Raw genomic sequence first — 559,007 nt, forward strand, 5'->3', positions numbered from 1 at the left:
CTACTCCGTGTCGCTTCCTGAAATCCGGATCCTGCAACTTCTGAAGTTGCGAAAATTTAGGATTATCCCTTATTCGAGTCTCCCCCCACCTGATCAATGAACTGTACGATGTGTTTACTCTCTCACCAGACCTGTATTGCTAAATTATGTGCGAACAGCAAGCCCAGAGATGGTCTGTATGAACCTTCTAATATTGCCCATGGCGTATGTCCCTCCAAAAAATATATAAGATGAGATTCTGCATTATTGAGTCTATCTTGAATTAGCCAACATTTTAGGTAACGTAGTTGACCAGCTAGGTAATATAAAAAAAAGGTCAGGCACTGCGTATCCCCCTTGCTGTTTAGGTCTCAGTAGGGAGCTAATATTTAATTTAGGTCTGGATGGGCCCCATATAAACGTTGCCATCAGGCTATGCAGCTTCCCAAAGAAACCCTTAGGGACCTGGATTGATGTATGTTCTAGCATATATAAACATTTTGGGAGAATTATCATTTTGATTAGTCCAATCCTACCTGCTACAGACAGGGGGAGTCGGGACCATATCTCAAGCTTTCTCCTCATCATATGCTCCAGAGGGTATATATTGTCTCTAAGGTCATCAATTGGGTTTTGATTAATTGTGATGCCTAAGTATTTAAATTTAGAAACTACCTGTAGATCGGATAGCGTATCTACGGTTATAGTAATAAGCAGTGGCATGACTACAGATTTACTCCAGTTAATTTTAAGGCTCGACAATTCTCCGAAACTATTAATCAGATCAATTGCTCTAGGAAGGGACCGTTCAATTTCTCCCAGGAAAAGTACAAGATCGTCAGCATACAATCCGACCTTGTCTACCTTAGAATTAATGTTAATTCCCTCAATCAAAAGATCTTGCCTGATTCTAAGTGCAATTGGCTCAATTGCCAGAGCGAAGCGCATTGGGGATAGCGGGCATCCCTGTCTAGTTCCTCTACCCAGATCAAAATACTCAGATAGAATGCCATTCACCAGAATATTAGCTCTCGGCATACGATAAAGTAATTCAATCCATTCACAAAACTTATCAGTAAAACCAAATCTTAGGAGTACTCGCTGCAAAAATCTCCACTCCAATGAATCAAAGGCCTTTGCAGTATCCAGAGAAGCTGTTGCCCAGGGCCTGTGTTAGAACCTGTACTCTTCTAATATTGGAGGAGGTGGATCTTCCCGGCATAAAGCCAGATTGGTCCTCATGTATAATACTCAATATTACTGTTTTGAGTCTATTGGCTATTAGTTTTGTAAGAATTAAGTAAGGATATAGGACGATAAGAACCACACTCCTCAGCAGGCTTATCAGGCTTTGGGATGACCACAATAGTGGCATCATAAAAGGATTGAGGAAGTGAGCGTTTTTCTAGTGCCTCAGAAAAAGTTTTCATCAGAATATAAGTTTCACTTTATTTTATTTATTGGCATTTATTTTTTGTCACTGCACCTATTGTATTTGACATTTTGCATTCTATATATTGACGTTGTTTGCCCATAAATTTGCCCATTGTTGTGATAGCTGCACTGGTGGTTTGCGCATTGCTGGCTTCCGCTGTTGGCGCATGCACAGTCGGGAGTCTCGCTTGTGACATCACAGATAGCGCGATCTCGCTTTCTGATGATGTTGCTGCGAGACTTGCGGCGGGATCGCCATCAATGCGACAGCTGGCTATGCGCCGCAGAGCGCTTGTGATTAGCTTTTAGTTTAATTATGATCACTATATAATGAAGCATTCAGCCCACCCACCTCATCCCTCCCTGAGGAAGCAACGTGTGAAACGCGCGTTGGAGTGCGAGATGGCTGCGTCTGCATACACAGCATGAATCCTGGTGGGTAGCTTTGTTTAACTCTGTATTTTGATGGCTTAGTCATTTTTTGATTATTGAATCGGCACTATGCACTTTGTACTAACTAAATGGTTTGGCCATATAAATATGATTGATAATGTGGATTCCTGGCATTATGATGGAAGCCAATTTATAATTGTTGATATGCACATATGCACTGCACTTTATATGGAATATTAGATGATTATATTTTTCTGCTTTCCAATATTTCTTTATATTTCTCTGGGGATTATAAAACCTTTATACTATTTGTAGTGTATTCCTTCATAGGAATTTTTTATTGTTTTTTTTTATCAAAAATCCCTGTTGGTGTTTCTATAATTAAATAAAATTATATAATTGATAACCAATAACCTCTAGTGTTTTTTGTTATGTAGTCTTTTTAGGTTTTATATTTAAAGTGTCTACGTAAATTAATTTAGGGTAAATATTTAGCGTTCTCCTTTGTTTGGAATAAGTTCCTTAAGGGGTCTAGTTTCGAAAATGGTCACTTGTAGGGGGTTTCCACTGTTTAGGCACATCAGGGGCTCTCCAAACGCAACATGGCGTCCGATCTCAATTACAGCCAATTCTGCGTTGAAAAAGTCAAACAGCACTCCTTCCCTTGCGAGCTCTGCCGTGCGCCCAAAAAGTGGTTTACCCCCACATATGGGGTATCGGCGTATTCAGGAGAAATTGCACAACAAATTATGTAGTTCATTTTCTCTTTTAACAATTGTGAAAATAAAAGAAATTGGTTCTGAAGTAAATTTTTTGCAAAAAAAATGTAAATGTTAATTTTTTCCTTCCACATTGCTTCAGTTCCTCTGGAGCACGTAAAGGGTTAATAAACTTCTTGAATGTGGTTTTCAGCACCTTGAGGGGTCCAGTTTTTAGAATGGTGTCACTTTTGGGTATTTTCTGTCATATAGACCCCTCAAAATGACTTTAAATATGATGTGGTCCCTAAAAAAATGTTTTTGTAAATTTTGTTGTAAATATGAGAAATCACTGGTCAACTTTTAACCCTTATAACTTCCTAACAAAAAAAAGTTTTGTTTCCAAAATTGTGCTGATGTAAAGTAGACATGTGGGAAATTTAAAGTTTGAAAATTGCAAAATTTTCACCGTATTTCCATTTTTTTCATAAACACAAGTCATATAGAAGAAATTTTACCACTAACATGAAGTACAATATGTCATGAAAAAACATTCTCAGAATCAGTGGGATCCATTAAAGCGTTCCAGAGTTATAACCTCATAAAGTGACAGTGGTCAGAATTGTAAAAGTTGGCCTGGTCATTAAGCTGCAAAATGGCTCTGTCACTAAGGGGTTAAATAAAAATGGAAGACTGTTTTGTTTTGCTTCTAATAAAAGACTTTATTTTAGCTGTCTTTATTTACCATATAACTATAGGATTAGTAACGGATAGGTGTCTTATAGACGCTTCTTCATTACTAAGCCGTGGGCTTGATGTCACCTGACAATACAAAGGTGACATCATCCCCACAAATATGAACCCCACGTGCCACTGCTACAGGGCAAGTGGGAAGAGCCGGGCAAAACGCCAGAATTAGTGCATCTAATAGATGTGCCTTATCTGGGCAGCTGCAAGCTGCTATTTTTAGGCGGGGGGGGGAATATCCATGGCCCCTTACCAGCCTGAGAATACCAGCCCCAGCTGTGAGCTTTAGCAAGGCTGGTTGCCAAAAAAGGGGGGGACCCCACACCATTTTTTATTTAAATAATTTAAGAAAACAGCATGGGGATCCCTCTATTCTTGATAACCAGCTTTGCTGAAGCTGACAGCTGAGGGTTGCAGCCCCCAGCTGTGAGTTTTGCCTGGCTCATTATAGAAAATACAAGGTAACCCACACCGTTTTTTTCATTTATTTTATTTATAGCGCAGGCGGCGGCTGATGAATACCCCCATCAGCCACTCCTGCTGTCAGTTATTAGCAGCAGCAGGAGTAGGCTGATGGAAGTAATAGTCCCATCAGCCACCGCCTGATGTCTCTTTTATCACTTAAATGTAACTCATCATTGACTCCTGCTCGCACCGATCACCGGCAGAGAAGGGGAGGATGAGAGCCGCATTCTTCCCCAGCGCCGATGCGTGTCACATGGATGGCATCCATGTGTGTTATGCGTATGCATGTGTGCGGGACGTTTTGTGGCCAGTGCTGACATTAAAAAATGGACATGTCACCGTGTTTTGCCCACGGACACACGGTCTGTGGAAACACACTGACATGTTCACAGACTCATTCGCTTGAATAGGCAAATAGCGCTCCGTTCCTCCCGAGTCTCTCCCCATGGCTAAGTAGCACTGTACAGCTACTTATGGGGTATTGTCATGTTCAGTAGAAACTGTGGGACAAATTTTGGTGACATTTTTACCCACTTCTTGTGTGAAAATGTAAAATATTTTGGCTAAAACAAAATTTTGGTGGTAAAAATGTAGTTATTTTGTCTTCACTGTCCAATGGTATAAAATTCTGTGACACACCCATGGTGTCAATAAGATCATTACACACCTAGATGGATTCATTGAGAGGTGTAGTTTGTAAAATGGGGTCACTTATGGGGGGGGGTGTTCTGCTGTTCTGGCACCTCTTGGGCTTTCCTAGTGGGTCATGGCACCTGCAAACCATAACAGTAAAATTAGGCCCTCCTTCCATTCTGAGCTCTGCCATGCACCCAGTGGTTTACCCCCCCATATGGGGTATCAGCGTGCTCAGTACCAATTGCGCAACAAATTTTGGGGTCCAATTTGTCCTGTTACCCTTGGTAAAATAAAAAAGTTTGGATCTGAAGTAAATTTTTTGTGAAAAAAAACGGTAATTAGACCTACTGGTGTTTCCAGGAATCCATCCTGACAGCACGCTGGAGGATGTCCTTCTTATCCACAGTGGGACAGGAAACCACGAGAGCCTTATAAGGACCCTCCCCCTACTACCCTTCAGTGATTTCTCAAAGTAACACATCTGGATGAATGCAAAAAGAGATTTTTATTTAAGCCAACATTCATCATACACATGTTACATCACAGTAGTATGGAAAATATCATAGGGAGGGAACTAACAGTGCTGTCAGGATGGATTCCTGGAAACACAATTACCGGTAGGTCTAATTACCGTTTTCCAGGTCACTACCTGACAGCACACTGGAGTAGTACCAAAGGAGAGTGGTCCTAGGGTGGGACTACTGCATGGAGCACTTTCCTGCCAAATGCCAATTGTGTGGATACCACGTCTAATTTATAATGCTTAGAGAAGGTACTGAGACTGGCACAAGATGCGGCCCTGCAGATCTTTTCTGCTGAAGCTCCCCCTTCTCTGCCCATGATGCGGCCATGGCTCTACTTGAGTGGGCTCTAAGGATCCCTGGGGGACGCTGTCCCTGTGCCCTATAGACTAGGCTAATTGTGGATCTAATCCACCTTGCGATTGTGGATTTTGATGCTTTCTTCCCCTTATTCGGACCTCTGTATTGGACAAAGAGATTATTATCCTGTCTCCAAGGCCTGGTTGCATCCAGGTACCTAAGTACTGTCTCCCTGACATCCAAGTTATGGTAGGTACTTTCCTTCTTATTCTTAGGAAACTGGCAGAATGAAGGGAGCACCACCTCTTGATTCATATTTGAATCTGAGATAACTTTGGGGAGAAAAGCCGAGTCAAGCCTTAAGACTAACCGATCGTCAAACACCTGTAGGTAAGGATCTTGGATAGATAGGGCCTGAAGCTCTCCTAGCCTTTTCGCTGACATGATCGCTACCAGGAATGTCGTTTTGAGTAAGAGATTACCAATCTCTATCTCTGCCCCTAGCTGGTATGGGTGTCTGCATAGTGCATTCAAGACTAAATTAAGGTCCCAAGGAGGGACAGTTTTCCTTATTAAGGGTTTCAGCCTCTGAACAGCCCTGGAGAATCAGGCTATCCAAAGGTGTGACGATAGGGTAGAATCATAGAACACGCTTAGGGCTGCGATCTGTACCCTTAGAGTACTGGGTCTAAGGCCCTTCCTGAACCCTGCCTGTAAAAAGTCAAGGATCTTTAGGATGTCAAGGTGGTCAGTATCAACTGCCGCCTCTCCACAGAAGCTGCAGAATTGTTTCCAGATTTTGCTATAAATTGCAGCGGTCACTGGCTTACTACTTGCTTGGAGGGTAGAGATAACGTCGTCTGACAGACCCCTATATCTCAGGACCTGCCGCTCAGGATCCAGGCTGATATCTGGAGTGATTCTGGTCTCTGGTGCAAGACCGGACCCTGGTGGAGGAGGTCTTCTCTTCTTGGTAGGAGAATGGGATCCTATTCTGATATTTTCTTCAGCAAGGAGAACCAACTCTTCTTTGGCCAGAAGGGCACCACTAGTATGACTGTCTTCGCAAATTTTCCTGAGAGTTCTCAGGATGACAGCGAGAGGCGGGAAGGCATATAACAGGCCTCTGCTCCATGATTGTGACAGGGTGTCGATTCCTGCTGGACCTCCCAGAGGGTTCAGAGAGTAGTAGGTATTGACCTTTGCGTTTTGCTTGACTGCGATATGTCTATCTTCGGTCTTACCCACCGGTTGCATAGGCCGTTGAACACCTCGTCGTTCAGCTCCCATTCTGTTGCGGCTACTCTTCTCTTGCTGAGGAAGTCCACGACCTGGTTTTTGGTACCCTCCAGATGTACTGCGGAGATCGAGAGAATCTCCCTCTCTGCCCCCCTTAAAGATTTGTTCTGCTAGGCGTTGTAGCGCTGGGTGTCTTGGACCGCCCTGGTGATGGAGGAAGGCTATTGTCGTGGTATTGTCTGACAGTACCTTGACGTGTTTGTTTCTCACCAGGTACCGGGCGGACGATAGTACCTTCCAGACCGCATGAAGTTCCCTGACGTTGGAGGATTCCTGGCTGTCCTCCAGACTCCATCGTCCCTGTTAGTATCTTCCTTGGGCGTGTCCACCCCAACCTTGTTGACTTGCGTCCGTGGTGACTATGACCTCTGGAGACTGGACCCATGAGATGCCGGCCTGTAGATTTCTCGGAATGGTCCACCACACCAGAGACTTTCTGACTCGGGGACACAATTGCATCTTCTTGTCTAGCGAGCTCTGCCTCCTGTCCCAGGAAGCTAGGACTGCTTGTTGTATATCCCGAGAGTGAAATTGACTCCACTTAACGCAGGGAATGCAGGAGGTCATTAGGCCCAGAATCTTCATCGCATCCCTGATAGAGACCCGGTTCCTTGTGAACTGACGAATCCTCTCCTTCATGCTGGCTTGCTTTTCCCTCGATAGGTAAGACATTCTTCTCTTTGAGTCTAGCATGACTCACAAAAATTTTATTTTTGGTTTGGGTATTAGATCTGATTTTGCCCAGTTTATGATCCAACCCAACTTCTGCAGTGTGGAGATCAAAGACTGACAGTCGATTCTGAGCTGAGCTACCGAATCTGCTACGATGAAGAAATCGTCTAGGTAAGGGACCACCGTGATGTTCCGATTTCTTAGGTAGGCCACTACCTCTACCATCAGTTTTGTAAAGACTCTTGGGGCTGATCCTAGGCCAAAGGGGAGGCAGTGAAACTGATAATAGTAGATCCTGCCATCCATTTCGACTGCAAATCTGAGATATTTTTGATGGTTTGGGTAGATGGGAACGTGGTAATATACACTCTTTAAACCTAGAGTGCACATTACCGCCCCCTTTCCTAAGAGGGGAATCGTGGATCTTATCGATTCCATCTTGAACCTTTTGTATCTTAGCCATCTGTTTAGAGGTTTGAGATTTATTATGGTTCTGGATTCCCCAGATGTTTTTTTTTATCGAGAAGAGGCTTGAGTAGTGTCCTCTTCCTTCTTCTCGAGCGGGTACTGGAATGATTGCAGCCGTGTCCAGAAGGTCCTGAATATCCAACCACATAGGGGAGGCTGAACAGAGGTGGGAGCTGGTTACTAGAAATCTGTTCGGAGGGAGTCGAACTCTATCCTGTACCCCTGAGAGATGACCTGTAGCACCCAGGGGCTGCTGGAAATTTCTCGCCATCCCTCCAGGAACCTGAGCAATCGTCCCCCTACTCTGGTGGCATCATTTCCTTCGGGAATCTACCCCTGCTCTCTCCTCCTTTGGGATAGCTCCATCTTCCCAATTTCCCTTTCCCTCTGTAGTCCATCTTCTGATTAAAACGGGGTCTACGAAAGGGCTGATATTTTTTGCGTTTCTCTTTGGGGAACCCTTTCTTCTCATCTGAGGCTTTTTCTAAAATATCAGAGGACGGGGCCGAAAACCTCCCCCCCCCCACCCGAGAAGGGAACTGAGCAGAGCTTATTCTTTGATTGCATATCCCCTGGCCATCTTTTTAGCCAGATGGCTCTTCTGGCTGCGTTGGACAGGGACTCACTCCTGGCCGCGAATCTGACAGACTCTGCCAACACATCAGCTAAAAAGCCAGTTGCTAATTTCAGTAAGGGAAGGGATTTCAGGATAGTTTCTCTCGGAGTTCTATCTGTGAGGTGCTCCTCCAAGCCATCTACCCATAGATGCATGGAGCACACTACTGATGTTGCAGCTATATTGGCATGTATGACTGCTGCTGAACTCTCCCAGGCCCTCTTTAAGAGCCCATCCGCCTTCTGGTCCATGGGCTCTTTTAGGTTAGAGGAGTCCTTAAAGGGGATAGCCGTCTTTTTAGATACCTTCACTACTGGGATGCCTATTTTGGGGATTTCCTCCCTGATCTTGACCTCAGTCTTTTCTCTGCTTCTTCCCATTCCTCCAAGATCATTGCTCGTATATGAGTGTTTACTGGGAAGACCACTGAGGACTGCAAACGCAGCCCCCCAAACATCTCGTCCTGTACTAAGAGAGTTGTTGGGGGCTCCTCAATTTGCATAGCCTGCCTTACTGCTCCCAATAGTTCATCCGTACCCCTGGACGAAAAGAGATATTTTTTCCCTTTCTCTGGAGGCTCTCTTATCTCTTCCTCTTCCAGCTCTGATTCGGACAGGATCTCCTCAGATGAGGTATCCGATTCCCTTGGCCTTTTCCTGGATACCTGGGGGTTCGTCTGCTGGGGTTTGGGGGAAGACAAGGCCTGACACCGAAGCCTGCATCTCTTCTCTTATAATCGATCTCATGTTAGACATGAGTGTAGCCTGCTCCTCCCCCACTATACGTCTGGTGTCCTTTAGTTTTTTTTAGAACAAATCGGGTACTTCTTATCCTTCATGATAAATATGTATACACACTGGCGCTTACCTCCTCGAGAAAGGAAATAAAATGAATCTCAGCTGCTGAAAACAACAGGCTCTGTGCCAGCTCCTGTAAAAATGCTAAGTTAAGTAAATAGTGGATCACGGCGCAAAAATGCTGAGATAGATTGAATATTGCATACTCACACAATGAACGAGTTGGTATGGATTGTACTCAGAGATAAATGCAAATTTTTATCCGTTTGGAGAGCAAAGCTGATGAAATACTGATGAAAAAATTATTAAATAGATTATTAAATAGAAAAAAATAACTGAAAAATATCAATGCACTGATGAGGGAATCCGAGTACTCTCTGATTCATGCAGAGGTCCATGAAAAAGGAGAGGTCTCCCTGAATAAAGTGCTGAGTGCTAATTGTAACAGAGCAGCTAGAACCAGGGCGTTGGCTGGCAATGAGCTTTTTCAGTAAAGAAGCTGTGTGCTTCAGCGAATAATAGAAAAAGTATGAGTAAATATGAGTAAGGCCGGGGTCACACTAGAGAGGAATACGGACGAGTGAGAGGCGTTAAAAGCACGCATTACACACGGACCAATGACTCTCTATGGGTTTGCTCCCAACAGCCGTATCTTTCTTGTCCGTATTCTACGGTCCGTGCCAATCGCAGCATGCTGCGATTGTCAGCGTACTACAATGCGCAGGTGCGCAAAAAATACGGATTACACACGGACCACACGTGTGACTTGCGAGAAATACGCAGGTCTTTTGGCTGGAGACAGGAAATGGTCCAATCCATCATCAGGAAGCCTAGACATGCAAATGAACACAAAAACCGCTCCAGTCGTCCAGGAAATACACCTCCACGGAGTACAGAAGCGTCATGGCGCCATATTTCCTGAATGTGGAGATGCTCATTGTACTGGTTCAGGAGCGGCCAGAACTCTGGGACCAAAGTGATGCCCATTATGCAAACCGGGCAAGAAAGGAGGCGTCATGGAGGCGCATATGTCGCCAGATGTTCCATGATTTTGGCGATGGGCCACGTGAGGAGCAGCAGAAACTGAGTAAGTACAAGGCCAAAAACTAATTAAAATTACCTCACATCAAAAAATGCATACAGAATCAGCCCCCCCCCCCTTCATGTGCTTCTACTTTTTTCCTCATGAGGCGGGTAGATTTTGATGTGACACATGGTTTGACACTGCCATAATTTGGCCCAGGCCACAAGCTCCTCATCCTCTTGGCCAACCAAGTTATTAAGTGTAGTTACTTGATACATGAACTATTGTGACCCTGTGTATCTGGCCTGGATGGCCCAATTAGATATGCCACCTTGGGTAGAAAGCACACCTCAGAAGGCCACATGCCTAGACTACTGGTAGCAAATGTGACCAATCAAATATGTAAAATTGAGAATATTTCCTGTCACATTGCAGTGGAAGATGTGCTGAAACGCTGGCGCAGCATCCTCGATCAGTACAGGCGGGAACGTCAGCAGCGGTCCAGGAGTGGGGATGCGGGCTACGTCAAACGAAAATACATTTATTATCACCGCCTCTCCTTCCTCGCCCCTATTCTGGATCTGAGACCGTAAGTAGATATCTCACACCACATTACACCGATACTTTACAGGGCCAAAAATATTAATGTATTTTTGGCTCTGTTCTATTTCATAACAGAACTCACTCCAACCTTACGGATAGAGGAACGGGCTCAGATACAGAGCCCATAATTGACCCTGTAGGGGATGAGGTGACTGGCCCATCTTCTCCCCCTAAAAGAAGCATGGGTGAAGAATCCTCTCAGGAGAACCCATTGCCTGTGCCCCAAACCCCACCACCAGGACCGTCTGCTGCTGCACCATCACCCATACTGGAGGAGCAGGGCAACATGAGCAGCAGCCCAACTGCCCAGATCCAGGGCTCCCCACAGCCTGCTGGAACATCCCGGCGAGGACGAAGAAGGCGCCAGATCCCTGCCCAAGATACCAGGACCAATGTGGACACAGGGGTCCTAAATTATCTGGCTAGAGTGAATACAGATGATGGGGAGGAGGCATACTCACGTAGCCTGGCCCTTTATCTCCGTGCCCTTTCCCGTGAGGTGAGGCTCCGTATTCGAGGATGTTTTCAGATCCTGCTTGATGCAAGCACACCCCCCAATACCCCATATGAACTGTTTGAATATCTGGAGAGGTGGCAGCTTTGCCCCTGAAATCTAATGCGCATGAGACCACCCACACAGATGCTTGCTCAAGCAGGGTCTGAAGATCCTCAAATACGTGGGCCTACACCTCACCCCCTTCCTCCCCCTACCCAACCTTCACAACAGCAACAACATATGTCTGCCTCTAGCCAACCCCGCCAATATGGCCACTTTTTCCCACCCAGTGTTGGAGGCTGGTCCCAACCTGGTTGGGGACGACATGGCTATATTGGTGGGTATGAGACACGAGCCTACCCGAGCCAACAAGATGCCCCTCTTCATTATTCCTATGGCCAGTACCCACAACAATCCCAGGAGGAAGGATACTACCCACATCATGGGCAACAGTATGCCACCACACAGGGCAATGTTGGGCAAAGTAGCCAGCAGCAACCACAGGCTGCTCTCCTGCCTTCTCCTTCCCCAACTTATCACAATTTATAAGGGCTTAAAAACATGCAAATTCTTTACGCATACCGTACATCATTGTCCATAAGCGGTCTGATGCCAGGAGATGTCCAGTGTGTTTCAACTGGTGCTCTAAATCCCAATGCAAAGGAAAAAAGAGGTGTTCTCCATCATCAAAATTATATAAAAAAGATAAAACTCACATATATTAGGAAGGTTTTCAAATCATATTAATAAGCCACCATGACAGGCAAGGCTACCTTACACGTTTCTGACACATATTGCATGTCTGTAAAAAAGACAATATTTCACCGTGCTATACTGGGAAAGTCAAAGGATCAAAATAGACTACTCACTTGATAATGCATAGAAAAGGCGTGCTGTCCTTATTCAATTAGTCACTTTTTTGGCAGCTAAATATATTCCCAAATCAAGGCGAACAGCCTCAATAACCACGCTCTCTCTATGTATTATCAAGTGAGTAGTCTATTTTGATCCTTTGACTTTCCCAGTATAGCGCGGTGAAATATAGTCTTTTTTACAGACATGTAATATGTGTCAGAAACGCGTAAGTAGCCTTGCCTGTCATGGTGACTTATTAATATGATTAGAAAACCTTCCTAATAAATGTGAGTTTTATCTTTTTTATATAATTTTGATGATGGAGAACACCTCTTTTTTTCCTTTGGCTTCTAAATGTCTAATGTAGCAATTTTGTTATTGCATTCTGTTATTTTTTGATATGTGTGAAAATTGTATTTTTCTAAAATGTTCACATCTGCAAAAAGGCCAATTTGGCCCATTGCCCCAGTTTATCATAGGGCAATAATATGTTTGCCTTTAAAAAAAAACAAAACAAAAAAAAGGCAAAAGTAAAAATTTGTCTAACACACTTTACATCTGTCAGCATACGTGTCAGCATACTAACATACGCTTACCAATGCAATTAAACAGTCATAGAATCAGAAGGGGTAGAAATATATCTATTTAGACACACATAAAACCAAAAATTATAACATAGTTACAGCATGCTCTTGCCAAGAAGTTTCCCCCTCAGGTGACAAAGTAATTAGTGAAAGTATCACGCACTTTGATCCCAGAGAGCGGTCTACGTTGAGGGTTGATAGGTGGTCTCACCCTACGCACATTGTCCGGCCTACGCACAACACCAGCAGAGGAGGAACAATCATGTATCCTGGTGAAGTTATGAAGAACCACACAGGCTTTAACTACTTCATTAACATTTTGTTCACTCAGCTGAATGGCAGACTGGAGTACCCACCATTTGGCACAAAGAATGCCAAAGGAACACTCCACCAGTCGCCGAGCACGTGATAGGCGCAAGTTAAAAATTCTGCGCCTGTGGTCAAGGTTGCGCCGGGGATATGGCCTCATGACATTGCGTGTTAACTGAAACGCCTCATCTGCCACAAGGACATAAGGGGCTGATTCTTGAGTGGAGCCTGGTAGTTGGTGTGGTGGTGGTAGATCCAACTGGTTGGTGCGTAGCCGTCGAGCCATTATGAAAGTATTGAAGACTCTAGAGTCTCCCGTCCTTCCATAGGCCCCAATGTCAACATTTATAAGCTTGTATTGAGGGTCGGCCAGAGCCAACAATACAACAGAAAAGTATTGTTTATAATTGAAGAATTGAGAGCCAGAGTTCGGCGGCTTACGCACCCGGATATGTTTGCCATCAAGGGCCCCAATACAATTAGGAATCTGGCATTCCTCCTCAAAGTCCCTTGATATTCTCAACCAGTCTTCTATCCTGGGCTCGGGCATAACGACTTGATGTAGTCTTGTCCAGATTTCAATACATGTTGACCTGACTATGCCAGAAATGGTAGATCTTTCAATGAGAAACTCATGGTGGAGGGCGGCATAAGACAGGCCAGTGGACAGGAAGCTGAAGAACAACAGAAAAGGAAGATTTTAGAATGCACAAAATAGAAAAAAAACAGGTACATACATACCAAACTTGTTAGGAATTCAGATCGACTAACACACACATATTTGGTTGCACAATTACTAAGTGATATTCAGTACATATTACACATAACATTCTGGTCTGTAAGTTGAAACATATGTGGAGTAAGATAAGGGCATTAAACTTAGTCCAAATACATACTTTGGCCAAAACATTATGAACATAGAGAATGTGGTTGTGTAGTACATACCGTATTGTGAGTAGAAGTCGCTCCTCTGCAGATATAGCTTTGTGCATCCTTGTGTCCTGAAAGGTTATCCCAGGGCGCACTGTCTCCAAGAGTTGATCAAATGTTTCAAGGCTCATGCGACAGTATTGGTAGAATTTTACAGGATGCTCCCGCATAGAAGAATAGAGGCGGTGAAAATGACCTCTTGTGAGTCATTGCCTCAAAAGTGGATGTACCCACATGCGTCTCCTCCTCCGCGGATCCACTATCACTGGGTATGGTTGGCCAAAGCGGCGTGACAAAAGCCAGTTGAAGAGAACCTGCTCAGTTGTGTTGATACTCAGACTGTCTGCCATGTTGCACATACAACAGCAACACACCCAGTGAAGGCAAGGTCACAAATGGCCAGAATGGAGGCAGCCACCTGTTCCTGAGGCAATAAATAGGGTGCAGGCTAATGATTTAAATAGTTAGTAGGCCTCAAAACCGTTAAATGTCCATTTTGCAAGCCTGCGAGAAAATCTCGCCATACAGATTGCATACGGATGCCATACGGATTACATACGTATGCAGACATGCGCAAAATACGCGACCACACCTTGCTTACGGATGACATACGGAGCACTATTTAGGGGTCATTCATCCGTATTACGCCTGTAAACTACGGACCGTATTTTGCGTCAGTTAGTGTGACCGCGGCCTAAGTGTCATATCTGTGAGTCAGCATCTAGATCACTAACAAGAGCTAATATACTCACCAACCAGTACCTGTTTTTTTTTCTATTATTCGCTGAAGCACACAGCTTCTTTACTGAAAAAGCTCATTGCCAGCCAACGCCCTGGTTCTAGCTGCTCTGTTAATTAGCACTCAGCACTTTATTCAGAGAGACCTCTCCTTTTTCATGGACCTCTGCATGAATCAGTGAGTACTCGGATTCCCTCATCAGTGCATTGCTATTTTTCAGTTATTTTTTCTATTTAATAATCTATTTAATAATTTTTTCATCAGTATTTCATCAGCTTTGCTCTCCAAACGGATGAAAATTTGCATTTATCTCTGAGTACACTCCATAACAACTCGTTCATTGTGTGAGTATACAATATTCAATCTATCTCAGCATTTGCACGGTGATCCACTATTTACTTTACTTCTTATCCTTCCCTCTCCTGGACTTTTTTCTGCTGAGGTGGAGGTTCCCCCCTGGAATATATAAAATGTGTCCTGTGGGATCTGCCTCCTTGGGGCCCTGAATTGACCTTATATGAGGTGACTTACGTGACCTTGGCTCTCTGGCCCCGTCTCAGTTTTAGCCTGATCCTCCATACTCGGGTAGGGAGGACTGCCCTGGGGCTGCTGTACCGCCTGCTGACCGCGTACCTGATTGCTGGCATGCCGCTCTGCCCGACCTGCTCCGGAAGTACTCCCTCTGGAGAAGACACCACCCTGCCTCCTACTGGCGTTATCCGGGAGTGACGAGGCCCGCTGTGCACTGGCCGCGACCCAGAAATGACGCGGCCGCCCAAAGCCTGTGATGCTGCGACCCGGAAGTGATGCGGCCGCCTTACGCTGGCGGCTTCCCACCCCTGGCTTTGACCAGGAATGATGTGCCGCGTCCGGCGTGCGGGGATGCCCTGCGGCAGTGATCTGTTCCCGGGACCCGCTTACTGGAACTGGAGACTCCATAGAGGCGGCCTGGGCTCAGGGACATCAGAGGCGACGCCTGGAGTCGAGAGACCCCGTCAGGAGGAAGCGACCCCCATCTCCCAGGAGCAGCGCTGCACTTGGTCTGCTGAGGGACCCTCTGGCGGGTGTCAGCTGCAGAAGTCTTGATGTGGGAAGGGAATGGCTGGGCCCCCCCAATCCTCACCATCTGCTCGGAATGGTCGGATCTTCTCTCGCCATTCCTATCCGCAGTGGGACAGGTAAAACACTGAAGGGTGGTAGGGGGGAGGGTCCTTTTAAGCTCTCATGGTTTTCTGTCCCACTGTGGATAAGAAGGATGTCCTCCAGCGTACTGTCAGGTGGTGAGCTGGAAAGTAAATTTATTTTTTTTTAATATTCCTGTGAAGCACCTGAAGGGTTAGTAAACATCTTGAATGTGGTTCTGAGCACCTTCAGAGGTGCAGGTTTTAGAATGGTGTCACTTTTGGGTATTTTCTATCATATAGAAAGTGACTGCAAATGTGATGTGGTCCCTATAAGCAAAAAAAATTGTAATTGAAAAATGAGAAATCGCTGTTTAACTTTTAACTCTTATAACTGCCTAACAAAAAAAAAATTGGGTTCCAAAATTGTGCTAGTGTAAAGTAAACACGTGGGAAATGTTACTTAAGTATTTTGTGTGCCGTACCTCTGTTATTTAAGGGCATTAAAATTCAAAGTTGGAAAATTGCTAAATTTTTGCCAAACTTCGTTTTATGTTTTGATAAATAAACTCAAGTTATATCAAAGAAATTTTACCACCATCATGAAGTAGAATACGTCATGAAAAAACAAACTCAAAATTATCGGGATCCATTGAAGCGTTCCAGAGTTATCACCTCATAAGGGGACAGTGGTCAGAATTATAAAAATTGGCCCGGTCATTAACATGCAAACCACCCTAGCTGTATTTTCAATGCGGCTGCACAGCTGTAGAACACTATTAACCAGTAGATTAAACCTCTATCTGCCGGATAATAGCGTTTACACATTATGAATGTTATTTCTATACTTGTGCCTTATTTAAAGGGGTTGTCCAGGCTTGGGACTCAAATCTACAGTTACTCTATGTAACGCTGTATGTATTGTCAGGATTCCCTGCGAGGAGGCAGTTGTGTGACCGCAACACATTTTGGCTAGATGTGTCTGGCCTCGCTCAATACACTTGCATTAATCGAGGCTGTGTCCATCTAGTTGAAATGTGGCCGAGAGTATACAAATCACATAAAGTACTGTACCTGCAGTCACACAACTGTCTGCTCACTCCTGGAGAATTGCACACACAGCACTGTGTGAGGATCCACATGTAGAATTCTGTGTCACACAGAGTGACTACAGACTTTAATCCCATCTCTGGACAACCCCTTTAACTTGTAATAAAATATATAGGGCATCATGCACATGTGGATCCGTGCACTCTACATGGCACATGTGTATGAAGCCCAATATGTTGCTCTATTCTTACCTGGGACATGCCTTTACTAAAACTACAGATGTGTAGTGAGGGTGTACGGAGGCTAGTACGCTCACTGTGACAAGTCAGGACTGAGAGAAAGAGTCAAGGGCAGTGTGCTGTGGTCATCTGACCTGTGTCTCTACGTATCTCTACGCAGGTCAGATGCACACAGCAATGTTCAGGACCTTAAAAATCTCCGCCTCCCCCCTCTGAATCGTTATGCTGGCCGCCCCATCCTCCTCAGAATCCTTACTGCACGCTGTATTGCTACCTGGCCCGCAGGCACCGGAGAGCTGTGACTGCTGGAGCATTCGTTCTAGCCTGTTTGCTTGTGCCTGTTCGCAGGCCGGATTTGGCCCGTTGGCCGCAGTTTGCCCAGCCCTATCCGACGACGATTCATTAATGTTGCGCTAACTTTCACGATCGCCAGATGAGATAGATATAGACCTACAGAAGTTTCAGACTAGGACTCACGGCTTCAGGTTATGATGTCCAAAATATAATGCAAACTTATCATAATAAAAAATAAATAAAGTAAAAAAAAAAACTCAACTTTTCACAATTCTAGTTTTTACAATTACACAACAACTGCTGTGAGATCTGGTAATTCTAAGGGTGTGTGCACACGCTGCGGATTCTGCTGCGGATCCGCAGCGGATTTGGCCCTGCGGATCCGCAGCAGTTTCTGCTGCGTTGTACAGTACCATTATAATCAATGCAAAACAAAAACCGCTGTGCACATGCTGCGGATTTTTCCGCGCGGATTTGCTGGGGGTTCAAATCCGCAGCATGTCAATTCTTTGTGCGGAATCCACAGCAGTTTTACACCTTCTCCATTGTAGAGGTGTGAAACCGCAGGGCTAAATCCGCAGCGGACTTTGCCAAATCCACGTGGAAAAATCCGCAGACCATTCCGCAGCGTGTGCACTAGGGTGACGGGATCTCATATGGGGGGGAAAAAAATGTCAGAATCTTGTTCGTCTGGACCCCACAAAACGATTCCCCTTTCCAGATATTGAGATAGCCAAAATTTGAGCTCGATCAAACGACGTTAACCCCTGCCGCTCGTCGCTCAAAGTTTGAAAATATCCAAATTGAGGTATTTTGCGATTTAGGTATTTTGCATAGTCTGTTAGACTATAAAGAATGTGACAACAACATTGCAGAAATAGCCCTGACCAAATTTTCGAACCATTTGTGGTATTTGAATGCAGAGTTGGTGGGATTATCGTTTTTTGATCCCACCATTACAGACAATGAAAAGTTGTTAATGGCTAATAAATTGCTCAGTAGCACAGATGAACCATCAGAGCACGCTAACCTACATGAGTTGATAATAATAATAATAATAATAAATTTTATTTTTTATAGCGCCGACATATTCCGCAGCACTTTACATTTCAGAGGGGATTTGTACAGACAATAGACATTACAGCATAACAATAATCACACACAGTAGATTATAACAAATACCAAGAGGAGTGAGGGCCCTGCTCGCAAGCTTACAGTCTATGAGGAAAGAGGTAGACACGAAAGGTGGGTGGTAACAGTTGCCCTGATTGTATGGACCAGCCATAATGTTAAGTGTGTAACAGTACAGACACAGAGGGCTAATGGATGCATAAAGCATGTGGGAACATGATGCTGGGAACCTGGTTATGGTAAAACTTTTGGCTCTGCCACACAGGGATAGGTTAGGTTAATGTGTTGAGGCGATAGGCCAGTCTGAATAAATGCGTTTTCAGGACACGCTTAAAATTGTGGGGATTGGGGACTAATCGTATTGACCTGGGAAGTGCATTCCAAAGAATTGGCGCGGCACGTGTAAAGTCTTGGAGACGGGAGTGGGAGGTTCTGACTATTGAGGATACTAACCTCAGGTCATCAGCAGAACGGAGGGCGCGGGTAGGGTGGTATACTGAAACAAGGGAGGAGATGTAGGGTGGTGCTGAGCCATGGAGGGCTTTGTGGGTGAGGGTAATAAGTTTATACTGAATTCTGGAGTGGATGGGTAGCCAGTGTAATGACTGGCACAAGGTAGAGGCATCGGTGTAACGATTGGTGAGGAATATGATCCTGGCTGCAGCATTCAAGACACATTGGAGAGGGGAGAGTTTTGTAAGAGGGAGACCGATTAGAAGAGAGTTACAATAGTCGAGACGAGAATGAATAAGAGAAACAGTAAGAGTTTTTGCAGAGTCAAAAGTAAGAAAAGGTCGAATTCTAGAAATGTTTTTGAGGTGCAGATGACAAGAGCGAGCCAGTGATCGAATGTGGGGGGCAAAGGAAAGCTCGGAATCAAGTATGACCCCAAGACAGCGGGCATGTTGCTGGGGAGTAATAGTGGAACCACACACGGAAATGGCAATGTCGGGTGTAGGTACATTAGTAGCGGGAGGAAACACAAGGAGTTCAGTCTTTGACAGGTTCAGTTTCAGATATAATTGATAATTATAATTGAGTTGATAATTTTACATAGTTATCTAATCTATTCTAGAGCTTTTGTTAAAGTAGTTTTTGAAACGTCAGAATATAATGCTCAGCATTTGCTTACAACTTGCAGGACATATTGCTTTTGTTCTTCATCTTTTGTCAGAAGGTCGTTAAAGTCGGTTACTTCCTACCTCTTTTAATTTTTCTTTCCTAACTTTTGGATTTACAACCCTAGCGTGCTCTGATGGTTCATCTGTGCTACTAAGCAATTTATTAGCCATTAACAACTTTTCATTGTCTGTAATGGTGGGATCAAAAAACGATAATCCCACCAACTCTGCATTCAAATACCACAAATGGTTCGAAAATTTGGTCAGGGCTATTTCTGCAATGTTGTTGTCACATTCTTTATAGTCTAACAGACTATGCAAAATACCTAAATCTTAAAATACCTCAATTTGGATTTTTTAAAACTTTGAGCGACGAGCGGCACGGGTTAACGTCGTTTGATCGAGCTCAAATTTTGGCTATCTCAATATCTGGAAAGGGTAATCGTTTTGTGGGGTCAAGACGGACAAAATTCCGACATTGATTTTTTGCGGTCACCCTAGTGTGCACTTACCGTAAAGCCCAGTTTCCTTTCACATTTATTTCATGTACACAGACACTTCTCGCCCGCTTTATACTCTCCGGATCCAATATGACGATCTCTTGTATATATTAGGAGGACAAACTGGTCAAAGAGACATCCCAATAATTCACAATAAGACGCATCCCAATAATAAAACACACATTGTTTAAATACAAGCAAGATTTATTCCAAAAAAAAGTCAGACGAGAGAAAGGTTATGAAATGACGATAGTGATAGGTAAACTAAATTACGTCTATAGTTTAACACCTTGAAATGTGATGGAGTGGAAGCAAGGGGTTTAATGGAAGATTCTGAAATCAATAATTTGCCTGTAACACTAGATATCAGTTCTCACATAAGCCTGCATAGCCATACAATGATATATTCATAGACTTGCATTTGTTCTCCACGCTTCAGTGCTACTGAATAGGCTTCCCCATCTCCAGTTTTGTATAGAGAATAATGACTAAATCAGGAAATGCCTTGATATGGCAAAACTGCTCAGAATCTATAAAGGCAGCAATGATCGGCACCATCCCAGCCCAATTACAGTACATGGCCCGTCTGCAGGTAACGCTCCACAAATGGCCCGCGGGAGGCATAGTGCACAATGCAATACTATACATGACACATATATAAAGGGTTAATGAGACTTATTAATATTAGAGGGACGTTTTACTTGCTTTCTTTTTCCAAGTAAATCATACAATATTTGTTACATTTGCCAACAACTCTGTGATTCACAATTTGCTACATGAAGAAAAAAAAAAATATAAAAAAAAACAACGACAACACAGTGAAGTATAAAAACGGACATACGGCTTTTAAAGACATTTAAAAAAAAATACAACCAAAAAAAAAACAAACTGTACATTAGGCCATTAAATATCCACACAAACATACATGAAATAAATATAAAGTAGAAATGACGCGGTTACCCAGTGAGATACAGTAACACCCTATAAGTGATGCACTACAGACTGGGACTAGGAAACATTGTGGATGTAGGCAAGATGGCTAACATGGCAGGAGGTCTTTTCAGATCTTCCAATTGTTAGGGTCACACTGGCCTAGGACACCACAAGACCTGAATGGGCTATGTAGCTTCAGCGTTAAGGGGTTCAGAATAACCAACTTTAAAATTATCCATCAACAATAGTGTTTCCACAGAAAGTACAATACGTGCCTAAATTGCATAGGAACCGTTGGTTTATGGTGTGGAGAGTGGATGCATGCTGGATTAAGTAAGAGCAAACCTTTATTATATATTGGACTGGCAGCCCCACAGCTTTTATTATCTTGTTGGTAGATGTAATCTCCAGTGAAAGAGTACATGTTTGTAAGGGTTTATGGTTAATCATATATTTGGTTGATATTTAATCTAGAGCCCCCTACATATTCCAGTGGTGTATATAGAAACAAGCCAGAATAGGTGATAATTTACGGATCAGCAAGGGTCTAACGGCTCGATCCTGCACTGATTGGCAGAATGGGGAATTTTTTGCCACGACGGATCAGTTTTATTCCCGTCACAAAATGGAGAGGCAAGTTGGACTGCCAGGAAAAGCTGCAAACAATGCTTGGCAGCCCCATAGTGAAGGTTTGGAACGACTGTCGAGCATGTGTACTGATGCTAGATTCTAACAGGCATAAAAGTTCCATGTCATGAGCCACCACTGATCAACAAGTTGTCACCGATCCTATGGCGTGTGATATCCTGTGTATAATTGAGGACAACCCCTTTAAGTGTAGTCTTTTTTTAATATTTCTTTTCTGGAGAGGATCAGAGCCGGAGACTTTATGCTTCCCTGACAGTAGACACAAAAAACAATGTGTAAAGGAATATAGATCCAGACTAGGTAATTCTCTAGATGCAGTGGAACTACAAGCTCCAGCATGCTCAGTGCTACAGCTTGCCTAATCCGGATATAAATAAGATACAATTGTACGGACAGAGCTTTCTGGTCATACGCCAAGCCATGCAAGTAAGATTACACAGATAACGCATGGGTAAAAATATCAGATTCTTCTTAAGCCATCTGAAATACTACCTGCCTGGTAGGACACTGGAGAGATGTTACATTATATCCATTATCCAGGATCAATATTAATGAGGAACCTATGATAACGAGGCATGTCACAATATAATATGACAAAGGTTTCACAGGGATTATCATACAAAGCCTACACAAGGTAGCCATTACAATCTGCCTCCCTGTGGTTTACATCGCTCCAGGATTAACAATTCCATCTCCGACCATTGTTCACACAGCAATCTTCATACTCCAGTGCAGAAAACAGCTACTGCAGTAATGAGTCAATCACGGCTTCTGGTTTTGCTGACCGCTTCCTGCAGAGAAGGGGATATATTGTGGTTAATACTGACACAATCTGATATGAGCAATATAATTACATTGATGTATCTCGAGATATGTTGCACATATTTACATCAATATACTGTATAAGCAATCAGTACAAATAATATCTCCTACAGGATCACACTAGTTGTGAAGAATATTGGAGATAAAATTTCATGTTGTATCTTATCTGGCATGGAATTATGAGACCTCCATCAGTCTGCAGCTAGCTCAGCAGGGGGGGGGGTCAAGCCTCAAAGGCTATGAGTGACAGATCTCACACCTTGACTCAGCTCAGAGCAGAACAAGAGGCTCTCTTGCCAAGTGGCTTATATATGTGTAACCATTGTGTATATAGTGTATTGTCTAGTGTGCCCTCAATGTGATTAAATATATAATTTAACCTTGGGCTGCTCTTTTATCTCTATCCATGAATTCACATGTCCGTTTCTCGGTTTGACTTCCCATGCTACCGGGGCTGGTTTATGGCCCGATATAATCCCGTTAACAGACCAGGCTTATATCTAAAGAAAAACAGGTGGTAGTGCTACCGGGCTGGCGGCGTTCTGTTTCACTGGTTCTAGTGAAAGGGGCCTCTCAGAACTGTCAAGAGTTGTGAGCGAGCAAGTTGCCACGACAGTGACTGCTTGGGCCACATCCCCTCACTCCCCATGCCTCCCTGGACCCGTGTGGAATCAATTTTTTTACAACAGTATTGGGAGCTGTCCAGGAGAGTTTTGGGAGAGAGTATAGTAGAAGAACAATCAGGATAGAGTATAAAAAGGCATGTGAGGTTTATCTTGTAATATAGCAAACAGTGATACATGATGCGAAAAGTCTAAAAAGAATTCTGGCCACTACTTACTACTGACACAGTCCTCCAGTAATATGTGACAGATAAGCCGGCAATGACTTACAGAAGAGCAAAAAAACTTGAGAGACAACCTAGTACGTAGTTACTATCAAGGAACCACACCTAATAATGTGTTTGACACATAATCCACTAGGAGCCTTGGTAGACCGCAATGTATCCTATCAGTTTCCAATGTTTTGTGTTTATTAAAGTTATATAGTGATATGTCCTTTACTGTCTACTTTTGTATGGCATCACATAGTCTACTATGCTATTCCAAACCACCAAAATAAAAATAACGCCTAGATATACTAATCTAACAGAAGCTAAAATAACATGCTTTTGACCTATAGAGTCCTATGGATATGTTTGGGTCATAATATGAATGATTGTGGTAACAGATACTATTCCGTTAATTAACTAACAAGCAGAAGTCGTGTTCTTCTGTAGCAACATCATCAAACTGATAGCAAAATTCCTCAGTGCAGGGTGTGCACAAGGAGCACGAGTGCAATCTTTCTGTGGTTAATTATCAAGAGTGGTAAGTTGAAAGCCATTTTACGATTAAATAGCATGCTGATAACTTTATGGAAGGGAGGAAACATAATATTGATTATTTCTACCCAATAAAATATATGTAGTTTAATAAATGCATAAGTCCATTGCGCCTCACGCCCTCCCCATCAATAAAAAAAACCCCGCAACAACGACAAATGGTAAACTATCAGTACTGTTCCACTTTAGATATGACCTACTGCATGTTGTATATGACCCAGCACTTTCCCTGCACCGTGCTGCCTGGGAGCTATTAGTGGAGACCTACCACTTTGGTAGCTTCAGATTTATGTCTCAAGCATGACAAAGCCTCACACATACCTCCGACCCGTCTTGGGTCTTGTTTTTCCTTTTGATGTTCTAGGCCTTTCTAGCTTCATTAAGGACTGGCGAAGGCTCTCCTCGGTGTAAGCCAAATATACATGGGACAAATCCACTTCAAAAGGCTGGAAAATAAGTAGAAAATACAACTCAGTCACCATCCAATACTGGAGGGTTATGTAAGATATAATACACAAAACACAGTAAAGTAGAAACTGGTTATAAGAATAAAAGATAAAAGCCAAAACTATTTTTTTTTTTTATATGATTACAGAGTTGCTATGGGAGTCTTTTTTGCGTAAGGAAAATATTTTGTTTTCGGCAGATATATGAAGCATCACACAAAACCTAAATTATAAAGTAAAAAATATTATATGTGATGGCAACAAAAGAAATAAAAAAAATAAACAACTGAACTTCTATAGAGTTCATTGAGTAGGCGGTCTAGTTTTTTTTTTTTTCTTTAAACTTTCTTTAAACTTTTTCTTTTACCAATTTGGAGATATGCTTAGGGTCATTGTTGCGTTACAAGGGCGTTCACAATTATTTAGTAGTTCATTATTTTAGTTTTGTCATTTTTACTTTAACCACTCAAAATGATTTCAATTTCCTTCTGTGACGCTCGATCACAAATGTGACACTGAGTTACAACTTATGGACAAGCTGTGAGACAGGGTAGTCAAGAGGTCTGAGGTCAGATGCCAAGAGACCTCGTCATAAACTCAGGGTTATGACAAAGGCTTACTCAGGTCAAAGTCCGAGGTCAGAACTCAAGGAAGGTGGCGGATCAAGACTAACGGATGATCAAAGGCAAGGTTCAAGATCGGACAGCAAAAGATCAGAAACAGAGCTCTGGAAAACATGGCATATACACACCACCAAGCTGAGGCTATGACTGGCAATAATCAGACACCGATAACCAGCTAAATTGGCATGTAATCAACCAGAACTGGAGACACCTGGAAGAAACCCAGCATGTCCCTACCGTGATTAGAAATTAAACTGTCATTCACAACATCGACAGTTCTGTATGCACTTACCCCAGACTGGATGGCTGAGCTGTCACTCACAATACCGACAGCTTAGCACAATTGTGATTCTATAGGGCGGCTGAGCTATCACACACTGGGTCCATGACACAGTGAGTGGTAGAGTCTTGACAGTACCCCCTCTTCTGGGGGGGAGGGGCACTGGACCCCCAGATTTTCCGGAAGCCTAGGTTTGAAGGGTCTGACCAAAAGGTCAGCCTTCAAAACTACTATGATCAGCTGCTGCAGTATTCACGATGAATCAATGAACCATGATATCAAGAAAAAGGATTGTGAATAAGCAGCCATGGAAACCTCAATGCTAACCCAACAGATAAATTATCCAAAACAAAGCAGGAGAAGAACTCAGATTGAAGTGTTCCCACTTTCAGTGTGTACTCCACAGTTATCAGCTGGACAAAGTTCTGAAGTAACGGTGTCCTGTCAATGGTAAAAATGTGAATGGGTCTTTTCAATCTAACTGTCCCTAACCCTAATTTCAGAACCAGTCCTGAATAAATGTGGCTACAGGGCAGCAGTCAATGAAAGCTAATGCTGATAACAAATGGTTCTGGAAAAGTAGTTCTAAGTTTAGCAGTACTTTATCTGAGGAGTAAAAATGTACCTGGAAGTCTAGGTGACCCTTAGCGGAATGGCCCTCCTCTGTTAGGCTCATGATTCTTGCCACTGCGACTTGGATCAGGTCAATGTCATCATAGGTCAACCCCAACCTCAAAAAAGGCATCAACAGAAGACTGTTCTTGGGTTTGTGGGGACAAAGAAAATGCCCAAATCTGAGGGCTCCCTGGCAGTAGGGACAGGATTAATCCCACCCACTTGAACTCATCCTTTGAAAATCGGAGTTGCGGAGTAAAAATTAGCCTACAGCTCTCTTTAAATATTGTAAACTGGTTTTACGCCCGCAAAAATTTGTCGTAGCTACTGCTGGCAGCGGAGAACACTGGGAAGCACTCATCATGCTAGAAAACTGACCCTGACTGTGGGACTGCGACGATTCTAGTGCTCCTTGGCCAGATCCTAAATCATCTTCGTCAGATTCGCCTACTGATCGCAAAGTGTACGAATTGGTTCATACTGATGGGGAAAAAGATATAAGGCCAGTCGGGGAAAAAAAAATATAAGGCCTGTCGTAATATGAAGCTAAGTCTCTACTCACGGACAAGCCATGAGGCAGCGTAGTCAACAGGTCTGGGGTCAGACCAAGAGAGCTCATCAAACAAAAAGGTAAGGCAAATGCGTAGTCAGGTCACAGTTCAAGGTCAGAATTCCAGGAATGCAGCAGATCAAGACAAAGGGGCTAGGCAAACGGACGGTCAATGGCAAGGGGTCCAAGGGTGGAAGCAAAAGGTCACAGAGCACTGGAAAACAAGCCATACTCACATGCGCACCACCAAGCTAAGGCTACGACTGGCAATAATCAGACACTGACAGCCAGCTAAATAGACAGGTAATGATCCAGAGCTGGCATGCCTCTGCCGTGATTTGCGTTTGGGATGTCACAATACTGACAGCTCTGCATGCCCCTTATAGGGTGGCTAAGCTGTCACTCACTGCATCCAGGACAAAGCGAGTGGTGGAATCGTGACAAATTCTCAGTGGACTTATATGTATTATTGGGGACTTTAAAAAGGTGGAAAAAGTTTTGAGATGGTGTGATTTTCTTTACATGACAAAAACCGGGCGTATCAATTGGATCCAGTTTAATAAGTTAAATTAAAACAGCAGAGAGCGAAAAAAAAAAAAAGTAGAATATTCTGGTGGGAAACAGATTATTTTCTTATGGTTACAAACTTTTAAATACCTCCAGTTCAAGAAACTGTCAATATTAATCGTACTCAGACTAACTACAGAAGATAACATAACGTAAATGAAAATTCCACAAAATGTAAAACTGGTACACTACACGAAAAGCAAATCATCAGATGACTCAGAAGAAGAGATTACTGTAAATGCAGAGTCCAGATCAGATATGGAGAAATATTGTGAGAAAACGGTGTTATATTTTAGGGGATGAAGGAAAAACTGTTTCCTTCTCTACGTGACCAAATCTACTATATGTCACTCCAGAAGTCTTCCCATAAATATCTTACACCACTACATGACAAGTTAACGTGTATACATTGTACATGTGCTTTGAATATATATTTTATAGATTTATTTATTCTAACACTTTTGACTTAAGAAATTATGTAACATAAAAAGATAAAAATTAGTTAAAAATTTAGATCATGGAACAAAACAAATAAAAAAAAAAAAAAAGACATTTTACAAAGATAAATAGAGACTTACATCTTTTTCTTTCTTGTCAGGTACAGGAGTTTGCTTTCTCATATTGTTTCCAGTGTAAGCAACGCATTTCTTACAAAGAGATAAAAACGTAAGTTAGTTTTAAGTACCGTGCTTTCACTTTCTCAGTATATCTAAGAAAACTGCTTACCAGCTGCCATTCTCCAATATCTTCATTCCAATGGACATAATTTTCAATCATATCCTGAACAGAAAAAAAACAAAACTGTGTTATACATATGTAACTATATTTTTAGATTGAACATTTAGGCTGCCTTGCTTCTTGATGCTGAAATGCACCAAAAGTTTGCCGGCAGGATTTAATTATTGCACCAGAGATACTTATGGAAATTCTGACACTGCCTAGGAGCAGATAAAGCTCTGGTGAATGTAGACCGTGCCACATGACAGTGACCCAAATATACTCTTAAATCCACCAAGCATTAGCTGGGAAAAACCGAGGGTTCTTAAATGGCTTAACCCCTGGAGGTATTTTCGTTTTCATGGTTTCGTTTTTTGCTCCCCTTCTTCCCAGAGCCATAACTTTTTTATTTTTCCATCAATATGGTCATGTTAGGGCTTGTTTTTTGCGGGACGAGTTGTACTTATGAACGACACTACTGGTTTCAACATGTCATGTACTGTAAAACGGGAAAAAAAAAAAAAAAGTGCAGTGAAACTGCAAAAAAGAAAAAAAAAAAAAAAAAAACAATCCCACAGTTGTTTTAGTTTTCACCATGTTCACTAAATGCTAAAACTGACCTGCCATTATGATTCTCCAGGTCATTACGAGTTCATAGACACCAAAACATGTCTAGGTTTTTTTTGCCTAAGTGATGAAAAAAAAATTCCAAAGTTTGTTTTAAAAAAAAAAAAAAAAAAATTGTGCCATTTTCTTATACCCGTAGCGTCTTCATTTTCGTGATGTAGACTTGGGTGAGGGCTTATTTTTTGTGTGCCGAGCTGACGTTTTTAATTATACCAATTTGGTGCAGATACGGTCTTTTGATCACCCTTGAATTATAATGCAATGTTACAGCGACTAAAAAATACTTAAATGCTTTATTTTGAATGGGGCAAAAGGGGGGGTGATTTGAACCTTAATTTTTTTTTATTAATTGTAAAAAAAAAAATATATATATATATATTTTTTTTTTTTTTTTTTTCTTTTGACATGCTTCAATAGTCTCTATGGGTGGGAAACTAGAAAGCTGCTATAATCAGATTGGCTCTGCTACATACAGGCGATGATCAGATCGCCTGTATGTAGCAGAATTGCTGACTTTCTATGAGAGCCAACCACCCGGCGGCGCTCATAGCAATCCGGCAGTGACAATCAAAGGTCTGCCCCGGTTGTTATGGCAACCCATCGATGACACGCCATCATGTGACGGGGTCACCGATGGGCGGGATTTCCGGAGTGCTTGCCGGAAGCGCGTGTTAAATGCCGCTGTCAGAGTTTGACATCGGCATTTAACTAGTTCCACCCGCGGCTGTTAGAGGCACCTGTCAGTTGTCCAAAACAGCTTAAATGTGCCGGAAAAGATGTGAGCTCAGCGCCGGAGCCCACATCAAAGGGAGGGAGTCTGACATCAGCGTACTATTACGCCCGATGTGGGACAGGGGTTAAAAGTGAAATACTGAATTTTAATACCATACTGAGATTTTGAGGATGAGTGCTACCAAGCACCACAGAAACTTAAAGGGAACCCGGTCACCTGCTAATCTGTAGGCTAATCGCGTTCTAAAGTCATGCGGCCGTCACACTAAAAGCCCGACTGCCAAAAGAAAATCAATTTATTCCTCCAGGCAGCCTCTGGCTTTCAGTCATATGGGCCCAGCTGTCACTGCTTTGGTCATTGTTCAGTACATAGTGAGCAGCGGCTGTAACCGCAAAACCCAGCACTGACTGACAGCTGGTTCTGTACAGATGCATGGCTGAGCAGGCTGTCAGTCACTATCAGGGTGTGGTTACAGCCGCCAATCACTTACACTTAGCAGTGCCTGAAGCCAATGTGGCTACTCCTCTATGACTGAAAGCCATATACTGCCGGGAGGAATAAAGTTAATTTCCTTCCCACTGCCAGGCATTTAGTCCAGCGGCCGCACAGCTTCAGAATGCTATGAACTTGCAGATTAACCCCATATGTCACGGGATTACCGTGACAGAGAGGAGCCAGAAGACCACAGCGTCCAATTGCTCCTACTCCTGCACTGAAAAGAAGCCCTTCATCTTATTTTTAAATGGTGTAAATTTCTTTTGGCATACAAGGGGTGTTCGGCCATGTTGGGAGCTCTGGGAACCTGCTCTCAGCTGAGCTAGGTAAGCCACTTCTATCCCCTATATAATATGGGTCCTGACTGACACATTGTCAGACCTAGCTTATGCTGCATGACTGGGAGGATAAGAGTTAGTGGTTATACGAGAAGTGGGAGGGGTTTATCAGTGATTGTTGCTTTGATTTGCAAGTGTGATAATTCCCTCTCTTCTACTACCTTGGATTTTCCCCATCCAGTGTATTCCTCTGATAGGTGTGAGTGAATATTTGTATGCCTGGAGTTTTCAGTTGCCCCAGTTTGTGTTACCTTGCTTGTCTGGTTGGTGTACTGCGGTGCACGGTTGCTTCCCTCTTCCCTGGGTGGGAGGAAGGGTACAGACAGAGGGCAAATACAGGAGGATAAGGAAAGGAACGTGGACCCAGCATCTTCAGAAGTAACCCTTAGAATAGGGCGAGCTAGGGCGCTCTTTAGCGTTAGGGACAGGGAAGGAGCCGCTGGTCCCGGGTCACCCGATAACCGAGTCGTGACACCATATTTGCAGGTTAATAGCATTTTCTCCACATGACAGGTTCCCTTTAATAGGACCATTTGGGTTCTAAGAAATTATATGACTCCTGTATGCCTCATTAGCAAACCAAATAATTTCATTATATTAGGCTATGTTCACACGATCATTGTAATTCTTGGGACCAACAGATGAGGATTTTCTTCACCTCACAGGAGTCTGACATTTATTTTATACGGAATATTGTTATTTATCAGCCACATGAACAGACATAGCCTTGTATCATACAGTTCAGTTAAGGAAAGAAGACAGAGCTTCAAAAGAGTTATGTGTTATGAATGGGTCACCAAGGAGGAGAGCAGGTCCAGGCTAAGCCACGGAAAACCAGAGAGGTTGGTACCTAAGCGGATTGCAGACCCCTAATCCTACCAAAACAACTAGCAGTAGCTGTGGAGCGTACCTACGATGATCCTAGACGCCTCGGCACAGCCGGAGAGCTAACTAAGCCTAAAGCAAGAAAGGGGAAATCTAAACTGCCCCAGAGCAGACCCCAAAGGAATAGATAGCCCCCAAACATATACTGTCAGTGACACAAGATGAAAACACAAACACAGGCAGGAAAATAGACTGAGCAAATGATGGGGCCCACACTGACTAGACAGGACAGGAAAGACACTGTCTGCAATCACGCAAAAAACCCTGCCAAAAGACCAACACGTCTGATGCAAAAAACACTGAAGTCAGCACTCTGGTATATTCTGAAAGCAGAGCAAAAAGAGACCAATCTAATAGGGGATAAAACAAACTGGCACAAGCAGTTACAAGTGGGCGGTGATTCAGCACAGCCCCAGCCGAAGCTGGCTGACCCGCACCAAGAGGAGATAGACAAAACCAGATCAAATGCAAACAGAATAGCAAATAAACCACTTAGCTGAACATGCAGGGACAGAGCTGGAGAAATCAGACCTCAGGAGGAACAGGAAGCAAATCACCAGCAGAGATAGAGGGAGTCGGCTGTCTTAAATCCCAATCTGAAACCCCAGATCTCCAATCCTCATCATCATTATCAGGTGGCAAGCCTCTGTCAATCAGATCAGCTCCATTACCTCCAGTAACCACCAGAGGGAGCCCAGAAAGAGAACCCGCAACCCCTCTGTCAATCTGACCAGCTCCACTACCTTCAGTAATAACCAGAGGGAGGCCAGAAAGCGAATTCACAACAGTTATGGTCTGTGTATTTGATATCTTTCAAGTAGATTCCGCTATGAAAACTGCATGAAAAAGTGCTAACTAAGCGTGCTAAAGAATGAACATCTGCATGTCTATCGAAAAACAACTTGTAGATTACATGTTCAGTTTCTTGAGCATCTTTTAAACTACTTCAAGCTTCCATAGACACTTCAGCAGTTAAAAATAAATAAGCTAAATCATCCATCAGACATTTGCCGATCTGGACCTGTCATTGGAAAGGCTAAAAGAAGACACCCATAAGACGCCAGCGATTTTGCAGGAAAAATTGCTAAATGTTTATTGTTATTTACATGCTGCATTCAGTCTCTCCCTCACCCCAACACAGTCGTATCTTCTAGCGCAGATGCATAAATTGTCACAAATCTGCAAAATAACATAACATGATAGCCAACTGCAGTCTCTACCATTTAAAAAGAAGTGTCCTAATAGCAGGGAGTATGGAACGGGCTGAACTTACAGTAGGAAGAGGTTAGAAATCTGACATCAGTAGCTGCTATGATTTCAGTAGGCTCAGGTCACAGATGTTTCATTCCTTATCGCATATAGTACGAAAACCTCGGCACACAAAATTCAAATGAAACTCAAATGAGTATGAGTAAAGACCAAAGTTTATTGATTCCAAAATATCATAAAGACCAATGTTCCACAGAAAAAAAATTTGACGTTTCGGCTATAGCGCCTTTTTCAAGAACTTATCTGCAGAATAAATGATACATGCACTCATTACATAAGAAATATACAGTCAAGTACTAATCGTACAAAATAATGAATCATAATTCACACAAAATAAAGACTCAATACATTGAGTATCATATCCATTTAAATAGTCAATATGGACCCAGAGTAATACCTGTGGAAATAATAAACCATGGACATCAGAGTCAAATTCATCATACATGTCACTTAGGTGTGGAATGCCTTATAAAGAAAAAAGAAAAATCATATTGAATAATTAGATACAAAAAAGCATAGTGCGTCACCAGCAATTCACGGACTTTAAAATAGGTATGCTTGGACCAAATTATATCGGGATAAGGGACGTTTGTAGAGCGCACCATGTATTTGGATCAGGATCCTCTTTTTGCAGCTATTCATGTGGAGTATAGCGCTTTCACATGTTGCACGGTATATTTAGAGAATGCACAATGTATTTCGATCAGGATGCCCTTTTGCAATTCTTTGCAATCATTCATATGGAGCAAAAATGAGATTAGGATGCCCTTTTTTTTGCAATTATTTATATGGAGCATATTACTTTCATATATTGTATTGTACACCTGGTAAACTTTTCCTTGTGACGCACTATGTTTTTTTGTATCCAATTATTCAATATGATTTTTCTTTTTTCTTTATAAGGCATTCCACACCTAAGTGACATGTATGATGAATTTGACTCTGATGTCCATGGATTATTATTTCCACAGGTATTACTCTGGGTCCATATTGACCATTTAAATGGATATGATACTCTATTGAGTCTTTATTTTGTGTGAATTATGATTCATTATTTTTGTACGATTAGTACTTGACTGTATATTTCTTATGTAATGAGTGCATGTATCGTTTATTCTGCAGATAAGTTCTTGAGAAAGGCGCTATAGCCGAAACGTCGAATTTTTTTCTGTGGAACATTGGTCTTTATGATATTTTGGAATCAATAAACTTTGGTCTTTACTCATACTCATTTGAGTTTCATTTGAATTTTGTGTGCCGAGGTTTTTGTACTATATTCAGTATTGGATTTTACCTCTGAGCACCTAATATAACAGTGAGCACCCCGTTTATCTTTATATAATTCCTTATCGCAGTCATAAGCAACTGTGGCAAATAAGTGGTTAGACAGATAGGAGCCATCTTCTGTCACTCTATTGCCACCCAAGCCACCACAATACCATCAAGGATGCGGATGTGTTGTCATGGCAGCTGGGGAACTACTTAGGACCACTTTCTTTGATATTTTCAAATTTTTGATTTGGCACCCTCTGAAATGATTCATTCTGCAGCATCATTAGTCTCCCTCATACCGCTGATTGTTTTCTTGGCAGCCTGGTAGCCTTCATCTGCAGAACATTTCTCAACAACAAGACTGCTAATATGAGGCATACAAGTAGGACTAGCTTAACATTTTTCTATCACCTGTATGCCCATGGTGATAGGTCTTGTCTGTCCCATTTCTGTCAGTAACTTTGGCCACGTCAAGGCTTGCTGACAGTTTGTCATCTACTACACTGACTCTTCCTCTTTTGGCTCGCTTTGCTGACGGCAGTAGCTGTGATGTTTAACTGTCTCCTGTATCTGTATCTACTTCATCAGATGATGACTGCAACACCACTTTTCCTCTCCAGCACTTCTTTCTTGGTCTTTTTTTCTCGATTCTCTTCTTGTCATTTGTCTTTGTTTTGACATTACCTCCCATTTTTCCATGGCGTCCAGTTTGTCTCTGAGCTAGCAAAAAGTCCTTGCCTTCCGGTATTCTTGTCATAGCCATAGCCCAATAGCAGGCGCAATGTTTAACAAATTGTCAAAATCTGCCTTTCATTCTTCCTCCTGCTTCTTCAGGCTATCGGAATGTTTTGTTTTGTTTTCCTCCAGCTTGTCATATTCTTTGAAGAAACCTACCATTTTTCAGCCACATGTTTCATCAGTCTCATACGGATGCTTGCCTTTGACCAGACATCAAGAACATCATTAGCTGTTAAACGAGCTGCATCACGAACTGGGACTCGATGCCAAATCGATGCCAAAGGAACTCTGACCAAGTACTGAGTGCATTTACTGAACATACATTTTCAGTAGGCCAACATTTCGGATTTTAAAATCATTTTTCAAGCTGGTGTTATAAAGTATTCTAATTTAATGAGATAATGACTTTTGGGTTTTCATTGGCTGTAAGCCGTAATCATCAACATTAACAGAAATAAATGCTTGAAATACATCACTCTGTTTGTAATGACTCTATATAAAATATATGAGCTTCACTTTTTGTATTGAAGAACTGAAATAAATTAACTTTTTGATGATATTCTAATTTTGTGAGATGCACCTGTATATACAGACATATACACACACACATATGTTGTTTATACAAAAATATATACATAACACTGCTATGTGTGTATATCCACACACTCTGCCACATACAAACAGCTCTGCTACACATGCACACACACAAAAATTGCACTACACATGTATACATACAGCTCAGCTATATCAACAAACACTCATTTCTCATGCACGCTGTGTATACACTACCACATTTTGACGTTACTGTTGCCATGCATGTGACTGATCACATCTGAAAAGCCCTTGAGCTAGCCAGGACCTGCAGAATCCATGCAGTCAAGTGCAAGTCCTGGTAGCTTCCTTTCCTGCCCTGCAACAATCAGACAGATCAGTGTGGGGCATGAGGAGAGTGAGCTATGCCGCTGACGAGGAAGCTGCCTTTGGCCTATAGCACACAAACTTTTGTAGCAAGATTTCTACTCACTAAAAAGTGAGTTTAAGCCCCCCAAAAATGCAATAAGTTTGGTATTACCATAGACATACTGACCAGCAGAATAAAGTGAACATGTCAATTTTACTGCGCAGTAAAGAGAAATATTAAAACAAACAAAAGCTTAAATAGCTAAATTGTTTAACACTCCACCCCATAAAGAAGTTCTAGCTCTTCGAGGGAAGGATTCAGCAAGGGAAAGAAAGAAAAAAATAAATAAAAAGGATAAAATTAGCCTAATCTAAGCGTGATAGCTTAGATCACTAAATTTGTTTTCCTATTTATTTTTCAGAAAGGTTTTATACTTGGTGTCCTATTACTTTATGAAGCTTTTCATCAGGGTATGATAATTCCTTCATTGCTATTAATGCCTTGCTAGAGATCTCCAGTGATGAACATGAAGCATGAGAGCTTCTTATCTAAAAACTTAAAATGTAGCAAACAATGACTAAACCAAAGCATCACCACCAGCTTGTAAATCCCCTGGGGCTTTCAACACTTTTGTAACCTGCTACACAGGGAAACCAATGGGGATTTTTACATTGCTTGTAAACCTTCCCCAAGTGAGTAGACTTACGTGCTTCCACATGGGTTGATGCAAATCCTACTTCCCATGTAGAAGACCTATCAAGACACAGACAAACTACAGTAGCTTTAGTCAAGGAGTATCTTTTGGCTGCAGGGAATGGAGTTCAGTCATTAGTTTTCTCTTTGTTGTGTAGCTGGCACAGTTAGGGCTTGTTCATAGGACTGTGGAAGTGGTAAGCCAAACCTCCGACTCCTCAAGTTCCCCGACTCCCTCATATATGCCTCACTACTGAGCATGTACATAAAGTGCAGCACAGATTCATCTCAACTACATCTCCACAGCACTGGTCACTACTGAGCATGTACATAAAGTGCAGCACAGATTCATCTTATCTACGACTCCACAGCACATAGAATCATAGAATCGTAGAGTTGGAAAGGACCTCCTGGGCCATCTGGTCCAACCCCCTGCTCAAAGCAGGATTCACTAAATCATCCCAGTCAGATGTCTGTCCAGCCTCTGTTTGAAGACTTCCATTGAAGGAGAACTCACCACTTCTCGTGGCAGCTTGTTCCACTCATTGATCACTCTGTCAAAAAGTTTTTTCTAATATCTAATCTGTGTCTCCTCCCATTCAGTTTCATCCCATTGCTTCTAGTCTTTCCTTGTGCAAATGAGAATAAAGTTGATCCTTCTACAATGTGACAGCCCTTTAGATATTTGTAGACAGCTATTAAGTCTCCTCTCAGTCTTCTCTTTTTCAAACTAAACATTCCCAAATCCTGCAACCTTTCCTCATACGACAGGGTTTGCAGACCGGTCACCATTCTGGTCGCTCTTTTCTGAACTTGCTCCAGTTTGTTGATGTCTTTTTTCAAATGTGGTGCCCAAAACTGGACACAATATTCCAGATGAGGTCTGACCAACGAGGAGTAGAGGGAAATAATGACTTCACGTGATCTAGACTGTATGCTTCTGTTAATACATCCTAGAATTGCATTTGCCTTTTTTGCTGCTGCATCACACTGTTGACTCATATTCAGTCTGTGATCTATTAGTATACCCAAGTCTTTTTCACATGTGCTGTTGCTTAGCCCTATTCCTCCCATTCTGTATATGCTTTTTTCATTTTTATTGCCCAGATGTAGTACTTTGCATTTTTCCCTGTTAAAAACCATTGTGTTAGTTGCTGCCCACTTCTCCAGTTTATTTATATCTTTTGAATCCTCTCTCTCTCTTCTCTAGTATTAGCTATCCCTCCTAGCTTTGTGTCATCAGCAAATTTAATCAGTTTACCCTCAATTCCTTCATCTAAATCATTGATAAAGATGTTGAACAATACAGGGCCCAGGACAGAGCCCTGTGGTACCCCACTTGACACATTCTTCCAACTGGATGTGCAGCCGTTTACGACAACTCTTTGGGTCCGATCACTAAGCCAGTTATGAATCCACCTAACAGTTGCCTTGTCCATTCCATACCTAGTCATTTTCTCAATAAGGATTGTATGAGATACTTTGTGAAATGCTTTGCTGAAGTCAAGATATACTATATCTACAGCATTTCCTTGATCCACCCAATCAGTGATTCCGTCATAGAAGGAAATTAAGTTAGTTTGACATGACTTATTAGTTACAAACCCATGCTGACTCGGTTTAATCATTTCATTCTTATCCAGGTACTGACATACATGTTGTTTAATAATCTGTTCAAAGATCTTTCCTGGTATAGAAGTCAGACTCACCGGCCTATAGTTGCCTGGGTCCACCTTCTTCTCCTTTTTGAAGATAGGAACAACATTTGCTCTTCTCCAGTCTTCTGGTCACTACTGAGCATGTGCATAAAGTGCAGCACAGATTCATCTCATCTACGACCCCACAGCACTGGTCACTACTGAGTATGTACATAAAGTGCAGCACAGATTCATCTCAGCTACGACTCCACAGCACTGGTCACTACTGAGCATGTACATAAAGTGCAGCATAGATTCATCTCATCTACGACTCCACAGCACTGGTCACTACTGAGCATGTACTGTTGTGAGCTCATCTGTTCATTCATCTTTTGTGTCCGAGGATCTCCCTCTTCTGGTGAAGGAAGGTAGTGAGGCTGATTACCAAACACCTCATCAGGTGGATGGTGACTGGGTAATGGGAACTTCTGACTGGATATAAGGCAGCTGACGCCCTTCTGAGTCGCTGGTGAATTCTCTGCTGGATTCTTGGAGACCAGTCTGATTCCTTCTTCCCAAAGATAAGTTTTTGCTCTGCTATTGAACTTATTAGTTTTGGTTTTGTTTACCTTGTTTTTTGGAGTTCAGCCATCCCCGGCCGGGGGTGTGCTGGATTCTTTTTCCTTGATCAGTGTTCTCTTTTGCTCTGCTTCCAGAATATTCTGAGTGCTGATATAGGGTTTGAAGTCTAGTGACTTCAGGGTCCTTTTTGCTTATCAGTTGTGTTGGTAATATTTTTAGCAGGGTTTTCTCGGATAGCAGACAGCAGCTTTTCTATCATGTCCTTTTTAGTTAGCTTGGGCCCCATCGTTTGCTCAACCTATCTTTCTATCTATGTTAGTGTTTTCATCTTGCTTCACCGTCATTATATGTTGGGGGCTGCCTATTGCTTTGGGGTCTGCTCTGGGGCAGTCAGTTTTTCCCTTTTCTCTCTTTAGGCTTATGTAGATCTCCGGCTGTGACGAGGTGTCTAGGATCACCGTAGGAACACTCCACGGCTACTGTTAGTTGGGTGATAGGATTAGGGGTCTGCAATCCGCTATTTTCCAACCTCTCTGTTTTTCTGGGCTGAGCTTGTGTTTTGTTTTTTCCTCCTCGGTGACTCAATCATAACAATGTACATAAAGTGCAGCCCAGATTCATCTCATCTACGACTCCACAGCACTGGTCACTACTGAGCATGTACATGAAGTGCAGCACAGATGCATCTCATCTATGACTCCACAGCACTGGTCACTACTTGAGCATGTGCATAAAGTGCAGACCAGATTCATCTCAACTACGACTCCACAGCCCTGGTCACTACTGAGCATGTACATAAACTGCAGCACAGATTCATCTCATCTACGACTCCACAGCACTGGTCACTACTGAGCATGTACATAAAGTGCAGCACAGATTCATCTCAACTACGACTCCACAGCCCTGCCTCACTACTGAGCATGTACATAAAGTGCAGCACAGATTCATCTCAACTACGACTCCACAGCCCTGCCTCACTACTGAGCATGTACATAAAGTGCAGCACAGATTCATCTCAACTATGACTCCACAGCAGTGGTCACTACTGAGCATGAACATAAAGTGCGGCACTGATTCATCTCAACTACGACTCCATAGCCCTGCCTCACTACTGAGCATGTACATAAAGTGCAGTAAGGATTCATCTCAGCTACGACTCCACAGCCCTGACTCACTACTGAGCATGAACATAAAGGGCAGCACAGTCATCTCAACTACGACCCTAAAGCACTGGTCACTACTGAGCATGTACATAAAGTGAAGCACAGATTGATCTCAACTAAAAGCCAAGATCCTTCGATCAGGAACAGAACAGACGTTTAGAGGTCATTTCATAACTTTCCCAAATTCTTATGGAAACTTTTACAGCACAATCTGCTTTCTACTACTGTACCCAATTTATTATAAAATTTTAGGAATCTCAGTCGGTCTATTTTATACTGGCTCCATGAAAATGGACATTGACTCCATAGCTCTGCTTGTTTACACCTTACATTTTATGCAAAAAAAGTAGTGTTTCTAAAAGATTAAATTACTAAAATTTAATTTACAAGGTGTGTTTTTTGACCTGAGGGGAGTTTTGTTTCTTTTAAATCATTGCAGTCTGTCTTTCTTTCAGCATTTTTACAGCAGTTTTTACACAATGAGTTCAAAGAGAAGAATAAAAGGCACCAAAAATACAAATTTCCATTGCTGTTTTCTGGCATTCGAATACTAAAAAAAAAATTCCTCTATATGTAAAACAAGGCGTCTCCCAAAAGCAATATGAAACTGAAAAGAGAAATGGAAATTAAACCCAAATAAATAGTAAAAATATAATTCTTTATAAACTACAAAGATACAATTAATTAATATAGACAATACATAAATTGTTGTGAATAAAAAGTTGTAGAAACAAGAAAATGGGAGTAAATATAAAGTAGCCAATGTGGGCCAGCACAGAAACATTAATTTAGTATAAATAGGATATTAGTAAGATGTTGGGTAAATTGCAAAATAGACCCTAATATGTATATAATAAGGCAGTGTAATATACAAAATATATAATATATTAACCCCTTTCTGTCATGTGACGTACTATCCCGTGCATGTGCCCTGGGACAATTCCCAGGGACGGGATAGTACGTCACAGCGATCAGCGGCGCCCACGTGGTGAGCGCCACTGATCGCGGCCGGGTGCTAGCTGATTATCACAGCTGACACCCGGCACTATGTGTCAGGGGCGGTCACGGACCGCCCCCGACACGTTAACCCCTTGCACACCGCGATCAAACACGATCGCGGTGTACCGGGGGTTAAAGGGAAGCATCGTCAGGGAGGGGGCTCCCTCCGTGCTTCCCTGAGCCCCCCACAGCAGCGCAGTGTGCAGTACTGCTGCGGGGGGCTCCATCTCTGCAGGTCCCCGATTCCAAGATGGCAGCGGGGACCTTCGGGGGCCTGCAGGGAGCTGGCTTCCCCAGTGCCTGCAAAGCGCAGGCATGAGGAAAGCCTGTGCAGTGCCTGTGACAGATCGCTGATCTGTCACAGTGATCTGTGGTGTGACAGATCAGCGATCTGTCACACCACAGGTATGCCCCCCTGGGACAATGTAATAAAGTTAAAAATCGCTAAATAAATTTTTTTTAAAAAATATTCCCTAATAAATTCATTTTTTGGAAATAAAAAAACAATAAAACACATATTTGGCATCGCCGCGTCTGTAACGACCCGCCCTATAAAACTGTCCCACTAGTTAACCCCTTTAGCGAACCCCTTAAAAAATAAAAATAAAAAACTAAGCAAAAAATAATGATTTATTATCATACCGCCATACAAAAAGTGCAATAACGCGCCATCAAAAAGACGCATATAAATATCCATGATACCGCTGAAAACGTCCTCTTGTCCCGCAAAAAATGAGCCACAATACAGCATCATCAGCAAAAAAATAAAAAAAGTTATAGCTCGCAGAATAAAGCGATGCAAAAATTATTTTTTATATAAAATTGTTTTCATTGCATAAAAGCGCCAAAATATAGAAAAAACGACCTAAATGAGGCATCGCTGTAACCGTACTGACCCGAAGAATAAAACCGCTTTATCAATTTTACCGCACGCGGAACGGTGTAAACGCACCCCCCAAAAGAAATTCATGAAACGCTGGTTTTTGTTCATTCTGCGTCTCAAAAATCGGAATAAAAAGCGATCAAAAGATGTCACGTGCCCGAAAATGATACCAATAAAAACGTCAACTCTTCCCGCAAAAAATAAGACCTCACATGACTCGGTGGGTCAAAATATGGAAAAATTATAGCTCTCAATATGTGGTGATGAAAAAATTATTTTTACAATAAAAAGTGTCTTTTAGTGTGTGACAGCTGCCAAAAATAAAAACCCGCTATAAAAAGTAAATCAAACCCCCCGTTATCACCCCCTTAGTTAGGGAAAAATAATAAAATTAAAAGAAAATGCATTTATTTCCATTTTCCCATTAAGGTTAGGGCTAGGGCTGAGATTAGGGTTAGGGGTGTGTTGGGGTTAGGGTTGGAGTTGTAATTGGGGGGCTTCCACTGTTTGGGCACATCAGGTGCTCTCCAAATGCAACATGGCGCCTGATCTCAATTCCAGCCAATTCTGCGTTGAAAAAGTTAAATGGTGCTCCCCTTCCCTTCCAAGCTCTGCCATGCGCCCAAACAGTGTTTTACCCCCACATATGGGGTATCCGCCTACTCAGGACAAATTGCAAAACAACTTTTGGGGTCCAATTTCTCCTGTTACCCTTAGGAAAATAAAAAATTGGGGGCAAAAATATAATTTTTGTGGAAAAAAATGATTTTTTATTTTCACGCCGGGCGTTATAAATTTCTGTGAAGCACTTGGGGGTTCAAAGTGCTCACCACACATCTAGATAAGTTCCTTAGGAGGTCTAGTTTCCAAAATGGGGTCACTTGTGGGGAGTTTCAATAGTTTAGGTACATCAGGGGCTCTCCAAAACGCACATGACACCCGCAGACCATTCCATCAAAGTCTGCATTCCAAAACGTCACTACTTCCCTTTCGAGCCCCCGACGTGTGCCCATACAGTAGTTTTCTCCCACATATGGGGTATCAGCGTACTCAGGACAAATTGGACAACAACTTTTGGGGTCCAATTTCTCCTGTTACCCTTGGGAAAATAAAAAAATGGGGACTAAAAGATGATGCTTGTTGAAAAAATACGATTTTTTTTATTTTCACCCCTGGCCGTTATAAACTTCTGTGAAGCACTGGGAGGTTCAAAGTGCTCACCACACATCTAGATAAGTTCCTTGGGGGGTCTACTTTCCAAAATGGTGTCATTTGTGGGGGGTTTCCACTGTTTTGGTACATAAGGGGTTTTCCAATCGCAACATGGTGTCCGATCTCAATTCCAGCCATAAAAGTCAAATGGTGCTGCTTCCCTTCTGAGCTCTGCCATGCGCCCCAATAGTGGTTTACACCCACATATGGGGGATCAGCGTACTCAGGACAAATTGCACAAAAACTTTTAGGGTCCTGTTACCCTTGGAAAAATAAAAATTGGGGGTGAAAACCTTACCTGATAATCCTGTGGAATAAAATTATCAATAATGATCATCTGAAGTCGAAGCTCACGACTCAACTGCCTGATATTCTCCAATAACCCCTCAATTTCCCTTTGGTGTTCTTGTTGCAGGTCAGCCATCTATGAAAAAAATGAAACCGAGAAAAACCTCACTGTTACCAAAAGCTCCGTCACAGTTCTTAGAGCTATTAATTCTAAACTTTTAAACATAGTCAATTATGCTTCTAAACTACATATTGTTTCAGCTACAGAAAGGACTAGGCAGAGTATAATCACTAAGGTGCCAAGAAAATGCATGGTAAAAACTAAGTAGCAAGTTTTTGAATGTTTTACCTCCTAATTTTGTTCCTTTTTGGTCATAGATATTTTATCATTTCATTTTTTGAGATTAGTTATCATTTACTGGTTGTTCAATGGCACATCATATTGCAGTTTTAAATGTTTGTTTAGTATTTATCGTCATGCATATCTCGCGTTATGTTATGCCGTTTACTGATCAGATCAATCAATATCTATCTATCTCTATATATCTCTCTCTCTCCATGTGTATATGAGGCATCGGGATTACTCGCTAATCCCGCCCCCTGCACAGTACCTCCGCCCCCCACCACATCACCACACAATCCCGCCCCCCACCCCATTACCACACAATCCCGCCCTCCCACCACATCACCGCACATAATACCGCCCCCCACATTACCACACGAGGCTGCGTCCTCACACATTACCACACGAGGCTCCGTCCCCACACATTACCACACGAGGCTCCGTCCCCACACATTACCACACGAGGCTCCGTCCCCACACATTACCACACGAGGCTCCGTCCCCACACATTACCGCACGAGGCTCCGTCCCCACACATTACCGCACGAGGCTCCGTCCCCACACATTACCGCACGAGGCTCCGTCCCCACACATTACCGCACGAGGCTCCGTCCCCACACATTACCGCACGAGGCTCCGTCCCCACACATTACCGCACGAGGCTCCGTCCCCACACATTACCACACGAGGCTCCGTCCCCACACATTACCGCACGAGGCTGCGTCCTCACACATTACCGCACGAGGCTCCGTCCCCACACATTACCACACGAGGCTCCGTCCCCACACATTACCGCACGAGGCTCCGTCCCCACACATTACCGCACGAGGCTCCGTCCCCACACATTACCGCACGAGGCTCCGTCCCCACACATTACCGCACGAGGCTCCGTCCCCACACATTACCGCACGAGGCTCCGTCCCCACACATTACCGCACGAGGCTCCGTCCCCACACATTACCGCACGAGGCTCCGTCCCCACATTACCGCACGAGGCTCCGTCCCCACACATTACCGCACGAGGCTCCGTCCCCACACATTACCGCACGAGGCTCCGTCCCCACACATTACCGCACGAGGCTCCTTCCCCACACATTACCGCACGAGGCTCCTTCCCCACACATTACCGCACGAGGCTCGGTCCCCACACATTACCGCACGAGGCTCGGTCCCCACACATTACCACACGAGGCTCCGTCCCCACACATTACCGCACGAGGCTGCGTCCCCACACATCACCACACATAATCCCGCCACCCACCCCATTACCACACACAATCCCGCCCCCCCACCACATCACCGCACATAATACCGCCCCCCCACATTACCAGACAAGGCTCCGTCCCCACACATTACCACACGAGGCTCCGTCCCCACACATTACCACACGAGGCTCCGTCCCCACACATTACCACACGAGGCTCCGTCCCCACACATTACCGCACGAGGCTGCGTCCCCACACATCACCACACATAATCCCGCCACCCACCCCATTACCACACACAATCCCGCCCCCCCACCACATCACCGCACATAATACCGCCCCCCCACATTACCAGACAAGGCTCCGTCCCCACACATTACCACACGAGGCTCCGTCCCCACACATTACCACACGAGGCTCCGTCCCCACACATTACTACACGAGGCTCCGTCCCCACACATTACCACACGAGGCTCCGTCCCCACACATTACCACACGAGGCTCCGTCCCCACACATTACCACACGAGGCTCCGTCCCCACACATTACCACACGAGGCTCCGTCCCCACGCATTACCACACGAGGCTCCGTCCCCACGCATTACCACACGAGGCTCCGTCCCCACGCATTACCACACGAGGCTCCGTCCCCACGCATTACCACACGAGGCTCCGTCCCCACGCATTACCACACGAGGCTCCGTCCCCACGCATTACCACACGAGGCTCCGTCCCCACGCATTACCACACGAGGCTCCGTCCCCACGCATTACCACACGAGGCTCCGTCCCCACGCATTACCACACGAGGCTCCGTCCCCACCCATTACCACACGAGGCTCCGTCCCCACGCATTACCACACGAGGCTCCGTCCCCACGCATTACCACACGAGGCTCCGTCCCCACGCATTACCACACGAGGCTCCGTCCCCACGCATTACCACACGAGGCTCCGTCCCCACGCATTACCACACGAGGCTCCGTCCCCACGCATTACCACACGAGGCTCCGTCCCCACACATTACCACACGAGGCTCCGTCCCCACACATTACCGCACGAGGCTGCGTCCCCACACATCACCACACATAATCCCGCCCCCATCCCATTACCACACACAATCCCACCCCCCACCACATCACCGCACATAATACCGACCCCCCACATTACCACACAAGGCTCCGTCCCCACACATTACCACACGAGGCTCCGTCCCCACACATTACCACACGAGGCTCCGTCCCCACACATTACCACACGAGGCTCCGTCCCCACACATTACCACACGAGGCTCCGTCCCCACACATTACCGCACGAGGCTCCGCCCCCACACAATACCGCACGAGGCTGCGTCCCCACACATTACCACACGAGGCTCCGTCCCCACACATTACCACACGAGGCTCCGTCCCCACACATTACCACAGGCTCCGTCCCCCCACATTACCACACGAGGCTCCGTCCACACACATTACCAGTTTAATCACCAGCAGCGTTAGTTAGATAGCAATGAGCGTGCCGAGCGTTAGCTGGCTGGAAACAGCTAGTTGATTTTATATTTTGATAGATCGGCCGTTTCTGAACACGGTGATACCAAATGTGTGTATATATGGTGAATCCTTATGCCAAAAAGAACAAATTTGAGGGGTAAGACTTACCAATTTGCAAAGTTCATTTTTCCTTGGCACCCTAATAATCACTCTACGAAAACGGTCCCTCACCCCTCACTAACTAGCCGATGCCTTACTGATGAGACCAGCCCCGCACTTTGAGAAGCACTCCTATACGTAATATGCTGTAATGTGTGCTGAATGGAAGAAGAAAGGTGGAATATCAGATACTACTTAGCAGAGATCACGAAGGTATTACAGCAGGCTAGCCTCTATTTACCAAGCAGCATTCCTCGGATTAGGTTCATCATTGAGAACTGCTACAAAACTTTTATTGCCACTGATTTATTTACACACAGATCCTGCATCTTTAATCCTTTTTATAAAAAAAAAGGACTTAAAATGGAATTTGCAGCCAAGACATCAAATAAAAAAAAAATATGTAAAAGAGCAACTGGTTTCATAATTATATTTGAGGAGTTTCCAGAGATACGTCAAGACAGATGTCCTTTGGCAACGCAGGCGGATCATAAACAATATGTCTGGATCATAAACAATATGTCTAATCATCTTGTCTTTTGTGAATACCTTCTGACAATACATGAAAGATACTTTCATGACATCAACTTTATGCAAAAAAAAAAAAAGTGGTTTCCTACGGTCTGCGAGTACACAAAGATCCCATTTCCTATTGGCATTTTGTAAAACTAGTTCATGTTAGGCCTCTTTCACACATCAGGTTTTCGCCGTCAGGCGCGATCCAGCGCTTTTGACAGAAACCGGATCCGGCGAAATGCAATGCCGGATCCGGTTTCCCCCCCATTGACTTGCATTTGCGCCGGATCGCGCCGGATGGCCATGCGTTTCATCCGGTTTTCGCCGGATCCGGCAATGTGTCGCGATCCGGCGTCTGGAAAAAACGGCTACTGTAACGTTTTTTGTCTCTGGCGAAAAAGCCGGACACGCCGAATCCGGCGCGTCCGGCTTTTTCACACAATGAAAGCCTATGAGCGCCGCAATGCGCCGGATCCGGCGAAAGCCGGATCCGGTTTTTTGGTCTGAGCATGCTCAGTAGCTCTGCCCACAAGACATATATAAAAGCAAGACAGTGGGACCCACAGCCACACCCAACATGCCACCCAAGAAAGCAACCAAGCGCAGCAGGAGAAGGCAGGAGACCACTGCAGCACCATCAGCACCACCACCACCCCAAATGGAGCAGCAAATGGAACATGCTGAGGAGGGGAGGCCAGCAGCAGATGAGAGACGGTAATTATCAAATCCCCCATTCCTCCAAACTAGGGCTATTGAATATCAAGATATTCATTGGCCCTTTGTTTCTCTTTATTCAACAGCCGCCCAATAGATGCAATGGCAGCAGCTGGAACACCACCCACAGGCATGGAGTGTGGCCACCAGGAAGACAGCACATCATCTTCTGGGAGCCCTCCCTCGCATCGTCAGCGTTTGACGGTAAGTTTTTAATTCCAAACTCCATCATCTCTGTAATATATGTCTATTCATTGCCTTTTATTTCAAAACAGGATTCACAAGATGAAGAGGAGCTCCCAGAAGAAGAAGGAAGGGGTGGACAGACACCTGGAGTGGGCTCACAATTGGTAAGTTTTTTGCATCAAACGCAGAAACACAACATCACACTACACACAACACATAGAAAACAATGTTCTGCAGACCACACACAGCAAACAAATGCCTACATCCAAAGACATAACATTTTTTGTTTTCTTCTCTAGTCTTCCCAATCTGGTGCTCGGCCAAGAGGTCCTCGCAGTGCCTCCCAGGGTCGTCGGCGACAGCAACGCGGTGGTCACCAGCGTGTAAGTATAAATATTTTTGCTTTGTTTTTTTGCACTTTTTATTTCATTTCTTTTGTGGAGGCTAATTATGTTATTTTTGTCTTTTTCTTTAACAGCCTTCACAGCGTGCTCCCGACTCTGACGGTGAGGATGGAGGACTCGATGTGGACCACCTCATCGATCTCGTCAGAGAAAGGGAGCCGCTCTGGAATATGGCTGACCGCCGCCACGCTGATCTTATCGTTACCCGACGACTCTGGGAGGAAATCTGTTCGCTCCTTGTGGGCCGCTGGGAGGACCTCGATGTTCGGGCCCGGATTAAAGAGCGTAAGTATATACAGTACCGGTTGCTTGATGTAAACCAGTGTTTCCCGAACTCCAGTCCTCGTGGTCCCCACGGATCATGTGTTCAGGATTTCTATTTACTATGGAAATCCTGAAAACATGACCCCTGGGGACCATGAGGACTGGAGTTTGTGAAACACTGATGTTGTATACTAACCACTCCTTTCTCGTTTCAGGGAACAGAATTGTGAATCGGTGGCGGTCTGTGAGGGATCGTGTCAAGAAGGAGTTCAATAAAGAGATGCGGGCCCCGAGTGGATCTGGAGGACGCAGGAGCAAAAGTACGCAGAAGCCCTGTCGTTCCTCCGGGAAACAATGGTCACTAGAAGGTAAATATTACACACCACATGTGAAAAAAAATGTTAGATGTAACTTTTTTTTTTCAGCCAGGGCCATACCATGTCAGTATTTTAATTGTTTTTTTTTCTCTTTATTCCACAGCACGGTGAGCAGCACTCGGGAGCCTGCACGATTGGACCCTTCTGAGGCGATCCCTGAGGAGACCGGCACCGAGGGACACTTCGACCGCCCCGGTACATCTGCACCTTCCCAGCCTTCCCACACATTCGACCCATCTGTCCCATCCACCAGCACAGGAGCATCGTGGCCGCCTACATTACATGAAGCTGCTGGTGAGGAGATCGCTTTCCCTTTACCCCACCCTTCTGCCCCTGCCACCTCTAGTACACCTGCGGGTACTGGGCGGCAGCGGCAGAGGGATCAGGAAAAGACTTATGCGCCAGAGTTCTTGCATCTGAATGCATCTTTCCAGAACTGTCTAAAAGTCTTGTCAGAGCAAATCTCTGCAGGCTATCAGCAGATCAACTCCAGCATTCTGGAGGTGAAGACACTTCTGCAAACCATGCATTCAGAAGCAAGATCTTCGCCAAACCACACCTTTTTCAGGTCTGTTGTGGAGCGCATGGAAACGCTCTCTCCTGCCCAGCAGATGCATGTAATGCATTCATGCCACGCTGCTCTCCAGCAAGTTACCTCCCAACCTCCTCCTCCCACCACAGTAGTTCCTCCACCTGCACCCCCTCCAGCCACTTTCCATCCTCCCCCTCCTATTACATCTACACCCCCTCCAGCCACTTTCCATCCTCCCCCTCCTATTACATCTACACCCCCTCCAGCCACTTTCCATCCTCCCCCTCCTATTACATACCATCCACCTCCAGCCACTTTCCATCCTCCCCCTCCTATTACATACCATCCACCTCCCCAGCACCATCCACCTCCCCAGCACCAGCAACCTCCCCAGCACCAGCAACCTCCCCAGCACCAGCAACCTCCCCAGCACCAGCAACCTCCCCAGTACCAGCAACCTCCCCAGTACCAGCAACCTCCCCAGTACCAGCAACCTCCCCAGTACCTGCAAACTCCCCAGTACCAGCAACCTCCCCAGTACCAGACATCTCCCCACTTCCAGCAACCTGCCCCGTACCAGACATCTCCCCACTTCCAGCAACCTGCCCCGTACCAGACATCTCCCCATTTCCAGCAACATGCCCCGTACCAAACTCCTTCCCCATACAACTTGCCATCAACATCATCTGCTCCTACAGTCCCTGCCCAACCCTCCACTCCACCACCCATCACCTCTTCTGCTTCCCACATGTCCACCCATTCTGTAGTTTTTTCCACACCTTCACCTCTAACTGTTCCTTTCCCACCACGATCCCAGTCCTCTCTCCACACTCCCAGTGTCGAAGTGTCCCGCAGCCCCTCCAGCAGTATTTCCACCACACACTACACAGATTTATAATGTGTGTATTTAAATAAAAATGACCAGTTTTATGGTTTCAAAGCTTTATTAAACAAGTTTATTAAAATTTTAAAAAAGTTTACTAAAAAAAACATTTTTCAATAAAAGTTAAATTATTTTACACTGGTTGTCTGTCATTTCTTTCTGCGGCGAAAAAGGTTAAATACAGGGTATTTAAAAGGTGAAATGGTATTCAAAACTAGGTATATAACTGTGGGTAAATTTTAGCTTTTTGCCACAGTTGTGTTCCTGGTTGTGTTTGAAGCAAAGTATTTCACCTAAAAAGTTGTGTTTATTGTTGGTGATTTCCTAACAATGTACACAACTTGTTAAAAGGTGAAATACTTTGCATAAAACACAACCAGGTACACACCTGTGGCCTAAAGCTAAAAATAGAGACCATGACAAGATAGCCAACTTTGGTTGGCAAAGGTATATACTGTTGGTACAGAAGGTACACAAGTTTGGTTAGGGCACAAATCTTTCACACTCTGTCATCCTGCCAGTGTAGTCTGCCTTGAGGTGACAAAGTATAGTGCAAAATTGTCCCTCATTACTGAAACCGTCACAGAACTTCTAGTGGTAATGTCATGGTAATCTTGCAAGGTGGTTTCTTCAGAGGTGTCCTCAATGGAAATGGGTTCCTTGCAGATAACAAAATTGTGGAGTACCACGCACGCTTTGATCACCTCGTCCACAGTTTCTGTCTTGAGGTTGATCGCAGTCAATAGGACCCGCCATTTGGCTGTCAGAATACCAAAGGTACATTCAACCATTCTTCTTGCTCTTGTGAGGCGGTAATTAAAAATGCGTTTTGGTCTTGTCAATCCTCTGCTAGAGTACGGTTTCAAAAGGTGTTCTGACAGCTGGAAGGCTTCATCCCCTACACAGACAAATGGCATAGGTGGACCAGATGTTTGCAGCAGCGGTCTAGGTGGTGGGAACTGGAAGGTGTTTCCATACAGTTTACGCCCCATGGCAGACAGTTTGAAAACTTGAGAGTCATTGGAGCGGCCATAGGCCCCAATATCAACCACAATAAATTTGTATTCCGCGTCAGCGATGGCCATGAGGACAATTGAAAAATATTTCTTGTAATTGAAATATTCCGATCCCGATCCAGCTGGCTTTACAATGCGGATATGTTTCCCGTCCACAGCGCCCAAGCAGTTTGGAAACTGACATATCTGTTGAAACTTGTCAGCAATTTCAATCCACCTCTCTGTTGTGGGCTCTGGTAAAAACTCTTCAGCTAAGGAGTCCCACAGTGCACGGCATGTGTACTTCACAATTCCAGATATGGTGGAAATCCCGAGTCTGTACTGGAAATGCAGTGACGAAAGGGATTCTCCAGTTGCAAGAAATCTGTGGGGAATTAAAAAACAATAAATTAGTTTTAAATCACAGCATTACATACCAAAACTGACCTATAACACTTGGAGATACAAACTACCACCAACAAGATTGCAGTGAAGGTGTGCTCTGATGCGAGCATATCCAATAAATGTGGCTTACCTTAAAGTCACCATCAGACGCTCTGCGGGTGAAACAGAGAAGCGGCAATAGGTGTCCGCTTTTCTTATGAGGTGTGCAATGCGCTCCACCAAGTAATCAAAATTCTCCATTTTCATCCTAACATATCCAAAAAATGTATCCGGGTTTCGTCGAAGGTCCATGCAGAGTGTAGAATAGACCCCACGCGTCATTCTCTTGGCTGTGATGGGGTGGATCCACAAACGTCGTCTACGATGCCTGATGCGCTGCTGTCTCGCTCTCTCCTTCTCCAGAACAATCACCCTCAAACGATTCGCCTCCGCTATAAAATCCGCCAAATTCTTCAAAATATTTCCAATGACAACATCCATCTTCGCCAGTAAACTTGCTCTTCTCTCCAACCTGCACTTTCTCCTCTACAACCTGTCAAAGAAGGGCTGTAGGAACATGCTATATATAGTTTTCCAGTAGCCAATCCCGTTCGGAAGGCCACAAGGGTCAATTTTAAAAACCGGATCCGGCGTAATACGTCGAAAAACGGATAGAAAAACGGATGAACCGGATGAGACGGATCCGGTTTTGTCTGTCAAGAAAAAGATGGATCCGGCAGAAAACCGGATCCGTCACATCAGGTTTTACGAAACATTTGCCGGATCCGGCGTTCCGGCACGACGCCGGATCGCGCCTGATGCCGAAAACCTGATGTGTGAAAGTAGCCTTAGATCCTAATCAAACTTTCAAAGAAATCAAGTTCTCACTTCCTCGTGGATCAGAACAAGAATTTCATTTATAACTTACTCCATCCATTATTGTTCAAAGCATAAAAAAGGTCTCTATACAAAAACTCTTTTTCACAGTACTCTTCAGCTGGCCCAGTGGTCTGCTAATTTTCCTTGATTAACCCCTTTGAGACGAAGCCTGTTTTCACCTTCCTGACCGGGCCAATTTTTACAATTCTGACCACTGTCACTTTACGTTGTAATAACTCTGGATATGACAGAAAATACCCAAAAGTCACACCAGTCTAAAAACTTCACCCCCCTCAAGGTGCTCAAAACCACATTCACGAAGTTTATTAACCCTTCAGGTGCTTCACAGCAGCTGAAGAAACATGGAACGAAAAAAAATGAACACAACTTTTTAGTCACAAAAAAGATATTTTAGCCACGATTTTTTTATTTTCACAAGAGTAAAAGGAAAAAATGATCCACTAAAGTTGTTGTGCAATTTCTCCGGAGTATGCCGTTACCCCATATGTGGGGGAAAACCATTGTTTGGGGGCATAACAGGGCTCGGAAGGGAAGGAGCACCTTTTGACTTTTTGAATGCAAAATTGGCTGGAATAGAAAACGGACGCCATGTCGCATTTGGAGAGCCCCTGATGTGCCTAAACATTGGAAAACTCCCACAAGTGACCCCATTTTGGAAACTAGACCCTTCAAGGAACTTATCTAGCTGTGTGGTGAGCACTTTGAACTCCCAGGTGCTTCACAGAAGTTTAGAACGTAGACACGTGAAAATAAAAAAAAATTAAATTTAAAAAAAAAAATAAAAAAAATAAAAAGCACATTTTTCCCCCCACAAATGATCTTTTAGTAACAATTATTTTATTTTCACAAGTGAAAAAGGAGAAAATGGTCCCCTAAAGTTGTTGAGCAATTTCTCCTGAGTACACAGATACCCTATATGTGGGGAAAAACCAATGGGCACACGTTGGGGCTCGGAAGATAAGTAGCAACGTTTTGGATTGCAGACTTTGATGGAATGGTCTGTGGGCATCATGTTTCATTTCCAGTCCCCCTGATGTGCCTAAGCAGTGGAAATTCTCCACAAGTGACCAAATTTTGGAAACTACACCCCTGAAGGAATTTATCTAGAGGCATAGTTTTATAGTATTGATTATAATGCTTTTGGCTTTACTGGTGAATGAATTTATAATGTGGTGTTATGTGTAAGATGTGCGGGGTACATCAGATTATAAAAGTGTGTGGTGTCAACAGGGTATAAACTAATTTTATTAATTTGTGGACGAATGGCACTCTTTGAAGCAATCCTTAATGCAAAGGCCAGGTTTCTCAGGGCAGGTTTCACAATGATAAGTTGTATCCTTTCGGATTCCCCTCTTGGAGCATACTCTGCACCATTTTTGTGATCGTCCTGTCCTCGCTGTTTGGGGAACCTGTCCTGGGAAATGTTGACCTGGGACAATATGGGCACTATCAGATTCGGAAGTACTGGGACCCTCACCTTCCTGAGTAACAAACATTAGAGCCTTGATGACTTCCTCCTGAAACTAAAGGAAGGTCCCTGTATTGCCTGCAGATCGGAACAGCACAAAAGCATTGTACTGTGCCATCTGTACAATCTGCATGGCCATTTTTTTGTACCATACTTTGGCTTTTCGCATTGCACTGTATGGTTGGAGGACCTGACCTGAAAAATCTACACCCCCAGATGTACTGATTGTAATCGAAGACACAATCTGGCTTTGGGACTTGTGTTGTGGTCACACGAACAGTGACAAGGGAGCTGTTGTCACGGTGTATGGTGGTCCAGATAAGGACATTCCTTTAGTCCTTATACTTGACCACCAGCATGTTGTCGCTGCATTGGGCTCTGGTTTCCCCTTTTCTTAGGGAGGCCTCGCTGATTTTTTCGCACGGTGCCACATGCAACTGTACCTCTGGCAGAGAGGGTCGCTGGTGTAAAAGTTATTAATGTAGAGGTGATAACCTTGATACAGAAGTAGGTGCAGCAATTGCCACACAATTTTACCACTCACCCCCAGGACAGGGGGCAATCAAGGGGGCTAATCTGGGTGCCCTTACCCTCGTAAACCCTAAGGCCGGGGTCACACTAACCAACGCAAAATACGGTCAGTATTTTACATGCGTAATACGGATGAATGGCCCCTAAACAGTGATCCGTATGTCATCCGTAATCAAGGTGTGGTCGCGTATTTTGCGCATGTAAGCATCCGTATGGCGAGATTTTCTCATCACCTTGCAAAATGGACATATAATGGAGCCCTATGACAGGGTTTATAACAGAAACCAAAGAATAGATATAGACACATAGAATGCATAAATATATATTTATTCTATGTGTATATATCTATTCTTTCGTTTCTTTATTAAAACTGTCAGTGTGAGTTTACTGTATAGCGCACTGAATTGCCGGCTTTTCTAAAAGACACCGGGTGCGTATTTCTCGCAGTTCACACGTGTGGTCCGTGTGTAATCCGTATTTTTTGCGCACCCATAGACTTGCATTGGCGTACTACGGCCGCAGTACGCTGACAATCGCAGCATGCTGCGATTGCCATGGACCGTAGAATACGGATCAGAAATATACGGCTGGTGCGAGGGACCCCATAGAGAATCATTGGTCCGTGTCTAATGCATGCTTTTAGCGCCTCTCACTCGCCCGTATTCCTCGCCAGTGTGACCCCGGCCTAAATCTGTTGGTGTACCGTGAGGTACTCTCGCACAGTTTGTACAGTTTTATTCTGTACCTGAACCTCTTAATGGGCAGGTATTGGCAGAATTTTAGCCTTTCTTTGAAATGAGCCAGAGATTCATCTATAGTGATGTTCCTCTGGGTGTTGTACGCCTCAGCAAACTTTCTGCTGAAGCGTTCAACCACTGGCCGAATTTTATATAGACAATCAAAGTTTGGATCGTCTCGGAAAGGACATTGTGCATGATCATTATAATGCAAACATTTATGGATCAATTCAAATCGTGTCTTTGTCATGGCCATACGGAATAACGGTGTACTGTAGAGAATATCAGTACTCCAGTATTGCCGAAGCTCTGGTTTTCGGATTATGCCCATATGCAGCACAATTCCCTAAAACGTACCGTATCTTTCGCTTTAGAACACGCACCTGATTATAAGACGCACCCCCAAATTTGGTGAGGAAAAAGAGAAAACATTTTTTTTTTATGTTAAATGGAGGTGTGTCTTATAATGCCAGTGTCCGTCTCATACAGGCATTTCATTGTAGCTTCAGGACCTTCCATCACATGACCGCAGCATGAGTGCTGCACACTGCTAGTCACGTGACCGCTGGGAGCATGGAGCCATCATCAGAAGGTGAGTATAGTGATGGGGCGGTGGGGGGAGAGTGCAGGCACATGCAATATGCGCTGCTCCCCTGTCCACCAACTCGGCGCGGCTTCAGCACCAAGGTGATGGACAGCGGGTGCAGTGAATATTACATGAGCCTAATGAGCGGGAGCACTGACCACCTGCTGTCTCTGCAGCCAGCCCACCCCAGCCCCCTTACATCACTCAAGAGCAGCCCCCCCTCCTCTACAGCACACATTCGGATTATAAGACGCACCCCCCCACTTTCCCCCAAAATTGGGGGAACAAAAGTGCGTCTTATAATCCAAAAAATACTTTCTGCTGCATTTACAGAGGTCCATCTGGCGTATGATGATGTGGGATTTTGGGTGAAAAATTGATTGGCATACAAGTTTGTCTGGGCCACCATAACATTTGTTATTTCCTCACTGAAAAAGAATTTGAAGAAGTCAATTTCAGTGAAGCCAGTGGTGTCAAACTGGATTTCTGAGCTGCCGATGAAATCCGGAATGACGAGCTAAAAATTTTCAGGGGGTGGAGTCCGATTGCTGCAGGAGTTGCCTGGGTCCTAGGGCGCCTTGCTGGGGGTCCTTCGGAGGAGGAATAGAGGAATGTGGGATCTTCCTCACTGCCTGTATCCGTGTCAGATGCAAGAAAGGTGTAAGCCTCCTCTGGTGACTTGAGTCTTCTTGACAAAATGGGCAATTTTTTTCCCTCCCAAACCCCAGGGATGTGTGTGTTAGGCTAGTTTCACATTTGCGGACGGAGGGCAGCGGACTTCCTCCGTGAAACCCCACCGTGCCTCCTCCGGTTAGCTCCGCCTATTTCTGCATGCGGCCTGCATACCCTATCTTTAACATTGGGCACGCAGGGCGTGCCGCAGTATGCGGATGCCGCTGCATGCGTCGTTTTGACGGTGCGGTGACCCGAGTAGAACGCATCATGTTGGAATTTTATGCGGGCACTGCATCGTCAAAACGATGCATGCGGCGGCAACCGCATACTGCGGCACGGCCTGCGTACCCAATGTTAAAGATAGGGTACGCAGGCTGCATAAAGCAGTATGCAGAAATAGGCAGAGCTAACCGGAGGAGGCACGGCAGGGGGTGGGGCTTCACGGAGGAAGTCTGCAGCCCTCCGTCCGCAAATGTGAAACCAGTGGTGCTTTTACACGTGCAATGTGTGGGGCTTGTGTAATAGGGTACAATTTATTCTAAATAACAGAGGAAAAAAAAGCTAAATGTAGAAAAGAAAGGGAAAAGAAAAATAAGCTGTGTAAAAAAAAAAAAAAAAAAAAAAAGACGTTCACTACACTAACGCCCTACCTATAAATTTACCCAACGCAAATAATTGTTTTTTTACAATAGAAAAAAGGAAGTCACCAACAATGTGACGTACGCTCCCCTAATGCACTTGCTAAAAATTTACTCGACGCAACTAATTTTTTTATTTTTCTTTTTACAAAAGAAAATTGAACGTCACCAACAATGTGACGCACCCTCTCCTAATGCGCTAGAAATTACCTGGCTTTTTTTTTTTTTAATAAAAAAAAAAAAAACCTAAGCTAAGATGCTACCTCCCCACCTATAAAACTACTCTATACGTTTTTTTTTTCCTCCCAAACAAGATTGGACTGACGCCGGCTATACTAACACGCTACATATAAAACTATATCCAACCCGTCTGTCCCACCTGTGGTGTGATTTACCGTGGAACAGAAACAGCACTTGTACACAGAACTAGCATTAAAAAGGAGATTTTTGTGTACTCACCGTAAAATCTCTTTCTCTTAGCCTTTAATTGGGGGACACAGAACCTTGGGTGTTATGCTGCTGTCCACTAGGAGGCGACACTATGCATAATCTGAAAAAGATTAACTTTGGCTCCTCCTCTGCAGTATACACCCCTGGACGGCGTCAGCCTTCTCCAGTTTTGTGCCAAAGCATAAGGAGGAACGTAACCAAATAACATAACCATGCCTGTAAGAAGGCTACTATGTACGAGCTCAAGAACAATATGAGAACTCAACAGGAAACAACGGCCCGTAAGGGCAACAGGGTGGGAGCTGTGTCCCCCAATTAAAGGCTAAGAGAAAGAGATTTTACGGTGAGTACACAAAAATCTCCTTTACTCTGTCGCCTAATTGGGGGACACAGAACCTTGGGACGTCCCAAAGCAGTCCCTGGGTGGGAAGCAGTGGACGAATATTGTGCTGACAGTCCCCTAGACTTGGGGTACTGCCGCCTGCAGAACCAGTCTACCCAGGCTCGCATCCGCTGAGGACTGGGTATGAACACTGTAGTGTTTCGTAAACGTGTGTAGGATAGTCCAAGTGGCCGCCTTGCACACTTGTTGTGCCGAAGCCTGATGCCGAATGGCCCAGGAGGCCCCTACTGCCCGTGTAGAGTGTGCCGTGATACCGGCCGGAAGAGGGGAACTATTATGTCGGTAGGCCTCATGTATGGTGGACTTGATCCACCTGGCAAGGGTAGCCTTGGAAGCCGGCAACCCCTTGCGACTACCTTCTGGAAGAATGAAGAGGGAAATCGGATTTCCGGAAAGGTGCAGTCCTGGACACGTAAACCCGCAATGCTCTGACTAGGTCAAGCGTATGCAGAGCCTTCTTCACTCTATGGACCGGAACCGGGCAAAGGGAAGGCAGTGAAATCTCTTCGTTAAGGTGAAAGTTGGACACAACCTTCGGAAGGAAGGATGGTACCGTGCGGAGAACCACCTTGTCCTGGTGAAAGGCTAGGAAAGGTCGTCTGCAGGAAAGTGCTGACAATTCCGACACTCTGCGTAACGAGGTGATAGCCACTAGAAAAACCACTTTCTGAGACAGAATGGAGAGTGGAACTCCTCTAAGAGGTTCGAAGGGTGGAGCTTGCAATGCTGTCAGGACCAGATTGAGGTCCCACGTATCCATCGGCCGTTTGTAGGGAGGAACCAATCGGGAAACTCCCTGGATGAAAGTCCTTACTTGCGGTTTAATAGGAATGCGCTTTTGAAAAAGGACTGAAAGCGCCGACACCTGACTCTTAAGCGAACTTAAGGATAGCTTGGCATCTAGGCCCGATTGAAGAAAACCTAGTACCTTCGGGAGGGAATAAGGGAGTGGGACTTGTCCATGAGATTCGCACCAAGAAAAGAAGGCTCTCCAGGTACGATAATAGAGCTTGGCGGAGGCAGGCTTCCTTGCCCTGATCATAGTTGCAATGACTGCCGGTGAAAAACCTGCCTGGGTTAGAATCCAGGTTTCAAGGGCCATGCCGTCAAATTGAGGGCCCCTGAATTCTGGTGGAAGAACGGACCTTGAGACAGAAGGTCGTGGCGGTCGGGCAGACGCCAGGGGGCGTCTGCCGTAAGTTGGACGATGTCGGCGTACCAAGTACGTCTGGGCCAGTCTGGCGCGATGAGGATGGTCGGAACTCCCTCTTGCTTGATCTTCCTCACGACACTGGCGATTAGGGGGAGGGGTGGAAAAATGTACAGGAGTCGGAACTGGGACCAGTCCTGGACCAAGGCATCCGCTCCGAGCGACCGCGGGTCGTGTGTCCTGGCCATGAAATTGGGAACCTTGGTATTGAGATGGGATGCCATTAGGTCCACATCCGGGGTTCCCCAGCGTTGACAGATCTGGTAAAAAATCTCGGGATGGAGAGACCACTCCCCCGAGTCCATTCCTTGCCTGCTGAGGAAGTCGGCTTCCCAGTTTTCTACACCCGGAATGTGTACCGCAGAAAGTACCGACCTTGTGTCTTCCGCCCAGCGGAGGATATGAGCCACTTCTCTCATCGCCTGGGCGCTGCGGGTCCCGCCTTGGTGATTCACGTATGCCACAGCCGTGGCATTGTCCGACTGTATCCGTATGTGCGAGGCTGCAAGCAAGTGATGAAAGGCTCTCAGTGCCAAGAGAATGGCCCTGATTTCCAGAACATTGATGGGCAATGTCACTTCCCTCGGTGACCACTTGCCCTGTGCCCTGTGATGTAGGTGCACCGCCCCCCAGCCTGTCAGGCTTGCATCGGTAGTCAGGATCTTCCATTGTCCTGAGAGGAATGGCTTCCCTCGTGTAAGCGAGGTTGGTTTGAGCCACCAATGCAGGGACCTCCTGGTTGATGACGTCAACCTGAACTCCCTGTCGAGGGAGAAGGGGTTCCTGTCCCAAGATCTGAGTATGGCTAGTTGAAGGACCCTGAGGTGAAACTGGGCAAATGGCACTGCCTCTATTGCTGCTGCTATCCTGCCGAGGATTCTCATGGCAAACCGGAAAGATCGAGGAGGACTGCGAAGGAGTGTGCGAACTCCCAGACGGATGGCCAGTGTCTTGTCCTTGGGAAGGAGCACCAGGCCCCCGGTGGTGTCGAATACCATTCCCAGGAATGTTAGAGTCCGAGTTGGGATGGTCGACGATTTCTGTAGGTTGACTAGCCATCCCAGGCGACTCAGAGTGTCTAGAGTGATTGAGACACTGACCTCGCAGTCTTTGAAAGTGGGAGACTTGACGAGGAGGTCGTCCAGGTACGGGACGACTAGAATGCCTCTTGAGTGCAGGACATCCATGGTGGCCGCCATGACTTTGGTGAACGTTCTTGGAGCCGTGGCGAGTCCGAACGGAAGGGCGACAAACTGGTAGTGGTTTTGGTTGACCGCGAACCTGAGAAACCTTTGGTGGGCGGGAGCAATTGGTATGTGGAGATACGCATCCTGTATGTCTATGGAGGCGAGGTATTCTCCCTGCTCCATGGATGCAATGATGGACCGGAGGGACTCCATGCGGAAATGACGGACCCGTACGTAATTGTTGAGCTGTTTTAGGTCCAGTATGGGTCGGACGCCGCCTCCTTTCTTGGGGACTACGAACAAATTCGAGTAGAATCCTCGGAATCTCTCGTTCGCGGGAACCGGCACCACAACTCCTGATTGAAGGAGAGAGGAAACCGCTTGGTGGAAAACACGAGCCTTTTCTGGTGGTGTTGGAGGAACAGAAAGGAAGAACCGGTTCGGTGGAACGGAAGTGAACTCTATCTTGTATCCGGAAGACACTATTTCCCTGACCCACCTGTCTTCTGTAATAGGCAGCCAGACTTGCTGAAAGAGTAAAAGTCAGCCGCCTACTGGTGGGGTGTCTTCCGGAGGTCTCGAGTCATGATGAAGTGAAGTTCTGAGGTTTTCCTCCCTTGGGTTTCTCTTGGCCTGCTTTCGACTGCCAAGCCCTGTCCGGTCGCTGCTGCGTCCGTGGGTTGTCTCTGCGTGGAGAACGGTTGCCGTTTTGCACTGGGCGCGAAACGGACCAGCCCGAGGAATTCCGAAAGGATCGGAATCGCGTCTGGTTTCTTCGTTTAAACGTGCGTTTCGGTTTTAGTTGAGGGAGAGAGGTACTCTTACCCCCGGTGGCATTGGCTATCATGGTGTCCAACTTTTCGCCGAAAAGTCTACCAGTAGAATACGGAAGTCGCTTGAGGGACTTCTTTGAGGCCGCATCCGCTTTCCATTCTCGCAGCCAGAGGATGCGTCGGATCGTGATGGCGTTTGATGCTATTCCCGCTACACCTCTGGCGGAATCCAGGGCTGCATGAATCATGTAGTCTGCTACCACTGCCATCTGGACCGCTTGGTCCGAGAGTTCAGGATTTGAAGCCTGAAGACCCTCCTGTAGTCTTTTGGCCCAAGCTAGGATGGCCTTGGCTGCCCAAACTGAAGCAAACGCAGGGCCCAGAGAGGCGCCTGCCGCTTCGAAAATAGAACGAGCCATGCGTTCTACTTGCCGGTCTGCTGCGTCCCTGAGGGTTGAGCTATCCGGCAGAGAGAGTAAAGTCTGTGCTGCTAGCCTAGAAACCGGAGGGTCCACTTCAGGTGGATCTGCCCATTGTTTGGTGTCTTCCTGTGGGAAGGGGTACTTCGCTTCCAGATATTTGCGATTAGCGAATTTTTTGTCAGGCTGCGCAAACTGTTTGGTAAGTATTTTCTCAAACTCATCGTGATTAGGGAAGACCTCAGGTGGTTTTTGAACATTTTCGAAGCAAATCCTATGTTTTGGGACTTCCAGGGGCGACTCTGGAATTTTTAGCACCCGATGAATAGAAGAAATTATGTCTTCAACTAGCGCTGTATTGCTAGGGGGAGAAGGTACCACGGACCTGACCGTTTCATTATCTGAGTCGGAGTCACAGATGCCCTCCGAATCCTGTGCCTCGCTAAGGTGATCCCTGGAGGGCGACCTGGGGTGGGGGTCTTCTGTGGAGGGGGATCCCTGAGGTAAATTGCACTGTCTGTCTGTGGCAGGGGACTGCCCAGGAGACCTGGAATGACGCTGTCTCTCCCTAGAGGGGGACGACCTTGTGCTATAGTGCGACTCAGGTGATCGAGACCTGTGAGTCCGCTTACGTCTGTGAGAGTCGGAAGCAGCATGTTCCTGAGACAAGCTGTCCGTTTGCTGTGTACCGTCCATAGCCGGGGCCCGACTCTGCAGAGCTTGCAGCAATGTAGCAGTTAGGTTGTCTATGGACTGTGACATAGACTGAGACATCCGAGTTGCCCATTCCGGCGTGGCCTGTGACACTGAAGCGTCAGTAGGGACTCCCTGGGGTTCTGACCCAGAGTTCTGGATGCAGTCCCGGCAGTGCGGATACGTGCTGCCACTAGGGAGCGTGGCTTTGCAGGCTGTGCAGAATGCATAGAAACATTCCTGCCTGGTTCTCTTCCTTGAGCCCGGCATAGTGCACAGAGGCTGGCTATAAGGGATCGTACAGGGGTGGCTACGCAGAGTGAACCCACAGAGAGCCTTATAGGAAGTATAGATTCACAGCTGAGTAATGAAAACCCAGCTGTGAGCTTACCCCACCGGTGTGCCCATAGGTCCAGCGCCGACAGATCCCAGTTCTGTGCCCCCCGGAGACCGCTGTGATGCTTCTCTCCTGGATCTCATCCAGAAAAAATGGCCATCGGGGCTCTGAGGAGAGGGAGGAGGGGGCGGAGAGCTGAAAAGGGCGCGCTGGGCTGTGTAAAAACGCCCCCTTTCTGCCTCAATCCGCCCCTTCTATGACACTCCAGTGTGTCATTTTGGTCATCCGGGGGGCGGGGAAAAGGCGGCTTCAGCTAGGCCGAAGCCGCGGTCTAAATTTGAAGCCTGATGCCCAGGAGGGCTCCAGAGCGGCGCGGTAGTCCGGGGGGGGGGGCGGATTTGTACCAGACCCCCCAGAACGGTCGACTGGATAGCGGTGGGGGTAGCAGGGGTAGCGGTTTTTGTATGGGGGGCCCCTGAAGGGCTATGGAGCCGCTGCTGCTGCAGAGACAGGGACGCAGCAAAAGCCCTGTTTCTGCTGTGCCATCCAGTCCGCACCCTCCCCCGGCCCCCACAGGATCCCTCAGCCGGCCTGGGGTCCCTGGAAGCTGCGGAATGCTGCCTGATCTCCGACCCTACCTGAGGCGTCTCAACCTAATACCCCCTGCGGGGGATTAGGGAGGGTGCGTCTGTCACCGTCAGGGGGTCTTCATCCTCGCCTCAACCTCAACCCAGACCCCTTAAAGGGGTTGGGGAAGGAGGGGGGTCTCGACCTCGAACCAGGACCCGAGGGACTGGGGAGGGAGCGACATGGGGAAAAAACCACCTCGACCTCAACCGGGTACCCCTAATAGGGGACCGAGGAGGGAGCCATGCCGGGAGTCTCGCTGGAGACCCACTTTTCTTCATCTGTATTTCCGTGAAAAAAAAGGAAAAAAACGGAAGAAAAAAGGTGTGCCTCCTTGCGACACTAAGCAAAAACTGGAGAAGGCTGACGCCGTCCAGGGGTGTATACTGCAGAGGAGGAGCCAAAGTTAATCTTTTTCAGATTATGCATAGTGTCGCCTCCTAGTGGACAGCAGCATAACACCCAAGGTTCTGTGTCCCCCAATTAGGCGACAGAGTAATATGTATTTTATTATAACATGTAAAATACAAACAATGAAACAAACTAATGAAACCTCTGTTGTGGGACACGAAAAGAGGCTATATGCATCTATGACCAGTGAATAAAAGTGCAAAAAATGAGAGACACAAAAAGTGCATTGCAATTTAGAAACCACTAAATGCAAAAAGCGGTGTTAGCAGGCTATGATTTTTTGTCGGGCCACTTGCTATCTTAGTAATGGAAGGATAATTACCCAGCGGTCTCAGGAAAATTGGAGAGATATTTATTCATTGTTATTCCTGCTTCAAGTTGTGTTATATTTATGGGATGCCTTGCTTGATATAGCTCTGTGACCTTGCTACCTCTAAAACTACACTCTACTACTACTTTTTTCTTAAAAAAAAATAAAAATATATATATATCAGACGTCGCTTAGACTCCGATGTCTGCTTGGCTAACTAGCTAAAAAAAGAAAAAGTCCTGTGGCGCAGTCTCTGATCAGCAGCCATACTGATCAGAGCGCTGCGGACACAGGAAGAGCACGAATGCACGGCATCCTATGCAGAGCACACAACAAAGAGTGCAAAAAAGTGCGCTAAAAATTCAATTGGGAGGGGAGGTACTGGAACAGGGATGGGGGAGGTGCTGCTGCTGTGATAACTGATGACTCACAGCAGCCAGCACACATCGCAGGAGATCGCAAGGATTGCACTGGCTACCAAATGGATTCTTTTCTCAGGTTACACAGAGGGGCTAGAGAACCGCTCTGCATGCCAAATCTGAGGTAAAGATGGCATGCAGGGCGGTGATTGCTATTTTAGATAAACCACTTTGGCGCTGATTGGCTGAACAATATTTTCTGTACAATCAGTGCCAAAGGGGTTAATAAGGTGAAGTGACGTTGCTATCAACTCACCCATTGTGACGGCTGTGATTGGTGCTGTGTCACACAGCACCAATGACAGCATGTCACATGGGTTTTTTTTTTTTTTTAACAACTTTATTGTAACATTGCTGTGATTGGCTAGTCAGAATTGAGCAGCTAATCCCAGCCCCCGGGGCAACGTGCAGGGGCGGTCTGCTGTCAGCAGCCATCGTAACCCGATCACTGCGCGGTGACCGGAAATACCGGCCGCCGTACTAGTGCTGCTCTTGGTCAGAAATGCAGTTCCTGCAGAGAAGTACTAGTACGGCGAAGGTCATGAAGGGGTTAAAGGGAAGCAGTCAGCACATTATTACATATGGAACTAGTGGTATGTCTATGTAGGAACTTGTCCCCCCAATAAAAAGATACATTTTATGTAGAGATCCGATGTTCCAGTCATGAGAAATCTAGTGTAGAAACCAGATCATATTTATTGGAGAAGAAGCAGCTATACATCATTAATTCCTTATGAAAAACCTGCTGACTGGTTTCTTTTAAGGGTAATCTGTCAGTAGAATCAACCATCCTAAACCATCTATATGGGTATGTAGGTCAGAGGAAGCTGAATACAACGATACCTTGATATCTGTGACCTGATGTCTTATTCCAGAGAAATCCAAGTTGGTGGGCGTGTTATTAGTGTGATATGAAATCTAAGGGGTAACGTTTCCCCTTGTGTAGAGTGACAAGCCAGGCCTGGCATTTCAGAGTGAAGAGACTTCAACGCCATGCCTGCTCCTCTGGCATTATGCAATTGCCTATTCAGAGAGGAAGAAAACTTGAACTCCAGTGCCACCTATTGGAATCATCAATTCCAAAAGTCAATATGGACCCTTTGCCGTGCCATATGAGAGGATAAAAGCCAAACCAGAATCTCAATTTGCAGATAGTGTTTCGGGTTATTGCCCCAGTGCAAAGTATGGCATCTGCTTTGGATCGGTGAGAGGCTTAAATCTGGGATGTAAAGAGTAACTTTTGTCCTTGGGGAGAGGGACAAGCCAGGCCTGGCATGTCAGAGTGAGCAGACTTATACCAGTGTGATGTGTAATGGCTGCACTCTGTCTCCTGACCTCACTGCAGAGCTCTGTGTGATTATATCGGACACATGTGCAGGTTCCTCTCAGCTTCCATCTTCCAGGCAACTCGTCCATCCAAAGCTGGGTGTTGGGAGCCGGTGACTCTCTGCCACTGTTCATACTAGGTAGGTTTTAACATTAGAGAGTGTAGGTACTGTCCCAAGGTGTACACCTTGTCATGGTGGGATAGCTTTATGCTTTTTTTTAGTCAAAAACAGTGTTTACTAAATACCCCATGTTAATTATTTAATGCACTTGCTTTATTTATTTTCATTAGGGTATATGCACACATTGTCTTTTCTTTGGTTTTTTTTCAGTGTTGCAATACAGCAGAGCTGTGAGAGCTATAGCAAATGTGTTTGTAAGAAGACAAAGCTCAGTTCCACTTTTCAGTGTTCCAGGTCTCACAGTAGGAAAATCTCCCATTATTTAAAATACGCCTAGAGGCCGCTTCTCAGAGAGATCAGTGTCCGGCCTATAGTCTTTAACAGCTCATATAAGAAAAACAGGGATCTCTCTGGAATAAGACATCAGATGGCAGATATCAAGGTATCATTTTATTCAAATTCTTAGGACCTGCATGTCCATATAGATGGCTAAGAAGGTTTGATCCTACTCACAGATTCCCTTTAAGCTTCAGAAACCCCTCAAATGAGCTGTAAAACAACAACAACAAAAAAAAAATCAAGGCATGCTGCATACTTTAAGACCTTATAACCTCACTGTACTCAATAAAATTATCCTGCAAGGGGTCTAATGATAATCTACAGTAGTACTGTCTCATTAAGAATACAAAAGGATTCTTCCAAATATGCCACCACGTTGGTGAGCGGCAGGAATAACGATATTATTAATGCTCATATCTGAAGAGAAATCTGATCGGTTTTGAAATTTGTTATTACGATCTTAATTGTACTAAAAACTTCCCACCTCCCCATTGTGTAATGAGGGTGAAGATACCAGGTGAAGGGTGCACCCACGGTACCAAAAAAAGTACCAGAATAAAGCAATAAAAGAATTTAAAAACATAACGTGTTTCAGCTGTATCCAGCCTTCCTCAGGTGTCTGGAGGTTGGTCAGTATAGTGGGCAGGGCTGTTGAGTCGGTAAGCCAAACCTCCAACTCCTCAATTTCCATGACTCCTACTCCAACTCCACCAAAATGGGCTCCGACTCCAACTCCACAGCCCTGACAATGGGCTCATTATATACCTATCTCCATGAAGGGTAGGCGAAGTCACCAAACAAGAGAAATCACACAACACTTAATAGAACATTTATCATCAAAAGATTAAAAAAAAAAAAAAGAATGTTTGTATTTTCATTGACCTAAATGTGGGCATTAAAAATACGAACATTCTCTTCGGACAATGAAAATTCCCTCCTTGGGTTTCATTGTGATGGGGTACATTGTGTGGTAAAAACTACCTGGCAATATAATTCCTCAGGTCAGTACAACTAAGATAAGAATTGTGTTTAGAGGCGTAAAAAATGACTTATGATTTACCGAGGCCCATAACTTTTTTAGCTGTAGTTTTTTTTACTCTAGTACACACACACATTGGATATTTGACAGTTTTTTTCTTTTTTTTTAGAATGTAAGTTGACAAAAACAGTTTGTTTTTTTTTACCATAAAAAAAAGTTTTTTCTATCTTCCTAGATCAGACCTTTTCAGACGCCATGTATTCTACATTTGTATATTCTCGCTCTTTTTTTTTTATTTTTAAATTGGGAAAAGAGAGCATATCTAAACTGAAACACTTTTTTTTTTAATGCCCATTTATTTTTTTAGCCGTCACAAATATTAAGTGGCCCTCTATATGCCCATGACAGCCATGATGGTAACCATGAGGCGCACTTCAATCTCATCGAGGGAAGGAAAGCAATGTGCGTACATATAAGGCAACTGAAGCATCAAATGATTATCCAGCAGTGATCGGAGCCAGTTCAAATTTCTTTTATTAGAGGCTGGATGCAGGTATAAGGAATCTGGCAGCTGCCAAGTATAGAATGTGTTCAGTATTTTACACCCACACTGGATGAAAGATAGAATTGCTGGGATAATGTTTGAGTTTTGGTGAATTTTTGTATTCATTTAAATTTCTAAGGGGTACAGTTTCTTTTTGTAGAGAGTGCCAAGTAAGAGTAAGGGCCCCATCACACATAGCGACACACCAGCAATCCCGACAACGTTATGACCTTGTCAGGATCGCTGGTGTGTCGCTACATGATCACTGGTGAGCTGCCTAACAGGCAGCTTCACCAGTGATTAGCACCAGCGACACACAGGTAACAAGCGACGCACGTCGCTTAGTTACCCGCTGTGTATGTTAGAAACCAGCGCGCTGGTAACCAAGGTACACATTGGGTTTCTAAGTGCCGCGCAGCACTTAGAAACCCGATGTTTACCTTGGTTACCAGCTGCTGATCGCTGGTCTCCCACCTGTCACACGCAGCGATGCGTGCTGGCCAGCGGGAGACCAGTGATCAAAAAAATGTCCAGGGCTTTCCAACAGCAATCAGTGATACCGGCAGGGGGGCTGGTCGCTGATAAGTGTCACACACAGCAATCTCGCTGGTGAGATCGCTGTTGCGTCACAAAACTTGTGACTCAGCAGCGATGTCGCTAGCGAGATCGCTATGTGTGACAGGGGCTTAAGAAGACTTATAGGCAATGCAATGCTCCTCTTGGAATTTAATATGGCACTCTCCACAAGGAGAAATTTTACTTGTTAAAACAAATATCAGAGCCTCTCACCCAGCCTCTTGCTTTGCACTGATGAGGGGCAAACACCCTGAAACACGTCTGAACATGTAATGTCTGGTTTGGATTCTTATTCCAAGACATGTGGCAAGGCCCAATAAGGGCATTGATATTGACTTTTAGGATTGCTACATCCAATAGATGGCACCTGGTTCCTTTCCTCTTCTTCTCCAAAGAGGCAATTTGCATATTAACACTCATTCCTAGACATTAGACGTTTTGAACCCATTAATATGCCGTGTAAAGCTGTTAAAAATCTAACATATCATATTCCATTAATAAAGACCAGCACAACATTGAATTAAAATGGAGAAAAACCCAAGAAAGAAAAAATGGACAAAAGAGCGTCATAATTTTCACTTACCAATTTTATTGTAGTCAAAATAGAGTAATAAAAATGACAGAAAAAACTAAAATACACAAGGGAATCAGCAACACCCAGTACCACACTTAAACAGGTTGGTATAGTGATGGAGACTGATATTTTGCAGTGCGACTGCTATGGGTATTTAATCTTATAGCTCAGTATTTTTTTGCACTAATGCTATATATAAAAAAATCTTTTTGTGATCATGAATCATTGTCCATGACTGTTTTTGGATACTTGATGCACTTGACAGTATTATTATATTGGCTTATATTTTCATCATCGTCTCCATCACTACACCAACCTATTCAAGTGTGGTACTGGGTGTTGCTGATTCCCTTGTGTATTTTAGTTTTTTCTGTCGTTTTTATTACTCTACTAGATGTGTGCCCGATGCTATCGCATCGGGAAGGCAGTAATATCACGATGGGGGCAGCTTTGTGGCACTGGGGGTGGCGGTCCACCCACCTCCATGCAGTCACAACCTGCAGGAAAGACGGTGTTTTGCAGCCTGTGCTGGAGATGGTGTGCGGCGCCACCAGAGGGTGGCCGCACCCAATCTCCAGCTCAGGCCTCAAACCGCAGTCTTTCCTGCCGGCTGTGACTGCATGGAGGTGGGTGGGCAGGCAGCGGCGGGATCCGGCGCATGTAGTCAGACAGTGGGTCCTGGCAGGGGTCTGGCGGCGGCATCCCTCTCATTACTCCCCCCTCATTACAACCTCTCATTATACCCCCTTCATTACACCCCTCTCTTTATACCCACTCGTTACACCCCTTTCACAACCTCGTGATCGTAGCGGTGGCCTGGATCCGAGCGGCGGTCGGGATCATAGCAGTGTTTGGGATCGCAGCGGCAGCCTGGATCCGAGCGACAGCTGGGATCCCAGCGGCAGTCGGGATCACAGCGGCAATCGGGATCACAGCGGCGTCTTGGATCGAGCGGCAGCTTGGATCCCAGTGGCAGTCGGGATCACAGCGGTTCGGAATCGCAGCGGCGTCTTGGATCGAGCGGCAGCTTGGATCCCAGTGGCAGTCGGGATCACAGCGGTTCGGAATCGCAGCTGCGTCCTGGATCGGGTGGCAGCTGGGATCCCAGCGGCAATTGGAATCGCAGCTGAGTCCTGATCCAAGGGGCATCACTCGGGTGTACCAAAATGGCGGTCGACGTACTTCCGGTGCGGCGCAGTGGATTGTGGGATTCGGGGACATCCAGACGGAAGTGGATGACAGACAAATTAAGGCAATTATGTATATAGATTTTGACTACAATAAAATTTGTTATAATTTTCACATACGCTCTTTTATCCATTTTTTCTTTCTTGGGTTTTTGTGCATATTATGGATGAGGTTTTTTGTATTTGAGCCTTTTTGGGATTTTAAAATGATGGAGATAGCACTGTAGCCCACCAATATATTCAGGTGTAAGGTGACTGAATGACAAACCTCAGACTTCGCCGCCATGAGCATAGTCCATACTTTCTTCAGTTTTTTGGTTTTACCCTGTGCCTCCTCCTGTAAACTTGTGTATTTCTCCTCAATATCCAGCCTCTCTTGCTATAAAAAAAAAAAAGAAAAGGCCCATAATACAAAGAAAAATTATTATTGCGGATACACTCCCATTGTTTTCTACCAACACAGCCTCAATCACCAACCTCCTTCTCTTCCAGCTCCCTCCGAAGTTTCTCTGCTCGCCTTCTCCGCACTTCAAGCTCCTGGTTTGATTCATCCAAAAGTTTCTCCTGTTCCTCTGCCTTGGCCAGCAAATCTACTCCTCCAACAATGACCTTTTTCTCCAAAGCGGACAGTTTCTCAAGGAGCGACTGATGTTCCTGTCTACAAGAGAAAGACAAAAATTGTATTCTCCTTCTACGATACCCATTCATCACCACCATTTCTAACAGAAGCCGTGATTTAACAGTAAAGAACCATGGGAAGGAGCTGAGGTATTGTGGTATAACTGGTCATTACACCTTGCAAATAAAAATACATATTAACCACCACAGAATGAATGACCTGGCATCACCACAAACACCGGTACATATTTGTAAAGTATGCATAGGAAACCACCAAAAGTGATCTTAGGCTGGTTTCACACTTGCGTTTTTTTGCGCTGCTTTTTAGCGCACAAAAACGCATGCGTTTTTTTCCCTTATACTTTTAACATGGGTGCGCATATGTGCGCATACATATATGCACACGTACGCATTTGTATGCGCATGCGTTTTTTTGCAGTGTGCACTCGGGTGCACAAAATGCGTCCGACTTGCTCCCCAAAAAACGCATGCGCACGCAATGTGTTTTTTTTACAGCAAAACACCCATTAAAGTCTATGGGTGCGCATACGTGCGCATTGTAATGCGCACGTATGCGCGAAAAAACGCATGCTTTTTTAAAAAAATGCACCAAAACCTGCAAAAAAAACGCACACACACGCATGATGCTTTTTTTCATGCGTTTGTGTGCGCAAAAAAACGCGCAGCAAAAAAACGCAAGTGTGAAAGTAGCCTTACTGATAGGATAAGAAATGACGTGTAACAGAAGTGATGTGGAAGAGTTGTTTTTACAAAATTAAAGTGTCAATACTTGCCTATTCATTTTTAGTGCTGTGGTTTAGGCTTATATTAATTAATTATATATTTTTATAATCCGGTTTATATTAAAATATCGCAATGCATGCAAAGTGGATTTGCTTGTGCTACAGACAGGATCAAAATTATTCAATAAACTGATTAAGCGAGCTCAAGACAACCAATATAACAAGAGGTTTCTCTAAATTCTACACAAAATGCCTCTATTAATGACTACTGCAGTCTCAGAATACTACTAGGACAATCCCTTATTAATCAAACTGTTTGGCTCCGCTAAAATAATAAAGCCTAAGCTCACCTCCCCGCGGTGTTGGCGATCAAAGTCCGGGCTGCAGCTAATCTCATCTTCAAGCTCAAATTGACAGGATGGGGGCTGGGGGAGGGGACAGGGACACCGGCACTGATTTCGCACTTTTGTTACAACACCACACGAAAGCGAGTGCCGACACCGCAGGAATGGCGCCGGCACGGCAGGGGAGTATAGGCTTTATTATTTTGTGGGGGCCAAGCATGGGGAATGATAAGGAGTTGTCCAAGTAGTGGACAGCTTCTTTAATCAATAGTAATGAGATCAGGTATTCATAAGCATGGTCTTTTTTTAATCAGAAGATTTTTTTTTTTCGATTTGATGTCCTTTTCAGTGAATTGCCTTTGCAGAAGCACTCCAAAGTTTTTATTCTCTTTATATATTGCAGTCATCATATTATATACTGTGTACTTACAATTGCTTATTTTGCCTTTCTACCCAGCTAATTCTTCTCTTTTCTCTGCTCTATGTAGACACAGGAAGTCTCTTTTCCCTGCAAAAATCATTCCCCCTCCAACTCCTGACACAGCTTGCTCCCTCTTCCCCCCGTTAGGGACTTTTGCAGTGACTTATGAGTCATGCAGGGAAAATTGACCTCCTGTTTCTACAAAGAGTTTAGATGGATTCAGATAGTCAGTTTTTTTAATCTTGTGATGTCATAGACCTGATGGAAAATAGAAGAATTAATTGGGTAGAAAGGCAAAATGAGCAATTGTAAGTACACAGTGCTGTATAATATGATAACTAACATATTAAGAGGATAACACATTTGCTGGGAGTGCTACTTTAATTTTAATTTAAGGACGCTTGAGAAAATTAGAACCCTTGACGTGGGTTGTGAGATTACGTATTTTGGCCAAAATATCCCTCCCTAAAATGTTAGTGGGGGAAACTGGGATGTCTGTCCCTGTGGGGTACACTTGTACTGTGTTGGGTAGCCAGCCTGATCTAATAGTATGGGCATCACTAATAGGTTTTTCGCCAGCATGGTGCACTACATGTATTAGTATGATCTGCACCCTATACATGCCTTATCCACATCTATCTTTATTACTAAGCAGCCCCCTAAGGGATGATAGGTGTTAGGCAGCAGCATAGTTACTGAAGGTGCGGTTGACCCGGGCCCATGACCTGGAGGGGCCCACCCGGAGCTACCGATACCATTTACTTTATTGGCGTCAGAGCACGGCAATACAGTTTTAAAATCTGCGGCACAACAGAGAGAAATAGTCTGTTCTATGGGCCACAAATCGCATTAGGCCTGAGACCTGCAGAACAGTAGGGTCCAGGGCGGAGCGACGAAATGAGATCACTGCGTTGGACTGCCCGGGACCTGCCACTGTCTGCTGGACTCACTAAATTTAGGAGAGTATGTGATATAGTGTGGGGGCTACTACTAATGGGGCCATCATAATAGTCTGGTGGCTACTACTAAGAGTCATCATAATAGTGTGGGGGGCTACTACTAAGGCCACCATCATAATAGTCTAGTGGCTACTACTGAGGGGGGCATCATAATAGTGTCAGGGATATAATAATAGTCTGGTGGCTACTCCTCCTAAGGGGGCCATCATAATAGTCTGGTGGTTACTACTGAGGGGGGCATCATAATAGTGTCAGGGATATAATAATAGTCTGGTGCCTACTCCTCCTAAGGGCACCATCATAGTCTGGAGGCTACCACTGAGGGGGCCATCATAATAGTGTCAGGGCTATAATAATAGTCTGGTAAACACAAAACAAAACAAATATCCTGGAATAAAAAAGTAAAAAAATATATTGCAAAAATTGCATGAAGGTAGCAATAATAGTAATAATAAGGGTGTTTAGTTAACATAATTTTGATCAAAATAATGTAGAAGCCATCCCGCCACGTCACGGCAACCCCCGTGGGACAGTCCTAACTCTTGTATTTAAAACCTTTCCACTTGTCAAGTGACGTAAATGTGAACAAGGACAGAGGGACTGAACCACCAGTAATAGTATAGGCCAGACAGGATGGATTTTCCAACTCAGAAACAGGGCGGTCACACCCTTATATGCACAGAATGCACAATGAAACAAATGAGAAACTGGGTCTGAGCAGAAAAAGTAAATTAATGTGCATGCAAAATGTAATTGCATATGAACACATGACCTTTACACAGAGAAAACCAAAAGCAAAACACAAAACAAATATCCTGGAATAAAAAAGTAAAAAAATATATTGCAAAAATTGCATGAAAGTAGTAATAATAGTAATAATAAGGGTACCTTGTTCACATTTACGTCACTTGACAAGTGGAAAGGTTTTAAATACAAGAGTTAGGATTGTCCCACAAGGGTTGCCGTGACGTGGCGGGATAGCTTCTACATTATTTTGATCAAAATTATGTTAACTAAATACCCTTATTATTACTATTATTACTACTTTCATGCAATTTTTGCAATATATTTTTTTACTTTTTTATTCCAGGATATTTGTTTTGTGTTTTGTTTTTGGTTTTCTCTGTGTAAAGGTCATGTGTTCATATGCAATTACATATTGCATGCACATTAATTTACTTTTTCTGCTCAGACCCAGTTTCTCAATAATAGTCTGGTGCCTACTCCTCCTAAGGGCACCATCATAGTCTGGAGGCTACTACTGAGGGGGCCATCATAATAGTGTCAGGGCTATAATAATAGTCTGGTGGCTACTCCTCCTAAGGGGGCCATCATAATATTCTGGTGGCTACTACTGAGGGGGCCATCATAATAGTGTGAGGGCTACTAAGGGGGCACACACAAATAGTAGGGGATACTAAAGGGACCGTCATATAGAATCACACATAGTGGGAGCTAATAAGCGGGCCCACATACAGTGGGAAAAAAGTATTTAGTAAGCCACCAATTGTGCAAGTTCTCCCACTTAAAAAGAGGAGAGGCCTGTAATTGACATCATAGGTAGACCACAACTATGAGAGTCAAAATGAGAAAACAAATCCAGAATATCTCCTTGTCTGATTTAGCAAGATTTATTTTTCAAATTATGGTGGAAAATAAGTATTTGGTCATTAACAAAAGTTCATCTCAATATTTTGTTATATATCCTTTGTTGGCAATGACAGAGGTCAAACGTTTTCTGTAAGTCTTCACAAGGTTGGCACACACTGTTGGTGTTATGTTGGTCCATTTCCCCCACTGTACATAGTGAGGGTTAGTTACTTACTAAGGGATCTATGATACAGTGTGTGGGCTACTAAAGGAGACCATCATACAGCATCAGGCTCTCATACAGAGTGAAGGCTACTCAAGCTACTCAGGGGGCCAGGATACAGTGATGGGGCTACTAAGGAGACCCTCCTACAAAGTTGGAGTTAATAAAGGGGTCGTCCCACAGAGTTGTGGCTACTAAGGGGACCAATATACTGTTTGGACTACTGTGGAGGCCATCATACAGTTTAGAGACTACTGTGAGAGCTATCATGTAGTGATAGGGCCATCATACAGTGTGGGGGCAACAAAAATGTTGCAGCCAGATATTACCTGTAAGTCAACAAGATATGTAATGCAATACAAAACATGCTGTTTATGGTATTATTTTACAATATGTGTTTTTTGAGGGCCCATAGTATTCTATTCTAAAGGCAGCATTCTCTGGATGTGCCAATTTTTGCTTTCAAGCTTTTTCACATGGGCTTCTCTATATGAAAGTTTATCACATGAAAAACTGTGTGCAAAAGAAAATGTTTGTAATTATTCATACAATTATAGTTCTTCTTTACAATCAAGAGAAAAAAATTGCTACCAAAACATTTTGAAGGAAGAAATAAAACTACAACCTTGCAACCACTCGGTTTTCTATGGACTGAAATGAGGCGCAGAACCGTAACTGTGACAACTCTTTCCATTCATTCCTCCACTGACTTTGATGGTAAAAAAAAAAAAATTAAAGAATGTAAGGATTCTATTTTTTAAGTTATTTTGACAAAGTGTTATTGCCCAATCTGGCTACTCTACCCACCAAAGAGGGGAAAAAAGTTTGTATGAGAGCAGAGAGGTTATGTTAGAATTTCCCAAAAGTAAATAAAATGAAATGAATGGATTCCAGGCAATCAGATTCTGTCAGCAAGTTTTTGCCATGTAATCTGAGAGCACAATGATGTGATTGAAGAGAACCCGATTACAGGAATGTGTCAATTACTGGGCTGTTTTTTTACAGTTTCAATACAATCAGCATTTTATCAGCAGGAGATTATCACTACACGACTGATTAGCATCTTACTGTCACTACACAATGTGCACAGAAAGCTGTGGTGTGGGCCGATCATACATCGCTTAACATCTGAGCTCTGCTAAATCTGCAGCAGAGAAAATTGTGACTCAGAGACAACGACTGCACCCAGTAAGTGATGCATTAACGGAATAAGGGTCTCTGTCCAAACCCTGAGCTGCTGTCATATCACATAGCTAAAACCTGCTGACAGATTCCCTTTCACTGAAACGTTAGTATAGAAAAAAAACAGTAACAACGATTTCCTTTCGAAAGCGATAAGTGCATGGTGGGGAAGGGATTTATATGCTAGGGCACATACGTCGTGTTGGGTGCTATGCAAAGTGTCTGTCCCAGTATCCTATAAGGACCTCAAGAAGATTTCTCTGAACTAAAAAAAAGAAAAAAAAAAAAAAAACTGGTTTACTGATTTTATCTTTCAAAAGATCTATATAAAATGAGATCTGGGATGAGACTGGTCACTATGAGCTGCTCCTTCATATAGAATTTTGGATGAAAGTCTAGAGATCGGGGAAAGCTGCACTGACGGATGTACGGGCTGAAGAGCGTTGCCTGCGCCACACTGTACTTACTGGGCCTTAAATAGATCCTTCTCCCTTTTCTCAAGCTCCGCTCTGACTTTATTCCGCTCTTCTTCTTCCATGTCCAGTTTTGCTTCGAGCGCCTTCCTTTCTTCGTCAATCCGTGCTTGCATCTCTGCCATTTTATCTGGCGATACCTTCTTCTTGCCTATGGAACGAATGAAAACAGGACACACGGATTCATAAAAATGTTTTGCTGCTTATCAAGAGGGAACCACCATGTGGATTGGGATATAGTCAAAAAACATGTCTTGTATTGAAATGCGTAACCATTCAATACAAATGTATGCAGATGCAATCACAATTATTTAACCCTACTGGGTATTACTTGTATTAGCAAAGTTTACAAACTTTCTGCTATTTTTACAATAAACTGATAAAACAACAACAATCGACACAACTAATAGAACAAGGGGTTTCCCCAAATGTAACATGTAACATGCCTCTACTGTGGTGCCTGAGTTACAGAGTGACTGCAATTTAGGCCGGACAACCCCTGTAAGTACTGAAGATGCTTATTATGAAGCGGCGGGACCATTCGGAGACTGCAGAAGTCATTAAAAGAGGCATTTTGGGGCTGAATTTGGAGAAACTATATATATGTTAGAGTTGTGGCCAAAAGTATTGACACCCCTGCAATTCTGTCAGATAATACTCAGTTTCTTCCTGAAAATGATTGCAATCACAAATTCTTTGGTATTATTATCTTCATTTAATTTGTCTTAAATGAAAAAACACAAAAGAGAATGAAGCAAAAAGCAAAACATTGATCATTTCACACAAAACTCCAAAAATGGGCCAGACAAAAGTATTGGCACCCTCAGCCTAATACTTGGTTGCACAACCTTTAGCTAAAATAACTGTGACCAACCGCTTCCGGTAACCATCAATGAGATTCTTACAATGCTCTGCTGGAATTTTAGTCCATTCTTCTTTGGCAAACTACTCCAGGTCCCTGATATTTGAAGGGTGCCTTCTCCAAACTGCCATTTTTAGATCTCGCCACAGGTGTTCTATGGGATTCAGGTCTGGACTCATTGCTGGCCACCTTAGAAGTCTCCAGTGCTTTCTCTCAAACCATTTTCTAGTGCTTTTTGAAGTGTGTTTTGGGTCATTGTCCTGCTGGAAGACCCATGACCTATGAGGGAGACCCAGCTTTCTCACACTGGGCCTTACATTATGCTGCAAAATTTGTTGGTAGTCTTCAGACTTCATAATGCCATGCACACGGTCAAGCAGTCCAGTGCCAGAGGCAGCAAAGCAACCCCAAAACATCATGGAACCTCCGCCATGTTTGACTGTAGGGACCGTGTGTTCTTTTCTTTGAATGCCTCTTTTTTTCTCCTGTAAACTCTATGTTGATGCCTTTGCCCAAAAAGCTCTACTTTTGTCTCATCTGACCAGAGAACATTCTTCCAAATCGATTTAAGGCTTTTTCCAGGTAAGTTTTGGCAAACTCCAGCCTGGCTTTTTTTATGTCTCGGGGTAAGAAGTGGGGTCTTCCTGGGTCTCCTACCATACAGTCCCTTTTCAATCAGACGCCGACGGATAGTACGGGTTGACACTGTTGTACCCTCGGACTGCAGGGCAGCTTGAACTTGTTTGGATGTTAGTAGAGGTTCTTTATCCAACATCCGCACAATCTTGCGTTGAAATCTCTTGTCAATTTTTATTTTCCGTCCACATCTAGGGAGGTTAGCCACAGTGCCATGGGCTTTAAACTTCTTGATGACACTGCGCACGGTAGGCACAGGAACATTCAGGTCTTTGGAGATGGACTTGTAGCCTTGAGATTGCTCATGCTTCCTCACAATTTGGTTTCTCAAGTCCTCAGACAGTTCTTTGGTCTTCTTTCTTTTCTCCATGCTCAATGTGGTACACACAAGGACACAGCACAGAGGTTGAGTCAACTTTAATCCATGTCAACTGGCTGCAAGTGTGATTTAGTTATTGCCAACACCTGTTAGGTGCCACAGGTAAGTTACAGGTGCTGTTAATTACACAAATTAGAGAAGCATCACATGATTTTTCGAACAGTGCCAATGCTTTTGTCCATCCTCTTTTTTATGTTTGGTGTGGAATTATATCCAATTTGGCTTTAGGACAATTCTTGTTGTGTTTTTTCATTTAAGACAAATTAAATGAAGATAATAATAAGAATTTGTGTTTGCAATCATTTTCAGGAAGAAACTCAGTATTATCTGACAGAATTGCAGGGGTGTCAATACTTTTGGCCACAACTGTATATTAGTTGTGTTGAGATATTGAAATTGTTCTTGCGGACAGCAGAGAATCTGTATGGCTTTTCCTAATAAACCTATTGTGCGATGCGGGTTGAATAATTTTGATGGCGACTGTATAAAACACACAAGCCATTATCTATTCTAGTACAGTTTAGTTAGCATAAAACATTACACATCTCGTCTATAGAAGACACTGGGCAGCCCAAATCAGTAGCTGAGGGACCGGCCCGAGGGGCATTTGCCCGTCTGCCGCCAAGCCCACAAATGACTGTGCTTATAGAAAACACTGGGCAGCCCAAATCAGTAACTGAGGGACCGGCCCAGAGGTCATTTTCCCCTCTGCCCAGCCTGCTCCTGACTGTTTCTATAGAAGACACTGGGCATCCCAAATTAGTAGCTGAAGGATCAGCCCGGGGGCCATTTGCCCCTTTGCCCCCCAGCCCAGTCTGCCCCTGACTGGGCCTATAGAAGACACTGGGCGGCCCAAATTAGTAGAGCGGGATCAGCCCGTGGGGCATTTGCCCCTCTAACCTCCAGCCAACAAATGACTGTGCATATAGAAGACACTGGGTGGCCCGAATCAGTAGCTGAGGGACCGGCCCGGGGGGGCATTTGTCCCTCTGCCCCCCTGCCCAGCCCGCCTCTGACTGTGTCTGTAGAAGACATTGGAGAGCAATGGTATAACTACTACAACACAAAGTACAGCATGATGCCAAAGGACCAGATAGGAGTCAACAATGAAGACTACCTGGTCTTCTACAATACACAGCAAAACCAGTATTGTCTTTCAAGACGCCAAAGACCGAAATAATTATTACTCAGCTCATTGCCAGGTAGAGGTTACAGAAACCCTTTTTATACCAGAAAAATCACAAAAGGGAAACTTCTGAGCACAAACCCATTACACCAACCTGCTTGTTCTTGCATTAAGTAGCAGTTGCAATTATATCGCAGGTAGGCAGCATTGGCGATGAAGAGAGGAAAAAAAAGCAGAAAGTTACATTACTCAATATTATTGGTCTCTTGCAAAAAAAAAAAAAGCCCATAAACACTGCTTTTGGCAAGGATGTACTTTTGCGTTGGCAAGCAAGTGTGTAACTGAAATATACTTCCAAGAAAGTAACAGACGGTGCGCAAAGTTGTTAAAATACAATACTGCAGGAATGTAACTGCACCCAAAAAGCTGGAAACTAAGCCTGGAACAGAGTATCCGACCAACGATGATGGTGATAGTTACTGCAGAATAGTGACCTCCATAAATGAGAAAGTTCCTTGTCTGCCCGTCATGAGATAATAAAGGTGCAAAATGAAAATAAAAATGTAAAAGGAAAAAAAAACTAAAAATTTCATATTACCGGTATGTTGGAAACAAAAATTTGACTGGCGTAAAGGGAAACTATCATCAGAAAATGAGCTATTGTTTAAAAATTAGGATTGTGTTTTAAATGAAATTTTCTTGTATTTTGGCAAGATTTTTTTCATATTAGTCTTGAATAAAAACAAAAATTAGCAATCTTGCCGTTTTCACACTTGTTATTTCATGGTCCTTTCAAATGGGTTTTCAGCAGTGCTCTGCATCGGAGGCACCATTACAGGGAACGGTAACCTCTCTATACAGCTGATAACACCAAATCCCCCCATCACAATAGGTGATCTAATATCTGACCCTGCTCCCCCTCCCTTCAGTGACCTCTGCACATGCTCATTAGGCACTTTAAGAGATAGGGTCAAGGTCAGACCATTAAGGCTAGGTATATGTGCCATTTCCTGAGACAACAGGAAGTTAAAGTCTAGTGGCCAGAGTGGAAATTGCAAGTCTTCATTTTCTCGTTAATACAGATGATAAATAAAACCTCACCATTGCCAAATAAAACAAATAAAGAAAAAAAAAAAACATTTAAAAACACAAAGACCCGATTTAAACAATACACCATTTCTGATAATAGGTTCCCTATAAAGGGGTTATCCGGCACTATTTATTCTTTTTATTATGGGTCTAAGAAATAAGGGCCAGGTAGTTGTTTACCATCTACCTGTTTTGCCCAGCGCCGATCTCGGACAGCACCAAGTGGTCACAGGCCGCTCCTGCCGGAGATCCAGCAGCATCTACGGACGTCATGTTAATAGATAATTGGTTTCTCCTCCACTCTGTTGACGGGGCGTGACTGCCGACTTCACGCTGATTGACGGCCAGCTCCCCACTGCCTAACTGCAGGGAGCCGGCTTTCAATCAGCATGACGTTGGCAGTCACACCCCAATGACTGAGCAGCCAAGAAGAAGAGCTGCTCTGTTACCGTGGAGCAGCTGAATCGCTGGCTGGGGCAGTCTGTGACCGTTCTGAGCCGACGCTGTGTAGAACAGACAGGTAGTTGCCTCTTTTAGCCAGTTAGGATAGGTTGTTAGGGGTGTGTATACTAATGTCTCCCATACACATTAGATCAGAGTTTGCTTGACCCACCGATTCGGAGGGGTTCACACATCCGACAAAGTTTGGTTCCTGACCCTTCGAAAAGATCAGTCAGCTGGATTGCAACATATCCGATCCTTTGGTTCGTCTGGGAGAAAAAGATACTGCCAAAAGGTGTTTGGCAGACAGCCTTTCACAATGAAAACACATACACGCTCGACAGTATAGTGTGGATTTATAGAAGGACATTGAGAACTGGCAGTGAAATGAGACTTTGGCCATCATCTATTCAAAGGCGATACACACCTTTGACATGGTGACACCAATGATTTTCCATGTTCGTGCGCTTTTATTAATTAAAAGTAACTACAAAGTTATTCAGCAGTCGTTTCTTCAGTCATTTCCAGCCCCCTGACAAGCAGTTTGGAGCCTGATGGAAGCTTCAGATTTTTCTCTTGTGCGAGGTCCTCTCCTATAATGCATGCTGTATGTGAGCTCCACGTCTCTCTAGATTTAGGGTCTTCACTTTCTTTCATGTATCAGCACAGGCCCAATACGATTTTCCTCTCAAATACAGATTTTATTTAGATTTTTCTTTTGCTCACTTTACATTTTGTTAATTTTTCTAAATAAATTACTAACACTTCTATTTTTGAAAACAGTGTTACATTTCAGCATTTTTTTCCACACCTGCCTAACATTTTTGGACATGTATCCTGTATGTATAAATTGATAAATTACGTCATCAGAATGAGAACAGAATTAAGTCTTTTTCTTGCATTTTAAATTCATGAGTAAAGGAAAGGAAAAATGATCGAAAAGGAAAAATTAGCCGATTGACAAAAGGCAGATAAAAATGGAGAAAGTTTAAAATACATATAAGATTCATTTGTATAGATCAGATTTCTATTTGTCTAGAGATAACACACTATACTGTCTAAAGGCAATAGATGTGATAAGAACATAACTGAAGCCCCTCAGCATTCAACGGAGATGTTAATAGAAAATTTAGGTTATTCTGTAAAAGTGATAAAATAGAAAATAATGGCAGAGGACAAAGCCTTAAAGCACCACTTCCATGGTTTTATTTCAAAATTTCAGCATTGGAGCGGTGCGACTAACAAAAGGTCCCTGAGCCTAGTATTATACTCAACTGCCTTCTTCTGCTCTTCCCGACACTGCTCCAATCCTGCGCTACCATATTGTGATGGCAATTTCTGACGGACCGAAAGTCATTTAGTTCACATGCACTCAATGTAAGTCTATGAGGGCCTCGTTCTGACTCTCAGACTTACATTGAGTTGTGACGTCCAGATCGATCAAGCAAACACTATGCGCTGTCTGAGTATTCAAAAGTTTTCCTCACTATCCTCTTCTTTAAGCTTGCAAATAGCTGATAAATAAGAATTTGCCAAATACCTATCTGCATTTACTTCCTGGCTCAGACCTGCAGTTAGCCCTTCAGCTGTTGTAAGCATAAACTCTTTTCTAGTGCTGTTCACACCAACAACTCTGATGCAACAATATGTATCCACTCTATTATCAAATATTCAGTTTGCCTATTCATGACTACTGCCTACAATTAACCATTTGCTGCTTAACCTTTCGAATGCTCTAAGAACAACAAACTTTGCTCTGGTGCTTTTCACACTACAACGCTGCTGCCAGTCATGGACTAATTATACTACAGTTCCTATGTAAATCCACACTCCTGGTGTTATGTCTTCTGGAGAATCCCGCATCACTTGTCTGCCTGCTAGCCTACATTCTCTGCTTTCACGGTCCTCGCTAATCAACATGCAGTCCGCTAAGCCCTGCCCACTGAGCCAACCCCTCATCCTTGTTGCTCACCCTGACCTACAATTTAGAGAATCCATCCCACCAGGTACGTCCCTATTGGAATTCTCAGACAATGTGTCCCGAAGGCACTAAGGCTGCTTTCACACATCCGGCTTTTTGAATCCGGCACGATGCGGCAAAATTTGGAACAACCGGATCCGGTACCGCTGCTCTTTTAAATGTGGGTGCCACCGTATCCGGCCACACAGGCATCCGGTGTCTCCGGCACATCCCGGATCCGCCCCTACGGCTTTTCGCCGCACGGCGCCGGAGACACAAAGTCGGATGTGTGAAAGAAGCCTAAGGTATCAACATAAGTCCTCCGTACCGTATCCATCGGCAGTTATTAGGACTGGTTATGCAACTTGCTGTGAGTCAAGGGGTTGTTGTCCAATCTATGAGTGACCTCCCAGCCTGCATGGAAACATCGCCTCAAACTCCTGTGGTTACACCTCCCCACTCCTCAACTTCCGCCACTCAATAGCTCATGCCTGAAACATTCTTCTTGGAAAAAACCTTGACTTTTACCAGTTCCTGCACTTGTTGACTGAGATCCTAATGGCTACGGGGCTTTGCAAGCCTGTGCACTGAACAGCAAAACACAGCCCATTAAGTGACATCCATGGAATCAGGCTCTCTTTCCTGACATCATGCTGCTCTCAAATTACATAACAAAAACCTACCATATTTTACGGATTATGAGACACACTTTTTTTCTCCCAAACTTGGGGGGGAAATGGGGGTGCGTCTTATAATACACATATACCTTAACACTGAAATCTCATCTCCAGAGATCTTGATGCAGAGATCTCCATCTGCGCATGTGCTGCCCCCTTGTGGCCATTTTCCCGGAGTCCACCGAACAGGAAATCACAGACCTGCGGGGATGCAGCCTTGGGTAGTTCCATGCTGAGAAGGAATATTTTCTAAATTTTCAAATATTTTGGAAACAGTTAATTTTTTGTAAGTTGGTACTTCATTACACATGGCAACACTGTTTATTTCAAATTCCATATATTTCCAAGATGGCAGAGGGTTGCATGTGAACACCTACTGTTCTTACTGGAATCACACAGTAACAGGCTATATATTGGTAAGTGGATTACTATTAACTAGCAACATGAATAACTTAAGTTCAGTAAATATAAAAGAAGTACTGTTAGGAAACCAAAATACTATAATATCTTTGTTTAATTTTGTACATATCCATTGTAGACATTTTCTCAGTAACGTAAGTTACCAAAAAGATAAAAAGATTTTGTAGGATTGAGAACTAAGCATAAATTAAGTTGTAACTTGCAGGGTTCTTATAATGCATAATGTATTTACTATTCACCAAGTTTCATGTTGCTGCTAAAAGTTTCACAGTTTCTGTATGAAATAAACTTATTGTAACGTAAGTTACCATTAGCTTTGTAACGCAAGTTACTTCAGCTTTTCAATGTAAGTTACCTGCCTTTCAATTTTTGGACAACACTTACAGTCAGCCTTTTGAAATAATTAAATACTATCATAATTTTGATCATTTTACTTTATATTATAAAGGTCATTCTTTGTATTTTCAGAGTCACAATGCCATTAATGCCAGCTGAAAAGATGGAGATGAAAATCCACAGTAAATCTGCACTAAATCCGCAGGTAAAATGCAGGTCATTTTACCTTCAGATTTAGCCAAATCTGCGTGGAAAAATCCGCAACGTGTGCACATACCCTTAATCTCCCCTCCCCCAGAAACCCAACCAGACCCCACAAGCTGGCATTAACCCTGCCACCCGGGAGCCCAACCAGACCACACAAACATGGGGGTTAATGCATGCTTGTGGGGTCTGGTTAGGCTCAAGGAGAGGGGGGTTAATGCATGCTTGTGGGGTCCGGTTAGGCTCAAGGAGAGGGGGGTTAATTTCATGCTTGTGGGGGTCCGGTTGGGCTCACGGAAAGGGGGAGGTTAATGCACGCTTGTGGGGTCTAGTGGGCTCCTGGGGGGGGGGTAAATGCACGCTTGTGATGTCTGGCTGGCTCCTGGGGAGGGTTAATGCAGGGCCCATTCAGACCCCGCAAGCGTGCATTACCCCCCCCTGGGGCCCAACTAGACCCCAAAAGCATGCATTAATTCCCCCGGGGGCTAACCAGACGCCGCAAATGTGCCCAACCAGACCCCGCAAGAGTGCACTAACCATCCCCACAGGAGCCCAACCAAACCCCACAAAAATGTGCACTAATCCACTCCCACAGTGAGGAGCCCAACCAGACCCCACAAGCGTGCATCAATTCCCCCGGGAGCCCAATCAAAACCCACAAGCGTGCATTAATCCCCCCGGGAGCCCAACCAGACCCCACAAGCATGAGGAGCCCACCCATACCTCACAAGCATGCATTAACCCCCCGGGAGCCCACCCATACCCCACAAGCATGCACTAACCTCCCCGGGACCCCACAAGCGTGCACTAACCCCCCCCCCCCCCCGGGTCTCTACCAGACCTCGCAAGCGTGCATTAACCCCCCCGGGACCCAACCAGCCTATGTTTTGTCTAAATAAAGTCAGTTTGCCGTCTCAAATATGAACCCTGCGAAAATGAGGATGAGTGACGTCATGGAGATCAACATCCGACACTGCGGAGAAACCATCACATGTTTCTCAACGCAGTGATTCTAGAGCAATGCCCCCATCCCTTATGGGAAATATGCAAAAACATGTAAATCAACAGCCGCGAAGACACCATCACATGTTTCTCAACGCAAGCAATGACTAGCCAGGTCTTTCACCGGGAAGGAACAACCACGGGAAGGGCAGTCTCCAATGAAGGAAACCACCTATGCCAAAACATGGTATCCATCCGCATACAGCTGTTACTATGGATGGATACCATGTTTTGGCATAGGTGGTTTCCTTCATTAGAGACTGCCCTTCCCGTGGTTGTTCCTTCCCCATGAAAGACCTAGCTAGTCATTGCTTGCGTTGAGAAACATGTGATGGTGTCTCCGCGGCTGTTGATTTACATGTTTTCAAATATGAACCCTGACAAAGTTGAACACATTCTTTGTTTTGTAACGTAAGTTACTATATTGTGTTGAAACGCAAGTTACCTACATTTCTTGTACTAAAATCTGTTGCATTTAACTTGAGAGGTTAAAATAAATTTGTTAAAGTTGTTTGGACTATGGTGTTTTAATACAATAAGAATAGTGCTTCTCCCCTGTTTACCAGAACAGAAAATTTGGCAGTCTCATGATATGGACAATTGCCTTTCCTTTTTGTGTAACGCAAGTTACCAAGTAATAACACTGTATTTTGTATTTAACTTGTATTGTTGAAAAACCAAACTGTTGAAATCTATTGAGAATAGTTTAATGTACGATATACATTCACTCATTTTTGTGCATGCCTTCAAAGAACAGTCCATTATTAACTCAGTTTTTGGCTTGTGAATGTGACGCAAGTTACCACGAAATGGCCCCCATTCACAAAACGTCAGCAGAGCCCCCCCACAGCATCGGAGACCCAAGCAGCACCGCCAGAGACCCCAACAGCACCGCCGGACACCCGCAGTGGCGCAATGCACATCGGAACACCCCCTCATCCCAACCTGCGGCCAGCAGCATCACCCCACTCCTGCCTCCTCCAGCAGTGACCCACAGCCATCACCCCCGGAAAGCAATAAGACGCATGGATTATAAGAAGCACCACCATTTTATTAAAAAAAAAAAAAAAAAAATCCTATTTTTCTCCTCAAAGTTTGGGGTGCAACTTGTAATCCGGAGCGTCTTATAATCCGAAAAATACAATGTTTGTCTTCAATGTTCGGCAATTATCTAGAAGTTAAATATCTGAAATTCCTAATTATATTTATACACACACACACACACACACACACACACACACACACACACACACACACACTTTAAGAGATTCTACAAATTTACAGAGAGAAGGAGTAGACACTTTTTCTATAAGAAAGCCACATATCAGCAGGAAAAATAAAATGGGCACCGAAATGGTACACCTCTTAATAAATACCTTGAGGGGTACAGTTTGCAAAATTGTGTTAATTCTCGTGACGTTCATTTTTTTATTTCCCTACAGCAATTTTTTTGCCTACACAGAGAAGATCTTTTACTCTTGATTTCCAAAATTGGGTCACTACTTTAATCGGCACTGACACCCCGAGGACTGCAACATGCGTGCCCTTGAAGAGGAGAGGAGGTGTAGCAGCCACTGCCGAAAATTGCATGTTTAGCTGTGCTGTTTAGATCCATTCATCGCTTACGGTACATCCAGCCGCCATGGGTGCTAAAATGTAATCAGTCAAGGTGTTGGGTGTCAGACCCAATCATCAGATAAAGCAGAAGTCATCAGTATAAGAGAACAGAACAAGATCATTAATAATGGCTGAAACTTGGTTGGTCCATCAAGAACTACACTATGGTCTGAGCATTCAAGGGGGTTTCCCAGCATAAAAGGGTTCAATCTGCTGGTTGCCATTTTGCTGTAAGGCACTGACCGCCAACAAAAAGCTTATTTCTTTTTGGGTTCAGTTTTAGTCAGCTGGCATTCATCTATCCATTCTTATAATTCAGCCAAGTAAGACTTTCTTGTTGGTGGACACAACTGGGTAACCTGGCTATAGCTATAGCATAACCAGACTGTCTCGGAATTATTTTGCATGGCTGCATGTAAAGTACAAGACATAGGGATGAAATCTCACTCACATGTTGCAAAAGCTTTTCTGGACGAAAATGGACCTGGGGTGCACATTTTTAAAACCACTTCGGATTCAGATTTATTTCTTTTTCAATAGAGGGAGTGAAATCTGGAGTGTATTAGTAGCAAAAAAAAAAAAACACAAAATCCGCAGTTTACACATGCAAATTTGCAAGGGGAAAAAAACTGGGTGTTCACACCTGGCTTTAGGGAGTGCTGGATCATTATACAAGTCGTAATTTAACATATGTAAATGTAAGCAACTTTCTATGTACATATTAGAATTCAGAAACATAGTATTATTGAGCTCAAAAGCTTTATAGGGAAATCCACATACAGCCGAGGCAAGGTATTTGTTAGGAAAAAGGAGCAATTAATTTAGCAGCGTAGCATTAAGAACTTTGGATGTGAAACAAAGTGGTTGCAAGATGACGGCATGCATTAGGGTTTCCAATCCTAGGTATTGCTTCAGATGCGGGCAGCAGTGCAGCAACTCAATGGGATGCACGGGGCAAAGTAAAGCAACAAGCTGCCACTCACTAGGGAAGTACTTATCCACTGGTCTCTCTATCACTGTGGAGTCTGAGCTGCTACTGCTGCTACTGCCTGGAAAAAAACAAAAGAAATGGCCCCAGAAGAAGTCATGAAGACAGAAAATGCAGAAATAAGAAACCTAAAGCGAGAAAATGGAAGAAGCTAGTTTTCAACTGTATAAACTCCGCAAAATTGAAAACGCAACATGAAGAAGAAAAAGTCATGGGATTCTGAAAATCACAGGATCCACAGACATGCTAATGATATGGAAACATTTTCAAAACATCTCGATTTATTCATGATCGAGGACGAGTGTCATGCACACAAATGCACACTTTGCACATGGGCAAGCAAATCATCAAGATCCGCTGTGCTTGTGCTACTGTGAGCAGTCTGCGTGGCACAAATGAGCAACCATGGCTTGCAAGGTCTCCAGACTTGTCTCCCGCTGAGCAAATCTGGGACATCATTGGTTAACAATTGCAAAGGGAGCTGCCAGCAGAGGATCTTGATGATTTGCCGCAATGCAACATTACTGAGACAACCAATAATAACTTCATTGCTGGCATGCAAGTGTGTGTATTTCTCTGCGTGGCGCTCATGCTCAATACTGAAAAAAACATCAAGATGTTTTGAAAATTTTGTTTCCATTTTTTTCCTCAGTTGGATGTTAGTGATGAGCAAGTGTGCACGGATATCGTGTTATCCGAGCATCTCGGGCGAGTTAAAATAATATGTTCAAGTCCCCACGGATGCATGATTCACAGCTGTTAGACAGCCGCAACAAACGCAGGGATTGCCTAACAAACAGGCAATTCCTGCAAGTGTTGCGGCTAAGAGCCACGAATCATTCAGCCACGGGGACTCGAACATATTATTTGAGCACACCCAAGATACTCAGAAAACATTTGAGCATGCTCAGATAGCACGATATCCGAGCACGCTTGCTCATCACTATTGGATATCATTAACATGTCTACGTACCCTGTGATTTCCATACCTTTTTTGTTGGTGTGTGTATGCTGTCTGCACATAAACCTGTATACTTTGTGTCCATTCGTTCTAACATTGTGATATCATCTTAAGCACATATACCCAGAATTCACTCATCCTAAACTTCTGCTGTTGCACCACCCAAGTCACGGTGATGTCTGTGCCTCACTTAAAATCAACCTCAATGTCAAAACAGCCGCATGTCAATGTGGTCTGTATGTGTGCAAATTCTTTTGGTTCTACAATGCTCCACATCAGTTACGGCCAAAGTGCTCCCTTAGCAAGTCATAGCGCCCCATTATTCTTCCTGGTTCTAGCCACATCCCCCTGGCCATTTACCATTTTACACTGCATTCCCATCTGCAGCAAGACATGCACCAGTGAGGAGGAGACTGTCAGCCCGGATATAGCAACGGGACAGAACGCCTCTGTTAGGGTAGTAGAAAAAGAAGACCGATGTTTCAGAGTAGACCGCGCTGCTTAGAGAAGGGATGGAATTCTAGAATGGAAAAGTAATTTAGAAGTTTTTCGTTTTATGCGTTTCGTGCTCGCACTGAGCCCTTTTCAAAAACAAACGACATAGCACAATCAATATAATAGGGAGAGCGGATAAATGCTGAGGAAACTGCACCAACACTTAAAAAAAAAAATTACTAATATTGGTATAAAAAGCAAAACATGTAGTTAAGACATAAAACATGACAGGAAGGAAAACAAATCACATTCACAGTCAATATTTACAAATCACAATAAAGTTATAAAACAGAGCAAATAATTACAGAGTACTATTTCACAGAGACAATAACCAACTACTGGACAATAGTGAAGTCCATAGCCATGTGACTAGTGTAATCCACTGATGACTGATACCACCGGCACACAGTACCAGATCTGATTCTACCTATTGTTTCTATTAAGTCAAAGGTTATTATTTGCTCTAATTCATATTTTTATCTGTGATTTGTAAATATCGACTTTAAACAGGATTTTTTTCCTTCCCGTCATTTTTTAATGTATAACTATAGGTTTTGAATTTTAGACCAAATATTAGTCTTTTTACAATGTTAATCTGTTCCCAATCAGGTGGGCGGTTTCCCTTTTTAAAGTGTTGGTGCTGTTTCCTCAGTATTTAAACCCCTTCTCCCGGTTGGGGTGCTTTTACATAGCGTTCTTGGGTCCCATCAGGGCATATGTCCGAACACAACCCCCTCCCCCCCAGAAAATGGGGCTTGGATGCATGCACCGATGAACAATAGACTGTTATGGTCATAGCAGAGCGAACGTGCGCGCTGACGTGCACCATTTTCAGGAGTGTAAGCCTACAGGAGGCGAACACTCAGACACAGTCTACTACTAGAGATAAGCGAACTTATTTGGAAAACAGTCACCGAATCCGAATGTGCCATATATTGTGCCGAATTTACGTTTGGCGATCGGTTTCCAACATACCCGCTCATCTCTACTTGTATGAGTGAATATGTTCGGAAAACGATCGCCAAACATAAATTCAGCGACCGGTTTCTGAATAAGTTCGCTCATCTCTATCTACTACGTCTGAGTGTCTACCTGTTTGTTAGGCAATCTCAGCATGGGCTGTGGCTGTCTAACTGCTGCAACACATGCAGCCGCTGGGACTCCAACATACAGTGCCGGCAAAAAAAAAATCTTTACAAGTTCAATGAAACCACAAAATCTTAATATTCAAGTGGATTCAAGTGTTTTATTGTGGATAGTTTATTATAAATTAGTATTTTGTCATGTCACCCTTACATTTTATCACCATCTGCAGTCGTTTAGGCATGGATTCAGCAAGGCTGGCTAAGTATGTGGAGTCCATGTTTACCCACAGTGTCTTCAGCACCTCCTTTAGATTGCTGATGTTGCTTGGCCGTGTCTCTTGAACCTTGTTTTTCATTACATTCCAGGCATTTTCTATGGGGTTAAGGTCAGGGGAATTACCTGGCCACTCTAAAATGTTAATGTTCTGGTCACTGAAAAACTTTCTCACGGCCTTGGCTTTGTGGACAGGGGCTCTATCATGCATAAAGTAATCACACTGATGTATGACCCAAAAAGTAAGCATGTGTTCTTCCAAAACAGTAATATAATTGCTTGCTTTCATAGTTACATTCTTGGGAAGGAAGTACAAACCTGCCCATGCTTCCACTGATTGCACCCCACACCATCACACTGTCAGGGTGTTTAACAGTCTTAACTGTACATTTTGGGTCATACCGTGACACGGTACTCGGACGACGCACAACCTTTGAGCCTCCCCTGACCAGCATGAAAGTGCTCTCATCACTAAACATCACTTTCTTCCACTCTTCAGATGTCCAATCTTGATATTTCTTACACAAGGCAAGCCTTTTCTTCTTCATTGCTGCTGTGAGCAGGGGCTTCTTTGCGGCACGGCAACTTGGTAGACCCAGGTCTTTCTGTAGGCGGTGAGGAATTGTCCTAGTTGCGATGTTCTGGAGGAGCATAGGGTACTTGTTTTTTAGTTCAACAGCAGTTAGAGAAGGATGTGACATCACTTCACGCCTCAGAAGCTTATCAGTCCTTGGTGAAGTCTTCTTAGGTGCGCCTGACTTCCTCTGCGGTACCATCCCAGGAGGCAATGATGCCGCTGACCGCTTCAGTTGATAAATTGCTTCTCTTGACACTCCCAGATCTCTAGCTACAGCAATCACCGAATCCCCCTTCTTGAGCAGAGTCAAGGCACGAGATTTCTCTTCCATTTTAAGCTTCTTTCGACCCATTGTGGGAGATAATAAAAAACTGAGGGAGATGATAAAAGACTGCCTAATAGCAAAACTGGCTGAGCTGCACATAACAACCAATCAGAGTACAGCTTTCGCTTTACCAGAGAAGTGAAAACTGAGCGTTGATTGGTTGATATTTGCAACAAAGCCAGCTTTAATATTAGACAGTTTTTTATTATCTCCCCCATTGTATACACTTTTAAAAAGTGAAATTATGATGTGGATTTTATATGTAAAGTTTTTTTTTGCTGCGCAAGTGTAAAGATTTTTTTTGCCGGCACTGTATTATCCGAGCCCAGCCCACCCACCCAAGATGACACCTTATCAGAGCACGTTTTCTCATCACTAGTAATAAGCAAACATGCTTGTGTGCTAACCGACTGACTTCGGCGAGCTCGGATAATAAGTTTGATTCCCAGTTTGACAGCAGCCAGACACGCAGGCACGGATACACAAACATATTATCCGAGCACGCCGAAGTCACTTGGATAGCACACAAGCATGTTCGCTCATCACTAGCAATTACCCAAAAGTAGCAAAAATAAGGGGTTTACATTACAGGTAGAAAAAACGCAACCTTCTACTGCCACCCAGGGTGCATGGTCAATGGAATCTCATAACTACATGACATGACAATTGAGGACTGTTTTCAGTGCATCAGCAGTGAGTCACTTGCACAGTGCACATGCTATGGTTATAGATCCTTTTTAAACTGTTGAAATTTAGAATAAAATTTACTGGATCGAGCCAAACTGAGCATAAGGCAGAAAAATATGTATTCTGGAATAGTCAGCTCGTCATTAGATCCTCTTGGAGGCACAAAGGGGGCAGTACTTACAAGCTCTCTGCTATAGTGCTTGTAAAAGCTGCTCAGAGGCTGGCTAGATACCTGGAGGCAGCTAAATTCAGTGCCACTTTGCTCCTCTGATGCAGTGGAGACAAAGTTGCCTCTGTTTGCGTAATTGGAGCGTGAACAATTAGAGTCAGCAGCGCAAAAAGTCAATCAAGCAGGAGCGCACCAAACCCCAACAAGCAAGGCAGGAGGCAGCCGAGGTGTGTGCTATAGAAGATTAGTCAACCCCTTTGATGTGAGAGAAGAGAATACTGTCATCAGACAACATTCCAAAACAAATGGTTTTATAAAGCAGTTCATGTTATTAACATGACGCGATTCATTGTTCACCTTCAAATGCTATCCACTGCAGAGGCAATGTCGCATTACATGGGCCCGCCAGAACACATCTCCAAATCTCCCTTAATTATGTCCATTTCTCCTTCATAAGACAACCCATTATTTTTATATAAACCATTACAACTAAGAGAAGATTAAACATTGTCATACAATCCATATTCTATGGAAACCTGCGCAGATGTTGCATTATCAGGGAGGATTTATCAGCGCCATTACAGAGAAAGAATCTTTACATGGAGAAGAATTCTATGACCCAATAATCCCCAAATTAGGCCCAACTCTGAGGATTCACACACTCAACATTGACTAGGAGGTTATGACAATCTGATACACTTCTTTACACATGCATCTTTACCTGCAGATTTTCTGCATCTAATGCAAATCTATGAGGAAGATTCGCACATAAAACTCAGCGCACCTGCAAGATAAGCTGCCATGTTGCTGATCTCAAACACGCACCAGAGGTCAGCTTACACTGTGGAAAAAAAAAAAAGCCTGCATTTTCTTTTGTGCAGCCAAAATACCCAGCGTTAAAAGCTCATCATGGGAATTTAACCTTAAGGACCGGCTATTAATGCCACGTATACATTTCGAGAATTCATGTCAAACCCTATCTACATTCAATGCATGCCAATGTGGTATAGTAACTATTTGTATTGTGATGCAGTGATCCCTGTGACAGCTAGGGGGCGCTGTATGGGACATGCATGCAGGCGTTCTTTCATGGTAATAGGGGAAATGATGACTGACAGGGTTATAAATGGCCGATATGTATCACAGGGGTGGGTGCCCTGTGATGGAAGCCGAATCTTGTTGTGATTAGCAGATCTACTGCTAATGAGGTTTTTTGTTTTATATGGAGCGGCTTTCAGGTGATTTGGTGAGATGGATAGGACCAGGGGCGTGGGTCTGAATGCCCAGGATAAAGCCTGCGTGTGTCTGTGTGAAATAGGACCTGCGATGAGGTCATAGCCATGTGAGCCACCGGTGGGCGTGGCTACGGACCATATAAGGTGACCAGGGTAGGTCACAAGAGAGAATGTCTGGACCTGATTGGTCAGTATGGAAGGTCTTGGCAGGCCGACTGCTGGAAGATGTGGCTGCCTTCCTGAAGAGCACGTGTGGAGGCTGTGTATAATGGCTGCATGTGTCTGACAGTACTCAGGAGAGGGAATGAACGTCTGAAGTGTGAAGCAGCTAAAAGGTGACCCGGCCACGGGGAGAGTAACTAAGAGACTGTATAGCCTGATGGCTGGATAAAGCACAGCCTGTGTGACCACAGGCTAAGGGGAGCAGAGCTCCACTATGAAGATTCCTTGTTGTCTGCTGTAAGACTGTTGCATGCTGCTATGGTTTATGCTGTACAATAAACCGTATGGACTATGTTTATGTTGAAAAGCCTGTGCCAGACCTGTTTTTCTGCAGCCAAGCGAGTATCCTCAACCTGAGTAACAAACGCTGCCTTACAGTACGCATTGTAAAAAAAAAAAAAATATCTGCAGATTGTCGTCTCCGCAACAGAAAATTAAGAATCATCAAAAGTATCATACATGTAAGATTTGTCCGTACTAAACCTGAATGTGGGAACATTTCCCAAGAACAATAACATACTGTGATGCTCTGTTCACACTATCCGTATCTGGTCAGTTTTTTACCTCAGTATTTGTAAGCCTTAAGGTCTCTTTCACACTTCCGTTTTTTCGTGTCAGCTAAAATCCGCCAAAATGGCGGAAAGCGGATCCGTTTGTAACTGATGCCACCGGAGCGTTTTGTTTTTTTTTATGACGGATCTGTTGAATGCAGAATTTTAAAAGAAAGAGAAAGAGAAAGAAAAAGAGAGAGAGAGAGAGAGAGAGAGAAAAAGAGAGAGAGAGAGAGAGAGAGAGAGAGAGAGAGAGAGAGAGAGAGAAAGAAAGAGAGAGAGAGAGAGAGAGAGAGAGAGAGAGAATGTCAAAGCAGTGGACCCTTGTCCGATGGTTACATGGCATCATGGACCTGTTTTTATTTGGGTTGGGTAGTTTAAGGTTTAATGCTGTCTCTAAGTTTCTTCTTTCAGGTTCTGAGGAATTGTTTTATTAATTGGCTGGTTATTAACCAATAAGAAATCGAGTTGTGTGAATTGACCCGGTAACAGGCTTTGATTGGTCTGCCTTTTCGGCGGGAGTAATGGACTATATATACTAGAACCTGAGGTGATTTCATCACTTTTCAACTTTGAAGTTAAGAAGATGGACGCTCTGCTAGCACAGCTGTTATCGCGTGTGAGGGAAGAAGGAGGGGAGTCATGGTTACGTGACTGCTTATCTCAGCCTGTGTTATCAAATACCTCAGCAGCTGCGGGGGCTTCTGTGGAGAATGCCCCCGATGTGATTGTTCCTGCAGCTGAAGCCATGGAGAGTGGTGAAAGCAGGAGTGGATCCAGGTTGCGGAGGCCAAGAGAAGCTTATTCCCCACCGCCCCCTACCCCTCGCAGACACCGTGCTGCAGTGAGGAGGTCCCCTGTGGAGGCTCAGCGGGCCAGGGCCCCATCTAGAAGCAGAAATGACAGGAGGAGAGGATCTCGTTCTCCATCACGTGACTCTGGCGCCATCTTGTGTTCGGCCAGGGAATTGCAACCTCAGGAGAGGCTTATTGAGAGAAGAGATGAGTGTGTTCTGCCACAGGCTGAAGCACAAGCCCAGGTTCTGCAAGTACCCGCGGGAAGAGGAGATGTTGGAGTTGTTTGTCGCTACGCCCGAGCTCATTCTAGCCAAGGGCAGACTGGGGCTGCCAGAGGATCAGAAGCCCCGGATCTGGCTGCGGTGTGGATGCCTCATGATCTTCAGGCTGAGGTTCAGCCTCCACCTAGGTGCCGGACCTCTTCGACTTCACAGGAACCGAACATGGAACGACCTGCTACTGGTGGTGAGATTGACGCTTTTTCTTCTCTTAATGCAGATAGGGCTTCTCCTGATTTTGTTCAGGACTTAGTTAACAGGGTTGTGGCGGAAGTTAGAAGTTCAATGGGGGTTAATTCTCAGATGTTACCCTCAGCTGTCGGAGCTGTGGGGGTGGATGAATCCCTTTACCGCGAGGCTATGACCTGCGATGTCTCCCCTTTGGGCTTCCATCTCAGTCAGACAGTCAAAGATAAAATATGGAATAAGGAGTATGTTGACATTTTCTCATTGCTGCCTGGTGGGAAGGATTATGGCTCTCAGCTTGAGAGGAAAGAAGCAGACGGCGATGAGAAGAAGAAATCTTTTAAATCTTTTCATATGTGGCTTCAGGCCTTCAATATTTTTGCCGCTGTTTTAGGGGAAAAACATCCCTCGCTATGCAGTGGGCTGTTTCAGCACTCAGACTCTATCTTGGAGGCTTACAAAAGCTTTGGAGGGGTCGCATGGCTTCATTATGATGAAGCGTTTCGTCAGAAAATGGCCGTGCACCCCTCGCTGGCGTGGGGTACTAAGGATGTGGGCCTTTGGCTCAACCTTATGCTGCCTCAGAGGTCCTCAGGACCTAAACAGCAAAGCAGCTTGCCTTTGAAAAAGGGTTTCTGCTTTGCCTTTAATGACTATGTGTAAGTGGCAGGCAAACTGTCGGTTTCGCCACGAGTGCTCCTTTTGCGGCGTCAGTCACCCCGCAGCAAAATGTTTTAAGAAGGCAAATCAGCTGTCTCAGCAGCCACAAGGTGGAGGGAGGGACTCAATTTTCAAGAGCTCGGACACCTGTGAAGGTACTAAATATGGTCCCGTGGTTGGACCGTTACCCCGACCACAAGAAGGCCGAGTTAATCAGTAAAGGTTTTTTGTTTGTTTTTTTTGTACCTGGTTTTTCTGGTATTGGTTGTACGGTCTCAGGTAATTTGTCTTCAGTGCGTTCGTTTTCCTCTGAGGTTCGGGCTCATATTGAAAAGGAGTTGTCTTTGGATTGGATCGCGGGTCCGTTTTTAGAGCCTCCGTTTTCAGGTTTTCGGGTATCCCCTTTGGGTGCCGTACCCAAGAGGGATTCGCATGCGGTAAGAGTGATTCATCATCTTTCTTATCCAAAAGGATCGTCATTGAATGATCAAGTCGATCCGTCGGAGTTTCCGGTTTCATACACGCCGTTTGATGTAGCAGTGGACGCGCTGCGTCGGTTTGGCCGTTTCACTCTTTTGGCTAAGGCGGACATCAAGTCGGCTTTTCGTCTTCTCCCGGTCAGTCCAGAGGGTTTTAATTTGTTGGGTTTTTCGTTCGACAATTTGTTTTATTTTGATAAAGGTCTCCCGATGGGTTTCTCGCTCTCTTGTTTTTACTTTGAATCTTTTTCGACGTTTTTTGGAATGGGCGACTTTTGAGGAAGCGAATTGCGGGTTTATTTTACATTATTTGGATGATTTTTTGTTTTTCGGTACGGAGATTTCGGGAGATTGCTTTAAACTGCTGGATACTTTTCAGCGTTTAATGGAGTTTTTTGGTGTTCCTCTGGCGCCTGAGAAAACAGTTGGTCCTTGTACGTGTCTGGAATTCTTAGGTGTGATTTTAGATTCTTCCGCGATGGAATTGAGGCTTCCTCAGGACAAAGTTCAAAAACTGGTTTCCCTGATTGATTCTTTGCTGCTTAAGAAAAAAGCTACTTTGAGAGAATTCCAATCTCTTTTGGGATCTTTGAATTTTGCCCTGAGGATCTTGCCAATGGCTAGAGCATTTTCCCGTCGTCTGTATGACAGTATTAAAGGTGTTCATGGTGCAGGCGATCATATTCGGTTAACAGCGGAGCTTCGTTCGGATCTTGGTGTTTGGAGGAAATTCCTGGTGTCCTTTAATGGGATTAGTGTAATGCAAGAGGATTTTGTGGACTCCGACGCATTGTCGGTTTTTATTCGTTCTTTTCCTTCCTCTGGTTTTGGGAGCTGTTTTTGTTCCACGTGGGATTCATGGTCGTGGCCGTCGGAATGGGTGTCTTCTGGAATTGTTTCTGGCTCTGCTCTCCTGGAAGTGTTCGCAGTATTGGTATTGTTGACGCGGTGGGGTGAATGTTTAGCTAATAAACGTGTCCGGGTTAGGCTTGAGTTGGTTGGTTCGGTCTTTGCGATTAACACTTTGGCTACTAAATGCAGTTTCATGCCTAGGGTTTTGAGGGAGTTGGTTTTGACCTGTCTTTTGCATAACATTTGGATAAAGGCTTCTTTGCATCAGGAGCAAGGTAAATTTTTTGGTGGTTTTGTCTCACGACAGCGTTTGGAAGACTTTGTGTCAACATCCAAGGATGGAGCGAGAAAGTGTCCCTTGCCCGCAATCCTTGTGGGGTGTGATGGGGATATCATCCAGTCACTGATACTTAATTCTCTGGCTCCTTCGACTTGGTGTTCTTATTCAGCATCTTGGTCTGATTGGAAGATGTTCCGTTCAGTACATAATTGTCATTGTTTGTCCTACGACGCTAGTTTAACCCTAGCCTTCTTGCAAGAAAAGGTAAATTCTGGTGTCCGTTCTTCCGGTCTCCATCGGATTTTGGCTGGGATCTCCTTTTTCATGCAACTTTACGGTCGGACGTCTTTACATGGGCTTTTTCCGGTGCGCCAATTTCTAAAGGGTTTAAGGAAAGCGAATTTTCGTCCGGACTGTAGACGGCCTATATCAGTGGAGCTGCTGATGCGATTATGGGACACTTTGCCCAAGGTCTGTTTCGATTCATTCGAAACTTGCTTATTCCGGACGTGCTTTGTTTTTGCATTTTTTGGCGCGTTTCGGGTTTGCGAGCTGGTCGCCTTGAACAAGGTTTCGCCGTCAGGTTTACGGGTCTCTGACGTTAACGTTTATTTTTCGTCGGTCATTATTCGGCTCCGTCGTTCCAAAACAGATCAACTGGGTAAAGGCGTGTTGATTCGGCTTGGGGCCGTTCCAGATTCTCCGCTTTGCCCTAAGGCAAACTTGGTACGTTGGTTTTCTTTCCGCCCTAAAGTCAATGGCCCATTATTTTTGCACGGCTCTTTGGAGCCGGTCACGAAATTCCAATTTGGTGTTTTACTTAAGAAATGTTTGCTATTTTGGGGTCTGGGACACTTAAGAATTACCCCACATTCTTTTAGGATCGGGGCCGCAACTGAAGCGGCCCGTCTTGGGCTGTCAGAAGACAGGATTAAACGTCTGGGAAGGTGGGAATCTAATAGAGAGGAATTGTATATTTGTCCTGACCTGGCATTCACGGTTTAATTTTTGTTCTTTTGTTATAAGTCCAAGGACTATATGGATAGTAGGACATTCTTACGTTCATTGGGCTCATCGTAGAGCAAGTTTTTGGCCTTATACAAACAATTTGTCTTTCGATCCGGCTACCGTCCGTATTTTTTGGCATGGCGTTCGTGGCTTGCGCTGGGGGGATCTGTGCCAGCTTATTAGAGAGCTCTCATCCTCCTGTCCTCTTCCCGATCTGTTGATTGTTCATCTCTCGGGGAACGATTTGGGTAAGATCCGGACTTGGGATTTGTTTTGGTTAATGCAGAGGGATATGAATTTACTCCGTTCTATGTTTCCCGGGACTTTTCTGGTTTTTTCCGAAGTCGTTCCCCGTTTGATCTGGAATGGTGGCCCGTTAGGTTTTGTGAACGGTATCAGGAAGAGGATTAACAGGAGGATGGAAAGATTCATGTCTAGTCTAGGTTTTTTCTCTTTTCGCCATTTGGATTTGGAAGGCTTTTTGCCGGGCCTGTATCGTCCAGATGGTGTTCATCTGGGGGACATAGGCCTCGATATCTTTAATTTGGGCCTCCAGACGGTTGTGGAGCAGTGGCTGGTTGTTTTGGGGGTGGTCAGCCATTCGTGATGTCTGCCCGTTTGGGTAAGATTGCTCTTTTCAATGAGCGAATTTTGGTTATCGGATTAATAAAGGAATTATTTATGGAATTATTTATTAAAGAATTAATTATTTGGTGGATTTTGTTTTTTCCCATGGATTTCAGTAACCCTTAATAAAGTTTACATGGCCACTTTTCTCCACTTATGTCTGGATGTCTCAATTATTAATTATAGAGTATTTAAGTTTTGTTGGGTCCTATGTTGCCATGTCAAAGCAGTGGACCCTTGTCCGATGGTTACATGGCATCATGGACCTGTTTTTATTTGGGTTGGGTAGTTTAAGGTTTAATGCTGTCTCTAAGTTTCTTCTTTCAGGTTCTGAGGAATTGTTTTATTAATTGGCTGGTTATTAACCAATAAGAAATCGAGTTGTGTGAATTGACCCGGTAACGGACTTTGATTGGTCTGCCTTTTCGGCGGGAGTAAAGGACTATATATACTAGAACCTGAGGTGATTTCATCACTTTTCAACTTTGAAGTTAAGAAGATGCCCGCCCGCCCTCCCCAATTTTATGTATTTCTCTCTTTTTCCGTCATGAAAACTTTATTAGAGTTGGGTAAGATTGCTCTTTTCAATGAGCGAATTTTGGCTATCGGATTAATAAAGGAATTATTTATGGAATTATTTATTAAAGAATTAATTATTTGGTGGATTTTGGTTTTTCCCATGGATTTCAGTAACCCTTAATAAAGTTTACATGGCCACTTTTCTCCACTTATGTCTGGATGTCTCAATTATTAATTATAGAGTATTTAAGTTTTGTTGGGTCCTATGTTGCCATGCGGACTGTAAAATGCGGATCCTACAGCAAAAAAAAAAAAAAAAACGTTGCAGGGTCCGTCTAGGCATGCCAGCGGACGCAAACATTTTGGCGGATCCGCAAAAAAACGGATCCAACGGATGGCCATCTGTCAAGATCCGCCGGTACTGCAACTCAATGGGGAAAAAAACGGATCCGCCAAAAAAAATGGCGGATCCGTTTTTTTTTCAAAAACTGGCGGATTTTGACTGATGGTCAAAAACGGAAGTGTGAAACAGGCCTAACCAGGAGTGGGTGATAAATCCAGAAGAGGTGACATGTTTCTATTATACTTTTCCTCCGATTGTTCCACTACTGGATTTGGATTGCAAATACTGAGGTAAAAAATTGACCAAATACTGAACGTGTGAACACGGCACAAATACTGAGGTAAAATACTGACCAAATACTGAACGTGTGAACACGGCACAAATACTGAGGTAAAAAACTGACCAAATACTGAACATAGCACAAATTCTGAGGTAAAAAACTGACCAAATAGTGAACGTGTGAATGTGGCCTGAAACTAGTTTCAAAAGCTGCAACAGCGTTTTGTGGTGGATTTCTCTGCAGAATTGGTTGCGTATTTCTCGTATTGCATAGTCATATCCTCAAAAAGTGAAACGTGAGTTGGGAGCATACATGAGGGAGTACAAGCCACATGTGGCTCAGGTAATTGTTATATACTGTATCTACCTTGCCTGTGAGCCTTCGATGCTTGATTTGATGTAAAATATGATCCATATGTAGGAAGTTATTACTAAGCTACCATTGCAGAACTTGTATTCCTTGCATCTTTTCTATGGGACTTTATAAAGGTAAGCACTTAGCAAATATTTTTTATGTATCATTGAATGCATGGATACTTTTTTTTTTTTTCTTTTTTTCAAATAACTTATGCACCATTGAGAAAGTTCTGAACTATATTACTATCCACAGTCTATTTTTAATAAATGGAGCCCTTAATATCTGACCATTATTCCCATGTATGAGCAATAATTACATATACTCCCCCTCGAGTTTTGTTAACCTCACGATTTACAGTATTTTTTATTGGGTTTAATCATGTAACTAATACTAGAATAAAGATTGATTAGCAATACATTTTGGTTGTGGTAGTTACTTTTATATACATTTAATATCTGTAGCACGTCTAGAAATGGCAGCAGAATAATTACACGGTTTGTGAATGGGGTTTGTTAAAATCACTGGGGGGCTGTCAAATAAAAAACATGAATACTTAAAGGTGGGGGGGCTGCGGGAATAAAGTTAGAATAAAAATTGGCTACTTCTGTCTGGGTGACAAGTCCAATTTAAATGTAATGTAGATCTTTGCATTTTGTAAAGATCCAATACAATTCCATGGTAATCTTTTGTGACATCTGGGTGTGCAAGCCACCAGCCATGGTGCCCAACTTATCAATAAAGCAGTACAGAGGTTACAAAATGACCTAGCATATACTAATAACTACCAATGGAGCCTGACCCATGATGGTTCCCACAAGTACTGTTATATGTAGAGAACGAACAGTGAGGGGTTACACCTTCCCCAGATCATGAAGAAACATGAAAATTAAAAAGGGGCTGTGCATCTATATATATATATTTATTTTTTTTTTTTTTTTAAGAAAAAGCCCAGCATATATTATGTATTGTCACTTTTTTGTTTGCTTACACCATGCTGAACTATTTCTTAAAAAAAGGGAACTTTACATTTTAAAGGCACACACCTACCAATCCTGCATTCTGCTGATCTCCGTGCTTCTGCTTGCAACAGGAAAAGGCATTTGACCACTGCAGGCAATTACTGGCAGTTACTGTGGCCAGTGACTAATTGCATCAGTCCCGTTCGCAGAACCATATCTGGATTTACAGAGTCCGCTTCTGTACATCCCGTTGTGGTCATACGGACATGCGACCACTGCTGACATTTACTGGACAGAGTGGTGACCAACATCACCAAAGTGGCCAGTGATTGTCAGCAGAAATCACATATCCATCCTGCCGGAAGAGACAGTCGGGGTAACAAGGCATCACTAGTATATCATAGGTCAGTATAATATTTTTAAAACATTCCAAGGAATTTTTTTATTTCATAGTGGTGGAAAAAATCATTAGAGCTTCCAAGGAAAGCCTTTGGTAGGAAAATATATGGGCAATCCTTCCAGCAGGTGATCCTACCGGTGAGTAAAGAGCCGGCTGTAGTTACATTACAGAAATATTAGCGGATGCAACAGTGATAAAAGCAGAGTTACACATGGATGTGAGATCTTACCTCTTCGTCGTTTCCTCTTTTCTCCATCTTCCCCAATCTCTCCATCCTCCTCGTCATCGTCATCTGTACCAGTGTCATCAGAGCCGGAGATTTCCTCTCCTAAATGAGCAGATTGAATCCCCAATAAGTTTAACACTCAGCACTCCATGTGCAGTACGGTTTGCCACATGTTTATGAGAAATTATCAGATATCCGTTTACTTTTTACCTTCTTCAAGTTTCTTTTTAAGCTCTTCAATTTCTTTTTGAAACTGACGCAAAAGTGCGTCTTTGGGATCCTCATTAATCCTGGCTTTATTCTTGATATTTTTCGCTCTGTTAGCGTAACGCAGAGTGCTGATCGTCTCATCGTAATTGTAGTCTGCTGGGCCAATGTTTGCACACTGAACACAGAAGGAGGTTAAAAAAATGCTTATTAAAAAAATATATTACAGTAAATAATACATTTACTTGTTTGTTTTTTGGCTATACATTGCCCTTTGGCCAAATTGGGCAGGCACCCTTTAAAATTGCAGAAGCAAAGTATATTGCAATTTTCGTCTTTCCTTCACATGCCTGAAGTCGGTGTTCACGAGCATCTGTGGGATTCAGAAGAACGTGTCTGACAGACTCCCGGGCATGCGCAGAGTCACCGCAAACTACAAAGGCATAGGTCCATTATAAGGCAGAACTGTTCTGTGCATGGCGGACTCCTTTAGGATTTCACCCACTCATGGGAATGTGCAGAGAAAGCACTTAAAAACGTGAAAAATTGAAATAGAAAAGTGAGGTTTGCCCAAACAATGGGGGTTGCCTAAATTCCTAGACATGCCATGTTACTGATGTGCATTTTTAAGATTAACCTGGCCAATAGCAGCATCTAGTGGCCAATAGTGTAGTTACAGTTTCGCAACAAAAATGGTAGACTATGAACTTTTTCTAGCAAGCAAAATCGTTAATTATTTTCTAACACACTTTACCAACATGCCAAAGGGTGGTGTGAACTACACAGAACGCTGCAAGCACGCAGAAGATGCAGAAGTTGGCTGTAAGACACAGCCAGACTCCCCATAGAGAAGACAGATGGTAACACACCATCTCTGCCTTCCTGATCGCTGTATACACAGCACTTAATCTGGGTCCAGAGGGAGCAATGTAACAGAATCTTAGGAGACATATCACCTCTGCAGTGCAGCCAAGGAGTTGAATTTTCCCTGTAATGTGGGCTAACATAAAAGCCAGCTACAAAAAAAAAACAAAACTGAAATTTAACCCCTTCACCCCCAAGGGTGGTTTGCACGTTCATGACCGGGCCAATTTTTACAATTCTGACCACTGTACCTTTATGAGGTCATAACTCTGGAACGCTTCCATGGATCCCGGTGATTCTGACATTGTTTTCTCGGGACATATTGTACTTCATGTTAGTGGTAAAATTTCATTCAAATAACTTGCGTTTATTTGTGAGAAAAACGGAAATTTGGCGAAAATTTTGAAAATTTCGCAATTTTCCAACTTTGAATTTTTATGCCCTTAAATCACAGAGATACGGCACACAAAAAACTTGATAAGTAACATTTCCCACATGTTTACTTTACATCAGCACAATTTTGGAACCAAAATTTTTTTTTGTTAGGAAGTTATAAGGATTAAAAGTTGACCAGCGATTTCTCATTTTTACAACACCATTTTATTTTTAGGACCACATCACATTTGAAGCCACTTTGAGGGGTCTATATGATAGAAAATACCCAAAAGTGACACCATTCTAAAAACTGCACCCCTTAAAGTGCTCAAAACCACATTCAAGAAGTTTATTAACCCTTTAGGTGCGTCACAGGAATTTTTTTGAATATTTAAAAAAAAAAATGAACATCTAACTTTTTTTCATAAAAAAAATACTTCAGGTTCAATTTTTTTTTATTTTACCAAGGGTAACAGGAGAAATTGGACTGCAAAAGTTATTGTGCAATTTGTCCTGAGTACGCAGATACCTGATATGTTGGGGGGAACCACTGTTTCGGTGCATGGCAGAGCTCAGAATGGAAGGAGCGCCGTTTGACTTTTTCAATGCAAAATTGGCTGGAATTCAGATTGGACGCCATGTCACGTTTGGAGAGTCCCTGATGTACCTAAACAGTGGAAACCCCCTACAAGTGACCCCATTTTGGAAACTAGACCCCCAAGGAACTTATCTAGATATGTGGTGAGAACTTTGAACCCACAAGGGCTTTACAGAAGTTTATAACGTACAGCGGTACAATTAAAAAATCATATTTTTTCCACAAAAATGATCTTTTCACCCCAATTTTTATTTTCCCAAGGGTAACAGGACCCTAAAAGTTATTGTGCAAATTGTCCTGAGTATGCTGATACCCCACATGTGGGGGTAAACCACTATTTGGGCGCATGGCAGAGCTCGGAAGGGAAGCAGCGCCATTTGACGTTTTTGGCTGGAATTGAGATCGGACACCATGTCGCGTTTGGAAAACCCCTGATGTACCAAAACAGTGGAAACCCCCCACAAATGACACCATTTTGGAAACTAGACCCCCTAAGGAACTTATCTAGATGTGTGGTGAGCACTTTGACCCCCCCAGTGCTTCACAGACATTTATAATGCCCGGGCGTGAAAATAAATAATTCGTATTTTTTCCACAAACATGATCTTTTAGTCACCATTTTTTTTATTTTCCCAAGGGTACCAGGAGAAATTGGACCCCAAAAGTCGTTGTCCAATTTGTCCTGAGTATGCTGATACCCCATATGTGGGAGAAAACTACTGTATGGGCACACGTCGGGGCTCGGAAGGGAAGTAGTGACGTTTTGGAATGCAGACTTTGATGGAATGGTCTGCGGGTGTCATGTTGCCTTTGGAGAGCCCCTAATGTACCTAAACAGTGGAAACCCCCCACAAATGACCCCATTTTGGACACTAGACCCCCCACGGAACTTATCTAGATGTGTGGTGAGCACTTTGAACCCCCAAGTGCTTCACAGAAGTTTATAACACTCGGACGTGAAAATAAAAAAATCATTTTTTTCCACAAAAATGATATTTTTGCCCCCAATTTTTTATTTTCCTAAGGGTAACAGGAGAAATTGGACCCCAAAAATTGTTTTGCAATTTGTCCTGAGTAGGCTGATACCCTACATGTGGGGGTAAAACACTGTTTGGGCGCATGGCAGAGCTTGGAAGGGAAGGAGCACCATTTGACTTTTTCAACTCAGAATTGGCTGGAATTGAGATCAGACGCCATGTTGCATTTGGAGAGCCCCTGATGTGCCCAAACAGTGGAAACCCCCAATTATAACTCCAACCCTAACCCCAACACACCCCTAACCCTAATCTGAGCCCTAACCCTAGCCCTAACCCTAGCCCTAACCCTAAGGCTGTGTGCACACGCTGCGGATTTTGCTGCGGCTCCGCAGCGGTCTTGGCTGCTGCGGACCCGCAGCAGTTTCTGCTGCGGTGTACAGTACCATGATTCCCTATGGGAATCAAAAACCGCAGTGCAGACGTGCGGAATTTTCCGCGCGGATTATCTGCGGTTTTCAATCCGCAGAAAGAATTGACATGTCAATTCTTTCTGCGGATTCTCCTGCGGTTTGCCATCTCCTCTATTGAGGAGATGAAAAACCGCAGGACAAAACCGCAGAGCAATCCGCAGGTAAAACCGCAGGTCTTTTGACCTGGGGTTTCACCTGCGGATTTTACAGAATCCACGCGGATGAATCCGCACCTAATCCGCCGCGTGTGCACACAGCCTTACCCTAACGGGAAAATGGAGATAAATACTTTTTTTTTAATTTTATTATTTTTCCCTAACTAAGGGGGTGATAACGGGGGGTTGATTTACTATTTATGGCGGTTTTTATATTTGGCAGCTGTCGCACGCTAAAAGACGCTTTTTATTGTAAAAATAGTTTTTGCATCACCACATATTGAGAGCTATAATTTTTCTGTATTTTGACCCACCGAGTCATGTGAGGTCTTATTTTTTGCGGGACGAGTTGACGTTTTTATTGGTACCATTTTCGGGCACGTGACATTTTTTGATCGCTTTTTATTCCTATTTTTGGTACGCAGAATGAACAAAAACCAGCGTTTCATGAATTTCTTTTGGGGGGGTGTGTTTACACCGTTCCGCGTGCGGTAAAATTGATAAAGCGGTTTTATTCTTCGGGTCAGTACGGTTACAGCGATACCTCATTTAGGTCGTTTTTTTATGTTTTTGTCGGTTTTATGCAATGAAAACTATTTTATATAAAAAAATAATTATTTTTGCATCGCTTTATTCTGCGAGCTATAACTTTTTTATTTTTTCGCTGATGATGCTGTTTTGTGGCTCGTTTTTTGCGGGACAAGATGACGTTTTCAGCGGTACCATGGATATTTAAATGCGTCTTTTTGATCGCGCGTTATTACACTTTTTGTTTGGCGGTATGATAATAAATTATTATTTTTTGCTTCGTTTTTTATTTTTAGTTTTTAAGGGGTTCGCTAAAGGGGTTAACTAATGGGACAGTTTTATAGGGCGGGTCATTACGGACGCGGCGATACCTAATATGTGTACTTTTATTGTGTTTTTTTATTATTTCCAAAAAATGGATTTATTGGGGGGGATATTTTTTTTTTTTTCCCAATTTATTTGGCGATTTTTTTTAAATTATTTTAACACTTTTTTTATTTTTTTTTTTTACTTTATTAAATAGTCCCAGGTGGGACATCACTGTCCTGTGACAGATCGCTGATCTGTCACATCACAGATCACTGTGACAGATCAGCGATCTGACACAGGCACTGCAAAAGGCTTCCTCATGCCTGCGCTTTGCAGGCACTGAGGAAGCCAGCTTCCTCAGGCCCCCGAAGGCCCCCGTCGCCATCTTGGATTCGGGGGCCTGGAGGAAAGGAGCCCCCCGCAGCAGCGCTGCACATTGCGCTGCCGTGGGGGGCTCAGGGAAGCACAGAGGGAGCCCCCTCTCTGCCGATGCTTCCCTTTAACCCCCGGTACACCGCGATCATGTTTGATCGCGGTGTGCAAGGGGTTAACGTGTCGGGGGCGGTCCGTGACCGCCCCTGACACATTGTGCCGGGTGTCAGCTGTGATAATCAGCTGACACCCGGCCGCGATCAGCGGCGCTCACCACGTGGGCGCCGCTGATCGCGCCGACGTACTATCCCGTCCATGGGCATAGGGGCCCAGGTCCCATGGACGGGATAGTACGTCGGATGGCAGAAAGGGGTTAAGAAAAAAAAAAAAAAAAAACACCCAAACATATGTCCAATAAATAAGATAATTGTAACAACATGGGTAGCACAATTTAATTTTAGTGACAAGTAGCAAAAAAAATAATATATAGGCTCTGTATTTGAATATCCAAACAAGAGAAAAACTACAAAGTTCTTAAACATCACTAAAAAAAAAAAAAAAAAAAAAAAAACGGTTCTGATACTGAATGGGGAAAACGGACTGGCCTTGAAAGGAATCTGTCAGTAGGATTGGTGACTGAATGCAAAACACGATGTTAAGCCCATTCATACCCCCTTCCCAAGCTATAAACATCTGCCCCCAGCCGTCGGCTTTCCCTCTGCTGGTTACAAAAATTATGCGGGAGCCCACACCATTTTTTTTCATAAAAATAATCTTTTATTAATTAAATACATGTACAGTAGGCTGCACACATACTTAAGCCCATTCATGCACTTAAACCCATTCATACCAAATATCACAGGTTTGGATTTGGACAACAGGGCTTTACAAACCTAAACCAGATTGGTCTTTAGGATGAATTCCATTGCTCCTAAAGGTCTTAAAAGGAATCTGTCAGAAGGTTTTTGCTATGGAATCCAACAGCTGCTTGATTTAGCACAGAGAGCCTAACGCCAGTGATGTGTCACTTACTGGGCTGCATTGTGTAGTTTGATTGAATCCCTTTTTTCTCTGTTGTAGATGTAGCAGTGTCCATAATGCTGAACTGTGTATAACCGCACCCACATCCCTGATTGTACTGTGTACACAGGAAGCTACCATTGTAAGAAGCTGCCAATAAGTGGTGGTGGCAGGGTTTTGTTTCATCGATTAGCTGGACTGCCGTGCACGCTACGCCTAGACAGGCAACCTCCTGCTGATAAAACACTAATTGTATTGAAATTAAAGCCAGTTGCTGAGCAAGTGACAAATCCATGGAATATTTTTTTCCCTTCTGTTACATAAAACGTCCTCCAAGAGATCATAAAATATTGCAATCAGTGCCCATTCCTCTATTCTCTACACAACAATCATTGAGCATTATGCTGACTAATGAAGACAAGACAGAAGTAGTTATAAACCGCTTCCATCATCTCCCCATGGTCCTCAGATGTCAGAATCCAATGGCTGTATGCCGCTACCCAAGTCACTCCTCGTTCACCCATAAGAAGGTGGCCAGTACATGAGTCAATACTCTCATTCTCTGTAGAAGATCTGCAAAATGGCGGAGCTCTAGCATTTCTGCATTGCTCACTTATATAGAGAATAGAAGGATATGAGCAACTACGTTTTTTCCCCAAAAAACAGAGGCCTAAATCTAATGTATAGTTAGACTGCAGAATTCCCTTAGAAGCCTGGGATATGTCCGCCTTGTTTCAAGTACGTAAGGAGAAAGATGCCTACCATCATGGTCTTGGAGTTTCCTCCCAGAGAATCCTGAAGCAGTCGGGTCAGTTTGGAGTTCCTGTACGGTACGTGAGTGCTTTTTCCATCAACCAAGGCAGAGATGACATTACCCAGTGTGGAAAGGGACAAGTTGATTTTTGTGGCTTCTTTCAGTCTTTGTCCGGTTGCTCCAGTCTTGGCTTGCCTTTCTGAGCCCTGAGAAAGCAAAATATGTATAGATTAATGAGATATAAATCTTATATAAAGAGGAATTATCCAATAACATGCCTGCCCTGAACAGAAAGCCTGCCTCGCTGCTATTCCAGTAAGCAGAGAGAAAAAGAACACTTTCTGTAATACGTTTTCGGCTCTCAGCTGGATTACACTTGACAACAGGCAGGGAAAGGAAAATAAGACAGAAAGGAGACAGCTAGTGGTCAGCATTTAACATTTTTCAGCCTAAAAATCCTCCAAATACAATGCAGTTTTGTTAGTCAATGCATTGGCCATTCCATGAGCCTATTGAAATGACATGGACCATATTTATGTTACCATTCCATAATGTTCTAAGAACATTTTAGCATATAAAATTAAATGAAGAACCAGTCAAGACAAAAATATATTCCTACCGCCAGGTCTACAAGATGCAGCTTCCCCATTCGCACATGGATATTGCCATCCGCACCTTTCTCACTGCACTCGATGGTAATGGTGAATATGGCGTGTGAGCGGGAGCTGTGCTCATTCATGTTTGTGGCGCCAACCGAACCTGGGGAAATAAAAGAACATTGCACTCTTACAATTCATGAGCATGAAACAGTTCTCCTCCAGTTATGGGCTCTGCGGGGTTACTTTCATTACACAGGAGATGGATCCCTGCTCTCTTAAAGCCATAAAATATAAAAGTATATCAGTAAGCCCTTTATACTCCGATCATGAGCACATCTCAAAGTCACTATATGCAAGAGGACAACCCCTTTAAAGAGGTTCTATTTAGATACAAGCCAAACACACATGGAAAGTTCTATGACATTCTAATGTACTTTGTGTATCGATACTTCACCTTAATAATAATAACAACTTTATTTCTATAGCGCCGACATATTCCGTAGCACTTTACATTATAGAGGGGACTTCTACAGACAATAGACATTACAGCATAGCACAGCATAGCAATAAACACAGACCAAAACAGATACCAAGAGGAATGAGGGCCCTGCTCGCAAGCTTACAATCTATGAGGAAAAAGGGGAGACACGAAAGGTGGATGGTAACAGTTGCTTTTATTGTTTGGACCATCCCTAGTGTAAGAATCGGGTGTTCCTGTTGCTGCATGAACCAGTTAACAGTCTAAATATGTAACAGTACAGACACAGAGGGCTATTAAATGCAAAAAGCATGTGAGAACATTATGCGAGGAACCTGGTTATGGTAAAAAATTTTGAAATGAGCCACACAGGGATATTTAGGTTAATGCGTTGAGGCGATAGGCCAGTCTGAACAAATGCGTTTTTAAGGCACGCTTAAAACTGTGGGGATTAATCGTACTAGCCTGGGTAGTGCATTCCAAAGAATTGGCGCGGCACGTGAAAAGTCTTGGAGACGGGAGTGGGAGGTTCTGATTAATGAGGATGTTAACCTCAGATCATTAGCAGAACGGAGGGCACGGGTAGGGTGGTAGGCTGAGACGAGGGAGGAGATGTAGGGTGGTGCTGAGCCATGAAGAGCTTTGTGGGTGAGGGTAATAAGTTTGTACTGGATTCTGGAGTGGATGGGTAACCAGTGTAATGACTTGCACAAGGTAGAAGCATCGGTGTAACGATTAGTGAGGAATATGATCCTGGCTGCAGCATTCAGGACGGATTGGAGGGGGGAGAGTTTGGTAAAAGGGAGATCGATTAGTGGAGAGTTACAATAGTCCAGACGAGAATGAATAAGAGAAACAGTAAGAGTTTTGCAGAGTTGAAAGTAAGAAAGGGTCAAATTCTAGAAATGTTTTTGAGGTGCAGATAACAAGAGTGAGCCAGTGATAGGATGTGGGGGGTGAATGAAAGCTCGGAATCAAGTATGACCCCAAGACAGCGGGCCTGTTGCTGGGGAGTAATGGTGGAACCACACACGGAAATGGCAATGTTGGGCATAGGTAGGTTAGTAGAGGGAGGAAACACGTGGAGTTCAGTTTTTGACAGGTTCAGTTTCAGATAGAGGGAGGACTTGATGTTAGAGATAGCGGTAAGACAATCACTGGTGTTTTCCAAAAAGGCAGGTGTGATATCAGGAGAAGAAAAGTGTATAATTGGGTGTCAACAGCATAGAGCTGGTACTGTAACCCAAATCTACTGATTGCTTGACCAAATAGGGGCAGTATACAAAGAGAAGAGGAGGGGGCCTAGAACCGATCCTTGAGGAACCCCAACAGTAAGGGGAAGATGAGAGGAGGAGAAGCCAGCAAAAGATACAGTAAAGTAGCGGTTAGAGAGATAGGAGGAGAACCAAGAGAGAACGGTGTCCTTGAGGCCAATGCAAGGAGCATAGTGAGGAGGAGCTGATGATCCACAGTGTTGAATGCTGTGGAGAGATCCAAGAGAATTAGCATGGAGTAGTGACCATTAGATTTAGCTGTTAGAAGATCATTAGACACTTTAGTGAGGGCAGTTTCAGTAGAGTGAAGAGAGCGGAAACCGGATTGTAGAGGGTCAAGGAGAGAGTTGTCTGAGAGATGGCGGATAAGACGGGAGTAGACCAGGCGTTCCAGGAGTTTAGAGATGAACGGAAGATTAGAGACAGGTCTATAGTTAGCGGCACAGTTTTGGTAGAGGGATGGTTTTTTAAGTAATGGCTGTATGATGATATGCTTAAATGAGGAAGGAAAGATATCGGAAGAGAGTGAGAGGTTAAATATTTTAGCTAGGTGAGTGGTGACAACACGGGAAAGGGACTGGAGGAGATGTGATGGAATGGGGTCACTGGTGTGAGTGGTAGGGCGAAAAGATGAAAGGAGCTTGCTTATTTCTTCTGTTACTGGTTCACCTTGTTTAAGATACTCATTTGTGGCGGCAGAGGGTCACCCAGGCCGGAGGCGGAGGGTCGCCCAGGCTGGCAGCTGGAGGGAAAGGAAACCCAGGCTCGCAGTTGAGAGAGGGAAAGAAGGTAAGTAGCTAGCACCAATCTCAGCTGACCAGCGGATAAAACTGTCTACAGAGTAGACAGTACTGTGAAATAAATAGGAAAACATACCTGTCTTTAACTATTTATCACCAATCAGAAGGAATGGTGTTGCACATCTGTAGTTGTGACACACTGACCGTGCGACCTAAGATTGGACTCTGGGTTGTGGCCAAAGCAGGAATGTAGCCGTAACCCAACATGACAGCAAGAGGTGGAGAATGACAAATTACTAATTAAGCTTCGAATTGAACAGTCATGTACTACAGATTGGTTGCTTAGGAAGCACTGAGAGAACATCTCTATTAAAAGAGAGCAGAGGTACAGCGGAAATGGCCACAGTTAGCAACTAGGTCTCAGTATTTGTTGCTGAACCGAAATTTTGAAAATGCCCACATCCTGTAAGTCGGTGCTCCAGACATTAATCACAAGCAAGACTTACGATTTTTGTGTCCCAATGTCATGATCCGGTCCATATCGTCAGCGTTATTCACCACATATCCAGATAGGTCTTTGATGTAAACACCGACATCAGGTCGCTCTTTAACCTAAGACAATGCGGTTCTCATGAATAGGAGTCTTTGGAATGAAAGTGCCATTAGAGCATTAAAGAATAGCTCAGCCAAGGACGGTGATCGAGTGCTCCTATATCAATCTATGCTGCATGTCTCCAGATGATCTCTCAGCTCTCCTGAGAATAAGGAGCATCACTTCTTAGAACATATTATTTCGCTCATTGACAACTGGGCGTTACCAGTTGTGGGTGTGTCTCTACAGAGTGTCCAATCAGTGTAAACCATCTAAGGGCATACCCTTTTAGACAAGGAAAATAGTTGTCAATTCAATGACACATTTCTCGGAGGTTGCCACCATACAGGCTTACTTAGGCTACAATATCATGGAAAAGTAAAAAAGCATCCATTGAATATCTAGGTTTGTTTGGTTTTTTTTTAATGACAAATTTTACACAAAGTCTTCCGGCCCGGTCTACCACATACATTTTAACATTAATTACTTGCAATGTGGTTGCTGGCCACAGTTTTTTCAAGTCTCAAAAAGAAAAAAAAAGTCATACTCCCGAATCTAAATTGGTCCGATATCAAATATAATATGCTGTCATAAAGATAACACATTAAGGGCACTTCTTATGCTTTCCTTACCTCCAGCCTTTGTGTTTGGTCCTTCCCAAGTAAGTCCCGTACCTCCTCATTATAAATTTCCAAGTAAGACACTCTCACCAGAAACCTAGAAAACAAATATCAAGCTGAAAAAAATGCAGTATAAACAGCAAGCAGAACAAACAAAAAAAAAAAAAAAAAAAAAAAGACACCTGGACCTACTACAGGTATCGGGGAATAATGACAATCTCCTTATATCCTGACACCTGTAGAAGGTCCAGAGCATTGTGTGACAAACGCTATCCCATAATGACCTTCATGGTTCCCTCACTCCTCTCCCAGTACTATAATGAAAAGAAGCGACAGAAGCAAAGTGTTCTCAGAGCTGTCAAGTGAGACAAACTATTACCAGACACTGCAGAAAAAGACAGTGCTTCTGTGGGTGGGAGGGGAAGTTTTCTTTTTCTCTCTCAATGATTTGCCTTCTTACGATTGGGCAGTGGAATAGAAGGGAAAAGTAAACTGTCCTCTTGGTAGAAGGGACAATTTGCATATTGGGCAAAGTAAAATGTATTACCCCCAAGGATTCCGTATGGAAAATAAAAATGTAATCCGCACTTTAGTTTAGTCACTTTAACTACAAGGAAGTATTTATTTTTGGGTTGTCTAAACCTGTGTGTTCCCTAAGAAGTAAAATTAAAATTGGTACACAATGAGTAAAAGAAAGCATGTCTAACATAAGTTTATGTATTTTATCTTTATGTATTTTTCCAACTTATACATATTGGTTTATTAGAGGAGTTCCCTATTAGTCAGCTAATCGACTTCACAATATAAAACCTTAAGGGTTCTTGGGTCTTGTTTTTTTTTTTTTTTAAAAGATAGTTTAAAAGTCAACTTGTCTCAGCTGACCTTTCTTCACAAACTGACCAGCTCTCCAGTCCATACAATGGTTTCTGGTGGAGGAGCATGTGACCAGCCCTGCACAGTAGTTAGCACTGTTCCCCGATGCAGAGTGCTCAAGACCGCTCTCATCATTGTCTTCTTACGCTGCGATCAACGCTAGCAGGGGAGAATGTTGAGAGTTATATTCAACTGATAACAGTGAGCAGAAGGTGACTGATGGGACTATTACCCCCAACAGCTGCCACCCACTCTCACTGTTATTAGCGGCAGCTGGTGAAGGCTGATGGGAGTATAAGCCATAAGCCGCCGCCTACTCTCACCGTTATATTCAACATTCTCCCCTGCTAGCGCTGATCACATCATAAGCAGGAGAGAATGATGAAAGCGGTCTTCAGCACCCAGCACCGCAGGGTTGCAGCAAGCGCTAGAAATAAAGCAATTTAAAAATGGCATGGGTTCCCCTGTATTTTTGATAATCAGCCAGGCAAAACAGAGAAGAGGGCTACAACCCTCAGCTGTCAGCTTCAGCAAGCCAAGTTATCAAGAATACAGGGGTCCCCACACCATATTTCTAATTCTAGAACTACCGGAGGGGTCATTTTGACCCTTTTGCTATTTCTTTTTCCTATAATTTCTAAAATTTTAACAAATGAGTTCTGACTTTTTGTGACTTTTATTTATTCATGGTAGTGTATATTTTAGGACACAAAAATGAATTGTAACTTTTTCAGGGGCCCAGATTTTACAATTCATACCTTTAAGTACTAAAGGGGTCAATTTGACCCCATACATAAAAGTAGTAGTAGGCAAGTCACCTAAAGTAATATTACAGAGTACAGAAAATCACAGTGCTTCTCCCTAGTTGTAGAGTGTAATTGTATCTTTGCATATCAGGGATGATTCAGCATTTTGTTTTGTCTAAACATGTTTGATGCATGTCTCTTGTAGCGATTTCTGTCTACACTTCAGTAGCAAACATTACAGTTGAAGCTACAACTCTGCATGTTTGTACAGTGTCGTTTTATTACTTCTGCGATCTTACAAGTCCCTTTTTGCAACGTATATTTGAAGCATGAGTAAGCAGAGGGGTCTGACAAGTGCTGAAATTTTGAAATGTCTTCAGAATTTATCTGAAAATGAGTCAGAAGAAGTGGCCCATCATCTGCAATGTCTGAACCACAAACAAAAGGACAAGAAATCCACAAGCGTCGAAAATGTGGAGTTGGAAGGTGCAACGAAAACAAAACAACTAAAACTTGCACAAGCTGTAACAACGAAAACAAAACAACTAAAACTTGCACAAGCTGTAGCAACGAAAACAAAACAACTAAAACTTGCACAAGCTGTAACAAACCAGTTTGTGGAAAATGCACTGGGAAAGTGGAAGAAAGTACTGTGTGTTAACTGTTGGACACGGCATGCTATGACAATGTAAGGCTGAGTTCACACGTGGCGTTTTTTTCGCGTTTCCGCGGCGGTTTTAACCGCGCAATTTTGCCGCGAAAAATAAGCATCCCATGCATTGCTATGGGATTCCGCAATGCTGTGCTAATGCTGCGGTTTTTACCGCGGCGGAATCGCTTTGCGGTAAAAACCGCAGCATGCTCATTAATTTGCGGAATCGCGGCGATCCCGCACCCATAGGAATGCATTGTTCCGCTTATTTCCCGCATGTAGCTGTGCACACCATGCGGAAAGTAAGCAGAACAATTGCGGATGGTACCCATGGTCCGGAGGAGAGGAGACTGTCCTCTGGGCTTTGGGTACCATATCCCTGTAAAAAATAGAATTTAAAATAAAAAATATTGTTATTCTCACCCTCCGACGTCCCGCGCAGCCTTCCCGCTTCTCTCCACGCTCCCGGTCCAAGTAGTCCTTTGCGAAAATGCTCGCGATGACGTCCCTTCTCGCGGGATCGCGAAGTCTCGCGACGTCATCGCGAATTACCGCGAGACGTCGCGATCCCGCGAGAACTGACGTCATCGAGGGCATTTTCGCAAAGGATTACTGGGAACGGATGCGCGGGACGTCGGAGGGTGAGAATAACACCGTTTTTTTTTTTTTTTTTTACATTCTATCTTTTACTACTGATGCCGCATAGGCGGCCTCAGTAGTAAAAAGTTGGTCACACTCGTCAAACACTATGTTTGACGAGTGTGACCAACCTGTCAATCAGTTCTCCAAGCGATGCTACAGGTCGCTTGGAAAACGCTAGCATTTTGCAAGCTAATTACGCTTGCAAAATGCTAGTTTTTCCGCGGGAAAATCGCGGGAATTTAAAATGCGATTTTCCCGCGGACTGGAATTCCAGAATTCTTGCGGTAATTTCCGCGAGAGTTCCGGTACGTGTGCACTTAGCCTTAAAGGAAAATGCGTGCTGTACTTGATCTTAACACTGTTCCTACTAAGTTAACATAAATGTTCTTTAATTTGCTGGCAACAAAAAAGTTATTTTTACTCCAGAGTCAGTACTTTTGAATGGGTTCAAAATGACCCCTAATGGTAGTTATAGGTATTATGAAACATGCGGTAGTTCTAGTGTTAAATAATTTAAAAAGAAAAAAAAAAGCGTGGGCTCCCCTTCATATCTAACAACCAGCCTTACTAAATCTGAAAGCTGTGGGGTGATATTCTCAGGCTAGTAAAGGGACATGGATATTGGACCCCTCCACCAGCCTAAAAATAGCAGCCCGCAGCTGCCCAGAAAAGGCACAGCCATTAGATGTGCCAATTCTGGCACTTCGCCCAACTCTTCCAACTTGCCCTGTAGTGGTGGCAAGCGGGGTTCATATCTGTGGGGTTGATGTCACCTTTGTATTGTCAGGTGACCTCATGCCCACAGCTTAGTAATGGAGAGGTGTCTATAAGGATACCCATCCATTACTAATCCTACAGTTGTATTGTAAATAAACACAGCAAGTGTAAAATCTCAGACACCTCTCCATTACTAATCCGTGGGCTTGATGTCACCAGAAAATACAAAGGTGACATCAACCCTACAGATATGAACCCCACTTGCCACCGCCACAGGGCAAGTGGGAAGAGGCGGGCAAAGCGCCAGAATTGGCTCATCTAATAGATGCATCTTTCCTGGGTGGCTGCAGGCTGCTATTTTTAGGCTGGGGGGCCAATATCCATGGCCCCTTACCATCCTGAGAATACCAGCCCCCAGCTGTCTACTTTAGCAAGGCTGGTAGTCAAAAATGGTGTGGATACCACACCATTTTTTTTAAATTATTTATATATAATAATTAAAAATATGTTGTGGGGACCCCTCTATTCTTAATAGCCAACCTTGCTTAAGGTCACAGCTGAGGGTTGGAGTCCGCAGTTGTAAGTTTTGCCTGGCCGGTCATCAAAATTATAGGAGAACCCACGTTTTGTTTTTTTTTATCTATAGCGCAGGCTGATGAATACTCCCATCAGTCGCAGCCTGCTCTCACTGTTATCAGCTGAATACAACTCTGAACATTCTCCCCTGCTCCCACTAATTGTAGGGACAGCAGGCGAGAATGATGTGAGCTATCTTCAGCACCCGGCGCCGGGGAATAGCACGAACAGTACTGATGCTTCTCAGGCCCTGGTACGTGTGGTACTGATGCCGGCACACGTATGCCACAAGTATTACACACACGTACACTGATATCTCCGGTACTTTTTTTTTCCAGTACTGGAAATATCGAGGCGTGTGAAAGAGCCATAATACTGTATACTGAGTAGCACCTTAGTATATGTGGTGCACAAAGATATAGAATATTTATTCTCTATCACACACTCATAAAAAACATCTTTAGACCATCACAATTTGCAAGGAATGAATCCCATTAAGCCACATTCACACAAGTATATGGTGAACTTTTTACATCAGTAATTCCAAGCCAAACCCAGGAATGGAACGATCAGAGGAAATGTATTATACTTCTCTATTATACCAACAGTTTTGGCTTTCAAATACGGATTTAAAATCCTGGATGTGTGAACGTGGCCTTCGAACAAACAAGGTGTAGCCATACCGTGTATCTCCTTCCGCTTTTGCAATATGTCCAAATACATGGGCAAATGAATTAGGAATGATCCCTCGGAGTTCAGGGACAGCTCGCACTCCTTCCATTGTAAATGTTTTACCTGTCCCAGTCTGCCCATAGGCAAATATCGTACCTGGAAAAGAAGGGAGGCCATTATTTTCTCCTACATGGGAAAAAAACCTATTCATCAGTGTGCTGGATCAGATGATTCTCTGCTTAGTCCGTTTTACAGTCACTGTAGTATCATTGTATGACAAACAAATATTCCCAAGCATCTCTTACTCACTAAAGCCGCACTCCAAAGAAGGGTTCTCTTTAACACTTCAGTTTTTTGTGTCAGTTAAAATCCGCCAAAAAGGCGGACAAGCGGATCCATTCTTGAGAGAGAGAGCTCAATTTGTAAATCTTTGAGGATGTTGACGTTCAGCAACATTATGGCGGATCCGCACAAAAACGGATGCAACGGACGGCAATCCGTCAAGATCCGCCAATAATGAAAGTCAATGGGGAAAAAAACACGGATCCGCTAAAAAAAAAAATTGCGGATCCGTTTTTTTAAAAACCTGGCGGATTTTGACTGATTGTAAAAAACGGAGTGTGAAAGAGGCCTAATAAACCTGTGTATATGTGCATTTAATGTAGTATGTTAATATACTCACCTACCGCCACCTTCTCCAGGATCCAGCGCTGTTCTGCTCCTCAGAATCTCCAGCTCATATGACCAGCAAGTCATGACAAAGAAATACATATGTTCATTCTTCTGAGTGCTTATTTTACTCTTTAAGGCAGATTACGGAGATTACCCGCATGTTACGTTGCCCTAATATAGTGCCAGTTTTAATAACTTTATTGAAAATTGTAAAAATCTGATTTCTATTCTGACAACGCACAGCAGGGAATATGTCACCAGATTTTTGCCTCTTAAAGGGAATCTGTCACCCTTTTTTTGCCCTATTAGCTGCCAGTATAGACATCGGGGGCTTATCTACAGGATTCTGTAATGCCGTAGATAAGCCCCCGACGTAACCTGAAAGAGAAGAAAAACACGTTATATTATACTCACCGAGGTGGGCGGTCCTGTGGGCATTGCGGTCCGGCGCCTCCCTTCTTCATGCGATGACGTCCTCTTCTCCGGTCCTAAAATGGCTCCAGCACAGGCGCATTGCTCTGCCCTGTTGAGGGCAGAGCAGAATTCTGCAGTGCGCAGGCACCGGACCTCTCCCAACGCCTGCGCACTGCAGGACTCTGCTCTGCCCTCAACAGGGCAGAGCAATGCGCCTGCACCGGAGCCATTACAGGACGGGAGAAGCAGACATCATTGCATGAAAAAGGGAGGCGCCGGACGGTACGGCGACACCCATCGGACCGGACCGACCACCTCCGTGAGTATAACGTGTTTTTCTTTTTCAGGTTACATCAGAGGCTTATCTACAGTATTACAGAATGCTGTAGATAAGCCCCCGATGTCTCTGCCGGCAGCTGAAAGGCCAAAAAAAGGTGACAGATTCCCTTTAATCTGAGAGCAACATAACATAGAGATCCTGATTCCAGTGATGTATCGCTTACTGGGCTGCTTGACACAGTTTTGATAACCTGCTGACAAAACAATGATATTATCACTAAAGGACTAGTAATCGTCCTGTCATGTAGTCCTCTATACTCATGAGGTCTGTTTAATTATCCCCACCACTGACAGACAGCTTTCTGCCTATGCAATGTGTAGACAGGAAGTGGCCTACCAGTGGTGTGTGCGGGGTTATACAGAGCTCATCATTCAGAGAACTGCTAGATCTGAGGCGGATAAAACGGAGATTGTATAAAAAAAAAAAAAAAAAAAAACACAACAGGATCCTAGAATGTGACACATCCCTGAAATCAGGGTCTCTGACCCTACATCATACTGTTCAGATAGGAGAGCAAAAACCGTGGTGACAGATTCCCTTTAAGATTACTGCTCATCGATCATAAGATCCATGCTTTGAAGACCGAACCTTCCAGAACAACATCTGGATAATCCAGATCTAGTCATAGAGCCGATGTGCTGCCCCCCCCGACAGGTACCCACTGTTGTAGCCCCCCCCCGACAGGTACGCACCGTTGTAGCCCCCCCCCCGACAGGTACGCACCGTTGTAGCCCCCCCCCCGACAGGTACGCACCGTTGTAGCCCCCCCCCCCGACAGGTACACACCGTTGTAGCCCCCCCCCCCGACAGGTACACACCGTTGTAGCCCCCCCCCCCCCGACAGGTACGCACCGTTGTAGCCACCCCGACAGGTACGCACCGTTGTAGCCCCCCCCCCCGACAGGTACACACCGTTGTAGCCCTCCAGCACAGAGTCGATGATAGGCCGGGCCGTTAGGTTATATACGTCCAGCTGTTTACTGTCAGGCCCGAACACCGTGTCAAAGGTAAATGTCTTAGGGGGCTCGTTCATGGAGTCCACCTTATGCACCGCGATGGTCCCCAGGAACTCATCCACTCTGACGGCCATCCTGTTGCCCATGGCCTTCTCTCGCTCGTTTAGGGGGCGACATCGCACCACGACCTTCACGTTGTCGCTGGACTCCGGCTTCTCCGATCTGTTGATCTGTGGGCACAATAGAAACACTTCCACTCATTAGTGGGTCCAGCCCCATCCTACCCCAGCACAGCTGCTATGGCAGAGCCCCACTATGGCAGCACATCCTCCCGTGCCATTGTGGCCACACATAAGGATGTCCTGGAAGAGGGAGGCCTCGCAGCTGAATGGCTGACGTGTCAGCAGCACAGGGCAGGATCTGCCAGTCCCATCCCCCATTACCGGCATCTTGGCGATGACTCCGGGACGGTCCCCGCGCATTAGAAGCGACCCCCGGCTCCACAGACACCTCGGCCAATTCCCTGGACCAGCAATTTAGTCTTTCGTTATGCGCATGCGCCGAGCTCACTCTCACTGAGCTAAAGTGACAGGAGCTTTGACCAATACCCGGGAAGAGTGATTATCGGCTGCGGACACAAGCGTCCAATCACTGAGCTTTATTTCCCTGCTGAAAACACACAGGAAGGAATGTGTCCAAGTAGGCGAATGACGGGAGGGATCCGACCAATAGGAAGCCAGCGTGGTCGGCTTGTTTCTAGGATAGTGGCGTTGTATGCGTGTGGCTGCTGGGTGTAGCAGTCGCCATGGTAACGGTTGTAAAGGGCGGAACCGGCCAGATAGGAGGGCCCGGCACTGACCCAGCTTATGTATAGGAGCGACACCCGGAAATAAGCCGCGTCTGGACCGCAAGCAGACCTCAGCGCTGTGTATACAGCTTTTAGTGACAGGCATGGGACCCCTCCAGATCCCTAGAAGCAGACTGAAGAGTCCAGTGACTGCTGCTCCATTCATTCTTAGGCTATGTGCCCACGTTGCGTTTAAATCCGGACACTGAAAACCGGACTCCTTCCCAGAAATCGCGCGATTTTACCGCGATTTTCTCAAGCACTTTCCAAGCGATTTGAAGCATCGCTTGGAAAGTGATTGACAGGTTGGTCACACTCGTAAAACATAGTGTTTGACAAGTGTGACCAGCTTTTTACTACTGAGGCCGCCTATGCAGCATCAATAGTAAAAGATAGAATGTTAAAAATGATAAAAAATCGGGGTATATTTACCTTCCGACGTCCCGCGCTGCCATCCCGGGCCTCAGCGTTCCCAGTAATGCCTTGCGAGACCTGTGATGACGTAGTCTCGCGTTGCTATAGCGATCTCGCGAGACTACGTCATCACAGGACCGTGCCGCAAGGCATTACTGGGAACGCTGAGGCCGGGAGGTAAATATACCCCGATTTTTTTTTTATTTTTTATTCTTTTTTTACAGGGGTATGGTACCCAGGGCTTGGAGGACAGTCTCCTCTCCTCCACACCGTGGGTACCAACCGCACATGAGACGCTTAACTTCCCGCATGGTGGGCATAGCCACATGCGGGAAGTCAGTGATTCTCATGCATTCCTATGGGTGCGGAATCGCGGCAATTCTTTGCGATTCCGCACAAAAGAATGAGCATGCTGCGATTTTTTCCGCTATGCGATTCCGCCGCGGAAAAAAAGCGCAGCATTAGCACAGCATGTGCGGAATGCCATAGGAATGCATGGGGGGCGTTCTGTACACGATTTTTAAATGTTTTTGCGCCGAAAATAAGCAGCAAAAACGCTTAAAAATCGCATCGTGGGCACACAGCCTTAGGGTATGTGCACACATAGTGAAATCTGCTGCGTTTCCGCAGCGGTCTTGGCTCTGCAGAAACACAGCAGCTTCGGCTGCGTTGTACAGTACCTTTATTTCCTATGGAAATTAAAAAACGCAGTGCACATGCTGCAGATTTTTGCATGCGGTTTACAATCCGCAGCATGTCAATTGTTTGGTGCAGAAGCGCTGCAGTTTTACACCTCAGGCTATGTGCACACGTAGTTTTCTTGGTGTGCGGATTTTGGAGAGAAAACCGCAGGACAAAAGTCCTGCGGTTTATCTGCGGTTTTGCCTCATAATGGATGAGGTGTAAAACTGCAGCGTTTTTTAATTTCCATAGGAAATAAAGGTACTGTACAACGCAGCCGAATCTGCTGCGGAACCGCAGGTGCAGAAACGCGAAACCGCAGCAGAATCCGCACCGTGTGCACATACCCTCATTCATTCAAAACCGCAGGACAAAAGTCCTGCGGATTTACCTGCGGTTTTCGCTCCAAAATCCGCACACCCCAAAAAACTACGTGTGCACATAGCTTAGGCTGTGTGCACACGCTGCGGATCCGCAGCGGATTTGGCCTCTGCGGATCCGCAGCAGTTCCGCAGACAGCGTACAGTACCATGTAAGTCTATGGGATTTACAATACGCAGTGCAGATGCTGCGGATTTTCAACTGTGGAAAAGCTGCGGTTTTGAATCCGCAGAAAGAAATGACATGTCACTTCTTTCTGCGGATTCCGCTGCGGTTTACCATCTATTGCATTGTCCAGGTGTCAAACCGCAGATAAACCACAGGTCATTTTAACTGCGGTTTTACCTGCAAATCCACAGATACAAATCCACAGGTGAATCTGCAGCGTGTGCACATAGCCTTAGCATTCATGCTTAACCCCTTCCTGACATGACGGTTTCTCCTGTTTGATTTTATCTCCCTTCTTTCCCAGAGCCATAATTTTTGTTTTATTTTTTTTAATTTTTCTGTCAATATGGCCATGTGAGGGCTTGTTTTTTGCAGGACAAGTTGTACTTTTGAACGACACTACTGGTTTTACCATGTTGTGTACTGGAAAACGGAAAAAATTCAAAGTGCAGTGAAATTGTGAAAAAAAAGTGCAATTCCACAATTGTTTTTGGGTTTTTTTACCATGTTCACTATACGATAATACTGATCTGCCATTATGATTCTCCCGGTGAGTACGAGTTCACTGATACCAAGCATGTGTATGAAGTTTATACTCGCCTCCCGACTTCATACGGACCGAACAGGAAGCCAGGGATCAGCTGCTGCCCCGACATCCTCTTCATCTTCAGTTTCTCCGAAGGTGGAGACAGTGACCCCAGCGCTGATTGGGCGCTTGGCTTCATGCCTCATTCCACCTCATCCCAGGCCCAGGACTCTGAGTGTCGACACCGCTGGAACGGCGCCGGCCCGGGAGGTTAATATAGACTTATTTTATTGGGACCAAACATTTTGATCAATAAGGGGTTGTCTTAGGCCTGTTTCACACTTCAGTTTTTTGTGTCAGTTAAAATCCGCCAAAAAGGCGGAAAAGCGGATTCGTTCCTAACTGATGTGAACGGATGGCAGCGGATCCGTTTTTTGAGGGCTCCGCCGACTGAAGAATTGTAAAGGAACCGCAGTCCGGGGACGAGAGAGAGAGATTTTTTTTTTTTCTTCTTCTCTGGCCGGCAGAAATGATTTCAGGGTTAAATTTACTCCTTACTTCATTCCACCGGGCATGCGCTGTATCAAAATGCGGATCCTTCACTACAAAAAACGTTACATGGTCCATCCAGGCATCTCGGCGGATGGAAAAAAATTGACGGATCTGCAAAAAAACAGATCCAACGGATGGCCATCCGTCAAGATCCGCCGGCAATGAAAGTCAATGGGGAAAAAAACGGATCCACCAAAAAAAATGGCGGATCCGTTTTTTTGCAAAAACGGCGGATTTTGACTGATGGTCAAAAACGGAAGTGTGAAACAGTCCTAAGTAGTGGACAACCCCTATAACCCCTTCATGACCCAGCCTATTTTGACCTTAATGACCTGGCCATTTTTTGCAATTCTGACCAGTGTCCCTTTATGAGGTAATAACTCAGGAATGCTTCAACGGATCCTAGCGATTCTCAGATTAGTTTTTTTGGGACATATTGGGCTTCATGTTAGTGGTAAATTTAGGTCGATAATTTTTGCTTTTATTTGTGAAAAAAAGTTTGGCGAAAATTTCGTAATTTTTGAATTTTTTTTCTGTTAAATCAGAGCGTTATATGACACAAAATAGTTAATAAATAACATTTCCCACATTTCTACTTTACATCAGCACAATTTTGGAAACAAAATTTTTTTGTTAGGAAGTTATAAGGGTTAAAAGTTGACCAGCGATTTCTCATTTTTACAACAAAATTTACAAAACCATTTTTTTTAGGGACCACCTCACATTTGAAGTCACTTTGAGGGGTCTATACGGCAGAAAATACCCAAAACTGACACCATTCTAAAATCTGCACCCCTCAAGCTACTCAAAACTACATTCAAGAAGATTATTAACCCTTCAAGTGCTTCACAGGAACTAAAGCAAAGTGGAAGGAAAAAATGGACATTTTAATTTTTTCAAAAAAATTTTTAGCATCAATTTTTTCATTTTCACATAGGTATCAGGCTAAAATGAAACCTAAAATTTGTTGGGAAATTTGTCCTGAGTATACCAATACCTCATATGTGGTCATAAACCACTGTTTGGGCGCACGGCAGGGCTCAGAAGGGAAGGAGCGTGATTAGACTTTTTGAATGGAAAAAATGCTGGAATATTTAGCGGTTGCCATGTCGCATTTGGAGAGCCCCTGTGTGCCTAAACACTGGAGCTCCCCCACAAGTGACCCCATTTTGGAAACTAGACCCCCCCCAAGGAACTTATCTAGATGCATAGTGAGCACTTTGAATCCCCAGGTGCTTCACAAATTGATCCTAAAAAAAATACTTTTTTTCACAAAAATTTTCTTTTAGCCTCAGTTTTCATTTTTACATGGGCAACAGGATAAAATGGATCCTAAAATTTGGTAGGCAATTTCTCCTGAATACACTGATACCTCATATGTGGTCATAAACCACTGTTTGGGCACACGGCAGGCCCCGGAAGGGAAGGTGCGCCATTTGACTTTTTGAATGGAAAATTAGCTCTAATTGTTAGGGACACCATGTTGCGTTTGGAGAGCCCCTGTATGCCTAAACAGTGAAAAAACCCCACAAGTGACACCATTTTGGAAATTATATCCCTTAAGGAACTTATCTAGATGTGTGGTGAGCTCTTTGAACCCCCAAGTGCTTCACAGAAGTTTATAACGCAGAGCAGTGAAAATAAAAAATCATTTTCTTTCCTCAAAAATGATTTTTTTAGCCCGCTATTTCTTATTTTCACAAAGCTAACAGGAAAAATTGGACGACAAAAGTTGTTGTGCAATTTGTCCTGAGTACACCGATAACCCATATGTGGGGGGTACCACTGTTTGGGAGCATGGGAGAGCTCAGATGGGAAGGAGCTCCGTTTTTGGAATGCAGACTTTGATGGAATGTTCTGCAGGCGCCATGTTGCGTTTGCAGAGCCCCTGATGTGCCTAAACAGTAGAAACCACCACAAGTGACCCCCAAGGAGCTTATCTAGATGTGTAGTGAGCACTTTGAACTCCCAAGTGCTTCACAGAAGTTTGTAAACGCAGAGCCATGAAAATGAAAAATTATTTTTTTTTCCTCAAAAATGATTTTTTAGCTCACTTTTTTATTTTCCCAAGGGTAACTGGATAAATTGGACCCCAAAAGTTGTCCAGTTTGTACTGAGTACGCTGGTACCCCATATGTGGGGGGAACCACTGTTTGGGCGCACGGCAGGACTCAAAAGGGAAGGAGCGCCATTTGACTTTTTGAATGGAAAATTTCCTCCAATCGTTAGCAGACACCATGTCATGTTTGGAGATCCCCTTTGTGCCTAAACTTTGAAGCTCCCCCACAAATGACCCCATTTTGGAAACTATACCCCCTAAGGAACTTATCTAGATGCATAGTGGGCACTTTGAACCCCCAGGTGTTCACAGAAGTTTATAACGCAGAGCCGTGAAAATAAAAAATCATTTTTGTTCCTCAAAAATCATTTTTTAGCCCACTATTTTTTATTTTCACAATGGTAACAGGAGATATTGGACCCCAAAAGTTGTTGTCCAGTTTGTCCTGAGTATGCTGGTACCCCATATGTGGAGGGGAACCATTGTTTGGGCACACGTCGGGGCTCGGAAGGGAAGTAGTGACGTTTTGAAATGCCGACTTTGATGGAATGGTCTGCGGGCATCATGTTAGGCCGGAGTCACACTGGCGAGGAATACGGGTGCGTGAGAGGCGCAAAAAGCACGCATTAGACACGGACCAATGATTCTCTATGGGGTCCCTCGCACCAGCCGTATATTTCTCCTCAGTATCCTACGCTCCGTGCCACTCGCAGCATGCTGCGATTGTCAGCGTACTACGCCCGTAGTACGCCAATGCAAGTCTATGGGTGCGCAAAAAATACGGATTACACACGGAGCACACATGTGACCTGCGAGAAATACGCACCCGGTGTCTTTTAGCAAAGGCGGCAATTCAGTGCGCGATACAGTAAACTCACACTGACAGTTTTAATAAAGAAATGAAAGAATAGATATAGACACATAGAATACATATATATATATATATATATATATATATGCATTCTATGTGTCTATATCTATTCTTTCATTTCTTTATTAAAACTGTCATAGGGCTCCATTATATGTCCATTTTGCAAGCCTGCGAGAAAATCTCACCATACGGATGCCATACGGATTACATACGGATGCTGACATGCGCAAAATACGCGACCACACCTTGATTACGGATGACATACGGAGCACTGTTTAGGGGTCTGTCATCCGTATTACGCATGTAAAATACTGACCGTATTTTGCGCAGGTTAGTGTGACTCCAGCCTTACATTTGCAGAGCACCCGATGCGCCTAAACAGTAGAAACCCCCCACAAGTGAGACCATTTTGGAAACTAGACCCCCCAAGGAACTTATCTAGATGTGTGGTGAGCACTTTGAACCCCCAAGTGCTTGACAGAAGTTTATAACGCAGAGCCGTGAAAATAAAAAAGTTTTTTCCCTCAAAAAATCTTTTAGCCCGCAATTTTTTATTTTCACAAGGGTAACAGGAGAAATTGGACCCCAAAAGTTGTAGTACAGTTTGTACTGAGTACACTGGTACCCCATATGTGGGGGAGACCACTGGTCGGGCACACGGCGGGGCTCGGAAGGGAAGTAGTGACGTTTTGAAATGCTGACTTTGATGGAATGGTCTGCGGGCGTCATGTTAGGTTTGCACAGCCCCTAATGTGCCTAAACTGTGGAAACCCCCACGTGACCCCATTTTGGAAACTAATCCCCCCCCAAGGAACTTATCTAGATGTGTGGTGAGCACTTTGAACTACCAAGTTCACAGAAGTTTATAATGCAGAGCCGTGAAATAAAAAAATCATTTTTTTTCCTCAAAAAAATGATTTTTAGCTCGCAATTTTTTATTTTCACAAGGGTAACAGGAGAAATTGGACCCCAAAAGTTGCTATCCAGTTTGTCCTGAGTATGCTTGCACCCCATATGTCACTGTTTGGGCACATGTTGGGGCTCGGAAGGGAAGTAGTGACGTTTTGAAATGCTGACTTGATGGAATGGTCTGCGGGTATCGTTACGTTTGCAGAACCCCTGATGCACCTAAACAGTAGAAACTCCCCACAATTGACCCCATTTTGGAAAATAGACCTCCCAAGGAGCTTATTTAGCTGTCTGGTGAGCACTTTGAACCCCCAAGTGCTTCACAGAAGTTTATAACGCAGAGCTGTGAAAATAAAAAATCATTTTTTTTTCCACAAAAATAATTTTGTAGCCCCCAATATTTTATTTTACCAAGTGTAACAGGAGAAATTAGGCCCCCAAAGTTATTTTGCAATTTTTTCTGAGTACGCTGATACCCCATATGTTGGGGTAAACCACTGTTTGGGCACACGTCGGGGCTTGGAAGGGAAGGAGCACCGTTTGACATTTTGAACGCAAAATTAGCTGGAATCAATGGTGGCGCCATGTCATGTTTGGAGACCCCCTGATGTGCCTAAACAGTAGAACCCCCCCCAATTCTAACTCCAACACTAACCCCAACACACCCCTAACCACAACCCCAACACATCCCTAACCCTAATCCCAACCATAACACTAACCATAACCCCAACACACCCCTAACCCTAATCCCAACCCTAACCATAACCCTAACTACAAGCCTAACCCTAATCCCAACCCTAATCTTAACCCTAATTCCCACCCTAAGGCTGGGGTCACACTAACCGACGCAATATACGGTCAGTATTTTACATGCGTAATACGGATGAGTGACCCCTAAACAGTGCTCCGTATGTCATCCGTAATCAAGGTGTGGTCGCGTATTTTGCGCATGTAAGCATCCGTATGTAATCCGTATGGCGAGATTTTCTCGCAGGCTTGCAAAATGGACATATAATGGAGTCCTATGACAGAGTTTCTAACAGAAACCAAAGAATAGATATAGACACATAGAATACATACATATACAGTCATATGTAAAAGTTTGGGCACCCCTATTAATGTTAACCTTTTTCTTTATAACAATTTTGGTTTTTGCAACAGCTATTTCAGTTTCATATATCTAATAACTGATGGACTCAGTTATATTTCTGGATTCAAATGAGGTTTATTGTACTAACAAAAAATGTGCAATCTGCATTTAAACAAAATTTGAACGGTGCAAAAGTATGGGCACCCTTATCATTTCCTGATTTGAACACTCCTAACTACTTTTTACTGACTTCCTGAAGCACTAAATTGGTTTTGTAACCTCATTGAGCTTTGAACTTCATAGCCAGGTGTATCAAATCATGAGAAAAGGTATTTAAAGTGGCCACTTGCAAGTAGTTCTCCTATTTGATTCTCATATGAAGAGTGGCATCATGGGCTCCTCAAAACAACTCTCAAATGATCTGAAAACAAAGATTATTCACCATAGCTTTTCAGGGGAAGGATACAAAAAGTTGTCTCAGAGATTTAACCTGTCAGTTTCCACTGTGAGGAACATAGTAAGGAAATGGAAGAACACAGGTACAGTTCTTGTTAAGCCCAGAAGTGGCAGGCCAAGAAAAATATCAGAAAGGCAGAGAAGAAGAATGATGAGAACAGTCAAGGACAATCCACAGACCACCTCCAAAGACCTACAGCATCATCTTGCTGCAGATGGTGTCACTGTGAATCGGTCAACAATACAGCGCATGCATAACGCCTTTTTGTATGACCAAACAACTCAATCTTTGTTTCATCAGTCCACAGGACCTTCTTCCAAAATGTAACTGGCTTGTCCAAATGTGCTTTTGCATACGTCAGGCGACTCTGTTTGTGGCGTGCTTGCAGAAACGGCTTCTTTCGCATCACTCTCCCATACAGCTTCTCCTTGTGCAAAGTGCGCTGTATTGTTGACCGATGCACAGTGACACCATCTGCAGCAAGATGATGCTGCAGGTCTTTGGAGGTGGTCTGTGGATTGTCCTTGACTGTTCTCATCATTCTTCTTCTCTGCCTTTCTGATATTTTTCTTGGCCTGCCACTTCTGGGCTTAACAAGAACTGTACCTGTGTTCTTCCATTTCCTTACTATGTTCCTCACAGTGGAAACTGACAGGTTAAATCTCTGAGACAACTTTTTGTATCCTTCCCCTGAAAAGCTATGTTGAATAATCTTTGTTTTCAGATCATTTGAGAGATGTTTTGAGGAGCCCATGATGCCACTCTTCATAGGAGAATCAAATAGGAGAACTACTTGCAAGTGGCCACTTTAAATACCTTTTCTCATGATTTGATACACCTAGCTATGAAGTTCAAAGCTCAATGAGGTTACAAAACCAATTTAGTGCTTCAGGAAGTCAGTAAAAAGTAGTTAGGAGTGTTCAAATCAAGAAAATGATAAGTGTGCCCATACTTTTGCACCGGTCAAATTCTGTTTAAATGCAGATTGCACATTTTCTGTTAGTACAATAAACCTCATTTGAATCCAGAAATATAACTGAGTCCATCAGTTATTAGATATATGAAACTGAAATACCTGTTGCAAAAACCAAAATTGTTATAAAGAAAAAAGGTTAACATTAATAGGGGTGCCCAAAATTTTACATATGACTGTATGTATATACAGTATGTGTATTCTATGTGTCTATATCTATTCTTTCATTTCTTTATTAAAACTGTCAGTGTGAGTTTACTGTATAGCGCACTGAATTGCCGGCTTTGCGTATATCTCGCAAGTCACATGTGTGGTGCATGTGTAATCCGTATTTTTCGCGCACCCATAGACTTGCATTGGCGTATTACGGCCGTAGTACACTGACAATTGCAGCATGCTGTTTCACTTTCAACAGCCAATCAGAGCGATCGTAGCCACGGGGGAGCGAAGCCTCCCCCCCTGGGGTGAAGCACAAAGGGTCCTGTGTCTGCGGGTCGGGTGACCTTTCAGTGACCCAAGTCACTCGACCCGCGGGAATGCTATTTATACCATGACGCCAATGTAGGCGTCATAGGTTGTATTCTCACAGATTTTCATGAAGCCTACATTGGCGTCATGGGTCGGGAAGGGGTTAAATGGTGAAAAAAAAATCAGAAAATTGTAAAAAAAAAAAAATTTTGCTTTTGTCGCCATTTTTCCGAGAATCTCCATTTTTCGTGTTCAGAGCCTGGGTGAGGGCTTATTTTTTGCGCCCTGAGCTGACATTTCTATCTATACTATTTTGGTTTGGCTTTATGCTCCCTGTCATATGGTAGGGCTAAGAAGTCTGTGCCAATCCAGGCTTGTTCATTTTGGTAAAGTTAGCATTTTTAGTTGACAAGCGGTTGTGTCTATCAGTTATTATGCCCCGGCAGCACTAAAAAAACCCGCTATGACAAAATGCAAGCCGCAGGGCAGGCCAGCACCTTTAAGGCGTAGAGGGACAGGTCATGCCACGTGTCCAGCTTGGTTACCCAGTAGTTCTACGACGCAGAAGAGTCATGGAGAACCTGGCACGGCCGGCTAGGTACTCCTTCACCATCTTCAAAAACGTTTCCTTCCTTGTCAGACTACCTTGTACAGTGCCTGGGCGCTGGGAAGGTCTAATGAAATTGTCCCAGATCTTTGATAGTGTCCCCCCTGTCTGTTGGACCTGGTGTATGCTTCCCTCGTCTCTCCTCCTTGGTTGCCCAAGGATCTAAAATCTATAACCTCCTCCGCCAACTTTTTCAGATGGGAATTTTCGTACTACTTGTTCTACTAGGGCTTTCGGGTATTGCACCATTTTACCAGCCCTCTCCACTGCAGGAAGAAAAGATGGAAAGTTTTCCTGGTAGCGAGGGTCAAGAAGGGTGAGCAACCAGTAATCAGCGTTGGCCAAAATGTGGATAACGGAAGGGTCACAGGAATACAGCAGGACATAAAGTCAGCCATATGTGCCAGACTCCCAACAAACAAGACTTCCCCATCAATATCAGGAGCACAACTCTCCATCTCCTCCTCACTCTTCTCCTCCCCTTCAGCCCATCCACACTGGACAGGATGAAGCTGGTGTGGGTAGTATCTTCTGTCGCACAGGCAACTATCTCCTGTTTCTCCTACTCCTTAGTGTGGGAGGAACGGCCCCCGTCGAGTGTCCGGGCCGGAACCAAGGGAGCCGTCATCTGGGTTCCTTGGGAAACTGTCCCCGGGGGACAGAGTTCGAGGATGGACCATTGTGACAGACAGATGGGCTGGGGGAGGGACCATATAAAGGAGGCGGGGAATCCCCGGGACGATGAGTCAGCAGACCGGGAAAGAGGCAGCAGGAGACCGAGGAAGCAACTGCAAGATAGAGCGACCTACCAGTGCCAGGGAAGACGCCGACTGAGGACTCCAGAGGGACGGCGCCAGGGCGATCATCCGAGATTCGCTGCCCTGCTCCAGCCCGAGGCCACTGCGGCGACAGTTCGACCCGCGGCCACTGCCGCCTCACCTCAGCCCGCAGCTGCGGCCTACCCGCGGTCGCCTGCGGCCGCTGCCATCTCACTCCAGCCCCCGCGGTCGCCCGCGGCCGCTGCCATCTTGCTCCAGCCCGCGGCTGCGGCCTCTTCCCCGCCACCCGCAGCCGCCCTGCTCTCACCAGTGGCCGCGGCAAGTGCAGTGCCACCGGCGGCCACCACTGTCCCGCTCCGGTCCACAGCAGGGGCCGAGCCTCTGCTGGCCACGGCCTCCCCGTCGCAGCCGTTAGCTGCGCAGGTGGTCTGTGATTCGCCACCCTACATCGCTGCCGCTTGCCCCAGTCCGGGGACTGCGGCCCATCCGTCCAAGGACTCCACCAGGGCCTGTGGGGCTCCAGTGTCATCAGCGCACCGGAGCGCGCGAAGACTTCGCCAACGCCTCAGCAGCTGGGCCCAGCGACTACTACGCCGTAAGACCACCATCCCGAACGGCGAGGGATGTCTGGACGGCTAAGTTGACTATATATTTACGGACCCGTAGTCGGCCATACCGCGGCCCTATAGTGACCGTCAATTGCCGGAAGTAGTTGTGTTCTACCCGTTTGTGTTTGCGTGTTTTAGAGCCCCTGCGAGGGCAACACGTGTTACCCCTTTTGGTGATCAAGCCGTGACTGAGGAAAGTTCCCTCTAGTCTTATAAACGTTATTATAGAAAGCACCACATTGTCTCGCGACTCGTCACTGCATCCTGCGTACCTGCAAACACCACATTATCACCCAATCCATGCTGAGAAGATGAGATTAGGCTGGGCTTGGTAGTATCAACCTGTGTCCTTTTTTTCCTCCATCTCCATCTTGTCCACATGCAAAGCCTCCTCTTTCATTTTGAGCATCAAGCGTTTTAGTAGATACAGAAGCAGGATGGTTACTTTGATTTTGGTGCCATCCCAGGTTGCAACTCGGTCCCAGCCTCCACTAGGTTCAACCAGTGTGCCCCTGGACCAAAGCACTTGTCCAAGGTTGTTAAGTGGATCTTCACAGTAAGGGCTCATACTGACTTGCGAGAGACTCGTGTGAGTATCTCGCATGAAAACCTGGTACTGCCGCTGGCACTCAGACCGGAGCGTGCGGCTACATGTACTGCATTTCTATGCAGCCGCATGCTCCGGTCCGACTGCCGGCAGCAGTGTCAGGTTTTCATGCGAGAGATTCGCACGATTATCGTGCGAGTCTCTTGCAAGTGAGTATGAGCCCTAACTGCATTTGTCAGGGCAAAGGTAATGTTATGGGACACGTGCTGGTGTAAGATGGGATTGGCACACCGGGAAAAAGAGTGGTGGCTAGGGACTGAGCCGCCACTATGAGTATGTGGGAAGCCTCAGTGTCCACAAGCCCAAACGGCAACATTTCCAGGGCAGTCAGTCTGGAAATGTGCCCGTTTTTTTTTTTTTGGGCCTTGAGTGGGAGGCTGGGTATTTTCGCTTGTGTTCCAACGCTTGGGGTGGGGACAACTGAATGTTGTGCTGTGGCAAGGAATTGGACGTGGTTGCTGTTGGAGAAAAGCCAGTGGTATCACCCGCACACACGGATCCAGGCATTCAGCCCACCTAGTCTTGTGCTTTGATGACACGTGCCTGAGCATGCTGGTAGTGATCAAGCTGGTGATGGTCAGGCCCCTGTAGTTTTTTCCATGGCACAGGTTGCAAATGACCATTCTATTATTGTCCACACTTTCTTCAAAAAAGCACCAGACTGGGGAGCAACTAACCCTTGGCCTGGGAACTTTATGGGTGTGACTGCTCTGGGTAACAGTTGCCCGCCTTCTCCCTCTGGCAACCCCACTGTCTCTTGCCTGTTACGGTGCTGCGGATCCCTCACACTCTGCACTGCTGGCTTTGCTCTGCATGGCACCCTCTCTGGTTGAAGTTAGTAACTTCATCGTTCACCACCTCGTCTTCCACTTCCAAACACTGGTGCTCCTGACTTGTTGACTTAACAACATCACTTGTTGGCAACTGTTTCTCGTGATTATCTACCTCTTGAGACACTAATTTCCGTTTACCACTGTTGTTTTCTTCTGGTCAGGGCTGCTCAAATATTTGGGCATTACTACACACAAGCTACTCATGTCCCTCGTGAAACATGCAGGGCCAGAGGACAGAATGAATAAATAGAAATGTAAAGAGCTCCTCAGAGTGTCTGAGTGTGGGATCACTTGTCTCCTGGGACTTGCTATGATGGGAGGAAAGAGGATCAGGGTGAGGATTATGTGGTCCGGACTCTTGGCTAGTGAGACGGAACCATGTGGAATACAAGGTGGTGCTAGGAAACTGTAGCGACGGTATCTCTGCCCTCTGCTCCTCTCCCCCAGCAGAAATGTCAGCGTACTTACCACCGTGGCCCCTGTCTTACTCTGTCTCCTCCATCTGGGTTGGCAGCTGCCTGGGGTGCGTCCTCCTAAAAGTGTCCCCAGACAATTGCTGGAGGACACTTACTATTTCAGGCACTTCCTCCAGCGGGGAGGTGCCTGTGCAACATTGTAAGTTTGTTCCTAAACACTGTTGTTAGTTTTCAGGTCCCAGTGCTTGCATTCCTGTATATCTGCCTGTCTATCAGCCGTGTCTGCCTGCACATGCTAGTGTTCATCTCTACGTCAGCCGGTCCAACTGCACTTACCAGCGCTCGGCTCCATTTAGGCCAGTCCAGCCCCACCTGCCAGTGTTCATCTGTACATCAGTCGCTCCCGTCTGCGTCCGTGGTTCCCATGTTCTTACAGCGCCTGCCTGTATCTACTGTACCTTCCTTCGGGCTGTCCCAGCTACCTGTCTCTAGGGGATCAGCTGCATCTACTCAAGGTCTGTCCTGATGTAGCACCTGGTCCACCTCCTTTTCTCTCCTCGAATCACGGTATCATAAGCTGCTGTGTATGAGGTCGGATAAGGTGAGGCTCCTAGTTACTCCCCTCTAGGAATTCCTTTGTCCCTGCCACTGTGGTTCCACCACCAAATCCGTTACAAAAACATACTGGAAGCATTATTTGCCATCCAAACAACCATCTGTTCGCACTGTTCTTCAAGAGTGGTGTCCTGCACCCCCTGCAAGTGGAACAGGAAGTTAGGTCTCATAGATTAGTGTGTTGTGCTCCCACAGCAAGCAGTTTCACCTGGCTCATGGCCTCAGCCTCTGCATGCACCATCAGCAGCATGTCCACTTCCCAGTCCCTTACCGAACACCTTGTGCATTTTAGGTATATGTGCTTGCATACTTTCAGTATTAATAGGGAAAAGAAAATAGGTAGCCCTGAAAAGCACTTTTTCTTTTTAACGGTACAGCAGCGGTATACAAGCGCTGCAATAGCAATATTAAACCCCGCCTAGATGCCTCTAATCCAAAACTATCCCTCCACTGAATGCAGGTAACAACAGTTTCACTAGAGAAAGCAAAATATGTAGCCCTGAGAAGGACTGTTGTTTTTAGGTTGCAGCAGCAGTATACCTATATAAGGACTGTAAGGCAATAAATTCTGCTCTAAACTATGCTTTCCCTCCTTTAACAACTCTCCTTAAACTGCTTCCTGAGGGCAGAGTGTCGACCATCGACTTATTTAAGACCCCATGATGTGATGCGGCCAGCCAATCACAATAATGCCAGTAGCTAACATGGCTATGGCAATATCGTTTATGGAGGGCAATCCCTGCATGTTTTTTGGCTGTCTAACAGGCGCCAAACATGCGGGGCGTAGACTCAAGCATGGAGCTCGAGTATCAGCAATACTCGATCAAGTATCGTGCAGTGGCAAGCATGCTTGCTCATCACTAGTCAGACCCCAACCCCCCCGCAAGTTGGGTGTCATGGGGTTACCGCGACAGAGAGATGCCAGAAGACCGCGGTGTCTGATTGCTCCTACTCCTGCGCTGATAAGAAGCACTTCACCTTTTTTTTAAACTGTGTGAATTTCATTTGACAGTACAGGGGTTAATAAAACATGTTGGGCGCTCTGAGAGTCTGAGCTCTCAGCTGAGCTCGGTTAGCCAGTCCTATATCCCCTATGTAATCTGGGTTGTGGCTGACACATATTGGATCGCACAGGGAAAGGGGTGTGTCGCCTTCACTTACCTCTGGGGATGAGAGAGAAGGACCCAGCAGGGATCGGCTCTCTGGTGCCACCACTTGCCCCAGGTCAGCCAGGAAACTGCTCCGAGGGCAAATAGTCGCCGGAAAGGCTTCCCTTATAAGTGCGAGTTATTGAGGCGCTCCCAGTGAGGGGGGATATACATCACCAGTCCAGGCTGGGGATATATACGGTATAGAAACCTCCCGGCCGTCAATGTCAGGGCTCCTTACTAGCACAGTACGGTAAGCTGCCACGAGTTCCTCGTTCGATATAAGCCCAGTCCGACAGCAGGCTTATATAAGGTCAGAAACCAACCCGGGTAGCGTATAATAACCAACGGAGCGTGCGGATGTGGGGATTCGTGTATTGAGATAAAAGCGCAGCCCAAGATTAATTTTATATTTAATCACCGAAAGGCGCACTAGAAATATACAGATATATATTGTGAAGTAGCGTGTCATTTACTTAGGGGATTCTCGCTTGCAGCGAACAAAAACCAGTTCCGGCACGGATTTTCCATCAAATCATACAGTCCTTGTGGTTTATTCACGCCTCATAAACCACATCAGCAACAGAAAGTTCACTTAATAACATTACCAGCATAGCATCCATTATAATGCTTCACTCTTATTATCAATGTCCAGTACGCAGGCTCACTTAGCCTCACAATTATCTCACCCACGTCAGGGTTCCTCATGCGGCTGCAGCATTCCGCACACGTTCGTTCCCTCCAGGGAACTCTCAGGCACACATTGCCATTGCTTCCAGCCACTTCACACGTGCTGTCAGGCAGGAAATTCCATCTCTGCAGGACCTTTCACACTGGACCAACCAGGTCCCAGCATTCACCACATGTGACCTACCCTGGCCACATTATATGGTCTATAGCCACACCCACCGGGTCACGTGACTATGACCTCATCCCAGGTCCTTCACACCCTCACATAGTCTTTTACTACAGGCGTTGTCAGACACACCCCTGGGTGGGTTTGTAGGTAACTGGCCCGCCCAACTCCCAAGTTACCTAGAGACTTCTCCCTTATACCTTGAAATAACACCTCAGCAATACCATTGCTGATCAATACGCATAACTAAGTCTCCATCTCAAAGCCACCCCCTTTGAGATACACAATCATCCTTCAGGATTCTGCCACTCATCCTCTCCCTTGGAACCTCCACACAGCACCCCCTAGCAGACATAGTGGTTACTACACCACAATATTTACAAGGACAGATATTCAAGTATTTAGTCAAGAGTGTAGTACAAGGGTAGGGTGCAGATAGGTTACAATTACCGTGTTATGTAGCATGTGAAGATCTGGACGCTGGTGGATCACAGGTCCAGATCTTAGTTATGTGATTCCCTCTGGCTGCGTCAGGTATCAGTCTTCCAGCCAGTTGTAAAACTAAGTCCAAAATGAGGGGCTGCCTAATATCTCCTAGGCTGCTCCCTCCCACATTCGGCGCCCACCCCTGGGCTGGGCCGCCTCCCTCCTCCCATATCTGAGAGTATGATTTTCCAGTTGGAACCTTGGATAACCATAACATTCCGCCTGTAGCTCCAAATGGGTCAGCGGCGCTGCCACTGGGTTACGCTGGATTTTATCTGTGAGGGGAGACCAGATACGGCTACTGTATATAATTCCTGGTAGCTATGCTTTATAACTCCATAACACAGGGTTCTGGAGGTGGCTAAATGGCATGGGCATGTGGGAAAAGGAATGCCGATTCTGATTATGTGCTCGGCTAGGTTCAGAGATAATGCATTCTTTTATTATAGGTCATTTTCTAGATTCCATATCTCAGCGCTAGCTTATCCTGCATGGCTGGGAGTATAGAAGTTATTGGTTATATGAGAAAGCATTTGGTTGGTTTATCTGTGACTGTTGCTTGGGTTTGTAAGTGTGATATTTCCCTTGCCTTCTCCTACTTTGGTTTTTCCCCATCCTCCACTCCCCAGTCCATTCCTCTGCTATATGTGAGTGAATATTTGTATGCCTGGTATTTTCATTTTCAGTTGCCCCTGTTCGTGTTGCCTTGTTCATCTGGTTGGTGTACTGCAGTGCACGGCTGCTCCTCCTTTCCTTCGGTGGGGGAAGGGTACAGACGGAGGGTGGATACAGGAAATAAGGCAAGGTACGTGGCCCTGGCATCTTCATCTTCAGAAGTAACCCAGGGAATAGGGCGAGCTAGGGCGCCTCCTAGTGTTAGGGACAGGGTAGGAGCCCCTAGTCCCGGGTCACAGGGCAACCGAGTCCTGACAATGGGATTCCGATGTATGCACCAACATAGACTGTAATGTTGCCTCCAGAGTCAATGTATGTTCTGTTGTACATCATTTTCGAGTGTATATGCCTACTGGAGATGGACAACCAGTAATCATATAGTGGAAAGATAATAAATGTATTCAGTGGAGAAATACACTCAGAGCTGCAGGTTGACAATTTTTGAGATAACTGATATTAGATGGGTTATATTACTCTTACAGAATTGAAGGGTGTTTGTCCAAAACCAAGTGAATTTTACCCTTTATATCTATTTAATTCAATAATCTAATCATTTTTCTGATATACTTCAATTAAAATTCTCAATTGTTACCTCTCTAACTTTCTGTCTGTTTTGTTTTCTTACTTTCAATGACGATTGGTTTGAGTTTTTCAGCATGCCCTGGATATTCTCTAACTAACCATCATTAGGGTGTTGGGGCTGCTGTCACCCCGACTGCTTCATTTTCCAACATGAAACAAAACATCAAGGGGTGGTGCTGAGGTCACTTACCACAGCTTCTATTACTGCCATCCACTGATGACATCCCGTTTCATTAACGGTCATAGACAAGCGACTGCAGCTTCTTTAACGCCACACTGCATCTTCTGTCCACATTCCTTCTGCACCCACCGCCTCAATTACAGAATCAAGACATCTTCGGGGTGGTGACAGTAGCAATAAAACAAACATGGCGGTCCGGTGAGATGACAGTGCTGCATACACTGAAGACACATTACCATGATGATAGTATACATATAAAGGAATGTCAATTTTCAGGTGTGTATTTTAGTCATATGCTCAGCGGAGAATGATTAATAGGTGTGGACAACCCTAATAACTAAAATTTCATCACAATGATATATGTCATATTAGTCACTCCCACATCCCTGCTCTATGTTGTTACAATGGTGACATCTTGGGCAACCAGTTTTGCTTTTAGTCTGATGAAGTCTACAATCTTGATATGTATCAGATTGAAAAGAAGGTTCTTCACTGAGCAGTCAGGTAGGAATTGTTACACATAGCATTTGTAGCTACTTTGGAGCTCGGTATCTCACGCCGAGATCTTGGGAACTGCATTGTATGGACTGTTGGATGAAATGTCAGAACTTTCAAAAATGATTATGTGCTTCAGATCCCAGCTCTGGGACCAAAGCCAAATCAATCTACTGAGGGTAATTAGTTGTTTTTTTTTTTTAATCCCAGACAACCCTTTTGGTATTATTTTACCATATTAGATATTAATGGCTTTTCTATAGGAGAAGCACCTTTTTTCACTGACCGAATCTAGGCCAAGAATTAAAGTCTGAAGGTGCCTGGCAACCTTTCCATTCATTCTCTTTCTGAAAAGGGCAAACTCTTCACCAGTCAGCTCTGGAGACTCCATTCTCAAAATAGATATGGGGCCTGGAGCTGAGAACCTCGGCTATTTGGAGAACAGCGATCCCAATGGATTTACATTTTAGCAAAATAGAAGTCAATTTTTTGTGAAAAAAATTCTGTTATATTTGCTTTTCCATTGAGGATCCATTTTGTAATCGAGTTGGATCAAAAAATGGAAAGGATGCACACTGATACTACTTGGATATCAATCATAAAACAAAGTTTCTATTTCTAAAGTTATCTACTTAACAACTGAAACTTTATTATCTATTTTGCATTGCTTACGATCTATTTCCCATATACTGTAATGTAGTTAAAAATAATGCGGAAGTGTCTGTTCTCTCTCCTACAAGTTTTTGGATGGGAAAAAATGATGTAGACCAAAGACATTCTAGAAAAAAAACCATTTAAATGAATGGACAAAAGACAAAATGTAAATGTTTGTAAAACAATATCAGTTTTGTGCATCTGTAATTAATCTTTATTTTCATGTGCAAGTGTGAAGAATCCATTGAAAATCTAAAATTCTGTGGTTTCACGACTAATTTATAAGCAGAAAATTTGTATAAATAGGATTTTCTAAAGATGCCTCCAAACCTACGTGGTTTCCTGAGAAAAGTCAGGATATCACATTTCGGTACCTGCAGCAGCATACTGCGTACATTCTCCAAGAGCTGTGAACCGATTGTGTGTGTGTATATATATATATATGTATACATCTGTAATGTAAGTCCTTCATATGTTTTGATATGGGTTAATGGTCACAAAAGAGGTTACAGTCAGAAGCGTAACAACCGTGGTTGCAGCGGTCACTGCTGCAACCTGGTTCAGCAAGTCAGCCAACGCCAGCAGAAACTTCAACTGAACATGCGTCCGTGGAAACACATCCAGTTTAAGTATTGCGGTGCACAGTCCCATCGGGTCCATGCGCCACAATACCTGCTGTTAACCAATCGGAGGCCAGCAAGTGACGGGTTGCATTTTTTAAATCAATGGTGGTGTATTATATTTTATGGATGACTATGGGGGTGCATTATACTTTAAGGATGACTGTGGGGGTGCATTATATTATGAGGTACGTTATACTTTATGGATGACTATGGGGGTGCATTATACGATGGAGTGCATTATATTATGGGGGAGGGGGTGGATTATAATTTATATATGACTATGGGCTGTGCATTATATTATATGAAAGATATGGACTGTGTATTACGAGGGACATATACCAAACCATATACCAGGATGGTATTTGTTTAATTCAGGATGGGTGGGGTCTCGGTCCAAATGTTGCTCTGGGGCCCATCAAACTCCATTTACCCTACTGGTTACAGTGGTAGTAAACCACCAATACACTGGAATATGGGGATCTAGTCATTTATACCAACTCCTTGGAATCTGCAGTTATCTATTTTTGAAGATCAGTGAATGGTGTGCCCATGTAATCACCACCAGCTCAAGTCTTACAGTGCCAAAATAAAATATAGGTATGTATTATAGTAGTCTTTTTTCACGTACGGATTTGCTATGCTAATTAAATCCAGAATGAAGGTGAACTCAGTCCAGAGAACAGGAATTCTGCTTTACACTGAATGTTCTTCTCTTATATTTCATACTTCCATTGTAAGCAATACTGTGTTATAGATTGATCATTAATGAACTGTTATTCTTTGTTCTCCCCTCTCCGTGGGTGGCACAATAATTACACCCCGGCAGCAGGCGCGCTGTCTGGGTGTTATGTTTGACACCAATCTCTCCTTCACCTCCCATGTACAATCTCTTGTCCACTTATGCCGCTTACACCTAAAGAACATCTCTAGAATCCGCCCTTTTCTCACCATGGAAACAAAAAAATCCCTTACTGTCGCCCTGATCCACTCCCGCCTGGACTACTGCAACGCTCTATTAATTGGCCTCCCCCTCACTCGACTTTCCCCTCTCCAGTCTATCCTTAATGCAGCAGCGAGGGTCGTCCATCTGGCTAATCGGTACTCGGATGCGTCCACTCTTTGCCAGTTGTTACACTGGCTGCCCATTCAATATAGGATCCAATTCAAAGTACTTGTTCTCAAACACAAAGCTCTCCACAGTGCGGTACCCCCTTACATCTCCTCCCTCATTCCTGTCTATCGGCCTAGCCGATCGCTGCGCTCTGCAAACAACTTTCGACTAACCACTGCACTAATCCGCATCTCCCACTCCCGACTCCAAGACTTCTCCCGCGCTGTGCCAATCCTCTGGAATGTTCTACCCCAGGAAATTAGGACTATCCACAACTTACACAATTTTAGGCGCTCCCTCAAAACACATTTGTTCAGAGCGGCCTATCAGGTTCAATAATCAAAGTCATTTCATGTGTAAGTGTGTGCAGCTCATTCAGTATCTCTATCTATCCCCCAATCCCTCAAAATGGCTGGAACATCATTGTAAATACACACCTGCACTTTATATCTCCCCCACCTCATTGTAGATTGTAAGCTCTCACGAGCAGGGTCGTTTTATTTTGCTTTAATTATTGTATTATTGTTAAAGTTGTTACTGTTGTGTATGAAACTGTTAAACTGTAAAGCGCTGCAGAATATGTTGGCGCTATATAAAGATAATTATTATTATTATTGGCATACCACTAATCGTGGCAGACTACGCCCCATACCCCCCTAACTACTGAAGAACAGAAAGAAGAACAAATCTTGGTCACGCACCTGGCCTGTGGATTTACTGCTTGTTTCTTCATTCACAGTCGGAGCCGCCAGAACTTTCTCATCTTTATGTAGCGTAACTATATGACATTTGGCTTTTCGGTGTCTGTAAGTCCGTATTCACACGCAGAAGAAATACTGTGTTTTTATTTTCTGCAGATGTCCACACCAAACTACACAATAACAATCTTCTCTGATTATTGCTGCATTTTTAGGCAATTTTCCAAGGTTGCTTTGATATCAGCCTTAAGCTTCTCAGCATTGTTGGGTCTGGTGTCTCTCATAGATTCTCTATGGAGTTAAGGTCAGGCATGTTTGCCGGCCAATTAAACACAGTAATATTGTTGTTTTTAAACCAGGTATTGATACTTTTGGCAGTGTATACAGGTACCAAGTCTTGCTGGACAATGAAATTCCCATCTCCAAAAAGCTTGTCAGCAGAGGGAAGCATGAAGTGCTCTAAAATTTCCTGGTAGATGGCTGCGCTGACTTTGGTCTTGATGAAACACAGTGGACCTACACCAGCAGATGACATGGCTCCTGAAACCATCACCGATTGTGGAAACTTCACACTAGACCTCAAGCAGCTTGGATTGGGGCCTCTCCACTGTTCCTCCAGACTCTGGGACCTTGATTATCAAATGAAATGCAAAATTTACTTTCATATGAAAACAACACCTTGGACCACTGACATCAGTCCAGTTCTTTTTCTCATTGGCCCAGGTAAGACACTTCTGGCGTTGTCTATTGGTCATGATTGGCTTGACACAAGGAATGCGACACTTGTAGCCTTTGTCCTGGATACGTCTGTGTGTGGTGGCTCTTGAAACAATGACTCCAGCAGCAGTCCACACCATGTGAATCTCCCCCAAATTTTTAAATGGCCTTTTCTTAACAATCCTTTCAAGGCTGCGGTTATCATCGTTGCTTGTGCACCTTTTTCTACCTCGCTTTTTCATTCCACTCAACTTTCCATTGATCTGCTTGGATACAGCACTATGTGAACAGCCAGCGTCTTTAGCTATGACCTTTTGTGGCTTACCCTCTTTGTGGATTGTGTCAATGACTGCCTTCTGGACATCTGTCAAGTCATCAGTCTTCCCCATGATTGTGGAGCCTACTGAAACAGACTAAGGGACCTTTTTAAATGCTTAGGAAGCCATTGCAGGTGTTTTTGTTAATTATTCTAATTTACTGATATGACTTATGTTTTTTTTTCATTTTTTTTTTTAAATTGCCATCAAACTGTGTGGCAGGGCTGCAAGGTCAATATGCTGTGTGTGTGTGTGTGTGGGGGGGGAGGGAGTTGAGGCTGCATCATACTGTGTGGGGAACTGTGTAGGCATCTTACTGTGTAGCCAGGCTGAGGAGGCATCATACTGTGTGTGGAGAGCAAGAGAGTAATCAAACTGTGTGGAGAAGGATCTATGGGGGCATCATACTGTGTGGAGGATCTGTAGGAGCATAATACCGTTTGGAGGTGCACTGTGGACCTATCATACTGTGGACTAATCATACTGTATTTGAGGGCCTGTATGTGGGTGTTATTATCAAAAGTTGTGGGGTCATCATACAAAATGGGGGGCTGTAAACTCATCATACTGTGTAAGAGACTGTGGGGGTCATTATACTGTGTTGGAGGGCTGTGGGGTCATGATACTGTGGAGTGCAATTGTGGGTGGCTGGCGTCATACTGTATGTGGAAGGGTGACAGTGCATCATATTGGGGGGATCTTACTCTGTGTGGGGGACTGTGGGCTCATCATTCATAGTGTGTGGAGGCTGGTGAGGTATCATACTGTGTGAGGGGTTGTTGGGCATCAATGTGTTTCAGAAGGCTTTAGGGGTATTCATATTGTGTGGGGACTGTAGTGGCATCATACTTTGTGTGGAGAGTTGTAGGGTCTTCATACTGTGCGGAAGTATGTGGTTGCATTATACTGTGCCGGTGGCTGAGGATAGATAAGTATATTGTACTGTATGTGAAGGGGTCATGGAGTCATATATTGGGGGCATTACTCTATGTGGGGTGGTTTGGGGGATATAATACTGTGTCTGTTGGGGCTGTTTGAGACATCATACTGAGTGTGTGGGTAGTGCCATACTGTGTATGAATGTCGGTGAAGGCTTCATACTGTTTGGGTGTGGCTATGGTAGAATCATACTGATTGTGTTGACCTGTGAGAGCATCATAATATGTGTTGGTGATGTGGAGGCATCATACTGAGTATGAATGGCTGTGGGGAAATCATATTATGAGGGCGTAGCTGTGGTGGAATCATATTGTGTGTGGAAATCTGTGGGGGCATCATACAGTGTCTGAGGAGTAATTATAGGGTAATTATAGGGTACGTGTGTGGAGGGCAGAAGAAGCATTATACTGTTTGAGGCATCGTACCGTGTGTGGGTGGCTGTGAGGACATCATACTGTGTGAGATGGGATGTCTGTGGATGCATCATACTGTATGGGTGCTGTGCAGACATAATGTGTGTGGGGGGATGTGGGGCAATGTACTGTGGGAGCTTCATACTTTGTAGGAAGAATGTGTTATGGGAGTATTATACTATGTGTTGAGGAATGTACTTTGAGTGTATTGTATAGTATGAGAGACACAATGGGCTTCACTAGGAGAAATATTTCTGTGTGGGCACTTATAGAGGACTATGTGAGGTTAAGGAAGTGACTTAATGTAAAATTGAAATTGCCACAGTATCTTTCAACATTGGGAGGTAAGACTAATCTAATGTTCTAGACAAGTTTTACATCACCCAGGGACTGGTCAGTGCCCATAATACTTGTGATAGTGATACTAGGTTAATTCGAAAACTTCTAAATGCAGCAACACCCAAGCACTGCCTGATTCTCACATATCATTAGTGTGCTATCAATAGGCTGTCTATTTGTATAGCACTGGGTGCTACCTGGGCAAAGTGTGGCCCATGGGCCACATCCACCACTCTGGTTGTTCCTGCCCGACCAGCGGACCGAGACAGTCGAAGGGCTGAAAAAGTGGCCCACGAGCTGCACTGTGCCCTCCCCTGCCCGTGGTCACCACTCGCCGCATATTCTGGATGCAGACAGCGATGAATACATTGGTAGAGGACATCTTCCACCAATCAGTCGTGATTACATCATTTTGTCGCGTCAGCTGTGCATTGCAAAGAAACAGTGCAGCAGAGTATGTGCTGTTGTATTTTTTTTGTGTATGGGATATTTGCATGTATATAGGGGGCATTGTGGGGCTCATGCTGTATGTATGAGACTATGTGAGGCTCATGCTGTTTATAACAAGTTATATGGAGCTCATTCTATATACAGGGGGCTATGTGGGGCTCATGCTGTGTATAATAGGCTATGTGGGGCTCAAGGTGTATATAAGAGGCTATGTGGGGCTCATATTGTATATAAGAGGCTATGTGAGGCACATGCAGCATATAAGAGGCTATGTGGGACACATGCTGCATATAATAGGCTATGTGTCATGACACAGCTGTCGGGTGACCCAGGACCAGGGGCTCCTTCCCTGTCCCTAACACTAGGGGGCGCCCTAGTTCGCCCTGCTCCCTGGGATAACTTTGAAGGTGACAGTGCTGGTGCCTCCACCTTTGCCATATGTCATAAGTTAGCCCTCCGTCTGTTCTCTTCCCCCACCCAGGGCGAAGGGGGCGCTACTGGGCACCGCAGTACACCAACCCGACAAACAAAGCAACACAAACAAGGGTTAACAGAAAACTCCAGGCACACAAAATATTCACTCACATGTAACAGAGGAATGCACCGAGGTGTGAAGGTAGCCGTATAAACCAAAATAAATAATAATCCAAAATAGAGAAGGATAAAGAATTACCACACACACAAGCCAAGCAACAGTCACTGATAACTCCTAAATCTCTCCTTCTCATATGTGCTCCTCTCCCACCGTTAGCCATGCAGCAAATGCTTGCTCTGACAAGGATTAGTAACAGAGCCCAGATTATAAAGGGGAAAGGAGTGGCTAACCAAGCTCAGCTATGAACACAGGGATTTACAACATGGCGATTAAACCCTGTTCTGACAGAAGAAGTAAACACATTTAAAATGAAGAAGTGCTTTTTCTCAGTGCCGGAGTAGGAGCAATCAGACGCTGCAGTCGTCTGGCTGCACACTTTCACGGTAACCCCATGACACTAGGTGTGGGACTCATGCTATATACGTATAGGGGCTATGTGAGCTCATGTTGTATATAGAGGTGCTACGTGGGGAACATGCTGTATATCGGAGGCTACGTTGGGTACATGCTGTATATAAGAGGCAATGTGGAGCTCATGCTGTATATAGGGGGCTACATGAGGCACATGCTGCCTATAAGGGTGTTATGTGGGACACGTACTGTATATTAGAGTCTATGTGGGGCACATACAGTATATCATAGGCTATGTGGTATTTAGGGGGTTGTGTGTGTGCTCATACAATATATAGGGTGTCAGCATATTCTGCTCATTATTAAGTCATACAGTTAACATTACTGTAAAATAATTATAATTCATATTTTGATATTAATATTGAGCTGAATTCATTTAGCCTTCCACAACAGTCATGGTCTCTCATGTGAAAATTAATTGCTGACCCCTGGTTTAGGGTATGTGTCCACAAGACACTTCATTGTCAAAACTTCATCTTAAAACTGTCAATTGAAACAGATGTTTGTCCCTGTGCTTTTTATCAGCAGTGTGTGTGTGGCACCCCCAGGAGTATGGTCGCCACAGTGGCATTGCCTTCCTCCAGGGATAGTGATGTCAGGCTTGGAAGCAATTAAGGGTCTCTCTAGCAGTTAACCATAACATGCAACACAGTTCCCACTCCGGGCCAGCAGAGGGAGCTCTGAACCAGAATTGGGGGAGGAGTGCTCTCTGAGGGCCAGGAAGGGAAATGAGGCGTTAGTGTGAGGAGGCCGATGTGTGTAGACGTGGAGAGAGAAGCTGGGAGACTGAGCGGAGTTGAGAGCTCGTTCCCAGCTGGAGCTCATGATCTGGAGCCTGGTCTCCACGGTTGTATGGATACTGAAGGTCCTGCAACAGAAACCAGAGGAATAGGAAGCTGTAAATGCTCTATTCCCACCTAAGACTCGGAGGCACAACAGCAACGGGTGAGCCAAGAGAAGAGATAGAAGGCTACAGATGTCTGCCATACGAGGTAGATCTGAGAGGGAACAAGAAGGAGGAACTTCAGTGTAACACAGTACTGCATGTACCTCAAGTAAGCGCTAGGAAGGAGACTACACAACCTATCTGCATAGATTCCTGAGTTGCTTCCAGGCTATTCAGCTCCTGTTCCATCTGTAATCTGGACCCTGGACTGCACTTGCAAAGTAAAGGTAAAGAAACTACATTCCGCTGTGTCCTTGCCTTCTTTCTGCAACTTCTTCAGCACTGCTACATCTCTGTGCCAGACACTGCACCCTCTTCCCCAACCCCTATTCTCTTCATCTACTCTGCCCTGGGACTACAGCCCTACCTGTGGAGGGCTATAACATCACTGCTGCACCCCACCATCTGTCCCAGAGGATCTGTCTGCAGCGTCGGCTTAACATCTTCACTGCCGAACACCACAGGTGGCGTCACGAATCTTTCACTCAAAAACTTTATTCCATCACCTTAACCCTTTTACATGGGCGCCCAGGGCCATGGACCGGGTCACCGCTGCTGTGACATTCCCCTCTGAGAGACCGAGTACCCCACAGCCCTGGGAGGGCGACCCATGTGGCTAAAAACTACATCACAAAACCACAATTTGGGGTTTGTAAAGGGTGAAATTGACATACAGTGAATTTCAAGCTTATAGCTCATTTTAGGCTACAGATTGTGCTGCAGTTTCTGAAAAGTGTGTAGATGTAATTTTGCAAAATCTCATCCACAATGCTTCTGCTGGAATATGCAGAAGATCTCTCCCTCCATCCCTACAATACGAGTCCTGAGCCCTCTTTTTGGGGAGTTTGAATGAAGTGGTGGTCTACCGTACTACTGGCACATATAAACTCTATGAATGAGAATGCCAAGGACTGTACTAAGCTATCAGTCAGCGAAAGTGAGGGCACATTTACCAACTAAGTCGTAGTGAAAGAAAGACAACTTCTAAGTGTAAATACAGGACGGGGCATGCAAAGCCATCCAGCAATAACCCATTGTCCAGCTTGTCGCCTCTGCGCCAACGCTATCGTTCCTTGTGTTCACTTCCCCCCCAAAAAAAGATTTTATGCACATATGAATTTTTTGCACAAATTTTAGTGGAAAGTGTGACTTGTTGTGAAGAATTTGGCACTAACCAGTAAAAGAGTACATTACAAATAAAGAAAAAGTGACTTAAAGAAATATATTGCACAGCTAAGCTTTAATTCATCAGCATGGGGTAAATGAGACACATGAGTAGGTCCCTAACCAGATAACCATGCTTACAACTACGGTGGGGCACCCTAATCGTGGGTAAAGGGAACCTCAGGAGATGACCATGCTGTTATGGAAAATAAATCTCTACGCAAAGGCCAAGACTGTTAATAACGCAATATGGAGACCATATAGTGGTAGATCCCAGTCAAGCAGAACATATAATCCAGTTATAGATAGTGACTTACAACTGATGTTCCTTTTCATTGATTTATTCAGTTTTCCTATCTTTTCCATCTGCCCAGACTGCCATAACAACTTAAGGTACTGTCACACTTAGCGATGTACCAGCGATCCCGACCAGCGATATGACGCGGTCAGGATCGCTGGTACATCGCTAAGTGGTCGCTAGTGAGCTGCCACACAGGCAGATCTCACTAGCGACATCGCTGGGGACGGGGATCGCTACTTACCTGTCACACCAGGCGATCCTGCGTCCTCCCGCCCGGCTCCACGCGTCGCTCGTCCTCACAGCAGGAAGCGCCACAGGAAGCTGACGACGAGAAACAGTCCTGAACGTTCTCGCGCGATCAGCGATAAGCAGCGGGGGAGCCGGTCGCTGGTAAGTATCAGACACAGAGATATCGCTAGCAATATCGCTATAACGTCACTAGTTATAGCGATATTGCTAGCGATATCTCTTAGTGTGACATGCCCTTTATTCCTGCCTTGACTCATTGGCAGAGTTTACAACACTTCTCACATTTTTATCACTGTCTTCATCTATTTCCAGCCTACACAAAGTCCTTGCCCTACTGTTAGCCCAATGCTGACTCTTTTTCTGCCAAAATAGTCCCTGTTAATGGACCTCCTGTTTGGCACAAAAACAGTGCTCCTCTTAGTGCCCCACATAATAATTCCCATTTGTGCCATCTAGAGGTTAAAATTTCCCCTCCATAAAGTCTTAATGCCATCTGTAAGTGCCCTAGAAAACAGTCTCCAGATTTTTCCCCGTAGAAAGTAATAGTGCCTCCTGTGTGCCCCTTTGACGGTCTCAACAAACTGACCTCTAGGAACAGTAATAATGTCCCCTAAGCAGGGACGGACTGGCCATCTGGCAATTCTGGCAAATGCTAGAAGGGCCTGTGGCCTGTCTGTTCGTGGACTGCCTTGTCTGCTACGTTGTTAATAGAATAGGTGTTCTCAAGACACCCATATTGTTCAGAGTTGTGACAGAGCACAAAGTCACTGACTCTGTAATTTACCCCAAGAGGGCAAAGGTATCATTAGAAATATTGGTCTTGTGGTAAATCTTGCTTTCCTCCATCCAGGGTAATATTAGTAATATATCCCAACTGATGCTTGGAGACAGGGACAACATGGGCCTGTGTGATTGCAAATGCCAGGGCTGAATTTCAGTCCCAGGCCATACCTGCCCCTAAGACACCCCCACGTACAGTAATAATGTCCCAAGTACCCCTATGTACAGTCATAATGTCCTCGGAGTCCCCCCTGTACATCTCTCCTATACAGCGCCCTATACTCAGTATAATGCCCCCACACTGTATGATGACCCCAAACAGTAATCCTCACACAGTGCAATGCCTCCAAAGCCTGCCTATTCACAGTATAAACCACCCAAGCCCCACCTATACACAACATAATAACCTAAAGCTCTCCTATACAGTATGATGCCCCACCAGACGCCTCCTGAGGAAGCCACGGCGTAACGTGCGTAGGGGCGGCTGGCCTGAGTAGCGGTTTCAATCACAACATGTAAGTGCAGTTTGATTATAATGTCACATTCAATTTCTGGCCATTTTAGGCATTCATGTGAAGCATCTTACGCAGTCAGATGGGCAGTTACTATTTGCATGTGTGCTTTTACTTGTCTATGGCAGCAGGAAGCATTGACTTTTTATGTCAGTTTCTTAATAAGACTGCTGACCTATGTTGATTAAGTCACATAAATAGTCTGACTATGTTGTTTTTGTACACCTCAGGCCATTAAGTTGTATATACTTTGTATTTTAATTTTTGATTTAATAAAATTATGTGATTTTAGCTTCAAAAACTCTGATTTCCACTTCTTAATTGAATTGTGGGATTCTTGTGTGCCCACAATAACAAATGTATAATAAAATGTGTTTACCGCTGAATGGAGACTTGTGCTCGTGACGTCCTCTCACCCCGACACGCGTTTCGCCGCCTGCTTCTTCCGGGGGTGTAAAGTACAATATGTCACGAAAAATTTTTTCTCAGAATCAGTGGGATACGTTGAAGCGTTCCAGAGTTATAACCACATAAAATGACACTGGTCAGATTTCAAAATTAAGGCCTGGTCATTAACCTACAAAGTGGCTTGGTCCTTAATGGGTGAAAGGGCATTATTTTTTAAATTTTACTCATTTATATAGCGCCACTAAATCCACAGCGCTTTACAGACATTATTGGCACTATCCCCGATGGGGCTCACAATCTAAATTCCCTATCAGTATGTCTTTGGAATGTGGGAGGAAACCGGAGTACCCGGAGGAAACCCACGCAAAAACGGGGAAAACATACAAACTCCTTGCAGATGTTGTTCTTTGTGAGATTTGAATCCAGGACGCCAGCACTGCAAGGTTGCAGTGCTAACCACCGAGCCACTGTGCTGGAAATTATGCCGTATAGGGTGGTTTTGTGTACATTATACTGTGTATAGGGGTGCTTTGGTGGCCTTATCCTAGGTATAGGTGGGTTCTTGGGACACTATGTTATGTGAGGTGTGCTGGTGGGGCATCATACTGTATAGGAGAGCTGTGGGTACTATATTGTGTATAGGCGGGGCTTGTGGTTTTATACTGTGTATACGGGACTTTGGAAGCATTATACTGTATAGGAGAGCTTTAGGTTATTATGTTGTGTATAGGTGGGGCTTGGGTGGTTTATACTGTGAATAGGCAGGCTTTGGAGGCATTGCACTGTGTGAGGATTACTGTTTGGGGTCATCATACAGTGTGGGGGCATTATACTGAGTATAGGGTGCTGTATAGGAGAGATGTACAGGGGGGACTCCGAGGACATTATGACTGTACATAGGGGTACTTGGGACATTATTACTGTACGTGGGGGTGTCTTAGGGGCAGGTATGGCCTGGGACTGAAATTCAGCCCTGGCATTTGCAATCACACAGGCCCATGTTGTTCCTGTCTCCAAGCATCAGTTGGGATATATTACTAATATTACCCTGGATGGAGGAAAGCAAGATTTACCACAAGACCAATATTTCTAATGATACCTTTGCCCTCTTGGGGTAAATTACAGAGTCAGTGACTTTGTGCTCTGTCACAACTCTGAACAATATGGGTGTCTTGAGAACACCTATTCTATTAACAACGTAGCAGACAAGGCAGTCCACGAACAGACAGGCCACAGGCCCTTCTAGCATTTGCCAGAATTGCCAGATGGCCAGTCCGTCCCTGCTTAGGGGACATTATTACTGTTCCTAGAGGTCAGTTTGTTGAGACCGTCAAAGGGGCACACAGGAGGCACTATTACTTTCTACGGGGAAAAATCTGGAGACTGTTTTCTAGGGCACTTACAGATGGCATTAAGACTTTATGGAGGGGAAATTTTAACCTCTAGATGGCACAAATGGGAATTATTATGTGGGGCACTAAGAGGAGCACTGTTTTTGTGCCAAACAGGAGGTCCATTAACAGGGACTATTTTGGCAGAAAAAGAGTCAGCATTGGGCTAACAGTAGGGCAAGGACTTTGTGTAGGCTGGAAATAGATGAAGACAGTGATAAAAATGTGAGAAGTGTTGTTGTAAACTCTGCCAATGAGTCAAGGCAGGAATAAGTTGTTATGGCAGTCTGGGCAGATGGAAAAGATAGGAAAACTGAATAAATCAATGAAAAGGAACATCAGTTGTAAGTCACTATCTATAACTGGATTATATGTTCTGCTTGACTGGGATCTACCACTATATGGTCTCCATATTGCGTTATTAACAGTCTTGGCCTTTGCGTAGAGATTTATTTTCCATAACAGCATGGTCATCTCCTGAGGTTCCCTTTACCCACGATTAGGGTGCCCCACCGTAGTTGTAAGCATGGTTATCTGGTTAGGGACCTACTCATGTGTCTCATTTACCCCATGCTGATGAATTAGAGCTTAGCTGTGCAATATATTTCTTTAAGTCACTTTTTCTTTATTTGTAATGTACTCTTTTACTGGTTAGTGCCAAATTCTTCACAACAAGTCACACTTTCCACTAAAATTTGTGCAAAAAATTCATATGTGCATAAAATCTTTTTTGGGGGGGAAGTGAACACAAGGAACGATAGCGTTGGCGCAGAGGCGACAAGCTGGACAATGGGTTATTGCTGGATGGCTTTGCATGCCCCGTCCTGTATTTACACTTAGAAGTTGTCTTTCTTTCACTACGACTTAGTTGGTAAATGTGCCCTCACTTTCGCTGACTGATAGCTTAGTACAGTCCTTGGCATTCTCATTCATAGAGTTTATATGTGCCAGTAGTACGGTAGACCACCACTTCATACAAACTCCCCAAAAAGAGGGCTCAGGACTCGTATTGTAGGGATGGAGGGAGAGATCTTCTGCATATTCCAGCAGAAGCATTGTGGATGAGATTTTGCAAAATTACATCTACACACTTTTCAGAAACTGCAGCACAATCTGTAGCCTAAAATGAGCTATAAGCGTGAAATTCACTGTATGTCAATTTCACCCTTTACAAACCCCAAATTGTGGTTTTGTGATGTAGTTTTTAGCCACATGGGTCGCCCTCCCAGGGCTGTGGGGTACTCGGTCTCTCAGAGGGGAATGTCACAGCAGCGGTGACCCGGTCCGTGGCCCTGGGCGCCCATGTAAAAGGGTTAAGGTGATGGAATAAAGTTTTTGAGTGAAAGATTCGTGACGCCACCTGTGGTGTTCGGCAGTGAAGATGTTAAGCCGACGCTGCAGACAGATCCTCTGGGACAGATGGTGGGGTGCAGCAGTGATGTTATAGCCCTCCACAGGTAGGGCTGTAGTCCCAGGGCAGAGTAGATGAAGAGAATAGGGGTTGGGGAAGAGGGTGCAGTGTCTGGCACAAAGATGTAGCAGTGCTGAAGAAGTTGCAGAAAGAAGGCAAGGACACAGCGGAATGTAGTTTCTTTACCTTTACTTTGCAAGTGCAGTCCAGGGTCCAGATTACAGATGGAACAGGAGCTGATTAGCCTGGAAGCAACTCAGGAATCTATGCAGATAGGTTGTGTAGTCTCCTTCCTAGCGCTTACTTGAGGTACATGCAGTACTGTGTTACACTGAAGTTCCTCCTTCTTGTTCCCTCTCAGATCTACCTCGTATGGCAGACATCTGTAGCCTTCTATCTCTTCTCTTGGCTCACCCGTTGCTGTTGTGCCTCCGAGTCTTAGGTGGGAATAGAGCATTTACAGCTTCCTATTCCTCTGGTTTCTGTTGCAGGACCTTCAGTATCCATACAACCGTGGAGACCAGGCTCCAGATCATGCGCTCCAGCTGGGAACGAGCTCTCAACTCCGCTCAGTCTCCCAGCTTCTCTCTCCACGTCTACACACATCGGCCTCCTCACACTAACGCCTCATTTCCCTTCCTGGCCCTCAGAGAGCACTCCTCCCCCAATTCTGGTTCAGAGCTCCCTCTGCTGGCCCGGAGTGGGAACTGCGTTGCATGTTACGGTTAACTGCTAGAGAGACCCTTAATTGCTTCCAAGCCTGACATCACTATCCCTGGAGGAAGGCAATGCCACTGTGGCGACCATACTCCTGGGGGTGCCACACACACACTGCTGATAAAAAGCACAGGGACAAACATCTGTGGCAATTGACAGTTTTAAGATGAAGTTTTGACAATGAAGTGTCTTGTGGACACATACCCTAAACCAGGGGTCAGCAATTAATTTTCACATGAGAGACCATGACTGTTGTGGAAGGCTAAATGAATTCAGCTCAATATTAATATCAAAATATGAATTATAATTATTTTACAGTAATGTTAACTGTATGACTTAATAATGAGCAGAATATGCTGACATCCCCTATATATTGTATGAGCACACACACAACCCCCTAAATACCACATAGCCTATGATAAACTGTATGTGCCCCACATAGACTCTAATATACAGTACGTGTCCCACATAACACCCTTATAGGCAGCATGTGCCTCATGTAGCCCCCTATATACAGCATGAGCTCCACATTGCCTCTTATATACAGCATGTACCCAACGTAGCCTCCGATATACAGCATGTTCCCCACGTAGCACCTCTGTCATGATCACGTGTGCCTGGACGCAGATGTTTCCGCAAGGCGAACCCATAACACACGTGACCCTGGATACACCGCCTCCAGTGGGGCGCATTTAAATACTAAAACGTGCAGGTGGATACGCCGCCTCCACCTGGCGAATTTAGGTATTACACGTTATACAATAACATTCTGGAAACCCCGCCTCCAGTACGGCGAATTTAAATAATAAGGGGGACCTGGGAAACATTAAAAATGGTGGGCCCTGCGATAGGGAATGGGGACGTGGAGACCTCCTAAGCTCCCCTGAGCCAGCGTCCCTGCACTCCTTACATTCCCTATACAGGCTCCGCACCTGTCGCTGCACGCGTACCTTAACGCCCTTGCTCACCCTGACCCTAAACCCTCACTAGGGAATGGGTCGGTGCGGAGACTAATCCCACCACTGCACTAATAACACACATGAGGAAAGAGACAATACAGGGGGACACCACTTAGCTTTATGCTCTGTGCTTATGCTCCTGCAACAGAGCCCTCCACCTGCGTGCGTCTTCTCCTCCACCCGGATCCATCACCATAACAGGATCCTGCACCATAGTGCTGCCTAGGAGCAGAGTCCATCACCAGTTGCTGCAGCTTAATAACAGAGACGCCTCCTGAGGAAGCCACGGCGTAACGTGCGTAGGGGCGGCTGGCCTGAGTAGCGGTTTCAATCACAACATGTAAGTGCAGTTTGATTATAATGTCACATTCAATTTCTGGCCGTTTTAGGCATTCATGTGAAGCATCTTACGCAGTCAGATGGGCAGTTACTATTTGCATGTGTGCTTTTACTTGTCTATGGCAGCAGGAAGCATTGACTTTTTATGTCAGTTTCTTAATAAGACTGCTGACCTATGTTGATTAAGTCACATAAATAGTCTGACTGTCATTTTTGTACACCTCAGGCCATTAAGTTGTATATACTTTGTATTTTAATTTTTGATTTAATAAAATTATGTGATTTTAGCTTCAAAAACTCTCTGATTTCCACTTCTTAATTGAATTGTGGGATTCTTGTGTGCTTATAGTTCTGTGAGTTGGGCTACTTCCTATTGGTAGGGGAATGTGTATCTAATTTGTTATTGTGGGCCTTCTTGTGGAATTATAATGGGAATTATTCCATCTGAAATCTTTTAGTGTTATTATGCACGGGAGTTATTGTAGCTATTATGTTACATCCCTTGGGGCCGCATAATAATAATACTATCATATTAGTGTAACATCTACCATTTTTGAGAAATATTTTTTGACTTTATATACGATCCTGGCTTTATCATATGCTTAATTTAGGCTGTTTTTTGGCTAAATCCTTGACACTTGTTGATGTAATAATTTTTTGAAGCATTAATATATTAATAATTGGTACACATATATATATATATATATATATATATATATATATATATATTTCCTGTACTAGGAGGAATGCCATTTTCAATTTGCCGATATTGTGATCTGATTGTTTATTCTTAAGCCATTGTTATTATATTTTGTGATCCAGCGTCCATTATACGGCATTTTGCTTTTTTATTAAATGGATTTTATTGGATAAATGAATAAAAGTTGTGATTTTATATTTTGGGATCTCTTCATTTTTTCCATGCAGTTGTACATGGGAAATTTTTGTTATGACTTTATGATAGTAGTAAAATTTCTTCAAAATTTCTTGTGTTCATTTGTGAAAAAAATGTTAAAATGTCACAATTTTCAAACTTTTAATTTTTATGCCCCTAAATCAGAGCATTATGTCACACACAATAGTTAATAAATAACATTTCCCACATGTCAACTTTACATCAGCACAATTTTTTTGTTAGGAAGTTATAAGGGTTAAAAGTTGACCAGTGATTTCTCATTTTTACAAAACCATTTTTTTTAGGGACCACATCACATTTGAAGTCACTTTGAGGGGTCTATATGACAGAAAATACCCAAAAGTGACACCATTCTAAAAACTGCACCCCTCAAGGTGCTTAAAACCCCACTCAAAAAGTTTAGTTTATTAACCCTTCAGGTGCTTCACAAGAATTGAAGTAACGTGGAAGGAAAAAATGATCATTTAACTTTTTTTCACAAAAATTTTTCTTCTGACACAATTTTTTTAACTTTGTCAAGGGTATCAGGAGAAATTGCACAACACCGAGTGGCGGCAGCGGTGCTGGGTATTGATGCGAGAGACTCACGTGAGTTTCTCGCATTGCACTCGCAAGTATGACCCCGACCATAGGTACACATACACATACCTCTTTAGAGCTGTGATACACACACCATTAAACACACACCGACATACATCCATTTGTTGCTGCAGTCATCACACAAACCAACACACACACCCCATTAAGGCTGGGGTCACACACACCCCTTTATTACTGGGGATATACAAAAATCCCTTCAATGCTGAATGTTTTGAGGACACACACATTTGTCACACACATACATATACAGGAACACGCACGCACACACACCTTCTGTGCTGGATCTTGAAATGTTTTCTCCCTTGATAACTGCAGATCCTATGAACCTCACTCCATAAATGTCAGTACAGCATTGGGGCAGGGACAGGAAAGAAGGAAACAATGCAGTTATTAATTATCTGCAAAAATCATGGGCATGATGAGCAAACCGTCCACACAGGGCACACTGCACACCACACAAATTAAGGGAAAGCTTACCTTTATACACACTGGGAAGTTCACACATATCAGCAAACACACACTCATACATACGTACATTCACCTTAACACACAAACGCACACACATGTACACTCATCTTCACACACACACACACACACACATACACACCCCTAATAAATCATGAACACATACATGCACACTTGCCTGAACACACAAGCATGGACAAACACACTGTTGGAGACACAAACACACACCCTTTTATCGATGGGATACACACAGCATCACACACACTCCTTCAGTGCTGGGCACAAACATACACTGACACACATTCCTTAATTGTTGGGGTCATCACACAAACCAACACACACACACACACACACATCTTTAATACTGGGGTCACACATGCTCATTTATTACTGGGGACATACACAAACCCTTTCAATGCTGTATGTTTTGGGGACACACACGGATGTACACAGACATATATACACTGGAACATGCATGCACACCCACCTTCTGTGCTGGACCTTGAAAAGTTTCCTCCCTTCATAATTGCAGGTCCTATGATCCTCACTCCACAAATCTCAGTACAGAATTGAAGGAGGATCAGGAAACAAGGAAATAATGCAGTTATTATTTATCTGAAAAATTCATGGGCATGACACATTCACACTCACCTTAGCACATATATACCCAAACACAAGCACACACATACAGTATATGCACATACAGTTGTGGCCAAAAGAATTGACACCCCTGCAATTCTGTCAGATAATACTCAGTTTCTTCCTGAAAATGATTGCAAACACAAATTCTTTGTTATTATTATCTTCATTTAATTTGTCTTAAATGAAAAAACACAAAAAGAATTGTTCTAAAGCCAAATTGGATATAATTCCACACCAAACATAAAAAAAGAGGGTGGACAAAAGTATTGGCACTGTTCGAAAAATCATGTGATGCTTCTCTAATTTGTGTAATTAACAGCACCTGTAACTTACCTGTGGCACCTAACAGGTGTTGGCAAAAGCTAAATCTCACTTGCAGCCAGTTGACATGGATTAAAGTTGACTCAACCTCTGTCCTGTGTCCTTGTGTGTACCACATTGAGCATGGAGAAAAGAAAGAAGACCAAAGAACTGTCTGAGGACTTGAGAAACCAAATTGTGAGGAAGCATGAGCAATCTCAAGGCTACAAGTCCATCTCCTGAGACCTGAATGTTCCTGTGTCTACCATGCGCAGTGCTATGAAGAAGTTTGAAGCCCATGGCACTGTTGCTAACCTCCCTAGATGTGGACGGAAAAGAAAAATTGACAAGAGATTTCAACGCAAGATTGTGCGGATGTTGGATAAAGAACCTTGACTAACATCCAAACAAGTTCATGCTGCCCTGCAGTGCGAGGGTACAACAGTGTCAACCCGTACTATCTGTCGGCGTCTGAATGAAAAGGGACTGTATGGTAGGAGGCCCAGGAAGACCCCACTTCTTACCCCGAGACATAAAAAAGCCAGGCTGGAGTTTGCCAAAACTTACCTGAAAAAGCCTAAAACGTTTTGGAAGAATGTTCTCTGGTCAGATGAGACAAAAGTAGAGCTTTTTGGGCAAAGGCATCAACATAGAGTTTACAGGAGAAAAAAGAGGCATTCAAAGAAAAGAACATGTCCCTACAGTCAAACATGGCGGAGGTTCCCTGATGTTTTGGGGTTGCTTTGCTGCCTCTGGCACTGGACTGCTTGACCGTGTGCATGGCATTATGAAGTCTGAAGACTACCAACAAATTTTGCAGCATAATGTAGGGCCCAGTGTGAGGAAGCTGGGTCTCTTTCAGAGGTCATGGGTCTTCCAGCAGGACAATGATGGGTCACACACTTCAAAAAGCACTAGAAAATGGTTTGAGAGAAAGCACTGGAGATTTCTAAGGTGGCCAGCAATGAGTCCAGACCTGAATCCCATAGAACATCTGTGGAGAGATCTAAAAATGGCAGTTTGGAGAAGGCACCCTTCAAATATCAGGGACCTGGAGCAGTTTGCCAAAGAAGAATGGTCTAAAATTCCAGCAGAGCATTGTAAGAAACTCATTGATGGTTAGCGGAAGCAGTTGGTCGCAGTTATTTTGGCTAAAGGTTGTGCAACCAAGTATTAGGCTGAGGGTGCCAATACTTTTTTCTGGCCCATTTTTGGAGTTTTGTGTGAAATGATCAATGTTTTGCTTTTTGCTTCATTCTCTTTTGTGTTTTTTCATTTAAGACAAATTAAATGAAGATAATAATACCAATTTGAATTTGTGATTGCAATCATTTTCAGGAAGAAACTGAGTATTATCTGACAGAATTGCAGGGGTGTCAATACTTTTGGCCACAACTGTACATGCACATTTGGCTCAACACACAGAAGCACAAACATACTCACATGCACACGCACCTCAAAACACATACACACATAATACAAACCACTGTAGAGTCTGTGGCGCCCCTGAGGCTCAGTCGCCACAGAGGTACTGCACCTTCTCCTAAGGTGTAGTGCCCCACCGCCTAGGTAAGTTGGGATCTCCTTTCCACACTCCAACATCTGCATCCCACACACAGGATAGTTCAGTAGGTCCACATAGCAGCTTCAGGCTGGGGGTAGCAGAGCACCCTTCTCGGAACCCTGCTTCATAACACGAGATTTGCTGGGAGGTGGGTGGAGTTAGTATAAAAGAGAGGGAAGGTTTAGAATTGCAGGTCAGTCAGGGGTGAGTCTTGAGAAGGAGAGCAGGCTGACAGAAGGTCAGTCTGACGGGAAGTCAGGCGAGAGGAGTTCAGTTCTGAAGTTAGTTTTGAGTTCAGTTTTGAGTTCAGTTTAGAAAGAGTGCTGCAGCCTCCTCAGTGATCTGAGCCAGCTGGCACGGGAAAGAGAAGAGAAGGAGAAAGATGTAGAACTGCAACCTAAGCTTCCATAAGAGAGAGAAGGAACAGCGCGGAACGAAGGAGTAGGAGAACAGAGAGGAGTTGTGTGTTGGAAGAGGAACCCTGCCTATAGGTTTTCAGCGCAAGGCCGGGGCCCGGTCCCCGAGGTTGTATGGACACTTATGGTTCTGCAGCAGACACCGGTGGAGTAGTTGGCTGTAAATGCACTACTTCCATCAAAGACTTGGAACACAACAGCAACTGGATAGAGAGCCAGGACGTCTGAGAAGGGAGTCCCCGATAGAGGCTACAGCTGTCTGTCATACAAGTAGAGTTCTTAGGAACATCTGACAGGAGGAACTTCAGAGTACCACGGTACTGGAGCTCTTTACACTAAAGGCGCAATAGAGGAGTCGTTCAAGAAAGGCACATGTTGGCAGAGTGTTGGAGAGGAGAACCCTGACTTGCCCGGGAGGTTGATTGAGTCTCAACCCCGGAGGACACGGCATGGAGGCAGGCACCAGTGGGTACCACGAACTGTGAGTAAAGCTTTGGAACTGCAAGCCCTGTTGTCCTCCATTCATTCGCCGGTAACACCTTCAGCACTGCTACATCTGGGTACCAGCATCTATACCATTCTGCGCCTCTCCTCATCCATTGCACCCACACTGCCCTGGGACTACAGCTCCACCTGTGGGGAGCTACACCATCTTTGCTGCACCACACCATCAGTCCGAGTGGATCTGCATGCAACGTTGGCTCAACATCTTATTTGCCAAACACCACGGGTGGCGTCACGAACTATCCATATAAACTATACTATTAACATCTCCGCCATTGATATTGGGCGCCCAGGGCCACGGACCGGGTCACTGCTGCTGTGACACATCCTCCTGACACCGGCCCGGTACCAGGTACCCCGCTGCCCTGGGTGTGAGGGCGACCCAAGTCACGTTAACCACACACATTCACAAGCGCACTCATCTCAACACACACACAGACACACACAAATGAACACTCACTTAAACGCACACACATATGCGCACTCATCTCAACACACATATACTTAAAATCACTTTCAGTGCTGCAAGTGCTGGGGACACGAACACACACCACTTTAGCACTGGGATAAAAAAAAAAATATCACACGCACACCCCCTTTTTTGCTGGGGTCACACTCATACCGATTTATTCCTGGGGACATACACAAATCCCTACATTGCTGCATGTTTGGGAGACAGACGCACATATGTACACACACATAAATACACAGGCACATTCACGCACACCCACCTTCTGTGTTGGACCTTGAAACGTTTTCTCACTTGATAATTGCAGTTCCTATGATCCTCACTCCACAAATCTCAGTACAGCATTGGGGGAGGGTCAGGAAAGAAGGAAACAATGCAGTTACCGTATATACTCGTGCATAAGCCAAGATTTTCAGCCCATTTTTTTGGGCTGAAAGTCCCCCTCTCAGCTTATACACGAGTCATATACCTGGGGGTCAGTGGGGGAGGGGGAGCGGGGGTGTCACAGATCATACTCACCCGTCTTGGCACTCTTTGCAGCCCCCTCAGCTTCTCCACTGTCTCCCTTCCTGCCTTCAGCGGTCAGGTGGTACCGCTCATTAAACCCACAAATATGCGCATATTCATGAGTGGTAATGAGAGATATCACGTGACCACTGAAGGCAGGAAGGGAGACAGTGGAGAAGCGAGGCTGCAGAGACGTTCCAGGGTGGGTGAGTATAGCGATATTCACCTGTCCTCATTCCCACGATGCTCACCGCCGTCTGCTGCTTCCTGCGTCCGTGATGTTTATCCAGCAGGGGGCGCAGTGACGTGGTTAGTGCGCGCCGTGCCCTCTGCTGGCTGAACAGTCACTGACAAGGGACACGCAGACTGTGGTGAGCAGCGATGGACCCCGGACAGGTGAATATCACAGGTGCCGGGTCCTGAGCAGGAGAGGTGAGTATGGCATTTTTTTTTTGCAGCAGCAGCATATGGGGGAATAATATATGGGGCAGCATATGGGGAATATTCTATGGAGCAGCATATGGAGGAATTTTTTATGGAGCAGCATATGGGGGCATATTCCATGGAGCAGCATATGGGGGCATATTCCATGGAGCAGCATATGGGGGCATATTCCATGGAGCAGCATATGGGGGCATAATCTATGGAGCAGCATATGGGGGCATAATCTATGGAGCAGCATATGGGGGCATAATCTATGGAGCAGCATATGGGGGCATAATCTATGGAGCAGCATATGGGGGCATAATCTATGGCGCAGCATATGGGGGCATATTCTATGGGGCAGCATATGGGGGCATAATCTATGGAGCAGCATATGGGGGCATATTCCATGGAGCAGCATATGGGGGCATATTCCATAGAGCAGCATATGGGGGCATATTTCACGGAGCAGCATATGGGGGCATAATCTGTGGAGCAGCATATGGGGGCATAATCTATGGGGCAGCATATGAGGGCATATTCTATGGAGCAGCATATGGGGGCATAATCTATGGAGCAGCATATGGGGGCATAATCTATGGAGCAGCATATGGGGGCATATTCCATGGAGCAGCATATGGGGGCATAATCTATGGGGCAGCATATGAGGGCATATTCTATGGAGCAGCATATGGGGGCATAATCTATGGAGCAGCATATGGGGGCATATTCTATGGGGCAGCACATGGGGGCATATTCTATGGGGCAGCACATGGGGGCATATTCTATGGGGCAGCATATGGGGGCATATTCTATGGGGCAGCACATGGGGGCATAGTCTATGGAGCAGCATATGGAGGCATATTCTATGGAGCAGCATATGGGGGCATATTCTATGGGGCATTTTATGGAGGCATAATCTATGGAGCATCTTATGGGGCCATAACCTTTATGGAGCATTATATGGGGCATATTATTCTATGGAGCATCTTATGGGGCCATTATTAACCTTTGTGCAGCATTATATGGGGTGTATTTTGTATGGAGCATTATATGGGGCTCCTGATTCAATATGGATATTCAAAAGTATTTAACCTACTGATGTCTCAAATAATTTTACTTTTATTGGAATCTATTTTTATTTTTGAAATTTACCAGTAGCTGCTGCATTTTCCACTCTAGGCTTATACACAAGTCAATAAGTTTTCCCAGTTTCTTGTGGCAAAAATAGGGGGGTTGGCTTATACACGGGTCGGCTTATACACGAGTATATACGGTATTAATTATCTGCAAAAGTCATGTGTAAGATGAGGACACCATCCACACAGAACAAACTGCAACCACACAAATCAAGGGATGGCTTACATTTATACACACAGAGAAGCTCACACATACAAACATAAACGCATACAAATATACACGAACACACTTATTTATGCACACTCACCTCAACACACACATGTGCATACTCACCTCAAAACACATACACACATATTCAGGCATGCAGACTCATCTAAAAACAGTTGCTGCAGTCATCACACAAAGCATCACACACACCCCTGTTAGGAGTCTGATTTCTCCCTTCCCTATGGTGAAATCTAGACCCTTACATGCTGCAGTCTCCTGCGGTTCATCTGCAGTAAAGGAGATTGCAGAGGAGAGTGCCTTGCGGCAACTCTCTCCAGAGGCTAAGTCCTCTGTTCCCTCCACTGAGCATGCTCATGGGACGAGCTCCCATTGGAGTTCGGGAGTCACATGCTCAGGTCCTGTGTCTAATCCTATTGGCTCCTCCTGGACTTTGGGAGATCTCCGGAAGGTCCCGTTTGGTATAAAAAGCGCGCATGACTGTTCTGCCATGTGCTAGTATTTCATACTGCTGCTGTATGTATGGTGACGGATGCTTGGACTGGTGACTGACTTATTAAGAAACCCCTTCCCTCTGATATTACAATTGTGTGAGTGATTGGGCAGCCGCTAGTAGCAGCGCCAGCTATTTCCTGTCTCAGCGGCTAGCGTCCTGCATCGCGCCAGCGATATTGCGGTGTCTCCTCTTAGGCTCCGTTTACACTGCGCTGCGATTGCAGTTCCTCAAGCGTTCGCAGTTGCGACGCCAGGCACCTCCTTTTCATGGTAGGTCTTGTCGGAGTAGTTCTGACATTTAAGGCTGCTCCTGTGACCCTTTGATACTGTGTTTATATATCGCTGTTGTTCTGTGACTTAAACAGACACAGCGGTTTTGTGTGCTTTAAGGTTGCAGCTCTGTGTCCTTAACAGAGCCTGCTTCAGTGCACTCTCGGTGCAGTTAACCCCGTGCACATTAACGCTACAGTGCTCTGCCTCTCTAGCAGCGGTCATATCACCTGCTGCACGGTGGACCCCGAGTGGCGAAGGCACTTTAATTATTTATTTTTTTTTAGTGCCTTCCGCCGCTCCTAACACACCCCATTATCGCTGGGGTCACACACACCCTTTTATTATTGGGGACATGCAAAAATCCCTTCAATGCTGCATGTTTTGGGGACACACACATACATACACAGGCACATGCACACACACCCACCTTCTGTGCTGGACCTTGATAACTGCAGGTCCTATGATCCTCACTGCACAAATCTCAGTACAGCATTGGGAGAGGTCAGGAAAGAAGGGAACAATGCAGTTATTAATTATCTGTAAAAATCATGGCCATAATGAGGACACCATCCACACAAGACACACTGCACTCCACACAAATCTAGGGATAGCTTACCATTATAAACGCAGTCAAGTTCACACATACGCACACAAACACATATACATATACACACACATTTATGCACACTCGCCTCAATGCACACATATATAAAAACACATATATATGCATACTTACCTTAACACACACATTTGCCTCAACATACACAAACAAAAACACTCATCTCAAGACACATACACACATAATACACTCCAATGCACAGTTACGTCAAAACACATTCACACACCGATACTCGCATACCCTCCTGCAGTGCTGGGGACATAAACACACACCCCTTTAGCACTGGGATACAGAAACCATCACACACACACCCTCTCAGTGTTGTGGACATGCATAAACCCTTACAATGCTGCATGTTTTGGGGACAAACACTTATGTACACACACATACATACATGCATACACAGGCACATGAACGCACTGTCAGAGACACTGCACTGCACTTGCTCATAGAGCCAGTGCGCATGTCCTGAGTACAGAAGCAGAGCTAAAAGATACCTGTAGAGACGGGCAGCAGAGGTGACCATGCGTGCTTCAGGCTAATAGTGTCAGGGTCCAGTCAGCGCTGGAAGGTAAAGTGGCACGGGACCTGCGGACACTGAAACTGAATAATCTGGCACGGGACCTATGGTCATGTGACAGCAAGGGGGCGGGGCTTAGCGTCCTGTATTCAGATAGGACAGGACACCATACAACAACTCAGAGTCAGGCAAAACAGAGGTCACAGCAGTACGGGCAAACGAGGCACAGGAGGGACAAACAGACGGGTAGTCAGGCAAAGCCAAAGGTCATACACAAGAGGGCGACTTGGTACCAAGGGGACAAGCAGAGAGAAGTCGGGTCACAAGCAGAGAGTCATACATGAGAGGTAGCGCAGTACAAGAGGGTCAGGCAGAACTCGTAACAGGGACAGAACCAGATCACAACTGAACAAGCAAGCAAGATATCAGGCACACGTATACAAGAGGTCACTTAACTCAGCCGAGGGCAGGAGTATAACTGACACCGGACCCAGGTCCAGTGAGCACTAAATAGCCTCCTGCTGCCAGAGAGAGGCAGCACAATTAACCCATAGTCTAACCAGGACGGGTCAAAGCGAAATCCCGTCCTGGATCATGACAGTACCCTCCTCTCAATGGGGGGCCAGGTCTCTCAGGGTACTTGGCGTGAAAGGCTCGGATCAACCGATCCGCATGAACTGATCGAGCAGGAACCCACGAGTGTTCCTCAGGACCGTAGCCCTTCCAATGTATCAGATACTGAAGGGCGCGACGGACCAACCTGGAGTCGACAATTCGTTCCACCTCGTACTCAGCCTGCCCATCTACCAGAACCGGTGTCGGGGAAGATGATGATCCCTCCCCACCGGACCTCACAGGTTTCAAAAGGGCCTTATGGAAAACATTAGGGATCCTTAGAGATGGCGGAAGACTCAACCGAAAAGCCACCGGGTTAACTGCTTCGGTAATTACATAGGGACCTATAAACTTGGGTCCAAGCTTTGCAGAGGGGACCTTGAGCCTTGTATTTTTGGTGGATAACAATACCTTATCTCCGACCTGAAACACTGGACCCACGGATCGTTTTTTGTCCGCAAAAAATTTAAATTTGTCCTGGGCCTTCGTAATGTTATTCTGGACCTCCCGCCATACCTCCCCCAACCGCTGGATCGTCTCGTCCGCCCCAGGACACCCAGAATTCAAGCGGGAAAATTCTCCAAAATGAGGATGAAACCCATAATTGCAAAAAAAAGGAGATGTACCCGTAGACTGGTTAGTGCGGTTGTTAAATGCAAACTCAGCCAATGGTAACACAGAACACCAATCATCCTGTCGGGCTGAGGTCAAACAACGCAGAATTTGCTCCAGAGACTGATTGGTCCGCTCAGTCTGCCCATTAGCCTCTGGATGGTAGGCGGATGAAAAGGACAGACCAATACCCAACCTCCTACAAAAAGCTCTCCAAAATCTGGACACAAATTGCACCCCCCCTATCAGACATCACATTCAGGGGTACCCCATGCAACCGCACCACATGCTCCACAAACAATCTGGACAATGTTTCTGCATTAGGTAGAGCTGCCAAAGGTACAAAATGTGCCTGCTTACTAAACCTGTCCACTACGACCCAGACCACGGTATTACCCTTGGAAGGGGGAAGGTTGGTGATGAAATCCATGGACAGATGAGTCCATGGTCTCTCAGGAATTGGCAGTGGTACGAATTCCCCGGCCGGCCGGTTATGGGGAGTTTTCGCACAGGCACAAACCTTACACGCAGACACATACTCCCCAACATCAGAGGCTAAAGAAGACCACCAGAATATTCTAGCAATGGCCTTCCGGGTCGCTGAGATCCCTGGATGTCCACCCAGAACTGAGTCATGGAACTCCTGGAGGACCTTGAGACGAAACTGAGCTGGCACAAAAAGTTTATCCACCGGCTTAGCTGGAGGTGCAAGAGCCTGGGCTTCTCGAATCTCCTGTTCCAACACATTAGAAACCTCTGCCACCACCACCCCAGGCTGAAGAATGGAGGATGGAGGTTCCGGAGGGGACACCGGATCAAGACTGCGTGACAACGCATCCGCTCTGATATTCTTGGATCCTGGTCGAAAAGTGATCGAGAAGTTGAATCGGGAAAAAAAAAGTGACCATCTAGCCTGTCTGGGAGTCAACCTTTTAGCTGACTCAATGTAAGCTAGGTTTTTGTGGTCCGTGATTACCGTTATAGGATGAACAGCCCCCTCCAAAAAATGCCTCCATTCTGCAAAAGCCAATTTTATGGCCAGAAGTTCCCGATTCCCCACATCATAGTTTCTCTCCGCAGGGGAGAACTTCTTTGAGAAAAAGGCGCAAGGTCTTAAATTGGTCAAAGTGGCGGGTCCCTGGGACAATACCGCCCCCACCCCCACCTCTGAGGCGTCTACCTCAACAATAAATGGTTCAGAGGGGTCCGGTTGGATAAGAACCGGGGCCGACATGAAACATTTTTTCAAAAACTGAAATGCCGCTACCGCTGCGGTTGACCAATTCTTGATATCGGCCCCCTTTTGAGTCATGTCTGTGAGGGGTTTAACCACCTGTGAGAACCCCCTTATAAATTTCCGACAATAATTAGCGAACCCTAGGAAACGTTGCAGACCCTTCAAATCACACGGTTGAACCCACTCGAGAATGGCCTGCACCTTATTAGGATCCATGCGATACCCTTTTTCAGACACGATGAACCCCAGAAAGGACAGTTCCTGAACAAAAAATAAACATTTTTCAAGTTTAGCAAACAGACAGTTCTCCCTGAGCCTTTGGAGAACTGCCCGAACATGACCAATGTGAGTCTGTTTATCAGGCGAGTAGATTAAAATGTCATCCAAATACACCACCATAAAACGTCCAATCAAATCGGAGAACACATGATTTATGAAATTTTGGAAGACCGCTGGAGCGTTGGTCAGGCCGAAGGGCATGACCAAATTTTCAAACAACCTTTCAGTAGTGAGAAAAGCGGTCTTCCATTCATCTCCGTCCTGGACTTGGATAAGGTTATACGCTCCCCGTAGATCTAATTTCGAAAACCACTTAGCTCCGGACAACTGACTGTATAAATCAGGAATAAGTGGAAGGGGATAAGTATTCCTCACAGTTATTTTATTTAACTCACGAAAATCGAGGCATGGGCGCAAACCACCGTCTTTTTTTTTCTAAAAAAAAAGAACCCTGCCGCCACAGGAGAAACAGAAGGACGAATATGTCCCTTACGGAGGCTCTCGGAAATATATTCCTTCATCGCAGCCCGTTCCGGACCCGAGAGGTTATACAGGCGGGCTTTGGGCAATTTAGCACCTGGAACCAGGTCAATGGCACAATCAAATGGGCGGTGTGGTGGTAAAACCTCAGCCTCTTTTTTGGAGAAAACGTCTGTATAGTCTTTCAGGCACTCCGGAATACCTTCCAGACCCACGGACGACACAGAAACAAGACATTTCTCAGAGCAATAGGGACCCCATTTAACAATATCCCGAGATTCCCAATTAACCACAGGATTATGCAGATGTAACCAGGGGAACCCCAACACCAGTCCCGCAGGCAGGTTGTTCATTACAAAACATGAAATACGTTCCTGGTGTAAGGAACTCACTTTAAGTAGAAACTCTTCAGTACAAAACACAATGTCATTCTTAACCAGTGGTGTTTTGTCAATAGCAACAAGGTGAATCGGAGTCTCCAACCTAACTGTCCCTAACTTACACCTGGCCACCAAGTCAGAGTCAATAAAGTTCAATGATGAACCGCAATCCACGAAGGCAGAAGTGGATGTGGAGACACCCCCATAACAAAGTTCCACTTGAAATGACATTTTAGAAAATGCAGAAAAGGGTACCTGAGAGCCTGGGTGACCTTCCCGATAATCACCCGGGCTCAGTCGCTTGTTGGTTAGTGGCCGGGAGGGGCAATCCTTTTTCCCATGTCCAGACTCGCCACTGTGAACACAGCATTTTCTCACGTGCCGTTGACTCCTTTCTTCCTCCTTAAGGATGATGGTTCCCATCTCCGTGATTTTCAATGAAGAACTGGCTCCCCTTCCTTGGGAGAATAATGATGTCTCGGTTTGTATCACTCCCCTTGCCCGTAACCTGCGATCCATTCGGACGGCCTGTGTCATAGCTTCCTCCAGGGCATCAGGTGGGGGGTGGAGAGCCAAGGCGTCTTTCAGATGCTCAGACAAGCCTCTACGGAACAACCCCCGGAGAACGGCGTCGTTCCAGCAGACCTCAGCAGCCCAGCGTCTGAACTCTGAGCAAAACCACTCGGCTGAGTGCTTCCCCTGGCAAACATTCATCAGCCTGTCCTCAGCCATACGCACCCGATCAGGCTCATCATAAATATGCCCCAGGGCCTCAAAAAATGCATCCACAGTCATACGCTCAGGGGCCGTGGTAGGAAGGGAGAAAGCCCAAGCTTGGGAGGCTCCCCTTAACAGAGACACAATGACCCCCACTCTCTGACTTTCATCCCCAGAAGGAAAAAAAAAGCTTACAGCCCTCCTTGAAAACTCTGAAGTCATTTTTATCTCCAGAAAAGGTATCCGGTAACTAAACCGGAGACTCAGGGGAAACTAATGTAACATCCCGAGCCCCCGATGAAAGAACCCCCTGCACAGTGTCAGCGATCAGCTGCTGAGACTGAGCCAGGACTCTTTGTTCTCCAAAGCGTTTGAGACATCTGCGTCAGATGCTTAACCTGTTCAGAAAGAGTGTGCATAGGATCCATCACACACACAGGTGAATGGGGGCAGAGAAAAAAAAAAAAAAAATGGTATGGGTCAGTTATAATGTCAGAGACACCGAACTGCACTTGCTCATAGAGCCAGTGCGCGTGTCCTGAGTACAGAAGCAGTGCTAAAAGATACCTGTAGAGACGGGCAGCAGAGGTGACCATGCGTGCTTCAGGCTAATAGTGTCAGGGTCCAGTCAGCGCTGGAAGGTAAAGAGGCACGGGACCTGCGGACACGGAAACTGAATAATCTGGCACGGGACCTATGGTCATGTGACAGCAAGGGGGCGGGGCTTAGCGTCCTGTATTCAGATAGGACAGGACACCATACAACAACTCAGGCAAAACAGAGGTCACAGCAGTACGGGCAAACGAGGCACAGGAGGGACAAACAGACGGGTTGTCAGACAAAGCCAAAGGTCATACACAAGAGGGCGACTTGGTACCAAGGGGACAAGCAGAGAGAAGTCGGGTCACAAGCAGAGAGTCATACATGAGAGGTAGCGCAGTACAAGAGGGTCAGGCAGAACTCGTAACAGGGACAGAACCAGATCACAACTGAACAAGCAAGCAAGATATCAGGCACAAGGCACACGTATACAAGAGGTCACTTAACTCAGCCGAGGGCAGGAGTATAACTGACACCGGACCCAGGTCAAGTGAGCACTAAATAGCCTCCTGCTGCCAGAGAGAGGCAGCACAATTAACCCATAGTCTAACCAGGACGGGTCAAAGCGAAATCCCGTCCTGGATCATGACACGCACACCCACCTTCTGTGCTGGACCTTGAAAAGTTTTCTCACTTTATAATTGCAGGTCCTGTGATCCTCACTCCACAAATCTCAGTACCTCAGTACAGCATTGGGTGTGGGACAAGAAAGAAGGAAACAATGCAGTTATTACAGCATTGTTAGCTTACCTTTATACACACAGGGAAGCTCACAGATACACACACAAACACATACACATATATTCAAGCACCCACACATATATGCATGCTCACCTCAAAACGCATACATACAAACATGTATACATGCACACTCACATCAATACACATACATAGGCACACTCACTTAATACATAGACAAATGCATGCACACTCACATATACATGCACACTCAACTCAATACATATACATACATACACTCACTGGCCACTTTATTAGGTACACCATGCTAGTAAGGGGTTGGACCCCCTTTTGCCTTCAGAACTGCCTCAATTCTTCGTGGCAGAGATTCAACAAGGTGCTGGAAGCATTCCTCAGAGATTTTGGACCATATTGACATGATGGCATCACACAGTTGGCGCAGATTTGTCGGCTGCACATCCCTGATGCGAATCTCCCGTTCCACCACATCCCAAAGATGCTCTATTGGATTGAGATCTGGTGACTGAGGAGGCCATTTGAGTACAGTAAACTCATTGTCATGTTCAAGAAACCAATCTGAGATGATTCGAGCTTTATGACATGGCGCATTATCCTGCTGAAAGTAGCCATCAGATGTTGGGTACATTGTGGTCATAAAGGGATGGACATGGTCAGCAACAATACTCAGGTAGGCTGTGGCGTTGCAACGATGCTCAATTGGTACCAAGGGGCCCAAAGAGTGCCCAGAAAAAATTCCCCACACCATGACACCACCACCACCAGCCTGAACCGTTGATACAAGGCAGGATGGATCCATGCTTTCATGTTGTTTACGCCAAATTCTGACCCTACCATCCGAATGTCGCAGCAGAAATCGAGACTCATCAGACCAGGCAACGTTTTTCCAATCTTCTACTGTCCAATTTCGATGAGCTTGTGCAAATTGTAGCCTCAGTTTCCTGTTCTTAGCTGAGAGGAGTGGTACCCAGTGTGGTCTTCTGCTGCTGTAGCCCATCTGCCTCAAAGTTCGACGCACTGTGCGTTCAGAGATGCTCTTCTGCCTACCTTGGTTGTAACGGGTGGCAATTTGAGTCACTGTTGCCTTTCTATCAGCTCGAACCAGTCTGCCCATTCTCCTCTGACCTCTGGCATCAACATGGCATTTCCGGCCACAGAACTGCCGCTCACTGGATTTTTTTTCTTTTTCGGACCATTCTCTGTAAACCCTAGAGATGGTTGTGCGTGAAAATCCCAGTAGATCAGCAGTTTCTGAAATTCTCAGACCAGCCCTTCTGGCACCAACAATCATGCCACGTTCAAAGGCACTCAAATCACCTTTCTTCCCCATACTGATGCTCGGTTTGAACTGCAGGAGATTGTCTTGACCATGTCTACATGCCTAAATGCACTGAGTTGCCGCCATGTGATTGGCTGATTAGAAATTAAGTCTTAACACACAGTTGGACAGGTGTACCTAATAAAGTGGCCAGTGAGTGTATATGCACACTCACCTCAATAAACATACATAGTGACACACAGATGCACACTCACCTCAACACACATATACAAAAGCAGACACATATGCACTTACACACCCCTTTAGCACTGGGTTACACACAAACCGGGGATAAACACACAGCAAAATAGATGCTGACAATGGAAGTTATTCTGAGCTCTCTGGAATAGTGATAAACCAGTAGTGAAAAAAAAATGTAGGTTTATTGTCTACGCGATTTAGAGCCCACCAACTCCTTCCTCATGACAACCATACATAACGCGAGATATCCATACAGTTGTGGCCAAAAGTATTGACACCCCTGCAATTCTGTCAGATAATACTCAGTTTCTTCCTGAAAATGATTGCAAACACAAATTCTTTGGTATTATTATCTTCATTTAATTTGTCTTAAATGAAAAAACACAAAAGAGAATGAAGCAAAAAGCAAAACATTGATCATTTCACACAAAACTCCAAAAATGGGCCAGACAAAAGTATTGGCACCCTCAGCCTAATACTTGGTTGCACAACATTTAACCAAAATAACTGCGACCAACCGCTTCCGGTAACCATCAATGAGTTTCTTACAATGCTCTGCTGGAATTTTAGACCATTCTTCTTTGGCAAACTGCTCCAGGTCCCTGATATTTGAAGGCTGCCTTTTCCAAACTGCCATTTTTAGATCTATCCACAGGTGTTCTATGGGAATCAGGTCTGGACTCATTGCTGGCCACCTTAGAAGTCTCCAGTGCTTTCTCTCAATCCATTTTCTAGTGCTTTTTGAAGTGTGTTTTGGGTCATTGTCCTGCTGGAAGACCCATGACCTCTGAGGGAGACCCAGCTTTCTCACACTGGGCCCTACATTATGCTGCAAAATTTGATAATAGACTGGAACTTCACTGCCTGAGGAGCTAAAACATGCACCGACACACACATCCTTTTTAGTGCTGGGGTCATCACACAAACCAACACAGACGCACACCCATTAGTGCTCTAGTCACAATGCCACCCCTTTATTGCTGGGGACATACAAAAACCGCTACAATGCTGCATGTTTTGGGGACATACACATATGTACACACACATACATACACAGCGCATGCGCGCACACCCACCTTCTGTGCTGGACCTTGAAAAGTTTTCTCCCTTGATAATTGCAGGTCCTTTGATTCTCAGTGCAAAAACCTCAGAACAGCTGTGACGTTCAGGAGTAGACAACGTCCAGGAGTGGACCCTCTGGATCGCGGATCTGGAGCCCCTGGGCCGAGCACGCCAGGTGATGACCGACCCCTATACAGGGATCGTTAAGGGCAGGGCTGCAGGGGTCAGACCCTCGACAGCCGGGACGAAGAGGGACGGCTCAAGGACAAATAAGGATACAGACGGGCTGGGATGCAAGGCGGTGACTAGGGTACCTGGGCAGGGGGTACCAGAGAAGGGAGGACACCGAGAGGAGCAGCAGAAGATAGGCACTGTAGGCGAGGGAAGGCAGAAGTGGAGGACCAGAGGCAGGAGAAACAGCGGACGGACAGAAGACGGGGAACCAGTAACACCAGGAACAGGAAAGGAACTATAACACCAGACCCTAGGCTGAAAGTAGCAAGGGCTAAACTAGGTGAAGGCAGGCAAGAGGAATTGCAAGGGACGGACACAGAGACAAGGAAGACGGGAGCCAGGAAAAGACTAGGCTAGAGGACTATAGAAGCACTATAGCGGCCAGAATAGTGCAGGAGCACCACACGATTACCAGGTGTCTTCCCCTTAGGGAAGACACCTGAAATACCTTTAAACCCGGAAGTGGATCACCACGGCCCTGCCCCTGAGCGACGCACCCCGCCGTGTGAAGAGAGCGGTGGGGCGCGCGCCCGCGGCCTAAGGGAGGCACACGGGAACGCAGCAGAACGGGAGGGAGGACGGGAGGAAGCCCGGGAGGAGAAGCGCAGGTGAGACGGGGCTGCGGCGGGTGCCGCCGCTGATGGAATATCGGCGGGCACGGCCGCCGATGTTACAGTACCCCCCTCTTTATGTCCCCCCCCTCTGAGATTGGCCAAAAATTTTTTCAGAATAAGAGGGGCATTAACATTCTCTCGAGGCTCCCAGGACCTTTCCTCGGGCCCAAATCCTTTCCAATCAATAAGAAAAAGTGTCTTTCCCCGACTCTTTTCATGGCCAAAATGTCCTTTACCTCAAAAACGTCATCTTACCCAAGTGGCGAAGGGGAAACGATGGGAGCAGATTGAAAGCGATTGAGAACCACAGGTTTCATGAGCGAGACATGGAAGGCGTTAGGGACCCGGAGTGAAGCCGGCAACCTCAATTTATAAGCCACCTCATTGATGCGTCCAAGTACTTCGAAAGGCCCGATGTATCGGGGACTCAACTTGTAAGAAGGGACCCTCAGGCGGATATGCTTGGTTGAAAGCCAGACTTTGTCACCAGGAGGGTATGGGGGTAGGTCCTTCCGTCTTTTGTCCGCATGTTTCTTAATCCGGGCACTGGCATTCACGAGGGCCTCCCTGGGCTCCCTCCAGACTTATGAAAATTTCATGGCGAGAGCATCTGCTGCGGGGACTCCCGACGACGTGGAAAAAGGCAGTGGCACACCAGGGTTCTGACCGGAGACCACAAAAAATGGCGACTTAGCAGTTGATTCACTGGGATGATTATTATGTGCAAATTCAGCCCAACGTAGGAGTGAGACCCAATTGTCCCGATGGGCGTTGGAAAAGAGACGTAAGTAGGTTGTCAGAACTTGATTAATCCGTTCCACTTGTCCGTTGGTCTGTGGATGATAAGCGGAGGAGAAATCGAGAGATGTGCCCATAAGCCGACAGAAAGCCCTCCAGAAACGAGAGGTAAACTGGACTCCACGATCAGAAACAATCTGTTGAGGAAGACCATGCAGCCTGAAGATCTGGTAGATGAAGATCTCGGCCAACCTCGGAGCAGGCGGCAACCCGGATAAGGGTATGAAATGGGCCATCTTGGAGAAGCGATCTGCAACGACTAGGATGGTAGTGCATCCAGCTGAGCGAGGCAGATCTGTCACGAAATCCATTGCGATTTGCCGCCAAGGGGCCTCCGGAGCAGGTAACGGGTGAAGAAGACCAGCAGGCAGGCTTCTCGGCACTTTGTTCTGAGCACAGATCGTGCAAGAGGCTACAAAGTCCATCACGTCCCGGCGAAGGGAGGGCCACCAATAGTAACGAGAGAGAAGCAGGGGGGTCTTCTTGGTCCCAACGTGTCCGGCAACCTTGGAATGCCCCCAGCGCAGCACCTCCGGGCGTTTGTTCTGAGGAACGAAGGTTTTGCCTGGCGGAGGAGTAGAGAAACTTAGAGGAGCCACAGGGATAACTTTGGCAGGCTCGATGATATATGATGGACCCTCATCTCCCTCAGGCGACTGCAGAGACCTGGAGAGTGCATCTGCTTTGATTTTCTTATTCCCGGGTCGGAAATGAAGCTTGAAATCAAAACGGGAGAAATATAGGGCCCACCTGGCTTGCCTGGAATTGAGACTTTGAGCGGACTGCAGATAGGCCAGATTTTTGTGGTCCGTGAAGATAGCAAAAGGGTGCACTGCCCCTTCAAGCAGATACCGCCATTCCTCCAGAGCCATCTTAATGGCTAGCAACTCCCGGTCCCCAATGGAGTAATTACACTCAGCAGGCGAGAAGGATTTCGAAAAAACCCCGCAGGGAACCAGGCGCCCAGATGGTGCCTGCTGGGAAAGGATCGCCCTAGCTCCGGTGGAGGAGGCATCCACCTCTAGGATGAAGGGCCTACTGGCCACCGGGCGATGTAAGATCGGTGCTGATGCAAAGGAGCGTTTCAGGGCAAGGAAGGCGTCCTCGGCCTCGGGAGACCAGCTGTTAGGCTTAGTTCCTTTGCGGGTCAGGGCCGTGATGGGCTTGGTCACTGTGGAAAAGTGAGGAACAAACTGTCGGTAGTAATTTGCGAATCCGAGGAAGCGCTGGATGGCTTTTATACCAACTGGACGAGGCCACTTGAGCACCGCAGACAGCTTCTCAGAGTCCATCTTCAAACCAGAATCGGTGACTATGAACCCCAAGAAGGGTAACGAAGTTTGCTCGAAGAGACACTTTTCAATTTTTGCGTAGAGATGATTCTCCCGAAGCCGATGCAGGACCATGTGTACACTTCTCCGATGAGAGGATAGATCGGGTGAGAAGATGAGAATATCATCTAAATACACCACGCAGGAATACAGTAGATCCCAAAACACCTCGTTAACAAATTCCTGAAACATAGCCGGAGCATTGCAAAGACCAAACGGCATGACTAAATATTCATAATGACCATCACGAGTATTGAAGGCCGTTTTCTACTCGTCCCCTGCACGTATCCGGATTAAATTGTAGGCACCCCGCAGATCCAACTTCGTGAAGATCCAAGCTCCTCTCAGCCGGTCAAAGAGTTCAGGGATAAGCGGAAGTGGATACCGATTCTTAACGGTGATGTTGTTCAGGCCCTGGTAGTCAATACATGGACGAAGTGATCCATCTTTCTTCCGAACAAAGAAAAACCCACACCAGCAGGGGAGGAGGATTTCCGGATGAAACCCTTGGCCAAGTTTTCCTGTATATATTCTGTCATAGCCGTGGTCTCTGCAGGAGATTGTGGATATGTTCTCCCTCTGGGAGGGGTAGCTCTGGGAATCAGGTCGATAGGGCAGTCATAGGCCCGATGCGGTGGTAGGGAATCCGCTTCCTTTTTGCTGAAAACATCGGCGTACGCGTGATACGGTGCAGGAAGGCCAGGGAGACCGGCTGGCCCAGGCAAAGAACGAGGATGGACGATGGCCCGCAGACAGCGTTTATGGCAGGAGTCACCCCAGCGCAGAATCTCCCCAGAGCGCCAGTCGACAACCGGCTCGTGCAGCCTGAGCCAGGGTAATCCAAGGAGAACAGCATGGGATAAATGAGGCAGGACGTAAAAAGCAATTTTCTCGAGATGGAGCGCTCCAATTTGTAGGTCCACTTAGGCAGTCACCATGGTGATGAGCTCAGGCAGTGGTTTACCATCGACAGAGGAGACAGCACGTGGGTTTTTTAGGATGACCACTGGAATCTGGAGTTTATCAACCTCTTCTTGGCGAATGAAATTACCAGCCGCACCCGAGTCCACATACGCCACCACAGATCCGCGCTCCCGACCTGCAATAATCAAAGCTGAAAGGGTAAGGGGCAGAGAAGAATTATGAACACCTAGGGAGGTCTCTCTTACCTGGCCTAGGTGGAGGCGTTTCCTGATTTCTCAGGACAGGTACGCACAAAGTGGTTGGCTCCGCCGCAGAACAGACAGAGACCATTCGTCATCCTCTCCCTGCGCCACTTCTCGGATAACCTGATACGATCTACCTGCATGGGCTCGGGAGTGGCGCTAGCAGAGGGTGCAGAGGACCGGGGAATGGGAGCTTGATACAGCCTAAAGGGCTTTCTCTCCCTAGCAGATTCTCAAGCGCGTTCTTGAAAGTGAAGATCTATACGAGTAGCCAGGGATATGAGGTCCTCCAGGGTGGTGGGGGTGTCTCGCCCGGCCAGCTCGTCCTTAATTTTGCTAGAGAGTCCTCTCCAAAAGGCGCCCACTAATGCCTCGTTATTCCATCCCAGCTCCGAAGACAATGTCCGAAAGCGGATGGTAAACTGTCCTACAGTAAGGGAACCCTGACGGAGGTTAAAAAGGGTCTCCGTAGTAGAAGCTAGGCGTCCGGGTTCCTCAAAAACCTTACGGAACATCTCCAGAAAACTCTGGATACTGGAAACTACGGGATCATCCCGCTCACACAAAGGATTCACCCAGGCTAAAGCCTCTCCCTCGAGGTGGGACACTATAAAGGCCACCTTAGCGCGATCTGTGGGATACTGCTGGGGCAGGAGCTCATAGTGCAGTCTGCACTGGTTTAATAAACCCCGACATAACTTGGGATCCCCACAATACCTGGGAGGCTTTCCCAGACGAGGAGGTGGAGACGAAACTGCGTCCCGGGGTAGGGTTGAAGCGGCCGCAGAGGACTGCAAAGCAAGCAGTCGATCATCTACGGATGCCATATAACTCAAGATGTGAGATTGAGCGTCGCGCTACTGCGCGAGCTACTGCTGGAGGCTGGCTAAGAGAGGAGCATGCCCTGGGTCTGTGGTTTGCAGGGCGGAGAGCCCGGGTGTCCATGGATTTCATAAAGGACACAATCCGGGTCCGATTTTCTCGTAAGTAAAGCAATTCCTTTTGCGTAGCAGCCGCGGTACCGGCGGGGTCCATGGCCTGGTAATACTGTGACGTTCAGGAGTAGAGAACGTCCAGGAGTGGACCCTCTGGATCGCGGATCTGGAGCCCCTGGGCCGAGCACGCCAGGTGATGACCGACCCCTATACAGGGATCGTTAGGGGCAGGGCCGCAGGGGTCAGACCCGCGACAGCCGGGACCAAGAGGGACGGCTCAAGGACAAATAAGGATACAGATGGGCTGGGATGCAAGGTGGTGACTAGGGTACCTGAGCAGGGGGTACCAGAGAAGGGAGGACACCGAGAGGAGCCGCAGGAGATAGGCACTGTAGGCGAGGGAAGGCAGAAGTGGAGGACCAGAGGCAGGAGAAACAGCGGACGGACTGAAGACGGGGAACCAGTAACACCAGGAACAGGAAAGGAACTACAACACTAGATGCTAGGCAGAAAGTAGCAAGGGCTAAACTAGAAGAAGGCATGCAGGAGGAATGGCAAGGGACGGACACAGAGACAAGGAAGATGGGAGCCAGGAAAAGACTAGGCTAGAGGACTATAGAAGCATTATAGTGGCCAGAATAGTGCAGGAGCACCACACGATTACCAGGCGTCTTCCCCTTAGGGAAGTGGATCACCACGGCCCTGCCCCTCAGCGACGCCCCAGCCGTGTGAAGAGAACGGTCGGGCGCGCGCCCGCGGCCTAAGAGAGGCGCACGGGAACGCAGCAGAACGGGAGGATGGGAGGAAGCCCGGGAGGAGAAGCGTAGGTGAGACGGGGCTGCGGCGGGTGCCGCCGCTGATGGAATATCGGCGGGCACGGACGCCGATGTTACAACAGCATTGGGGGAGAGTCAGGAAAGAAGGAAACAATGCAGTTATTAATCATCTGCAAAAGTCATGCGCATGATGAGGACACCGTCCACACAGCGTGAGCGAGAAGAGAAAGCAACATGTCCATAAATTGAGAACACCACAAAATATATAACAAAACAACAATACTTTTATTAATTACAGAAGGCACATACAAAAATCCCAACACACAAATTACATAAAAAGTTAAAAACAAGATGTGAGACATGATCTAGTCAGTAGCGTAGCTACCGGGGGGACAGAGGGGGCGGTCGCCCCGGGCCCCGCGATCTGAGGGGGCCCACCGGAGCTACACTACTGTAACTGTATCGGCGTGCACTGCGCGCCCATACAGTTACATTCTGCGGCAGAGCAGGGAGAATCGATCTCCCTACTCTGCCGCCCGGCCGCTATGGGCCCCTGAGAAGGTGGTGGGGGGCCCCGGTGCCAGCAGTGGGCCCCCACCTCACAGCCAGCAATGTCATCCTGGGCTAACCTGTGCGCACAGGACCTGTGATGAGGTCACAGGAGGGGCGGAGTCAGGGGGTCACATGATCAGGGGCAGCTTCAGTGGCTACTGGACTCTGCTGTGCTCTGCTGGTTGTCATGGTGCTGGATGAGGTTAAGTTTATGTGTGGGGTCAGGAAGGGATAACAGGGAGGATGTAGCAGGGCTGTGTGTGTATGAGGTGTACAGAGCGGAGCCGTGTGTGTGTAGAAGGTGTATGAAGCAGAGATATGCATGTATAAGGTGCACGGAGGAGCGGAGCTGCATGTGTATGGGGTGAGCGGCGCCGTCTGTGTACAAGGTGTACGGAGCGGAGCCGTATGTGTACAAGGTGTACGGAGTGGAGCCGTGTGTGTACGGGGTATGTGGAGCGGAGTGCGTGTGTACAAGGTGTACGGAGCGTTGCCATGTATGTACAAGGTGTATGGAGCGGAGCCGCGTGTGTACAGGGTGTACGGAGCATAGCTGTGTGTTTACGGGGTGTACGGAGCAGAGCCATGTGTGTACAAGGTGTACAGAGCGAAGCCGTGTGTGTATAGGGGGTGCGGAGCGGAGCCGTGTGTGTACGGGGTGTAATACCACTGCTGTATGTGTCCTTATTACTGCACCTGATACCCCAATACTGAGCCGCTGCTGCCGTATGTGTCCCTATTACTGCACCTGATACCCCAATACTGAGCCGCTGCTGCCGTATGTGTCCCTATTACTGCACCTGATACCCCAATGCTGAGCCGCTGCTTCCGTATGTGTCCCTATTACTGCACCTGATACCCCAATGCTGAGCCGCTGCTGCCGCAAGTGCAGTAATAGGGACACATGCGGCAGCAGCGGCTCAGCAATGGGGTATCAGGTGCAGTAATAAGAACACATACGGCAGCAGTGGCTCTGTTTTGGGTATCAGGTGCAGTAATAGGGACACATACGGCAGCAGCGGCTCAGTATTGGGGTATCAGGTGCAGTAATAAGAACACATATGGCAGCAGCGGCTCAGCATTGGGGTATCAGGTGCAGTAATAGGGACGCATATGGCAGCAGCGGCTCAGCATTGGGGTATCAGCAGGATGAGGGGTTTGTGCAGGTTGGGGATACATGGTGATGGAGCTGGAATATGAGAAGTGAAATGTGTCTTTGTTGTATTCTCTGTAGCCGAGTCTTGGCTGGAGACGTTGTCATTGTCGGTCTGGGCCAGATGAAAAAGACGTGAAAAGTGAATGATTCCATCAGAAAGAGCGTCAGCTGTAAGTCACCGACTATAACTGTGCAGTTATCACTTATATGTTCTGTAGGACTGGTATTTACCACTGACCATATGGCGGTAATATCCATGTTGGTCTTTATATAGAGATTATTTTCAGTAACAGCGCAGTCATCTCCTACATCCACTATTAGGGTGCGTCACCGAGTTGTAATCAAAGTTACCTGGTTAGGGGCCCACTCAGAAGTTTCGCCCCCCCCGAACCAAAACCCTAGCTACGCCTCTGGATCTAGTCATGCCTTATGATAAGGCAATGACTCATCCACACAAGACCCCTCACAGCACATACACAATGTACACACACATACATTCTTAGGCGCATGCACACACACCCACCTTCTGTGCTGCACCTTGATAATTGCAGGTCCTATGATCCTCACTCCAGAAATCTCAGTAGAGCATTGGGGGAGGTCAGGAAAGAAGGAAAAAATGCAGTTATTAATCATCTGCAAAAACCATGGCCATCATGAGGACACCGTCCACACAGGACACACTGCACACCACATAAATCAAAGGAAAGCTTACCTTTATACACGCAGTCAAGCTCACACGTACACACACAAACATATACACACACACATTTATGTACACTAGGGTGACCGGATCTCATATGGGGGGGGGGAAAATGTCAGAATCTTGTTCGTCTGGACCCCACAAAACGATTCCCCTTTCCAGATATTGAGAGAGCCAAAATTTGAGCTCGATCAAACGACGTTAACTCGTGCCGCTCGTCGCTCAAAGTTTGAAAATATCCAAATTGAGGTATTTTAAGATTTAGGTATTTTGCATAGTCTGTTAGACTATAAAGAAGGTGACAACAACATTGCAGAAATAGCCCTGACCAAATTTTCGAACCATTTGTGGTATTTGAATGCAGAGTTGGTGGGATTATCGTTTTTTGATCCCACCATTACAGACAATGAAAAGTTGTTAATGGCTAATAAATTGCTCAGTAGCACAGATGAACCATCAGAGCACGCTAACCTACATGAGTTGATCATTTTACATAGTTATCTAATCTATTCTAGAGCTTTTGTTAAAGTAGTTTTTGAAACGTCAGAATATAATGCTCGGCATTTGCTTACAACTTGCAGGACATATTGCTTTTGTTCTTCATCTTTTGTCAGAAGGTCGTTAAAGTCGGTTACTTCCTACCTCTTTTAATTTTTCTTTCCTAACTTTTGGATTTACAACCCTAGCGTGCTCTGATGGTTCATCTGTGCTACTGAGCAATTTATTAGCCATTAACAACTTTTCATTGTCTGTAATGGTGGGATCAAAAAACGATAATCCCACCAACTCTGCATTCAAATACCACAAATGGTTCGAAAATTTGGTCAGGGCTATTTCTGCAATGTTGTTGTCACATTCTTTATAGTCTAACAGACTATGCAAAATACCTAAATCTTAAAATACCTCAATTTTGATTTTTTCAAACTTTGAGCGACGAGCGGCACGGGTTAACGTCGTTTGATCGAGCTCAAATTTTGGCTATCTCAATATCTGGAAAGGGGAATCGTTTTGTGGGGTCCAGACGGACAAAATTCCGACATCGATTTTTTGCGGTCACCCTAATGCACACTCACCTCAGTAAACACACACACATGCACACAAGCACATACACACATTTGCCTCAACACACACAAACAGAAAAACACTCATCTTAAGACACATACACACATAATACAAACCAATGCACAGTTACATCAAAACACATTCACACACAGATACTCGCATACCCTCCTGCAGTGCTGGGGATATAAACACACACCCCTTTAGCGCTAGGATACAGAAACCATCACACACACACCCTCTCAGTGTTGTGGACATGCATAAACCCCTACAATGCTGCATGTTTTGGGGACACACACTTATGTACACACACATACATACATACACAGGCACATGCACACGCACCCACCTTCTGTGCTGGACCTTTAAAAGTTTTCTGACTTGATACTTGCAGGTCCTATGATCCTCAGTGCAAACATCTCAGAACAGCATTGGGGAGAGTCAGGAAAGAAGGAAACAATGCAGTTATTAATCATCTGCAAAAGTCATGCGCACGATGAGGACACCGTCCGCACAGTGTGAGTGAGAAGAGAAAGCAACATGCCCATAAATTGAAAACACCACAAAATATATAAAAAAACAACACTTTTATTAATTACAGAAGGCACATACAAAAATCCCAACACACAAATTACATAAAAACAGTTAAAAACAAGATGTGAGACATGATCTAGTTATGCCGTATGATAAGGCAATGACTCATCCACACAAGATCCCTCACAGCACATACACATATGTACACACACATACATTCAGAGGCGCATGTACACACACCCAGCTTCTGTGCTGGACCTTGATTATTGCAGGTCCTGTGATCTTCACTCCACAAATCTCAGTACAGCATTGGGGGAGATCAAGAAAGAAGGAAACAATGCAGTTATTAATCATCTGCAAAAATCATGGCCATGATGAGGACCCCGTCCACACAGGAGATACTGTACACCACACAAATCAAAGGAAAGCTTACCTTTATACACGCAGTCAAGCTCACACATACGCAAACAAACATATACACATATACACACACACACACACACACATTTATGCACACTCATCTCAGTAAACACACACACATGCACACTTACCTTAACACATGCACACACACAAGTGCACACACACACACATTTGCCTCAACACACACAAACACAAAAACACTCATCTCAAGACACATACACACATAATACAAATCAATGCACAGTTATGTCAAAACACATTCACACACAGATACTCGCATACCCTCCTGCAGTGCTGGGGACATAAACACACACCCCTTTAGCACTGGGATACAGAAACCATCACACACACACCCTTTCAGTGTTGTGGTCATGCATAAACCCCTACAATGCTGCATGTTTTTGGGACACACACTTATGTACACACACATACATACATACACAGGCACATGAACGCACACTCACCTTCTGTGCTGGACCTTGAAAAGTTTTCTCACTTGATAATTGCAGGTCCTATGATCCTCACTCCACAAATGTCAGTACCTCAGTAAAGCATTGGGTGTGGGACAGGAAAGAAGGAAACAATGCAGTTATTACAGCATTGTTAGCTTACCTTTATACACAAAAAGAAGCTCACAGATACATACACAAACGCATACACATATATTCAAACACCCACACATGTATGCATGGTCACCTAAAAAAGCATACATACAAACACATATACATGCACACTCACTTCAATAAACATACATAGTGACACACAGATACAGACTCATCTTAATACACACATACATACAAACACATATACATGCTCACTCAACTCAATACGCATACAAACATATGTACACCCACCTCAACACACAAACACTAAGGGTACGTGCACACGCTGCAGAATCTGCTGCGGATTCATCTGTGTGGAATTTGCAAAATCTGCAGATAAATCCGCAGGTGAAAAAAGACCTTCGGTTTCTCTGCGGATTATCCTGCGGTTTGGCCCTGCGGTTTCACCATCTCCACAATGGAGGAGACAGGAAACCGCTGCGGAATCCACAGAAAGAATTGACATGTCAATTCTTTCTGCGGTTTAGAGACCGCAGATAATCCGCGTGGAAAATTCCGCAGTGTCTGCACAGCGGTTTCCATTTCCCATAGGGAATAATGGTACTGTACACCGCAGCAGAATCCGCAGCGTATGCACACACCCTTTTACATACACACTTGCCTGAACACATACATTCAAATGCACACACCTCAAAACACACCCTCTTATATATATATATATATACATACACACACACACGTATGGACCCTTATGAACATCTGTACGGTTTTCTTAGGGCTCGTTCACATGACCATAGATTTTCTCATCCAAGAGAATCAGCTTGATCATGCTAATGACACTGTGATCAGAGTGTGAGCCGTGTGTTATCTTACCGTGATCTGATTTTCACACGTGAGACAATCACTGCACAGGTGTGGAAAAGATGGAGAACTTAATTTCTCCATTGTCTGTGTCTGCATAAATCGGACTGTACTAGAACGATGTCCCGGTGAAGTCCGATGTTTCACACACATCTGAAGACAGAGACTGGGTGCACGGGGTCTGATTTACGGAGACACTCGCAGCATGCTGCTATTTTATTCACATGCCGAATCAGCATAAGAATAAAAACCCAGGTCTGCACTGCCCCATAGAATAACATTGGTCTGAGTACTATGTGATAAACATCTAGGCCGTGCTATACGCTCGAGTGAGTGAGCTCCTACAGTAAGAACAGGGCAGTCGTCTGCACTACTCCGTACAAAGGTGTTCAGAATATTTATTGTTTCACAAGGACGACTATCAGCAGCATAACCCTCTGTATCACACAGTGGGAAATATTGCCATCTTAGCTTTGTCGACCAGTGGCTGTGTCCTACACCGCGCTGCAGTTGCAGTCCTCCTTGGCGTCCGCAGTAGCGACGCCGCACACACGGTAGGTCTAGGCGGACGCAGCTCCTCTGCCTTGGGTCCTGCTCCTGTGACCAGATACCATGTGTGCATTTCCCTGTGGTCTGTGACACTAACAGGCTCAGCGTTTTTGTATGTTTATGTTGTGGCGCCTCTGTGTGTGGACAAAGCCCGCTTTGCGCATTTCGGGTGAAGTCTAACCCGTGCGCATTATACCGCCATATTGCTCGTCTGTCATTACCTAGCAGCGGTGTAACATCTACTGCACGGTGGACCCCGAGCGGCGAACGCACTTTATTATTTATTTTTATTTAGTGCATTCCGCCTTTCCTAACAAAACGCAAGATAATCAGCTTACATGGTATAAATATAATAAAAAAAAATAAAAATAAATAAAAAGGTGCTAAGAGCAGAGGGAGGAGTGCACACAGTCACATGCCTAAACAAATTCAACTGAAGTTGTACAATTACATTTATTTTCTACCAGATAACGACATTAAACATATACTGAATTGTGAAAGATCTCAAATAGGTCAATAAATAATGTAAAAATATGTTATTGTCAGGAGATGGTTCCTTGAGATACAATTTTGTGATAAAAAAGAGACCAAGGAGTGAAACACTACATGTAGAGCTATAAAAAAAAGTGCTATTGATAGATGTGCTAGTGGATAATTGATAGTTAAAGCAACGTGATGGTTAGAAATGAATTGATAGTTGAAAATGAATTATTGATTGGGTTGTTACTCATGTGTTGATGGGGTCCTTGTCACTTTTTAGTTAATATTTGTATTCACTTTTATTTTTATTTATTTATATTTTATTCTCTAAAAGTTCAATAAAAACTGATATTTAAGTAAAAAAGATAATAGACTGGAACTTCACTGCCTGAGGAGCTAAAACATGCACCGACACACACATCCTTTTTAGTGCTGGGGTCATCACACAAACCAACACAGACACACACCCATTAGGGTTCTGGTCACAATGCCACCCCTTTATTGCTGGGGACATACACAAACCCCTACAATGCTGCATGTTTTGGGGACATACACATATGTACACACACATACATACACAGGAACATGCATACCCACCTTCTGTGCTGGACCTTGAAAAGTTTTCTCCCTTGATAATTGCAGGTCCTTTGATTCTCAGTGCAAAAACCTCAGAACAGCATTGGGGGAGGTCAGGAAAGAAGGAAACAATGCAGTTATTAATCATCTGCAAAAGTCATGGGCATGATGAGGACACCATCCACACAGCGTGAGCGAGAAGAGAAAGCAACATGCCCATAAATTGAGAACACCACAAAATATATATATAAAAAATACTTTTATTAATTACTGAAGGCACATACAAAATACCCAAAACACAAATTACATAAAAACAAGATGTGAGACATGATCTAGTCATGCCGTATGATAAGGCAATGACTCATCCACACAAGATCCCTCACAGCACATACACATATGTACACACACTTACATTCACAGGCGCATGCACATACACCCACCTTCTGTGCTGGACCATGATAATTGCAGGTCCTATGATCCTCACTCCAGAAATCTCAGAACAGCATTGGGGGAGGTCAGGAAAGAAGGAAACAATGCATTTATTAATCATCTGTAAAAATCATGGCCATAATGAGGACACCATCCACACAAATTAAGGGATAGCTTACCTTTATACACGTAGTCAAGCTCACACATATGCACACAAACATATACTCACACACTTTTATGCACACTCACCTCAATGCACACATATATACAAACACATATAAATGCATACTTACCTTAACACACACACATACACACAAGCACACACACATTTGCTTCAACACACAAAAACACTCATCACAAGACACATAATACAAACCAATGCACAGTTACGTCAAAACACATTTACACACAGATACTCGCATACCCTCCTGCAGTACTGGGGACATAAACACACACCCCTTTAGCACTGGGATACAGAAACCATCACACACACTCCCTTTTAGTGAGGTGGTCATGCATAAACCCCTACAATGCTGCATGTTTTGGGGACACACACACTTATGTACACACACATACATACACAGGCACATGCACGCACACCCACCCACCTTCTGTGATGGACCTTGAAAAGTTTTCTCACTTGATAATTGCAGGTCCTATGATCTTCACTCCACAAATCTCAGTACCTCAGTATAGCATTGGGTGTGGGACAGGAAAAAAGGAAACAATGCAGTTATTACAGCATTGTTAGCTTACCTTTATACACACAGGGAAGCTCACAGATACACACTTACACATATATTCAAACACCCACACATGTATGCATGGTCACCTCAAAACGCATACAGTGCCTTATAAAAGTATTCGGCCCCCTGGAACTTTTCAACCTTTTCCCAAATATCATGCTTCAAACATAAAGATACCAAATGTAAATTTTTGGTGAAGAATCAACAAGTGGGACACAATTGTGAAGTTGAACGAAATTTATTGGTTATTTTAAATTTTTGTGGAAATTCAAAAACTGAAAAGTGCGGAGTGAAATATTATTCGGCCCCTTTACTTTCATTGCAGCAAACTCACTCCAGAAGTTCATTGTGGATCTCTGAATGATCCAATGTTGTCCTAAATGACTAATGATTATAAATATAATCCACCTGTGTGTAATCAAGTCTCCGTATAAATGCACCTGTTCTGTGATATTCTCAGGGTTCTGTTTGAAGCACAGAGAGCATCATGAAGACCAAGGAACACAACAGGCAGGTCCGTGATACTGTTGTGGAGAAGTTTAAAGCTGGATTTGGATACAAAATGATTTCCAAAACTTTAAACATCCCAAGGAGCACTGTACAAGCGATCATATTGAAATGGAAGGAGTATCATACCACTGCAAATCTACCAAGACCCGGCCGTCCCTCTAAATTTTCATCTCAAACAAGGAGAAGACTGATCAGAGATGCAGCCAAGAGGCCCATGATCACTCTGGATGAACTGCAGAGATCTACAGCGGAGGTGGGACAGTCTGTCCATAGGACAACAATCAGTCATACACTGCACAAATCTGGCCTTTATGGAAGAGTGGCAAGAAGAAAGCCATTTCTCAAAGATATCCATAAAAAGTGTTGTTTAAAGTTTGCAACAAGCCACCTGAGAGACACCAAACATGTGGATGAAGGTGCTCTGGTCAGATGAAACCAAAAATCGAACTTTTTGGAAACAATGCAAAACAATATGTTTGGCGTAAAGGCAACACAGCTCATCACCCTGAACACACTCTCCCCACTGTCAAACATGGTGGTGGCAGCATCATGGTTTGGGCCTGCTTTTCTTCAGCAGGGACAGGGAAGATGGTTAAATTTGATGGTAAGATGGATGGAGCCAAATACAGGACCATTCTTGAAGAAAACCTGTTGGAGTCTGCAAAAGACCTGAGACTAGGATGGAGATTTGTCTTCCAACAAGACAATGATCCCAAACATAAAGCAAAATCTACAATGGAATGGTTCACAAATAAACATATCCAGGTGTTAGAATGGCCAAGTCAAAGTCCAGACCTGAATCCAGTCGAGAATCTGTGGAAAGAGCTGAAAACTGCTGTTCACAAATGATCTCTATCAAACCTCACTGAGCTCGAACTGTTTGCCAAGGAAGAATGGGCAAGAATTTCAGTCTCTCAATGTACAAAACTGATAGAGACAGAGACATACCCCAAGCGACTTGCAGCTGTAATCGCAGCAAAATGTGGTGCAACAAAGTATTAAGTTAAAGGGGCCGAATAATATTGCACGCCCCACTTTTTAGTTTTTGAATTTCCACAAAAATTTAAAATAACTAATAAATTTCGTTCAACTTCACAATTGTGTCCCACTTGTTGATTCTTCACCAAAAATTTACATTTGGTATCTTTATGTTTGAAGCATGATATGTGGGAAAAGGTTGAAAAGTTCCAGGGGGCCAAATACTTTCGCAAAGCACTGTACATACAAACACATATACATGCACACTCACCTCAATACACATACATAGACACACACATGCACACTCACATAGACACACACATGCACACTTACGTATACATGCACACTCACCTCAATAAACATACATAGTGACACACAGACGCACTTAGTACACACATACAAACGCATATACATGCACACTCAACTCGATACGCATACAAACACTTATACATACACACTTGCCTGAACACATACATTCAAATGCACACACCTCAAAACACACCCTCTTATATATATATATATATATATACACACACACACACACGTATGGACCCTTATGAACATCTGTACAGTTTTCTTAGGGCTCGTTCACATGACCATAGATTTTCTCATCCAAGAGAATCAGCTTGATCATGCTAATGACACTGTGATCAGAGTGTGAGCCGTGTGTTATCTTACCGTGATCTGATTCTCATACATGAGACAATCACTGCACAGGTGTGGAAAAGATGGAGAATTCAATTTCTCCATCTTCTCCATTGTCTGTGTCTGCATAAATCGGACTGTACTAGAACGACGTCCCGGTGAAGTCCGATGTTTCACACACATCTGTAGACAGAGACTGGGTGCACGGGGTCTGATTTACGGAGACACTCGCAGCATGCTGCTATTTTATTCACATGCCGAATCAGCATAAGAAGAAAAACCCAGGTCTGCACTGCCCCATAGAATAACATTGCTCTGAGGACTATGTGATAAACATCTAGGCCGTGCTATACGCTCGAGTGAGTGAGCTTCTACAGTAAGAACAGGGCAGTTGTCTGCACTACTCCGTACAAAGGTGTTCAGAATATTTATTGTTTCACAAGGACGGCTATCTGCATCATAACCCTCTGTATCACACAGTGGGAAATATTGCAATCATCCATGAGAGGCCTGAATCTGGAGATCCTCCACATGTGGACCTCTAGTAATGACGTACGTAATGTGAACAATGCCTGATAGCTGTTGGCGGAACACTCAATAGGCCAGCAGGTGTTCCTCCTGACCCTCACGAACCCATACAAACTCGGTTGGAAGTTGCCACCACTCGGGACCGTAGTGTGCGGCTGCATGTCTTTCTATGCAGCTGAATGCTGCAGTCTGAACTGCAGGCGCAGTGCCGGGTATTGATGCGAGAGACTCACATGAGTTTCTCGCACTGCACTCGCAAGTGTGACCTCGGCCATAGGTACACATACACACACACACACACCTCTTTAGAGCTGTTATGCACACACCATTACACACACATCGACACACATCCATTTGTTGCTGCAGTCATCACACAAACCATCACACACACCCCATTAATGCTGGGGTCACACACACACCCCTTTATTACTGGGGACATACAAAAATCTCTTCAATGCTGCATGTTTTGAGGACTCTCACATTTGTCACACACATACATATACAGGAACACACCTTCTGTGCTGGACCTTGAAATGTTTTCTCCCTTGATAACTGCAGATCTTATGATCCTCACTCCACAAATCTCAGTACAGCATTGGGGCAAGGACAGGAAAGAAGGAAAAAATGCAGTTATTAATTATCTGCAAAAATTATGGGCATGATGAGCAAACCGTCCACACAGGACACACTGCACACCACACAAATTAAGGGAAAGCTTACCTTTATACACACTGGGAAGCTCACACATATGAACAAACACATACACACTCATACATACATACATTCACCTTAACACACAAACGCACATACATGTACACGCATCTCCTCACACACACACACCTACTTTATCATGAACACATACTTGCCTGAACACAAAAGCATGTACAAACGCATTATTGGAGACACACACCCTTTTATCGATGGGATGCACACACCATCACACACACTCCTTCTGTGCTGGGCACAAACATACACTGACACACATTCCTTTATTGCTGGGGTCATCACACAAACCAACAAACACACACCTTTAATACTGGGGTCACACACGCTCAGTTATTACTGGGGACATACACAAACACTTCCAGTGCTGCATGTTTTGGGGACATACACGGATGTACACAGACATACATACACTGGCACATGCATGCACACCCACCTTCTGTGCTGGACCTTGAAAAGTTTTCTCCCTTGATAATTGCAGGTCCTATGATCCTCTCTCCACAAATCTCAGTACGGAATTGGGGGAGGGTCAAGAAACAAGGAAGCAATGCAGTTATTAATTATCTGAAAAATTCATGGGCATGATACATTCACAATCACCTTAGCACATATATGCCCTAACACAAGCACACACGTATATACACATACATGCACATTTGGCTCAACACACAGAAGTACAAACACACTCACATGCACACTCACCTCAACACACATACACACATAATGCAAACCACTGTAGAGTCACGTTAACCACACACATTCACAAGCTCACTCATCTCAACACACACACATGCACACTCACTTAAACACACACATATGTGCACTCTTCTCAACGCACATATACTTAATATCACTCTTTCAGTGCTGCAGTGCTGGGGACACGAAAACACACCACTTTAGCGCTAGGATAAAAAAAAACCCATCACACGCACACCCCCTTTATTGCTGGGGTCACACTCATACCGATTTATTCCTGGGGACATTCACAAACCCCTACATTGCAGCATGTTTTTGGAGACAGACGCACATATGTACACACACATAAATACACAGGCACATTCACGCACACCCACCTGCTGTGCTGGACCTTGAAACATTTTCTCACTTGATAATTGCAGGTCCTATGATCCTCACTCCACAAAGTGTGTAACATCAGACTGCACTCGGATGTCATCTGAGAGCAGTGCGATTACCGTGGACACCGGCAATGGAGAAATTACTTTCATCACCTGAGCTGCGATTCTCTCAAATGAGACGGAGCACAGAGCGCTGACACCCGGCTCACGCTCGCAGCAGAGATTGATCCTAGAGTATTTGCAAAATAGGTCCCAAGAGAATCGACTGCCGTGTGACCCCGGCCATATTCATACACATGCACGCTCGCCTCAACACACATACTCACTAATTCAACACACACTATCGGTATGTTTCCACAGTCAGCATCCGGCAGCATGTTGGACACAGCACATGTCCGCTGCTGGCCATTGAACGCAGGTGATACCGCATGTGTCCTTTGAACCGTGCAGAATCACCGCATCCTATACATTGTATGGGTGACTTTATCTTGTGAAGATGGAGCTTCCCCGCAAAATAAATAGACATGCTGCGGTCTGGAAAGAAGCTCCGCACGTCCGGTTACACAGGGCCGCCAGAGATAAGATAATCCGCTTTCATGGTATAAATTAAAAAAAAAAAAAAGGTGCTAAGAGCAGAGGGAGGAGTGCACACAGTCACATGCCTAAACAAATTCATCTGAAGTTGTACAATTACATATATTTTCTACCAGATAACGACATTAAACATATACTGAATTGTGAAAGATCTCAAATAGGTCAATAAATAATGTAAAAATATGTTATTGTCAGGAGATGGTTCCTTGAGATACGATCTTGTGATAAAAAAGAGACCAAGGAGTGAAACACTACATGTAGAGCTATAAAAAAAGTGCTATTGATAGATGTGCTAGTGGATAATTGATAGTTCAAGCAACATGATGGTTAGAAATGAATTGATAGTTGAAAATGAATTATTGATTGGGTTGTTACTCATGTGCTGATGGGGGTCCTTGTCACTTTTTAGTTAATATTTGTATTCACTTTTATTTTTATTTATTTATATTTTATTCTCTAAAAGTTCAATAAAAACTGATATTTAAGCAAAAAAGATAATAGACTGGAACTTCACTGCCTGAGGAGCTAAAACATGCACCGACACACACATCCTTTTTAGTGCTGGGGTCATCACACAAACCAACACAGACACACACCCATTAGTGCTCTAGTCACAATGCCACCCCTTTATTGCTGGGGACATACAAAAACCCCTACAATGCTGCATGTTTTGGGGACATACACATATGTGCACACACATACATAGGCATATGCACGCACACCCACCTTCTGTGCTGGACCTTGAAAAGTTTTCTCCCTTGATAATTGCAGGTCCTATTATCCTCACTGCAAAAATCTCAGAACAGCATTGGGGGAGGTCAGGAAAGAAGGAAACAATGCAGTTATTAATCATCTTCAAAAGTCATGGGCATGATGAGGACACCATCCATACAGGACACACTGCATATCACTTCCTCATCCCTCTCTGATGTGACCAGGTTTGGGCGTTTATTGGAGAGTTTTCTACCCGGACTCGTCCTCATCAATCTGAGACACAAGATGGATTAGAGCCTTGTATGTTCTATAGCAACTGTGATATCATGTGAGTTCTATGATGTCCGGTGTCCTGTGATGTCACCTGCCTTGTGACGTCATCAGATCTGTCAATGCTGTTTTATATATCAAGTTTAAACATCAGAAAATAGTTGCATAAATTAATAAAGAAAATCATCAGACGCAGACCGCAAATAACTCACAGCCTCATGTGATCATTTGTGACAATCATTCAAAGGAAAACACAAAACTTCATGTCTCTCCATGATCCAACAGGATCAAAAGAGTTGACAACAGGAAATATTAACATATACAGTATATGATATTTTTGTCCACCTGATTGGCAATACTACCAAAAAATGGAGCCACTTGAAGTCTCCCCGATAGCTCCATCTATATATTTTTTTAGTAATTTTTTTAAAATACTTAAGTATATAACAATTTGTCCCTAATCTGCCTCTAATTAATTATTCCTGACAATTGTCACTTGTATATATTCATTTGAAGAGACCCCGGGGTGCTATCACTTATATAACAGAATAGGACAATCAGAACTTATGGCACATGTCCCCCCAACATGTTTCACCTCATGTGTGTCGTCGTCAGGGGATGTCCTCTTTATTTTTTTTTGAGCAGTGTGTGTATATATACAGTATATATATATATATATATATATATATGACATTGCTTTTCAACCATGTTTCCACAGAATTTTAAAAAAAAATGAAACTCATGAAATGGGCCTGGACAGAAATGATGGTACCCTTAACTTAATATTTTGCTTCACAATCTTTTGAGGCAATCACTGCAATGAAATGATTCCTGTAACTGTCAATGAGACTACTGCAACTCTCGGCAGGCATTTTAGCCCACTCCTCAAGAGCAAACTACTCCAGTTGTCTCGTGTTTGAAGGTTGCCTTTTCAAGATGGCATATTTCAGCTCTTTCCAAACATGCTCAAAAGGATTTAGGTCAGGGCTCATAGAAGGCCACTTCAGAATAGTCCAATGTTTTCCTCTTAGCCATTCTTGGGTGTTTTTAGCTGTGTTTTTTGGGTCATTATCCTGTTGCAAGACCCATGACCTGCGACTGAGACCAAGCTTTCTGACACTGGGCTGCACATTTCTCTCTAGAATCCCTTGGTAGTCTTGAGTAGAGATGAGCGACTTTGCCTTTTTTAGGGTCAAGTCGGGTTTCATGAAACCCGACTTTCGCAAAAGTCGGGTCGAACGAAATCGGCCGACTATAGGGAAAAGTCGGGGTCCGACTGAAACACGAAACCCAATGCAAATGGGTCGCCCTCCCAGGGCTGTGGGGTACTCGGTACCGGGCCGGTATCAGTGGGATGTTTCATAGCAGCGGTGACCCGGACTGTGGCCCTGGGCCCCCAAGTAATAGGAAGATGTGAATGGTGGAATGTAATTAGATGAATAGTTCGTGACGCCACCTGTGGTGCTCGGCAAGGGAGGTGTTAAGCCGTCGCTGCATGCAGATCCGCTGGGACTGATGGTATGGTGCAGCAAAGATGTAAAAGCTCCCCACAGGTGAAGCTATAGTCCCAGGGCAGTGTAGATGTGGTTGGCACGGGGATGTAGTGGTGCCGGAAAGGTAGGAAGCGGACAAGACACAGTGGGATGCAATTTCTGTACCTTTACTTGATAACTGCAGTCCAGGTCCTGATTACAGATGGTATTGGAGCAGGCTAGCCTGGAAACAATTCAGGGATTCTCTCTCAGCAGATGGGTTGTGCAGTCTCCTTACTAGCGCTTGTTTGCGGGATCTCCAGTACCGAGTTACACTGAAGTTCGTCCTGTCAGATGTTCTCAAGAACCTCACTTGCACGGCAGACAGCTGTAGCCTATCTCGGGGACTACTCTCTCCTGAGTCCCGGCTCACTATCCAAGCTGCTGTTATGCCTTCAAGTCTTAGATGGGAGTAGGGAATTTACAGCCTCCTACTCCTCTTTTGTCTGTTGCAGGACCGTTAGTATCCGTACAACCGTAGAGACCAGGCTCCAGTTCATGCGCTCTTACGGGAGATGAGCTCTTCTTCTCCGCTCTATTTCAGCGCTCCTTCCACCCGTCTGCACACTTCACCCTCCGCAGACTAACTAACTACTCCCTCCTCTTGGCCCTCAAAGAGCACTCCTCCCCTTAATCCCGGTTCAGAGTTCCTCCTGCTGGTCTGGAGTGGAACTGTGTTGCATGCATAGATTGACTGTGAGAGAGGCCCATCATTGCCTCCAAGCCTGGCATTACCCTCCCCTGGAGGAAGGCAAAGCCACTGTGGCGACCATACTCCTGGGGGCGCCACACAAGTCAATGGGGAAGCAAAGTCGGCAGGGAGTGGAGGACAGTAAACACACCTACAGTGCCCATTTCAATGCCAAAAACATCAATTCTTATTACTGAAGCGGTTTTCGTGTGCACTGGGCCAAAGAATGTCAGTGCACCCCTTTAACACATACCACAACTCATGATGCTCCGATACAGCACAGAAATATAGGTATAGTACAATGACAAATATGTCACTGCTTACATGACATGACTGATCTATCTTAAATTGTACAATAGCTCAAAAACAGGACAGTATATTACTCCATACAGTATTAGGGCCACCGCATTGTGCGCCATACAGAATAATGAGCCCCATATATTTCTCCATACAGAATAATTGGTCACATATAATGTTCCATACAGTATATGATGAGCTCCACATAATGCTACAGTATGTGATGGTCCCTATAGACGATGCTCCAGTGTGTTATGGGCCCAAATAATGCTCCATACATAATGGGCCCCATTTCTAATGCTCCAGTGTATAATGGGCCCCGTAAATGCTGCTCCAGTGTCTGATGTCCCCCATTTGGAATGCTCCAGTATATGATGGGCCTCATGGATGATGCTCCAGTGTATGATGGGCCCAAATAATGCTCCATATATAGTGGACCCCATTTCTAATGCTCCAGTGTATAATGTGCCCCATAGATGCTGCTCCAATGTCTGATCTGCCCCATTTATAATGCTCCAGTATATGTAGGGCCTCATGGATGATGCTCCAGTGTATAATGGGCCCTAATAATGCTCCATATATAATAGGCCCCATTTCTAATGCTCCAGTGTATAATGGGCCCCGTAAATGCTGCTCCAGTGTCTGATGTCCCCCATTTGGAATGCTCCAGTATATGATGGGCCTCATGGATGATGCTCCAGTGTGTTATGGGCTCAAATAATGCTCCATATATAATGGGCCCCATTTCTAATGCTACAGTGTATAATGGGCCCCGTAAATGCAGCTCCAGTGTCTGATGTCCCCCATTTGGAATGCTCCAGTATATGATGGGCCTCATGGATGATGCTCCAGTGTGTTATGGGCCCAAATAATGCTCCATATATAATGGGCCCCATTTCTAATGCTCCCGTGTATAATGGGCCCCGTAAATGCTGCTCCAGTATATGATGGGCCCCATTTTTAATTAACCCAGGCATGGTATGTGAAAAGAGCTCCATGGAGTAATCTGAAGTGTGTGCTGCCGCATCCTTCACTTTTGGTGTGGGTGAAGGACACAAGTAAAGGGGTTGCTCCTGACCAGAAGCCTGCACTGACGACTCAGTGCTTGCATTTTTTAAAACTTCAGAAGAGGAGGCGATAGAGCTGGAGGCTGTTTCAGCAATGTAAGCCAAAAACAGTTCCTAATGCTCCGGCTTTAAAAGCAGTCTACCTACTCCCCGAAAAGGGACCCTTACAGGCCTTCCAGAGCTACACCATGACGCAGGCTCAACACCTCCTGCCTTAGCTGCTATTGTGTTTTTGGCACTACCAGCAGATGAATCACCATTACATCAGTACCTGGTGGCCCCCCACGTCCACGTCCTCGTCCACCATACTTCCTCATGTTTTGGAAAATGGACCCAAAATACCAGCAGATATATGGTACTGTATCAGAAGCGTACAGCTCTATACAGTCTAGGGATAACAGTAAATCTCCGTATATATTTCATGAGTCATACACAGATGCTCACAGGCTCAGTATGGATTACCCAATAAAATAAAAAGTTGAAAAAGGGTACAGTATCACCAGATACAAGGTATATATAGTATAGTGTAAACATTCTGAATCTCCGTATACATTTCAGGAGGCAGACACAAATGCTCTCAGGCCCAGTATGGATTACACAAGAATATGAAAAGCTGTAAATGGGTAATGTAACACAAGCGTACAGCTGTATACAGTGTTGGGGTAATCTTAAAGCGCCAAATATATTTCCTGAGTAACAGACAGACGTTCAGAGGCTCATTGTGGATTACACCAGAATCTAAATAGCTAAAAAGGTTACTGTATCAGAAGCGTACAGCTGTATACAGTGTTGGCCAAATTTGAAATCTCGGTATATATTTCCGGAGTCACCCTCAGACGCTCACTCAGTGTTATGATTCCACCACACGGCAGGGGAAGAGGGTGCCACTGAGCTCCACCCACCACTGACCCTACCTACTTGCCGGTCCCACCCTAGCCGGTGGGCGACAACTGGGCGGCGGTCCCTACCTCGGCGTAAGTGCAGGGAGCTACAGTGAGGGTAAACCGAGGGTGGAATGAGTGCAGGACAACCTAAGGGAGACAAGCAGCAGCAAGGAAGACTCCTAGAGTGCAACTAAAGAGTGAATGAACCTGAAGGGTAAAACCACAAAAACCCCAAGCTAACACAAAAATACTAAGATTTCAGCAAAGACCAAAGCGGAAAGCTGGAGTCCCAGAGGTACTCAACGAAAGAGAGACCGGGAGGCTGTCAGAGGTTGTACCGGACAGCGCTGTAGGGAAGACAGGAATCTGTACCACAGAAGAATCACCGGCAGGGAGTGAGAGCCCTGTGGAGTGCTAAATAGGAAAAAGGCGGGACATGAGCACAGGAAACAGTGAAGCAGCCAATCACCAGAAGGAGGAAGAACAATGAACGAAAAGGAACTAGTTGATCAGAAACTGTATAATACGAATGGTTGTGTGGCACAGCAAGTAAGGCAGAGAGACTTGCTGTGGAAAACAGACTAGACCCCGGTACGAATCCTGACATTACCCCCTCCCTTATGAGGGGCCCCTGGACCCTCACACAGGGAAGGCTTCTCAGGAAAATTGATATGGAACCTCTTACATAACCTGGGAGCATGAACCTCAGAATGAGACACCCACGACCTCTCCTCAGGGCCATACCCCTTCCAGTCCACCAGGTACTGCAGGACCCCACGAACTTTCCTGGAATCCAAGATCTTTTTTACCTCAAACTCGGGGTGACCAAGTACAACAACAGGAGCAGGAGGTGTGTCAGCCGGACAAACTGGAGGTACATAAGGTTTTAGGAGAGCGACATGGAATAACTTATGCACTCTCATTGCCTGGGGGAGATCCAATTTGACAGAAACAGAGTTGATTATCTGAGATATTTTAAAAGGACCAATGTACCGGGGAGCCAGTTTACCAGAGGGGACTCTTAGTTTCAGATTTTTAGTCGAAAGCCACACTTTCTGCCCAACTTCAAAGGAAGGACTTCTCCTCCTTTTCATATTAGCAAAGTGGCATTGTGACTCCTGAGCCTTTTTGATGTTGCCTTGGACTTGGTCCCAAACTGACCGCAGATCAGAGGAAACAATCTCTACCTCAGGATTGTCCGAGGGGTCCTCAGAGAAAGAGCTGGATTTAGGGTGCAATCCCATGTTGCAGAAGAAGGGAGATATCCCTGTGGAAGAGTTTACCCTATTATTTATGGCAAACTCTGCCAGGGCAATAAAAGATGCCCAGGTCTCTTGCTTATCAGCCACATAGCAACGTAAGAATTGTTCAAGGGCTTGATTGGCCCGTTCTGTCTGCCCATTGGTCTCCGGGTGAAAGGCCGATGAGAAAGCAAGGGAAATGCCAATTTTACTACAGAAAGCTCTCCAGAATTTGGAGACAAATTGGGTACCCCTATCTGACACAATATTAGAAGGAATTCCATGCAGCCGCACCACATGATTTAGAAACAAGGGGACCAATTGCTTGGCGGATGGCAATTTGGGTAAAGGAATAAAGTGTGCCATCTTACTAAAGCGATCCACCACAACCCACAAGGTAGTCATTTCCAGGGAGGAAGGTAAATCAGTAACAAAGTCCATGGAAAGATGGGTCCATGGCTTGGAGGGAACAGGTAGAGGACATAGTTCACCCAAAGGCCGTGAGCGGTTAACCTTAGACCGGGCACAAATGTCACACGCCTTGACATAGGCAGTGGCATCCCGGCGTAAAGTCGGCCACCAAAAATTTCTGGAGATTGACTCCATCGTACCAGAGATACCAGGGTGACCTGAAAGAGGAGAGTTGTGGTGTTCATTCAGCAGTCTCAAACGCAAATGACAGGGAACGAACCATTTATTATCAGGAGAGCCGGACGGAGACAAATGTTGAAATTGCTTAACTTCAGCAAACAAATCAGAGGAATTAGCAGCCAAAAATACTTTATCAGGTAAAATGGGAACAGGTGGGATGTTTGACGGTTGTTCAGGCAAGAAGCTTCTAGATAGCGCGTCTGCTCTGGCGTTTTTGCAACCGGGTCTGAAAGAAATCACAAAATTAAAACGTGAAAAGAACAATGCCCACCTTGCCTGTCTTGGATTAAGCCGTTTGGCCTTTTTGAGATATTCAAGATTTTTATGGTCGGTGAGGACCGTAACAGGATGTTTGGCCCCCTCCAGGAAATGTCGCCATTCCTCAAAGGCCAATTTTATAGCGAGCAGTTCCCTATTCCCAATATCATGATTTTTTTCAGGTGGGGAAAACTTCTTTGAGAAGAACGCACAGGGTTTCAAACGAGTCAAAGACGAAGTCCCCTGAGAAAGTACTGCCCCTACCCCTGCCTCCGAGGCGTCAACCTCAACAATAAAGGGTCTCTCCTGATCGGGCTGGGTAAGAACAGGAGCAGTGGCAAAGCTCTCCTTAAGAAACGTGAAGGCATCCACTGCATCCTTACTCCAGTTTACCAAGTCGGAACCTTTCACAGTAAGATCTGTGAGAGGTTTCACCACAATGGAGAAGTTTTTTATAAACTTGCGGTAAAAATTGGCAAACCCCAGAAATCTTTGAAGAGCTTTCAAAGATACAGGACGAGCCCAATTAAGAACCGCTTTTACCTTCTCCGGCTCCATTGTGATGGCCTGGGGTGTCAAAATATGACCCAAAAAAGATAGACTTTGGACCCCGAAAATACACTTTTCTTGCTTGGCGAAAAGTTGGTTATTGCGGAGTACCTGGAGAACATCCCTTACATGATTTAAATGTGAGTCCCAGTCAGGAGAGAACACTAAAATATCATCCAGATAGACAATTACATAGCGGCCAATAGCATGTTGGAAAATATCATTGGTGAAATTTTGAAAAATCGCCGGAGCATTGCACAGCCCAAAGGGCATAACCAGACACTCGAAGTGGCCCTCGGGGGTATTGAAGGCGGTCTTCCACTCGTCGCCAGCCTTTACACGAATGAGATTATACGCCCCTCTCAGGTCCAACTTCGAGAACCATCGAGCCCCCTGAACCTGGTTGAACAGGTCCGGAATCAACGGAAGAGGATATTCGTTACGGACAGTTATTTCATTAAGACCTCGGTAGTCTACACACGGCCTAAGTCCTCCATCCTTTTTACTGACAAAAAAGAAACCTGCGGCCAGAGGTGAGGTGGATGGACGGATATGCCCCTTTCTTAGAGCCTCTTGTACATATTCACGTAAAGCTTCTCTCTCAGGAGGTGATAAATTATACAGGCGTCCCTTAGGGAATTTACAATTGGGAACCAAATTGATAGTACAGTCATAGGAGCGATGAGGTGGCAACCGCTCAGACTCCTTCAAAGAAAAGACATCTGCGAATTGGCCCAAAAGACTCTGAAGAGAAGCTTGTGCGGAGACGATACCACAAACGTGTGTTAACAAGCATTTCTGTGAACAATCTGCACCCCACTTCTCCAATTCACTAGAAACCCAGTTAATGTTGGGGTTATGGAGCTGGAGCCATGGAAGCCCCAGTATGACACTAGTTGGGAGGTCATGCATAACCAAAAATGACAGTTGTTCCACATGCAGTACACCAACCTGAAATGATAGCAATGGAGTACAGAGACTAATCTCCCCATTTGCTAGTGGGGTGTTATCAATACCAACTAATTTAGTGGGGTGAGCGAGTGGAATTAAAGAAATACCCAATGAGACAGCAAACTCATAACACATAAAATTAGCAGTAGCCCCTGAATCAATCATGGCAACTCCTTCTCCCTTAGAGGAGGTGAAAGCAACAGAAATTGGCACTAAGTCTCTTAGAACTTAAAGGAATTACCTGTCCACCCACAGGCCTAGGTGGTGTATTCTGAGAAGATTCCTGTGGAGTGCCAGGGCGCCGCGGGCAATCCTTTATCCAGTGCCGAGGATCTCTGCAGTAAAAACAGGTTCCAAGTGCGTGGCGTGGGCGGCAAGGACTTGGATCTGTGGCAGCTTGCATGGCTCCCAATTCCATAGGTTCGGCAGCTGGCAGATTCGGAACAGCCGGAGTGACCCTAGAGAAAACGGGAACTTGTGCTGCTGCCTGCTCCGATCTCCTCGCCCTTAACCTGCGATCTATTCTGACCATTAAAGCCATCAGCTCCTCCAGAGACTGGGGCAGTGTGTAGTGTACCAGTTCATCCTTTAGGGCTGGTGAAAGGCCCCGCTGAAATTGATTCCGAAGTGCGGGATCATTCCAACGGGTAGCTAAGCTCCATCTACGAAACTGGGTGCAATAAACCTCTACCTCCTGATCACCCTGGGTCAGGGAGGTAAGGTTTGCCTCAGCCAGAGCGACTTGGTCAGGTTCATCGTAAATATTCCCTAAGGCTTGAAAGAAGTTGTCTACAGAATCACGGAGATTTGAATCTGGCGGCAGAGAGAAGGCCCACTCTTGGGGTCCCTCCCGTAAGCGAGAGATTATGATACGGACTCTTTGAGCTGGGGGGCCAGAAGAAATAGGTCATAATTGAAAATATAATTTACAATTTTCTCTAAAAGAAGCAAATTGGCTTCTATCTCCGAAAAATGGCTCGGGTAAGTTAACTCTAGGCTCAGAATTAGTTGTCCCTGCAACGGCAGCTGCTTGAATTTGCTCCTGACGCTGGACCTGCGCAGCAAGATCTTGCACCAGCTGAGTAAGGCCCTGCATTTGATTGACTAAAGAGGTCATAGCGTCCATAGGGAAGGCCGGTGATTCTGTTATGATTCCACCACACGGCAGGGGAAGAGGGTGCCACTGAGCTCCACCCACCACTGACCCTACCTACTTGCCGGTCCCACCCTAGCCGGTGGGCGACAACTGGGCGGCAGTCCCTACCTCAGCGTAAGTGCAGGGAGCTACAGTGAGGGTAAACCGAGAGTGGAATGAGTGCAGGACAACCTAAGGGAGACAAGCAGCAGCAAGGAAGACTAAGAGTGCAACTAAAGAGTGAATGAACCTGAAGGGTAAAACCACAAAAACCCCAAGCTAACACAAAAATACTAAGATTTCAGCAAAGACCAAAGCGGAAAGCTGGAGTCCCAGAGGTACTCAACGAAAGAGAGACCGGGAGGCTGTCAGAGGTTGTACCGGACAGCGCTGTAGGGAAGACAGGAATCCGTACCACAGAAGAATCACCGGCAGGGAGTGAGAGCCCTGTGGAATGCTAAATAGGAAAAAGGCGGGACATGAGCACAGGAAACAGTGAAGCAGCCAATCACCAGAACGGAGGAAGAACAATGAACGAAAAGGAACTAGTTGATCAGAAACTGTATAATACGAATGGTTGTGTGGCACAGCAAGTAAGGCAGCGAGACTTGCTGTGGAAAACAGACTAGACCCCGGTACGAATCCTGACACTCAGTCTGGGTTTGACCATAATAAAAAATGTTGTAAAAAAGGTACTGGATAACAAGATAGCAAGAATATATATTATAGGGTACAATTGAAATCTCTGTATGCGTAGTCACTCTCAGATGCTTACTCAGTATGGATTTGACCATAATACTAAATGTCGAACAAAGGTACTGTATAACAAGATACAAGCTGTATCAAGTATAGGGTAAAAATTGGTACCTCCGATTCACCGTATATATAGAAGGCGTAAACCACACACGCTCACTCACTATGGATGATACCGTAATAAAAAAGTTTGAACAAAGGTACTGTATCAGCACATACCAGGTGTATCCAGTCTAGGGGTAATTGTAAATTTCCGTCTATAATTCCGGAGTCAGACACAGACACTCACAGGCTCACTATTACACCAGAATTTAAAAAGTAGAAAAAGGGAAAGGTAGTCGAAGAGTACAACAGTATACAGTGTTGTGGTAGTTTTAAATCTTCGTATATATTTCAATCTCAGTAAGCCAGTCCAGACTCTCCGCTACTGGAAACTACATGGATACAAGTACAGACGGAAAGTCGAGTGTTAGCAGAAATTTGGGAATTACTCATCCCAGGAAAACCTCCCGGTAGATGTTGCAGAGGTGATGCAGACCCTCAATTACTGTGTCTGTGGAGACAGCGATAACGGTTCTATGTGAAGAAAGGATTGCTTTATCGCAGTAGCGTGGATCACATCACCTTTACTCGTCTCCATCAAATTATGATCACAGGGAGAGATGTAGACATGGTCCTCACTGCCTATCATGATGTGTCTGGTCATATTGGAATGCAAAAGACAGAAGCCACAGGCCGTAGGCGATTCTATTGGATTGGCATGAGAGGAGACATTGAAAAATGGTGGAAGGAATGTCACACATCTGTGACTATCACAACTGTGAAAGGTGATCATAAAACACCACTGCATCCGCTTGTAAGTTGACGTCCATTACAAATGGTAGCCATTGATCATTTGAAGGTAGAGGCTAGCAGAAGAGGCCATAGCTACATCTTAACCATCATCAATCAATACACCAAATTTCTAGTGGCCGTTCCTTGTGAAGGATTTAACTGCCCAGACTACACAGCGGTGGAGCAGGGAGAGGTAAGTATTGCAACTTGCAAGTGCTGTTGCCATGACCAAGCAGGGGGGGCACACTCGTGGGCGACGGTACTGGCACAGGGCGAAAATAGGGGGGGAAGCCAGCACTGCTTAAGGTTAGAACGCATAAATTGAAGTGCATATGCACATAATATCCAACTGTATTCAAAAATGAGATATTTGGCAAAAAAAATTGATCAATTCAATTGAGCCACCCCGCCGCGCCAAGGCAATCTCATGTGGGGGGTCCTACTCTACATTTATAATAAATACTGTGCCATTACGGCCTCCTAAGAGCATGACCACATCAAGTGCAATCTGTACCTGAACATTGCTGGATCGCTCCCATGAAGCCAGATGAAACAAGTGCAGATGAAGGCCAACCAGGTCTGAACACAGACATATCAGGATTGACCTCCACACATTGCCCAACCAGCAAACATAGATGAAGGGCGATATTGGCCCGGACACAGGTGCACAATTAAATAAAGCTTGGGGCAGGGCGGGGCTGCCGTGTGTGTGCACAGCAGCCTAGATCCATCGTAATGGCACAGTATTTATTATAAATGTAGAGTAGGACCCCCCACATGAGATTGCCTTGGCGCGGCGGGGTGGCTCAATTGAATTGATCAATTTTTTTGCCAAATATCTCATTTTTGAATACAGCTGGATATTATGTGCTTATGCACTTCAATTTATGCGTTCTAACCTTAAGCAGTGCTGGCTTCCCCCCCCCCATTTTCCTACTGGCACAGGGCCCCTCATAGTACGCTGGTGTGTCTGACGGCGAGTGGGCCCCCAACTGTCAGACACTGTATTGTACTATGAGGGGCCCTGTGCCAGTGCCGTCGGCGATCAGTGGGCCCATCCACCTGTTCAGAGCAACGGCACTTGCCCGGGTGCGCCAGGTGTTGACCCCAGCCCTTGGGGGGGTGGGCAGCCCAGTTAGGGAGGTTTAAAAAATGGCATATGTTGATTTGTAGGCTGGACATTCAGCTGCTGCAAATGGCGGATTTGGGCAAGTCCGAGGAAGAGGAGGACAAAAGCGAGGCAGTTTTCTGGCAACCTATGTGTCGTCAGGGGAAGGTGGGACAAAATCCTTTGAAACCCACGCATGGTTTATTTTAATGAAGGTTAGATCATCAACATTTTGGGTCGACAGACGGGTCCTTTTTTCTTTCAGGATTGATCCAGCAGCACTGAAGACTCTTTCAGATAACACACTAGCAGCAGGGCAAGCGAGCTCCTGTAAGGCATAGTGTGCCAATTCAGGCCAGGTGTCCAGTTTAGAGGCCCAATAGTCAAAGGGAACTTTGCATGAGCAGACGCATAAGTGGGATGCTCATGCTTATGATGGTGTCGTCTACACTTACCAGCCGTGTGCATTCCTCAAAACACTGAAGGACTTTACAGAGGTCTTTCAGCTTTGACCACTGCACACCCGACAATTCCATGTCTTCCCTCAAACTGCCTGCCCGTGTATCCTCCCACAAATGCATTACAGCCTGCTTCTGTTCGCACAGCCTCTCAACCATGTGCAGGGTGGAGCTCCACCTTGTTGCAACGTCTATGATTAGGCGGTGCTTTTGGAGGTGGAGCAATCGCTGCGGCTTCTGTATACGAGTGGAGTGGACGTTTGAGCGACGGATGTGCGATCACAGTCTTCGCACCCTATGGAGCAGGGATGTTAACTCTGGATAATTATTAAGGAAGCACTGCACCACCAGGTTCAAAGTGTGAGCCAGGCAAGGTATGTGTGTGAGTTTTGCACGGGCTATGGCTGCCACAAAATTACGGCCGTTATCACTGACTACCTTGCCTGGCTCAAGATGTAGAGTGCCCAGCCATGACTCACTTTGTCACTGCAAGTAGTCGGCCAGTACCTCCGCGGTGTGTCTGTTGTCGCCCAAAGACATCATCTTTAACACAGCCTGCTGACGCTTACCACTAGCTGTTCGATAGTGGGACACCTCGTGTGCAACACTGCCAGCTGCGGATGGAGTGCTCGTGCGAATGCGCTCTGTGGACAAGCTTTCACTTATGGAGGAGGAGGAGGAGGGTCAAAAGCATACAGCCAACTGTTTCATATACCGTGGGCTAGGCAGCACTGTTCCCCCATCGCTGTCCACTGTGAAGCCTGCATCCACCACATTAACCCAATTAACCCAGTGTGCAGTAATGGACACGTAACGGCCCTGGCCATGCCTACTGGACCATGCATCTGTTGTGAAGTGCACCTTTCCACTCACTGATTGCTTGAGTGCATGGACAATGCGGTCTTTCACATGCAGGTGGGGGGCAGGGATGGCTTTTCGGGAAAAGAAGTGCCGACTGGGTAGATTATAGCGTGGGACTGCGTAGGCCATGAGCTCGCGGAAAGCTTCGCTTTCAACCAAACGGTAGGGCATCATCTCTAATGATATTAGTTTGGCAATGTAGGCATTCAAACACAGTGAATGCTCGGTAACTCACCAGAACAAAATAATAAAAATTTGGAGTACTTTGAAAAAAGCAGTTTGAACAGCAGTGTGCACACAGCAATGCAGCTATCAGGTAGCCTTGAAAGGCAGCCTAATCACCACCAGCGCTGCTGCACACAACAAAAATCCTCCCCTTTCACTGCACAGTGTGCGTCCTCCATCATTGGCTGAGAAAATGCGCTGGAAGCATTATTTGAAATGCAACTTTGGCGCTCGGCGACCTCATGGCCGACCTCACGCTATGGCTTTAGCTAAAGTCGGCGATTTTTGAATTTGACCAACCCATTTCGCTCAACACTAGTCTTGAGATTTCATTGTACCCTGCACAATAGTGTCGCTCTGCACAGTAACAGGACCGCCCCCCCATATAAAACAGTATCCTCAAGAAAAGAAAATAAATACATCACTGCAGTAATATTATCCCTTATCCTGGCCCCCTGTATCTCATTTCTGGCTCCAGCCATATATTCTCCCATCCTGCCCTCATGAGTATCCATTCTGCCCCCATATGATCTCCTGATCCTGCCCCATCTGTCCCATAATCCTGCCCCATATGTCCCATGATCCTGCCCTATGATCCTGCTGCCCCATCTGTCTCCATCGTATCCATCCTGCCCCATGATTCTGCACCTTGTGTCTCCCATCCTGCCCCCCCCGTGTCTCCCATCCTGCCCCCTGTGTTTCATATCCTGCCTCCTGTGTCTCACATCCTGCCCTTGGGCAAGAGGGAGGCTAGCGGTGACTGAGGGTATGTGCCCAACAGGGCCCAGGGGGAGGCTAGTGAGGTCCCATCAATGGACGTTAAGGGGTTAAGCTCTCCTATGCTCAATACAATACCCTAAAAATTGTATAATGCACCAATATTAGTCCTCACACAGTATAATGTCCTCTAAACCCCCACTAAACACTGTATAATGGTGAAACAGAAGTTCCCACACTATGATACCACCACAGTCCCACTACAAGTATCATTAAAATATTAAATACAGTAAACATCATATACTCACCTAAGCCTATATCCTAGCTAATCTGCTCAATGCAACCAGTGGCCTACAGAACAGAGGGCAGTGGTGCAGTGAGACCATGCTTCCCTGCTCTACCGTTGCATTTAAAGGGGTAGTCCACAGGCAAAGCTTTTTTCTCCTAACTCCCTATTTAGTTCTATAATACTGAGCTGTTTTCTAATATGCTTGCTTTACAAAATCCCTAACATTTCCTATCCACACTATGTGTAATGATGTATAGTAGGTTTCTATGAAGACAGTGGCTAGATGATAGAGTCACAGACACAGGTATACGTGAAAGTAGTTTGTATTAAACAAGCAGCACAGAACAGCACAGGTGCTGGCGGAGCCAGACAATGACAGCAGTGGTAACAGCAGCAGAACTCAGTCCAGTAGATAGCAAGTTGTACACCAGCACTATGTAGATGTAAGCAGACAAAGTCTTAAGAATGCAGGCAAGGATAGTCACTTAGCCCTCTCCCTTGCGGGAGGGGAATCTTCGGGCACAGTGCAGTGGCAGAGAAAGTCACTAGGTAATTGATACTGAATGTGTAAAGGTAGCAGGGATAAGTCTCTCAGGTGAAACGCACACAGCAGTCAAGATCTTCAGCGCATACCGTGAGTGCTGTAGGAGCGGTGAGCGGTGGAGGCAGGGCTGGAAGGAGCCTTCAGGCAGACACCGTCAGAAGGTCCAGGCGGCGGCGGTTAGGCAGCAGGTAATCCAGGTGGATTCAGAAGGAAGGAAGGAGGTAGCACAGCGTGCAACTCCCAGCTAGCAGATCAGGTACAGGACGAGATATACAAGCAAGGTAGTCACGTCCAGGAAAGCTATTTAAACCCGGCGGGCGGGACCAACAGGCGGTGATGTCACAGGAACCAGTATGGCCGAATGAAGCCAGGCTTAAGGGCAACAGTAAGGGCAAAGTCCGGAACACAGCAGAATAGGAACGATGCTTACATTATTCCCCCCTTAAAGAATGTCCTCCGGACAATCTTCGACCAGGCTTGTCCGGGTACCTTAGATGAAACTGCTCCAGCAGCCGCGGAGCACAGATATTTTCCACCGGTTCCCAGGAATTCTCCTCGACAGAGTATCCTTGCCACTTGACCAGGTATTGCAGCTTCCTTCTGAAGATCCGTGAATCCAGAATCTTCTCCACGACATATTGTTCATGTCCATCAACGAACACTGGAGCTGGAGGAGAGGAAGTACGCCCTGGGAAGGAATTTGGTACAACTGGCTTTAGTAGGGAAACATGGAACACCGGGTGAACCTTCCAGGCAGGGGGCAATTTCAGACGCACCGCTACCGAATTCACTAGAGCCACGATCTTGTATGGCCCTACAAACTTCTGTCCAAGCTTGACAGTCGGTGCCCTCACCCTCAGATTCTTGGTAGACAACCAGACCGTATCTCCCACCCTATACACCGGAGCCGGCCTCCTGGTACGATCTGCTGCTCTCTTATACCTCTCCTGCGCTGTCGTCAAGGTGGTCTTTAGAGCTTCCAAATTCTGCTGTAAGAAGGAAAGATGGTCAGACACAGCAGGCACTGCAGCCTCCTTGGGGAACTGCGGCAAGATGCTTGGGTGGTAACCCTGATTAGCAAAGAACGGTGACTGCTTAGTCGAGGAGTGCTGCGAGTTGTTATATGTGAACTCTGCCAGGGGAAGCAGATCTACCCAATCGTCCTGCAGATGACTTAAGTAGCAACGGAGGTACTGCTCCAGGGTCTGATTCGTACGTTCCGTCTGTCCATTGGTCTGTGGATGGTAAGCCGAAGACAGACTTACTCTAATATCCAGAGCCGCGCAGAAACACCTCCAGAACCTAGACGTGAACTGCACCCCACGATCCGAGATCACCTCATCCGGGACCCCGTGCAGACGGACCACCTCTTGAATCAACAAGTCTGCAGTCTGTTTTGCTGTGGGTAATCCAGCGCAAGGGATAAAGTGTGCTGCCTTAGTGAGGCGGTCCACGACCACTAGAATGGTGTTCTTACCCTTGGAGACCGGTAGTTCAACAATAAAGTCCATTGAGATGGATCTCCAGGGACGAGATGGTATAGGCAAGGGTTGTAACAACCCGGAAGGCGACGCACGAGGCGTCTTGAACCGAGCACATACCTCGCAGGATGACACGTATCCCTCCACGTCCTTCCGGTACGAAGGCCACCAGAAGTACCGAGCCAGGAACTCTTGGGTCTTCGTTATTCCACGATGTCCCCCAATCTTAGAATCATGGATCAGTCGGAGGACTTCAAGTCTTGTCACCTCTGGTACATACAGCCGATTCTCCTGTAACCATACTCCTCCACTGAATCTTAGGCTTACTTCGGGGGTAGGTTGCCTTAGCAACGGATCTGCTGCGTATGCTGCTTTGATCTCAGACAGAAGATCCTGATGATGGATTGCAGAGATGAAATGAGCGGGAGACACAACAGTACTAGGAGACGACTCAATCACTTCCTCAGGAGCAGCAATCCTAGATAGCGCATCTGCCTTACCATTCCGTGCCCCCGACCTGTAGGAGATGATGAAGTTGAATTGGTTTAGAAACAAGCTCCAACGTGCCTGACGTGGGTTCAAACATCTTACGGACTGCATGAACTCCAAGTTTCGGTGGTCGGTAAGAACTGTAATCGGAGTTGAGGACCCCAGCAGCAAGTGTCTCCACTCCTTGAATGCCGTCACAATCGCCAGTAACTCCTTGTTCCCTACGTCATAGTTCTTCTGCGCCGGGGATAGCTTCTGAGAAAGAAAGGCACAAGGATGAAGAACTGCCTTCTCACCTCCTCTCTGTGACAACACTGCGCCGATGGCGACATCCGATGCGTCCACCTCAAGAGTAAAGCTCAGGTCTGGGTCTGGATGTCTTAAGATGGGAGCCGACACAAATTTGTCCTTCAGCCGTGTGAACGCCTCCTGGGCTTGCGGAGTCCACCGGAACGGTACCCCCTTCTTAGTCAGTTGGGTGATGGGTGCCACAATCTCAGAGAAGTTACGGATGAAGCGCCTATAGAAGTTGGCGAATCCCACAAACCTCTGAACTTCTTTCACCGATCCAGGCGCTGGCCACTCCTGGATCGCTCTGGTCTTTTGATCGTCCATCTGGAGACCCTGTGGAGAGATGACATAACCGAGGAACTGCACTCTTGCCCTGTGGAACTCGCATTTCTCCAATTTGATGTAAAGATGGTTATGCAGCAGGCGTTGCAGCACTGTCCTCACGTGGAGCCGATGTTCCTCGAGATCACTGGAAAAGATTAAAATGTCATCGAGATACACAACCATAAATACATCAAGCACATCTCGGAAAATGTCATTAACAAAATGCTGAAAGGTTGCAGGAGCATTTCGTAGTCCGAACGGCATGACCCGTGACTCGAAGTGTCCATAACGACAGCGGAAGGCCGTCTTCCACTCATCTCCAGACCGAATTCTCACAAGATTGTAGGCTCCCCGAAGATCCAGTTTGGTGAATATCTTAGCCTGCTTCACCCTCTCCAGTAGTTCAGAGATTAAGGGTAGCGGGTGCCGATTCATGACCGTTACCTTGTTTAAATCACGGTAGTCCATGCAAGGACGCAGACCCCCGTCCTTTTTCTTCACGAAGAAGATTGGTGCACCTGCAGGAGAAGTAGACGGTCGGATGAAGCCATTGGCGAGATTCTCGTCGATGAAGTCCTTCAAGGCCTTTAATTCAGGACCAGACAAAGGGTAAATACGCCCGAATGGGATCTCCGCCCCAGATACCAGTTCTATCGGGCAATCATAAGGCCGGTGGGGAGGTAAGATATCTGCCCTCTACTTGTCACATACCTCTGCCAGATCCTGATACTCCGGTGGTAATTGTCCCTCAGTCGTAGCTACTACCTTGGGGATAGCAGCGACCTTAGGAATAGCGAGGTTGTTGTTAGAACTTGGAGGGAACTGCACTTCCCTGGTCTCCCAGTTGATGCGAGGATTCTGAACCTGGAGCCAAGGTAACCCCAGGATAATAGGGAAGTGAGGAGAAGATATTAGTAAAAAGGACAAATGTTCCACATGTTCCTCTCCAATGCATACCTTCACCGACTCAGTCTCCATGGTTACCGGTCCAGATGTAAGTGGCGACCCGTCTACTGTCTCCATCAAGACTGACGACTCCCTCTTCAGTGCCCTGATTCCATGCTTCCTTGCAAACGCGATATCCATGAAGTTCCCACTGGCCCCGGAGTCCAACATGGCGGCGCTCTCGACACACCGACCCTGGAAGCAGACACTCAAGGATAGGTAATAGTGGGAATTCTTCTTAGTAGCGCAGTAGGAGGAAACGACGGATGTCATCGAGATCACCACTGCATTCAATGGAAGAGATGCCAGCGAATTCATATCGGCAAAGTCCAGGTCTCTCTGATTGTCTCTGCCCCCCGAATTGTTCAGATCTAGGACGCAGGACTCCCCCGCCTCGGCGTTACAATCAATGATAGCTGCAGCCGTCTTACGTCTCCTGACTGGACACTCGGAGATGAAGTGACCGGTCCCCCCGCAGTAGAAGCACAGGTTTTCCTTAAAGCGATGCTCCTTGCGGGCATCAGGAGGATTTCTACGTATGGCATCCACCTGCATCGGTTCGGGCTCGGGCTCGGGATTCCTCCTGCTGGTGACATCTCTGGAGGGAGGAGAGAACGGAACAGTGTTATTAAACCGTAGATCATACCAGCGCTCCTGTCTGCGCTCGGAGAGTCGATTGTCAATGCGGATGCAGTGATTGATGAAGTCCCCAAGAAGCACGGGCGAGTCCCCGCGTGCCAGTTCATCCTTAACTGCCGTAGACAATCCCCTGCGGAAGATGGCCTGCTTGGCTGCCCCGTTCCAGGTGGTGTCTAAAGCCCATCTACGGAAGTCCAATGCATACTCCAGCACCGAACGCTTCCCCTGCCGAAGGGTCAGCAGCGTCGTCTCAGCAGTATTAGCTCGGTTCGGGTCATCAAACATCTGCGTCATTGCGGCAATGAAATTGTCCATAGAGTTAAGCAGGGGGTCGTCGGTCTCAATCAAAGGGTTGGCCCACGCGAGCGCCTTACCAGACAGCAGCATGACTATAGTCAGAACTTTGGAACGTTCAGTAGTGAACTGTGGGGCATGAGCAGCAAAGAAGATCCGGCACTGGTTCAAAAATCCTCGGAATTTATCCCTCTCACCAGCGAACCGGAAGGGTGGAAGCTTCGGGAAGGTCGGTGTAGTATCCCGGGCAGCACCTGCTACCTGCGCGGCTGGGGCCTGTTCCAGAGCAGCAATCCGATCGAGCTGCATAGGAATCGCTTGCTCCAACGCCAGAACACGATCACCCTGAAGAGGAGCTGCTTGTTCCAGCGCCGTAATCCGATTTGCCAGTCGTTGCAACTGTGCCTCTGCTGCCTCGGCGTTGTGTTCGATACGTTGCTCCAGCGTGTCCAGCTGGGTCCTAATGCCTGCCACATCCTGCCGTATCAAAGCAAGTTGCTTGCTTACACGTTTCTCCAGGGACTCTACACCTGCGGTCTCCATATTGGTGGCTTGTATATCCTGTAATGATGTATAGTAGGTTTCTATGAAGACAGTGGCTAGATGATAGAGTCACAGACAAAGGTATACGTGAAAGTAGTTTGTATTAAACAAGCAGCACAGAACAGCACAGGTGCTGGCGGAGCCAGACAATGACAGCAGTGGTAACAGCAGCAGAACTCAGTCCAGTAGATAGCAAGTTGTACACCAGCACTATGTAGATGTAAGCAGACAAAGTCTTAAGAATGCAGGCAAGGATAGTCACTTAGCCCTCTCCCTTGCGGGAGGGGAATCTTCGGGCACAGTGCTGTGGCAGAGAAAGTCACTAGGTAATTGATACTGGATGTATAAAGGTAGCAGGGATAAGTCTCTCAGGTGAAACGCACACAGCAGTCAAGATCTTCAGCGCATACCGTGAGTGCTGTAGGAGCCGTGAGCGGTGGAGGCAGGGCTGGAAGGAGCCTTCAGGCAGACACCGTCAGAAGGTCCAGGCGGCGGCGGTTAGGCAGCAGGTAATCCAGGTGGATTCAGAAGGAAGGAAGGAGGTAGCACAGCGTGCAACTCCCAGCTAGCAGATCAGGTACAGGACGAGATATACAAGCAAGGTAGTCACGTCCAGGAAAGCTATTTAAACCCGGCGGGCGGGACCAACAGGCGGTGATGTCACAGGAACCAGTATGGCCGAATGAAGCCAGGCTTAAGGGCAACAGTAAGGGCAAAGTCCGGAACACAGCAGAATAGGAACGATGCTTACACTATGCTTTTGTAATTTTTTTTTTCCTATTTCATGCCTGACGACGATCTGTTTCAGTATCCCCAGTGCATGCTGGGACACTCAAATGAAGCATCATCAAGGGGTCATAGTCTGTGGCCACTGTCTCAGCCTCTGTTCCCTCCCTGAAATGAAGTGCCATCAGTGACGCTTGTTGCAGGGGTGGTGCTGCCCACCAGTGCCCTGTGCGATGAGTGCAGCGTCCGGTCTGTTGTCTGTATAGACCAGGTGTGCAAAAGATTTTTTGGTCCAAGGGCCACATTGCCATATTGAACCAATCACGAGGACTGCAAAAAATGTAAAGGGGTAATTACATGAAAACATCACCAGAACGACCGCTAACTTAAACTAAGTTTTGGAACAGAAACTGGCCAAATCCTCATCATAATACAGGAACCACTGTGCTGTTGAGGCGCAGGCAGTATAACATATTTACATCCAGGTACCTTTTAGGTGACATCTGTTCTGACTGATGTTGTTCTTCTTCATTTTATTCAGACGCCATGATAAATGTCATGCCCAAAGCTCTTCTCTGCAGACTTCGCTCTTCTCTGTATTTAACAGCAGCACTGATCGACATGGTGCCCTTGAAAATAAAATATAATATACCCCGCATATTGCCCATTTCCATAATGTACACCCTCACAGCCCTTCTCCATAATATACCCCCACACTGTCCCTCTCTCCTTAATGTCCACTCTGACTGCCCCTCTCCATAATATACCCCCACACTGCCACTCTCCATAATAAAGCCTCCCACACTGTCCTTCTCAATAATATACCCCCACACTGCCCCTCTCCATAATATACCCCCACACTGCCCCCCCTCAATAATATACCTCCTCACAGCCTTTCTATATAATAAATCCTCCACTGACCCTCTCCAAAACATAACCTCTTCACATCCCCTTTCCTTAATAAACTCCCTCACAGCTCCTCTCCATAATAACCCCCTCACTGCCCTTGTCCATAATATAGCCCCCTCTCCATAATGTATCTTCACACTGTCCTTTTCCATAATATGCATCCTAACAGCCTCCTGCTATAATAAATGCCTAGTCTGCCCCTCTCCATAATGACCCCCACTGCCCCTCTCCACAGTAATCCATAATATTTCCCCTCACAGCGCTTCTCCATAATAAACCCCCCACACTGCCCCTCTACATAATAACTCCCACACTGCTCTTCCTCATAATAAACCCCTCACATTGCCCCTCTCTATAATAGCCCCTCACACTACCCCTCTCCATAATATATCCCCTCGTAGCCCCTGTACATAACATACCAGCACACTGCTCCTGTGCATAATACAAGTCCCACACTGACTCTCTCAATATGTCCCCACACTGCCCCTCTCCATAATAAACCCCCTCTCAACCTCTCTATCTAATAAACCTCACACACTGACCCTCTATATAATATCACCACAAACTAACCCTTTCCCTGTCTCCCCCACAAAGTCTCTCTTCATATTGTCCCCACTGCCCTTCACTATACTATGCCCCCTTTCACAATCTGCCAATTTCCCCATGTTCTCCATTGCCCCTTTATGTGCCCTCCCCTGGCTCCCTCATCTAAAATAAAAGCACTTTTCTTCAGCTCCTCCATGGAGTGCTTACCAGCCCGACATCTCCTCAGCCTGCATGCTGCGTTGCCACAGTCACCGCAGTGTTATATAGTGTGAGACAGTGACCGGCTTTATTGTGAATGGCCGGTATGTGTCGCAGAGGCGGAGGTCCTCTGCGCTGTTAGCCTGGAATGTTGCTCTGGGACCTGTAGTTCCACGAGCCTTGCTCAATTTATGTGGGCTGGGCTTGCAGGTTAGCCAGAGAGCTGGGTGGGTCTGGCTAACCACCTACCATCAATGGGTGTGTCTCATGGGATATAATGAGACTGTTGTTCAGTCACATGGTCTATGTGTTGGAAGGTCCTGCAAGAAGACAGGTTTTCCTGGAAAGCACATGTGCCTGCAGAGTCCGTGATGGCTATCTGAGTTGGGGGAAGCTACCGGCCTTCTGAGGGCCTGGAACTGACAGGATTGAGCTTGTCGAGCAAGTCAGTGTATGTGTAAGGATTCTGGACTTTCCTTTGTGCCTGTGTGCCCTGATCCAAGATGGAGTCTCGTATCTCGCCCTGCCATGGAACTTCCTGTCTGTCCTGATTATTTAAGTCCAGGTCATGTGCTCCTCTTTGCCTGAGTATTGCTGCTGTTGGCTCCTGAGCTCCTGCCTGTCTGCTGATGGAAGGGCACATACTCACATGATTCTCGTGTGAGTCTCTCGCATGAAAACCGAGCACTGCCGCCGGCACTCGGACCGGAGCGTGAGGCTACATAGAAATACATGTAGCCGCACGCTCCGATCCAAGTGCTGGAGGCAGTGCCAGGTTTTCATGCGAGAATCATGCAAGTCAAGTGAGTATGAGCCCTAAAAAGCAGCTTCCCTGGAAGTCAGCGTGTGGAGTGGAGCTCCTGGAAGGTAACCTCGGACTAGGGGGTTGTAGGAAATGCAGACAGGTGTATCTGCTATTGGAACTGACTTGTGGTCGCAACATGTTTCGTTGCTGTAATGAAATAGACAGTACTTTATGCAGTTTATGCTGTGTCTAAATAAACCTGATCGACTGAAAGGCTGAGTTCACACGTCGCGTTTTTTTCTAGTTTTCGCGGCAGTTTTAAACGAGCGATTTTGCTGTGAAAATGCGAAAAATAAGCATCCCATGCAATCCTATGGGATTCCGCAATGCTCTGCTAATGCTGCGTTTTTTTCCGCGGCGGAATCGCTTCGCGGTAAAAAGCGAAGCATGCTCCATTTGGCGGAATCGCGGCGATCCCGCACCCATAGGATTGCATTCAGTAACGTAGCTACCGGGGGGCAGAGGGGGCGTTCGCCCCGGGCCCCGTGCTCTGAGGGGGCCCACCCGGGCTACGCTGCTGGACCTGTATCTGTGGCAGAGCAAGGAGAATCGATCATCTCCCTGCTCTGCCACGCTTTTTCTGGGCCACAGGACCTGTGATGAGGTCACGGCGGGGGGAGTCGAGGTCACATGATCAGGGGCCTTTCAGTGTATGCAGGACTCTGCCGTGCTGGATGAAGGGAAGTTTCTGTGTGAGGTCAGGAGGAGTTTACAGGGTGGATGTAGCAGAGCCGTGTGTGTACGGGTTGTACGGAGTAGAGCTGTGCGTTTACGGGGTGTACGGAGCAGAGCTGTGTGTTTACGGGGTGTACGGAGCAGAGCTGTGTGTTTACGGGGTGTACGGAGCGGAGCCGCGCGTGTACGAGGTGTACAGAGCGGAGCCGCGCGTGTACGAGGTGTGCGGAGCAGAGCCGCCTGTGTACGAGGTTTAAGGAGTGAAGCCTTGTGTACTGAGTGGTGCCGTGTGTTTGTGCGAAGTGTATGGAGCGGAGCCGTGTGTGTACTAGGCATAGAAAGCGGAACCGTGTGTGTACGAGGCATAGAAAGCGGAACCGTGTGTGCATCAGGTGTGTGGAGTTATGCGTGTACAAGCTGTATGGTGGGGAGCATTCATACCTCCCAACCGTCTCGATTTTGAGAGTCTGCCCCAGTCAGGAGCTTACTTTTCCCGCGGACACAGGAGTACATGGCAGAGCCCCGTGGAGCACTTTAAAATTTGCACGTGACGTTCCACCGGAAGTGACGTGCTGGAAGCTAACCGGAAATGAAGTAATTACGGGAGGAGATTGTGGCGGAACCATGGAGGCACCTCAGGGAATGCTTCAGATCCATCACCGACTCCTCCGACAGAACGGACAGCAGGATCGCCTTGGACTCGAAGATGTCGGCCATGTGAGCGGATCATGATATGTCCTGCACCAGGAGGCTCAGGTGGGCACTACAATGGGAGCCAGGCTGTTATAGTATCTTTATAGAATCTTTCTTTCGCTCTCTCTGTTCTTTCTTTCTCTCTGTTTCTTTGCTCTCTCTGTTCTTTATTTCTTTCTCTGTTCTTTCTTCCTCTGTGTTCTTTCTTTCCCCTCTTCCTTTCTCTCTCTATTCTTTCTTTCTCTCTCTAATCTTTCTTTCTCTCTCTAATCTTTCTCTCTCTGTTCTTCCTTTCTCTCTCTCTCTCTGTTCTTTCTTTCCTCTCTCTCTGTTCTTTCTTTCTCTATAATGTAGCCCCCTTCATATAGTGTAATACAGCCCCCCCAAAGAATATAATGTAATCCCTTCAGAATATAATGCAGCCCCCCTCATAGGGTGTCATGCTGCCCTCCCTTATATGGGGTATCATGAGGCCCCCCTCATGCGGGGTATCATACTACCCCCCTCATACAGGGTATCATGCTGCCCCCATCATACGGGGTATCATACTGCCCCCTCCTCATACGGCGTATGTCATGCTGCCCCCTCATACGGGTATCATGCTGCCGCCCCCCATACGGGGTATCATAATCATGCAACCAGGACTCACTATATAACTTAAAAAAAAACCCACTATACTCACCTCTCCTCCTCGCTCCCACGCTGATTTAGGCGGTGGCTCTGCTCTGATGTCAGGAGCTGCGCTGCAGTCAGACCGGCACACAGCAGGGACGCGATGAAGTGACATCTCGCACCCGCTGTGTGTCAGAGGAAGAGGGTAATGATGGGAGAGGGAGCGTGATGTGACGCTCTCTTTCATTATTGCGGCGTGCACTGAGGGGCCACGCTGACGCTGCAATAATGGAATATATATATATATTATTTTTGGCAACAGCGCGGTCATCTGCTGAGGTTCTCTGGTTAGGGGCCCACTCAGAAATTTCGCCCCCCTGAACCAAAACCCTAGCTATGCCTCTGATTGCATTGTTCCGCTTACTTCCCGCATGTGGCTGTGGCTGTAACCATGGGCGTCCAACCATAGCTGCGTTACTGATGATGCTCACGGATCAGGCAGCATGAATCTAACGACAGGTTCCCTTTACCACTTCTCGACGTATGACATACTGTTATGTCATATGTTAGGTCTCCTTATCTGATGCGGGCTCAGGAGCTGATCCTGCATCTTTCCCGGCAGATGATGGCTCTGTTATTCAGCCATCATCCGCCTCTTGCAGCTGCCAGTGGAGCAGATTGAAGTCCACATCTATTAACCTGTTAAATACCACTGTCAATATCTGACAGCCGCATTTCCAGCGTGCTGTCCGGGGGGCGCTGTTCCAGCTGCCTATCAAAACGATCCCTCACACGGCCCCATCAATGGAAAAGAGAAAACATTCTGGTCTCGAAAAATGGCGACACAAGCATTTTTTAACCCCTTTCTGCCATCCGACGTACTCTCCCGTCCATGGGACCTGGGCCCCTATGCCCATGGACGGGATAGTACGTCGGCGCGATCAGCGGCGCCCACATGGTGAGCGCCGCTGATCGCGGCCAGGTGTCAGCTGATTATCACAGCTGACACCCGGCACTATGTGTCAGGGGCGGTCACGGACCGCCCCGACACGTTAACCCCTTGCACACCGCGATCAAACATGATCGCGGTGTACCGGGGGTTAAAGGGAAGCATCGGCAGGGAGGGGGCTCCCTCCGTGCTTCCCTGAGCCCCCCACGGCAGCGCAATGTGCAGCGCTGCTGCGGGGGACTCCTTTCCTCCAGGCCCCCGAATCCAAGATGGCGACGGGGGCCTTCGGGGCAAAGCGCAGGCATGAGGAAGCCTTCTGCAGTGCCTGTGTCAGATCGCTGATCTGTCACAGTGATCTGTGATGTGACAGATCAGCGATCTGTCACAGGACAGTGATGTCCCACCTGGGACTATTTAATAAAGTAAAAAAAAAAATAAAAAAAAGTGTTAAAATAATAATAAAAAAAAAAAAAAAATAAAAAAAAAATAAAAAAATCGCCAAATAAATTAGAAAAAAAAAAAAAAAATATTCCCCCAATAAATCCATTTTTTGGAAATAATAATAAAAAAACAATAAAAGTACACATATTAGGTATCGCCGCATCCGTAATGACCCGCCCTATAAAACTGCCCCATTAGTTAACCCCTTTAGCGAACCCCTTAAAAAATAAAAATAAAAAACAAAACAAAAAAATAATGATTTATTATCATACCGCCAAACAAAAAGTGTAATAACGCGCGATCAAAAAGACGCATATAAATATCCATGGTACTGCTGAAAACGTCATCTTGTCCCGCAAAAAACGAGCCGCCACACAGCATCATCAGCGAAAATATAAAAAAGTTATAGCTCGCAGAATAAAGCGATGCAAAAATAATTATTTTTTATATAAAATAGTTTTCATTGCATAAAACCGACAAAAACATAAAAAAACGACCTAAATGAGGTATCGCTGTAACCGTACTGACCCGAAGAATAAAACCACTTTATCAATTTTACCGCACGCGGAACGGTGTAAACGCACCCCCCCAAAAGAAATTCATGAAACGCTGGTTTTTGTTCATTCTGCGTCCCAAAAATAGGAATAAAAAGCGATCAAAAAATGTCACGTGCCCGAAAATACCATTAAAATGGTCAACTCGTCCCGCAAAAAATAAGACCTCACATGACTCGGTGGGTCAAAATACGGAAAAATTATAGCTCTCAATATGTGGTGATGCAAAAACTATTTTTACAATAAAAAGCGTCTTTTAGCGTGCGACAGCTGCCAAATATAAAAACCGCCATAAATAGTAAATCAAACCCCCCGATATCACCCCCTTAGTTAGGGAAAAATAATAAAATTTAAAAAAAAGTATTTATCTCCATTTTCCCATTAGGGTTAGGGCTAGGGTTAGGGCTAGGGTTAGGGTTAGGGCTAGGGTTAGGGCTAGGGTTAGGGGTGTGTTGGGGTTAGGGTTGGAGTTATAATTGGGGGTTTCCACTGTTTGGGCACATCAGGGGCTCTCCAAATGCAACATGGCGTCTGATCTCAATTCCAGCCAATTCTGAGTTGAAAAAGTCAAATGGTGCTCCTTCCCTTCCAAGCTCTGCCATGCGCCCAAACAGTGTTTTACCCCCACATGTAGGGTATCAGCCTACTCAGGACAAATTGCAAAACAATTTTTGGGGTCCAATTTCTCCTGTTACCCTTAGGAAAATAAAAAATTGGGGGCAAAAATATCATTTTTGTGGAAAAAAATGATTTTTTTATTTTCACGTCCGAGCGTTATAAACTTCTGTGAAGCACTTGGGGGTTCAAAGTGCTCACCACACATCTAGATAAGTTCCGTGGGGGGTCTAGTGTCCAAAATGGGGTCACTTGTGGGGAGTTTCAATAGTTTAGGTACATCAGGGGCTCTCCAAACGCACATGACACCCGCAGACCATTCCATCAAAGTCTGCATTCCAAAACGTCACTGCTTCCCTTCCGAGCCCCGACGTGTGTCCATACAGTAGTTTTCTCCCACATATAGGGTGTCAGGGTACTCAGGCCAAATTGGACAACAACTTTTGGGGGTCCAATTTCTCCGGTTACCCTTGGGAAAATGAAAAAATTGGGGACTAATTGATCATGTTTCTGGAAAAAATACGATTTTTTTATTTTCATGCCCTGGCATTATAAACTTCTGTGAAGCCCTTGGGGGTTCAAAGTGCTCACCTCACATCTAGATAAGTTCCTTAGTGGGTCTAGTTTTCAAAATGGGGTCATTTGTGGGGGGTTTCCACTGTTTAGGTACATTAGGGGCTCTCCAAAGGCAACATGACACCCGCAGACCATTCCATCAAAGTCTGCATTCCAAAACGTCACTACTTCCCTTCCGAGCCCTGACATGTGCCCATACAGTAGTTTTCTCCCACATATGGGGTATCAGCATACTCAGGACAAATTGGACAACTTTTGGGGTCCAATTTCTCCTGGTACCCTTGGGAAAATAAAAAAATGGTGACTAAAAGATCATGTTTGTGGAAAAAATACGAATTTTTTATTTTCACGCCCGGGCGTTATAAACTTCTGTGAAGCACTGGGGGGGTTCAAAGTGCTCACCACACATCTAGATAAGTTCCTTAGGGGGTCTAGTTTCCAAAATGGTGTCATTTGTGGGGGGTTTCCACTGTTTTGGTACATCAGGGGTTTTCCAAACGCGACATGGTGTCCGATCTCAATTCCAGCCAAAAACGTCAAATGGCGCTGCTTCCCTTCCGAGCTCTGCCATGCGCCCAAATAGTGGTTTACCCCCACATGTGGGGTATCAGCGTACTCAGGACAAATTGCACAATAACTTTTAGGGTCCTGTTACCCTTAGGAAAATAAAAATTGGGGTGAAAAGATCATTTTTGTGGAAAAAATATGATTTTTTAATTGTACCGCTGTACGTTATAAACTTCTGTAAAGCCCTTGTGTGTTCAAAGTTCTCACCACATATCTAGATAAGTTCCTTGGGGGGTCTAGTTTCCAAAATGGGGTCACTTGTAGGGGGTTTCCACTGTTTAGGTACATCAGGGACTCTCCAAACGTGACATGGCGTCCGATCTGAATTCCAGCCAATTTTGCATTGAAAAAGTCAAACGGCGCTCCTTCCATTCTGAGCTCTGCCATGCACCGAAACAGTGGTTCCCCCCCACATATCAGGTATCTGCGTACTCAGGACAAATTGCACAATAACTTTTGCAGTCCAATTTTTCCTGTTACCCTTGGTAAAATAAAAAAAAATTGAACCTGAAGTATTTTTTTTATGAAAAAAAGTTAGATGTTCATTTTTTTTAAATATTCAAAAAAATTCCTGTGACGCACCTAAAGGGTTAATAAACTTCTTGAATGTGGTTTTGAGCACTTTAAGGGGTGCAGTTTTTAGAATGGTGTCACTTTTGGGTATTTTCTATCATATAGAACCCTCAAAGTGGCTTCAAATGTGATGTGGTCCTAAAAATAAAATGGTGTTGTAAAAATGAGAAATCGCTGGTCAACTTTTAACCCTTATAACTTCCTAACAAAAAAAAATTTGGTTCCAAAATTGTGCTGATGTAAAGTAAACATGTGGGAAATGTTAGTTATCAAGTTTTTTGTGTGCCGTATCTCTGTGATCTAAGGGCTGTAGGGATTCGGACTCGCTCAGGTGCAGCGGGAGACAATCATGAGGCAGGTTCTTCCCAAAGATCATGAGGTTTATTTGCTCCATAAACCATATATCTGCATATCACCAAAATAGCCTCTAGCTTAGGCACAAAAGAACATAAACGTCCGTGGCTTCAGACTCGGACCGAGAGTCTCAGCACATGCTGGGAGGTGTAGTCCTCCCCATATACAACTAATATACATAGGCCAGGGCAATGTCCAGAGCAGCGCTCTATCTGCAGCCGCAGACACAGGAAGGCTTCTCCTTCCTTGGAACACAGGCCACTCTCTGTAGTGTCCCACCTGGACACATGGAAGTCTGTCCACACTCTGACAGACTCCCTCCACTCTCTCACATGTGCCAAACACCTCAATTACATAGCCCTGTAACCACACCCACAGGTGATCACATGGCTATGACATCACTAAAGGTTGTATAGACACACACAGGCTTCCCTGACACAGTGTAACAGAAAGATCAGCAGTATCTCTGCTGATCAATACACCCTGGAGCCTGCATCCCAAGGCCACCCACCTTGAGACCCATAATGGTCATTTAGGACCCTGCTCGTTACCACCCTGAATGTGCCTGTACACCCGTCCTGGGACACCCACACAGCGCCCCCTAGCTGACATAGTGGTAACTACACCACATACCTCCCCCCTCTGTTCAAACTTGTGGGGTTGAACACATGACATCACCCAGGGATCTTGAGACCTGGCACCCATGTCACCTTGCCCTACCAGTCGGGAGGACCATCTCCGTCTGTTTCGGTAGTCATACTGCATATTTACGTTAGGCCTCCCCTGCCCCCAGCGGTCAGTATCTCAGCCTTGGGCTTTGGCCTTCCCGTCGACGTCCGTCAGTGTGACCAGACACTCTTTAGTCTCCACCTGTCTGCAGTGTGCTTCATCACGCGACCTTTCTCTCACTGGCTGGCTCTCCCAGTTCGCACGGTCATGAGTCCCACGTCCAGCTGGGCCAACTGGCTGGTCTGAGTCTGACCCTCTGTCGCTATGTCCACCACCGAGTCTCGTGCCTATGTTACTAAGATTAGAACGGCCACTTGCGGACTCTCGACGTTCTTGCCTTCGACTACCTGTCCTTTCATTCCTTGGAGGATCCCTTCGGGTCCTTACACCTTGGGTTGGAGGGGGACGCCACCTGACGTTCTCTATCTGCTCATTCATCTGCAGTCGATCCTGTCTTAGCTGCTCAATCTCCTTCAGGTACGCTACCCGATATTCCAGGAGCATGCGAAGCTTCCCAATGCTTTCCACCGAACCAACCACAATGACAGGAACCATGTCATCTTCAATAACGACTTGGATTTCACCAGCAGGTGGGATCCTCACTCTCTTCACACAGGATCGATTCACCATCTCCTGCATCACCTTTCCAAGTCTGCCAACGACTTTCCCCACCAGATTTCTGGGTACCGGAATTATGTCTTCCACAAAGCCCAGCCGACTTTGTGCTTCCCTTGCAAGCTCCAGACGTCGAGCGGCTTTCCTATTACGCTCCACGAGCATCTGTTTCGTGTGGAGACATTGTAGGTGCATCTCCTTCAGGACAGCCACCCTTCTCTCTGTGTCTTCCGTTTCTGCCAGTATCACCAACTGGTCTGTTTCTGGTGCCCAGCTCACACTATAGGCCTTTACTGCCTTTTTAAAGGTCTCATGCACACCTTCGCTGGCACACGCTTCTCGCACGTCTTCGGGTACCTCCATCACGCACTTGAAGGTCATGGACTTGCTCTCATCCTGGACAGATGGCTCTGGGTTCCCCACGGACACTTCCCTCAAGGTATCTGCCAAGACCGGGTGACTGTCTTGTGCAGCTCTTGGCTCACCATCTTCCTGAGATTTACAGTCTTCAAGACCTTTTTCCAAGATGGGCTTTGGCAGTTCTGCCTTGCTATCAGTCGGGCAAGGCCGCTGTACGTCTTCGCCCCTCCACTTCTCCTGCAGAAGACCTTTTACTACTCCACTGAGTTCTTGCAGAACTTTATCTTTCTCCTCTGCCAGGTAGCGACGCTCATCCTCTCTCCTGAGAATCTCCTGTTGATGCTTCTCTTGGGCCTCCCTGAGCACCTCCATATCTTCCAACAGGGTCTTGTTCATGGTTTTACACGCTGACAGGTGACCTCTGAGCTCAGAGACTTCCTTCTCCAGCTCATCCACTCTGTGCTCAGCTGCTTGCCTTAGGACTCTTTCCCGTTCGACATGTTCTGTTACAGTCTCCTTTATCACCTGTATCTCACGATCTTGTTCTCTTTTGTCCATCACGTGTCGCACCACTACCTCTTTAATTATATCGTTAAAGGGTACCACTGGGTCAGTCACCCCAGTCGAGTGAACCCTCCAGTTACCATCCAGCACCAATGTGTCTAGTCCAGTAGTCTCATCTCCCAGCCCACCATCTGTCTTATCACGAGACGTCAGGTCCGTCAGTTGGGCAGATGTACTTCTTCCTCTGGTCAGTTCTACCTCTGACCTGTCCATGTCAGGAGCCGTCACTGTCTCAGTGTCTGCTTGTCCCACAGTCGAAGCATCTCCATCGTCAGACCAAACGTCATCAAACAAAAGAAAGTCCCGGCCCCTCTCCCAGGCATAGACTAAGTCCCGTGGTATTCCTCTACCTTGGCACTCACCACCTTTGGTCCCCTCAAACACTACTGTGTCTACTGCGTAGTTCACCGTGACCCCGTGTTTACAGCGAACCCTGACGTTTTTCTCGGTCAGAGAGAAAACGAGAGGCGTTCCTGTCAGAGTCACCTGACTCTCTGAGTCCAGCCGACCAAAGGCTCCTTCCCGGTGCAGCATCACTGTACACATCTGTGGCCCGTCATTACTACCCGGAAAGGATATTCCACATTCTGAAAAAGACCTGCACATACACTGCGGTACTCCAGACATACCTACTGAGTCACCCAGTGCTGTCACTTCTTCACACTTGGCCACTTTCTGGACCACCACCCCACTTTGGGTTGCCACTCCAATTTGGGTCACCGCCCCCTTTTGGGACCCCACCCCTTTTTGGGTTACCACTCCAATTTGGGTCACCGCCCCCTTTTGTGACTCCACCCCTTTTTGGGTTACCACTCCAATTTGTGTCACCGCCCCCTTTTGGGACTCCACCCCTTTTTTGGTTACCACTCCCTTTTGGGTCACCGCCCCCTTTTGGGATTTCCCCATGTCCGTTCTGCAGAACATCTTATGCCACAGTTCACACAGTACAGTTTGTCTTTTAACGATACCACACAAGTCTTTGTTGGCACCACCACAGCTCCTGCTGTCACTGATCACCGGCACCTCCGGCTGCTGTTCACACACACACAGCGGCTGGTGTCACTGCAGCTCCTGCTGCGCAGTCTTCGTGGACCCACCGATCCACCAGAAGCCGCTTGTCCCCTTCTTAACCCCGCCGGGTTACCGGAAACCGCTTGTCACCCTCAAAGATAAAAACCACAAAAGCGCGCCCATAGGGCCTTACCAGTGCAGGTATAATGGGTTATGCAGCAATGATACAGGGTACTCACCCTCAATAGTTGTGTAAAGCCACAACTACTGTATCCGCTTAGTCACATGCAATAAAGCTGCAGCAGGATGGTGTAGACAGACAGCGTCTGCTACCAATGCTCCCAGGGCAGATCCCAAAAAAGGAAAAACACCAGGACCCTGTGCTGCGAGACCTTCGTGACCCCACTGAGCCACAGCAAGCACCTTCAGGTTTTGCAGAGGAAAAGAAAAAAAAAACAAAAACACATGCACAGTCTCTCATGTCCTGTCCGTGTGCTGTTCAGGACGTACCGTCTCCGCCTGAGACCGTCCAACACACAGGCGCACACCGGGTGCTATTCAGGGAGCAGCCCTCCTCCCAGGGTTTCCCAACACACCGGTCTCACCAGGTCCAGGGGCTCAGCGAGTGCTCTTCAGGACATCCGTCTCCACCTGAGACTGCCCAACACACGCCTCACCAGGTCCAAGGTCATAGCATGTGCTTCAGGGCTCCTCCCAACACTGATCCTCCAGGACCTTGCTCACTGACCCCTCCAGGGACACAGTCTCTCACTGACCCTGGTCAGTGCAACACAGACTCCTGTCTGTTATCTGTGTCGGCCACACAGGTTCTCGGATGCCTCTTCTCCTCAGAGGTATCCCACAAATATTAATACAGTCACTTTCTCTGACCTCGGTCAGTATTACTCACGGTTGTCAGACAGTCTGCTCTCCTGGCTCAGAATCGCCAGCGCTGCCACACGTGCTTCTGGGAGTCGCTGCCCGCATTCTCCACCAATTGTAGGGATTCGGACTCGCTCAGGTGCAGCGGGAGACAATCATGAGGCAGGTTCTTCCCAAAGTTCATGAGGTTTATTTGCTCCATAAACCATATATCTGCATATCACCAAAATAGCCTCTAGCTTAGGCACAAAAGAACATAAACGTCCGTGGCTTCAGACTCGGCCCGAGAGTCTCAGCACATGCTGGGAGGTGTAGTCCTCCCCATATACAACTAATATACATAGGCCAGGGCAATGTCCAGAGCAGCGCTCTATCTGCAGCCGCAGACACAGGAAGGCTTCTCCTTCCTTGGAACACAGGCCACTCTCTGTAGTGTCCCACCTGGACACATGGAAGTCTGTCCACACTCTGACAGACTCCCTCCACTCTCTCACATGTGCCAAACACCTCAATTACATAGCCCTGTAACCACACCCACAGGTGATCACATGGCTATGACATCACTAAAGGTTGTATAGACACACACAGGCTTCCCTGACACAGTGTAACAGAAAGATCAGCAGTACCTCTGCTGATCAATACACCCTGGAGCCTACATCCCAAGGCCACCCACCTTGAGACCCATAATGGTCATTTAGGACCCTGCTCCTGTTACCACCCTGAATGTGCCTGTACACCCGTCCTGGGACACCCACACAGCGCCCCCTAGCTGACATAGTGGTAACTACACCACAGGGCATAAAAATTCAAAGTTGGAAAATTGCGAAATTTTCAAAATGTTCGCCAAATTTCCGTTTTTCTCACAATTAAACGCAAGTTATTTGAATGAAATTTTACCACTAACATGAAGTACAATATGTCACGAGAAAACATTGTCGGAATCACCGGGATCCATGGAAGCGTTCCAGAGTTATGACCTCATAAAGGTACAGTGGTCAGAATTGTAAAAATTGGCCCGGTCATGAACGTGCAAGGGGTTAATGAATTGCTGAATTTGATAAATAAAAAAAAAACTACGCGTCTTTTCTAGGTAATTTTTATTATATTTTGTACGGTCTAAAAACGAAACCCCGGACACAGAAGTACAGAATTGTGGGGTTTTTTGGAATTGGAATTATTTTCCGGCTTTCCCATACATTACATGATAAAATGGAAGGTGTCATTCAAAAGTACAACACAACCCACAAAATCCAAGCACTGAATAAAGAAAATATGACTCTTGGTCTTGGAAGAGCCGGAGCAAAATTCAGAGCAACAACGGAGAATCACCGTGTCGGGAAAGGGTTAACGCACATAAAGCGGCCGAGGGAGGGTGCGGGACTACAGCTTGGCCGCTAGGGGCGCTGCTGTGACGGTTTGTGGATGGAGACGCAGCGGGGCTTCCTGCTGTCTTGTATATGTTATGGGGTGTTTCGCACTAGACCCGCCCCTCTGCCCTGACGTCACCAGAGGGGCGCTGCCCTGGGAGGGGCCTACGTCTTTCAAAACCCCGTAGGCTAAGGCTTACAACGGAGTAAACAAAAAGCTTCCCTGGGTTATGTGAGCTGCGGCCGCGGTAGGGGCGCCCTGCACGGGGTGGCCTACCATGGACTGAGGAGGATGGGCACGAGCGCTGAGCCCTGCGGCGCCCTGCAGGCAGCCTGGGGGAGGTGAGTGGTCCATATACATCCATAGGCACGGAGGGCTCACCGTCCCGCCCAAATCTCCAGCTCCGCAGCCGGTGTCCTACCCGGGGCCCTCTGGGCTGTCCACCACGGGGGGCATAGGCGGAACTATGGCGGGGTACCCTTATAGTGATAGTAGTGATGTACAGACCCCACAGGAGGTGGGCATGAGACCACCCAGCACTGGTCACAGTCCCATAGACTGCTATGGCGTGTACATCTGGGACAGGTCACTGGGGGGCTGCTGCACACTCTTAGGTGGGACGGGTCACTGGGGGAGGGGACTGCGGCACACTCTTAGGTGGGACGGGTCACTGGGGGAGGGGACTGCGGCACACTCTTAGGTGGGACGGGTCACTGGGGGAGGGGACTGCGGCACACTCTTAGGTGGGACGGGTCACTGGGGGAGGGGACTGCGGCACACTCTTAGGTGGGACGGGTCACTGGGGGAGGGGACTGCGGCACACTCTTAGGTGGGACGGGTCACTGGGGGAGGGGACTGCGGCACACTCTTAGGTGGGACGGGTCACTGGGGGGAGGGGACTGCGGCACACTCTTAGGTGGGACGGGTCACTGGGGGGAGGGGACTGCGGCACACTCTTAGGTGGGACGGGTCACTGGGGGGAGGGGACTGCGGCACACTCTTAGGTGGGACGGGTCACTGGGGGGAGGGGACTGCGGCACACTCTTAGGTGGGACGGGTCACTGGGGGGAGGGGACTGCGGCACACTCTTAGGTGGGACGGGTCACTGGGGGGAGGGGACTGCGGCACACTCTTAGGTGGGACGGGTCACTGGGGGGAGGGGACTGCGGCACACTCTTAGGTGGGACGGGTCACTGGGGGGAGGGGACTGCGGCACACTCTTAGGTGGGACGGGTCACTGGGGGGAGGGGACTGCGGCACACTCTTAGGTGGGACGGGTCACTGGGGGGAGGGGACTGCGGCACACTCTTAGGTGGGACGGGTCACTGGGGGGAGGGGACTGCGGCACACTCTTAGGTGGGACGGGTCACTGGGGGGAGGGGACTGCGGCACACTCTTAGGTGGGACGGGTCACTGGGGGGAGGGGACTGCGGCACACTCTTAGGTGGGACGGGTCACTGGGGGGAGGGGACTGCGGCACACTCTTAGGTGGGACGGGTCACTGGGGGGAGGGGACTGCGGCACACTCTTAGGTGGGACGGGTCACTGGGGGGAGGGGACTGCGGCACACTCTTAGGTGGGACGGGTCACTGGGGGGAGGGGACTGCGGCACACTCTTAGGTGGGACGGGTCACTGGGGGGAGGGGACTGCGGCACACTCTTAGGTGGGACGGGTCACTGGGGGGAGGGGACTGCGGCACACTCTTAGGTGGGACGGGTCACTGGGGGGAGGGGACTGCGGCACACTCTTAGGTGGGACGGGTCACTGGGGGGAGGGGACTGCGGCACACTCTTAGGTGGGACGGGTCACTGGGGGGAGGGGACTGCGGCACACTCTTAGGTGGGACGGGTCACTGGGGGGAGGGGACTGCGGCACACTCTTAGGTGGGACGGGTCACTGGGGGGAGGGGACTGCGGCACACTCTTAGGTGGGACGGGTCACTGGGGGGAGGGGACTGCGGCACACTCTTAGGTGGGACGGGTCACTGGGGGGAGGGGACTGCGGCACACTCTTAGGTGGGACGGGTCACTGGGGGGAGGGGACTGCGGCACACTCTTAGGTGGGACGGGTCACTGGGGGGAGGGGACTGCGGCACACTCTTAGGTGGGACGGGTCACTGGGGGGAGGGGACTGCGGCACACTCTTAGGTGGGACGGGTCACTGGGGGGAGGGGACTGCGGCACACTCTTAGGTGGGACGGGTCACTGGGGGGAGGGGACTGCGGCACACTCTTAGGTGGGACGGGTCACTGGGGGGAGGGGACTGCGGCACACTCTTAGGTGGGACGGGTCACTGGGGGGAGGGGACTGCGGCACACTCTTAGGTGGGACGGGTCACTGGGGGGAGGGGACTGCGGCACACTCTTAGGTGGGACGGGTCACTGGGGGGAGGGGACTGCGGCACACTCTTAGGTGGGACGGGTCACTGGGGGGAGGGGACTGCGGCACACTCTTAGGTGGGACGGGTCACTGGGGGGAGGGGACTGCGGCACACTCTTAGGTGGGACGGGTCACTGGGGGGAGGGGACTGCGGCACACTCTTAGGTGGGACGGGTCACTGGGGGGAGGGGACTGCGGCACACTCTTAGGTGGGACGGGTCACTGGGGGGAGGGGACTGCGGCACACTCTTAGGTGGGACGGGTCACTGGGGGGAGGGGACTGCGGCACACTCTTAGGTGGGACGGGTCACTGGGGGGAGGGGACTGCGGCACACTCTTAGGTGGGACGGGTCACTGGGGGGAGGGGACTGCGGCACACTCTTAGGTGGGACGGGTCACTGGGGGGAGGGGACTGCGGCACACTCTTAGGTGGGACGGGTCACTGGGGGGAGGGGACTGCGGCACACTCTTAGGTGGGACGGGTCACTGGGGGGAGGGGACTGCGGCACACTCTTAGGTGGGACGGGTCACTGGGGGGAGGGGACTGCGGCACACTCTTAGGCTATGTGCACACGCTGCGGATTCACCTGTGGAATTTTCCGCGCGGATCCGCAGGTAATGTGACCTGCGGTTTTCCTGCGGATTAGCCTGCGGTTTCACACCTCTGCTATGTTAAAGGTGTGAAACCGCTGCGGAATCCGTCCAAAGAATTGACATGCTGTGGTTTGTAAACCGTGGAAAAAACCGCAGCGTGAGCACAGCGGATTTGAAATGCCATAGGTTAACACGGTACTGTATCATGTCTGCGGAACTGCTGTGTTTCCGCAGGGCCAAAAACGCTGCAGAAATGCAGCAGAATCCGCAACGTGTGCACACAGCCTTAGGTGGGACATGTCACTGGGGGGGGGGGGACTGCGGCATACTCTTAGGGTACCGTTACACTTAGCGATGCACCAGCGATCCTGACAACGATATGATGCGGTCAGGATCGCTGGTGCATCGCTAAGTGGTCGCTAGTGAGCTGCCACACAGGCAGATCTCACCAGCGACATCGCAGGGGTCGCTACTTACCTGTCAGACGCGGTGATCCTGCGTCCACGCGTCGCTCGTCGGCGCCACAGGAAGCCCAGCAGGAAGTGCCCAACGAGAAACGGCCCAGGACCTTTTTGCGCGATCAGCGATGAGCAGTGGGGGAGCCGGTCGGAGGTAAGTATCACACATAGCGATATCGCTAGCAATATCACTGCTACGTCACAAAATCGGTGACATTACAGCGATATTGCTAGCGATATCGCTATGTGTAACGGGGGCTTTAGATTGGGCATGGGCCCTGAATCAGCATTGCCTGGGTTTATTACCTGCTGGTGGGGTGTAGTGACTGGATATTTGGCCTCTGGGTCATCAGTCGCCATCTTTTTAAGACAGATTTGTATATCTCCACTCCAGCCCTACCCGGTGTAGTTTTCTTTGTGACATTTGGTCAATGAGAGGTAGTAATAATGCCGTTTTTTTTTTTCTATAATTCTGTGCCTATTTTGATGACTTTGGTGCAATCAATCAACAAAGGGACTTAAAGCTAAAAATAAACTGCAAATATTGAATTGAGGCCATAGTCTATATAGGTGCTAGTTATGAGACCTCTCGGGCAGCAGCCATAGGTAAAGCAGGCTGGCAGCGCACTCGGGGTAGATGGGGATTGGGTTCCAGTGCACTTGGGGTACGTCTGCCAACACATTGTTACGCCCCCAGTGCACTTCCAGTCTGATTTGCAGGTGACTCCTAGATTTCTCATTACTGGCACATCACATCTCTCGCTCAAGAAAAGTATCAGATTAAGTGCTCGTACACATGACCCGATTGGACTGATGTGACTGTGCAGATGAGCTAATAATAGTAATATTTATTATATATATAATTTTTTTTTCACCACATCTGCATACAAAGAAGAAAAAACACATCCTGCATGGGTTCATGTCAACTTTTTGGCTCCATTATAAATTGCCTATTTTTAATTATTTTTCCCTCCCTTCGGTTGGGCTGGACATTGTGTCCTATAATTGCTGGTGTTTGTTCCTTCCACCTGCCATGTACTGTGATTTGATCATGTAGATGGTGTATATGTGCCCATGAAGCATCATTTGCAGAGTGTTTTCCAGATAGCGGCTGCCAACCTTCTTGTATAAGGGTGTCTTTATGTAAGGCTGACCCCTCGTATGTCAGTATACTGTTTCCAGCTGTATTCCATACACAGACCTGCGGGAACGCTTGTGGTGTGGACGACGCTTATTTATATTATTTGCATTCTTGGTTTTTGTAAACGTGTTTTACTTTGGGTCACTGTTTGCCTGAATTTCACAAATATTATGGCGATGCCAGACAGTTGGTTTCCACGTACAGGTACTGAATGTATGGTGTAGGTGCATCACTAGGTCCCACTCAGGATTTGTAAGAACTTTTTTTGGGGTGAGGGGGTCAAGAAAAGTTGGCAGGTGCTAAAGCGGTTTCAGTCTGAAGCAATTTCTAATGATTATATTGATTTCTACCAGTTTCTTTTTAATAGGAGACTCACTTGGCTGGGGAGGTTGTCCTGTCCGTGAATATGAAGCCATATTCTGTAGGACTTGATTGCTTCCTAGAGCCCGGGGAGGTCTCATACACCTGTCCTTCCCTTATCCCCCTTGTGTATACAGCATTCACTTTGTCATTTATTATGTCTTGTAAGTACCATAAATCCTCTCCCTATATACAGATGTCTGCCAAAAGTGGCTGGCATGCATTTCTGAAACTATCCTAAAAACCCTTGGCCAAATGGAAAGTAACACTAGACTGTTTTCTATATAGCCATCATGCATACCTCTAATGGGGACATTATGCAGAAATATTTTCTATGCCAGCGTGCAAATATCCTCCCAAATAGACCTGCACCAAGATCGAGCTGAGGATGACATGCCTGCTGTCAGTTGCTGACATTCTATATCACGAACTCTTGTACTGTTCCACCTTTGATCTGAATACATTTACACTAAAACTGATGCAAATTATACGGATGAAATGCATAATGGGGAACCTAGTCTGGATAAGGGAGTGGTCTTCTCATGGGGGTGGTCCTCTGAACCGGCCCCTTCTCACAAGTACCGTGACCAATATGATCCATTGACTTAGAATGGCTCACTTCTTGTTCAGCCAGAACAAGTTTGCTGGATATGCCAGGGCTTCGGAAACCTAACAGGTTCTGGTCACCTTCACTTCGTAGTGGTAAGAAGTCTCTGAAATGCTTATGCATTTAAATGCTTTTTATTTCTGCTCTGCAGATACCTGTGCCTGGAATAGAAACTGGATTGACATAAGTGGCATCCATGAAGTGCACAGGGCTGTCTGAGAGCCAACGCCTGGATATACTGCTAGAGAATGCACTTCTACTTGAAGCCAGCAAGTGGAAAGTTCCCTGCTTTGTAGACTCTACTATCAAGGTATGTTTACGGGTGCTAAATCGATCTGTATGCACATATAATATGTAACCCACATCTAAGCAGGGATGCAAGACCACAGCATGTTAGAAAACATAGGGCATATACAGGTGCTTCTCACAACATTAGAATATCATCAAAAAGCTAATTTATTTCAGTTCTTCAATACAAAAAGTCAAACCCATATTATAAAGAGTGATGTATTTCACGTGTTTATTTCTGTTAATGTTGATGATTATGGCCAGTGGTCCCCAACCTGTAGCCCGGGAGCCACATGTGGCTCGCAGTCCCATGAATTGTGGCTCGCGACTGCCAGCTTGGTGCATTAGGTCCAGGTCTAGCAAACAGGTATGAAGAGAACATCTCGAAATGGTGAATGGTCTTGGAGGTTTAGAGATGTTTTTGGTATGGTACGCTGGAGGATGGTACTACCTGTTAGGTGCTCAAAGCTGGGTGTGACAGTGTGTTGGGAGTCCTTGAAGGGAGAATACTGAATGGGGGTATTGTGGGAACCCCTGGATCTCAGTGTATTGCTTTGGAGTGATTTCTGTGGAAAAGCTTTGGTTATCATTATACCTGTAATGGGGGCTTTGGTTGACACTACTTTGAAGGGGGTGGGAGCTGGATGTGGCTCGCGACCCTCTCTCTAAGCTGAATGTGGCTCTCAAGGTCAGAAAGGTTGGGGACCACTGATTATGGCTTACAGCCAACGAAAACCCAAAAGTCATTATCTCAGTAAATTAGAATACTTTATAACACCAGCTTGAAAAAGTATTTTAAAATCCGAAATGTTGGCCTACTGAATTGTATGCTCAGTAAATGCACTCAATACTTGGTCGCAGGACTGTGGAGTCGGTAAGCCAAACCTGCGACTCCGACTCCTCAATTTCCCTTACACCGACTCCACAACTCCGACTCCCACATATATTGCTTATATTTAAGTGAAAAATTTATTGTAGCACAATGTGAACATCAGACATTGAATCATTCTTATGATACAATAATCAAGATATTTAGAACAAAGTACATTTTAATCAGTAGATCTTGGAATAAAATAATTTTGCTGATCTCATACATATGCCCCTGCTGTGTACTGTGTATTGGCTGTGTCTGACCATACAGGAACATGGTCTGATCATACCACAGCTCCTGGGCAGGGTAGAATCAAAAGAGAGTATACAGATAAGGCAGCATGGGATCACAGCTGCTGCTTTCTGTGAGGTAAAACATGCTTTTAAACATGCTGGGAAATGTTTTACCTGACAAAAAGAATCATCTGTGATCCCCTGCAGTAATGTCTGTATTCTCTTGCTTCCTCCCCTGCCCAGGTGCTGTGGTATGATCAGATCATGTCCCTGTACCGTGCAGGGCTGTGGAGTCGGTAAGCCAAACCTGCGACTCCGACTCCTCAATTTCTCTTACACCGACTCCCGACTCCCACATATATTGCTTATATTTAAGTGAAAAATTTATTGTAGTACAATGTGAACATCAGACACTTAATCATTTTTATGATACAATAATCAAGATATTTAGATAGAACATAACTATTTATTGGAATACAACTTTAGAACACAAACTGTAATAAATTGTAAATATGTAATATTGATTACATATATACAGTACAGACCAAAAGTTAGGACACACCTCATTCAAAGAGTTTTCTTTATTTTCTTGACTATGAAAATTGTAGATTCACTTGCAGAAATCGCAGGTTAACAGCAGCTCAGATTAGAGACCAGGTCAATGCCACACAGAGTTCTAGCAGCAGACACATCTCTACAACAACTGTTAAGAGGAGACTTTGTGCAGCAGGCCTTCATGGTAAAATAGCTGCTAGGAAACCACTGCTAAGAACAGGCAACAAGCAGAAGAGACTTGTTTGGGCTAAAGAACACAAGGAATGGACATTAGACCAGTGGAAATCTGTGCTTTGGTCTGATGAGTCCAAATTTGAAATCTTTGGTTCCAACTTCCATTTCTCTGTGCAACGCAGAAAAGGTGAACGGATGGACTCTACATGCTTGGTTCCCACCGTGAAGCATGGAGGAGGAGGTGTGGGGGTGCTTTGCTGGTGACACTGTTGGGGATTTATTCAAAATTGAAGGCATACTGAACCAGCATGGCTACCACAGCATCTTGCAGCGGCATGCTATTCCATCCGATTTGCGTTTAGTTGGACCATCATTTATTTTTCAACAGGACAATGACCCCAAACACACCTCCAGGCTGTTTAAGGGCTATTTGACCAAGAAGGAGTGATGGAGTGCTACGCCAGATGACCTGGCCTCCACAGTCACCAGACCTGAACCCAATCGAGATGGTTTGGGGTGAGCTGTACCGCAGAGTAAAGACAAACTGGTAAACAAGTGCTAAGCATCTCTGGGAACTCCTTCAAGACTGTTGGAAGACCATTTCCAGTGACTACCTCTTGAAGCTCATCAAGAGATTGCCAAGAGTGTGCAAAGCAGTAATCAAAGTAAAAGGTGGCTACTTTGAAGAACCTATAATATAAGACGTTTTCAGCAGTTTCACACTTTTTTGTTAATTATATAATACCACATGTGTTAATTCATAGTTTTGATGCCTTCAGAGTGAATCTGCAATATTCATAGTTATGAAAATAAAGAAAACTCTTTGAATGGGAAGATGTTTCCAAACTTTTGGTCTGTACTGTGTGTGTGTGTGTGTATATGTATGTGTGTGTATACATATATATTATAATCTCACACACACACTTATCTCAGCTAAGACAAATCCTAGATCCTCAGGCTACATTCACACCATGGGCGTAGCCAGGATCAAACCTAGGGAGGGGGCAGAACCTCATGCTGCACACCCCAGCTGCTGCAGAACCTCATACTGCACACCCCTACACTTGAAAATAAAGCCTGCACCATAAGATGTGGTGAATGCAGTCTATTTATTCCAACGATCAATTGATGTTGAGGTGTACCTGACTAGAGTGTTAAGCCCCCGTTACACACTGCGATATCGCTAGCAATATCTCTGTAAAGTCACCGATTTTGTGACGTTACAGCGATATTACTAGCGATATCGCTGCATGTGATACTTGCCTCCGACCGGCTCCCCCCGCTGGTTATCGCTGATCGCGTGAGAAGCTCCTGGATCATTCCTCGTCGGTCACTTCCTGCGGCGCTTCCTGTGGCGCCGACGAGCGACGCGTGGAGCCGGGCGGGAGGACGCAGGATCGCCTAGTGTGACAGGTAAGTAGCGATCCCCGTCCCCAGCGATGTCGCTGGTGAGATCTGCCTGAGTGGCAGCTCACTAGCGACCACCTAGCGATTCACCAGCGATCCTGACCGCGTCATATCGCTGGTCGGGATCGCTGGTGAGTCGCTAGGTGTAACGGTACCCTTAGTCTGTGTTACCCGGCTTTCATTCTTTTTGGTACAGATAAGATATGGATAAATGGATAGAGCAGATTTCTAATCTGCTTTTGCTATTGAAAACATCTATGAGCTCAAAAACCTTTCAGGTGATGTGGTTTTTTAAAAAGCTGATCTGCTTTTGCAGCTGAAAAACGTATCCTCAAAAAAATGCAGGAAAAACAGTGTGTGAATGTAGCCTTAGATCAGGAATAGAACAGTCATTTATAGGACATTTCATAACTTTTCCAAATTCCTGTGAAAAAATATTCAGCATGTTCTGCACTGAATTACTGTACCCAATTTATTATATATTTTAGGAGTCAGTCCATTTTATACAGACTGACTCCGACTCCACCAAATGAGCTCCGACTCCACAGCCCTGCTTGGTCAGGGCTCCTATTGCATCAATTACTGCATCAAAGCGGTGTGGCTAGGAGGCGATCAACCTATGACACTGCTGAGGTGTTATGGAAGCCCAGGTTGCTTTGATTGCAACCTTCAGCTCATCTGCATTGTTGGGTCTGGTGTGTCTCATCTTCCTCTTAACAGTACCCCATAGATTCTCTATGGGGTTAATGTCAGGCAAGTTTGCTGGCCAATCGAGCACAGTGATACTGTTGTTTTTACACCAGGTATTGGTACTTTTGCCAGTGTAGACAGTGTGCCAAGTCCAAAAATTTCCATCTCCAAAATGCTTGTTGGCAGAGGGAAGCATGAAGTGCTCTAAAATGTCCTGGTAGATGGCTGCGCTGACTTTGGTCTTGATAAAACACAGTGGACCTACACCAGCAGATGACTTGGCTCCCCAAACCATCACTGATTGTGGAAACTTCACACTAGACCTCAAGCAGCTTGGACTGTGGCCTCTCCACTCTTCCTCCAGATTCTGAGACTTGATTTCCAAATGAAATGCAAAATTTACTTTCATCTGAAAACAACACCTTGGTCCACTGAGCAACAGTCCAATTCTTTTTCTCCTTGGCCCAGGTGAGACGCTTCTGGCGTTGTCTTTTGGTCATGAGTGGTTTGACACAAGGAATGCGACACTTGTAGCCCATGTCCTGGATACGTCTGTGTGTGGTGGCTCTTGAAGCAATGACTCCAGCAGCAGTCCACTCCTTGTGAATCTCCCCCAAAATTTTGAATGGCCTTTTCTTAACAATCCTTTCAAGGCTGCGGTTATCCTGTTTGCTTGTGCACCTTTTTCTGCCACACTCTTTCCTTCCACTCAACTTTCCATGAATATGCTTGGATACAGCACTCTGTACAGGGTCCCTTAAGGGTCTCCATACACAGACATACAGGACCCGCTTCCCTATATATTTTTCAGGTCAAGGAGGCACTTTAGCAGTCTACGTCGACCACCAGAAAAAAGCCTAGCAAGTGCTCCCTATGCTCGGCCAAGCTCCCGTCAGGACATACAAAGAGCTTATGTCAGGACTGTATTTCAGGACTCCTAAGACAGGAACAGTCCTCTCTCCTGGATAATGAGGTCTGTAATATGAGAGGAGGTGCAGTCCACGGTAGCAGCACTGGTACCGACACAATCCCCGCTCCCGAAGAGGCCCAGATGGGAGCTAGAACAGAGCTCGGAGGAAGGAGAGGTGTCGGACTACTCTGATCCCGACTCCGGCGAAGGTTCCTCGGCAGCGCGCCCGGAAGAAAGGAAGAGATACCTTTTTTTTTTTCTACGGAAGATACGGACACGCTCCTACAAGCAGTCTGAGAGACAATGAAAGTAGAGGATTCTACGAAATCACGGACAACCCAAGATGAGATTTTTGGAGGGCTGAGAGCCCGTAGAAATACGGTATTCCCGGTCAATAAGCACATAACGGCGATGATATTAGAGTGGGAAGAGTCGGGAAAGAAACTAATAGTCCCAAAGGACTTTAGATACCGTCTTCCCTTTGATCCAGAAGAGACAAAGGTGTTTGAGACAGTTCCGAAGATCGACATACTGGTAGCCAGTGTCAAAGAAGACGGCTATTCCCTTCGAGGATTCTTCCGGCCTAAAAGATCCGATGGACAAGAGATCAGAGGACCTCCTCAAGAAAGTCTGGGAAGCATCGGCAGCCGTTATGAAGGCTAACATAGCGGCCACCTCGGTAGCCCGATCAATGACCTTATGGGTGGGGGAGCTAGAGGATCAAATTAGAGACAGAACCCCCAGAGAGGAGATCTTAAAGTCACTACCTCTCCTGAGAATGGCTACTGACTTCATGGCGGACGCCTCGGCGGAATCAGTCCGGTTTGCCGCAAGAAATAATGCCTTATCTAATTCAGCAAGGCGGGCGCTGTGGCTGAGGTCCTGGTCAGGAGACACTCAGTCAAACAACAAGCTTTGCTCCATTCCCTTTTCTGGGCTCCATGTTTTCGGGCCCATTCTAGATGAGCTGCTCGAGAAAGCTTCCGACAAAAAGGGCTTTCCGGGTTAGAGACCTAAACAAATGCCTTTTTTTTTTTTTTTTTCGGAGGACCCGCTCCCATCCCAGACAGGGTTATAGGGGAAAAGGGAAGTCCGGTAGGTGGAGCTACCCGAAAGGAGGATTAGGGAGAAGTTCTTCTCAAGAGCAGAAGGCAAGACTTACCAGAGAACGACGCCAGGAAAATAGGAGGGAGACTCCGTTACTTCCAAGACATCTGGAAGGATATTACCCAAAACCAGTGGGTTCGGAATACAGTCGCAGAGGGTTACAGAATAGAGTTCACCGAGCGACCGCCCAGAAGATACTGTGTAACCCAGACCCAGTCTCAGGTGACCCACCAGAGACTATTAAAGGACAGACGGGACCTGATAGAGGCCATAACCCGAGTTCCCCAGACCCAGAGGTTTCAAAGTCACTACTCAGCTTTATTCTCTATAGAGAAACCAGGCGGAGAATACCGCACCATAATAAATCTAAAGCCGTTAAATCGGTGGGTGACCTACAAAAAATTCAAGTTGGAATCTCTAAAAGCAGCTATACCATTAATAAAAAAGGACTCTGTCATGTGCACCCTAGATTTAAAAAGCGCCTACTATCACGTGCCCATCCACAGGTCTCGCCAAAAATTCCTCAGGTTCGCCATAAAAGAGCACGGGAGAATACAACATTACCAGTTCCGTTGCTTGCCATTCGGACTCGCTTCAGCGCCCTGCATCTTTACAAAGCTCATGGCAGAAATCATGGCCCATCTAAGGGAAAGAAATACCCTTCTCATACCATACTTGGACGACCTGCTGCTAGTGGCAGACTCTCCGCAACAGATGGAGCAGGATCTTACGTCCACCATATCGGTCCTACAGAACCTAGGGTGGGTAATAAATTGGAAGAAGTCCAGCCTAAGACCAGAAAGAGAGAAAATGTTTCTTGCAGTCAAACTAAACTCAGGGGAAGAATGTTCCTTCCTTCCTCTGCACAAACAGCAGGCAATCTCGCAGGAGGTCCAGTGGGTCCAGAGACGCAATTACATCTCCATAAGGAAAGCTATGAGAATCCTTGGTCTCATGACTTCCTGTATCTCCAGTGTACAGTGGAGCCAGTTCCACTCAAGAATACTGCAGAGGGAGGTCTTGGCAACCTGGGACGGCAGGGAAACATCGCTAGACAAGAACATGTCACTTTCCGAGGCATGAAGACAGTCCCTTTCCTGGTGGACAGACACACAAAATCTCGGGAAAGGGAGACCCTGGAGACTGTTGCCATGCACAAGCATCACTACTGATGCCATCCTCAGAGGCTGGGGGCTCACATGGAAGGTCGATACCTCCAGGGGACATGGGGACCATCAGTACACAGACGGTCCTCGAATTAGAGAGCTCAGGGCAGTCTGGGAGTCGCTAAAATCATGTCCGGAAGAACTGAGGGGTCAGAGTGTCAAGATCTTCTCGGACAACTCGACTACAGTTGCCTTCCTTCAACATCAGGGAGGGCCCAGATACCGTCACCTTCAGGACCTAGCGCACGAGATCTTTTGTTGGGCAGAACAAACAGCCTCAGTTACGGCAGCCATCTGAAAAGATCCAGAAATCAGGTTGCCGACTTCCTACGCAGAGAAAAGATCCAGTCGTCAGAGTGGTCACTAAGCGAAGAGGTCTTCACAGAGCTATGCCAACATTGGGGGACACCAGAGGTCGACTTATTCGCCACAAGAAAGAACTCCAAAACAAAGAGGTTCTTTTTTCTCTCAACCCGGCAGACAGCCCAATACGAGTCGACGCGTTATCCCAAGAATGGAACATGGAGCTCGCTTACGGCTTCCCGCCACTCCTTATACCAAGGGTCTTAAAGATCCAGGAAAGCAGAGCATCAGTAATATTGATTGTTCCTTACTGGCCCAGGAGGAGCTGGTTCTCCTTACTAAAATGGATGGCACAGGAAGACCCGATATTGTCAGCAAGACGCGACCTGTTAACCCAGGGTCCCTTAGCTGTAGCATCCCGGGACTCTGATGCACTATCGGCCTGGATTCTGAGGCGGTGATCCTAAAGTCAAAAGGACTCTCTATCTCAGTTATAGCTACAATGCAGAATAGTAGGAAGCCGGTAACCTCGGCTATATACCGAAAGATCTGGAAGAAATTCTGTTCTCACTGTGTGGGGCCAGTATCAGTCATTCGGGGTCCGGATATCCTGCAGATCCTAGACTTTCTCCAGGCGGGCTTTGCTAAAGGGCTAAGGCCTAGTACGCTCAAGGTACAGGTGGCAGCCTTAAGCTCATACTTTGATTTCCCCCTAGGCAAGCATCCATGGGTAGTGAGGTTCGTAAAAGCCACTCAGCGGATGAGACCCACAATCCATAGCTCAATACCACCTTGGGATTTTAGCTTGGTCCTAAACGAGCTGCGCAAAGACCCGTCTGAACCTCTAGAACAGGTCCCCTTAAGATCAATGACATGTAAAGCCCTATTAGTGGCAATAACTACGGCTAGACACATAAGGGAGATTCAGGCCCTCTCTATAGAGCATCCATATCTGAAGATCCAGGAAGACTGCATCATATTAAAATTAAATCCAGCTTTTCTTCCCAAAGTGGTTACAGACTTCCACCGGAGTCAAGAGATTGTACTGCCGGCCTTCTGCCAAAATTACAACAACGCGAAGGAACGCTCTCTCCACCTCTTGGACGTTAAGAGCTGTCCTCCAATACTTGGAGGTTACAAAAGGCTGGAGAGTAGACTCTAACCTCTTCATCCAGATGGCAGGCAAAAATAAAGGGAAGAAGGCATCAAAAGCTACCCTGGCTAGATGGGATGGTTGAAGTCAACTATTAGTGCAGCATATGTGTCGGCAGGAGAGACTCCACCAGAAGACCTTAGGGCCCATTCTCTAAGAGCAGTTTCGGCCTCGTGGGCAGAGAGCGCGGGAGCATCTATGGACCAGATATACAGGGCTGAAACCTGGTCTAAATTTAAGACCTTTTTGCAGACCTTACAAGTTGAATGTTATGGCAAATCCTCAGACAGCGTTTGGGAGGAAAGTCCTCCAAGCTGTAATCCTGCCCTAGTTGTAGTAATTTGGTATTTCTCCTGGTGGTGCTGTCAGGAGGGACGTCCTGGAAAGTAGGAATTAGGCCTACCGGTAATAGTATTTCCAGGCGTCCATGACAGCACCCCTTATATACCCTCCCTTGGATTTCCTATCTGATATGTGAGGTAACATATATGGTAGGAAGGTCAATAAAATTGCGTTGTATCAATCCTGGTGTGGTACTTAGAAAATCATTGAAGGGGTTGGTGGGGAGGGGCTATTTAACCTCTTCTGTGTTCCTGTCCCTATCAAGGATAAGAAGGACAACCTCCTGGTGGTGCTGTCATGATGGACGCCTGGAAATACTATTACCGGTTGGACTAATTCCTACTTTTTCACACGACCGGTTCCCTTTTAATGAAGGAACCGATCACCTTTGCTCAGTCCGCAGTGTCCACCTTATTGATGCAGGAACAAAAATAGAGTATTCCATACTTTTGTGCCAACCTCAAGAAAGTAGAAACTATTAAAATGGATACCAAACAGCACCAAGTGCTTCCGCTTCATTAAAGACCAAGGCATCACTTGGGTTTCTGCTCAAATCTCGTTTTTGCGGGCCTCTGACAGAGCCACTGATGTCCGTTGTGTTGTGTGCCAAAAAAACACAACGGGAACGTATCTTTATTATAAACCTGGTCTTGGCCCTTTACAGTTAGAGATCCAGTAAATGCCCAGGTTGAGAATTATCCTCTTTAATAGAACGTTTGCGGCCGTAGAGTACAAGGTGCCAGGTCTGCCGCTGTAGGCCAGAGATGGAAGCTGTGACCCTCCGTCTTTGCAGGTATCCTCATTCAATTTTAGTGCTGAGGCCTAAACATCTGCAGTGTTCCTGTCACTACCACAACTCCTCTGCCACTTTAGGTTTGCCACCTTAGGCTTAAATTTTAGGTTACCTGGGTAGTGCTGGAACTGGTAAGTGAAGTCTTTGAAAAACTTTGGGTTGGCCATCTACAAATTGCCTTTAATGGAGCTTTATACAAATTCTCCATCATGGTTTTTATAACTTGACTTTGTCCCTCCAGGGCACAGATGTCTCCCCGACGCAATATGGGCAGACTGTGTTGTGGATGGAACGATTGAGATCCCTCTTCAATTTCATCCCGGAAACCTTTGGCCTGGCAGTTAGCATTCTGAATCGGATTTTGGCATCAGTGAAGGTGAATAAATATCTGTTGCTTGAACATCACGTTTTTGGTCACATGGACACCAGTGCCCTTAGTTCGTCTGTATATTATTAAACCGGATCCGTCATGAAGCTACAAAAGTAAAACTATGCTGGAGTTATAAGAAAAGTTTGCCCATAATTACAATTTTGGACAACAGATTCTTGTAAATTTGTGCTTTTTACCCTTCTAGGTCCAGGTGAAGTATCTTCAATGTATCTCGGTGACCTGCTTATATCTTGCAGCCAAAACCAGTGAAGAGGACGAGGTAAAACTGCCCACCCTGATTGGATCACTGTCTGACGTTTTCTTCATTAAGACACTCCTCGTACAACATGCATGGCTACCATTAATTCTTTAATATTTTGCACCTTAAAGAGGATGCATCTGCTAGTTTCTTCTGTTATTCCTTCTAGGCAGTTAAGAATAAATTGCCAGCTTAGGGAAACTAGTTGGGGGTATGTCCCTACACTCGAACACTGTTCATTTGGTGCCGACTGTGTGGGGACACAACCCTTTGACAAGGAGAATAACGCCCACACCCTGATGTCATTTTATTTTGAAAAATGGTATTCCAGTCTCCTCCCAAACATTCCAATAATGTCTGTAAAGCGCTGTGGAATTAATGGCGCTATATAAATGAGTAAAATAAATATTTTAATTGGCTCAGACATAGATGCTAAAAACTGCTCCATAAAACCTGGTCCCAACAGCAGAGACTTGCACGACCTCAGATCGCTATGGGTTATTCATTTTAAATGCTGCAGACAATCTCTGGATCCCTTTTAACTGCCACTGTCAGTCACCTTCCCCCACAAAACACCCCCCCCCCCCAAAAAAAAAAAAAAAAAAAGTACCTGCAGATATGCTAATTGTTACATAGCATTAAATTAATGTTTGCTTTACTGGACCACTAGCTGCAGGGAGAAAATGAAGTTAGTCTCCCTGCAGCCGCTCAATGCCATTAATGATGTGGTTCAGGGGACTGTAACAGTCAATGATCACCATGCTATGAGCGTGCTGTTTTTGCTCCTCAGAACATTGTGTGTGGGAGATTGTCAATCAATGTGCAGTGGCACGTGATAAGTGTGCTCACTGTGAGCTGTGACTGAGACCGGCTCCTGCTCCACCCATGTGACTGGAAGGGAGCTGCTGAATGGAGAATATATTTTAATTTTCTCCCTGTAAATCAGTCAGACCTGATTTTAATCGCAGTTTGTATCCTTGTTTGCTTGTTAACATGCATTTGTTACACACATGGTCAAAATTATTAGTACCCCTCGTTTAATGACAGAAAAAACCACAATGGTCACAGAAATAACTTGAATCTGACGAAAGTGATTATAATTCAAAAATCTATGGAAATGAATATCAGACCTTGCTTTTCAACCATGCTTCCACAGACTTTTAAAAAAAAAAAATTTATGAAATAGGCTTGGACAGAAATGATGGTACTCTTAAACTCAATATTTTGTTGCACAACCTTTTGAGGCAACCAAACTATTCCTGTAGCTGTCAATGAGACTTCTGCACCTCTTGACAGGTATTTTGGCCCACTCCTCAAGAGCAACCTGCTCCAGTTGTCTTGTGTTTGAAGGTTGCCTTTTCCAGACTTCATGTTTTCAGCTCTTTCCAAAGATGCTCAATAGGATTTAGGTCAGGGCTCATAGAATCCAATGTTTTCATCTTGGCCTTTCTTGGTGTTTTTAGCTGTGTGTTTTGGGTCCTTATCCTGTTGCAAGACCTGCGACTGAGACCAAGCTTTCTGACACTGGGCAACACATTTCTCTCTAGAATCCCTTGATAGTCTTGAAATTTCATTGTACCTTCCACAGATTCTAGACACCCTGTGCCAGATGCAGCAAAGCAGCCCCAGAACATAACAATGCCGCCTCCTCCATGTTTCACAGTAGGGACAGTGTTCTTTTCTTGATATGCTTCATTTTTCCATCTGTCAACATAGAGCTGATGTGCCTTGCCAAAAAGTTCCATTTTTGTCTCATCTGTCCATAGGACATTCTCCCACAAGCTTTGTGGCTTGTCAACATGTAGTTTGGCAAATTCCAGTCTGGCTTTTTTTTTTCCCAAACGATGGTGTCCTCCTTGGTCGTCTCCCATGAAGTCCACTTTAACTCATACAACGACAGATGGTGCGTTCTGACACTGAGCTTGAAGTTCACCTTTAATCTGTTTAGAAGTTTTTTTTGGTTCTTTTGTTACCATTCGCATTATTAGTCTCTTTGATTTGTCATCAATTTTCCTCCTGCGGCCACATCCAGGGAGGTTGGCTACAGTCCCATGGAGCTTAAATTTCTGAATAATATGTGCAACTGTAGTCACAGGAACATCAAGCTGCTTGGAGATTGTCTTATAACTTTTACCTTTTAACATGTTTGTCTATAATTTTCTTTCCCATCTCCTGAGACAATTCTTTCCTTCGCTTCCTCTGTTGCATGTTGAGTGTGATACACACCATGTCCCCAAACAGCACAGTGAGTATCTGTAGCCTCTATACAGACCCACTCACTGATTCCAAGATTGTAGACACCTGTGATGCTAATTAGTGAACACACCTTGATTTAACATGTCCCTTTTTTTATATTATTTTTAGGGGTACCATCATTTCTGCCCAGGCCTATTTCATGAGTTTTATTTTTATTTTTTATTCTGGGGAAGCATGGTTGAAAAGCGATGTCTGACTTTCATTTGTTCATGTTCATAGTGTGTTTTTTGTTTTCTTTTTACACCCTTAATCTGACATGGTATCAGAGCTATGGTCTCTTAATTTCGTACTTATCTTTGTGGTCTTTACTAAGGGTTATGGCTCCACTTGATTCTCTGGGGACATGTATTTAGGCTGCTCTTCATTATTACCCTGTAATCACTGGTCTCTTGGTGAAGGCCAGAAAAATTAGCTTGAAATAATAAAAAAAAGCCCATATCTCTGGAACTGTGTGACAGATTGAAAAATGAAAATGCAAAACCCTGAATACTAAGGAGATCAGAGAGAATAAAGAGTAAAAAGTGGCCACTTTTGACCTGGTGACATGTCCCCTGTAATCTAGGTGTAACTTCAGAGGAAATGGCATGTTATCATATTGCTGATCATTGAACAGTAAGAGGATGACTACTTATGAATTTTAGCCAGTCTTGATGAAACTAATGAGTTGGCTGTCAATGACCAGTTCTGTATAAAACTGAAAATCTAGAGGACTACCCAATCAGTGGGACAATCCGTGAAGATGGAGTTTGTCTGATGGCAGTTTGAGATCTTAACAATATAATGTAGCTGCACATACTAATACAAAGATGGGACTGAAGAAACCCAGCGGAAATAGAGGCGGAAGCACTGATAAAACCTCAGACCCGAGCAACTTGCAGACACCACAAATGTTAACCTTGTCCCTTCCATACAGCCGTGGAGTAGTCTCAGCAGGCTCCGTATCATGGGCGCCTTTCACCGATGAGAACTTCAGACCTGTCTCAGTAGCACATGGGCTAAATCTGGTCATTCTGTGTCTTTCAATAATACAAAACAGTGAAAAAGTTTGTCTCAACTTTTATTTCTTGTAGGTAATCCCATCAGTGAATAAGCTGGCAGTGCAGAGCGGCTGCATGTACTCCCCTGCGGAGATCTTACGGATGGAGAGGATCGTACTGGACAAGCTGCAGTGGGATCTGTACACGTCCACACCCTTGGACTTCCTGAACACTGTAAGGACGTGTGACTGACAGTATGATTGTACACAGTATACACATGTATGCACAAATCTGCTACTGACGGCCGACAGAAACCAGCTAATTGCAAGTCACTGACTTGGTTGGGACAAAAATAAAATAGATTTTAATGAAAAAAAAATTCCACTTTATAATTTCTACTTTGATGAAATATTAACGTTGCAAAAATATCTCTGACTCTGCTTTTTCAATCGAATAACACTGTACATACAAATCTGTCTGGTTTTGGACGCGTTGTACAACTGTCACCCAAGAAGGCCTGAAGCTTTGAGTATCATTGTACTGGCACTTGTAACGTCACGGGAGGATGGATGTCTGTGACCTGTAGTTCTCTGCTGCAACGTAACTGGCACATTCCAGCAGAAAAAAAACAGTTCGGTATTAAGGCAAAACTGTATCTAGAGGGACAGGGCTCTGCATGTGGCAACAGAAGTTTTAGTATGTTTACCTGGTGCTTGGAGAAGACCTGCTGGTATGTGTAGTTCTACAGCAGTGCCTGGAATATTACGGAAGAATACCCTGATCAAGAACATTTTTAAAGCTTTGACATGGTCCCAACATTATTATCCCTGTATCTGTGTGCGCTTACATCACACAAGTCTAATATTAGAGGAATGGGCTTCATGTGTCTACTTCTGATTGTCATTGGCTACAATGACGACGTTTCTGCGCCACTTTTATAATGGTAAACACTCTAACAGTAAATAAATGGTTCACACCTTCCCCTTTCTGGCAGTCTACTTTTGGATAGGTGGTGTTCTTATTCACGTAGTTTCCTGATCCGTAGATTTCCACTTGTAGTAGCCCATCATAATGTTAGAATGGAAGCACAAGCAAGGATCACTTATGTAGCCAAGGAACAAAACACAGAATTGGTTGTGTCCAGAGAACACATTACATTCAATAGAAGCGTAGTAGTCCAATGGGTAATGATGATGTCTGCACACATGATGGCGACCATACTTCAGCCTTCCTGCCGTGAGCTTCACTTTCCTTCTGCTGTTTGGTCACCGTAAGTGAAAGATAAAGACCGTCAATGTAGACATTTGCTTTTGTTTCCCCAGTTCCATGCCATGGTGATGTCCAGCTGGCCTCATGTGTTTGGTGGCTTCTCTCAGATGAATCCTTCCCTCCACGTAGCGCTCCTGACGAGGCAGCTACAGCACTGCATGGCATGCCACCAGTTGTTGCAGTTTAGGGGTTCCACCCTGGCTTTGGCAATTATCACCTTGGAGTTGGAGAGAATGACCCCCGACTGGCTTCCAGTTAGGACTGAACTGCTGGAGAAAACAAAGGTAGGTAGACAAGGCCGTTATCCAAAAATGAGCATTTTACTGTAGACAAACATGGTGGGGGTTTAGGAAAGGGAACAGTAAGTACCGGTACATGAGCTCGTCAGCCATTATCTGCAACATTAATGAAAGGGCCTATCCTACAATGCCAACTCTGCCGCCCCACATCTGTGACACATAACATTTCAGAAACTTGAAACTATAGAGGCCAAGGGCTTAACCTCTTCAGCCCCCAACCTTGTTTTCACCTTTCTGAAAAGGCCTAAGTTTACAGTTCTCACCAGGGTCACTTTGAGGTAGTAACTCTGGAATGCTTTTCTGAGATTTTTTTTTTTTTTTTCCTTCATGACACATTGTACTTCATGTTAGTGGTAAATTTAGGTCAATATTTTGCGAAAATATTGGAAATTGGCATAAAGTTTGAGAATTGAACATATAACTTTTCTTACAAAAATAAAATGTTGCTTTAGCCCCAAATTTAGCATTTTTACAAGGGTAACAGGAGAAAGTGGACCGTATAATTTATTGTGCAATTTCTCCTGAGTACGCTGATACACCATATGAGGGGGAAACTAGTGTTTGGGAGCAGGGCTTGGAAGGGAAGGAACGCCATTTGCCTTTTGTAACACAAAATTGGTGGGATAGCGGATGCCATATCGCGTTTGCAAAGCTCCTAATGTGCCTAAACAGTGGGAACCCCACACAATTGACTCAATTTTGGAAACTAGACCCCCTCAAGGAATTTGTCTAGATCTTTGGTGAGCACCTTGAACCCACAGGTGTGTCACAGAATTTTCTAACGTTGAGTGGTAAAAAATTATTTTTCATTTTCACAATGGTAACCGGAGAAAGTGGATACTACAATTTGCTGGGCAATTTCCCCTGCGTACAAAGATGCCCTATATCTGGTGGAAAACTACTGTTGGGCACTCGGAAGGGAAGGAGCGCCAATTGAGTTCTGGAGCACAATTTTGGCTGGGATAGATTGAGGATGCCATATCACATTTGAAGATGCCCTGACATGCCAAAACAGCAGAAACCCCCACATGTGGCCCCATTTTGGAAACTACGGTATACCTCTTGAGGAATTTATCTTGGGGTGTAATGAGCATTTTTTAACCTTCAGGTGATTTGTATAATTGTATAACATTAGGCTGAGTAAATCTAAAACTTTATCTTTTTCCAAAACAAAAATATTGCTTTGGCTCCAAGTTTTTAATTTTCAGAAGGGATAATAGGAGAAAATGAACAGTACAAATTGAAATGCAATTTCTCCTGAGTATGCCAATACCCCATATGTGGTCAAAAACCACTTTTGAGGCACCGTGCAATGCTCTGAAGGGAAAACGCAATATTTTGATGTTCGGATTTTGTTGGAATGGTTTGAGGGTGCCATGTAACATTGGCGCGCACAGCCACTGAGGTGCCAGAACAGCTCCATAAGTGGCTCCATTTTACAAACTACACCCCCAATGAAATCATCTAGAGATCCAGTAAGCATGTTGATACCGCATGACCCTCACAATTTTATTCCATTGGGCAGTGAAGAAAGAATAATTATATTTTTACCACTAAAATGTTTTAGCCCAAAATGTTAGATTTTCACACCATGAAATGGGTAAAAAAAAGGCATCAAAATTTGTCCAACAATTTCTGATGACCGTAGAAATACCCCGCATGTGGCTGTACAGTACTGCTTAGCCATACGGTGAGACTTTGGCAGGACGGAGTGCTATTTGACTCTTGGAGAACAAATTACCTTAGAGTAGTGTGTAGAAAAATAGAAAGAGCCCTGACGTGTCAGAAGAGCAGAATCCTCCCTCAAGTTGCCCCATTCTGGAAATTTATCCACCGGTTTAGTGACCATTTTGATTCCAAGGGTGTTTTCCAGAAACAAACAGGAGTGGAAGTTGTTGAGTAAAAACTTCAAATCTGCTAGTGTAATGCCTGCACTTTAGAGAGCCCAGTATATTGTGTCCACACTTCCTGCCCCGCTCGTGCTTCTGGAGACATGTACCCCTGGCCTGGGGGATTTGTACACACACGCTAATGTAAGGATTGATCATTTTCTGTTTTGGGCATTCTTAAAACGGCTCATGCACTAGCAAGCACTTTATCAGTCTTATGATAGGACTAGCCAGATTGAATGAATTGAAAACCCAGCCTTGGGCTCTTAGTGTTAATTAATATCTGGTGTGGTCTATTAATAAATATTATAAGTGTAGCACAAGTCCCTTTTTCTTTTGCCTGTCAATAGGTTATTTAGACATTATAGCTTCTTATTGAATAATGATCCATTTTGATCCCCTTAATATGTTTTTGCCTGCATAGTGACTTGCTCTGTTACATTAATATATTTTTTAATCTTGTTTCACGAAATATGTATTGATTTTATTCTTAAACTGGTGGATCCTTTTTGCTTGCAGTAGCATTAAAGGGTTTGGTTGTCTTCACAGGCATCTGTCCTAGTAGTATTCTTAAACAGTTTTTTGTCAGTGTAAAGTATTTAGGAATGTGTTTTTGACTTTAGCCATTTTTTTCTATTCATTTAAATATGATAAATCAAAATTTATGACTGATCCATGGTCAACGTGCAAATCGGCCATGTCCACCGTGCTTTTTAACTCTTGCCTACGGTTTGTTTTTAGCCGTTAAGGGAGTTTTTCATTTTCAAATAACTTGTGCGCAAACAATTACACACTTCTAAAACTACAAACTGGTCCTCCCCGACTCCATCGCTTGCTTTCCACTGCTGTCCTAGGCTGTGTTTTTGGCTGCGGTGGTGATGTGACAGTGCACATCATCTCTGCAGTTAATCGCTGAGCTCAGTAGCTCGTGCTGTGTCCTCAGAACCACTGTGGTCAGTGACTGGCTGCAGAGGTGATGTGCACCGTAGTCGTTACATCTCACAGTAGCCATAAAACTGAGACTGGAGCAGTAGTGAAGAGATCTGTGGCAAGTACAGAGTTTGCTGTTTTACACTTTATTTGCAAGTAAAAATTCCCTTCTTACCAATGGAGTGGGACAGATTATAAAAAAAGTTCACTATAAAAATTTTGACCATGACAATCAAATCTAGCTCTGTTTGTAATGGGGAAGAAGCACAATTCTTTTAAACAGTTTGGATAAATGAAGCATAACGTGTTCAACAACTAAAAGAACACTGATGATAGGAGCCGCTATTAGTAGGACTTACCCCGTTATACTCCTCCTTCTTGGAGGAGGGGGAAAAAAAGGTAACTTTGTACTTAAACGAAAAGCTCACTACAGCTCCTTTTTAAAGGATTTGTCCACTACTCGGACAACCACTTCTTACATGCTGTATATCCCAGTGTAAAATAAAAATAACATCCTCACTAGCACCATTTCTGCGATGTTGATGACCGGTTTCCCCAAGTCTTGTAACATTGGATGCAGTGTTCACATCGCACAACAATCAGTGGCTGCTAATGGGCTACAGTTCTTGCACTACTTCAGCCATTCAAAGGAAGTGTGGGCGAAACAAGCCAAAAGTGATCAGCGTAGTGGACAACTCCTTAACTGGTGACCATAGATATGAATTTATAGGAGTGCAGCAAGATTTAATTTACTTGTATTGCTCACACTTCGGGTAAGCAGACTAGTCCTTGTGTTATTACCTTGGTTCAGTTTCTTACTGCCAACACATCACCTAGATTGTCTCGGAACATTCTGTCGAGCTCTACTTCTTCCTACTTGTGTTCCTCTCTTCCGTTCCCAGCTCTCTCTTCTATTTACTCAGTTACTGTAGACTGATCACTTTTTGGAGTACTAAGGGAGGTTTCTCCACATAACATGGAAACCTAAGGGGAAAGGCTCTTCCAGCCTTCTACAACAAGATTGCATGTCTAGTGGCGTCCATCGTATCTGTCATCAGAAAAGGCATAAAGCACAAAATCCAACATGTTCAATCCTTCTCTTCCTGACATCTGTCATGAACTGAGAGTTGGGGTACCTCCATAAACATTAGCTGGTCAGCCAGTTCTTGCCAAAATAGGTGGATTGTAACAAAATTTGTCTGGGTACGGCCATTTTGTTCACTACTTGACAACCCCATGTGTAAAGGAGTTGTCCACTATGCCGACAATCCCTTCTGATTCTCCTTCCCCCAGTAAAATAATAACCATTAAGATGCTGTCAGACTGTCGTATAACACAGATGACAATCACATTGAAGTGCACAAACTGGACGGCAGCTTTCCTGTACCGAATGTGACAGCTGCAGAAAAATACATGGAAGCTGTCACGCTCGGATTAGGAGAACCACTGGGAAGTCTGAGCATTGTGATGCGATCATCGTCTTATATGGCCATCTGGCTGCACCCTCTAGTGCCAGCACCATTCTTGTGGTATCAGCACTTGCTCTCCCTGCAACCTATCAGCACTGGTTTCACTCTCCCCCCTCCTTCGAACAAATCAGACATCCTGAGGAAGCGAGAACTTCAGCTGCTTTTGCTTCCTCCAGACGTAAACTACGTCCATAGGAGACTAAATTCAATGCTGATTATGTCACGTGATCCCTGCGGGGCCCATCAGTGCTGGCTTTGGTATCCTACAGATGTAATTGACATTCAGAGGAAGTGAGAGCAGCCCTGACTTCCTCCAGATGTCTCGTGGTTAAAGGAGACTGAGGAAGCCAGTGCTGATTGGCAGCCGGTATCGCGTAACATAAAGCCACTGCTGGAATGGCGCCAGCAACAAAGGTGAGTGTTGTTATTTTACAGTGAGGAAACATAGAGCTTAAGACTGGGTTTATATAAGGGGGGCAATCCATTTAAATCAGGACTCAAATGTAATAATTTAAAAAAAAAAAATTGAAAATTGGGTCCTGAATTTATTAAGCTGTCATTACTTTTAATGGTTCAATTTCTGACAATCTTTTCTATTCCGTTCTTGTACTAATTGCATATTTTATTTTTTTAATTTAGTGACATTCTGAAAACTAATCTTTGTTCTGCAGGTTGACAGTGCTGAGTTCTTTCATTGTAAGGAGCTGGTTGATCGATGCCTTGAAACGCCATCTAATCCTGTGTACATTTTCGTTTCTGCTGAAAAAGACGTTTGGACCCACATTGGGGATCAAGTCACTTATTGTCTTCCAGCAGTGAAAAGGAACCAGGCTGTCGCACAAGATTTCAAGCCTTCTCGTGAGGACATCCTTGTAATGGAAACCGATGAGTTTTACGATGGGTTTAGACATCTGTACAATGAAGATCGTATGGAGAGGAAGACTCAGACAGTGGCAGAAGAGAGTGGGCCATGTCCCCCTCTCACAGTGCCCGACCTGGATAAGTAGGCAACCTGTAGAATTCGGTGCATAGCCTCTACAAGTTGCAGGTGCCAAAGCAATATGGTGCGTGTGTGCATCTACTTTTTTCTTTTTTTTTTTTTTCCTCTTTTCTTTCTCCCCTAGTCTCTTCAGACATGGCACGCTGTCATCTAGTATTGCCAGACTAGAGTTTCTGCTGCTGACATGCTGCCACTATTGCACTGCAGGTTTATCCCTTCTTCCATTCCGACTGTAAAGCGTCCAAATGTGCTCTGAAGAATGTATTTATGGTGCACTGGCCTTTCAAAGAGCTTGTTCTTTTTAAATCTGTTTCTTCTACGCTAGTCTTTAATTATACAGGGCAGTGAACTGGGCTGATCCGAATGTTGTAATAAAGGGAATCTGTCAGCAGGGAGCAGGTTTTGCTACCTCATCTGAGACCGGTATAATGTAGGAAGAGACCCTGGTTCCAAAGATCACCCCTTTTCCAAAAACCTTTACCAGCTTCTAACACTTGGCTCTAGAGGACTATTTAGTACATGGCTGGAGCTAGACCACCAGAACATGTACTCATTGGCTTTCTGCTCTGACTTCTAATAGGGTCCTTTAGTGTGAGGTCCCCCCTGAACAATGTTAACATGCCCTAATGGGGCGTATGGACAGGGGTTGCAGGAAATGTGGTTAATGCAGCTACTAGTTGCTCTTCTCAGTGTCACAATGGATGTTATCTGACATGTAGTAGGCCAACCATTTTTCCTCAACTGCGACTTTAATACTGGGTGCTGACGCTTGGGGATTTCTTATCTGGGAGCAGAAGTGATTTCATGCTGAAATGCTTAAAAACTGTTGCCAAGGAATAGAGGATTAGTTGTCTATAGTAAGGATTTAAGGTCCTGCTTACATTTTCCAAAGGGCGTAACGTTGCTTTCCCACGGTGAGCTTTTCTCACACCGTGTATTTTCGCTGCATCAAACAGGCAGCGTCTTACAGTTCCAGCAAAGCAGATGAAATTCATAGAATTTTTTTTTTTTATTATTATTTTTTTTTTAACCGTGTAAACTGACCCGCGGCGTGGATTTTAAATCCACATGTCAATTTCTCTTACAGAAGCGCTGAGATTTCAGTGTAGATTTTCCCCATAGATTTACATTCGATGCAGAAAATTTGCAAGTAAAAAATGCACACTCATGTAATCCGCACATGTGGATGTCAAGTTTTTTTTTTCAAAGCCAAATGCTAGGAAGTATAAGGAAAAAAAGCAAAGCCACTTTACATAAAGAACGATATACCAAAAGAGACAAAAACTGCAGCGTCAAAAACGCAATAAAAATGCATGTTAAACTGCACAGTAAATGCAAAAAATAAAAGCAAGAACAAGTGCAGAAATTCCGTAACCTCAAAAGCTCATCGTGAAAACACAGTCCCAAAATGAGGTAGCATCCCCTTCTGTGCTCCAGTTTTGAAACTTTGCTCATAATGCTGTATTTCACTCTCATGATCAATTATACTGAGAAGCTATTGGGGCCTAATTTATTACTTGGGGTTGTTGTGTGTTCTGTTTTTTTTTTTTTTTTTTTGTTTTTGCAAAAATTCTAGGAATTAAATCTAGTGACTTGTTAAGTTGGCATTCCTGAATCAACTGAAACATTGCCCACAACTACAAGCATTAGAAAAAAACACACAGGGGAACGCCTTTAAAATAAGTCTTTTAAAGTCTAAGGTACAAACTAACAAGAAGCAAAGGCAAAAAAAAGAGAAAAAAAACTAGACAGTCGCAAATCAATAATTAATCGGGCCCATTTGTCTTTTTAATGGGTAATTACTCCTAATATTTTTAATATTGCTTTTAAGTTAAATATATAAACTCCTTCTTTTCAGTTGGTGCTGCCTATGGTAACCATAGATCACATTTAGTCGTCTAAAAAAAAAAAAAAAAATCTGGTTGCTTTAATTAGCATTGACTCCGTTTTAGACTAAGTTCCCACACTGCGAGAACACAGTGGATTCCCTTGCAGAGAATCGGCATACTGCTGAGATTTTAAAGACTTTCTACAACTGTGAAATATATCCACAGGAGCTGCGCTTTTTAGATCGACAGTGTGGAATTGGGGGGAGTTGCACCCTTTAATGTGCGGCTTTTTCACTGTCGGAGGTCCGCAGTAAATGCGTTCTGTGGTTGAACGTGTCTTTGCATTTTCATTGTTACTTTTTTATATCTTGTTTGTATATTTTATTCTGATAGGTTAAGTATTTTTTATTAAGACGTACCAGTGAAGTATACTTATCACATGACTGCCTTGCACCTTTTTTGTATTTTAACAGCAGGCAGCTGGTTATTTTGTGTTTGTGCATAAATGTGTGTTTTTTTTTTTTTGTTTTTTTTTGTTGTCCAAAAAAAAAGAAAATGGTTACAAAGTTCCCAAGTATGGTTGTTTTTCTGAATTTTGACGGGTAAATCCCCACCCTATGTTGTATTTTTGTAGTTTCATGCGGTGCAATACTGATGTCCAAGACAGAGGGTGCGGTGCGTAAGGTTTTCTCATGTACTGTATGCTTTTCTGCGTTTTCGTTACAGATATGACGTCCTTTTATATTGGTAGATTGTAAAATACTTTATTTTATGCTTTTTATAAAACCCATCCTAAACTGTGAGTTGTGTAATAGGCAAATCCTTATGTACTAATTCCAATCATGTCGGCTATACTGTCCTATTTCATTAAACCTGGTGCCTATAACACAAAGTGTCCTGGTTTGTTTTGTTCCGCATAGTAATAGTGTTTAATAAATTATCCCAAGGGATATATTATCTATTAATAGGTTCTCGGCACTGATATTTTTGCCACCTCTGTTTTCATGATTTGTAAAAGTGTACATTGTACCAACAGTCGTATGTAACTACTCTGCACATCTAAATAACTATCATTTTAGGAAGGATTGTTTTTTCTCTACGTGAAGTCTTAACATTTTGCCAGAATTGATAACTCCTCATGACTGCCAATACCCCTTTTTATGCCAATCATTAACAAGTTCCTGACCAGGCCATTTTCCCTCACTCTTAACAGATTCTGTGTCAAAAAATAAAGGGAACACTTAGGCTGAATTCACACGTGGCGTTTTTTTCGCGTTTCCGCGGCGGTTTTAACCGCGCGATTTTGCCGCGAAAACGAGAAAAATAAGCATCCCATGCATTCCTATGGGATTCCGCAATGCTGTGCTAATGCTGCGGGTTTTTACCGCGGCGGAATCGCTTCGCGGTAAAAACCGCAGCATGCTCATTAATTTGCGGAATCGCGGCGATCCCACACCCATAGGAATGCATTGTTCCGCTTACTTCCCGCATGTGGCTGTGCACACCATGCTGAAAGTAAGCAGAACAATTGCGGATGGTACCCATGGTCCGGAGGAGAGAAGACTGTCCTCCGGGCTCTGGGTACCATATCTCTGTAAAAAAATAGAATTTAAATAAAAAATATTGTTGTTCTCACCCTCCGACGTCCCGCGCAGCCTTCCCACTTCTCTTCACGCTCTTGTTCCCAGTAATCCTTTGCGAAAATGCTCGCGATGACGTCCCTTCTCGCGGTCATTCACGCGACGTCATCGCGAATTACCGCGAGACGTCGCGATCCCGCGAGAACTGACGTCATCGCGGGCATTTTCGCAAAGGATTACTGGGAACGGATGCGCGGGACGTCGGAGGGTGAGAATAACACGGTTTTTTATTTTTTTTTTTTTACATTCTATCTTTTACTACTGATGCTGCATAGGCAGCCTCAATAGTAAAAAGTTGGTCACACTCGTCAAACACTATGTTTGATATGTGTGACCAACCTGTCAATTAGTTTTCCAAGCAATGCTACAGATCGCTTGGAAAACGCTAGTATTTTGCACGCTAATTACACTTGCAAAATGCTAGTTTTTCCGCGGGAAAATCGCGGGAATTTAAAATGCGATTTTCCCGCGGACTGGAATTCCGGAATTCTCGCGGTAATTTCCGCAAGAGTTCCGGTACGTGTGCACTTAGCCTTAAACAACAGAATATAACTCCAAGTAAATCAAACTTCTGTGAAATCAAACTGTCCACTTAGGAAGCAACACTGATTGACAATCAATTTCACATGTTGTTGTGCAAATAAAATAGACAACAGATGGAAATTATTGGCAATTATCAAGACACCCTCAAAGGAGTGGTTCTGCAGGTGGGGACCTCACACCACATCTCAGTGCCAATGCTTTCCGGCTGATGTTTTGGTCACATTTGAATGTTGGTTGTGCTTTCACACTTGTGGTAGCATGAGATGGACTCTACAACCCAGACAAGTGGCTCAGGTAGTGCAGCTCATCCAGGATGGCACATTGATGTGAGCTGTGGCAGGAAGGTTTGCTGTGTCTGTCAGCGTAGTGTCCAGATACCGGAGGCGCTACCAGGAGACAGGCCAGTACACCAGGAGATGTGGAGGGGGGCCATAGGAGGGCAACAACCCAGCAGCAGGACCGCTACCTCAGCCTTTTGTGCAAAGAGGAACAGGAGGAGCTCTGCCAGAGCCCTGCAAAATGACCTACAGCAGGCCACAAATGTGCATGTGTCTGCACAAATGGTTAGAAACCGACTCTGAGGATGGTCTGAGTGCCCGACGTCCACAGATGGGGGTTGTCTTTCCCTCGCACGTACACAGATCTGTATTGAGAAGATTGAGCTGAGGCTAATCAATAATATTTGACATTAGGCCGTGTTCAGTATTTGTTCATAATTTTAAATCCTTATTTGTAAGCCAAAATCCTGAGTGGGTGATAAATACAGAAATTGTGCGCATGTATCTACTACTATACGTCTACTCTGATTGTTCCACTCCTGATTTTGGCTTAAAAATTTTACTGATGTAAAGTACTGACCAAATACTGATAGTGTGAACGTGTCCTAATAGACTATAATGGGTATGAGTTCTAATCATGAAAAATGGATGTCTGAATGAGGCCTAAATGCTGCACTAATGATTATACTCTGGGTTGTGGTGTAAAATGGACAGACTCCTAAAATATATAATAAATTGGGTACAATGAAGTATGTGTTGCAAATGTGTGCAAAAGAATTTGGGAAAGTTATGAAATGTAGGGATGAGCGAGCAATAAAATTCTCAAATGCTCATTGCTTGAACCGAGCAATTTTTTTATTTTTTTTTCTTAATATATTCATATGCTCGTTATTTGTATAATGGGAGTCAACGGGAAAGCTGAGCTTTTTTCCGGCAGACCCTACAAAGAGGTCTGGTGGCAGAGAAAATGTTCAAATCGATGGGAAAAGTGCTGAATAGAAGAACAGCAGGAGGAAGACCCCTGAAACCATCTCTGACTCCCAGATTCTGCTGACAACAATGCTGTCACACATTTACTCCACTTTAAAGGGAATCTGTCACTTTTTTTGGCTTTGCAGCTGCTGGCATAGACATTCTCTAATGCTGTAGATAAGCCCCCAATGTAACCTGAAAGAGAAGAAAAACACGTTATATTATAATCACCGAGGTGGGCGGTCCGGTCCGATGGGTGTCGCCATCCTGTCCGGCGCCTCCCTTCATGCGGTGACGTCCCATCCTGTAATGGCTTCGGCGCAGGCACACTGCTCTGCCCTGTTGAGGGCAGAGCAGAGTCCTGCAGTGCGCAGGCGTCGGGAGAGGTCTGGCGCCTGCGCACTGCAGAATTCTGCTCTGCCCTCAACAGGACAGAGCAATGTGCTGGAGCCATTTCAGGACGGGAGAAGAGGACATCGCATGAAGAAGGGAGGCGCCGGACCGCCCACCTCTGTGAGTATAATATAACTTGTTTTTCTTCTCTTTCAGGTTACATCGGGGGCTTATCTACAGCATTACAGATTGCTGTAGATAAGCACCCGATGTCTATGCCGGCAGCTAATAGGGGATAAAAAGGGTGACAATAAAACATTCCAAACTGAAGCAAAATGTAACACATGTTTTCCTGTATAATGAATAGTGTGTGTATATAAGGCAAAATTGAAAAATATATAGCATATTTTAAGTAAACCAAAATTATGTATTAGACATAATGGAGGACCTCATACACAATATTATACCGATAAGGGTAAGTGTGCAGAAAAAAAAATGCGACAAATGCACGAAATCTGCAACGTGTTCACATAGACTAAATTTTTGAAGACGGTTTTTGAGTGTTCTATACCAAATAGCAGCGTAAGCTCAAAAATCAAATATAAGTATGGAAGGAGCCAAAATTATGCAAATATTCAGATTATTAGGTACAACCTTTATTCAAAAATTCTAAAAACAAGACAACCACGCAGAAATACCAACAACTTGTCACCGATGGTGGCCCTACACTGGGGCCCTGATAATTTCTACCTACCAGCGGAGGTTGGCGCCCCCGCTCCACGACGGCTGACCCTGATACGCCTAAATAACCCTGGACTGGTGCAGCATACAGTCACTCATTTGACCAGGAAAGGAGAGTAAAGATGTCGACGGTGTAAGTAGAATCATAGGCAACAATAGCAAAGGTGCAAAAACAAGTGCTGAGAACACGAGACATAAAGTGACGTGCAAACAAATGAGTACCCGACTATACTGTTCCCTGTGACTGGAAACCTTCCTGTCAGCGGAGGATGGCACCCTACTGGTCAGCGGAATGGCGCCCCCGCTCCACGATGGCTATCCCTTCAGTCCCTGATGTAGCTAAACTTATGTCAGATAAGGGTAGCATAATGTTAAAGACTAAACGTGGCACAAGTTAAGGAGCTGAAACTCCTAAACCCTTCATCCAATTTTAATGTGGATACCCTCAAATGAAAGCTGAAAGTCTGAACTTCAACTGCATCTGAATTGTTTTGTTTAAAATTCATTGTGGTAATGTCTAGAACCAAAATTAGAAAAATGTCTCTGTCCAAATATATATGGACCTAACTATATTGAGACGTTGAACCCACAGGTGCTTCACATAAGTTTATAACGTACAGCTGTGAAAATAAAAAAAAAAAAATCATGTTATCCCCGCAAATTCTGTATTTTTACAAGGGCAAAAGGAAAAATTGCACAACAAATTTTGGGGTCCATTTTTTCCTGAGTTCTCCGATACCCCATATGTTGTCAAACTACTTTTGAGGCACAGTACAAAGCTCGGAAGGGAAGTAGTGCCATATTATAGTGCAAATTTTGCTGCACTGGTTTGAGGGAGTCATGTCACATTGGCAAAGCCCCTTAGGTGCCAGAACAACAGAATCCCCCCATAAGTTACCCCATTTTACAAACAATTTCTCAATGAATTCATCTAGGAATGCAGCGATCAGATTGACACCACAGGTGTGTCACAGAATTTTATACCATTGGGCAGTGAAGAAAATATGATTTACATTTTCTCCTTCCCCATGACTTCACCACGGAGAGGGGATCTGCCCTTCAAGGACAGAAAACCTACAGATATAAAAGGGCGGTACCAATCTCCCGCTTCAATTGGTTTCCTGTCCATGATGGGGAATCTACAGTTGGCATACCTACAAGGAATATACCGGTGGATCATCGTGGGATGCCAGGCCCAGCCAGAGCGATTCAGGCAGCGGGGGTTCCCTGCCTCGTCTGTTGCGGCATCCTGAAGCACCACCGCTGGGGTCACTGAGCCTCTTGGGTGTGCGTAGAGAGGCGGCAGGGAAGAGGGTCGCTTCATGCTGCCTCTCCCAAGTTCTTCTCCGGACCGGCACTGGGAATCCTGACTACAGGGAGCTGCTGGGGCTGAGACTGGTGAACGTGTGCCCAGCATTCTGGAATTTAGTGCCTGTGAGCCCCTATGATGCGGGGGCGCCGCAATGCATAACTGGGTACTCTAGTCGGGGCATGGGCGTGTCCTCATCGGTGGGCCGGATTCTGTCTGTGGATGCACCGCACCCCTCCTCTCCTGGAGGCAGCTAGGGAGGGTGTGCGGGCGTCTTAAGCCACTTTCACACTTCAGGCTATCGGTATCCAGCATGGTGCGGCGAAAAACCGGACTGCCTGATCCGGCACCTGTTACGACCAGATCCGGCTTTTTCCCTGTGCTGTTTCATTGGTGCCGCATTGCGCCGGATGGCAATGCGGCGCATCCGTTTTTTTCCGGATCCGTAGAAAATAGCCGGTCCGGCGTCTGAAAAAAACGTTGCATGCAACGTCTTTTCCCAACGCCGGACCGGTTTTTCGCACTGCGCATGCCTGGAAACCTCTGCCAGGAATATATCCAGCAGAAAGAAGGATCCGGTGTCTGCGTCTGCAGCCGCATCCGGAAGTCCGTTTTTTTGCCGCACCATGCCGGATATCGAAAGCCTGAAGTGTGAAAGCGGCCTTAGATGGCACATTAGACAGCAGGGGGAAGGAGGTGCCAGAAGCAAATTTAAACACAGGAAGCACTAAATGCAGTGTTTCTAATAGAGCTCTGGCAATCTTCTAGCCATGAACGATCAGGAGCATCCGGAGATGCAGGCTCTACAGGGCCGGTCACGACAGCAGCAGCGGCTGTCACAGCAAAAGAAAAAACGAACAGGACATCAAGTGGACTCTTCCCATCACCAGGAGTGTGGTAACAGTGGGAGTGGGCGTTCGGGTAGATCGTCCCAGCGCAGCAAGGACTCCAGTGTGGCGTCCAGCGCAAGAGAGAATCCACCTACAAGAATGGTTCATCCTCCTTACCTGGTTCCCCCTCTTCCGTCAGAATGGTAAGTGATCTACATGAAAGTCTACCTTTATAATTAGGGTCCCCCCTGTTCTCTTCTCTTTTTAGGGAAGGAAAAGTATGGGCAAAACTAAGCACAAGATTTTGTGCACTCTGTAAGGAAGAGTTACCCACTATGTGAGGGAAAAAAAGACTCTGCAACTCCTGCATAGAACAGACAATCTGTGAAGAGACCCCGAGATTTGCCTCAGATCTTAGGTCTTTAAGAAAATTGCAGGTAGAAAATACCTTTAGATCCATTCAAAATAAGGGGATAAAAATGGCAGAAAACTAGAGACAGGTCCCATGAGCCCGGGTCTAGTAGTGCGGAGAGTGAAGAAAGGGACGTTGATACATCCAGTTCATCATCATCATCCGTGGCTAGGAGTAGTCGCAGCTGTTTCCCCTTGGAAGAAACCACCTCGTCAAGGTGGTCAGGGCCACCATGGGGCTGGTAGACCCTAGTCAAAAAAAATCAGTACAGGACATTATGTTCGAAGGGCTAGAGCAAAAAAGAGATCTTTCCCCTTAAATAAGAAAATTCAATCCCTAATTAAAAAGGAGTGGAAAAATACAAAGAGAAAGGGCCTTCTATCCCCAAGGAGGAAATATGCATTTGAGGAACCAGCGTGTTCTTTTTGGGAGAAGGCACCAAAACTGGATGTGGCAATTGCCAAAGCTTCCAAAAGGTTTTCCCTTATCTTTGAGGACATGGGGGTGTTAAAGGATCCCATGGACAAAAAAAATCAGATATGTTACTGAAGGGTTGTTGAGAGGCCGTCGGGTGAGGGTTAAAACCTGTGGTAGCTGCCACCTGTACAGCCACATCTCTGATGGACTGGCTAGACCAGCTGTAATCACAGTTAAGGGAGAAAACCTCTAGGGACACTATATTAGACTCCATCCCTGTAATGAAAGGAGCTGCTGCCTTTTTGGCAGAGGCATCAGCCGACTCGATCAGGCTGGCTGCCAAATCGTCAGCCTTCTCCAACGCAGCCTGACGAGCCCTCTGGCTTAAGGGTACTGTTATACTAAGCGATGCACCAGCGATCCCGACAACTATATGGATCGCTGGTGCATCGCTAAGGGTCGCTAGTGAGCTGCCACACAGGCAGATCTCACCAGCGACATACCTGTCAGACGCGGCGATCCTGACGTCCTCCCACCCGCGTCGCTCATCGGCGCCACAGCAAGCCCAGCAGGAAGCGCCTGTTAGGAGTCAGATTCTGCCTCTCCTTTGCTGAAATCTAGATCCTCTTCATCTGCTGTAGAGGAGACTGCTTTTCGGCAACTCTCTCCAGAGGCTAAGTCCTCTACTCCTGCGTCTGAGCATGCTCATGGGACGAACTACTATTGGAGTTCAGGAGTCAGGTGTTCAGGTCCTGTGTCAGATCCCATTGGCTCCTCTTGGAGACCTAGAGATTTCAGGAAGGTCCCTTTCGCTATAAAAAGCGTGCATGGCTGTTCCGCCATGCGCTAGTATAGCCATACTGCTGCTGTATGTTTGGTGATGTATGCATGGACTGGTGAATGACTCATTGGAAACCCCTACCCTCTGATACTACATTTGTGAGAGTGCCTGAGTTATTGCCAGTATCAGCGCCAGCGCGCTATTGCTCCATTGCCTCAGCAGCCTAGCGTAAGCATTGCGCCTGCTAGTTAGCAGTGTATTCACAGCGACTGTCTTTGCTGCGCTGCAGTTGCAGCTCTGCGTGCGTCCGCGGTTGCGGCGCTCTACACCCGATCCTTGTCAGTAGGTCTAGACGGAGTAAGTACCGCCATCTAGTGCTACTCCTGTGACCAGTTTCCGCGGGTGCAGCGCTGTAGTTCTGTGTCCTAAACAGACTCAGCGTTTTTGTGTTTTGTTTCTGTGACTCTGTGAGTTTAACAGAGTCTGAGCAGTGCACATTGGGTGCCATTAACCCCTGTGCACATTACCGCCAGATTGCTCTGCCGTCACCTAGCAGCAGTTATTACATCTTCTGCATGGTGGTCCCCGAGTGGCGAAGGTACTTAATTTATATTTTTTAGCGCCTTCCGCCACTCCTAACAGCGCCCAACGAGAAATGGTCCAGGACGTTCTCGCGCTATCAGCGAAAGCCAGCGGGGGAGCCGGTCGGAGGTAAGTATCACACATAGCGATATCGCTAGCAATATCGCTGCTGCGTCACAAAACCAGTGACGTTACAGCGATATTGCTAGCGATATCGCTATGTGTCACGGGCCCTTAAGTGTTGGCAAGGAGATCTCCAGACAAAGTCAGGGCTTTGCTCTATCCCCTGTGAGGGCGAGTTTTTGTTTGGCCCCACGCTTGATGATATTCTGGTTAAAGCGGAGAAATGCTTCCCTATCCTCTCCCAATCGCTCTTAAAAGAAGTCCTTTCGGAGTAAGAAATTTATTTGGAGAAAGCCCCCCCAGAACCCAGGATATGTGGGGAAGATAGGAGTAAAACCAAGGGATTCGTGTTCAACAGGACCCCCAAGGACAATAAGAATGAGAAGCAACTAGCCTTAGAGCAGGAGGTTCTAGATCTGATAGGGAAACCAGTCCTTCAAGAGGTCCGTCATCAAGAAAAGGCAAAGGATTCTACTTGTTCAGTATGAATAGGTTGCCTTAGTTTGACAGTGAGTCCCTGTCTACCCCTTGGTCTTTTCTCAAATTGCCCCCTCATTTATTCATTTTATTCTTTCCTCTGCCATCCTCTCCTTAAGGCCGGGATCACACATGCAAGAAACTTGGACGAGTCTCGCATTTTAATACTCTGCACTGCCACCAACACTCGGGAGCGGAGCGTGCGGCTGTATGTGTTTCTATGCAGCCGCACGCTCCGATCCGAGTGCCGGCAGCAGTGCCGAGTATTAATATGCGAGACTCGTCCGAGTTTCTCGCACGTGTGATCCCGGCCTAATACAACTTATTGAATCCCCCTGACATCATCTACTACCACTCGCTAATATCCTCTATCATGACCCGGTGATTCAACATTAATCCTCCCAATGGGCGACTATGCATGCGCAGGCTTCCCCAGCAACCATGACACATTGTGCCAACAGTCCCTTGAAAGTAATGTCACCTGCCAAGTGAAGAATTTCCAGGATTGAGGGGCGAGTCCCTGATGACATCCTTCTGATCCGGCATCCACTGCTAACTTCAAGAGACTGGAACATACCTCTATTCCCAACAGACACAACTGACTACACACAGGTAATTAGGTACCCGGGCGCTGCCATTTGTCTGCCTCACTACTATACCACAAATCCCATGTGACTATATGATTCTCCTGCTCAAACCCACTTCTGTGTGCTGGATGTCTTGCATGTATTCCTTCTTCACACAACCTCAAGGTTCCTCAGTTAATGTATACTGCATTCTTAACCCCAAGGCCTTCTCATTGCTATCTATACGTTGTGATGGCCTGCTATAGTTATTCCTTACAGGTCTGTAACCATGTTGTCTATGATGGGGAGGTTGACACACTTTGAATGCAATTTTGGAAAACAAATACATGTCCATGGTGTAACTATTGTTAATCTGTTAACACTGCAAGGTAATCATGAAACAAGTTTTCCTAGTATTACTCATACTATTATCTTGCAGAATAATGGACCTTTAGTGTGCATAGACTGCTGTCAATCACTGATTAGGACTGCCCACTTGACTTGAGGAAGAGCAGGGATGTAATTGTACAAAGCACCGGTGATACAGAGTCTTTACCCACAAAATGATATATCAACCTGTTCAGCTCTGTCTGCTCTGCAAAATGTGGCTGGTAAATACTGTCTCAGCGAGGTAGGTTTTTTGCTTGCCCACTACAGTTCAGCAAATGGCAGACAGCCATCATTGTTGTTTTGGAACAATTTTTTTTAAAATAATTCAACTCCACTCCAATATATTCACCCCTGTCTATTCATTACCTTCTTTTGCTTCCTTTTTTAACAAGAGGGTGGAAAACCTCCAGCTTGCACTGTTATGTTGTCCGGTGCTCAGCCGATACTTTGGCCCACTGGCCCTTTCATTTTTCTGTAGAACGTACGCTCATGCATGTAGCGTTCACTAGTAAACGCCACTGTGGCGGACACAACCTTGAATTACATCTGATGCTGGCCAGTACCAGGACATCTTTGTGAGCTGAGGTAGGCTCTCCTGCTTTTATGCAATCTACAGTGGGTACTTAAAATATTCAGACCCCTTTAAATTTTTCACTGCAGCCATTTGGTAAATTAAAAAAAAGGTTTTTTTTCCTCATTAATGTACACTCTGCACACCATCGACTGAAAAATACAAATGTAGAAATTTTTGCAAATTTATTAAAAAAGAAAAATTGAAATCACATGGTCGTAAGTATTTAGACTCTTTGCTCAGACACTCATATTTAAGTCACGTGCTGTCCATTTCCTTGTGATCCTCCTTGAGATGGTTCTACTCCTTCATTGGAGTCCAGCTGTGTTTATTAAACTGTTAGGACTTGATTTGTAAAGGCACCCACCTGTTTATATAAGACCTCACAGTGCATTTCAGACCAAATGAGAATCATGAGGTCAAAGGAGCTGGCCAAGCAGCTCAGAGACAGATCTGGCCAAGGTTACAAAAGAATTTCTGCAGTACTCAAGGTTCCTAAAAGTACGGTGGCCTCCATAGTCCTTAAATGGATGAAGTTTGGGACCACCAGAAGTCTTCCTAGACCTGGCCGTCCAGCCAAACTGAGCAATCATGGGGGAAGAGCCTTGGTGAGATAGGTAAAGAAGAGCTCCAAGATTACTGTGGCTGAGCTCCACAGATGCAGTAGGGAGATGGGAGAAAGTTCCACAAAGTCAACTATCAATGCAGCCCTCCACCAGTCGGCCTTTACGGCAGTGACCCGACGGTAGCCTCTCATCGGTGCCAGACATAAGAAAACCCGCATAGCGTTTGCTTTAAAAAAAAAAAAAAAAAATACATGGAGGACTCCCAGACTATGAGAAATAAGATTCTTTGGTCTGATGAGACAAAGATAGAACTTTTTGGTGATAATGCTAGGCGATATGTGTAGAGAAAACCAGGCACTGCTAATCTGTCCAATACAATCCCAACAGTGAAACATGGTGGTGGTAGCATCATGCTATGGGGCTGTTTTTCAGCTGCAGGGACAGGACGACTGGTTGCAATTGAAGGAAACATGAATGCGGCCAAGTACAGAGATATCCTGTTTGAAAACCTCTTCCAGAGTGCTCTGGACCTCAGACTTGGCCAAAGGGTCACCATCCAACAAGACAAATGACACTAAGAACACAGCTAAAATAACAAAGTTGTGGCTTCAGAACAACTCTGTGACCATTCTTGACTGGCCCAACCAGAGCCCTGACCTAAACCCAATTGAGCATCTCTGGAGAGACATGAAAATGGTTGTCCACCAACGTTCACCATCCAACCTGACAGAACTGGAGAGGATCTGCAAGGAAGAATGGCAGAGGATCCCCAAATCCAGGTGTGAAAAACTTGTTGCATCATTCCCAAGACGACTCATGGCTGTACTAGCTCAAAAGGGTGCTTCTCAATACTGAGCAAAGGGTCTGAATACTTATGACCATGTGATATTTGCTTTTCTTTAATAAATTTGCAAAAATTTCCACAGTTCTGGTTTTTTTTTCAGTCAAGATGAGGTGCAGAGTGTACATTAATGAGAAAAAAGTTAACTTTTGAATTTACCAAATTTACCAATGAAAAATTTAAAAGGGGTCTGAATACTTTCAGTAACCACTGTATATACAGACACAGTGCTTCCTTTGCAAAGGAAATAGTACAATCTGAGAGTTGCCTATACACCTATATGATATGTAGACAGACAGCAGCCTGTGTCTCCTTTGTGATGAATATACAATTTCAGTGAACCCATCAGGTAGGATACACTGAGACTGTTGTATATACATCATATAAAAGATACAATCTGTTTCTTATGTGATGTATTTACAGCACAGTCTCAGTGTACCCTGTGTGATGTACACACAGCATTCTCTCTGGGTGCTATATGACATACAGTGGGGAAAATAAGTATTTTATACACTGACAATTCAAATTTTCCACCTAAAAAGAATGGAGAGGTCTGTAATTTTTATCGTAGGTATACTTCAACTGGAAGAGACAGAATATAAAAATAAATCAGAAAATCATATTGTATGATTTTTAAAAAATTGCATTTTAATGCATGAAATAAGAATTCACCACGACCTGTGTCTTCAATAAGCCCTCCTACTCTGCACTCATTACCTGTATTAATTGCACCTGTTTGAAATTGTTAACTGTATAAAAAAAGACACCTGTCCACACACGCCAACCTTTCTACCATGGCCAAGACCAAAGAGCTGTGTAAGAACACAGTGACAAAACTGTAGACCTGCACTAGATTGGTATGGGCTAAGGACAACAGGCAAGCAGCTTAGTGAGAAAGCAACTGTTGGCACAACTATAAGAAAATGGATGAAACACAAGATGACTGTCAATCTTCCTCAGTCTGGGGCTCCATGCAAGATATCATTTTGTGGGGCAAGAATGATTCTGAGAAAGGTCAGGAATCAGCCAAGAACTACAAGGGAGGACCTGGTCAATGACCTGAAGAGAGCTGGGACCACATTCTCAAACATTACTGTTAGTAACACACTACGCCATCATGAATTAAAATTCTGCAGGACACACAAGGTCCCCCTGCTCATGTCAGCACGTGTAGGCCTGTTTGAAATTTGCCAATGACCATCTGGACAATCCAGATGAGACCAAAATAGAACTTTCTGGTATCAACTCCACTCGCAGTGTTTGGAGGAAGGATGAGTACAACCCCAAGAACACTGTCCCAACCATGAACCATGGTGGGCTGAACATCATACGTTGGGGTTGCTTTTCTGCAAAATCGACAGGATGACTATACTGTATTGAAGGGAGGATGGATGGGGTCATGTATCGTGAGATTTTGGCCAACAACCTCCTTCCCTCAGTAAGAGCTTTGAAGATGGGTCGTAGCTGGGTCTTCCAGCATGACAATGACCCGAAACACAAAGCCATGGAAACTAAAGAGTGGCTCCGTAAGAAGCATTTCAAGGTCCCTGAGTGGCCTAGCCAGTCTCCAGACCTGAACCCAATAGGAAATATTTGGAGGGAGCGGAAACTTAATGTTACCCAGAAACAGCCCCGAAACCTGAAAGATCTGGAGAAGATCTGTATGGAGGAGTGGGCCAAAATCCCTGCTGCAGTGTGAGCAAACTTGGTCAAGAACTACAGGAAACGTCTGACCTCTGTAATTGCAAACAAAGGTCTCTGTACCAAATATAAAGTTTTGTCTTCTAAGGTAGCAAATACGTATTTCATACAATAAAATGCAAATTATGTAAAAATCATAGAATGTGACTTTTTTTTTAACTATCCTTACAGTTGAAGTACCTACGGTAATTACAGACCTCTCCATTCTTTGTAGGTGGGAAAACTTACAAAATAGTCAGTGTACCAAATACTTATTTTCCCCACTGTATACTACAGACCTCCCCCTGCTTAAGTTCTATAAATGTTATGATGAATTTCCCACTTTAAGGAGATCGCTACTACAAAGTTCTTTACAAAACTTACCATGCGCTCCAAACCTGGAAAAGCAGTTGGGAATAGCAACATCATCACCACCTAATGTCAGAGCCGCACCAAAGAGAAGCAGCTCCAGCCATTGCATTAAACAGAATGACTGCTCGAACTGAGTCCCACTATTCGGTGCACCACGGTGGGGCCAATCATTTAGATACTTTACCACCTTCTTGTTTTCCCTCCATCTTCCCACCTCTTCTTTAACAGCTCTGGCTTCAAAAGAGCCAAAGGTGGTCAATCTAATATTGATTCCGTGATGTTCTCAGCTCCCATACTCGCACAGGGAATAGAGAACATCAGAGTACAGATAAAAGCTAGACATGCAGTCTATAGTGATGGGCGAGTGTGCCCGGATAAGGTGTCATCTGAGCATGCTCGGGTGCTGAGTTTCTGCAGCGTGCTCGAATAACATGGCTGCATGTCTCGCGGCCATACGAGAGCCACAACACATGCAGGGATTGCCTTCTTGTTAGAGGAACTCGAATGTATTTTTCGAGCACATCGAAGACACTCGGTCAGCACAAGAGCGTGTGCGGATAACACCTTATCTGAACATATTTGCTCATCACTAGTAGCATAGACTTTTAAAACATGACAATTAGCAGCCACTAGAGGGCGCTTGCCGCGTGTATGTAGTATGTGGATGGCAGCTGCAAGCATCTGTGTTCTCACATGTCGGAATTGCTTTCAATGCGTGCATTCTAGCACATTGCACATATTGGCTCCTTCATTGTAGTCAGTGTGCATGCAGATCCACTATTCCTAGCGCTAACCATTGCCTTACAGATTTAACTACTTCACCCAATGAAAGGTGACCTGGGTCAATGGGGTAAAATTAATCAGCGGAGGGTTTCTACTAAGTGACAAATCAATGTATGGAGCCAAGCGTGCCCAAAAGAATCCTAGCTTATACCGGAAATGTGGTGTAAATGTCAACAAATGCAAACTGTATATGGAAGATGCGCCAGGTTCACTAAAGAGAATGAATTCGGCATATCCACATAAGCAGAGATGAGACAAGTCCGGTGGCGCTCACGGCCAACGCTTCACAGCAGGTCTCTCGGCATGTAAATAGGACGGACTTACCTGTCAATCACCTGCTGCTGGGAAGAGCCCGACGGAGGTGGCACGGGACTGTCTGGTCCCCGGCCAGATCGGATAACTAGATCTTCTCTGAAATGTCCAGGCATTTCAGAGAAAATCTATAAGCAGCCAGGCTTCTTATAGGCAATTCATGCTCCTGACCTTAGGGCAACATTAATCAGATAACAGGGTGTTTCTAGGCTGGTGTACAAGAAGCCAGTCTTAAGGTACTGTCACACTTAGCAATGCACCAGCGATCCCGACCAGCGATATGACGCGGTCAGGATCGCTGGTACATCGCTAAGTGGTCGCTAGTGAGCTGCCACACAGGCAGATCTCACCAGCGACATCACTGGGGACGGGGATCGCTACTTACCTGTCACACCAGGCGATCCTGCGTCCTCCCGCCCGCGTCCACGCGTCACTCGCCGGCGCCACAGGAAGCTGACGACGAGAAACGGTCCAGGACGTTGTCGCGCGATCAGCAATAACCAGCGGGGGAGCTGGTCGGAGGTATCAGGCATAGCGATATCGCTAGCAATATCGCTGTGACGTTATAGCGATATTGCTAGCGATATCGCTTAGTGTGACGGGGCCTTTAGTCAATAAGGGTCTACACATCTCCGTAAAGATGGCCGAAAACCACTCCTCGTAGACGGAAGGTGAAAGCAGCAGCTATAAAGCAAATAATCTAGCCACCTGTTTAGATTGTGGCCAGCGGAGGGCATCACGGCCACTATATGAGCAAAATGTTTCTTATACGTGGGAAAAAACCTCTTAATGGCGGTCTAGATAGATGGAAAACAAGCAGGTGGTAAAGGTGTATATAAATGATGGCCTCCGCCATGGTGCACCAAGCGCCTGTACTATGTCGGCACTGAATGACTTGTCCCTTGAAGGCATGGCTGCAGTGAGGAGGCCTGTGGCTACTTTACGTGGGGCGATCCAAAAGTAATGATAATCGGTTATTTCTATTGCACACAAATTAAAATAAAATGTTTTCTTCTCTGTTAGGTACCCACTAGTCCAGGAAAAAAAAAAAATCACTTAAATAGGCCACGATTCCCAGGAGCTACATTCATTTGAATATGAACTGCCAAGGAGTGAACATCAAAATGGAAAAAAACGAGCTCAGAGCTGTCATCAAATACCTCTGCTTGAAAAAATGTCTACCAAAGACATACACAGCGACTTGGTGGAAACATTGGGGGACTCTTCTCCATATTCCACAGTTGCACACCGGGCCAAGGAATTTAAGCTGGGAAGAACATCGACGGAAGATGAACATCGCGAAGGACGCCCATCCACGTCCCTCAATGAAGAAAACGTGAAAAAAGTTGAAGAAGTTGTGTTGGCAGATCGAAGAGTGACTATCAGGCATGTAGCTGAGGTCACAGGGATCTCATATGGCAGTATTCAAAGAATCCTTGCAAAAGACTTGCATATGAGAAAGGTCTCCGCGCGTTGGGTGCCAAAAATGTTAACCGACGAGCAAAAGAAGAAACAAGTTGACATTTCAATAGCAAATCTCGAAAAGTTCCAAGCAGACAAGGAGAATTTTTTGTCACGTTTTTTGACCATGGATGAGACCTGGATCCATCACTTTGATCCCGAAACTAAACAACAATCGATGACATGGAAACGAGCCGACGAACCGACGCCGAAGAAATTCAAAGTGTCAAGCTCAGCAGGGAAGGTTATGGCGTCCATTTTTGGGATGCTGAAGGAATTAATATGGGGGACTATTTGGAGAAGGGAGCCACTATTACGGGCTCCTACTACGCAGAACAAATAAGAAGATTGCGGGAGGCTATCAAGGAGAAAAGGCGCGGCAAACTGCGGGCTGGAGTGCTGTTTCACCAAGATAACGCACCGGCTCACAAAGCTGCAGTTGCCATGGCTACCATTCAAGAAGCGGGCTTTGAACTGATGGAACACCCCCCTATTCGCGAGATCTAGCCCCCAGTGACTTCTTTCTCTTTCCTCGGCTCAAGGAACACCTCCGGGGCAAGAAATTTGACGACAATAGCGACGTGATAACCGCTGTTTTTTGAGGGTCAAGATAAAGAATTTTTTTCGAAGGGAATTCTAAGTTTAGAAAAGAGATGGACTAAATGTATAGACTTGTTAGGAGACTATGTAGAAGAATAAAAACATTTTTTGACTATATTCATTGCGTTTATTATTGATTATCATTACTTTTGGATCGCCCCTCGTATGTAGCTTTTTTCACTTACAAACATCAACCCCTTCAATCTTATGATTCCTCAAACCATTCCTGAAAAATTCTGATAGTGAGGCAGTCACTGCCGTTAGGGGTACAGTTGTAGGTGGGTGTTATCTGAACTACCCATGGGTAGGCGATACATACCAAAGTAAAAACCACACACGTGCAAGAAAATGTGATTTGTTCCTGTTCTGATGCTCATGTGCCCAGTGCAGGAGTCAGCATGGGAACTCTGACCCATCCGCAGTTACACCGCTAGCTATGATGGACTGATCGTTCTTACAACCATCACTGCCAGCATTACCCGTTTCATGCTGTGGAATCACACCGGATGGCTCAGTTTTTTCTGAGTCCGGAGCCTTCGACATTGTCATCTGCCCATCTATAGCGTTTCCTTGGACCACTTTTTGTAGGTTCTAGCCTTCGCATGCAGGGATCACCCAAAGAGATCTCAGCCTAGTCAGCTAAGCTTCACATTTAGGCCCCTTTCTTTGTTAGGGTTCTAGCCCACTTTTCCAGCTTTCAACACATTAACCTTCAAGAAAGGACTTGTTCACTTGCTGCTTAAAATATTCCACACCTTGGAAAGTGCCATTGTAACCAGATAATCAACCATATAATATTTAGGCTGCATTTAGCGGGGCAGAAGTGGGTACAGATGTTCCTAGGAACGCTCGTTCCCGACTGTCAGTCAGTCTAAGTATGCCAGAAAACACCCGTCCAATGAGCAAAACGCTTGTTCGTTGAGTGCTATTATTTTGAAGCCGGATTAAAAATAGTCATTGGTAGCACATCAGTCAAAGTAAAACAGACAGGACCTGGTGAAAACATGATATATGTGCAGGGAATCATGGTCATTGAATGACTGCCAAATAGCGTGCAGTATCAGAGTTAGGACTGTCCCAATTATGGTCACCGTGAAGAGGTGGGATGACTTGCATTTTTTTTTTTACCTAAAAACACGTTAACTTAGTACCTTTTATTATTTTCATTCACTATGCCTTATTTATTTACTGCAGGGTATGAAATCATTTTGTTTCTGTCTTTGTTTTTTTCTATTCAGAGGCCAGTGTGAACTTACGCTTAAACGCTGCATGCACACCACTTTATATCCCAGTTCATACCTTTGTTTTTTTTTCCTGTTTGCATATTGTGCATATAAAAGGTGTGGCCTGCCTTTCCTTTGAGCTGGGCATTATACTGATGTAGTCTCATGTATGTGTGTCCACTAGCTATGCGCAGCCCATCTGAGTCCTTATCCACATGCATGTCACTTGACAAACGTTAAGGTTTTTAATATCAGTTAGGATTGTCCCAATTATGGTCACCGTGAAGAGGCAGGATGGCTTTTTTTTTTTTATAGAAAAAACATGTTAACCAAGTACGGTATATTATTTTCATGCACTATATTTATTCATTTACTGCGGGGTAGTTAATCATTGTTTCAGTCTTTTTTTAATTAATGTGCATGTAGCTGAGGTATACGCAAGTAAACCCAGCATTAATGTGAATACTATGGAGTTATTCTGTCCAGTCATTCAGAGTCATGGCCGTCTATTCACAAACACTACCTGAATGAATTATGGCATAAATAAAACACAAACACAATGCAAAATAAAAGTGACATTTAATAAAAAGAAACAAAAATAAAAGTACAAAGAGAAGTGAATCTCCAAAAATAAAATACAAATTCACAATGGCAATAATAACAAAGCAAACCTTAATGTATTGTCTTACAAGTGATGTTTGGCCACTGTAAAGTGAGTAAAACAATGTTATATAACACAATATACACCTCAATAAACACATAAGTAAGGAAAAAAAAGCTGTCAATGAATCCAGCACCATAAATTGCAAGATAAACAAACTGGGATGGGAAGTACCGTAAGCTATGGGAACAATACGCAGGAAATTATTGACCCGGTAAAGGGGAATCATAAAAAAAAACACCGAAAAGTAAAATTATATCATTGTGTGTTTTTTGTTGCTGCTTTGAGAATAGTGTATGTAATTCAGACCCATCTGCAGTTTAAATTGTTCACCATAGGCTCAATCTTGGCCTAGTAGAACTATAAGGTGCTGATAATGAGCGTCTTTCGGCACGCTCGAATAATATGTTCACGTTCTCGCGGCTGCATGTCTCACGGCTGTTAGACAGCTGCTGTTAGACAGCTGCAACCCCTTGTCTAACAGGCAATTCTTGCAGCTGTCGAACAAACGTGGGGGCTTGATCATTAGAGCACGCCGAAGACACTCCGCTGGCACATGAGCATGCTCATATATGCCTTATCTGAGAACACTCGCTCAGCACTACCAGCCACGTGAAGGAGTTACAGCCTCTTCAGCAGAAAAATGTTACGAAAAATATAATGGACTATTGAGAAAATATCTTAATATTGAAAGTAATAATAATTAAAAATAAAATCAGTGCAAAGGTGCCTGTAGCCTTAATATCAGTGGGCTCTGCCTGCTTATGTGTTTGGACACAAATACTAAATTTGCAATTTAGGGATATAATGCACCCATGCTGAAGGTTCTTGATAATTCTCTATTGTTTCCTGGTGGAAGGAAAATATGCTGGGGTGGGCAACTTACAGTCAGTCACTACTTAAAATCTATACCTGCCTTTACGTAAATGCCCTCAGTAGATGGTAACAGATAGAAGAGAACCTCCGCTGCCTTGTAAATATATACAAAAGGTAACAGCATAATAGTAGCAGAAAAGAGCAGTCGTGCATCACGTAGAGAACTAGAAGCTTTACAAAAATGTATTTACCCCAACATTGAAGTCACTGGATGCAAAATGTATAAAATACATTACTTAAAAAAAGTTTTGCACCCCCCCCCCCCCCCTCTAAATTATAGCAAATGTCACATAACTACTGTCAAGCAACTTTCTCCATGGAAATGTGTATATTATAAACTAGTAAATGTCAGCCAAAATATATCAAATCTAAAAAGTTACACAGGATTAATTTATTCACTAAGAGCTTAAATATTTTATACAATTAATGTATAGAAGCATAGATAAAAAACAAAAAAAAACAAAACAAACATCTCGATAGATCTGTACACGGCGATATCAATAAAACTGCAGCTGATGCGCTTTTCCCGATTGTCGTCTACTTTATAGAGAAGTGTTTGGGGAGAAACATGGGCAATCAATGTGTGACTACTGGGGGTCTGAGCACCAATAAACCTACTGATCAGCAAAATCACTTAAAGGGAATCTGTCCGCAGGTTTTGGCCATGTGATCTGAAGACAGCAGGAGGTAGGGGTTAAAACACAGTTTTCATGGATGCCTCACTTATCAAGCTCGGTAGTTTTGTTTGCCTACAATGATTGTTCCATATGTGCCTCCTGGTCTGGCAACGCCCCCTCCTGTGATGAGCAGCTCACTGTCTATAGACATTGTACCCAGTGTGGGCAGGGTTAGCTTTCTCAGTTCTGCTTTATTGCCAACTCTAAAAACTCTTATTGTGCGAGAATGGCTGCACTCAGTAAACTAAGTGATGCATCGTTAGATTCAGGGTCTCTTTGTCTACATCATTCTGCTCCCAAATGAGGTATCCAAAATCTGCTGACAGATTCCCTTTAGGGATGAGTTGCAGGTAGATAAAATGAGAAGGCTATGACATTCCCTTTTTTATTGATAAACCCAAGGTCCTAAGGGTCTTATGCCAATTAATCAACTTTTGACTCCCTATTACAAAAGAAATCAAATCGATATTTTTTCCCAGGATAACACTTTCAAAATACACGTTTTGGTCGTAGCAGCAAAAATATCCTGCATCAAAAAATGCACAAAAATTTAAAGAGAATAGTGGGTGAATGCAGCTTGTCACAAGCCATCAGAAATTGGCAATGATGAGTTAAGCATGGAGTTTGTTGTAAAGGATATAGACACTTCAGGGGAGCTATTTTTTTCACTTAAATGTATGAATCCAGAATCACAGTATATAGATTGCCAAATGAGTTCACGGTAAATCAGTCAGTAAGTTCTGAGAAAGGGTTACATAACAAAACCTTCTCGTTCTTCTACTGGTTTACAACCACATCCATGTTTAACATTGATGTGTTCATAAATCAGCAAAAAAAAGTTCAATGTGTTACACACCCTGCCATCAGAAGAGCGCCCTGACAGATTCATTGTTCACTCATTAGGTAATTAGTGGGATACATAGAGACTTAGGAAAAACAAACAATGCTCCCAAAAAGGGTTTCCATATCGTTTTCTGATGTTGGCTTCGTATATATTTGTGTGCGATACATTACCCTTTTTAGAGAGTCATTGCCTTGCACTCATTTTTAGTTACACTATCCTATTAATATTTCTATTATGGATAACGGGAGTAAAACACTTTCTATTACTTACCGGGCAAGTAAGGGCTCTCAGAATTCAAGGTTTACACTCAAATATTGCTTTCTTAGGAATGGTCACGATAACAATGAAAAGGAAAATTTCTACCCTCTGTGATTATCTACCAGCCAGAAACGAGTACAGTCCAACATCCCGGATGTCTCCGGCGCCTCGTATGATGCACATGGTAGACCTGCTGGGGAGACCTTTAAATACACTTTCGGTGTTGCATAGATATTAGAAAGCTTCAAGCTTCTAGAATTAATCAGACTGACACTATTCCTGCACAGAGTAAAATGACGGGGTGCGATGTAAACGGCAGTATCCAGGGAGTCTGTCTGCTTTGGTCCACGCATACAATGTTAGGATGGAAGGGAAGAATTCATGCAATGTAATGACATGAAACCTGCAAGTCCAATCTTGACATGTAAGTCTGTGCGTCTTAACTGAAAAGAAGAACATAAAAGCAAAATAAATATAGGAGGAAACAGTCGATGTCAAAACTGAACAGAAAACAAAAGGAAGTGGACAACTCATAAAAGCAAATGTTAATGTAATATTGGTCCTGATGGCACTGATGGACTTCCGCCTTCTTGCCTGCACATTATTAGGGATTTCCTAGTTTTAAATTAAGTAAAAAAAAAAAAAAAGAAAAAGGAAAATAATTAAAAGAACCTGCCCTGACATAGATCTCTGCTGACCACTCTTGCCGGCGATTCAGCGGCTCCCTGCTGCCTAACTGCGGGGATCCAACGGTCAATCAGCATGTCGGCTGTGATGTCCGGTCGACAGAGCAGAGCGGAACAGGTAGAGGTGCTCTGCTGACAAGAGGTAGATAACTACCAGATTGTAAGGGCTTAGCCCCATAGGGAAAAAAAACTAATTCCTGAACACCCCCCCCCCTTTAAGCCAGAGGAGCTGGTTTTCCCTTTGTCTCTCCATTCGTTGACCTGAACATTCCAAAAGCTGCTAAAGCTGGGAGTACAGCCCAACATTCCTGAGAACAGAAGGGTATAGATCCCGACTGCCCGTGATGACCATGTGGTTAATGATTATACCACAATATGCCCAGAAAAGACCTCTATGAGGTCGGAGGCTCACAGAGGTTCAGTGAGGCTGCATGCACTTATGTAGCAGCCCCATCCCAGTCTCTTACAACATGAACCTGTGATACAACTGTGTGAATGAAGCCCAAGTCGTAGAAATGCTTTGGCTTCAAACATTCCTGTAGACCAGTGTTCCTCAACTCAAGTCCTCAAGAGCCACCAACAGGTCATGTTTTCAGGATTTCCTTACTATTGCACAGGTGATGGAATTAAAGATTGAGCAGGTGATGCAATTCTCACCTGTGCAATACTAAGGAAATCCTGAAAACATGACCTGTTGGTGGCTCTTGGGGACTGGAGTTGGGGGAACACTGCTGTAGATGATTCCGTAGGAACACACCTCTGTATGAGACCACCTCAAGCTGATGTTTATTAGCAGCTTTCAAGAACATAAAAAAACACTTAAAAATTGTCAATTTTATTAGATATATTTAAAAATGGAAATAAATGGAAAGTAAACCCATAAAATAACCAGTTGAGTTCCTCCTGGATTAAGAAGAAGTCAACTTCTCTATCCACCCTTCTTTCTTCTTGTGTTTATTTAGTATGCAGGGCAGACCTGATGTATGGAATGACTGATTTTTATCTCCAAACCCAATGATTCTCAGGGACACACGGAGACTGCCGTCGTGGAGCTGGGGCGCCGTTTCTTGCTAGATTTAGGGTGCCAACCTCTGCTGCAAGGTAGCTAGGGTACCTGTAGGGCGGTTATCAGTGATCATCTATAGCTTGTTGTTGTTTTGTGTGTTTACTTTGGATTTATTTCCATTTTTAAATATCTATATAAATGTTTAAGGTTTCTTGATGTTCTTGATATTTGATGAGCTTCCATTACATATAAAATATACTTTTGTTAGCAGCTTTCCTCTCATTGAGGAGGGTCTCTTAGTAATGTCCAGTGGCCGCCTTTAACCCTTTCATGAAAAGCGCTTCCCTACACACAATGTAGATAGCAGAAGGCTGAGTGATCTGCGCCCACAAAGAATTGGCAGTCTAGGTCTGAGGAACAGAACATGCTCAGTAGCCAGAAGGGAAGGCAGAGGGTCATTACAAGCACTTACTTTTTCCGGTCCTTGTCCTTCTTTAGAGGCTGCTGAGACGTTGCTTGGAACGACTGTGACTGCAGCGACTCCACGGCCATTTTCCGTCTGTTGAATGAATTCATCTCTTCTTCTAAATCCTTCCTTTTATCTTCCAGCTTTTTGTTCTCATCATGGTGAATCTTCTTTAGATGTGCAAACTTCTCTTGTAGCTGGAAGAGTTGTGTTTATTTCCATTAGATTACACATTTTTTTTCATTGATTTATCAAGTATTGACCAATCAATGGGAAAACATGAAGCTAAAATCACAGCTATTCATGGTCGGGCCGCGTAGACCGGCAATGGCACCGCTTTCCATTTTTTGTCACGTAACCCTTCTTTAAAGGTAATCTGTCATCAGGTCCTGCTATCTAATCAGAGCAATATGATGCAGGGGTAGAGACTCTGATTTCAGCGATGAGAACTTACTAGGCTTCTTAGTGTAGATTTTATAACAACCAACATTTTATTAGCAGTTTACGGTCACTGGAAGACTAGTAAACCTTCGACCATGTAGTCCTACATATTAACAAGCAATGTAAGCCCCATCAATGATTGACAGATTCCTGCCTATGCACAGCATATGCCAAAAGCTGTCAATTAGTGGTGTCGTTATACACAGCTCAGCATAAGGGCTCAGTTAGACGGATTTATAACATGGATGACTATAGCATCACAATGGTCGGACTGGCGGTTCTTCTGACCCGAACTAGTGATGGGCGAGTAGCATCGTTGCTCGGGTGTCCTCCGAGTATTTTGGCGTGCTCGGAGATTTAGTTTTCTTCATCTTACCTGCATGATTTGCGACTTGTAGACAGGCTGAATACATGTGGGGATTCCCTAACAAACAGGCATTCCTCACATGTATTCAGGCCGTACAACAGCCACAAATCATGCAGATTAGACTACAAAAACTAAATCTACGAGCACGCCAAAATACTCGGAGGACACCCGAGCATGGAAAACCCGAGCAACGAGTGTTATACTCACTCATCACTAACCCGAAAAAGGTAGCATATATTTTTATGTAGCTGTCACGCCCAGGTCAGGAGAGCCGCCGGCCAGTCCGAGCATTGCGATATGATCCTCATGCATTTTATACGTCTGTCTGACTGCGCCCTTAAGAGAACTAGTAGATCTACAGTAGATAAAAGGGATTTTATCAAAACTGCAGCAAGTAGCAGCGTGACATAGCTGGCATCAGGGTTTCTGTCTACACATTATGCTGCTCGCACACGGCGTAGCAAAAACCTGCTGACAGATTCCATTTAACCTCCATTTTTTAATGCTTAGAAATATTGGCACTAGATTGACAGAAAATAAAAATTCAAGACTGTCCACTACTCGGACAACCACTTCTAAATCCCTGTACAAAATATCCACGTGTCACATAGAAATGGGTCTTTAGAGACTTCCCCCAGTCAGGGACAATAAGTCCCCTTTCTCTGCATTTCCAAATTCGTTCCTAATCTGTCCACTAATGCCTTCATACATATTGTACCTGAAAGGATGGAAGTAGTAAGAGGGTTACCAACCTCACGCTCCTTCTCCTTTAGTTCGGACTCCGTTTCCTTGACTCTGTTCACAAACATCTGCCGCATTTCTTCCTCTTTCCGATGCAGGTCATCAAGAAATTCTTTCCTTTTGGCTTCGTACGTCTCTTGAAGACTAACCACAGCAGACAGAACAGTATTTCATGTGACTGCGGTGTGTAAAGCCTCATTACCGTCAGATACACTGCTATACTACATGAGACCGGCGCGGTGAGAGTTTACATGGCGGCACCCCTGCAGTTACATAAAAGCCAACTAAAGAGGAGCCGCCACTGGGACAAAAGTGTACAGCTTCTGCTCTCGCTTCACGTCTCCGGCTTCCCCGAGTATTGAGGGGTTTGTTTTTTTAATCCGCCATATGGTTACACAGATCTAGACTTTTCTTTAGTGCCAGGATTCTCTGGCGGGTTCTTTTGTCTGATCTGTATAATTACCCGGTTTTCCTCCCCCCCATACCAACCTGAATGGCTGACTGTCAGGGTCCGTGTCTTTAAATCCCATCTCTTCTAGCTTGCAGCGTCTGTACAGCTCATAGTGGCGAGTGTGCGTCTGCTCTCTCAGGTCCTCCATGTTCACCCGGATCAGCATTTCTCGCAGTTTTACAAAGTCACAGTGGCTCTCGTTTTCAACTATAGATCAATGGGAAGAGAGATTTTTACCATTTCTTTCAATAACCTTCACCAAACCGAGACGCAAAGGTGCTGTGAAATATATCGGAGAAGCTCCAGCTTGTCTTATAGTAGAAGGATTTCTTAAAGGCGACCTGTCGCTTGCTCAAAAAACTTGAATTAAATCTGTGGCCGCCAAATCAGATGCTGAGCTGTGACTGGCAGAGGTGAAAGCACACGCCCCAGAGAAGATTGTTAAGAAACGCCCAGTTAGACTGCAAAGCAGAGATTTCACATACTGCTCTCCAGAAAAAACAAATGGGAATCTCTCTGTATGGAAAACCGCAGCTCAAACTGGAGAGGAGAGGCTGAATTAGAGGAACTCAAGGATTTTTACAAGGTCTGTAACAATTTTTTCAGCAAATTACAGGTCCTCTTAATTATTTTAATTGACATAATACTACATGGGTATAATACATGAACACCTACATGATACAAGTATATTAAACCATTTGTATATTTATTCCGTACTTCAGACAATGCTGTTTGTCCAATATTTCTACAATCATATTCATGGAAAGCAAAAAAAAAGATAGTGACCATGGACATCAGAGAATGTCTTTTTTCTCAGAGACGTCTTAGGATCTTTGAACGTTTGCTTTTAACCCAAATGTTACTTTAAAGTGAATCCGTCAGCAGGGTTTTGCTATGGAATTTGGGAGCAACATGATGTAGGGGCAGAGATCCTAATGCTAGTGATTGTGATACTTACTGGGCTCCATGGTGCAGTTTGTTAGAATCCCTGTTGTAGATGTAGCAGTGCTCGGAATGCTGAGCTATGCATAACCGCACCCACATTCCTGATTGTCGGCTTCCTGTGTACACAATACGTTGTTAGCAAGCTGCCAATCAGTGGTGGAGGCAGGGTTACACAGTTTAGCTGGACTTAGTGGCACAGAGACATCTAGTCCTGCAGTGATAATCTCCTGCTAATAAAACACTCATAGTTAGTTTACTGTAAGTGATATCTGTAATTTGTATGTAACCCCTTCTCATGTACAGCACCATGGAACCAATGGTGCTTTATAAATAATAATTGTATTGAAACTACCATTACAAGTGATACATCCCTAGATTCAGGGCTACCTGCTTTGCGCTGCTCTCAGATTAAATAGAAAAACCCGCTGACAGATTTCCTTTAATGATGCATGGCTGTCCCACAGATTAATTCAAGAGAAAATCCACCAAAGAGTAGATCTATTCGGGATAGATAGTAAGCCTCCGAGCGCAGGGTCCTCTCCCCCTCGGTACCCGTCTGCAGTTAATTATGTACATAATACACATGTAAACCATTTTCACATAAACAGCACCATGGTATTAAATGGTGCTTTAAAAATAAATTACGTCAGTAACCATCTATATATCATACATTCACAACTCGGCCAGCCAACATGGAATATACCGTTACCTCCAGAAATATCAGGACTGTGACAAGTTTTGCCACTTAAACACATTTACATATCGTTAACGAACTTTAGAAATACATAAACGGATCTTCAGAAAAAGTATGGAATGTAATAAAGGGAATGTTAGACAAGGAATGTACATATGCAGACAATGGCTGGCGGTTCTGGGGGCGCGGGGGACCTGACAGGTTCCCTTTAAGACCATATTAGACAGAAACTAATAAAAACACGACTGGTTACATACCTTGTACAACGCCCCATGGGTACTGTCTGGCCCTAACCAGCTTATTCCCAACTTTCACCTCCTCTGTGCTCCCCACTACTGCAAAGGGAAGGTGAGCCTAAGAACACAAAGGAAAATTAGACCTCCATGAGTGAGCAGTAAGTTAGTAGTGCTAGAGTTAAAGGGAATCTTTATGGAGGTCATAGGAGGCTGAACAACATGATAAATTGATATCTGCGTTCCAATGTCTTATTCCAGAGAAATCCATGGTTTTCTTATATGTAAATTAGCTATTCAGGGCTATGGGCCGGACACTGACCTGCAGGAGAATCTGCCAGGCCTGGTTTTAAATGAAACGGAAAATTATCAGTGTGAGACTTGCAGATCAGGAGAGCAGACTGTCAGTTATTACATGTCTCACACTGACAATGCTCCTTCCATTTCAAATAAGCTCTGGAGGCAGATTCTCAGGGAGATCTATGTCCGGCCCAGAGATCTTCACAGATCATTTGCATATTAATAAACATGGATTTCTCTGGAATAAGACATCGGATAACAAATATCAAGATATGCCTTTATTAAAATTCCTATGACCTACATGCCCAAATATATAAGGCATAGGAGGTTTGATCCTACTGACAGATTCCCTTTGAATATTAGAAATAATAACACTTCTGCCCAAAAGAAATTACAGCAGCACAATAAATGGTATGATAAGCTATCAGTATATTGGTAATTACTACACAGAGTGCTTACCTATGCTCACACTTCACAATATGCAGGGGTTTAGATCTCACAATCACATCATCATCTAGTACTTTACATTACAACTGAGGAGAACATGCTTGATTTTTAAAAGGGGATGCTACGTGGAGATGGGCCAATAACAATTACATCGCTGCCCAAATCAGGAATTACTGACAATCTGCAAATATTACACCAGAAATGTCATTTATTTTTTTTTTACAGATTTATAAAATGAAAACGTCACTTTATGTTCATGTCATCCAGGTATTCTGGCATCTGCCATTATGACAAGCACATGGTTAATCGTGCAGAAGCGGTTTTCCACGATACACTTACATTCATCACAGAGTTAATCTCGGCCACAGCATCATCATCGGTTGGGAACTGGTAGATCTGGACCCCGTTGCTGACTAGCTCGCTCATGATTTTGATCTTGAACTTGTGGAGCTCACTCTTGGAAATGGTGTCAGCTTTAGCGATTATCGGAATGATATTAACCTGGAGAAGAGACAGAAGATCGGCATCGGTGGTTTTACTGAAGTGATCTGGAAGCTACGAAACAAAGTTCAGACTGTTTGCCACCTTTACTGTTGATGTGCCACACTGAAAGGTTTCAGATATTGGGAGGATCGGACCATGAGAGTGTGGGGATTTTTACTATCAGCTATAGAGGGTGCCATGTACACAGGATTGATAACTGCTGGACTGGAGGGTCAAACCTATCAGTATTATCTCAGGCTTTTCTGGTCCCTCAGACAGACCATGATGCTATTAGCTACAAGCGATTGAGGGTTTGAGCCGTCAGGCCCTAAAGAGCTAACATTTATCTCAAATCCTAAGACTAGATTCACACTTCTGTGGTCTGAGTACGGACTTCAAAAAGTTAATTTATTTCCTTTCTTCAATACAAAAAGTGAAACTCATTATATAGAGTCATTACTCTGTTTGTAATCTATTTCAAGTGTTTATTTCTGTTAATGTTGATGACTATGGCTTACAGCCAATGAAAACCCAAAAGTCATTATCTCAGTAAATTAGAATACTTTATAACACCAGCTTGAAAAAATGATTTTAAAATCCGAAATGTTGGCCTACTGAAATGTATGTTCAGTAAATGCACTCACTACTTGGTCCGAGTTCCTTTTGCATGAATTACTGCATCAATGTGGCGTGGCATGGAGGCGATCAGTCTGTGTCACTGCTGAGGTGTTATGGAAGCCCAGGTTGCTTTGATATCAGGTCTGGTGTCTCAACTTCCTCTTGACAATACCGCATAGATTCTCTATGGGGTTAATGTCAGGCAAGTTTATTGGCCAATCAAGCACAGTGATACTGTTGATTGTAAACCAGATAAGCCGGATTACTTACCGGTAATGCTCTTTTAATGAGTCCACGACAGCACCCACTGGAGGTATCGGATCCGCCCCATTTGGAACAGGAAACCCTACAGGAAAGATAAAAGGGGGCGGTCCGCCTTTCCTCCTCAGTTTTGTATTTCAGAGTACCAGGAGGACCGCCAAGGATTAGGCAATGTCTTTGTATATCTAACTTTACTTATTCATCTTTAGCAGATACACTTTATTATCGATACCTTTAGCAGGGAGGGAAGTGAGCGGGTGCTGTCGTGGACTCATTAAAAGAGCATTACCGGTAAGTAATCCGGCTTTTTACCCTTCGCCACGACAGCACCCACTGGAGAGATTCCAGAGACCATCACCTGGGTGGGACCACCGTGCTAAGGATAGTCCTGCCAAAGCTTAGGTCAGCAGTTGATGAAAGGTCAAGTCTATAGTGATTATAGAAGGTAGAAGGGGATGACCAAATTGCCGCCTTACATATGGTTTCAATTGGAACGTCTCCCCTCTCGGCCCAGGAGGTCGCCATTGCTCTAGTGGAATGCGCTCTGATGCTTTCTGGAGGATTTTCATTTTTTGCGGAATAGGCTAACCGAATGGCTTCCCTGATCCATCGGGAAATGGTGCTCTTCGTGACTCTGTACCCTTTTTTATGGCCCTGAAAAGAAACGAACAGAGCCCTACACTGCCTCCAGCTCCTAGACCTCTCAATATACTTTAGGACAGTTCTTCTGACATCTAAAGTGTGGAATTTCTGCTCCTCTGGAGTGGAGGGATCCTCAAAGAAGGTTGGGAGGAGTATCTCTTGAGCTCTATGGTATTTTGTTGATACCTTAGGCAGGTACGAGGGGTCTGGCTTTAATAATAACCTATCTTGGTATACCTGAAAAAAGGGTGGATCTATGGACAGGGCCTGGATATCACCTACTCTTCTAGCAGATGTCAGTGCTACCAAGAGGGCCGTCTTGAACGATAAGTATTTGAGGGATATCGTGTCTATCGGTTCAAAGGGTTCCCCCGTCAGGGCGTCTAAGACCAGATTTAAGTCCCATGTGGGGATTGTAGGTATGTGGACTGGTGTTATTCGTTCGCAGGCTGCAATAAATAGTGATATCCACTTATTTCCTGCTATATTATGGCCGTACAGTGCCCCTAATGCAGACACCTGTACTTTCAGTGTGTTTACTGCCAGACCCAAGTCCTTTCCTCTGTGTAGAAATTCTAAAATAGGAACTATCTGGACTTCTGCTGTATGGGGTGCTATATGAAACTGTAGGAACTTCTTCCATATTCTAGTATAAATCTGGGTCGTGGACGGCTTCCTGCTCTGCAGGAGCGTAGCAATCAGTGTTTCAGAAAACCCTCTTGATCTTAGTAGCTGCCTTTCAAATTCCATGCCGTCAAGTGTAAGCTGTCCACTTGGGGGTGGAAGAAAGGGCCTTGGGAGAGTAGGTTGGGAATCGAAGGGAGGACCCAAGGATCTGTCACTGACATAATTCGTAGCCATGAGAACCACGGTCTCTTGGGCCAGAATGGTGCTATCAAGATTACTCTCGCCTTGTCCTCTCTGATCTTCCGAATCGCCTGTGGCAGGAGAATCAATGGAGGGAAGGCGTATGCCAGTTTGAACTTCCATGAGGCTTGGAGGGCATCCAGTATGTCTGGGTGATCTGACGGAGACAGGGAAGCAAATGTTTTTATCTGTCTGTTCTCCCTCGTGGCAAAGAGATCCACCTGAGGTTGTCCCCATAAGGCTACTATGTCCTTGAAGATCCGGCGGCTGAGGCCCCACTACCCTTGCCGAAGCGTGTGTCGGCTTAAAAAGTCAGCCTCTTGGTTGTTCGCTCCTCTGATATGAAGTGCCGAGAGGGACAACAAATAGCTTTCGGCTAAGTTTAAGATTCTTGCCGCAGAAGACATCAGAGTCTCTGATCGTGTACCTCCCTGTCTGTTTATGTAGGCCACTGTAGTGGTGTTGTCCGACAAGATCCTGACATGTTTCTGTTGGAGCTGTGGAAGAAAATGGTGTAGAGCATAGTATACCGCTGTCAGCTCTTTTAAATTAGACGAGTATTCCCCTTCCTCTCTATTCCACCTTCCTTGACGAAAGCTATTCCCTATATGGGCTCCCCAGCCATGGGGGCTAGCATCGGTGGTTAGGATACAAGATGGTACTATGACCCATGGGACTCCGGAGGATAGATGGTCATCCTCTAGCCACCACTCTAGAGAAGCCAAGACCTCCTGAGTTAAGGTTATCTTGCTCTCGAGGTGACCACCATGTCGCCTGTCCTCTTGGAGGATCTGGTGTTGAAGTGTGCGGACATGATAATGGGCCCACCGGACTGCTGGGGCACAGGAATTTAGCGACCCCAATAGCGACATCGCTTCTCTTAGAGACATGCGTGGTCTATGGCTGCCTCTACTTTTCCTTTTGTGAGTGCAATCTTTACCTGAGGAAGTAGACATCTCTGGGTTGTGGATTCTAACTGGAAACCTAAAAACATCTGGAGGGATTGTGGAACGAGTCTGGACTTCTGTATATTGATGATCCAGCCTAGATCCTGCAAAGATGAGATTGCGTCAGCCACACGTTTGGTACATTGGGTGACAGAGTTCCCGATTATTAGGAAGTCGTCTAGGTAAGGTACAATTAGAGTGTCTTTTTGGCGAAGATAGGCCATCACCTCTGCCATCACCTTGGTGAAGATTCTTGGCGCTGTAGAGAGACCGAAAGGCATGGCTGTATACAGAAAATGATGGAACCTGCCTTCGAACACCACTGCGACCCTTAGGTATTTCTGGTATCTATCATGGATAGGAATATGATAGTAAGCATCTTTTAAGTCAATTCCCGCCATTACACAGTTTGGAAAGAGAAGCTTTATGGTGGATCTGATTGATTCCATCTTAAACTTATAATTTTTTATAAACGTATTAAGCTTCCTTAAATTAATAATTGTTCTAAACGTGCCATCTGGTTTAGAAATTAAAAATAAAGGAGAGTAGAAACCTCTACTTTCCTGTCCCTCTGGGACCTCCACTAAAACCCCCTTGGATAATAGGCTCCGAATTTCTTCTTCGAGGGCCTTTTGTTGAACTATGGAGTTAAGGCGGGTTATGAAAAAGAAATCATAAGGGGTTTGAAGGAATTCTATCTTCATTCCCTCTTTAATTATACCTAAGATCCATGGGCTCGAAGTTATTTGTTCCCATTTTGAATAAAAAAAATTTAATCTACCCCCTACTGGTGGGTCTGATTTTTTAATTTTTATTTTCCCTCCGGAATGCTGAACCCTTGAACATGCTACCCTTTTGCTTTTCTTCCTTCGTGGGCCATCTATTTGACCTATCCGTTTGTCTCCTTCTTCCAAACGGTCGTCTTTTAAAGGTTTTCCTATAGAAAGGAATAGAAGAGTCAGGGAACGCCTTCTTCCTCTCCTTTGCTTTGGCGAGTATGTCGTCTAGGGCTTTCCCGAAGAGAAACTCACCCTCGCACGGGGTTGCACAAATCTTAGATTTTGATTGCGCGTCCCCCTTCCAGCTCTTCATCCACAATGCCCGCCTGGCGTTGTTCACAAGAGCTGCCAATCTTGCTGCCAACCGCAGAGTATCCGCCGAAGCATCGGCCATAAAGGCTGCTGCCCCTCTGATCAATGGAATAGCGGCCCGTAGCTTTTCTCTTGACGCCTTCTGCTCGATCTGTTGATCCAATTGATCCAACCATACAAGCATAGATCTGGCGGTGCACGTGCTGGCTACTGCTGGTTTAAATATACCCGTGGTAGATTCCCAAGACCTTTTCAATGATGACTCTGCCTTACGGTCTAGCGGGTCTGCCAATAAGCCTGCGTCCTCTACCGGAATGGTAGATTGTTTAGAGGTAGAGGCTACAACGGCATCAACCTTTGGCACCTTGGTCCATTTTAATAGCTCGTCATCGCTAAATGGATATTTTCTTTTAGAGGCTGATGGGAGAAAACTTCTCTGATCATGTTTTTCCCACTCTCTTTTTATTAGGGCCTTAACTGCCGGTATCACTGGGAACGCTCTCCTTTTCTTCTCTGCCAACCCCGCAAACATTATGTCTTGTGCGGTTTGGGCACCCCTTGGTTCCTCACACCCCATAATGCTCCTCACAGATTTGACTAGGTTATCCACACTATCCAGGGGAAAACATGACCGTCCCTCCAAGTCTAATGACGATGACGAGGATGTGAGTGAGGAGTCGGAGATTAACCCCTGTTCTTCCTCTGACTCTGAGCCAAGGGTCATCTGTTTCTTGCTCCTAGCTTCTGAGGGAGTACTGGCGCAGTTGATAGCCTGTATTTCCTCCCTGATTATGGCCCGGATGTCTTTTGACGACATTGCGGACCCCTGCCTAGTCTCTCTGGTGCACTGCTTGCAGAGCTTTTTGGGGTAGGAGTCAGGGAGAGGTTCAGAACATAATGCGCATTCCTTATGCTTAGATTTTTCTTTTTTCTTTGTCTAGAAAGGGAGACCGAGAGGAGGGGGGGGGGGGGGGGGGGGGCATAGGAGGTCAGCTTAATAGGCAGAGTATATACTTTGCACACTCACCCAGTGAAGCCTTATTACCGGATCGGATGGCTGAGATCCCGTCCTAGGTCTTGACTCTCCCGTCTCGCTCCTGCGACCGGTGTCCGTCCTAGCGTTGCGGTCCCTGGTGGAGCTGCCCCCCGCAGTCTCCTGCTGGAGCGTGCGCTTCCGTTGGAGACGACATGGCTCACCACCGCTCAGCTGCGGCGCTGTTTAAATAGATTGCGCTTTTTTTTTTTTTTCCTTCTTCTTCTTCTGTCCGCCCCCCCGGAAGTCGCTCCTCCTCCCCGGGATCACCGCGCATGCGCCGTCGCGCTCTCAGCCATCCTGCCCCGGAAGTTCAACCATTACTTCCGGGGGTCAGGAGCCTCTGCGCCGGCCGGCTACCGTGCCCCCGCTGGTACATGCGGCCCGCGCTTCTTATGTCACCGCCACCGCTGCTCCCTTCTTCGCGCCACTGGCGCACTTACCGCTAGCAGCGGCGGATTCCTGGTGCCACCCGGCATGCTCCTGGGTGAGACCGGGCGGCCCACCCCGGACCCGGTCATCAACCTCCATACACCAGACGAGGGGGGAGCCGTCTAACGGAGTCTCCCCCGACGCTGCCTCCGGACCGCAGCCCCTGCCGTTCACATGGAGACTGCACAGGCGGCGTGCATGGCCCAGGTATGTTTCCTGAAGGATCGTGGCTCCGTTTGGAACAGGAAACCAAAACTGAGGAGGAAAGGCGGACCGCCCCCTTTTATCTTTCCTGTAGGGTTTCCTGTTCCAAATGGGGCGGATCCGATACCTCCAGTGGGTGCTGTCGTGGCGAAGGGTAAAATTGGTACTTTTGGCAGTGTGGACAGGTGCCAAGTCCTGCTGGAGAATGAAATTTCCATCTCCAAAAAGCTTGTCGGCAGATGGAAGCATGAAGTGCTCTCAAATTTCCTGGTAGACGGCTGCGCCGACTTTGATCTTGATAAAACACAGTGGACCTTCACCAGCAGATGACATTGCTCCCAAAACCATCACTAGACCCCAAGCAGCTTGGATTGTCTGTCTCTCCACTCTTCCTCCAGACTCTGAGACCTTGACACCTGCCTCTATCTCCAGAACGTGTGCAGCCATTTCCATGACTCTGATAGAAGTGAACGCAGAGTAATGTGGACAGCAACCTTTCCATTCATTTCTTCCTGGGGGCAGCAGCCATCTCACAAAGTGAGGGGTGGAAACATTAATGCTAGAGTGGGTGGTCCTAGAAGTGGGACTTCATTTAGAGTATATCCATAAAGGTCTAGGGTGGAAACACCTCCTTCAGCTGCTGACGAACTTTGGCCAACTTATAAAATTGGTTGTTATGGGGAACACATTTTTTATTTTAGACAGTTTTGATAAGTGAGGCCCATATATGTGCTGACATAGACATCACTCACCCTTTACATCATTTTGGATGTTGCTGTAAGCACGCTGTCAGTAGTGTTCCCCTAACAATCCCTTTAAATTGTGGCCATACACAAATAAAAAAAAAATTACATACGGCTGGATGGATAAATATAAGCTGTTTGTCTAATAGATGGTTCTGTACAGCCTTGGGTTAGTCATGTGAAGGTAAAGTGACTGATGACTGGTCAGACAATATCTTCACATTGTAACGACATCCACAAGAGTTCATGAAGAAGGCGAAATATTATCGAGAATGATCAGATACTACTTTTAGAATGAAAATGTTTCACATGATGTATGAAAGGGACATGCAAGAATCTCGATATATGACAATTCTGGAGTAAATTGCTTCGAAAAATTGCTAAAAATTTGGGAGACTTCTGGCGCTTTCACGCCGGTATCTCACAACTTTGCCAAAATGGAAGGAACTGAAGCAGGCCGGGGGGGGGGGGAAATCGGTGTGGAAAGCACCGCAGCGCGACACCATGGCTAATCTAATTGATGATGATCATTACACCAGAAATCTTACTCCAGTCTGGGAATGGCGCAAGATTTGTCAGGTTTGCTTTATTCATTAAGAAGCCTGGGCCTCATAATGAATCTGGCGCATGTGACTCCACCACACTTATCAAGACTGGGAAGAACATGGCTGAAGCTGATAAAACGAGGCCATAAAAGTTGAATGGTGAAAAAAACTATTACTACTTTAATGTCATGGAGGTTTTTTTTGCAGGCTAGGCCATCTATACATCAAGAGCCTCTCGCGCAATATCCAGGTCATTCGTCAGATTATAGCTGCAGGTACTTACCTTTTCAGATTGAAGTCTTGTTTAAGGGGTTCTTCAAGAATAGAAGAACATGGCCGCTTTCTTCCAGAAACCAAAGGACATCGGTCTATGAGCTGTGTGTGGTATTGTGGTTCAGTTCTACTTTAAGGAGCTTAGTTGCAATCCCACACACAACCAGATCACAGCTGTGGTGCTGTTTTTGGAAGAAAGCAGCTATCTCCTTTGAATTCTATCAAACCCCTTTTTTGCTTGCAGTTCCTGGAGTTTACAGAACTGTGCAAGAAACTGACTCAAATCTCTAAATACCGGGCTATTACATTCCTGTAGACTGATAAGGGGTTTGCACTAGTGATTCTCTACAGTTATTGGATCTGTGGGCGCCAATCTAATACCTGGTATGTGTAATTCATATCTGCTTGGCTTCAGATCCTAATATGGCTCCCCACAATGTAATCTGGGGATAATTTATTGTAGATGAATATTACATTACAAACCAGTGCTGCTAGTGCTATATTGTCTCCACAGTACATATTTGCCAGCTCCCATCTGCAGAATTACAGGGTAAGGGGCACATTCATGTGTAATAAGGAATGGTTTATAAGCGGACATGTGAGATTCCGCCCCATGCCAGCTGCGATCTAATGCTACAATGCATCATTCTTTCTTGCACAATAAAAGCTTACTGTTATACTGTTTATCTTATGCATGCTTCCACTAGCCACCTCCTCACCCCAATATGTTGTGGGTCTGAACACAAATTGGCCCAGATCTCAGTATGGGTCAAATTAATGGTAGGGGTGTTGTATAAATGTGTTGTCACACTGTTACAGAGGCTAAAGAATAACCCTGGAGTAAATAAACATTTGTACAGCTCCAAATTTCCTATCTTTTGCCTCTCTCCTTAGTTAAGGAAACCAATAAACTGTCCATACACATCACATCAGCTGACAGCCCTCTCCATGCACATTTACACGCACACTGAGCGTGCATATGTTATGAAAGGGGAGAGGTGAGCAAGTCATTGCCAGACATCTCTGATCGAAAGGATTGTCCGCAAAATGCAACTTGCTCAATTCATTCCCTGGACATCTATTGGCGAACAGTTGAAAGTTTTGGGAGATTAGAACACAGATGTCTGACACCATTCAGTTAAAGTCAATATGTGGAGGGGGAGAGGCAATATAGCAGAGCGGCCAGTGCTATAAAAGGAAAGGTGATAGATGGGTTTGTAATGTGACACAGCTAAACTCTGCTGCACTTTCCAATCATGCAGGAGGTTCGACTCGGACAGCGTTTCCCAAACTCCAGTCCTCACGGCCCCAAACATGTCATGTTTTAAGGATTTCCTTAGAATTTCACAGGTGATGGATGTATCATCAAGGCATCAGGAATTCTCACATATGTAACACTATGGAAATCCTGAAAACCTGTTGGGGTCCGCGAGGACTGGAGTTTGGGAACCACTGGACTAGGAGATCAGAGCTGTATCCTTACAATTCACACACTGAGAAACAATCTTTTATGGGGGATTATTCTTTTTCTGTTGTGTTGCTGCTGGCTTATGACTGGGCAACCACTAGAGGGAGAATTACATGCCCCCAATTAAACCCATCTGATAACATATTAGGTCCCAAATACTTGATAATATCTCCGCAATGGAAAGGCAAAATTAAAAACCAAAAAACAAACTAGGTTTTGTTCCACTCTCCAGCCACTATTGCATAGCGTGTCCAATTCAACATGAAAGTTTTGGTGTAAGGTCATCTTCAACTAATACAACTGTAGATGTACAAGTCCAATGGTTCAAGCAGAGCTTCAGTGAAATGGTTTTGTTTGTAGTTCTTTTTCTAGATTCACAAAATCTTATGTTGTACAATTCTGATTAGTGCCAAGTGATCTATTCAAAAATGCAGTTTGAATAGTAAAAAGCGGTGACAGATCCACTGAAAGGGGTGCTCTGGGGAGATTTAAAAAAAAAAAAAAAAAGTACTGTGCCTGCCCTTAAACTATAAAGATAAAATGCCCAGTGCACTTCTATTACCTTTAGAACACTTTCAAATTCAGTGTGAAATGAGCTGCCCCTCACTGCTCACCCCCCCCCCCAAATCTGGTATGTTGCGCTTTAATAGCCAGTCCGATAAGAGGGAGCGTGGTGTAGGCTTGGCCTGTTTTTGGCTTTTAGTGGCAGAGGCCAGCCCTCTGATATCTCCTTCACTGCAGCAGGAGATGAGGGGCTGTGGCGGGGGGCTCGACGTGGCGGGGGCACGACGTGGCAGGCCACTCTTCTCAGACTGCCTATTAGTTACTCACAGCGGGGAGCTTCACACTGCGGTGTGACACAAGGTCCCACATGGGAGTGGGAGGGGAGCAATGAGGAGCAGCTCCTGTCCCACTTAATTACAATTGTTTTAAAGATAATAAAAGTGCAATGGGCATCTCATCATTATAATTTATGAGGGCAAGGACAGTAAAACACTTTTTTCAAGCTCCCCACAGTACCTTTTTAAAAGCCTCAAATTGCAAATCACTTCTAGCCAACATTATGGGATACTAATCTAATGAAATATTATCTATTACTGAGTCAATTATGTCTTTTTAACATCTAAAAGCAACATCAGATGTGAGGTGCGGGTCGTTACAGCTGCCCGCTGAACATTCAATACACATTTTAGTAAATTATTAAGCAGCACCGACATTTAGATCAAACATTACAAATAAACATTTATTAAACTTTCAGTTATTAACAGGAACAGCTGTACAATATAGCCCATCCAGTCTCTTAGGCCAGGGTTTCCCAACTCCAGTCCTCAAGGCACACCAACAGATCATGTTTTCAGGATTTCCTTTGTATAGCACAGGTGAAGCAATTATCACCTGAGCAATACTAAGGAAATCCTGAAAACATGATCTGTTGGTGTGCCTTGAGGACTGGAGTTGGGAAACCCTGTCTTAGGCAATAAAGGCTAAGGTATAACTAACGCCATATAACTGATTCATCCTGCCTTTATGGTGCCCATGCACATTAGCTGAACGAGGGTCAAAACAAAGTCAAATCATTTAGCAAATGGGGGTGCGCCTACTCTTAACATGCCTGACACCAAAGAGCCCCATTCTTTATAGTGTAAACTTGGAGACTATAAAACTGTGCTGCCAGTGGTCCAAAGTACGATGAGAAACAAATGGTGTACATGCGGATTTCTCTACACGTTTCGAGACGTTTATACCTCTTCATCAGGACAAACCACAATGATCATTGCGATTTCTCCAGATTGAGAAATGAACACCTCGAAACGCGATAACAAAAAAACGCATCTGCACCATTTCTGTCTCTCATCGTACTTTGGACCACTGGCAGTGCAGATTTACAGGGCTGTGGAGTCGGAGTCTGAGTCGTGGAGTCGGTGCTCATTTTGGTGGAGTCGGAGTTGGAGTCGGTATAAAATGGACCGACTCCGACTCCTAAAATATATAATAAATTGGGTACAGTAATTCAATGCAGGATGTGCTGAATATTTTTTCATAGGAATTTGGGAAAGTTATGAAATGTCCTATAAATGGCTGTTCTATTCCTGATCTAAGGCTACATTCACACACAGCGTTTTTCCTGTGTTTTTTGAGGATACGTTTTTCAGCTGCAAAAGCAGATCATCTTTTTAAAAAACTGCATCACCTGAAAGGTTTTTGAGCTCATAGATAATGTTTTCAATAGCAAAAGCAGATTAGAAATCTGCTCTATCCATTTATCCATATCTGTTTATCCATATCATATCTGTACCAAAAAGAATGAAAACCGGGTAGTACACCAATATATATTCTGTTCCATCTAAATATCTTGATTATTGGATCATAAAAATGATTAAATGTCTGAGGTTCACACTGTACTACAATAAATTTTTCACTTAAATATAAGCAATATGTGTGGGAGTCGGAGTCGTGGAGTCGGAGTTGGAGTCGGTGTAAGGGAAATTGAGGAGTCGGAGTCGCAGGTTTGGCTTACCGACTCCACAGCCCTGCAGATTTATATCCACTTCTGTTGCAGATCCACTTTTTTTTTTTTTTTTTTTTTTTTTTTAACAGAGCCGTCTCCAAAACTATACTATACGCAGAGCGGTCACATGTATAATGGACACCACAGCCCTTAGGAAAGCTTCCTCTTTTTAAGTAAAACTTCCTTTCAGAAGATAAAGAAAAAGAAGGAAATGGATAAGTAAATGTAAAGTGTCTAATGCTTCTATTGTACCTTACTAGAAACTACCCAAGGAGAAAAAGCAGTCAGAAGTCCATAAAAACCAAATTTTATTAAATAATGTAAAAGATATTTTATAAGGACATAGGGTGCATGGTAGGGAAAAGACAGGAATAAACAGCATCATGGTCAAAAAAGGGGGCCAGTCACACTGCAAGAGTCCTGAGGAAGGAGTCCTTTGGCTCCGAAACGCGCGTCGGGGACTGGACCGACCCCACTGCCACCACTGCTTCCAGGTATAGCAATATTACCTTTTGCCTTTATCCCTGATGCTTTACATAGCATCAGTTATGTATGTTATGTGCTCTTTACGGGCAGGGCAGTTTGTCATCTAACAGGATATTATCCTTTGGCTATGTGGTGATGCCTGTGTACACTCCTTGCCATAACAATGTTTGCCATTCTTTCCCTGTCCGATTATTGTCAATTTGTTCACCTTAATACGTTCTATTCCTGGTGCGATGCTTGCAGTGTGGCTGGCCCCCTTTTTTGACCATGATGCTGTTTATTCCTGTCTTTTCCCTACCATGCACCGTATGTCCTTATAAAATATCTTTTACATTATTTAATACAATTTGGTTTTTATGGACTTCTGACTGCTTTTTCTCCTTGGGTAGTTTCTATTAAATATGCAGTGTCCTCTACATTGGTTAGTCCTAATATGTGGATCATGATATACAATATATATTATTGATCATAATTTATGGCCGTTTAGTCATTGACTTTCCGGCCTCCACATTATTATGTCTTCTACCTATTCATTTTATTGTACCTTACTGTCCAGCTTCTTCATCGTCACCAGATCCAGGGATTTCAGGGAGTGACCCGTTGGGGTAATAAAGTATAGGCAGACATGTATCCTGGAGTCATGGAAGTTGAAAAGGGAACGTCGAATTTTCAGTTCTTCTTGTAGATAATTCTCAAATTGAGTATCAATGTAGTCAACGACTGACCTGTAACTGCACAAAAATACCATGTAAATGGTGGTTACTCTACCAACAAAGAAAGTGCCAGAATTAGGGTATAAGCGTTCACTGAAAAAGAGGAGTCGTTGTCATCTAGCACAACAAAAGCCACAAGTCCCAAGAGGTGGAGTGGGCCAGATTGTTCTCCACCGCTGGACAAAGCCACATCTGTCTCCTAACCAGAAGCACTCAGTCGGAGCGGTCCTCCAGAGGCGTGATGGGATGAAGAATGGCAGCCGGCACATGCATGGACGAGTTCAGCCAAGGTTGTGCTTTGAAGGAACATAGTGGTGTTGACAGATGAAAGTTTCACAAAACGCTGCAAGGACAAACTGCATCTTTCTGGTTTCTAAGCTATGTCCATTTCATATCAGTTATTCTGTCCTTTATTTAACCTGTCATAATAAACATATGGTCGCCAGGTCAGCCACTGACCACAAGAACAGCCCCCCAAAGCCCCCTAGCAAGTACTGTATGTGGAGGCAATGCTCCAGTAACCATCTACAGCATAAATCCGCTCCCTGCACTTGTCCCCTGAGGTGTTAATTTAAAAAAAAGTACTAAAATCTAAATCGTTCTAAGCTTAATGCCAATCAGGAGTCCAGCCACGACGGCTATGCTGGAAGCTCCTTCTGCTGAACCAGCGTCATACAGAAGCCTGGGAGACGGACCCCCCATGTTCTCCTCTTGGAGCCTCTGGCGAGAGACGTACTCACAGAGGAATGCTCTCTGTAATGTGCAAGCCAGCATGCCTCAGTGACGTCACCACCTGCATTCTCAGAATCTGCTAAATACAGGCTTTCTAGCCATCATATGGCCTCCATCTTTGTGCACTCTGGATAATGATTCAAACAGCTTGTGGTGAAATATCTATTTTTGGAGAATTTTTTATTCCAGTACTGTCCGCCTGCTAAGACCGTTTTGCTTAATTCAGCACTACATGTCATCTGGAAATCAGCAGAGTGTTCTATTAAAACGGATCTGCCAACAGATAGGACAATATAAACGTCAGAGAATAGATCTTACACCGGATGAGGCTGGTGTACTTGTATCAGAAAAGGAGCTGTATACTCTTTGAAAGTTTGAGCTTAATCTTCACTAAGCTAGCCTGACAGCTCCTCATGGTCACTCCTCCCTGCTGCTGCTGAATTTTTTCACCCACCTACCTTGATTGACTACTCCTCAGAGTCCCTTCTACTGCTCAGATCTCACAAAGCTCAGTACAAGCGGCCCACTATTAGGCTGGGAGGGACGACACCGAACACACGTGGACTCATAACAGCTGCGAGACACGCAGACATGGCAACTTGAACATAGTATTTGACTACGCCGAAAGTACTCTGAACACTTGAGCATGCCGGGTAACACCTTATGATAGCACGCTCGCTCATCACTATTTATTATGCATTACTGGACAGGTCCTCTAAGGCCTGTTTCACACATCCGTTTGTCACCATCAGCCAAAATCCGCCGTTTTGCCTAAAAAACGGATCCGCCATTTTTCTTGGCGGATCCGTTTTTTTCCCCATTGACTTGCATTAACGGCGGATTTTGACTGACGGTCGTCCGTTGCATCCGTATTTCTGCGGATCCGCCAAAATTTTGGCGTCCGCTGACATCACTGGATGGACAATGCAACGTTTTTTTTTTGTGGCCGGCTCCCGAATCCATGACCGCTCTCGCCGCCCGGATCCGTCCCACGAGATGACCGATCCCGGCTCAATCCCGCGAGATCACCGCTCTCGGATCAATCCCGCAAGATGACCGCTCTCGGCTCCCGGATCCATCCCGCGAGATGCCCACTCTCGGCTCCCGCTACATCGGCGGTATTTTTTTTTTTTCAGCGCGGTTCCTTTAACATTACCATATCGGCGGATCCCGGTGTTTCATCGGCGACGGATCCGTTCTCCGCCTTTTTGGTGGCTGCCAACTGACACCATAAACGTAAGTGTGAAACAGGCCTAATGAACACTGTTCCTCCATGCTGATCGCATGACAACACGTGTGCCACTTCCTATCGCATTTACGGTTATTAGAAGGGCAATAAGTGGCAATATTTTCAATCATCCAGGGACGGCGATCTCATGAGGTCACCACATCACAGAAACCTCCAGCTTCTTGGCCTGTAACATCAAGGAAGTAATTTCATGTATGGTAAAGCTCTTTTCAAAAAAATGTCATAGTTCTCCTTTAAAAGCCTCTAGAACATAAAAGAACGCCTGCCTACACCAACATGGAGGCAGTGAGCACGCTCTGCAGCTGGCGCTCCAATTTACAGTAAATGCTCACTTCACCGCGCGGTCTACACTTTGCCTCCTGGCGCTCTCACGTCAGCTTGACAGCAGAATTATATGTACGAGTGCACTCCAAGTTGTTAATAAAAGGAAAAAAACCACAGACTTATCACCAATGCCAAGAGTTACTGGAAAGTGTGAGATGCAGACGGGATCCATGATTTATGAAGCTGCTGTCGACTGATCATGTATTTCTGAAGAGGATGCTCCTCAATTACCTTAATTATAGGCTACGCCAGTAACATGGGATATAGCTGTGTATGGAGGAGTCACCTGGTTTGTTAAACATATATCACAGAGTCTGCATGAAGCAACAAAGAGTCCAAAGTCATGACGTGCCAATAATTAGGTTAAGTGGTCTTCACTGAATTGCTCCTGTGGGGGGTATTTAACTGGACTGTCTGGTCTAAAATGAAAAGTCTGCAGTCACAATGTGAAAAAAAAAAAAAAAAAAAATCCATAGCAAAACGATGAATGCAGTCTTCCAGCTATGAGTACGATACCCCATAATAAGTATCTAGAAGACATTGTGCCACATAAGATGATGGCGCTATAAGCCGTGGTCGTGCTCGACAATCTGCGATCACTCAGCACAGTTTCCATACACATTTGGCCGACCTCACGTAACTGGGGCGTTACATTAATTTTCTGTGCCGCTGATCATCAGGATTGTCGCAGGGCTACCTATAGGCTTATTATGCATGTCTCAGAACATTCTCAGTAACACAGGGGCCAAAGCGTTTTCCTTTTAAAGGGAATCTGTCAGCTCATTTTTGGCCTATAAGCTGTGGCCACAGCCATCAGGGGCTTATCTAAAGTATTTTGTAATGCTGTAGATAAGCCCCCCGATGTAACCAGAAAGATAAGTAAAACAAGTTAGATTATACTCACCTGGGAATCAGGTCCAGTCCGATGGGTGTCGCGGTCCAGTCCGGCGCCTCCCATCTTCTAGCGATGACGTCCTCCTCTGCAGGCGTACTTTATCTGCCCTGTTGAGGGCAGAGCAGAGGACTGCAGTGCGCAGGCACCGCGAAAGGTCAGTGAGGTCCGGCACCTGCGCACTGCAGTACTTTACTCTGCCCTCAATAGGGCAGATAAAGTACGCCTGCGCAGGAGCCGCAGCAGAAGAAGGATGACGTCATCGCTAGCAGATGGGAGGCACCGGACCGCGACACTCACCGCACTGGACCACGCCCCCCGGTGAGTATAATATAACTCGTTTTTCTTATCTTTCAGGTTACATCGGGGGCTTATCTACAGCATTACAGAAGTAAGCCCCTGATGGCTGTGGCTCCAGCTTACAGGCCAAAAATGAGGTGACACATTCTCTTTAAAGTGCAATGTTGCATAATTACCACCATAGGCAGGCAGTGATGTCATTTACTGTCATCATCCCATCAATGTAAGGATTGATGTGGGATTTCCCCTGAGGCCACCAAAGAGTTAGGAGGTCTTTCACATTTTCTATGCTCACCAGAAGAGTCATCTCTCTTCAGTCACATCTATAATACTTACAGAAACAGCCTTGTAATCGTTCTTGACATGGGTGCAGGTTCTGGTACAAAACAGATAACCCCTGTAACAGCACTTATTTCTCAGTCACTTTGGACTTTAAGCATGTGTATCTGGAGAACCTCTTTACCATGACCGAGGTGGTGGCACGACAAGTTCTGCAAAAAGACTGCAGTGGATGACTGTGGCACAACCAGATTAGCACAAGATTTCTACCAACACAAGAATTAAATCGTTATAGCACGTGGTAATGCTTGCCTGTCATCTTTGTTGATCTGGTCTCCAAATCCGACAGTGTCCACAATCGTCAGTTTCAGGTGCACGCTGCTCTCTAGAAGCTCGTATGTTCGGGGCCTTAATCGCACGCCATTCTCATAATGGCTGGCCTCCTCGGTTTCAAATGTGGTGTTAAAGAGCGTGTTCATTAACGTAGACTTTCCAATACCAGTTTCACCTAGGCAATAAAGCAGACCTTCACATTAATGGGGCGCGCACAACAAATCAATACCATTGGGACAGTAGGTGCAAGATCACGGCACAGAGCTCTTGGGCAGAATGCATAAGTGAATGGACAACCACTTTTTTTTTATTTAAATAAACAAAAAAAATCTCTCAGACTGTAAATGAAAAATAATAAGATTTTCTAATGCAAACCTCTTATTGGGCAGGACTATGCTCTGACTGAAGAGGCCTAAAGGTGATGGCAAGCCCAGCACTATGTGATAAAACAACGCACCCGAGATGCAAGATGGAAACTAGGACTGGGTATGGGAACCAAGAACAGTAATGTTTATTATATGCCTAGTAAGCCATATTCCGTGAGCAATCCTTCTCTTAGAACATGAACCAGTCTAAGGCTGGTTTCACATTTGCGCTTTTGTGCGCAGCGCATCGTGCGCACCCGTGCGCATGCGCACTGCGCACCTATGTTTAACATGACGTGCGCATGGTCTTGCGCACACTTGCGTTTTCGTGCGCATGCGTTTTTTTGTCTTTTGCGCCAGGCACGCCAGACGCAACATGTTGCATTTTTTGGTGCGCCCTGTCTCGGCAAAAAAACGCATGCGCGCGCTTGCGCACGGAATGCGCAAAAACAACACATTGAAGTCTATGGGTTTTTGAGTGAAACAAGTCTAGAATGTTCTCTAGACCAGGGTTCCCCAACTCCAGTCCTCAAGGCCCACCAACAGGTCATGTTTTCAGGATTTCCTTAGTATTACCCAGGTGATAATTCCATTACCTGTGCAATACAAAGGAAATCCTGAAAACATGACCTGTTGGTGGGCCTTGAGGACTGGAGTTGGGGAACACTGCTCTAGACAATGGAAAAAATGTCACACCTAAAAACGCATGTGCATAAAAAAACGCAAACGCATGCAAAAACGCATGTAAAACGCAAGCAACGCTGCGTTTGACGCATCAGCGTGCGCATGACGTTAAAAAAACGCGCGTTTGTTTTGGGTTTTTCTTTGCGTTTTTTATGCGCACGATGCGCTGCGCAAAAAAACGCTAATGTGAAACTAGCCTAAGGTGCGATGGGAGTGGAAGTATTTAGAAGGCAATGCAGGCAGGCATCTGGTTAAACTCATACGGGGAGTACAGGATTTCCTTATGTTACCGGGCATTATACATCGGCAACGACAAAACAGATTGGACCTATATTACGTCTGTAATGGCTCTATAGTGCCGGAGATGTACAAAAGAAGAGGAAGTGGTTCGGCTGCTCTTACTGGGCTACATTCACACTTCCCTTAGCACTTCCAGTCAGGCTGTCCCGTTATGAGGAAGAGAAAAACCAGAAAGTCAAAAATGGATTAGTTGCATAACTGAGAAATATAGAAGTCAAGGGACTTCAATGATTATTATAGGGTGCGTCTGTATTCCATTATGGGTTAAAAAAAATTTTCAGCCATTATAAAGATGGACCCTATAAGTCAGAGGGATCCTTCCATTTATCTATTATTCAAAAAAGAACTCAAGTGTGAACCAGGGCTGTGGAGTCAAAGTTGGAGCCCGTTTTGGAGGAGTCGGAGTCAGAGGTTTGGCTTAGCGACTCCACAGCCCTGGTGTGAAAATAGTCTAAACTTCTAAACGTAGAATACATCAACTATAAATCATTAACAGAGAAATGCAGCTCCTCCGCACTTGTAAATGTGGCCCCCATCAGTCTCGGGGCATCATCATCCAGAAGGGCATCATGTGGCCACTGCCGCCAATCAGAAGTCAGATGTAATGTGAAGGCTGCATCCGATCAGCAACCTGCAGGGCTCAGGTGAAACCCCTACAGATGTGGATACCCCAAGACCGATGTGTGACAGTAGTGAGGGCAGTGGAGTGGTGTTGGTATGGGAGAAATGTATAGGATTCCCCCCCAATATCTCACCCTGGACTTAGTTACAATAACTTTTAAAGTTGGGGAAAAACCCCTTTAAGTACTATAGATTAAGTAGGTAGAGAATTATGGATGGAACAGTTTGATTGGCACTGCTGAGAGACATCCTACGATGGGTGGATAACACAACTTGCCATATCATACCACGGCCACTGTTACATCAGATCTTGATAACCGACGTACTCTCTCCAGGTTTGGAGATAAGAACCAAGTCTAAATGAGCTTGTGAAAATAGCTTCAAGGAAATATTTCAGGCTTTATGAGATTTGTATTGGGCAGGTTTTAAATAAAAAACATTCAGCACACGTCAAACAGTCATATCATAAAGTAGGAAAGACACGTACAGCAATTGCATGCGAGTTATCCCATTGACCTGACATCTACACAGCAATCAGGCATTTACCAACACGTCTGACATCTCAGGAAATGCCTTTGTTCTGCTGACAAGAAGATTCCCATCTCTGAACGAGCCAAATATACAGGTTGGATTTGCTAGTCTGCATTCCATGTCTTCTGCCGAGATAATACTCGCTCACCACCGATATGATTGGTTCTGTGTACACAGCCCCTTACAACTTATTTTATTACTCCAGTGTATGGAAACTTTACAAATGATTTTGCTTTGCAAGGTCTATAGCCCTGCACAAAGGTCACCAGCTGCCGTAGACTGGCTGTCAAGAACCTCGGCACGGAAAGTAAAAGCCCCTGCTTGGCTGGAGATGCAGACAAAGCAAATGAAAATCGCCTGGATAGAAAACTCCACCAATTTATTAGTACAGCATAAAAAGTTCCAGGTACATAAAAAAATGCAGCAAGGCAAACACGACGCGTTTCAGACTTTAGTCAATCTATGAGTGCAGAGAAGCTAGCTAGAACAAGACACCCAAATGATTGGGTAATACGAAAACCAAGAAGTGTGAACCATTGATTAAGACATGAAGCACCACCTGAGTGTTTCTTAAAGCACCACTCCAGCGGTTTTTCTTTTATTTGACTGCTGGAGTGGTGCAAGTAATCCAAATTTCCTGACCATAGTAATATACTTACCAGCTACCATCTTGATCTGTTATCAATGCTGCTCTGCTGACGATCTCCCATCTTGTGATCACAACTTCTGATTGACCAGTAGTCAGACGTAAGATCACAGACTCTCCATGCAATCGAAAAAACATGGGCAGCTGGCAGCACTCTATGGGGGGAGACGCACAGTCCAACTCCCCAAGGAACCCTCTTGGAAATAGTCCAAAGTATTCGCAATAGACAGTGTCCAGACCCAAGGTGTTCAATTAAAAAAAATTATTGTGCCATAAACTTGAACAATGTTTCGACCTATAATAGGCCTTTATCAAGTACCTCTATGTATGAGAGTTTCGTTCTGGATCTCAGAATTACAACTGGTTGTGACCTCCGGCTCGTGGCACAAACATTGGAGCGTTCCAGTAGGTCACAACCTGCAGAAGACGACCTGATAAAAGATGGAGACGTCCGGTAAAGTAAAATACTGAGGACAGGGATTTTAAATTAGTTGCAGCATTCCAGTGCAACTATAAAGAAAAAACTGAAGTGGTGCATTAACAAATGGTTAAGTCAACGGTCTACACACAACAGAAAAGAAAAACTTATTATAGACCTACAGGCTAGTCAATGAAGAACACCCGCTCTCCATTATACTGGGCTGACAGTATACAACATCAAATATAATTACTGCACGGATTAAAAAACACATTACTGCGTGACTTACCTACACATAGGATGTTGAAACAGAAACCTTGGGCAACCGATTTACTAACAAGCTGATCTGGAAGGCTGTCAAATCCCACATGGCCACCAAGGGAGAGGCTGCGCTTCTCTTCATTCTGTCACAAGAAAAGAATTATTTGCTAGGAATTAATGCATCCCATACATAGCAATACATTGGCAGTAAAATATATGACCATCCCAGAGATCTTGGAAAATGCATCTAAAGACTTCTATATTAAATAAAACCTGTCAGGTGCTCCAAAAAATAAGTTAAAATATGTTGTAAAAATCTTTGTGCTCTCCCGATTCTGCTCTTCTTCTTAGTTACAGAGATATTCACATTTGTTGCTTTTGTAGTGCATATGTGAAATCTCTTTTTTCAGACCAACTGGCCTTTACTAAAGTTTTTTTTGATTGGCAGTGTCTGGGAGGGAGGGATGAAAGTGCACACCCCAGGGAAGAATACGAAGAAACACCCAGTTGGTCTTCGAAAAGGAATTTCACATATTGTGCTCCTAAAGCAACAAAGGAGTGACATGGCGCAAGATGAGAAAGAGCAGCGGGAATTTTTCTAAGATTTTTTTTTTTCTTTGGAGCAAGTGACAGGTCTTAATTAAAACAATTTACAGATGTAAATGAACATTAAATACACACCTACCTTACAGAACATTCAGACTGACCAACAGATATTTTACACTCTGACATTCCATTCATCTTTCATAGGTTTTGTGTGATTATTTGCCTTCAAAGTGCATAGCACTGCAGGCAAAACATCAAAAACCCTCATGATCAGGAGAACAAGCACAGCAGCCCTCATTATATACTACACAACCCCATGCAAGCCGGTAACCTCCATTATTGCAAGGCTGGTGGGAAACCAAAAGGTTGGCCGTAAAATGATCACAAAATGATGACAAATTCAATCCAAATGTAAACATTTCAGACCCTCTAAGCTGGTCACAGGCAAAACCATTACTACCACTATTAAAAGGGAATCTGTCACCCATTTTTAGTGATATCATGTAAAGATATCACCCAATTGTGCCCTCCCATAAGGATTCTATTAGGACTTTTGATTCCCCCCGACCCCGCACCTTTCTGCGTAGTTTTCCACGCTTTCGCATTGAAAAGGCCTCCGGCACTTGCGCAGTATGCTTTGCCCAACTGTGGGCAAAGCATGTAATCGGTACTGCGCATGCGCCGGTATTTTTCAGCGCGGTCTATGCCCCGGAAGTCTTCACATGCAGGATACACTTCCGGGGCATAGACCGCGTTGAAAAATACCGGCGCAAGCGCCGGAGGCCTTTTCAATGCGCAAGCGCAGAAAACTACGGCATCTGTGATATTCACAGATGAAGATCACGTTCAGCAAGCCGAGGGGGGGATGAAGGCGAATAAGCCCCGCCCATCGGACCGGACCACGGTGATTTCCATACATCTCCACCAAGATAAAAAAGGTATTTATGCATCAAAGGTGCGGGGTCGGGGGGAATCAAAAGTCCTAATAGAATCCTTATGGGACGCACAATTGGGTGATATCTTTACATGATATCACTAAAGATGGGTGACTGATTCCCTTTAAGCAATGTGCCTACTGAGAAACCCAGGCGAAGAATATACCAAAAAGACACTATAACAAATGTCCTATTATAGGACACGCTGTAGAATTATTGTAAACTTGTGGAGGAGTACTTTAGTCAAAATTTTTACACTACCTCCACCCCTCCTTTTTTACCAGAAACATTAGTTGTTTTTTTCTGTGAACAGAGATGTATCAGATTTTTTGGGGGGACGGAATGACATCATCCATCTTAGTGGGATGAAAGAAAATGCAATTCTAATGTTTAAGATTTCGTTTTTACGGAGTTCATTAGATAGTATAAATAGTAAAAATCCTTTACATATAGCTATTCTGAGGATTGTTAAAAAAAAATTGACAGATTTGCAGCAGCATTCAAATGGTTAGCAGCAGTGATAGGAGCCCAGTTCTGTTTGCTGCTGTTAGCCATAGCTGGCATCTATTACATGTGACAGGAGTTCAGCTTTGAGCCCACTACACACGGCACAACAACGCTGACGTACAAAGGGGATTAAATATGTTCCCTCATTAAGGAATTATATTATACTTATTATGAGTGAGCATAAAGACCTATGTGACTTTAAAGACGGTGACAGTGTGAAGGATAGATGGCAGGTTGTGCGAGGAAATTCCATTACGAAATGGTTAGCATCTACCAAAAGTGGCAAAAAGTCACCTGGAGACAGAATCATGGGCTTAGTTGGGAAGTGAGGCTCGACCAGCTGATTCAATCCAACAGAAGAGCTACTGGAATACAAACTGCTGAAAAGAAAGGTAGGTGTAGTCACAGAGTGGACAGAGGCCACGCTGCTCCCATCCACTGCCAAAAGAGCTTACAATGGGTATGTGACAAGAGAACTGATCCGTGAAGCAAGGTTGCAAGCTCTGGTAAAACCCATTCTCTTCATGTGGATGGCAGGGGGCAAGTGTCATTCACTAGGAAAGATATAGCACCAGGATGCACTACAGCAAGAAAGCAAGTCAGGACATGCATTACGATGGGCAATGACGGCTGGGAAGCCATAAGTTACATGTGGATGTCACTTTGGCACAAACCATCAGTTCTAACATTTTTGAAGTCAAAGCACATCCCTTTATTGTAAATACATTTAATAATGACAATAGCCTCTTTCAGCAGGATAGTGCGCCCCACCACACGGCAAAGAGTTAGGAAACAAATAAGAAACGTTAACGAGTTCAAGTTGGTGACACGGCCTCAAAATTCCCCAGATCTCACTCCGATCAAGCATCTGTGGGACATCCAACTTACAAGGCTTGAAGCGGTTTTCCAGGATTTCAATTCAGTTTATTTTTTTGTCTTGCCTACAGAAAAAATAATAAAGTAAACTTTAAACTGCAGCTCCACCACTCGCTCTCCGCTGTCGCACCAGTCTTTGCTGACAGCCTGCAGCTTTCCGAATACCACAGAACACCTTTCATGGATGATTAGTGCATCTTTAACTAAGGGTGGACCCGACTCAGCAGGGAGTCCTCATCCACTTCCTAGGCTGTGCGCCCACGATCAGGCTATAGCAGCATTTTTGTTGCATCCAAAACGCTGCGTTAATCATGCAGGTAAATCCCGAAAATCTTCATTGAACCATGCAGATTTACTGCATCCAAAACTCTGATATTACGGATGGTGGCCATGTCCCCCTACAGTGCAGTAAGAGCTCTTCATTGATTCGGCCCTGACACCTTACATTGGGCGCTTCTGCACTTTGTCACTATGTATAGATGTATACAATTACTGATATACCTTATTATGTAAAGCTGACTCCCTGTGACATGCTGGTTGTTAGCAATTCTGGGTGTGCCCTCCTGCATCCATGTAATTTTTGAAATTCTTACTGTCGCCTTCCTGGCCCTTAACAAACTTTACTTATATTTTAATACATTTTTGTCTATACTGGGCTTCTAATGTCAGTTGGGTTTTTTGTCGTCTTTCCTACCTAAAGATGTTCTTAGTTTTGTGCTATATGCACATCTAGGTATCATGATCTGTGATTCACGGATCGGCTGCAACTCTCTGAATCCCAACTCAACAACTTCACAGAGATATAGGAGGCTATCAAGTTTGGGTCAGGAGCCCCACAGCCAGTCAATGCATCCCGGTCGGTCCTCAGACTGCAACACACGGATGTGCGATTACAGTACAACTCTCATTTCCACTTTATAATGTACCCTTTCAAGGTTCCAAACATGACAGCGGAGCAACACTTACATCACAACTACATCAGCATCACTGCCGAGCACACTGATTGACCGCAGTGGTCACAAGCAGGGCTGTGGAATCGGTAAGCCAAACCTCCGACTCCACAGCCCTGGTCACAAGCACTACAGACTTGGATGCCAGTGCTGCAGCTTGTCAACAAATACCGGGAGGTAGCAGCAGAGACGTAATACTGGAGCGGATACAGTTCATTATTCTTACAGAGGGCACACCAATGAAATCGAAATATAAATCCCTTTAAAACATCTGCTGTTAACGTCACGATAGCGCAGAACACCTCCAGAGCTTTTAAGCCCGTGCCTCCAGGAGTCAGCCATCTTGGCGGTACAATGTTACGGCCGATCGGCGTATGCGTCCATCATTTCCTCTTTACAATAAATCCTTAATAGACAAAGTGCTTTTTACAGCTATGAGAAGATCCTTTTCGATACAAGATCTATGGGTTTAATTCCGAGGCATCATCGTAACTATTCGGGAAAGAGTACACATTGTTTGCAAGGAATTTTATTTTCCAAATAAAATCTCCACAAATCTGAAAATAATCACAAAGCGAGATGTAGGGAAAAAGAGAAGGAAACTGCTGTTTTATATGGTTATGCTTTTCATCACAAAATAGCTCAGTACATCAGGAGTCGACTAGAAACTGTGCAGCGTGAAAAAGGCACACACAGCGGGAGCAGCACGTATGCGAATAATGCCTAGAACTGGGTCATGCTGAGCACAGCACACGTACAAACACCATGTATCGCCACACAAAAATTATAGATTTAGGCCTCCTATTAAATGAATACATTTATGTGGTTATAGAAAACCATTTCCCAGGTTGTGCTGCTCCTATCATCCTGATTTCAGATGGAAGACACAGGGAGGGCTGCCCTTCAGCAGATTTAAAGGGAGGGTGCCTGGGACGTGCCCATGCTACTGTCAAGGGTTTTCTAACCTTAAGTGCATTGGATGGTGTTCAATCCGTACAATTCATGACGGCCAAATAAAATTACTCAAATGGCCTAAAACTTCCAATTCCCGAATTATGAAGGGGAAGGAGATACAAGGTTGTGACAACTATCAGGAGGTTGTCTGTGTATAACTCTGCTTTACACTGTCCATTGCCAATTAAGGCCTGTTTCATACATCAGTTTTTTGCTTCAGTTAAAATCCGCTAAAATGGCGGACAACGGATCCGTTGTTGGACTGATGACGTTTGTCACCGGACCGTTATTTTAACGGATCTGTCGAAGGAAGGAAGGAAGGAAGGAAGGAAGGAAGGAAGGAAGGAAGGAAGGAGAGAGAGAGAGAGAATTTTTCGCCGCCAGAACAGAGTTTAGGGTTAAATTTCCGAGAAAGGCAAATCCTCCGGGCATGCGAAATGTGGATCCGGCCGCCGAAAAAAGGTTACATGCTCCATTCAGGCATGTTGGTAGACGCCAAAATTTTGGCAGATCCGCAAAAAAACCGGATCGAACGGATGGCCATCCGTCGGTAATGCAACTCAATGGGAAAAAAAAAAACGGATCCGCCAAGCAAAATGGCGGATCCGTTTTTTTGCACAACGGCGGATTTTGACTGATTTAAAAAAACTGATGTGTGAAACAGGCCTAAGACGCCATGGATGTTTGGATTAGTTTTAATTGCTATGGCCAGATGTTCCACTAATATTACTACATAAAAGATGGAAGGCGGCGGAATTCTGGCATGTGCCTTTGTAGAGAGAAATTGGAGAAGATATTCAGACACATTGTAAATAGCAGCGCAGACACCGAGCGGCGGCGCAGACACCGAGCGGCGGCATGAGAGAGCTCTGACAGACACAGCCAGACTCCCCGTACAGAAGGCAAAGATGGTTTACTACAAGCTCTGTCTTCTTAAATTCTATAATATACACAGCAATGAACCAGCGCTTCCTACTCCTCCAGACAAAGCAGTCATGAGGTCTGCTAAAATGCCCCAAAGGTCTTTTATGAACTTAAGTGTGGCACAATGAATAAAAAAAAAAAGGAACAAGGGAAAAAAAACAAAAAACCTTGAAATGTGAAAAAAGAAGAAATTTAGCGCTGCTTCAAATTGTTGTTTCCAGGGCTGTAGGGTTGGTATAAAAAGGACTGACTCCTAAAATCTCTATATATTAAAGTGAGTGCGTGTGTGTGTGTGTGTGTGTGTGTGTGTATATCACCAACCAATCATGAGAATCTTTAATTTCACCAGAGTTGTTTAAAATTGGTTGCTAAGAGCAACAGTTTTCCTTGCAACCAATCACTCATTTCACCAGAGCTGGTTAAAAGAAGCTGAGCAGTGACTGGTTGCTATGACCAACAGTTTTCCCACTTGACAAAACCTCAGCAGGCACTGACATGGTGGGAGAAATATAGCATCCCTGGGAACATAAGCTCTCAGCCATTGTCTGCCCCCCAGAAAGGAGCAGAGAGCACATGACAGAAATGAATCCCCCCGCCCATATACCCATCACACATCCTCCATCCCGCAGGCACATCTTCCCTCTTAAAGGGATCATTGGTATGGATGTCAGAGCAAATCCATCCAGTGCTTTGGTTCTGACCCCAGGCCTTTCTTATAGGGATCCCCAGTACGGAAGTCAGGGCAATTGCCTTCAAATGCTCTGGTAATGACCCCAGGCTCTCTTAAAGGGATCTCCTGTATGGAAGTCAGGGCAAATCCCTCAGCGCTCAGATTTTGAAAACAGGCTTCTATTAAAGGGATCATTGGTATGGAAGTCAGGGCAAATCCACTCAGTGCTCTGGTTTTGACGCCAGGCCTCTCTTAAAGGGATCCTCGGTATGGAAGTTAGGACCTTTCCACTCAGCGCTCTGGTTTTGACCTCAGGCTGATGTGGGATATTAGAGGTAGCAGTCTGGTGGCTCTGGCTGACGGAATAATGTGGGATATTAATGGTAGTTGTCCGGTGGCTCTGGCGGAATGATGTGGGATATTAGGGGTAGTAGTCCGATGGCTGTGACAGAATCATGTGGGATATTAGGGGGGGGTAGTAGTCCAGTGGCTCTGGCTGACGGGATGATGTGGGATATTATAGTGAATGCGGCTATGCGGAGTGGGCGGGGCTATACACTCATATATATAATCATAATTTGTTCTAACTAACCGTAGTTAGTTACTATGCCCAGGCAGCGCTGGGCTCTTCAGCTAGTGTATATATAAAAATGAATATGTATGTATGTACAGTACAGACCAAAAGTTTGGACACACCTTCTCAAAGAGTTTTCTTTATTTTTATTACTATGAAAATTGTAGATCACTCTGAAGGCATCAAAACAATGAATTAACACAAGTGGAATTACATAATTAACAAAAACATGTGAAACAACTGAAAATATGTCTTATATTCTAGGTTCTTCAAAGTAGCCACCTTTTGCTTTGATTACTGCTTTGCACACTCTTGGCATTCTCTTGATGAGCTTCAAGAGGTAGTCACCGGAAATGGTTTTCACTTCACAGGTGTGCCCTGTCAGGTTTAGTAAGTGGGATTTCTTGCCTTATAAATGGGGTTGGGACCATCAGTTGTGTTGTGCAGAAGTCTGGTGGATACACAGCTGATAGTCCTACTGAATAGACTGTTAGAATTTGTATTATGGCAAGAAAAAAGCAGCTGAGTAAAGAAAAACGAGTGGCCATCATTACTTTAAGAAATGAAGGTCAGTCAGTCCGAAAAAACTTTGAAAGTGTCCCCAAGTGCAGTGGCAAAAACCATCAAGCACTACAAAGAAACTGGCTCAAATGAGGACCGTCCCAGGAAAGGAAGACCAAGAGTCACCTCTGCTGCGGAGGATAAGTTCATCCGAGTCACCAGCCTCAGAAATTGCAGGTTAACAGCAGCTCAGATTAGAGACCAAGTCAATGCAGCAGAGGTATATTATATAATCATAATTTGTTATAACCGTAGTTACTTACTATGCCCGGGCAGCACCAGGCTCTTCAGCTAATATATAATAAAGTGGGTATAGCAGTTCAGTGCAGGATGTGCTGTAAATGCTTTCATAAGAATTTGGGAGAATTATGAAATGTCCTATAAAATGTCTGTTCTATTCCTGAAAATGGGCCTGGTCAGAATGGGGTAAATGGCTGACAGCAGTTTTTCTACGAGCACAACTTTGCATGTAATTCTGAACAAGAGAATGAAGAATGGCAGGCAAGAAAAAGAGAGATATATATATATTATATATATATATATATATATATATATATATATATATATATATATAGCTAAGCTTAACCCCATAACGAACGATACGTCTTTTAACGGCGGTAGCTAAGGGTACTTAAGAGAAAGTAAATAGCGTCCCCCAGAGTCGGATTTTCTCCAGGGTCTCAGCTGCCGGGGGTGGCCAAGACCCCAGAGAACATGATTCAGGTCGTTTTTTACCGACCCCGCTTTTGCAATCGCCGTTAACGGTATAACAGCTATCGCAAAAAAAAAAAAAGCCGCGATTTTGCATTTAATTTCTCTCTCCTCTGATGTGACCGCACATCAGAGGAGAGAGAAATAGGGTCCCCGATCCCCCCCCAGTACCTCCCAATGGTCCACGTGGTCCCCGGGCCCTCCTGCTTCCTCCGGTGGGTGCCACCACCTTGGTCCAGGAAGAAAATGGTGGGCGCATGCGCATTGCGCCCGCCAAATCTGTCAGCCAGCAGATTCCATTCATTCAATGTGCATTTTGATCAGTGTGATAAAAACCCTATCACAGTGATCAAAATGAAAAAAAATAAAATAGTAAATAAACCCCCCCCCCGTTTATCACCCCCTTAGGCTTGTTTCACACTTCCGTTTTTGTGTCCGCCAAACGGATCCGTTTCCGTTTTTTTGACGGAAACTGATGCAAACGGATCCGTTTTTTTAAAAACGGATCCGTTTTTTTGACGGATCCGCGGTAACCGTAATGGAAGGCTATGGGACAAAAAAAACGGATCCTGCAAAAAATGGCGGATCCGTTTTTTTACGGAAAACAACGGATTTTGACGGATTTGAAAAAACGGAAGTGTGAAACAGGCCTTAGTTAGGAAAATATAATAAAATAAATATATTTATTTTCACTTTTCCATTAGGGCTAGAGCTAGAATTGAAGGGTTTCCACTATTTACCAACTTTGGGGGTCTAATTTCTCCTGTTACCCTTGGGAAAATAAAAAAAAAAATTGGGGGCTAAAAAAAAAAAAAAGTCACTTTTGTGGGGGGGAAAAAAAAGATTTTTTTTTTATTTTCACGTCTCTGTGTTATAAACTTCTGTGAAGCACTTGGAGGTTCAAAGTGCTCACCACACATGTAGATAAGCTCATGGGGGGGGGTGTCTAATTTCAAAATGGGGTCACTTGTGGGTCGTTCCTACTGTTTAGGCACATCAGAAGCTCTGCAATCGCAACATGACGCCCGCAGAACATTCCATCAAAGTCTGCATTCCAAAATGGCGCTCCTTCCATTTGGCGTCCGATCTCATTTCCAGCCAATTCTGCGTTGAAAAAGTCAAAACGGCGCTTCTTCCCTTGCGAGCTCTGCTGTGCGCCCTAACAGTGGTTTACCCCCACATGTGGAGTATTGGCGTATTCAGGAGAAACTGCACAACAAATTTTGTGGTTTATTTTCTCTTTTAACACTTGTGAAAATAAAAAAAAATTGGTTCTGAAGTAAGTTTTTTGCAAAAAAAAGTTAAATGTTAATTTTTTTCCTTCCACATTGCTTCAGTTTTCTTGACGCACATAAAGGGTTAATAAACTTCTTGAATGTGGCTTTGAGCACTTTGAGGGGTCCAGTTTTTAGAATGGTGTCACTGTTGGGTATTTTCTGTCATATAGACCCCTCAAAATGGACTTTGAATGTGAGGTGGTCCCTAAAAAAAAAAAAAAAAATGGTGTAAAAATGAGAAATCGCTGTTCAAATTTTAACCCTTATAACTTCCTAACAAAAAAAAATTTGTTTCCAAAATTGTGCTGATGTAAAGTAGACATGTGGGAAATGTTATTTATTAACTATTTTGTGTAACATAACTCTCTGGTTTAAGGGCATAAAAATTTATGAAAATTGCAAAATTTTTGCCATATTTCCGTTTTTTTCATACCTAAACACAAGTCATATCGAAGAAATTATACCACTAACATGAAGTACAATATGTCACGAAAAAACAAACTCAGAATCAGCGGGATCCGTTAAAGCGTTCCAGAGTTATAACCACATAAAGTGACAGTGGTCACAATTGTAAAAATTGGCCTGGTCATTCAGCTGCAAAATGGCTCTGTCACTAAGGGGTTAAAAAACAAAACACACCATACCAGAAAATTACTTGGACAAAAGATGTCAGAGAAATGAATCCCCATAATTAGTGTAAGGATTTAGCAGGTTCTATCCTTTCGGTGGTCCTACATTTCAGATTTTTTACTGCATCCTTAGAAGAACACAAAAAAAAACTAGACCCCCTCCATCCCAACATAGAAATGAAAAGTCACAGACTGGAGAAAGAAGGTTATGGGAATCAACTGCAGGAATGAGAATACTGTTATCCCAGCTGGGAAGTTTCTTTTACTGGTCGAGGTCATTACTGGGATGCTGAGGAGGGAGCCAAAATTCAATGAGAAAATCCATGCTGGGGTTTAGAGTTAAAATTAATAGGATCAGAAGGCAAAGGGTAAAACCCCTCTGAAATCACTCTTTGTGCTAGTAATGATGCACTCAGCCATTCCCAGCATACAGAATGCTCCATGGATCAGACGCCGAAGAGTCGGAGGATTGCCTTACAGGCCATACCAACTATCAAATGTGACAAGCCGTCAAAATGACTTACAATGTGTCCGCTTCTAACATGAAAACAGCAAATACACGAGTGCCCACCTCATAGTGATCTGCAATGTTACAATGCCCCAACAATGGAGATTCCTATTGTGGACAACAATGCACTATGTTTAGGAAAGACAAATGAAGATTTATCAAAGCCCGTGAAGGTCACGCAGAACCCTCTGCTGCGATCTTTGTTGCGAACAGTTCTTTGCTGCCCCCATCTTCTGGATAATTACGTGATTGGCTGACTATTAACACCTGTGGTTTTTTTTTATTATACAGGCTGGCTGGCGGCCTGGTAGGTAGTGTATGATTTCGAGGCGCGACATACAGAACAAAAGGAACAGAACTATTAACTTTCATATTTAATCCAAAGGGAGGCAGTGTTTATGAAAAACATACAAAAAAAAATTACTTGGGGGACAAAACAATACAGCACAACAGCATATAGTTACAGAAAATAAAAAGGGATCAACAAGAGAACTCACTACACCAATCGCAGAGACAATTCAGATTAGCAGAAGGAGAACACTTCGCTTGGGGATGTACAGTACTCATGCATGCACAATGTGCATCTCTCCACAGAATCCCAGATCATAATTCACACCCCTGCCGCTAGGACTAAGGCCTCTTTCACACTTCAGTTATTTGCATCAGTTAAAATCCGCCAAAAAGGCAGACAAGCGGATCCGTTCTCAACTGATGTGAACGGATGGCACAGGATCCGTTTTTACACGGATCCTGAAAAAAAAGAAAGGTTTTTTTTTTCCGGCACCCAGACAGAATTTGGGGTTAATTCAGTGTCTGGAGGATCCGCCGGCCAAAAAAACGTTGCAAGCTCCGTTTGGAAATCTTTGAGGATGTTGACGGACACTAACATTGAAAGTCAATGGGGAAAAAAACGGATCCGCAAAGAAAAATGGCAGATACGTTTTTTTCAAAATTGGCGGATCTTGACTGATTGTCAAAAACGGAAGTGTGAAAGAGGCCTAAGGGTGCCTGGACACCAGAAACGAGATGAGAACGCAAGCATCTGTATCTTCCATGCTGGCATTTTACTCCCACTTTGTAATCGTCTGATGTGAATAAAGAAACCTGTTTTTCACAACATCGTGGAGCTGGAGAATTTCTTCCATTTATCTTCCAAGTGCCCCGACACTGCGTCTCTGTGCTCCGATAATCAAGATGCCTTCGCTGGTGAGCCGGTTTTCTTTTTGCAATCTAAGTGTCACATGGTCGGTCAGCATATACACACGTTTTCTAGAAGGCCACAGAGGCTGCAACACCATTAAACAAGAGGCACCACTAACAAAATAACACCATGAGGACCAAGGAGATCTCCAAACAAGTCAGAGTCAAAGTTGTTGAGAAGTACAAGTCAGGGTTTGGTTATGAAAAAATATCCCAATCTCTCATGATCCCCTGGAGCACCAAAATCCATCATCACCAAAGTGAAAGAACATGGTACCACAACAAGCCTGCCACGAGAGGGCCGCCCACCAAAACGCTCTGCCTGGGCAAGGAGGGCATTCATTAGAGGCACCACAGAGACCAAAAGGTAACCCTGAAGAAGCTGCAAAGTTCACAAGCAAAGTAGGGAACAGATGTTACTGCAAAGTAGGTGCCAGACCAACCAGATGTTTAAAGCCTACGGGCAGTCTGGAAGTAGGTGAAGTTGAATGCACTGTGAAACAAAGCATGTAAAAGGAAAAGGGTGCAAAATTTGTAAAGATTAAAAATTATTTTTATTCCAAAAAAAAAAAAAAAAAAAACAACCTCTCTCCTTTGACATGATATACATGTCAGAGGAGAGAGAAATGAGGTCTCAAGCTATCACAGTGATGAAAAGCCAAAAATTAGTAAATCATCCTTCAGTCTCTTCCACTTAGATGAATCTTTCTTATTTTATTTTTTGTCATGCTTTGCCGTAAGGGATAGGCTTGGGCTTTGTTCAATAGTTAAGAAACAAAAATGGACTATATGACGACTAGCGCTGAGCACAAGGGCTCGCAACTCGAGTTTGCATCAGGTATGTAACAAGTATCACAGGTGCTTGAGCGACATGCTCGAGTCTTGCCCTGCATGCTTTGCGGATGTAAGACCGGCAAAAAAACCGACATGGGGGAATTGCCTACCATATATGTGAAAGTAAAAAAATTGGGGCTAAAGCAAAATTGGTGAGAAAAAAGTTAAGTTTTTTCCCCTTTCACATTCCATTAATTTCTGGGAAGCACGTGAAGGGTTAATAAACTTCTTGAAGGTGCTTCACCTTTAGGGGTGCAGTTTTTAGAACGGTGTCACTATTGGGCATTTTCTGTCATATAAGCCCCCCAAAGTCACTTCAAAAGTGAGGCGGTCCCTAAAAAAAAGGTTTTGTAAATTTTGTTGGAAAAATGTGAAATTGCTGATTAACTTTGAACCCTTCTAACTTCCCAATGAAAAAAAAAAAAAAAAAAAATGTTTAAAAACAATGCAAATGTAAAATAGACGTGGGATGTGTTATTTGCTAATAATTTTGCGTGGTATTGATTGAGCATAATTTAAAATTTGAAAGTTGCAAAACTTTCAAATTGTTTGTGAACATTTTAGCTATTTTTCATAAATATATGCAAATCATATCAAACCAAAATTTACCAGTAACATGAAGAACAATATGTCACTGGAGAAAAAAAAAAATAAATTTCAGAGTCGGTGGAATCCATTGAAGTGTTCCAGAGTTATTACCACAAAGCGACACTGGTCACATTTACAAAATTTGGCCTGGTCATTAAAGGCCTCGTCAGACTAAGCGATATCGCTAGCAATATCGCTGCTACGTCACTGGTTTTGTGACGTTATAGCGATATTGCTATGTGTGATACTTACCTCCGACCGGCTCCCCCCTGGTTATCGCTGATTGCGCGAGAACGTCCTGGGCCGTTTCTCGTCGTCAGCTTCCTGCTGTGGAGACGAGCGACGCGGCAAGTAGTGACCGCCCACCGCTGCTGCATCGCTGGTGAGATCTGCCTGAGTGGCAGCTCACTAGCGACCACTTAGCGATGCACCAGCGATCCATATCGTTGTCGGGATCGCTGGTGCATCGCTAAGTGTGACAGGCCCTTAAGGTCAATATAGTGTAGTCACTAAGGGGTTAAACAAACTAGAATGGATGCCCCCTGCTTTGATCTAACCTTTTGTAATTAGTCAGGGAGGTAGTGGGGCATCAGTGACCATTATATGCTGAGCTTGAGTTGGTATTCAAGAGAAAAACTTGCAGACATGGGGTACGTGCTTCTCATGTCAATGTACGGGGGAAATAAAGTGTTTATTTGAAGCTGCCAAGAGAAACCCAGAATATAAATGGAAACCTTCGGGTGGTTGGTGCCAACCATTAACCCTTTATTTTCAGCACTGCCACGAGCGAGCAAACAGACAAAAAAGAAAAAAAAAGCAGCTGCCATGCCTCCCAGCAGGCAACAGACAGCAACATATGCTGTAGAAAACAGAAAGTGTAGCTTCAGCCAGACAACGCATCATGTAGGCCCAATAAGATGTCAGACTATACCATACGGTTAGAAGATGAAAGTATCTGGTGAGCGCCATTCCACGATGTGAGGAATGTGAGGAGGAAATGAAGCTTTGTTACTCCGCACCCTGCCCAGCAGTAGCCACAAGCTCCCCTAGCCATGTTTAAAATGTTATTAAATTAAAGAAATAATCGAAATGCCAGTCAGGAGGATCTGCAACGTGAGCCGCGGCCCTCGGGGAAAGAACAAGTAAATTGAAGCAGACATCTCCCCCTAGATCCTATCCAATACCACCCTGGGTGGGGGGGGCGATTATATAACACTGCACTACTCTGAAGAGCAGATGCAATAACCACAACCAGCTACTACCACAGGGTTAATAAACCAGAGCTCCATAAGCAAAGAACATTCATCAATGTGGATACAGAAGGTAGCAGTATGTGCAATTATCCTGCTTGCAATAACAGGCCAGCTCACCCGATCCAAGGAGTATTATGTCCCATCTGACTCCCAAACTCCTGGGTGCCCATGACTGCCCAGAGTGCCAGTTACCTATACTGCCATAACTGTTCTTCACCATTGCGTGAGGTGAGGGGTCTGGTTCGCTGTCTGGATTAATTTAGGGATCTGGTATTTGGACTAATTTAGTTTGGTCTGTCGTTAGAATTAAGACCCCCCCGACCCAAGTGCCTATATCACAGCTATGGGCCCAGCGATAAGGGCCAAGGATCTGTCACTTACAGATGACATAGGCCCGATTCATCAAGTCTTGGTGAAGTGCGCATTGGAACAAGATGCACCAGTTTTATTACAAGGCATGCACCTCAATGAATCTGGTGCATTTTTTAGCTATTGTACGTTAGAAATGTACGTCAGTTAACACTTGGCATATATTTCTGCTATTTTTGTAGCTTAAAGGGGTTTTCCTACAAACAAAGTAGATTTGTTGAAAACGCATTTATTCAGACTGGCCTATCGCCTCAACACATTAACCTAATCTATCCCTGTGTGGCACAGCCAAAAGTTTTACCATAACCAGATTCCCAGCATCATGTTCCCACATGCTTTATGCATCCATTAGCCCTCTGTGTCTGTACTGTTACACACTTAACATTATGGCTGGTCCATACAATCAGGGCAACTGTTACCACCCACCTTTCGTGTCTCCCTCTTTCCTCATAGACTGTAAGCTTGCGAGCAGGGCCCTCTTTCCTCTTGGTATTTGTTATAATCTATGTGATTATTGTTATGCTGTAATGTCTATTGTCTGTACAAATCCCACCTCTGAAATGTAAAGTGCTGCGGAATATGTCGGCGCTATAGAAATAAGTTATTTTTATTATTTTAAATCAATAACTCTTGGGAAAATATGATACACAATTGGATGTATTAAATAACATGTTCCTGTGCTGAGGTAATCTTATAAATGTGCCCCTGTTGTGTACTGTGTAATGTCTGTGTCTCACCGTACAGGGACATGATCTGATCATACCACAGCTCCTGGGCAGGGGAGGAAGCAAGAGAGTATACAGACATTACTGCAGGGGATCACAGATGATTCTTTTTGTGAGGTAAAACATTTCCCAGCATGTTTAAAAGCATGTTTTACCTCACAGAAAGCAGCAGCTGTGATCCCGTGCTGCCTTATCTGTATACTCTCTTTTGATTCTACCCTGACCAGGAGCTGTGGTATGATCAGACCATTCCTGTACGGTCAGACACAGCCATTACACAGTACACAGCAGGGGCATATGAGATCAGCAAAATTTTATTCCAAGATCTATTGATTAAAATGTACTTTGTTCGAGGAAAAACATGTTAAAATTATGAAGAATTTATTGGGCACGCTCTGCCATACATGCTCTCAGCCGAGCTCTGCCTACTTTCTAAAAAGTTAGGAAAGCTGGCAGATGAAAACACTAAAAAAAAAAAAAAAAAACTACACACATCTCCCATCACGAGGTGCTCCCCTCCAGTCATTATTGACCGGTTCATCCACCAACGTCAAAGGCAGCCGCCAGTGATTGCCGGTAGGGGCACTTGGGTAGACTGGCACGTCAACATTGTAAACAAAAAGAGCGTTTGTCACATAATATCACTTATCTGTACGTCTCCTGTAGATTTACAGCACACAAGGACTAAATGCTTTCATATAAACAATGTTGACCAAGATGGAGAACAATTTATACTGAATTTGTAAGATAAATGGAAGAAGAGTGCAATTGTAGTAAATAGAAGTAGACTAAGCCCTCACCCACGCTGTGGTCTGGTCTGAAGAGGTGGACATTTCCCATGCAGCAGAATGAAGCCCTCATTAAAAATGAGACGAGCAGTGAGATAGCTAGTCTATGGACCGCTCCATATGCCACGCAATGCCCGATGGCACTGAGAAGGGCTAGGTATTATGTTCTGAGATTAAGAGAATGACGACTGTCAGATCTCCCCTAATTATTACATGTCATGCCAATATCAGTAGTAAGAGGCCAGGCCGGAAACCTGATAAATGAGCAGGTAGTCCCAGACTGCAGGAAATGTAAAGTGTTCTGGCATGCTTATCCCGCCAACAACAGATGTCTGCTCTGTGATAAGAGACCTCTCTGGTTCTCTGTAAGCCCATTAATCAGTCTGGCCGGGAGCACACTGTACAGGGGAGCCTGGAGCTACAGCTGTGTGCCCCTTCAATATCTACTGGCCAAAGATACCAAAGTTATACCTCCCGGTAAACCTCCCATGCACTATTTCATTCATCTGGGCACTGGCTGGCTGCCCATTCTACCATTCTTCTACCTCTATGGGCGTTAAAAGAAAACCACACACAAGGAATACATGCGTCTACATGTGTGAGGACTGTGCTCCCCGCCATTACCCCACCCTTGACACTAACACATTAAGGTGACCTTGCAGGCCGAGCAAGTTTCTTACAGAATGCAGTCATTCTAGTTACACCGCTGCACAGGAGCCATCATATCAGCAGAGGCAGCTAGGCCACAAGTCAATTCTACCGACCACAACCGCTCAATTATCTACAGGGCCTACAATAGGAATATTGTGACACCTACAAGCAACAAAATGGAACATCTGGATTACAAAGGTGTTGAGTAGGATTTGGGTCATCTACCGACAGGACTGTTTTAGTAAATAATTGTATTCTCCATGATCTAAATTCTCGATAGTCTTTTGTTATAACTCTACGATGTGTTGTTCCTGCTTTTTCCTCCTAGAAATATAGGAAGAAATTGGTAACTGGATGGTACATTCATATATACCAGTAGGTCTGACACTATCCAATCAGTCCTGACTGTCAGACCAAGTGGGGACACTCCACTTTGCCTAGGGAGATATTGTAAATTTATTCGAATATCACAGGAATGGCATAGCGCGCTGTAAAAACATGCGCGAGTCTAGCAAGTTACACTTTAGGGCTTACAAGCACTAACTAAGGCTACGTTCACAAACATTTTTGCGTCATTGAAAAAAAGTTTTTTTCGAGAGGAAACAGCTTCAGGAAACAGCTTTGTGGGGTCTTTTTCTGAAACAGTTTTGAAAAACTTTCTGGAAGCACTCTACAGCCTTGGGATTGGTCAATACCCAACTTGGTGAGGTTTAATTCAGGACTCATTTAAAAAAAGTGACATGCTCAAATATGAAAAAAAAAACAAAAAAAACACAGATTAGATCTACCGGTAATGTTATTTCCAGGAGTCCATCCTGACAGCACCATGGGGTTGTCCTTCCTTCATCATAGGGACAGGAAATGCACGAGAGGTTAAAAGGTCCCCTCCCACTCTCAGACTCCAGTGATTTTCCAAGTACCACACCAGTATGGATGCAATTATTATTTATTTAGATTTAGTACAAGCATATTATTACCAATACAAATCTTCGGGAGGGAACTACCAGTGCTGTCAGGATGGACTCCTGGAAATAACATTACCGGTAGGTCTAATCTCTGTTTTCCAGGACGTCCTATCCTGACAGCACCATGGGGAATACCAAAGTAGGAATTCGCTTAGGGTGGGACTACTGCTTTTAGCATCTTACGACCGACCGAAGGTCGTCTGGTTAGCTGCTAGCGTGTCCAATCTGTAGTGTCTACAGAAAGTGTCTAGTGTAGACTAAGTGGCGGCCCAGTATATTTGCTCTACTGAGGCTCCCGCCTTCTCTGCCTATGATGTTGCTATCGCCCTAGTTGAATGAGCTCTAAGGTCCCTGGTAGGTAATCCCTCAGTGTCGTATGCGGAGGAGATAATTGACTTATCCACCCTGCCAGGGTGAGCGTAGATGCGCCTTTATTGTATTCTACCATTGTATTGGATAAACAATTCTGCGTCCAGTCGCCACTCCTGAGTGGCCTCTAAGTAGCATCTGACTGCTCGTCTGACGACAAATGAGGGAAAGAATCTTACTCCGTCTTCCGTGGATGGCAGAATGAGGGTAGGACTATCTCCTGGTTTAAATTCTGGGGAGGTACTACCTTAGGAAGGAATCCTGGGATGCGTTTAGCATCATGCAATCGTTGAATAGTTGAATGTAGGAGTTCTGGACTGACAGGGCCTGGCTGTTACCCAGCCGCTTGGCTGAGGAGATCTCTACCAAAAGGATGTTTTTTTCTTTTCTTTTCCTTTTTTTTTTTTGTAAGTCTTGTGACATTTCTGATATTGGCTCGTATGGGGGTCTGCGTAGAGCGGTAAGTACCAGATTTAGGTCCCCCAGAGCACTGTGGGTCTTAATCTCTGTATGGCCTTTGTAAAACGAGCCATCCCTGGATGAGATGCCAAGGTGAATTAGAGTACTCCAAGCTGCTCTCTGAACTTCCCATGTGCTTTGGACTTAGACCTTTATTAAATCCTGACTGGGGATAGTCAAGGATTTGAGAGATCTCTGGGCGAGATGGATCCATGGGGATACTACCACCTTCTGAGCAGAACTTCTCACAGATTTATGATAGATTGCCCTCGTAACAGGCTTACAGCTGGTTTGCATCGTTGAGATCACTTTGTCGGGAGAGACCTCTGGATCTTAAGATCCCTCTCTCGGGATCCGTGCTGCCGCTGTAGGTTCCCCAGATTTGGGTGCCGAACTGGGCCTTGGGAAAGTAGATCTTCTGGCGTTGGTAGATGGAGCGGTCCTTCCTGAGTCATCTTCTTCCGGAGGTGGAACTAACTTCGTCTGGGCCCAAAGAGTATTACTAGCGTCACTCGCTTTTCCCTGGATCTTTCTGAGGCCTCTCGGTATTATAGGCATATGGGGAAACCATATAGCAGTCCCCCACTCCATCTCCCATTCAAGGAGTCGACCCCTTTTTTGGATGGTCTGCTGGACCGAGAGAAGAATCCCTGTAGCTTGGTGTTCTTCCTTGTCGCGAAAAGATTTAGCTGAGGGCTTCTCCCTGATGGCGTAAGCCTACGAATGTCTCCTCACTCACTTCCCACTCGGTGGCTCAGACTTCTTGTCTGTTCAAATAGTTGGCTATATTGTTCCTGGGCCCTGCAGGTGTATCACTGATATGGAGCGAACCCTGTTCTCTGCCCAGGTGAAGGTGCGGGCTGCCAGGTCCTGAAGCTTTCCCCCGGTGGTGTAGGAAAGATACTGTGGTTACAATGTTTGACCTGGCTTTCCTAAGTTGGCCCTGTGGACTCGACCGGCTTCGTTTAAGTGTCTCCCAACTGCTCGTAGCTCTCTGTAGTTTGAGGACTGTAAACTGATGCTTTCCAGCCATGTCCTTGAAGGTACCTTCCAGATGGGCCCCCCTTTCCTGCTGGCGTCCGTGATGATAGTCTTGTATGGTGATAGGATCCGAGGTCCCCTGGGCTGATGGATCTTGTGACCCGTTCCCTGTCTCGGAGATGATTTTAGGCTGGGGATGGTCGAGTCTCTTTGTCAAGAGCGGTCTGCTGTTCTGTCCTATTTGACTGAATTTCCTTGTAGACTCCTGTGTGAGCCTGGTTCCACTTTACGCAGGGTATGCCTGCTGTCAGGGTCTCTAGGACCTTTAGTGTAATCTTTTGGATATTTGATCTCGCCATAGCTGATGAACCCTGTTCCTGATGGCCTCCTTTCTTTCTTCCGATAAACGAGATTCTTGTTTTGAGATCTAACGAGACTCTCAGGAATTCTTCCCGGGTACCGGGCTGCATTGTTCAGGATCCAATCCTAGGTCTCTGGGCATGGTGATTACCCCATCAAGTTGTTTTCTTAGCTCTGATGCTGAGAAAGTCCTACCGGTTAGGCCTCTTAAGTGTGCCCTGATCTTGGCGATCGGCTTCGTAAACCCCGGGTGTTGAAGCTAGGTCGAAAGGCAGAGCCAGAAACTAAATGGTAGTATCCACTTCCTATTTCCAGTGCGAACCGCAGGAACCTCTGAGGGTAAGGGTGGATGGGAACGTGATAGTATGTGCCTCTGGATCTATTGTGCCTGTTGTGGCGATCTGATCTATTCAGGAAATGGTGGTTTTCGGGACTCCGTTCGAAATTTTGTATCGGATCCCATGGTTTAGTGGTTCTAAATTTATAATGGTCCGACTCTCCACCGGAGGTGTTCCTAGAACCGGGACCATTACTTCTGATCTTAGTAGATCTATTACGTCTGCCCATGTAGTGTCTATAAGGGTTTTGGCCCAGGATTCGTAACTACAGACCGTGCTGGGGGGGTTATAAATTCGCAGGTATAGCACTGGGAACCTGTATTCAGGATCCGCTGGTTCTGGGGGATGAGCCCTTGGTTCCAGGAAGTGTTTTGAGGCGCCCCCAACCAGTATGGTGTCACTGCCTGTTGAGGAACTTTGTCCTGAGTGAGAAGGGGGATCCTACTTTTCCCCCCTTCTGGTGATACCAGAGAGTCGATTTACCCTCTTTCTATCTTCCTGCCTTTGGAAAGGACGGGACCTATGAAGGGAAACCCTTTGCTTTCCCACGGGACCCTTTTTTAATGTCAGTGGCATTCTTCCGTGTTGTATCTAAGACCGGTCCAACTACCTTCCTGTCTGAAAGGTAAGCCCCTGACCAGATCTTCATCCATAAGGCCTGGCGAGCCGTTTTGGGTACAGAATTATTCCTTGCCGCAAACACACCGATACGGCCAAAGCGTCCAACAGGAATCTAGCTGCAACTCTCCCAGGGAAAGGTCCTCTAAGAAATCTCTTCTAGGGGTTTCCCCTGTAACTTGTCGGACCTCCGAGCATGGGCTTGACTCCCATTCGGGTCCCAGCCCAGGCTCAAGCTGCTCAGCGGCTGCCACCTGACGAATACACTCACGCTCAGCCTAGAATAGCCGGTGGCTGCTCCAACTGGTTGATCCTAGATACGTGGATCAGGCGACCGATGTGGCCTATCTGCTACTGCAGACCCAAGCCCTCTTTAGGAGCCTGTCCCTGGGTCTTTTGGGGGCTAGAGGAATCTTCTAAGGGAATTGAAGTGTTCCCTGACACCCCCCTGGGTTGTTGATCCTAGGAACTCCATCCCAAGTGTTAACCTGGTTGATGGTAGGAGAGCCTGAAGTCTCAGGCGACAACGAGCCACTTCTCAGCGTCCTCCCATTCCTCTAGAATGATTTATACTCGTCCGATGATCGACCGGACTCTCATCCTGGCCGCCTAGCGGCTAACACCTGACTAGCTCCGGCTGCTCAGCCTAACACCTCTTAGTGTGGGGTGGAAGACTGAGAAGGTAGCCATCCTGGGACATAAGTGTGGACCTCCTATCTGACCCCTATGCGCATCTCAGCTCCGTGCGACATGCGCTTACGGACTTGTCAGCACCTGGGATAACTGTATTAGGCGTGAAGTTTCCCCCACTGCACAGGGGGAATCTCAAGCCCTGTCCTCTGCAGTCTCCCACCCTCTGCAGCCGCCGAGGTTCCTTCTCAGCAGAGACGTCAGTCCAGGTGATTTGCCCGGCTAACGCTAGGCGTTTTGACAAATGCTGGCACGGACGGGTATTAGCTCTGCCTGGTTTCCTGGAGGTTGAAGCTGCAGGAGTCGGTGCTGTCTTTTGCTATCAAAGTACAGGAGCTTTTTGGTTAAAGCTCCTGTCTTAAGTATGTCCATCCTGTTTACTACTTACAGACATTGGTGGTTCAGGGTGATCGCCAGGTTTCCACAGCGCCTTCCAAGGCGGTGTCCCGTGCCGCTGACCCACCCCATCGTCCTACCTTGTCTTGAGTGTGTCGATTGATCCTCACGCCGTCTGCCGCTTCAGCCGTCGCTGCCCCAGCCGCGTCGCTGCTCCGTCCACGCTGGGATACCACCGGAAGCTGTCATCTGGCGCCCGGAAGTGATGCGGGCCTGGGGATGATGCAGCATGTGACGGCGAGAGCCGAGAGCCCCGCTGAGGGGAAGCGGCTCCAAGTCCCGGAGCAGCGCTCCACGGGATGCCTGGCGGAGAACCCCCCTTAGGGGGGTGCCGCCTCGGACCATCTGACGGGGAGAGCTGGTGTCTGGATCTCGATCCCCCTGGCCCGTTGGTAAGCTCTCTTGGATGCCGCGGCTATCTTCCTCCGCGGCGCTCTCGTGTCTGTCCTTACAGGGACAGGAAAAACACTGGAGTCTGAGAGTGGGAGGGGACCTTTTAACCTCTCGTGCATTTCCTGTCCCTGTGATGAAGGAAGGACAACCCCATGGTGCTGTCAGGTTAGGACGTCGTGGAAAAAGTCTTACAAACTGTCAATGAAGCCTAAAATAGTCATGTGATAAGAGAAAACACACACTCTTTAAAAGGACACCTTAGGTGATTTTTTTATTTCCAGCTTTATAGTAAGGTTAAAAAACCTACAAGAAGCAAAATAAACAAACCTTGCTGTGACTAAATAAGCAAAAATCAAAGGTGCTTTTAAATAACACAGGGTTCTTAGTCACTGTTTTTGATAGAAAAAAAAAAAAAGCACGAAAGCCATCCCACCGTCGACAAGGTGACTCTGATCGAGACGGTCCTAAGGTTTTCAATATTAAGACAGCGTAGGACCGTTCCGACCAGGGTCACCATGTCGATGGTGGGATGGCTTTCATGCTATTTTTTTTTTTTTAATCAAAAACAGTAACACTAAGAACTCTGGGTTATTTAGATGCACTTTTGCTTTTTACTTATTTAGTCACAGCAAGGTTTATGCTTATTTTGCTTCTTGTAGGTTTTTTTTAATGTTTTACAGCCAAAGTGAACATGCGTTTATATGCTGCATGTATACCAACTTTAACCAAGCGCAATTTTTTTTCTTTTTTTAGTAAGGGTGTTTGTGTGTGATGACGACCGCACCAGTCACTGTTCTGCGTCACATCACCACATTTGTGACCGGTTGAGTCACAGTTTCTGTTGTGTGGGACAGAAGTGACTTTCTTACTGTAAGTTTATGAGAGAACCTCTTTCTGAGAATCACAGACTAAGGGCTCGCTCATACTTGCGTATAATCAGTCACATTCCTATCCAGGAGAGCGGAACGATTTTCTCTAAACCTGTCATCCGTGTACTGTCCGTATACCATCCGTTTTTTACTCCACAGCTATTAACCATTTAGCTTCCTATGTTGCAGAATTGTAATGTATCCGTGAAAATAGTATGGCATACTAATGGTCCATATCACACGTTTTTTATTTCAAGCACCCATCGGATTTTTTTTTGCCGAATACAGTTAAAAAAAAAATAAAAAATCCACAGATCTGTACTACCTCACTGGATAACATTGGACCTAGTCGTCCGATTTACACGCAAGTGTGAGTGAGCGAAAATTCAAAAAGTGACCTCCATGCCCACAGCAGACACCGTTTCGGCAGGTCACAAAGGTGACCACATGATGCGAGGGTGCCGATGAAAACTTCAGAAGACGTAAGTGGCGAGTAGGTTACTGTGCTCATAATTGGGGTTTGGGAAATCAACTGAGTGGTCTTTTAAAAGCAGGGCTGTGGAGTCGGAGTCGGTATAAAATGGACCGACTCCTAAAATATATAATAAATTGGGTACAGTAATTCAATGCAGAATGTGCTGAATATTTTTTCATAGGAATTTGGGAAAGTTATGAAATGTCCTATAAATGGCTGTTCTATTCCTGATCTAAGGCTACATTCACAGCGTTTTTCCTGCGTTTTTTGAGGATACGTTTTTCAGCTGCAAAAGCAGATCAGCTTTTTAAAAAACCGCATCACCTGAAAGGTTTTTGAGCTCATAAATAATGTTTTCAATAGCAAAAGCAGATTAGAAATCTGCTCTATCCATTTATCCTGTCTATCCCTATCATATCTGTACCAAAAAGAATGAAAGCCGGGTAGCACACAGACTAAACACTACTTTTTTTTTTTTTTTTAAGCACCAGTCAGGTACACCCCATAGCTGCCCAAAAGGACGCCCAGTAACACATCATCATCAATTGATAGTTGGAATAAATAGACTGCATTCATCACCACATCCTCTTAAGGTGCAGACTTTATTTTCAAGTGTAGGGCTGTGCAGTATGAGGTTCTGCAGCAGCTGAGGTGTGCAGTATGAGATTCTGCGGAACAATATGAGGCTATGAGCCACGCACACCAGGCCAGGGACGGCGGAGCCACGCACACCAGGCCAGGGACGCGAGGACAATGTATACCCAGCTTATACTCGTAGAACAACTCGGCGGACAAGTGCACTTTATATCTGCAACAGAGTCTTCTGTAAATCCCAATAATCTACAGAACGTTTGTCACAAAGGAATACCGGTATTTTCAACCTCATTTATGATACCCTAAATGTTAAAAAAAAAAAAAAAAAAAAAAAGCTTGTGTGTACATATAAGTTGCGGCACATGTAGAGCATATGCTTCCTTGTATTGCAATGAGAAGAGACATTCAGTAATCTAAGTTAGTCAAGTCCCGACTATTTGAGGGGTTTCTCAAGATAACTGGAGAATATTACAAGAAGCTGGGGAAGAACATGCCGAAAGAGATAAAGAATGGAATGGCACTGTTAGATCGATCGCACAAATTAAATCACCTGTTATACCTGATCCTCAAACCGATAGTAGCGTTGATCTAGGAGCCATAACAGACTAGATCAGCAGCAAGTGTGTACCCAGCTCCCGGGATCTGGTGTCTACGCAGTAATACATACTCTGGATGGAGCCTACGTCTGTGGAATGTATGGCTTTTTACAGCGTTCATAGGAATGTGCGAGTGCAGAAGGCGAAGCGCTTTACCCTACATTTCTAATGTCTAAGCTCCTCTTCATCATGGATGCAGAGCGTGACATAAAATCACTGCTCTAGGCACATCATGCCCAGAACAAGAAATTCAGTCTACAGCTTAAGCTACAATGGAAATGACACAGATACACGAAAATCACCCATCTGGGGCCTTAAGATGCAAAGCCATCAAGAACAATCACGTGAACGCAGTTTACCAGGACCAACGCAGCAACACGACCAACGCAGCAACACGGGACCAATCCGACGAACGCAGCAACACGACCATTCCGACCATCGCAACACCCATCACCATGAACTGGAAAGTGAAATGAGCATCATTTCCAATTTCATGTACAAATGACCCGCAGCCATATGGAGAGTAGTGATCTCCAGCTGGGGGCTTGCACCCCACATGCAGCCCTTAGGCACCGCTATTGTGGCTGTGAGGGCTTGTTCACACATGAAATTAAGAGAGTTTCCACGTGGACAAATACTCAGCAATTTACAGTAATGGCAAAATAAATGAGGCTTCCAACGCCTTTCACAGGGGACATGTTATTTAGCAGCACGTCACTTCTCAGGAAGCGTTATGAGGGGCTCATGGATCCTAACAGCTCATTGCGTGAACTTCTCGGAAATAAGATACCTGATCGCAGATATCACTTGATTCAACGTTTATGGCCTGCATGCCGGTTTATTGCTAGCTCTGAAGAAGGCTGGCCCGACAATAGGTATGAAGGCTCCACAGTCCACTTTTGGAACAATCCAGACACCTGTCTGACAAGACTTGGTACAAGAATCAGGGTCCTTGGCACGGGCCGCTGAGCTAAACATTATACAGAGATTAGAGGAGCCTAACCCCGATTATACGGAGTCGTGTAACTCAGCCACAGGGCATTGTTATTTTATATCTGTTGCTTAATCCCATGAAACAAGGGCTTGTACCGACCACAGTACAAGGTGCTGACAGAGGAGCCATTGTTGTCATCGGAGGCTAGAAAGTAAAGTACAAGGAGCTCGCAAACAGCACAAACAATATAGAACATGTGAATCTCACGTTAAAGGGGTCCAACACTTTGTAATGCAGCCTCTCACTGGCTTCATAACGCCTATAAAAACTTGAGAAGCCACTGTAATCTTAAACATCCCTGCCGAGTCACCGAGTCCAGATCTAAGGAGCGGATTGTGGCTCAGGAGAGTCCATCAACGCTCAAGCCCCAGAGAACCTTCTTACACAGAATCTGCCAGCAGGAGGACCGCATGAGGTAGGGTTAAACAGAATTCAACAATGTGTCACTTATGAGGCTGTGTGCTGTTTACTTACAATGAAGGTTTTATCACCTGGTGACTACAGCAGGGAGGGCATACTAGTCCAGCTCCGCCCTCTCCTGTGATAAGCAGCTCACTGTCTATAGTTATGTACATACAGAGCCTGGTGGGGGGGGGGCTTTCTCAGGTCTGCTAATCTAAAACTCTTGTCAGAACTAAGGCGCCCAGTAAAGGGATACCTTGTTGGATTCAGGGTCTTTGCCTAAATCAGGCTGCTCTCAGATGAAGGAGCAAACACCTGCTGACAGATTCCCTTTAAGGAAAACTTTTGGTCCCCCAGCATGTCTAGTTTAGTAAATACAGTGCTTGTAGTGCCCATGATATAACATTTGAAGATTGTGAGCCCTCGCGGGCAGGGTCCTCTCTCCTCCTGTACCAGTTATGACTTGTATTGTTTAAGATTATTGTACTTGTTTTTATGTATACCCCTCCTCACATGTAAAGCGCCATGGAATAAATGGCGCTATAACAATAAATAATAATAATAATAATTCCTGGAGCATATTTCCTTAATACGTTGTGCTGTTTCTCCTAAAAATATGTGGTGAAGAAATTGCCAACTGGGCGTTACTATTTTTCTCCTACAGAGTCAGGACTGATTAGTCGGTGTCAGGAGAGCTGGCCATATTCACCCCTGCAGAAAACGAGAACTGCAGATTTGGTCACAAGGCTGCAATAAATCTGCATGTGAATTTGGATGTGGCTTTTACCCTACTACATTACCAAGCATGGTACCCTGCAAGCCCTGAAAAGGGGAAGACAGCCAGAATTTAGACATCCATGTACCAAGGTCTGAGTACAGACGGGCCATGGGGGTCCTGACCCGAACTTGGCAGCCTCATAGGAATACATCCAGGAGACCCTCGGCCGTGCACAACTCCACAATCTGCTTAGAGGATGGTGAATTTATAAGTGATTGATTTGTTTCTGACCTTCTGCAGTTTCATGCATGAGAGCAGCTAGGGTCTGCCGCAAGTTCATGGAATTCTGCAAAACATTCAGATAGACCATGTGGATCCCCCCGGGGGACCACTGACCTGTCATCTACTATGAAGTACGTGACCTGCTCCCATCATACTGATCACAAATGACAGCTCTTCGCCACCTAATGGGGACTGTCGGGGCCCGCAGGCCTCTCTACCCGGGGGGCCCGCAGGCCTCTCTACCCGGGGGGCCCGCAGGCCTCTCTACCCGGGGGGCCCGCAGGCCTCTCTACCCGGGGGGCCCGCAGGCCTCTCTACCCGGGGGGCCCGCAGGCCTCTCTACCCGGGGGGCCCGCAGGCCTCTCTACCCGGGGGGCCCGCAGGCCTCTCTGCCTGGGGAGGGGGGGGGGGGGGGGACTGTCCGGGCTCGCAGGCCTCTCTGCCTGGGGAGGGGGGGGGGGGGGGGACTGTCCGGGCTCGCAGGCCTCTCTGCCTGGGGAGGGGGGGGGGGGGGGGGACTGTCCGGGCTCGCAGGCCTCTCTGCCTGGGGAGGGGGGGGGGGGGAACTGTCCGGGCTTGCAGGCCTCTCTGCCTGGGGAGGGGGGGGGGACTGTCCGGGCTCGCAGGCCTCTCTGCCTGGGGGGGGGGGGGGGGGGGGGGGGAGACGACTGTCCAGGCTCGCAGGCCTCTCTACCTGGGGAGGGGGGGGGGGGGGGGGGAACTGTCCGGGCTCGCAGGCCTCTCTGCCTGGGGAGGGGGGGGGGGGGGGACTGTCCGGGCTCGCAGGCCTCTCTGCCTGGGGAGGGGGGGGGGGGGGGACTGTCCGGGCTCGCAGGCCTCTCTGCCCGGGGGGCCCGCAGGCCTCTCTACCCGGGGGGCCCGCAGGCCTCTCTACCCGGGGGGCCCGCAGGCCTCTCTACCCGGGGGGCCCGCAGGCCTCTCTACCCGGGGGGCCCGCAGGCCTCTCTACCCGGGGGGCCCGCAGGCCTCTCTACCCGGGGGGCCCGCAGGCCTCTCTACCCGGGGGGCCCGCAGGCCTCTCTACCCGGGGGGCCCGCAGGCCTCTCTGCCTGGGGAGGGGGGGGGGGGGGGGACTGTCCGGGCTCGCAGGCCTCTCTGCCTGGGGAGGGGGGGGGGGGGGGACTGTCCGGGCTCGCAGGCCTCTCTGCCTGGGGAGGGGGGGGGGGGGGACTGTCCGGGCTCGCAGGCCTCTCTGCCTGGGGAGGGGGGGGGGGGAACTGTCCGGGCTTGCAGGCCTCTCTGCCTGGGGAGGGGGGGGGGACTGTCCGGGCTCGCAGGCCTCTCTGCCTGGGGGGGGGGGGGGGGGGGGGGGAGACGACTGTCCAGGCTCGCAGGCCTCTCTACCTGGGGAGGGGGGGGGGGGGGGAACTGTCCGGGCTCGCAGGCCTCTCTGCCTGGGGAGGGGGGGGGGGGGGGACTGTCCGGGCTCGCAGGCCTCTCTGCCTGGGGAGGGGGGGGGGGGGGGGACTGTCCGGGCTCGCAGGCCTCTCTGCCTGGGGAGGGGGGGGGGGGGGGGAACTGTCCGGGCTCGCAGGCCTCTCTGCCTGGGGAGGGGGGGGGGGGGAACTGTCCGGGCTCGCAGGCCTCTCTGCCTGGGGAGGGGGGGGGGGGGGGACTGTCCGGGCTCGCAGGCCTCTCTGCCTGGGGAGGGGGGGGGGGGGGGACTGTCCGGGCTCGCAGGCCTCTCTGCCTGGGGAGGGGGGGGGGGGGGGACTGTCCGGGCTCGCAGGCCTCTCTGCCTGGGGAGGGGGGGGGGGGACTGTCCGGGCTCGCAGGCCTCTCTGCCTGGGGAGGGGGGGGGGGAACTGTCCGGGCTTGCAGGCCTCTCCGCCTGGGGAGGGGGGGGGGGGACTGTCCGGGCTCGCAGGCCTCTCTGCCTGGGGGGGGGGGGGGGGGGGAGACGACTGTCCAGGCTCGCAGGCCTCTCTACCCGGGGGGGGGGGGACTGTCCGGGCTCGCAGGCCTCTCTGCCTGGGGAGGGGGGGGGGGGGGGAACTGTCCGGGCTCGCAGGCCTCTCTGCCTGGGGAGGGGGGGGGGGGGGGAACTGTCCGGGCTCGCAGGCCTCTCTGCCTGGGGAGGGGGGGGGGGGGGGGGACTGTCCGGGCTCGCAGGCCTCTCTGCCTGGGGAGGGGGGGGGGGGGACTGTCCGGGCTCGCAGGCCTCTCTGCCTGGGGAGGGGGGGGGGGACTGTCCGGGCTCGCAGGCCTCTCTGCCTGGGGGGGGGGGGGGGGGACGACTGTCCGGCTGTCCGGGCTCGCAGGCCTCTCTACCTAGGGGGGGGGGACGACTGTCCGGGCTCGCAGGCCTCTCTACCCGGGGGGGGACGACTGTCCGGGCTCGCAGGCCTCTGTGCCTGGGGGGGGGGGGGACGACTGTCCGGCTGTCCGGGCTCGCAGGCCTCTCTACCTAGGGGGGGGGGGGGGGACACTGTCCGGGCTCGCAGGCCTCTCTACCCGGGGGGGGGGGGGGACGACTGTCCGGGCTCGCAGGCCTCTCTACCCGGGGGGGGGGGGGACGACTGTCCGGGCTCGCAGGCCTCTCTACCCGGGGGGGGGGGGGGGGGGGGGGACGACTGTCCGGGCTCGCAGGCCTCTCTACCCGGGGGGGGGGGGGGGGGGGGGGACGACTGTCCGGGCTCGCAGGCCTCTCTACCCGGGGGGGGGGGGGGGGGGGGGGGACGACTGTCCGGGCTCGCAGGCCTCTCTACCCGGGGGGGGGGGGGACGACTGTCCGGGCTCGCAGGCCTCTCTACCCGGGGGGGGGGGGGACGACTGTCCGGGCTCGCAGGCCTCTCTACCCGGGGGGGGGGGGGACGACTGTCCGGGCTCGCAGGCCTCTCTACCCGGGGGGGGGGGGGACGACTGTCCGGGCTCGCAGGCCTCTCTACCCGGGGGGGGGGGGGGACGACTGTCCGGGCTCGCAGGCCTCTCTACCCGGGGGGGGGGGGGGGGGGGGACGACTGTCCGGGCTCGCAGGCCTCTCTACCCGGGGGGGGGGGGGGGGGGGGGACGACTGTCCGGGCTCGCAGGCCTCTCTACCCGGGGGGGGGGGGGGGGGACGACTGTCCGGGCTCGCAGGCCTCTCTACCCGGGGGGGGGGGGGGACGACGACTGTCCGGGCTCGCAGGCCTCTCTACCCGGGGGGGGGGGGGGGGGGGACGACGACTGTCCGGGCTCGCAGGCCTCTGTGCCTGGGGGGGGGGGGGGGACGACTGTCCGGGCTCGCAGGCCTCTCTACCTGGGGGGGGGGGGGGGACTGTCCGGGCTCGCAGGCCTCTCTACCTGCTGACATTTCCACTCCTGTCCACAGGGTCCCACACCCACTACCAGTGCTGAGCACAGCAGGAGTAAGACTAGCCGGCCATGAGCACAATAGTCAGCAGAGTTCAGAGCAGCTGTCAAACAGCTGGCCGACACAGGGAGAAGGTCAATGTCAGACACCCTGACACCCCCTGTCTGTGTATTAACCCTTTACAGCCATTATAAACTCTAAGTACAAAGTGTCCTCATACTCTCTGGATGGCCACAGGTAGCCAGTCAGCCAAATCTGGGAGCCAGGAGAAGTCTAGGAGCATTGGCTACTGGCAGCGGGCAATGCTGAGTCCTGCCAGGGACCATGTCAGATTATTGCCTCCTGGGTCTGCCCCTCCATGCCAAGGAGCCCCCTGCACGGCATGAGAACAGCTGGCCCGCTTCTCTATTAAGCATTTTCCCATATTCTTCCTATGGACGACCCCTATAGTATTAGGATGGACACTCAGGCTGCCCATTCATCTGGGGCCAGGCAAAGGTCCCTCTGATGGGTGTCTGCTGGCATATGCACCCTAATGAGGACAGCCCAGCATGCTGACAGTGCCCCTTCCCAAATACACAGTGCAGCCCCTGTCCAGCACAGTGGGGACCCTGACACCTATGGGGAGGAATAAGCGGTGCCCAGCATGCCAAGAAAGGTGCCCTGTGGCTCAGCCCCAGGACACAGCACCGAGCTGCGCCGGTGATGGAAACTTTCCCACTGCTGGTGCCCAGTGACTGGCTCCCGGGCCCACGTACTCACATTCGCCCGCTCTACATCAGTGGCGGCCATGCTGGCTGTTCCCGGCGTCTCCCGAGCTCAGGTCGTCTGATTGATGCAATCCCAGCTCTCAATGGGATCCAATATGGCCACTGCACTTCCTGGAAACTCCCCTCTGCATTACAGACGCTGTCACCTCCCCCGGGCCGCTCACCAGCCGGGAGTCAGGCCGCCTGCTGCCCACTGAGCCGCGCACAGCCTGGCAGGGCCCAGCGCCGCCCTCTCTCCGCAAAGCATGCTGGCCCCTGTAGTCCCCGCAGAGAGCTGATGCTGGGAGCCGGTGGTCGTGCACAGCATAGACTATGGTGGCAGGAATGCAGATATACATACACACATACAGCGTAGGCTGCGAAACTACGTGGGACGCTACTTTGGCGCCCTCTGTTGTACGATTGATGACATGACAGCTAAGAATAAAAAGCAATCTCTATACATGGGGTACGTGCGCCTCACCTTGTACACACGGGGGTTCATCTGACCCTGTATACATAGGGGGCTCACCTTACTCGCTATACACAATGCATCTAAGGCAGGGGTGGGCAATCAATTTTCCCGAGGGGCCACGAGAGACTATGGCTGTTGTGGAAGGCCGAACTAATAGCTTGAAATTAATTCTACTCAATATTAATTTATTAATATTAATTGTATCACTTAATATTGCGCAGAATTAAGTATGCTGACAAGATCATCCCCTATACATCTTTACCCCCCCCCAGCCCCTTATATACAGCATGAGCCCCACACAGCCTCCCTATATACAACATGAGCCCCACACAGCCTCCTCATATACAGCATGAGTCTCACACAGCCTCCCCACGTACGGCATGAGCCCCACACAGCCTCCCCACGTACGGCATGAGCCCCACACAGCCTCCCCACGTACGGCATGAGCCCCACACAGCCTCCCCACGTACGGCATGAGCCCCACACAGCCTCCCCACGTACGGCATGAGCCCCACACAGCCTCCCCACGTACGGCATGAGCCCCACACAGCCACCCCACGTACGGCATGAGCCCCACACAGCCACCCCACGTACGGCATGAGCCCCACACAGCCACCCCACGTACGGCATGAGCCCCACACAGCCTCCCCACGTACGGCATGAGCCCCACACAGCCACCCCACGTACGGCATGAGCCCCACACAGCCTCCCCACGTACGGCATGAGCCCCACACAGCCACCCCATGTACCGCATGAGCCCCACACAGCCACCCCATATTCTGATTGAGCCCCACACAGCCTCCCCATATATTGCATGACAGTATACAGCCTTCCCATAGACTCGATGTGCAGCAAGTCACCCCCATAGCCTCCCCATGTGCTGCACGTCACCACCATAAAATCCCCCATATTCATACACATGAAAAAAAATACCACATATTCACCTCGTCCCGCTCCCAGGCGCCCTGCTTCTACCTCTGCCTATGAAGCGCTGACTCTCTGGCGGTACACAGCTGACGCCATGAAATGACGTCATCGCATCAGCTGTTTCACACGCTGATTGGTAGAGGAAGTGGCCGGAGGCCACTTGTGATGCCTGCCTAATGGGGACCTGTGCTGCCTAATGGGGACCTGTGCCTGCCTAATGGGGACCTGTGCTGCCTAATGGTGACATTTACCTCCCTATTGGGGACATTTTCCTGCCTATTGGGGACCTGTGCTGCCTAATGGGGACATTTGACTTCCTATTGGGGACTTGTGCTGCCTAATGGGGACCTGTGCTGCCTAATGATAACATTTGCCTGCCTATTGGGGACCTGTGCTGCCTAATGGGGACCTGTGCTGCCTATTGGGGACATTTTCCTGCCTATTGGGGACCTGTGCTGCCTAATGGGGACATTTGCCTGCCTATTGGGGACCTGTGCTGCCTAATGGGGACCTGTGCTGCCTAATGATGACATTTACCTGCCTAATGGGGACCCGTGATGCCTGCCTAATTGGGACCTGTGATGCCTGCCTAATGGGGACCTGTGATGCCTAATGGGGATATTTGCCTGCCTAATGGGGACCTGTGCTGCCTAATGGTGACATTTTCCTGCCTATTGGGGACTTGTGCTGCCTAATGGGGACCTGTGCTGCCTAATGATGACATTTAGCTGCCTATTGGGGTCCTGTGCTGCCTAATGGGGACCTGTGATGCCTGCCTATTGGGGACCTGTGATGCCTGCCTATTGGGGACCTGTGATGCCTAATGGGGGCATTTTCCTGCCTAATGGGGACCTGTCCTGCCTAATGGTAACATTTAACTGCCTATTGGGGACCTCTGCTGCCTAATGGGGACAGTTGCCTGCCTATTGGGGACCTCTGTTGCCTAATGGTGACATTTACCTGCCTAATGGGGACCTGTGCTGCCTATTGGGGACCTATGCTGCCTATTGGGGACAGGACATTTGCCTGTGTAATGGGGACCTGTGCTGCCTAATGATGACATTTACCTGCCTAATGGGGACCCGTGATGCCTGCCTAATTGGGACCTGTGATGCCTGCCTAATGGGGACCTGTGATGCCTAATGGGGATATTTGCCTGCCTAATGGGGACCTGTGCTGCCTAATGGTGACATTTTCCTGCCTATTGGGGACCTGTGCTGCCTAATGGGGACATTTGCCTGCCTATTGGGGACCTGTGCAGCCGAATGGGGACCTGTGCTGCTTAATGATGACATTTACCTGCCTATTGGGGACCTATGCTTCCTAATGGGGACCTGTGTTGCCTAATGGGGACATTTGCCTGCCTATTGGGGACCTCTGTTGCCTAATGGTGACATTTACCTGCCTAATGGGGACCTGTGCTGCCTATTGGGGACCTATGCTGCCTAATGGGGACAGGACATTTGCCTGTGTAATGGGGACCTGTGCTGCCTAATGATGACATTTACCTGCCTAATGGGGACCCGTGATGCCTGCCTAATTGGGACCTGTGATGCCTGCCTAATGGGGACCTGTGATGCCTAATGGGGATATTTGCCTGCCTAATGGGGACCTGTGCTGCCTAATGGTGACATTTTCCTGCCTATTGGGGACTTGTGCTGCCTAATGGGGACCTGTGCTGCCTAATGATGACATTTAGCTGCCTATTGGGGTCCTGTGCTGCCTAATGGGGACCTGTGATGCCTGCCGGGGACCTGTGCTGCCTAATGGGGACATTTGCCTGCCTAATGGGGACCTGTCCTGCCTAATGGTAACATTTAACTGCCTATTGGGGACCTGTGCTGCTTAATGGGGACATTTGCCTGCCTATTGGGGACCTGTGCAGCCTAATAGGGACCTGTGCTGCCTAATGATGACATTTAACTGCCTATTGGGGACCTGTACTGCCTAATGGGGACATTTGCCTGCCTATTGGGGAACTGTGCTACCTAATGGGGACCTGTGCTGCCTAGTGGGGACCTGTGATGCGTGCCTAATTGGGACCTGTGATGCCTGCCTAATGGGTACCTGTGTTGCCTAATGGGGACCTGTGCTGCCTAATGGGGACATTTGCCTGCCTATTGGGGACCTGTGCAGCCGAATGGGGACCTGTGCTGCTTAATGATGACATTTACCTGCCTATTGGGGACCTATGCTTCCTAATGGGGACCTGTGTTGCCTAATGGGGACATTTGCCTGCCTATTGGGGACCTCTGTTGCCTAATGGTGACATTTACCTGCCTAATGGGGACCTGTGCTGCCTATTGGGGACCTATGCTGCCTAATGGGGACAGGAGATTTGCCTGTGTAATGGGGACCTGTGCTGCCTAATGGGGACATTTGCCTGCCTAATGGGGACCTGTGCTGCCTAATGGGGACATTTGCCTGCCTATTGGGGACCTGTGCTGCCTAATGGGGACCTGTGCTGCCTAATGGGGACATTTACCTGCCTATTGGGGACTAAATATAGTTGGCTAATGTTTAAGTTGTTAATGAGTGAGTATACTCGTTGCTCAGGTGTCCTCTGAGTATTTTGGCGTACTCGGAGATTTAGTTTCTGTCGACGCATTTGCATGATTTGCGGCTGCTAGACAGCCTGAATACATGTGAGGAATGCCTGTTTTTTAAGGAATCCCCACATGTATTCAGGCTGGCCAGCAGCCGCAAATCATGCAAATGCGTCGACAGAAACTAAATCTCCGAGCACGCCAAAATACTCGGAGGACACCTGAGCATGCTCGGGAAAACCCAAGCAACGAATATACTCGCTCATCATTATTAATAATTTTATACGGCCCCCGAACGCTATTATAAAATTCCAAATGGCCCTCTGCAGAAAAAAGGTTCCCCACCCCTGGTCTATACAATTATGATTAGTTGTTTGTATGCAAACTTACTATGCTTGGTACATTAGTTGCTTACATTTTAACCCTTCTATCCTTATGGTATATTAGCATTACATTTTAGTCTTGCCCACCATCTGGTAGTGCCACTTATTTTCTTTGGCTCATCACCATGCAAGGTTGGCACGGTCTTAATGTGCTTTTTGTCCCTTTTAGTACTTCTAATAAAACATTGCAATTTTATTGTTCATTCTAGGCTTTTTGTTTTATATGCTTTCCCTGTTTCAGCATAGATCGGCTATTTACATAGTCCTTTTTGGATGCTACAAGCAATATTAACAGTAAAATAGCTTTTCTACTAGATTACATATATACATATCTTTTGATTTGTAGCAACATTCGCTAGGGATTCAAATTTTGCTGTTGCCACTTCTATGGGAGCAGTGGTGTAATAAGATAGATAGATGAATAGAATAGGTTTCTTTTGCCGGTTCCTCCTCCTCTCACCTTCCTCTTACTGTTGGGGTTCCTCAAGGATCGGTTCTAGGCCCCCTCCTCTTCTCCTTGTACACTGCCCCTATTGGTCAAACAATCAGTAGATTTGGTTTCCAGTACCATCTCTATGCTGATGACACCCAATTATACGCTTCTTCTCCTGACATCACGCCAGCCTTTCTAGAAAACACTGGCGATTGTCTAAACGCTGTGTCTAATATCATGTCCTCACTATATCTGAAACTGAACCTATCAAAGACTGAACTCCTTGTGTTTCCTCCCGCTACTAATGTACCTACACCCGACATTGCCATTTCCGTCTGTGGTTCCACTATTACTCCCCAGCAACATGCCCGCTGTCTTGGGGTCATACTTGATTCCGAGCTTTCCTTTGCCCCCCACATTCGATCACTGGCTCGCTCTTGTCATCTGCACCTCAAAAACATTTCTAGAATTCGACCTTTTCTTACTTTTGACTCTGCAAAAACTCTTACTGTTTCTCTTATTCATTCTCGTCTCGACTATTGTAACTCTCTTCTAATCGGTCTCCCTCTTACAAAACTCTCCCCTCTCCAATCTGTCTTGAATGCTGCAGCCAGGATCATATTCCTCACCAATCGTTACACCGATGCCTCTACCTTGTGCCAGTCATTACACTGGCTACCCATCCACTCCAGAATTCAGTATAAACTTATTACCCTCACCCACAAAGCCCTCCATGGCTCAGCACCACCCTACATCTCCTCCCTTGTTTCAGTATACCACCCTAACCGCGCCCTCCGTTCTGCTGATGACCTGAGGTTAGTATCCTCAATAGTCAGAACCTCCCACTCCCGTCTCCAAGACTTTACACGTGCCGCGCCAATTCTTTGGAATGCACTTCCCAGGTCAATACGATTAGTCCCCAGTCCCCACAATTTTAAGCGTGTCCTGAAAACGCATTTATTCAGACTGGCCTATCGCCTCAACACATTAACCTAACCTATCCCTGTGTGGCAGAGCCAAAAATTTTACCATAACCAGGTTCCCAGCATCATGTTCCCACATGCTTTATGCATCCATTAGCCCTCTGTGTCTGTACTGTTACACACTTAACATTATGGCTGGTCCATACAATCAGGACAACTGTTACCACCCACCTTTCGTGTCTACCTCTTTCCTCATAGACTGTAAGCTTGCGAGCAGGGCCCTCACTCCTCTTGGTATTTGTTATAATCTACTGTATGTGATTATTGTTATGCTGTAATGTCTATTGTCTGTACAAATCCCCTCTGAAATGTAAAGTGCTGCGGAATATGTCGGCGCTATAAAAAATAAAATTTATTATTATTATTAATAGGTAGATGAACTTGCAACCTCTAGTACCTTTCATGTGGCAATAAAGAGTGTTTAGCCTTGTTTACCCCAATAAATGAAAAAACAACAACATGGGGTCCTATTATTGGTAACCAGCCAAGGTAAAGTAGACAGCTGGGGACTTATACTATAATGCTGGGAAGGTCCCTGATTATTGAACCCTTCCCAGCCTACCAGCCTAGCAATGGCAGTCTGCAACCACCCCAGAATTGGCAAATCACATTAGATGCGCCAATTCTAGCGCTTCACCTTTGCTCTTCCCCATTGCCCTTATGCGGGAGCAATCAAGGTAATAGTAGTTGGGCTTGATGACAGTTGTGACTTGCCAAATTTCACAGCTGTCCCCAAGCCCTGGGATTAGTAATGGAGAGGTTTTTATCATACACTCCCATTTCTAACCCAATAATGAAAGAAAAACACACGCAGAAAATTAAATTTTATTTATAAAAAACTCCTCAACATGTTCCCTGATTCCCAATTTATTTAAAAAAAAAACATGCTGGCCCGCCGTAGTCCAGGGAATCTGATGTAGGCCACGAATGGAAACCTGAAAGAAAATAAAACAGGAGAAATAAAGGCAAGATGCTGTCTTTTGCTCGCCAGTTTATAAGAAACCAAAAAGTTTCGGCGTAGTCCATGGCATTCCCACGACGATCCCCCTAATCAAATGTCCAAAGGCTATGGAGCCTCATTCAGAGAACCAATCACCATTAGGCTGTAGCAGCAGCCACTCCGGGCCCCGGCGGCTCTGAAAAGAGGTGACATCAGTAAGTAAACAGCTCATCAGTAACTGAGCCCTCTGTATAATGGCCCCATATAGTGCTTCACAGTATAATGGCCTCATATAGTTGCCCACAGTATAATGGCCCCATATAACACCACACAGTCTAATGGCCTCATATAGTGCACCACAGTATAATGGCCACCACAGTATAAAGGCCCAATATAGTGCAACACACTATAATGTGCCCCACATGTTGCTCCACAGTATAATGGTCCCATATAGTGCAGCCTGGTATATGTCCCTCATCCTTGTACATAAATTTATAGCGTAGAGCTGCGGAGGTTAAAAAAAAAAAACCAAAAAAAAAAAACCACATTTTTCCTAAATAAATCTTTTTTAGCTCCACATTTTGCATAAGGGTAATAGGAGAAATTGCGCCATACAATTTGTTGTCCAATTTCTCCCGAGTACGCCGATACCCCATGTGGGGAAATACTACTGTTTGGGTGCACGGCAGGGCATGGAAAGAAAGGAGCACCATTTGACTTTTTGACTACACAATTTGATGGAATAATTAGCAGGTGCCATGTTGCGTTTGGAGAGCCCCTGATGTGCATAAACAGTGGATACCATCCACAAATGACACCATTTTGGAAACTAAACCCCTTTGGGACCTTATCTAGATGTGTATTGAGCAACTTGAACCCCCAGGTGCTTCACAGAAGTTTATAATGTTAAGCCATGAAAATTAAAAAAAAAAAAAAAAAAAAAAAAAAAAAATCACATTTTTACTACAAAATTCTTTTTTAGCTACAAATTTGTATTTTCGCAAGGGTAACAGGAGAAAATGGACCCCAAAGTTTGTTGTACAATTTCTCCTGAGTTCACAGATACCCCATATGTGGTCGAAAACTACTTCTGAGGCCCAGTGCAAAGCTCAGAATGGAAGTAGCGCCAAATTACAGTGAGATTTTGCTGCACTTGTTTGAGGATGCCATGTCACATTCACAGAGCCCCTGAGGTGAGAGAACAGCAGAACCCCCCATAAGTGACACCATTTTACCAATTACACCTCTCAATTAATTCATCTAGGGGTGCAGTGATCATATTGACATCACAGGTGTGTCACAAAGTTTTATACCAATTGGCAGTGAAGAAAAAATAATTTACATTTTTACCACCAAGATTGTGTGTTAGCCCCAAGTTTTACATTTTCACACTGGGAAATGGATAAAAATGGCACCAGAATTTGTCCCACAATTTCTGCTGAATGTAGAAAAACCTCATATGTGGCTGCTTAGCCATACGGAGAGACTCGGGAGGGACAGAGCGCTATTTGCCTCCTGCAACGCAGATTTTCCAAGACTAGTCTGTGATTCCATACAAAGAGCCCCTAAGGCTAGTTTCACATTAGCAGTTTTTAGCGCTGTGCTTCGTGTGCAATAGAATCGCATGCCAAAAACGCATCCTGCGTTTTGTATGCTTTTGCTTTTTTTTAGGCGCTTGCGTTTTAACCAGTTTCTAGCCATGTTAACTCTTAAAACACATGCGATTTTAAACGCAGGCGTGCGCATGTCCACGCCTGCATTCCCATAGACTGTAATGTGATTTTTATTTTGCACATTCCGTGCGCAAGCTTTTTTTTGAGACAGGTCGGACGGACCAAAAATGCAACAGGTTGCGTCCAGCGCGCCTAGGCGCACACTACAAAAAACGCATGAGCATGAAAACGCATACAAACACGTGCATACGCTAGACCATGCACCCCCGTGTTAAAGATAGGGGCGCAGGACGCATGGATGCGCACGAAGGCCCAGGATTGGGGATCCCCTTTAAGAAGGGACATAATGATTCCCACCCGTTGCTCTTCACTCCCTGATGAACGAGGGCGCAGCCTGAAATACAATTTACAGGCTTGTTGAAACACCAAGAATTGATCTCTCCCTCCAGAAAATCTGTCAGGGAGGGATATCTTGGGTTCTGGCTGAGCCTATCTCTGAACCAAGCCCCCAAAGCCCACCAACTGCTGCAGTTGCTGCACCAACCCACCGTGCAGCCCCCTAATCTGCAGCATTTGGGCAAAGGTCTGAACTGGGTCCATGGCTCAGCAGAAAAAAAAGTTATTCGTTGGTGATAATGTCACGATGACCCGTCCTGTGTGACGCGACCCGCAGGCCGGTAACTAAAACAACAAGACGCGGCACGTGATACTGTCCTGTGTGACACGGCCCGCAGGTCGGTAACTAAAACAACAAGACACGGGGAAAGGGGAAACAGTTACAACGGTGGGCCCTGCAATAGGGAAAGGGGACGTGGAGACCTCCTGCACTCCCCTGAGTCAGTGTCCCTAACGCTCCTAACGTTCCCTATGCCGGTTCCGCACTGGGTGTCAATCAGGAACCTGTCGCCTTAGCACACTCTACACCTATCCCTTGCTAGGGAGCTGGGTGGCGCAGGCACTGGCCCCACCGCTGTACTAATACACACTAAGGAAAAACACAAACAGGGAAACACCACTTAGCTTTACTCTGTTGCACTTGCTCCTGGCAACAGAGTCCACCACCAGAATGCAGCTCTCCTTCTGAATCGCTGCCACCAAGCTCTGTCAGAGCTACAAGGAAATCCCCTATGACTCCTTCCACACTAAGGCTAAGACAGTGCTGCAAGGAACGCTCTCCAGCTCCTTCCTCCACCAAGGATGGTTGAAATGAACACTATCACCAACACTGATTGCAACACCTGTGACTCTTTTATAGCAGCCAGAGCAATCACACCTGCATTATAATCATGTGCACTTAACTAAAGAAACAAGAGTGCAATGACACTCACCACCACTGGGGGCAAACTTAGAACAAACGACACCACAGTGCAATAATCCTAATGGCCACTGGGCGCAAAAACCAAACTTAAGCACAGCTTAAGAAAAAAAAGGTTACCTGTGCTTTTTATGAGTCCTGATCCAGCATGGATCATGACAGCTTCGTCCTGCCCGAGGAACTCACATTTGCTGACATTCTTCGGCCATCTACCATGTCACTTCTTGGAGGAACCCTTCGGGTCCTTATATCTTGGATTGGAGGCGGCCGCCACCTGGTATTCTGTACTTCTTTATTAATTCACCGATGGTCCAGCCTCAACTGCTCAATCTCTTACAGGTACCCCACTCGATACTCTACGAGCATCCGAAAGCCTCTCAGGCTCTCCGCGGAGCCAACCACCATGATGGGAATTCTACCCATTTCACTGGATACCTGGTCTTCATCATCCGGAGGGATCCTCACCCTCACCACACCGAAGATATTCACAAGGTCTTGCATTACCTTCCCGGATCTTCCAATGATTCTTCCAATCAGAGCTTTGGGTACCGGAACCACATCTTTGCGCAAACCAAGCCAATCCATAGCCTCCTTCGCTAACTCTAGGCGTCGAGCAGCCTTCATATTACTCCGCCTGACTAGCTTTTTGGAGTAGAGACATTGTAAATGCATCTCTTTCAGGACAGCTACCCGGTTTGCAGTATCTTCTCTGGCTGATATTATCACCAACTGCCGAGTCTCAGGTGCCCAGTGCACCTTACACGCCTTGACCGCCTCTTTGAAAGCCTCAAGTACACCTTCCACCACACAGGCTTCTTGCATGTCTTCAGGTACCTCGATCACAGATTTGAAGGTCGTGGTCTTGCTCTCTTCCTGGACATAAGACTCTGGCTTTACCACGGACACTTCCCTCACTACAGTTGACCTGACCGGGTGACTGTCTTCTTCCGTTCGTTGCTCACCAACTTTACAAGATTTTATCTCTTCATGACCCTTTGCCAAGATGGATACTGGCAGTTCTGTCTTATTATCACTCGCGCTCACGCGCGGTAAGTCTTCATCCAACTTCCTCTCCTGCCGAAGACCTTTTACTACTCCTCTGAGTTCTTCCATCTCTTCCCTAAGGGTCTTGTTCACGTTTTGCCACGTTGACAGGTGACCTCTGAGCTCCAGACTTCTTTCTCGAGCCCCTCCACCCTGTGCTCGGCCATTTGTCTCAGGACCCTTTCTCGTTCGAGATGTTCTTCCACTGTCTCTTTTATCAACTGTATCTTATGGTCTTGCTCTTTTTCGGCCATCACGTGTCGCACCACCACTTCTCTAATTATATCTTCAACGGGTCCCACTGGGTCAGCTCTATCAGTCGAGTGAACCCTCCAATCACCCTCTGACCGTGCCTCTAGTCTAGTTGTCTCATCTCCCATCCCACCATCCGTCATGTCATGAGACGTCAGGTCCGTACGTTGGGCAGATGTACCTCTTCTTCCAGTCAGTTCTACCTCTGACCTGTCCACTTTAGGAGGCGTCACCGTCTCAGCGTCCGCTGGCCCCACAGTCGAAACGTTTTCATTGTCCGACCCTTCGTCATCAAACAAAACAAAGTGCCAGCCCCTCTCCAAGGCATAGACTAAGTTAGGTGGTATCCTGCCCCCTTGGCTCTCAACGCTATGGGACGGGTCAAACATTACTCTGTCTACCGCATAGTTCACCATGACCCCATGTTTACAGCGAACCTGGACCATTTTCTCGGTCAGCCAGAAAGTGAGCAAAGTTCCTGTCAGAGTCACCTGACTCTTTGAGTCCAGCCGACCAGAGACTCTTTTCCGGCGCAACATCACAGTACACACCTGCGGCCCATCGTTACTATCCGGAAAGGATATCCCATATTCTGACCAAGTCATACACACACACTGCAGTTCCCCAGACATACCCACTGAGGTACCCAGTGCTGTCATTTCTTCAAACTCGGCCCCTTTCTGGACCACCACCCCACTTTGGGTCGCCGCCCCCTCCTGGGACTCCACCCCTTTTTTTACCACCACCCCAGTTTGGTTCACTGCCCCCCCGGGACTCCACCTATTTTTGGGTTACCACTCCAACTTGGGACTCCACCCACTTTTGGGCTACCACCCCGATTTGAGTCATCGCCCCCTTCTGGGACTCCACCCCCTTTTGGGATCTCCCCATGTCCGTTATACCGGTCTTCTCAGACCACAGTTCACACCACACAGTTTGTGTCTCTTACGATACCACACAAGTCATTGCTGGCACCACCACAGCTCCTGCTGTCACCGATCAGCGACACCACCGGCTGCTGTTCACACACAGCTGCTGGTGTCCTCTTCTTAACCCCGAGTTACAGGAAGCCGCTTGTCCCCTTCGTAACCCCGCCGAGTTACCGGAAGCCGCTTGTCCCCTTCGTAACCCCGCCGAGTTACAGCAAGCCGCTTGTCACCTTCTTGACTTCCACTGAGCCACCGCAGGCTGAGTCGAGAAAAAAAAAAAAAAAACACCGCACAAAACTCAGTGTTCTGTCTGTGTGCTATTCCGGACGTTCCATCTCCTCCTGACACCGTCCAACACACAGGGCGCACCGGATGCTATTCAGGGAGCCGACCCTCCTCCCAGGGTTTCCCAACACACTGGACTCACCAGGTCCAGGGACTCAGCGGGTGCTCTTCAGGACATCCGTCTCCGCCTGAGACTGCCCAACAATTACGCCTCACCAGGTCCAAGGTCATACCACATGCTCCAGGGATCCGATTCTTATCCCAGAACCTCCCAACACTGACCCTCCAGGACCTTGCTCACTGACCCAGGTCAGTACAACACGAACGCCTGTCCATTACCTGTGTCGGCCACACAGGTCCTCAGGTTCCTCTTCTCCGCAGAGGCACCCTAGCAATCACCAGTCTCTTTCTCCTGACCTGCTGTCAGTATATCATATGGCTTTCACAACCGTCAGCCCTCCTGGCTCAGCGTTGCCAGCACTGCAACATGCGCTTTTTGGAAACCGTTGCCCTTAGCAACAAAATTTTGCAGTCCTCTTCCGTTGCTCCCAGCAACAAGGCTACAACATTGCCCACATTCTCCACCAATTGTGAGGTAGCGCTGTAATTCAAGTAGGGGATACTCGCTTAGCCGCCACAAAACCAGATCCGGCACGGGTTTTCCACAAAACAATCATAGTCCCTTCGGTTTATTCAGCATCATAAACCATCACAGCAACAGAAAACAGCATATAATCAGCATAGCATCCATTACAGAGTTTCCCTCTGTTATACTGTAGTCATATAAGTTATGCACTGTTCAATGCGCAGGCTTCCTAGCCTCAAGTTCTCTCACCCTGTCAGGGTTTCCTCATGCTGCTTCACTATGCTGCACATGTTTATTCCCTCCATGAAACTTGCAGGCATACGTCGCCATTACTCACAGCCACTTCACAGGCTGTTAGCAGGAAGCCCCTATCTCAGCGGGACCTTCCACACTGGACCAACCGGGTCCCAGCATTCACTACATGTGACCTACCCTGGCCACCTTATACGGTCCGTAGCCACGCCCCCTGGTCACATGGCTATGACGTCATCACAGGTCCTTGAACCATTCACACACTTTTTTATCACAACTTTCACGAATACACCCCCTGGGTGGGTTTGTAGGTAACTGTGCTCACCCATCTCCCCAGTTACCTGGAGACTTCTCCCTGACACATTAAAACAACACCTCAGCAATACCATTGCTGATCAACACACACACATAAGTCTCCATCTCAAGGCCACCCACCTTGAGATACATAACGGTCCTTCAGGATTCTGCCACTCATCCTCTCATCCTCTCTTGGGATATTCACACAGCGCCCCCTAGTGGACACAGTGGTCACTACACCACAATATACATACACAGTATATATATACACACACATATATATATATGTATATATATATATACACACACACACACACAGTGGGCATAGAAAGTGTTCAGACCCCTTTACATTTTTCACTCTTTGCTTCATTGCAGCCATTTGGTAAATTCAAAAAAGTTAATTTTTTCTCATTAATGTACATCGAGTGAAAAAAAAACATGGAGAATTTTTTGCAAATTTATTAAAAAAGAAAAACCGTAGGGACCCTTAATGTGGGTTGCGAGCTTCCATATTTTGGCTATAATATCAACTAATACCTCACATACATTGATATGTGTTTTTTGCACTTTATTTTCAGGGTGCAATTGGGCTCAGATGGCTCTGTAATCTGTGGCCTCTGTTCATACAGGATGCATTTTGCTTAGCAGTGGGCAGCTCTCCTGATCTAAAGGGGGCTTTACACATAGCGAGATCGCTAGCGATATCGCTAAAGCGTCACCGATTTTGTGACGCAACAGCAACATCACTAGCCATCTCGCTACATGTGACACGTACCTGCGACCGGCCCCCCCCGGATATCGCTGATCGCGCGAGAACGTCCTGGGCCATTTCTTCCTCATTGGCTTCCTGCTGGCGCCGACTAGCGACGCGTGGACGCAGGCGGAAGTCGTCATCATCGCTGCCGTGTGAAAGGTAAGAACGACTGCCGAGCATCGCTGAGATCTCTTCAGTGTTTAACTATTTACTCCCTCATATCACATATATTATAATTTGAGTAAAATACTGATGTAATGATAGTTTGCCCTTTGGCTCTATTGTTTCTTCTTTTTTTCTGGCATAGCTGGGTGGAAACTGACTGCAATGATTTAAGAGGTGAAGCATGCTGTCGCCACTCCTTTAACAGTGAAAATTTTGCAAATCCATAGCCTTTGGCTCCTGGGTCAACCACCCTTGTGGTCTCCCTAAACTACTGTTTTTTTCATAGCCACCTTATTATCCCATGATATAACATTGAAATAACAAAAGGACTCCTCTGTTTTCCTCTTCAGAGATAGATCAACCATACAAAGATCTTATGGTATTGTAAGGTTAAGGGCTTTCCTGAAACAGAAAGTAATTGTCACACTAATTCACTAATTTGCTTATACTGCCCTTTAGTAAAAACCTATGCAAATGACTGAATATCACTTACAATGGCTGCATTGAAGTGGCTTATAGAAGGGGAATTATAATGATTCTGTCAACTGCTATTCCATTTAATGTATTATGCATTAGTAACATAGCAGGGATTAAAATCGAACAGGGTACCATCATAATTTTTCTAGCAAATTCTTTTTGGCAGAAAAGTGTGTAAAAAAACTGCAATTTTAACATGTAGTCATTTTAGTGTTGTTTTCTGCATTGTGTTTTATTTTATTTTATTTTCGTTGCATTTTTCAGTTGAAGTCTAAGGCTACTTTCACACTAGCATTGGCCGACGTACGTCGCAATGCGTCGTTTTGGAGAAAAAACGCATCCTGCAAAGTTGCCCGCAAGATGCGTTTTTTCTCCATAGACTTACATTAACGACGCATTGCCACACATCGCATCCATCGTGCGACGGATGCGTCGTGTTTTGGCGGCTGCGAAGCACACAAAAACGTTACATGTAACATTTTTCGGTGTTTTGTGTACGCCATTTTTGACCGCGCATGCGCGGCCGAAACTCCGCCCCCTCCTCCCCGGACATTACAATGGGGCAGATGCGTTGAAAAACTGCATCCGCTGCCCCCGTTGGGCAAAACTTTCACAACGTGCGACACTACATCGCCCCGACGCAGGGCGACGTGCGTCGCACGACGCTAGTGTGAAAGTAGCCTTAGTTGCTAGTGACTCATGTTACTACTCATGCACTTTCAATAGCAATGTCATGATCCAAGGTGGATCTGACAGCTTAAATGCATAAAGTGAACTTTTTTTCCTTTGGCTGTGTGCCAAAGTGTGATGTGATTGCCCCCGGTGGCCATTAGAATTATTACACGTGGTGTCGTTCATTCTAAGTTGCCCCGGTGGTGGTGAGTGGTATCGCACGTTAGTTCTTTGGTTATGTGCACTTAATTACAAATCAGGTGTTAAGCTCTATAAAAGGGAGCCAGGTGGGTTCAATCACTGTTGGTGATATTGTGTGTTCATTTGGCAAGGAGGCCTGGGTGAATGAAGGAGCTGAACATGAGTCCTGCGCAGCCCAGCCAGAGGGGACGAGTGGCAGCTAGGTGGTCTGCAAGAAGGGCTGGCATGGTGTGGTGGAGTCACAGATATGGTGTCGGCAGGAGGTGTTTGCATGGCTTGGTGGAGTGGCGACGATGGTGAGAGTTGCACTCACTATGCTGGACCTGGTTGCTGAGAGCTGGACTCAAGCATGCTGGACTTTTTGGGCAGAAGCTGAACTCATCATTGGGACTCTGTTACTGGATTGCTGCAATTGGTGGTGGACTCTGCTCCAAGGCTGCACTATGGTGAAGGATCCAGTTATGGTGATGGATCCGGGTGGAGGAGAAGATGCACGCAGGTGGTGGGCTCTGTTGCTAGGAGCGTACGCAACAGAGCAAAGCTAAGTGGTGTTTCCCCTGTTTTGTCATCATTCCTCATATGTGTTTTAGTGCAGTGGTGGGATTAGTTTCCGCACCGACCAATTCCCTAGTGAGGGGTTAGGTCAGGGCGAGCTAGGGTTTTTAGGTTCCTGTTGCGTGCCGGTACGGAACTGGCATAGGGAACGTTAGGAGTGCAGGGACACTGGCTCAGGGGAGCTCAGGAGGTCTCCACTTCCCTATTCCCTGTCGCAGAGCCCATCATTGTTAATGTTTCCCAGGTTTCCCTTATTATTTAAATTCGTCTTACTGGAGGCGGGGTTTCCAGACTTGTATATACGTGTAATGTCTAAATTCGCCAGTTGGAGGCGGTGTATCCAGCTGCACGTGTTTATTATTTAAGTTCGCCCCACTGGAGGTGGTGTATCCAGGGTCACGTGTGTCACATGGGTTCGCCTTGCGGTACTCGCTGTGTCCAGACACGCGTGACCATGACAAGCAATAGACGAGAAAGCTGTTCCTTACCGACACCCAAAACTTCAGATGGTCAACTGGTAGCACTAGACTTTCATTGTATAAGGGCTGTTAGATCCTTCAATAGTCCACCAAAATCTAATGTCAGAAATGTCGGCTGGATCCGCTTTTGGAAGAAACATTGATTTATAGACTAACTGTATTCTGGAAAACATAGGAGCATTTGGCTCAGAAAAAGGGGATTTCAGGGTACTATCCGAAACGCTGATTTAAACACATAAGTTTTGCTTTTGTTGTTTGGCCCAATAAAATTCATTTACATCATAAGCGGAGGTTTTTCCTTTTTTTCCTTTGATTTATTGATTGCAGTCTATTGGACTGTAGCCTACTTTAGACTATTATTACACTCATACAGAGCTTTTTTTTTTTTTTTTTTTTTAAATTGTAGCAAGAAAATTTAACGAGACTGTGACCTAAAAGAGGCATATCTACAGAACTAACTGGAAAATTGGTTAATGAGATTGCAGGTTCTTCTTTTCAAGCAAGACTATGACAGTAAGTACTGTATATTTAAAACCAGATGTACAATTTTGTGATATGCAGGGTCGACTCTAAGTTGGGTGACAAATCCCTAGTAGGCCCATTTTCACTATGTGTCTGTGTAGTAAAACTTCATAAACTGCATACACCAAATTACTTAAAAATGTCACTGTATGTCATACGGCAGAGGCGTGTGTTTAACACTAGAGATGAGCACATATGTTCGGAAAATGATCACCGAATCCAAATTTGCCATATTCGCACCGTATTTGTGCTGAATTTATGTTTGACAATCGTTTCTGAACATATTCGCTTATCTGTACTCTCATTGACTCCAATGGTGTTCGGCTATGTTCGGCAAATATTGCAAATACGATACAAATGATTTGGATGAGAATCAGTGTCCAGACATTTTTTTTCTCCACACCTTTTTTATTTTTTTAATCAACATAGCCATATTAAACCGTGCTTTTTGCATGATGAGTTGTAATTTTGAATTGCGCTATTTATTTGGAAAAATTCCGAATGATATGGAATTGAAAAAAATAACAAGCAAAACAACACCTTAGCAATTCTGCCATTGTTTTAGGGTTTCGGTTTTTACTTGTACTTTACACAAAAATGACATTCTCATTTTGTTACATAGATCACAAGTTATGATTATACCAAATTTACACAATTTTTTTATCTATGTTTTGCTACTTATAAAGAAAAAAAGTACAATAAATTGATTTGTTGTCATATTGTGTGATTATGTGAACTTGAATTTTGAAGTATGAGCTGCAGTTTTTACTTTTTGGGTTCATATGACTTTCTGATCTCTTTTTAACTCATTATTAAGGGTAATCAAATTGATAAAGAAACAGTGAATCCGCCGTTTAGATTTTTTCATGATTGATTGACGGCAGCATCTAAGGGATTACACACTTGTAAGCAGTGCTTGCTCTAATCCCAAGCAGTTAAGTGGCGGCTGTGTAATACCCACACTGTATGGAGCAAGTTCAGCTCTTGTGCCATAGGTGTATGGCAGATGCATCTGATTGAAATCCGAGGCGCGTGACCACCCAGGGGTAGTGAGTCCCGAAAAGTGCTTGGATTTGCGGATGCCAACCCTCATATTGGGAAGTATCCAATATATGAAGGCGTCTGCTGTTTATTTCTACAACATACATCTGGTTTCTTTTATCAAACAATGTGGACCTAAATATTTGGCATTTTTACATCTTTATAATGTGTACTCAAATGTTTCACATTCTGCATCGAAAATTTACATATTTCTCAATATAATACAAATTTAATATTTATAAAATTTAAATCTTAGGGTATATGCATTTGGAAATTCAAGTGAAATATGAAGATTTGTACTCATCAGAGAAAGCTAATATCTACAAATTTTAATAATCTATTTAACCCCTTTCTGACATGAGACATACTATCCCGTCCACAGTACCCGGGCCCCTATGACCAGGGACGGGATAGTGTGTCTAAACTATCAGCGGTGCTCCCAGAGGGGGGGCGCCTCTGATCTCGGCTGAGTGTCAGCTGATTATCACTGCTGACACCCGGCACTATGTGTCAGGGGCGGTCACGGACCGCCCCCAGCACGTTAACCCCTGGCACACTGCAATCAAACGTGATTGCAGTGTACCGGGGGATTAGGGAAGCATCGGCAGGGAGGGGGCTCCCTCTGTGCTTCCCTGAGACCCCCTGTGCAGCACGATGTGCTGCGCTGCTCTGGGGGCCTCCTGCAGGGAGGCGGCTTCCTCAGTGCCTGCAGAGAGCAGGCACGAGGGAAGCCTGTGCAGCGCCTGTCAGATCGCTGATCTGACAGAGTGCTGTCCCAACTGTCAGATCAGCGATCAGACACATTATTGTAATGTCCCCCCCCGGACAATAAAATAAAGTAAAAAAAAAAAAAAAAGTAAAAATAATTTATAAAAAATCCCTAAATAAATAAAAAAAAAATATTCCCTAATAAATTAATTTTTTGGAAATAAAAAAACTAACAATAAAAGTACACATATTTAGTATCGCCGCATCCCTATAAAACTGTCCCACTAGTTAACCCCTTTTAGTGAACCCCTTAAAAAATGAAAATAAAAAACAAAGCAAAAAACAATGCTTTATCATCATACCGCGGAACAAAAAGTGTAATAACGCGCAATCAAAAAGACGGCTATAAATAAACATGGTACCGCTGAAAACATCATCTTGTCCCGCAAAAAATGAGCTGCTACACAGTGTCATCAGCAAAAAATAAAAAAGTTATAGCTCGCAGAATAAAGCGATGCAAAAATAATTATTTTTTATATAAAATTGTTTTCATTGCATAAAAGTGCCAAAACATAAAAAAAGACATAAATGAGGTATCACTGTAATCGTACCGACCCGAAGAATAATACCGCTTTAACAATTTTATCACACGTGGAACGGTGTAAACGCACTCCCCAAAAGAAATTAATGAAATGCTGTTTTTTTTTCATTCTGCGTCCCAAAAATCGAAATAAAAAGTGATCAAAAAATGTCATGTGCCCGAAAATGGTATCAATAAAAACGTCAACTCATCCCACAAAAAATAAGACCTCACATGACTTGGTGGGTCAAAATATGGAAAAGTTATAGCTCTCAAAATGTGCTGATGCAAAAACTATTTTTCCAATAAAAAGGGTCTTTTAGCGTATGACAGCTGCCAAACATAAAAACCCGCCATAAATATTAAATCAAACCCCCCGTTATCACCCCCTTAGTTAGGGAAAAATAATTAAAAAAAAAATGTATTTATTTCCATTTTCCCATTCGGGATAGAGTTAGGGCTAGGGTTAGGGTTAAGGGCTAGGGTTAGGGCTGAGATTAGGGTTAGGGGTGTGTTGGGGTAAGGCTTGGAGTTATAATTGGAGGGTTTCCACTGTTTGGGCACATCAGATGCTCTCCAAATGCAACATGGCGCCTGATCTCAATTCCAGCCAATTCTGCATTGAAAAAGTCAAACGGTGCTCCTTCCCTTCCAAGCTCTGCCATGCGCCCAAACAGTGGTTTACCCCCACATATGGGGTATTAGCCTACTCACAACAAATTGCACAACAACTTTTGGGGTCCAATTTCTCCTGTTACCCTTGGCAAAAAAATTGGGGGCAAAAATATCATTTTTGTGGAAAAAAATATGATTTTTTTATTTTTATGGCTCTACGTGATAAACTTCTGTGAATCACTTGGGGGTTGAAAGTGCTCACCACACATCTAGATAAGTTCCTTGAGGGGTCTAGTTTCCAAAATGGGGTCACTTGTGGGGGGTTTCCACAGTTTAGACACATCAGGGGCTCTCCAAATGCAACATGACACCCGTAGACCATTCCATCAAAATCTGCATTCCAAAACGTCACTACTTCCCTTCCGAGCCCTGATGTGTGCTCATACAATAGTTTTCTCCCACATATGGGATATCAGTGTACTTAGGGAAAAATTGACAACAACTTTTGGGGTCTAATTTCTCCTCTTACCCTTGGGAAAATAAAAAAAATTGTGGGCTAAAAGATCATGTTTGTGGAAAAAATATGATTTTTTTTATTTTCACGCCGGGGCGTTATAAACTTCTGTGAAGCCCTTGGGGGTTCAAAGTGCTCACCACACATCTAGATAAGTTCCTTGGGGGGTCTAGTTTCCAAAATGGTGTCAGTTGTGAGGGGTTTCCACTGTTTTGGCACATCAGAGGCTTTCCAAACGCTACATGGCGTCTGATCTCAATTCCAGCCAAAAAAGTCAAATGGCACTGCCAAAAAACCCCCCAAAAAACAGACATCTGCTTTAGATGGTTTAGTGAATCCTGCATTGAGCAGGGGGTTGGACATGATGACCCTTTAGGTCCCTTCTAACTCTAACATTCTAGGATTCTATGATTTATAAAACTGGGCATGGTGGCTAGCATCTGAAAGTTAAGTTAACTAATCTGGTTCTTATTCAATGTCACATGCTGCGCTTACATTTAAACTGTAATGTATTTAGATATAGTTCAGATGAAAGTTTGATGCGTGGCCGGATGTTTTGTTTTACACACTTTAACCCCTTTACCCCCAAGGGTGGTTTGCACGTTCATGACCGGGCCAATTTTTACAATTCTGACCACTGTCCCTTTATGAGGTAATAACTCTGGAACGCTTCCTTGGATCCCGGTGATTCTGACATCTAGATAAGGAACTTATCTAGATGTGCGGTGAGAATTTTGAACCCCCCCCCAAAAAAAATATTTTTTTACAGCAGAGTATTTTTTCACGTTTGTTGTATTGTGTTTCTCTGTGTTTTAGCTTTATTTTTGCAAGCTAAACATTCCCAGATCCTTCAATCGTTCCTCGTAGGACATACTTTGCAGTCCTCTCACCATCCTTGTACCTCTTCTCTGAACTTGTTCCAGTTTCTCAATGTCTTTTTAGAATGTGGTGCCCATAACTGAACACATGAGGCCTGACCAAGGAGGAGTAGAGGGGGATGATTACTTCATGTTATCTAGACTCTATGCTTCTCTTAATACATCATAGAACTGTTTGCTTTTTTTGCTGCTGCATCACACTGACTCATGTGCAGTCTGTGATCTATTAGTACATATACCCAAGTCTTTCACACATGCTGTTGCTTAGCTCTGATTCCTCCCATTCTTTAGATGTAATTTTCGTTTTTCTTGCCCAGATGTAAAATCTTGCATTTCCCCCTGTTAAATACCATTCTATTAGTCGCTACCCATTCATTGTTCAAGCTTATCTAGATTCTTCTGAATCCTTTCTCTGCCTTCTCTAGTGTTTGTTATCCCCCCTAGCTTTAAATCGTCTATTGATTAATAAATGTAATACATGTAATGAATTTTAATATTTCTTGACAAGTGCAGGATCTTCCGGATTTCCTTAGTTTACTTCAATGTTAACTATAGCTGAAGTGCTTTTGTTTCCTCTCCTTCATCTCATATTGCAAGTGTAGAGCTTTTAAAATTAAAAGTACTAGCGAAAATTGTGATATACGTTATCTGAGAATTGTAATTCTTCTTCTCCATTTATGAAATATTCATTCCCTTTCCCCGCCTTCTGAACTCACAATTCACTCTGAAAAACCAGCCTAAGGCTAGTTTCACACTTGCTTTTTTTTGCAGCGCGTTTTTCCCGCAAAAAAACGCATTAAAAAAACGCATACAAATGCATACAAACGCTGCGTTTTTTTCAAGCATTTTTATGCGCATGCAGGAAAAAAACGCAGCGTTTTTGCACGTTTGTATGCGTTTTTTGTGCGTCTGCGTTTTTTTACAGATTTTGGAAAAACCCCACAAAAATGAAAAAACAACCATTCAACAACACACAAGACCAATGGGACTTCATTGTGGGTGTGGTATGTTAATATATAGACCCTGTCTACAGTATTCTTCACATTTGCTTGATTCTTCTCGTGACCATGGATCTGCGCTGGAAGAGTTTTCACTTCAACTTGGATTTGGACATCGCGATGGCTCAGGCGTATGCAGTTGCTTGCCATGAACAAAGGAAGAGAGAGAGGCAGCGAAGACGGCGGCGTATGTGGATACATCCGATTGTTGAACTCCGGGAGAGCCGTGGGGCATACCACACCCTCTACAGCGAGCTACAGGCAAACCCGGAGAAATTTACAGATTATATCAGGATGTCCCACGAAAGTTTCATGGATTTGCTTGCTCGTGTCCAACAATCCATCCGGAGACAGGACACACAGCTCCGTCGTGCGATTCCTCCTGAGGAACGGCTACTGGTGACATTACGGTATGTTTTAAAAACCAAGGGGTGCGGTCTGATGGTTTTTTTTTAAATTTAGTATTCAAAACCGTGGGTAATTAGTTTTCGTGAATGTACTAATATTTTATTTTATAGTTTTTTAAAATAATATACATAAATATTAATTTTACTTCTTTGTCTGTTCACAGATTCCTGGCGACTGGAGAAACCCTATCTTCACTACACTTCCAGTACCGTATTGGAATCTCTACCTTGTCTGGAATTGTTGCTGACACCTGCCGGGCTCTCTGGAATGTTCTTTGCCCAGAATTTATGCCCCTGCCCACCGCTGAAAAGTGGATGGAAATTGCTGACAAATTCTGGACAGTATGCAATTTTCCCAACTGTTTGGGAGCTGTTGATGGTAAACACATACGGATCATCAAACCCCAAAGAACGGGATCTGAGTACTATAATTACAAAAAGTACTTTTCAATAGTACTCATTGCGATTGCGGATGCCGGATGTATGTTTGTAGCAGTGGACATTGGAGCATTTGGCCGTGGTAATGACTCACAGGCTTTTAAAAACTCAGACATGGGCCGGAGGTTGTATGGCAACCAATTTAATTTCCCTATGCCACGGCCTCTTCCTCACACCGAAGCTCCGCCACTGCCCTTTGTAATGGTTGGCGATGAGGCTTTTCAAATGTGCGGAAACTTACTGAAACCCTACTCCAGCCGGGACTTGGACCACACCAAAAAAATATTTAATTACAGGCTGACCAGGGCCAGAAGAACTGTCGAGTGTGCTTTTGGGATTCTTGTTTCCAGATGGCGAATTCTGGGCACGGCCATTAATCTTAAACTTGAAACAGTCGATGAGGTGGTGAAGGCCTGTGTGGTTCTACATAACTTTGTGATGGCTAAAGAGCACCCGACCTTTGAACTGGACGATGATGCTCCTAACCCATTGCCTGAATTCACTCAGCACACTCTCAGGTCATCCGTTGAAGTTGGCCAAATGAGGGACCAATTTGCGGCCTACTTTATTTCTGATGTAGGACGGGTGCACTGGCAAGATGAAATGGTGTAATGTTTGTTTGTTTATGGTAATAAAAAACCTTATTTGATACTATTACTGAGTGCACTATATTTTTGAAACTCCAATTTAATAAAAAACTTCCCATGTATAACTGAATTTTTTGATGTTCACACACCTGGGCAGGTAAATACACATATGAGTTAAAATGCAGCATTGCTAGTCTGCGTGAAATATATTGGAACGAGCAAAGCTGCAGGCCATGAATCAGGAAACCATTTTTTTTCCAAGAGAAAATTGTGCAACTAGTTGAAAACAAAGTATGTGATTTTCTCAAAACACAACCCTCAAAACCCAACCCCAATGAAAGTCCATGGGGAATACAAGTCAGCATTGAGTGGATGAATGTAATCTGCTCCATTCCAACTTACAAGTTATTACACTAGGCCTTTGAATGACTATACTAGGCCGTGGTATTTCAAATATGAGTATAGTAGGCCTTGGGCCTACTAGTATAGTCATATGTGAAATACCACGGCCTAGTATAGTCATACCAAGGCCTACTGTAATAACTCGATTTTTAACAACTAGCATCTTGTTTCACAAAAAACAAACTGGTGAAACTAGAAAGAAACTTATTTTTAAGACAAGTTTCAACAGTTTGTTTTTCATGAAACCAGATCCAAGTTGGTAAAACTCGAGTTATTACACTAGGCCTTGGTATGACTATACTAGTCCGTGTTATTTCACATATGACTATACTAGGCCTTGGGTTGGTTTTTAACATGTATTTACCCATCAGTGTGTGTGAGCGGCGCAAACAACATTAATGAAACTTAGTAATGGTGAACCACAAATGTAAATTTATTTTTTATCACAAAAATAAACCAAAAAATTATTTTTTCCGGCGTTTGGGGGCAGATGGTTTCAATTTGGGGGTGTGCAGGGAATATGCAACACTTGCTGTTGAAGACGGTGTTTGAGGGGAAGGGGCAACAAAACTTGTGGGGGAAGGTAGTCCAGTTAAGGGAATCAAACTAGGAACACTTGGAGGAGAGGAAATCTGTTCAGGTACATTAGTTGTAATGGCATGTCGCCGTAGGCTTGTGTGCCTGGACCGACTTTGGCCCAATGCCCGCCTTGATGGATTTCGCCTTGAAGTAGGGGCAAATATTGAGTGTAGGTCCCCCGTCTGCAGGTGTGGCTGCTGCTGCTGCTGAGGTGGCGGCTGCTGCTGCTGAGGTGGCTGCTGCTGAGGTGGTTGCGGCTGCTGCTGAGGTGGTTGCAGCTGCTGCTGAGGTGGTTGCAGCTGCTGCTGAGGTGGTTGCAGCTGCTGCTGAGGTGGTTGCAGCTGCTGCTGAGGTGGCTGCAGCTGCTGCTGCTGAGGTGGCTGCTGCTGCTGCTGAGGTGGCTGCTGCTCTTCGTTGTCAGTGCTCGTCCTTGCAGGAGGACTGGTGGCGGCAGTGATGGTCCAGGTTTGCAGAGTGGTGGTGGCAGGGCTACTACACGTTGTTGTAGCGGCAGGGATGTTCCATGTTTGCCTAGTGGTGGCTGAGCTCCACGCATGCATGGGAGTGGCGGTGGTGCTCCAGACAGGAGCAGCGCTTGCCATGGTGGTGTCGGTGAAGTGACCAGCTGCACTCAGACTTGTGGTGGTGTAACGGTGGGTGTCCTGGCTTTGAATAGAGGTGTCCGTGCAGTGGTATGCAGCACAAGTCGGTAGTGAGGTGAAGCGAGTCAATGGTGGCACAGGTGGAAAGGACACCACTGACAGCTGACCGTACCGATTATGCTGCATAGCCTGCAAGAAAGCATTGTTGCAGGTCTGCAGCACATTCAGCTGTTGATCAGGACTAAGGTGTTCCGCCATGCCCTTTTCAATCTTACTAAAAAAATGGTGTGCTGGTCTGTTGAGGTCGGCCTCCAGACGGTCAAGGCGCTGTTCTACAGAATTGAAGCGGTGTTCAAAGTGGTTAAAACCACGTTCCATGAGTGCAAAACTGCTTTCAACTCTGTCGGACAGTGACTTGAGGCTGGAATTAAATGTCTCGCTCAAATGCATAAACTCGGGCAAGACATTCCTGTCCAAGGCCCTCTGCCGCTGGCGGGTAGTGCACGCATAACCAGTGGCAGAGACCTGGGACAGGGGAACACCTGATGGCCCAGCTTCCTGGTCACCAGCTGTGTGTGTGGTTGACCTGCAAGGTGCTTCCTGGCTGTCGGATGGCTGGGACGGGTCAGAGGACGTCCGAGGAAGGACCGCTCCAGGGCCAGGTTGCAGGGTGCTGCTCCAGGTGCTGTTGAAGAAAGGAAAATCATTACTACCATGCCTTTACAAGAAGCATCAGCTGTGGATTAGAAAAACACAGATTAATAAAAATAAAAACCCAAAATTTATAATACTTACGATCTCGTGGCAAGGACCGGTCTTAGGAACTGCAACGCGTTATAGTGACTGTATCTAGTTCTGGTCCTTGACGCAGATCCACTGCGAACCTGGCCCTCAGCACGAACATCACTGTTGAAGCGGTCCTTGATCGAACGCCAACGTGTTCGGACTTTGTCCACTGTTGATAAAAAAAAAAAACAGTGCCGTCAAGGACAACAGTCACTGCGGCACAATGTAGCAATACAATACTCAAAGCAGTCACTGTAGACCACGATGACACTGTTGGGTTTCCTGCTAGAATACACCTAGCACGAAACCCAACAGTGCCGTCAAGGACAACAGTCACTGCGGCACAATGTAGCAATACAATACTCAAAGCAGTCACTGTAGACCCCGATGACACTGTTGGGTTTCCTGCTAGAATACACCTAGCACGAAACCCAACAGTGCCGTCAAGGACAACAGTCACTGCGGCACAATGTAGCAATACAATACTCAAAGCAGTCACTGTAGACCCCGATGACACTGTTGGGTTTCCTGCTAGAATACACCTAGCACGAAACCCAACAGTGCCGTCAAGGACAACAGTCACTGCGGCACAATGTAGCAATACAATACTCAAAGCAGTCACTGTAGACCACGATGACACTGTTGGGTTTCCTGCTAGAATACACCTAGCACGAAACCCAACAGTGCCGTCAAGGACAACAGTCACTGCGGCACAATGTAGCAATACAATACTCAAAGCAGTCACTGTAGACCCCGATGACACTGTTGGGTTTCCTGCTAGAATACACCTAGCACGAAACCCAACAGTGCCGTCAAGGACAACAGTCACTGCGGCACAATGTAGCAATACAATACTCAAAGCAGTCACTGTAGACCCCGATGACACTGTTGGGTTTCCTGCTAGAATACACCTAGCACGAAACCCAACAGTGCCGTCAAGGACAACAGTCACTGCGGCACAATGTAGCAATACAATACTCAAAGCAGTCACTGTAGACACCGATGACACTGTTGGGTTTCCTGCTAGAATACACCTAGCACGAAACCCAACAGTGCCGTCAAGGACAACAGTCACTGCGGCACAATACAGAGCAGGGAAATACTCACTAAACGCCTTTTTGGAGGATGCTGTGGCGCTGTCCCAGCCATCCATCAACGCTGCGGCCACCTCATTCTATAGCCGCCGGGTCACCACAATGTCCTTGTGCAGCCGGTCACGGCTGTCCCACAACGGCGAACGCTCCTGGACCAGGCTGATGAGCTGCTCATTATCCAGGTACACGTCTTCATCTCGTTGTGGAACCTAGACAAAACACATTCATTAGAATAATCCAATTTAAATTGAATAAAAAGTTACAAAAAAAGAGACATAAAAAAAGAGTAAAAATAGAAGATAAAAAATAAAGAACATTACAAATCATTTGATACTTACATTCCGTATCACCACCGGGACTTGGCTTCGCTGCTCCTGCTCTTCGCCCTCACTAGTCCCGTCCACAGAAGAGGATGATGACGATGTCTTAAAAAAGTTGAAAAAAACGTAAGAGATTTGGAGAAGCAGCAGATATACTTACCAGATGCACAAAAATAATCACCTCACGGTCTGCTTGCGCCAATTCCTGCCGCGATGGGGAATACTCTGATTCTGAAGACATACTGCATGTAAAAATAATAAAAATCATTAGTACATACATAATTTAAAAGGACAGGCATATAATGTAATATACTCACATTCTTCGCTGATATAATGGGTTCTTGGTTGAATGTCTGCTCTTCAATCTGTCAGTGTAGTAGTGGCAGAGTTTTGGCAGGCACCTCCTTTATATAGACTTTTTTTTTTTGACTTTAGAAGATTATAACTAGGACAACAAGTGGACACCACCAAAAAAACGCAGCGCTAAAAAAACGCATACCTGCGCATGCCAGTGCGCACGTATGCGCATCCATAGGCTATAATGGCCATTTTTAGCGCAAAATGTGCGCATACGTGCGCATGCGCTTTTTTCAAGGGCCAAAAAATGCAACATGCTGCGTCTGGAAAATACCAACGCACACCCCAAAAAAACGCAGCGCATGAAAATCGCATACATGCGCTTACCAGCGCGCAGGTATGCGCACCCATGTTAAATATAGGGGAAAAAACGCATGCGCAGGTATGCGTTTTTTCCAGCGCTAAAAAACGCAAATGTGAAACCAGCCTAAAGGGGGCTTTACACATAGCGATATCGCTAGCAATATCGCTAAAGCGTCACCGATTATGTGACGCAGCAGCGATATTGCTAGCGATATCGCTACATGTGATACTTACCTCCGACCGGCTCCCCCACTGCATCGCTAGTGAGATCTGCCCATTTGGCAGCTCACTAGCGACCATTTAACAATGCACCAGCGATCCTGACCGGGTCATATCGTGGTCAGGATCGCTGGTGCATCGCTAAATGTAAAGGGGCCTTTAGTCTGTGTTTCCCAATGCAAGTCAGACTACCAGCTCAGTGAGGTGTCAGATCATAGCTGTTATTACATTCTGTGGACAAGGGAAGGGGGGGATGAGGAAACAGGCAGACAGACACAGAAAGATTGTGCTGATCTTTTTAACAAGTCTTTTCAGCTCACCACAGAGCTAGTGTTGTATCTACAAAGTTTAGCTGTATAATGACCTCTGTATTGCCTGCTAAATAAGGAATGAAGAGCAGGAATAACTCTCGTTGTGCTGTGTATGGGAGACATCATAGGCGCTCAGAGTCAATTGCAAATTCAGAGATAGAGCCTACAGGGTGGGAAATTGCAGGATATAAGATATTTACTGGCCAGAAATGGTGATTTTCCTCATGTCCACATGTGACATTTTATTCTGAAAAGCTATTTTAAAGCATAGTTTCCCTTTAATTAGTAATACAGATGAAAGGGCATGGATTTCAGCACACCAGATGGTATCTACCGTAGTAGAATCGAATGTAATTAGTTTTGCACTTATCAACAGAACAGAGCACTTTCACACCTATTAGGGTATGTTTCCACGGGACGGAATACTTCAGTATTTGCTGCGGATTGGACGCTGCGTACAGCCGCAGAGTCCAATCCGCAGCGTACAGATGTTACAGCATAGTGGAGGGGATTATTTGAAATCCCGTCTTCACTATGCGTGCATGGCCACATCCGGCGGCCCTACGTAACCGGACATGCGGCACGTCTTTATAGACCGCAGCATGTTTATTTATCTTGCGGTGATGCTCCGTATCCGCATGATAAATAACCCAGTCTATGAATACGATGCAGTGATTCTACATGTGTTCAATGAACACATCCGGAATCACTGTGCGTACAACAGGGGCGGCGCTTTGGGTGGAGCAGGGTATCCGCTGAGTCACAAGCGCAGGGATTACACCCCGTGGAAACATAGCCTTAGAATTAAGCAGCAGTGCACATGTCCTTCCACTCCATTAATTCTCTACTTGACTGCCAAGCACAGTACTTAGGTTTTTCCAGCAGCTGCACGGAGAATGAGTGTAGCAACAGTAGAGAATGTGCTCAACCTCTGCATCTTAATAAGAATAAAATTGCCCTGTTCTAGTGATCAGTGGGAGTCACCAGTGTTCGGTCCCCCACAGATCTATACGTTTTTAATTAACCAGTGGATTTGTACAACGTTTATCCGTAACATAGCCATATGAATCAGAACTTAAAGGGGTGTTCTCAAGTTTGTAAATTGCTTTAATTAGTTAAATACCATAAAAATAAGCAAGTTTGCAATTGACTTGCTTTTTCTACCTGCTGTCGGTTTCTTGCAATGAAAGCCCTTTTTTTTTTTTTATAGTGCAGAGCTGGTTTCCATTCCTATACAAATAAAAGGAGAAAACAAACCAAATACACCAGTCTAAAGTAAGCAAAAATTATAACTTTATTAATTATATAAGGATAAAAGTTTGGACGGGGTGGGAGAAATAGCCAGATTAAAAAATGGATGTGATATTTAGGAACAGTTACATATTTTAAATTAAATACATTTGCTTCAAATTATGATGGTAAAAATATAGGTGCAATTTCAAAGATATAGAAAAATAAAGAAAAAAGGTCAGCTCACCCCTTAGACGTCCAGGAACCAGAGCGTGGAAAGTCTGTAGTGCAGCAGGATTAGTAAACGATCAAAGAGGTATTCCAGCTCTTTAGTTCCTTAAAATCTGTTATTTATTGAAGCAATTCTTTAACAGCATAATAGCATACAGCATAAATATCACCAGCCCTTCCAGGGATCAATAAGCAGATGTGTTTCGACATCTTGCGGCTCTCAGTCATTGCTTTCTATGAGTAATGAATAAGAGCCGCAAGGCTCGAATCGCGTCTGCTTATTGATCCCTGGAAGTGCTGGTGATATTTATGCTGCATGCTATTATGCTGTTTTTAAAGAATTGCTTCAATAAATTACAGACTTTAAAGGCCCCGTCACACACAGGGAGATCGCTGATTTTGTTACGCCACAGCGATCTCGCCAGCGACATCGCTGTGTGTGACATGCCAGGTATCGCTGATCGCGCTCGAACATCCTGGGCCGTTTTTTGATCGTTGGTCTCCCACTGGCCAGCGCGCATCGCTGTGTATGGCAGCAAGAGACCAGCGATCAGCGACGCTGGGATCTGGTTTACAGGGTAAACAGCGGGTATCAAAGAGCCGCGCGGCTCTTAGATACCCGCTGTTTACATTGGAAACCAGCTTGCTCGCTCGTCCTGATCGCTGGAGGGGCTATGTGACAGCTCACCAGTGATGAGCTAACTATGTCCCTGTTGCACCTGGTCCAGAAATGGCTGAAGCCAGAGTCGTCTTCCCCTGCACAGATGGTAGAGCGAGTGGTGATGGATCGGTTTGTGCGTTGCTCAGGGTGATCCCCAGAATGCCGATGAACAGGTCGGACTGGTCGAGAGATACCAGGGGATGGAAGGCTCCTTAGGGAAGCAGCCCATTCTGTATTGGGGGTCCCAACAGGGGGCGGAGTCCCAAAAAGGGGTGGGGCATCTAAGGTCAAAAGGGGCAGAGGAGGCGGTGCCCAAGGTCCCCACGGGTGATATTATTTGCTGGAAGTGCCACGGGCCAGGACATATAGCTGCCCATTGTTCCCAGACCGCCGAACAGATGGACTGCAGCATGGGATGCCGTAGTTCATACTACGCATATCCAGTTTGCAGTGTGAACTCTCCACCTAACGAGGGGCCACAAGCGTGTCCCGTGAAGGTGAACGGTCGAGCAGTAATAGCGCTGCTAGACTCCGGGAGCTTGGTGACTCTTGTACGGGCCACTTTTCCTCTTGACCTACTCCCGGGTAAAAAGGTCGGAGTTCGGTGCATACATGGCGATGCAAAAGAGTACCCTATGGCCAGGGTGAACAATGAAACGGAGCATAGCACCGAGTCCCATGAAGTTGGCGTCATTCGGGACTTGTAGCATCCTATAATTATAGGCCGGGATTTCTGTCTGTTTTGGGAGCTGTGGGGGAAGGGTTCTGAGTTTTCTAGCAAGAGCAGGGAACCAATGCACCCTAATAAGGTATCGCCACCACCATAGGCGGATGTGTTCCCTTTTTGTGTCCTTGTGGGGGATGAGGATGAAGGGTCCCCTGTATCTGACATTCCAGAGTTGGGGGTGGCCGGTGAGAATTTTGGGACTGCCCAACATAGGGACCCGATGCTGAGGGAAGCCTTCAAAAATGTCACCGTCATTAATGGGGTTGCACAAGAGCCGGGAGCAGACAAAAGGTTTCCCTATTTTATGATGAGTGGGGAGTTGTTATACCTGTTATACCGGGTCACGAAATTAAGGGAGGAGTGGGTGGAGCAGTTAATAATACCAGGCCCCTATAGATGGAAAGTGTTGGACATGGCCCATTCACACATCTTGGGGGACACCTGGGGGTGGAAAAAACAAAGGAACAGGTTGTACAGAGGTTCTATTGGCCTGGGTGTCACCGGGAAATAGCAAACTATTGCAGGTCCTGCCCGACATGTCAGTTAACTGCCCCCACATCTCATTTCCGGAAGCCCCTTGTGCCATTGCCCATTATTGAGGTGCCACTTGAGAGAATTGCCATGGACTTGGTCAGTCCCTTAGTTAAATCAGCCCGGGGCCATCAGTATATATTAGTTATCCTGGACTATGCCACCAGCTATCCTGAAGCAATTCCCCTGAGAAATTCCTCCACGAAGAGTATAGCCCGTGAGTTGGTCCATGTGTTTTCCCGAAGGAGATCCTGACCGACCAGGGGACACCTTTTATAAGCAAGGTGATGAGGGAGTTGTGCAGGGTCCTGCAAATCTCCCAATTGAGGACTTCAGTATACCATCCGCAGTCAGATGGCCATGTTGAGAGGTTTAACAAGACACTGAAGAGCATGCTAAGAAAAGCCATAGAGAAAGACGGTAGAGACTGGGATTGTCTCTTACCGTATCTGCTGTTTTCTATCTGTGAAGTTCCTCAGGCCTCCACGGGGTTCTCGCCCTTCGAGCTTCTGTACGGCCGACATCCGCGAGGTATCCTAGATATAGTCAATGAAACCTGGGAAGCTGAAGTCACGCCCCGCAGAAGCGTCGTTGAGTATGTGGCACTGATGCAGCAGAGGGTTGCAAAGGTGATGCCCATTGTTAAAGAACATCTCCGCCAGGCACAAGAGGCTCAGGCCAGGGTCTACAACCGGTCAGCAAGAGTGAGGCAGTTCAATCCGGGAGACCGAGTTCTCGTGCTAATTCCGACGGTGGAGAGTAAGTTCTTGGCCAAGTGGCAAGGGCCGTATGAGGTGGTGGAGAAGCTTGGAGATGTAAACTACAAGATCCACCAACCCGGAAGACAGAAACCATACCAGGTTTACCATGTCAACCTCATCAAGCCATGGCAAGATAGAGAGCTAGCGGTAACTCCGTGCTTGCTGGGTAACCTAGAAGGGGAGGTTGGAGCGGTTACCATAGCGGAGACGCTATCGAAGGCCCAGAAGCAACAGTGCCGGGAATTACTCCAGAGAAACAGGGACCTGTTTTCAGAGTTGCCGGGGTGCACAAAGGTTGTGGAGCAAGAAGTTTTGACCGAGCCACATGTGAGGGGGAACGCGAAGCCTTATCGAATTCCTGAGGCCCGTCGACAAGTAATCTCCAAGGAGGTGCAGCGTATGTTGAAGCTCGGGGTCATTGAGAAAACCAAGAGCGGCTGGTCGAGCCCGATTGTCCTGGTCCGAAAACCTGATGGTGAATGGAGGTTCTGCAATGATTACCGGAAGCTGAATGAGGTCTCCAAGTTTGACGCTTATCCCATGCCACGCGTTGATGAGCTCACCGAGAGACTTGGACCTGCAGGTACATAACCACTTTGGATCTGACAAAGGGATATTGGCAGATCCCCATGGCACAGGAAGCCAAGGAGAAGACGGCATTTTCTACACCAGACAAGTGCTTCCAGTATGTCCGGATGCCGTTTGGCCTGCAGGGAGCTCCGGCAACATTCCAGAGAGCTATGGACAGAATCCTTGCACCCCATAAGCTATACGCTGCCGCGTACCTGGATGATATCGTCATCTTTACCCCGGACTGGGAGTCTCACTTGGAAAAGGTCCAAGCAGTGTTTGATGCTATAAGGGAGGTGGGGTTTACAATAAACCCGAAGAAGTATGCCTTTGGTAAAGAAGAAGCCAAGTACCTCAGATATGTAGTGGGGCGTGGCGAGATCAAACCCCAAATTAATAAAGTGGAGGCAATTTAAACATGGCCAAGACCTCTCTCCAAAAAGCAAGTTACATCCTTTCTGGGGATTGTGGGGTATTACAGGAGGTTCATCCCAAACTTCGCCATGATGGCGGCACCTCTAACTGATCTGCTGAAGGGAACAAAATCCGTAATGGTCAGATGGTCCGAAGAGGCGAAGTCAGTCTTCCAAGAAATGAAAAGGGCTCTATGTAAGCAGCCCGTTCTGGTGGCTCCAGACTTTAAAAAAGAGTTCGTCCTTCAAACAGACGCCTCAGATGTCGGGGCAGGTGCAGTCCTCTCCCATTAGATACATGGGGAGGAGCATCCTGTCCTCTACCTGAGTAGGAAACTATCCTCATGCGAAAAGAATTACTCTGTCGTAGAGAAGGAGTATTTGGCCTTAAAGTGGGCGGTGGATACGTTACGGTACTATCTGGTGGGACGTAAGTTTAGGTTAATATCCGACCATGCCCCACTCAGATGGATGAGGGAAACAAAGGGTAAGAATGCTAGAGTCACCCGCTGGTTCTTAGCCCTGCAAGACTTCAGCTTCCATGTAGAGCATAGGGCCGGGAAGCTACATGGGAATGCCGATGCCCTCTCAAGAATCCCTTGCCTGATAGGTGAAAGTGCCAAGCCCCACGGCTTTAGGCAGATGGGGGAGGTATGTGGCATGGCTAAGGGTTGTATAATCGATGGGAGATATGTGTCTCAGAGATGGCTTGTCTCCATAATGTAAAATAGATATTGCTCTATTATTAATGTTTTGCAAGGACCTGTGGTGAGTTCACAGTCACGTGACCAGTCAGCTGCTGGGCTCGTGGGTGTGGCTACACTCTTATAATGTGTAAAAAAAAAAAAAAATACAAAACTATAAAAAACTAGAGTCTGAACTAAAAAAATAAACTAATGTGTATGCACAATGTAAGTGCTTATTAACACATGACCATTAACCAGAGAAAACAAAAAACACAAATATCCTAAACTAAAAAGTAAAAAATAAACTGCAAATAATGCATAAAAGGTAATAATAATAATAAGGGTATTTAGTAAACAATTTTGATCAAAATAATGTACAAGCCATCCCGCCACGTCACGGCAACCCTTGTGGGACAGTCCTACTTTAGTATTTAAAACCTTTTCACTTGCCAAGTGACGTGAATGTGAACAAGGATCGATCGACTGAACCACTAGTAAAAGCTTAGGCCAGACAGGATGGTTTTCCCCAGCTCTGAAAGAGGGCGGTCACACCCATATATGCACAGAATGCACAATGAAATTAATAAAAAACTGGAGTCTGAACTGAAAAAGTAAATTAATGTGTATGCACAATGATAATGTGGCCTGCTCCTGAACCAGCCAGTTGTATGTGGGGAGGACTACACCTCCCAGCATGTGCTGAGACTCTTGATCCGAGTCTGAAGCCACGGACGTTTATGTTTTTTTTTTTTGCCTAAGCTAGAGGCTATTTTTGGTGATACGCTGATTTATGGATTATGACACAAATAAACCACATGAACTTTGGAAGAACCTGTCTCATGATTGTCTCCCGCTGCACCTGAGCGAGTCGAATCCCTACAGTATGTGCAAAATAGTCAGGTAGGAGAATCATCAGTAAAAAAGCCGAAGTCAGAATCATGAATATCCACTAAGACATAGCTGAGAAACACTTCAAAATACAATAGCTATTTAGGTTATAACTGACAGTGGGAATTAATGTCAGTGACACACACATGCACAAGTTCTGTGCAATTGCCTTTTTTTACTATTTCTCCTTTTGCTGATACTGCTGATGTCTTGCAGAAAATGTTGACATCAGTTTAGAGTCAAGTGCAGGGGTGCACAACATATTTTGGTCCAAGTGCGACATTGCTATGCTAAACCAAATGCAATTGCAGCAAAAAAATTTAAAGGGGTGCTTACATCAATACATGTTTTGCTGGGTAATAGTGGGATGACCTAGTGCTAGCCAGTAAAAGCGGTGTGTGGGTCATACTTGGCGAAAGCAGTGGCATGTCCACGCACCCAGAGGACCAGGTATACTCTTCACACGCCTCCCAGTCCCGGCAAGGGGGGACTTTAGCAGAGACCTTTACAAGTGGCTAGCAACACAGTGCCTGGTAACCAGACACACAAACAGCAGACAGGGAAAAAACACCAGAACCAAAAACTCACAGTACAACTGCAGAAACTAAAGTGGTGCCAGCTCAGGTACGGAGCTACTATTCCTTACAATACATTACCAGAACCACTATCAGTACATTAGTACATCATCAGAACCAAGTTTTAAGTATTTTGAAAGGTAGTTAAAAATTCTCACAACTTAGAGAATTTAGATTAAGTTTTAACATAGCTATTAAGCATGTAATGGATTGCCACCATGTGTAGAAGATCAGAAGCACCGTCAGTACATGAGTTTGGTGCCAGAATCACCATAAGTACAGGAATGCAACACCTGAACCACTATGATTACCTGAATGCAGCAGCAGAACTCATTACCTGAGTACTGTGTCAAAAACAGTCAGTATATGAATGCAGAGCCAGAACCAGTGTCAGTATATGAATGCAGCACCAAAACTACTGTCAGTACATGTATAGAGCACCAAGCTTAGTTCAGTGATCAAATTTAATGCTAGTGCAGCCCCATAAATAAATGTACAGTATTGCGTGAACCTACAATTCCCAGTATGTCCTTAACAATGATAAGGGGATACTGGGAGTAGCTTTTATCAGCCATTATCAGACTAGGAATACAGTACTGATGAGATGTAGTCACTAGTCAGTATCACAAATAAACAATTACACCCAGGTTCCTCATAGGTGACATCTTCTTTGATTAGAGTCTTTCCCATCCCTTTTGTCTCCACATAGTAGAGATGCTTGGATGAGATTGCATGGCCAGAGCCCTTTTTAAAAATAAAAGTATCTTTATACTACCCCAAATATCTCACATGCTGTACCACTGAATAAATATTTGCTCCTCAATGTGCTTCCTGCATAAAATATCCAACCACAATGCCTCTCACCATAATATAACCCTCTAGATAATATCCCCCCACAAAACCCTTCTCCAGAATATTCCCCTACACTGCCCCTCTCCATGATGCCCCCCCACACTGCCCCTCTTCATAATGTCCCTTCCACACTGGCCCGCTCCATAATATATCCCTGACACTGAACGTCACCATAATAATCCTCTCCCCCCACAGTGCCCCTCTCAATATCCTCTTCACAGTGCCCCTCTCCAGAAAATCTCCTTCACACACTGCTCCTCTCCAAAATATCCCCCAAACTGCCCCTTTCCATAATATTCTCCCCACACTACCTCTGTGCAAAATGTCCCACCATCCCACTGCTCCTCACTATACTATGGCCCCTTTCATAATTCCCCCACCCCATATAATGTGCCTTGGCAGTAATTAATTTACATGTACTGCAGCTGTTATGTGGGCCCTCACAATTAATTTAGCCAGTGGGCTCTAAGCATGCCAACCAACACTGCAGAAGTTGAGAACTATTAAATCATATCATTCTGTGTTTGCCCAAAGGGGTCCCAATGCATATTGGACTGGTGCGTCAAGTGCCTACAGGAAACATTGACTCTGGGACCCATTGTTCAGCTAATTGCAAATATCATATTACCCTCATTCTCGAATTTACATTTGCTTCTATATAATAAATTGGGTAGTTTGTTAATTGATATTTAAATGCTGCCATTATATTTACATAGTCAAACAAGTGTATTGTGCCAGCTACTGCTCACATAGGTTGAGTGGAGGCTGTACAAGGGCCCACCAAGGGATTTACCTACTCTTCTCTGGTCAAGTCCAAGCCACCTTGTCAAAATTATGGGTCAATGTGTCTTGATGTTGTTGCCACTCGCAATTTTCATGAACATTCCTCATACAGAACTATCTTCAATTTACTTAGCAGTCCAAAGCATTTCTCAGAACACACATACAGTGGTCGGCAACTACTCTCCTAGATCTTAGGTTGTCTTCTTCTTTAGCAGGCCCAACTCACGCATTTGGATCTCCCACAACTCTATCTGTGACATGGAAACCATGACCATTTATGGTCCTCACGTTCTTAGATAAATTGTACAACCTGTTGCCACAGTCAGAGGGCTTAGTCTGCAATTGTTCAGCAATGGCATTTGATTTCACCCTCACTTCTTTCTACTAACAATGGTACATGGTCATTCCTTCTTCCTCTGCCATTAACATGAGGGCACTGTCTGGATCCTGCAGTATGTTAGTATTTTGACGAAGAATTGTTAATTGTGTTTTTTTATGTCTTTTCTCCCTCTACTCCCCAGCCAGAACACAGCTCATGGGTGTAGCAGTCTATCCACTCATGTAACCTGTGACCTCAACCAGCCTGCGTACCCACTGCTTACATAAGATATCACAATAATTACAGCGCCTGCACTATACATAATGACATTTTTATGAACATTCCTGCAAGAAAATAATACCAGGCAGTTTGCCAGTCTCACTATTATTCATAAGGGCCGTGCTAGGCATTCCACAAAAATTGACCAAATTCTTGAAGGGCCTGCATTAAAAAACTCATACAGTAATTTAGGCTGCCAAATACTTCACTGGCGTTAAACAGTTCAAGGATATATCTGTTGAAAGAATGGGGAGTGACATAATCGTTCTCAGGACTTTTTTGCCAAATGAGCGCTGAGAAATATACACATGGTCAAAATTGTTGGTACCTTTCGTTTAATGACAGAAAAACCCACAATGGTCACAGAAATAACTTGAATCTGACAAAAGAAATAATAACTAAAAAATCTATGATAATTGTGGAGGAACACACTCGGACCCGTTCCTCCCACGTCACCACCGTGACATAACTACACAGGCACAGCTCTCCGGCGCCCCCTTTGTCTCTAAGGTCAGTAAGGGAACTGCACCTAGAGCAAATGGTCGCCGGGGAGGAGGTCCTGTTACCCGCTGGGGGTTCTAAGATTCGTGATCAGAGTAAAAGCATCAGCCCAAGATTAAGTTTATAGTTTAATAGCCTTAAGGGCGCACTAGATAATTACAGAAATATACAGTAAATTTGCAGTCAGAGAAAAGATATAACAATAAGGCTAAGTGCACACGTACCGGAACTCTCACGGAAATTACCGCGAGAATTACGGAATTCCATTCCGCGGGAAAATCTCATTTTAAATTCCCGCGATTTTCCCGCGGAAAAACTAGCATTTTGCAAGCGTATTTAGCTTGCAAAATGTTAGCGTTTTCCAAGCGATCTGTAGCATCGCTTGCAGAACTGATTGACAGGTTGGTCACACTCGTCTAACAGTGTTTGACGAGTGTGACCAACTTTTTACTACTGAGGCCGCCTATGCAGCATCAGTAGTAAAAGATAGAATGTAAAAAAAAATAAAAAATATTGTTATTCTCACCTTCCAGCGTCCCACGCATCCGTTCCCAGTAATCCTTTGCGAAAATGCCCGCGATGACATCAGTTCTCGCGGGATTCACGATGACGTCGCGCGAATGACCGCGAGACTGGACGTCATCGCGGGCATTTTCGCAAAGGATTACTGGGACCGGGAGCGTGGAGAGAGTCGGGAATGCTGCGCGGGACGCCGGAAGGTAAGAATAACAATATTTTTTATTTTAAATTCTATTTTTTACAGGGATATGGTACCCAAAGCCCGGAGGACAGTCTCCTCTCCTCCGGACCGTGGGTACCTTCCGCAATTGTTCTGCTTACTTTCCGCATGGTGTGCACAGCCACATGCGGGAAGTAAGCGGAACAATGCATTCCTATGGGTGCAGGATCGCCGCAATTCCGCAAATTAATGAGCATGCTGCGTTTTTTACCGCAAAGCGATTCCGCCGCGGTAAAAACCGCAGCATTAGCACAGCATTGCGGAATCCCATAGGAATGCATGGGATGCTTATTTTTCGAGTTTTCGCAGCAAAATCGCGCGGTTAAAACCGCCGTGGAAACGGGAAAAAAAGCCACGTGTGAACTTAGCCTAAGGGTACAAGACTTAAGATATTAAGCTGGAGGTCAATTTACCATATTGTAGGGTCATTTGGGTGCTGGGGAGCTCTGCAGTCCACAGGTACAAGAATCTTAGTTGCCAGACAGACCCCCAAAGCATGGGCCGCTGCTCCCCTCGGCAGGTCTGTCCCCAGGTCCTTCTTAGATCGTCATCGTCTGGATCTTCTGTGTGAAAGACTGAATATCTGCCAGGGACTGCTAGTCCTTAAACACGCTAGTTTCCTCCCCCTGTGTCAGAGGGTGGGCTAATAATCCATGCTCCTAGGATGGAGCCAAAGTGTCTGGGACACACAAAGGACATATATTCCTGCGTTTGCTAGCAGGTACATTCTAATTGAAGCCCTAGGCTTTTTTCCGGCCCCCAGCTGGCACGGCTCCGTACCTGAGCTTTGAAGCTTTGTTTTGGGCCTATCCTCATTATCACACCAATGGCCCTGGCTATTTAGCATTGGAACACTAAATCCTGCTTGTATTTACTAAGTACACAGCACCTGGGGGTATAGAAGCCGTTAGCTGCCTGTAATTCCTGAACTTAGACCAAAATGGATGCCAAGCTCAGACATGTGGCCCCATATCTAAGATGGCGGCTGCTCCTTCATCACACCTCCCTGCTTTAGAGGGAGCTAGGGGATATCACAATCCTGTGATCCCCCATGCCCCCTTCCGCACCCTCTCCTTGCCGGGACAGCCCATCAGCGTTACCATGGTCCCTGCCTCTTTTGTGGCGAATGGTGAAGTGATACTGTTGGAGAGAGAGGCTCCAGCGTAGCAACCTCCCATTTGGCCCAGAGACCGTGTGTAACCAGCTGAGGGGGTTGTGGTCTGTTTCCACGGTGAATTGGCGTCCGTACAAGTATGGCTGCAGATGCTGCAGGGCCCACACAATTGCCAGACATTCCTTCTCCATTGTGGAATAGGCCACTTCCCGCGGCAGGAGCTTCTGGCTCAGGTACAGAACGGGGTGTTCTTGGCCCATAGTGTCGACCTGGCTGAGCACAGCACCGAGGCCGAAGTCGCTGGCGTCGGTCTGCACTACGGACGGCCGCGTGAAGTCGGCTGCCTGTAGTACAGGAGAACTAGAAAGGGCGGTCTTGAGCGCCTGGAAAGCTGTCTCGCAGGCGACTGTCCAGTCGACTGCGACGGGCAGCCTCTTCTTGGTGAGTTCCGTCAGGGGCTTGGCCAGGGCACTATAGTGTGGAACAAACCTCCTATAATACCCGGCTGTCCCCAAGAAGGACATCACCTGCTTCTTGGTCCTGGGGGTGGGCCAGGATGCGATGGCATCCACCTTCCCGGGCTCTGGCTTCAGAGCTCCCCCACCTACCCGGTGCCCCAGGTAGTGGACCTCACTCATACCCAGCTGGCACTTTTCGGGCTTAATGGTCAAGCCTGCTCGCTGGATCCGCCCGAGCACCTGCGCCAGGTGCTCTAGGTGATCTTCCCAGGTGGGACTGAAGATGGCGATGTCGTCTAGGTATGCGGTCGCATACCCTTCCAGTCCCTCGAGCAGCGTGTTGACCATCCTCTGAAAAGTGGCAGGGGCATTCTTCATACTGAATGGCATCACCGTGGACTCGTACAGTCCGAATGGGGTGATAAAGGCAGAGCGTTCCCGTGCCCCAGGGGTATCTGCCAATACCCCCTGCTCAGATCCAGGATGTTCAGGTACTTGGCCCCGGCCAGCCGATCGAGCAGGTCATCGATGCGTGGCATTGGGTACGCATCGGTGACCATCACAGCGTTGAGCCCCCGGTAGCCCACGCAGAACCGCGTAGTTCGGTCCTTTTTAGGGACGAGGACTACAGGCGAAGCCCACGCACTATTGGACACTTGGATCACCCTCAGCTTCAGCATCTCGTCTATCTCTTGGTGCATGTGCTGTTGCACCTCAAGAGAGACCCGATATGCTGAACGCCGGATCGGGGGGTGATTGCCGGTGTCCACGTCATGGACGGCTGTCTCAGTCCTTCCGGGCAGGCTGCTGAACAGCTCCCTAAAGGGGTGTAGGGTGACCCTCAGCTGGGAACGTTGTTCCTCCGAGAGTTGGTGGCCAACCCCCACATCCTCGATGGATCCACCCGCCTTGGCTTGGGTGAGCAGATCCAGGAGGGTTTCTACCTCTCCTTCCTCGGGAAGGTTGCACACTGGGTGGGCACAAGCCTCCCGCTCATGATGGGCCTTCATCATGTTCACGTGGAAGGCCTTCCTCCTTCCACGGGCGTGGTCCAGGGTGACCAGATAGGTGACAGCGTTGAGCCGCTGGTGCACGAGGTATGGACCCTCCCAGGCCGCCTGAAGCTTGTTTTGAGGTACGGGGACCAGTACCCACACCTTTTGACCCACCTCGTAGGTCCGCTCACAAGCATTCTGGTCGTACCACCGCTTCTGGTCAGCCTGGGCTTGGGCCATATTGTCATGCACCAGCCGTGTCAAGGCCGTCATTCTGTCCCGGAAGCGTACGACATACTCAATGACCGACACTCCAGGGGTAGCCAAATCCCCTTCCCATGCTTCCTTCACCAGAGCAAGGGGCCCCCGTACATGTCGCCCGTACAGGAGCTCAAAGGGGGAGAACTGTTATGATTGAGTCACCGTAGGAGGCATACACAAAAATAGAAGCTACGTCCAGAAAACCAGAGAAGTTGGCAACTATCAGATTGCAGACCCCTGAACCTATCAACACAACTAGCAGTAGCCGTGGGGGGTTCCTACGATGCCCTAGACCCCTCGATCACAGCCGGAGAGATAAATAGCCTAAAGACAGAAAAGGAAATCTAAACTGCCCCAGAGCAGACCCCAAAGTAAAAGGCAGCCCCCAACATATAATGACGGTGAAGCAAGATGAAAAAAACACTCACACAGATAGAAAGGCTGAGCAAACGATGGGGCCCAAGCTAACTAAACAGAACAGGAAAGGAAGGTTGCTGTCTGCAATCTGCCAAAACCCTATCAAAGACATAAGCCAACAAGCTGATATGGAAAAAGACCCTGAAGCAGCTAGGCTTCAAAATCTAAATCAGCACTCAGGTATTTTCAGAAGACAGAGCTAAAGGAATTCAGCACACCCCAGCAGGGAATGGCAGAAATCCAGAAAAACAAAGCAAAACAAAGTCAAAGCAGAAATACAAAAAGCCGAGCAGAAAACTTAGCTTTAGAAGAGCAGGAATTCAGACTGGTCTCCAAGGATCCCACAGAGAAATCACCCGCAGGGCAGAAGGGTGTCGGCAGCCTTATATCCAGTCAGTAACTCCACTCAGCCAGTCATCATCATCAGGTTCAGGTGTTTGATAATCAGGCTCACTACCTTTCTTTACCAGAAGAGGGAGTTCCTCGGGCCTCAGTAGTGAAGGGGAAAATGAACTCACAACAGAGAACCCTGTTGAAGCCTGTGGGACCTCTCGGTAGGCAAACAGCAAGTGTGGGGAGATACCACTCCCAGTCTGTCCCGTGGGAGTCGACCAACATCTTCAGCATCTGCTTTAAGGTGCCATTGAACCGCTCACACAGGCCATTGGTCTGTGGGTGGTACGGGCTGGCTACCAGATGTTGCACCTGTACCTGCTTACAGAGAGACTCCATCAGCTGCGACATGAACTGGGTCCCTCGGTTGGTGAGCATTTCCTGGGGAAACCCCACTCTGGAGAAAATCTCCAGTAAGGCAGTGGCCACTTTGTTGGCCCGAATGGACGACAAAGCTACCGCCTCCGGGTACCGGGTGGCATAGTCCACTACCGTTAATATGAAGCATTTCCCGGAGCAGCTGGGAGTGGACAGAGGTCCAATGAGATCCACAGCCACCCTCGAGAAAGGCTCTTCGATGATGGGCAGAGTTACCAGTGGGGCTTTGGGGCGCCGCCCCGCCTTCCCCACCCTCTGACTGGTGTCACTCGAACGGCAGTAGGCAATCACCTCGGTCCTCATTCCTAGCCAGTAGAAATGCTGAGTTAGCCTGGCCCTGGTTTTAGCGATCCCTAGGTGTCCAGCCATGGGAATCTCGTGTGCGATCCGCAACAATTCTGCCCTGAACGGATAGGGTACCACTAACTGTCGGTCCCTGGGCCACGCCTCTGGTGAACCCTGCTGGACCGTTACCCGGTACAGCCGTCCCTGGTCCCAGACCACTCGCTCGCGGTCGGACTCCAGGGGAGGCTGTGCCACCTGCTCCTTGAGAGCTTTCAGGCTAGCGTCAGCTTCCAACGCTGCCTGAAATCCCTGACTCGATGTGGCAAGAATTGACGAAACTGCCACCTCCTCTGTCAGCTCCCCGGGATCTGTCTCCTGGCCGCTGTCTGACTCGGCAGCCACTATGTTGGAGAGAGGGGAACCGTCGGTCCTCCGCGAGGCTCCTTGGGCTCCGGCGCTCCTTCTCCTGGTAACAGAGGCCACGACCGCTGAGACCACAGGTAGCGCCTGCTTCCCCTCGGCCCCCGACCAAGTCGCCGGGTTAGGCAGACTTCCCTGGCCTCCTGACATCCCGGATGTGGGGAACTCCTGCCCTGGGGTCTTACCTGGTAGCTCCTCTCCCGGGACACCCCCTCCCCCATGGCCTGTTCCTCTTTCTGCAGAGGCCCTTGACTCAGCAGGCTGGATTCACTTAGGGGCCCTACACTGCCCATAGCAGCCCCTCCCTCCACCTCTGAGCTCTCCCCTGCAGGCTTCTCACCTGTCCTCACTGTGAGCCCTGTGTGTGTAGTGTCAGTGCATGGCTTACCATCAGGTTTCACTCCCTCCTCCACTGTTGGAGGCACATTCAACACATTAACATTAGCATTCACAGTAGAGTCATGACATTCTTGGGGAGCCGGACTTGGGGGTTCAGTGGTCACCCACTGAGTCACTAGCCGCCCCAAATCGGTCCCAAGCAACACATTGGCAGGAATATTTGGCATTACTCCCACCTCCCGCATTCCCCTCCCGGCGCCCCAGTCCAAAAACACTTTGGCGACGGGCAGCGCCGGTTCAACACCTCCAATTCCGGAGATGGAAAGGGTTTTCCCAGTCACCAAGTCTTGAGGGGACACCACCTCAGGACGTACCAGGGTTCGTTCAGCGCCTGTGTCCCGCAGTCCCATGACCGCTGAGCGGCCGATGGTGACGGGTTGGTAATTGTCCAGGGACCTCCCACCACCCCCTCCCACACACAAAACAGTGGACGGTTTCTGGGACACGGATGGGGACTTATGGCGCTGGGGACACGCAGCCTTAAAGTGCCCCGGCTGGTTGCAATGATGACAACGTCTGGGTTCTGCTCCTGGCCTGGATAGGGCAGCAGGGGGGTACACCCCTTGCACTCTGGGGGCTGGGGTGACAGGGGCAGGACTGGGCTTACCCCCTCTCCAGGTGCTGCTGGCAGGCTTCTTTGGCTCAGAGGCCCTGTTGTTGGCATACTCGTCTGCCAGGGCGGCTGTAGCAGAAGCTCCCTTTGGTTTCCGGTCACGGAGGAATTGCTGGAGGTCCTCTGGGCAGTTCCACAAGAACTGCTCCGTGACAAACAGTTCCTGGACCTCCTGGCGGGTGGTGAGCTCTAGACCCGAGGTCCAGTGCTCCGCAGCTCTCAGCAGTGCCCGCATGTGGTCGGTCCAGGTGTACTTTGAGCCCCGCTGCAGGCTCCGGAACTTCCTGCGGTACGACTCCGGGGTGAGGTTGTAGTGCTGGATCAAGGCCCGCTTGATGCTGTTGTAGTCCTGCTCCTCCCCGGCAGGTAAGTCCCCCAAAACTTCCAGGGACTTACCCCTCAATCGGGGGGTCAGGTACCTTGCCCACTGATCCAGGGCCAGATGGTGTTGGAGGCAGGTTCTTTCAAAGGCCAGCAGAAAGGAATCCAGGTCTCCATCCTTTTCAAGCAGGGGGAAGTCCTCCGCCCGGACCTTGGAAGCCTTGGTCCCTGGTGGGGCTGGAGCGTCCAGCGGGAGCCCATGCTGAGCCGTCTCCAGTCGGTGCCGGTGCTAAGCAGCTTCACGGCGTTCAGCATTCTCACGCTCCGCTGCTCTCTCGGCCGCCCCTTGATCACGCTCCGCTGCTTTCTCTGCTGCCGCTAGGAGTCGGTCATGGGCGGCATCGTTACCAGCCTCGAGCTGTGCCATAGCCGCTTGGAAAAGGGCCTCCGATCTGGACAGGCTGGGGTGGGCAGGTGGTGGGCAGTCCACTGCGGGACTGAGCATGGGGGTCTGGCTCCTTCGGGAGCCCTGGCTGAGCTCCCCCTCGTCTTCATTGGTATTGTCCTCCACCACCTCCTCATAGACCATAGCATTGGCCTCCCCCTTTGTCCTACTCCTGGTGCCTTCCGCCATCTTGGGAACCTCTGGTTACTGACACAGCTGCAACCCTGGCCTCGCACACAAATTATTATATTTGCACTCTGACCGTCTAGTGCTGGGCTGACCTTAAGACCCCAGCAGTGAAAGTTACCACTGGTAGTCTCTAGTGTCTGGGAGTAGGGGTCCCACGCACACTATTACTCTGATCCCACCGCTTGCCACCAAGTGTGGAGGAACACACTCGGACCCGTTCCTCCCACATCACCACTGTGACGTAACTACACAGGCACAGCTCTCCGGCGCCCCCTTTGTCTCTCAGGTCAGTAAGCGAACTGCACCTAGAGCAAATGGTCGCCGGGGAGGAGGTCCTGTTACCCGCTGGGGGTTCTAAGATTCGTGATCAGAGTAAAAGCATCAACCCAAGATTAAGTTTATAGTTTAATTGCCTTATGGGCGCACTAGATAATTACAGAAATATACAGTAAATTTGCAGTCAGAGAAAAGATATAACAATAAGGGTACAAGACTTAAGATATTAAGCTGGAGGTCAATTTACCATATTGTAGGGTCATGTGGGTGCTGGGGAGCTCTGCAGTCCACAGGTACAAGAATCTTAGTTGCCGGACAGACCCCCAAAGCATGGGCCGCTGCTCCCCTCGGCAGGTCTGTCCCCAGGTCCTTCTTAGATCGTCATCGTCTGGATCTTCTGTGTGAAAGACTGAATATCTGCCAGGGACTGCTAGTCCTTAAACACGCTAGTTTCCTCCCCCTGTGTCAGAGGGTGGGCTAATAATCCATGCTCCTAGGATGGAGCCAAAGTGTCTGGGACACACAAAGGACATATATTCCTGCGTTTGCTAGCAGGTACATTCTAATTGAAGCCCTAGGCTTTTTTCCGGCCCCCAGCTGGCACGGCTCCGTACCTGAACTTTGAAGCTCTGTTTTGGGCCTATCCTCATTATCACACCAATGGCCCTGGCTATTTAGCATTGGAACACTAAATCCTGCTTGTATTTACTAAGTACACAGCACCTGGGGGTATAGAAGCCGTTAGCTGCCTGTAATTCCTGAACTTAGACCAAAATGGATGCCAAGCTCAGACATGTGGCCCCATATCTAAGATGGCGGCTGCTCCTTCATCACACCTCCCTGCTTTAGAGGGCGCTAGGGGTTATCACAATCCTGTGATCCCCCATGCGCCCTTCCGCACCCTCTCCTTGCCGGGACAGCCCATCAGCGTTACCATGGTCCCTGCCTCTTTTGTGGCGAATGGTGAAGTGATACTGTTGGAGAGAGAGGCTCCAGCGTAGCAACCTCCCATTTGGCCCAGAGACCGTGTGTAACCAGCTGAGGGGGTTGTGGTCTGTTTCCACGGTGAATTGGCGTCCGTACAAGTATGGCTGCAGATGCTGCAGGGCCCACACAATTGCCAGACATTCCTTCTCCATTGTGGAATAGGCCACTTCCAGCGGCAGGAGCTTCCGGCTCAGGTACAGAACGGGGTGTTCTTGGCCCATAGTGTCGACCTGGCTGAGCACAGCACCGAGGCCGAAGTCGCTGGCGTCGGTCTGCACTACGGACGGCCGCGTGAAGTCGGCTGCCTGTAGTACAGGAGAACTAGAAAGGGCGGTCTTGAGCGCCTGGAAAGCTGTCTCGCAGGCGACTGTCCAGTCGACTGCGACGGGCAGCCTCTTCTTGGTGAGTTCCGTCAGGGGCTTGGCCAGGGCACTATAGTGTGGAACAAACCTCCTATAATACCCGGCTGTCCCCAAGAAGGACATCACCTGCTTCTTGGTCCTGGGGGTGGGCCAGGATGCGATGGCATCCACCTTCCCGGGCTCTGGCTTCAGAGCTCCCCCACCTACCCGGTGCCCCAGGTAGTGGACCTCACTCATACCCAGCTGGCACTTTTCGGGCTTAATGGTCAAGCCTGCTCGCTGGATCCGCCCGAGCACCTGTGCCAGGTGCTCTAGGTGATCTTCCCAGGTGGGACTGAAGATGGCGATGTCGTCTAGGTATGCGGTCGCATACCCTTCCAGTCCCTCGAGCAGCGTGTTGACCATCCTCTGAAAAGTGGCAGGGGCATTCTTCATACTGAATGGCATCACCGTGGACTCGTACAGTCCGAATGGGGTGATAAAGGCAGAGCGTTCCCGTGCCCCAGGGGTATCTGCCAATACCCCCTGCTCAGATCCAGGATGGTCAGGTACTTGGCCCCGGCCAGCCGATCGAGCAGGTCATCGATGCGTGGCATTGGGTACGCATCGGTGACCATCACAGTGTTGAGCCCCCGGTAGCCCACGCAGAACCGCGTAGTTCGGTCCTTTTTAGGGACGAGGACTACAGGCGAAGCCCACGCACTATTGGACACTTGGATCACCCTCAGCTTCAGCATCTCGTCTATCTCTTGGTGCATGTGCTGTTGCACCTCAAGAGAGACCCGATATGCTGAACGCCGGATCGGGGGGTGATTGCCGGTGTCCACGGCTGTCTCAGTCCTTCCGGGCAGGCTGCTGAACAGCTCCCTAAAGGGGTGTAGGGTGACCCTCAGCTGGGAACGTTGTTCCTCCGAGAGTTGGTGGCCAACCCCCACATCCTCGATGGATCCACCCGCCTTGGCTTGGGTGAGCAGATCCAGGAGGGTTTCTACCTCTCCTTCCTCGGGAAGGTTGCACACTGGGTGGGCACAAGCCTCCCGCTCATGATGGGCCTTCATCATGTTCACGTGGAAGGCCTTCCTCCTTCCACGGGCGTGGTCCAGGGTGACCAGATAGGTGACAGCGTTGAGCCGCTGGTGCACGAGGTATGGACCCTCCCAGGCCGCCTGAAGCTTGTTTTGAGGTACGGGGACCAGTACCCACTCCTTTTGACCCACCTCGTAGGTCCGCTCACAAGCATTCTGGTCGTACCACCGCTTCTGGTCAGCCTGGGCTTGGGCCATATTGTCATGCACCAGCAGTGTCAAGGCCGTCATTCTGTCCCGGAAGCGTACGACATACTCAATGACCGACACTCCAGGGGTAGCCAAATCCCCTTCCCATGCTTCCTTCACCAGAGCAAGGGGCCCCCGTACATGTCGCCCGTACAGGAGCTCAAAGGGGGAGAACTGTTATGATTGAGTCACCGTAGGAGGCAGTCACAAAAATAGAAGCTACGTCCAGAAAACCAGAGAAGTTGGCAACTATCAGATTGCAGACCCCTGAACCTATCAACACAACTAGCAGTAGCCGTGGGGGGTTCCTACGATGCCCTAGACCCCTCGATCACAGCCGGAGAGATAAATAGCCTAAAGACAGAAAAGGAAATCTAAACTGCCCCAGAGCAGACCCCAAAGTAAAAGGCAGCCCCCAACATATAATGACGGTGAAGCAGGATGAAAAAACACTCACACAGATAGAAAGATAGGCTGAGCAAACGATGGGGCCCAAGCTAACTAAACAGAACAGGAAAGGAAGGTTGCTGTCTGCAATCTGCCAAAACCCTATCAAAGACATAAGCCAACAAGCTGATATGGAAAAAGACCCTGAAGCAGCTAGGCTTCAAAATCTAAATCAGCACTCAGGTATTTTCAGAAGACAGAGCTAAAGGAATTCAGCACACCCCAGCAGGGAATGGCAGAAATCCAGAAAAACAAAGCAAAACAAAGTCAAAGCAGAAATGCAAAAAGCCGAGCAGAAAACTTAGCTTTAGAAGAGCAGGAATTCAGACTGGTCTCCAAGGATCCCACAGAGAAATCACCCACAGGGCAGAAGGGTGTCGGCAGCCTTATATCCAGTCAGTAACTCCACTCAGCCAGTCATCATCAGGTTCAGGTGTTTGATAATCAGGCTCACTACCTTTCTTTACCAGAAGAGGGAGTTCCTCGGGCCTCAGTAGTGAAGGGGAAAATGAACTCACAACAGAGAACCCTGTTGAAGCCTGTGGGACCTCTCGGTAGGCAAACAGCAAGTGTGGGGAGATACCACTCCCAGTCTGTCCCGTGGGAGTCGACCAACATCTTCAGCATCTGCTTTAAGGTGCCATTGAACCGCTCACACAGGCCATTGGTCTGTGGGTGGTACGGGCTGGCTACCAGATGTTGCACCTGTACCTGCTTACAGAGAGACCCCATCAGCTGCGACATGAACTGGGTCCCTCGGTTGGTGAGCATTTCCTGGGGAAACCCCACTCTGGAGAAAATCTCCAGTAAGGCAGTGGCCACTTTGTTGGCCCGAATGGACGACAAAGCTACCGCCTCCGGGTACCGGGTGGCATAGTCCACTACCGTTAATATGAAGCATTTCCCGGAGCAGCTGGGAGTGGACAGAGGTCCAATGAGATCCACAGCCACCCTCGAGAAAGGCTCTTCGATGATGGGCAGAGTTACCAGTGGGGCTTTGGGGCGCCGCCCCGCCTTCCCCACCCTCTGACTGGTGTCACTCGAACGGCAGTAGGCAATCACCTCGGTCCTCATTCCTAGCCAGTAGAAATGCTGAGTTAGCCTGGCCCTGGTTTTAGTGATCCCTAGGTGTCCAGCCATGGGAATCTCGTGTGCGATCCGCAACAATTCTGCCCTGAACGGATAGGGTACCACTAACTGTCGGTCCCTGGGCCACGCCTCTGGTGAACCCTGCTGGACCGTTACCCGGTACAGCCGTCCCTGGTCCCAGACCACTCACTCGCGGTCGGACTCCAGGGGAGGCTGTGCCACCTGCTCCTTGAGAGCTTTCAGGCTAGCGTCAGCTTCCAACGCTGCCTGAAATCCCTGACTCGATGTGGCAAGAATTGACGAAACTGCCACCTCCTCTGTCAGCTCCCCGGGATCTGTCTCCTGGCCGCTGTCTGACTCGGCAGCCACTTGGTTGGAGAGAGGGGAACCGTCGGTCCTCCGCGAGGCTCCTTGGGCTCCGGCGCTCCTACTCCTGGTAACAGAGGCCACGACCGCTGAGACCACAGGTAGCGCCTGCTTCCCCTCGGCCCCCGACCAAGTCGCTGGGTTAGGCAGACTTCCCTGGCCTCCTGACATCCCGGATGTGGGGAACTCCTGCCCTGGGGTCTTACCTGGTAGCTCCTCTCCCGGGACACCCCCTCCCCCATGGCCTGTTCCTCTTTCTGCAGAGGCCCTTGACTCAGCAGGCTGGATTCACTTAGGGGCCCTTCACTGCCCATAGCAGCCCCTCCCTCCACCTCTGAGCTCTCCCCTGCAGGCTTCTCACCTGTCCTCACTGTGAGCCCTGTGTGTGTAGTGTCAGTGCATGGCTTACCATCAGGTTTCACTCCCTCCTCCACTGTTGGAGGCACATTCAACACATTAACATTAGCATTCACAGTAGAGTCATGACATTCTTGGGGAGCCGGACTTGGGGGTTCAGTGGTCACCCACTGAGTCACTAGCCGCCCCAAATCGGTCCCAAGCAACACATTGGCAGGAATATTTGGCATTACTCCCACCTCCCGCATTCCCCTCCCGGCGCCCCAGTCCAAAAACACTTTGGCGACGGGCAGCGCCGGTTCAACACCTCCAATTCCGGAGATGGAAAGGGTTTTCCCAGTCACCAAGTCTTGAGGGGACACCACCTCAGGACGTACCAGGGTTCGTTCAGCGCCTGTGTCCCGCAGTCCCATGACCGCTGAGCGGCCGATGGTGACGGGTTGGTAATTGTCCAGGGACCTCCCACCACCCCCTCCCACACACAAAACAGTGGACGGTTTCTGGGACACGGATGGGGACTTATGGCGCTGGGGACACGCAGCCTTAAAGTGCCCCGGCTGGTTGCAATGATGACAACGTCTGGGTTCTGCTCCTGGCCTGGATAGGGCAGCAGGGGGGTACACCCCTTGCACTCTGGGGGCTGGGGTGACAGGGGCAGGACTGGGCTTACCCCCTCTCCAGGTGCTGCTGGCAGGCTTCTTTGGCTCAGAGGCCCTGTTGTTGGCATACTCGTCTGCCAGGGCGGCTGTAGCAGAAGCTCCCTTTGGTTTCCGGTCACGGAGGAATTGCTGGAGGTCCTCTGGGCAGTTCCACAAGAACTGCTCCGTGACAAACAGTTCCTGGACCTCCTGGCGGGTGGTGAGCTCTAGACCCGAGGTCCAGTGCTCCGCAGCTCTCAGCAGTGCCCGCATGTGGTCGGTCCAGGTGTCCTTTGAGCCCCGCTGCAGGCTCCGGAACTTCCTGCGGTACGACTCCGGGGTGAGGTTGTAGTGCTGGATCAGGGCCCGCTTGATGCTGTTGTAGTCCTGCTCCTCCCCGGCAGGTAAGTCCCCCAAAACTTCCAGGGACTTACCCCTCAATCGGGGGGTCAGGTACCTTGCCCACTGATCCAGGGCCAGATGGTGTTGGAGGCAGGTTCTTTCAAAGGCCAGCAGAAAGGAATCCAGGTCTCCATCCTTTTCAAGCAGGGGGAAGTCCTCCGCCCGGACCTTAGAAGCCTTGGTCCATGGTGGGGCTGGAGCGTCCAGCGGGAGCCCATGCTGAGCCGTCTCCAGTCGGTGCCGGTGCTAAGCAGCTTCACGGCGTTCAGCATTCTCACGCTCCGCTGCTCTCGGCCGCCGCTTGCTCACGCTCCGCTGCTTTCTCTGCTGCCGCTAGGAGTCTGTCATGGGCGGCGTCGTTACCAGCCTCGAGCTGTGCCATAGCCGCTTGGAAAAGGGCCTCCGATCTGGACAGGCTGGGGTGGGCAGGTGGTGGGCAGTCCACTGCAGGACTGAGCATGGGGGTCTGGCTCCTTCGGGAGCCCTGGCTGAGCTCCCCCTCGTCTTCATTGGTATTGTCCTCCACCACCTCCTCATAGACCATAGCATTGGCCTCCCCCTTTGTCCTACTCCTGGTGCCTTCCGCCATCTTGGGAACCTCTGGTTACTGACACAGCTGCAACCCTGGCCTCGCACACAAATTATTATATTTGCACTCTGACCGTCTAGTGCTGGGCTGACCTTAAGACCCCAGCAGTGAAAGTTACCACTGGTAGTCTCTAGTGTCTGGGAGTAGGGGTCCCACGCACACTATTACTCTGATCCCACCGCTTGCCACCAAGTGTGGAGGAACACACTCGGACCCGTTCCTCCCACATCACCACTGTGACATAACTACACAGGCACAGCTCTCCGGCGCCCCCTTTGTCTCTCAGGTCAGTAAGTGAACTGCACCTAGAGCAAATGGTCGCCGGGGAGGAGGTCCTGTTACCCGCTGGGGGTTCTAAGATTCGTGATCAGAGTAAAAGCATCAACCCAAGATTAAGTTTATAGTTTAATTGCCTTATGGGCGCACTAGATAATTACAGAAATATACAGTAAATTTGCAGTCAGAGAAAAGATATAACAATAAGGGTACAAGACTTAAGATATTAAGCTGGAGGTCAATTTACCATATTGTAGGGTCATGTGGGTGCTGGGGAGCTCTGCAGTCCACAGGTACAAGAATCTTAGTTGCCGGACAGACCCCCAAAGCATGGGCCGCTGCTCCCCTCGGCAGGTCTGTCCCCAGGTCCTTCTTAGATCGTCATCGTCTGGATCTTCTGTGTGAAAGACTGAATATCTGCCAGGGCCTGCTAGTCCTTAAAGATGCTAGTTTCTTCCCGCCGGTGTCAGAGGGTGGGCTAATAATCCATGCTCCTAGGATGGAGCCAAAGTGTCTGGGACACACAAAGGACATATATTCCTGCGTTTGCTAGCAGATACATTCTAATTGAAGCCCTAGGCTTTTTTCCGGCCCCCAGCTGGCACGGCTCCGTACCTGAGCTTTGAAGCTCTGTTTTGGGCCTATCCTCATTATCACACCAATGGCCCTGGCTATTTAGCATTGGAACACTAAATCCTGCTTGTATTTACTAAGTCCACAGCACCTGGGGGTATAGAAGCCGTCAGCTGCCTGTAATTCCTGAAATTAGACCAAAATGGATGCCAAGCTCAGACATGTGGCCCCATATCTAAGATGGCGGCTGCTCCTTCATCATAATAATGAACAAATTAAAGTCAGTAATTGCTTTTCAATGTTGCTTCCACAGAATTTAAAAAAATAAAACTCATGAAATAGGCCTGGACAGAAATGATGGTACCCCTGAAAATAATGTGACAAAAGGGACATGATAAATCAAGGTGTGTCCACTAATTAGCATCACATGTGTCTACAATCTTGGAATCAGTGAGTGGGTCTGTATAGAAGGCTACAGATACTCACTGTGCTGTTTGGTGACGTGTGTATCACACTCAACCAGAGGAAGCAAAGTAAAAAGTTGTCTTCGGAGATTGGAAAAAAAATTATAGACAAACATGTTTAAAGTAAAAGTTATAAGACCATCTCCAAGCAGCATGATGTTCCTGTGACTAAAGTTGCACATATTATTCAGAAATTTAAGCTCCATGGGACTGTAGCCAACCTCCCTGGACGAGGCCACAGGAGGAAAATTGATGACAAATCAAAGAGACGGATAATATGATTCATAACAAAAGAGCCCAGAAAAACTTCTAAACATATTAAAGGTGAACTTCAAGCTCAAGTAACATCAGTGTCCGCACCATCCGTCGTTATACGAGTCAAAGTGGACTTCATAGGAGACGACCAAGAAGGACACCATTGTTGAAAAAAATCATAAAAAAGCCAGACAGGAACTTGCCAAACTGCATGTTGACAAGCTACAAAGCTTCTGAGAGAATGTCCTATGGACAGATGAGACAAAAATGGAACTTTTTGGCAAGGCACATTAGCTCCATGTTCGTAGATGGACAAATTAAGCATATCAAGAAAAGCACACTGTCCCTACTGTGAAACATGGGGGAGTCTCTCATGTTCTGGGGCTGCTTTTGTGCATCTGGCACAGGGTGTCCAGAATCTGTGCAGGGTACAATGAAATTTCAAGACTATTAAGGGATTCTAGAGAGAAATGTGCTGCCCAGTGTCAGAAAGCTTGGTCTCAGTCACAGGTCATGGGTCTTTCAATAGGATAATGACCCAAAACACACAGCTGTAAACATCCAAGAATGGCTAAGAGGAAAACATTGGACTATTTTGAAGTGGCCTTCTATGAGCCCTGACCTAAATCCTATTGAACATCTTTGGAAAGAGCTGAAACATACCATTTGGAAAAGGCAATCTTCAAACACGAGACAACTGGAGCTTTTGAGGAGTGGGGCAAAATACCTGCCGAGAGGTGCAGAAGTCTCATTGACAGTTACAGGAATCGTTTGATTGCAGTGATTGCCTCAAAAGCTTGTGCAACAAAATATTAAATTAAGGGTACCATCATTTCTGTCCTGGCCTATTTCATGAGTTTTATTATTTTTTTAATTCTGTGGAAGCAGGGTTGAAAAGCAATGTCTGACTTCCATTTGTTCGTTTTCATAGATTTTTTTTTAGTTATTAGTACTTTTGCCAGATTCAAGTTATTTCTGTCACCATTGTGGGTTTTTCTGTCATTAAATGAGGGGTACCAACAATTTTGACCGCGTGTGTACATCCATAATAATAATACCCACACCTACTGCATTTTGTAAAATAAATAAATAAAAAATGACCAATGACCCCAAATGGGCACCAAAGCACCACAAACGAAAACACATTGACTGCAGTGATTTTTTTATTATTTCAATAAAGACAGCAGCACCTTTCCTAACTCCTTAAAACACTGTGGAGATTTTTTTTTTTTTACACTGCAAAAATCTGGCCTAAGAAAGACACAAAGTTAAAAAAAGTACATAAATCGCAAGACTAACGTAAACTACCTTATACCGTATAAAGCCTCAACCTATGTCAACTAAAGTAGTTTTCAGAGATTTAAAAAGTGGTTAAAAGGAATCTGTCAGCAGGTTTTTGATATGTAATCTGAGAATAACATGAGGTAGGGGGTTTAAATACAGATTTCAGTGATGTGTGACTAATTAGGCTGTGTACTGTTGTTTTGTAGGAAGATGGACCAGGCCAGTGGTGCCTCTCTTGTGCCGGACCCGGAACCAAAGGGACTGTCACCATTTTTACAGGGGGAAGACATTCAGACCTGGACCAACCTTTGCACTGGACCGAAGTGGGCATGACTGGGATAAAAGTTGCTGTGCATGGGAATAAGGGAGACTTGGCGGGAAGACAGAGTATGCAGCAGGAGACAGTTAATTCTCTCTCTGTGAGATGACTTCAAAACACCGTCCCTCACTGCTCTACGCTGCCGCGCACCTCCCCTGACCCTGGGGGAATTGACTGCGTGCCTTCACCTACCTTTGAGATGGAATTGACTGCGGGTGCCGTTCCGCAGACTAACGTGGGTGTGTGGCTTATCCCTGAAAAGTGCTATCAGCTGTAGCCGGCTGGCTTGCATCCTGCTTCTGTCACTGATCTCCATGAAACTCCAGCAGAACTAGAGACTGCTCAGTGACCTGCTCGTTGCTCCGTCTTCACAGTACCTCACTCAAGGAAACACGGACACAGGAGACAGTGCCTCAACTATCTTCAGGACCAAGCTGTCACGATCCAGGCTGGATCAGGACTGATAAAAAGGACAGGTAACCTTTTTTTTTTTCTTAAGCTGTGCTTAAGTTTGTTCTAAAGTTTGCCCCCGGTGGTGGTGAGCGTCATTGCACTCTTGTTTCTTTAGTTTAGTGCACATGATTATAATGCAGGTGTGATTGCTGGCTCTGCTATAAAAGAGTCACAGGTGTTGCAATCAGTGTTGGTGATAGTGTTCATTTCAACCATCCTTGGTGGAGGAAGGAGCTGGAGAGCATTCCTTGCAGCACTGTCTTAGCCCTGGTGTGGAAGGAGTTTTAGGGGATTTCCTTGTAGTTCTGACAGAGCTTGGTGGCAGCGATTCAGGAGGAGAGCTGCATTCTGGTGGTGGACTCTGTTGCCAGGAGCAAGTGCAACAGAGTAAAGCTAAGTGGTGTTTCCCTGTTTGTGTTTTTCCTTAGTGTGTACTAGTACAGCGGTGGGGCCAGTGCCTGCACCACCCAGCTCCCTAGCAGGGGATAGGTGTAAGGTGTGCTAGGGTGACATATTCCTGATCAGCACCCGGTGCGGAACCGGGTGCATCCTGCATTCCTGTGCTTTCTACGGTTTCAGTACAATGAATGTTTTATTGTAGCAAGGTGGCACGGGGTGGTAGTCATCCTACCCTGGGCAAGCCTGCCTGGGCTCTGCAACAGGAACAGGAAATTCCTTCCCTGTCAGCCTGTTGGGCTGACCCCTATTATATCTTTCTGACCCTGAACTATTTACATTTGCAGTTACATGGCATACACAGCACATTACACATTACACTCTAGACATTATACAAAAACATGAGGGAACCATTGGGGTGCCGCATGGGCTCAGTGTGTAGGAGAGAGGAGGCAACTGAGTGTCCTTGCCACCTTCTTACACTCCTCCCTCCTCAAATATGGTCGTTCCCAACCATAATGGCTCCTGTAAACATAACACAGTATGGATAAAACATCAATCAAGTTAATAAAGTCTCAGTTCAACACTTCTTATGGGTCAACTGTGACCTCGGCTCCACTCGGTTGGAGTCCCGTAACAAGAGTTCAAGTTCTTTAGTGTGAAACGACTGACCCTGGTCCCTTGGCTCCTGGGACCCATAAAAAGCACATTGGCCCGACAGCCAACTTATCCATGGTTCATATAGTCCTGACCCGGCTCGCTCCTCAGGTCCTCCTGCACAGCTTCTCCTTCTCCCTCCTTTTTCTAGATTACGGGCCCATTAACACATTGGTGTGCTGCTTTTAATGGGGTAACAGTTCAGGGTTAAAATGGGTAAAGTTAAAATAGTTCAGTCCTTACAGCAGCTACATGCAGTTCATAGCAACCAAACTTCATAGGGTTTCAGCCCCATAATCCAGCAGGGGATGCACAACCATGCACAAGGAAACTTGGAGGAGGGGGGAAACAAAGTCTTTCAACTGTGACCATGATGGTCACCACTGACACCTAGTCCTAGTGCCATACAGGGCTCCTTGCCCTTGAGAGACACGGAATAGTCTCTTCACTCACATGCTTTTACATGCTTTTGTTGTGTCTGGTGTCTCATCGTCTTCTTGACAATACCATTCTCTATGGGGTTAAGGTCAGGTGAGTTTGCTGGCCAATCAAGCACAGTGATACTTTTGTTTTTAAACCAGGTATTGGTACTTTTGGTAGTTTGGACAGGTGCCAAGTCCTGCTGGAGAATTAAATTTCCATCTCCAGAAAAGCTTGTCGACAGAGGGAAGCATGAAGTGCTGTAAAATTTCCTGGTAGACGGCTGCGCTGACTTTGGTCTTGATAAAACACAGTGAACTTACACTTGCAGATGACATGGCTCCCCACACCATCACTGATTGTGGAAACTTCTCACTAGACCTCAAGCAACTTGGATTGTGTGCCTCTCCACTCTTCCTCCAGACTCTGGGACCTTGACTTCCAAATGAAATGCAAAATTTACTTTCATCTGAATACATCTTGGACCACTGAGTAACAGTCCAGTTCTTTTTCTCCTTGGCCCAGGTAAGATGCTTCTGCCGTTGTCTATTGGTCATGAGTGGCTTGACACAAGGATTGTGACACTTGTAGCCCATGTCCTGGATACGTTTGGGTGTGGTGGCTCTTGAAGAAATTACTCCAGCAGCAGTCCACTTCTTGTGAATCAGCCCCCAAATTTTTGAATGACCTTTTCTTAACAATCCTTTCAAGGCTGCAGTTATCTCGGTTGCTTGTGCACCTTTTTCTACCACACTTTTTCCTTCCACTCAACTTTTCATTAATATGCTTGGATACAGCACTCTGTGAACAGCCAGCTTCTTTAGTAATGACCTTTTGTGGCTTACCGTCCTTGTGGTGTGTCAGTGACTGATGTCTGGACATCTGTCAAGTCAGCAGTCTTCCCCATGAATGTGGAGCTTACTGAAACAGACCAAGGGACCATTTTAAATCCTTAGGAAGCCTTTGCAGGTGTTTTTGGTTAATTATTTTAATTTACTGAGATAATGGCTTTTGGGTTTAATTGGCTGTAAGCCATAATCAACAACATTAACAGAAATAAACACTTGAAATTGATCACTCTGTAATGACTGTATATAATATAGGAGTTTCACTTTTTGTATTGAAGAACTGAAATAAACTAACTTTTTGTTATTCTAATTTCGCGAGAAGCACCTATACATCGGGGAGTTCTTGTAAATCCCACAAAAATGCTATTCAGACAAAACCCCCAATGGAACCACCCACCATAACCAGGCAGACACTCCATTTGGTGTCTGCTCTGGTAGTATCTATCTTTTCAAAAGTGCACAGATCTGTGGTCATCCACACTTGTGCTCTAGAAAGACACCTAAATCGATGGGACACCGCCGGAAGAGAGACCAGTCCAAAGTGACACCACCTGCCTCATAAGTGAGTGGTTTCATCAGAGGTTTGACTGAATCGCGGTTTTGGGGAATTAACATGGAAACCCTGACGTAAGCGCTCAGCGGAGAGCGCAGGATAAATGCGAGCTGAGCCTTGTTACGATTATTGGGATTTAGAATGAACAAATAAACAGTACAAGAATAGTTACTATTTTTATTTCTGCGCTGTTCATCGTGCAGCATATGTGATAAGGCGGATTTATTCCTTTGATTTATATGTGCTATCACACAATAAAAATGTTTTTTTTTAATAAAAAGTCGTTTTTTCCGACACCACATTCTGAGAGATGTAACTTTTTTTGACAAACAGAGCTGTATGAGGGCTTATTTTATGCGTGACGAGTTGCAGATTTTTTTGGCACCATTTTGGGGTACGAAATACTTTTTGATTGCTTTTTATTCAGATTTTTCAAACAGAATGGACAAAACCCAGCAATTCAATTACTGTTTTTATTTGTTAGGCCATTCACGTGTGGTAATAGTGGCCCGTGAAGCACAGGGCGAATCGCTGATGGGAGGTCCAGATATAAAATTTCCTTTTGGGCTCACAATCTAAATTCCTTATCAGTATGTCTTTGTGTGGGAGGAAACCGGAGAACCCAGAGGAAACCTACACAAACACGGGGAGAACATACAAACTCCTTGCATATGTTGTCATTGGTGGGATCCCTCCAGATCCTAGGTGCGCCCAAATTAAAGCCCTCTTTCTTTCCTTTTGACCACTTTCACAGTTCTTCTACACAATCAAAACACACTACATGTGGAGCTCACGACTTGTTTATATCTCCTAGTTTTGCACCAAAGTACACATAATACTCATTTCTAATGAAGTCGGTAATGATCCTTCGTTGTTTCTTGTCTACAAAACAACTGCAAATGTAGCAGAAGTTGTCGGGTGAATTACGACACCCCCTTGTAGCAATTTTGAAAGAGAAGCTTAGTCCACCATAACCACTAAATAATGAAAGGAATTGTGGTAAGCACACCACCAAAATCTTATGAACTCTGCCAAAAAGAAAAACTGCCTTTGTTTCCCATAGTAACCAATCACAGTGCAGCTGTCAGTTCTTATGCTGCCGAAATAAAATGAAAGCTGAGCTCCGATTGGTAGCTATGGACATCACCACACTGTTATGAACTGGGACTAAAAAAAAATCTGTCTTTACTGCCCATAACAACCAATCACAGAGCAGCTTTCATTTCTTACACTGCTGAGGTAAAATAAAAGATATGCTATGATTGGATTCTATGGATGCCACCACACTCTTTGGAAATTGGGTTAAGAAAATCTTCTCTGCCACAGAACCCAATCACAGCACAGCGTCCATTAATTTCTAACCAATCCAATGACACCAAAATCATCCATCAAAGGTCATACAAAGTTTGGTGCAAGAAAAAGCCTATCGGAAAAAAAAACTGTATGTGGTGGATTTTTTTTTATACTTTTACCGAGTTCATCAATGGAAAGTATATAAAAATTGTCATGATCTCAGTGCGAGTTTGACTCGCACACGTGGGGTTAATGTCTGGATCCAGTGCTGATGACTGGCATTTCTGGGGTTAAAGGTTGTGATCCAAGTGCAGGCTTACCTGCACACCTGGGGCTATGATTGTGGCCTCTCCTTGGTTCTGGGAAAGGCTTCTTATAGCCTCAGGACGCTCCCATCCCAGTCAGTTATACTTTCGCCCTTGGCATTGTGTGGTGACCCCTGAGTGTGTTTGTGTGGTGTTCTTGTTGCTTGATTCTCTGTGTACGACTCGGTCTGTTCTCTGGATATTGCTTTTGATTCTGCTTGGTACCTTCTCTGTCAGTTTGGTTTTGACTTCTGCTTGGCCCTGACTATCCTTTCTGTCTCATCCCTGGTACTTTACTGCTATCTCTGTGTATGACCTCCGTTTTGCCTGACTGAGTATTTCTGTATAGTATCCTGCCATCTCTGAAAGCAGGACACTAAGCCCCGCCCCCTTGCAGTCACATGACCGTAGGTCCTGTGACTCCTTGCTAAACTTCAGCGTCCACAGGTCCTGTGTGTGTATTTGTACTTTCCGGCTGTACCTTACCCCGGGCCCCCCTACAGTGCGGGTGAGTCCCTGCTCAGCGGAGGCTGCACGCCGGCGCTGACAGGATCCTGACATTAATAAACCTTTTAATTTTCAAACAATTTTACCATTACTGTCCTGTGTTATTATTGTACTGGAATCTCTGCTGCTGAGACTTATGGATCATTAATTATATTAATTAGTTTACATAAGTCAGCAGAGAAGGCCTGGACATAAAATTATACAAATCCAATTAATACAAAATTCCAAAATTCATTCATTCATTATTGTGAATTATTTTTTTTTCCTCCCCTTGAATTCTCTTGGCTCGCGTCATACAGAAAACCACCATGGTTTACACTGCGCTTGACAGCAGCTTTTAGCATTGTGACAGTTGATGCGTGATTCAGCGGATGGAGGGACACAGAAGGAAGCAGAAAATGCTTACAGTGATGGGTGGCAGTCTATAATCTAAGCCCTGTCATTACCAACAACACGACATGTTTTGAGTGAAGCAAGAATGAGGAGGAGCGCAGTCTGGGTAATTACTAGAAGAGTCACTTGAAAGGGATGTTGTGCTCACTGTAAGAGTAGGGGATGAGGACTAAACGTATAAATCTAAACAATGATATTTAATCCAGGAATCGCCATGTTCCTCCGAATCCCAACATTGTCATTTGTGTGCTCGGAGAGAACCATCTGCACCTCGATGGATTGACATAGGCTGAGCTGAGGTTTAGCCTAAGGATAGGGTCACACGAGCTCAGATGATCTCCTCCGAGAGTATCGGCTCAATTATGCTAATGACACTTTAGTTGTCAGCACAGTATGATCGCATGAGAGAATTGGAGCACAAAAAATGTCTCCATCTTCTACATTGTCAGAGTCCTCGGATGTCAGACTGCACTCAGATTTCATTCAAGCACAGTCCGATGTTTTCCACTCATCCATAGACTTGTATGGGTGAGTGCAATCCAATTTGCGTAGCAACTCGCAGCATACGGCGACTTTTTTCTCATGTCGAGTCACTATGAGAAAAAAAAGACGCTGTCCAGCACTGCTCCATAGTATAACATTGGATGGAGTGTTATCCGGTAAAACATCGGATAACATTTTTTACGATTCATATGATCGTGTTCGTTTGAGCGAGACTTTAAACTAGCCATACACATTATATAGGTTGTCATTTCAATTGGTTTTCAAACAATCAGAGGCATAGCTAGAGGTTTGGTTCAGGGAGGTGAAACTTCTGAGTTGGCTCTCTAACTAGGTAACCCTGATTACATCTATGGTGGCACACCCTAGTGGATGTGGAGAACCTCAGCAGATGACAGCGCTGTTAAAGGGAATCTGTCACCCCTTTTTTTAAATATGAGCTGCCGGCACTGACATCAGGGGCTCATCTACAGCATTCTGCGCTAGCGGGTATAGCAAAAGGCGTTATGCTATACTGTTAGCAGCCCGTCAACGCTATGTGTTGAACGGGCTGCTAAAACGTGATGTGAACCTGGCCTTACAGATAGTGACTTACAGGTGACATTCTTTCTGGTGGAGTCATTCACTTTTCCATCTGGCCCAGACCAACAAGACAACTTCTTCCAGTCAGTACACGTCTGTAGAGATTACACCAAAGACACTGTCACAAGGAGGTTTTCTTAAACATCTCCAACTGTCATGGTGGCATCAGGGTCTGTGGACTCCACAGGTTCAGACAATCCTCCTTGTGACTCCATAGATAGCTATGATCAGCATAGAGTGACTCTGGCGCCGACTTCTAGAGCTGCAAGTTGGAAGGAGTTAAATCTTTGCTTAACTTAGCTTGCCGATTGCCTGTGGTCACATCTCCACCTTTCGGATTAATCCTGGGTACAGAGATGGCTATGGATCCCTAGCCTTAGGGTCCCGTTACATTTAGCGATGCACCAGTGATCCCGACAACAATACGACCTGGTCAGGATCGCTGGTGCATCGCTAAATGGTCGCTAGTGAGCTGCCAAACAGGCAGATCTCACCAGCGACGCAGCAACGATCCAGCGATGCTCGGTGGTTTTTCTTACCCGTCACACGGCAGCGATGATGACGACTTCCGCCTGCGTCCATGCGTCGCTAGTTGGCGCCAGTGGGACACCAACGAGGAGAAAATGGTCCAGGACGTTTGAGCGTGATCAGCGATATCCAGCGGGGGGGCCGGTTGGAGGTACGTGTCACATGTAGCGAGATCGCTAGCGATATCGCTGTTGCGTCACAAAATCGGTGACCCTTTAGCGATCTCGCTAAGTGGAAAAGGCCCTTTAGAGTCAGATTATGAGCACACTTGCTATCCCGCAGTCCCACTGTGAAAGACACATTTTACTTCTCACATTTCCTGCACCATCCCCATGTGCACAAACTTCTTATCCTGCTGATACCCCAATGCTGAGCTGCTGCTGCCGTATGAGTAACTATTACTGCACCTACTATGTGCTCTCTAATGGTAAATCAACCCTCTCTAGAATATATTAATGACCTGTGCAAGTTCCCTAGAAAACAGATTTTGCCTACATTTTGTCCCTTACAAAGTAATAATGCCCTCTGTGTGCCCCTTTGACAGCCACAATGTCAAAGTTTGAGAAAGGTCTGCACTCAGGACCGAAACGTCGCCACATGGGCCAATAAAGAGCACCTTATTTTTTGCTATATGTAGGGCTGTTTACCTTTTTTTGGATTCTATTTATAAGGTTTGGTATATGCCTGTGAAACTCTGCACCCAGCTTTTTAAGGCTGTGCATAATCTTTTTGCTTAATCTAATATATATATATATATATATATATATATATATATATACATACACACACACACATTTTATATATATATATATATATATATATATATATATATATATATATATATATATATATATCACACTGCCTGTGTTTCCCATAGCAACCAATCACTAAGCATCTTTCATTTCACCAGAGCTGTTTAAATTATGAAAGCTGAGCAGTGATTGGTTGCTGTGAGCAACAGTTTTTTTGCACCACAACAGAAATGAATTACCGCCTCCTCTATTACTGCCAGGTTCTATTGTTACCGGCGTAGAAAATCGCATCATCAGTGGCCGCACAAAGAGCCACACTGCCAGGTTACATAACAGCACATTTCCAGGAACTACCTGCTCAGCGCCACCCAGCTCGGGACTTTGGGATGGAGGATGTTTGATGGTACATGGGCATGGGACTATGGGATAGAGGATGTGTGATGGTATATGGGCACGGGACTATGGGATAGAGCATGTGTGATGGTTATATGGGCACTGGACTATGAGATGGAGGATGTGTGATGGGTATATGGGCACTGGACTATGAGATGGAGGATGTGTGATGGGTATATGGGCATGGGACTATGGGATGGAGGATGTGTGATGGGTATATGGGCACTGAACTATTAAATGGAGGATGTGTGATGGGTATATGGGCATGAAACTGAGATGGAGGATATGTATGGTGATGGGTATTTATTTATTTTACTCACTTAGATACATTGTAAGATGGTTATATATGCACTGGACTATGTGATAGAGGATGTATGATGGGTATATGGGCACGACTATGGGATGGAGGATATGTATGATGGGTAACTGACACGGGACTCTGGGATGGAGGGTATGTTTGATAGGTATATGGGCACTGGACTATGGGATGAAGGATGTGTGATGGCTATATGGGCACTGGACTATGAGATTGAGGATATGTATGATGGGTATTTGGACATGGGACTATGGGATGGGGGATATGTACAGTTGTGGCCAAAAGTATTGACACCCCTGCAATTCTGTCAGATAATACTCAGTTTCTTCCTGAAAATGATTACAAACACAAATTCTTTGGTATTATTATCTTCATTTAATTTGTCTTAAATGAAAAAACACAAAAAGAATTGTCCTAAAGCCAAATTGGATATAATTCCACACCAAACATAAAAAAAGAGGGTGGACAAAAGTATTGGCACTGTTTGAAAAATCATGTGATGCTTCTCTAATTTGTGTAATTAACAGCACCTGTAACTTACCTGTGGCACCTAACAGGTGTTGGCAATAATTAAATCACACTTGCAGCCAGTTGACATGGATTCAAGTTGACTCAACTGTTATGATTGAGTCACCGAGGAGGAAAAAACAAAACACAAGGTCAGCCCAGAAAATCAGAGAGGTTGGAAACTAGCGGATTGCAGACCCCTAATCCTATCACACAACTAGCAGTAGCCGTGGAGTGTCCCTACGGGGATCCTAGACACCTCATCACAGCCGGAGATCTAAATAAGCCTAAAGAGAGAAAAGGGAAAAACTGACTGCCCCAGAGCAGACCCCAAAGCAATAGGCAGCCCCCAACATATAATGACGGGGAAGCAAGATGAAAACACTAACACAGATAGAAAAATAGGTTGAGCAAACGGCTGCCTTATGTCCAGTCTGAAGTTCCTGTTACCCAGTCACAATCCACCAGATCAGGTGTTTCGTTTCTTTCATCCAAATCAGCCTCACTACCTTCCTTCACCAGAAGAGGGAGATCCTCGGACACAAAAGGTGAATGAACAGATGAGCTCACAACACTCAACTTCTGTCCTGTGTCCTTGTGTGTACCACATTGAGCATGGAGAAAAGAAAGAAGATCAAAGAACTGTCTGAGGACTTGAGAAACCAAATTGTGAGGAAGCATGAGCAATCTTAAGGCTACAAGTCCATCTCCAAAGACCTGAATGTTCCTGTGTCTACCGTGCGCAGTGTCATCAAGAAGTTTAAAGCCCATGGCACTGTGGCTAACCTCCCTAGATGTGGACGGAAAAGAAAAATTGACAAGAGATGTTGGATAAAGAACCTCGACTAACATCCAAACAAGTTCAAGCTGCCCTGCAGCCCGAGGGTACAACAGTGTCAACCCGTACTATCCGTCAGCATCTGAATGAAAAGGGATGTGTATGGTAGGAGACCCAGGAAGATCCCACTTCTTACCCTGAGACATAAAAAAGCCAGGCTGGAGTTTGCCAAAACTTACCTGAAAAAGCCTAAAACGTTTTGGAAGAATGTTCTCTGGTCAGATGAGACAAAAGTAGAGCAGCTTTTTGGGCAAAGGCATCAACATAGAGTTTACAGGAGAAAAAAAGAGGCATTCAAAGAAAAGAACACGGTCCCTACAGTCAAACATGGTGGAGGTTCCCTGATGTTTTGGGGTTGCTTTGCTGCCTCTGGCACTGGACTGCTTGACCATGTGCATGGCATTATGAAGTCTGAAGACTACCAACAAATTTTGCAGCATAATGTAGGGCCCAGTGTGAGAAAGCTGGGTCTCCCTCAGAGGTCATGGGTCTTCCAGCAGGACAATGACCCAAAACACACTTCAAAAAGCACTAGAAAATGGTTTGTGAGAGAGCACTGGAGACTTCTAAGGTGGCCAGCAAGGAGTCCAGACCTGAATCCCATAGAACACCTGTGGAGAGATCTAAAAATGGCAGTTTGGAGAAGGCACCCTTCAAATATCAGGGACCTGGAGCAGTTTACCAAAGAAGAATAGTCTAAAATTCCAGCAGAGCATTGTAAGAAACTCATTGATGGTTACCGGAAGCGGTTGGTAGCAGTTATTTTGGTTAAAGGTTGTGCAACCAAGTATTAGGCTGAGGGTGCCAATACTTTTGTCTGGCCCATTTTTGGAGTTTTGTGTGAAATGATCAATGTTTTGCTTTTTGCTTCATTCTCTTTTGTGTTTTTTCATTTAAGACAAATTAAATGAAGATAATAATACCAAATAATTTATATTTGCAATCATTTTCAGGAAGAAAATGAGTATTCTCTGACAGAATGGCAGGGGTGTCAATACTTTGCCCGGGCAATGCCGGGCTCTTCAGCTAGTTTAATATATAATAAAGTGCCAAATACAGTTTCCTATGTTAATTATTGTAATGTATCTGTGAAAAACAGACAAAAGTGAAAAAAGATTTTTCAGCTCACCCTTAGTAGCTGAGTTTAAGAACACACCAAGTGTTCAAAACGTGTCCAGGTTTCTCCCTCACAAACTGCTAAGATGTCACAACTATTGCATCTATTTTAATGAGAAGTAAAACTTTTTTTTACCGAAGCTGGATCCTTTCTACTATGTGCACCCATCTGTGAAAAACGCATGATATACAGATAGTAGCCCATATGCAATACAGTTTTTGCCCACACATTGACTTATAATAGGAGACACTGATATGAAATATCGATCAGATCAAAAGTAGTGCATGCTGCGATTGTTTTACATCAGTCCCTGTATAGAAGGTTCATGTGAACTACCACATTGACTTGCACTAATCCGTGTGCTGTCCATATGTTATTAGTTTTGCATAGCCCACGGATGGATAATACGCTCATCTGAGCAAGCTCTTACACCGATTGATATGGCAACAAAACCAGACTGACAATTTTCTAAAATCACAATAAAATAGAATGTTGAAATAAAAGTAAGTTGAAAAGAGTATTATGTTTGTAAAAAAATACAAAAATGTTAATGTCATAAGTTCTGTCACACTGTGATTGTACATGATTCGGGAAAGGGGCCCTGAACCGTCCATTGGACTGGGACCCAATCCAACCCTGCTCCCAAAGGTACCTCTGAAGGTGAGGAGGTTTGGGCCACCAGCAGGGGCAGGACTACCGCGGTCCCAGTGGTCGCAGCTGCAACTGGACCTGGAGTCGTCAGGGGCCCGATCGCGGAGCTGCAGCCACTCATTGGCTGTGCAGCTCTGTTCTTTGATTGGCTGCAACTGGCTGCTCTGTGTGCACATGACCTGTGATGAGGTCACAGGAGGGGAGAAGTCATGTGCGCACAGCCCTCAGTGTATGCAGGACTCTGCTGTGCTGGTTGTCATGGTATGGATGAGGGTAAGTTTATGTGGGGGGTGAGCAGTTTACAGGGTGGATGTAGCAAAGCCGTGTGTGTACGAGGTGTGGGGAGCCGTATGTGTATGAATTGTATGGACAGGAGCCGTGTGTACGAAGTGTATGGAGCGCAGCCGTGTGTGTACGATGTGAGCGGAGCTGTGGGTGTGCGAGGTGTACGGAGCGGAGCCGTGTGTGTGAGGTGTACGGAGCGCAGCTGTGTGTGTACAAGGTGTACGGAGCAGAGTTGTGTGTGTACGAGGTGTACGGAGCCATGTGTGTACGGAGCAGAGCCATGTGTGCAAAGTGTATGGAGCGCAGCCGAGTGTGTACGAGGTGTACGGAGCACAGCCATGTGTGCACGAGGGGTACGGAGCACAGTCATGTGTGTGCAAAGTGTACGAAGCAGAGCTGTGTGTGTATGAGGTGTACGGAGCAGAGCCGTCTGTGCGAAGTGTATGGAGCGCAGCCGTGTGTGTACGAGGTGAGCAGAGCGTTACGAGGTGTATGGAGTGGAGATGTGTGTGTATTTTGGCACTGGGAGGGGGGGTGCATTAGAAAGTTTGCACCGGGGCCCATAACTTTGTAGTTACACCACTGGCCACCAGCCTTAGTGTTCTCTTGTTATTCCCAAAGCTGTTCCCTCCCCCCTGGCTGTCTGGGACAGATATGCTAGTGTATAAACACATAAGACAAACAGGTCTAACAAAAAGCAACTCACATACAAAACACTCAAAGGTAGAGAGGTATATAAGGAAGGGTAAGAATGTACAAACCACTACTTTAGTAGTGTGAGCCATCCTTTTACCATCCAGTCTGCTTTTATGAAAGGTGCATTGTTGTTATAATAGTTTACTAATTACCAGTCCATTATTTTAAGACTTGTTAATAAATATTCTCATACTTGAAGGTGTTTACATTGATTAAAAAGTCTATTTCTACCTTTTGAAGATTGGTGAGAGAATAACTTCAAAAAGTATAATTGAGAGGCAGTTTAAAAATGTCTGCCTCCATGATACTACAGTATTTTAAGTCACATATCTTGTTTTAATAACCTTGAAAATAATTACATAAATATAACTGTACAACATAAAACCACATAAAATCCAATATCAATAACCCGTGCCCACCCTGAATTGTCCCTCCCTCCTTCTAAGGAGGAAAAAATAAACACTGTAAACAATATAGTTGTTACACCTGGTCCTGTACCTCCGCGGGGTCCCCGTCGGGACTCCCGCTCTGTGCCGGCCTCACGCCGACCTGCTGCAGCCTCTGCTTTCTCACTCCCCCCCTGCTTCCTGGTGTGGCCAGCAGGTCTCCGGGTAGAGTGCTTAGGTCGCGTGCACTCCGGGTTTCTTAAAGAGACAGCGCACATTTTCAAAAATACTTCTGACCAATGGCGTGTGAGTGATGACTATTTCTGGCCCCTCTGCCATAGGGAGGGCTCCAGAGCAACAAGTATCCTCTGTTGTTAGCTTCCGGTTTCTGCTGTTGTCTCTGTGCTTCTACAGTGTTCTGTCAGTGCTCCGCTTACACCGTTTGTCTCTGCAGACTGTCAGCTCCCAGTTACTCAGCTAGACATCCGTACTGTCAACGCAAGTTCCGTCTTGTCCCGTTAGTCGCCATCTGTACCACTGGACAGCGCCAGTACCACCTGTGCCAGCTCCTACCCGTACACCCGAATCCGCCGGTCAGCTCCACGACATCTGATAACCCTGCTTATCCGTCTGTCCCCCTGGGATAGCTGCCATATGTCCAGGGTCTAACTGGAGGTAGCACCCATGTTCCCCGGGCTTCCCATTCTCACTCTGTTCGAGGGGACTTACTATGGGTGTCTGGGGCTCACGTAGTCACGCCCCCTTTGGAGCCCCCGGACCAAGGTCCCAAGGTTCCACAAAAATATCAATAAAAAACTAATGTGAACTTCACGCCCTGTTCCTCTGCTTCTATTTGTTACAATAGTACTTTTTAAAGGGGTTGTTGACTTCTGGAAACTCATTCTTTGCAGTTCAAGGGTGGAGCTTAAAATAAAAAAAGCTCTAAACTCCCCTCCTGGACCAGCATTATTCCTCCAATCTCATTGTAGTCCTCCCCATAGGACAAATGACATAAACAATGTCACATGACAGCTGTAGACAATGATCGACTGCAGCCTTTATAATTATGGCTGCCAGGATGTCATTTCATTATATAGCCACAATTTTCTCCACCACTGTAAATAAATAAATTAAAAAACGGCATGGTTTCCCCTGTATTTTCTATAACCTGGCAAAACTAACAGCTGGGTGCTGCAAACCTTAGCTGTCTGCATTAGCAAGGCTGGTTATCAAGAATAGAATGGTCCCCGCACTGTTTTTTTTAAAATTATTTAAATAAATAATTAAAAACAACATGGGGTCCCTCCCATTTTTGACAACTAGCCATCTTAAAGCTGACAGCTGGGAGCTGGTAAGGGACCATGGATATTGACTCCCCCAGCCGTAAAATAGCAGCCCAGAAAAGGCACATCTATTAGATGAGCCAATTCTTGCTCTTTGCCCAACTCTTTCCACTTGCCCTGTAGCAGTATCAAGTGGTGTTCATCATTGTGGGGTTGATGTCACCTTTGCATTTCCAGGGACATCAAGCCCATGGCTTAGTAATGGAGAGGCGCCTGTAAGACACCTATCCATTACTAATCCTATAGTTATCTAGTAAATAAAGACACAGGCAGAATAAAGTATTTTATTAGAAATAAAACTAAACACAGTTTTCCATTTTTATTTAAAAATAACAAACTCAGTTATACTCACCTAACGCCTAATTCCACCGAAGCCCTCGTCTCCTGTAGTAAAACAAAAATAAAAAAAAAATATCCCTTATCTGTCCATTTTTCTGTCCCACGCCGTAATCCATGTCAGGGGAATTAATAGTTTTCAACCTGGACGGTGCCAAGATGCGACCATCCAGACTTACAACCACTGGTGAATGAGCTGCTGCATCATTGACCAACAGTGACATCATTGTGGTTACCGCCGGAAAGTAAGGCTGCGTTCGCAGCAGGGCTGAACTGCTGTGACCTCAGCAGTGTGGGAAAAAGTCAGTAATGAGGTGACCACAGTTCTGCTCAGTGAGTTCACAGCAGATCACCATGAGAATTTCTCATGGTTGGGAAGGGGTTCCCGCAAAATGATGTAAATTTACATCATGAAGATAATACAGGCACATGAGCAGTAGCTGCACAATCCCGCCAGGAGCTCAGCTTAAATGATAGCTGAGCCTCAGTTGACACAGCCAGGAGTGATGCCCGCCCCGGGGCATTTAACCCCTTAAATTCCGCAATTAATAGGGATCGAAGCATTTAGAAGGCTGGGAGAGGGAGGGGTCTCCCTCTCTCCCGTGATCAGCAACCCATGTCGTCATTGTGGGCCACCGGATTGTTGCTATGATAACCTGAGGTCGTCATGACGACCTCTGGGTCTGCCAGCTAAGGTGGCCTGCTTTGACCATGCCAGGAGTATGGTCTAAAAGGCGTTCTGTCAATGTAACACTGACAGGTGTATTGCATTGTAATGCTGGTGCATTGCAATGCATTACACCAGCAATAAGAGAAATAAAAGTTAAAGTCCCATAGAAGGACTAAGTAAAAAAAATTAATGTAAAAAAACCCCTCTAAAAATATAAAAAAGTCACAAAATAAACAAAAAATGTAAAAAAAATACCAATAGATACGTATATTAATGTAAAAAAAGAAAAAAAATAATACACATATTTGGTATCGCCATGTCCAGAACATCCCAATTTAAAAAGAACTGTTACACTATTTAAGCCCTTCAGTGGTGAACACCATAAAAGAGATAAAAACGTGGCAAAAAACTATGCTTTTTCATCATAAGCAAAAAGCGGGGGTGATGTAGGGGAGATTTCCTCCAATCACCAGAACGCCCTACTTACAAATGTGTATAGGTTATGCAAAAAGTGAGGCTAATAAGCTAAAATATAACTTTAAATATTATTAAGATTGACAAAAATAAAATATTACCTGAATGGGCAATAAGACTATCACAAAGCATATAAATAATCAGTAATTTTAAACCAGAGATATAACCAGAGTGATATTGAACAATGTTTAGATTATACTCCGGTACTCAAATATAATGATACTGATTATAATTCTAATCTAACTCTGGGTTCTATAGAATATGGTGAGGCTGACAATGGTTCAACTTTCACTAGACACTCGACCACGGTCATTCTCATTTGGGTTTATAGAGTGTTTAGTGAAAGCTGAACCATTGTCATATTTATGTTAAATGGTGTCTTTCAGCTTACTAGCTTTACTTTTTGCTTTTTCATCACACTGCCAAAAAGTGTAATAAAATGCAATAAAAAATACAAATGAAAATAAAAATGGTATTACTGAAAACGTCATCTTGTCCTGCAAAAAACAAGCTGCTATACAGTTCCATCTACAGTGAAATAGAAAAAAAGTTAGAGCTCTCACTATATAGCAATGCAAAAATAATTATTTTTTCCTATTAGAGTTTTTTTTAGTGTAAAAGCGGGAAAACATAAAATAGTGATATCACTGTAATCGTACTGATTCTAAGAATAAAGCGGTCTTATCAATTTTACCACACACAGAATGGAAAAAAATAAAACAAAACAAGAAAAAAAAAACAATCCCTGAATTGCTGGTTTTTGATAAATCTGCCTCCCAAAAATCGCAATAGGAAGCAATAAAAAAATGACGGGATCCAAAATGGTACCAATAAAAATGTACACATCCCACAAAAACAAGCCCTCACATGACTCTGTTGGCAGAAGTATAGAAAAATTATAGCTCTCAAAATATGGCAATGCAGAAACTTTTTTTTTTTCCAAAAAAAGCATTTTTGAGTGTGTGATAGCTGCCAAACATTATAAATCTGGTATTGCTTTAATCACACTGATCTGAAGAATAAAGTTGTTTAATCATTTATGCTGCACAAGGAACGTCATAAAAAATAAATAAAACTAATTCTTGGCGTGCTGTTAATTTTTTCATTCTGCACCCCAAAGATCACAGTAAGGCATAGATCACATTTATCCTGCGCTCTGCGCCGAGCGCTTACCAGGGCTTTCTGTGTAAATCTCTGAAATACATGATTCAGACAGAAACCCTGGCAGAAGATTTCCTATAATGAGGCAGATGGGGACACTGTCTGACCTATGATCTGGCATTGTCAGTCTTTTTAAGTGTACATAAAAGTGTGGTTGGCCACAGTTTTATGCACTTCTGAAAAGAAGGAGACTCCTGAACAGAGGCCAGATGGAAATGAGAGTAACTCTATTTTAGTGAATGGATCCCTCAGGAATATCATCTGAGATACGTCACTTGGAGATTTAGATGAAAACCCCAATGTAAGGGCTCAGCATAGAGCACAGGATAAATGTCCCCACTTAAGTCCATCATCAGTCAATGAAAGTATAGGGGGCTTCCACGTTACTGGTAGCACAAAGGCTTTGAAAAAGCGCTGTGGCTTCTCGCCTACAAAAGAAATTCAGCGATTTCCTCATTCTCAAAATCAAATGTCCCCCCTCTTCTGAGCCCCACAGTGTGCCTAAACCACATTTGGTGTCAACATGTTTGGCATTTCTTTAGCAATGGGAGCCTGCTTAATTTACGGATGTGTGCCTCCAGAAGCACGATCTGGGCATGACATAATGTACAGGCACTACAAAGTACTGGGCACTAAAATGGCAGATTTGGAATTTTCACTTGGCAACATCCACTGCTGCTTGTTTCTGGAAAACACCCATGGATAGAAGAAATAAGAGAACAGTAATGCTCACATGTGAGATTTCCTCTTGATCGACCAATGTCACAGGGATAAAGAGACGCTGATGGGAGGCGAGATAAATTGAGATGAAGTATGGAGGCAGAGTTATCTTTCAAGACGTGTTTTACCGATAGCCTGGAAGAGGTAATTTACATAAAGTGATGAAAAATGATTTATCAGCAACAAGGTATCTCTCCCGAGTCTCCCATACACAGAGTTCTTCTGTGTTCTCTATGAAAAAGCCACTGTCAGACATCTGTGAGCATGAGTATCTCTTTGGCAATAAAAGGATCAGCAGTCTGATAGCAGACATGCCAGATCCTTACCTCACCCAACAATCATCTGTCAGGGGCCCCTTACATATTAGGCTAAGTTCCCAAGGTGAGCATTTGGTGTATGAAATTTATAGAAATCTCATGCCCACTGTGCTTTTATTATTTTTTTCTTTACTTTGCCGAAACTGCACTGTGGTGAGATTTTGAAATCTGCAACATGTCAACTTCTCTTTCGGTGAATATCCATTTTATTTGCAGATTTTACGCATAGATTTGAATGTAATAAGGAAAATTGACAGATAAAAAATGCTCGTGTTTTTCCATAGCAGAAACGCAATAAGAGAGTTTGTAACTCACAAATTACTTTAACAATGAAGTCTTAGGAAAGCTAAATAACAGGAAGTTTCCAAATTAAAGTAGTTTTAATTAAAACATGACAAATAAAAAAGGGAGAAAAACTGCAGCTAATAAAATGCAAATTAAACTATTTGATAAGTTTTTGATGCTGTAGCTCCTCTGCACCAAATACTCATTGCAGGAACTTAACCCGAGGGTGCAGTCAGACGGCCATATATCATTGACGACGACCACATCGCAATGCTAGGACTGGCCATCGGATCTCCTGACCCGAGTATATTTCTATATAGCTGTCACACTCGAGTCAGGCGAGCCTCTAGTGTGCTGTCTGATTTTTGATCAGATAGTACACAGACAGCTAACTGACCTAAGTTATTCAATATGGCTGTTCAGATGAACTATATTTTTCTTGGTCCGACTGTCCACGAGAAAAAAAAAAAAAAAGAAAAAAAAAAGAAAAAAAAAAAAAAAAAAAAAAAAAAAATCGCAGCATGCGCTACTTTCTACTGAGTCTTGGATGAGACTCACACTTGCCACCTGCAAACAGATATTCCAGCCCAAGTTGACTGGACTACATTCCACTTTTAGAACACCAGGGCTGGTGTCCCTGCATGGTCGTTCTTCCTCCTCTCATCAGGGACACAATATATTCACTGCCACAACCACTCAACGGTGTCTCCTCCTCCTACTTTGGCATCCTGCTCTCAGAACCTGCACACGTCGTGCATTTCTCCAGTCAGCACTCTAAGGGCGCAGCACTTCCCACTTCTTAAAAGAGGCAGTGCGGACACTCGTGGATATGCCTCCAGCGCAGTGGCTGGGAGGCATTAAAGGGAATCATTCACCCCAATGGTATTTTTTAGTTATGAATATGGGCATACATGTTGTATACAGGTGAAATTAGTCAAACCTGTATGCCTACTCCCTTTAAGTATTTAAGGCAGCTTTCCCTGTAGGAAGGTGCCTGAGCAAATTTAATTTTCTAATTAGTAGTCCCTGTTCCTGAACTATCCTGCCCTGCCTGAACCTGATCCTATATCCTGAACCAGTCCTGTCTGAACTGGTACCTGCGTTATATACCAGTGATCTATAACTTGTCTTGCCTTAATATCCTGTCTGATCTGGCTCCTATATCTGTTCTACCAGTTATCTGAATCCTGACCTTCCAGTGACTATGCATCCGTGTCTGCTATCCTGACCCTTGGAGTCAGCTGCCGCAGTACAAGGGACTGCCCTGGAGTGGTACCTGGTGGCTACCTGCAGCTCAAGCCTAACGCCACCATCAAGGGTTATAGTGAAAAAAAATTAGGCTCCTTCAAGATGGCGCCTGTGCATCTATCAGAACAATGCAACTGGGCAGGCGCCGCCGGCGTCATCTTGATGGAGCCCAATCTTTTCTCTACCAAAATAGTGCCAGCGGCTGCGCCTGCGCAGTAGCATCTAAATTTCAAACCATATTTCTATGCAATAGATCATACTGCGCAGGCACCGCCATCTTGATGAAGCCTAATTTTTTTTTCCTCAAGCAAAATGGCGGTGGCACCTGCGCAGTGGCATCTATATTTCCAACCATAATTCTATGCAGTATGTAAAAAAGTAGTTAGAGCACCACAAATAAAGACCCCCACCCATAGGCCGCCCCACAGCATCAGAATCTCATTAACTGAAAACTAGAAATAAAGATTAAACAACCACAAGACGGATTACATCAACCAAGGTATAATTTTAATCAGTATAACAGCGCAAACCTGACATTGTCTGTAGGTTACTGTGCACAATCCTGCTGACAGGTTCCCTTTAAATAAGAGCCATGATTGATACCTGTTTCTTCACAGAATTAATGACCTCATTAATTGAACTCCGCACTGCTGTTAATTAGAACACCCTCCTTTTATTAAATGAGTCACTTGAACCCAGTTAGCAACATGCATGTCACGACTGTTGATTCTGTTTACCCATTACTCATTTACACCTAATCATGAATTTTTTTCTCATATTGTATGAAGTCTAATTCCAAAATCAGTAATCACACCAATAAGGAAAAAAATGGACGCCATTAAAATCACTCTTATTTTTAATAGTATATACAAAACGGACAAGATTAAAAAACGTAAGAAAAATGAGACACCACAGGTAATAAGAAAGCGGGGGACTCAGGACGCCAGAAATTAAACCATATTAGGAACCTTATTGGGTTATATGTAAGTAAGAGGGAGTATATCTAAGTGTGGGTAACAAAGAGATATAAATAGATGGTATAGGATATAGGCAGTTGATAATGTTAGATCTAGATAAGCCTCCTAAATACAATTAAAGTCAGATCTCACTAAGCATGTTAAAGGGAATCTGTCACCTCTTTTTTGAGATATCATATAATGATAGCATTCAATTGTGTGTCACATAAGGATTCTCTTAGTACTTTTGCTTCCCCCTGAACCTGCTCCTTTCATGCAGAAATACCTTTTTTATATCGGTTCAGATGTATGTAAGCTGCCGCAGTCCGGTCCACTGGGCGGGGCTTATTTACCTGCTCCCCCCCTCCCTGTCTTGCTCTACACATTTCTTCTTGTGTAGAGCAAGACAGGGAGGGGGGAGCAGGTGAATAAGCCACGCCAATCGGACCGGACCACGGCAGTTTACATACATCTGAACAGATATAAACAAGGTATTTATGCATGAAAGGTGCGGGGTCAGGGGGAAGCAAAAGTACTAAGAGAATCCTTATGTGACACACAATTGAATGCTATCATTATATGATATCTCAAAAAAGGGGTGACAGATTCCCTTTAAATGCCCACATGACTCCAATACTGCAGCAAGGTGATCAAGAAGTCCCATTGCACCAGACATGCGTTTCGCAAGGATTGATTCGACGCATACTTGACTAACGCTCCTGACGCAGACACCGGCAAATCCTTGCAGCGCACAGTTCGTGTTCTGAGAGGATTCGCAAGTCTGCAATCACACAAAGTGGCTGTAGACTTATCATTCTAGACCAGACAACCCCTTTAAAGACACTCAGCCAGCACTGAATTCCATATCAAAGTAAGCCCGAGTCAGTGTAAGAGCCAAAACATTAGTTTAAAAATTTGCTAATTTTTTGAAAAAAAATTCCTTATGTTCATATTCAACTTCTCAGAGCACCTTTGGAGGGATTGGGTGGTCCACAGCATATTTTCTGTAATAATTTTGACAGCTAGCTCTGCCTCCATTGTATTAACTGGACTGAGCAAGTCGGTAAAAAAAAAAAAAAAAGGTCCCCTGGAAGAACCTGTGCTTACTTTGAAATAGATTTCGTAAACTCCCTTTAATTATTAATGGATAATAATGTATTATTTATAATGATACAGGGAGGCCTCTACCTCTAATTGCCTAATATGTGCAGGGCCCGGCAGTCGAAGCAACGACAGACAGCGAGCTATGGCATATTCTAGCTATATGTCATCATCATTTAGTATAGAGGGAACACCACTTTAAAAAGAATATGTTCTGTACATAAGTAGTAATTGGAGACATTTCTGCTGGTCAGGATTTGTTTGCCACGAATTTGCACTAATTCAAATGTTCTTTATCGTTCCGACTGGACCTTTACAGTTGCACAGCTCACTCTGTGACCTACATTAATAAGATCTTCTGCTGGAAGAGAATATGATCTATCTGTTGGCAAAAGAAAGTAAATGTCCCCGAACACAATGGTTTAAATATGGTGGCAAATGCCATGCTAGAGAAAGTTCAAGGCTATCCTATCCTCCTCTTGATACCAACACATTTTAGGCCCAGTTCATAGTGCAGCGTTGGTTCTAATAACCAACAATACAATATGTTAAAAATGCTAAATGTTTTCCTTGCTGTTTTCATACAATTTTCTGTAAAAGTACTAGATTGATTATTCTATGCATTCTTCATATCCTCAATATTTCAGACTTACTCTCTGTACTATTTTACATAGATACATAATTATCATATGGAAACTGCATTATAATTTATTGTGGATTTCAAGCAGTTCCAGTTTTACCCGTAGAAGTGTATGGATGAAGAACATTTCGTAATGACCAAAAAAGCTGATTTTGCTTTCTACACTGTTGGGAAGTAGTCGTAACTTGCCTCTAACATCCTCCGTCCCTGCTTATTTCAAAGTGACGGACATCAACACTAACACTAGTTATTGGGTCTGAAGTACAGTGGAAGTACCACATGTATGGCAAAAGCTGGGGTACTTTGGAAGAACAGGGGTCCCATGTGTGGGGGTGTCTACACCGGCACCAATTATAATTTTCTAGCAACAGGCTTAGTTTGAAAAGTGGGTAAGTTCAGGTGGGTGGCCAGATTGGGCCACTTCATGGCCGAGATGGGAATAACAACTAGGTCCTAGCCACCACATACGGGGTTAAGAAAACATCTGAGCACAGCTGCAATACGCTGTATCTCGTAACTCCCACAGATATGAATGGAAGTTACAGAAATAGCGTGGCACGCTGTTTCCATAACCATTATTCACTTCCATCGGAGTAATACAAACTGCATAGTACAGCTGTGCTCAGCTGTTTCCGGAAGCCCACCTTTGGCAAGTTGGACTATTAAGCAATTGTTCTCATCGTGGCCATGAATGACAGAGATGGAAATAAGTATTACTAAAAGGGTTGTTACCTTTCAAGAAATCTGTTTCTTCACGCAGTTGGATATAAAAATCAAACTGTTCCAAACTCACCGTCTAGCAATGGCTGCAGCGTTGACGACATACTAACCAATCAGTGAGCTCAGTAGCTCTGAGTGGAGGCTTCTGTCTATACCGGCAGAGCAACTGTGCTAACTTATTTGATGCCATGCTGTCAGCGCCATAACCAATGCCAGACTTTGAGAACAGTGGCGGAGGTGGGGACGGGCAGAATGATGAAGATTTCCTGAAAGGTGGCAACCCCTTTGTCACCAAAATTAATTTTTGTCTCGGGGAACAGAAAGTCTAACCTTATCACTGGCAAAACGTGAACATTTTTGTGAACCCCAGCCATGTCGCCCTGTTTAAGAAGAAAGAATTGAGAATTCATGCAAAGCATTTAGGCACATTTTTTTCAGGTAAAGCACTGTGACCAGATGTTCTCTGCTAGTCTATAGAAAACTAGGAGTACACACAGGCCCACACTGACTTAGGCCAAATTAAGGTATCTGTGAAACATGGTTGTGTAAGGACTGTGATGTATGGACTTGTCTCAGATTTTCCAACCCAAACTCAATAACCTCAAATATGGCTACGAGTGTTAGGAGTCGGATTTCTGCGTTTACTCAGCAGGGATCCAGATCCTCACATTCTGCACTCTCCTATTTTTTCACTGCAGAGGAGATTGCCTTGCAGCAAATCTCTCATGAGGCTAAGTCCTTCTGTCCTCTTACTGGGCATGCTCATGGGATGATCTCCCATTGGAGATCGGGAATCATGTGCTCAAGTCCCGCTCCAGTTCTTATTGGTCCATCTCAGAGATCTGGAAGCGTTCAGAAGGTCCCGGCTACTATAAAAGGCGCGCATGGCTGTTCCGCCATGCGCTAGTATAGACTATATTTGCTATGTGTGAATGGTGACGGATGTATGACTCTGGTGACTGACTAATTTGAAACCACTTCCCTCTGATATTACGCATGGTGATAGTGAATTAGCTTAGTAGTCAGCGCCAGTCAGTGGCAAGCCTTAAGCCACTGTGCACATCGCACCGCTACGCTAGCTTCCGACATCGCGCTTGCTATCTGGCTTTATCGTCGAGCGGCAGTGTCCTACGCCGCACTGCAGTTGCAGCCCTCCTTGGCGTCCGCAGAAGCGACGCCGCACACATGGTAGATCTAGAGGTACGCAGATCCTCTGTCTTGGGTCCTGCTCCTGTGACCAGATACCGTGTGCATTTACCTGAAGCCTGTGTCCCCAACAGGTTCAGTGTTTTGTATGTTTTTGTTGCGGCACCTCTGTGTGTGAACAGAGCCCACTCTGCACACTCCGGGTGAAGTTGAACCTGTGTGCATCATACCGCCATATTGCTCCTCTGTCATCACTCAGCAGCGGTTGTTACGCCTACTGCACGGTGGACCCCGAGCGGCGAATGCACTTTATTATTTATTTTTATTTGGTGCGTTCCGCCATTCCTAACAACGAGACTATTGCGTTCCATTCAGGAGACCTGCAGTTAGGCTGTACTTCACGCTCCATGCATGAGTCATATTTCATCTGAAAACGACCTGTTTCTTACACCAGTCTAAGAAAAAATTGTGCTAAGTTTATGAAGAGGCGTATGCCTTGCAAAAGTATTTGGGACTGTGTGAAAGTCAGAAAATTAAATTAAGCCAATAATACAGACATTTGAATTCTGCCTAGAGTAGTTTCTCCACTTTTTACTCCACATCCTACTCTAGTGACAATTGTGACTTTTTTAATAAGCCACTGTCTAGAAAATTGACTTAAAGGGAATTTGTCAGTAGGACAAACCCTCCTAAGCTGTCTATATAGGCATGTAGGTTATAGGAATGTGAGTAAAATGACACCTTGATATCTGTTATCTGATGTTTTATTGCAGAGAAATCCATGTTTTTCTTAAGATGTAAATGAGCTGTTAAGATCTATGGGCTGGACACAAATCTCCCTGAGAATCTGCCACCAGAGCTTTTATTAAATGAGAGTGGGAGTTAACTGTGTGAGACATGTAACTAGCACAGCACTGTAGAACTTAACTTTGTCTCCTTACAAACACATTTGCTGCAGCTCTCACAGCTCTGCTGTATTGTAACACTGGCAGCCTTTGAGATGGAAGCTGTTGCACTAATGAACACCAGCAGATGTGTTGGAGGCCTCAGGCCGGAGTCACACTGGCGAGGAATACGGGAGAGTGAGAGGCGCAAAAAGCACGCATTAGACAAGGACAAATGATTCTCTATGGGGTCACTCGCACCAGGTGTATATTTCTCCTCAGTATCCTACGCTCCGTGCCACTCGCAGCATGCTGCGATTGTCAGCGTACTACGGCCGTAATACGCCAATGCAAGTCTATGGGTGCGCAAAAAATATGGATTACACACGGACCACACGTGTGACTTGCGAGAAATACGCACCCGGTGTCTTTTAGAAACCCTGTCATAGGGCTCCATTATATGTCCATTTTGCAAGCCTGCGAGAAAATCTCGCCATACGGATGCCATACGGATTCCATACGGATGCAGACATGCGCAAAATACGCGACCACACCTTGATTACGGATGACATACGGAGCACTATTTAGGGGTCTGTCATCCGTATTACGCATGTAAAATACTGACCGTATTTTGCGCTGGTTAGTGTGACTCCAGCCTCATTCAGATGTTTTTCTCACCTAAGAGGAAAACAAAAATAATTTTGATCAGAGTTGATCAGAATGTCATTCATCTTTCTTGTATGTGGAGATAAAAGAAAAAAGGTTTTTCACTTTCTCCTATGTGATAGTTCATGAAAATCAAATCACACTAGTATGACATGCGTGTGCAGTCCAATTTTTTCATGGACCCATGGACTTGTATTGCCAATTTTGATCCAACCCTCAGATCAATATCAGACAGGTCTTTGCGATATTTCGCGAAGCGGTCGGCCCATGAAAAATCCCGAACATGTGCACAGCCCCATAGATTATCACAAGTACAAATGCTGTCTCAGAAAACCACAGATAGCATTAATGTGTGAAAACTGGACATCTGAATGAGGCCTAATGCTATTCTGTCTCAGTTATAATCACACACAACATTGCAGTCAGAAATCAAGGTACTATTTTATTCAGCTTCCTTCGACCTGTATGCCCACGTCGATGGATTGGGAGGGTTGATCCTATTGAAAGATTTGAAAAGCTAAAATATGCCCTCTTTACTACTTATTTTTGTAAAGGGAACCTGACAGCTGATACAACGCTACCCGATCCATGGGCATCATGTAACAGGCACTGGCAGCATCATTTTAGCCATATATATTTAACTCTGTAACGCTGTGGTGTTTCAGAGAAAAAAACTTAGCTAGTTTCACACTAGCGTTTATTCGACGCAGCGCATGACGCCGCTAAGCCCCGCCCCCTGCCGGCTCCCTGCCCGCCCCATCCGGTCATCGCTGCCTACTATCGCACATGGACGCTTGCGATCTGCGCACCCTATCTTTAGCATAGGGTGCGCAGATCATGCGCTGGCCGTGCGCTAGTAGGATTTTGGCGTGCGCTGCGCATTTTTGAAGGTGCGCCGAGCACGCCGAAATGCAACATGCTGCTTTCAGCGCACACAGGCGCACCTTCAAAAGTGCGCAGCGCATGCCAAAATCCTACTAGCGCACGATCTGCGCACCCTATGCTAAAGATAGGGTGGGCAGATCGCAAGCGTCCATGTGCGATAGTAGGCGGCGATGACCGGATGGGGCGGGTAGGGAGCCGGCAGGGGGCGGGGCTTAGTGGCGCCGTGTGGAATAAACGCTAGTGTGAAACTAATAGCTGTTGGGGACCGAGGCACTTGGGAGACTAATCAGACCCTGGTGGTTTCTACCTGCCCCCTGCCATAGACACAAGCAGAAACATACCTGGCCCTCCTGGGCAATGAGCAAGGAGAAACCACTGGGTGACCCATGCTGCTATCAGGTTCCCTTCCAAAAGTGGGGACAGCTGCACAGCAGGGATACATTTTTTTTTAATTAATAATCATGCTTTGGGCTAGATATTTTTATCTGCCATTATACGCATAGGCTTTTCTATGGGATTTCAACAACACCAGAACAAAAAATGCATGCACGAAATGTTGGAAGAGAAACATGAAAATACTTCTAGAAATGCTTACAATACCTTACAATACAATGCTCACAATACATAGTATCTACCACACTCGCTGATTTTTTTTTACTATAGATTTTTTGCCCTACAATGCATGGGGTTAAAATCTGCAATCATTTATAACTTGCTTGCTAAAGCCAGTAGGTTTTGCCATTCGGGACTGTGGGAAAGCTGGATGACGATCTTCCTAGACATAGTAATGTTTGCAGTATTGGTTTTCCAATCACTTTTCCCATAAATGTATCTTAATAAAACTAAGCTACAAGTTTTTTCTACTATCAAAATCATTGACTAGCCTAAGGAACAAGGATGTCCAGCATCATTAGTTCAAGCGCTCTGATTGGCGACCATCAGGACCTCCATAGTGGAGGTCATCCTACCTCTCTACAATCCAGAAAGGCAGGTCTATGTGCGCTGATCAAATATGGAAGTCATTCTGGATAGGGAGAAACCTTGCAGAGTCGTCCAGAGCTGCTATGGATTGGGGAGGGATCTGACTTCTGAGGGGGGGGGCTTTTTTGGAGATATGTAAAGCACAAACTCAATCGTCTAATCAAGAAATATAATTCTGCAGGGTAAACATTGCAAGTATTCCTCTGCAGATAACTTCTCAGGAGGCAATGCAAACTGTGATCCCTATGGAGGATTGACTATGGATCATTAGTAATGAATCAGTAGAATAATGACCTCAGAGTGATCAGCCATTTCCTGGTCTCTAGGACTGTGACCACTGATCGCCAGTGTGCGCGCGATCGCACCTGTCAGGTGTTGGCTGCTCCTCCTCCGCCTGCAGGCTGCTCCCCTCCCCCTTAACTGATCAGTCAGGGCTGGGCGTAGCAGAACTGATCACAAAGTTTAACCCCGGAAGCAACAGGTAAATTGCACATGAGACCCAAGGAGAAGACATGTAAAAGAGGAGCGATCTGCAGATCTGGGCTTCTCAGCTGTTAAGATCCCCCTCTATATCACCAGCTGAATGTGAAAGAGGAGAATGGCTGTAACACAAGAAGTAGTGCTGAACTTTCTGCTGGAGCATGGAGGAAAGGTGAAGAACTCCGAACTGCTCAAGAAGTTTAAGCCTGTGGTGGAGTCTCCTGACCCTGAAGAGAAGGCAAATAACCGGGAGCTCTTTAAGAGGTTAGTCAATAACATAGCAGTGGTGGTGAAAGATGAGGAGGGTACCAAGACTGTAGTGTTGAGGAAGAAGTACACCTACTTACTGGAAGACAGGGGGACATCAAAGGCTTCTGTCGAGAAGGAAAAGGACAGGGACCTTAAAGAGGAGGAATCTCCACCTGTACCTTTCAGTGACAACATAAAAGAGCCAGCACCCAGATATAAGGAGACGTGGACTTCACAGCAGGATGTCTCTGACCCTGAGACCGTAGAGCCAGAACTACAAGATGCAGCAACTACTGATCCAACTGAAGCTGACAACATTAATGAGGAGGATACAGAAGACCAGAATGAAGCTAAAAGGGAGTCTGTGTTTGACATTGTGTCTAGAATGGACACTGCTGGACCAGTTCTTCTTCCAAAGGCATGGTCTGATGCCCAGGCCAAAGATCAGGTCCCGAAGCCGCACATGCTGCCGTTACGTTATGCTCAACCTTCCTTTGAAGAAACAAACCAGCGTGAAGACAGTCCCCTCCAACCAACTATTCAGCCAAAGGCTATACAGGAGGCTTCAGTCACTATTTATTCCAAGTCCCCTAAGGTGGCCAGAAGGCAGTTTGATGATGCAGCCTCAAAGTCTCCTCACATGAAGAGGTCATCCAAAATGATCAAAGTAAGTGAGGAGACCAAATATTCAGATGAGGTACCTCTGGAGCCATCCGACCACGAGTGGTTAGTAAATTCAACTAATGGTCGGTGGAATCATAAACTCCTTGGACTTATTATGATTGACGGCGACTTGGCTGGTAAACGAGACTTTATATCTGGATTTACTGCATTGCACTGGGCGGCCAAGAGTGGAAACACAGAAATGGTGAAATTATTGTTTGACCATTGTCGGAAAAGTGGTAGTAACCTCAATGTCAATGCAAAGTCTTTTGGAGGGTATACACCACTGCATATAGCTGCTATACACCAGTGTAAAGATGTCATCATTATGTTAACTAGAGATTATAAGGCGAACGTCAACATCCGAGATAACAGTGGAAGAAAGCCATACCATTACCTAAAGAAAAGCTCCCCGGTACAGCTCCGGTTTATTTTACATGACCCTGCCGCTTCCAATGTAGAACATGCTATCCCACTGAAAAGAAACTCAAAGGTTGCCACCTCCATATTGGGAACGACCAGCGCATTCCTTGGCGTCCTTTCTGATGACATTGCGTTTCATGATTTGACAAAAGGCCTCAAAAAGCCTGGATCTTTTAATAAGTTCTTTACTGCACCTTCCGGAATGAAAAAGAAGCTGAAGGCAAGGGACAGCTATCCATCAGTATCTTCTCTTTGTGAAGAACCAGAAGAACCAGAGGAAATTGTTGGAAAGCGCCGACCTGTTTCTGAGTTTTTTATCCATTAGTTGACTTTTTCGCCAATAGCTGGCACCTTGCACTGATATTGGAGTAACTGCATGTCCTCTTATTGGGTAGAAGTCTGTCACCGTTCCTGACATGTCTCCATAAATATTGGTATGCTTTATGGAATATCACCTTCTCTGTTCTGACGTTCCTCTGCTATTACTCCTGAAAATTGACAACGGTGTGTCGCTACTCCTCCGGTCACTTTTCACTGTTGACCATGCCAGGGACACCACAACAATTGGTAAAACCCATCAATGTATTAATTTCCAGGAGGAACAAGGCTTTGTGCACACAGTCTTGCTGAGTTTTTGAAACCGGACCTGAGCGCAAACTCAGTTTCTGCTACAAAAACTCCTGGAAAAAACTCTACCTGCCTTAGGAAGAGCACAATACATAGTTTTAAGAAATGTTACAGAACTGTTATTTCATGAAGTGTACAAGTAATTACTAAAGGAGAACTGACACGTCCTTTTCGGTGGTGTATGTGGGTTCTGTTTTTATTCTTTCTTTCACAATTGTGTGTTTTTTTTTTTTTTGTTTTTTTTATCAGGTGTTTAATTCAATCCTGAATGGCAGAATGTTGGCTGAAAAGTCAGAACTGAGCTGAGAAACGTTGTTGTATCGCTGTGTTTTTGCTCTGTCACCCACCTCATAACATGTAGATAGGTCAGGTTTAAAATTATTTTCTGACACCTACATGTTTGGGTTGTGTTCTATTAATATCAATGATCGTGTTTCAGGTCACTGAGAAAATACATATTGCTCATGAATTAAATAACCTCACAAGTTCATGGAGTCTGTATAATTTTTTCCATTCTAAAACTCCAGCTATTTTTTTTTTTAATTAAATTTATATCTTTGTCATTCTCACCCAGGCTTCTTATTTTTGTCATCCTCACCCAGGCTCTTTAAAAATGCATAGTTCCTGCTTCCTTCCCCCATCTTCTCGCTATACCTAATTATTAGAGTACCTGACTTACATTCTTCCTTAATGAATCGTTCTCCATTAGCCTGCTAGTAGATCACCCTGATCAATAGATCATGCTGTAGATGGCCATAAATGAACATGGAGGATCTCCTTCTCTCAATGCTGAAGCAGTGACTGTGGAATGCTAACTATACTTTGGTTTTCACTTCTCTGTGTCAATTTCCTTTTTTTTTTTCTGTTATCAGTGGCAAACCAAACAGTTACAGTAACTTTTGACACACAGATGAAATATTTACAATTTTTAGGCGTGTTCTGCTGTTTTGCCCTAGGACAACAAGAAACTGTTTAATTGACCTGGTTGCCTGTTTCAACAGGTAGCATACCTATTTTATATACATATGTAGCATACATTTTCTATTATCATAGGTAATATACCGTGTTTATTGCTCTGGGACAGTAAGAAACTATGGCCTTGATTTATCAAAAACTATTATTTTCTCGCCAGTCTTGAAGAAGGTGCGTGTTGGAGCCACACTCCTGATTCATAAGCAGATGCACCCCCTCTCTTCATGACTCCAAGTCTGACGAAGTAAGTGCACCTCCACCTGCCATGCCAGTAATCTTACTCTGGTCCCTGACTGGAGTAAGATTCTGAAGTAGGAAGCACCACATTTCATCTAACTAGACAAGCTGTGGTGTTACCCCCCAGCGTCTTCCATTTTGGCAGAGCTGGGATAAACTGGCATAAAACACTTAAAAGTTGCACAATTTTCCGCCACTCCAAGTTACGCCAAAATTCCGTCTAAATTGCTTTGTTGAATTGGTGCCTTGGTTCTGCAGTGACTTGGTTGCCAGTTTCGACAGGTATTAGATCTACTCTACATATACTGTATAATATACATTTTCTATATCCATAGTTTCTTGTCGTCGTTAGCTGGATTTTGCCCTTCAATCATGCACATGCACATTTAAAATTATCATGCCATGAGCTTTTTTTTTTTTTTTGTCACCAAGTATCCTACATTGTTTTTAGCACAGCGATTATTTTCTTCCACATTTATTTGAAAGCTGACCCACGTAATGTGAAGGAATGGTTGAGATTACTTGTAGAAGCATATAATTTCTAATTGCCAGTAAAATTACTCGTGTCACGTGGCCGCATCATTTAATTTAGATTTCTGAGGACAATGACTCCTGTGTGACTGCTACGGCACAAAGTACTTAACAGGGTTTGGGGCTGAACCATGAAAGCAATATTAAGTTTATGGGGCAGAAATTGGTGCTAACTTTCAAAACCTGACTTCCTCATCACACAGTTGCTCATGTTTTTATTTTTTGTTGTTTAGATGGTGTTTTTGGGTTCTTTTATTACCCTAATGTCATGAGATGGGTATAAGATGCAGTACCAGGCACAGACACTAGAGACTGTAAGGAGCACTGGCTGATTAACAATGAAGGAGGCGGAGCGCTGTGTCTGCTGCATGATCGGGATGCCGCGAGTCGGATCCCCACCAGTCTGATATTTTTTAGAATAAGCAACCAATTTCTTAGTCTCAAAAAATAGTAACATATTTTTTTTTTTTTTTCCCCTGTGGCTTCATTGTTCCTGCCTGACGTCATTTTTATTAATGTGTAGGTCCAAATGTGTAAAGTTCAATGGAAATGCTGCTGACACTGATGCTAGTAAACATAGGAGGGTTTGTCTTTCTTCTAAAATATGGATCAAATAAAGTTTTAATGAGTAATAATGAAACCCATGTGTTAACATGAAAGTGCCGTCTTGTGTACATCAGTGCTAAAACAATAGGCAACCGTGGAGTCTGAGTACAGCTCCAAGCGAATGGAGCCAAGATTGTCAGCCATCTCTTCTGTGCGGTCTGGTATTATGCCATTGAGTTTGCAGATTTATCCCTTCACCTCTAATAACTGTGTGCGATATATAGTCTTAGGGTGGGTACACACTGCGTCTATGCTACACTTTGGAGGTATGTGCCTGACAGTGGAAGTCTCTCCATTCAACATAGGGATGCATTGTTAAAAAGAAAATCATAATGTATTTTTGCAGAGGACCTCTGTATAGGAAAACAGTCTAAAACTAAGGCCGGGAATACAGCCGAGTCTCGCATGTTAATATCCGGCACTGCCGCCGCCACCACTCGGATTGGTGAGTGTAGCTGCATAGCAATACATGGAGCCGCACACTCCGCTCCTGAGTGCCATTGGCAGTGCCGGGTATTAACATGAGAGACTCGGCTGTATTCCTCGCATGTGTGATTGTGGCCTAAAGCAGACAAATGCATGCCAGACACGGTTAAAGGAACACACTTTAAGCTTCCATTTTATGTATAGAGGCCGGGAAAAGCTCCCTACTTACGTTGTAGGTCAAGTTACTTCATGCAATGTGAACTTGGCCTTAAAGGGGGTTTTCTAATTTTAAAAATGGTCCTTAAATGATCAGCTACTGGTACCAAAACCAACTACAGATAGTACTCCCCCTCCACAGATCCATCGCCGGCTCCACGCCACTGCTCTGTTTTCCGTATTTTGGCTGCAGCGATGGCGACAAATATCACTGCTGCAGCCAATCGCAGATCTGTGACGCTCTTGCCTTCTGCATCAGCCGAGCAATAGAGCTGGGCGATTGGCTGCAGCGGTGATGTGTGCTGTCGACATGATGTCATCACTGCAGCGGCTGGGAGCCAGTGCTGGACCTCAGGAGGGGGGACTGCTATCTGTATCTGTTTAGGGTCCATTTTCAGAATTGTTTTTGGATGTATGGGGTTTGGGTACAAAACTTTGACATCAGTCCAACATAGGGCTTCTTTATAAAAAAAAAAATAGTCCAGAACTCATAAGAATGTGCAGTGTGTTTTGTTGTGTTTTCCTCTGCAATAAATGAACATTATTCTAGTGCATAGTAGCCAGACTAAGGCCAAAAGGACACTCGTTGGTCTCCACCTTGTGCATGGGGGTCTTGGTAAACCCTATAGACTACACCGTGGTTTCTTGCCGGTGTACACATTTGGCTAAATGCACAGATAGATGCCTTGTAAATATTTCACTGGATATAATAGCCACTAGAATGCCATTCACATCTACAGTCTGTCCAGTCCTCTTAGTTCTGGTTGCCCAGAAATGTTCTATAACTTCTATAGGAATCAGCCAGCATTGGTTGCTTTCTATTGTAAGGGGTTGATTCTTCCTTCTGCCTCTAGTAGGTCACAGTTTGGATAGGTGTTGCATAGGGGCAGGATGTTCCTCATGTACTGTGTATTTAGTGATGGTTGTAAATGATGTAATGTGTGTATTATCTGAGAGTTTCTGGTTTACAATAAATGTTCTACTGGATATTGCTTCATCTCGCCTTGATGTTTGCTGATCAAAGGGCTAAGCTGCAGTCATGATGGGAACGCTCAAACACCATATGGTAGTATTTGCCTTTAAAGTGTACCTTCTGTTTCCGCAAACTCTACTAGAGAATATACAAATACTTTGAAGGTGTGGCTCTCTAGTTATTCTAGTAAGATCATAAGTCTAAAGCAATTTATAAAACGAGTTTGTCAGCAAAATGACTGATCAAACCAAGCACAGGCAATGTGCACCCTTGGGGTGGCCAAACAGTTCATTGCACCTTGCCACCTCCTTGTTTTGCATCTACTGTACTTGTATCTCAACTTTCTTTTGATTTACAGATTTGGCTTTATAGAAACCAAAGGAGGGCGAAGATGGATGGAAACCAAGTGTTGGGAAGGCACCTAATTTTTTTTTTTTTTTTTGGTCATGCCAAGGGTTTACAGAGTGCCTGTGCTTGGTTTCAACAGTCATTTTGCGCTGGCAAACGCCTTTTATCCAATTCACGACCTATGGCATATAGGTACGTCATAGTTCCTGTCTCCCCCTTTTTATTTTCAGTGTGAATTTGAATACCATTTTAATAAGTGATATGCAACTTATTGAAGTGGTTATCACACCCACATTAGCCTCATTAAATCTGGGGGTCAGACTCCTTTTTCTGCTCTGGATTCTACATGTTGGATCTTTCTACTTGAAGAGTCTGTCATTTTTATATACCTTTTAGCTGAACGATTATTATCAGGCTGTGTGCCCACGTTGCGGTTTTTTTATGCGTTTTTGCCGCAGCTTAAACGCTAATAAAACGCACCCACATGCAATCCCATGGGATTCCGCAGTTGCTGTACCCATGCTGTGGATTTTACCGCTGTTGAATCGCATAGCGGTAAAATCCGCAGCATGTCCATTAATTCTGTGGAATCGTGGCGATTCCGCACCCATAGGATTGCATTCAAACCGCTCACTTTACGCACGCGGCTATGTCCACCATGCGTAAAGTGAGTGCTTCATGTGTGGATAGTACCCAGGGTCTGGAGGAGAAGAGTGTCCTCCATGCCCTGGGTACCATATCCCTGTAAAAAATAGAATTAAAATAAAAAATGGAGATATACTTACCCTCTGTCGGCCCCCGGAGTCGTTCCACCTCTCAGCCAATCTGCCAGCATCTTCCGTTCCCAGGGATGCATTGTGTGAATGACCTCTGATGACGTAGCGGTCTCACGTGATGCTACGTCATCAGAGGTCATTCGCGCAATGCATCCCTGGGAACGGAAGTCGCCGGCAGCACCAATTGAGGGGCGGGACCGACGGAGGATAAGTATATCTCTATTTTAATAGTAAAAAGTTGGTCACACTTGTTAAGCACTATGCTCGACAAGTGTGACCAACCTGTCAATCACTTTCCAAGTGATGCTTCAAGTCGCTTGGAAAAGCGCTAGCATTCTGCAAGCTAAAAACGCTTGTGTTTTGCGGGAAACTCATGCCAATTCCACATGCATTTTACCCGCGGCAGGGAGTTGCGGAAATGCTGCGGACGTTTCCGCAGCATTTCGGCAATGTGGGCACTTAGCCTCAAAGTGAATCTCTCAATAGGTTTTTGCTTTGTAATCTGAGGGCAGCAGATTTCGGCGATGTCACTTACCAGGGTGGTGTTCCCATACAATGAAAGTTTTATCACTAGGAGATTATCAATGCCTGAACTACAGCTCACGTGAGACCTGGTCTGGCTCTGCTCCTCCTCCCTACTGTGATAAGCAGCTCACTTTCAATAGAAAATGTACATAGAAAGCCTGGAGTGGTTGGGGGGCAGCTTTTTCATCTCTGCTACATCTAAAAACTCTGTATCACAACGGCTGCACCCAGAAAACTAAATGATACATCACTGGAATCAGGGTCTCTTTTCCTACATTATGGTGTTCTCACGTGAGGTAGCAAAAACCTGGCGACAGATTCCCTTTTAGAGTGGCATTTAAAAGGTTAAATATCAGAACTTGCTCGTTCATGCTGGTTGGCACATTTTCTATATTACAGCTGGCAGCCACTAGTAATGGCTCTTGTGCCCGCACCATCTCTGTGCAGTAATAGTTTGGCATTTTTAATGGCTACCCCAGTGATTGTAATACACTCCCTGACAGAAGCGATGTCGCTTATCCATGTTATGTCAATAAAAGCTTATAACCTGACGTTAAATTCATCCATTGGTTGTATAAATTATTCTTTTGAAAGCTGAAACCCTCCGAAATGTGGTTCAGGTTAAGAAAATAAATTGGCATCAATACAGAAACATTGATCATTTAATGGACACAGAATGGTCAGATTTTGGCAAGACAAAAGTTTTGTCGGCCACAAAAAGTAATGTGATGTTAAAACAAATAACTTAAAATACAAATATATGTTACATAACATTGGTGAATGAAGTTGTGGTGCTATTAGAGTCATATTTAATATTTTGTGTGACTTCCATGATCTTGAAGGACTGCATCCATGCGGTTCAACAATGATTCATACAATTTATTAATGAAGTCATCAGGAATAGCAAAGAATGCAGTCTTACATGCCTCCCAGAGTTCATCCAGATTCTTTGGTTTGGTCTTCCAAGCTTCCTCTTTCATCCTACCCCAAACATGTGCTCAATGATGTTCATGTCTGGTGACTGGGCTGGCCAGTCCTTGAGCACCTTGATCTTTTTTGCCTGGAGGAACTTTGTTGTAGAGATGGATATATGAGATGGAGCACCATCCTGCTGCAGAATTTGACCCCTTTTATGATTTGGAATATAAGAGGTAGCTAATACTTCTTGATATTTTAGGCTATTAATATTGCCTTCCACCTTGCAAATGTTTCGCACTCCCCCATACTGAATGTAACCCCAGACCATGATCTTTCCACCACCAAATTTAACTGTTTTCTGGGTGTATTTTGGGTCCATATGGGCTCCAGTAGGTCTCCTGCAGTATTTGCGGCAGCTGTGGTGTAATTCTACTGAAGATTCATCAGAGAGATCTACCTTCTGCCACTTTTCCAGCATCCATCTGTTTACTAGGCTGTGGGACTTTGCAAATGCCACACGGTTTTTTTATTTGCCTTTTGTTTAGTCCTGGCTTCTGGCCACTGATTCGACTATGGAGGCCATTTCGAGACAGAATCCTACAAACTGTTCTAGTTGACACAGGGACTTGAGGTGACCAGGCTTGTTGGAGCTCTGCTGCAGTGAAAGAAGGGCTTGCTTTGGATTTTCTAACCAACAAACGTTCCTCCTGAGCAGTTGTCTTGCGGGGTCTGCCAGACCCGGGCTTGTCAAACACATCTCCAGTCTCTTTGAATCTTTTTTTAATTCTTTGTACTTGATGCTGAGACACATTAAAGGTGCCAGCTGTTATGAATGGGTCACCGAGGAGGATGGCAGGAACAGGCTAAGCCACCAGGAAACCAGAGAGGTTGGTAACTCAGTGGATTGTAGACCCCTGATCCTAACAACACAATTAGCAGTAGCCGTGGAGCGTTCCTACGGTGCCTTAGACGCCTCGGCACAGCTGGAGAACTAACTAAGCCTAAAGCCAGAAAGGTGAAATCTAAACTGCCCCGGAGCAGATCCCCAAAGGAATACACAGCCCCCAAACATATATTGTCAGTGAGACACAAACATAGGCAGAAAATAGACTGAGCAAATGACGGGGCCAAAACTGTCTAGATAGGACAGAAAAGACACTGTCTGCAATCACGCAAAAACCCTAAAAAATCCAACACATCTGATATACAAAAAAACTGAGGCCGCGTGACCTCACACCCGCTAGATCAGCACTCTGGTGTGAACTGGAAGCAAAGCAAAAGACACCAATACAACAGGGGACTGAACAAACTGGCACAAGCTGCAACACATGGAGTGGGGCCCAGCACTGTCCCCAGCAGGGGGCACGCTGAACCCTCGCAACAAAGAAGAAAGCAAAAAAAGGCACAACCAGATCAGATGCAAAGGATTAGAAAAAGAATCACTTAACTGAACCATGCAGATCAGGCAGGAGACTGAAGAGCTCAAAATGCACAAGGAGGAAATCACCAGCAACCACCAAGGGAAGCCAGCTCACTTATATGCTCCCAGCTAGTAATCCCAGATTTCCAATCATCGTCGTCAGGTGGCAAACTTCCATCAGACTGGCCAGCTCCACTACTCCCAGTAACCACCAGAGGGAGCTCCAGCTCTGAAGTCCTAGCAAGGGAATAAACAACAGCCAGCCACCTCTGCAGTGGATCTGGTTCTTCAGCCTCTTGATAATCCAGGCTTTGGTCGCAGGGTGGATTTTTGGCATGTTTTCAGAGCTCAAGTGAAGGTCTGGGATGCTGGGTTTCTTTTTATACACACCCACTAATTAACCAATCATTTACTGAGCACAGGTGAGGATGTAAACTAGGATTGGGTGCATTATATGACCAGGCATCAAAACTTTTGTCTTGCCAAAATCTGACCATTCTGTGTCCATTAAATGATCAATATTTCTGTATTGATGGCAATTTATTTTCTTAACCTAAACCACATTTCGGAGGGTTTTAGCTTTCAAAAGAATAATTTATACAACCAATGGATGAATTTAACATCAGGTTATAAGCTTTTATTTACATAACATGGATAAGCGACATCGCTTCTGTCAGGGAGTGTATGTACTTAGAGCGCTGGGTAGCAAGTGGTTAAATAATTTTTCTACCTTACTAGGCAAAATATGTGTAAGGGTGTGTGCAGACGTTGCGGATTCTACTGCGGATCGGCAGCAAAATTTGTGTACAGTACCATTAAAGTGAAGCTAAAACAAAAAACGCTGTGCACATGTGGAAAAATCTCCAGGATTTCGCAGCATGTCAATTCTTTGTGCGGAATCCACAGCGGTTTGACACCTGCTCCATTATAGGAATCCGCAAGGGAAAACCGCACAAAATCAGCAGGTAAAATGCAGGTAATGTTACCTGCAGATTTAGCCAAATCCGCGTGGAAAAATTTGCAGGGTAATCCGCAACGTGTGCACATACCCTTATACGTTGTAAAAAAACAAACCCCACAGTGCTAATAGTATGCCTGTATGTTACCTGAATCTGCATTGTGATGTGGATACAGGTGTGAGCAGAGTCCTGTATGGTAAGTAAATACGCCATGTTGGACCCAGTTGCACACCAAGCTCCTGCTATCCACAGAGAGTACTGTCAAGGAAGGCCACAACGGACCTCATTCATTCCTTACACTGCTCTGCTAACATGAACGCTGGTTGCTATCATCAACAGACAATTGTATAGTAAAATGGTTCTGACTTATGCCTGGTAAGAATTATCCTGCATATACCACATAGGGGGAATGGTGGTCGGATTCACATTGTCCATTAACTTGTACTAGCGTGATATTGTGCTACTCATTACTAATGGGGTCTTCCTAGACTGTTCTCTTTTTTCTTATTGGGCTAAGAACTCACAGGCAGGTAGCTGCTAACTATCTACTTTGTTCTGCCCAGCCCCAGCTCTGAGAGGGCACAGACAGGGTCGGACTGAGGCACCGGGACACCGGAGAATCCTCCGGTGGGCCCCAGCTCTGAGAGGGCACAGACAGGGTCGGACTGAGGCACCGGGGCACCGGAGAATCCTCCGGTGGGCCCCAGCTCTGAGAGGGCACAGACAGGGTCGGACTGAGGCACCGGGACACCGGAGAATCCTCCGGTGGGCCCCAGCTCTGAGAGGGCACAGACAGGGTCGGACTGAGGCACCGGGACACCGGAGAATCCTCCGGTGGGCCCCAGCCCCAGCTCTGAGAAGGCACACATAGCTCGTGCCAGCAATCAACAGAGCAGCTCTTTCTCTTTCTGGCTGCTCTGTCGACTGGGCATGGCTGCCGACAACATGATGATTGCCAGACGGTTTCCCCATAGTTATACAGCAAGAACCAGCTGTCAATCAGCATGACATTGGCAGTCAGGTCCTTTCGATGGAGCGGAAGGGAAGCAGTTGCTCTGTCAACTTGACGTCAATGGAAGCCACAACATCGCACAGCAGGTAGGTAGCAATTACCGGCCTTTTAAAATTTTAGGCCCATAAGAAAAAAGTGCCAGATAACCCCTTTTAAAATATTTTGTATATACAGCCTTCCACTAATATACTTTGTTATGGGTCATGTTTATATGATTGAAAACAGGTTACATTTCTGAGATTCTCTGGCATGGTCATAAATGATGATGCCAGCATTCAGCTTTTCTGAAAAAAGACTTCATGAAAACACTTTCCAGTATTCCACTGAAGTGGACGGCGTGGTGTCACACATTATATACATTAGTTACTGCGTATATAATTGCATGATATGATAAAATTCTGTACACTTCATCCTCTCTATCTAATCCCAGCATGTGTTACACTAAGTGTATCTAATCACACACATCATACACTTGGCTTATCTAATCCCATCTTATAATACAGCGAGCAGCACCAACTAACAGAATCGGTGCTGCCAACCGTCCTTGGGACAATCTACGTGTCAGTTTCACTGGCAGTCACCAACAAAATGGCTCCTCACTGTGATCCTAAACTTCATCCTCTCTTATCCTTTTGCAAACACCCATAAGCCAATCAGAGGAGATGGCACACGTGACCAGACCCCGCCCTCATTTACTGCCATTGTAATGTGAGCTAGTTGTACGCTAGGTTTTCATGGCAAATTTCAGCAACTGCTCCCCCTAGTGTTTAAAAATGGAAATAACAAACCTTTTTAAAATTATTTTTAAGATTTTACTTCATTAAAAAAAATTAAAACATTAATACTTTACATTTTTTCAATTGTCGAATTTTTTTTCATGGCTCCTTCCCTTTAACATTGAAATATTTCCTGATGTAAAATATGAACTAACTTGGTATTTTAAGGTCTCCCATCCACACTGCTTACATTATATAATTAACCCCTTACCGACATCGGACGTATAATTACCACAATGTCGGTATCCCTCCCTTTGATGTGTGCTCCCGTGGTGAGCCCACATCCTTCCCGGGACATATCAGCTGTTGTGAACCACTGACATGTGCCCGCAATAGCCGAGGGTGATCCACCCACGGCTATTAACTAATTAAATGCTGCTGTCAAACGCTGAGAGTGGCATTTAAATGGCGCATCCAGCCATCGGGCTGGAAATACGTACACCAGTGATCCGCGTCACGTGATTGCAGGTCACCGGTGTGTCGGCATGACAACCCGAGGTCTCCTGGAGACCTCTATGGTTGTCAGTGCTGGATTGCTATGAGCGCCACCCAGTGGTCGGTGCTTATAGCAAGTCAGTAATTCAGCTACATAGAGGTAATCTGCTCATCGCCTCTATGTAGCTGAGCCGATCAAGTTGTGCCAGCTTCTAGCCTCCTCTGGAGACTAATGAAGCATGGCAAAAGTAAAAAAAAAAAAAAAAAAAAAAGTGTTTAAAAATATAAAAAAGTATACAAGTTCAAATCACCCCCCTTTCACCCTATACAAAATAAAACAATAAAAATAAAATCAAACATATACATATTTGGTATTGCCGAGTTCAGAATAGCCCGATTTATCAATAAAAAAAGGATTAACCTGATTGCTAAACGGTGTAGTGATAAAAAAATTCAAAACATGCCAGGATTACATTACGATCGTATCTGCACGAAAATAGTATCATTAAAAACATAAGCTTGGCGCACAAAAATTAAGTCCTCACCCAACCCGAGATCAGGAAAAATGGAGACGCTATGGGTCATGGAAAATAGTGCAATTTTTTCTTTTTTTTAGCAAAGTTTGGAATTTTTTTTCACCACTTATATAAAAAAGAACCTAGACATGTTTGGTGTCTGTGAACTCGTAATGACCTGGAGAATCAAAATAACAGGTCTTCCTACTGACTAAATCTGCTGTGTATTGGGGGACACAGGAGTAGGACATATGGGGACTCATTTTGAAACTCCATTAATGCTTAGTGAATGATTACTGCATATGAAGCATTTATCTCATGATCAATATGACAAACTGGGTTGAAAATTAGTAGAATTAATTGGTACCTGGCACAAGAGCAAACGACTGTTCCCAACAATAAACGCCCGGTATACTGCACCATGGAATTTGTCCCTTGGTATTTCCTTGACTCCATTTTTATTGCCAACCACGGCTCTACTTTACGTGCCTGAAGCAGTCTAAATATAGCAGCAGGTGTGTCACGGAGCAGATACTTAGATGTCATATACCCGGCATACCACACGCCGTAACCTGGCCGCCAGCCAGTATCAACAATGTTCTATGTTTGACATGTACAGAAAAGAATGACGGTACTAGTGACACCGCCCGGTATAAGTAATCTACCGAACAATTATTATGTGTGCCATTTTAACATTTCATGCACATTCTGTGGCCTTTTTCCACATGAAAATTCAATATGTGCTGCTGGAGAATAATAGCACAATAGGGTCTTATCCAGGATAAAATGAGTACTATCATCAAATTGTACTCACCAATTTGAGCCAAAAGACAAGCTTATAGAGATATCCACCGATCCACTCGTGACCAATCAGAGATAAAAAATGTGGATTTAATCTACGCTACTGAATAATTCAGGATCCAGACCATGTAGCCATTAAAGTGTAGATTTATTCTCAACGCGTTTCAAAGTACAAGACTTCTTCATCAGGAAACCACAATGTACATATACAGACGTTTCTGGACATTAAATAGATTTGACATTCAAATTCCGGCACCGGAATGTGCCCCTGCTGTGAACTGTGTAATGGCTGTGTCTCACCATGCAGTAACATGGTCTGATTATACCGTAGCTCCTGACCAGGAGAGGACATGAGTACACACACATTACAGCACGGGATTACAAATAATTTGTTCTTTGAAATTAAATTTTTTTTAAAAAAACAGTCAGGGAAATTCTTAATCTCACAAAAAGAGTCAGCAGTGATCTCATGCTGTAATATCTGTGTACTCTTTTGCTTCCTTCCCACCCAGGAGCTGCGGTATGATCAGACCATGTTCCTGTACGATCAAGACACCGCCATTACACAGTACACCTCAGGGGCACATTTATAAGATTACTAGATGGTGGCCCGATTCTAACGCATCGGGTATTCTAGAATATGTATGTAGTTTATTTATGAAGTTTTAATAATAATGCAATAATGCACCCCCCTTTCCTGGTATGCATGGTCCCCTCACCCCCCAATCCTGATATGCATGGTCCTCTCACCCCCCAATTCCGATATACATGGTCCCCTCACCCTCCAATCCTGGAATGCATGGTCCCCTCACCCCTCTATCCTGGTAAGCATGGTCCCCTCACCCCCCTTTCCTGGTATGCAAGGTCCCCCTCACCCCCCCCCTTTCCTGGTATGCATGGTCCCGTCACCCCCCTTTCCTGGTATGCATGGTCCCCTCACGCCCCAATCCTGATGATATGCATGATACCCCTCACCCCCCTTCCCTGGTATGCATGGTCCCATAACCCCCCTTTCCTTGTATGCATGGTCCCCCTCACCCCCCTTTCCTGGTATGCATGGTCCCCTCACCTCCCTTTCCTGGTATGCATGGTCCCCCTCACCCCCTTTTCCTGGTATGCATGGTCCCGTCCCCCCCCCATCCTGGTATGCATGGTCCCCCTCACCCCCCCATCCTGGTATGCATGGTCCCCCTCACCCCCCCATCCTGGTATGCATGGTCCTGTCACCCCCCCTATCCTGGTATGCATGGTCACTTTCACCCCCCTATCCTGGTATGCATGGTCTCTGTTAAAATAAAAAATAGTTATCTACTCACCTTCCGACAACGTCCAATCTCCATTCCACGCGCCCGGCCTCGCGGTCCCAGTAATGCCATGCGGCTTAGACCGCTGATGATGTCGCGCTCTCACAAGAGTGATGTCATCTCCGGTGTAAGCCACAAGGCATTACTGGGACCGCGAGGCCGGGTGTGTGGAAAGGAGATTGGACGCCGTCGGAAGGTGAGTATAACCTTTTTTTTATTTTAATTCTATTTTTTACAGATTAAGCGCTGTGCCCAATAGAGCGCTGCACCCAACTGCGCCTGCCACGGCATCCTGGCTCCAGAGCTTTCGGAGTAAATATTTCTACACTGAAGCATCTCCCCGCCACAGGATGGAAGAGCTATTTAACCCTTTTTTGGCAAAAGCAGCTGAGAGCAGCGGGGAGCAGCGGCTGAGGGAGCGCTTGATAGCTTCGGAAGACCTGTGGTCCAGCAGCATCTCAGCGCTGGAGAAAGGACTCATTGCGATGCCAGCAGTGGAGGCGGAAGAGGCGGTGCCAGGAGAAGATGGACTACTGGAGAAAACAGGTCTCTGAAGAGGATCCAGAAGCAGCATCACTGCTACTTTCTGCTGGATTGCTGTAGCAGGAAAAGAGAATCTAGGTGGTCAGTGTTGCCAGCAGTCCGAGCAGTCGGGGAGAGTTGTGGTCCAAAACATTGCGATCAAGAGGCTGTGGGTGAAAGCAACATCGCACAAGGTGCAGGGAGCATAGCGCTATCAGTGCAACAGTCAGCGGGGTTATGTAGCAAAGCATCAGCCTCGATTACCAGCGGAACTGATACGGTTATGTTCCATATTCTGTTGGAAGCGGAGTTCTAACTAACAGACATAGCCAATTTTCTAAAAGTTAGCCCAGCTAATGTAGGCAGGGGCAGACATACTGCATGCAGCTGCACCGGGGCCCAGAGCTGGAGGTGGGCCCCTGTAGGACGGCTAATAATGAGGGCAATCTGGCCTGTTTATCCAACCCTGAGGCTCCGAGGGGCCACTGGCCAGATTTCCCTCATGTGCGGCAGGCAGGGAGAGAGCCTTGCAGCTACGCTGCCTGCAACAGAAAATGAGAAAACAAAAAGCAAAAAACAAATATGCTAAAATTAAAATAAAAAAGTAAAAAATAAATTGCAAAAATTGGGATGGGAAATCCATCCTGTCTGGCCTATGCTTTTAGTCCCTCGGTCCTTGTTCACAGTTACGTCACTTGACATGTGGAAAGGTTTTAAATACAAGAGTTAGGACTGTCCCACAAGGGTTGCCGTGACGTGGCGGAATGGCTTGTATATTCTTTTGATCAAAATTATTTTTACTAAATACCATTATTATTAATACTACCTTCATGCAATTTTTGCAATTTATTTTTTACTTTTTTATTTTAGGATATTTGTTTTTTTGCTTTTTGTTTTCTCTGTGTAAAGGTCATGTGTTTATATGCATTTACATTTTGCATACACATTAATTAACTTTTTCAGCTCAGACCTAGTTTCTCATCTGCAACAGAAAATGGCAGCGGAGCTGCAGGGATCCGTCCTGCTCACTGCCCGTGCTTCCTGTCTCTCACACAGTGAGCAGCCCAGCTGGGTGATGTCATCATTCAGCGCCGTGGCTGTGCGGCAGAGAGGAAGCTTCTGTCGATGGTGATGCTGTGGGAGAGCGTGCAGAGAGGTGAGAGGTGACTAGACCAAGTCTTGTAATTATATATTATCTTGCGCATTGCCAGATGGAGACTTCCGGATATTTGGTCCATCGGCGGGCGAGTAGAGCCTGGAGTGCCCCGGTTATCTATGGGATTTAATAGGGAAGTAATCCTACAGTATCTAAAACATTCAGTTGCAGATAAAATTTGGAGTGAATACTGGGAGGCTTGGAGAAGTTGGTGTCACTTCCTGTAGCTCCAATGGCAAGGACATTTTATCGATGATGCATCTATTGCTATTCCATTTATGGCTAGTATTTTGGATAAAGGTATTTCTTTTAGTTCTCAAAAATACGGTCGGGTATCTCATTTTTTCAGAAATGGATAGACATTAGAATGATTCTGAGTTTCTTTCAGATCAAGCAATTGTTGAAGTGTCTTAGGTCTCCTTGAACCTTGAGTTGATTTTGATCTCCAATCACGTTTGTTTTATTAGAAAGAATGATTGATGCATGTCCGTTAGTATGCTCCTCACAAATAAAGCTTGTTTATTTAGAGCTTCCTTTGTATCAGCATTTTTTGGTGCATTACTTTTAGGTGAATTTACAGCTAAAAATAAGGCGGCTGCATTTAATTTATTATGGTCAGATGTAAAGGTGTCAGGCCAATTTGATTTAATATTATCATGTCTAAAACTGATCAACTTGCTAATGGCTTTCATGTCAGGGTGCACAGTTTATCTGGTTCGCTTTGCTGTCTTGTTTGTTTACTTTTGGATTTTTTATCTGTTATAGTAAAGGCCCCTTCTCACAAAGCAAGATCGCTGAAGCGTCACCGATTTTGTGACACAACAGCGACCTCGCCAGCGATCTAACTACGTGTGACACGTAGCGGCGACCAAGCCCCCGCTGCAATGTCGCTGATTGTGCTCCAATGTCCTGGGCCATTTTTTGATCACTGGTGTCCTGATGGCCAGCATGCATCGCTGTGTTTGACACCGACGAGCGATCTCGTTGGCGACGCAGAACTCAGGGACGCAGGAGGGAGTCATCAGAATCGCTGCTGTGTGACAGGGTCCCAACGACCGTTGGGTAAGTCTGCCTGTTTGACGGCCATGTAGCGATCATGTAGCGACACACCAGCGATCCTTACCAGGTCGTATCGTTGTCGGGATCGCTGGTGCGTCGCTATGTGAAGTGGTACCCTTAGACAAATGTGTGAAGGTTCAAATTTTTATCCACTTGGATGGCTTTCCTTTGACTAGATTTCTGTTTACTGCAGTTTTACACCTCTGTTCAGCCTTCTTGGGTTTAAAGGATGTTAAAATGTCTTCACATTCCTTCAGGATAGGGGGCAGCAACAGAGGCAGTCAATTTGCGTTTGGAGGATTCGGTTATCGAAAATATGGGTAGATGTTCTTCAAACAGGTTTAAAAGTTACTTTAGACCAAATCTAATGATATGTTAAATACATTTTATAGGTTTCTAGAAGAATATAGTTTGGATTATTGTCCATTCCTTTGTGTTCTGGGCACATAGAAGAGCATCATCCAGACCATATGGGAAGAATCTATAATTTGATGATAATCAAACAGAGCTGTTTTGGTTGGGTATTAGGGGTTTACGGTGGTCCCAACTGAAATGTTTCATCATTAAACAGGCAAATATTTGTCCCTTGCTTGATGTTTTGATCATTTATACAGGTGGAAACGATGTCGGTCACTTGAGCACATCGGTGCTTGTTTATCATATGAAGCAGACCTTTTTAAATCTAAAAGGGTTTCTCCCAGATTGTTTATTTGGTTTCTCAGAGGTTATTCTTCATTTGATGTTGCACATTGTTTTTGATTCATAGAGAAAATCAGAAAAAGGTTGAATAGAAGCATGTCTAAACCCCTTCTCCCCGAAGTCTTTTCACCGTTCTGACCAGGCCAATTTTTTCCATGTCACTTTATGTGGTAATAACTCGGGAACACTTCAACGGATCCTGGAGATTCTGAGGCTGTTTTCTCTTGACATATTGTACTTCATGACAGTGGTAAAATGTGTTCGATGCGACTTGCATTTATTTGTGAATTTATTGGAAAATTGGCTAAAATTTGTAAAATTTTGCTGTTTTCAAAGTTTGAATATTTATGCCCTTAAATCAGAGAGTTATGTCATGAAAAATAGTTAATAAATAACATTTCCCACATGTCTACTATACATGAGCATATTTTTTGAAACATAATTGTTTTTAATAGGAAGTTGTAAGGGTTAAAAGTTTACCATCAATTTCTAATTTTTCCAACAAAATTTACAAAACTATTTTTTTAGGGACCACATGACATTTGAAGTGACTTTGAGGGACCTATAAGACAAAAAGTGCGCAAAATTTACACCATTTTAAAAACTGCACCATTCATGGGGATCAAAACCATATACAAGAAGTTTATCAATTTATTAATCTTTCAGGTGCTTCACAGGAATTGCTGAAATGTGGAAAGAAAAAAATGAACATTTAACTTTTTCTCACATAAATGTTAATTTAGACCCATTTTTTTATTTTCACTAGGGTGACAGGAGGAAATTGCACATTTGTTGTGCAATTTATCCTGAGCACGCTGATACCTCATATGTGGCGGAAAACTACTGTTTGGGCGCACGGCAGGGTTCAGAAGGGAAATAGTGCCATTTGACTTTTTCAATGCAAAATTTGCTAGAGTCATTAGCGGACGCCATGTCATATTTGGAGAGCAACTTATGTGCATAAAGAGTGAAAACTCCCCACAAGTGACCCCATTTTGGAAAATAGACCCCAAAAGGAACTTATCTAGATGTCTGTTGAGCACATTGCAACCCCAGGTGCTTCACAGAAGTTTATAATGTTGAGCTGTGAAAATAAAAAAAATCACATTTTTTCCCACAAAAATGTTTTTTTAGCCCAATTTTTTTATTTTCACAAGGGTAACAGGAGAAATGCACAATACAATCTGTTCAATTTCTCCTGAGTATGGTCAATACCCCATATGTGAAGGAAAACTACTGTTTGGGCACATTGCAGGGCTCAGAAAGGATGGAGTGACATTTTGCAACACAGATTTTGATGGAATGTTCTGTGGTGTCATGTCACATTTGGAGAGCCCCTGATGTGCCTAAACAGTATAAAACCCCTCTAGTGACCATTTTGGAAACTAGACCCCTCAAGGAATTTATCTAGATGTGTGGTGAGCACCTTGAGCCCACAGGTGTTTCACAGAATTTTACGACGTTGATCTGTGAAAATGAAAAGAACAAAAAAATTCCCACAAAAAATGTTGTTTTAGCATAAATGTTTTTCACAAGAATAGCAGGAGAAAATAGACCCCAAAATTTGTTGTGCAATTTATCCTGAGTACACTGATACCTCACTGGTCTAAAACTACTTTTGAGGCACAATGCAAAGCTCAGAAGGGAAGAAGAACCATATTGTAGTTCAGAATTTGCTGAGCTGGTTTGAAGGTGCCTTGTCATATTGGTAGAGTCCCTGAGGTGCCATAAGCAGAACCCCCATAAGTGACCCCATTTTATAAACTACATCTCTCAATGAATTCATCTAGGGGTGCAGTGATCATATTGACACCACAGACGTGTCACTGGGAAATAGGTAAATATGGATCAAAATGTGTACCACAGTTTCTGCTGAATGTAGAAATATCCCATTGCAACAATTATGTGGGTACTATGGAATCTGATTGCATGGGATAAAATGAATCTGAGGTCAAAAGCTGAGGCAAACAAGTGTATTTAACAAAGTAAGAAGTGGAAACAAAACTAACAGAGATCTTCCTGTAATTGTAACGAAGTACACAGCAGAATATAAAAATGTTCAACAAACTGAATAGCGTGGCGCGACCGCAAATACGAACCAGTTCAGTAGTAATATGACTCAGAGTGCACACAGCACTTAAAACATGGAAGTCCAGCAATAATATGAGTGTGAATGCACCTAGTACTTAAACATGGAAGTCCAGCAATAATATGAGTGAGAATGCACACAGCAATTAACAAGGGAGTCCAGCAATATACGGGTGGAGCATTAGCAGGAGAAGGTCTCTAAATGTATCTTTTGGGCTGAAAAGTCCCACTCAAGTCCAGCACCGCAGCTCAACAGACACAGTCCAGGAAGAAATAAGGGTGTCACAATTTCTTACTGACCACAGCAGTTCCAGAAGTGAGTAGCTCCACACCAGAAGTCCAGACAATAGGTAATCCTGATCAGGAATAAGGAGCAGCATAGAGGACTGAAGGCAGCAGAACATGGAGAGGTAGAACACCGAGTAATGAGCAGCAGCAAGGAGTCCATGTAACACTGGCAGGCACGAGTAGGATAAGAGACAGGTAGGAACCAGTTCAGACTGGAGGGACCGAAACTGTAGGATGTGGGACAGGAGCAGAGCAGAACTGCAAGGTGCAGAGTGGGAGCAGAGCAGAACAGCAAGGTCTGGAACAGGAACAAAGCAGAACCATAAGGTGCGGAACGGAAGCGGAACAGAACCCCAAGGTGTGGAACAGGAGTAGAGCAGTACCGCAAGGCGCAGAGCGGAAAGCAGAGCAGAGCCTCGGGGTGTGGAGCAAAGAACAAAGCAGAGCCACAGAGTGTGGATCGAAGAGGAGAGCTGAGCCGCAGGGTGCAGAGCGAAGAGCAGAGCTGAGCCGCAGGGTGTGGAGCAAAGAGCAGAGCTGCAGGATGCGGAGCCAAAAGCAGAGCCGAGCCGCAGGTTGCGAAGCGAAGATCAGAGCAGACCCACAGAGTGCTGTTATGATTGAGTCACCGAGGAGGAAAAAACAAAACACAAGCTCAGCCCAGAAAATCAGAGAGGTTGGAAACTAGCGGATTGCAGACCCCTAATCCTATCACACAACTAGCAGTAGCCGTGGAGTGTTCCTACGGTGATCCTAGACACCTCGTCACAGCTGGAGATCTACATAAGCCTAAAGAGAGAAAAGGGAAAAACTGACTGCCCCAGAGCAGACCCCAAAGCAATAGGCAGCCCCCAACATATAATGACGGTGAAGCAAGATGAAAACACTAACACAGATAGAAAGATAGGTTTGAGCAAACGATGGGGCCCAAGCTAACTAAAAAGGACAGGATAGAAAAGCTGCTGTCTGCAATCCGAGAAAACCCTGCTAAAAAATATTACCAACACAACTGATAAGCAAAGAGGACCCTGAAGTCACTAGACTTCAAACCCTATATCAGCAGTCAGAATATTCTGGAAGCAGAGCAAAATAGAACACTGATCAAGGAAAAAGAATCCAGCACACCCCTGGCCGGGGATGGCTGAACTCCAAAAAACAAGGTAAACAAAACCAAAACTAATAAGTTCAATAGCAGAGCAAAAACTTATCTTTGGGAAGCAGGAATCAGACTGGTCTCCAAGAATCCAGCAGAGAAATCACCAGCGACTCAGAAGGGCGTCGGCTGCCTTATATCCAGTCAGAAGTTCCCGTTACCCATTCACCATCCACCTGACCGGGTGTTTGGTAATCAGCCTCACTACCTTCCTTCACCAGAAGAGGGAGATCCTCGGACACAAAAGATGAATGAACAGATGAGCTCACAACAGAGTGTGGAGCGAAGAGCAGAGCCGCAGGTAGAGGAGCGAAGAGCAGAGCTGCAGGGTGCGGAGTGAAGAGCAAAGCAGAGCCACAGGGTGCGGAGCGAAGAGCAGAGCCGCAGAGTGCAGAGCGAAGAGCAGAGCCACAGGGTGCAGAGCGAAGAGCAGAGCAGAACTGCAGGGTGCGGAGCGAAGAGCAGAGCAGACCCGCAGGGTGCGAAGTGAAGAGCAGAGCCACAGGGTGTGGAGGAAAAAGTAGAGCTGCAGGGTGTGGAGTGAGGAGCAGAGGAGAACTGCAGGGAGCGGAGCAAAGAGCAGAGCCACAGGGTGTGGAGCGAAGAGCAGAGCAGAAGAAGTAGACACAAGGCTACACACAGCTGAGTAGGAAAGGAAACAGACAAGGACACAAACCGGTACAAGAAACGGACTAGGTACAGACAAAGACGGACATGGGAACAAGTAGAGGACAAAGGATTCAGGCCTGGGAATGCAGCCCGCCTGGAGGTGGAGCACAAGACACACAGAGCACAATACAGGACAAAGGATTCAGGTCTGGGCCTGCAGCCCCCAGAGAGGCAGAAAGTAGGACAGGACCTGACAACTCAGCAGCAAAGTAAAGACTGACAGAGTTTGTTGCTCAGGCATCACCCTATGGGTGGAGATGCCTTAAGTACCTGATACCTTTTGTCAATAGACTGGGATCAAATTAGGGTTGTGTCTCCATAAGACTAAGGAAGTGCCAACGCCGTTGCCTTAAGCATACAGCCAGGAAGTATGCAGCAAGCAAGAACATGAGGCCTACAGTGTGGACCAGGCAGAGGACAGAACTCACAGCATAGCCCGAAGTGGTGAGTAAGATGTGAGATGGGAAAACATGCAGTGATGCCGACAGGGATGTTACAGTCCAGAAGGAAACAGGCAGAAGCTCAGGAGCCAACAGCAAAAAAATACTCAGGCAAGGAGGATCTCCCGACCCAAACTGAAATAGCAGGACAGACAGGAAGTTCCAGGACAGGGCGAAGTACCAGACTCCATCTAGGATAAGGGCTAAACAGGCTCCAAGTAACATCTGTAATCCTTACACCCATATGTGGCTATACAGTGCTGCTTATCCACTCGTTGAGCCTCCTGTAGTGCAGACTTTCCTAGAATAGTTTGCAGGCTCCATATACAGAGCCCCTAAGTGCTAGAAGAGAAGAATCCTCCCTCCCTCAAGTGACCCCATTTTGGAAATTATCCCCCTTTGGGAATTTATCTACAGGTGTAGGGACTATTTTGACTCCATGGGTGTTTTCCAGATATAAGTAGCAGTAGATGTTTTTGAGTGAAGATTGCAAACTGCCTTGATAGTGTCATGATCCAGGTTGGATCGTACAGTTTAAATGCAAAAGTGAACTTTTTTCCTTTGGCTATGTGCCAAAGTGGTGTGATTGCCCCCGGTGGCCATTAAAATTATTACACGTGGTGTTGTTCATTTTAAGTTGCCCCGGTGGTGAGTGGTATCGCACTTTAGTTCTTTGGTTTAATGTGCACGTAATTATAAAGCAGGTGTGAATGCTCTATAAAAGAGTGGCAGGTGTGTTTGATCACGGTTGGTGATAGTTAGTCAGTCACAAGGAAGCCTGGGTGAAAGATGGAGCTGAACAGGAGTCCTGGGCAGCCCAGCCAGAGGGGACGAGTGGCAGCCATGGAGTCTGCAGGGAGTGCTGGCATGGATTGGTGGAGTCCAACGATGGGGTCTGCAAGAAGGGCTGGCATGACATGGTGGAGTTGCAGTTTATTGTGTCAGCAGGAAGTGCTTGCATGGCTTGGTGGAGTGGCGACTATGGTGAGAGTTGCACTCAGCATGCTGGACTTGGTTGCTGAAAACTGGACTCAAGCATGCTGGACTTATGGGCAGAAAAGTTGGACTCGCAGCTGGACTCATCTTTGGGACTCTGTTTACTGGGCAGCTGCAACTGGTGGTGGACTCTGCTCCAAGGCTGCACTATGGTGATGGATCCGGTTATGGTGATGGATCCTGTTGAAGGAGAAGATGCACGCAGGTGGTGGGCTCTGTTGCGGGGAGCATAAGCAACAGAGCAAACCTAAGTGGTGTCCCCCTGTATTGTCATTTTTCCTTATGTGTGTTTAGTGCAGTGGTGGGATTAGTTTCCGCACTGACCAATTCCCTAGTGAGGGTTTAGGTGCAGGGCGAGTCAGGGTTTTGAGGTTCCTGTGCATCGCCTGGTGCGGAACCGGCATAGGGAATGATAGGAGTGTAGAGACACTGACTCAGGGGAGTGCAGGAGGTCTCCACTTCCCTGTTTCCCTATCGCAGGGCCCTCCATTGCTATTGTTACCCAGGTTTCCCCTTTATTGTTTAAATTCACCTTACTGGAGGCGGGGTTTCCAGACTTTTGTGTATATATATATATATGTGTGTGTGTAATATCTAAATTCACCAGTTGGAGGCGGTGTATCCAGCTGCACGTCTTATTATTTAAATTCGCCCAACTGGAGGCGGTGTATCCAGGGTCACGTGTGTCATATGGGTTCGCCTTGCGGTACTCGCTGCGTCCAGACACACGTGACCGTGACAGATAGTGCCCAATAAGTTGTAGTAACCAGTATGTTGTATTGACCAGTGCATTGTGGTGCCCATCTCATGCTTCTGGAGACAAGCACCAGTAAATTAGGCAGGCTATCATCACTACAGAAATGCTAAACGTGTGGATGCTAAATTTGGTTTAGTGGGGCGCGAGCAGCTGTAGCACTTTTCCAGAACCTTTGTACTACCAGAAAGCTGCCTATATTTTGTTAACAGATGACAGACCTGAGTGGGGACTTGCTTTTTTGTGGATTGAGTGGAAGCTTTTGCTGGGAACAGTTTTCCTTCGCTCTACGCTGAACACTTACATCGTGGTTTCAATCTAAATGTCTGCATGACGTGATTCAGATAAAACCCACAAGCGAGACACTCACTCTAATGAGGCAGCAGACTTACTCTGGACTCCATCTGGCCTCTGTTCAACGATGTCTTTGTTTACAGAGGTGCACAAAACTGTGGTGTACCGCGCTTTTATACATGATGTAAAAGAAGGACAACGCCAATCCACAGGCTAGACGTCGTTCACAGTGCCTCCATCTGCCTCATTATTGGGAATCTTGCATTGAGTGTTCCGTCTGAATCATGTATATCAGAGATTTACGTGGAACCCCCCGGTGAAAGTGCTCAGGGTATAGTGCAGAATAAATGTGAGGTAAGCTTTACTGCTATCTTTGGGAAGCAGAATGAACAAAAAACAGCAGGTGAAGAATTGGTTTTATTTTTTTTACCTTTCTTCCTGCGATATAAGTATTAAATGTAGCATGGTGGCTCAGTGGTTAGCCCTGCAGCCTTGCAGAACTGGGGTCCTGGGTTCAAATCCCACCATGGACAACATGTGCAGGGAGTTTGTATGTTATCTATGTGTTTGCGTGGGTTTCCTCTGAGAACCCCAGTTTCCTCCCACACTCCAAAGACATACTGATAGGGAATTTAGATTGTGGGCCCCATTGGGGACAGTGATAATAATGTATGTTAAGCGCTGTAGAATAAGATAGTGCTATATACACTGGGGGAAATAAGTATTTGATCCCTTGCTGATTTTGTAAGTTTGGCCAATGCCAAAGACATGAACAGTCTATATTTTAAGAGTAGGTTAATTTTATCATTAAGAGATTATCAAAAATAAAGTCCAGAAAAATTATAAATTATATAAATTATATGATTTTAATTGCATATTGCAGTGAGAAATAAGTATTTGATCCCTCTGGCAAACAAGACTTAATACTTGGTGGTAAAACACTTGTTGGCAAGCACAGTAGTCAGACGGTTTTTGTAGTTGATGATGATGTCTGCGCACATGTCAGGACTCAGGAGGAATTTTGGTCCACTCCTCTCTGCAGATCGTCTCTAAGTCATTAAGATTTTGAGGCTGTCGCTTGGCAACTCGGAGCCTCAACTCCCTCCATAAGTTTTCTATGAGATTATACATTTATTGGATTAATATTTTCCTTTTTTTTGTTCTTTATTTTGTGATTTTTTTAAAAAATATTTTTACAATTTTTAATAACTTTTTTATACATTTTTTTTACATGAGACATCAACTGTACACTGACTGACTGCTGATCAAATACTCTGCAAAGCTGCATTGCAGGACATTAGATCGGCATCTCTCACACAGAGAGGAGTGTCAGCACAAGGTCATCCTTGGAGACCATCAATGCAATTTTATCACAAATGCATTGTGCCAATGGGAGGAGACAGGGAGCTCCCTCCCTCTGCGATGCCTCTCGATGTCACTGTCACTATTGGCAGTGGCATAACAAGGGATAAACGTCCACAAACGGTGCTAGCACCAATTGTGGGCGTTGCTGCATACAGAGCTGACACTCATTTGATTGCGGCGGCTCTCAGCGTCAGCTCGTGCAATCATCATGTCATATACAGTATATACGGTGGTTTACGGGAACGCAGCTCCCGCAGCTCAGTATGTATATGGCACGTGTCAGAAAGGGGTTAATAAGGGGCTTTTATATAGACATGTGGATTTGGAGGGTTTTGTGGATGGTTTGTATAGCGTAGCTTTAGTGCATTTGTCTGATATTAGTTCAGATTTTTTTAATTTGGGCACACAGAACTTGGTTGAGAAAGCAGTTTTGTTTGGACAATCACACCGGATTTAATCCGGTCTGTGACTAGTGGGTAGCCCAGCTAGTACTGGGTGTACAGGATTTTTAATATTTTGATGTAATGTTTTGTAATGATTATTATCAAATGGTTAATTAAAGTTTATTTATTATTGGGATTTAATTGAATGCTTTGGGTAACCATAAATAAACACTGCTGCCTTTTATGCCAATTTCTGTTTGACTCTCGTATTTTATTTAATACATAGGGAATTGTTATTACATGGGCAAATGTGATCTCATGCAGAGTGAAATCCAGACTGCAACTGCAAAAAAAATCTACAACAAAAACTTATTTGCGTATTTTAATGTAGATTTTAAGGCTAGTTCAACAGCATAATTTTTACAGTATATGTGAAGCTGGCCTAAGGGTCCCGTTACACTTAGCGATGCACCAGCGATCCCGACAACGATATGACGCGGTCAGGATCACTGGTGCATTGCTAAGGGGTCGCTAGTGAGCTGCCACACAGGCAGATCTCACCAGCGACATCGCAGGGGTCGGGGGTCGCTACTTACCTGTCTGACGAGGCGATCCTGACGTCCTCCCGCCCGCGTCCACGCTCGTCGGCGCCACAGGAAGCCCAGCAGGAAGCTGACGACGAGAAATGGTCCAGGACGTTCTCGCGCGACCAGCGATGAGCAGCGGGGGAGCTGGTCGGAGGTAAGTATCAGACATAACGATATCGCTAGCAATATCGCTGCTATGTCACAAAATCGGTGACGTTACAGCGATATTGCCAGCGATATCGCTATGTGTAACGGGGGCTTAAGGTTCCATACAAATGGGAAAGCTTCCTAAGGCTACGTTTCCACAATGAACTTTTGCTGAGTTATTCAAGCTGTATTTGCGCTGCATCAAAAATGCAACGTCTTACAGTTCCAACAAAATGGAAGGAATTTATAGAAATCTTACACCCACTGTGTTTTCTTTTACTCAGCATAAACTGACCTGTGGTGCATGTATCAAATCTGCAGCATGCCAATTTCTTTTGGGGATGCTGAGTTTTCTGTGTGCTTTCCCCATAGACTTACATTAGATATGGAAAATCCACAGTTTTTTTGTGTTTTTCAGCAGCGGAAAAGCATCAAAATGCATAAAATCTGCACCTAAGTATTTTAATAAAGCTTTGTCTAATCCAAATAGGAAATATTTGGGAAGTTATTAAATAGGAGGTTTAGGAAGCATCAAAAACAAAGCAGCTTATGACGTATATTTACTAGGGATGAGCAAATATGCTCGGTGATAACGTTAATTGAGTGATAACCGATTATTACTGGATTACAGTTCTCATCCATACACTATTCCTTCGTCTGGGGTACATTTCCTGTGATCTATGAAACTGAAGAAAAAAAAGCATTTAAAAACATTGTAGTGTTTCATTTCTCAGCCATATAGTATTACATGGTCTGGGGCATATTTCTGTAATTTATAACTCTCCAAAATGTGTAAATTTTTTTTTACTGTATACAGTACATCCATACAGTGTAACATGCTTAGTGGGCGACAAAGATTGCAGAAGCATGCAAGATTCCGGAGGGAGTGATCGGAGGAAAACCGGAGCCAGAGGAAGCTGGCACAACAGCACAGACTGTGTTTCTGATCTGGCGATATCTCGAATGCACCAAAGCCCGAACCTAGACTGCAATCTTTTCAAGGGTTCTTGCGGACTGCAGACAAGAGAGCCAGGATTCAGGAACTGTTGAACCGACTGTGGGGCCGAGGCTAGTCGGAAGAAATAAGGAGGCGAGCCAGAACCAGGTCTGGACAAATGTTATCAAGCCCGCTAGTACCGAGAATTGGCATCCCTGGGGGTGGTAGTTACTTATGACCGTCAGCACAGAAGGGGGTCCATTGAAGAGTTTGTAACCCGTCATCACATCTCGTTCAACCATCGGGCAGTAGAGATGGAACACTTGCCTCACAGGCTCCAAGAGCTGACAGCTGCAACTAGGGTCACGTTCCTCAAAATGGATGGGCAGCATTGTTGGCATGCAGTGAGTATTATCCCAGAAGGAAGGAAGCATGATGAATCCTTGAGGAATGAACAGGCCTGGGAGAGGCTGCTTGAGGCGTCTCAAGACAGGACTACTACCACCCCCGAGAAATCGTACTATCCCTGGGGTTCCCCATCTCCTATGCGCGAGTAGCAGATGGTGCAAGTGATACAGGGGGCAGTTGCCAATTTCAATATGTCGAGGGCTCCAGCACTACCTAAAGACAGGTCACTTACAGCCCAGGCACCTGAAAATCAGGCTTCAGGAAGCAGGTAGAGGCACTACCCCCAGCCTTAAGATGAAGGAAAAGAAGAAGCGGACACCTGAAGAGAATTACTATATTACCCTGCTTATAATTTTTTCCTGGATTTGTACTTTGTGCAAAGCCTTTGAGTACAGCAAGTATATTTTTGAAATATTTGAATGAGGCCTACCAGTAGAAAGCATTTAAAAATTTTGCTTGTTTACAGTTCTTATCCAATACACTATTCCTTGTTCTGGGGTACATTTTTGTGATATATAGTATAACACTAAAAAAAATTTTTTGCGGAGTTACATTTCTCAGCTATACAGTATTGCGTGTTCTTGGGTACATTTCCTTGGTATATAAGCCTCCAAAAACGTATTACAAAATTGATCGGTATAATATATTGTTCCTCTATAGACTGTTGTGCTGTTCCATCTAAAGTTATGATTATATGCTTATATAGATTGCGTTATGTTACCATTCTTTGTGTTCAGTTTTGCATTTGGTCTACTGCCACCTGCTGTCCTTTTTTTGTATAGCAGACTGCAGCTAATTAATTCTAGTACATGCCTTCCACTTCCAGGTCAGGTCAGTCCTTCTCTTCCTGCCGGTCGCCATTACTAGTTTCATTTTCTCCTGGGAGAGACATGCTTACCAGGCTGTAAAAGGCATCAATTTTTTGACCACATACAAATCCGTTGCTCACCTTTCTGCATCTTGCTGTACCACCATGGTCGTTACACCTGCATTTCTGGAGAAGTACTGAATTGCCAATCATACGCTGTACGTCCAGATTTCCAATAAACAAGTCTGGACTTCACAATATCTGGTGTGTATCATCTCTCTGGACGCATGAACAGCAAAACAGCAACAATGGTCCTGTCTGCTCTGCATTGAGGAAACGAATGGTAGGAATCTCTCCCATCCCCAATCAACTACACCTCCATTCGCCTCTTGTGGGGACAGAACAACTGTTACATATTCTTCAGTACATTTCATTGCTATATAAACCTCAAAAACCTTGATCAAAATTTATACATATTATTTTGCTCATCCATAGGGTATAACATCTTCTTGGGTACAGTTCGTTGCTATAGATGCCTCAAAAAACTTAACGTTTTTTTTGGTATTAAATTGCTCATCCATAGACTTTTACATATTCTAGAGTAGATTTCAGTGGTATATAGACCTCAAAAACTTGTTTAAAATTTATTAGTATTACATTGCTCATCCACAGGGTATTACATCTTCTTGGGTACATTTAGCTGCCATGGGGTTACTGCAACGGAACAGAGCCAGAAGACCGGAGCGTCTGGTTGCTCCTACTGTGCTGAGAAGAAGCACTTCTCCAATGTTTCAAACGTGTTTATTTCTTCCAGCAGAACAGGGGTAAATTGGCCATATTGGAAAACTCCTACATTAAGCTGTGCTTGGCTAGGCTAAGTTTCTGTGCACAGCATATCATCTGCATGCGCAAAGGCATGTTTATGCAGCATTTTTTATCTGTATCATCTTACGCAAGATGCAAAAAAACACTGCGTGTGCATACGTTTGTTTGCGTTTTTGCATGAGTTTTTGTTGTTTCTGCGCATGAGTTCGATATTTCTAATGCTTTTCCAGTAGAGTTTCCTTGACACCAGACACCCAATGGGTGTGTCTCATGGGATTTCTATATATAGACACACTGCACTGATTAAATCCTCGTCTTTTGCTGCTGTATCCAGCTGCAAGATGAATCTTAGCTTCATTATTAATCTTGATTTGCAATTGAAAATGGCTGTTGCCTTTGCTGTGGCTTGTGAAGAAGAAAGAAGAAGAGAAAGACGGAGAAGACGCCATCGTCGCTATTGGCAACACCCCATTGCTGAGAGAGCCGTGGAGCCTACCACTCGTTGTACAGAGAGCTGCGTAAAACCCCGCAAATGTTTTTCGACTACACGAGGATGTTGGAACAGAGCTTCGATGACTTGCTGCAATGTGTCCGAGGATCCATCACCAGGCAAAACACACAACTACGTTGAGCAATTCCTGTGGAGGAATGTCTGTTGGTGATCCTGAGGTACGTAATTGTGAAAAACAAACACCTGTAATTAGTAATATTGTTTAACCCCTTCACTACCAAGGGTGGTTTGCACATTAACTCCCGGGCCAATTTTTACAATTCTGACCACTGTACCTTTATGAGGTAATAACTCTGAAACGCTTCCATGGATCCTGGTGATTCTGACATTGTTTTCTCGTGACATATTGTACTTCATGATAGTGGTAAAATTTCATTCATATAATTTGCGTTTATTTGTGAGAAAAACGGAAATTTGGCGAAAATTTTGAAAATTTCGCAATTTTCCAACTTTGAATTTTTATGCCTTTAAATCACAGAGATACGGCACACAAAAAACTTGATAACTAACATTTCCCACATGTTTACTTTACATCAGCACAATTTTGGAACCAAAATTTTTTTTTGTTAGGAAGTTATAAGGGTTAAAAATTGACCAGCGATTTCTCATTTGTACAACACCATTTTATTTTTAGGACCACATCACATTTGAAGCCACTTTGAGGGGTCTATATGATAGAAAATACCCAAAAGTGACACCATTCTAAAAACTGCACCCCTTAAGGTGCTCAAAACCACATTCAAGAACTTTATTAACCCTTTAGGTGTGTCACAGGAATTTTTTTGAATATTTAAAAAAAAATGAACATCTAACTTTTTTTCACAAAAAAAATACTTCAGGTTCAATTTTTTTTATTTTACCAAGGGTAACAGGAAAAATTGGACTGCAAAAGTTATTGTGCAATTTGTCCTGAGTACGCTGATACCTGATATGTGGGGGGGAACGACTGTTTCGGCGCATGGCAGAGCTCAGAATGGAAGGAGCGCTGTTTGACTTTTTCAATGCAAAATTGGCTGGAATTCATATCGGACGCCATGTCACGTTTGGAGAGCCCCTGATGTACCTAAACAGTGGAAACCCCCTACAAGTGACCCCATTTTGGAAACTAGACCCCCCAAGGAACTTATCTAGATATGTGGTGAGAACTTTGAACCCACAAGGGCTTTACAGAAGTTTATAACGTACAGCGGTACAATTAAAAAAATCATATTTTTTCCACAAAAATGATCTTTTCACCCCAATTTTTATTTTCCCAAGGGTAACAGGACCCTAAAAGTTATTGTGCAATTTGGCCTGAGTACGCTGATACCCCACATGTGGGGGTAAACCACTATTTGGGCGCATGGCAGAGCTCGGAAGGGAAGCATCGCCATTTGACGTTTTTGGCTGGAATTGAGATCGGACATGATGTCGCGATTGGAAAACCCCTGATGTACCAAAACAGTGGAATCCCCCCACAAGTGACCCCATTTTGGAAACTAGACCCCCTAAGGAACTTATCTAGATGTGTGGTGAGAACTTTGAACAACCAAGTGCTTCACAGAAGTTTATAACGCCCAGGCGTGAAAATAAAAAAATATTTTTTTCCACAAAAATGATATTTTTGCCCCCAAATTTTTATTTTCCTAAGGGCAACAGGAGAAATAGGACCCCAAAAGTTGTTTTGCAAATTATCCTGAGTAGGCTGATACCCCATATGAGGGGGTAAAACACTGTTTGGGTACATGGCAGAGCTTGGAAGGGAAGGAGCACCATTTGACTTTTTCAACGCAGAATTGGCTGGAATTGAGATCAGACGCCATGTTGCGTTTGGAGAGCACTTGATGTGCGCAAATAGTGGAAACCCCCAATTCTAACCCTAACCCTAGACCTAACCCTAGCCCTAACCCTAACCCTAATGGGAAAATGGAAATAAATACATTTTTTTCATTTTATTATGTTTCCCTAACTAAGGGAGTGATAACGGGGGGTTTGATTTACTATTTATGGCGGTTTTTATGTTTGGCGGCTGTCGCACGCTAAAAGACGCTTTTTATTGTAAAAATAGTTTTTGCATCACCACATATTGAGAGCTATAATTTTTCCATATTTTGACCCACCGAGTCATGTGAGGTCTTATTTTTTGCGGGACGAGTTGACGCTTTTATTGGTATCATGTTCGGGCATGTGACATTTTTTGATCGCTTTTTATTTCGTTTTTTGGGACGCAGAATTTACAAAAACCAGCGTTTCATGAATTTCTTTTGGGTGGTGCGTTTACGCCGTTCCGGGTGCGGTAAAATTTATAAGGCTGTTTTATTCTTCAGGTCAGTACGGTTACAGCGATACCTCATTTAGGTCTTTTTTAATGTTTTGGCGCTTGTATGCGATGAAAACAATTTTATATAAAAAATAATTATTTTTGCATCACTTTATTCTGCGAGCTATAACTTTTTTATTTTTCGCTGATAATGCTGTATGGCAGCTCATTTTTTGAGGGACAAGATGACGTTTTCAGCGGTACCATGGATATTTATATGCGTCTTTTTGATTGCGCGTTATTGCACTTTTTGTTCGGCGGTATGATAATAAATCATTATTTTTTGCTTCGTTTTTTATTTTTATTTTTTAAGGGGTTCGCTTAAGGGGTTAACTATTGGGACAGTTTTATAGGGCGGGTCGTTACCGACGCGGCGATACCAAATATGTGTACTTTTTTGTGTTTTTTTTTTATTTCCAAAAAATGAATTTATTGGGGAATATTTTGTTTTTTTAATTATTTTTACACTTTTTTTTTTTTTTTACTTTATTACAATGTCCCAGGGGGGACATAGCTGCCCTGTGACAGATCACTGATCTGTCACATCACAGATCACTGTGACAGATCAGCGATCTGTCACAGGCACTGCACAGGCTTCCTCATGCCTGCGCTTTACTGGCACTGAGGAAGCCAGCTTCCTGCAGGCCTCCGGAGGTCCCCGTCACCATATTGGATCCGGGGACCTGCAGGAAAGGAGTCCCCCGCAGCAGCGCTGCACATTGCGCTGCCGTGGGGGGCTCAGGGAAGCACGGAGGGAGCCTCCTCCCTGCCGATGCTTCCCTTTAACCCCCGGTACACCGCGATCGTGTTTGATCGCGGTGTGCAAGGGGTTAACGTGTCGGGGGCGGTCCGTGACGCCCCTGACACATTGTGCCGGGTGTCAGCTATGATAATTAGCTGACACTCGGTCGCGATCAGCGGCGCTCACCACGTGGGCGCCGCTGATCGCGGTGACGTAATATTCCATCCATGGTAATTAGGTCCAGGGTCACATGGACGGAATATTACGTCAATTGTAGGTAAGGTGTTAAAAAGCCATGTACTTATTTTTTTCCCATTTTCTGTTCGGCAGATTCCTAGCTACCGAAGAGACCTTTTCATCTCTACATTTTCAATTCCAGATTGGAGTGTCCACCCTTTCTGGGATTGTTGGAGACACCTGCCGTGCTTTTTGTTACGTTCTGTGTGAAGATTTCCTCCCCCAATCCACAACTGAACTGTGGCTGGAAAATGCTGCAACATTCCAGGACATTTGTAATTTTCCAAACAGTGTGGGGGCTGTGGACGGTAACCACATTCAGATTATGAAACCTGTTGGAAGTGGATCCGAGTATTTCAATTGCAAAAAATACTTTTCCATTGTTCTCATGGCGATTGCAGATGCTGAATGTCATTTTGTCTCCGTTGATGTTGGCTCATTTGGACGAGGAAATGACTTACAGACTTTCAAATACTCTGACATGGGCCAACGTTGTATGGGAATAATTTCAATTTTCCACAGCCACGACCTCTTCAGAACACTGAAAGACTGCCAATGCCGTTTGTTGTGGTTGGGGATGAGGCCTTTCAAATGTGTGCCAACCTCATAAAACCGTACTCGAGTGGGGCCTTGAATCACACCAAAAGGATTTTCAACTACTGACTGACAAGGGCACGAAGAACTGTGGAATGTGCCTTTTGTTTGCTGACATCTAAATGGCGCCTTTTTCGGAACACAAATCCATCTAAAAACTGAGACAATTGATGATGTGGTCAAAGCGTGCATTTTTATGCACAATTACATCCTTGCAAAAGATCGACAACCACTTGACGAGCCTATTGCTAGCACTTAGCAGGATTACCGTGATCATCCTCTGAGGACTACAGTGGAAGTTGCCCAGATGAGGGATAAGTTTGCTGCTTACTTTGTTTTGTATATTGGACGTGTGACATGGCAAGACGATATGGTTTAATACACTTGTAAGTAAATGTACCTTTAATTTAAGTTTGCTGACTTTACTACTAATAAAACACCTCCAGTGAAACACCCGTTACTATTTCACTCAACAATACAATACACACGTGTGTGTTTTCACATAAAAAGACAAAGAAAACACAGGGATTGTGCAAACAAAATACAAATTTTATTTACCAACAACAAACAACTGTTTATTTTCCATTAACCAACATTTGGGTTTATGTTCGGGGTCTGTCTGACGGTGAGATTTTGTGGACCTTAGGGGTGTTGAGCTGTGATGATTGGTTGGTAGATGATGATGAAGGGGTTACAGGGGAAGGGGCAATAAATTGCAGAATTGGCTCATGGATGGGACTGGACACATTGGGAATAGATGACACATTAGGAGTAGAATCTTGGGAAGGGCTAGACAAATTGGAAGGGAGAGACACAAGGGAAGGTAGTGGCATATTTGACAACAGAGACATATTGAGAGGAGAGGGTGGAAGTGGTGGGTCCAATTTTGGTTGACTTTTTTTGCTCCGGGTCTTCATTTTTCTGTGCTGAGCAGAGTCACTAGTGGGAGTCTGTTTTTAGAAGGTACCTCTACGTTTCTTGCTTGGTTGACTGGGAGTGATGGCCTCTGTTGCAGTGTGCTGGCGTGGTGCTGGACTGGGCAGCATGGTGGAAGTTGAAGGCTGCATGGCTGCTGCACTCTGCTGCATGGTGAACATTGAAGGCTGTATGGCTGCTGCACTCGACTGCATGGTGGAAGTTGAAGGCTGTATGGCTGCTGCACTTGGCTGCATGGTGTAGATGGATACTGTAGGAACAGTCCTAATATCCAGAGGTGGTGGTAGTGGATAGGTCACTTGTGTTGTCATCAGTTGTTGAGCAGACAGGTATCCAAGTCCTTGAGATGTTTGTAAAGATGCTGGAGGATTCTGCCACTGCTGTTGTGCAGGTCCTTGTTGATCTGTAGGAAACAAAGTTTGTGCCTGTTGCTGATATCGAGACTGCTGCAATGCCTGGTTGTAAGCAGCCTGGCAGGCCTGCATCACATTCAGCTGGAGATCAGGCGGTAGGTTTTCTGACCTGCACCGCTCTATTAATGAAAAAAATGTTGCATCGTTCTCTGAAGGTTGGCTTCCAGGTGGTCAAGGTGTCTGTGGACTTCCTGGAAAAGTGTGTTCACCTGAGTGAACCCACTATCCAATCTTTCGAAAACCGCCTTCAGACCATGCCGGAAGATTGAACCTAAGTGAAGAAACTCGGGCATGACTGGTCTCTCCCAGGCCCTCTGCCACTGACGAGGACACCCAACAAAACCAGTGGCAGAGGGCTGGGAGAGGGGAAAACCAGATGGACCGGCTGCCTGTTCCCTAGCCTGTGAAGCCAATGAAAAGACTACTTACACCCTGTCTTTCCTCCTCAGAAACTTGAGGCCGACGACCCTGGGTAGATTCATTTCCACTCGACTGCTCCTGCTCTTCCGCAGTGGAAGGTACCTGTAAAGAAAATGCATGATTTACCGCATGGATAGTATTGCCAGTCAATACATACCAATCAGTATATCAAATTTGATTACATAATCAGTGTCATGTCCACTCTGGGAAGCTTCACTGGACGACATGTTGGAATAGCAGGCAGCAGTCAAGTGCAACAGAACAGAAAAGAACAGAGAAGAAAAATTAAATTTGTTAAGAGCCACACAAAAAAATAAAAATAAAAGTAAAAAACACAATGGACACCAATACTTACATTACAGGCAGTAGTCCAACAGTGCAGCAGTCAGGCAGCACAGCATCGGGACAGGAGAACAGCACCGGGACAGAAGAACAGCACCAGAACAGCAGCACAGCACCGGGACAGCAGAACAGCACCGGAACAGCAGCACAGCATAGAGACGGAGAAATCCTGGACAGGAGAAATGAGGGTCAGTACCACAGCACCAGAACGGAGAAATCCTGAACAGGAGAACAGAAGGGTCAATACCACACCACCGGGATGGAGAAATCCTGGACAGGAGAAGCAAGCAACAACAGTAGTCCGGAACCGGAGCAGCAACCAGTCTACAGGGAACAGAAAATAAAATTAGTACAGAGTACAGACTGCAGAGACAGACAGACATTTTCAAAGGTTCTATACTTACATAGACAGTCTTGTGCTCACATCCAGAGCCTGGAGAGTAATGGCCTTGCAGTGTCCACACTTCCTTTCATACAGCAGGCAATTAGCATGTGGTAAAATAATTTACTGGACCTGCTCATTCTGAAGTACGCATGTGTTTTGAACGCATGTCCTTGCATACCAATGTGTTCCCATAGACAGTAATGCGCTGTTTTGACACACTCATCCGCTTGCTCATGACTGTGCATAATTGACGCCTCAAAAAATGCAACATGTTGCGTTCGCTGGACACGACCGCACACCGCGAAACGACGCATGCGTACGCAACCGCATGCAAACGCATGTCCCCATTGTTCACTGTGTTAAATATAGGTATGTGTGACGCATGCGGATCTATGCGGATCATTCGCTGCACACAGATACGCTAATGTGAAACCAGCCTTAGTCACTCCTTTTCCCTACAAAATCTGGGCTCAGTTACCAAGTCATCGTCAGAGTTTGCATGTGCTGCATGATATTGGAGTGGGAGAAGTTGGTTTTGTGAAGGAGAGCAGGAGGAATTTATTAGGCTGGTTTCACATTTGCGTTTTTTTTCGCGGTATTTTAGCGCTAAATAGCGCATGCGTTTTTTTCCTATACTTTGCATGGGATGCGCTTATGTACGCGTTTTTCCGCGCATGCGTTTTTTTGCGGTATGCGCTTGGGCGCACAAAATGCAACCTGTTGCATTTTTTGTGCGTCCGACTTGCCTAAAAAAAACGCATGCGCTCGCAATGCGTTTTTTTACAGCAAGACACCCATTATAAGTCTATGGTGAGCATATGTGCGCATTGGCATGCTTATGTATGTGTTTTTTTGCACGTGCGTTTTTTTTTACCATTAGTTTAGACAATGGAATTTAGGGGTTTGGGCTAGAGTTAGGGTTAGTTAAGGGGGTTTAGGGTTAGGGTTAGGGTCAGGGTCAGGGTCAGGGTCAGGATCAGGGTATGGTTTGGTTAGGGTTAGGGTCAGGGTTAGGGTTAGGATCAGGGTATGGTTTGGTTAGGGTTAGGGTTAGGGTCAGGGTCAGGGTTAGGATCAGGGTATGGTTTGGTTAAGGGTTAGGGTTAGGGTCAGGGTCAGGGTTAGGGTTAGGATCAGGGTATGGTTTGGTTAAGGGTTAGGGTTAGGGTTAGGGTATTGTTTGGTTAAGGGTTAGGGTTAGGGTATGGTTTGGTTAAGGGTTAGGGTTAGGGTATGGTTTGGTTAAGGGTTAGGGTTAGGGTTAGGGTATGGTTTGGTTAAGGGTTAGGGTTAGGGTCAGGGTTAGGGTTAGGGTTAGGGTTAGGGTCAGGGTTAGGGTTAGGATCAGGGTATGGTTTGGTTAAGGGTTAGGGTTAGGGTTAGGGTCAGGGTCAGGGTTAGGATCAGGGTATGGTTTGGTTAAGGGTTAGGGTTAGGGTCAGGGTTAGGATTAGGATCAGGGTTAGGGTTAGGTTTAGGGTCAGGGTTAGTTAGGGTTTAGGGTTTGGGTTAGGGTTAAGAATGGTTTGGTTAAGGGTTAGGGTCAGGGTTAGGGTCAGGGTTAGGGTTAGTAAAGTCATGGTTTGGGTTAGTGTGAGGGGCCACCTAATGTTGGAAAAAAACGCAAACGCGGTAAAAGCGCACTAAAAACGCATACAAACGCATAAAAACGCTGCGTTTTTTTCATGCATGCTCATAAAAATGCTTGAAAAAAACGCAGCAGTTGTATGCTTTTGTATGCGTTTTTCAATGCGTTTTTTTGCGGGAAAAACGCGCTGCAAAAAAAAGCAAGTGTGAAACTAGCCTTAGCAACTGGTTTCTTGTTTGTATAATTGGAAATTCCTCATCGTTTTCTGTTTTGATTTCTTCTCCCTCCCTACACACCCTGGCGAATACCTCTGTTATATATGAGTGCATATTTTGTGTGTGTAGTTTTCAGTTTACCCTTTACTTTGATACCCTGTCTGTCAGGTTGGTGTACTGCTGTAACAAGGTGGCACGGGGTGGTAGTCATGAGTAAGTCTATTAAAGCAACAGTCCATAAGCACCCCGACCCCTTGCACATGAAAAAGACAGGTGTGGTCCCAATCCTACAGCACAGGCATTCACCATGCTCACTGTAGCCACCAGGGATGAGGATCCAGGAAAACACCACAGGCACAGTTCTGATCCAGCAGGGAAAACTTTACTGTACATGAAACAATGCTTCCTGCTCTTCCTCTGCAGCTACTTGGGACCAGTCAGTATCAGTTTTTCTGATGATGGTCCCACAGTCCCAGGTTCCGTCTACACTGCCTGGCAGCCTGAGGCTGCAGTCTGCGGCAGCTTTATCCCCTCAACCGAGGCACCTTCTGCTCCTGGCTGTGGGAAGCGTCCTGGCACTGACTGGGAGACAGGAACATCCTCTGCTAATCCTGCCCCCTGTTTAACCTTTACTGTCCCTGAATCAATCATGTTCAATACAGTACAGTATAATACAAAGACATGAAATAGGGTAAACATCACACACTACACATACAGCAATAAATAGTAGTACATAACAATAGTACGTTAACACATAGCCAACTATCAGGACACCACATGGAGGACACGTGTCCGACATAAAGGAGAGAGGGAGCAGCTGAGGGTCCCCGCCACCTCCCTACACTGCGGTACAAAGTAGCGCCTCTTTTCCTCGGGTGGGGGAAGGGAACAGACGAAGGGCTGTTCTAGGAGATAGGGCAAGGACGGAGGCCCCGGCGTCTTCACCATCTGAAGTATCCCGAGGAACAGGGTGAGCTAGGGCACCCCCTAGAGTTAGGGCTAGGATAGGTGCCCCTGGTTCCAGGTCACTCGCCAGTTGAATCATAACATTAACTCTGATCACAATCAATTGTTCTGATCCATGATGGATCCTATCTCAGCTCTGACAGGGCAGTTACAGCAGCTCAGTCTGGAGGTGGCAGATTTGCGCACAGTGGTTTCACAGGACCCTAATACATCTGGTGTGGGGATCTCGCCATCCAGGCAAACCATTGTGGAGCCCGAGGTTGCATTACTGGACAGGTTCTCTGGGGGCGTGACAAGGTTGTTGTGTTCCGTGAGGCCTGCAATATTTATTTCAGGTTGTGTCCGGTATCCTCAGGTACAGAGGAGCAATGGGTGGGGATTGTAATCTCGCTCCTCCAGGGGGGCCCACAAGCATGGGCGTTTTCTCTCCCATCTGACTCACAGTCACTCCTGAAGGTAGAGGGATTTTTTCAGGCTCTGGACCTTGTGTATGATGACCCCGATCACATCTCCCTGGCTGAGTCCTCTCTACGCCAAAGGAAGGAGACCGCTGGTGGAGGAATATTGCTTCATATTCTGGACGTGGGCCACGGACACTAAGTGGAATGACTCGGTGGTCCTCCGTAGTCCGTTCTGTGAGGACCTCTCAGTGAGAGTAAGAGATGTGTTAGTTCTCTATGAGACTCATGACTCCCTTGAGGCAACCATGTCTCTGGGGTTCTGGGTTGATCACCGGCTTCACCAGAGACATAGGGAGTCATCTCCGGGGGCGGGAGGTCCAGGATTGAGAGTGGTCCGTACTGAGCCAACTGTGGAACCCATGCAGGTGGGTGCGGCATCTCAACATTGCAAATTGACAGTTGTCCAGTGTAAGGGCGGTGTGTGTTTCTGTTGTGGCAAAAAGGGTCATTTTGTTAGCACATGTCCTTCCTGATTTCAGTTTAAACAAACCACCGGAAAACTAGTGGGCCTGGGTTGCGGGGAGGTTGGCAACCCGGGTATACTTATTACCTCGGTGGGTAAGACTCATTTTCCAGGACGTCCACCTGACAGCACCATGGAGGACGTCCTCCTCCTCCTTACAGGGACAGGAAAGCACACGAGAGGTTAAAAGGTCCCGTCCCACCCCATTTCCCTCAGTGTTTTTCCTGTCCCTGCATGGAGGGACACGCGAGAGGAGCTGCAGAGCTTACAGGAGGGCCCAGGGGGATCGGGCAGCCAGTCCAAACCTTTCCCCTGTCAAGAAGCCCGGGCCGAAACTTCCCGGTGGGGGATTCCCTCTGCCCCAAAGGCCAGGAGCAGGATGACGCTCCTGGAGGGAGCTGCTCCTCCTGGTGGGAGGCTCTCGGCTCCAGTCGGTGGCCGCCATGGCAGGTGAAGGTCGGTCCCCCGCAGGCAGCTGGCCGGGCGGGCGCCGGCATCACGAGGAAAGCACCATCAGAGGCGCAGGAGGGGCTAGAGTCAGGGAAGAAGCGGAAGCGACAGGACCTGGCCTATCGCGAGAGCTCGAGCGTCACTGCCGGTGACATCACACACCGGTCTGCATCGCAGCGCGCGCTCCAGGGGCTGACAATCTCTCTGGAAGCACAGATCGCTGCAGGATGGATGCAGAGGCTGCGGCGAATGGGGGGTAAGTGCGCCTGGCGCAGATCACCTGCCCCACACCCATCCCTGCAGCCCAGGACGACTGACATGGGTACCCCATCTTATGTTGATAGGCTAAGGGATCCCCAGCAGCCACCCCGTCAGTGACTAATGACCCTGCAAGACCACATCCAAGTCGGTCCGATGCCCTGTATGCAGGGTAAAGCTGCCAGACACCCATAGCAAAACCCTCTGTGGACCCTGCACATCAAGGGTCATAAGAGATGAACAGCCATCCCTCCTCTCCGAGATGAGATCCTTGATACAGGAGGAAGTCCAAGCCTCCAGAGCCAGCCTCACATGACAGAAGTCCCCAGTCCCCCAGTCCAGGGCCGAGCCACAAGCGTCCGAGGTGGGAGGCAGACCCAGTTTCCGAAGCAAGCTCGATTGAGGAGTCAGACTACCAGGACTCGGATCCAGAGGAGGAAGGAGAGTGTTACCACGGCTGGTCAGGAGACAAATCTCCCGGAGTGGACCCTCTGGACCGTGGCACCGAGGGGCCCCGGGCGAGCTGCCAGGTGGAGCCGACCCCTATAGAGGGATTGTTAGGAGCAGGCCCAGGGGTTCGGGTACCACGATAGCCGGTACTGAGAGGGGCGGCTCAGGACGGACTGGAGTAGGAGTGTGGGACTGAAGCGTAGACAACAGAGCGGGGTCACTGGAGACTAGACCGGAGTAGGACTGCAGGACTGGACCATAGACAACAGGACGGAGCAGGAACATGGGAGGCAGGACTGGAGTAGGACTGTAGGACTGGAGTGTGGATAGCAGGATGGAGCAGGAACACCGGAGGCAGGACTGGAGTAGGACTGAAGGACTGAAGTGTGGATAGCAGGGTGGAGCAGGAACACCAGAGGCAGGACTGGAATAGGACTGAAGGACTGGAGTGTGGATAGCAGGATGGAGCAGGAACACCGGAGGCAGGACTGGAGTAGGACTGAAGGACTGGAGTGAGAATAGCAGGGTGGAGCAGAAACACCGGAGGCAGGACTGGAGTGTAGATAGCTGGACGCACAGAGCACCGGACTGCGGGGATACTGCAGGGACCACGGAAGGCAGGACTGCGAGACTGCAGAGAGCACATGAGGAAACAGGGCCCAGTGTGCTAGCAAACACAACGATTCAGCCGCCTCCCTCAGGGGGGAGCGGCCTGATATGGCCCTGTCAGGTCTGCCATTGGTCCGTAGGTGCTTCCGGGTCAGGGCATTGCCGGAGCACAAGTAACAGGAGGGAGGCACGGCCACGGCCTTTGGTGCATGCGCATTGCATGCAGAGACCCCGTCGGCCGCGAGCCTGTCAGAGGGGACCGCCGTGGCTGTCGGGCGGTGGGGGGGATACGGCGTGGGAGCGGTCAGGTGAGTATGCGGAGGCGGCGTGACAGAGAGATCCTGGCGGACATACAAGATCCAGGCAGGAAATTCCTGTTCAGGCTGGAGGACACTGACGAGTTAGTCCAGGCGGTCAGGAACACTATGCAGATCGAGGAAGTTCCTAAACCGCAATCCAGACAGGACTTGATGTTCGGAGGTCTGGTGGCCCGGAGACAGACGGTGTTCCCCGTAAGTGAACACATTAAGACAATAGTAGTCCATGAGGAATGGAAAGAGGCAGAACGGCGGCTTGTACTATCCCGGGACTTTAAAAGTCATCTGCCTTTTGACCTCAAGGAAACACGAACGTGGGAAGAAGTCCCCAAAACCGATGTTCCGGTAGCCAAGGTCACCAAGAAAACTGCCATCCCGTTTGAGGACTCATCAAGTCTCTGGGACCCGATGGACAGGAAGGCGGACGTTCTATTAAAAAGGACATGGGAGTCTTTGGCGGCCCTCATAAGGGATAACATAGCAGCCACCTCAGTGGCCAGGTCTATGTTTCTATGGATAGGGTAGTTGGAGGAACACCTAACCAATATGACCCCTTGTTAGGTGTCAGGTTCCTTTAGCGGTTCAACAGGAATCCAGAGCCTCACATTCTGCGGTCTCCCATTGTCTTTCAACTGCAGAGGAGATTACTCAGCAATCCTGGCTTCCCAGGCGCACTGCCCAGACCTGCTCTGTGGGGCTGGATATTGCTGCCACCTTTGGGTCAGCAATGGCAATGCAGGCTGCTCAGCAGCAAATCGCTCCAGAGGCTAAGTCCTTCTGTCACTCCACTGAGCATGCTCACGAGACGATCTCCCATTGGAGATCGGGAACCAAATGTCCAGGTCCTTCTCCAGATCTGATTGGTCCATCTCACGGATCTGGAAGCTTCCGGAAGGTCCTGGCTATAAAAGGTTTGCAAGATCGCTCGGCCATGCGCTAGTATAGTCTCTAGTTGCTACTGTGTGAATGGTGATGGTTGCATGAACCTGCGAATGACTCATTAAGATCCCCTCCCTTTGATATTATGACTGTGTATAGGGACTTAGCTATAGAGTCAGCGCCAGCCAGTGGCAAGCTACAAGCCACTACAGCATCCTCCACAGTGCTAGCTCCGACAGTGCGCCTGCTTCCGGGCATTGTCGACTAGCGGCAGTGTCTGTTGCCGCACTGCAGTCTGAAGCTCCTCTTGGCGTCCGCAGTTGCGACGCCACACGCACGGTAGGTCTAGATGGACGCAGACCCTCTGCCTAGGGCCCAGCTCCTGTAACCATATACCGTGCGTGCACTTCTCTGAGACATGTGACGCTAACAGGCTCAGCCTTTTAGTGTTTTTCACTTAAGGCATCTCTGTGAGTAAATAGAGATCGCTCAGTGCACCTGGGTTACGTTCAACCCGCGTGCGTAATACCGCCATATTGCACGTCCGCCATTGGCTAGCAGCATTGTTAATACCCTCTGCATGGTGGACCCCGGGCGGCGAACGCACTTTACATTATTTTATATTTAGTGCGTTCCGCTGTCCCTAACATTATACTAGCGCCAGGGTCTGGCTAGCAATGGCAGACCAGCAGCAGCTTTTGCAGTACATTTGCCAGCTGGAGGGCAGGTTGGCGACTCTCGAGAGTTCCGCCTCAGCTGCGAAGGTTACTGAGGCTGCTGCGCAGGCAGTCGCAGAGGCTGTCTCGCGTGTGTCCACGGCCACGCCTGTGCCAACAGTATCCCGCCTCCCGTTACCCGATTACATTTTCTGGTGACAGCTCCTCCTGTAGGGGTGTTGTGAGCCAGTGCTCTATCCAGCTTGAGTTACTGGCCGCGCGATTCCCTACAGAGTGGGCTAAGGTGGGGTTTATCATTTCCCTTCTGTCGGGCAGGGCGTTGGAGTGGGCCACGCCACTGTGGGAGCGTGGTGACCCTGTGGTTCGGACCGCTGCTCAGTTCCTAACATCTCTTAAGCAGGTCTTTGTGGGGCCACGAGTCACTCACGACACCTCTCTCCAGCTACTAGCATTATAGAATCATAGAATCATAGAATCATAGAATCGTAGAGTTGGAAGGGACCTCCTGGGCCATCTGGTCCAACCCCCTGCTCAAAGCAGGATTCGCTAAATCATCCCAGTCAGATGTCTGTCCAGCCTCTGTTTGAAGACTTCCATTGAAGGAGAACTCACCACTTCTCGTGGCAGCCTGTTCCACTCATTGATCACTCTAACTGTCAAAAAGTTTTTTCTAATATCTAATCTGTGTCTCCTCCCATTCAGTTTCATCCCATTGCTTCTAGTCTTTCCTTGTGCAAATGAGAATAAAGTTGATCCTTCTACAATGTGACAGCCCTTTAGATATTTGTAGACAGCTATTAAGTCTCCTCTCAGTCTTCTCTTTTGCAAACTAAACATTCCCAAATCCTGCAACCTTTCCTCATAAGACAGGGTTTGCAGACCGGTCACCATTCTGGTCGCTCTTTTCTGAACTTGCTCCAGTTTGTTGATGTCTTTTTTAAAATGTGGTGCCCAAAACTGGACACAATATTCCAGATGAGGTCTGACCAAAGAGGAGTAGAGGGAAATAATGACTTCACGTGATCTAGACTGTATGCTTCTGTTAATACATCCTAGAATTGCATTTGCCTTTTTTGCTGCTGCATCACACTGTTGACTCATATTCAGTCTGTGATCTATTAGTATACCCAAGTCTTTTTCACATGTGCTGTCACTTAGCCCTATTCCTCCCATTCTATATATGCTTTTTCCATTTTTATTGCCCAGATGTAGTACTTTGCATTTCTCCCTGTTAAAAACCATTCTGTTAGTTGCTGCCCACTTCTCCAGTTTATTTAAATCTTTTTGAATCCTCTCTCTCTCTTCTCTAGTATTAGCTATCCCTCCTAGCTTTGTGTCATCAGCAAATTTAATCAGTTTACCCTCAATTCCTTCATCTAAATCGTTGATAAAGATGTTGAACAATACAGGGCCCAGGACAGAGCCCTGTGGTACCCCACTTGAGACATTCTTCCAACTGGATGTGCAGCCATTTACGACCACTCTTTGGGTCCGATCACTAAGCCAGTTATGAATCCACCTAACAGTTGCCTTGTCCATTCCATACTTAATCATTTTTTCAATAAGGATTGTATGAGAGACTTTGTCAAATGCTTTGCTGAAGTCAAGATATACTATATCTACAGCATTTCCTTGATCCACCCAATCAGTGATACCATCATAGAAGGAAATTAAGTTAGTCTGACATGACTTATTAGTTACAAACCCATGCTGACTCTGTTTAATCACTTCATTCTTATCCAGGTATTGACATACATGTTGTTTAATAATTTGTTCAAAGATCTTTCCTGGTATAGAAGTCAGACTCACCGGCCTATAGTTACCTGGGTCCACCTTCTTCCCCTTTTTGAAGATAGGAACAACATTTGCTCTTCTCCAGTCTTCTGGCACTTCTCCTGTTCTCCAAGAATTTTCAAAGATTATAGAGAGGGGTTCAAAAATTTCTTCTGCTATCTCCTTCAGTACTCTGGGGTGTAATTCATCTGGACCTGGAGATTTGAATTCATTTAGGCTAGCTAAGTGTTTCCTCACTATCTTTCTGTTTATAGATATCCTGGATTCTTCTATTCCCTTAATAGGACAGTGAATAACAGTTGATGTTACATTTCCTTTCTGAGAGAAAACAGATGCAAAATAGGAATTTAAAAGTTCAGCCTTCTCAACATCCTGTCTTACCATTTCATCATTTTCATCCTGTAAAAATCCTATAGCATCTTTGACTTTTCTTTTACTTTTGACATATCCCCAAAATCCTTTATTATTGCTTTTGACATCTCTTGCAAGCCTCAATTCATTTTCAGCTTTAGCTAATCTGATTTGTGCCCTGCAGGTTCTGCAGACAGCATTATATTCTTCTTTAGATATGCCTCCCTCTTTCCATTTTATAAACATTTTTTTCTTCCTTTTTAGCATGTGCTTAAGTTCTGTGTTCATCCATCCTGGTTTCCTTAACTGCTTCCTATTCTTCCCTCTTTTCGGAATTGTTAACAACTGTGCTTTGAGAATTTCATTTTTCAAGATTTCCCATCCTTCCTGGACATTTTTGTCTTTAAGGATATCCAGCCATTGGATCCCTCCAATTCTCTTTCTGAATCCCTTAAAATCTGCCTTTCTGAAATCTAACCTTGACGTCTGAGTCTTCACAGGTCTTCCGCCTCTAGTTATCCAAAATTCTAAAATAGCATGGTCGCTACCTCCTAGGGTCCCAGCCACTTTTACCTCCTCAACCATTTCCTCCCTGTTTATAAGGATTAGATCCAAGGTAGCAGTTCCCCTTGTTTTCTCCCTTACCTTTTGGAAGATAAAGTTGTCAGCAAGAGAGGATAAGAATTTCCTTGACCTGTTAGTTTTGCCTGAGAGAGATTCCCAACAAATGTCTGGATAGTTGAAATCTCCCATGACAACTATGTCATATTTTTTGGAGAACTTGGCCATTTGATGCATAAAGAGTTCATCCATAGCTTCAGCTTGCACAGGCGGCCTGTAGTAAATGCCTACAATGGTGTCCTTTCCATTGTTCTGTCCTTGTATTCTTACCCAAACAGTTTCCACAGAACTCCCAGTCTCTGAAGCTTCAATCTCTGTGCAGATATACGCGTTTCTAACATACAATGCGACACCCCCTCCTCGTTTATCAAGTCTGTTTCTTGCAAATAAGTTGTATCCTTCTAGTCTTGTATTCCAATCATGTGTATTGTCCCACCAAGTTTCAGTGATTCCAATGACATCATATTTCTTTTCCTGTGTTAGTAGTTCCAATTCTCCTTGTTTGTTGCCCATGCTTTGTGCATTAGTATAGAAACATTTTAGTTTGTGATTGGTTTCTCTTTCTCCAATATTTTTATTAATTAGATTCTTTCGTCTTTGTTCTTCCTTTCCACTTCTAATAGCAGAGTTCTCAATAGCATTTGTCAGGTGTATGGCTTTTTCTGGTCTTTTGCTTCCCTTCCCATGTTGTTCTAGTTTAAAGCTCTCCTTACAAGTGTAGCAAGGCGACTTCCAAATACATGCTTACCAGTCTTCGTAAGGTGCACCCCATCTCTAGCAAGTAGTCCATCGTATAAGTAGTTCACTCCGTGATCCAGAAATCCAAATTATCACAGGGATCCCTCTCGGTCAGCCAGTACGCTGTCCGATTCCGGACACTGGCTTCCAAGCTGGAATGGCCTGATAAAACCCTCATCCCTGTGTTCTGGAGAGGTTTGGCGGAGCATGTTAAGGATGCTCTATCTACCAGGGTGGTTCCCGTATGTCTGGAGGAGCTGATTGCCATTTCCACCCGCATCGATCTCTGTTTTTCGGAGTGCGGGCAGGAGCGTTCTCAATCCAGGCAGAAGGATAACTTGGCTCACAACCTCTTTGAACCTCTAGGACCACCCGAGCCAGAGAGTTTACCTCCAGAGCCCATGGAGGTGTCCTGCACCGATCCCCAGATGCGTACGGCACAAAGCTCCACACGCTGTTACCAGTGTCGACATTCTGGTCACCTGGCTAACAGGTGTCTGCAGCAGCCGAAAAAACGATCGCGTCCACTGGTAATTGGTGGGGGTCTATTCGCTATGGAGACCTTCTCCCCCAAACCGGCGCTCCAAGGGACAATAGATAGCGGTGCTTCCTCCTGGGAGGTACAGGTCACGGTGGACTGTTATGATGAGTCACCAAAGGAGGAAAAAACAAAATACCAGCTAAGTCCAGAAAAACCAGAGAGGTTGGCAGCTATCGGATTGCAGACCCCTGAACCTATCCACAACAGCTAGCAGTAGCCGTGGGGGGTTCCTACGGAGCCCTAGACCCCTCGATCACAGCCGGAGAACTACATAGCCTAAAGACAGAAAGGGGAAAAACTAAACTGCCCCAGAGCAGACCCCAAAGCAATAGGCAGCCCCCAACATATAATGACGGTGAAGCAAGATGAAAACACTAACACAGATAGAAAGATAGGTTGAGCAAATGATGGGGCCCAAGCTAACTACATAGGACAGGATAGGAAAGCTGCTGTCTGCCATCCGCAAAAACCCTATCAAAATGAGCCAACCGACTGATAGGAAAAACAGGCCCTGAAGTTGCTAGGCTTCAAAAGACTATATCAGCACTCAGGTATATTCTGAAGACAGAGCAAAAGATCAACAGATCAAAGACAAAAATGGAATTCAGCTCACCCCCGGCCGGGGATGGCAGAACTCCCAAAAAACAAGGCAAAACAAAAACAAAACTGAAGATTACAAAGCAGAGCAGAAAAACTTAGCTTTGAGATGCAGGAATTAGACTGGTCTCCAAGAATCCAGCAGGAAAATCACCAGCCAGGAAGAAGGGCGTCGGCAGCCTTATATCCAGTCCTCAATTCCAGCCACCCAGTCATAATCTAGCTGCCCAGGTGTTTGGTAATCAGCCTCACTACCTTCCTTCACCAGAGGAGGGAGTTCATCAGACCTCAATGGTGAAGGGAAAAATGAACTCACAACAGTACCTCCCCCTTGAGGAGGGGTCACCGAACCCTCATCCATGCCACCAGGGCGATCCGGGTGAGCCCGATGAAAGGCACGCACCAATCTTTCGGCATGAATATCAGAGGCAGAGACCCAGGAATTATCCTCCTGACCATAACCCTTCCACTTAACCAAATACTGGAGTCTCCGTCTAGCCAGACGGGAATCCAGTATCTTCTCTACCTCATATTCCATGTTACCTTCAACCAATACAGGCTCAGGAGGTGCCACCACAAGAACTACTGGTTCAACAAACCTCTTCAACAAGGACTTATGAAACACATTATGAATTTTAAATGTGACAGGAAGAGCCAACCGAAAAGAGACCGGATTAATAATCTCCAAAATCTTGTAAGGTCCAATCAATCTAGGCTTAAACTTAGGAGAAGCCACCTTCATAGCGATATTTTTTGATGACAACCAAACCATATCACCCACCTTAAACTGGGGACCAACGGTCCTACGCCGGTTGGAAAACCGCTGGGCCTTTTCCTGGGAGAGAGACAACTTATCCACTACTTGGTCCCAGATCTGGTGCATTCTCTCCACCACAGTGTCAACACCTGGGCAGGCAGAAGGCTCCACCAGCCCTGAAGAAAATCGAGGGTGAAAACCAAAGTTACAAAAAAAAGGTGACATCAAAGTGGCAGAACTAGCTCTATTATTTAAAGCAAATTCTGCCAAGGGCAAAAATGAAACCCAATCATCCTGATCGGCAGAAATAAAACATCTCAAATACGACTCCAAAGTCTGGTTTGTTCTCTCCGTCTGCCCATTGGTCTGAGGGTGAAACGCAGAGGAGAAGGACAACTGAATTCCCAGCTTGGAACAGAAAGTCCTCCAAAATCTAGACACAAACTGAACTCCTCTGTCAGATACAATGTTCTCAGGAATCCTGTGCAAGCGAACCACCTGTTGCAAAAACAAGGGCACCAACTCAGAGGAAGATGGCAACTTAGGGAGTGGTACAAGATGGACCATCTTAGAGAATCTATCACAAATCACCCAAATAACAGTCATTCTCTGAGAGACAGGCATATCAGAGATAAAATCCATTGAAATATGGGTCCATGGCCTCCTGGGCACCGGCAAAGGCATCAACAAGCCACTAGAGCGAGAACAAGGTTTAGACCGGGAGCAAGTCCCACAGGACTGCACAAAATTCCTGACATCATGAGACAAGGCGGGCCACCAAAAAGACCGACTCACCAGATCTCTAGTACCAAAAATACCTGGATGACCAGCCAATGCAGAGCAATGAACTTCAGACATCACTCTCTTCCTCCACTGGTCAGGAACATACAACTTTCCACTGGGACAACGCTCAGGTTTGTCCTCCTGAAACTCTTCCAGAGCACGTCTCAAATCGGGCGAGATGGCAGAAAGACCTACCCCCTCGCCTAAGATGGTAGCAGACTTAGTCACAACAGGAGAATCAGCAAGGAAACTCCTAGAGAGGGCGTCAGCCTTGACATTCTTAGTGCCCGGAAGAAAAGAGACCACAAAATCAAAACGTGTGAAAAACAAGGCCCACCTAGCCTGTCGAGGATTCAAGCGCTTGGCCGACTCCAGGTAAATCAAATTCTTGTGGTCAGTAAGGACCACGACTTGGTGTTTGGCTCCCTCCAACCAATGTCTCCACTCCTCAAATGCCCATTTCATGGCCAACAGTTCCCGATTCCCCACATCATAGTTACGTTCGGATGGGGAGAACTTTCGGGAAAAGAAAGCACAAGGATTCATTTTAGATGTCACAGGATCTTTTTGGGACAACACCGCTCCTGCATCAATCTCAGAAGCGTCCACCTCCACCTGAAACGGGAGTGAGACATCAGGTTGCCGCAAAACCGGAGCAGAAGTGAATCTTCGCTTCAGCTCCTGAAAGGAAGAAACAGCCTCCGGAGACCAATTCAGCACATCAGCCCCCTTCCTAGTCAAATCCGTCAATGGCTTGGCAATACCAGAAAAATTAGCTATAAATTTCTGATAAAAATTAGCAAAACCCAAAAACTTCTGGAGGGCCTTCAAAGAAGTGGGCTGAACCCAATCATAAATGGCCTGTACCTTGGCCGGGTCCATTTCAATAGTTGACGGAGACAAAATAAATCCCAAAAATAAAATCCTCTGTACCCCAAAAAGGCATTTCGATCCCTTGACATACAGGGGATTCTCCCTCAAAATCCGGAACACAGTCCGAACATGTTCCACATGAGAGTCCCAATCCTTGGAGAAGATCAAAATATCATCCAGATAGATAATCAAAAATTTATCCACAAAGTCTCGAAATATATAGTTCATGAAGCACTGGAAGACAGAAGGGGCATTAGTGAGCCCAAAAGGCATCACCAGGTACTCAAAATGTCCCTCCGGAGTATTAAACGCCGTCTTCCATTCATCCCCATGCTTAATGCGAATAAGATTATACGCCCCCCTGAGGTCAAGCTTGGTAAACCAGCAAGCACCTTTAACTCTGGAGAACAGATCAGAAATCAGGGGTAACGGATACTGATATTTAACAGTAATTTTGTTGAGGGCACGATAGTCAATACAAGGTCTTAATGAACCATCCTTTTTAGCCACGAAAAAAACCCCAGCACCTAAGGGTGAAGAGGATGGTCTAATATGACCCTTCTCCAATGCCTCCTTAATATAGGATCGCATAGCCTCGTGCTCGGGTACAGATAAATTGAAAAGCCGACCCTTGGGGAATTTACACCCCGGGTTCAGCTCAATTGCACAGTCATAACTCCTATGAGGAGGCAAAGACGCAGACTCATTCTCACTAAATACATCATAAAAGTCAGCCAAATAGTCAGGAACATCATGCGACTAGGGAGAGGTGGAGAAAACAGGAGCGTCACTAAGGGCACACCGACAACCCCAACTCACCACAGACACAGATTTCCAATCCAGAACTGGATTATGGATTTGCAACCAGGGAAACCCAAGAACAATGGTATCATGCAAATTATGCAACACCAAAAATCTGCAATTTTCTTGATGGTCTGCGGCGACCCGCATTACCACCTGGGTCCAAAACTGAGGTTTATTCTTCGCCAAAGGAGTAGCATCAATACCCCTCAAAGGGATAGGCGTCCGCAGAGGTGTCATAGGAAATCCACAACGTTTAGCAAAATCCAAGTCCATCAGGTTCAGAGCTGCTCCTGAATCCACAAAAGCCTTGGCGGAAAATGTGGACAGGGAGCAGATCAGAGTAATTGCCAGAAGAAACTTAGGTTGCACACCACCCACAGAAAACGTGTGTGCACAACGTTTCTCTCGTTTAGGGCAGACAGCAATAATATGAGAGGCATCGCCACAAAAAAAACACAGCTTATTACGCCTTCTGAACTCCTGACGTTGCGCCCTAGATAAAACTCTATCACATTGCATAGGTTCAGACATTTGTTCAACAGGTGGCAACATCTCTCGTGTAGTTTTGCGTTCACGTAAACGCCGATCCACCTGAATGGCTAATGACATAGAATCGTCAAGACCAGAGGGAACAAGAAATCCCACCATAGTATCTTTTACAGTTTCTGACAAACCCTTCCGAAAGAGGGCTGCCAAGGCACCATCATTCCAGGTAGTAAGGACCGCCCACTTTCGGAATTTTTGACAGTACAACTCTGCCGAATCCCGACCCTGGCTTAATGCCAACAGGGTCTTTTCAGCCTGATCAATAGCATTAGGTTCATCATACAACAACCCCAAGGCTTGAAAAAATGCATTCACATTATTCAGAATAGGATCATCAGGTTTCAAAGAAAACGCCCAATCCTGGGGATCGCCGCGCAGCAAAGAGATGACAATTTTAACCTGCTGCGCGGAGTTCCCCGACGAGTTAGGCTTCAAGGCAAAAAATAATTTACAATTACTCTTGAAATTCAAGAATTTAGACCGATCCCCAAAAAACACATCAGGAGTGGGAATCTTTGGTTCAGCAGCAGGTGAATGAGCAAGATAGGCGGAAATTCCCCGCACTTCAGCAGCGAGCTGCTCCACACGATCAGACAATTGCTTCATCTCCATTGAGAGAAAAATTCCCCCTACGGCATCAGAGATATAGAGGAAAAAATATGCACCAAAAAAAAAAAATTCTGACACTTTTTTTTTTTCCTTATATTTTTTTTTTTTTTACAATTCTCTCCTGCTATTGAGTACCCTAGGATCTGCGGTATGGCTGGTGATTCTGTTGTGATGAGTCACCGAAGGAGGAAAAGACAAAATACCAGCTAAGTCCAGAAAAACCAGAGAGGTTGGCAGCTATCGGATTGCAGACCCCTGAACCTATCCACAACAGCTAGCATTAGCCGTGGGGGGTTCCTACGGAGCCCTAGACCCCTCGATCACAGCCGGAGAACTACATAGCCTAAAGACAGAAAGGGGAAAACTAAACTGCCCCAGAGCAGACCCCAAAGCAATAGGCAGCCCCCAACATATAATGACGGTGAAGCAAGATGAAAACACTAACACAGATAGAAAGATAGGTTGAGCAAATGATGGGGCCCAAGCTAACTACATAGGACAGGATAGGAAAGCTGCTGTCTGCCATCCGCAAAAACCCTATCAAAATGAGCCAACCGACTGATAGGAAAAACAGGCCCTGAAGTTGCTAGGCTTCAAAAGACTATATCAGCACTCAGGTATATTCTGAAGACAGAGCAAAAGATCAACAGATCAAAGACAAAAATGGAATTCAGCTCACCCCCGGCCGGGGATGGCAGAACTCCCAAAAAACAAGGCAAAACAAAAACAAAACTGAAGATTACAAAGCAGAGCAGAAAAACTTAGCTTTGAGATGCAGGAATCAGACTGGTCTCCAAGAATCCAGCAGGAAAATCACCAGCCAGGAAGAAGGGCGTCGGCAGCCTTATATCCAGTCCTCAATTCCAGCCACCCAGTCATTATCTAGCTGCCCAGGTGTTTGGTAATCAGCCTCACTACCTTCCTTCACCAGAGGAGGGAGTTCATCAGACCTCAATGGTGAAGGGAAAAATGAACTCACAACAGTGGACTCCAGGGCAGAAGGGAACTTTATGTCTTCATCCTTCGCCCAACAGCACGCTATCCCGTTGGTACCACTTCCTCACCCAGTGCCCATCAGGGTGGTCAACGGGGCGACCTTATCATCCCAGATTACCCACCAAACAGCACCCCTTAGGCTAGTTTCACACTTGCTTTTTTTTGCAGCGCGTTTTTCCCGCAAAAAAACGCATTGAAAAAACGCATACATAAGCATACAACTGCTGCGTTTTTTTCAAGCATTTTTATGAGCATGCATGAAAAAAACGCAGCGTTTTTATGCGTTTGTATGCGTTTTTAGTGCGTTTTTACCGCGTTTGCGTTTTTTTCCAACATTTTTAGGTGGCCCCTCACACTACCCAAACCATGACTTTACTAACCCTAACCCTGACCCTAACCCTAACCCTGACCCTAACCCTAACCCTAACCCTGACCCTAACCCTTAACCAAATCATACTTAACCCTAACCCAAACCCTAAACCCTAACTAACCCTAACCCTGACCCTAACCCTAACCCTGACCCTAACCCTAACCCTAACCCTAACCCTGACCCTAACCCTAACCCTGACCCTAACCCTTAACAAAACCATACTTAACCCTAACCCTGACCCTAACCCTAACCCTAACCCTAACCCTGACCCTAACCCTAACCCTAACCCTAACCCTGACCCTAACCCTAACCCTAACCCTGACCCTAACCCTTAACAAAACCATACTTAACTCTAATCCTGACCCTAACCCTGACCCTAATCCTTAACAAAACCATACTTAACCCTAACCCTGACCCTAACCCTAACCCTGACCCTAACCCTAACCCTAACCCTGACCCTAACCCTAACCCTAACCCTGACCCTAACCCTTAACAAAACCATACTTAACCCTAATCCTGACCCTAACCCTGACCCTAATCCTTAACAAAACCATACTTAACCCTAACCCTGACCCTAACCCTAACCCTGACCCTAACCCTAACCCTAACCCTGACCCTAACCCTAACCCTAACCCTAACCCTGACCCTAACCCTTAACAAAACCATACTTAACCCTAATCCTGACCCTAACCCTGACCCTAACCCTTAACCAAACCATACTTAACCCTAACCCTGACCCAAACCCCAACCCTAACCCTGACCCTGACCCTAACCCTAACCCTAAACCCCCTTAACTAACCCTAACTCTAACCCAAACCCCTAAATTCCATGGTTAAAAAAAAAAAACGCATATGCAAAAAAACGCATACATGAGCATGCCAGTGCGCACATATGCGCATCCATAGGCTATAATGGCCATTTTTAGCGCAAAACGTGCGCATATGTGCGCATGCGCTTTTTTGCAGGGCCAAAAAATGCAACATGCTGCGTCTGGAAAATACCAATGCACACCCCAAAAAAATGCAGCGCATGAAAATCGCATACATGCGCTTACAAGCGCGCAGGTATGCGCACCCATGTTAAATATAGGGGAAAAAACGCATGCGCAGGTATGCGTTTTTTTCCAGCGCTAAAAAACGCAAATGTGAAACCAGCCTTAGGCTCTCAATTTCACCGTCTCACCAGGAGACGCTTTCTCTGCTCATTATGCCAGAGGGCATCGATCAGGTGCTCCTTGGGGTTCCCTGGCTCCGTTGCCATTCCCCTCATATAGAGTGGTCCTCGGGACTGCACAAAATTCCTGACATCATGAGACAAGGCGGGCCACCAAAAAGACCGACTCACCAGATCTCTAGTACCAAAAATACCTGGATGACCAGCCAATGCAGAGCAATGAACTTCAGACATCACTCTCTTCCTCCACTGGTCAGGACATACAACTTTCCACTGGGACAACGCTCAGGTTTGTCCTCCTGAAACTCTTCCAGAGCACGTCTCAAATCGGGCGAGATGGCAGAAAGACCTACCCCCTCGCCTAAGATGGTAGCAGACTTAGTCACAACAGGAGAATCAGCAAGGAAACTCCTAGAGAGGGCGTCAGCCTTGACATTCTTAGTGCCCGGAAGAAAAGAGACCACAAAATCAAAACGTGTGAAAAACAAGGCCCACCTAGCCTGTCGAGGATTCAAGCGCTTGGCCGACTCCAGGTAAATCAAATTCTTGTGGTCAGTAAGGACCACGACTTGGTGTTTGGCTCCCTCCAACCAATGTCTCCACTCCTCAAATGCCCATTTCATGGCCAACAGTTCCCGATTCCCCACATCATAGTTACGTTCGGATGGGGAGAACTTTCGGGCAAAGAAAGCACAAGGATTCATTTTAGATGTCACAGGATCTTTTTGGGACAACACCGCTCCTGCATCAATCTCAGAAGCGTCCACCTCCACCTGAAACGGGAGTGAGACATCAGGTTGCCGCAAAACCGGAGCAGAAGTGAATCTTCGCTTCAGCTCCTGAAAGGAAGAAACAGCCTCCGGAGACCAATTCAGCACATCAGCCCCCTTCCTAGTCAAATCCGTCAATGGCTTGGCAATACCAGAAAAATTAGCTATAAATTTCCGATAAAAATTAGCAAAACCCAAAAACTTCTGGAGGGCCTTCAAAGAAGTGGGCTGAACCCAATCATAAATGGCCTGTACCTTGGCCGGGTCCATTTCAATAGTTGACGGAGACAAAATAAATCCCAAAAATAAAATCCTCTGTACCCCAAAAAGGCATTTCGATCCCTTGACATACAGGGGATTCTCCCTCAAAATCCGGAACACAGTCCGAACATGTTCCACATGAGAGTCCCAATCCTTGGAGAAGATCAAAATATCATCCAGATAGATAATCAAAAATTTATCCACAAAGTCTCGAAATATAAAGTTCATGAAGCACTGGAAGACAGAAGGGGCATTAGTGAGCCCAAAAGGCATCACCAGGTACTCAAAATGTCCCTCCGGAGTATTAAACGCCGTCTTCCATTCATCCCCATGCTTAATGCGAATAAGATTATACGCCCCCCTGAGGTCAAGCTTGGTAAACCAGCAAGCACCTTTAACTCTGGAGAACAGATCAGAAATCAGGGGTAACGGATACTGATATTTAACAGTAATTTTGTTGAGGGCACGATAGTCAATACAAGGTCTTAATGAACCATCCTTTTTAGCCACGAAAAAAACCCCAGCACCTAAGGGTGAAGAGGATGGTCTAATATGACCCTTCTCCAATGCCTCCTTAATATAGGATCGCATAGCCTCGTGCTCGGGTACAGATAAATTGAAAAGCCGACCCTTGGGGAATTTACACCCCGGGTTCAGCTCAATTGCACAGTCATAACTCCTATGAGGAGGCAAAGACGCAGACTCATTCTCACTAAATACATCATAAAAGTCAGCCAAATAGTCAGGAACATCATGCGACTAGGGAGAGGTGGAGAAAACAGGAGCGTCACTAAGGGCACACCGACAACCCCAACTCACCACAGACACAGATTTCCAATCCAGAACTGGATTATGGATTTGCAACCAGGGAAACCCAAGAACAATGGTATCATGCAAATTATGCAACACCAAAAATCTGCAATTTTCTTGATGGTCTGGGGCGACCCGCATTACCACCTGGGTCCAAAACTGAGGTTTATTCTTCGCCAAAGGAGTAGCATCAATACCCCTCAAAGGGATAGGCGTCCGCAGAGGTGTCATAGGAAATCCACAACGTTTAGCAAAATCCAAGTCCATCAGGTTCAGAGCTGCTCCTGAATCCACAAAAGCCTTGGCGGAAAATGTGGACAGGGAGCAGATCAGAGTAATTGCCAGAAGAAACTTAGGTTGCACACCACCCACAGAAAACGTGTGTGCACAACGTTTCTCTCGTTTAGGGCAGACAGCAATAATATGAGAGGCATCGCCACAAAAAAAACACAGCTTATTACGCCTTCTGAACTCCTGACGTTGCGCCCTAGATAAAACTCTATCACATTGCATAGGTTCAGACATTTGTTCAACAGGTGGCAACATCTCTCGTGTAGTTTTGCGTTCACGTAAACGCCGATCCACCTGAATGGCTAATGACATAGAATCGTCAAGACCAGAGGGAACAAGAAATCCCACCATAGTATCTTTTACAGTTTCTGACAAACCCTTCCGAAAGAGGGCTGCCAAGGCACCATCATTCCAGGTAGTAAGGACCGCCCACTTTCGGAATTTTTGACAGTACAACTCTGCCGAATCCCGACCCTGGCTTAATGCCAACAGGGTCTTTTCAGCCTGATCAATAGCATTAGGTTCATCATACAACAACCCCAAGGCTTGAAAAAATGCATTCACATTATTCAGAATAGGATCATCAGGTTTCAAAGAAAACGCCCAATCCTGGGGATCGCCGCGCAGCAAAGAGATGACAATTTTAACCTGCTGCGCGGAGTTCCCCCAACGAGTTAGGCTTCAAGGCAAAAAATAATTTACAATTACTCTTGAAATTCAAGAATTTAGACCGATCCCCAAAAAACACATCAGGAGTGGGAATCTTTGGTTCAGCAGCAGGTGAATGAGCAAGATAGGCGGAAATTCCCCGCACTTCAGCAGCGAGCTGCTCCACACGATCAGACAATTGCTTCATCTCCATTGAGAGAAAAATTCCCCCTACGGCATCAGAGATATAGAGGAAAAAATATGCACCAAAAAAAAAAAATTCTGACACTTTTTTTTTTTCCTTATATTTTTTTTTTTTTTACAATTCTCTCCTGCTATTGAGTACCCTAGGATCTGCGGTATGGCTGGTGATTCTGTTGTGATGAGTCACCGAAGGAGGAAAAGACAAAATACCAGCTAAGTCCAGAAAAACCAGAGAGGTTGGCAGCTATCGGATTGCAGACCCCTGAACCTATCCACAACAGCTAGCATTAGCCGTGGGGGGTTCCTACGGAGCCCTAGACCCCTCGATCACAGCCGGAGAACTACATAGCCTAAAGACAGAAAGGGGAAAACTAAACTGCCCCAGAGCAGACCCCAAAGCAATAGGCAGCCCCCAACATATAATGACGGTGAAGCAAGATGAAAACACTAACACAGATAGAAAGATAGGTTGAGCAAATGATGGGGCCCAAGCTAACTACATAGGACAGGATAGGAAAGCTGCTGTCTGCCATCCGCAAAAACCCTATCAAAATGAGCCAACCGACTGATAGGAAAAACAGGCCCTGAAGTTGCTAGGCTTCAAAAGACTATATCAGCACTCAGGTATATTCTGAAGACAGAGCAAAAGATCAACAGATCAAAGACAAAAATGGAATTCAGCTCACCCCCGGCCGGGGATGGCAGAACTCCCAAAAAACAAGGCAAAACAAAAACAAAACTGAAGATTACAAAGCAGAGCAGAAAAACTTAGCTTTGAGATGCAGGAATCAGACTGGTCTCCAAGAATCCAGCAGGAAAATCACCAGCCAGGAAGAAGGGCGTCGGCAGCCTTATATCCAGTCCTCAATTCCAGCCACCCAGTCATTATCTAGCTGCCCAGGTGTTTGGTAATCAGCCTCACTACCTTCCTTCACCAGAGGAGGGAGTTCATCAGACCTCAATGGTGAAGGGAAAAATGAACTCACAACAGTGGACTCCAGGGCAGAAGGGAACTTTATGTCTTCATCCTTCGCCCAACAGCACGCTATCCCGTTGGTACCACTTCCTCACCCAGTGCCCATCAGGGTGGTCAACGGGGCGACCTTATCATCCCAGATTACCCACCAAACAGCACCCCTTAGGCTAGTTTCACACTTGCTTTTTTTTGCAGCGCGTTTTTCCCGCAAAAAAACGCATTGAAAAAACGCATACATAAGCATACAACTGCTGCGTTTTTTTCAAGCATTTTTATGAGCATGCATGAAAAAAACGCAGCGTTTTTATGCGTTTGTATGCGTTTTTAGTGCGTTTTTACCGCGTTTGCGTTTTTTTCCAACATTTTTAGGTGGCCCCTCACACTACCCAAACCATGACTTTACTAACCCTAACCCTGACCCTAACCCTAACCCTGACCCTAACCCTAACCCTAACCCTGACCCTAACCCTTAACCAAATCATACTTAACCCTAACCCAAACCCTAAACCCTAACTAACCCTAACCCTGACCCTAACCCTAACCCTGACCCTAACCCTAACCCTAACCCTAACCCTGACCCTAATCCTTAACAAAACCATACTTAACCCTAACCCTGACCCTAACCCTAACCCTAACCCTAACCCTGACCCTAACCCTAACCCTAACCCTAACCCTAACCCTGACCCTAACCCTAACCCTAACCCTAACCCTGACCCTAACCCTTAACAAAACCATACTTAACTCTAATCCTGACCCTAACCCTGACCCTAATCCTTAACAAAACCATACTTAACCCTAACCCTGACCCTAACCCTAACCCTGACCCTAACCCTAACCCTAACCCTGACCCTAACCCTAACCCTAACCCTGACCCTAACCCTTAACAAAACCATACTTAACCCTAATCCTGACCCTAACCCTGACCCTAATCCTTAACAAAACCATACTTAACCCTAACCCTGACCCTAACCCTAACCCTGACCCTAACCCTAACCCTAACCCTGACCCTAACCCTAACCCTAACCCTAACCCTGACCCTAACCCTTAACAAAACCATACTTAACCCTAATCCTGACCCTAACCCTGACCCTAACCCTTAACCAAACCATACTTAACCCTAACCCTGACCCAAACCCCAACCCTAACCCTGACCCTGACCCTAACCCTAACCCTAAACCCCCTTAACTAACCCTAACTCTAACCCAAACCCCTAAATTCCATGGTTAAAAAAAAAAACGCATATGCAAAAAAACGCATACATGAGCATGCCAGTGCGCACATATGCGCATCCATAGGCTATAATGGCCATTTTTAGCGCAAAACGTGCGCATATGTGCGCATGCGCTTTTTTGCAGGGCCAAAAAATGCAACATGCTGCGTCTGGAAAATACCAATGCACACCCCAAAAAAATGCAGCGCATGAAAATCGCATACATGCGCTTACAAGCGCGCAGGTATGCGCACCCATGTTAAATATAGGGGAAAAAACGCATGCGCAGGTATGCGTTTTTTTCCAGCGCTAAAAAACGCAAATGTGAAACCAGCCTTAGGCTCTCAATTTCACCGTCTCACCAGGAGACGCTTTCTCTGCTCATTATGCCAGAGGGCATCGATCAGGTGCTCCTTGGGGTTCCCTGGCTCCGTTGCCATTCCCCTCATATAGAGTGGTCCTCGGGGAGAATACTGGGATGGAGCAAAGACTGTGTGGGAAGGTGCATGTAGGTAGGCATTCAAGTAGCCTCTGCGGAAGTGCCTGCGGATCTTTCCGCGCCCCCTACTGGGAATCTGAAGACCGTGGCTCCGGTCGTCCTTGAGTCAGTGCCGCCAGGCATGACCTTTATCCTGCCTCACCTGCGGTCCAAGTTTCTCGCGTGGGCACACGCGTCCAGGGTGGATGGTCACTTTAGCTACAAGCAGACCACAAAACTGCTGGCAAGCTCTTATTGGTGGCCGCACAGGGCTCAGGACACTAAAAAGTACATTCAGGCATGTACCTCTTGTGCTCGGAGCAGCCCCTCTAAACAGAGGCCGGCTGGGTTACTGTATCACTTGCCGGTGGTAGACTGGGCAATGGAGGTTTGCGACACTCTGGATCGCACCCCGCATGTCACTCTATCCTCTAAAGTGTGAGTGAAGATGCCCGCCGACACACATCGGCGCCCCACTCCAACTTCTGCTCCTGGCGACTTAGCCATCCCTGACGCCTTTCACGTGTCCCTTCTGAAACCTGTTCACATCCCGGTTTTCTGAGTCATCTGCTGGGACATCAGACTTGTCTTCAGACGAGCCTGAGGCCTATGCCTCTGTGGGACACAAGGTGGTACGTTGCAAAAGACTTTATCTGGTGGATTGGAAGGCTCAGGAGGGAGGGGGCCCTACGGGGGTAGTGTTAGGCGTCGGGTTCCTGCAGCGATTCAAGAGGAATCCAGAGCCTCACATTCTGCGGTCTCCCATTGTCTTTCGATCGCAGAGGAGATTGCTCAGCAATCCTGGCTTCCCAGGCACTTGCTCTGTGGGGCTGGCTATTGCTGCCACCTTTGGGTCAGCAATGGCAATGCAGGCTGCTCAGCAGCAAATCGCTCCAGAGGCTAAGTCCTTCTGCCACTCCACTGAGCATGCAAAACACAAGCCGCGGAGACACCATCACATGTTTCTCAATGCAAGCAATGACTAGCCAGGTCTTTCCCAGGGAAGGAACAACCACGGGAAGGGCAGTCTCCAATGAAGGAAACCACCTATGCCAAAACATGGTATCCATCCACAGACAGCTGTTTCGGGGTATTGCCCCTCATCAGTGTGGAGTAGGAAACTCGCTAGTAAGAGCAATGCCTAGTAAAAGACTGTGAAAACTGAGGATGAATGAACTCCTGGAGATCAACGTCCAACACTGCGGAGACACCATCACATGTTTCTCAACGCAGAGATTCTAGAGCAATGCCCCCATCCCTTATGGGAAATATGCAAAAACATGCAAAACACAAGCCGCGGAGACACCATCACATGTTTCTCAACGCAAGCAATGACTAGCCAGGTCTTTCACCGGGAAGGAACAACCACGGGAAGGGCAGTCTCCAATGAAGGAAACCACCTATGCCAAAACCTGGTATCCATCCACAGACAGCTGTTTCTTTTTTTAAAAAAACCATTCAGGTTAGTTATAATCAACTCAATATAAGCTCATCAACTTAAACGTCGTTGTTTCAACTCTCATCATCATGGTTCATATATATTTTAGTATAACAAACCAAGGGTATACACAAAAGACATCCTGAACATCAATAAACATCACTAAAATTCACTGATATTTCATCAGGTGCTGCCATTTTTTAAATTTCCAGACACTCTCTGCATCAAAACCACCACCGCCTTCGCTGTCTAATTTATAAATCAAGTATAATCTAGAAAGGATCAGCCCGACACACTTATTCACAGATTCATGCTTCTCTTTGAAAATTCCTAAATTCCTCACATCCAACAAACTCTGCATCACACAAGTCATAATTAACCATAGGATTCTATTTTTCACACGACCACATGCACCAATTCCAAACATCGCAACACGCCAGTCAATAAAACTCACACCTGCTAACTCATTACACAACCCACCTACACACTTCCACACACTGCACGCGTAATCACAGTCCCACATAGCATGCCACACAGTCTCACATCCACCACATCCTTCCCTTGGGCACACATCAGTTCTGGTCAGACCTCATCTCTTCTGAACCTGTCGCACAGGTAAAATATTGTGCAAGGACATCCATACAATATCCCTTTGTCTATTAGACATCCCGTGCGTTCCCAAACTCTTCCATGCAAACAAAACTTCATTCCCTCTCAACCCCACAATATTACATTCCACATCAATCTTGCATATTATTTTCATCACATTCTTAGCCATTCTAAAATCATTCATCAGTACACTCAGCAAATCATGCTTCCTCACAAACTTCTCAATCACCTCATACCAGACCGAATACTTGAAAGCAACAGGCACTCTAGCATCCCTCTTTCTCCAACATAAGCCATATAACATCCAACCAGCAGAATAACTTGCCATATACGCTCCCTTATTTCCTTTATTCAGCAAAATAACAACAGTTTTGATATACTGAAGCCCCAGAAAAATCTCAATGTTTGGAAAGGCCATGCCACCATAGTGACACGCCTTGAAAAGACTCTCTCTCTTAAGTTTCTCTATTTTACTGCTCCAGAAAAAAGTAAAAACTAACTTTTCCACTCTTTTTATTTTCCTACATGATGGTGGAAAAACTGTTGCAATAAAAAGCAAAACCGGAAGAATCACCGCTTTTATAACTAAAATCTTACCACTCAAGGTCAAGTCTCTCAGTCGCCAAAAATTTAACTTACGCTCTATGCGCAATCCACACTCCTCCCAGCTCTCCTTACCTTCCAAGTCCTTATTAAATAATACTCCCAGCACTTTGATAGCACCTTCCTCACACTTTATCCCCTCCATTTTAACCCTGTCATCCCCAAAACATTTAAAACTACATTTATTCCAATTCACTCTAAAGCCAGATGCTCCACAGAAAAACTCCAGAAGCAACTTAACCCTACTCATAGACGCAACACTTTCACTCACAGCCACAACATCATCCATATATCCAAGAACTTTCACATGCTTCCCACCACTCCCAGGTACCAACAAACCTCGCATCATTTTATCATGTCTCACTAAGCACAACAGAGGTTCTATCACACATACAAACAAGACAGGGGCCATGGGACACTCCTGCCTTACACCAGACTTAATATTCACTTTCTCACTCAACCACCCATTAACAACAAACTCACTTGACACACAATCATGCAAAGACATTATCCCATTCACAAATTTTTGAGGAAATCCCATTCTATCCAGAACCTTAAACAAAAACAGAATGGGAAAATCTAAACTGCCCCAGAGCAGACCCCAAAGCAATAGACAGCCCCCAACATGTATTGTCGGTGAAACAAGATGAAAACACAGACACAGGTAGAAAGATAGGCTGAGCAAACGATGGGGCCCTCGCTAACTAGAAAGGACAGGAAAGAAAAGCTGCTGTCTGCAATTACGCAAAAAACCCTGCCAAAAAGAATGTCCAACACGTCTGATAGAAAAATCACTATATCAGCACTCAGGTATATTCTGAAGACAGAGCAAAAGAGATCAACTGATCAGAGACAAAAATGGGGATTCAGCCCAGTCCCAGCCAGGGCTGGCTGAACACAAAAACTAAGTAATCCAGACAAAAACTCATATGAACAATAGCAGAGAAAACTTAGCTTTAGGAAGGCAGGAACCAAACTGGAAACCAGGAGCCACAGTCAGGAAAAAACACCAGCAAGAAACTAGGGAGTCGGCTGCCTTAAATCCAATCAGAAACTCCTGATATCCAATCGCAGTCCTCTTCCTCAGGTGGCCGGTCTCACAGAGGGAGTCCAGATAGAGAACTCACTACTCCTCTGTCAGCACAGCCAGCTCCATAACCTTCACCAGAAGCCAGAGGCAAACCCGAAAATGAGCTCACAACAGTACCCCCCCTTGAGGAGGGGTCACCGAACCCTCATCCACGCCACCGGGCCGATCAGGATGGGCCCGATGAAAAGCACGAACCAATCTATCGGCATGAATATCAGAGGCAGAGACCCAAGAATTGTCCTCCTGGCCATAACCCTTCCACTTGACCAAATACTGGAGTCTCCGTCTAGCCAGACGAGAATCCAGTATTTTCTCTAACTCATATTCCACATTACCTTCAACCAATACAGGGTCAGGAGGCGCAGCCATAGGAACTACTCGCTCAACATATCTCTTCAACAGCAACTTATGAAACACGTTATGGATCTTAAACGTAACAGGAAGAGCCAATCGAAAAGAAACCGGATTAAGAATCTCCAAAATCTTGTAAGGTCATATAAATATTGGCTTGAACTTTGGAGAAGCCACCTTCATAGAGATATTCTTTGATGACAACCATACCATATCACCCACTTTAAACCGGGGACCAATGGTCCTATGCCGGTTAGAAAACCACTGGGCCTTTTCCTGGGAGAGACAACTTATCCACTACTTGTTCCCAAATCTGCTGCATTCTCTCTACCACAGTGTCAGCACCTGGGCAGGCCGAAGATTCCACTTGCCCTGAAGAAAATCGAGGATGAAACCCAAAGTTACAGAAACAGGGCGACATCAAGGTGGCAGAACTAGCTCTATTATTTAAAGCGAATTCGGCCAAGGGCAAATATGAAACCCAATCATCCTGATCAGCAGATATAAAACATCTCAAATAGGACTCCAAAGTCTGGTTTGTTCTCTCTGTCTGCCCATTGGTCTGAGGGTGAAACGCAGAGAAGGACAACTGAATTCTCAGCTTGGAACAAAAGGCTTTCCAGAATCTGGAAACAGACTGAACTCCTCTGTCCGATACAATGTTCTCAGGAATCCCATGCAACCGAACCACCTGTTGTAAAAACAAGGGTACCAACTCTGAGGAAGATGGCAACTTTGGGAGTGGTACAAGATGGACCATCATAGAGAATCTATCACAAATTACCCAGATAAGTCATTCTCTGAGAGACAGGAAGATCAGATATAAAATCCATTGAAATATGGGTCCATGGCCTCTTAGGCACCGGCAAGGGCATCAACAACCCACTAGAGCGAGAACAGGGTTTAGACCGGGAACAAGTCCCACAGGACTGCACAAAATTCCTGACATCACGAGATAAGGCGGGCCACCAAAAAGACCGACTCACCAAATCTCTGGTACCAAAAATACCTGGATAACAAGCCAATGCGGAGCAATACACTTCAGACATCACTCTCTTCCTCCACTGGTCAGGAACATACAATTTTCCCATAGGACAACGCTCAGGTTTGTCCTCCTGGAATTCCTCCAGAGCACGTCTCAAATCGGGAGAGATAGCAGAAAGAACTACCCCCTCACTTAGGATGGTAGTAGGCTTGGTCACAATAGGAGAATCAGCAAAGAAACTCCTAGAAAGGGCGTCTGCCTTAACATTCTTAGTGCCTGGAAGAAAGGAGACCACAAAATCAAAACGCGTAAAAAACAAGGCCCACCTAGCCTGTCTAGGATTCAAGCGTTTGGCCGACTCAAGGTAAATCAAATTCTTGTGGTCAGTGAGGACCACAACTTGATGTCTAGCTCCCTCCAACCAATGTCTCCACTCCTCAAATGCCCATTTCATGGCTAACAATTCCCAATTCCCCACATCATAGTTGCGTTCAGATAGGGAGAACTTTCGAGAAAAGAAGGCACAGGGATTCATTTTAGACGTCACCGGATCTTTTGGGGACAAAACAGCTCCTGCACCAATCTCTGAAGCGTCTACCTCTACCTGAAAAGGAAGTGAGACATCAGGTTGCCGCAAAACCGGAGCAGAAGTGAACCTCCGCTTCAGCTCCTGAAAGGCCGAAACAGCCTCTGAAGACTAATTCAGCACATCAGCACCCTTCTTAGTTAAATCAGTCAGTGGTTTAGCAATACCAGAAAAATTAGCTATAAATTTACGATAAAAATTAGCAAAACCCAAAAACTTCTGGAGAGCCTTCAAATAAGTGGGTTGAACCGAATCATAAATGGCCTGTTCCTTGGCCGGGTCCATTTCAGTAGTTGACGGAGACAAATTAAATCCCAAAAATGAAATCCTCTGTACACCAAAAAGGCACTTCGATCCCTTAACATACAAGGAATTCTCCCTCAAAATCCGGAACACAGTACGAAAATGTTCCACATGAGAATCCCAATCCCTGGAAAAGATCAAAATATCATCCAGATAGATGATCAAAAACTTATCCACAAAGTCCCGGAAAATATCACTCATGAAGGATTGGAAGACAGAAGGGGCATTAGTGAGCCCAAAAGGCATCACCAGGTAATCAAAATGTCCCTCCGGAGTATTAAACGCCGTCTTCCATTCATCCCCATGCTTGATGCGAATAAGATTATACGCCCCCCTGAGGTCAAGCTTAGTAAACCAGCAAGCACTTTTAACTCTGGAGAATAAATCAGAAATCAGGGGTAACGGATACTGAAATTTAACCGTAATTTTGTTGAGGGAACGATAGTCAATACAAGGCCTTAATGAACCATCCTTCTTGGCCACGAAAAAAACCCCAGCACCTAAGGGCGAAGAGGATGGTCTAATATGACCCTTCTCCAACGACTCCTTAATATAAGATCGCATAGCCTCGTGTTCGTGTACAGATAAATTGAAAAGTCGACCCTTGGGAAATTTACACCCAGGTCTCAACTCAATTGCACAGTCATAACTCCTATGAGGAGGCAAAGACGCAGACTTGCTCTCACTAAATACATCATAAAAATCAGCCAAATAGTCTGGAACATCCTGCGACTGGGGAGAGGTGGAGAAAACAGGAGTGTCGCCAAGAGCACACCGACAACCCCAACTCACCACAGACACAGATTTCCAATCCAAAACCGGATTATGAATTTGAAACCAGGGAAAACCCAGAACAATGGTATCATGTAAATTATGCAACACCAAAAATCTGCAATTTTCTTGGTGGTCTGGGGCGACCCGCATTATCACCTGGGTCCAAAACTGAGGTTTATTCTTCGCCAAAGGAGTAGCATCAATACCCCTCAAAGGAATAGGCGTCGGCAGAGGTGTCATAGGAAAACCACAACGTTTAGCAAAATCCAAGTCCATTAGATTCAAGGCCGCTCCTGAATCCACAAAAGCCTTCGCGGAAAATGTGGATAAGGAGCAGATCAGAGTAATTGCCAAAAGAAACTTAGGTTGTACACCACCCACAGCAAATGTGTGTGCAAAACGTTTCTATCATTTAGGGCAGACAGAAATAACATGAGAGGCATCTCCACAGAAAAAACACAGCTTATTACGCCTTCTAAACTCCTGACGTTGCGCCCTAGACAAAACTCCATCACATTGCATAGGTTCAGACATTTGTTCAAAATGTGGCAGCGCCTCCCGTGTAGTCTTGCGTTCACGGAAACGCCGATCAACTTGAATGGCTAATGACATAGAATTGTCAAGACCAGAGGGAACAGGAAATCCCACCATAGTAACTTTTAAAGTCTCAGACAAACCCTTCCGAAAGAGAGCTGCCAATGCACTATCATTCCATGTAGTAAGGACCGCCCACTTTCGGAATTTCTGACAGTATAACTCTGCAGGATCCTGACCCTGGTTCAATGCCAATAGGGCTCTCTCTCAGCTTGATCAATAGCATTAGGTTCATCATATAACAACCCCAAGGCTTGAAAAAATGCATCCACATTAGTCAAAACAGGATCTTCAGGTGTCAAAGAAAACGCCCAATCCTGGAGATCGCTGCGCAGCAAGGAGATGACAATTTTAACCTGCTGCGCAGAGCTCCCCGATGAGTTAGGCTTCAAGGCAAGAAATAATTTACAATTATTCCTAAAATTCAAAAATTTAGACCGATCCCCAGAAAACACATCAGGAGCAGGGATCCTTGGTTCAACAGCATGTGAATGAGTGAGATAGGCGGAAATTCCCTTCAGCAGCGAGCTGCTCCACACGATCAAACAATTGCTTAATTTCCATCAAGGAGAAAAAGCAAAAAAAAAAGAATCCTCCTACGGCCCCAGAGAAAAAGAGGAGAAAATATACATATATAAAAAAAAAAATTCTGACACTTTTTTTTTTTTTTTACAATTCTCTCTTGCTTTTGAGTACCCTAGAATCTGCGGTATGGCTGGTGATTCTGTTATGAATGAGTCACCGAGGAGGAAAAACCAAAAAGCAAGCTAAGCCCAGAAAACCGGTTGGTTGGTAGCTAGCAGATTGCAGACCCCTGATCCTATCCACAACAACTAGCAGTAGCCGTGGAGCGTGCCTACGGTGGTCCTAGACGCCTCGTCACGGTCGGAGAACTAAATAAGCCTAAAGAAAGAAAGGGAAAATCTAAACTGCCCCAGAGCAGACCCCAAAGCAATAGACAGCCCCTAACATGTATTGTCGGTGAAACAAGATGAAAACACAGACACAGGTAGAAAGATAGGCTGAGCAAACGATGGGGCCCTCGCTAACTAGAAAGGACAGGAAAGAAAAGCTGCTGTCTGCAATCACGCAAAAAACCCTGCCAAAAAGAATGTCCAACACGTCTGATAGAAAAAGGCCCTGAAGTCGCTAGACTTCAAATCACTATATCAGCACCAGGTATACTCTGAAGACAGAGCAAAAGAGATCAACTGATCAGAGACAAAAATGGGGATTCAGCCCAGTCCCAGCCAGGGCTGGCTGAACACAAAAACTAAGTAAACCAGACAAAAACTCATATGAACAATAGCAGAGAAAACTTAGCTTTAGGAAGGCAGGAACCAAACTGGAAACCAGGAGCCACAGTCAGGAAAAATCACCAGCAAGAAACTAGGGAGTCGGTTGCCTTAAATCCAATCAGAAACTCCTGATATTCAATCGCAGTCCTCTTCCTCAGGTGGCCGGTCTCTGCCATTTAGATCAGCTTCATTACCTCCCTTCACCAACAGAGGGAGTCCAGATAGAGAACTCACTACTCCTCTGTCAGCACAGCCAGCTCCATAACCCTCACCAGAAGCCAGAGGCAAACCCAAAAATGAGCTCACAACAGAATTGGGCCCGAGTTACCCACAATCAGTGGGTCCTCAAAATTATTGCAGAGGGTTACAGCATACAGCTTTACTCCCCTCCCCCCGACAGATATATTGCCCCCACCGTAGTCCCGGCGGAAACCGCCATGTGGACAGACCTACAGGAAATGATCAGTTCAGAGGTTATAGTACCAGCTCCTCTGACAGAAAGGGGAAAGGGACACTACTCCTCCCTGTTCTCTATCGCAAAACCATCCGGCGAGGCCCGAACTGTTATAAACTTAAAACCTCTAAATGCCTGGGTCAGGTACAAGAGGTTCTGGATGGAATCAATTCGGTCCGCAATACATCTAATAGACAGGGACACGGTCATGTGCACCCTCGACCTGAAGAGTGCTTACTATAAGGTCCCTATCCATCCTTCATCCCAGAGTCTGTTAAGATTCGCGGTCAAATTACCAACTCGGACCTGCCACTTCCCGTTCCAATGCCTTCCATTCGGGTTGGCTTCGGCCCCTGCAAAGCTGGTGGCGGAGGTAGTGGCCTACCTGAGAGGTCAGGGTATTGTGATCATACCATACTTAGACGATTTCCTCCTGGTGGCAGGATCCGAAGAAACGCTCATTCGAGACAGGAACCGAGCAATTACAGTAATGGAGTTCCTCGGCTGGGTGATCAACTGGCAGAAGTCAGACCTCATACCAGAATCCAGAAGGGTCTTCCTTGGAGTTCTTCTAGACTTAGGGGACAGAATATCCCTGCTACCAAAAGAAAAGCAAAAGACTATTCGGGACAGAGTAGGAGACCTGTTGAAGCATCGCTCCTCCATAAGAGGGGCAATGGAGGTCCTGGGCCTGATGACCCCTTGCATTCCGTGCGTCAGATGGGCCCAGTTCCATTCGAGACCATTACAAAGGGAAATCCTCGCAAGATGGGACAGAAGTCAGGCTTCACTCGACAGACCCATAAGGCTGCCAGGACTGGTGAAAAAGTCACTATAGTGGTGGACACAGCCCAGAAACCTCCAGGTGGGCATACTATGGACAACCTCTCCATACGTGGTAGTCACCACGGACGCCAGTTCGTGGGGATGGGGAGCCCACGTGAAAAGGAAGATCTTCCAGGGAAGATGGCCAGTAGACATCAGAAGCAGATCCTCCAACTTCAGGGAACTCTATGCGGTCTGGGAGGCCCTGCGGCGGAACAGGTCGGTCCTGAAGAATCGACATGTGCAAATATTATCCGACAACGTAACAGCGGTGTCATTCCTGAAGCACCAGGGAGGCCCCAGGCACCGACCACTCCAAGCCCTAGCAGGAAGAATATTCGCCTGGGCAGAAGGAACAGTCCTCTCAGTAACGGCAATCCACCTACAAGGTTCCCAGAACATGGTAGCGGATTACCTAAGCAGACAGCAGGTCTGCCCGACAGAGTGGGAACCGGACAAGGAGATTTCCTGTCAACTGTGTCATCGTTGGGGAACCCCCAGTATAGACCTGTTCGCAAGCCGAAAGAAGTCAAAGGTCTCCAGATTCTACTCCATGAACCCGACAGACCACCAGGAAGGCGTAGATGCCCTGAGCCAGGCCTGGGAAGATCCCCTCTCTTATGCGTCCCCACCACTGGTGCTCATACCGGCGGTACTCAGGAAGATCCGCTAGGACCGCAAAAAGGTGATAATGGTCTTTCCATACTGGCCAAGGAGAAGCTGGTTTCCCCTACTAGGAGCCATGGCAGTGGAAAACCCAGTCGAGCTACCTCGGAAGAAAGACGTCCACCAGGGCTCGATCCGCCATCCGAATAAAGCAAGACTCCACCTCTCAGCGTGGATCCTGAAAGGGACATCCTGACGGCAAAAGGCTTATTAGATCAGGTCATATCTACCCTACAGGCCAGTAGGAAACCGGTGACGTCCGCAATCTACCGGAAAGTACGGAAGAGATTCTGTCTGGACGGTGGCAGGTCCGATCTTGTGGCGGGTATCCCTGACCTCCCTAGTATCCTAAACTTTCTACAGTCAGGGTTTAATAAAGGCCTTAAGCCCAGCACTTTAAAGGTCCAGATTTCGGCCTTGAGCTCCTTCTTTGATTACCCGTTAGCTTCTCATCCCTGGGTAGTAAGATTCGTAAGGGCCACGCAATGTCTTCGCGCCACAATTAGGCAGCTCACCCCGCCTTGGGACCTTGGCCTGGTACTCAGATTCCTATGTAGGGATCCCTACGTCCTCAGTAAAGAAATGACTATCTCAACTCTCACTCGCAGAACGGCCTTCCTTGCAGCCATTGCCACAGCCAAGAGAATAGGGGAAATCCAGGTCCTGTCCACCAGAGACCCATATCTCCAGATCAGAGAAGATCGTATAATCTTGAGATTAGATCCGGCATTTATTCCAAAAGTAGCCTCTTGCCAAAATATAAATCAGGAGATAGTGTTACCATCCTTCTGGGACAATCCCCGTAATGAAAAGGAACAGCGTCTTCACTCACTGGATGTGAGACGCGCGGTTATAGACTATTTAGAGGCCACCAACAGTTGGTGTATTGACCCAATCCTGTTCGTCCTTTTTGGGGGAAAAATAAGGGGAAAAAAGCCTCTAAGGCATCCATCGCAAGATGGATTACTTCAGTAATCTCAGACGCCTACCAAGCAGAAGGCGCCAACCCGCCAGATACTTTAAAGGCCCACTCGACAAGGGCAGTATCGGCCTCATGGGCCGAACGGGCGGGCGCCTCAGTTGATCAAATCTCTAGAGCAGCAACCTGGGCCAGACTTAATACATTCTGCAAGCACTACAAGCTTGATGTGCTATCTGGTCAGCAGACCGCATTTGGGAGAAAGGTTCTCCAGGCGGTAATCCCACCCTGAGGAGGTGCTTTGGTACTCTCCATGGTGCTGTCAGGTGGACGTCCTGGAAAATAGGTATTAGACCTACCGGTAATGATGTTTCCAGGAGTCCATCCTGACAGCACGGGTAGTTCCCTCCCTGTTTGTGTTATGTCATATGCTGTAATATGATTGTATCATTAAAGTGTTACTTGCATTATCCACGCTGTGGTACTTGTTAAATCACTGAGGGAAATGGGGTGGGACGGGACCTTTTAACCTCTCTTGTGCTTTCCTGTCTCTGTAAGGAGGAGGAGGATGTCCTTCATGGTGCTGTCAGGTTGGACTCCTGGAAACATCATTACCGGTAGGTCTAATACCTATTTTTTTACCTGCTACTTTAAACATGGGTGGAAAAAAGGACAGTGGGGCGAGGTTTAATTTGGTCGACGCTAAGTTCATCCGGGACCAAGGCCTCGTCTCACATACATTGTCCAGACCTATACCAATTATAGCTATTGACTCCACCCCACTAAAACAGGGGCATTTCATGCAGGTGGTCCGTGACTTACGGCTACAGGTGGGGCCATATGCACTGAGGTGTTAAACTGTTATGTGCTTGAGGGCTTGCCCTCTCACCTGTGGTACTGGGACTTCCTTGGCTTGCTCTGCACAATCCAGTGATTGATTGGCAGACACAAGAGGTGGCTAAGTGGAGTACTTACTGTCAAGGACACTGCATGGGTACCCAGTTGGCAGGGGTGGATACCCAGTCCATGCCCAATTACCTGTCAGATTTTGGGGATGTGAGCTGAGCAGGGGAGCCAAGAACTCACACCCCATCGACCTTATGATTGTGCCATCAATCAAATTCCTGGGGAAAAGCTGCCCAAGAGCAGACTCTATAACATCTCAGATCCAGAGAGGCAGGCCATGAAGGACTATATTACGGAAAGACCATCCTCATCTCCCATTGCTGCGGGGTTCTTTTTAGTCAAGAAAAAAGATGGGGGGGTTACGTCCTTGCCTGGATTTTTGGGAACTCAATGAGATCACTGCCCGTGATCCATATCTGCTTCCGATGATCCCTGACCTCTTTAATCAGATTGTTGGGGCAAAATGGTTCTCTAAGATGGACCTCAGGTGGGCGTATTTCCTCATCCGCATTAAGGAGGGGGATGAGTGGAAGACTGCGTTCAATACGCCTGAAGGGCACTATGAGAACCTGGTGATGCCTTTTGGGTTGACTAACGCGCCGTCCGTCTTTCAGCATTTTATTAATGACGTCTTTAGTCACCTGGTAGGCAGGTTTGTTGCTATCTATCTGGACCATATTCTCATCTATTCACCTGACCTGGAGACACACCAGGGACATGTTAAGCAGGTTTTATATATACTTTGTGATAATAAATTATATGTCAAACCCGAGAAATGTATGTTCTTGGTTGAGGAGATCCTTTTCCCTGGATGTGTATTGTCTGCCACCGGTTTTCGCATGGATCCAACAAAAGTCTGGGTGATACTGGAGTGGGATCTTCCAGACGATTTGAAGGCATTACAAAGATTCTTGGGTTTCGCCAACTATTAACGTAAATTCGTAAAGAACTTTTCGGTAGTAGCCAAACATCTCACAGATATGACCAAGAAGGGAATGGACTTTTCCAAGAGGTCCAGTCCTGCTAGGGAGGCATTTGACACACTGAAAAGGTGCTTTGCTTCTGCACCAATTCTTGTCCAGCCTGGCATCTCTAAGCCTTTCATTGTGGAGGTCGATGCGTCTGAGGTGGGAGTGGGGGCTGTATTATTGCAAGGTGTGTCTCCTGGTAAATGACAACCATGTGCTTATTTTTCCAAGAAACTGTCACCAGCTGAGAAGGGGCAGTGGTTTAACCCTCAGACACAGATTCTGTACCCAGGCATTCCGCCCATCTACTGGGATGCTTGGCTGCCATGTGCTTTTGCATTCTGGTGGTGCTCAGGTTGGCAGTGTTCTTGCCTCTTCTTAGCTTGGTTTGGCAGAAGCTGAAAATTATAGTTGTTTTGTCTGAAGGAATTTCAGAAAAAAACTGCCATACAGCGGAACAACACACCCTTGGCCTGTTATCTAGCCGAGTGGGGGGGGCTCTGTGGAACAGATGACTGAGTTCTCCCTCTGTTCAAACCACTATCTGTTCTTGCCTGTGTTCATGCTACAGATCCATCCCTCTCTGCACTGCTGTGCTCGCTAGGCTTGCCATCCTGCCAGGTTGGATCAGTGGCCTTATCATCTACCATGTCGTCTTCCAATTCCTCAATCTTATCCTCCTTCAAATTGCAATTTGAGGCTGACCTGATGGCAACTGTGTGTCATGATTATCCTCCACCTCTTCAGATATGAATTGATCTCCCCCAAGTGGCTTTCTCCTGACCTTGGGTGCTCAAAAGTTTCTGCATCACTGCACTCCACCTCTTCCTGACCCGCTTTAATGATGCACGTTGAGAGGCTCGACAAATTACAAGGGAACATAAACAGATTCTCAGAGTGGCCAGCATTGGGTAATATGTCTCCTGGGACTCTTGATGATGGGAGGAAGAAGGACCAGGTTGAGGATTCAGAGGCCCAGCTTCTTGGCTACCAAGACTAAACTGAGTGGAAGACTTCGTGGTGCTGCTTGCCAACACACTGAAGCCTTTATCTGCCATCCAACCCACTACATCCTTGCAATTGGCTGGATTTGTTAGTAGTGTAGTGCGCTGACCAAATTTTGACAGGAAGATAGAACAAGATAAAGTCAACTTCGAGTCTGTCACATGGCCTTGGTAGGCACCATCACATCCACATCCCTTAACGTCACCCTTTCTCATATAGAATATGAAAAAAAAAATACTGGCTTTATTTTTCACAAGTACCCTCTTAAGGTCTTATGTACAAATGCACTGTATCTAGCAATGTGTGGCTATTTTTTTCAGATCTCAGCTTTATTATACATGGCAACAGCAGACTGATTTAAATTACGGGTAAATAGTCACGTTTGCATATCTCTGCAGGCTTTGTGCAAGTCGCACAACTGTTAAAGTTATGCTATTTATTAAACCAATTGAAAATTATGATTTTTTTCTATATTGCCTTGCTGACACACTGCAACAGCAGAGTAATGAAAATTATTGCTAGTGGTAAATTGTAATATTTGCTTAATTTATCTCTACCTGGATTGCGCAAGTCGCACAACTGCTAGATGAAAATATGCTATTTATTAAACCAATAGAAATTTTTTTTTTTAGATTGCCCTGCTGATACACTGCAGCAGCAGACTAATGAAAATTATTTCCACTGCTAAATTTAACATTCGATTATCTCTCATTGGATTGCAGCAGTCGCACAACTGCTAGATAAAAATACACTATTCTTTTAACCTATAGAATTTTTTTAAGATTTTTTGCACTTGCAAGTGTGACCACGGCCTTATCCTAACTATACAACACAGTGAAAAGTAGCAGAGATCTGCAGCTTGTACTTGCAATGATGATAAAACACCCAGGTGCCTGCCTTTCACTCTACCCCCTATTAAATCTCTCCCTACGCTATCCCCACCTAACAAAGAACTAATCTTCACAATCTTCAGCTTTTAAAAGAGCTTTTTGGAATGAACAACACTCCCTATAAGCTCCTTTCACTCTCTCTACACTCACACTACACTTTCCCAAAGCTGTTTCCAGCTGCAATGTGCACAAGAAGGCGCCGGCAGCCTTTAATTATCCCCTATGATGCGGTAAGGCCAGCCAATCACAGTAATGCACACCAAAGATGGCACTACTGTGATTGGCAAGCCAGCCCAACATGTTCATTGGCTACAAATAAAAACCACCAATCATGCTGGGCGGGTCACTCAAATATACCGAGGCAAATATCTAATTACTCGCCGAGTAACAAATAGCCCAAATAGCGTACTATTCATGCAAGTAACGAATAGTGACGAATGTCTTCGCTCATCACTAGGTATTACATCTTCTTGGCTACATTTTGTTGCTATATAAGTCTCAAAATACTTGTTCAAAATTTATCGGTATTATATTGCTCATCCATAGGGTACTGCATCTTCTTGGTTACAATTCATTGCAATATAAGCCTCAAAAAACTTGTGCAAAATTTTAAGCTGTGTGCTCACGTTGCAGTTTGTTGCGTTTTTGTCACTTATTTTCTGCTCAGAAATGTGACAACCTGAAGCAAAAACTGATGCCAGCAAAGTGAATGGGAAATCTGAAGTGTCATGCACACGTTCAGTAGTTTTGACTTGCAGGTTTGATGCAGAAAATAAACTGCAGCAACTCAGCTTTCCATTGACTACCATTATGCTTCTTACTCAAAGCGAGCTTCCGTGTATGAGGAATTGCTCGTTTTGAGCATGTGTCGTGTCTCTGACTTTGATATGTGCTCCTACACTGAGCCTACATATTTCCCCACACATATCAGCTGATTTAATAATCAACAACATAATAAAAACACATGTTAAATTATGAAGCCCCCACAGTTTCTCACACACACACACACACACACACACACACACACACACACACACACACACACACACACACTTGTCACACACACTTGTCACACACATATCCCTTCTCGCTGCTTCTGGGCTAGTAAACCAGTATCTGCATTTCCTTCCTTCACGTGACATTCTTATGAGTAGCTAGAGTTGAGCGACTTTTGTTTTTTTAGGGTCGAGTTTCGTTTTGTGAAACCCGACTTTTCCAAAAGTCGGGTCAAGCAAGATCGGCCGATTATAGGGAAAAGTCGGGGTCGTCCCGAAACACGAAACCCAATGTAAGTCAATGGGGAGTAAAAGTCGGCAGTGAGAGGAGGACAGGAAACACACCTACAGTGCCCATTTGAATGCCAAAAGCATCAATTCTTCTTACTTAAGCTTGTCAACCTTAATTAACATCATAATACAAGTTACGCACTGAAAAATGGGGGTTATTTGGCTAAAGTTGTGGGGGGGTAGGGCTGGCTCCAGGTTTTCATGTGCCCTGGGCGAAAGAGCGCCCCTTTAACACATACCACCACTCATCATGCTCCGATACGGCAGAGAAATAGCGGTATAGTACAATGAAAAATACTTCACTTTTTACATCTCATGACGAGGCCCATCTATTTCTCCATACAGAATCATTGGTCCCATATAATGTTTGAAACAGTATATGATGAGCTCCACATAATGCTACAGTATATGTTGGTCCCCATGGATGAAGCTCCACTGTCTTATGGGCCCAAATAATGCTCCAAACATAATGGGCCCCATTTCTGATGCTCTAGTGTATAATGGGCCCTGTAAATGCTGCTCCAGTGTCTGATGTCCACCTTTGGAATGTTCCAGTGTATGGTGGGCCCCATCTATCATTCTCCAGAGTATAGTGCTCCCCAAAAATTGCTGTCCCAACATTGAAAACAATCAAATAAGTCTCCTCGCTAGGGAATCCCTGTACTAGTCTGGACTCCTCGTCGTCCCCATCTTCCATCTCACTGCACAGTATTTCAACCTTGCAAGTGCTGTGATCCTGAGCAAGCAGGGGGGGCCCACTCGTTGGCGACGGCGCTGGCACAGGGCCCCTGATAGTACGGTGGTGTGTCTGATGGCGGGTGGGCCGAACCTGCACTTTCATCTGCAGCTTCCTCTTTGTCACCGTGTAAGATGGAACTGTATATGGGAAGGGTAACCTGAGTTTCATCAGGGTCAGATTCAGGCCGTGTAGCGTGCGAGGGGAATGTAGTGGTCTGGGTCAATGTACCAGCAGATTCATTGAGCAGTGGCTGGGCATCAGTGCACTTGTGTCGCCCCCAGGAGTACGGTCGCCACAGTGGCATTACCTTCCTCCTAGGGAGTGTGATGTCATGCTTGGGAGCAACGAAGGATCTCTCTAGCAGGTTAACTGATTGGGCAGCGTTATTCCCACGAGTCATGACCCTGCAAACAGCGTTCATGAAGGCAAAGTGTTTGTTTTACGTGGGCAGTATGGTTGCAAAGCTGAACCTTAAAGGAATGTCCAGAAGGGCACCACCAGGAGTGGAGCCTACGGTTAAATTCGACTCCACCTGGGAAACCTCAACCATGCCAGCTACAGAAAAGATGCACACATTGCAAGCTTAATTCCGTTAACGAACGAGACTCCGTCATGCCCCGCGGTCCGAGTCCGGCTTACTAGAGGGACACGTGAGGCTCTGGCACATGAGATTGGCCAATAACTGGTGTGTCATGCCCTTACATGTCCGTGGCTACATGTGCGCTACACTGAAAAGGCCAGCGTTTGTCGCTTACAGGTGCAGATAACCCGCTGAACAACGTTAGTGATGGGGATCACTGATTACAATTATTACCCGCGAACGATGATTTCCCAGTAAGTGCAGGTCAACCGCAGTTCCGGAATTAGGCCTAACCGTCATTCCTGAAAAAATGAAAAACTTACGTGTGCAAACCACAGGTGCTGTAGCTTGCTTAACAGCTCGCCAGCCGTTCTCACGCTCAGTATGGATTACACGTGATTGCACAAAGGTGAGAAAGGGTACCGTATCCCCGGATAACATGTATGGATAGAGTACACATTCAAAATATATGTCTATACATCAGGAGGCAGGCTCAGACGGTGTTAGGCCCAGTATGGCTTGCATGTGATTGCACAAAGGTGAGAAAGGGTACCGTATCCCCGGATAACATGTATGGATAGCGTACACATTCAAAATATATGTCTATACATCAGGAGGCAGGCTCAGACGGTGTCAGGCACCTTATGGATTTGACGGCCCAGACTACACAGCGGAGGAGCAGGGAGAGGTAAAGATTGCAAATGCTGGGGCCCTGCCCAAGCAAGGGGGGCCCACTCGTGGGCGTCGGTACTGGCACTGGGCCCCTCATAGTACGGCGGTGTGTCTGACGGCGGGTGTGCACCACCACCGTCAGAGACACTTGATTGCACTATGAGGGACCCTGTGCCAGTGCCCGCGCCCAAGAGTCGGCCTACCCACCTGTCCAGGGCAACGGCACTCGCACGGTGTTGTGCGCTAGGTGGTGACCCCGGCCATGGGGGGGAGGCAGCACAGTTAGGGAGTTTTAGAAAGTGGCATATGTTGATGTTGGACATTCAGCTGATGCAAAAGGCGAAATAGGTCAAGTCCCAGGAAGAGGTGGACCAAAGCAAGCCATTTTTCTGTCACCCTATGTGTCATCAGGGGAAGGTGGGACAAAATCCTTGGAAACCCATGCATGGTTCATTTTAATGAAGGTTAGATCATCTACATTTTGGGTTGACAGACGGGTCCTTTTTTCTGTCAGGATTGATCCAGCTGCACTGAAGACTCTTTCCGATAGCACACTTGCAGCTGGGCAAGCGAGCTCCTGTAAGGCATATTGTGCCAATTCAAGCCAGGTGTCCAGTTTAGCGGCCCAATAGTCAAAGGGGAATGACCTGTGTGGGAGAACATCGATATGGGAGGAAAAGTAGTTTGTAACCATAGTTGACAACTGCTGTCTCCTGTCACGTTCCATCGATGCAGTATTACCAGTTGTGTGAGCGGTACTTGAAAAATCAGTCCACAACATTGTCATGAAACCCCTGTCTCCAACGCCACTTCTGCTGTGTGCACCATGAACACTTCTGCCAAGCTGCCCCCGGCCCGTACGGCTCGTGTGAGAACCATCACCGCTGCTGTGTGCTGGGAATGCCTCAAGCAACCGATTTACCAGAGTTGCTTGTTTATTAGCCAATATTAGGTCAAGGTTCTCCTGTGGCATGATGTTTTGTAATTTGCCTTTATAGCGTGGATCCAGGATGCTGGCCAACCAGTAGTCGTCATCGTTCATCATTTTGGCAATGCGGGGGTCCCTTTTTAGGATCTGCAAGGCATAATCTGACATGTGGGCCAATGTTCCCGGTGTCAATGATGCACTGCGAGTGCTGGTTGGAGGAGCACTTTCTGGCAAATCCACATCCCTCCAGTCACGCACAAACCCTGTACCAGACCTTGCCATGCCAACATTTTCACTTGCCCCACGAGATGCATCCTCCTCCCCTAAGTAATCATCCCCATCATCATCCTCCTCCTCCTCTTCTTCCTCCACCTCGTCCAGGAGAGGTCCCTGAGCAGACAATGGCTGAATGTCATCAAGGATTCCCTCCTCCTCTTCAACATTGGCTGCAGACGCCTGCTCCTTAAGGTGCGTCAAAGTTTGCATGAGCAGACGCATAAGTGGGATGCTCATGCTTAGGATGGCGTCGTCTGCGCTTACCAGCCGTGTGCATTCCTCAAAACACTGAAGGACTTTACAGAGGTCTTTCAGCTTCGACCACTGCACACCTGTCAACTCCATGTCTGCTCTCAAAGTGCCTGGCCGTGTATCCTCCCACAAATGCATTATGGCCTGCCTCTGCTCGCACAGCCGCTCCACCATGTGCAGGGTGGAGTTCCACCTTGTTGCAATGTCGATAATGAGGCGGTGGTTGGGAAGGTGGAGCAATCGCTGCAGCTTCTGCATACGAACGGAGTGTACAGGCGACCGGCGGATGTGCGCGCACAGTCTTCGCACCTTCTGGAGCAGGGCTGTTAACACCGGATAATTTTTGAGGAAGCACTGCACCACCAGGTTCAAGGTGTGAGCCAAGCAAGGTATGTGGCTGAGTTTTGAAAGGGCTATGGCTGCCACAAAATTACGGCCGTTATCACTAACTACCTTGCCTGCCTCAAGATGTACACTGCCCAGCCATGACTCAGTTTGTCGCTTCAAGTACTCGGCCAGCACCTCGGCGGTGTGTCTGTCGCCCAAACACATCATCTGCAACACAGCCTGCTGACGCTTTCCACTAGCTGCTCGATAGGGTGACACCTCGTGTGCAACAGTGGCAGCTGCAGATGGAGTGCTCGTACGACTGCGCTCTGTGGACGAGCTTTCGCTTCTGGAGGAGGAGGAGGAGGGTCGAACGCCTACAGCCAACTGTTTCCTATACCGTGGGCTAGGCAGCACTGTCCCACCACCGCTGTCCCCTGTGGACCCTGCATCCACCACATTAACCCAGTGCGCAGTGATGGACACGTAACGGCCCTGGCCATGCCGACTGGACCATGCATCAGTTGTGAGGTGCACCTTTCCACTCACTGACTGCTTGAGTGCATGGACAATGCGGTCTTTTACATGATGGTGGAGGGCTGGGATGGCTTTGCGAGAGAAGAAGTGGCGACTGGGTAGGTCATAGCGTGGTACTGCATAGGCCATGAGTTCGCGGAAAGCTGCACTTTCCACCAACCGATAGGGCATCATCTCAAACGAGATTAGTTTGGCAATGTGGGCGTTCAAACCCAGTGTACGCGGATGAGAGACTGAGTACTTTCTTGACCTACTCATAGTGTCTGGGAGGGTGAGCTGGACTTGAGAGCTGCATATGGTGGAAGTAGCGGTGGACAGGGCGGACTGAGAGAGGGTTGATGATGGTGATGGAGTTGGTGTTCTTTCTGATGGCCTAGATTCAGTATTTCGTTGATATAACAGTGGGATTCCCTGACTGCTGTGGCCTTGCAACGACACCTCAACATTTGCTGCTGTGCTAACCGGTGGGCTTACAGTGGGGGAAACAATGTAGCGTTGCTGACTACCTTCTTTGTGATCAGTTGCACATGTGGCACTTGAGGTTTGGTGTTGTGCCCACGCTTGCAAGTGCATGGTGGTTAAATGTCTAAGCATGCAACTGGTATTCACATTTTTCAGATTTTTCCCTCGGCTAAAGGTCTTTGCGCACTTCTTACAGATAACCTTGGCCTGATCATGAGGATTTTGTTCAAAAAAGTGCCACACTGCACTCTTCCTACTTTGGCAGACATTTTGCGGCCTAGCACGCTGTGATCTTTTGACCCTCTGGACAAGCTGTCCAGCAACTCTTTTGATTTTTGGAACCTGTCTTTGGAGTGCTCCGGGCCTGCCAGATAACAGCTGTTGCGATGTCGATGTCTGCTGTGGATGCTCCTCATCTGAGCTATTGGAAGCAGCACCCTCTTCCCCCAATGGATGCCAATCTGGGTCAACAACTGGGTCATCCATCACCTCCTCTTCAATGTCATGTGCACCTTCCTCTGTGTCACCGTGTATGGTGGTATAGTGTGCGGGAAGGGGCACCTGAGTCTCATCAGGGTCAGAATCTGGCTCTGTACACTGCGAGGACAATGTAGTGCTCTGAGTGAATGTACCAGCAGAATCATCTTTCAGCGGCTGTGCATCAGTGCACTCCATGTCAGATTCATCTTGGCCTGGGTAATTCACCATTTCACTTGATAATCCAGGCATGGTATGTGAAAACAGCTCCATGGAGTAATCAGTAGTATGGCCTGCGTCATCCTTCAATCTTGGTTGGGGTGAAGGACACAAGGAAAGGTGTGGTTCATGAACATGAGCCTCCAATGACGACTCAGTGCTTTTACTTTTTACAACTTCAGAAGAGGAGGCGATAGAGCTGGAGGCTGAGTCAGCAATGTAAGACAAAACTTTTTCCTGATGCTCTGGCTTTAAAAGCGGTTTGCCAACTCCTAGAAAACTAAGCCTTCGAAGCCTTATGGAGCCAGACGATGACGCAGACTCAACACCTCCTGCATTCGGTCCTATTTTGCTCTTGCCACTACCATCAGATCCACCACCAACACCATCATTACCAGCTGCCAACCCCCGCCCAATTCCACGGCCTCTTCCACCAGCCTTCCTCATTTTTTGTAGAAATGTAGACAAAATCCAACAAACTATATAGTAATGTAAAACAAGGTACAAGGTGTCTATAGGACAGGGGAGATTTTGAGTTTCTGCACACACTTGTGGACACTGGACACTTATGGATTGTGTGAGGCCCACTGAATATCACAGCGCTGTCACAAGCTCGATGGCACAGGTGTGAAAAAAGTGACTACAGGATAAGGGAGATTTTGAATTTCTGCACACACTAGTGGACACTGGACACTTTTGGATTGTGTGAGGCCCACTGAATATCAGAGCGCTATGTCACAGGCTCGATGGCACAGGTGTGAAAAAAGTGACTACAGGATCACAGAGATTTTGAATTTCTGCACACACTAGTGGACACTGGACACTTTTGGATTGTGTGAGGCCCACTGAATATCAGAGCGCTATGTCACAGGCTCGATGGCACAGGTGTGAAAAAAGTGACTACAGGATAAGGGAGATTTTGAATTTCTGCACACACTAGTGGACACTGGACACTTTTGGATTGTGTGAGGCCCACTGAATATCAGAGCGCTATGTCACAGGCTCGATGGCACAGGTGTGAAAAAAGTGACTACAGGATCACAGAGATTTTGAATTTCTGCACACACTTGTGGACACTGGACACTTATGGATTGTGTGAGGCCCACTGAATATCACAGCGCTGTCACAGGCTCGATGGCACAGGTGTGAAAAAAGTGACTACAGGATAAGGGAGATTTTGAATTTCTGCACACACTAGTGGACACTGGACACTTTTGGATTGTGTGAGGCCCACTGAATATCAGAGCGCTATGTCACAGGCTCGATGGCACAGGTGTGAAAAAAGTGACTACAGGATCACAGAGATTTTGAATTTCTGCACACACTAGTGGACACTGGACACTTTTGGATTGTGTGAGGCCCACTGAATATCAGAGCGCTATGTCACAGGCTCGATGGCACAGGTGTGAAAAAAGTGACTACAGGATCACAGAGATTTTGAATTTCTGCACACACTAGTGGACACTGGACACTTTTGGATTGTGTGAGGCCCACTGAATATCAGAGCGCTATGTCACAGGCTCGATGGCACAGGTGTGAAAAAAGTGACTACAGGATAAGAGAGATTTTGAATTTCTGCACACACTAGTGGACGCTGGACACTTTTGGATTGTGTGAGGCCCACTGAATATCAGAGTGCTATGTCACAGGCTCGATGACACAGGTGTGAAAAAAGTGACTACAGGATCACAGAGATTTTGAATTTCTGCACACACTTGTGGACACTGGACACTTATGGATTGTGTGAGGCCCACTGAATATCACAGCGCTATGTCACAGGCTCAATGGCACAGGTGTGAAAAAAGTGACTACAGGATAAGGGAGATTTTGAATTTCTGCACACACTAGTGGACACTGGACACTTTTGGATTGTGTGAGGCCCACTGAATATCAGAGCGCTATGTCACAGGCAGAAATTGGCTAGTGTATCACAAACTACAAGGTGTATGTGGAATTGGGCAGAATAGGAATCTCCCTAGAGTGTAGGTCTGTAAGAACGGAACAAGTCCTCCACTTATCCTTCCACAGTGACACACAGATAGCTTCACTGTGGCCGTGATAACAGCCGTTACATGGTACTGAGAGGAGCGTGCACGTACACGGCTGTCCGGTGTACATAAAATTGTCAAGCTCCGTGTTTTTTAAGTATACGGACTGACACATGCTGTCTCTCTATAGTTTTGAATGTGATCAAACAGCAAATATATTTAACTGTTTGAAAGCTAGACAAAACTAGTAGGTGCAGGTCTGTAAGAACGGAACATGTCCTCGACTTATTCTCACAGAGTGACACACAGATAGCTTCACTGTGGCCGTGATAACAGCCGTTACACGGTACTGAGAGAGGAGCGTGCACGTACACGGCTGTCCGGTGTATGTAAAATTGTCAAGCTCCGTGTTTTTTAAGTATACGGACTGACACACGCTGTCTCTCTATAGTTTTGAATGTGATCAAACAGCAAATATATTTAACTGTTTGAAAGCTAGACAAAACTAGTAGGTGCAGGTCTGTAAGAACGGAACATGTCCTCGACTTATTCTCACAGAGTGACACACAGATAGCTTCACTGTGGCTGTGATAACAGCCGTTACACGGTACTGTGTGAGGAGCGTACACCGCTGTATGGTGTGAAAAAATGCACGCTCAGTACCTCAGCAGGACAAAAAAAAAAATTGGGACTGCTTTTAAAAAAGCAGTTTGCAGAGCAGTGGGTAAACAGCAATGCAGCTGTCAGGAAGCCTTAGAAGGCAGCCTAACAACCAACACCGCTGATCCACCACAATATAGCCTCCCCTTGCACTGCACACACAGTGACTGGTGTGTTGTACAGGCAAAATCGCTAGCAGCAGAAGCAGTTTTTTTTTCTTCTTCCCTGCCTAACGCTCTCCCTACAGAATCAGCAGCAGCAACCTCTCCCTATGCTAAGATCGGCAGAAGTAAGATGGCGGTCGGCGTGCACGGCCTTTTATAACCCCTGTGACGCCCACCAAAGCAAGCCAATCACTTGCATGCCCTTCTGAAAGATGGTGACCCCTGCCTATGTCATCATGTTGCCCACAGTGTCCGTGGATCCTGATTGGCTGAAAAAGAGCGCAAAACAAACTTTTGAAATGCGACTTTGGCGCGTAAGTCGCCGACCTCGTGGCCGACCTCATCCTAGGGTCGGGTTTCGTTTCATGAAACCCGACTTTGCCAAAAGTCGGCGACTTTTGAAATTTTTCGACCCGTTTCGCTCAACTCTATGAGTAACCATTTGAGACTGTAAAAGACCACACCAGACATAACTGATATATTGTGTTATACACTCCTCAACATTGAAATTGCATCAAGATCTGCTGGTGGCAGCTGATTTGTAATTGCCAATCAATGATGTCCCAAATGTGATCAATATGACACAAGTCCATAGATGTTGTAGGCCATGGTAGAACATTTAGGCCATCCAGGCTGCTCACAGTAGCATGAGCAACATGCATCCTCATGCAGCTCTACGGCCATTTATCAAAAGTGACCCAGAAGGCATTTTTCAACACAATAATACCAGGTTGCATGTCGCTTGTGTTACTGTGAGCAGCCTGCGTGATCTAAATGTCCTATCATGGCCTGTAGCATCTACGACTTGTTTGCCAGCTATTTCAAAGGAAGCTGCCAGCACTGAATCTTGATGATTTATGTGCCCAAGTGTATTCAGTGTGGCAAAACATTCCTCAGACAACCATTAATATTTATTGATAGCATGCCAAGGCATGTAAGTGCATGTATTTCTGTATGTGTGGTACTCATACTTGATACTGAAAAAATATACATGTTTTGAAAATTTTGTTTCCATTTTTTGATCATTTTTATTTCATTAACATGTCTATCCATCCTGTAATTTCCATAATTCCATGACATTACCACTTTTCCTTTTGATGTTGCCATTTCATTGTTGAGGAGTGTTTATAGTCCTGGGGCTGCCGGGCAGTACATGACCCAAGGATGCACTCTGGTCTTTAAATGCCAGTGTGGCGCCCCTGAGGGTTCAGTTGCCACAGAGGTACTGCACCTCCTCCTGAGGTGTGGTACCCCACCTTCCAGGTAAGTTGGAGGCTCATAACCATGCTCCAACACTCACATCCCACACAACACAGTAGTTCAGCAAAGCCACATTGCGGCTCCCTGCTTGGAGTGTAGCAGAGCACCTTTGGTGGTTCCCTGCTTGGAACACGAAACGTGCTGGGAGGCGGGTGGAGTGGGAAGGGTTAGGAGTTGAGTTCAGTTCAAGTCAGTCAGTCAGTGGAGAGTGAGCAAAGAAGATCCCCGGGAGAGGGATGGAGGAAGGAGGTGCTGCAGCAGATCTCAGTGACCTGGGTCTGCTGGCACGGGAAAGGAAGGAAGGAGAAAGACATTGAACAGAAACCTGATCTTTCATAAGAAGGAAAGACTAGTACGGAACGAAGGAGTAAAGGGAACAGAGGACGTGGGTTAGGAGAGAACCCTGACAAGAAGTTCTAAGCGGAAGGCCGGGGCCTGGTCCCCGACATTGTATGGATGCTAATGATCCTGCAGCAGACGCCGGTGGAGTAGTGGGCTGTAAATGTGTGGCGCCCCTGAGGCTCAGTCGCCACAGAGGTACTGCACCTTCTTCTAAGGTGTAGTGCCCCACCGCCTAGGTAAGTTGGGAACTCCTCTCCACACTCCAGCACCTGCATCCCACACACAGGATAGTTCAGTAGGTTCACATAGCAGCTTCAAGCTGGGGGCAGCAGAGCACCCTTCGTGGAACCCTGCTTCGTAACACGAGATGTGCTGGGAGGTGGGTGGAGTTAGTATAAAAGAGAGGGAAAGGTTAGAATTACAGGTTAGTCTGACAGAAGGTCAGGCGAGAAGGAGTTCAGTTCTGAAGTTAGTTTGAGTTCAGTTTAGAAAGAGTGCTGCAGCTGCCTCAGTGATCTGAGCCAGCTGGCACAGGAAAGAGAAGAGAAGGAGAAAGACGTAGACCTGCAACCTAAGCTTCCATAAGAAAGAGAAGGAACAGTGCAGAACGAAGGAGTAGGAGAACAGAGAGGAGTTGTGGGTCGGAAGACGAACGCTGCCTATAGGTTCTCAGCGCAAGGCCGGGGCCCGGTCCCCGAGGTTGTATGGATACTTATGGTTCTGCAGCAGGCACCGGTGGAGTAGTTGGCTGTAAATGCACTACTCCCATCCAAGACTTGGGATACAACAGCAACCGATTCGCGAGCCAGGACTCTGAGAGGAGTCCCCGATAGAGGCTACAGCTGTACGTCATACAATTAGAGTTGTTAGGAACATCTGACAGGAGGAACTTCAGAGTAACCACAGTACAGGAACTCTTCACACTAAAGGCGCAATAGAGGAGTCTTTCAGGAAAGGCACATGTTGGCGGAGTGTTGGAGAGGAGAACCCTGACTTGCCCGGGAGGTTGATTGAGTCTCTACCCCGGAGGACACGGCACGGAGGCAGGCACCAGTGGGTACCACAAACTGTGAGTAAAGCTTTGAAACTGCAGCCCCTGGTGTCTTCCATTCATTCACCGCTAACACCTTCAGCACCGCTACATCTGGGTACCAGCATCTATACCATTCTGCGCCTCTCCTCATCCATTGCACCTACACTGCCCTGGGACTACAGCTCCACCTGTGGGGAGCCACACCATCTTTGCTGCACCACACCATCAGTCCCAGTGGATCTGCACACAGCATTGGCTTACCATCTCCCTTGGCAAACACCACGGGTGGCATCACAAACTATACTATCCATATAAACTATACTATTAACATCACCACCATTAATATTGGGCGCCCAGGGCCATGGACCGGGTCACCGCTGCTGTGACACATCCCCCTGACACCGGCCCGGTACCAAGTACCCCGCTGCCCTGGGTGTGAGGGCGACCCAAATGCACTACTCCCATCTCAGACTTGGGGGCACAACAGCAACATTGATAGTGAGCTGGGACTTAGGAGCAAGGAGTCCCCAAAGCAGGCTACAGCTGTCTGCCGTACAAGGAAAGTTCATAATAACATTTGTCAGGAGGAACTCCAGTGTAACTCAGTACTAGGAGTACTTCACACTTAAAGGCGCTATAGAGGAGACGTTCAGAAAGGCACATGTTGGCGGAGTGTTGGAAGGGAGCATCCTATCTTGCCTGGAGGTTGACTGAGTCCCTGACCCGGAGGACACAGCACGGAGGCAGGCACCTGTATGTACTACAGACTGTGAGTAAAGCTTTGGAACTACAAGCCCTGGTGTCCTCCACTCATTCCGGCACCAACATCCTCAACACTGCTACATTTCTGCACCATCCACGTCTCCCCACTATTATCTCCTTTTTACACTGCCCTGGGACTACAGCTCCACCTGTGGGGAGCTTCACCTTCTTGGCTGCAACACACCACCAGTCCCAGAGCGCGTCGGCTTAACCTCTCACTTGCCGAACACCACAGGTGGCATCACAAACTATTCATTTAATCCATCAAATTCCACCATTGCAATTTGCCTTTTACTTGGGCGCCCAGCCCCACGGATCGGGTTACCGCTGCTGTGACACATCCCGCTGATACCTGCCTGGTACCGAGTAACCCACAGCTCTGGGAGGGCGACCCACCTTTACTATGGATAACTCAGCATGTGAATGTGGTCTATAGTCCTTATTTAAAGAAAAGATCAGTGTACTTCTTCAGCTTCCTAGAGTTTACAAATCATACAGGCCGAGTAGCAAGGTCCAGTTCATTAAAATTCTTCCAGGGAATTCAAGTTGACATAACTAGCTAAACGGTAGTTTCTGGTACTTAAGCAGGCAGAATTCATTTGAGAGCTGGTCCTGTGTCTGAGTCACATGGTTTATGCATGGAATAGCTGCCACCACTATTCAGTAATTGGTGATTAAGGAATTGGAGCCAAAAAAGCTTTTGGCTCTGTCAGAACAGCAGATATCTCTTGCATCCATGCTCAAAATATTGGATATTGCACACATCCTAAAGTGAAAAAATACCACCTGCTTTAGAGCAATTGTGTGGGTGTGAATTAGCAGAACTGTATTGATCACGTCTCTTCTGAATGTGGGAAGATGTTGCAGATATTTTATTTTCAATGTGACCTGCTTTGGTTCATGTATTCCACTTTAACGATTAGCAGACTGCATTTTAGGCCAGGATCACACATGCGAGAAACACGGCCGCGTCTCACATCTTAATACCCGGCACTCGGATCGGAGCGTGCGGACGCAGAGCAATACATGCAACCGCACACTCCGCTCCCGAGTTCCGTCGGCAGTGCCAGATATTAACATGCGAGACTCGGCCGTGTTTCTCGCATGTGTGATCCCTGCCTTATTCTCACATCAGTGGCTCCGTCAGGGGCTTATGTCTGACACGCTGGAAAACTAGATTTGGGCATATGTGGTGATGGCGCCATTGACTGAAATGATGAAGACAGGGTAACTGTGTACTCTATCAGACATCGTGTGTGCGCTATCGACAGCCATATACGCCTATTTGAGGCAGGCACATTTTGGAGTCACAGTCGGATACTGCTGAAAATTACGTCCGACAAAGCACACAGTGATGCTGTCGCCATCATTTCAGTCAATGGACTGTCAGCGCATACATCGAAATCCTGTTTTCCATGGCTACAGACAGAGTCTCCAAGCCTCGATGGAGCCACTGCCGTGAGGGTAAAACGCAATGTGGGCATAGCAATAGGCCCCATTTACAAGTCTATATTTTTGAACGTGTTCAATCCAAACTATGAGCTTAAGTAACTGTTTGCTTTTAATCTAAATCGCCCATGTTGCATCCTATAGCTGTACGTTTTTCAATTTTAACGGGATGGAGAAGCTTTGAAATATTGGTCTACTTTTCCATTCAGAAAAAAATAGATGCCACACTTATGCAGATATAGGAACCAAAAAACAAGAAAATGGGATAAAAAACAGATCAATAAAACTGTGTGAATGGAACCTAAAGGTAACTGCAAGTGCAGTCTCAGCATTTGAAGGCATTCCACCAGCTGTGGACTACAAGTCCCAGAAAATAGGCACTGACATGGTGGGATCTAAATCTAATACTCTAACTATATATGAGCAAATCTTTTTAAATATTCAAATTTGCTAGCTTTGCATAATTGAAAAAAAAACCCTTTTGCGGCGAATCGTAACAGCAGCGCTTCCAATTGCTCTGAAAAAACATGTATAATGCTCACAGGTCTCTTAGGATTGTACCTATCCCCTTCAAGTTCATTAACACAAACACAGCCTTAGTAATGTTAAACTCTTTCCGACATGTGGCATAATAGTACACGTCAGATTCCCCCTGTCAGCGATGGAGCTCGCACCTTTCCAGGCACATGACAGCTAATCTATACAGCTGACATGTGCCCATTAACTAGTTAAATGCTGTTTTTAATCTCTGACAGCGGTGTATAACTCGCACTTTTAGGAGGTTTGTCACTAATCCCGCCCATCAGTGACCTCGTCACATGATTGCAGGTCACCGTTGGGTCGGCATGACAACCAGAGGTCTGTAGCAGTCCTCTGTGATTGCCATTGCCAGAATGCTATGAGCGCCACCCCGTGCAGCACACAAGCGATCTGATCTTCGTCTGTTTGTAGCAGTGGCGAGCAAAGTACTGCAGCTTCTAGTCTCCAATGGAGGCTATAGAAGAATACAAAAAGCAAAAAAAATGTTTTTAAAAATATTAAAAAACTAAAAAATATATAAAAGTTCAAAATAAAACAATAATATATACTCCCCTCGAAAAAGCAACACGTGAAACGCGCGTCGGGGTACGGCCACCACTTGAGGTAATGTAGCAACACCTTTTTTCACATATCTCTTTTATACTTTTAGCCATCAATATCTCTAATATGTACTCAGACTATTTTGCCACATAGATTGACACTTAATCATTATTGCGTCCGAGTCACATATTTTCTTTTGGACACTTAGGCATTCTTTTGAGCCTTCTCTTGTACTCAGCCTCTTAGTACCATTTTGGACTTATATTGATTCTATTGTGCATGGGCAGTTTTTTCTATTGTCTGGGATTTGATTGTTGCTAAATGTACGCTTTCTATAGTGAGACTTTTTTCACTTTTTGTCCATACATTGTTATGGGCTCTTCTTGATGGTTTTCTGCTTACCTTAACTGTATGGTTTTTTTTGCACATTCTTGTCCCTATTTCATACATGTTTTTATTGTTATTCTTTTAATATGTATCTCAATAAAATTCTGTAATTTTTACTATTCGGCACATAGCTTCCTTTGATGTTTTGATTTGTGCAAAAAAAAAAGAGTTAACCCGATTGCTAAACGACGTAAGATAAAAAAAAAATCAAAACGCCAGAATTATGTTTTTTTGGGTTGCCGCAACATTGCAATAATGGGCAATCAAAACATTGTATCTGCACCAAAATTGTATCAATAAAAACGTAAGCTTGGTGCTCAAAAAATAAGCCCTCACCTAGCCCCAGAAAAATGGAGACTGTTATGATTGAGTCACTGTAGGAGGCAAAAACAGAAATGCTAGCTAAGTCCAGAAAACCAGAGAAGTTGGCAGCTATCGGATTGCAGACCCCTGAACCTATCAACACAACTAGCAGTAGCCGTGGGGGGTTCCTACGATGCCCTAGACCCCTCGATCACAGCCGGAGAATTAAATAGGCCTAAAGAATGAAAGGGGAAATCTAAACTGCCCCAGAGCAGACCCCAAAGCAATAGGCAGCCCCCAACATATAATGACGGTGAAGCAAGATGAAAATACTAACACAGACAGAAAGACAGACAGAGCAAAGAGGGGCCCAAGCTAACTACATAGGAAAGGACAGGAAGGCTGCTGTCTGCAATCCGTGAAAAACCCTATGAAAATAAGAGCCAACAAACTGACAGTGAAAAAGGCCCTGAAGACGCTAGGCTTCAAAAAACTATGTCAGCACTCAGGAATATACTGAAGACAGAGCTACAGGCAAAAGGAGATTCAGCTCACCCCAGCAGGGGATGGCAGAATACTGAAAAGCAAGGAAAACAAAAAACAAAACAAAAAGGCTAACAGCCCAAACAGAAAACTTAGCTTTAGGAGCAGGAATCAGACTGGTGTCCTAGAAGTCCACAGAGAAATCACCCGCAGGGCAGAAGGGCGTCGGCAGCCTTATATCCAGTCTGTGACTCCACTCAGCCAGTCATCCTCATTAGACTCAGGTGCCTGATAATCAGGCTCATTACCTTCCTTCACCAGAATAGGGAGTTCACCAGAATCCAGTGACGAAGGGGAAAATGAACTCACAACAGGAGACGCTACAGGTCTCGGAAAATGGCACCATTTTTTTTAACAAGTTTTGTATTTTTTTCTCACCACTTCAATAAAAAAGAACATATGCATGTTTGGTGTCTGTGAATTCGTAATGACCTGAAAAATCATAACGGAAGGTCAGTTATAGCATCTAGTGAACATGGTAAAAAAAAATAAACAACAACAACTATGGAATTGCACTTTTTTTGCAATTTCACAGCACTTGGAATTTTTTTCCCCTTTTTTCGTACACAATATAATAAAACCAATGGTGCCATTCAAAAGTACAACTTGTCCCGCAAAAAAAGCCCTCATATGGCCATATTGACCAAAAATTTAAAAAGTTATGGCTATGGGAAGAAGGGAAGCAGAAAACGAAAACGCAAAATGGCCCTGGGTTAAGGGGTTAAAGTGGCCTGAGCAAATATGGCTATAAATAAAAGGATGGTAAATAGTGGTTACCAACAGCCTGTTTAATAACACATTGCACTTTTTATACTTTTTAAAATGGGAAATATATCTTTTTTTGGAGGGGCAAATTCCTCCTCTGCTGTGCTTACACAAATGTGTTTATACAAATTAGATGTATACAAAGAGGCCATGATTTTTTGACAAGTGGTGTTTCAAACATTATTCCTTTTTGAGGAGTGACACCGCTTTATTGTTTGGAAAATGGAAAAGCAATGTCTTTTTTTACAAGCTATTAAAAAATTATCCTTTTTTTAAAAGCAACAGGTTTCATGTTTGGAAAGTAAAGAAACATTTGCTTTGTGACAAGTTCTCCAAAACTTAAACTTTTTGGGAAGCAATTTCAGGTTTATTTTACACTAGCTGAAGAGCCCTGCGTTGCCCTGGCATAGTAACTAACTGTGGTTAGTTATAACAAATTATAATGATTATCCTCCATCCCATAGTCCAGTGCCCATATACCCATCATGCATAGCCTCCATCCCATAGTCCAGTGCCCACATACCCATCACACATCCTCTGTCCCATAGTCCAGTGCCCACATATCCACCACATATCCTCTATCCCCTAGTCCAGTGCCCATATACCCATCACACATCCGCCATCCCATAGTCGAGTGCCCATATACCCATCACACATCCTCCATCCCATAGTCCTGTGCCCATATACCCATCATACATATCCTCCATCCCATAGTACCATTCCCATATACCCATCATACAGATCCTCCGTCCCATAGTCCCGTGCCCATATACCCGTCATACATATCCTCCATCCCATAGTCCAGTGCCCATATACCCATCATACAGATCCTCTATCCCATAGTCCAGTGCCCATATACCCATCATACATATCCGCCATCCCATATTCCCATGTCCATATGCCCATCATACATATCCTTCATTCTATAGTCCAGTGCCCAAATACCCATCACACATCCTCCATCCCATATTCCCATGTCCATATACCCATCATACATATCCTCCATGCCATAGTCCTGTGCCCATATACCCATCAGACATATCCTCCATCACATAGTCCCGTGCCCATATACCCATCAGACATATCCTCCATCCCATAGTTGAGTGTCCATATACCCATCAGACATATCCTCCATCCTATAGTCCCGTGCCCATATACCCATCAAACATATCCTCCATCCCATAGTCCCTTGCCCATAAACCCATCATACACATCCTCCATTTCATCGTCCAGTGCCCATATGCCCATCATACATATCCTCCATCCCATATTCCCATGTTCACATACCCATATTACATATCCTCCATCCCATAGTCCCATGCCATATACTCATCATACATTTCCTCCATCCCATAGTCCAGTGCCCATATACCCATCACACATCCTCCATCCCATAGTCCCGAGCTATGTAGTGCTGAAGATGTGCTGTTATGTAACCTGAAAATAATAACTCAACAGAAAAAATAGTACCTTTATAGATGATGGAATATATTATAATAATTATATAACAAGTCATGGTACCCAAATAAATGACTAAATAGCAGACTGATCGCTGGTATTATTTAATTGCAAACAGAGGAAAAATGATCATATAGCCCAAAAATTATATAAAGATATGAATATATATTCATATTAAAAAAAAATAGTAGGAACAAACGAACAGGGGGAGGGAAAACACACATAGTGCATGGATACAGTATACAGAGCAGGGACGGGGTGTGCTCATATGATGGTCAATAGGAATATTCTTTTAGTTACAATTGGTCTATAGCCATATTAAATAGAAGATCAACCAGATCATATGCCCCAAAATATAAAATACAAAACCCCATAGTTTGGTGTTAGGAGGATAAATAAAACATGTTGCACCAGAATAACACCGCAAGAAGAGGGAAAAATGTGTACAAAGATTATGGTAAAGCAAGACAATGCATACCTCACTAAAGCACCATTGGAGGAGCTAGTGGAGGTGGCCCAGCACACACACGTCAACCCCAATGCGTGTTTCGGCGATGCCTTCGTCAGGGGGCATATCGGGATGTATAGTGCAGGGTATAAAAAGGGGACTGGAACCAATCACTGATGAACCGGAAGTGCCCGCTACAGTCATAGCAATGCCGACGCCAGCTAACGTTAGCGACTACTCTGAACGACACTTGGAAGGAATACTCCATGTGACGTCAGTGTAGGAGACGTAAAGGGCGGCTATGGGGTTTTGTATTTTGTATTTTGGGGCATATGATCTGGTTGATCTTCTATTTAATATGGCTATAGACCAATTGTAACTAAAAGAATATTCCTATTGACCATCATATGAGCACACCCCGTCCCTGCTCTGTATACTGTATCCATGCACTTTGTGTGTTTTCCCTCCCCCTGTTCGTTTGTTCCTACTATTTTTTTGAATATTAATAAAGATTCATACATTTATATAATTTTTGGGCTATATGATCGTTTTTCCTCTGTTTGCAATTTGTTATGTAACCTGGCAGTGCGGCTCTGTGTGCGGCCGCTGATGATATGATTTTCTACGCCGGTAACAATAGAGCGCGGCAGTAATGGAGGAGGGGGTGATTCATTTCTATCATGTGCTCTCTGCTCCTTTCTGGGGGCAGACAATGGCTGGGAGCTTATGTTCCTGGGGATGCTAGATTTCTCCCACCTGGACAGTGTTTGCTGAGGTGTTGTAGAGTGGGAAAACTGTTGCTCATAGCAACCAATCACAGCTCAGCTTTCATCTTTTAAACAGCTCTGGTGAAATGAAACATGCTTAGTGATTGGTTGCTATGGGCAACACAGGCAAGTGTGACCTGTTGTGGTCAAGAAGATGTGCCTATGAAATATACAGTACATATTAGATATTTATTATATCTATAATATAACCGGGGGAGCGTCCCTCTGTCTGAAGCCTCTATAGACTGCGCAAGCGCAATGTGCATGCGCAGTCTGGCTCCAGACAGAGTGAGGTAGCCAGCGGTGAGGAGTGTGTATGGCGCCGGAGATGGTTGTACCGTGCACACTGCATACCGCTATGTCCGACGCCATACATACATACTTACCTGTCCGGGAGGAGCGTTGCCGCGGCGCTTCTCTTCGCCCGGAGATCGGGGCTGGAGTGCGGCCGGAATCGCGCTGTGCATGCGCGATCCGGCGCCATTTTACTGAAGACACACTTGCAGTGTGTCTTCAGCAATATGGCGCCGGGCCAGAATCGCACACGCGCATAGCGCGATCCAGCGCCACTTTACTGAAAACACACTGCAAGTAATATGGCGCCGGACAGCGCTATGGGCGTGCGCTATTCCAGCCGCACTCCTGCCCCGGCCTCCAGCAGAACAGCGCTGGAGCACAGGAAAGAAGGGTGAGTATAAATGTTTTTTTGTTTTTTTTTACTTTTAATAGGAGTGAGGGGACCATGCAAACCATGATAGGGGAGGTGAGAGGACCATGCATACCAGGATAGGGGGGTGAGGGGGCCATGCATACCAGGATTGGGGTGTGAGGGGGCCATGCATGCCAGGATTGGGGGATGAGGGGTACCATGCATACCAGGATTGGGGGATGAGGGGTACCATGCATACCAGGATTGGGGGTGAGAGGACCATGCATACCAGGATTGGGGGTGAAGGGGCCATGCATACCAGGATAGGGGGGGTGAGGATGTGGTAGGGGCCAGATTGGGGGGTGGTCCACTGCTTACCGCGACCAGACGATGCAAAGACGAGACGGAGGCAGATTTCAGTTGTAACAGGTCCGAGTTTATTGGCCGTCCTCCTGACGACAGTAGCTATACACCGCAGCACCTTTACAGCTCTCCGTATCCAGGCCCGGGTACCTTCACCTTTCCTTCAGTCGAAGTGACGTTCCTCGCTGATCTTTCGCTGGGGCTGTCCTAGACCAATCTACCGCCAGCGCTTCACCTGCCCGAGGTCGTCGCCCAATCAGTACCCCCGGGGCCTCGTCTGTCCTGCGGTACTTCGTGTCAGGGCCACCCCCCTGACTGTCTTCTCCTGTCAGTCCCTTGGTTGAGCTCTCCACCGTTGTCAGTCTTCTGTAGTGAGTCTCTCCACCTGAGCTCCTCTCGGGACTAACTTCACCTGGAACCCTGTCCTGTCCTATTTATCCCCTCTCTCACTGGGAATTTCCCTCCTGGGTTCCTATCTCCCCGCCCCCATGACTAAGCGGTTTCCTAAGCCCTAAGCTGATGTCAAGTCTTGTACTACACTCCCCCCTGCCATCTTGTGGTCAATTCTAGATACTGCACTCCCTTTTCTATCTTTCCCAGCTGTTACTCTTCTGTCATGGCCAATCTCTGTCTGTAGTGCACAAACCGTCCCCTCCTACTTCCAGTCAAGTCTGTCCGTCAAGTCACCTTCCCCACAAGGAGACCATGCATTCCAGGATAGCGGGGGTGAGGAGACCATACATACCAGGATAGCGGGGGTGAGGAGACCATGCATACCAGTATTGGGGGATGAGGGGTACCGTGCATACCAGGATTGGGGATGAGGAGGACCATGCATACCAGGAATGGGGGATGAGGAGTACCATGCATACCAGGATTGGGGGATGAGGGGTACCATGCATACCAGGATAGGGGGGGTGAGGGGACCATGCATACCATGATTGGGGGTGAGGGGGCCATGCATACCAGGATTGGAGGGTGAGGGGTCCATGCATACCAGGATTGGGGGGTGAGGGGTACCATGCATACCAGGATAGGGGGTGAGGAGACCATGCATACCAGGATAGCGGGGGTGAGGGGACCATGCATACCAGGATTGGGGGATGAGAGGTACCATGCATACCAGGATTGGGGGATGAGGGGTACCATGCATACCAGGATAGGGGGGGTGAGGGGACCATGCATACCAGGATGAAGAATGGGGTGCCATGCATACCAGGATTGGGGGGGAGGGTACCTTGCATAACAGGATAGGAATGAGGGGTGCCATGCATACCAGGATAGGAGGGTGGCAGCACATAGCAGGATAGGAGACCATATACCAAAAAAATGCTTGCAACCCGGGCGTAGAATGGGTTCATAGCTAGTATATATATATATATTAGATATGTATTATATATATTAGATATCATACAGGGCTTTGCATGTGGAGGGAGTGTGGCTATGCGGAGTGGGTGGGGCAATGTGGAGTGAGCATGGCTTGACACACACATGCATACTGTACGTACATACACTCATTTATATATATATATATATATATATATATATATATATAGTATACATATAAGATAGATGTCCAGGATAAGATTCTCACCAGCAGTATAGCATAGATATAGAACATAATGGATAGGCAGTAGATGTGTGGCTTTCTATTAGCAGTGGCAGCCAAGGCAGTTCTGGCCATTTGCAATTCTGGTAAATGCCAGATGAGTCAGTGCCAGCTGTGGGCCTCTCCTTCACTCTGGGACGCACATGTAAATGTGCCCCCTGGCGCCCTAGTTGTTCTATTTAGATTCCTGTGCTGCGCAGTGATTAACTCCAGTGGTGACATGACCTTCACTTCTTCCAATCTGCATTCGGCACATGAAGGAGGAAGGAGGGGATGACGTCAATGCAGCCAATCAGTTTAATCATGCTTAGGCTACTTTCACACTTGCTTTGTTTTACAGCGCGTTTTTCCCGCAAAAAAACGCATGAAAAAAGCGCATACAAATGCTGCGTTTTTTTCAAGCATTTTTATGAGCATGCATGAAAAAAAACGCAGCGTTTTTATGCGTTTGTATGCGTTTTTAGTGCGTTTTTACCGCGTTTGCGTTTTTTTCCAACATTAGTTGGCCCCTCACACTAACCCAAACCATGACTTTACTAACCCTAACCCTTAACCAAACCATACCCTAACCCTAACCCTTAACCAAACCATACCCTAACCCTAACCCTAACCCTGACCCTAACCCTTAACCAAACCATACTAACCCTAGCCTTTAACCAAACCCTACTAACCCTAACCCAAACCCTAACCCTAACTAACCCTAAACCCTAACCCTTAACCAAACCATACTAACCCTAACCCAAACCCTAACCCTAACCCTAAACCCCCTTAACTCACCCTAACTCTAACCCAAACCCCTAATTTCCATTGTCTAACCAATGGTCGACAAAAAAACGCATGCGCAAAAAAAGCATACATGAGCATGCCAATGCGCACATATGCGCACCCATAGACTTATAATGGGTGTCTTGCTGTAAAAAAAACGCATTGCGCGCGCATGCGTTTTTTTGAGGCAAGTCGGACGCCCAAAAATGCAACAGGATGCATTGTGTGCGCCCGAGCGCACACCACAAAAAAACGCATGCGCGTAAAAGCGCATACAAACGCATGTGTGTGCGCACATAAGCGCATCCCATGCAAAATATAGGGGGAAAAAGCGCATGCGTTTTTTAGCGCTAAAATACAGCGCAAAAAAACGCAAGTGTGAAACCAGCCTAAGGCTGGTTTCACATTTGTGTTAAAACAACGCTGCGCCCTGCGTCGTTAAGCCCCGCCCCGAGCCGGCTCCCTGCCCGCCCCATCCGGGATCACCGCCTACTTTCGCATTTGCACGCATGCGATCGGCGCACCCTATCTTTAGCATAGGGTGCGCAGATCATGCGCTGCCAGTGTGAAAGTAGTGTGCTGCGCACTTTTGACGGTGCGCCGTGCGTGCCGAAATGCAGCATGTTGCATTTCGGCGCGCACGGCGCACCGTCAAAAGTGCGCAGCACGCTACTTTCACACTGGCAGCGCATGATCTGCGCACCCTATGCTAAAGATAGGGTGCGCCGATCGCATGCGTGCAAATGCGAAAGTAGGCGGTGATCCCGGATGGGGCGGGCAGGGAGCCGGCTCGGGGCGGGGCTTAACGACGCAGGGCGCAGCGTTGTTTTAACGCAAATGTGAAACCAGCCTTAGTGACTCAGCCAGCCCAGCAAGAGCAGCCGAAGCATAGACAGAAGATCAGAATGGTGACAATCATGACATTCAGGCCTGATTAGAGCTTCTGGGTGGAACAGTTGTCTTCTCTCCCCTCTCCTTCCTCTTATCATTGTCCTGTGTTTGTAGAAACTGTCTCCACAAGACAGTGTTGCCTCCCTGTAACTGACTTAAGGGGGCTTTACACATAGCGAGATCTCTAGTGATATTGCTAAAGCGTCACCGATTTTGTGACGCAACAGCGATATCGCTAGCGATCTCGCTACATGTGACACTTACCTCCGACCGGCCCCACCGCTGGATATCGCTGATCGCGTGCGAACGTCCTGGGCCATTTCTTCCTCGTTGACATCCCGTTGGCATCCCGCTGGCGCCGACTAGCGATGCGTGGACGCAGGCGGAAGTCGTCATCATCGCTGCTGTGTGACAGGTAAGAACGACCGCTGAGCATCGCTGGATTGCTGCTGCGTCACTGGTGAGATCTGCCTGTTTGGCAGCTCACTAGTGACCATTTAGCGATGCACCGGCAATACTGACCGTGTCATACCGTTGTCGGGATCGCTGGTGCATCACTAAATGTAACGGGACCCTTAGAGAACTGTGTGTGTGTTTAAAGTAGGGGAAGGGTTAAATATTTTGCCTTGTGTAAAAGGCTTTTACAAACTGAAGATAGCAATAATGATCTTGATAGCTCTCTCTAATGAGAAATGATGAGTCAGAAAGAGAGCACACTGTTAGTGACCATTGTAAGGAGACAATGCATTGCAAGGAGAGAACCAGGAGAGCAGAGACCCACCTTGCCCTCCCAATAGTGAGGTCACTTTCGTGGGTGGGGCTGTTCATTGCTCCCTGCATTCCTTTCTTGACTGACAGCTGGTTGTGCATCAGTGCTCAAAAAGAGAGTCAAAATTGGCGTCTTATAGCAGGATAAGCTGTTCTCTGAGCTCATTGAAGATGCCTGCCCAAAACTTGTCTGACCAGAAGATCGCACTCCGCTCCAGAAAGAGCCAACACTCCCCAGCCTGTTCCAGCGCTACTACAACATAAAGTAGCCGAAGCATTGGGAGTGATTACAGTATATTTTACCTGATGGACCAAATTTTGTTGTTACAAGAAGAGGCTCACTAGGTGAGGTGGTACCTCTAAGCTCAAGGTGTGGTGGGCATATGTCCACAGATGTTGGTGCAGCAGATGGGTAAGGCATGCAGGACACAGACAATTAACTGTGGGACTGGAAGCAGCAGGCAGCCAGGAGACGTCCTGAAGACTGCAGATAGCTTACAGAGTTACAGAAGACCACAATCAAACAGAAGACTGAAGAACTGGAAGCCGCAAGCAGCCAGGACAGGTTGCATTGTTACTGAGCAGAGATGAGCGAACTTATTCGGATAACAAAAAGAAAAGAAAGGGATAGCCAGCTCACATATTGCAGCTTGTGGAATGTGGAAGCACGGAACTCACGTAGTCTCACGTGCACATAACAGGAAAAAAGAAGGAAAAGTTCCAGCTTTTGAAAAAGAACACGGGCATAGTGTTCAAAACGCGTTGCTGCTACTGGCACTCATGTGCACTAGCTTATCATGACTTTTTGTATTTTTAATCAATAAATTATGGATCAATTTAGAAGCTGGAACTTTTCCTTCTTTTTTCTTGTTTGGATAACGTTCGCCAATCTCAAATTCGGCACGAACGTAGCTTATTCAGATTTCTGTTCAGATTCCCAAGCATTTTCCTTTAAAGTAGGCAAAATTTGGTCACGGTTCGGTAAATGATGGCATTTCCACTAGTGCTTTTGTTAGGACTTTGGCTAGGATAATGGTGCTGTATGATGAGCAGAGGGGCAGAAGGCATATTTTATGAGGGGAGGGGGTGTGTATAGGTCAGAATAGCCACCGAGTTTAATTTTTTTTCAATTAACTTAATGTATATACATTCCAGCAGCCAATAAGGGCGCTTAAACCATCAACAATGTCTAGACACAAGTTCTTATCTCATTGGCTGCCGAAGTCACATGTCCCTCTCCATATAGAAAGCGGATATGTTGTTTTGCTGGCACCATTTTGTCAGTGTAACAGCGCAGAGAGGCTGTTCCTACTGTTGAAGTTGTCATATAGTTAGACAGGATCCTGTCCTGTTTGAAATCAACCTTCCAGCATCAAACTAGTATGTGCTATTAGTGTTGTGCAGCCAGAATCCACATTTCCTAATCCAAATCATTTGAGCTAATACTGGGATGCAGTCAGGACTCAGGAGGTCACATTTACTAATCAAAATCGTTTGGGCTAATATTGGGGTGCAGGCACCAGGCCCCATTTCCTAATCCTAATCATTTGGGCTAATACTGTGTTTCAGTCAGGACTCAGGAGGTCACATTTACTAATCAAAATCGCTTGGGCTAATGTTGGGGTGCAGGCACCAGGTCCATTTCCTAATCCAAATCATTTAGACTAATAATGGGATGTAGGTAGGAGGCCCCATTTTCTGATCAAAATCGTTTGGGCTAATATTGGGGTGCAGGCACTAGACCCCATTTACTAAGTAAAATTTCTTGAGCTAATATTGGGGTGCAGACAAGGGGCCCCATTTCCTAATCAAAATCTCTTGGGAAAATATTTGGGTGCACGTAGGAGGCCCCATTTCCTAATCAAATAGTTTGGACTAATATTGGGTGCAGACATGAGGCCCCATTTCCTAATCAAAATCGTTATGGCTAATATTGAGGTGCAGACATCAGGCCCCATTTCCTAAATAAAATTGTTTGGGCTAATATTGGGGTGCAGACAAGAGGCCCCATTTCCTAATCAAAATCGTTAGGGCTAATATTGGGGTATAGGCCCCAGTCCACATTTCCTAATCAAAATTATTTGGGCTAATATTAGGGTACAGGCACGAGGCCACATTTCCTAATCAAAATCATTTGGATAAATATTTGGGTGCACCCAGGAGGCACCATTTCCTAATCAAAATAGTTTTGGCTAATATGGGAGTGCAGACATGAGGCCCTATTTCCTTATCAAAACCATTAGGACAAATATTGAGGTGCAGACACAATATGTCTCAGAAAATAAATAGTGATTGTTAATTTAGTGACATATAACTTACAGGTCTGGGCCTAGGGTTTTAAAACAGCTGGTTAAAAGAGGGGAAGGGTACATCCAACATGAGTATGAAAAAGTGAGGTCGTAGTGGAAGGGGGAATAGGCTTGGTGTTCAACGTGTACATGGGTTAGGTGGTAGTGTTACTGAAAGCTCTAGGGAACAAATACTGGCTCCTCCTTTTGAAAGACAACTGACAACATCTGTTCCTGAATGGGCTACTTTTATTGGCAGCTGCACAGTGGTACACCTTGTAGATGAAGGCCAGAAAGAGCATGTGTTCCAGTGGATGACATGTGCTGCATCAAGTGACCTCTCCTCCTCTTCCTTCACTTTAACATCACACACAGTAGAATCCTCAAAGGTGGCACCCCAATTACCCTTATTTCCCCCCACATCACAACATTCCAACTGCCCAACTGACTGTGAGGAACCACAGATGGGTGAGTCTGCAGAGCTGTTCACACATTCTTTTCTATGGGCATCAGAGGTCTGCTCCAAAGATTAACAGAATCCAGAAGAGGAATTCATCTGCACCGATGTCCAACCTTTAATCCTGTTCTGGGCCGGTCGAAGTAAGGTCCAAGCAGAATACAGACCCTCGTCACCAAACATTAACTCCAGGGGTGGAGGTGATCATGATAACACTCAGATACCTGAGGCGCACGTGGACTGTACTGTGCTGTCAGAGCAGGAAGAGGAGGAGGGTAGTTCTCAGGGCGAGGAGTGGGAGAACAGAGAGCATAACAATGAGGTTGTAGATTCCAGTTGGTGCGATCCCAGAGGCACACAAATGAGTAGCTCAGCAGAGGAGGTGGTGGAGGAGGAAGACAAGGAGGTTACATTGCAGTTTGCAGCACAGATAAGGAGTGATGCAACCATGACGAGCACTGCATCCTCAGCCACAACTCTGGCTATGGCCAGCATTGGTTGTGAGTTTGCAGTTCGCATGGGCGCCAAGGGTTGCCTAGTCTGGGCCTTGTTTTAGAACGCAAAAGATGAGCCAACTCTTGTTATCTGACAGCTTTGCAAAAAAATACTCATTAGAGTAAAAATTTGCAATAATTTGACTACTACATGCATGAACCAGCACTTGCGCGATCAATATGCCTTAGTCTGTGAACCTCACTGTGCTAAAATGGGGCTAGCGGGCCTCGCCAACCAACGGTCATCCCATCAACCGCATCTGTTGCTTCTTCCTCCTCCTTCACCGAGGCAAGTGTTCTCACACATATATCCGGCCGCTGAACCTCCAATTCTTTACCTCCTACAGTTAGGGTGAGTGAGAACCCATCAGCTGTTACAAAAGTGGAGATGTCTCCTATTTTGTTTCACTAAGCACATAAAATTTTTCTCAGTCCACCATAACATCTCCACCTGCATCACACTCATAATCCAGCAGTTTGTCGTGTTCACCCTACTCCACCCTCTCTGAGCAGAGCAGCCAGCCCTCAGTCTCACAGTTGTGGTCACGTAAAAGAATGTTTCCTCCTACACATGCCAAAGCTAAGAGCTTGAACTCCACCATCTCCAATCTGTTGGCCACGGAAATGTTGCCTTTGCGCTTGGTGGATACAGACGGTTTACAAAAGCTGATGGCCATCGCAGTCCCCCAGTACCAGTTGCCCATTCGCCAGTAGTTCTCTAAGAAAGCTGTGCCTGTGCTACACCAGAATGTCACAGACAACATCACCCATTTCCTGAAAAAATCTACAGTATGTCTGCCAGGGTGCATTTCACCACAGACACTTGGGTGAGCACAGATGAACATCCTCTGCACCCTTCTGCACAGTTTCAAAATGACTACATAGATGATTATCGCTGATGATGCCATCTTCAGCATCATTATTTTTGTCATCTACATGCTCGAGCACACTTTGAAAATTCTGCGGGAGGAGGTGGTGGTCCCAGGGGAAGAGGTGGAAGCACAGGAGGATGCGGAAGGGATAACAATATCTCTAAGTTCCAGACTGTCGTCACACAGATGGATTCCATGGGAGGGTGGACTTCAGTAATCAATGGGTACTCATGGAACCAAACAAACTGTTAGTGAAGGTGTAAGAGCCAAGGAACAAATGGAGGAGGATGAGGATGAAGAGGTGATGGGCACGCAACAGTCAGGAGATGAAGAGAATAATTATCCCCTTTCTGTTGTCCATGGTTGATTGGAAGGGATGGCGGAAGCAAGCTTGAGTGTTACCCTGGAAAAGTGGAAGAGTGGTCTAAGATTACCTGTCACGCTTTGGAGGTTTAGTCATGCCTGGCAGCCAACTTTCTCTCAGAATATGTATTCAGCATTGCTGGTAATGTCCTGATGGATAAGCACATCCAGCTGTCCCCTGAAAGTGTAGACCACCGAACTTTCATCAAGATGAATAAGTCATAGATCTCCAATGACTTTTCCACCCCAGTCACAGACTGGGCCGACTAGGCGATGGTGTCTTTTCTAGTGTGATGCATTGATCTTGCGCTATTGCAGTCTGTGACACCTTTGTCATGGCTTCTCTGCCTGGTGTTGCTACGGCTGCTGATGTTGCAAACAATTTTTTGAAAAGTGGAGATTCAAACTTGGGTCTCCATCTAGTGGGTTACCTGTAGTGGATGGGGTCTCAGAGCACCATTATGCTATTTCTACTCTGGGGAAATTGATGCCACTTTAGTAATGTGAAAATAATTTTTGGAAATGTTTGGACTCAAAACTGGGTCTCCATCTGGTGGGTTGCCTATAGTGGAAGAGGTCTCGGAGCACCATTATACTATTTATACTTTAGTGATGTGTGGCAATAATTTTTGGAAATGTTTGGACTCCAAGTGGGTCTCTTTCATGTTTCAGGCCTGCACTTTCAGTCAACTACCTGTGTTACTATACTTCAATTTTTCTAACATTAGCGGTCTACCAAGCTGATATTTGTGCTACCTGAGGTATCAGGACTCCAAGCACAGCAGGCTTACACCGGTCCCTCAACCACCTCTTCTTAGTTGAAACTTCAATTCAAAGCTCTAAATGGTGGCTCAGACCCTGCTACCTCATGCATGGCCCATGTCTGACTGCTGCTGGGCCATTCTAAAATTTCTACTGTGGGTGAATTGATCAGTCAACTACCTGTGTTACTATCCTTAAATTTTTCTACCAATAGTAGTCTTAGAAACCAATGTTTGCGGTACCTGAGTGTGGCTGAGCAAAAATCCAGTTTCAGCTGTTGCATGAGGTATCAGGGCTCCCAGCAAAGAAGGCTTACACCCATCCCTCACCCACTTCATCTTAAATGAAACTTAATTTCAAAGCTCTAAATGCTGGCCCAGACCCTGATGCCTCATGCATGGCACATGGCTGATTTCTGTTGTGCCAGTATCAAATTTCTACTGTGGGTAAAATTGATGCCACTTTTCCTTTTACCTGTCCATAATTTTTGGAAAAGTTTGGACTCCAAGTTGGGTCTCCTTCATGTGTGCTGTCTGAATTTAGCAGGGCTTTCAGAGCCTACACCTGTCACTCATCCACCTGTTACCGATCAATGTTTCCGCTGGAAACGCTGGTCCAAGCCTTCTCCTATGCATCTGTAGGGTTGAGCAGGTTCGCAGGATGCAGTGACGAGACACTAGACGACTGATGGTTTGCAAAATAACTTTTATCTAGCTTTAGCCACTGGGCTTGTCTGAACAAACATACAATTAAGAACAAAACAAACAGTCCACGCAGGGACTCAACAATCTTATCCAAATTCTAATGCCACTTAGCCTTCCAGGGACTGCTGGTTTCGCGAGCGTGGCCACGTTGAGGTCGCTGAGGCGGATGTCCTGAAGTCTCGCTTCCCCGGGAAGGAATGGGGCTCAACAGGCCCTGAAGAAAGTGATGACGGTGGGGCGCAAAAGGCCCTGAAGAAAGCAATACCGTTGGGGCGCAACAGGCCCTGAAGAAAGCGATGCCGTTGGGGCGCAACAGGCCCTGAAGGAAACGCTGCCACTGGGGCGCAATAGGCCCTGAAGAAAGCGATGCCATTGGGGCGCAACAGGCCCTGAAGAAAGCGCTGCCGCTGGGGCGCAACAGGCCCTGAAGAAAACGCTGCCGCTGGGGCGCAACAGGCCCTGAAGAAAGCGATGCCGTTGAGGCGCAACAGGCCCTGAAGAAAGCGATGCCGTTGGGGCACAACAGGCCCTGAAGAAAATGATGGAGGTGGCGCACGGTGATGACGCAGTTCCCCAGATGACCTGTAGCCGTCCTTTATCAAGGAGTATCTCCCAAAGCCAGGGTAGCGAGCTTTTTATCTCGCCTGTGACGAGGTGGCGTATCTTCAGGCCGGTGACGGCAGGGTCGGTGTGATGGGGGAAGGCTGGGGGGAAGTGCCCAGGCCTCTGTGGCCTGGTTACGGGTACTCACGGCCACAACCTGAGGTAAAGTTCCTCTCTCACCAAGGCGGGGGGTAGCGGGGATGATTCTCTCAGAACGGGAGCTGGGAGCAGTCTCTGGTAACAGTCTCTCACGTCTCTCTTGTCGGTAAATGTCCAGCTTTCTCCTCGCAGGCTCCTCTCGGTGCCCCTGCAAGTCACCCTGCGTCCTGCCTTCACTCTCTCTCTTCTCCAACTGCCACTTCAGCGCGTCCCCTGCTCCTTTTACCCTAGCCCCGCCCCCTGTTGCCCTGACAACTTCAGTCGCATGTCTCCCTTTGTAATCCTCCTGATGTGATTCCTTCAATAACTCTGATGGTGGTCCCCTTGGTTCCGGCCCAATCACTATATGGGGGTCCTCCTCCCCACACATCCATGCTGCGCAACTATACTATTTGTATAGTTGGGTCAATTGATGCCACTTTTCCTGGTGTCTGCCCCTAATTTTATCTGTTTGGGAAGCTTTTTGGCCCCTCCGTAAGGTGTTGTCTATGCGTTTTGTTTTGCAAACTCAATGGGGTTCTGGTATGTTCGACGAACCGTTTTTTGAACATCGGGACATTCGTCGAATCGAACTGAATCTTGAAAGGTTTGCTCATCTCTATTACTGAGGACTAGAGTTGAGCGAAACAGGTCGGTCAGATTCAAAAGTCGCGGACTTTCGCCAAAGTCGGGTTTCGCCGGGCGAAACCCGACCATAGCGTGAGGTCGGCCATGCGTTCGGCGACCCGAGCGGCAAAGTCGGATTTCACAGAATGCTTGCACGTGACTTTTTTTTCAGCCAATGAGCAAGGACGTACACTGTTGTGAGTTCATTTTTCCCTTCACCATTGAGGTCTGATGAACTCCCTCCTCTGGTGAAGGAAGGTAGTGAGACTGATTACCAAACACCTGGGCAGCTAGATGATAACTGGGTGGCTGGAATTGAGGACTGGATATAAGGCTGCCGACGCCCTTCTTCCTGGCTGGTGATTTTCCTGCTGGATTCTTGGAGACCAGTCTGATTCCTGCGTCTCAAAGCTAAGTTTTTCTGCTCTGCTTTGTACTCTTCAGTTTTGTTTTTGTTTTGCCTTGTTTTTTGGGAGTTCTGCCATCCCCGGCCAGGGGTGAGCTGAATTCCATTTTTGTCTCTGATCTGTTGATCTTTTGCTCTTTCTTCAGAATATACCTGAGTGCTGATATAGTCTTTTGAAGCCTAGCGACTTCAGGGCCTGTTTTTCCTATCAGTCGGTTGGCTCATTTTGATAGGGTTTTTGCGGATGGCAGACAGCAGCTTTCCTATCCTGTCCTATGTAGTTAGCTTGGGCCCTATCATTTGCTCAACCTATCTTTCTATCTGTGTTAGTGTTTTCATCTTGCTTCACCGTCATTATATGTTGGGGCTGCCTATTGCTTTGGTGGCTGCTCTGGGGCAGTTTAGTTTTTCCCCCTTTCTGTCTTTAGGCTATGTAGTTCTCCGGCTGTGATCGAGGGGTCTAGGGCACCGTAGGAACCCCCCACGGCTACTGCTAGTTGTTGTGGATAGGTTCAGGGGTCTGCAATCCGATAGCTGCCAACCTCTCTGGTTTTTCTGGACTTAGCTGGTATTTTGTTTTTTCCTCCTTCGGTGACTCATCATAACAGTACACTGTGGGCAACGAGATGACATGTGCAGTGTCCGGGGAGAGAAAGATTTCGTGCACTTTAAAAAAGTGGTCCGGCATGTAGGTGTCCTCCACTCCCTGCCGACTTTGCTCCCCCATTGATAAGCATTGGGTTTCTTGTTTCAGTCGGAGCTCAGACTTTTCCCGATAGTCGGCCGATTTCGTTCGACTCGACTTTTGAGAAAGTCGGGTTTCATGAAACCCGACTCGACCCTAAAAAAGGCAAAGTCGCTCATCCCTATTGAGGACCTCAGGCAGACCTGTGATACATGGGCTGGAAATCTCAGGCAGACAGGCTTTTTAAAGCCTGTGCCAATGTCCTTCGCTGTACCACATTTGACTCATCAGACGGTGATAAACATTTTCAAACTAAACATCATAAATCTTGCAGTAGAACAAATGTAATCTATTATGCTACCTGCAGTTGCCTACTTTTTTATGTGGGCCTTACATCAAGACAGCTGAGAATAAGCAAGCGTGCGTGAGACATTTTAAAGTCCACCATAATTGTAACCCGAAATCACTTATGGATAAGGGCATTGATTTCAACCATACCAGAATCAGAGGAGGAAATATAAAAAAAAACTTCTGGCACAACACAAAGCAAGATGGATTGTCACATTGGGCACAATGACCCCTATGGGTCTAAATGAATCTCTCAGTTTTGCATCCTTTCTGTAAATTTGAGTTTCCACCTTTTATTGTTTTTCATTTCCCTTCTTTTTTTTTAAAGCTGATTTATGTGTTATTGTTTTACTTGTAGTTATGGTGTTTATTTGTTTCAGTCTATCTACAAGTATGTGGTTCTTTCCTTGACCTGTGGGACATATTTCAACAATAAGAAAAAACATCTCAAACATCTGCGCACAGATAACCAGTATGGATACATGACACGACAATTATACTTATGACATTTTATTCCCTAAGATTTACATGCTTATAATTAGAGATGGGCGAACCCGAACAGTAAAGTTTGTCGTCTGTACTGAACACCTACTGTTCTAGCACAGCCACAGAACAGAGACTTCACCAGGAAGTCTGTGCTACTGTTCCGGTTCAGCCCCCTGAACACCAGGTGTTTGTCATGCTGTCATGTGCATGACAGCGCAGCAAACACTGCTTCTAATTGCCGGTCAGACATTCGCGGTTCTAGAGCTGTCAAATGAGCGTCAGCCCACAGCTGTAATCGGAGGTAAAAAGCTTACCTCTGGTCACTGGCGTAGGCTGACGGAAGTACTGCTCCCATCAGCCTATACCTGCTGTCCCTAATAACAGCAAGAGTAGGGAGCAGTTGATGGGAGTATTCATCAGCCAGTGCCTCTGCTCTAAATAAAAAATTTAAAAAGAAAAAAAACTGTATTTTTCATAACCAGCCAGGTAAAACTGACAGCTAGGGGCTGCAACCTTCATCTGTCAGCATTAGCAAGGTTGGATATCAAGAATAGAGGGGTTCACAGGCCGTATTTTTAAATTATTTTATTTTAAATTATGGGCAATGACGTGAATATAGTTTAATTTAGAATCATTAAAGGAGTTTGTGTCATTCTTTCAATTAAAAAACTTTATTCTGGCTGTGTATATTTACACTATAATATAGGATTAGTAATGGATAGGTGTCTTACAGAGGCCTCTCCATTACTAACCTGTGGGCTTGATGTCACCGGACAATACAAAGGTGACATCAACCCCTCAAATATGAACTCCACTTGTCACCGCTACAGGGCAAGTGGGAAGAATCGGGCAATGCGCCAGAATTGACTCATCTAATAGATGCACCTTTTCTGGGCGGCTGCAGGCTGCTGTTTTTAGGCTGGGGGGCTATATCCTTGGCCCCTTACCAGCCTAAGAATGCCAGCCCCCAGCTGTCTGCTTATCAAGGCTGATTGTCAAAAATGGGGGGACCTTTTTTTAAATTGTTTAAATAATTTTAAGGAACAGTGTGGGTGGGAACCCCTGTATTTTTGCTAATCAACTTTGCCAATGCTGACTGCTGTGGGTTGCAACCCACAGCTGTCAGTTTTTCCTGACCGGTTAACTTTTTACCTCCGATCACAGCTGTGGAGTCATGCTGTCTGTCATGGCTTTGGACAGGAATTCCTTTCCCCGTTCTGGGCTCTATGGAGTTAACTTTACTGGCCTTTTGCCAATCAACGATTTTTATCTGTCTGTATTTTCTAAACAAAATATGCACTTACATACACTGCTCAAAAAATAAAGGGAACATTAAAATACCACATCCTAGATATCTCTGAATGAAATATTCCAGTTGCAAATTTTTATTCATTGCCTAGTGGAATGTGTTCAGAACAATAAAACTTAACAACTATCAATGTAAATCAAAATGAATATCCCATCGAGGTCTGGATTTTGAATAATACTCAAAATCAAAGTGGAAAATCAAATTACAAGCTGATCCAACTTCAGTGGAAATGGATCATGACAAGGAAAAGATGCTCAGTATTATGTGTGGCCTCCACGTGCCTGCATGACCTCCCTACTGTACAATGCCTGGGCATGCTCCTGATGAGTTGGCGGATGGTCTCCTGAGGGATCTCCTCCCAGACCTGGACTAAAGAATCCCCCAACTCCTGAACAGTCTGTGGTGCAACGTGACGTTGGTGGATGGAACGAGACATGATGTCGCAGATGTGTTCAAACGGATTCAGGTCTGGGGAACGGGCGGGCCAGTCCATAGCTTCAATGCCTTCATCTTGCAGGAACTGCTGACACACTTCAGCCACATGAGATCTGGCATTGCCCTGCATTAGGAGGAACCCAGGGCCAACCGCACCAGCATATGGTCTCACAAGGGGTCTGAGGATCTCATCTCGGTACCTAATGGCAGTCAGGCTACCTCTGGAGAGCACATGGAAGGCTCTGTGCGGCCCTCCAAATAAATGCCACCCCTTACCATTACTGACCCACTGCCAAAACGGTCATGCTGAATGATGTTGCAGGCAGCAGATCGCTCTCTATGGCGTCTCCAGACTCTATCACGTCTGTCACATGTGCTCAGTGTGAACCTGCTTTCATCTGTGAAGAGCACAGGGCGCCAGTGGCGAATTTGCCAATCCTGGTGTTCTGTGGCAAATGCCAAGCGTCCTGCATGGTGTTGGGCTGTGAGTACAACCCCCATCTGTGGTCGTTGGGCCCTTAGTCCATCCTCATGAAGTCAGTTTCTAACCGTTTGTGCATACATATGCACATTTGTGGCCTGCTGGAGGTCATTTTGCAGGGCTCTGGCAGTGCTCCTCCTGTTCCTCCTTGCACAAAGGCAGAGGTAGCGGTCCTGCTGCTGGGTTGTTGCTCTCCTACAGCCCCCTCCATGTCTCCTGGTGTACTGGCCTGTCTCCTGATAGCGCCTCCAGCCTCTGGACACTACGCTGACAGACACAGCAAACCTTCTTATCACAGCTCGCATTGATGTGCCATCCCGGATGAGCTGCACTACCTGAGCCACTTGTGTGTGTTGTAGAGTCCGTCTCATGCTACCACGAGTGTGAAAGCACAACCAACATTAAAAAGTGACCACAACATCAGCCAGAAAGCATTGGTACTCTCTCTCCTAAACTCCTCTCTGTCCCAAGACTCTCCCAATGTAGTAGCAGTGAACGTATTGCTTACCAAGTCTGATGTGGTTCGTGGTGGTTGCTCCCCGGTGAGGTCCAGATGACGTAGTGCTTGAAGGGCCTGTAGTCGGGTGACTGCTCCAAAAAATTGGCACTGTAACTCCCCAGGAGGATATCTGCAGGAAGTCCTCCCATAACTCCAATCCAACACAGTTTTTCTCCACAACCATAATCCAAATGCACAGAAGCTCGCTGTATATATTTGCGGGCACCCCCTGCTAAGACAATGGGAATTCCTGGACCCTGGTGAATTGCCTCTGGTCGAACCACATGGGGGTCAGCAATAGTCAGGAATGCCCCCGTGTCTCTAAATCCTGACACTTTGTATCCGTCAATTAAGACATCCTGCAGGTGGCGTTGCCGTTGCTCTGGGTAGCTAAAGGACAAAGGCCGGAGTCCGTACACTCCAGGAGGGGTATCTATGATGCCGTGGTCGGTGGTCCACTCTGGTGGGGGTGGTGGTAGCTCTTCCTCAGGCGGGATGGAGTGCACAAGATGCACTGGACGAAGTGGGGCTCCATCCGAATCCTTGAGGTACAGCCAAACTGCAAATGTCCAGGTTGCCCACACCCATAACATCTCCTCTCTGTGATACCCCCAGGCCATGGTCAGAACTGTTGAGGCCCAGGATGGTGAGGCGTGATTGTCATCAGCTTGCGACTAGGTGGAAGGGCAGATATAATCGGAGGGGGACGGGGCATGGGAGCAGGCCATGGTTCATTGTCCAGAAGCCTCCTCCATTGTGGTTGAATAGTAAAGGCTTCATCGGCCAGGGCTACAGCTATATCCACGGTACACTGCGTACGCTCCCGGAACCATTCCTGTACCTCTGCGGGGCACTTGGCAAGAAATTGTTCTATAAGGAGCGCCTGTATAACATCTTCCACAGTAAAGGCGTTTTCTGCTTCCAGCCATCTCCGACTTGCCTGGGACATCTTATGTGCATACATCCTAAAAGATCCCCCCCGTGGTGCATGGGAGGCCTCGGAACTTGGACCTATATGAGTCTGGGGTGATAGCATGGTAATCCAGGATAGTCCGCTTTACAGTGCTATAATCCCGATTCCGCTGTGAGTCAATGGTTCGGTAAGCCTCCGCCATGCTTCCGTTCAGGAGTCCCACTACCAAACACTTCCAGCCTGAGTGGGGCACCTCCATCACAGCACACTGCTGCTCAAAGTCCTTGAAGAACCCCTCCACATTACTCCCTCTTTCAAGCTCCATTGCTTCTTGTCACCACTGTGCCAAGCGAGCAGCCTCTTCTTTAAACTCCTGATAGTCGCCGGGGCCCAGAACCATCATCTCTTCTTCATACCACACCAACCACTGGCTTTTTGGGGTGGGGATCCCTGTCTCCAGCGCTTGTCCTTCAGACATCTGGGAAGAGGTGGCCGGGCTAGCACCCACCAGTAAGTCAATTAAGACTTCTTTAGTCAGTCCCTGGTAGTTCAGGCCCAGGTCTCTGGCTCTCTCCTGTAAACTGTACACAGTCCAATTTCTGTACTCACTCTGTGGGTGGTTCTCCATTGGGTTACACTCTGTTGATCCCACCACTGCCACCAGTTGTCAGGGGTCCTTCTCCGATACCACACAATCAACAGAGCGAGGGAAGTGTGAACAATCCCAAGACCTTTATTATAGGCAAAAATAAAAGGGCACATAAACAATCCACCACACTGAGGATACAATAGACAAGAACATGAATGCAGTTCAGTAACAGGATGAATGTCCAAGGAGATGAGAGTACAATAATCCAGCAGAGGATAAAATGGGTCCATTTGTTTCTCATTCTCTCTGATGTGCTGTCCTCACATGATCATCACCACACAGTGTCTCACTTGTACAGCTCCTGTCCTCCCCAGCCCCCTCCTTATGTCCAGGGGTAGTCAGGCAGGTTGGGGCGGTTTTCAGGCCTCCCAGACCTGACAAAGGTGCCTTGGGGATTAAGGCACTACAGGGGGTTCATCAAGAGGCATAGATACAGTCAGGCTCCAGACAGTAAATCCCCCGTTACACTAAACGATGTCCCAGTGATCCCACCAACGATCCGACATGATGGGATCGCTGGGACATCGTTAGGCTGATCACTGGTGAGCCCCAGAGATCAGGACCAGCGACGCTGGATGCTGGTTTCTAATGTAAACGTCGGGTATCCAGGAGCCGCGCGACTCCTGGATACCCGCTGTTTACCTTGGAAACCGGCGTACACGCTGGTTTCCAAGGTAAACATCGGGTATCTAGGAGCCGCGTGACTCCTGGATACCCGACGTTTACCTTGGAAACCAGCGTGTACGCCACTTTCCAAGGTAAACAGCGGGTATCCAGGAGCCGCGGCTCCTGGTTACCCAACATTTACATTAGCAACCAGCATCCAGCGTTGCTGATCACTGGTCTCTCGCTGCCACACGCAGCGATGCGCGCTGGGCAGCGGGAGACCAGCGATCGAAAAACGGCCCAGGCCGCTCGAGCACGATCAGCGATAACCGGCAGGGGGCCGGACGCTGATCCCTGTCACACACAGCGGTCTCGCTGGCAAGATCGCTGATGTGTCACAAAATCAGCGATCTCGCTAGCGAGATCGCTTAGTGTGACGGGGCCTTAATTGAGCTAATTCAATTATCAGACTTTTGGAAGGTAATTGAGACTCTAGACAATATGGGAACACACGGAATGATACAGGGCAACAAGAGAACACTATGGAAATCCATAAAATATAAATGTACACAAAATGATACCCATATAACATATCACACCATCACAACAACATACAGTAATTAATAAATAACATTTGCCACATATCTCTTTTAAATCTGCATAATTTTTTAAACATATCATTTTTTGGTTAGGATGTTAGAGGGATTGTACTCTGAGGCCAAAAATCCTGTTGCTCTGTTGCATAAAAACTTTGTTCTCTGAGGCAAAAAAATCCTATTGCTCTGTGCCATGAAAACCTGGTACCCTGAGGCAAAAAGTTCTATTGCTCTTTTGCATAAAAACCTTGTTCTGTGTGTCAAAAAATCAAATTGCTCTGTGCCATGTAAACTGCACTCTGAGGCAAAAACTCCTATTGCCCTGTTGCATAAAAAGCTTGTGCACTTTGAAAAAAAAGAACTTGTACTCTGTGCCATAAAAACCTGTTGTTCTGTGGCATAATAGCTGTGAGTAGAGTGCTCGGATGTAGCCTCTTGCCTACGAGGTATTTTTTTTAAAGGGAAAAAACATCAGCAAATATGGGATGTGTATGAGTTGATGGTGGTGATGGTGCAGCTGCTGCAGGGAGAGGAAGCTGCTGATCTGCACCTGTTACGTTGCCAACTACAACACTTTCCTTAGGTTCACACAGGCAACAGGAAGTTTGGTGTAATTTAGTGGGCCCCAGTACCACAGAATGAATATTGAGGTCAGAACATGTGGAGGCCGTGTTAGATTGGAAAGTGCCTCCAGTTCCTTCACATTTTCTTCTGAGCCTAAAATTTGTTGAAGTCTTCTGTGGAGGTTGTGACAACACAGCATTTATTCTTAATTAGGCCAGACATAGTTTTTCTTCAGTGTGTCAAGAGACATAGGCAATTGTTCATGTGTTGACTCTTGAATTAAAATTTGTTGCAACTTATTGTGCTACTATCATTGGAGGACAGGGATGCAGGGTCATTGAACATTTGATGTTTGCCAATATGTTTATTAACCTGTGTACCAGTCCATGCAGCTTGTTGACCTGAAAACATTGAAGGATAAACTATGAAAATTGATATACTCGAACAAGGAAAGATGACTTCATCCTACCTTCCCCGTGACCTGTGAATGATGGCCTGATGGACAGTTGTAAACTATAAAATGGGGATATACCTCTTTTCCCAGAGAGATTTTACAGGATGACAGCTTAAGGGACCTAGCTAAAGGAATATAAATCTGTTCCACTGACGATCACTGAATCCATGGAGATGTCTGGAGAAGTCAGGTTGTGATAATCAGGTTACCTGGCCCAATGGAGACCTTTGGAGAAGCCAAGTTGGAACAATCAGGTCATCTGGCTACATACCTCAATGGACTATTAGGTTCCTAAGCTTGTCATTACCTCCTCTCTGTGGGTGCCCTCCAAAAGTGGAGTGCCACTGATGGAAGCTCTGAAGTTGCAGATACACTAATCACGAGCCAGCGGAAGGATGAGACTGTAATTTGCACCATCTTTAGTATTTCCTGGGACTTTACTATGTGTTATTGTCTGTTGGTGGTTCAATAAAGTATTACTACACTTGGTGGTAGCAGTGGGATACAACTCAGAGCTGCAGGGGACTGGTGTTGGTAACATAGTAACATAGTAAGGCCGAAAAAAGACATTAGTCCATCCAGTTCAGCCTATAAAATTCTGTCAGAATAAATCCCCAGATCTACATCTTTCTAATGAACCTAACAATAACTGTAAGATACAATATTGTTACGCTAAAGGAAGACATCCAGGCCTCTCTTGAACCATTCAACTGAGTTCGCCATCACCACCTCCTCAGGCAGGGAATTCCAGATTCTCACTGCCCTAACAGTAAAGAATCCTCTTCTATGTTGGTGGAAAAACCTTTTCTCCTCCAGACGCAGAGAATGCCCCCTTGTGACCGTCACCTTCCTTGGTATAAACAGATCCTCGGAGAGATATTTGTATTGTCCCCTTATATACTTATACATGGTTATTAGATCGCCCCTCAGTCGTCTTTTTTCTAGACTAAATAATCTTAATTTTGTTAATCTCTCTGGGTATTGTAGTTCCCCCATCCCCTTTATTAATTTTTTTGCCCTCCTTTGTACCTGCTCTAGTTCCATTATATCCTTCCTGAGCACCGGTGCCCTAAACTGTACACAGTACTCCATGTGCCGTTTAACCAGAGATTTGTACAGAGCCAGTATAATGCTCTCATCATGTGTATCCAGGCCTCTTTTAATGCACCCCATGATCCTGTTTGCCTTGGCAGCCACTGCCTGGCACTGGCTGCTCCAGGTAAGTTTATCATTAACTAGGATCCCCAAGTCCTTCTCCATGTCAGATTTACCTAGTGGTTTACCGTTCAGTGTGTAATGGTGATATTGATTTGTTCTTCCCATGTGTATAACCTTACATTTATCATTGTTAAACTGCATCTGCCACCTTTCGGCCCAAGTTCCCAACTTATCCAGATCCATCTGTAGCAGAATACTATCTTCTCTTGTATTGACTGCTTTACATAGTTTTGTATCATCTGCAAATATAGATATTTTACTGTGCAAACCTTCTACCAGATCGTTAATAAATATGTTGAAGAGAATAGGTCCCAACACCGACTCCTGCGGTACCCCACTGGTCACAGCGACCCAGTTAGAGAATATACCATTTATAACCACCCTCTGCTTTCTATCACTAAGCCAGTTACTTACCCATTTACACACATTTTCCCCCAGACCCAGAATTCTCATTTTGTGTACCAACCTTTTGTGTGGCATGGTATCAAACGCTTTGGAAAAATCAAGATATACCACATCCAATGACTCACCTTGGTCCAATCCATAGCTTACCTCTTCATAAAAACTGATTAGATTGGTTTGACAGGAGCAATTCCTCATAAACCCATGCTGATATGGCGTTAAACAGTTATCCTCATTGAGATAATCCAGAATAACATCCCTCAGAAACCCTTCAAATATTTTACCAACAATAGAGGTTAGACTTAATGGCCTATAATTTCCAGGTTCACTTTTAGAGCCCTTTTTTGGAATATTGGTACCACATTTGCTATGCGCCAGTCCTGTGGAACAGACCCCATCGCTATAGAGTCTCTAAATATAAGAAATAATGGTTTGTCTATTACATTACTTAGTTCTCTTAGTACTCGTGGGTTTATGCCATCCGGACCCATCCAAGAGCTCAACAAAAAGAGTGGCACATAAACAGACCCAGCATACCATAGGTAAGGCATACACAGCACATTTCGAATGTCACTATGTTCAAGCCCTCCAGCTCAGCCTTGAGAAGAGGAGTGGACTGGATATACAGCCTCAACAGGAAATGGCAACTACAGTTGTGCCAGCTTCGACGGATCAATTACAGGACCACCGACACTCAGTCGGATTTGATGCAGGAATTGGTCCTTTGGAATGCCTGAAACGTCCTGGAGGACGATAAGTTTGACCAAGAGGAATTGAACTGCCTGCCAATTCAATAATCCAGTGGCAGTCTGGAATCAAGTACCCTGTCCCAAGCAGACCAAGTGCAGGAATTGCTGTTCGCATTGAGGCCTGAAGCACCAAGCAGGAGAAGGAACTTGAGGAGTTGTTCTGTTGGTACTGGAGGAACTGTACCATCGAGCTGAAGATTTGCAGGGGAGGTGGTGCCACACCATTCGTCTCTATAAGCTTCCAGTAACCAAGGTATGCAGAGAACACCATGTGTGGATGCAATGAATACGAGTTTGATTCTCGTCGATTACATGAGGAGTTACCCAGTTCAAGCCGAGGGCCAGGAGAAGGATGATCGGAAGTCTATCATGTCTGGCTAATAAAGGTTGGGGAAGAATGTAACGTCACAGCATTTATTCTTAATTAGACCAGAGGTATTTTTCTTTGGTGAATCAAGAGATAATAGGCCATTGTTTATATGAGCCTGAACGTTGACTCTTGAAATTATATTTGTTGTCACTTATTGTGCTGCTGTCCTTGGAGGACAGAGATGCAGTGTCATTGAACATTTGATGTTTGCTAATATGTTGATTACCCATTGTACCAGTCCATGCAGCTTGCTGACCTGCAAACTTTGATGGATAAACTATGCAAATTGATTGACTACTCAAACAATGAGATGATCTTATCCCACCTTTCCCCCTGACCTGTGGAAGATGGCCTGAAGGACATTTGTGAACAATAAAATGGGGACCTGCCTCTGTTCCCACATAGATTCTACAGGATGCCAGCTTAAGAGACCACGGCCCTGATTGGAGGAATAGAGATATGCTACATTGACTATTACTGAACCCATGGAGACGTTTGGAGAAGTCAGGTTGGGACAATCAGGTCCCAACCTGGAGTAAGTCGGCCAAGGAAACCCCGAAGTCGCAGCTGCTCTATTCACAGCAAGCCAGCGAAAGGGTGAGACTCTGTAATTTGCACCATCTTCTGTATTTGCTGGGACTAGACTATGTGTTATTGTCTGTTGGTAGTTTAATAAAGTAATGCCAAACTGGTTTACCCTCACCCTGTGTTGTCTGAGTAGTATTATGCCCACGGGGAAGTAGTGCGGGCGTTCAGTGGGATAAGCCCTGGTACATGCGGTCTTTCTAAATTCAGCTGAGCCAGCAGATCAGAGCACTCACTGAACCTCGTGTCTCTGCAGGGGTATTGTTCCCTATGCTCTGAGGCTGACATTTTTAATAATCTTTTAATAATCTTTTGTGGCGGTATTGTTCCCCATGCTCTGTGGGTGACATTTTTAACTGGACTTGTGGTAGCAAACCTCAGTCTTTGTGGGGGCACCGTTAACATTTTTATGCTATTCATTGACTTCCTATTTTACCATGATTGCTATGGTGAAATAACCTCTTTAAGTCATATTCTTATTCACATTTGATTGCAGGGCAATTGTCCTGCTCTTACCCCCATTTTGCTTCCTTTTACAGCCCCTAGCCCTTACTATGACAGTTTTATAGCCATTTTACAGCTCTGACTTAAGTGGGGTCCGAGGTCTGGGCTCAAGTTCGCAACCTGGCTATTGACTTATTTCTTAGCGCTGAGTAATAAGGCCTCTTAACTGCTGCTGTTAAAAACTGTATTGATGGTCATTAAGGTGTTAAAGTGGGTTGTCCAGTCTTAAACTAAAAGTCTAGAAACTAGAAGTCTGCAGTCACTCTGTGACTGCAGATTTGTGAATGCTCACATCACACGCACTGCGCTCTGTGACGATTCTCTGGTGCCAGGATGATATGCATACTCCTAGCCACATTCCGACTAGACTGTTTCCAGCCACACTCAATACACATGCATTGAGTGAGAACACCCTCATCCAGTCGTATTGTGGCTGGGAGTATGCATATTGCATACTTGCGCTTACATGATTGCCGCTTCCGACGAGGTGAATCCTCACAGAGTGCAGTGCACGCGATGTGAGGATTCATAAGTCCGCAGTCAAAGAAGATAGCCTCTAAGTTTGGCTGCACAAGGCTAGATTAGAGAAAAATCTGCAGAGACTAGCTGTGGATGTGCAAAGTCATAGCTTATGTAGCAGATAGAGAAGAATAGTAAGAGAACTACTGAACTCAGAGACTATGTAACCTGTAGGGTACCAGAGTTAAATGTTTATTTGTGATACTTACTGCATCAAATCATTGTTTTGGCCCCTGTATGGTTCAGTCTGACACTGGTAACAACTCCTACCATTGCTAATGATACACTGGTAGTTGTAAGTTTATGCAATACAAATGTATATAGTAGGGACTGATCTGATGTTTCAGTTATTCACTATACTAAGTTTGTAGCTGTATTCTTGTATTGATTGTGGTTCTGGTGCTGTATCCTTGTACTGATGATGGTTCTGGTGATTTATGCATGTGCTGATGTTGGTTCTGGTGCTGTATTAATAACAGATGATTGTTCTAGTAAAAAGGGGGGTTCTGGCTGGGTGTATGGACTTGTGCTATGAGGGCGCCCGCCCGTGTAGGCCACATATAACTAATGTTGCTGGTTTGCCAGGGCCAGATGTAGCTTGATGAGGCATGAGAACCTCGCCCACGGCTACCGCCCTGCAGCACGTTACACTAAAACCACTGACCACAGATCTTCAAAAAGACGTATTTTGGAAGCAAATTTCCTTAATCATAGCTATGATGCTATAATCTGCCACATCCCACAATCACAAGTTTAGGATAGCCTCCTCCCCTCTGGTCCACATGCAACTGAACCATCTGCACAGTCAGTATGTCTATGACTGCAAATACAAGAAACTTAAAAGTGGGATTTATGAAGCACTTTACATCAGAAAATTAGTGTTAATATGCTGCAAATTTTTGAGCAACATGTATTCTCTTTTTTGAAAAGTGGGTGGAGTTCAGCAGGAGGGTGTGGCCCAAGTACAACCCAATAGATTCACTAGAATTAAATTATAACAGAAATGTACTCCAGTTCATGACTAGAGTACATTATTTGACACTAATGCACAGACAGCTGAAGCATGCGTCAAGTTCATTGACGAGTTTGTTTCTTAATGAATTTGGCGCATCTTACTCCAGCAAACTGTGGATCATAGCTAGTGAATAAAATGCCTTAACACCCTAGGTTTTCTTTTTCTTCTTAGAAGACCCATTCCAAGTTTTAGCTAGAAAAACTGAATCACAAACTGCATGTGATAATATAGTATAAGGATGGAAATGAATAAGGTTTATTCCAATTCTTTTAGTCAAAGCCAGAAGTGTACCCTAGAGAAGAGAAATGTATGCGTATACATACTTCCAGTTTATTTCCTATTCCTTTTGAATGTACTTCTAGCTTTGGCTCATGAAGCTACATTTATGATTCCAGAATCCAGACTAAAAGCATTGCTACATTTTACACATTCATTCTAAAAAAAAAAGGTTAACAACTTTGGATTCCTGGATATGTTCTGCAGAAAGCAAATGAGGCAATAATTGCAGATTCATAATAGGAGCCTAGTAGCCTGGCTTTTTTTCCCACGACAACATCCTCATCCAAAACTGAAGGGGTTAATTGGACCACTGTGACAATTACAGAGGCAAAACTCAAAATAGCTCATCCAGGCCCGAGTAATTTTTCAGCAGAATATATTTTAATGAGCCAAGAGGTTGGGACTGGAGTAAAGCCGCCAGGTCGTGGGAACAAGGCTACAGTGCAGCTGCATTCCATTAGGACTGACCATTGTTGGGGCAGTCACGTAATTCCTATAGAAATGCAGCGATTTCTACCATATATGCCCAAGTCCTATTTAATACCTTTTTTAGATACATTTCTCAACAACATATGATGAAATGGAATGAGCTGTTTTTATTTTTCACATAAAACGGGTAATCCCATGATAGGTCATGTAATGAAGATTTCTCTAACCCCTGAAGAACCAGACCTTTTTAGACCTTAGCTTTTTAAATTTTTTTTAAAATCTGTTTTCTTTCATGATTTTGTTTTAAATCATTGACTAACCTACAGTGGTCAACGTAAATATTCATTAAGTGCTCCAATAAACTGGTACAAATACGCAAAAGGGAAGAAGGCGCATCAACAGGAGATAAGGCCCATCAAAAATATCTTGAATGCAATATATAAAAAAATGTATTATCTTTATGACACATAGTTAATGGACAAGCAAAAGCAGACATATTTAAATACACCTAAAAAGATACAAAGCATAGAAAACCACACAGCCATTACTCATCAAAAAGCCAGCATGTTACCAGTTCGAGTAGGGGTGGCCAAACCAATAGGCTGAAATGAATTCTGCTCAATATTATTATCAACATATTATTATTAAATTAATTTTATCGTTTAATATTGAGCAGAATTAAGTTGGCTAATTGCAATTACTAATCCATGTGTCAGGCGTCGGATTTCTGCGTTTACTCCGCAGGGATCTAGACCCTCACATTCTGCAGTCTCCTGCTCTTTATCTATTGCAGAGGAGATTGCCTTGCAGCAAATCACCCCTGAGGCTAAGTCCTTCTGTCCTCCTACTGAGCATGCTCATGGGACGATCTCCAATTGGAGATCGGGAGTCATGTGCTCAGGTCCTGCTCCAGGTATCATTGGTCCATCTCAGAGATCTGGAAGCTTGCGGAAGGTCCCGGCTGCTATAAAAGGCGTGCATGGCTGTTCCGCCATGCGCTAGTATAGACTTACTTGCTGCTGTGTGTATGAGGACGGATGTATAATTCTGGTGAACCCCTTCCCTCTGATATTACATACAGTGGGGCAAAAAAGTATTTAGTCAGTCAGCAATAGTGCAAGTTCCACCACTTAAAAAGATGAGAGGCGTCTGTAATTTACATCATAGGTAGGCCTCAACTATGGGAGACAAACTGAGAAAAAAAAATCCAGAAAATCGCATTGTCTGTTTTTTTTTTCATTTTATTTGCATATTATGGTGGAAAATAAGTATTTGGTCAGAAACAAGCAATCAAGATTTCTGGCTCTCACAGACCTGTAACTTCTTCTTTAATCCCTTCACGACCTTTGACGCCACATAGGCGTCATGAAAAGTCGTGCCAGAACGACCTATGACGCCTATGTGGCGTCATGACTTTAAAGCCCCCCTGCGGGTCAGGTGACCTAGGTCACTGAAAGGTCACCCGACCCGCAGATACAGGGGGCTTTGTTCTTCGCCACAGGGGGCGTGGCTTCGCCCCCACATGGCTACGATCGCTCTGATTGGCTGTTAAAAGTGAAACAGCCAATCAGAGCGATAGTAATATTTAATCAATGAAAATTGATGAAATATTACAATCCAGCCATGGCCGATGCTGCTGTAGCATCGGACATGGCTGGAGACACTGATTCCACCCCCCCCACCGGCGATCGCCCCCCCCGCAACTGAATGACAGCGGCGATCTGCCGCCGCTGTCATGATCTGCCCCCCTCCCATTCAATTCGCTCCCCGCCTGCTTCCGATCCCCCCCTCACCACATCTCACCTCCCCCGGCACATTCTAAGTCCCCGTGTCGCTCCCGGTGTCCGGCGGGTCCGGTTCATGGGCGCCGCCATCTTAGAAAATGGCGGGCGCATGCGCAGTGTGCCCGCCCGAATCTGCCGGCTGCAGATTCAATTCTTTCATTTTGATCACTCTCACAGTGATCAAAATGAAAGAAAAAGTAAATAAACCCCCCGATTATCACCCCCATAGGTAGGCACAACTAATAAAATAAAGAAAATATTTTTATTTTTATTTTTCCATTAGGGTTAGGGTTAGGGTTGAAAAGAGGGTTAGGGTTAGGGTTGGAAAGAGGGTTAGGGTTAGGGTTGGAAAGAGGGTTAGGGTTAGGGTTGGAAAGAGGGTTAGGGTTGGAAGGAGGGTTAGGGTTGGAAAGAGAATTAGGGTTAGGATTGGAAAGAGGGTTAGGGTTGGAAAGAGGGTTAGGGTTAGGGTTGGAATTAGGGTTAGCGTTGGAATTAGGGTTAGGCTTGTGGTTAGGGATGTGTTAGGGTTAGGGCTGTGGTTAGGGGTGTGTTGGGGTTAGGGTTGGAGTTAGAATTGAGGGGTTTCCACTGTTTAGGCACATCAGGGGGTCGCCAAACGCGACATGGTGCAACCATTGATTCCAGCCAATTTTGCGTTCAAAAAGTCAAACGGTGCTCCCTCCCTTCCAAGCCCTGACGTGTGCCCAAACAGTGGTTTACCCCAACATATGAGGTATCAGCGTACTCAGGAAAAATTGCACAACAACTTTTGGGGACTAATTTCTCGTGTTACCCTTGGGAAAATAAAAAATTGGGGGCTAAAAAATTATTTTTGTGGAAAAAAATGATTTTTTCATTTTCACGTCTGCATTATAAACTTCTGTGAAGCACTTGGGGGTTCAAAGTGCTCACAACACATCTTACATACGTTCCTTGGAAGGTCTAGTTTCCAAAATAGGGTCATTTTTGGGGGGTTTCCACTGTTTAGGCACATCAGGGGCTCTGCAAACATAATGACGACCGCAGACTATTCCATCAAAGTCTGCATTTCAAAACGTCACTACTTCCATTCCGAGCCTTGACGTGTGCCCAAACAATGGTTCCCCCCCACATATGGGGTACCAGCGTACTCAGGACAAACTGGACAACAACTTTTGGGGTCCAATTTCTCCTGTTACCTTTGTGAAAATAAAAAATTGCGGGCTAAAAAATCATTTTTTGAGTAAAAAAAAAGATTTTTTATTTTCACGGTTCTGCATTATAAACTTCTGTGAAGCACTTGGGGGTTCAAAGTGCTGCTCACCACACATCTAGATAAGTTCCTTGGTGGTCTAGTTTCCAAAATGGGGTCACTTGTGGGGGGTTTCCACTGTTTAGGCACATCAGAGGCTCTGCAAACGTAACATGATGCCCGCAGACCATTCGATCAAGTCGGTATTTCAAAACGTCACTACTTCCCTTCCGAGCCCCGACGTGTGCCCAAACAATGGTCCCTCCCCACATATGGGGTATCAGCATACTCAGGACAAACTGGACAACAACTTTTGGGGTCCAATTTCTCCTGTTACCCTTGTGAAAATAAAAAAATGCGAGCTAAAAATTCATTTTTTGAGGAAAAAAAAAGATTTTTTATTTTTATGGCTCTGCGTTACAATCTTCTGTGAAGCTCTTCGGGGTTCAAGGTGCTCACCACACATCTAGATAAGTTCCTTGGGGGGTCTAGTTTCCAAAATGGGGTAACTTGTGGGGGGGTTTCCACAGTTTAGGTACATCAAGGGCTCTGCAAATGTAACATGATGCCCGCAGACCATTCCATCAAAGTCTGCATACCAAAACGTCACTACTTCCCTTCCGAGCCCTGACGTGTGCCCATACAGTGGTCATCCCCCACATATGGGGTATCAGCGTACTCAGGACAAACTGGACAACAACTTTTGGGGTCCAATTTCTCCTGTTACCCTTGTGAAAAAAAATTGCGTGCTAAAATTCATTTTTTTTGAGGGAAAAAAAATTATTTTTTATTTTCACGGCTCTGCATTATAAACTTCTGTGAAGCACTTGGGGGTTCAAGGTGCTCACCACACATCTAGATAAGTTCCTTGGGGGGTCTAGTTTCCAAAATGGGGTCACTTGTGGGGGGTTTCTACTGTTTAGGCACACAGGGGCTCAGCAAATGTAACATGACGCCCGCAGACCATTCCATCAAAGTCAGCATTTCAAAATGTCACTACTTCCCTGCTGAGCCCCAACGTGTGCCCAAACAGTGGTTCCCCCCCACATATGGGGTACCAGCGTACTCAGGACAAACTGGACAACAACTTTTGGGGTCCAATTTATCCTAGTACCCTTGTGAAAATAAAAAATTGCCAACTAAAAAAAATTTTTTTAGGGAAAAAAAAAGATTTTTTATTTTCACTGCTCTGCATTATAAACTTCTGTGAATCACCTGGGGGTTCAAAGTGCTCACTATGCATCTAGATAAGTTCCTTAGGGGGTCTAGTTTCCAAAATGGGGTCATTTGTGGGGGAGCTCCAAAGTTTAGGCACACAGGGGCTCTCCAAACACGACATGGTGTCCGCTAACGATTGGAGCTAATTTTCATTTCAAAAAGTCAAATGGCGCTCATTCCCTTCTGCGCCCTGCCGTGCACCCAAACAGTGGCCCCCCCCCACATATGGGGTACCAACATACTCAGGACAATCTGGACAACAACTTTTTTGGTTCAATTTCTCCTGTTACCCTTGTGAAAATAAAAAATAGCGTGCTAAAAAATCATTTTTGAGGAAAAAAAATGATTTTTTATTTTCACTGCTCTATGTTATAAACTTTTGTGAAGCACTTGGGGGTTCAAAGTGCTCACTACACATCTAGATAAGTTCCTTAAGGGGTCTAGGTTCCAAAATTGTGTCACTTGTGGGGGAGCTCCAATGTTTAGGTACACAGGGGCTCTCCAAACATGACATGGTGTCCGATAACGATTGGAGCTAATTTTCCATTCAAAAAGTCAAATGGCGCTCCTTCCCTTCCGGGCCCTGCCGTGCACCCAAACAGTGGTTTATGACCACATATGAGGTATCGGTGTACTCAGGAGAAATTGCCCAACAAATTTTAGGATCCATTTTATCCTGTTGCCCATGTGAAAATGAAAAAACTGAGGCTAAAAGATAATTTTTGTGAAAAAAAGTACTTTTTTTTTTTTTACGGATCAATTTGAGAAGCACCTTGGGTTCAAAGTGATCACTATGCATCTAGATAAGTTCCTTGGGGGGTCTAGTTTCCAAAATGGGGTCACTTGTGGGGGAGCTCCAGTGTTTAGGCACACAGCGACTCTCCAAACGCGACATGGCAAGCGCTAAATATTCCAGCATATTTTCCATTCAAAAAGTCAAATGGCGCTCCTTCCCTTCTGAGCCCTGCCGTGCGCCCAAACAGTGGTTTTTGACCACATATGAGGTATCGGTGTACTCAGGGGAAATTGCCCAACAAATTTTAGGATCCATTTTATCCTGTTGCCCATGTGAAAAATGAAAAAATTGATGCTGAAAGAAAATTTTTGTTGGAAAAATTAAAATGTCCTTTTTTTCCTTCCATGTTGCTTTAGTTCCTGTGAAACACCTAAAGGGTTAATAATCTTCTTGAATGTAGTTTTGAGTAGCTTGAGGGGTGCAGTTTTTAGAATGGTGTCACTTTTGGGTATTTTCTACCATATAGACCCCTCAAAGTAACTTCAAATGTGAGGTGGTCCCTAAAAAAAATGGTTTTGTAAATTTTGTTGTAAAAATGAGAAATCGCTGGTCAACTTTTAACCCTTATATCTTCCTAACAAAAAAATATTTTGCTTCCAAAATTGTGCTGATGTAAAGTAGACATGTGGGAAATGTTATTTAGTAACTATTTTGTGTCACATAACTCTCTAGTTTAACAGAATAAAAATTCAAAATTTGAAAATTGCGAAATTTTCACAATTTTCGCCAAATTTCTGATTTTTTCACAAATAAACGCAAAAATTATCGATCTAAATTTACCACTAACATGAAGCCCAATATGTCACGAAAAAACAATCTCAGAATCGCTAGGATACGTTGAAGCGTTCCAGAGTTATTACCTCATAAAGGGACACTGGTCAGAATTGCAAAAAATGGCCAGGTCATTAAGGTCAAAATAGGCTGGGTCATGAAGGGGTTAAGAGTCTCCTCTTTCCTCCACTCATTACCTGTAGTAATGGCACCTGTTTAAACTTGTTATCAGTATAAAAAGACACCTGTGCACACCCTCAAACAGTCTGACTCCAAACTCCACTATGGTGAAGACCAAAGAGCTGTCAAAGGACACCAGAAACAAAATTGTAGCCCTGCACCAGGCTGGGAAGACTGAATCTGCAATAGCCAACCAGCTTGGAGTGAAGAAATCAACTGTGGGAGCAATAATTAGAAAATGGAAGACATACAAGACCACTGATAATCTCCCTTGATCTGGTGCTCCACGCAAAATCCCACCCCGTGGGGTCAGAATGATCACAAGAACGGTGAGCAAAAATCCCAGAACCACGCGGGGGGACCTAGTGAATGAACTGCAGAGAGCTGGGACCAATGTAACAAGGCCTACCATAAGTAACACACTACACCACCATGGACTCAGATCCTGCAGTGCCAGACGTGTCCCACTGCTTAAGCCTGTACATGTCCGGGCCCGTCTGAAGTTTGCTCGAGAGAATTTGGATGATCCAGAGGAGTTTTGGGAGAATGTCCTATGGTCTGATGAAACCAAACTGGAACTGTTTGGTAGAAACACAACTTGTCGTGTTTGGAGGAAAAAGAATACTGAGTTGCATCCATCAAACACCATACCTACTGTAAAGCATGGTGGTGGAAACATCATGCTTTGGGGCTGTTTCTCTGCAAAGGGGCCAGGACGACTGATCCGGGTACATGAAAGAATGAATGGGGCCATGTATCGTGAGATTTTGAGTGCAAACCTCCTTCCATCAGCAAGGGCATTGATGATGAAACGTGGCTGGGTCTTTCAACATGACAATGATCCAAAGCACACCGCCAGGGCAACGAAGGAGTGGCTTCGTAAGAAGCATTTCAAGGTCCTGGAGTGGCCTAGCCAGTCTCCAGATCTCAACCCTATAGAAAACCTTTGGAGGGAGTTGAAAGTCCGTGTTGCCGAGCGAAAAGCCAAAAACATCACTGCTCTAGAGGAGATCTGCATGGAGGAATGGGCCAACATACCAACAACAGTGTGTGGCAACCTTGTGAAGACTTACAGAAAACGTTTGACCTCTGTCATTGCCAACAAAGGATATATCACAAAGTATTGAGATGATATTTTGTTTCTGACCAAATACTTATTTTCCACCATAATATGCAAATTAAATGAAAAAAAAACAGACATTGTGATTTTCTGGATTTTTTTTTCTCAGTTTGTCTCCCATAGTTGAGGTCTACCTATGATGTAAATTACAGACGCCTCTCATCTTTTTAAGTGGTGGAACTTGCACTATTGCTGACTGACTAAATACTTTTTTGCCCCACTGTATGTGGTTAGGAACTGAGTTAGAATGAGCGCCAGCGCTCCTCTGCTGCAACATCCACAGCTGCTAGCGTCCGACATTGCGCTTGCGTCATAGCTTTGTCGTTTAGCGGCAGTGTCCACGCCACGCTGCAGTAGCAGCTCTCCTTAGCGTCTGCAGCTGCGACGCCGCACACACGGTAGGTCTAGACAGACGTAGTGCCGCCGTCTTGGGCTACTCCTGTGACCTGATACCATGTGTGTATTTATACTGAGTACTGTGACCTCAACAGGCTGTCTTTTGTATTTGTTTATTTGGCATCTCTGTGACTTAACAGAGATTGCTCTGCGCACCTGGGTGACGGTTAACCCTGTACGCATTACCGCCATATTGCTTCTGCCACCACTTAGCAGCGGTTATATCACCTACTGCACGGTGGACCCCGAGCGGCGAACGCACTTTATTATTATTTTTATTTAGTGCGTTCCGCTGTTCCTAACAGCATGTTATGATAGGGCTTATTGTCACATTCTCACCTGTAGGAGCTAATCAAAACTTTATATTTTACTGTTTTTTTTTATAAAAAGCGGTAACTCATACTGCACCGTTATTAAGCCTTTGTGCCTCCCACACACATTATATTGTCCCCACAGTCTCCATAAAATGCATGATGTCCCCTTTGTATCCCCCACACACAATATGTTACCACAGCACCCCTCACATAGTATGATGGAACCTCAGCCTTCGTCCAAATCCAATGTGATCCCCACAACCTTTCACACAGTAAGATGGTCCCACAGCACCCAAACACCATGATGTCCATATAACCTTCCCACACACAGTATGATAGACCCCACAGCCCCCCCCCCAGTATGTTCAACAAACAAATTTAAATAATAGACAAAGATAACACAAGTAACCACAAAATGCACCTTTTAAATCAAGGTCTTTATTATTAAGGGAAAAAGAAATCCAAACCTACAGGGCCCTGTGTGAAAAAGTGATTGCCCTCTAAACCTAACAACTGGTTGGGACACACTTAGCAGCCACAACTGCCATCAAGCGATTGCAATAACTCGTGATGAGTCTTTTACAACGCTCTGGAGGAATTGTGTTGTAATTCAGCCACTTTGGAGTGTTTCCGAGCATGAACAGCCTTTTATGGCTAAGTTCACACTAGGGGTTTTTGTTTTAGGTAATTCAGATTGTAAACCCTATTGTTAAAGGGATCTCATACCCCAAACTATTTACATGTGCATGTAGATGTAGGTAGGGTAACCGACTGGGGGGGGGGGTGACCCACTTCTTGCCGCAGACAGACACGAGACTGAGACAGAATTTGTACTCAACAGGTCTGTTTTTTTTTAGCCGTCTTTCTGACGACCACCGCAATTCACCACAGGAATTTAACACTTCTCTTGTACATAGACCCGCGTACCTTCACATCTTTATTACTATCGTCGTGGCGTCCTTCGTGGGTTTTCTCACTGTGGCTGCCCTAGGCCCATCCACCACAGCGCTTTGCCAATCTAAGTACTCCGTCCGTTTGGTACCCCCAGACTGTCTTCGTCTGCGGCTACTGTCCTCTGGGCCACCCCCCGTGACCTTCTCAACTGTCAGTCCCCTCCGGAGCCTTTCTACTGTCTCTTTCTCCTCAGCAGAACTTCCTCTCTACTGTGCTCCTGTCGCTGACTGACCCTTCCAGAACCTTCCCTCAGCCTTTTATACTTCCAGTTCTGGTAACTCTGCCCACCATCACCTGACAGTTTCTCTGACCAATGGCAGTTATTCAGTCCCACTCTTACTCTCCACTGCCCTCT

At 45.7% G+C, this 559,007-nt stretch overlaps 5 protein-coding genes and 1 long non-coding RNA gene across 8 annotated transcripts; 3 read left to right on the forward strand and 3 right to left on the reverse strand.

The window, feature by feature from the left end:
* Window positions 1–20,204: 20,204 nt before the first annotated feature.
* KIF3A (kinesin family member 3A) lies at window positions 20,205–121,125 on the reverse strand. Of its 2 annotated transcripts, XM_073555248.1 has the most exons (17): window positions 120,949–121,125; window positions 120,462–120,735; window positions 118,135–118,279; window positions 113,258–113,342; window positions 112,540–112,645; window positions 109,562–109,701; window positions 108,951–109,148; window positions 102,524–102,698; window positions 102,317–102,415; window positions 75,739–75,895; window positions 69,669–69,849; window positions 69,460–69,570; window positions 42,332–42,457; window positions 27,616–27,669; window positions 27,468–27,536; window positions 24,130–24,254; window positions 20,205–22,393 (listed from the first exon to the last, which is right to left on the reverse strand). In XM_073555248.1, the coding sequence occupies exons 1-17, from the start codon at window positions 120,985–120,987 to the stop codon at window positions 22,345–22,347; spliced, it is 2,133 nt and encodes a 710-aa protein (XP_073411349.1). In that variant the 5' UTR covers window positions 120,988–121,125; the 3' UTR covers window positions 20,205–22,344. The 2 variants fall into 2 exon arrangements, with proteins under 2 accessions (XP_073411349.1, XP_073411879.1); XM_073555778.1 differs by lacking the exon at window positions 42,332–42,457.
* Window positions 121,126–139,708: 18,583 nt separating this feature from the next.
* CCNI2 (cyclin I family member 2) lies at window positions 139,709–259,389 on the forward strand. 2 transcript variants are annotated; one of them, XM_073557927.1, is made up of 7 exons: window positions 139,709–139,798; window positions 236,110–236,268; window positions 246,192–246,326; window positions 246,526–246,600; window positions 249,906–250,046; window positions 251,135–251,365; window positions 256,340–259,389. In XM_073557927.1, exons 2-7 carry the CDS (start codon window positions 236,155–236,157, stop codon window positions 256,673–256,675), a joined length of 1,032 nt encoding a protein of 343 aa, XP_073414028.1. In that variant the 5' UTR covers window positions 139,709–139,798; window positions 236,110–236,154; the 3' UTR covers window positions 256,676–259,389. The 2 variants fall into 2 exon arrangements, with proteins under 2 accessions (XP_073414028.1, XP_073413845.1); XM_073557744.1 differs by lacking the exon at window positions 139,709–139,798 and adding an exon at window positions 230,577–230,760.
* An 18,473-nt stretch (window positions 259,390–277,862) lies between these two features.
* SEPTIN8 (septin 8) lies at window positions 277,863–340,565 on the reverse strand. The gene is made up of 10 exons (XM_073557353.1): window positions 340,248–340,565; window positions 308,672–308,786; window positions 304,797–304,992; window positions 300,540–300,726; window positions 287,733–287,894; window positions 286,671–286,767; window positions 284,813–284,981; window positions 284,335–284,467; window positions 282,781–282,971; window positions 277,863–281,059 (listed from the first exon to the last, which is right to left on the reverse strand). Exons 1-10 carry the CDS (start codon window positions 340,275–340,277, stop codon window positions 281,056–281,058), a joined length of 1,284 nt encoding a protein of 427 aa, XP_073413454.1. The 5' UTR covers window positions 340,278–340,565; the 3' UTR covers window positions 277,863–281,055.
* On the reverse strand, window positions 288,522–293,121 carry LOC141061179 (uncharacterized). Its single transcript, XM_073557237.1, has 2 exons — window positions 288,765–293,121; window positions 288,522–288,678 (listed from the first exon to the last, which is right to left on the reverse strand). Exon 1 carries the CDS (start codon window positions 290,499–290,501, stop codon window positions 289,110–289,112), a length of 1,392 nt encoding a protein of 463 aa, XP_073413338.1. The 5' UTR covers window positions 290,502–293,121; the 3' UTR covers window positions 288,522–288,678; window positions 288,765–289,109.
* A 16,697-nt stretch (window positions 340,566–357,262) lies between the features above and the next one.
* LOC141091738 (uncharacterized) lies at window positions 357,263–399,462 on the forward strand. Its single transcript, XR_012233101.1, has 3 exons — window positions 357,263–357,370; window positions 396,398–396,986; window positions 398,768–399,462. It is a non-coding gene; the product is annotated as an uncharacterized lncRNA (long non-coding RNA).
* A 25,302-nt stretch (window positions 399,463–424,764) lies between these two features.
* Window positions 424,765–427,350, forward strand: SOWAHA (sosondowah ankyrin repeat domain family member A). The gene has a single exon (XM_073556757.1). The coding sequence runs from the start codon at window positions 425,019–425,021 to the stop codon at window positions 426,558–426,560; it is 1,542 nt and encodes a 513-aa protein (XP_073412858.1). The 5' UTR covers window positions 424,765–425,018; the 3' UTR covers window positions 426,561–427,350.
* The last annotated feature ends 131,657 nt before the right edge of the window (window positions 427,351–559,007 follow it).

This window comes from Dendrobates tinctorius, unplaced genomic scaffold (genome assembly GCF_039654945.1).
Source record: "Dendrobates tinctorius isolate UK_male_01 unplaced genomic scaffold, ASM3965494v1 ptg000001l, whole genome shotgun sequence".
Lineage (NCBI taxonomy): Eukaryota > Metazoa > Chordata > Amphibia > Anura > Dendrobatidae > Dendrobates > Dendrobates tinctorius.

Coding starts and splice junctions, on each gene's coding strand:
- SEPTIN8 (XM_073557353.1), bottom strand. CDS start 340,277: ATGGCCGCCACTGATGTAGAGCGGGCGAAT. Junction 304,993..308,671: donor TTTCAACATCCTATGTGTAG/GTAAGTCACGCA, acceptor TTTATTGCCTAG/GTGAAACTGGTATTGGAAAG. Junction 282,972..284,334: donor TAAAGGAGAAGGAGCGTGAG/GTTGGTAACCCT, acceptor CAACTCTTCCAG/CTACAAGAGAAGTTTGCACA.
- LOC141061179 (XM_073557237.1), bottom strand. CDS start 290,501: ATGGGGACAACCTCAGGTGGATCTCTTTGCCACGAGGGAGAACAGACA.
- SOWAHA (XM_073556757.1), top strand. CDS start 425,019: ATGGCTGTAACACAAGAAGTAGTGCTGAACTTTCTGCTGGAGCATGGA.
- CCNI2 (XM_073557927.1), top strand. CDS start 236,155: ATGAAGTGCACAGGGCTGTCTGAGAGCCAACGCCTGGATATACTGCTA. Junction 246,601..249,905: donor AAACCAGTGAAGAGGACGAG/GTAAAACTGCCC, acceptor TATTTCTTGTAG/GTAATCCCATCAGTGAATAA. Junction 250,047..251,134: donor CCTTGGACTTCCTGAACACT/GTAAGGACGTGT, acceptor TTGTTTCCCCAG/TTCCATGCCATGGTGATGTC.
- KIF3A (XM_073555248.1), bottom strand. CDS start 120,987: ATGCGCGGGGACCGTCCCGGAGTCATCGCCAAGATGCCG. Junction 112,646..113,257: donor ACCAAACACAAAGGCTGGAG/GTAAGGAAAGCA, acceptor GCATTGTCTTAG/GTTAAAGAGCGACCTGATGT. Junction 109,149..109,561: donor TGCATCTTGTAGACCTGGCG/GTAGGAATATAT, acceptor TTGCTTTCTCAG/GGCTCAGAAAGGCAAGCCAA.